The sequence below is a fragment of the Zalophus californianus genome, chromosome 6, assembly GCF_009762305.2.
Source record: "Zalophus californianus isolate mZalCal1 chromosome 6, mZalCal1.pri.v2, whole genome shotgun sequence".
NCBI classification, from domain to species: Eukaryota; Metazoa; Chordata; class Mammalia; order Carnivora; family Otariidae; genus Zalophus; species Zalophus californianus.
In genome coordinates, this window is record NC_045600.1 from 77634368 (window position 1) to 78211083 (window position 576716).

The window sequence follows — 576716 nt, forward strand, 5'->3', positions numbered from 1 at the left end:
AGCCTCACTGCTACCCTTTTTAAAGCCACTAGGGGCCTGAGAAGAATAACAGCAAACCCAAGAGCAACACCTTGCGTTGGTACAATACTTGACGATGAACAAAAGGACTTTCACATACATTGTCTCAACTGAGCACCAGCAGCACCCTCTATGTGGACAAGGCTAGTTAGCATTTCCGTTTTACAGAAAAGGACACTGAAGCTTTGAAAAATTGCCAGTTGTTTTAAAAAACAGAGGTCATTCTTGAGAAAGAGAAGTCTGACCACATTAAAACAGAACCACGTTCACAGAATTGGAAAGTTTGTCAACAACAGCCTGCTCTAAAAGCTACATTTTATGGTACTCCTTTTGTTCTATAATGGGATTTTATGACTGTTGTTCTTGTTTTCACAAAGCAAGAAGTTCGAATACCTGACCAATGGCTTCAAAATCAGAAATCCGGTGGCTCCTAAACTGTGAGAGTTTAAGGGGATGGATCATTTGTAGCAGACAAGGATTCCAAACATTTGCACTAACCGACAGTGTTTCCCCAGAGAAAGGAAGTCACCTTACCTGTTCTGCTTGCTTCCTGATAACTCTCCCACTGTACCAACTGTCCAGACTGTAAGGGAACTGTGGCTCCAGGAAGGAGATGGGAATCGCCAGGTGTACGGACCCTTTTAATGGGTCACAAGGTACTACCTCTCTCGTACTTTCAGCTGCCACACTACGTTTATTCCCAGAGGAGTGGAACTTGGTCTTGCGAAGCTAGTTCTAATTCTGTTACTGGAGGTGATGCAGAGAAGTTAAAGCCTCTGCTGTGTTTGCTGAGTGACAATGGGATATTTATAAAATAGCTAGGAGACAGGATTTCATAGGGTTTAGTTCAAAGCATTTCTCACTGCTATTTTTTCTACTCACTGGACAGTCTTTATTTTTCACCTGCAAGGAACTCTGAGGTAAGAGAAATGCTTGGAATAAAGTTTTTTTTAAAAAAGATTTTATTTATTTATTTGTCAGAGCGAGAGAGAGAGAGAGAGAGAGAGCGCACAAGCCGGGGGAGCGGCAGGAGAGGGAGAAGCAGACTCCCTGCTGAGCAGGGACCCCGATGCGGGGCTCGATCCTAGGACCCTGGGATTATGACCTGAGCCGAAGGCAGACGCTTAACCACTGAGCCACCCACATGTCCCTTGGAATAAAGGTTTGATACTGATAATTCTTAAAATTTTATTTATAATTGAGAACCTTCTTATGACCGGTATCTTTGACTTCCAATGTTTAACACCGGAGCGTGAACACTGGCCTATACTTTATTTTCTCCTGAGCTAAATGATGTTGCCTACATCTCAGTCACAAACTTCATGAAGATTGCCTGACTGGCACTATATGAACTTCCGGCATCTTGTGTCCAGGAATGTGCATGCAGTACTATTTCAGGTCCTCTTTACTGAAAATTTAATGCTGCCTCTAAATTTAATGCCTATTGCCTTTTCACCAGAAAGCAGTTTTTACTGATGATAATGATGATGGTCATTAGGGCCTGAGAGACTTTTAAAAGGATCTAAGGATGAATGAATAAATAAAAACATGATGACTCATTCTGCACCCAGTGCCATTAGCTTAACACACATGGGCACGGTTCTTCTCCCTCACAAAACTGCACTATTTAAATACATGTTACATTTCTTTTTCAAACAGAATGAGCATAATTTATTCAAAGAATATCATGAAATTGTGGAATGTTAGCAGTCAAGTAGGCATGCTGCAAAAAGTAAATACGTTTTACCAGGTTGATTTTTTTTTTCCCCTAAAACTGGTCCTTGTAGAACAACCACCAGATTCTGTCAGGCTCTATGTTTATTCCTTCCTTCCTAAATGAAAGGAGTTTATTCTTTGATACATTTTCATTTCCTTCTTTATTTTATGTTTTAAATATATTAAAGAATGTCATGTCGAATTTCCTTCTAGTATTGCTTTAGGTTAAGTAGGGAAAAAAGTGGGGATCTTAGAGCATCATCTTTTACATTATAAAATGAACACAGATCAATCAATATTTCATATTCATATTCATAAAAATGTAAATGTATAGACCCTGACCTTTAATATGAGTATACAGGTACAAAGAGATATTCCAGAATTATTTTTATAAAGACATACGTAGTTTTTTCTCAAAAGTAAAGTTGTCACAAGGTGGTATGTTATGGCCATCATGGCGTATTTTATTTCACAAAGGATTAAAATATAGAAAAATCCCAAGGCTGCAAAAAGATTTAGTTATGCTCATTAGGCACTGAGTTTATTAGTACAGTCTCTATTTTTCCCTTTATGAGCCAATTTCAAAGCCACTGGATAGGCCTCCTAATGCATGTGTAAAAGTAGCCACTTCTCTATTTTCTATATACCTCTTTTCCTTTTCTTCTTGTGGCAGGCACTGTAACAGTGAAAGGGACATTAAACCAGAACTCAGATAACAGGATTCTATACCTAACTATTCACTCAGGGACCAGGGGACCAGTCATGGGATGGTGACCAGCACCACCTGTGTCTTGCTCTCTTCCCCACAGCATAAAGAAAATAGCACCACAGGGTTGGCATAATTCTGTTTAGTCTGCAAAAAAACCAATCACCAACAGACCCAAAGAGAAGAAGTGAGCTACAGAAAGGTTCTGGCTTTAGACAGATTCAGTATATTAAAATTTGTATTTAAACAAAAGATAAATGAGGAGGTAGTTATTCATTTTACTTTAGAAATATCTGATATAGGAAATGATGCATTTTAAAAGCTCACTTCCATAAAATGTTCAAAGCACAATTCAATTTGCAAATATTGAATTAAAATACACCTACAGCAGGGCCTGAGGTACTGCTGTGTTTTAAAACCCACCGAGAGGCTTTGTACACAATTTAGGCTAATACAATAAAGGAATAGTACATCAAATTGGGATTGATTGTTCTGAATCAAATTCAGTCAGTCTTATTACATGAGGCTGGCCCAATGAAAACCCAAACTTCCATCCGCCTGGAAAGACTGAGAACTCCCCGTTGCTGGAAACTGGAAATGAGCCAGTTGCTAGGCTTTGAGTTTGGACTCTTGAGCATGACTTGCTTCAGGAGAATGAAATGTGCCTTTTGGTTCAGCCCCCTTGCATTGGTAGCCAGCCACGAAGTGAAAGATACCAAGTGTGCATTGCTGCATTTCTCTCTTGGGAGGATGGGTCAAAGCCCTTTTAGTAAAATGCTTTGGGAACATGAGGAGTCGAGCTCCCGTTTGAGTTAGAGCTGGTTTGGGGGTGAGATCTTGGCTCTCTGCTATGTGTGTGTACCGTCGAGTCAGATTTACTTTGGGTTGATCTACACACTGTAAGTCATCTCTAAAGTGCAGTGCTCATGGTACTGTGTACACAAACCTCTGCACTAATATGTATGTGTTTCATGTATACAACATGGTTTGGAATACAATAGAGGGTTATAGAGTCGAAAAGAGTAAATGTCTTTAAACACTTTAAATCACTCACTGGGTAGTGAAGCGTTCACATGAAAGGTGTGAGAGAAGTGAGATGAGCAGAGGAAATCGTGAACACCCACCCCCCACTCTCTCACTGACTGGACTGGGGGCCAAGCCTCCCACACTGCTCAGGTCCTTCTCCCTCTCTCTGACAGCCATCGATGATGGGATCCCACAGTGTGTACTTCCTTGCAGCTTTCTATTAGCTCTCTTACCTGCCTCTGGTACTTCGTCATGAAGGCTGTCTTTTTTGTAGAATCTTCTAAAACACAGGGGTGCGGCTTGGCTATCTTCAGCGTCTTCTTGCTTGTGGAAACATAGTTATCGGGTCTTCTAAAATCCTGTTTAAATCAGGTGAGGAAACAGAAGGTATGGACATTGGTGTCCTGGACGCAGAACTGGGTGCCACAGCTTCACATTCAACTTGAAAACCCTCAAATATCTTCTTCAAAGTAGAGTGCTTCCTTCTAAATGGTTCATTGGCCCCTGCAATAACGTGCCACTCAATCACAGCCTCTCTGGGAAGATGGAAAGTTACCATGACCACCAGGATATGACCCATGTCATTGGCATTGCCATGACACTTGTGTTCTTCCTGGAATAGAAGAGAACAAGCAGGATGTTAATGTCGGAATGGATCTGCTAGTATTTCAGAAACCTTATTAGGTTTCTGCATACACACCTAAGTAAATTTTTAGCAAATTAAATCAATATGAAAGAGATGGGAATAGATTAAAATACAGAAGATATATAAGATGTTTCAGTTTACTAGCTCTTGACTAATTAATTAATTAATAGGTGTTGCCCATGATTACCAATATAAATTATGAGCCTTATTATGTATGTTTGCATTCTGAATAGCTTTTGTATCTTCACTTTAATGTGTTTGGCAGAACCAAAAGAGAAAAGAGAAAAAAACTATATTACATTTAAAAACAAGTGTGGGCTTATACAGTCAATTCAACGTATTCCTTTAGTATGTCATCTAGCTGCAAATGCAAAAATACTGGAGTGTATTTATCGATGTAGATATACTCATACTTAACTCAGAAGGGCACAGCACATCATCTGTGGTGACCTAGTGTGTGATGTCATGCTTTTCACTGACTCGTCACAATTCAGGGTCATGACAATAACTTAACTCTTAGAAATAGCTTGCTTTTTGTATACCTTTACATTTCATAAAGACTTTTATGAGGAAAGAAGAGTATTTTTATATTGAAAAATGCAATTTGTTGTGTATGTAAGAAAAATATGCTCATAACTACTATGATAGGTACCTGGATGTGTTTCATGCATTTGTAATGGATTTGTGTAAATCGAGGTTGAGACTACAAGAAGGAGGCGGCAGGAAAACATCCTGGGCTCTGTCGACATGATGCTTTAAACAACTCAGCATAGCCAAAAATAAACTGACCCCTTTCCCTATCCAACACCTCTTCCTCACTTTGGGAAATGGTATCTGTCCACTTGGTTCCCAAGGCTGGAGAACTGCCCCTCGTCCTTGTCTCTCTGTCTTCCTTAGCAGCCTCTCCCAATCTCATTCCAAGCAGCCCCTGAGTCTTGTCATCTCCAGCCCCTTAAAAGCGCTTAAAGATGCCCATTCATTCTGTCTCTTTATGTTTACCTTAATTTAGGCCACTGTCATTTATGTTGCTTAGATTTCTGTGAAGCCTCCTAATGGGTCTCCCTACCTGTTCCCAGTCTTCTTCAATCCATCTGCCACACTTCAGCCAATGTAATTTTTTCTAAAATATATCTGCCTTATTTTTTTTTTAAGCCCCTGCATGCTTAATATCACTCAGTGGTTTTTGATCTAACATTCAAGTTCCTTAGCGTGGCTTACAAGGCCCTTCAGGATCTGGTCTCTATTTATCTCACTCAACTGTACATGTCCACCCCTCACTCATAGCTGGGGCCATGGACAATTAACAGCTGTTCATCCAACTCTCGATTCCAACTTCATTTTTGGTACTGTCTACTCCCTTGACACAGAAGGACTTGTTGCAACTCTGTCTGGCTTCATTGTTCCTGAGTTTAGACTTATCTTTCGCTGGGAAAGTCTTCCCTGGATTTCTTGCAGTCTCTTAAATGCACTGTGGGTGCCCCAATCACATCCATTCAACATCCAACAAATATCTGTCAGGTGTCCCCTGTATGCCTGGTAGTAGTTTCGGAGGTAGGCGATGTTGCTGATCAGAAACAGATAAAGATCTTTGCCCCCATGGAGCTTTCATTCTCCCAGAATTAGCATGACGACTTAGCTCACTATCTACCTGATTTTCTTCCTCATTAGATGAAGAAGGGCTCCCCTGAAGTTTTTGTATTATTATGATTGGCAGTGTCCAATCAGTAAATGTTTAAAGACAGACTAACAAATGTGAAGCAAAGAAATACCAATATATTTCTTTTATCTTAGGTCATTATAGTTATTTTGAAGCCAAAATAATTGCTTGGAAGTAAAAGAACCCAAACCTTTTTATATGACATGGGGATTTGAGGAATAGACATAGGAACATGTCTTCAAAATTATATATAACCCTTTCTCCCCCTAACTTGCTTTTAGCCAGAGTCCTATAACCTCTTTTAATATCTAGGCCAAACTGTTAATTTTCTGACCAACAGAGTATATAATGGAGTCTATGAGAATCAGTATCAAAGATAAAAACATTAGACTTCTGAAAGAGAAGAATCAACTGTTTAAACAATAGTATTAAATATATGCTTTCAATGGGCCTGAGGTGAAAAGATAGATATTCTTCTTGCAAACCTAAAGCAGCCACACTAAACTCTTAAGCTGTCCTTCAGAATTAGAAATAAAAATCTAGACGACAAGACAAAAGAGGGTTTTTGATGTTTTGAAGCCTCGTTGATTTTCTTTTTCTAAAGCGCAAAGGAAGACCACAGCAGTGTTTTGCTTTTGATAAGAATACATTGGATGGACTTGAAAAATCAGAAGCTAATAACTTTTAAGATGATCTTGGGCAGGAAAAAATTTAAGGTGATACGTAGAGCTGGGGTATCTAACATTTAGTATTCAGGTCCCATAATTCCTTTGCAACACAAATATGATTAACATGTAATTTTTAAAAATGGTCACTAACATGCATATTTCTTATCTTCATATGCACCTTCTAAACATATGCACCTTTATTTAAACAGGTTTATATTTTCTGCCTTCTAGGTGCTTTATATTTATATGCCTATGCTATTCTTCCAAACACCGTTGCTTGTTTCGTTTTTGTAGAGATCACGAGTCCACTTGATATTAGTGACTTAGACATTCTTCTGCTGTGTGAGTGTGGGTAATAGCCTTTTTGTATACCAATTTGCTTACACTGCAGTCTATGCTGGTAATACTGTACATTGCCTGACCTCTGAATGGAAAAATAATAACAAGTTAAAACAGTCATTTTACCTGAAGTCGATAAGGCCATAACACTCAACCTGCTTTCAATTCACATACTCAATTTTCATCCACTCACTCTCGACTTTGAGAGGAAGGAATAATGACAGGTTACAGGCACTTTATTTCAAAATTCACTCACAAAGTTATTGACAAGCATTTTTCACAGAAACAGCTCTTCTCTCTGACCCTCGTGAGCTGTTTACATGAAAAATGCTCTTCCTTGTAGATTAATGAGAGTGGAACCTAATTCCATACCAAACATGCAGCAATTGCTTTAGCATCTCTGTTTTTGATATGGGAACAAAAATAGGGATAATTTGCCTCAAATTGCAGTCACTTCAGTCATAATAAAATCTCAGAGAGTACTGTTTGCTTTCAACTTTCATTAGGTAAGCTGGGGCTGTTATTAAGGCACCAACACATAAATGTTATATTAGCACTTAACAGAAGCATAGCATTCTCCTCTAGGAGATAAATTCTACCCTTGTCAATATAATTCCTTACTGAGTGCAGTAAGAGAGTTTGAAAAGATGAAATAGTGAAGCTTTGCACTAGAGGAAAAAAAATACCCTGTTCATTCAAGCTTAAAGGCCATTTTACTGGCCCAAGGTGCCAGGGTACTGTTTAGAAAATAAGTCCCAGAGAAACTCTTGTAGGTCAAGTCAAACATTGAGACAAACTTTCAGACATGTTCTCTTTGTCTGAGGTTGTTAAATCAGTTGCTTTAAATTTCTGAATGCTTTCAACTGGTATTTCAACTCTGTGTAGAAATATAAGGATTTAAGGCCAAGATGGGTTCATTTCCAGAAAGCAGATGATAATCCTTATGTGTAAACCACTGTACACACAGAACCCACACTTTTTTTTTTTTTTTTTAGTTTGGTAAGCCCTTTCAAAATGTCAGGTATTGTGTATAATCATCGTGATAGAGCTGTTGAAATTTAATCTGGGTTTATGCATACTCTTACCACTATGCGTCTTAGGCATATTAAAAATAACTGTCTCCTATGTAGGCCTAAGAGAAGTGCTGTCACCCTTGGAGAAATGAGGAGCACTTAGTCATCTAAAATGGAAAATAAAAGAAGGGGAGGGGCATCTACAAGCTTGGCCATTGCTAGGCCTATCATTGCCATGATCCACCTTCCCCAGCCTTTCAGAATCCTTTATCATACGTCATTCAATGGTCTTAAGGTCTTTTAAGAAGGTTGTCATCACTTGGATTGTTTAGAAGCCTTAATTGCGAACAGTAGACTGTTTTAACTACCAAGTTCAAGCGATAATGTTCCTCAGGTGACATGTGAAATGTAAAAGTAGGTCCTGTATTTGTAAGACACATGATTACAGACAACAACATACAGTACGTGATTATGCCTAACAATGGTGGTGATGAGGGCTATTTGGCTTCACGTTCTGTTCACAGGGTTGGATGTATTTGTATTTGCCAACTTAGGTTGCTATTCTACTAATCTGGGACATTACTGTCATTCAGCCTTTCCCAGAAGGTTAATGCATTTCCATCCACCCTACTTCATATCCTTTACATTCTGGTAATTCTGAAAATGGCCTGTAAATGTTGACTGCGGCCAGACAGAAGGAGAAAAGAAGTGTTAAGTAGCTTTCTGCTGAGACTTCAAAGTCATGGGTATAACAGACGTTCATTTGTAATCAAGTTTTGAAATGGTAGTTTTGATATATAACATTTATATGAACAAAAACAGCAGTTTCCTCTTCAAGACCAAATTAAAATAACTTTCAATCCATAAATATGAAGCAATTATCTTTTTCTTAAAAAACACATTTTGGGTGTAAAATGGGAACAAATGAATATGCCCACAGTTTAATATGCCGACAAATATTTTACATGGAAGTTTTTAGTTGGCTTCAAAACTTAGAAAGGCTTTTTTTTTTTTTCGGTAATATATATTTAAAAAATAAATTCAGGTCAGAGCTAACAACTTCTCAACCATACCGCTGAGTGTGAATTTAAATATACTTTATAGGGAAAGTAACAAGGGCCTACCATCTAATTAAAGCAAATACCTAACTATAAGCTCTTTAGTATCTTACAGATTTTTGAATCCTCAGCAGCTAGCACAGAGCCTGGTATCCAAGAAGTGGTCAATGGAGTTTTCATGCTAACACTTTTCTGAAGGGCAATTTATATCAAATTCCAAAACGTTCATTCAACTTGACCCTGGAATTCTAAGTGTAGAAATTTATTCTAAGAAAATAATTAGAGATGTTCACAAAGAAAATAACTGGAGTTATAAGGATGTTTACCATAGTGTTATATATAATAGCAAAAACTGCTAACAATCAAAATATCCAATAATAGATTATTAGTTAAACACATTATAGTATATCATGTAATGAAATATTATACAACTATGAAAAACTGTGTTTTAAACATTTAAGGGAAAATAAAATATCTTTTGTGGGAGAAAAAGAGTTCAAAGACCAGTAGGTATATTAATAAAGTGCATATGTAATATGTGTGTGCATATAAATACATACATATACATGCATACATAACTGAGTGAGACAGGAAAAAATTATCTAAGGAAAAAACCCCACATGTTTCTTGTAAGCCCCTGCTGGCTTATAAAGATAGAGGATGCTAGGATGGGTCCTTTATTTACTGAGTGAAGAGCTCCAGGTGAGGACCCAGAGAGGAGAGGCCGGAGCCGAGGACAAGGCCAGCCCTGTGCGGCAGGGCTGGTGATGCACAAGGAGTTGAGGTAGTTGGCCGTTAATAGGAATTAGAAGCTTGGCAAAGAACTCAGATGTCTAATGGAGTTTTTTTAGTCAGTTTTTCTATGCAATATGTATTGTATCCTTTGCCTTTGCCTCCTCTTGAAAACTTCAGAAAAATCTTGTTTTTTCTCTTACCTGTAAAGGTAGGTAGGTTTACTTTTAGGGGAGGTGACCAAGTGTTGACTCCCGCTCAGGGGCAATAGCAAGACTGCCTAAGGGTCCTGACCACATCTGGGATATTTCTTTAAAAAGAAATGCACCAAAATATTAGCCAGTCCTTAGCTTTTGGTAGAGAGAGAAGAAGGGGATTTTCATCCCCTTCTTCACATCGTAATACATTTTCTAAATTTCTGTAATGAATATAATGTATATTGCTATTGTAATTGTTATATTATTATTGTAATGTATATTACTATTATAATCAGGAAATAGTTATTTAAAATATAAATTGATGTCAGGGGTGCCTGGGTGGCTCAGTCATTAAGCGTCTTCCTTCGACTCAGGTCCTGGGATCGAGCCCCGCATCGGGCTCCCTGCTTGGCGGGAAGCCTGCTTCTCCCTCTCCCACTCCCCCTGCTTGTGTTCCTCTCTCGCTGTCTCTCTCTCTCTGTCAAATAAATAAATAAAAATCTTAAAAAAATAATAAATAAATAAATCGAGTGAATAAATGAGTCAGTGAATGAATTGATTTAAAAAGTGGTAGTTGTGAGGAAGACTTTAAAATATATTCAAAAGGAAACTCCTCTAATTTACAATGACTATAAGGAACCTCAGAGCCTCCTTTCAGTTACTGGTTACCTTCTGAAATAGGACACTTGGTTTTAGAATACATACACACACAATATATATGTTTTTGCTTAATGAGTTTTATAATGCCTGATTAGTCAAATAATAAATTTGCCTACAGTTTTTCTTGAAACAATTTTATCCTTTCAAATCAATATTTTGGTAATAAATTTTAATATATATGTATTACTTGTGCCTACAATAAAATAGGCAATGAAAGTAATTTTAAAAATTCCATTCCTATATATTTTCCATTGAAAAAGGGAATCTAGCAAAATAAGCATATGCATTTAAGCAACGAATGAATGGAGGTGTGTTGACCTTACTGTTCTCCCAGTTGTCATTTCCAGTGATTAAGATCACTGATACTAGCCAGACAACTAGGGTTGACTCCTGGCTCCACCACTTATTGGCTATGTGATCTTAGGGCAGGCATTTAATTCCTAGTGTCCTATTCTGTAAAATGGAATAACACCAATTCCTACCTCAAGGTCATCATGAGAATAATACAAAACATATTTAGATTTGTTTAGATGATCACCTTTGATTTAGGTCCTGCCACCGGTATTTATGAGCATGTAGACATTGGGTTGATGCCCGCAATCCTGTAGTGCACCCAATGGTTAGAGTGCTCATGTGACACCAACGCATGCAAACCTGGACACTAGATGTTGATCTTGCATTTGCTATTACTGCCCTCGGAGTCTTTTGTCAGCTCTAAAGACAAAACTTGGCTTTGTAGTAAAAATTCACCATTAAAGATATTTTAATAGAGTAAGACTTGAGTTTCTTAACTTATGTAATAAATTGAGATTATGATTTGACATCAGGAAATTATATTGCAGTGGAGTAATGTACTACTATAACTGTCTTACACTAACAGGGAGAGAACTTAGATGGACTTAATGTATAAATGATGCCCTTGTGCCAAGTAGAGGCCAAATGATAGGACATTCTGCTCAAAAGAAGGTTTTACAATGCTTCATGTAGAGAGAATCCACGTCAATTTGCAGTATAGCTAGACCAGCCAGAACTTGTTTGTTTAGGAGACACATTACACGAGTCCTACTTCTCAAGTATTATTTTGTAGTAGCTCGTTAGCAATGCAAAGAAGTAAATATATAATAAGATATAGGACATTTTTATTTCATAATATTTATTAATCAGCGTTAGGATTATTAAAATGACTGTCCTTCTAAATAAAGATGTATATACTTGTGACTGGATTTACAGTTATGTGTCACAATAAAGTGATGCTTTCAATTATAGTTGTATTGGCTTTGTAGGTTTATTTTTATTTAACCTTTACACTTGTTTTTGTTGTATAACTGATAAAAACCATAGATAAAGGAGTTCGTGGGTAGTTTCATAGGATCAAGTAATGTTATACTAAAAATAATGCAGACCCAAAACTGGACATCTGCAAACATTTTTTTTCTCAATTTCAAGAGTAAAAAGTTTGAGAATTGCTGTAGTAGAGTAGCCTGCTTTTCTTTGCAGAATGTTTCAAACAATATCATTACCAAAAGTAACGTGCAATTTTGGCTAAAAATCTAATACATTTGGCTCCTATTCAAGAAGTCGATAGCTTTGTGGGCTTATTATCCTGACAAAGACGACAATGAGAGTGGTGAGGATGATTCTGCAAATCTACAGATGAGGATCCCACTCCCCATCAATAGGATGTGCACTGATTTATACTCACCCACGGACAATTTTCATCCAGTTATGATAAATGACATACATTTGCAAATTTCCATTCTTACATCTATGAAATGGACAGTACCTGTATGATTATCTTCTAAAGTTAAGGTGAGGAACAAAGGAATGTATGAAAGTAATTTAAATAGCAAGATTCTATGGCTACCCAAATGGCATCATTATTATTTCATTAAGAATCATCTCAGGGCCTATTTACTCTTTGAGTTCTTCTTGTTCCTACTGTTTAGGCGATCAGGAGTTAGGTTATAAGCAGTTGGGAACAGGTAGTATATTAGTTCTTGGCGATCAAAAAATGCAGCTGCTGAAACCTGATTGTTTTCAGAGGCTACACAGTCACGAAAGCTTTGGCACCTCTTGAGAACCAGGGAAGCTTTCAAAGCAAAAAATACTATTACATCTCTTTGATAAATATAGAGTATATTGGTGTAGTTGCCCAATGCAAAACAGGGACTGTGCGTCCCGGAAGCTGTCGCCCACATTACAGAAAAAACTGAAGCTGAGAAACAACTCCAGCCTTACCACCTGAGCATCTGCCCTTGAATTGATATTAAGTAACCATATCGCTCATTATAGCCTTTCATCTCCCTTGCTGATGCTTTTTAATTTTTAAACAGCCCGACTTTACAAATCATCTCTTCTTTCATGTGTTCTCCCAACGAAAGAATTAATTTTGCAAGCAAAATATCTAAACAGTAAGCATAATAAGAATGAAACAGGTTCAAGCTCATTAGCAGCAGGGAGCAGATGTAGTAAAACTCTGCCAGTTCCCCTACATTGCCTTCTCAGCAGGGACTGGGCACCAAGCTGGGAGCTAGTTCCGCAGCACAATGCTTGGCTGCAGCGGCAGCAAGTGCACCTCTATGGCTTCAAGTATAATCCTAAGAATTCACTTTGATTTTTGATTTGTCTTTGCAATAATAATGTCTAAAAGGACCATGCAGAGCGAAAATGTAAAGTTAAGCACCAAGTGCCGGCTAATCAGGAGACCATAAGAATGTAAGGGATAAGAAAATAATTATAGATTATAAAGGCATTTTATCCTTTAAAAAATATTACCTTCTTGACAAACAGAGGCTCCGGAGTCTGGATGAAATCAGTAATTGCTCGAGTTAAACTTCCTTGAAATATCATGCCATATCTGACGTTCGTTACAACGACTGTTGCCCAATGGATAGAAGAAAGCTGTGGATGGACCAAATCGATACACTGATCATGATACAAACTAAATGCACATGAGTTCTGTGAGAATAAACACAATCTCAGATTATTAAACTAGGATTTCTTCCTTAAAAACACTGTTAAAATGAACTATCTTTTAGGAAACAGCATTATCAACCAAACTGAAGCGGCTATAAATGTGAATATTAGCAAGACTTTATTTAAAAAAAAAATCTCTCCTAGAAATTAGAATACATTCCTGGGACTATAAGTAATACTTAGATGTGCAAAACACTGTTGGACAGTATATATATATATATATATATATATATATGTGTGTGTGTGTGTGTGTGTGTGTGTGTGTGTGTATATATGTGTGTGTATATATATATATATATATATATATACACACACATCTTCTACAATCTATCCTGGACATTCAGAATGTGATTTCATATTAACGATTTTTCTCTCCAACAATGTTTTGCACATCTAAGTACTACTTATAGTCCCAGGAGTGTATTCTAATTTCTAGGAGAGATTTTTTTTTAAAATAAAACCTTATATATATTTTTTTCAAATAAGTGAAGATACATTGTAGAATCCAATTCATGGAATTTCCAATAAATCAAACTGCAACAGATCTAAATGTAACAATCAATAACTTTATCTGCATAGTCTTACAACTCCATAAATTACTCGAAAAGCTGATACTGCATGTTTATTTGCTGTGTTTGTGTGGGTCTAGTTTTTGCAACGGATTCATTCAGCCAAGTCTGATAGACAAGATGCTTTTAAGAGAATGACATTAACAGTGTTCCAGGAAAGCTACTCTAAATCTTTCAAAGAAAGAAAAAAGAAACTTAGAAGTGTAATTACTGGGAGAGAGGGAATGCATATTCTGAGTCTTCTAGGCTACTAAAATAAACTGGTAATCTTTCCTCTGAAAAGTAATAGTATTGGCTTCAAAACCTGGAACAGATCTAAACCTACAAGCAAGAGTTAAACTTACCCATTTCATGAAAATTCACAAGGCAAGGTCAAGAGGATTATTAAGTAAGAAGAAGTTGACCTTAAAAGGTCACCTATATTCTAAGGTTGATCTATTCCCATGCTGACCTTAAAAAAGTCACATATATACTAAGGTTGATTGATTCCTTTGAATTGCTTGACTCATACGCCATTGTGGAAGAAGCATAAGTGGGTTTCCTGACACGTCTCCTTTAATGCAAACATTTTTGAGTATCTTCATACTCAACTAGGTCCCATCAGTTTATATCAATTGGATCATGCATTTCAAAATTTGGGTTAATTCTTCAAACTCAACAGATTGTGGGTAATGTTGGAAGTCATGGCAATAGTGACTTAGGACTTGTGTATCCTTGAAGGTACACACATAAGACAGTGGGTCACTTTGTGGTATCAGCATTTTACTGTGCAGTTTCAATAACTAAAAACAACTGAGCTCCCTTAGCAATCTCCAGCATAGATCCTATGGACAGTTTATGTATGGAAATATGGAACTGAAAACTTCCAGGGAATTCTGCTTTTAGGTTTTATTAGGAATTGATTAAGAATAATAGAACCAAACTGAAAGAGAAGACACATATGTAGAGAAATTGGCAGAAAACACATCTTTTAATGTGGCAGTAAAACCCAACCACAAAAACATAGCTAAAAAAAATAGTGCTCTCTAATATTTTACAGGCATAGAAACCATGGACAATTGCTGACATCATATCTAACCTTTGGAATAATTTCGTTTGGGTTACCTGTCATCCAACCTGGAAATCAAGTGACAAGAAAAGAGTAGTAACTATAAAGTCCTTGAAAAAAACCAGAAAAATAGGACTGAAGGGATGCTCATCAAAACACAATTCTACCTACTGGTCATGTATGAGGAAGAGACAGCAGCAGGATACTCAACAAACTGGAGTATAGTGTTCTGAAGTGTGATATTTCCAAACAGCGAGGGCACAGAAATGCTTTAAATTACTGCGGAAGCAGAGCCTAGAGCAATATGGAATTAACTGTGGATGACTATGACATTAGGTGACAGAGCAGCCTGGTATGCCGCTACAAGGAACAGAGTTGTTTTTGGTGGGAAAACAAAACAAAACAAAACACGTCAGGCTGATTACTGCCTAGAAGGTAGAGTTGCAAATAGTGATGAGCCGTTCAGGTAGTAGCTACTGCCATGTAACATGACAATTTTCACATGAAAATGTCTGAGTGGAGAAAATATTAAAGATCACAGAATTATAAAACTGTAAGATTGGACAGAGCCAAAGTCCACATCTGTTCAGTCCTCTAAGGTCCTCCCTGCTCACCAGTTAGAGAGTTAGCACCTGAATCCACATCTCTGGATGCCTGGTCTAGCCACCCACCCTACTCACAGTACATTTTAGAAGCATCAGCTTTAAAATAGAGGCGAACCTCTTAAATTAGAAGAAAGCCTGTACCAATTCCTTTATATCTTCAAAGAAAATTTGTGGAGGGGGCCATATGCAAGGTGTGAAATATGTACACTCAATTAAAAGTTTCAAGGGATCAGGCGCCTGGGTGGCTCAGTTGTTAAGCGTCTGCCTTTGGCTCAGGTCATGATCCCAGGGTCCTGGGATCGAGACCCCCATCGGGCTCCCTGCTCCACGGGAAGACTACTTCTCCCTCTCCCACTCCCCCTGCTTGTGTTCCCTCTCTTGCTGTGTCTCTCTCTGTCAAATAAATAAATAAAATCTTTAAAAAAAAAAAGCTTAAAAAAAAAACTTTCAAGGGATCTTTAAATATAAGACCTTGATGATGTCTTTGAATTTCTAATTCATTTTGGTGATTCTTAGTCCACCACAAAGTCCTATTTTGATCTCACAGGTCACCTTGTCCAACCTTTTCATTTCAAGAAGTAGGAGCTCTCTTCACTCATTTCCACATAAGTAGCCCTTTCTACTCTCTCTCTAAATGCATTCACTGATACTCAGGGCAGGATGAATAATTTGGGCTACTAACTCTTCTCCAGAATTCCTACCATTTTGCTTCTACCAGTTGACTTGTGCAGTTACAAATTATCATTTGTCTTTATTCTGAACTTGAATATGCTAGTTGCAATTGCTATTGACATTATGTATTTTCAATTAAGTATTATATAATCCTATGGAATATGGATGTGAAACAAAGTAGAGCTGTTTCTATAAAACTTAAGTTGAATATTGTTGGATAGGCTTTAGAAAAGTGGGCTGTTACTAAAAACATGCTGTCAGTGTTGGTGAGAATATAGAGAAATTGGAACTCTTTCACTGTTGGTGGGAATGTAAAATGGTGTAGCTGCTATGGAGAACTGTATGGAGGTTCCTGAAAAAATTAAACATAGAGTACCATATGATTCAGAAATCCCACTTTTGGGTATTTATCCAAAAGAACTGAAATCAGGATCTCAAACAGATACATGCATTTTCATGTTCATTGTAGCATTGTTCACAATCGCCAACAATAGGTGGAAACAACCTAAGTGTCCATTGGCAGACTGACGGATAAATGAAATGTGGTGTACACCTACAGTGGAATATTCAGCCACGGAAAAGAAGGAAATTTAACCATGCATAAGAGATTCTTAATCATACGAAACAAACTGAGGGTTGCTGGAGGGATTGCGGTGGGGGAATGGGGTAACTGGGTGATGGTCATTGAGGAGGGCACTTGATGTCATGAGAACTGGGTGTTATAGAGACTGATGAATCACTGAACTCTACCTCTGAAACTAATAATATACTATATGTTAATTAATTGAATTTATATTAAAAAAGATAAAAAAAACCACCACCCCACCCAAAACTCTTGAAGACATCATGCAAAGTGAAATAAGCCAGTCATAGAAAAACAAATACTGCATGATTCCACTTACATGAGGTGTCTGAAGTAGTCCTACTCATAGAAGCAGAAAGTAGAATGGTGGTTGCCAAGGACTGGGGAGAGGCTGGAAGTGGGAAGTTGCTGTTCAATGGGCATAAAGTTTCAGTTATGCAAGATGAAAGAGTCCTAGAGATCTGATGTATAACATTGTGCTTATAGTTAAAACTGCAATGTATACTGACAAATTTGTTAAGAGAGTAGATCTCCCGGTGGGTTTTTTTTTTTTTTACCACAATAAAAAAAGCTATTAATTTGGGTGCAAAAGATTAGAAAAATTGTTAAATTCTAGAAATGTTTTTCACTCAGATTACTTCATAAGTGTTTTTAATTTGTTGCTCCATTTTAAAGAAAAAGAAAATAGAAATTGTAGGTAATGTATTATGAGTAGGATTTATGCAACAAATATCCAATACCAGCAAGACATGCCAAGACAAGATTTAGGCCCTACACCAAAAGACTAGTGAATTAATGTACATTTATTTTTTTTTAATTTAAATGTTTTAGGACATGTGTAGTTCATTTGTTAATGATCTCCCGATTTAAACAACTTAATCAAACAGCTTAAGTACAGGTCCCGTGCCTAAGTTATTAGTTGAGATACCCCCAAATTTTCCCTTATAATGCATAAAAGATGATTTTTGTCCTAACCTTTAAAGAATAGGTTTGATGATTTGGTCACTTCCACTATAATCTTGCTATTTACTCCGTTCAGTAACTATCTCTTGAGGGCCTGCTTTGTGCTAAGTATCATGTCCCGCATTTTACCATGTAGTATGGGAGATGTATGAAATTTGGACTAAAACTCGGGTTCAAAGCCTGGTTCTTTAATATCTTCCTCATTAAATTGCCTAGAAGATTAAATGGTAGGCTCCCTGACTCATGGTAGGTGCTCAATAAATATCAATTTCCCCAAATATATCACTGTATTGAATCACAACGACAACTGACAAGTGGGTACTCTTATCCCCATTTTATAATTACACAGCTAATCATTTGGAGAGCCTGCCTAAAAACCCATCTGTCTAAAGCCTGTACTCTTTTCATTGCAGGATGCTGTTTCATTATGGTCTAATTTTGAGTAGGATTCCATTCTGGATGATTTAGCTAGGTTGAGTTGCAAATGCACCGTCAATAGCTGAATGAATTGGTGTAAATGCTGAAAATGATGCAGATGGAATTGCTTAGTGGTACCCATTTATAAATTGGGGAATAGCCACCAGATGCAGTGGTTTAAATTTCATTAGTGTTTATGCCTAGCTGCTTTTTTTTTTTTTCCTGGTGGGAGGGTGGGGGCAATAATTACTCAGGTTGTCTGGACGCTTCTTGGGTCTGCTTCTTTTATTATATTTTATAATTTAAGAAGTAATCTTACAAAGTAATTTAATTAGAAGTTTAAGAGAAGGGAGTGGCAAGGGCACAGTCCTACTTTTCACCAGTTAGAGTTCATGGTTTCCGGGCACTCTGATTTCAGGAAGACTATTGCCCTGGGATGTGAAGAAGCATTAAAAGTAACATTGTTAGTGTTGTTATTGGTCTGCCTTTCTAGTTGGAGGAGCATCATCATGGCTGGACTGGACAGAAACAGACTAGAAAGAGAACATTGGTGCCTTTTTCTTTAAACTTGTAAGTTTACAGTAGACTTCCCAAGCAATGAGATGATCTCCTATTTGCTCTACTTCTTACTCTAAAAGTAGCATTTAAATGACTTGTCATGATTAGGTGTTTTTAGCATTGTCACCAGCTTTACTTCATGCTACACTTTAGTTTTTCTTTCTTTTTTTTCTTTTCCTTTAAATTTTTATTGTTATGTTAATCACCATACATTACATCATTAGTTCTTGATGTAGTGTTCCATGATTCATTGTTGGTGCATAACACCCAGTGCTCCATGCAGAATGTGCCCTCTTTAATACCCATCACCAGGCTAACCCATCCCCCCACCCCCCCTTCCCTCTAGAACCCTCAGTTTGTTTTTCAGAGTCCATCGTCTCTCATGGTTCGTCTCCCCCTCCGATTTCCCCTCCTTCATTTTTCCCCTCCTGCTATCTTCTTTTTTCTTCCTTAACATATATTGTATTATTTGTTTCAGAGGTACAGATCTGTGATTCAACAGTCTTGCACAATTCACAGTGGTGGGGTGGGAGAGATGGGGTGGCTGAGTGATAGACATTGGGGAGGGTACACTTTAGTTTTTCTATCACTACTCTCAGATTGGTACCACAAAGGTACTGGTCTTGGTGTCCCTTTCTCCATTTTTCTCATATTCCTTTTGCTTCAGAGAGTCTGTTCCATAATTTAAGAGCCAGGCAAACCCCAACACTGGAATTATCTGCTAAACTTGGAATTATCTCTCCCTGTTTGACTTTTCCATTGCATTTGTTATGGCATTGATTATAATTTATAGTACATTTGCAAATCCCTTGAAGGCACTTTTGTAATTTTTTTTCTCAAAAAATAGTTTGTTTGAAATTTTGATGAATTTCAAGATGTATCATCAATCACTTTATAATGAAGCAAATAAGAAGCAAAAGTATAAATTCAATGTAATGGGCCATATTTCATTGTGCATCAAAGGCATTTTATATCAAACTGACCTGTACCTTGAGGTATATACCGTTGTCATAAAATCAAGTAAGCTCTCCCTAGAGACAATGTTTTTCTTTTTCTGTTGTGTTCCAACAGCCAAGTCTTTCTTTAAGTAGCACACTCAGAAAGAAGAATGAAGCATCATTTTACGTAAATGGTGACTCAAGCAATGACCACTTTTGAAGGCCTTCTCTGTTTCAGGCATTGATTGTACTTGTCATTTGGAAATTTCATGAGCATCTTCATCTTCTAAATGATTAAGATTAGCATGAGTAAGTAACTTGCACAAGGTCACCAAGAGGCAGAACAGGGATATGGATCAAAGTTCATCTCAAGTCAAAGTCTGTGCTCTTCCACTGTGAAAACCCTTCCTGAAACTCACTCTCCCCACTGCTGAGGTGGATCTGACTTCTGATAAGGCTGGTGGGAATAACTTGTGTCATTGATTTATGCCCTGTCTTATTTTTGAAAGGACTTAAGAGAGGGGTGAAACACAATCATGTTCTCTGCACAAAAGAACGGGGCTTGTATTGTACAGCCCCAGTTTAAATCCCGGGACCCCTACTTGATAGCTGTGAGAAACTTGTTTCCTCATTAGTAAAAGGGAGTGATAGTGCCTAACTCTTAGCGCTGTTCTAAGAACTGCGGGAAGCAACAGTAAAGCTCCTGACATAGTGGCTGGTACGAGGAGACATCATAAATCTTAGTTCCCTCTTCATTCTACCCTATCTTTTGACCATGACTTGCCTCTCCTTAGGTGGTAGTCCCATTTGAAAGCAAAATAGCTCTATTTTCTCCCACTGACCATTACTGTCAAGTTTAACCATTATTGCCCTCATGTGCGAACAACTAAAGGTGCCACCCCAAGCTTTAGAAAAGGTCTTGAGTGACTACATCCATTTTGATGGAGTTATGGAACCTGCTTGGGATTAAGCTTGAGTATTGATCTTTAAAGGGTTTTTTGCTGCTTCCTGATGTATATTAAGATACAGATAATTAACTGACATTATTTTTTAAGACTATTGAATTTGTACACTTATAGCAAACCTACACAATTTGTGTGCATCTGTAACATCAATATCATTCATTTACTTATTTACAGAGCATTTTTAAACATCCACTATTTGCCAGGCACCATGCCAAGAACCTATATGTTGATAAGAAATGAACATAAGGCAGGAAAGGTTGTTGCTTTCTAGAAACTGCCAATCTTGAAAGGGGGAAAGAGACAGAGGTATAAGTTAATGCTTGTAACTCAAAATGATATGTGCTGTATTGAATTTATTAAAAGATCTAATAGATCAAAGAGAATATTTCATACATTTATAACACTAAATTCCTATCTTCCATCTCAAAAGTAGTATTAATAACAAGCGTAAATATAATGTATGTGTTAAGAAACTAAATTTATAATACCTATGACTAATATCTGAATAGTAAAATATTTTCATGAAATAGTATCATTGAAATAACAATTTTTTCTGAGCTTTCCCCTTTGTAAGAACAATGCAAAGACAGAGACATTGGGACACTCACTAAATCTGTCTTTGTTAAATGACCTCAACTTCATGAAAAAGGACTTTTTTCATTTAACATAAAAAAAGGGATTTTTCTTTAACAAAGAAAAATCCTATCAACAGACATGCAAACCAAAGATATATTACCAATATTTGGGTACTGTTTAAATGTTGCAATTATTGTTTAATACTTGCTCATATATAAAATTAGCTGCACATTTTTCTCTCTTATTTTTGGCTTTCACTTATTAATCTAGATGGTCATGGAAGTTTTCACGGGAAGCAATGAAGGTAGTGCATGGAAAGAACAGGAGGAAAAGTGTTTTAAATAAGACCCTTTCAAAGAATATGAAGAAAAAATATTTTTCAAACTAAGCAATTTTAGAGTTAGAATAATACAAACAGTTTTGGTTTAGAAATCACAACCAGAGCGTTCGCTGGGAGGTTGCAAAATGCACCTGAGAAATTTTTCCCACCTCATGCATGATGAAGAAAACATCAAGAAAGGTTAAGTAATTAGTCAGTGCCAAGCCAATACGTGACTGAGACAATGACACCCACTTGTGAATAAGACTTTCAAGAAGGAAAGTCAGAACACACAAAAAAGCATATTGCGAATATGATGAAACACCAAGAAGGAAGAGGAAACAAATAGACATGGCTCAAAGAAGTTCTCAGCAAATGGTGTGGCACTCTGCTTCCTTCACACTCCTATTTTGATGTTTAGTCTTCATCAGGAGAGCCGATTATAATTGACATTTGCTCAGAGCACCTAAGATGACACGGTTCAAATGAAGACTCTGATGCCAGTCAAAGGCGATGACAAGAAACCCTTGTTAAAAATACTCATTTACTTGTTAACAGAGTTTTTCTATACACTTCTTTTTTATGCTGCCCTCTAGGATTCATTTTTATTTATTTCCTCCTAAGATTCCATATCTTTTATGACAGTCTTCTCATTCATGTTGCAGAAATGAAAGAGCCTGGGGTTTCCTGACATTAGTGCTTTTAAGATATGCTCTATTCCCTGGTTTTGAGCAAAAGTCAAAGGAAAAGATAATATATGAGTACAGGGAGACCTGAAGCTTGACAAAGGATCTCCCTCTGTCTAGAGAGCAACGATACCTCTTCCTCATTAGGAATACAAGCCCAGAAGCCACGAGCTGCCATCAGCCCCTACAACCCCAGGCTTCTTCAAGTTGTCAAAGTACACAATAGCCCTACAGTGTCTGAAAGCATGAAAACTTCTCATACCCAAAAATAACCTACTTTCCAGGTCATCTTTTTGTTCTAACACAATGCACAGTATGTATTCATGTAGTCAAATGTACCAATCAGCTATGTACCTGCATACAGGATTATAAGATCTATTAACTGCAGATCCTGTGAAAAGGCAATGATGCTATAGCATTATTCCAGGCATTGTACTAAGGGTTTCACTTGTATTATTTCATTTAAACTTCACAGTAACTGTATGTTGAAACACTAACATACACCATTTAACAGAAGAGGAAACTAAAGCTAAGGAAGGAGAGACAAAAGTTTGTGTAAACAGATACTGAAAGTCTTGCAGGCACTGAACCCATATTGGAAGCAGAAGAAAGTTAGATTCAAGTATGGGAGACAAAGAAACATTTAGACAGCAGGCTAAAATGCCCTTTTATCCATACACAACTGCCTTAAGTCTGTAGATCCAGCTTCTTATAATGGGTTGTTAAAAATAACACTCAGTGTTTACAGGTAAGGCTCCACAGATTATTAAAATATTTTAAAACTACCCCACAGGTTGGTAAGAGTGCCCTGGCCATGCTGGCTTCTCACCCAGGATGCCCTTGGTATAGCGAGTAAAGAGTTCATGCTCTGCTTTGCAGAAACCTGCTCTAACTCTGACTAGTTGATGCCTGAGCCAGTCAATCTCTCAAAGCCTTCCCTCCCAGGCACGGCCAGTGGCTCCTCCAGGGATGCCCACAGATTGGCTGGTCCTCATCTCTTCTGAAGCTGTGGGAACTTCAGTCTTCATGGGACTTTGGCTCTGAGGGAGCCAAGGCGAGACAAAAGAACCTGGAAGGGTGGGCTGGCTGGTGGGCCAAGAGTGGGTGCTACAGTAGATTTTAAATATTTTAAATATCATCTCCAATTGGGAGACTAGGAGAGAAATGCAAGTACTGATAAAATGAGGTATCCCTCATTTAATAGAATAGGGTTCTCAATCACATTTATAACGGGATCCACAGGAAAAAGAAAAACTTGCTTCCAAATGCAAACATGAAATCTAAGGTAAAACAGTGTAAATAATTCTCAAAAATATTAACAAGAATACTGTGCTATGCTAAATAGATCATAAAATAAATTCACCACAAGTGAAAATAGACTATGGTGTCAGAAACTCTGCCACTTCTGGTGAAGAGTTAAAAGAGATAAAAATGCTTTGGCAATTTGTTATTTTTTGGGGGGGGTGTCAATATTAATCATATACCTAAGTGAAAGGAGAGATTTTAAGGTAGAGCTTTAAGATAGGCAGAGATTTTAAGCTTAGTAAGAAAAGGGTAAAGTTCTTAAATCCAGTAAAGTTCTGATTATTCATCAGCCAGAACAGCTTTCTATTGCCCCATTTTTTGGGGGGGCTGGAGAGCTGTGTAGCAGGGTACTTATGCTGAGGAAGAAGAAATGTCAATCAGTTGAGAGTAAGATATTAGCACAAACCTCCCAAATTTTGGGTAGCTGATCTATAGAATAAGCTTGTAACAATTTATGCATTTTTTGACTCTGAAACTCAGTGGTGGCTCTCTGCCATGTTTGAGCTTGCTTTATAAGGCATTTGACAACGTGTTGAAAAGAGGTTTGCTGAGTTATTTGTGTCCTTGCCTTTTTTTTTTTCCACACCACCAGCAAGTTCTTAAGGGCTGAGATAGCATTGGCACTTAAGTATCCATTGGATGGACTTGAATTTATAACATCACTTCTAAGAAAGCTGCATTTTGAGTTCAGGCAACTAAGTTATAAGCAAAGTTCTGGGAAAAACTATATTCAGGTAAATTGGAAGTATTACTTGAAAGTATTATCATCTTCAACTGAGTAAGTCAACTTTATTTTTTATTTTTTTCCTAAGTAAGTCAACTGTAAATCAAACACCTCTTGGGATTCTTGAATGAATTATCTACTGCTTTTGTACTTTTGAATTTTTTGAAATTATATAATGAACTCCTGCCCTGGTTACCACTAAAGATTAAATTACATTGGACTTCACTCTTCAAAGGCCCAAACAAAGAATTCCTGGACTCAGTCACATGAATTCTTCTGAACACAGTCCTCTAAAATACAAGAAATGTTAATACTATAATTCACAGTAGAGCTCTGCAATCTTTAATATAATAAAATGCAACCAAAAACTCATATGACTGTAAGAATATTGCTGTCTAGTGTTGAAATGGATCATTTAAAAAATTGGAACTAAGTGCTGAACAGGGAAATCCACAATAAAAATGGCAGCAGTAAAGGGAAAAAGCAGCTTTCATAAAGAATGTCAACATTTCCTTTCATCTGGATGCTTCTGCTAAAATATGTTAATCTGATCATTTTGATTTACTGGTTTTGCTTAATATTTACAAAAGGCCAATCATGTAGAATTTTACATCTTGTAGGAGACATTCCATGGATTTTTAATATAATCCCCACCCCTCAAAAAGGAGGAAAAAAATTACTGACTAATGGTTGTGGTCAGGGATATGAGTACCATAAAAATGAGACAAGATGATAACACACTCTTTTTGTAAAGCAGAACTAGAACTTTAAAAGGTGGCAATGAATCTTATTTTACACATGGAAAATGTATACATGCCTGAAGTATATGCAATCTCTCTCCACTTCAGGATTTCTAGGTATTTCAGAATATTTTTTGAATTAAGACACATTACCATATCAAGCAGTGGTGGTGTGTTGTCCCCATAAAAGCAGTTTTCCTTGACCACTGATCTGAGAAATAGCTACATAAAGTTCTTTGCTGTTTACTGTCAAGACAGTGAAGAGCCAAGGGACCTCCTAAAAATGCAAATGGAAGAAATCTTTCGCAGCTTTCAGCATCATTCATTCATTCTGGGAAGAGTTATTAAATCCCTAAAAATAGTTGGGCTTCACCTGAGTAGCCAGTTTGTTTTCATCTCATTGACATGACAGGTTCTTTCACTGATTGCATTCCCCTTTTTTTGCATAGACTGCTAGAAAGCTCTGAGCCAAATCTGACAAGGACACAAAACTTTATGGCACATATTTTTATAAAAAAGAAACAAAACAAAACTAATCTCAACCCCTGCTGGTTTCATTTTATTTTAAGTTAACAAACATTTAGTGAGCATGAAAAATGAACCAGGTACTCTACTTGGGTTTTCTTTTTCTTTTTCCAATTTCTATATTTAATAAAGACAATTTTTTATATTTTATATACTTTTCTAAGCTATCGAATATAGAATACTAGGTTCCTAATTTTTAAGGGTACAGATTGCAGCCATAAGACCACACTTCTCCAAACTAGAGAATTAACTTGCCTCAATTCCTGGCAAGAAAGATGGTTTTCTATAAATTCCAATCACATCATATGGTTTGGTGCAAAATGAACTATCTATATGCATGAAGCTAATTGCTTAATAGCCCTTCTAACATATGCTTTCTGAAAAAAAATGTACACACACATACATATACAACAAATGTACTGGGTGGAATCCTTTGCTTAAAGGTCTCTGGAGTCTTAGCAGAAAGTTGTAAGCAAACCAAGAAACTTGCATACAAAATTATTCATTTATTCTATCCTTTGAGTCAAGTGTAAGTCAGGAAGAACTATTCAATTTGGAAAACTGTTCTTTCTTTTAAAGCAGTTTCCTCAGGTGAGTAAATACGAAATTTGTTAAGTTTTTCTTGAAGGATACACCTTCTTATATTTTGAGATTAACAGCAAGCATGACAGGATCAGAAATCTTTATCTGAAAAGCCATCATGGAAGAAAGTTGCCTGCTCAGAATTCTTAAATGTTGAACATAGGTAACATACTACCATAAGTACAACTGGAAAATGATTAGAAAAAATATAAATGCATTCTTTTAAAATAATACTCCAAATATGGAGCTCAGTCAGAAGTCAAGATTCAATGTCTTAGTTATAGAATAATCAGCTCCCTCACAGTTTCAGGCAGAAAGTAATGCAACTTGTATCATGGAGGTGAGAACTATCTCTTAATTATTTCTGTATCCTAACTGAATACCTGACACAGTGCTGGAAAAATCAGTAACAATTCGATAAATGGCATTGGTTGAATAAATAAATGAATGAAATGGTCAAAGGCAATTTAGAGATAGAAGGGAATATTATTTTTTAAGAAAATTGAGGTCATAGTTGAATTAACTGCCATTCATTTTAACTTGTGGCTGAGAGAAAAATAGTAAGGACTAGAACCCAAATTTCTTGACTTCTAGATCAATTATTTTTCATGTCATTATTTTTTTCTCTAATGTAATTTAAGGATGACAGATTACCAAGATTTATCTGGATAGTCTTGTGCCATAAAAAAGAATGGAGTAACTATACACATTGGCTGAATATAATTCAGCAAAATGGCTGAATATAAATGACCCCGGGGGAAGAAAATCCTCTTTGAATAGAACAGGAAAATGCTGACTGGGATGCAGGAGGAGAATGGGTATATGATAGAAGAAAGAAAAAAAATATATATCTCATAAAATGAGGGCACCAGAGCTTGAAGAAGGGTAAGGGTCTGCCATTGTGATGCTATTACAATGTAGACTCCAGGCAGTTGGTTTAATGCAGAAAGATTTGGTGAGAATTAAAGGTCGAGCTCTTCAAAGGGGAGGTGCAGTAGATTGGTTCTCTTTCCCCATTGGAGAAGTATTGGCTTCCTCAAAGGAAATAAGTTAGATTCCAAGCAATGGGGAACTTAAGCCAAATGCCCAGAGATTCTCTAGAAAACAAAGAAAGAAAGGATAGAAGAGAGAGGTTTTGAATAATATGTGTCATGGTGGCATAGTCTGAGGGGAGGTTAGGTTTCCAAAACCAGGAAGATGATAGAATTCTAGGGCTAGCATGGCAAAATGGAAGACAATAAAATATTTCTTTGGTGTTCTTGCCTTGTGTACTAGCCTACTTCTACCTAGGTTAAATTAAAAGAGGAAAATTTTTAATTAGCTCAAATTAGATACTAGATAATCAAAGAACTGTCATTCCTTGATTAGACTGTACCCTTAAAAAATGACTACTGTGGAAAAAAGATTATTTGAAGGAATCAATCCATTAATATTTTTGCAAATGAATGAGTTTTATATTGATTAATTAGATATTTCTTTAGTCAAATATTTATTGCATGCCTACTATGTATCAGGCATTTTTCTGGGTCACGTGGCTGGCTCAGTCAGAAGAGCATGAAACATTTGATTTCAGGGTCCTGAATTCGAGCCCCATATTGGGTGTAGAGAGTACTTAAAAAAAAAGCATTATCTAAATGTTGGAAATGTAATGGTGAGCATTGCTGTATGCTCCCTGCTTATAGATAGTATTCTTTTTTTTTTAAGATTTTATTTATTTATTCATGAGAGACAGAGAGAGAGAGAGAGGCAGAGAGAGAAGCAGGCTCCCAAGGAGCAGGGAGCCTGATACGGGACTCGATCCCAGGACTCTGGGATCACAACCTGAGCCAAAGGCAGACGCTTAACCATCTGAGCCACCCAGGCGCCCTATATAGATAGTATTCTAATTGTACATTGCAAAAGGAAAAGAAAAACAACAACAAAACTGTATCTTCATGAAGCAAGTCTGTACTTATTTTGTGCTGGGAAATGTATAATATTTGTTACATATTAGGATAACATGATGGCTGCTGTATGCATCCATTTATTTGACAGAGAGAGAGAGCACACATGCAAGTGAAGAGGTGGGGAAGGAGAGGGGCAAGTGGACTCCAGCCAAGTAGAGCCCAACTTGGTGCTCGATCCCACAACGCCACCAAGATCACGACTCCGGCTGAAATCAAGAGTCAGGCGCCCAACCACTGAGCCACCCAGGCACCCCATGATGGTTGCTTCAAAATCCAAAGACAAAAACTTTTATTTTTCTGATTATATAACACACTTATAATTGAAGAAAGAAGCTGGAAATTACAAATGTATAAAGAAAATTAAAATTTTCTTGCAATCATACCAACATCCCCTCTTTTTTTTTTTTTTTTACTATTTACATCATTCTGGTATAATTCCTATCAGTTTATTTTACGAATACACACAAGCATATGTATTTTACCTGACTAAACTCATATTGTATAAAAATTTTCAATTTTTTCTTTGTTTTTTTTTCAGTGGGGCCCACTCCCAGCGTGGAGCCCAATGTGGGGCTTGAACTCACAACCCTGATCTCAAGACCTGAGCCAAGATCAAAAGTTGGATGCTTAACTGACTGAGCCGCCTAGACGCCCCTAATTTTTTCTATTCCATGAGCATTTCTATGTAATTAAAATTTCTTAAAAATTATATTTAATATCTGAATTCTATTGTATCACTCTTTTTTTCTTTCCAAACTCTAGCCAAATCTCTTACTATCATTCACTGAATAATCCATCCTATCTACATTATTAGGAGCTTCTGTCATATTTGGTTCATAGAAATATAAGGTTAATTTTGTGTTTATCTCTTCCATTTTATTAATCTGGCTGCAGTTGTACCATGCCATCTTAAACATTGTTGTGTCAGAAAAATATTTTCATATTTAATAGGTCATATCACTCCTTATCAGTATTTTGAAAACTGTTCTTTGCTATTTTGAATCCTAAACATTTTAGAATAATTTCTTCATGTTTCTAAAATAATCCCACTAGAATTTTGACTGATGCGCTCAAGTTATACTTGTAGTTAAATGCCATCTTTATAATATTCCCATTCAGAAGCTTTCATTTTGTATGTTACACAGGAAAGTTGTAATTCCTTCCAGACAGGGGTCTTGTGCAATTTTTAAGAATATAACCAATTATCTTGTAATCGTGATTATTATATGAACTTATTTTCCCACTTCCCCACTCCCGAATCAAGATATTATTGGTGGATGAAAAATTTAAAAATATATTATTTATATTGTATCCTGCAATTTTAGTTAATTCTCTTTTTAGTTCAAGTAGTTTTCTCAGTTGATTCCCTTGGATTCTCCATGTGAGAATGTGCTCAACACAAAATATACACTTACTTAAGGCAAGAGTCTGCAAATATATTAGAAAAAGTCATATTACATAAGGCCATTCCCATTATCCCAATTTATCATATTCTTCTGAAACAGGATGAGAAAGCCCCGGGCAATTTTAGGTATGTTTAACTTAAATTATATTGTATGTGATTATACATTTCATGAAAATGATAATTTGTTCTTTTTTCTAATAAATCTTAGTATTTAGGTGCCTTACTGAATTGTCTAGAACTTCCAGAATAATCTGAAATTATAGTGCTATTGCTAGGCATCTTTGACTTGTTGCAGATACTGATGTGGACTGTGTCTGCTATGTACAATGTAGTGGCTGTTTTCTAGGCACATCTGAAAGGTCTTCATCAAGCATAAATAATGAATAGTAGCTGTAGTGATATGTTAACTCTTAATGGCACTGGGAAGACACTCTTTGTTTCCCGAGGTAATGTCCGGATTTATCGGTACGTTCAAACAAGCTTCCATGCTAGAATGTGCTCAACACAAATACATTTTCACTTAGGGCAAAAGCCTGTAACTCTTTTGGAAAATGTTGTATTATTTTAGCCTGTTACATTGACCCAACTTATCATATTCTTTTGAGACAGTGTAATCTAGCCTTAAGCAATCACTGGGTATGTTTTAGCACTAAAACGGTTTCTGAGTATCATTTAGAGCTCAGTGAATTCTATCAGTATTTGCATTCTTTGGTAAAGAAACTTTCTCTAAGATCACATGATATCATTCAGTCTAATATAATTTTTACATGATTTTAAATAACTGCTCATTCAGTGACACGCCAGTTTTTACTCACAGGCTGATCCAGTTTAGCACTCACAAAAAAACAGCACAAAGAAATAATTTATTTCCTCTTGGCTTTAACAAAGTCAATGTCCTGAGAGAGAGCATGGTGCTAATATACCTGAGCACTTCAGTGAGAGATGGAAAATCACTTATGGGCTCAAATAAAAAGACTGCTTCAGGGGAAAAAGGAGTCTGGAAAAATCTGTTGTGGGCACATAGCTCTGCTGAGCAATTCTTTCCCATATCTGTGGGCAAATAAAATACAATTTTCCTCCACATTCCCTTATGGGAATAAAAAGGAAATATTAAGAGTTTTTTTTTAAATATACATATCTCTGATTTTGTGTAGGTAAAGATTGTTACTAGTATCTCATGTGTTTCAAATGTATAATTATTTGATTCAGATGCCTTCTTATTTTCTAAAATTCATTTAAGCAATTTGTGCTCTTTTCTGCCAAAGATTTCATTAGATTCACAAATAAAACAATATAACATTGTTAAACAAGGCGTGGTAAGCTTTTTCAATCCCACTGTGGAAAAATGTATAAAAAAGGCAAATTTTTTCTAAGCACTTCCAGGGTGCCACTATTCTCCATTTGACCCATGTTAAATATTCTCATTACAATTACTTCAAATGAATACAAAATCTCAATTTAATCCCAACCCTAGGGAAATGAAACATACCGCTCTGAGATGAAAGGCCTAATGTTACCTAGTTATTTGAATGCACTGCATGTTCTTCACATGGATCATAAGCAAACTGTATTTTAATAACTCAAATCATTGCACATTCACAACAATATCTAGCTACCAAATAAATGTCATAAACCTGATAATGCAGAATAAATAAACAGAAACCTGCATATTTTAACTGTTGAATTCAGGATGGAGTCTCACATGGTTCATGTCGATAATTTTCAAAACTCTTAGCTTTCTCTTAGTAACATAACCAATTATATTAATTAATCAGTAGGAGTTAATTGACAATGAAATCTAGAGCATAGCTTTTTGATTATCTAACAGCACAATTTTTGTTATGTCCGGCATCTCTTTGTATCTTTTAAAATTCTACTTTTACGTTAATTGTCAGACTCTTGAGTAGTCTTCTGGTGGAAATTTTACATTACGTTTTCAAAAAGGAGACCTAATTTCAATTAACATTTCCTTGACAAGGTATAACAATATTGTAAATATAAATTTTTATTTATTTTCCCTTTCATTGTTGGCAATCCCCTAAGCTTGAAAACATTTTTTTTTCTCTCTGATTTGACATTTGGCAAACATCAATCTTTCTTGTACTTAAATGCACCATAGTTGACAGGCTGCTTTTGTTCAAGAACTTCAGCTTATATACTGCCTTAGTATGCCAAAATTTCCTTCTTTATTCACAGAATGATCAGTTACTATCATCCCATCTTCGGAAATTAAGTAGGTAGCCTGAAAACAGATTTTTTCCCCCTGACAAAACTGATTAAATCAAAGTCCGACTGACTAGGGACTAAATTTAGAAATCTATTATTGAGCACTCTTATATTTCTTCTGTAAGAGTATTACATCTTAAAAAGATTAGTTGGATAAATATTCCAGTGCTCTTAAAATATTATAATTTGCTTCCAAACAGGTCTTGCTTGTTTAAAACACAATTTTGATACTGTTTGTCTTTAAATAATTTGGGGCCATATGAAATTATTAAGATACAAATTAAATTCTGAGGTTTAGTCTTCATGTTTTATTTTTAGGAATGTAGGGCCTTTTGTGGGGGGTGAGAGGATGGGTCATGCCTAAAACTATAGATAAGAACATTCAAGAGAAAAACCTTTAACAAAATACAGTGAAGAGTCATTCATTTGCTATATATGTGACTGAATATTTTTAGATATTTGCTCAGTCCTAGATATTTTTTCTCCTTTCCATCAGTGGGAAGATATAACAAACCTTCCCCACATATACAAAATTGAAAATAAGAAAGGAAAAATAAAATTTTCTTCAAACAACAACCACCACATAACAACGTAACCACATTGCAGTGTTGCCTGAGAGAAGTTTCCTGTTTGATGATCCAAAGGAATAGCTGATATGTCTTTCTGTTTTTGTTTCTGTCTCTCAATGTGTGAAAGATTACCAAAGGAGGAAGAAGAGAGCAGGAGAGACAAACATCAAGAATGAGAACATTAGAACAGATCAGGGAAGGGGAAAGTCTGCAAACGTAGATACAAAGATCCGAGTAAAAATTATTCCCAAATTTTATTCAAAAGCACTCATGCATGTGATTCCATAAATGAAGGAAATAAAAGGCTTTAGTGACCAGAAACAAAACAAAACAAAACAAAACCCCGTACCTTTTATACTACTGAGACGTTGATTTTTTAAAGAAACAGTAAATATGTGTAGAATGCTTCAAATTCCATATCACTTCAATTAGTGCTAGTCTTTTTCTTGGCTTATTATTGGTCCTAAGATTTCTATCAGAATATTATCTACTCCATTTTAATCAGTGCTTCCGAAACTGTCTCCTGTGTTGGAGAAATCTGGAATCGTCAGGGTGTATTTGGTTCATTCGTATTTGCCAGGGCAGTAGGAATACAAGTAGTGTTGTTTTACTCTAAGTCATATGGCTGACAGTCTATCTTAAATGGGATAGGTCTAAGTTACCATGTCCACTTCTTGGCTTACTCAACGCTTTTGGACATTTGTGACTAAATAAAGCTTGGTTGGCTTCTTCTTTCAATATGATTACATAGTCTGTATCTATGAGAACTTTTTAAAAAGAGTGATCTTATCAAAACTTTAGCATAAAGTTTCTATTTGGTTCATGGGATCACACTATAACTTTGAAAATACTGAACTAAACTCTGTTTCCAGATGTTTGTGGTGTATAGCATCCTTCCTTGTCTATCAACCAACAAACATTGAGCTCTAGATATGTGAAAGGCAGTTAGCTAGATACTGTGTCAGTCAGTTAGAAATTGATAAATCTATAACTAAATGTAAAAGCCTTTAGTTTTTATGCTTTTGTAATTTTTTTACAGTAACAAATTCAAAAATTAAAAAAAAAAACAACACTGTTAGACAATGTATCCTAAATTTTAATTTGGAAAAAATGGTCACTACTTTTAAAGAATATACATTACTTTCTAAATAAAATAGAAGGTTACCTGGAGGTACTGTCAGAGAGTTTTAATACATAGTATTTAAATACATAGTAGGCTTTCAATAGTAGGGGTTGATACCTTTTTAAAAATAAAACAATGGCAAGAGAAGTTTGGGAATGGCTCAAACTATCATTTTTTACTTCGCTATTGCAGAAGTAAAGCATGGCTATATGCATTCAGTAAGCATTTATTTTTTTTTAAAGATTTATTTATTTGACAGAAAGAGAAAGAGAGTGAGAGCACAAGCAGGGGAAGGAGCAGAGGGAGAGGGAGAAGCAGGCTCTCTGCAGAGCAGGGAGCCTGATGCGGGGTTTGATCCCAGGACCCCGGGATCATGTCCTGAGCCAAAGGCAGACGCTTAACCGACTGAGCCACCCAGACACCCTCAGTAAGCATTTAAACAATACAAAAGTATACACAGTAAAAAGTGAAGGTCTCTTTCCCACTGGATTTCATTTATTTCTACTAGTGCAAATGTGCTTCTGGGATGGCGTCAAACATTTGTGAAGACAGTGCATTAACTTTACTACACCAGCAGTAACCCTTCGTCAAAGGACTCAACTTCAAATGGAGAAAATGAAATATAACTATAACTACTTGAATCATACCATTCTGTCCTTATGTTCACACTTCTATTAAAACATACTTTTAGCAAATCTATTGGGAGTAGAAATTTATGCAAGACGCAAATGTATAGAGAGTCTTTAAGACTACCCCTTCCCTCTTTGCCTCCCATAGGAGGTGACATTGGTGAAGAACTGTTATGGGATCTTGACTTCATTCACTCCTGGGATCCTATCTTTAACTTACTGTCTGCTCCAAAAACTGTTTTCAGCTTTAAAATCCTCAAGATTGAACTGATGGCTTGGTCAGAAATCAGATAAGTAAACACAAAGACTTAGTAAGAAAAATGCCCATCATGTAAAATAAAGTATTAACTGAAAGGTAATTAATGCTACAAATCACACATTGATATAATTGAATGGATACATGGTAACTGAATAAATTACTTAATTTGCTAGTTACCGTAGAAATTAAAGTATTAAAATTCAGAAGTTAGAGTCCCTGTGATATCATTATACAATAAATATTTGGAATATTTCCATCTATCAATAATGCCATCTGTCCTATCCAATACAAATGGACTACAACCCATATGGCTCCTTTCCCCATTGATTACTCTGATGAATGAGAGAGCAAAACTACTCATAAAACCATCATATTATATGACACTGTCATTAAAAAGATATGGAAAAAGGAAAAACACAAGATGATACTTAATTTGAAACTGTCAAGTCAATTTAGTAAAGTTTTAACAACCAACATTATCATCCTAAAAAGTATCAGCATGTTGAATAATATTATGTCAATCTGTACTCTCCTAGCACCTTCAAAGAAAACCAAAGAACCAAAAAATTTCTGGAAAGAGTATAATAGCTAATTATTATATGTTTGTATTACTAATTATTCCAGTAAGAATATACTCAAATATCCTTTCAGGCATAGCTAATTAAATTAAAAACACTTTTCTTTCACTATAGAAAATTATAAAATGATCATTTAGCTTCTAATAGCAAGTCATTTTTAAAGCAAAAACTAGATACTTTTCTTATAAATTAGAATACCGGCCATAAATTTCAACTCTGCAAAATGATCTCTCCCAAACTCATTTTCTTCTCATCTATAAATGCATTCTCTTACGACAGCAAAATAATTACATACAATGATTCTGTAGCAAATGACTGTAAACAGTACCTAAACTGACATTAACTAAGTAGGAAACTAAATACCACTAACTGGAATACTCAAATTTTCAGTTTGATATGGTAATTTGCATTACATTTCATTGTAGAGTGGGTATGGTTGGCATGCTTAGAAATTACCTTTATTTTTCGAGATCTATAAAGATGACCCGTATTTATTTTGCCCCTTAGCCTCACTGAAAATATTATACAATCTTTCCTTGGTGAAACTTTTTGAAAATTGGGACTTAACATCTGTGGGTAAGTGAGAAGAGATACATTATGAATAAATATTTTTATTCTACATTAAAACTGAAGTGTAGCTTATATAATTTAAATTTTTATATCATCTTATTTTTAGCTTGCATTGAATACCGAATGAAGCCACTAGGGGCATGGGGGAGGGGAATCTGTGAAATAGCTCAAATTCAAATGTGTCAGCCACAGCAAAAATAAAATAAAGCACAAATCCAGGAAATATTTTCCTGATGAATTGGAAGCTCAGATATTGGAGCGTTAGAGCCTGTTGGATTCAGAGAAACTGCAAGTGTAATAATCAAAGTAAGAGGCAGCTAGTACTGACTGCTGGCAAACTCCACCTTGTTATCAGGTGCAGCAGTGAGCAGTCTCCTTCATGGAAGACAAGGCGTCTTCAAAGCAAAGTTTGCCAAATCAGTAACAGGCAGCATCTAAGGAAACACATCCACCTCTATAAATATGAAAGCACATAATTTTAAGAGCAATTTCAAGTTTGGGATTATTATCTGTTACTGTACCAATGCCACATGATTTTTATTGTATCTTTGCCTTATAGTTTAATATCTAGCAGTCTGAGCCTTTCTTATTCTTCGCCCTCTCCTTCCCTATGTCCCTCTTTCTCCTCTAGTTTCTTCTTTTCAGTTTCTTTCAGGCTTTTTTTGCCTGCTTTATTCTTCCATATCTACTTCAGAATCATTGTGTTAAGTACATTCCCTATGAGACTTGATTTTAATGAAATTAAGTTTATTTTAAAAGTAAAAACTATTTAAAACCTAAATCATTTCCATTCAGAAACATGGTGTATCTTTCCAGTTTTTGAAAGCTTCATCCCGCCATAAAGATTTATGGTTTTCTTTAGAGAGGTCCTGAAATTTCTTGGAGTTTTTTGATGCTACTGTGCGTGTTGTCTTTTTTCCTCTATTATTTTTTAAATTGGTTACTGCGGATATTTAGAAAGTAAAAGATTTTTTCATATTTCCTTTGCAATTAGCAACATTATGAAGCTCTAAACTTACTAAAACTCTTGCTAGTTTCACTGGTTGTTCACGTCTCATAGATTTACTAGGTAGATAATAATACCACTGCAAATAATGATGGTATTGCCAATGTAACTTTTAATATTAACAGAGAACAGATTCTTGTAAGTTCTTTCTAAAATAAATTCCAATCATCAGCTTAATCTATTATTTATTTTAAATATCCATTACCTTCTGATGATATAAAAGTATAAATAATGGTACATTCTAAATTCAGTATATTTCAGAAATGGCTTTTGATGTCTATGGGATAACTAGGAGTTACAACCTCAAACCAGGGTACAGATCTCATGCTGAAAAGCATCATCTCTGTTAAATATTTTAGAAGAGTGGATAGAAAAGGCCCTTTTCAAATGTCTTTGGAGAAATAAGATAAAACGTACCCCAAGTGAACAAAATATCAGAAAGATAAACCCCCATTTCCAGAAAGTACAGTATACCACATGGACAGAAATGTTTCTAAACAGAATATTTTTCAACATTTTCTAAGAGCTCTAAGTTGCTCTTCAACGAGTCTTAACTTATTGCTTCGGAGAATTAAGATAAAGTTAGTGATGACTATAACTTTCTATTAAGCAATTTTCTTTCTCAATTGTGCACAGCCACTTACACAGCAGAACATAACAGCTCAATCAAATCTTATTATGCCAGATTTAGTGCAAAGCCTTATGAAATGCATAGAGAAAGACTTGATATTGTCTGAAGCAAACCTTTTCATAAATTGCTCTTTTGTAGACTAGAAATAAAATAGATACTGTAGGTACCTTGTTATGTGTCCTTATGTTCTTCGGCCAGGAGTCCAGAGCAGTTGCAATGAACTTGCTGCCAGTTATGTAACAGTGAGCCTCGAGAATGTGGTGAGGTCCAGTGTCTCCATGAGTGGCCTCCAGAATTTTCAGGGTGTGGTTTAAGGACATGGAAGTTTCTGCTTGTGTTCTACCACTCACAAGTTTCCTTGTGCAAGGTGTTAGTGCAATTTCCCTCGCAAGGTATGAGACTTTTCCGACCTAAAACAGGAGAAGGAAATTAAGGTCCAAAACAACAAAGTATACTTCTCTCCTCATTCCAGCTATTTCTGAGTTTTTACTCAATGGGGAAAAAAGAAGATAACAATAATAATAATACCCACTCTTGTGAGTTATTCTGAGGATTAGAAGTAATGTATATAAAATATTTATTTGATAGAGTCTAGGTTCAGAGTGGCAATCGAAATATACTAGCCATAGTTATTTCTAAATTAAGACTTCAAGCCTAATAGATGTAGCTCTCAGAAATTAACCACTGTATTTGTTTTACAGAGTAAAAATAATATGAGGATGCGTAATCTTATACACAGCATTAAAAGAAAAAAAAGCTCTTTGGGTATATGTGATTAACACTTTTAAAATATTATATGTCTTAATGCACTGGACACAGATATCACTAGGGTATTATTTATTCTTGAGAAACATCTGAAATAAGATTAGGAGAAAGACCTTGTTTTAATGCTGTGTGTCCCTCAAGGATGGCACTGTGTTTCAGTGGGATGAGGGGGTGTGGTGTTTGGGTCCTGAAAGAGGGTTTTCAATATGTCTCTATAAAGTTGAAAATGGATTTGCACCTTTCTGTTTCAGAGACTAAAGGCACAGTATTTTTGGCTCCTAACAGTTGATAGATAACATTTTTTCTGTAGATCATTCTCTATAATTGGACATAAATTATATGAGACCTTTTTACAAAGCATCTGCTTCTTTTTTCTGTTGAGACATCTACTAGATCTTGCTCCAAAAGAGCAAGGAGGATAATAAAGGCTCTTAACTCTCTGATTTTCATAAAAATTCTGTGAATTTTTTTCACCATTGGAAAAAGTAAACATATGAACTGTTCAGTATATAGAGATGCCAAATACAGAGTGGTGTTGAGTAAAAACTTTTTTTTTCTTCCCCATTCCTGGGGTGTGTAATTTCTTTAATAGAGACTTTGCTGAACTTCCATCACAACTAAAAATTCCTCAGTATTAAAGCTCAGTGAAAAGAAATCTCAGTGCCTGGAAGACAAGGCAATCAAATCATGTGACAGTCCCATATGCAACTCCAAATCTGTCCTCATAACTGTCTGTAGAGCTCACAAAAGAGTCACACATGTAGCTATTGGAAGAATATCTTACACAATTTGGCACACAAGTTCTAAGATTAGCAGCTGAAGAGGGGGAGGAGGAAGAGAGGAACATAATAGATTAACTGACACCCATCCACTATCTTTCTAAATTGTTTGGAATGTTAAAAATATTATTTTGATCAATCTATATATACACCCTCAAATTTGAAAGAGAAATGCAAAGCATGTTGTGGTTTGAAGAACAAATGGTTTTTTTAAAACACACACACACACACACGCGCGCGCGCGCACACACACTCTATGAAGTATATGTCACTGAACAAGGGAGTCCAGCCAGCTCCCAAGTGGCATGATAACATGATGAAAAGCAATCCAGGATGCTGTGAATCAAAAAGGCATGGGTCTATTTTTAAAGAGGTCTGTGTCTCCCCACCCTGTTCGCCAAGTATAGTTTTTCTGGAGAAGTTCAACATCCAAAGTAGGTGAGCTTCTAGATGTTCCAGGAGTTACCTACCCAACATATACCCTTTTTTATAAGTCTTAGGCTTCTCCATACATCATCCATGTTAATCACTAGGCAAACAGAAGAGCTGTCCAACTAGTTCACTTCCCCTATTCTTGAACAGATTGTTTGAGACATAATATGAATACTAATTAATGATAAAATATCTGTGAGTGTTTTGAAATATGGACAAAGATAGCACTTTGAGACAGGCGCCCAGATAGATCTTATGCAACAAGCCCCACTGGTCATATAAAGGGTCAGGGTATAACTCAGAGACATGAGAGCAAAATTGGCAGAGTTCTTGGCTCCAATACAGTGGGAGACTGTGGACTACTTTTTCGTTTTGTTTTGTTTTTTGAAGGGGGTGTTTCATTTTCTTTTTAACCTTTTCTGAACCTCTGTTAAATTGGAAGAGTATAAAATGAAAACTCTCTTCACAGAAAAAATGGAGAGAAAAACAGTCAGAATTTTGTTAGAGGTCGACCGGAGTCGATAGAGGAACAAGACTCCACCATGTCTGGCCCAGGATTATGAGTCTGGGCTCTGCAGCAAAAGAATTTTACTTTACAATTGGTCTGACCCAGTGCTCGGTGCCCGGGGCTGCCTCAGGCTCTCTGATGCAAGGGCTGAGGAAAGTCATTTAAAAGAATATGATCCCTCTTCAATCCTCATTTTACAAAGTTTTCTTAGTCTCAGAGAAATGTACCCACAGAGATAGAGGAAATATAAATTTCTGTTACAGGGAAAGCATATTATTAGATTCAATTATGAAGACAATTAAAATAATATCTTCTGTATTAAGAACCTAAGCTACTGCCAAAACATACTATCGCCCCTCCTTTCCTTCTAAAACTGAGTACTGTACTTACTCCTTAAAACCTGTGTAAGTTGCCCCACCTGGTCTCAGAAACTTTATCCTTTAGCACACTAGTCTTTGTATTCTCCTCTAATCTTGATACCTAACATGAATGTTTAAATAGTGCTTTCCCAAGATTTTGGGACTTGACCAATTATAATTTGTTCTAATGACAAAGAAAAGGCAAGAGGATTGTCTTTATATAGAATTTGGATTCTATATAATCCAAAATGAAATATATTGTTATATAACAATATAACAACAAAATAATTTATATTTGACCTTAGAGGTTTTTTTGAATTGAATTTTACCAATGGATATATAAAGTATTAGAGAAATTCATTTGTCTCACTCAAAGAAATGACAATGTTTCATGAAAATCTGATGTGGGAAAGAATTAAAGTTGACCACAGTCTGTATTTCATGTTCACTCAGTCCTCATCTCTCATGAGAATTAGACATGGATTCCTACACTTTTCTGGAAGTAGACGATACTTTCCAAGACACATTCAAGTTTTGCCATGTTCCAAACCTTCTTGGAGGCATGAGAAATGGTCAATTATTTGCATTTCAAAGGTTTTCTTTGAGTTCAACTAAATCTAGAAAGAAGAGAGATGTCAACAAATTTGTCATCATCAAATGAGATGTTGTTAATAGTGGTTGCCTAAAATGACAGCAAATTAAATCCATAAAATAAAAAGAAGGAAGATGCATAATAAAGACAATTCATTGTGGACATGAATTTTTATGATACCACATATTTTTATGCTTGTTTACACTTATTCATATTTCTTTTCATATGTATTCACCTTTCCCGCCACCTCCACAGTAGACCTGTTGTTAGTGTGTGAAGGATACGGCAAGAACTTTCCTAAATACCTAGGAAAAAAAGAGATATGAAAATGCCTTCTGAGTTAACTGAAAAAATATACACAGTGTTCTGGGGCGGGTCTTTTCCTTGTGATTGAGTGTTAGGGTTGGCCTGACCCCTTGACTTGAGACTTAACATTTCATACTGGGTTCCCCAAGTATGGTTCCCCAAAGCCATCTCACCTAGAACTTCTCACCTGGACCTCCCTTTATGTCACACAGAGATCCAAGGCTAACTGAAACACCCACCTCTAAATCTAGGCCCTGTGCCTGAAATCCAAAACTAGGCCGACTTGGATCTCTGCTTACCTAGATGGTAAGACAGACAATAAGCTTAAAGAAGACCAAGGCTGTGTCATCTAATTCTCTTGTGCATTCCAAGTATCCTCATGTTGATGTTATGTTATGCAGTGAATTCTAGAGGGGGTGTTATCCTTAGAAGTGACAGCTAGCACACCAATTTACATAGGGATACTCTGAATTCACCAAGAGTGCTATTAGAACTTTTGAGTTGGTTGGGTTTCTACCTTCTAAGTATATGAGTGTAAAATAGAAGTTAAAGCAGTTTTATAAATAGAGTTGACATATAGAATCATTAGGAGCAAGAAGTGTGTAGGAAAGGATTTTTACCTTCTCATGTTCTTCTGTTGCTTAGGCCCTAAAACTTGAAATCTTCTGTGAATCCTTTTTCCTTTTACCGCTAACTTTCTACTGGCCTAGGAAATCCTGTCAGTTATACCTGTAGAATATATCTGGAATCCAACCACTTCTTACCAAGTTCCCTGTTACCATCCTGACCCAAGTCACTATAATTTTTCATACGGATTATCGAGATAATTTCTTAATTGGTCCATCTGCTTCTACCCTTGGGAAAGTCCATGCTCAAGCCAGTGCCCGAGTGATACTCTTAACATGTAAGTCACATCCGGTCAGTCCTTGGCCCTCTCCTTTTACTTCTCTGGCCTTGCCTTCTAGCATTCTCTTATAAATTGACTTTGCTTTGGTGACATTAATCTCCTTGTTACTCCTCAAACAAGCCTGAAACCTTGAACACTTCTATTTTATTACATTCCCACTGGCTGTCTCCTCAGCCTAGATTGCCCTATGCTGGTGACCTGCTTTGCTAAATCCTTTAGTTGCTTCAGGTCGTTGCTCAACTGACGCCTTCTCAATGGGCCCATCTGTGAGCGTCCTACTTAATGTAACATCTCCTTCCCCCCCTATATCCTTACCTCCATTCTCCATCTCCCTTATCTGGTCTATTTCTTTGTCTCCCCCTATTAGCATGTAAGTACCATGAGGGCAGCAAAAGAGAACCCAGCGCATAGTGCGGGGTGTTCGATAAATATTTGCTAAAAGAATCCCTTTCGGAAGCAACACAGTGAATGATAAGGGAGGATTTTTGCCAAGAACAAATACTGAAAGTCATGGGAAAAACCGTAAAAACTGAACAAAGAATAGGAATATCCCTCGACTTCCAATTGATTTCTACAATTCCTTCCTTCCTTAAAATAAACCAAAAGATTAAGGAAAAAGGTAATCCATACTTTCATGCTTCATTTTAGATGAGCACAGAGCACAAACAAGGAACAACTAGGAGAGGCATTCTAGTTGTTATTATAGGGTAGGAAGTGGAAAAAAAAGTTTGAACAACTAATAGTACGATACAGTAAACGATTGACCTAGGCATGCTAAAAACAGTAAAATATGAACATTTAATTCAAGATTACATACCAAATATTAAGTGTCAACTGTGATCATTCCAAGGATATCTTAACAAGAGTTTAACCTGATATTAATGGCTGAATTTTTTTTAAAATTTCTAAACTTTATCTTAAGAGTATAAATCAGTTCTTCACTTCTATCTAGTTTGAGTACAAATGAGTTCTGCAGAATCTGGGACATTATCTCCAACACCTAGCACAGGGTCTGTGACACATAACAGGTACTCAGTAAATGCTTTTTAACTAATAGAGAATGCACAAATCAACATAATTTCTCAGCGCGGTAAATTCACCTTGTTCGTTCTTTCTCCGTGTTAACTGTAGAGCTTCCAATTGCATCTTGGTAAGGGGGGAAAGGCAATAAAGTATCTGTTGTATCTTCCTGTCTCATATATAAGTAAAGGCAATAAAACAGAATTGGCCAGCTCGCTCTTCTAAAAACTTATTATTAAACGATGTAAACATATTTTCTTTCAGCCAGTAGGGTAACTGGCCCAAGATCAAGTGGGAGATCAGGCACCCCCCCCCCACAGGATTTCTAATCATGGAGTTGCTAATAAAGCACAAGAGACAAACGGTTGATCCACACCAGAGAATTTTGTTTCAAGGAATCGCCTTGGTCCTGAGCAAACTTCCTCATAATTTTAATATGATGTAATGAAGAGCGACTCATGGAGGTTGGTGCCCAAACAGGCAAGTCCTGAGAATTGGGTGTGACTTGTAACATCAGTTCATGTGGTGAGTCACTAGAGGACTAGGAATAGCTCTGCTCAGGATGTCCTCTATACCACTTGTCCACTTGGTAGAGATCATGAAAATCAAGAGTCCCCAACAAACTTAAATATTTGAACATTGTATCTTTAACTCAACCTATATCCAGATGACCATCTAGGTGTCAGCATAATATATGACTTTTGTAGATATTCTGCAATACAGAACACACAGATTCAACCAAGGATAAGCAGGTGTATAAAACCCAAACCATTCATTTTGGTAGAAAATAGAAAATCTTTATGAACAGCAATAATAACTAACATTTACTGAGCTATTATAATGTGTCAGTTACTGTGCTAAGCATTTTATCTACATAATCTCATTTGATCTTCACAAACCCATTGGTAGTTACTGTTATTATCTATTTTAAAGATTAGTGCACTGAAACTTGGAGATCAAGTAACTCGTTCAAGGTTACAAGGTAGTACACAGCAGACTTGGGACTCAAGTGTGGGGCTGTATGATGTTAAAGCCACTGCAGTCTTAACTACTAAATCACATTTCCTTTAATTTCTACCTTCAATTTTTCTCACCTTTGGCTTTGCTGATTATCCATGCCCAACCAAACTTTGGGTAGGAAACACTTCTATACAACATTTAGTGAAGTTTCAGAATAATATTAAATAGATGGTCCAAAGTTTGAAAGAAGAATGCAAACTTACTAGAGTCAGATTCGTGTGGTAGATAGAGCTTAAGTGTTGGAAACTTGGGTTATGTGCCTTTGGATAAGTTACCCTGTGAAACCAGTTTTCCTATCCATAAAATTACAATTATGATATTTGTATTACATGGTTCTTGAGAGGATGGTAGATAATGTATGTGGAATTCTCAGTACTTGGTAGACAATATGTAAATAGTAACTATTAATTTAATGTTGAATCAGCAGGAAATCATATGATCCCACAAAGCAAATGTTTTAGTAGTATATGGATTTGTTTTCTATATATATACTTGGTACCTTAATTACTCAAGAATTATGATAGTAATTTTTTCTTTTGATTTGGACTCTCGGTCTTCATATTCAATGCTGTCGGTTTAGTCACATGGATGAATTACAACTTACTGCTTCTTATAACAGTCTGAGAAAGTATTAATTAATAATTTAATAGTAGTGAAAAATTTGATTTAATGAGTTCTTAAATCATAACAAATTACTATTCTTCCAAGGTTTACATTTATTTGTAGCATAAAGTTAATTATGGCCCTTTATTTATTTATTCAGTAAATTTTTACTGAATGTCTATATGTACCAAACACTAACTTTGCTGGGGATGCAATATAAAAATATATCACTCTACTCTGAAGGAATCACACGGGAGTGGGAAGATAGTTATGCCAACAGAGGGCCACTTCATTTAGAAGACCAGTAAAAAGGCATTACAACAGTTTAATCAAGAGACAAATTGCTGAACTGGGGCAGAGGCAGTGAGTTGAAATGGAGAGTGCTTATATTTATTGATGATATTCAGTAAGTAGAATGGATGGAATGTGATGTTTAGTGGGATACATATTTAGGAAGGGCAGGATGTAAAGGAAAAAATATAGGCTGACTTACAGGATCCAGTTCGATTTAAAGGCAAAGTTGTAAAAGTGATGCATTAAACAAAATTTTCTCCTTAAAATGTAACTCATGGAATCATCAGTGATATTTGAATCAATAACCGGAAATGAAAGCAATAATGATGCTAAATTTAAGTAGAAGAGAATACATAGAAAAAAATAAGACAAAATGTTAACAAATGCAACTAGTTACACGACCACCATTAGTTGTAATGATTTATGATGAGAAAAACCGCTGGGACTACAGGCAGAAATTTTAGATTACTGGTTTCATGAATAACCTTGAATTTTTGTTTCTCTTTTGTTATACAGCAAATATCCAATATCCCATGTCAGCAGCAGTGTATTTAAGAAGCATACTAATCTCACTAAGATGAGACTCAAATGTGGTTCTAACCCTCCACTTGGAGACTGGTGTCCCAGGTGCAATTCAGCACGAGTGTGCCCAACTAGTTCCAACTTGCTGCAATCACTTAGCAAGTGAAAAGTTTCTATTGCAAAAGGGATATAGTCATTGGATTGGTCTGCTCTTTAAAAAGCTATTTAGTTTGAAGTGCAAGCTGCTTGCTGAACAAAAATCCTCAGACACAATCAGTCACAGAATTTCAACCAGACCTCAAGTATTTCACAAAGAAATGATATATCATTTGTCCAAAGAGAATGAAACACCTGTTTCTAAGAGTGATTTAAGTCAATAAGTAATAAACTCAATCTTTGTTATGAATGCTTTCTGGTGTCTGAATGATTATTGCCCTTTCAGAGGGCAAAGTGCACAAAAGACTCAGTGACCTTGTGACTTGACAGTCAAATAACTACCATTATGTTCAGTCAATGTAAATAAGCATGGCTGACAATGTGCTAATTGGCTGCCTCTGGTCAGCCAAGTGTACTTTTGACCTTAATGAGAACCTAATCAATTAATACTTAAGGCAATAAAGACCTCTTGCTGATTAAGTAAGACAGAAATCATCTTTTTTCAACAGGATTAGAACTGCAAAATGGCAAACTTTTAATTTAATATATGATAATCCTCTCTTCTTAGGACCCCTCTCATTTAGCTAATGTGGTGAGATTGAACTCTGAAATGTGAAATCTTTGACTCAATGATTTATGTGTAATAGCCTTCTTAAAACATGAACAAATTGTAATTCAGATACTAAAACAATAACTTCTGGTATGCATCTGAATTATATATTAATCAACTTATCATGATCATAGAGTTGAAAAAACACGTTTTCTTTTTTTTTAATTTTATTATGTTATGTTAGTCACCATACAATACATCATCAGTTTTTGATGTAGTGATCCACGATCCATTGTTTTCGTATGACACCCAGTGCTCCACGCAGTACGTGCCCTCCTTAATACCCATCACCAGGCTAACCCATCGCCCCACCCCCCTCCCCTCTAAAACCCTGTTTGTTTCTCAGAGTCCATAGTCTCTCATGGTTCATCTCTCCCTCCGATTTCCCCCCCCTTCATTTTTCCCTTCCTTCTCCTAATGTCCTCCTTGCTATTCCTTATGGTCCACAAATAAGTGAAACCATATGATAATTGACTTTCTCTGCTTGACTTATTTCACTTAGCATAACCTCCTCCAGTCCCATCCATGTTGATGTAAAAGTTGGGTATTCATGCTTTCCGATGGCTGAGTAATATTCCATCGTATATGTGCACCACATCTTTATCCATTCGTCTGTTGAAGGGCATCTCGGCTCTTTCCACAGTTTGGCTACTGCGGACATCGCTGCTATGAACATTGGGGTGCGTATGGACCTTCTTTTCACTACATCTGTGTCTTTGAGGTAAATACCCAGAAGTGCAATTGCTGGGTCATAGGGTAGCTCTATTTTTCAAATTTTTGAGGAACCTCCACACTGTTTTCTAAAGTGGCTGTACCAACTTGCATTCCCACCAACAGTGTAAGAGGCTTCCCCTTTCTCCACAACCTCTCCGACATTTGTTGTTTCTTTCCCTGTCCATTTTTGCCATTCTAACTGGTGTAAGGTGGTATCTCAATGTGGTTTTGATCTGAATTTCCCTGATGGCTAATGATGATGAACATTTTTTCATGTGTCTGTTAGCCATTTCTATGTCTTCTTCAGAGAAGTGTCTTTTCATATCTTCTGCCCACTTTTTGATTTGATTATTTGTTTTTTGGGTGTTGAGTTTGAGAAGTTCTTTATAGATCTTGGATACCAGCCCTTTATCTGTAGTGTCATTTGCAAATATCTTCTCCCATTCTGTGGGTTGCCTCTTTGTTTTGTTGACTGTTTCCTTTGCTGTGCAGAAGCTTTTTATCTTGATGAAGTCCCAAAAGTTCATTTTTGCTTTTGTTTCACTAGCTTTTGGAGATGTATCTTGGAAGAAGTTGCTGTGGGTGATGTCAAAGAAGTTACTGCCTATGTTCTCCTCTAGGATTTTGATGGATTCCTGTCTCACATTGAGGTCTTTCATCCACTTTGAGTTTATCTTTGTGAATGGTGTTAGAGAATGGTTGAGTTTCATTCTTTTGCATGTGGCTGTCCAATTTTCCCAGCACCATTTGTTGAAGAGACTGTCTGTTTTCCATTGCATGTTTTTTCCTGCTTTGTCAAAGATTATTTGACCATAGAGTTGAGGGTCCATATCTGGGTTCTCTATTCTGTTCCATTGGTCTATATGTCTGTTTTTGTGCCAGTACCATGCTGTCTTGGTGATCACAGCTTTGTAATATAGCTTGAAATCAGGAAACGTGATGCCCCCAGCTTTGTTTTTCTTTTTCAACATTTCCTTGGTGATTTCGGGTCTTTTCTGATTCCATACAAATTTTAGGATTGTTTGTTCCAGCACTTTGAAAAATGTCATTGGAATTTTGATCGGGATGGCACTGAAGGTATAGATTGCTCTGGGTAGCATAGACATTTTAACAATGTTTATTCTTCCGATCCATGAGCATGGAATATTTTTCCATCTTTTTGAAAAAAACACATGTTTTCTTAAAACTGAGAGAGTCTGCATTAAAATTCTAGAGAAAATAATTAAACTTGATAGAATTGTTACTCAATTTGGGACTTTTCTGGAAACTCCTAAGATGATAGTAGCTAGCATTTCAGGGGCGTAGAGTTTCCTTTTCAATTAAAAAGAAAAATGCTACTATTGGCTTTCGTGAAGATATGGAAATGCTCCTATAAGAAAAATTTCTTTACATTACAACAGAAATTGTCACTTGTAAGTCACAAAGTGGAGTCTTCCGTAACTTGATTGCTCTAAAGCAGCATCTCCTTAAATGCTCTGTACACTAGGTGAACAGGTTCTCTGCTGAAATGAGGCTGTAATTTGTAAGAGCAACCAGAATTACTTTCTATTTACAATGTGTAATATCTGAGTTGGCATTTATCATTTTAGGTTAAAAATTTATCATTTGGACACAATGACTAAAAATTTACAGTTCCTCTCCTTTAACATCATTCTCTCCTGAGAATCAGTTTTCTTGTTTAAAGCTTTGCAGCTCTTTCAGCTCAGATGATACATATGAAAATGTATGTAATTTATATAGGAGAGGGGATACAGTTCCCTTAAAAAATGGTGAAAAAAGCAACAGCTGTGTATCTGCAATAACTTGGAGGCTTTTAATACAGATAAATATGCAAATATGTCATACTATTTTTAATGCACCATTTTTACACAGTTTAGTGACTGAAAACAGCAAACATTCTGTGTATTTAGATTCATAATGAGAAATATGCACCATTCAAAACTGGAGTTATTGTCATGTTGTAGCGAGTAATAAAAAAAAATATGGCTTTGGATGGTAAATAAAACAGTGCTAAGTCAGTACAAGAACACTGACAAAGTCCAGGGTGGTAGTTGTATAGATCCAATATCATGTCATCAGTATTGTTGGAAAAACTACAAAGCACACTCATACTCCTCTACCGATGAGATAACACACAGATTAGCTAGTGGTATTTTTCAAATAATATGCACTGGTTAATTTGTAGCTGTATTTTCCAAATAGCAAGGCAATTTAATCTAGACTCTGGGTTTTGAAGACAAGACCTATTGGGCTTCAAAATTTAGATTAGTAATTTAGGTCGTTAAATCAAATTGTGTATTTTGTACAGAATCATATGAGAAATCCATACTGGAGTTAGAATTAAATCCCACAGGCTCATTTTGACCTTATTGTACTAAGCTTCCTTCCAATATTACCCACAATGACTCTTCCTCCACATTTATTATGAAAAATGTCCAACAGAGAAAAGTAGAGTTATAAAGTGAATATCTATGCCTATCACTGTTAACCTTTTACAATACTCGCTGAATCATATATCCTTCCATCTACCACCATTTTTTTTCTTTTAGACTTCGACTGCTTTTGTTTTTTTTAAATATACCTTATTTTGGGGAGGCAGTTTAAAAATTGTACAAGTGCAGAGAGTTCCCACATACCTCTCAAGCCCTTCTCCCTTGTTTTTGCTATTAACATTGTGGATTAGTGTAGTTCATCTGATACAATTGATGAACCAATAATGATATATGATTATTAACTAAAGTCTATAGTTTACATTCGAGTTCACTCTTGCTGTGCATTCTATGGGTTTTGACAAGTGTATAATGACACCCACCATTACAGTATCTCACAGAATAGTTTCACTGACCTAGAAATCCCCTGTGCTTCACCTCCACCTCATATTCATCCTTACCTGAGGGATAAGGATTAATGTCTTTTTTGAAGAATGCACCAGAGGTGAAGTGTCCTTCTCATTCTATCACATGATGGAGTACATGCAATGAACACAGCTTAGCAATGGTGATGTTCCTTGATCATTCGAGTGAGGTAGCGTTTGCCAGGTTTATTCATTGTAAAGTTACTCTTCCTCCCTGTCCCACTTTATTTTTTGGAAGGATGTCACTTAAGACCAGTATATACTTGAGGGTAGGGAATTATTTATTAGCAGTATGGACTCATGTATATTTATTTTATACTTGGGGTTTTGTTGCTATAATTTGTCCAGCTTTGGCCAGTGGGGGCTTGTTCCAGATGGTTCCTCCGCCTACTTGATAGGTCCCCATCCTTTATTTTTTTGAACACTTCCTTACTTTCTGACACTATTAGACACTCCTGCTTCAGCCAGAGAGTCAGTTATTTCTTCAGGAATCCTGTTTTGTTTTTTTTTTTTTTTTTTTTTTTTTTTTTATTGGAGAATGGCATTTAGAAACTAAGATCTAGGTGCCAGTGTCATCATTGCCACTGGGGTGTTACCACAATGATTTTTTTTAAAACTAAGAATATAACACAAGGAGGCACAATTTGAAAATTCAACTCTCCTTAAATTTAAATACCTGAGACAAGTTGGAAGAAAATTACCATTTAGTTGTTCTATTTTATCTAATGTCTTAGAAAAAATCCATACTACCCTCAATAATATTTTTATTTATGATTTTTCTCAGCCCTATTTGGACCTTTATGAAAACTGATTTATTTTAAAAAAACGACAGAAGCATCAGGAATAGTTATAAATACTCATGTTTCTATTCAGTTTTATGCTGTCTGGGCAAGACATATGAGATGTCTTTGTGTGGTGCGGTAGTAGTTGCTTCGGCTTTTAGCTAAAAAATGGTCCATTGGGATTTCTCTGTACTTCTCTCCCCCTCTACTTCTGAGTACCTTTCCTCAATCTTTACATGCATAAGGTAACCAAAATGAATTCATTCACTAGTTGCACCTGACATTTGGGAGTAGTAATGAAGGTTCCTATATACACTTACAAAGGTAAAGAGTAGTACAACTATAGCTGTACAGATAGCCCTATCAGCGCCAGTCAAGATGATAGATCAGCAAAATGGTCTTAGGTTTAGAGAAAAGAATAAAAAAATGTAAGATATTCCTTATGTATATGTGTGGATGTATTTAACATGCTTCTGTTAAGAAGAAAAAAAATCAAACATTGCAGAAATACATAGCAAGGAAAATTCCCTGGAACCCCAAAACTCAGAGATAACCACTTTTAATCTTTCAGACCATTCCATTGCCCTCTTTTTATTTATATACACCCACATTGGGCCATATACTAAGACATCTTAAATATAAACAAATGTATATGTAACTTTCCATGAATGGGACCATATGACATATGCCGTTCTGCTATAAGCTTTATTTATTGGTAAGAATGGAGGTCTGTCCTTATCAATAAATGGGGATATATACATATATCAGCCATTTTAATTCTGTATAATATGCCAAGGTACTATTGTGTTATGATTTTTTTCTTTTTCTTTTTTTTTAAAGATTTTATTTACTTATTTGAGAGAGAGAGAGAGAGAGAGGAGAGAGAGAGAGTGAGCATGAGCAGGGGGAGGGGCAGAGGGGGAGAGAGAGAGAGAGAGAGAAGTAGACTCTCCGCTGAGTGGAGAGCCCAATGAGGGCTTGGGCTAGATCTCAGGAGCCCGGGATCATGACCTGAGCCAAAGTCAGATGCTTAACCAACGGAGCGACCCAGGCGCCCTTCTATGACTTCTTAACTTTCCTACTGCTGGATATTTAAATTGCATTCAAAGGTATTGTTAAAAATTATATAGAGACCAATGTCCTTATTGGTCATTGTCAGATTATCACCTTAGGATAAAATCCTAGGAGTAGGATCAGAGAGTAAAAGAATACGGGCATTTTAATCATGGATAAATATTGCTAAACTGTCCTTTGGAAAGGTTGATCAATGCACACTCTCATCAGCAGACTATTCTCTTAAGATCTTCTTGTTATCTCTGTTTCTGAGTTAAAACACCCTATGTTTAAGTGAGGATTTCTTACTTGTCCTGCATGAGAAGTCTTTCCTCAGTCTGTAACCTCCTCACTCATGATCTCTTTGAGTATCGATCTTACCCCATTACCCCTATTTTCTTCCTCCAGAGCACAAATGGAAAACTCTTTCTCTCTTTCATGTTTTTTAACCTGTTTCACATGATCCATGACTGAGTGGAAAACAAAACACATTTCCCTGGGAATTCAAACACACAGGTTTTCCCTCAAACAAATCTGGAGTTGAAGCTGATTGGTGTGGTCCTGGAAACCCTAAGCAGATTAATTTTATCTTTGTCTTTGTCTTGCTGAGCTGCATTCTGGAAAATCACTTTAGCTCTATATTCCGGTTTACTCATTCTCCGTTTGAGTTGTGTCTAATCTGCTTAATTCATTTTCAGAATTTTTAATTTTCATAATCATAATTTTTATGTCTTAGATGTTCAAAAATTTTTTTAAATCTGCTTACTTTTAGTAGTCTCCCGTTTTTTCAAATACCTCATATTGTGTATCCATAATTTGAATATAGAAAGTTCCTTTTTTTTTCTTTCTTTAATTTTTTTATTGTTATGTTAATCACCATATATTACATCATTAGTTTTTGGTGCAGTGTTCCATGATTCATTGTTTGTTCATAACACCCAGTGCTCCATGCAGAACGTGCCCTCCTCAATACCCATCACCAGGCTAACCCATCCCCCTACCCCCCTCCCCTCTAGAACCCTCAGTTTGTTTCTCAGAGTCCATCATCTCCATGGTTCGTCTCCCCCTCTGACATACTAGGGTTCTAATGATGCTATTTGCTTTTTTCTCTCTTTTTTAAAATTTATTTTTATTTATTATTTTTTAAATTTAGATTCAATCAATTAACATATAATGTATTATTTGTTTCAGGGGTACAGGTCGGTGATTCATCAGTCTTATACGATACCTAGTGCTCAGTACAACACATACCCTCCCTAATGTCCATCACCCAGTTATCGCATCCCTCTACCCCCCTTCCCTCCAGCATCCCTCGGTTTGTTTCCTGAGATTAAGAGTCTCTTATGATTTGTCTCCCTCTCTGTTTTCATCTTGTTTTATTTTTTCCTCTCTTCCCCTATGATCTTCTGCCTTGTTTCTTAAATTCCACATATCAGTGAGATCATATGATACTTGTCTTTCTCTGATTGATTTATTTAGCTTAGCATAATACCCTCTAGTTCCATCCACATCCTTGCAAACATCAGGATGTCATTCTTTTTTTTTTTTAAGATTTTATTTATTTATTCATGAGAGACAGAGAGAGAGAGAGGCAGAGGGAGAAGCAGGCTCCCAAGGAGCAGGGAGCCCGATGTGGGACTTGTTCCCAGGACCCCGGGATCATGACCTGAGCCGAAGGCAGACGCTTAACCATCTGAGCCACCCAGGTGCCCAGGATTTCATTCTTTTTGATGGCTGAGTAGTATTCCTGTGTGTGTGTGTGTGTGTGTGTGTGTGTGTGTGTGTGTGTGTGTGTGTGTACCACATCTTCTTTATCCATTCATCTGTCGATGGACATCTGGGCTCTTTCCATAATTTGACTATTGTGGACATTGTTGCTATAAACACTGCGGTGCATGTGCTCCTTTGTATCACTACATCTCTATCGTTGGGGTAAATATCCACTAGTGCAATTGCTGGGTTGTAGGCTAGCTCTATATTCAACTTTTTGAGGAACCTCCATACTGTTTTCCAGAATGACTGTACCAGCTTGCATTCCCACCAACAGTGTAGGAGGGTTCCCCTTTCTCCACATCCCCGCCAACATCTGTCATTTCCTGACTTGTTAATTTTAGCCATTCTGACTGGTGTGAGGTGGTATCTCATTGAGGTTTTGATTTGGATTTCCCTGATGCCGAGCGATGTTGAGCACTTTTTCATGTGTCTGTTGGCCATTTGGATGTCTTCTTTGGAAAAATGTCTGTTCATGTCTTCTGCCCATTTCTTGATGGGATTATTTCTTCTTTGTGTGTTGAGTTTGATAAGTTCTTTATAGATTTCAGATACTAGCCCTTTATCTCATGTCATCTGCAAATATCTTCTCCCATTCTGTCGGTTGTCTTTTGGTTTTGTTGACTGTTTCCTTTGCTGTGCAGAAGGTTTTTATCTTGATGAAGTCCCAATAATTCATTTTTGCTTTTGTTTCCCTTGCCTTTGGAGATGTATCTAGCAAGAAGTTGCTGCGGCCGAGGTCAAAGAGGTTACTGCCTGTGTTCTCTTCTAGGATTTTGATGGATTCCTGTCTCACATTTAGGTCTTTCATCCATTCTGAGTCATTTTTGTGTGTGGTGTAAGGAAATGGTCCAGTTTCATCCTTCTGCATGTGGCTGTCCAATTTTCCTAACACCATTTGTTGGAGAGACAACATTTTCCATTGGACATTCTTTGCTGCTTTGTCAAAGATTAGTTGCTATTTTCTTTTGTATTTATTTTTTTGTTTGTTCATTTATTGTCCTAACAACTCTGATGATGCTTCTCTGTAGTGGCTTATTTCTTGATGTAATCTGTTACTTTGGATGGTGGACTAATGTTTGGCTTGACTTTATTTGTAGAGTTCCCATAAAGCCTGGGGTCAATGGGCATTTCTTCAGAGGGATTTGTGTTTAGTTCTGCCAGTTGCTCCACACTGCAATTTACTAACACAGGACTACCTAAAGTTAATTTATTTGCTGAGGGTTTCTAGGATCACACTGATCATACAGTTTCAACATTAAATTTGTCTGAGGAAAATCTATGTGTTTGTATTTCCAGGGGAATGTGTATTGTTTTCTCCTCAGAGGCTAAGGCAAGACGGACAAGTTCCTTGCTGTCTCCTTTAGATGGTGAGCATATTTTTTTAGTCCATGCCTTTCATGGAGATTATGGCCCTTTGAAAGTGTTGGTTTATAGATAGCCTCAGTTCTTTTTTTTTCTTTAAAGATTTATTTATTTGAGAGAGAGAGAGAGAGAGAAAGAGAGAATGCCCTCGGGGGGAGGGGCAGAAGGAGAGAGTCTCAAGCCGACTCCACACTGAGCATGGATCCAGATTGTGGGGCTTGATCTCAGGACTCTGAGATCACGACCTGACCCGAAACCAAGAGCCAGATGATTAACAGGCTATGCCACACAGGTGCCCCTAGATAGGCCTCAGTTCTTTATAGTGGAGATAGGCCTCTTCACTTTATATAGCTCCGAAGCACTGTTTTCTGTCCCTAAATGGCCAAACACAAGTGTTTTGGTCACTATAATTAGCAAATAATGATATGATGAATTCTTAACCTCAGGAAATAAACAGAGGGTTGCCGGAGTGGTGGGGGTGGGAGGGATGGGGTGGCTGGGTGATGGACACTGGGGTGGGTGTATGCTATGGTGAGCACTGTGAATTGTGTAAGACTGTTGAATCACAGACCTGTACCTCTGAAACAAATAGTACATTATATGTTAAAAAAAAAAAAAGAAGAAGATAGTAGGAGCGGAAAATGAAGTGGGGGGAATTGGAGGGGGAGATGACCCATGAGAGACTATGGACTCTTGAGAAACAAACTGAGGGTTCTAGAGGGGAGGGGGGTGGGGGAATGGACTAGCCTGGTGATGGATATTAAAGAGGGCACGTACTGCATGGAGCACTGGGTGTTATACGCAAACAATGAATCATGGAACTCTGCATCAAAAACTAATGATGTAATATATGGTGATTAACATAACGTAAAAAAAAAAAAGAATGGAAAGAAAAAAAATTCCCATTGTTTTGGCTTCAGCTTATCTTTCCTTTCTCCTTGTTACCCTAGAGAGTTCTGTTACTTTCTTATGAGCTTAGTCACTCAATGTAAAGGATATTTCTTTTTTCTTTCTTTCTTTCTTTTTTTTTTAATATGGCATCTCTAGTTGTATATTTTGGGATTTTTTTTTCAGACTACCTAAGGTTGCAAGAAATTTAAGATGCATAGTTAAGTGTGGATTTCAGATAAACCAGGAATACTCTGTTAGTCTATGTTTATCCCAAACATTGTATGGACCACACTTACACTAAAAGATTATTCATTGTTAATCTGAAATTTAAATTTGATTGGGCATTCTGTATTTTTTAAAAAAAAGGAAAGAAAGAAAGAAAGAAAAAAAAGGGGGGAGAAATGTGATCAGGCAGGAGACTAGAACAAAGCCGTACACTAGAGACTTAGGGTACATTTTGATATGTTAGAAGGGCATTCTGTATTTTTATGTGCTATATCTGACAACTCTAGAATCTAATCCATGATATTGTAGGAAATGGAAGCTTGGGTTATGTTTTAAGTACAGTTTTGAGAAATTAAACACGGGAGACATATATACATTGGAGAATATGATTTTCTCAAATGTATCAATATGGCTGATACAGTTTTAATCTGAAAATTCTAAAACCAATATTCCATTGTCTTTACCTCCATAATTTGAAAAAACCCTGAATCCCTTAGTATCCCCACTCCCCTGCACTTTTTAAGTGATCTTCTTTCTAAATGTTTTTTAATCCCTGAGATTTAATAATTTAAAATATATATCTTAATATTGCCCACTCTTTTTTTTTAAGATTTTATTTATTTATTTGACAGAGAGATAGCGAAAGAGGGGGAGTGGGAGAGGGAGAAGCAGGCTTCCCGCTGAGCAGGGAGCCCAATGCAGTGCTCGATCCCAGGACCTGGGGATCACGACCTGAGCCGAAGGCAGACACTTAACGACTGAGCCATCCAGGTGCCCCAATATTGCCCATTCTTAAAAGCATTTAAAAGCAAACTGAATCTTTTTGATCTATAGAGTCAGGATTTTTTTTCTTTCAGAGACTTTTTGAAGTTTTGTGGGTTTTATTTATTCTGTACCCTACCCCCTTACCCCTGCCAGCATATAATAACCATATGTTACCTTTCTATTTTTCTTCACATCTACTTTGGTATTTTTAAGTGCTTAACTCTTCATGACTTCTTATTTTTGTGTGACTTTTCACAACCCTGTCCTCAATCCTGTCTGGGTTTTCTACATTGCTAAGTCTCTTCTTTGCTGTTTTTAATACATTACATTTTTTTTTCTTGTGGTGTTACTTTTCTCTCAATTTCTTTCTTTTTTTTAAATAATTTTTTATTGTTATGTTAATCATCATACATTACATCATTAGTTCTTGATGTAGTGTTCCATGATTCATTGTTTGTGCATAACACCCAGTGCTCCATGCAGAATGTGCCCTCTTTAATACCCATCACCAGGCTAACCCATCCCCCCACCCCCTCCCCTCTAGAACCCTCAGTTTGTTTTTCAGAGTCCATCGTCTCTAATGGTTCGTCTCCCCCTCCGACTTACTCCCCTTCATTCTTCCCCTCCTGCCATCTTCTTCTTCTTTATTTTTCTTAACATATATTGCACTATTTGTTTAAGAAGTACAGATCCGTGATTCATCAGTCTTGTACAATTCACAGTGCTCACCATAGCAAATACCCTCCCCAATGTCTATCACCCAGCCACCCAATCCCTCCTACCCCCACCACTCCAGCAACCCTCGGTTTGTTTCCTGGGATTAAGAATTCCTCATATCAGTGAGGTCATATGATACATGTCTTTCCTGATTGACTTATTTCACTCAGCATAACACCCTCCAGTTCCATCCACGTCGTTGCAAATGGCAAGATCTCATTCCTTTTGATGGCTGCATAATATTCCATTGTGTATATATACCAAATCTTCTTTATCCATTCATCTGCAGATGGACATCTTGGCTCTTTCCACAGTTTGGCTATTGTGGACATTGCTGCTATAAACATTGGGGTGCACATACCCCTTCGGATCCCTACATTTGTATCTTTGTGGTAAATACCCAGTAGTGCAATTGCTGGATCGTATGGTAGCTCTATTTTCAACTGTTTGAGGAACCTCCATACTGTTTTCCAGAGCGGTTGCACCAGCTTGCATTCCCACCAACAGTGTAGGAGGGTTCCCCTTTCTTCACATCCCTGCCAACATCTGTCGTTTCCTGACTTGTTAATTTTAGCCATTCTGACGGGTGTGAGGTGGTATCTCATTGAGGTTTTGATTTGGATTTCCCTGATGCCGAGCGATGTTGAGCACTTTTTCATGTGTCTGTTGACCATTTGGATGTCTTCCTTGGAAAAATGTCTGTTCATGTCTTCTGCCCATTTCTTGATTGGATTATTTGTTCTTTGGGTGTTGGGTTGGATAAGTTCTTGATAGATTTTGGATACTAGCCCTTTATCTGATATGTCATTTGCAAATATTTTCTCCCATTCTGTCGGTTGTCTTTTGGTTTTCTTGACTGTTTCTTTTGCTGTGCAAAAGCTTTTTATCTTGATGAAATCCCAATAGTTCATTTTTGCCCTTGCTTCCCTTGTCTTTGGCGATGTTTCTAGGAAGAAGTTGCTATGGCTGAGGTTGAAGAGGTTGCTGCCTGTGTTCTCCTTTAGGATTTTGATGGACTCCTATCTCACGTTTAGGTCTTTCAACCATTTGGAGTCTATTTTTGTGTGTGGTGTAAGGAAATGGTCCAGTTTCATTCTTCTGCATGTGGCTGTCCAATTTTCCCAACACCATTTGTTGAAGAGACTGTCTTTTTTCCACTGGGCATTCTTTCCTGCTTTGTCAAAGATGAGTTGACCATAGAGTTGAGGGTCCATTTCTGGGCTCTCTATTCTGTTCCATTGATCTATGTGTCTGTTTTGGTGCCAGTACCATACTGTCTTGATGATGACAGCTTTGTAATAGAGCCAGAAGTCCGGAACTGTGATGCCGCCAGCTTTGCTTTTCTTTTTCAACATTCCTCTGGCTATTTGGGGTCTCTTCTGGTTCCATACAAATCTTAGGATTATTTGTTCCATTTCTTTGAAAAAGGTGGATGGTATTTTGATGGGGATTGTATTGAATGTGTAAATTGCTCTAGGTAGCGTTGACATCTTCACAATATTTGTTCCTCCAATCCATGAGCAAGGAACGTTTTTCCATTTCTTTGTGTCTTCTTCAATTTCTTTCATGAGTATCTTATAGTTTTCTGAGTACAGTTCCTTTGCCTCTTTGGTTAGATTTATTCCTAGGTATCTTATGGTTTTGGGTGCAATTGTAAATGGGATCGATGCCTTGATTTGTCTCTCTTCTGCCTTGTTGTTGGTGTATAGGAATGCCACTGATTTCTGTGCATTGATTTTAGATCCTGCTACTTTACTGAATTCCTGGATGAGTTCTAGCAGTTTTGGGTGGAGTCTTTTGGGTTTTCCACATAAAGTATCATATCATCTGCAAAGAGTGAGAGTTTGACTTCTTCTTTGCTGATTTGGATGCCTTTGATTTCTTTTTGTTGTCTGATTGCTGTGGTTAGGACTTCTACTACTATGTTGAATAGCAGTGGTGAGAGTGGACATCCCTGCCGCGTTCCTGACCTCAGGGGGAAAGCTCTCAGCTTTTCCCCATTGAGAATGATATTCGCTGTAGGTTTTTCATAGATGGCTTTTATGATATTGAGGTATGTACCCTCTATCCCTATACTCTGAAGAATTTTGATCAAGAAAGGATGCTGTACTTTGTCAAATGCTTTTTCTGCATCTATTGAGAGAATCATATGATTCTTGTTCTTTCTTTTGTTAATGTATTGTATCACGTTGATTGATTCGCGGATGTTGAACCAGCCTTGCAGCCCAGAGATAAATCCCACTTGGTCATGGTGAATAATCCTTTTAATGTACTGTTGGATCCTGCTGGCTAGTATTTTGGTGAGAATTTTTGCATCCATGTTCATCAAGGATATTGGTCTGTAATTCTCTTTTTTGTGGGGTCCTTGTCTGGTTTGGGGATCAAGGTAATGGTGGCCTCATAAAATGAGTTTGGAAGTTTTCCTTCCATTTCTATTTTTTGTAACAGTTTCAGGAGAATAGCTATTAATTCTTCTTTAAAAGTTTGGTAGAATTCCCCTGGGAGCCAACTGCCCCTGGGCTTTTGTTTGTTGGGAGATTTTTGATGACTGATTCAATTTCCTTAGTGGTTATAGGTCTGTTCAGGTTTTCTATTTCTTCCTAGTTCAATTTTGGTACTGATACATCTCTAGGAATGCATCCATTTCTTTCAGGTTGTCTAATTTGCTGGCATAGAGTTGCTCCTAATATGTTCTTATAATTGTTTGTATTTCTTTGGTGTTGGTTGTGATCTCTCCTCTTTCATTCATGATTTTGTTGATTTGGGTCATTTCTCTTTTCTTTTTGATAAGTCTGGCCAGGGGTTTATCAATCTTGTTAATTCTTTCAAAGAACCAGCTCCTAGTTTTGTTGATCTGTTCTACTGTTCTTTTGGTTTCTAGTTCATTGATTTCTGCTCTGATCTTTATGATTTCTCTTCTCCTGCTGGGTTTAGGCTTTATTTGCTGTTCTTTCTCCAGCTCCTTTAGGTGTAGGGTTAGGTTGTGTATTTGAGACCTTTCTTGTTTCTTGAGAAAGGCTTGTATTGCTATATACTTTCCTCTCAGGACTGCCTTTGCTGTATCCCAAAGATTTTGAACCATTGTGTTTTCATTTTCATTGGTTTCCATGAATTTTTTTAATTCTTCTTTAATTTCCTGGTTGACCCATTCATTCTTTAGTAGGATGCTCTTTAGCCTCCATGTATTTGAGTTCTTTCCGACTTTCCTCTTGTGGTTGAGTTCTAGTTTCAAAGCATTGTGGTCTGAAAATATGCAGGGAATGATCCCAATCTTTTGGTACCGGTTGAGACCTGATTTGTAACCTAGGATGGGATCAATTCTGGAGAATGTTCCATGGGCACTAGAGAAGAATGTGTATTCTGTTGCTTTGGGATGGAATGTTCTGAATATGTCTGTGAAGTCCATTTGGTCCAGTGTGTCATTTAAAGTCTTTATGTCCTTGTTGATCTTTTGCTTAGATGATCTGTCCATTTCAGTAAGGGGGGTGTTAAAGTCCCCCACTATTATTGTATTGTCGTCAATGTGTTTCTTTGCTTTTGTTATTAATTGGCTTATATAATTGGCTGCTCCCACGTTAGGGGCATAGATATTTACAATTGTTAGATCTTCTTGTTGGACAGACCCTTTAAGTAGGATATAGTGTCCTTCTTCATCTCTTAGTACAGTCTTTGTTTTAAAATCTAATTTGTCTGATATAAGGATTGCCACCCCAGCTTTCTTTTGGTGTCCATTAGCATGGTAAATGGTTTTCCACCCCCTCACTTTCAATCTGGGGGTGTCTTGGGTCTAAAATGGATCTCTTGCAGACAGCATATGGATGGGTCTTGTTTTTTAATCCAATCTGATAGCCTGTGTCTTTTGATTGGGGCATTGAGCCCATTTACATTCAGGGTAACTATTGAAATGTATGAATTTAGTGCCATTGTATTGCCTGTAAGGTGACTGTGACTGTATATTGTCTGTGTTCCTTTCTGATCTATGCTGCTTTTAGGCTTTTTGCTTAGAGGACCTCTTTCAATATTTCTTGTAGGGCTGGTTTTGTGTTTGCAAATTCCTTTAGTTTTTGTTTGTCCTGGAAGCTTTTTATCTGTCCTTCTATTTTCAATGATAGCCTAGCTGGATATAGTATTCTTGGCTGCATATTTTTCTCATTTAGTGCTCTGAAGATATCATGCCAGTCCTTTCTGGCCTGCCAGGTCTCTGTGGATAGGTCTGTTGCCAATCTAATGTTTCTACCATTGTAGGTTACATATCTCTTCTCTGGAGCTGCTTTCAGGACTTTCTCTTTGTCTCTGAGACTCGTAAGTTTTACTATTAGGTGTCGGGGTGTTGACCTATTTTTATTGATTTTGAGAGGGGTTCTCTGTGCCTCCTGGATTTTGATGCCTGTTTCCTTCCCCACATTAAGGAAATTCTCTGCTATAATTTGCTCCAATATACCTTCTGCCCCCCTCTCTCTTTCTTCTTCTTCTGGGATCTCAATTATTCTAATGGTGTTTCATCTTATCGTATCGCTTATCTCTCGAATTCTGCCCTGGTGATCCTGTAGTTGTTTATCTCTCTTTTTCTCAGCCTCTTTATTTTCCATCATTTGGTCTTCTATATCGCTGATTCTTTCTTCTGCCTCATTTATCCTAGCAGTTAGTGTGCCCATTTTTGATTGCACCTCATTAAAAGCCTTTTTGATTTCGACTTGGTTAGATTTTAGTTCTTTTATTTCTCCAGAAAGGGTTTCTCTAATAACTCCCACACTTTTTTCAAGCCCAGCTAGTATCTTTAAAGTCATGATTCTGAACTCTAGGTCCGACATCATACTAATGTCAGTATTGAGTAGGTCCCTGGCAGAGGGTACTACCTCTTGTTCTTTTTGCTGAGGTGATTTTTTTTTCTTGTCATTTTGTCCAGAGGAGAACGGATGAATGAGAGAACAGAATGCTAACAGGTTAACAACGTCTCCAGCAAATATACTCTATACAAATCAGAAAAGACCTGAAACCAGGGGACAAGAAAGGGAAAGAAAGAAGAGAAAAAAAAAAAGGAAAAGAAAAAGATAAAAACAAACAAAAACAGAACAAAACAAAAAAACCCAGAATATGATCAAATATGATCAGGCTAGTACATAGATCAGTGCCACACACTAGTTTTGGGGCATATTTTGGTTTGTTAGAAGAAAGTGCCTGCTAAAATTTTAAAGAAAGAAAGACTTATATATGTACAAAATAAGGGTTGATACAAAGAAGGGATGGCAGATGACTGTAAACATGAAAATTATAAAAGATTTTATAAAAGGAATTGATAAGATAAGAAGTTGTTTTTAAAAAGAAAGAAGATTTAAAAAGAAAAAGAAAAAAGAAAAAATAGAAAAAAAAGGGAGAGAATGTGATCAGGCAGCAGAATAGAACAAAGCCATATACACTAGTGATTTAGGGTATATTTTGATCTGTTAGAAGAAATTGTATCTCTAAATTTTAAAGAGAGAACAACTTATATATATATGCCAAAAATAAGGGTAACTACTATGAAGGGATAAAAATATGACTCTAAAAACGAATAATAAAAAATGTTTTTTTTAAAAAGGGATTGATAAGATGTTGTTTGAAAAAGGGAAAAAGAAAAATTAAAAAAAAGTTAAAAAAATTAACTTTGAAAAACGAATGAATTATGGTAAAAAAGCCATGAATTCTATGTGCAGTATTCCCTTAGCGCTGGAGTTCTCCCGTTCTCCTTGATCGGTAAACTTGGTCTTGGCTTGCTGGCTGTTCGTGCTGATCTTCTGGGGGAGGGGCCTGTTGCTGTGGTTCCCAAATGTCTTTGCCGGAGCCGGAATTGCCCCGCCCTTGTGAGTCCGGGCTAAGCAACCTGCTCCGGTTTGCTCTCAGGAGCTTTTGTTCCCTGCAAGCTCTTGGTACAGCTTTGGAGGACCGGGGTGAAAATGGTGGCCTCCCACTCTCTGCCCGGAGGAGCTGAGAACTCGGGGCCCCACTCCTCAGTGCACCCCCAGAGAAAAGCAGTCACTCCCATCTCCCAGGTCTCCGGCCGCACTCCGTGCCCACCCAGCCTGTGACCGAGCATTTCTATGTCTGGCACCCGACCCCCGTGTGGAGTCTCCAAACCCAGCAGATCCCTGCGGTGCGCTCCCGCGCCACTCCTCCCGGGGGAGGGAGGGGAGTCTCCCCGGCTCTGCCGCTTGTTGGGTCCCTGCTGGAGGAGCAGTGGCCCGACTGGGCCGCGGATCACAGTTTATGGCAACCCCGAGATGAGAGCCCGCACCTCGGCTCCGTCTCTGCAGCCGGCTTCCCCGCTCTGATATCTGGGAGCTCTGCCACACTGAGGCACCCCTGGTCTTTCTGTGACCCCCAGGGTCCTGAGACCACACTGTCCCGCGAGGTTTCCACCCCCAGCTTAACCACTGGAGCGATGTCCCTCCAGAGAGCCGACTTCTAAAAGTTCCGATTTTGTGCTCCGCGGCTCTATCACTTGCCAGAAGCGGCCGACGGAGGCCCCCTCCCCCACAGTCTATCCTCCCGAATATCGCCTCGGATTCACTTCTCCGCACGTCCTACCTTCCAGAAAGTGGTCGCTTTTCTGTTCAGAGTGTTGTTACTCTTCTTATCTTCGGTCTCCTGTTGAGTTCGTAGATGTTCAGAATGGTTTGATCCCTATTCAGCTGAATTCCTGAGACCAGACGAAATCCAGGTCTCCTACTCCTCCGCCAACTTGCTCCGCCCCCCCTCAATTTCTTTCTTTTGTTCCACTAGCTTCTTTTTCACCGTATTCCTTATATTATCCTTGTATTATCCCATATTTGATCTATTATTTCATAAAATTCAATTTTCTTGAGTGTGCAAAATAGTTGCAAAATTCTGATACCATTTTTGAAGTGCATTTTCTTCCAAAATATTCCCACTATCTGAGTTTTAAATGTTCTATTTCGTTGCTTCCTTTTTTTCTCATTTTAGTGGGATCAGAATTTATTTGATAGCTCTCATTTCTAAAGAGGGCCCTTGGATTCAAGCCTACCTTACTCCAAAATAGTGTGGGTGTATTCCCATTGCTTTTCCTTTCTTGAATGCCTGAACACTCAGTAAGTTTTCTATTCAAACATATGCAGTGGACATATGCCAGTGTTCAGTATTATTTGTTTTGTGTCTCAGGTATCAGAGGGGATGGGAAGAAGAGTGAGGAAATTCTGTTTTTGGCAGCACTTCATTCATTCTCCTCATACATCAGTAAAATTCAGAGGTGGGTAAGAACTCTGTGCTTCACCTTGTGTTTCCATGTTAGCATAACCCAGATATTTTCCTGTGTAGTTCATATGGTGTGACCACACATTTTTTTTTCTCTTGCCTCCCTGGCTTTGTTGACTGCTGCTTGCCAGTCTTGATCAAGCACATTTATCCATACAGATTATTCCTCTTTTCTCTTTTCTTCTCTTTTCTTTCCTCCTGGACCCATCTTATCCTAATTTGATTTGAATTATTTTATATGTAGATAATGCATGTGATCCCTTCCTAGTTATAGCATATAGCATTCATTCATTTTTTATTTTTGTCTTTGCTTAATTTGTTAATTTTTGGAGTTCTACAGAAGATAATTTTGTGCAACTTCCCTTATGTTGTCCACCATTTTCCTCTAATTGCCCATTTAAAACACACACACACACACACACACACACACACATACACACACATCTTGAGAAAGTCATTTTCTCTCTTTAGGTCTCAACTTGTAAAATGAGGGGATAGCTAAATGACTAACAGGGTCCTGTTCATTTCCATGATGACATGAATAGAGTATGTTCATTATGATGTCAACATACAAAAAAAGAGCTGCATAACAAATTGGTGCACTCTTACCTTGCCTAGTCCACATGCAAAGATTAATTTATTCCATAGGCAGTATTCCTATTTATGATTTCAAGTTTCCTTGCCTCAAAATTGGCCTTAGATACATCCACAGACAGTTCATTTGCAGTAACAGGAGGAAGGCAGATAGAATATTGAGTGTGGAGGGGGAGGTTGTAGAAATTTTGCTCTGATTGCTTCCATTATCTCGGAGAATTAAGGTCATCATCAGGGAGTCAAGAGGTAGGAGGAATTGCTGGAGGTCTGGGATGAGAGGAGACATTGTGAACTGGTTATCAAGAAGTGTCGAGCAGTGAATGGAAGAGAGAATACAGCAAGATTGCTGCGTTCGCACAAATGGCTCAGTTAGGGTACATGCTCAAAGATGTCAAGTAGACTGTCAGCATAACAGTGCTTTTTTTCTTTAGCCATGTTTAGGTGCCCAGGTGCAGGTAAAGACTGTGCAGTGAACCGGGCTGCACCGGGGTGGGGGTTTTGTTAGGTGAGGATAATGGAGGGAGGGGGAGAGAAAGGGGCAAGGAAGATGAGAGTGAATGCATGGAGTGATCATAGTGATGGGCCATTACATCTACCCAGGGAAACAAAGATAGAAAGGATAACAGGGAGCTAAGAAGGGAGGACAAGAAAAGACTAAGAAGCATTAAGCGATGGTAGGATTAATGATGATAGGTCCTAGTGGAATCAGAGCACTACAGGGAATAAACTAGAAAGATAGGAGGTGGCAAACAAAGAGTAAGTTGCTGGAAATGAGAATATGGAGGGCTTGCTGTTATTGGTAAAATAACAAGGCTCAGTGTATGACTGTGAGGTTTGGTGTCTGTGGATGAAGAAGAGTAGGTAGGTATTGGAAGGACTACCTTGTCTATCTTGAAAGGATATTGTAATCATCAAGAGCTGACAGAGCAGCTGAAGTTAAAACATATAAGGAATAAGGAGAAATAATCTGAGGGTCTGTAGATGACTAAAATAAGAACTTCTGCAACATTTTTCTTTTATGCATTTGCAAAGATGAAAAATATTGACAGGTTCCAGTGTTGGCCCAGTGCGGGAAGAGTATGGCACATTTTCCTAGTCAGTCTGGCAATATTTATCTGTATTCTCATACTTTCACTCAGCAATTTCATCATGGAGAATTTGTCCTACATAAATTGTTGTACAAGAATGCAAAGACTTTTGTACAAGAATGTTCAACTGAAGAAATTTTTACAATAGCAAATAACTGTAAATATCCTGTGTCCATAAATAATTGGTGAAATAAATTATACACTCATCAATGAAAAATCATACAACCATGAAAAAGAATGAAGAAGGTGACACGTGTACAGACATGAAACCATGTCCATGGTACCTCATTAAGTGGCGGGGGGGCATATAAAATGGTATGCATAGAATAAGTCCTTTTTGTTGTTAAAAGCAATTTAAAAATTCTTGGATTTTATAAGCTTGCATGAGTTCTAAAATAAAAACTAGAGTTATTTTAATACAAAATCAATAAAAGGTATTAGACTTCATTAGGGTTCTGTGGAATACTCCAATGACTTAAGAACTTGAGTTGGAGAATGAAGACAGTAGAAATTTGAAGTTCATCTCCAGATGAACACCAGCTACCCTTAAAGACAGGCACAGAGGACTCATGTATGTATGGGTCTGGCCCTAGGTCCACTCTGACTACACCCATCTCTCCCCTCAACACTCACCATGCTCTAGCCACTGTTGTTGTTTTTTTTTCTCCTCTGTTTTCTAGTATGCTAACTTTACTCCTACTTTTTGACTTTGTGCTTGCTATTTCCACTGGCTTTAAGACTCTTAGATCTCTAAGTCTCTAGTCCAGTCTCTGCCTGGTAGATTTCTTCTCAATCAAGTCTCAGCTCAAGCATCACCTCTCCAGGCAAATGCTCCATTTATCTGACTCAAGTTCATTCCCTTTTATTTTCTTCATTGTATTTCTCATTCTCTAAAGATACCTTGTTTGTTTGCCTACTTGATAACGTTTACAACCCCCTGCTAACGGAAGGCACTCACTATGTTTTTTTCATCACTGTACTTCTGGTATTCAGAAGAGTCTCAGGTATATAGTAGGTGCTTAATATTTATTGAGTACATTAGTGAAGGAATGGTTAGGAGATAGTCAGATGTCTAAGTGACTAAGCTTCACTCTTCTGGCTTGCTCCAGTTTGGATCTATAGGAAATTTCTGGAACATCCAATCACAAAACAATATTAGTGGCAAACCTCTGTTCCAACTGAGTAAGTACGGTAGTAAGGTTTTTTTTGTCTTTTTCTTTGCAGGGGTGAGGTGAAGAGATGATGGTAGTGGTGGTAGTAATGGCAGAAGTGGTAGGCTTCACACTATATCCTAAATTCTGAGAATCCCTTATCTCTCCTTCTACTCAAACCAATTCTGCTCATTCCAATTTGGTACATAAGTTGGCTGAAACATTGCCACGTCTATAGTTTGAAATTAGGTAGGTTCAGAATACAGCCAATCCAAATTTACAGTAAGAACAGGAGATCAGTAGCTAATTATTAATTTCTTTCCTAGCATGCACTTTCTTTTTCTTCCTAATATTATTCTGAATGTCCAAACTGTAACATTTGAATAATATTGACTCCACTCATGGATTTAAGCCAAATTTAGTAATGGGCATGCAACACAGGCTTAAGCCAATGAACACATTGCATTTCTATGGCCTTATTGACTGAAATAGGATTGAGCATGTGATCTAAACTGGATCAATGCAAACAATCCAGTATTTTTGCTGTGAGACTTGAGATATGGATTCCCTCATTTCTATTTGTGCTTGGTGTATGGAGATAGAAAACCTGGAACTGTAATAGGAATGAGGAGAGAGACTGGAGCTGGTAGGAGGTCATATCGGAATGGAGTAAACCCAGAAGAAGTAGAGCTGAGAGACGGAACCTGATGATACCGTGTAAATACCATAGCAGACTATATCTGAAGTGAGATCTACTCAGGTTCTGTATCTTAAAATCAAAATATTCTTAATAGATACCAAGGAAACTGTAGATCTGAAGTCGGGCTCTATTTCCATCTCTGGTATCTGGGCTACAACCCGTTGCAAATAATGTCAGTGCTCTGCCCAGGAGCCCTTTTACTCTTTCTGTTTCTATGCGCTCATGTCCCTCTGGTGTGACAGCCACATCTCCCTGGGCCACTGGAACCACTTGGCTCACAAGTAGCAGAGAGCCTAGGAGTTTTCACTGACTGTCTAGTCCAGGGGTCAGCAAGTCCAGTTACCTTGTCTGGGTTGGGACAACTCTATGGCATAATGTGTACTCAAGTGTCCCCATGCTGGATATTTGTCTGAGGCTGCCCCAAGCCAGGCTTCCCTCGTTTCCTGTCCTGCACGGCTCTCCCAAATCACTTGCATACAGATCTTCAGTCAGGGTCTGATTCGAAGACAGTGCCCCCTCAATGGGTGTGCAAGGGTCAGTTGTTGGCAGAAGAGATCCAAATATGAGAACTAGGAGAAGAGAAGTTTCTCTTTTGCCCAATTTGTACTGGCTCCAGAGAGAACAGAGAGAGCCTATCTGCAGTGCAATTTCACAGACACTTCAATCAAAGATGCAATTTCTCGTGTGTGTGTTCCCCAGGATATACAATGTTTTAAAATTTCAAATTCATAAAAACCTAGGATTCCAGGTTTTAGCTTTTTAGAATGGAGAATTATGTCTCAAATACTTGAATTCCTTGTATCAAGGTATCTGCTCACAACATTATTCTTTCCCACAGTATGCAATATCCACTGTGGGGGATTTGCTGTCTGGGTTGTAGGCTGTAGCAGGATATTCAGCTTAGAAACTACCAATGAGGCCTTCAAAGTCTAATTTGTGGTATGAATATTTTCTTAGTTAAAAAAGAACGAGAAAAACACTGTGACTAATGGTATACTGGAATAACACCACCACATACGTGTATTTTAATGTGTGATTAGAAGGAATAAAAGAACTAAGTGCTTTCTAATCTACTATTTATATAGAACCACACAGATTTCTGGCTTTAAGTTTTATGTTCTTAGTCCTATATATATATATACACATACATATATATATGTGATGCCACGTATCTGACATATTAAGTCAGCATTTTACTATTCATGGAAAAATAATCATTTCATTTTATAAAGTTGACCTCTAGGTCAATATAACTGGACAAGAAGAGAGGTTTCACATTGGATTTTGGTGACATTTTTCAAATAGGAATACTTTTGGATAGTTAAAAACCAGTAATTATAGGCCATGTAATTTTCCTTATTATAATCATATGTTAGGAAACCTTGAGTGTTGTTGATATTCAGGTATCTACAATTCTTATGTATTATAAGGGTTATCTACGCAGGATTTTGATGTCCTTTCTGTAGACCATCACTACTTATAAGTTGGTATAATTTGATGAGTTTAGATAAATAACCAGTAGTAAGAATTGTTGCTTTAATTAAAAAAATATAATCTGGAAGTCATTTAGTTACTCAATAGCTTCCAGATTGGATTCTTTTTTTTTATAATTATCTTATGTTAATCACCATACAGTACATCATTAGTTTTTGATGTAGCATTCTGTGATTCATTGTTTGTGTATAACACCCAGTGCTCCATTCAGTATGTGCCCTCTTTAACACCCATCACCAGGCTAATCAGACTGGATTCTTACGTACTGCTTTCTGTGACACACTTAATGTATTCTGATAAATGCCATCTGTAGTTCATAGTGGACAAAACTGATGGGTAGATAATAAGTGGTTTACATAAATTATATCTGGTGAGTTGTTGAGGGTGCTGGACCTGAGAATTCTGAAATTAATAGTTAAGTGGCTAAGAAAGTCTTAAGGAAATTTAAATGAAATGCTATTTATAAATGGTATAAGTGTTTTACTCACCTCTGAATTTCACTACTAGATATCATACTTCCAATTAAAAAAATACAATTAGGCAAGTTTTGGATTTAGGGCCCATAATGAATGATAAGAAAAAACACAACAACGACACGGGCCTTTAGGGTTAGTCCTGAGTTAAAATCCAGGTTTTTTCTACTTTTAAGCTGTGTGATCTGGGACTACCTAGATAACATCCTTTTAAGTCTTATTCTGATGTTATTTTATTTTATTTTTTAAAAAGATTTATTTATTTATTTGAGAGAGAGAGAGAAAACTCGAGGGTGGGGCGGAGCAGAGGGTGAGAGAGAGAATCCTCAAGTAGACTCGCCACTGACCCCAGAGCCCAGTGCGGGGTTCAATCCCAGGACCCCAAGATAATGACCTGAACTGAAATCAAGAGTCAGATGCTTAACCGACCAACCAAGCCCCCCAAGTGCTTCTATTTTGATGTTATTTTTAAAATGGGAATTAAAATATCTCTTGTGGAGGCTGATTGTGAGGACTATTTGAGTTAATACATGGAAAATACCAGATTTATAATTGGCTCTCAATAAGTTATAGCTATTATTGTTGTTAGTGGTAGAAAACTCCTGAGATCAGAAAATTGCTTATGGGTTGAATGCTACTTTCAATCCATAGTGATACTAATCAAACTGGGATGTAAGGATTTATGGATTGTTCACATGGTCTTCAATGCAGTTGGCTTCTTTGTTAACATTCAAATCAATAGTAATTTTCAATGCCTGTTATGTGTATGGTATTGTTTAGGCACTAACAGAATTCAGGAGATTCTTGTCTCTAAATAGTTTACAAGCAAGTGGGGCAACAGATGAGCCTATGGCACATTGTAAGACAAAGTATGATAAGAGCTCAGGCTTTTAAAGAAAGGGTTGTTATCTGTTTTAAGAGTGACAGGAGGAAAATGGAGGAAAGTTGCAACCACTACCATCATTTATAATAACATTAATACATATGAGAAAGGGAAATCTTTGTTCATGTAGATAACAAATGGCAAAGGCAGAATTCAAACCCTATCTGCCCAGTCCCCACACTGATGCTTTCAAATTCTATGCAACCACCATACGCCGTCTTAGATGTGGCAGTTTTCATATTATACATCATGATTGATACCAGTTTTCTTCAGGTGGAATGGATACATTCAGTTGTTGTTTGGCTGCTGGGGTTTTCCTATACAATTCCACTTTGATGGTAACCCTAACTGAGAATTTCTCCATTTCTTGACTTGAAAAGCCAGCATAGAAAGAGTGACCATAAGCAGTAAATGAAGTCCTGCTGTCAGGAGTGTGTGGCAAGAATGACTTCCCGCTTACAAAATCATTTCCTTGTCAGTAGCTGCCTTTCCTCACTACAGGGCAACACTTTATTAAGACATTTCAATAATTAGCTATGCAAATGAGACACCACTTTCCGGAGCAGATATTACTGAGAACTGAGCCATTTGGGGAACAAATTCCCAGATCTGCAACTCAGTAATGAAATTATTCTGGGCAAACTTATTCATATTTCTGTGGTTCTCTTTATCTCCTTGGATATTTGGAAATAGACAATGTTGCCTATACAGTTCTGTCATTTAATTCCTTTCTATTTCACATCATGATTATTTACATAATAATTTTATTTGCCTTACCAATGTATAAGCTACTTCAATGCAGCAGCTAAAGTAGTATCTTGCAAATGACCAATAATTATTGGATGAATGATTCATAAAACTGAAACATTTCCAGTGAATGTTTGTATGTTTAATGCTCAAAAAAACCAAACCAAAACAAAACAAAAAAAAACCCCTAGCAGTATTGGATTATAATTCAGCACAGTGAAGAAAGCTTTAAAGAGTAAACACTTTTTAGCTTTTAAGCTCCTTGAAGGCAGAAGCTATAAACAAATGTCAAATATTTTTATGTTCAGATAAGAGTGGGATATAACAAATAATGTTTAATTAATGATTTTAAATCAATATAAAATGAGAATGATTCATAGTGCAATCAGCATTTTTTTTTTAAAAATTCAAAATTATCTGCTTTCTATGGCATTTTGCCCCTTTCCACTTTTCCCTCCCCTCTGGGAACTAGAAGAACCCCTGGAATGACCTCTTTAAAGGCTAAGCTTTCTCTATTGCACTTCAGTGTGAAATCTTTTTCTCCTTCTGAAAGCTGGAGGGAGCTTCCTGAATGATTGATTGGTGAGGTGTCCCTGGACACATTGGTGCAAACACCATGCAACCACTGATTGATGTGCTCGCTCTTTCATGAACACATTCATTTTCTCTTCTCTAACTCATACAATTTATTCATCCCATGATGCATTTATGCATCCATTATCACTGTCTTTCAGTTTTTAAGCAGGTGAAGAGATGAAAAGTTAACACTTATAAGGTTATAAGGCTTATAAAGCAGGCCTGTCTTAAGTAAAATATCTGATCTTCCCATATATCCAGAAGAATATTTTCTGAAGGGTTTCTTTTACTCTGATTGGTTACAAATTTAGAACAACTTTGGGAAGGGGTGGTGGTGAAGACTTCTACTACGTACTTGGGCTGAGTCTTTGACTAACACCAGGGCTAAAAGAGGGATCAGAAGATCAAAATTCCAGCTAGGGGCCTATCATTGCTTGTGAGCTTGGGAAGTCAATTACACTTCTTAGAGTTCAGCTTCCTTATCTGTACAATGTGAAGAATGAACTAGAGCTTTGAAGGCTTTGAAGGCTTCTTCTAGTTACAATGTGCCGTGATTCTGTAACTGCCACTGATAGGTAGTGACGTCATGAAGAAATCTGACACTCATGAGAAATTCAAACCAAAGTCATTACTCTTTTCGGGGGAGGCTAACCATGGTACATATTGTTAATGTGATTTAAATATGAACAACATGCCCACTCCGGAGAAATATGAACAATTTATAAGAGAACCAATCATATAACTCAAGTTTCTATAAAATCAGAGAAAATTCTCCAATCCACATACAGTTTAGGAGCAAACATTAATCTTATAAACATTTCTGGGTAACTGTTTTTGGGTAACTGGGGTAAAGAAGAGGCATTATGAGGGAAAGTAGAAATTTAGTTTAAAAATTGGTTAGCCTTGGGGCGCCTGGGTGGCTCAGTCATTAAGCATCTGCCTTCGGCTCAGGTCATGATCCCAGGGTCCTGGGATCGAGCCCCACATCCGACTCCCTGCCCAGCGGGAAGCCTGCTTCTCCCTCTCCCACTCCCCCTGCTTGTGTTCCCTCTCTCCCGCTGTCTCTCTCTCTGTCAAATAAATAAAAATTAAAAAAAAAAATTGGTTAGCCTTTGGGTTTACGAAAGAGAGAAAGCCTTATCTGATACAAGAGAAGGTTGCTTTTATTTTCCAAGAAGACTTATTTCCATATGGCTTATCACTTCAGTGAACTGCAAAACATCCCTTTCAAATCAACCAAATCAATACATTTTAACTTTCATGAAATTAAGCATTTTGAAATGTCTTAACCCGAGAGTCTCCCATAGTAACATAATTTACAGTGTTATCTGTAAGAAATTATAATCACAGACGATTTAAGGAATATAATGCAGGACATTCTGAAGCAAATGCTAAAAGCATCTGAGAGGTAAGTTTCATTAGCAGGTCAAAACACACTGGTGAACTTTTATTCATTTATTAATTCAGATAATATTGGTTGAGCAGTTAATTGTCAGGTGCAATCTTTTGTTTATTTGGTTCATCTATATATCCTTACCAAAGATGACACATAGATGATACTTTGTATTTTGTGATATCAGCTACCATTACCCCACCCGTTTCCCTGTCAGGGTCTCCCTTTTGAATAGTATTTTTCTTCAAAGCTGTGCCTGCCTTTTACTGAGCAATGGGATTAGTGCCAGACCGCAGTAAGCAATTTGTTCATCCTTGGAGAGCACATTTGCACTACCCCATGATACAGGCATTTAAACGATTTTATTCGTTCACCTGTGTTGAACATTAAGGGGGTAAATTTTCAGTCCAGGGATTTGGCTTTAAAATTCCAATTGATGTTAATGAGAATTTGTAATGAGCCCCTTCTTTGTAATTAGTGGCACCATACCTGTGACTGTAGGAGGCATGGCTTAGACGTGGGGAGCTTAACGAGGTGATAACAAGGAGAAAATGTTTAAGCCTGGATTTTGGCCTGGTCCATGCTTTACTATGCAAACATACTTAGGAGCTAATGCTTTAAAGTAAATTTACTACCTGGCTTTTACGGCTGTGTAGACCTTCCCTAAGAACAATCTGTCTTTTCCATAAATATACTCTTGTTCTATAGAAAAAGAGTGACACAGAAGCAGCTAATCAACGAGCAAGAATAGGATTAGATTTCCCCTCCTTGTTCATGTAGAGAAAATTTGAGGTTGAAACAAACTCTCTCTTGCTGTTTTGTTTGCCTCCACTAAGGAATACCAGTGCTCTTTCCACACTGAGGGGCAAAATTTTGTTCTTTAGGTAAACTGAACCCCGACATATCATTCAGGATATTACAGGGATGATTTAAGGAAATAAGAATCTGACTTTTATAGCATCGTACCTTTAATATTATCTGATCGTTATGGTATGCGGGTAAAAACACAAGTTTTGTTCTTACAAATTCTATCCACTTGAGCTGCTTCTTACTGCTACAGCCCATGACCTAATCCAGGAAGAATAAAATAATCGCAGAATAATAAAATTTTCACTGTACCTAGCAAGGGACATAAAAGTTGGATTATTGATTTTGTTTGAATGATGTGCTGTAATTTCATACACCAACAGAGTGGAGAACAAATCCTGGCCTGCCAGCTTTCATTACTGGAATTCACTTTTTTGCCACCAAGTAACTTCTACCAAGTCACAAAATAAGTCTGGATTTCTCAACTTACTGAAAATGAATCTCTTTAACCCCGGGTAATTAATAGGAATTTGAGGACTACAGATCTGCTTCATTTGGGAGAGGAGGGGAAATACCTGAACGTGGGTCTGTTACTATTTCTCTAGTTCACAATTATTCTCATGCCAAAGATAAAGTAACATGCATACAATTTCTAAATCTTGACTATATCTCTTTGCTTCCTGGACATATTGTTTTTAGTTCTTTCGGCTGGTTTCATTGTGCTAGTTTAAAAAATAGTGATGGTAAAAGTAAGAAACTGTGCATCAAAACAAGAAATAAAACCAGGTAGAGGTCAAAGTGGCTGGGTTTGATCATTGTATACCCCGTTTTGCTTCAGCTGTCATACATTCATAGAGCTAAACCTGTCTGAGAGTTAAATTGTACTGATTTTTAAGGGGAAAGGTGTGGATGACAGTGTAAGTTCGATGTAAAGAGTGCAAAGGGCCTGATAACAGGTCAGTTTGTCCATGATGCAATCCTTATGTACAAAAAAACATTAGAAATCCATGCATAACTAAAGGTATATACCATGCAAGTGACAAACTATCTCTGATTTATTTAAATGGCAAGAGTTTTGTAACACAGATGATATATACCAACAAAATTAGAATTTCATCCAATCAAGAGGAACTATGGATATAATTCCCAATAATGGTTATATAATTAAAGGACAAGTAATACTTAAAGCTTTATGCATTATAGTTTTTCTTTCGTACTCTAATAATATCAAATGAAAACATGCCTAAAGTATCAGAGTTAACAATGAATAAAGATGGCAAGCTTACAGAACTAGAGGAAACTACAGAATTATATTACAAAATTCCAGACTTTTGGGATATTTTGTAATCACTTGAAGAAGAAGTGGTCTATATCAAGACAAAGGCTAATATAATAGCTGAACACATTAAGATTTTCTTGAAAAATGAGATGGCCTATGTATTTTCAGGGACTATAATCCCTCAATTTGTTTGAGAAAGCAGCCTTTTATGAACTATATTTATTCCTGTGGATGAAATTAATCTGCAACTTGGAGAAAACTTGACATATTACAGGGAATTAGGAAAAACTGGTGATGAGAAAAAAAATTTGATCAGGAAAAAAATATCTAGATTGAAAAAGTTGGGTATTTAGATTAGAACAGGTTTAGGAATGAGAGAGTTTTCATGGTCACCTTCCCTTCTGAAGATATAAATTTCCTTCCTAAAAATAAAATGATATCTTAGAAATACTTAAAAAAATGCATGGTATAAATCTACGTTCCTGGGGGTAACAAAGGCATGGATAAATTATTTTATGTAAAATTCTTTATGGTGGAATGAATAATTATTAAAACTTTTAAGACCTTCCACAGTCTTTATATTGGTTATTTTTTACTTCTTGTCTCTTTGCAGGGCAGATTTATAATCTTGGTATTGCTTAAATAGAGTAGAGAGTAGAAAGTAATATGCTGCTCCAATTTGGGAGTTAAGAACAACTTTAAAAATAGCATATTAGCTCTGAATTTGGAGCTGATAATGTCCTTTCTGCTATCACTTAAGTTTGTGTGATATGCTAGGGAATGGAGAAAACTGGCACAACGTAAAATTAGATTAAAATACTTATAAGCAGAGCATGAGGTAACAGGAAGAACAGTCAACCAATGTCTAATAAAATTGTGTAAGCTATAATCTAGTGGCTTAACATTGCCAGAAGGCTAGAACTTTCTGGGTCTTGAAACAGAAGGCCAGGCCAGCAAGGAGTTCCATAACAGGGAAGAGAGGCTTATGGTTAAAAAACACAGGACCTAAAATGTCCTCACCACAGTGTGAGGTGTTGTAAATGTCAGAGAAAGTGACATTTGATAATCATCAAACTAAAAGTTTGGGCTTATTTTTCCACTGAGTTTCAAATAACAAGGCAGCTCAAATTTATGTGGGAGGCCAATATAATCTCAATGTTTTTAAAAGTACAAGGCACACATTATGCAAAAGTTCTTATGTGGCATTTTATAACTAACACCGCTGAAAATTGTTCGAATTTCTATTTTCAGAATGAAGTTAGAGGAACGGTGTCTCACGTTATTATATACCTTCACCATTCACTAGGCACTTACTCTGTATAGTAAGTCTGGAAGGGTCTGGAAATACAAAGACAGACAAGCTCCAGGATCCAAGAAACTCAGAATGAGAAAGGAGAAGAGGAGAGAGGAGGAAAGCATTGCAATAATAAACACAATAAAATATTAGAAGTGTTTTAGCAAAGCCACGTGTAAGACTGTGTGAGCATGCAGGTAAGGAAGCAATTTTTCACTACAATTTTCAAATTTGTATATGGCACTTTACACTGAATTTTTAGATGTATATTCCCATATACTTCCAGTAAGTTAGAGAGTTAGTCACTTTTGATTTGTGCCACCAGTAGTTTTCATGAGTTGTATCTAGCAATCTACATAGGTTCAATTAGTCTTCCTTGAGAAGAAGGTTAGAGCTCTAAAACTGATGGCAGGCTGTGGCAAATGGAAGTCTCTTTTTGAAAAACAAAGTCTCTATTTATACAATTAAATTGAATCATGGTTTTTCACAACCTCCCAAACCAGATATACCGGTCTTATCCTTTGTTCCTCTATTTTTCTGTTCCCCTCCCCCAGTGAATCGGTCGTGGATTTTCACCAATTCTGCCTCAGAAATGCCTCTTTAATCTACGTATGTCCTCTCCATCCCCACTGCCACAGCCTCAGTCCAGACTCGCACAATGTTTTCCTACCTCCCTTCTCTTTGTCAAGTTTTCTTTCTAAAAAGCAAGACTAATCATGTCATTCTCATACATAAAAATTCTCTATTCGCTTTATCTACAGGATACAACTCAAACTTCTGAGCATGGATACAAAATCCTTCATAGTTGGGCTCCAATCTACCCTGTCAAGTCAGTGTGTCACATACACTTGCCACAACCAAGATCTTATACTTATCCTCATTCCCCAGATACACTAGTCTCCTTCACAGAAAGTAAAACTGGTCTCTCTCTCTCTGGAATTTCCCTTCTTCTCTGGCAGTTTCCAAGACATCCAGTAGCTTGTCAGCTACCATCCAAAATCTTTGGGGTTTCCTAGAGCTGGCAAGAGACTCTCTGTCATCAGTACTCCATAGGCTTCAGTTCTTATCTTTGAAACTGCCCTTCCCATTTTGTTCTGTAATTTACCAGCTTACTTGTCTCCCTCTCCTTATTTCTACCTTATCCTATTGACTCATAACATATCTAGTTCCAACCCTGCGCCTTATATAAAGTTTATTACATGTATACATCCAAGAAACCAAAGCCAATAAAACTGTGGCACTGGTCTCAATAATAACACTAACAATATTACTATTAATAAATAATGTCGATAGCAAATAGTTACATAACACAATGTGACAGGCATTACTCTTAAGTGTTTCGCATATATTAGCTCATTTAATCCTCATGCCAATGGTACTAGTATTATCCCCATTTATAGAAGAGGAAATTGAACCACAGAGAAATTAAACAGTTTGCCCAAAGGTGTTTAAGTATCCCCCGATTTCCATGAAAGATATTCATTGGCTTTAAAAGAAACAAACATATAAACAAATAAAAAAAGGTTTTGTGTTCAAAGTATTTTTGGAAATCCTGGGTTAAGTAGAGATAAACAAGTTTCTTTATGGCAGGACTCTGTAGAGTCTTTAGTCTGCCAACAAGCTCTGTAACAATGTAAGTGGATTAAGGGCATATATGCCCTGATTCTCTAGACACAGTCTTTTGATAGCCAAGCGTCTTGTGGAACTGAATGATCCATGAAATACACTTTGAAAAACACTGCTGGAAGGTTATAGAAGCTGACACAATAAAATCTGTTATCAATTAATACTTGCATGTCTCTTTCTCTTCCTCTCCTTCCCTGATCCCAAGATAGGTCTTAAGTTCTGTGGTCCTGCCTAAGGTCAGAGGTGAACAAATAAACTGTCAAAGACAGTAGTTAATTTCCTTCCTGCCTTCTCTCCTTCACATTTACAGATACTGTAATTACATATTAAGAAACACTCTCTCTATATATTTTTACTGGTGTCAAGTATAGTTCTTAAACTACAGTACAAAGCTTTTTATACTATAGCTAGAAAACTTCAGCGACTTTCTATGTCCAGTTGAGGAATGTACATTGCAATTGTACCAACCTTCCGTTGAGCTTCTACATGTTTCTGAAGGCAGCAAGCAGGATGTGTACAGGGTAGAAATAAAGAGACCTGGCTCTGCACTGACTAGCTGTGAGGTCTTACTCTGTGCCTCAGTTTCTTTATCTGTATATGAAGGATAATTGAGTAGCAATCTCTCAAGAACAATTTAATTCTAAAAGTCAGACACAGGCAAATTGCTCCTCCAAATTCACTGAAGCATAGAACAGAAAAATATTAACTAAATGTCTAAACTACATTGGTGGGAGTTTTTTCCCCATATTATAAAGAAACTTCTGTCGATGAAATTAAATATAAATAGTAGGTCATGGAAAGCATCATCAGAAGAAGTGACGAACAGGAGGTAAAAGGAATAAAATTTTTACGGCTTCCTTGGTAGAGACAGTTTTTTAGGCTAGAGAAATGGCAGATTCTTATATTCTGGTGTACAGGAACTATATGAATAAAACATGGCTGTGCAAATGAACTCGCAACCTTATTCCAAAGCACCATTCGGGAATAATACGTTTAATGTCTCATCAACTTCCCCAGAAAAGTGAGAGTAAACCTGTGCACACAGACAAAACAACCATAACAAAAACCAAGGTAGAAATAAATCTGCTATGGGGAACAGATTTGATCGACATTTGAAGGTTTTCAAAACTCGAAGTAATATGCTAGTCACTTAAAAATATTCCCACATTTCTGCTTTCTCCCATCATTCTATGCCTTAAGATTCATCTGTCAACTTTGATGCATCTTTTTAAGTACCCCTCCAAGCCTAAAAATCCAGACCACAGAAGAGCCCTCTTTGCTTTGAAACTAGCTGATCAATCCATAGATCATTTACCTGCAAGGATTATTTGGTGAAGCTAAAGCGGCACATCAACCAGCAGCATCTGAGGGCTGAGGCGGCAGAACGTCAACAACAAATTGTCATTGGCATTCCATTTATGAACCTTCAAACGGCATCAGATCTTTTCCATGGGAAACCAGATCAGGTCAGACTAGAGCTGAATATTTCTTAACAAGCTAACCATCAAAAGAATTTACGTTTTGAATAAAAAGGCTATCATTTGTTGATTTGAATATCAAAGGGATCCACTGCAAACTCCCAGTCTAGAAAAACCTCCCTAAGCTACACTAGACAGGTGTTTAATAATCTATTATTAAGGCACTATTTTAGGTTACTCAGAATTATAAAAAATAGCTGTAACTGTGAAGCTGCAAATGGGACTGCACAAAGAAATGAATGCTATTAACATACTATTAACAATTCAAAAGAATGAGTTGACATACCAATCAAACTTGTTAATTGACTGTCAATGGCCTGTCCCTGAATATACAACATGACTGCATTATAGATTTCAAATGCTGACAGGAAGACAGTTCCATTTGCATTAACTTCATAAACTGATCAACAACCACACTGCCACATACATTTATAATGGGAAGCTGAATCATTTCAATATTCATGGAGCTCTGTAATTGTAAATTAGGTACTGGCAAACAATACAATACTGTACATATTCTAAAATATCCTAAATTTCATTGACCTACTTCCATTCTGATTTTAAAAGACAGAAAAAAAGTTTCATCTTGAAGTGATCATTACTTTAATTTATGGTTTGTGCCTTAGGCAACATTTGTTTGCAACCCAATTTGCAACTGTGCTTTACAGTTGCACTCTAGAAGATTCAGCGGTCTAGAAAATGCAAGGTATAAAAGGTGATGCACAAGTGTTCTTGCCTTACTTGGGGATTTTGAATACAGAAATAGGAAACAAGATGGTATCAATTCCTTCGGTGACAACCAAATGATCCATTATGAGAAGATGTTTAGCAAATAAACATTAACATAATGAAAAGAAGGTTATGTATTAGTCCTGCACTGGAACTTCCTCAAATCTACTTAAATAGACCTGCTGTTCTGAAACCATACTTCAAAATCTTCAATCATCCATCAGTTTGGGAATCAATAGAGTAACAGTGAAGATAAATGAGTGCTAAAGATTATGGCTAACAGAGGCTTCATGAGAAATGATCTGAAATTCAATAGTTATCAGCATGGAAATATTCCTTTCAAATGCTTCTATGATCTCTTGAAGAATTAACACTGATTTCTTTGAAAAGCTGTTGCCCCCAGAGATAAATACTACTTTTGTCTCTAATATTTTTCTCAGACCATTATTTATGCATGCCTTCTCCATCCACTGGAGGTTGCTCAAAGTTTGTAGAGCAATCCTGGAGAATTTGAATGTGTCTTCACAATTTTGGATGGGCCAATTTACTCTCATTACCTTCAGTAGAAATTGTATTAAAATTTTTTTTGACTCTCCCAATCATTGCCTATTGCTAAATGATTAACCAAATGAGTTTATTAGTTGAATGGGCATACTCCTAAATCATGTGAATGTTATCCTTAGAGGATTAGTCATCCTATCAGTTAAGATTTTTTAAATCTTTTTGCAAGTAAGTGATAATATATACTACATAAAAGTAAATGACATATGCATACAATATGTATGTGTGTGTGCGTGTGTATAAAGTATATAAATGCTTATATATTATCTATAATATGCTTACTTATATTTATACCTATAAATGTATATAATGCAAATACATATATTTATTGTAATATAGACACACTATATATATTTAATAAACTTTTTATTTTACAGTTGTTTTAGATTTACAGAAAAGATGCGTAAGATAGTATAGTGTATATAACCTGCATCCTGTTTCCCTTATTGTTAACGTTGTACATTATCATGGTACATTTGTTACAACTAGTGTACCAACACTGGTACATTATTACTAAGTAAACTCAACATTTTATTTGGATTTCCTTAGTTTTTAGCTAATGTTCTTTTTCTGCTGCAGGATCTCATCCAGGATACAGCATGTAGTCATCTGGTCTCCTTTGGCCCCTTTGACTGTGACAGTTTCTCAAACTTTCCTTGTTTTTGATGAACCTGACAGTTTTGAATAGTACTTGTCAGGTATTTTATAAATTATTCTCCGATTTGGGTTTGTCTGATGTTTTTCTCGTGGTTAGACTGGGGTTATGGGTTTTGGGGAGGAAGGCCACAGAAATAAAGTGCCATTCTCAATAAATGATGTATTTTTCTCTTTGAACATTCTCAGGATACTAACTGTACTTAAAATATAATATTTTGTTTATTTAGAAGTAAAAGGCAAGTTATTTAAGTCATCTGTAATAATATACAAAAGAGGTTGTGTGGCTATAACAGGAAGGCATTCCATTACTAAGAAGTAGTGTAGCAGATGTCAAGCTATGGGTTCACTGTAGGTTTTGGCCATGTCTGGGCATGTCTGCAGTACTGGTAGTTTGGGTCCATCAAGGGTGCATTCACAGGAGAGGGAGTCAGGAGGGTAGAGACAGGAGTGGAAGAAGACACATCCTGAACAAAGGGAAAAGAGAAAACTTTACAAGTTTGGTTCATGGTCAATGGAAAAGCTTGTCTGTGTGTGGGGCAGGGGGGGAACAGGAGTGGTGGTGATCTTGACTGTATCATTTCCAAATACGAGGGCAAGAAATGTACATTGAAAGCATAAAGAAATACTGAAAGGAGTCAGTTTATAGACATTAGAGGCCAGTGGTGCCAGCTACCTCAGCACTGACAGAGTGTCAGTGGTTTGGTAGTGATGGGGGGGTGGTGTTGGTGACTTGGGAAAAGATTGGGTGACATTAGAATAAACTTTAGTGCCCTCATTTAGTGTCAGTAATGACATGGGCAGATATCACCCCCTAAAGATGACATCAGTATGGCAAACCAGGAAAGGAAGAGAAACATAGGAGCTCCGTAAAGAGCCAAAGGTATTAGTTTTTCATGTTTATGTAATCTTTTTCTTAGGAATGTGTAATATCTTTGGGAAAAATCATAGGGTTGGGTTTTTCTCAGAGAGGGTACAGCATCTAGTCAGAGATATACCAGATTAGATAGTTGTTTACCTGTGGGCCTAATCTAGAGTCCTTTACCTTCTCTTTGAGTTTCCATATCCACGAAATGGGATCTGACCTACTTCAAAAACTTGTTCTGAGACTTCGTAGACGTGCGAGTGATTTGCAAAGTACAACGGTTTCTTTAAGTAGGCTCCTTGGATTATATGCAACTGAGTTTTAAGAAGTGGGGATTTATGTAAGGATCCAAGGGACATGATAGGAAACAAAACTTCAGAAAAAGGCCTCGTGAGCAATGGAACTGAAGTCTTGTGGATGAGGGTGGTTCTTAACAACCACAGGAGCAGTTGCTCAGAAATCTCCATTCTAACGTTCGAATGAAATTATAGTTACCTTCTAGGTGTCAGCTTTTCCTGTGTGTGTGTTTTCTCACTTGCTCTACAATTACAACACATCTGTTGATTGACTTGTGGCACTCCTAAACAATTTTGATGTGTTAGCCTTAGATCATAAAGGCAAGCAATGAAGGGATCTCCAAAATGGCTACCTAGTCCACCACTCCATATAGCTTCCTTACCTGTTCGGTTCTGGTTTCATGTGGGTACAACTTTAGCTCTCCTATGGAACATCATGGTCCCTCCTATTGTATGACAGCTTCCTATGCATTGTTTTTACCTTAGCAGTGTGATATTAGGCCAACCCATATCTTTTGGGGGAGGATGTTATTCTTTTTGCTTTTTAGTTTTTGTCAAGCCATTTGATAAGGCCACTCCATGACTGAAGGAAGGCTTAGTCCTTGAGCCTTCCTTGGACAAAAAGCCACTGGTGGTGTGAATGGTGGGATTATGCCCTGAACAAAGAGAAGCCTGAAACTGTTTTCCTCTATAAAGGAGATTGTCAGGACCGTTTCCCTTAGAAGGGAACAGTAGACCTGGCAGCCTCCAAGATAGTCCAGACCAGTGTAAGACATGAGAAGAGACACTTTAGTTGTGATATTAATTGGCTGTAAAAAATCTAAACCAATACTCTAAAATCTGCTCCTCAGAAAATCATAGAATTTTAGAGTTGGAAAGGATATTAGAAATCATCTGGTCTAAAATTTTCATTTAATAATTTTCATATTAATATATGAGGAAGTGTATAATTATATAATACATAATTTTTCATTATATAAACTTTTTATCTCATAATTTTTGAGTGCAAAAGCTCAAGTCTGGATTAAGTGTCTGCTAAAGGCCAGAAGGCTCTTGAGAACAGTGCTAGGCTCAGAGCTTAATGTCCTTTTTTCTACCCAACCTGTCTCAGGAAGCTTACATATATGTCAATGTGGCAATAAGCCTTTATCAGGATGGGAATTCAATTTTCTTTATTTTTTTTAAAGCTTTATTTATTTATTTGAGAGAGAGTGAAAGCGAGAGAGATCACAGAGGGAGAGGGAGAAGCAGACTCGCCACTGAGCGGAGAGCCCCATGCAGGGCTCAATCCCAGGACCCTGGGATCATGACCTGAGCCAAAGGCAGATGCTTAACCAACTGGGCCACCCAGGTGCCCCTTCAATTTTCTTTGAAACATGCTCACTCTTTTCTTTCTTTCTCCCTTCCTTTCTCCCTCCCTCCCTCCCTTCCTTCCTTTCTTCTTCTTCTCTTCTTTTCTTCTCTTCTTTTCTTTTCTCTTTTCTTTTCTTTTTCTTCTTCTCCTTTCTTCTTCTTCTTCTTCTTCTTCTTCTTCTTCTTCTTCTTCTTCTTCTTCTTCTTCTTTCTCCCTTTTCTCCTCCTCCTCCTCCTTCTTCTTCTTCCTCTTCTTCTTTTGGCCATACTTGGACCTGGTTTCACATGTTTTCATAAGGACTCCTTTGTTTTCACTAATTGGTGATATATGCACCTACGTTTTCTTTAGCTTCCAAATCCTTTCTCCTCACCTTATATATTTACTACCCTTCATACTCCACATGTGTCTTCTCCTTAAGATTTGTCCTATATGATCATCTCTCCCTCCCTGTCTCCTCTTGAATTCTATTAGACATGTTCTAATTTCTATCACATCTTTGTGGAGGCAAGCTTAAACCAACACTTTTTGCCCCACTTCAGTCAAAAATCTCATGGGGCAACTGAAAGAAGAGAATTATTCACTATCTGTGATTTTTTCAAAGCAGAGATTTTGCTACAAATATAACTAGGGCTGTGTGTGTATACACTACTTCCCAGGAGGGGAAGTTGCCTTTGACACATAACCTATCATAGAAAGAAAGGATCCATTCCTGTAATTAATGATAGTATTTATTCAAAAGTAATATATAATAGATAATAAGATTTCAATTATGAAGCATAGCTTCATAGGAACAGATTCTGGAACATGCTCTACAGCTCCCTTTTGTATTTGCAATAGTAAAGACACTGACAATTTCAAACAGGTTAACTGATATACAGAAATAAGTAATGTCATGATGTTTACTATCCAGAATGGAGTCAAGAGCCTTGAAGCAAGCTCCTTCCCACCTTCTTCTGCAGAAAGAGCCACACAAGCTCAGTGCAGTTTCTCAGATATCTCCTCAAAAGTCACTTTAGTTGTGGTTATACCAAGCTTCTTGTCTGTTTTTTCTGCCTACAATAAGTTAGATACAACAAATTGGAAAGTGTCAGGGAAGGTGTCATGAGACTCAAGCTCTGATGATACCAAGAAATGACAGCTGGTCAACTAGTAGCTAGGGAAGAGACATAAGGACTACATAAAACAAGTCCAAATACTCAGAAATCCAAATGGGGGTAAACAGTCCTATTAACCTCAATAGCCTTTGGGAGAATTACTACTTTAGAGTAAAATAATGTTCATAATGTGGCCATAAATCTTTAAGAACAAATAAAATTCTTCTTCAGTATATTCTTTTTAACATGCAGGGTGAAGTGAAATATATTTTACCATGTTTTTTATTCAAAATATTTAAATAACACAAGTAATCTGAATACTTCACATAGATTTTTTTTTTCCTCTATGAATTTAGGATAAATGAAGTAGTTTTGTAAAATGGTTGTTCAACTCACTTTAGCCCTGATGAAAATTCAGATACTAATTTTCATGTATTTTACCTAGTTCCTTTTTTCTTTCCTTCCTTATCTCAAGAGGAGAGTTCCTTTATGACAACTGTATTATCTGCTGGTTCTTATTTTTTAGCCTATGACCTCAGGCAATCCATTTAATAAAGCCTCTCAATTCCTTCAGAGTATCCTTTTCTTTGTTTCCAGATGCACTGGGCCTAAGGACATCAATATGATCTGTAGAGGATTCCAGCAAAATTGTTACTTAGTGATTCATTAATTTTTCTGGAGGAACTCTAAGTCATTCCTTTCACCTTATATATTTTCTATATAACATTTTAACAACTACCGATACTTATAGTTATTCATGTCTTGACTATTGATTTATGAAAAGAAATTCCCAGAAGTCAAAGCCCCCAATCTATTAAATCATTTCTTCTTGGAAGTCATTTCTGCATACCTCGGTCCTTCTTGCCTCATCTCCTTAGATGACTTAGTTTTTTTCTTTAATGGGTTGCCCCAAATACATTTCTTATGCAGTTTCACTTGGCTTTTATAGAGAGATTTTATTCTTCCTGACGCAGCACAGCAATACAGTATGCCTCGAGCATGGTACCCATAATCACACTACTCTCTTTGCTGTCATGCGGAACTGGAAACATTCAGCTAATCTGAAATCCAGTATTATCTAGAGGTCTTCGTTGGCTTTAAGGGTTTCCCCCTGCCTCCGCTTGAAGATCTTTTTGTACTCTGTCTTTTAGTTCAAGTTGAACTTAATTCTCCTCATTATGATTGTTTTTCATATTCACTATCTTTTGCAGATGCTACTGCATAATTTAACAGTTCCACCTTGATCATTAATATAGTCACAAACATAGATTTGATTTCTCCAAATTTTTAGACATGCACATTATATATATAATAGAAGTGCTCAGGTAAACTGATGTCTCAGGATGGAGTAGGAATATGTCTAAAAGGTTAGTGAAAAAAGAAAACCCCTCCTTGGAATTACAGACTGGAATGGGAATTTTAAGTTAAGGTGACTCAAAGCATGGATTAAAAGTTTCAACTGAATTGATAGTGGTGAAGGAGAAGTGAATACCATGCATATCTAAAAGGTGATAGGGTGGAGACATAAAAAAAGGGGGGGGGCGTCTGCTTGAGAACTGCCGTGTATGGCCCTTGCACTTTTCTCTGTGTTCACTATCCTGGGAGTTTTGTGTAATACAGCTAATGAATATACTAGAAAGACTGTTTATAACTCAAGATTCTATAGCCGTCAGTAAGTTCATATACATTTGTACCATTTTTCCCCATTTCATTAAAGATTTAAATTAGATTTGTTACTAGAGTCCCCTAAAATTTTCTATTTGAAAAGTGATACACAATTTTTATGTAATCTCCAAAGTGCTTCCTCCAAAATAAGATAAACACATTTTATAAAACATTTTAATTCTAATAATGAGTCAGAATACATTTAATCTACATTAACTAATTTTTCCTAAGTCTTTAAAAAGTTTTTTTCTAAGTGATTTTTCAGAAATCTTAATGAATAGCCATTTATAGAAGATTTTCTTTACTTCCTAATTGCATAAATATCTCTTTGTTTTCTCGCCAGACTCTGTAGAGATAACTTTACCATGATACTCCTGGGAGTCTGCCACTAGATTATTTCCATGCTTACATGTCTTAAAGTGGAAAACTAAAATGGGAGAACCATGCAAAATTCTGCCCTTACCAAATTACCAAATTAAAATTTTACCCTAAAATAAGGCATATGCCTTTAAAATAGTTGAGGGGCACCTGGGTGGCTCAGTTGGCTAAGCATCTGCCTTCAGCTCAGGTCATGATCTCAGGGTCCTGGGATGGGGCCTGGATTTGGGTTCCCTGCTCAGCAGGGAGTCTGCTTCTCCCTCTCCCTTTACCCCTCCCCCCACCGGTGTGTGTGTGTGTGCACGCGCGCGCGCACATGTGCATGTGCATGTTGTCTCTCTCAAGTAAATAAACAAAATCTTTAAAAAAAATAAAATATTTGAGTCTTGGGGGATTTGAGCTCGATATGGATAATTAAGGGCCAAAAGGAAGACCTCTGCTTGACATTGTAAGAGAAAAAGACCTAAAAACTTTCTAATGAAAAAAGATATCTCAATGGATTTGAAATCATTATTTTTGATAAGTAAGGAAGATATTTTGTTCACTATTTTATCACACCAACTAATAATAATACTTTATCTATATATATTGCATTTCATCCAGAGATCTAAGACAAATATCTCATTAATCTTCTCAAGCCCTCAGTGAGACTATGGTAATATGGTATTACAGGTACAAATTAGCTCTAGAAAGATCCCTCCATATTATCGCTAAATTCATAAGAGGATATTACCAAGAAAATATTTTAAATGGAACATAACAGTCTATTTTTTAATGACCTTTTTTCCTAGTCCATGTTGACTTTTCACTTATATAAATCAAATCTCATTTTAAAATCAGGCAAAAACTAATGATGTAATGTATGGTGATTAACATAATAAAATAAAAAAATGTAAAAAAATAAAAAAAATAAAATTCAGGATAAAAGGAATGATACAAATATTAAAACAGGTATCTCTTAAATGTCACAGGTTCTCTTTTCTCTTTGAGAGCAAGGGCAAAATCTGTTTCAAGAATTTATGCAGTGTGATTTTCAAATGCTTTATGAAAATAAAGAATAAAGTTTTGTTTGTTTTCTTCAGTACTAACTGCTCAATAGAAATTAGATCCTATTTGTCATTCATTTCACCTGAATTTTTCTTTTTTCCACTTTGGCAATGCCAATCTTCACCTTCAATATTTTCAAAACTTTGCTCAAAATGACATTTAAAGTTTCTATTCTCACCTGATCCAGCACTTTAATATCTCTTCCATATTATCCTGTGGCCATGCATAAACCATAATGGAGTCTCTTTGATTCTTAGATCTCTTTTCTGGAACTACTGGTCTATAAATGTTGTTTGAAAAACAAAAGGGCTTACTGTTTTTAATTTTAATTGTAGTGAATAAAGAAATGCCTGCATTTCTTAAAGTAGCTCCTGCATTTCCCAATCATGTTGCTGAACCTACCCTCAGACTCAGTGGATGGCAGCTGAGCAGTGGTCATGTGGAATGGCCTTTAAATGGGGTATCAGTTTAATAAAACAAAGCATGACATGCATATTCATTTGTTCATGCATTCATTCAACAAATACTTGCCAAGCTAGGTGCTGAGCACACAGAGATAAAGAGGACATAGTCAAGACTGTCATGGAAGCCCCGATACAAAGACAATATGGAAGGTGTTCAGGGAGCAGAAAGGCAAAATATCTAACTCTGTTGGGGGTCAGGGAAGACCTCCTTGATGAGATATTTGGCTTTTATTGGCTGATTAAGAATGTAACATGAAAAGCAGGATTTGGAGAATACTCCTGGGCATTCAGAAATGATTGAATGGAAGTATATTATACTCCAATGTTTGTAATTATTATTGAGAGAAATAGTTATGCCCTTCCAGACTGGGCCATGCTGTCTGTAGTCCACACAGTGAAAACAAATCCATCATGTCTACTAGAAAAATAACCAAATATAAGCTCCAGGTTCTAGTGGTCAGCAAACACAAAATAGCAGTACTGTTTTTGACTGTAAACACAGTAAAATAAATTAAATGTAGAATCTGATGAAAATCAAAAAGATATTTAATCCTAGAATGCTTTGAAAAGGAAAGAAAGCACAATACAAATGTAAGAAGCCATTATAATGAAAAAAAGAGTAAACTTTCTACTTAGTCATAGAAAGCCAAGAAACTTCCTTTTGATAATCCTTAAATTAAATTCCATTTTTCAGAATGTGTCTCTATTTCTTGAAGGCATCCACAGTCTTCCACATGATGCCTAAGTGGAGCCAGACTGAAGTGACATTCTTTAGGCATTTCTTCAAAGAAAGGAATAAGATCTGACAGATTCCTTTGCGCGAGGGGAAAAGGCATAGAAGGACAAGGTCTGGTGGGAATCTGAACATTACTCTCTCCATCTGCAAGATAGTCCTTCTCTGCTATACTGTGATAATAGCTTCTGAAGGTGTTAGCACCCAGCAAGACATTGCTCTGGTTGTTTTTTTTTTTTTTAAAAAGACATAGTTTTTACTTTTGGATTGAGGCTAATCTATTGTCTTTAGACGCACACACCCACATCCCCATAATCTGTTAGAGTTCAGTTTAGAAATACTAATTTTCACCACTTGACAGGTAAAATATGGAACCAATTCAGAAAACAAATGCCTCCCCCCACCTCAAAAAAAGGTAAATTGACAAATAAAAACAACAAGAACACAGTCCCTCTTTCATACTGCTGTCACATGATAGTTGTGGCATTATCAGTATTTTGAAATATCGGTATTTTGAAGTAACAATGAGGTGTGACTGACTCCACGTAGCATTTTACCTCACCTGCCTTGTTAATGTTGAAGAGTACAGATGGCAACTTCTACAGTCAAACAATTGTGTTTATAGGTTTCAACGGCTGCCTCCGAATACAAGTACTTCAGGACACATGTAAAGAATATACTTTTGTAAAAGTATGTGTAATACAAAAACATCTAGGCCCAAAGTAATTTCTCCATCTGAAGTAGCTTGAAAGGACTTTATCATGAAAGGCATGGGCTGCTATTTGGTGGGGCTTGCTCTTGCACCAACTGCATAGTTATGGGTGTAGCCAATGGAGATTCTTATTATATACTGTGGACCATGACATTCCAAATATGATGCTTATAGGTCTGCAGAAGTTTGAAATAGTGTATGGAATAGGCAATCACAGTATAGTTCATATACACAGGACAGCTGGGGGAGAAGGAAGCATCATCAGATTAAATATTAAAATAGCTTCACTGGCTTTTATTGGTTTTATAGATAGATCTAATAAAAAATCAGTTAAGATATATAAGGTATGGCTACACACCAACTGTTAATCTCTGGCAAAGCAGGAATTAAACTTTTAGTTTATTTTAGTTCTGAACTAGTTGGAGTTCACACTTTCAATCAATTAATATAAATTTGGCACTGTGCCAGTCAGAATCCATTCTAATCAGTTAGCACTTGTTCAATAACGACTGCTACATATTTTGAATATTATTCCTTGTTGGTATCAAATATCTAAAGCAGGTAGACCAGGCTACTTACTTTCATTATAATTGTATTTAACAGTACCATATAAACATGACTTAAAAATCAAAAAGATAATATTGAATCAGCTGATAATCCTTTATAATTGTTCTCCATTGTCCTTCCTGGCTCTATGTTTCTACAATGGAATAGGTAATATAGTAGGAGCTTTGCCTGAAAGAAAAGAAAGACACTGTTCATGCACTCAAGGAGTTTACTAAGATAGACACAATGATTAGAGAACAGTTAAGTGCCAAACTGGGTAGAAATCATTATAAAAACCAGAGATATTCAGAGGAAGTTATAATCACTGTAGGGAGCAATAAAAGATGATTTCAATGAAGAGATCAGTCATAAACTGGTCTTGAAAGAATGTGAGGATTTGAATAAATGAAAGTTGAGACGAAGGAAATGCTACACCTATGGAAGTGGAAATGTGCATGGACAGTATAAAGTGTAGTGAAAAACGAAACAAAACAAAACTGAGAGGAGTGAAAAATAAGGCTGCCAGGACCCCTGCTCGCTTCCCAAGAGCCTTTTAAGCTGTGGTGAATGGGCAGAGAGGAGCCTTGACCCGGACTGGGATGCTTTTACTGTGGGGGCCAAAAAGTCACACACAAGGGTGGATGTTCTTTCTTGCTTTTCTTCTGCTCTGGAAACTAGATCGATAAAAGGACTACGGCCTTCTTTTTGGGTCCACTGGCTCTTGCTCTGCTGCTGCTGTTACTTCTCACCCAACAGGCTGAGGGATAAGCCCTTCTCAAGGCAGGTACTATTCTTACCTACTTATTGCCTACCTCTCAGTCTGTCTCTGTCTTCCCCAGTCCTACCAGCACTTAGCTTCCCAGGAGTTCTTATTATCTCAGGCTTGGTGATTTGTTTATGGCATGATCTGGCCTTTGCAGGATGAGGGGGTTGTATTTAGGCCTAAACCTCCAATTGCTCATCAGTTTTCTAGAATAATCTGAAGGTTTCAGACACTCTGCTGATATTACGTATAATTCATATTCTCATTTGCCATTGCTCTTTGTGTATTTATTTCCCTTGAGAACCTTATTAGAACAAGGGCTGCATGGCAGGACAGGATATGGGAACTCCTGGGTCCCTTAGCCCTAGGTTCTAATGGGATCTTCACACTACTGGTATAGTCTAATGGAAAGCAGGGAAAATAATTTGAACTTGACATAGCATACTAAAGAAACCCAAAGGATTTTGAACAGTTAAGTAGCAATAATAAAACAGTGTTGTGGCCCTGTCTGCAGGAAGAATGAGGAAGGAGGGAGATGGAGATAGGTAGACTAGATGGACGACAATTCCAGTTGTCTAGATGTAAGGCGGCAGGATGGCAGTCATAGGAAAGATGATGAAAGATAGATCTGAGAGGCATAATGAAGGAAACAATGACAGGACTTGGTGATAAATTCAATGCAGAAGTGGTGATGAAATATTCAAAGGTGACTTGAGGGCTCCTATTTTGGAAGCCTGGAAGATTAGTGATTTTATAGCACTAACGAGAAAGAGCGGGATGGAGAGTCATTTTTTTTTCTTCATTTTTCTTTTCTTTTCTTTTTTTAAAGGGGGACGTAGAAAAAACTTAGTGAAGATAAAGTGACTACCGGACATCTTCTAATACCACATACTTTTCTGAAACATAAGATTAGAAGGCAGGAGGTCATAGGTGAAGTCATGTTATAGAACCACAAGGACAGATAGGCTAATTAAGAGAAGGCATAAAAAAATGAATAAATGGTCTAAAAAAGAACAAAGGGCTAGGAATTGGGATTTGTGGAAGTAACCTTGGCTAGGGCACATGAGGAGGAAAATATAGAAAAAGCGAGGCTGGTAAGGTAGGAGGAAAGCTGGGGAAGGCCACTTAGGTAAAAGAGATGATTAAATAAGAAAAACTAAATAGGTTACATGTAAAACAATGTCAAGATGGGGCACCTGGCTGGCTCGGTCAGGGGAGTGTGTGACTCTTGATCCCGGGGTTGTGAGTTCAAGCCCCACACTGGGTGTAGAGATTACTTAAAAATAAAAGTCCTTAAAAAAATGTCAAGGGACACCTGGGTGGCTCAGTCAGTTAAGCGTCTGTCTTCAGCTCAGGTCATGATCTCACAGTCTTGGGACTGAGTTCTACACCGGGCTCCCCGCTCAGTCAGGAGCCTGCTTCTCCCTCTGCCTGCTGCCACCCCATCACTTGTGCTCTCGTGGTCTCTCTCTCTCTCCCTCTCTCTCTCTCTCTCCCTTTCTGGTAAATAAGTAAATAAAATGTTTGAAAAAAGAAAGAAAAAAATGTCAAGATGTATGTGATCAACACAAATAACTACCTTTTTGATATATAAACCTCTGAGCAAATAATTATACTGATGGGGCATTTAAAGTAACTCCTTAACTTTAACCCCCAATTTCTTTGCTGCTGTTCAGACTCATTTTGAGTTAACTGTGAAAGTAGAGAGCACCTTATGAAGGCCATCTGTATAAATTCCTTTCATATATTTGAAGATGATGAATTGTTTTTGAAGCCATTGTTTTCTAAGTTAAATGATTTTAATTCTTTACAAACTATATAGTCTTCTCCCCCCTGCCCCACTGCTGTCTTACGAACTCTCCCAATTATTAGGTATGGATTCTTCCTAAGATAAAAAATCTGATTATAGGGTCTGCCTAAAACTATAGAAATAGGGAGAACTTATGCAGTTCCTGAAATCTTTGAACACAGTGAGATGTTTAAACTTCTTAGTAGTTTCAGTCAGTAAGAATAAACTTATCTCAGTAAATTTCAGGACCTCATTTTCTGTATTTTTGCTTTTTACCTTATTAAGGCTAAGCTTCTAAACTCTTTAGAATGTTGACTGGAAGACAATATGCAATCCATAGCATTGGAACTGCTGTCTGTTAGCAACCAAAAGAATAATATTCATTGGCACCAACAAGGAAAATAAGAAATATGAAATAAAAAGAAACAACGGAAATGCACTTGCTATAATCCTCAGTCTGCAATGTTGCAGTGGGAAGTCATTTTCAGAGAAATGATATTGTGAATAGAATGCATCCAGTTCTGCTAATTTTGTTAGCTATTTTGTTATTTGTATAGTAAGTTAAAGGTAAGAACATTTCAAAGATGAACAGAAACATCAGGGCTTTGCTTCCCAAATATCAGACAGAAGTATGCCGGGCTAAGTGTTACACATTTTTTCCAGCCATCCCAAATTTTACCTCAAGTCCTAGTGTCCTGATAATACAGTTACAACTATGTTTTAATAGTTATTTCTATATAAGGTTTTGGACTTAATTAATGCATTTGGTCTACAATAGTGGAAATTTTGTATTTTATTTTTTTAAGGCCATCTAGGAAAAATCTAAGATATTTCTTCAATACCTTTTGATATCCTGAAGTACTAAATGTTCAAAGCTGCTCTTGCATATTCAGGGAATGGCAACTGCCTAGAAGGATCCAGCCCACCACATATTTTTATTATGGTCATATTTTCTAATAAAGAGACTGGGAAACAAAGACAATATTGTTGAGCCAACACACACAAGACACCTAGATACATTTTCACTTAATTTTCATAGCAGTTTTATGACATAAAGATCATTTGCATTTTATATCTGAGTAAACAGACTCAGGGAAGTTAGTAACTTGCCAAAGGTCACATCACTTGGAAAATGGCAGAAGTGGGATTTGAAGCCAAGATTATCTACCTATAAATACATTGTTCTTTAGTTTTTGGTCTAATCAGATGGAGAGGAGGTTATGTTAAGGTAGGGTATGAACATGCCTATGAAACCATTGGCAGCCAAACATAAGGTTTCTTCTTCTTTTCTTTTTCTTAAAGATATTATTTATTTAAGAGAGAGACAGAGACAGGGCAAGAGCAGGGGGGAAGGGGCAGAGAGAGAGGGACAAGCAGACTCTTTGCCAAGCAGGGAGCCCAACTTGGGGCTCGATCCCAGGACACCAAGATCATGACCTGAGCCGAAGGCAGACGTTTAACCAACTGAGCCACCCAGGTGCCCCCAAACAGAAGCCTTATGTTTAGTGCAGCCAAACCTTAGGTTTAGTGCAGCCAAACTTCTTCACATTGTGAAACTAACCCTATTCCCACAAAGCTGCTGTGCTGCCAAAACTGCAGACAGTTCGCTTAGGAACAGAGGGATTTAAATGGGGGTCCATTGAGTTAAACAAACAAACAAATAAATGAGAATTACTCATCCTTCCTGGTTTCTCTTTTTCCAGTTGGATACCTTTCTTTTCGTAATGTGAAGTAAAGCAGGAAGAAAACATATCCTTTGCAAGTATTTCCTTAGGCAAGAAGATAAAAGAAACATTTAACAAAAACACTCTCAACAATTAAACTTGCTTCACAGAAAAGCATCTGGATCAAGGTGCCGTTTCAGGAGAGAACAACAGTAAAACAAGATGAGTGAACGCAAAAAATGTATGATTCATTCGTTTCGGCCACTCACAGTAATTAATACATGGATTATAAGCAATGAGAGTAATAGGTAGTGACTATTTTTCCACTCCTTTAATCAATACTGTTAAGTACTATGCAGGGCAAAGCTGATCCACATTCATCGGAGAATTCTCTCGCTTGGGTATATGGATGTGGGAACTGAAAGAATTGTAGCATGGAAACTCTGGAGCTGAAGGCTGGCCATATTCCTCTATGTGGACTGAAGAAGCAGAGAAAGCTATGTTGCACGATAGAGCAAACACTGAGACAGAAGCAGGGATGATGGAGGGAGTCCTGCTGGCTTCTGGAAGGGCAATTTAGCTCAGTGTTCAAGGCCATGGATTCCATAGCCAGAAAACTGTGTTTAAACTTGGCATCATTTAGAAGCTATGTGACCTTGGGCACGTTACTTAACATTTTTCTGCTTTCTTTTCCTCATCTATGAAATGGTGATAAAATTGTACTTACTTTTTTTTTTATTATTATTATGTTATGTTAATCACCATACATTACATCATTAGTTTTTGATGTAGTGTTCCATGATTCATTGTTTGTGCGTAACACCCAGTGCTCCTCCACATTCCTGCAGAATGTGCCCTCTTTAATACCCATCACCAGGCTAACCCATCCTCCCACCCCCCTCCCCTCTAGAACCCTCAGTTTGTTTTTGCGTGCATTAAATGACTTAATCTATGTAAAAGTGCTTATTCTAAGGCCTGGTATCTAGGAAGTATGACACTATAGACTGACTTGTATTCTCCCCAAATTCATATGTTGAAGCCTCAACCCCCACTGGACTGTGTTTGGAATTAAGGCTTTTAGCAGGTAATTAAGGTTAAGTGAGGCCATATGGGTGGAGTCCTTGTCTGATAGGATTGATGGCCTTATAAAAAGGAAGAAGAAGAAGAAGAAGAAGAAGAAGAAGAAGAAGAAGAAGAAGAAGAAGAAAGAGAGAGAGAGAGAGAGAGATTGCTCTCTCCCTTCAAGTACATGCACTGAGGAAAGGGCATGTGAGGACACAGGGAGAAGGCAGCTGTCTGCAATGTAGGAAGGGAGACCTCACCAGAAACCAAACCGGCTGACACCAAGATCTTGACTTCCCAGCCTCCAGAACTGAGAGAAATGAATTTCTGTTGTTTAAGACACACTGTCTCTGGTATTTTGTTATGGTGGCCTGAGCAGGCAACATAAACATGACATAAACCTTTACATAAATCATCATTGTTCTGATTTTAGTTTTTGGTTCTAACTGTAGTAACTTCCTGAGGGCTAGACAATGCCTACCTTGAGGTTCTAAGGTAGTGCAACGTCATCATCCTAAAGTAGATGTCTGTAATTGGTAACCAAAGAATCTTACCAATAAATGATACTGGATGTTAGTATAGAGAGAAGTCACTTGTAGCTCATGGCTGGGATGAAAGTTTCATGGAAGAGATGGGATTTAAGCTGGAACTTAAAAATGGTGGAGATTTTGAAAAGGTGGAGAGAGAGAATGCTATGATCACTGAGACTATCGCATAGAGTTAGTTGTGTGTGATTGCATGTCACAAGAGTATACATCAGGCTCAGGAGTAATAATACACATGTGAAACTTGGATTATTCTGTATTAGATTTTCATAGCTACAGAGAACTGTTTGCCAATGTATCTTAAACATATTAAAGGTACAAATTTTAAATTTAAATTTCTGGATGATTTAATAAATCTAAAGCATTGTTAAATAGGTAAGGTAAAAAATTATTTTTCTCTTTTTTATTATGTTCAGTGAGGATGCAAATCCTATGAATTCCCTCAATGTTATTCATAATTATCATTGCATTGGATCGGTTTTTAATAGTTCAAATTCTCTCAGATATTACAGCAAATTTGTTGGCTCTTCTAGGTCTTTGTTAGATGATTCTGTGCCTTCTACTGACGAAAGCTTCTTCAAATGTAATATTAAAATAGACAGAGATAATTGCCTATCTGTCCTTTAGCACCACTTCCTTTACAATTCTGAGTGAACTGTCCTGTAAAAATCAAAAAGGTATCTAAAGTCTTGCTGCCTCAAGCAAACTCTTGGTTATAGGAGATCTCAAGGGTGAATTTCATCACTACCTCCTTTTAAAACTTTAATCAACCCATTCTAAAACAAAATTATTAGGTATATTTCCCCAAATAGCTCATAAACCAAAGACCCAAGAAGGACATTGCCTGAAAACTATTATTTAAATGTTGCCATTTAAATATGCACCGAGACATATTTTGACCCCAAATAATTGTTTTTAATTGAGAAAGCATGTGCCAATAATACATTTTTCAGTGTCCCTTAAAACGACCAAGAGGAGACATGCCTTTTGACCTGAGCAGGCTGCTGGAAGGCAGGGAACTCATTTTCTTTTCTATGGCTTTTAACAAAGTCATGACCTCTCCATATCCATTCTTCTTTCCAAAAAATTGGCCCACTGTTCAGGTGTCATCTCTTTTAGGGAGGCATTCATGAATTCCCAGGCTGGTTAAAAGTACTCATTCATTCAGTCATTTGTTCATTCCTAAAACATTTATTGATTATTTTGTAGGTGTCAGGCAAACATTCTAAGCAAAGAATCACATAGAGCCAATACAGCTTAAGGAAAAATGTGCCACAGAGACATCTTTTGTAGATCTCTCAGGTAGCCTATGTCAGCCTTTCAATACCCTCTGGTCAAGATATTCTCACATGCAACAAATCGGTTTTTCATCGTGTGCTAGTTTGCTTGTTTTCACTTAAATTCATTCCCTTGTATACTGTCTTCAGGTAATAATATTCTCATGAAGATGTTTCATGATTTGGACAACATAACAATATTCAAGAGTATAATAATATTCAACTCATCTTATTAGTCCTTGCTTCTCTAGGACAATCCTTGAGTCTTCTGTCTTCTCCTCATAAAAAAACTAATATTCCAGGTCTTTACTTGCTTTTCTTACTCCTAAGGCATGATTCAGTTTCTGCACATAGGTTTTTAAAGGAGCTTAGTCTTTACTTTTTTACTGGGCTCCTTCTTTCCCAAACTTGAAAAATAATGTATGAAAAGAACATAGTTTCAAGTCAGGTAGAATTAAGGTTCATATCCTGTTCTACCAGGTACTAGCTGTGTGCTTCTAGACAAGTTACATAACCTCTCTGAAGCTCAGTTTCCATACTTGAAAATGGGGATAATAATATTCATCTAAAAGGATGACTGTGAGGATTAAATAAGGAATGCACAGTTTAGCATGAGGAACATACAGTATCTATGGCTTTGTCGCTGGCCCGTGACCAGTTTTTTTATTAGGTCTGAACTAACTTATATTTAAGAATGGTCTCACTATTCTGTGGAGCCTGGCTTCTTCATCAATTGTTCTCCTTTACATTTTGGGTGTTGTTGCATAGTAATCATATGATCCTGGAAGGGAATGCCATCTTTTCCTGGACCTCGACTCTATCCCATTAGGTCCCTTCCTGCCCAGAAGCAAGCCTTTTTTTTTTTTTAATTAAGATTTATTTATTTATTTTAGAGAGAGAGAGAGAGAGAGAGATATTGAGGGGGCAGGGCAGAGGAAGAGAAACTTCAAGCAGACTCCCAGCTGAGCACAGAGCCTGACATGGGGCTCAATCTCATGACCCATGAGATCATGAGCTGAGCCGAAACCAAGAGTCAGATGCTTAACCAGCTGAGCTACCCAGGCGCCCCAGAAGTAAGCTTTATGTCTTCCTGTTACCAGCTCTCCCCACTTGTCTTGGTGCTCCTAATGACTCATTACTTATATGGTCCTTCCATCCCCTCTAACCCCAGGAAAGATCCTATAGAATCCCATCATCAACACCAAAACAGCTTTTAACCTAAAGTAAAAATAATGGCCACCATTTCTAGCAAGAAAGACTGTTTACCTTTATTCAGATAGTGCACACGTGGTTTTAGACAACTTCCAAATGCCCTGGAAAGCAGATAAGGTATCCCATATATGAGATATATGCCACAGCAATATAAATTGATAGTGGGGAGAACTGGTTCTCTAAGAGTTACATTAGTGATTCTTTTGGCTCTCTATCTCTTTGTTTGGTAATTTCAGATCTTTTATTCTTTCATCAAGTATAAATTTTAGAATCCATTAGTTTTAATCCAGTTCCAAGGAGCCAAAACGACATGGAAACTCCATTTCTTTTCTGGACACAGTTCTGTTCTGTCAACAGGAAAGCTTTCCATTTCAAGTGTGATCTGATCATCTTCCACAGTCTAGTGGACTTTTCTCTTTCATTATCTGTTCTCATTCATTAACTGCCACACACTTTCAGAAACTTTGAAAGTTTGATGACATCCCACTCTAATAAGTGCACAGTATGATCATATCTCATATTTACAACTAATATATTTCCTATATAATATATACAAGAAAAATTCCTCTGAATCACCTGTAAGGAATAAAATTATCATGTGTGTGAAGGAAATGAAGTGATGCTTTTTTTTTTTTTTTTGGCTAAGTTAAAATGACTATCATTTGGCTAAATTCTTATCCTGAAATTCTCCAAGGAGCCTTGTCTATATCACAGACTACTAGACTGCAAAAATTTTCTGGGCAAAAAAAATGGTGGTTTAAAATTAATAAAGAGGGAAAAAATGAGAGAACTCATTGTTTTATTTATTTATTTTATCACTATACAACTGTTTTCTAATATAAATTTTACATTTAGTATATAAATTATTTTATAATAGCCAATGGACCCCTAATCTTTTTTTGGGGGAGGGAATAGAGTGGTTAGAAAAGAATGGATGAGGGAAGGACACCTTCTTTCCCCCACACTCCTGGTAAAGGGGCTTCAGGGCTTATATGGCAAGTTTGAACCAGAAACAAGGACAATGACTTTTGCATTAAAAGAAGCAAACCTATGACTAGATATAAAAGGAAAATTCACGAGTGAACTTCCAAAATTTATGTACATTGAGATGTTTTAGAGACATCTGCCCTGATGGGGGAAAAGAAAACTGTATTTGAAAGAAGTATATTCTATTCTTTGCCTTGATTTCTTTTTAGTTATTTTCCATTACCAACAACTTTTCAAAGAACTTATTAGTAACTGAATATTTTTCTTTAAAATAATAACTTTTAAATTAAAATTAAAATTAAAATATTACTTAATCTGTTTCCTTTATATTTAGAAATAAATATTTAGCATTAAATTATGTGCATGGTGGTTTAGCTAACACTCTCATTTACTCAGGGAAGTTACCTGTCTACCCTGAAATATCTACAAAAAATATCTCTATGGTACATTCTTTCTTTTTTCTTAATTAAAAAAAAAAGATTTATTCATTTACTTTGAGAAAGGAGGGGTGGGGCAGAGGGAGAGAGAGTCTTAAACAGACTCTGTGCTGAGCACAGAGCCCATCTCAGGGCTTGATCTCACTACCCTGAAATCCTGAATGACTGAACTGAAACCAAGAGTCTGTGCTTAACCAACTGAGCCACCCAGGCACCCCTATAGTACATTCTGTCTTAAGGCATACTGGCTCCATGACAATCTTGGCTGACTCAATCAACATTTTCTTTGATTTTCTTTCTTGAGACTATTTGCCCACCATAGAGAATCCTAAGGAATAACTCTAAAATGACAGAGTTAATAGAGACAGCTATTGAAGTTTGGGCAAAAGAAAAAAAAAAGGAAAAAACACACCCCAAACACCATTAATAATCTTTAAGACATTAAGTTTATTAAAGAACACAGGTTAGTGAAAGCAGAAAGGAAAACAAGTATAGTTTCCTTCCTCAAGTCACCAGTACCGGGCAAAAAATATCATTTTATTCTCAGATAAACTGGTGATTTGGGTTGCATCACAAACTAGTTGGACAAAGAACCACAGATTAGATATCCTTCCGTTAACATGAAGATTACCAGGTACTTTGATAATGTAGTGAGTTTTCCAGGCAAGCACCAAGAACTGAATCCAGTCCAGATGTGATGATAGCACGTTAATAAGTTAATTCCTTTAGCTACCTCTTCATTTTCTGAGGCTCATTCACAGAGTGGCAATGCCATTAACTCTGGATGATGTGCTTTGCCCAATAAATACCTCTTGATTAAATTCGCTGATTGGGCCTTCTCTGCTCACTTCACTTTCTATTCCTCTGGGAAATAAACTTTCACATGGTAGACCTCATAGGACACAGAGGAGGCACCATAAACAGTAGGAGCATATACTGACTGAGTGAACAAATGACTGAATAAACAGTTCATAAGCCATCAAGAGTTAAGCTAGCATTGCTAGATCAGTGGTCACTAGATAGAGTAAGAGAATGATAAAGTTTAAAGACGCTGCAAAAATTACTCTTTTTATTTCATTTAGAAAACTTTGTGTGAAAAATACAATTTAAACTCTCATTTCATTAAAATATTTGGGAGATGGGTAGTGAGATGTATACTTATTTGAAAAAGCTTTCATCATTCATCATTTTCTACAAGGAAAACCAACAAAGGGTCATGGGTTGGTTTCTCCTCTGAATATCATCTGTGAGTACTGTGGCTTTGCCATTTAGGGGCAAATGCTAAAAAGAGTCTCACCAAGACAAACTCTCTGGCACCGCAGGCACATTTCCTGCAAGGAAAGAAATTTCACAGAAGCAACAGGTGCCTTTTTTTTTTTTCCACAGTAGCATCCATCAAAAATAAGACAATGGAAAAAATAGTTAAAATGTGGCATAGACAATAAAAATGTAGTCTGTAATCCCCAACCCTTCATGCAATGAATACTGTACAGGATATCCACCTAATAGCCACGGTGCTGAAATTTGGCTGAAGTGTTACAACCCAGCAAACAGGGTTCATTAAAACAATCTTTTTATGAGTCAAGAGATGATACATTAGGGGAATAATGTTCATAAAAAACCTAGTTTTTGACAATTGGCACCATAAAGCAGTTATTATCTCTGATTAGTAAAACAGTTTGTTTGAGAGCAATCCGTTCTGAAGAATACAGACAGGAGGACAAGCTATAAAACATATGAGGTTTATATAGAGGGCTATTATTTTACAAACAACAAATGATTTAAAATGCTCCGAACTAACAATTATTTGGAGTCACTTTCATGTTATAGAACTCAATAAATAAGACTTTTTTAAAAACCTCACACAGTTCTTCTTGATCTTCTTGTAATTGTAGGGCATTATTAGTTTCATGTGTATCATGTTTCCAGCTACTGGGTGTTGAAAGATTTATTCATGTTGAGCTGTGCCCTAAGGTAATTTTAGTTTTCATAAAACCCAATTCTACAATTATAACCATCTGAGAAAATGAGTATTCTTCCTATCTAACGGTGTAGGAAGAAGAAACATTCTTATAAGCCCGATCCTCACAAGTGATTTTTTTTCATTTTCCTTAAATTCCTTAATTTTTTTCTTATTAGACCCTCAACCCACAAATGTTCAACTGTCATAAAAGATCAATGTTACTGAACTGCCAGCATTAATCTTTTGTTTGAAATGTATAAAGAAAGACAAATAAAGGAGACATTGCAACATGTCTTTGTGAAGTAGAAGCAGATATTGAAATGATAAATAACATAACCTGCAAACACTAGTTGTAGTGTTCTGGGGGAGAAGAGATTCCTAAATATCAAAGACAGCGGCATGACTGTCAGGTGCTCCATAAATAAACCATGGACGATTCCTGACGTCGGACCTTTCATTCTTGCAATGCTATGCTAAATAAGCATGCTCTCCTTGCCTGTCTGAATTCTACATGCCCATTTCCAGAAATGCTGCTGCAGATAAGTAACACTGTCATGTTTGTTTTGTCAACTACATGCTGATTATCCTTTCCTATCTGCAGTTTGGGAACATTATCAAGGTCAGAAGCAATCTCTCAGAAAATCTATCCTAATGTGGCTGCATTTGATCATTGCTGTAAGGGGCTTCCATAAACAAACTTTGCAGAAACACACATGTATTTTCCAAGATTTGACTTTTAGACCATGACAAAAGGAAAGACTTACCAATAAGGCTTTGGGAATTTAAAACCAAAAGGAGAATGAAGTCATTCGTTCTATGTATTTTCATTTACTCACTGAAAATGTGATACTGGAGGATGGCATATCCAATTCTTTGAGATGCTTGTGCAATGACCCTGCTTTCTCTACTTTCCTAACCTCTTCCATTTTATTTTATTTTATTTTGACAAATCGTTTATGAAGCATTTGCAACTGATGCACATATCACAAAATTATTTATGCCAAGCTTCCCCTGTGACCTGCCCGTGGGACATGACATGCTCCAAGATGCGTCGCTCTATCAACCCACATTTTTCCAGGACAATGCAAATTATGACAAATTCCATCATCCTGCATTATGGGCTTCATGCTAATCTCACTAATTCTGAAGAATCAGGAGGGCTCGCTGTTCTGCTGAGGGGCATCCTGTCTGATTGAATGATAGGAAAACAACATTTGCCAACCCCTTCTCACAATCCCAGCTGTGGCCACCACTGCCCCACTTCTGCCAGGCAACTGCTCTTGTAACTTCCATACCAGAATTAACTGCACATCGGCTGAGCTGGCTGACAGGGAATTACACATCACCGATCAAGATGGTTCTCAAGTCCAAAAAATAAAAAGGCATTCGGTAGTAAAATGAAAAGAGGAAACTGTACTTCTACTGACTGTTGGATATCCATTTTCATTTTTTGCTATTTGAAATGAAGAGTGGAGATCAAGTTGATCTTTTATATCATAACAGCCAGCCAGACTTGAATGTGTTTGGCTGGAAGTTTTTTGCTACTGGATCACTGCAAATGGCCTCCTGAGAAGTCTTACGAGAGAGCAAACCTTGAGGATAATCCCTCTGTGCTTCAGAAGGTGGCAGTATTACTACATGAAAGAAGCCCAAAGTCTACGTGCTAGTCCATGGCCACATTGCTGAAATAAACATGTTTAATTCCCAAAGAAACATATATTTTATCCGGTGGCATAATTTACTTATAACATTAAAACTCAAACATGGAGCAATTTGTAGCAATAACCATGATTATGCTGTTAGTGGCCCAAATGTCACTGTCTAGATTAGGCTAAATGATACCTAGCACCAAAGAGCTACTATGATTTATTTTTTATGATCACGGGTAGAACTTGCATGCTTAAAAGGCTCACCAGAAAACTGCCTTCAATAAATAAAAAAGGATGAAAAGATTGAAAGACTCTTGTATTATTGTTCGGAGATGTGCTTGTAAAAAATTGTCACAGGAATGAGGTAAATTTTAAATCTCAGAGACACTTCTGAAAAGAAAAAAAAGAGGTAAATATCTTGAGCATTTCTAATGTTATGTTTTAGATTTTAAAATATTTTGTTGTAAATAAATCGCTCTTCTTATAGAATAGTAGATTAAAACATATCTGAACTGTTCTCTCCTTTATGAGTGTCTTCTGAAATGTCAGAACAAAATAAAGACTTTTAAATACATGTAATGCATTAAAATTGATTATTTTAACTACTTGTAGGAAATGCAGTAAATATAAATCTGTTGGTAAGTGTTAGGAGTAAAACAGCCTGTTCAAACCTCTAATAACTTGCTTTTGGGGAATTCTGGTCTGAGGTGCCCTTCTAACTGGAAACTACATAATATCATAGATCTTTTTTTGGCCATTATCGTACATCAAATGGAAACTGTTACCCGGAATCAAGGAAAAAGGAACGTAATCTGTACTATCTAAAGTTGAAAAAGTATTTTACAATAAACACACATTTGACTAGTTAACTAAAATTTCAGTCAGCATTTATATCTGTGCTTTAATGGAATATTGCATAATTGGTTTAATGTATCTAGGGAGTCCTTATATAAGCTTCCTTAGTACACAGCACAAATCGACATTAAAGTATTACTAAGTAGAGACAGGAAGAGCTTTAGCTTTCCCCTTTACTCCCAGCGGGACCCAAGCCCCTCAGTGGAACACGACAATGTGAGCATGGCTTCGGCGAAGGCACTGGGCACCCTGTGCATGCTGTGGCTTGTTGACATGAACCAGGGCAGGCAGACACCAATAATACATGAAGTGCGGTTCAGAGGCAATTAGGATCAGTTGTCAAGGCCAGGCCATTAATGAAAGAACATGTCAGAGGAGCTGGAGACTTCAATGGTTGAGGGCAAGAAGGCGATTTAGTGTGACAGATCGAGTCCTTCCAATGTCCTCAGTGGTATATGCTAATACCAGCCTTAACAACCTTTTGTGGCAGTGTATAATGCGACTAACATGGACTTTGATTCAGCAAAATGACTGCTGCCACTGTTAGTCTGTCTCATTCAAACAACAGTAAAAGCATTGCTACAAATAATTATCCACTTCCGTCCCTCCCTCTGCCACTTAGTGCATCTGTCCTTTGTGCATGCCATAGTGTTTGTTACTAGAAGGTTAGGGTGTTTTTCCCTTTTGGTTTATGTGATACAATTTTTTTTTTTTGGTGGTGCATATAATCCCAATTAATTAATTACAATGGGTTTTAGGATGCAGAAGAAATAAATTTATTCCATCCTCATGTAGTTAACACTAAAAATTCTTAATACAAGTCAAATTTGTCTAAGAGAAACAATGTCCATCCTGTAAGTTACTCACAGGCAAATAACGGAAGCTACTTACATAGGCTCCAAAACCCATCAGCAGAAAATTAACCTAATCTTCAAAGAAGTGAAAGCAGGCACATTACAGAAAATCACTTCACTGCCACTTTTCTGGTCTTTACAATTTGATAGTAATTTAAGATAAAAACCTACATACCTATAACCTGATAATCATCAATGAATAGGAAGATGTGTTAATTACTGGTTAGCAATCCAGGTACACAATGTCAAGGGAAATAGGATATTCTAATACAGCTCAGGCTGTAGATTTTTATGTTACGATAAAACTCCACAGTATCAAACTCTTAGATTGTCTTTGTGTATAAACCCTGTAATTTTTAAATTTCTGGTTCTTTTTTTTCTTATTTTCTGCTCATTTGGATAAGATATTCTTATGAAGGGAAACCTGACTTAATAGAAGATAAGTGGCATGTGTTTTCTTATAATTTACTTATGTTTGCACCCCCTCCCATTTTTCCGGGATTTACTTCCAGCATCTCAGCTACAAAAACTGACATTGTGATACCTTAGGGCTTATGGCAGATAGCTCAGCCCTGTCTGCTTACCAACAACCAGGGAGAAATGAAGAAAGGTGTTTGGGTAGAGATTAATGGGAATCATGTTGTCAGGGTGGTAACTTCGTATGATACATACATTATTTTTCTGTGTCTGATTTTCTTCACTTCTGAGGTAGTTTACACTTCTTTATTTTCTATCTCACATACCACTGTGGTCTTTTTTTGGAATTTTGTTTCACTTTTGTTTGCTCACTCCTTTTTGTTTCTTGCCTTAGCCATAGCTACTCTTTTCCCCAATACTTGATTAATTACCAGTTTTCTTGCTTCCTCACATAAGCAGTTTTTTCCTTTCTCAGGAAAGTTTTCAGAACTGAGCCCTAAAAGGAGTACTAGTATTAAAGGAATTACCAGTACAAACATCTAAATGTTCACGCAATCTCAAAACACATTTTCATAAATAAATACTTTTTTGATAAAAAATGTATTTAGGAAAAAAAGTTTACTGTACAAAAATTATATTCCTTATAGTTATATCCAAAGTAAACACACTTCCTAAACACCTGACAGTGTTAAGCCATTATTACATTAAAAATATACTAATATGAATTGTCTACTTGGTCCTAAACAATAATAAATATATACCCTTCTAGAGAGGAGTTCAATAGACCAATGATCAACTCTTGAGTCTGCAAGACATCTAGCTTGGATAGCCCTCCAAGTCTGGGTCTCTGTTGTGAGACACAATGTTTCTGCAACTTGATATAAGATCAGTTGATAGTCTATTTTTCCCCCTGAGCTTTTAGGACTAATATGATAATGGAACTGTTCAGCTGGTGACAGGGACTAGTTTTCATTATTTTTTCAGGCTCCTCAACGTCATGACACAGAAACAGATCTATTGGGCTAGAAGTTAATAGTACAAAGTTAGCCATGACATTACCCATTGGTAGGATTGAGCGTTTGCTGAAATAAAAATGATTTTATATTTATTCACTTGATTAATAAAAAAATTCTCCAAATTTATTGAAAGGAAATTTCCAGAAGCTTCCTATTAAAAAAAAAAGTACAGTTTGAAGTGAGCAACATTTTTTAAGATGGGCTTTGATACTGTGTTCAGTCTCTCTACCTTTTTGTTTGAAAACCTGGCATTTGTCATGTCATAATGTGTTTACTTTGAGTATAACATTTTAAAGGTATTATTTTGTCTTCTAAAAACTCCTAGAAGGTTTGTTTCCCTTTACAAGCATAATTATATCTAGTTTCTTCAATCAGTGTCTCATATTTTAATAATATGTTGCCATCTGGGTACAGCTATAACCATAATAATGAACAGGGGGTTCAAAGATCACTAGATATATAGATGGCATGAACCATTAGTAAGAAATATTCTACACCATAGAGATCACACATTAGAAAACCCTGAAATTCACTATAGAATTTGCTGTTCTGACTAAGGCATCCTTCTGTGTAATTAACATAAATCTCTTTTACAAAACATGCTAGTTTTAATAACAAATAGGGACATTTTACAGGAAAAATAAAGAATAGAATACAAATAAAATTATGATATGAATAATTTAGTTATCTCCTTCTCATACCTCATAATGACATTTGTGTAGCTATAATGGACCTAAACCAGAACTATTTCTCTTGAAAAATAGGCTTATCTCCTTTTCCTATATGCCACTGAAATTCATATCATCGCTTCCACACAAATACACATAATTAATCCTAATTATTTTCAACACTCTGAAGAGGAGAAATGGAATCTGGGTTTCTCTCTTTCATGTGTTAAGCTTTTCTGGCCACAAGGGCACCATTTATAAGTTACTTCGTCCAAAACCCTAGCCAGTGGCCTCTTGGCCTGATGGAGTTAATGCGGTTGCAAGAGGTGAGTCACTGAATTCCTTTGTGACAGAAAGATGGAACTTGGTGATTGCTCAGAGGTGTCCTCCTCTGCTATTGAATGATGATCCAGGAAGGAAAAAAAATCACTTCTCCAAGCAGGTTTTAACAAGACAAATCACAAGTATGCACCATAAATGCACAGAGCGGGTGGGTGTGAAAGGAATGTAAGGGTGCTCCTGACTGGCACAAAATTAAAATGGAAACAGAATGAACTCTTCCCTAGAAGTGGTTCTTCAACTTTCTTAGGACTTTTGTCCAAGATGACCTGACTCTGTATTGCTGTCTTATGATATTTGTTTTGGGTGACACCTGGTAGCACATGGAAGAACACAGTTCATAAAACCTTTGGCATTCCAACCTCCAGACTCCAAGTCCTACTCAGTTGGAAGAGAGCCTCACATCCCAGCTAGTTAAGTCATCTGCTCCAACTGAGACGAATTCTTCTTTTCCCAAATAACTGTCCGAGGCATGGCTACACACCCCCAAATGCCCCAGTACCTGAATCTACCTCAACTATGGTCAAGGGCTTCTCTGCTTCAGAATATTACAATGCTATTTTTTTTATCCTTTCTCTCATCCTCCCTCCCCACTCTACCCCCAAAGCACCTCTTCTTTCCTGGGTGCACTCTGCTTCCTCAGACACAGAACTGTAACAGCTGTATTTCCTTAGTCAGGACTAGGTTCTTGCAAGAGCTGTCTTCGAAGTGTCTCCAGATTTTTGTTGTCCCCCAAGATTTCCATCTTACACTCCTCTGGTGCCTACTGTTGCAAATAATATAGTCTTTAAATAGTTCCTTGCTTTCAATAGGTTCATAGTGTTGCCTCCTCAAGATTAGCTAGCTCATGTCCATGAGGATTGAGCTATAGGCCTTTATAAGGAGCCTCACTAATTGCAACAAGATGTCCTCCTTGCAAATCCAACAGTATCTCTTATTGCTTCTCTTTGGCTCTCTTTGCACCCTTTCTTTTGGGTATTAATACCTGCCAGCTCTGATTTTGTTAATTCATTACATTTATCATTGCTGAGCACCTACTATATGCCATGCACCATGCTTGAGGTATAGTAGTGAACAAAAGCAGGTATATCCTTTTGTATGAAACTTAGTCTAGTAAAGGAGTCAAATTCGATAAAACGGTCTCAGGCAGGTAAAAAATGCAACTCAGATGCAGTCATAATAGATTTAAAGGTGAAGCACAAGGTGCTTTAAGAGCCTGGTCAGGGATGTCAGGGAGTCAGGAAAAGGTTTTTCTGGGCATTCGAGGCTTGTGCAGAGGTCTGAGAGAGGATGAGCTAGGATTAGCTAGTTTCCAGGCACAGGGTGAGCTATGTGCAAAGGTCCTGTTGCAGGAAGGAGCATGGTTAAGTTTAAGGGGCTCAGTGAAACTGCCTCTCCTCACAGCCCCAACCCTCCTTCTATTACTATATTAGCTACCTCAAGATTGAAGGGAAGTCCATGGAATTGCTTTGCTCCCAGTGAGGTTGTTCTTCCTCAGCTGAAACACCATCTCACCTCTACAAACTCAGAAACCAAACTGTGAAGAAGGCTCGTATGGACTGACCACCCACCTTTCCTTATGTTACCATCATGACTAATCAGATCCATGTTATTAATCTTAGTCCAATGCTCCCCCAGTCATTTCCCCATCTACCACCTTCTCTGACCTCCCAAAGACTTTCCCTCGGCCCTGTGGAAGACCCAAACTTAATAAAACAATCTCACAGCAACAACATTCCCTATATGCACAAGCCCTTCTCTCAACTTTCTCTTCACTTTTTTGGCTCACAGTAAAATCAGGCTGTATTCCAAGTCTACATCTTTCCCTGAGGTCATCGGAGGCTCTTTTTATTCTTTCCCACCCCACATTCTAGGACCTGGGGCTGGTGAGTCCTCTCTAGTTCCTTCAAACCCATGGCCTCTTAGAAACAAATCACCACCAGACTGTACCGCTCCTTCTCCTACTTGATATCGTTGAGCACCTGTCACCTTGGTACGTCACTCATTCATGGACGAAGTTAGCATCTGTTTCTCTGTCTTCCACTGTGCCATTATTCCTGTCAACCTTGGCTGATTCCACATCTAGACAGATAATCCATCTGACCCTGTGGACTCTCAGGTGTCTGAGTTTCGCACTTCCAACAACCCTTTCCCCATTCCCATAGTCTTTAGAGCTGTGTTTTCAAGCTGCAAGTTTGGGTCCATTAGTGATCATAAAAATCACTGAGTTTTGATTTGATCTAATGAGCCACAACCAGGTTTTTTTCTTTTAAGTAATAGAATAGGTTTTTAAATGCCAGCTTATTACATTAAGTAGGTAAACATTGTTTTATGAAAGTTTCCTTCAGTGACACATCATATATGCACGGGCATACAAAGTTGTTTTGAAAATTGTATTATTTATTATGCATTCCAAAAAGTGTGAGAAATACTGATCAGCTTGGTCTTCACCAATAACTACATTACTTCCAAAATCTTGATTTTAAACACCCCCACCTGCTAACTACTACCTTCTACTTTTATTTTTTTCATTTTTTTAAAGATTTTATTTATTTATTTGAGAGAGAGAGAATGAGAGATAGAGAGCATGAGAGGGAAGAGGGTCAGAGGGAGAAGCAGACTCCCTGCTGAGCAGGGAGCCCAATGTGGGACTCGATCCCGGGACTCCAGGATCACGACCTGAGCCGAAGGCAGTCGCTTAACCAACTGAGCCACACAGGCACCCTACCTTCTACTTTTAGAGCCCACTTGTTCCAGTCTCCTCTCTCTAAACAGTTTTAACCTCATTCAGTGTTCCGAATCACTGACTCCACCACTTTCTACTATACTCCCTGCTCTCCTGTCGTATGCTCACATCTCTCCTTGTCTGGCTCAGATTCCGGGCTCTAACTTTAATCATTCCCTTAACTCCTTTGCCCCTTGCTATACTGTTGTATTTTTTTGTTGTCAAAAGCCCAAAAGCTACACCAAACTCTCCAACTACTTTGTGCTACCATCCAAGCTGCTCAGTGTCACTGGAGGAAACAGAACCATGCAGATATCACATTGAATTTCTGATCATAAATTCCAAGAATGCTGCCCAATTCTATTACATTTCCCTAGTAATTTAACTTTTCTCCTGACAACCACTTTATACTTCATCTTCTCTAAACTGATGACCTGGCTTATTTCATTTTTCCAATACTAATCTACAGTTGAGCCCATATACCGCACCTGCCCTTAGATCACAATAGAATCATCCCTGCTCCTATTTAAGATTAAACCACCCCACATCCATCTTGCCAACACAAAGCCTTGGATTCTGGAAGTACGGTTCTGCTCTCCTATGGGTTCAGTTTTATCCTCTCATTCAGATTATACCCATTAATGTAAAAATATGCTCTAGTAACTTCCATCTTAAAAACAATAATCTCTTGATGCCGGTTTGCAACTAACTGCCCTATTTCTGTTCCCCTATATAGCAAAACCCTGTGAAAGTGTGGTCCGTATCCATTGTCTCTTTTTTCCCACTTACACTTTCACCATAGCTATCAGGCGTCTATCTCTACCTGTCTATTGAATCCAGTCTTGTCTAAGTTCTTAACAAGCCCCACTTTGCCAAATCCAGAGGTCAGTTCCCTTTCCTTATCTTATTCTATTCAGAGCAGCATTTATATCACTACCTAAGTCTTCATTATATTTTTCCCACTCCGTCATTCTTTAATTTTATTCACTTCTGAGATACCATGTTTTCTTGGTTTTCTTTTTATTTCTAACACATAGAGATCCACAAAGGGGATTAACTGATCTTATTAAGAGTGCCACAGGACTTGGTCCCTCTTCTCACTTCTCTAACTTTTCTCTATAGGGGACTTTATTCAGTTCTTAGATTTTAATCTCCATTGATATGCTATGGCTTTCAATTTTATATCTACAGCCCTGAACTCTCCCTTGAGCTCCAAACTCACATAATCATGTATCCACTTGATAAACCACTTGGATGTCTACCAGACACCATAAATTTAACTTGCCCCAGCCAGAAGGAAAACTGGATTTTCTCCCATCCCCATTAAACTTGCTTCTTCTCTACTCTTCTCCGTCTTAATTGAAAGGACTACCATTCATTTGATAGTCAAGCCAAATATCTAGACACCATCCTTCCCCCCCCCCCATTTGAGTGTAGTTCACACAGGATATTACATTAGTTTCAGGTCTACAACATAGTGATTTGACAAGTTTATACATTATGCTATATTCACCATAGGTGTAGCTACCCTCTGTCCCATTACTTTGTTATTTCAATATCACTGACTATATTCCTTATCCTGTTCCTTTTATTCTTGTGACTTATTCATTCCATCTACCTATCCCCTTCCCCTCTGAAAACCATCAGTTTGTTCTCTGTATTTATAAGTCTGATTCAACTTTTTGTTCGTTTATTCATCTGTGGGTTGCTTTTTTTTTTTTTTAAGATTCTACTTATGAGTGGAATCATGATATGTGTCTTTCTTAGCCTAACTTATTTCAGTTAGCATAATACCCCCTAGATGCCTCCGTGTTGTCTCAAATGGCACAATCTCATTCTTTTTTATGGCTATGTAATATTCTCGTGTGTGTGTGTGTGTGTGTGTGTGTGTGTGTGTGTGTGTGTGTGTACCACCTTTTTGTTTATCCATTCTTCTATTGATAGACACTTGGGTTGCTCCCCTGTCTCAACTATTGTAAATCATGCTGTAATAAACATAGGGGTGCATATATCTTTTTGAATTACTGTTTTCCTTTTCTTTGGGTAGTTATCCAAGAGTGGAATCATTGGATCATATGGTATTTCTGGTTTTGGTTTTTTTGAGGAAACTCCATACTGTTTTCCACGTGGTTGTACCAATTTACATTCCCAATAACAGGGCACAAGAGTTCCTTTTTCTCCACATCCTCGCCGACACTTGTTATTTCTTGTCATTTTGACTGCAGTCACTCTAACTTGTGTAAGTTGCTATCTCGTTGTGGTTTTGATTGGCATTTCCCTGCTGATGAGTGATGCTGAACGTTTTTTTCTGTGTCTTTTGTCTAGGTATCATCCTTAATTTTAAGGATCAACCTTTTTCTTACCAACCATTAGCAAATTCTGTTAGCTCTCCCTCCAGAATGTGCCAAATCATCCCCTCTTCTTTAACTGCTATCATGATGTCCTACCTCTGCAACCTTATCTCTGACGATTTTCTTCCTCACTCACTATACCGCCCCCCACCCTAACTCCTTCCTGCCTCTTTCTGTCTATCTTCACAAGCTAATCCTTGGGGGAAAGACTTCCCTGACTCTCTAACCTAAAAGTGAATACCTGTCCTAATTATTCTCGATGACTGTGTCCTAGTTTATTTTTCTCCTAGTACTTAGTGGAGTCTGAAATTATCCCATTAGTTTGTATATTTAGTGTCTGCTTCTACAATAAAATAAAAACTCTATAAGGTCAGGGCCATAAGTTCAGCTTCTAGAATGTAGTTGAGTGAATGAATGGCAGTTGAAAGTGTAATAGAGGTGGAAAGAGTAGTCATGGAAAAGGAATAAAGAGGTCAACATGATCAAATATGCACTTTTAAGAAATATCACTCTGGCTAGAGAGCCAGAGTTGATACCAAGACCAGGGAGGAAACTGCTAGGATAGGCTGGGTGAGGGATGATGGGGGCTTGTACTAAGATAGCGGGGGCAGAGATGGTAAGAAGAGAACGGATGCTTAGGAAGAAGATCACTTGATGTCCTATCACACTTGAATATAAAAAAATAAGGGTCTGGGAAAGGGATATTTGGAGGATGTCATCAAGGTCTTTTGCTTAGGTGTTACTACTGAGAATAAATGTTGGGAGAGGCCAACATTTAGGGACAAGCCATGACTTGTTTGGGCATGCTAACTTTGATCTCTCTTGACACATTTATGAAGAGATGACAAAATGCCAGTTAGATATAAAATTCTGGAGCTCCGAGAAATGATTTCGACTAAAGATATAAATTTGTGAGTCATTTGTATGTACATAGGTGGTGATTGAGGTCATATGTATGGAAACATGGAAATCTCTAGGTTTTTGCCTTCAGAAACTGGTTGAATATTTATGTTTCCCGTGATGAGAAAGACTGAAGGAGAAATGAGTTGGGGAGGTGGGTGGAAGTTAGGTCAGGTTAATAAACTACTACGGTGCTTTATTGTCTTTCACCACATGGTAAGTCTGTATATTACTCAATAATTCTGGTGACTGTTTCCTTAGGTTAGTACTGAGGACTGAGGCTCTCAAATACTTTTTGCAACATTTGAGGATTAAGAATCTCCTTGGTAATGATGTCTTATGCCTCTGTAAGGTCACACTTACTTATAGTAAGTATCATTATGCTGAGTCCTGTAGTTATTCAACTATATTACCTGCTTCATAGGGTACCATCAGCACAATTCAACCACCTATTCTGTCACCACTTCTCAAGGTATGAGAAAAATTATCCACTTGCCAAGTGTTAGAATTGAATGATCACAACGGAGTTATTCAAGATTATTTCTTGACCTGAACAACAAAAAAAATGATCTCGTTTCCAAGTTAAAAAAAAAAGAATAGGAGTCAAGAACCAAGAATTTTTCTGAATTTAAAAACTAAATCATACTAATTATTTCCAACAGTACTATGTAGGTTTCCAGAAACTTACAATTAAATGTATTACTAAAACATCCCTTCCAATATTAATTTGACCATATAGGTAACCATACACTTTAGCATCCATGCCAGTACATTTCTGGGAATGAATATTGATTGTTACAGGTAAACACCAGGAGTGCCCAGGCATATTGGGACCTATGGTCTCTTATTTTATACAGCCTGATAGCTTAACAATGAAAAGCCAGAGCAGTATCTGGTTTCATTTAGCTAAATCAGGTGGTAAAATATGAAGCATAAAATGAAAGTCAGGAATTCCGCATCTATTTGATGTTCTTGTTTTTCTTTGTTTTTCATTTGGTTGATTTAAATATATAATGACTGATTAAGTTTTGAAAATTCAATTTGTTTACAAACTTGTGAATTAAATCTGTGGTACAAATCCAGAAAAGATTCTCATTTCATTATATCAACCTAGGTCATGTATTAGTGCTTCAAAAACTTAAGGGGAGCGCTTAGAGCCATATCACTTATACATTAAAAGAAAAATTAAACTGATTTCAGAAGCCAAAATTATAAAATTAAGATTAAAAACACCAATCCCAACATTTGTTGTAGTCAGTACATAAAATGCATATATTAATAAGTTTGTTAAATATATGTATACAAAGGAAATACTGTTTACATATAGAATAAAACTATCATGTCTAAGTTAAATCAAGCTGAATACCACATCTTTAGAAACCAAAGGGAAAATGTTCCACATAATGTAAATATATACTTGGGGATGTTTATTTTCTCATTTCAGTTTCATTTTCAAAATATGCTGTATTTTCTGTGTAACCCATTTTTCATCTGCCCAATTACTAGCGATCTTTTCTCTACTATCAAAAGTGATCGTTTGTTTCTTTATTGTCGTAGATAAAACATCCTTTCATTGTTTCAGCTCACAAGCCGTGCAGATCCTACCCACTGTTCTTGCCTCCAGCACTTCACATTATTGGTGTATTATTTCATGCATGCCCTACTCTTTTATCAATTGCTTTTGAAGTAATGTTAATAGACTAGAAAATTGAGACATTTATGAAGTATAGGCAGTGTTTATGAAAAAATCCATAAAATATGACACAGGCAAGACAAGATAAAAGCAGCATTTTAATAGATTATGGCAAAGAGATCCTGTCAGAGTTGACAACTGACTCCTTCGAGATCACTAATTTTTATGGGATTAATTCTGTGGTATAAAAAATGAAGTTAAATGTCCTAATTAATCTGTAAATAGCACACCCACAATTAAACCTTGTGGACCCTTCTTGGATTGGGGCTGCAATGATTTTTGAAAAGTAATTATCTCATATTCATAATGAGGAAGGTTTTTCTCTTTTCTTTTTTTTTCTCATGGCATTTCAGCTAAAAATCCACCTGGATTCAAACTGGAATAGCAGCCTTCTGAAACACAAATCAGTCCCCAGCTTGGTGTGGAGCCATAGCCACTAGACTTGTGAGCCAAATATTTATGAATGGTTTATGTATTAAGAAAATAAAATTTGGGGAAATGGTGCAGGAGTGAGGTGCTGGAGGAAAACCTAGAGTTTCTCCATATTTGAGTAACTCTTCTTTGTTCCACAATTTATAGCATCCAGAAAGGTACAGAGTTCCCTTATGGTGGGGATAACATGGCAAAGCCTTGTCTCTTACAGGAGTTAGAAAGTGCACTATGTAGAAGGTAGAAAACAGAGCTATTGTCTGGCTTTTCCTGAGGCTGTGGTGGGGCACTCAAGAAATGTTGGTTCCATTCCCTTTCCTGCCTTCACCTTTAATATTTGAGTTTTATAATACTTTCTGTAGATGTATGATGTTATCTGTACATATTCAAATGGAAATAATACAATTAATTAAATATAAACCATTTTAGAATATTTTTGTGAGAGTTAATGTTAATAATACATACTAGCCTTTATGATTCACATTCATTATTTCATTCATCCAGACAACAGCTCCAAGACAAGGATTACTGTTACTACTTTGTTAAAAATAAGGAACCTGAGGCTCAGTGTTGTTAAAACAATTATCCTAATCATATCTACATAATAGGTGATAGAACAGATTCTTGAAGCCAGATCTCCTGAGTTAAAGTCCTATGCTTTTTTCGTTATAAGTAAACTGTGAGGTTATATCTTTACAAGAAATACTCTGTTGATATAGTAAAATATTCTGTTTTGTAAAGAAAAACATTATTCAAATTAGTGAGCTCTCAAGTTAAAAAAGGTTAAATGACTACTTATTTTTCATTTGGATATTCTGCTTCTTGGAGAAATGGGGATATAGTTGTCTTTTTTAAAGAAGGACAGTTATTTTCTTCCTTGAGTCCCATAAGAAAGTAGCATTGTGAAAGTTAATCTTTTTAATTTTTTTTATTTTTTATAGCCTATGGCCCTGGCAATAGGTAAGCTATGGTTATAATCCAGAAGATAATATTGTAGCAAAATTGTATACTACTACCATATTTGAGGGAAAGATCTTTTAAATTGCGAGTACTTGGTAAAAGAGTACCGATACTAAGAAAACCGATATTGATGTTGTCAAGATATGACAATGTAGTTTTCTTTTTTTTGTTTTTTAAAGATTTATTTATTTATTTTTAGACAGAGAGAGAGAGCGTATGTGAGAACAAGGGAAGGGGCAGAAGGAGAGGGAGAGAAGCAGACTCCTCACTGAGTGCAGAGCCCAAAATGGGACCTGAGATCACATTGAGATCATGACCTGACTGAAATCAAGAGTCAGAAGTTTATCTAACTGAACCACCCAGGTACCCCGACAATGTAGTTTTCTGACTGTTCATAGTCTTACTATAAACACCTTAAATATTTTGGCTGATCAGTTGCTGTGGTTAACATGATTAACTGACTTATTTATTTGATGCTTAACTGATGGAATGTTTTGCACTGGAGGAATCTACAGTCTGGCTGAAACCTCTCACATTTCACATGAGGAAATAGAGAATTAAGAGACAGTAAGGGATTTGTTCAAGATCATATACAAATTATCTTGCAGATTCCTGACTAGAACTCATTACTTCTGATTCCAAGTCCAAGGTCTCTTCCAATAAATTACCTTATCTGATTGTATCAGACTATTTATTATTCAGTCAAAACCTTGGGTACATACAATCTAAAATTTTAGCACATCCTCTGATGGAACATTCCTCAACAGGTAAAACATTTAAGAACAGATAGGCCCAGTATTATAAACATGATCGCAAAGAGAAGTCCTAAGCTGACAGAAAGAGAAAATAATAAATGGCACCTTTCTCATCTCTAAACTCTCTAATACCAAGAAAACACCTTAAAGCCCTTGCCTTGGGTAAAAAATATTTGAAATGCCAAATCCAGTTATCAATTCATCTCTATGTGTGTCGGGAAGGATTTATATATTTAAGTATATTCTAAGCCTGTTTATACCCAGCATTACTCCTAAAGTTCCAATAAGAGTGCCTATTTTTATTTTTATTTTTGAAGTGACACTAACTTGAGAAGAAAGAAAAAAATGAGTAAGTTTAAGCCATTTTTCAAAGTTCATTGCCGTGAAGCTATTGTGATGGTTTAAAAAAAGAGGAAGCAGGCTGCAGCTCAATTAGATGGTCACATTCTCTGAATACAAATAGCAAATGATGATGTACTTACAGAGTTTGATAATAAAATTTGAAATTCTGCTTATTTATATGGTGACTATGTCCTAGAATTGAAAATAGAGACAACTAATTACAGAGGAACACTTTTAATATTACTGTTTCTACATCTTCATGTAAGAGTAAATGGGGAAGTTTCCTTGTATGGTGTGCTGCATGCAACAAAGCATTTTTACATGGCTAACTGTGCACTCAGGAATGCTACAGAGAGAGGCAGGAAGGCTTTTACTGAGTACCTAATCATACTTGTTGAATACATAAACTTGGGTCCCTCTGAGTCAGGTTGTACGCTGTTGATTCTACCATCTGTGGTGGGTGCTTCATTTTAAATATCTTTAAAGGGTACATAGTGACTCTTCTCTAGGGTATGTAATAATGATCAGTGACATTCCTTACACTCACATAGTGGTCAATACTATTGAATAGAAAACGACAACCACAGTCTTAAAGAATCTAGAACTATTTTTCATGACTTTAGACTAACACACTCAGCAACAACAAAATTAACATTTTCCAAACCACTGTTGTTTCCAGTTCCTGATTACTCCCATGATTCAAACCACTTCAGCTCTAAGCTTTAGATTACTCCCTTTTACATTCGATTACCCCATCAGAAGGTGCATAATTGGCTTGAGATCTACCATCTTTCTACTTGCCACAGAAACATCTGTGTTAGAGTTTGATGAATTTTGATGCAGGCATGGAGAAAATTATAGATTCTTGGATACTGTGCTTAGATGCATTTAAAAAAACCTACTAAAAATCTCACATCAACAGAATTCCATTTCTAAGAAAGATTTGTTACCTTTTATTTTTCAAGAATACACACACAAAAATAACATTAAAATAGAAGTAGAAAATTAGCATGATGGAAAAGAAACACACGTTAGTCAGACCTCAAGGGTCAACAATGGTAAATCAAGTTTCATAATTTTTTTAATGGCTATTCTGTTATTCTTGTGTTAGGTAATGGTATTGTTGGAACAGTAAGCCCTTAACATCTGTGCACTTTGGATCACCTTAAGCCAGCTGGTTCCTCTCAAAAGTGCTCATCTTTTGTTCTTACTATGTCCTGACCTGGGCCTCTAGCCTTAAGACAGCTATGGGCTTTCTGCAGCCAGGATATCCTCTTCAAGACTGTCAAGCAATTTCAGATGATTGATGTGCTACTCTGGTGCTCTGGTATTTTTCCCTTAGTAAGTCTCCAGTAAATCTACAGCTCATTCTGTACGAATGCTAATTAGATTGCCTCTTACTTAACTTCATGCACATCTTTCTTATTTTCTTGTATTTTTGGAGGTGAGCTTAAAGTTTATAACACAGTGTGTTTCTAAATTTTTTTTTATAATATTACATATAAATAAAACACATTTCCTACCAAGGGAAGCAATTTAAGCAGTGAACTCAGTTGATTCTCTTCCTTTCAAAACTGTGCCATGCAACAATTATGCCAACCTGAAGCATAATTCCTAGGCCCACTCTAAAAATTAGTAATCATTTACCCACTTGCCTTTTATTCTTTTTCTACTACTACTTCCTGTACTAACTCTTATCTGAATGCTGCTCTACACCTTCCCTCATGATCAGAGGCAACCAGTATAGGAGGTCCTGGACTCATATCTCTGAAACCCATTTTAGGTTCTACTCCAGAAGATCACTGATGGAAACTCGCACCTCATAGGGCATGCCCCTGACTGAGACCCAGTTTTCTATCAGTCAAAGCCCAAGCAAGGCAGAATATAGCTAGAAGATTAGAAAAACATACCAATTTAAAATTTACTTGTATGTAAGACAGTATTCTTATTCTTAGAAAAAATATACTGTGAAGGATGTAAAAGGTCATGTAATTAACTTTTAAAAGACTCAGAACAACACATATAAATACACACATAATAAATATGTTTTGTATATACACACATATATGTATGCAAATAGAGGGAGAAGGAGCAAGTGAGCATACTCATTTGATAAAGGAAATGGGGCAAAATGTCAACAACAGATGAATCTGGGTAGAAGATATAGGAGTATTCCATGACTATTCTTATTCTTGTTATTTTCTGTTAAGTTTGAACTAACTGCAAAATAAAGCCATAAAGAAACAAAAGTTGTATTTTAGAATGCTAGTTTCTACCCTACACGATATGGTCGGCTATGATGAGAGGGTAGGGAAAGCCTGAGAAAGGCAGGAGAATTTGTGCAGTAGACAGAAATCTCTTAATTTAAGTGCCTGGTGGTCAGGGAAAGAAAGAAAATACTTGGATAATCCATAATTGGAAAGGCGATTCCTGGAGAGATGAGAATATATACAGAAGCCCAGAGATTTCTTTATTTTTTTTACATACCACTAACATTTAGGAGTTGAAATATTTGTATTTTATGAAGACATAAATGACTTTGTATATCAATGTCTATGTTATTTGTACGTCTATATGCTAAATGTAATAAATGCAACTTGAATGTAACAATAAGAGGATCAACACTATGGACAGAGTTAATATGTGCTTATCTGAAACTTAGAGCAGATAAAAAGATACTGCCAAAATAAACAAGGTGAAAGTGAGAACGGACATTCGAAGTACATTATTGTGTTACTGGAACATCTGGTACTAACACTGTCAAGTTTACATATGTTCTCAAATACTTATTTATGTAACAATCAAATGCTAAGCATTCCAGCTGCACTTGTAAACTTTTTATGAACTGAAGTCATATGCACAAGCTCAGCTAAATATATTTGACAGAGGGAGGGGCGTGAGGAAACTGTTAACTCTGAGAACTGGAGTTTGATTGCAATGCAGCCCTTGGCAACGTTATGGACAATGTTTGTTAGGAGAGCTGAGCTGCTTGGCTCATGTGAGATTCTCTTCCATTCTGGTAGGTAGATTCACAAATATCTAGTCAATGGTCAAAATCATGATTTGACAGCTAACTTTTTTGGATATAATTTACTCAGGAAAGAAAATTATATATAGATTAGAAAAAATAGAGCAGAGGACATGATGATATAAAGTCATTAAAAAAAAGAGTATTGGATTCTAAGGTGGAAAAATACTTTCCTCAACACATTCTAGAGTCAGACAAGTAGCCTGACTGGAGCAACACATGAATTAGAAAAGACAGCATAAAAGGAGGAGGCACTTTTGCATGATGACCATCTAATGTTACTCCTAATGAAAATTAGTTGTGTGAAACCTGCCTCCTTAGAGACAGAATAAACAGTAACTAACTTAAGCGTTTTGAAAGAGTAAAAAAGCAAGAACAAGGGAAACAAGTATTTCTATGCCCTGTTTTCCTCTTCTACAAACAAAAGGAAGAAGATAGATAACGACTTTTCCCGAAGCTTGCCTAATCATTGCTTTGATCCAATTTCTAGAGTCTGCAATATTGCAGAAACTTACCAAGTTCTTTATTTTACGAACAGATCTTTTTTTTTTAAGATTTTATTTATTTATTTGACAGAGAGAGACAGCGGGAGAGGGAACACAAGCAGGGGCAGTGGGAGAGGGAGAAGCAGGCTTCCCACTGAGCAGGGAGCCCGATGTGGGGCTCGATCCCAGGACCCTGGGATCATGACCTGAGCCGAAGGCAGACACCCAATGACTGAGCCACCCAGGCGCCCCTCAACAGAGGATCTTAATCAAAGTGATTTATGTCAGGTTGGGGTTAAAAGCATATATTTTTGGGGGGAAATTAAGAATCACCTCTACTCTCAATCTACTGGCAGATTCTGAAAGCCTCCTTTAGAATTGACCAGATGTTTCAGAGTGACTTCTAGATCAGGATGTGTGAAAGTCTGTAATCTGTGTGATCCTCTCACCTGTACTTCACTCATGCCACAACTTGCAATCACAGATTGTGGACCAGGGAAAATACCATTCACTACCATTCACCCCTTTACCTCGGTAGCCTTAGAAACCCTAGATATATATTTAATTTCCTGGGAAACTTCTAAAAATCTCAAACCCAGGCTCCATCTCAGACCAATTAAATCAGAGTGAAACTCAGACATCAGCCCCACTTGATTGTGCAGCCAAGGTTGAGGGTGAGGATGGGCTTAGAATGAGGATAGGCATTCTTTTGGGATCATGGCATGAGCTTTATAAAAAGGGCATTATTTTTTTTGCAAAATAACTTGGAAGCAGTAGGCACTCCCCATGCTCTCTCTTTTAATTAGGTCTGGAAATATAGGAGTTATGAACACAAGAGCTGACTCTTCAAACTCCACCTCTTCTCACATCTTGAGAACACCTTAAGGGCTGATAAGGTACTGCCTGAGGATAGGTGGTCTAGCCTTCCAAGCCCTACAGCTTCCCTCATTTTAGCTGAAGAAGGGTTGAACAGGACAGCAGATTTTTTTTTTTCGTTTTGACAAGTCATGAAAAAAGTAGCAAATTTTCCCTATAAAACTACATTGTGCAGTCTTGAATGTGAAGGAGAGAGTGGGATTTAAGTGGGAGCTTAAATTATGAGGACAGAACATACTAACCTTTAAAAAATGCCTTTCAGATTATTTGCAACAATGAGGCATATATATATATACATATAAATTTCAGACCAAGAGAATAACCTGGAATTTAGCTTTAAAGAGAACGAATGTAAATCCTGCTCTGCCTTGACAATTCTAGTTTATACCCATTGTCTCTGTGTATTACTAACGGTATCTTCTTTGACTCAAAGTGTCCTGTTGGGATTGTAAAGTAGAGACAAGATACATGAATTATACATTAATAGTGCTCAATAAATATCAGTTATTGTAAGATTATTGCAATTATTATTAATTAATTCATAAACAACAGGTTTTAAAGGCTGTCTACCCATATAAAAAGAAAACAAAAAAGCACACCACCAGATTTCAACCACACCTCTACAACTGAAGACTGGTTTTCCCTACATTTCCACAAGTGGTAATGCAGTGTCATCTTTGAAAATAGATGGCGGGTTTTTTTTATTTCTTTTTCTATAAATAAATATAATTCAAGGTAATTAAAAAAGGATTTTTATCTTCAAAACGTCAGAGGGATTTGTATAATGTAAAGATCGTTTTTAATCATTACTAAGTAGATGGCCTTATTTCTGATTATTACCTAAGCTTAGCCAATTTATGTTCATGGTTTGGGACAAGAAAGCAAAAAAAAAAAATTAATTAAAAATAAAAAAGACAGGAATGGTATTTAGATCTGCTTTAAGTACTATCTAAAATGTTCTCTTGTTTTGACTAACTCCAGAAGGAAAACTTGAAACAATGAGTAAATGAGTATAAGTTACAAAGAGGCATATTTTAGCTCAACATAAGGATTTTTAAAATAGAGTTGTCCAACAGAATGGATTGTTTCAGCAAATGATGAGCTCCTTTGCTGAAGATATCCAAACTGAGACCGGATGAGCATATGCCAAGGATGCGGCAGGAAGCATTTCTGCACTGTGTGGGAGGTTAGCCAACAGAAGATGACGTCTTAGGTTCCTTCCAGTGCTAAATTCTATAATCTTATGACTATTCCAAACACGAATAACTATCTTAATGATACAAACCCTGAGGCCTGGTTAAGAAAATGAAAAAGAAGAAAAACAAACAAACAAACAAACTTTACTTGGGTTCCAGGGAAAACAGACTATGTGAAGAAGCTTTTCTTTTTAAATGCTGAGATAAGGAAGTTGCTACATTCTAAAAGTCTGTGTTTTATGATACATGCAATTATTTTATAAAATTTAAGGCAAACAATAAAGCATGCATTTCCAAAAGATAAATGAACTGAAGAATAAAAAATCATTTGTTGAATTACCAAATTTTACAAAACAGGAGGATAAGAAGCTAGGCAGAAAGCCACCAAGCAAGATTTTCCACAGGCACACAGTCCCATGGAGAAAAAAAAAAAAATAGAGTTCAGAAACTTCTAAGGGGGAGAGATCCTGATTAAAAACCCCAGGACTTCCAGGCACCTGGGTGGCTTAGTTGGTTAAGTATCCAACTCTTGATTTTGGCTCAGGTCATGAACGCAGGGTCATGATCCCTGGTCATGGGATTGAGCTCTGCGTCCTGCTCCACACTCACCATGGAGTCTGCTTGCCCCTCCCCCTTCCCCTCTGCCCCGACCCGTGCACAAAAGCATGTGCGCACTCCCTCTCTCTCAATTAAAATAAATAAATGAAATCTTAAAAAAAAAAAAAAAACCACAAAACAACCCAGGATCTCAATTAGAAACCCAGGTATCCACAAGAGCAAAGCAGAGACAAAGAAGAGGTAGACTGAGCAATTACCAGTTGAATCCCAGCATTAAAATAAAGTAATCTGCGAACACTCTATTGTCCAACCAAATCCACAGAGAAAAAGGACATCATCCAGAGTCACTACAGTTTAGCAAACGTAATATTTGGCATTAATAACACACACACAAAACACAAAACAGGACAGGAAGAAAAGAACAGATCAATAGATGAGCCATTTATTGGAATTATCAGGTTGGATAAAAAAAGCTATGATTAACAGGTTTGAAAAATAAATGGCATGAAGAATTTATAGATTCTAGGGTGGCAGAACTTATTTAGAAAATCAAATAGAATTTCTAGGGCTAATAAAATGTAATAACTGGAATTAAGAATAAGATTGGTGGGTTAAACAGAATATTGGAAGCTGAAGAGAGGATAAGTGACCTGGAAGAAATACCAGAAAGTATTTGGGTTGAAATTTGGGTAATAAAAGGTATGAGAATACTAAAAAGTTTGCAACTACAATATGAGAACGGTAAAAAAGTATATTTAATTGGTGTCCCAGACTGGGGAGGAGAAAAATAATAGGGCAGGAAACAACTGAATAAATAAGGGCAAAGAATTTTCAAAGTGAAAGACATCAAGGCAAAGAAAGACACATCATAGTAAAACTGTTAAAAACTACAGACAAAGAAAAAAAAAAAAAACCTTGAGAATAGCCAAACGGAAAAAATATACCTTACTTTCAAAGGTACAGAAATAAGAATGGTAGTCGACTTGTCAATAGAAATAATGAAAGACAGATAATGGAGTGACATTTTCAAGTTGCTGAAAGACAACTATCTTCTTGGATTTTACACCCACCAAAAATACTCTCCAAAAGTGAAGGTAAAATAAAGACATTAGCAGACAGACAAAAAGCAAGGAAAATTATCACTAGCATAATCTCACTAAAATGCATATAAAGGTTAGTTCTGCTGGCAAATGAAAAATGATTCCAAATGGAAGCATAGAAATTCAACAGAAATAGTAAAACTGTGGATAAATATAAATAAATACTGACTGTACAAAGCAGTAATTATAATGTCTTCTGGGGAATAAAACAAATGCAGTAGTACAATGATTGATAACAATAACACAAAGGATGGTGACACATGAACATAAAATATTCTAAGGTCCTAGCGTTGGTCAAGAATTTTTTAAATGCATGGAATTATATTAGGTTGTAATAAGTCCAGACTAGAGAGTATATTCTTTTTTTTAATATATTTATTTATTTGAGAGAGAGAGAGTGAGTGAGAGAGAGACAGAGCAAGCACAAGCAGGGGAAGGGGCAGAGGGAGGGAGAAGCAGGCTCCCTGATGAACAGGGAGTGTGATGCAGGGCTTGATTCAGGGACTCCAGGATCATGACCTGAGCCGAAGGCAGATGCTTAACAGACTGAGCCACCCAGGCGCCCCTAGAGAGTGTATTCTTTAGGATATGTACTCAACATAGTAAAAGAATGTGTAATTAACAAACCAATAAAGGAGGGGGATACAATAATGAAGGAAGTCTGTTTAACCTTAAATAATGTAAAGAAGGAAAAAGATGAACATGAAATAAGTGAAAAGAGCAGAAAACAGATAATTTATAATTTTTGTAATGTTTGTAATTACATTAAAAGAGGTTGCTCTAGTTATAAGCAAACATTTTCAAACTAGATTAAAAAATACAATCAGATGTTATTTATAATTGATATTCTTTAAATATAAAGATAGAGAAAGTTTGGAAGTAAAAGGATGGAAAAATATATACCATTGTAACTCTAACTGGAAAAACTGGTGCAGTTATTCTACTTTTAAAATGGATATATGATAAAAGGTAATCCATCAAAAAGATAAAACAATTCGAAATTTGCTTTCACATATCTTCAAATATCTAAAGCAAAAATTGACAAAACTTAAAGGAGTGTCCCATACAACAATCTCTCTTAATTAGTGGTAAAGAAAGGAAAGTAAAAAAATCAGCAAAGATACAGAAGATCTAAAAAATGCTTTTAATAAACCTCCCTTAATTGGCATATATACAACACTGCACCCAACAATAATAGAATACACATTCTTTATAAATGCATATGGATCATATACCAAAATTGGTCATGTGGGCCATAAAGGAAGTCTCAACAAATTGCAAGAGACTAAGTCATTTAGAGTACATTCTTTGACCACTACTTAATTGAGCTAGAAATCAATAAAAAAATTAACAAATATCTTTGTTTCATATCCTAAACTAAGACTACAACAAATAAGAACCATGGGAAGTTTTCCACTACAGAAACTGATGCAGGAATCATTTTTAAACATTTAAAACTGTGCTATAAAATAAATTTACATTTATTTTCAATTAATTACCAAAAAATCCACGTAGCATATCTTTTGATTTTTTATAGATGAAATAATATATAAAATTGCTTTTCTTATTTGTTTTTGGCTATAAATCAGTTTCCCCCTTTTAAAGCTGTCACTCTATATACCTGGGATCACTAATATAGTAAAGATTATAGTTAAATTGAAAACTTTGTTATTAAAAAAGAGCCAACCTGCCAACTTACTTCACATATTTAGTCAATTGCCATAAAAATAAGAAAACCTTAAGCATGTCTACTAACCATGATAGACTGACCATAGGGTCCAATGCTAGCAGGTGCCCAGTGAGAAATACTCTGAACATAGAGGATTTCTTTGATGAGAGAGACCATCACCAATCTTTATGTCCTTCTGATGGGCAAGGCAATCTATTGAGAAAAGTATTCCTTCTGGCAACATAGCTTCTACACATACTCTGAAAAGTAAAGCAAATTTGTTGAGTTCATTGTCTCTTTGTGCTGTGTTTGTTATTCTTGAATTTTGGTTCTTGGCTATCTTCTCATATCTATAGACAGGCAAAGACCTTGATTACTGAATATTGTTACTTGGAATGTATTTCAAGTGACAATGTTCACCTGGCTCTGACAGCAAAGATGATGAACATGGTGCTGGCCAACTGCCAGGCTGGCTTGTGTATATAGCATGCCTTTTGGGTGGACACATTTCCTTATTTGGGGAGGCCATGAATCAGAGGAGACCCTATCTCATTAAAATCTCCTTTGGGACTCTCCCATATCATATTTAGAATTCCAGATTTGTGTCTTTGTCCCGTACCCAGTAGAGTCAGATACTTTGAAAGCAGGGTGCTGGTACAGTTGTTCTATCACCCTGTAATTAACTGGGCAACCAGACATAGCCTATTCCTCTCACTTCCTGATAGCCTTGAATCTTGGGCTTATTTAAGGCTCCTTTTGTTTTGGAAGATCTTTTCCATCGCTAGGGAGCTTTGGTTTCAGCTTTGTTGGGATATGCCATCAGTCTTATCCTATTTCTTAATACCTCCCAGAAATTTGTGCTTCTGATAGTACCCTTCCCTGCCTTCTGTAGTTGGTCTGGGTTTATTATTGTTTTACATGTCTTCTGTCAGTTCAATAGAATTCTGGTAGGGAGGAAAGACAAAAGCTGTCAAAATGTTCAGTCAGCTCTCTTGAACCCATATATAAACTTCTATGTCAACTCAGTTGAATTATATGAGCAATTAAACAAATGTAATCTGATAACACTTCCCAGTTTACTGAAATGGGAGCCATCTGCCTTAATTCTAACTCCCCATTAATGTTTTAGTAAATTCATTCAGACTCGGCTTTTCCAGCCTTGCTTCAGGATAAGTGCACCATCCCATTCCCCAACTCTTTCCCTCTTTTGTATCTCCGATCTTTCTCCTGTGGGTTCTCCTTTTCTCCACAACAAATGATAAATCTTCCCTATCCCCAAAATATCTCCTCAGTTTTACCTCCCTCCTATCCTTCACAGCCCTCTCATTAATTCCTAAGCCCTAGAGCGATTAACATCGCTAATGCCAGGATTCACTCTTGAGGAAGCTTCCTTGGAGCTCCGTGATCCTATCTCTTTAGGCTTGCCTGAAGGTAGTGGGACAGTGGGGATTCTCTCAAGGGGGAGTGGAAAGAGCACTAATGCCCAAGATAGAGAAGAATCATGAAAATTCATCAGAAATGGGGAAAGGATCGAAAACAATGCTGATGCCTTCCTAAGTCAAAGCCTACATTCTTTCTTTTCTTAGTCTTCATCTGCAGCAATGAACACTACTAAACCGTCTCTCTCTGAGGGTACCTTCCCTAGAATTCCATGGTACTACTTGAACTTGGTCTTCTTCCTACCTGTTTGACAATTCCTTCCTAGTATGAAGGGAGTCATATAATGGGGGAGGTTTCTACAATATAGAGTGTAATCTGTATAAGTGCCAAAGATTAAAAAATATTCCTTGAAATTCATTAGAACTTGGAAGGAAAAGATGGAAAATAGGACAAACAGGAAAACAGACTGGAAGTAAGATGAAGTAAAAGGCAGACCTAGCCAGTCAGTTGGGGAAGCAACCAGAAGTAACCCTGAGTTTCAGAACCACTGAGGTCTGTGTGGGAAGTTGTAACCTTAGTGTTGCCTACAGAGGGGAATGGCTGGCAGATGTCAGGTACTTGAGCCCCTAACTGTAAAGCACCAGATGAGCATTTCTTACCTCATCTGCCTAATGGTAAAAGAGCTTCTCATATCCTGGGTCACTGTTCACTGGTTCTGGGGGCAAATTGTAGCCTGCTCATGGCTGAATGATACTCACCGTTGCACCTGAAATAGGCCCAGAGCAAAGCAGATGTTCCTGGAGAAAGTACCAATTTCCCTAGTTAATGCTACAATACTCTGATCATTCCTTTATCTCATGCCTACTAAGTATTAAAACATTTTCTCAGTGGTAAATCATTTTCTGCTTATTAACTTGTGATGGGCCTTGGGTTGTTTTATAAAATTACATTATTTAATTCTTCAAGAGTTAGATTTTCTAAACCTGTCAGGAAAAATCTTTTTGCTTTCTTTCTTTTAAAAAATGTATCTCCCTAGTATAGTGTTCTGCATAAAAATTAAATGAATATCAATTTCTAGAAAGCTTACTATAACATCAACTTTTCTGTCAAGCTATTTTAAGCATTTTCTATTATACAATCAAAATCATTTTCTTTTTCTTCCTTTATTTAATTTAAAGATTAAGCATTTCAAAATAATTGCAAAATGTAATTAAATATTAGTAAATTTCCTTGCTTAGTCTTATGTAGGCAAAATAAGAATGAAACATCTGGTCTTCAGTTATTTAAAATTATGTCTGAAACAATTTATTTTAAGGATAAAGAAAATAGGCCAAATTAGACATTTGAAAATGAACATAGATTGGAAGTAGAGAGATGAGATGAAAGAGGAAGAGGAAGGGTATACTAGCTCCACAAGTCTTCCTTCTTGACCTCACTGCCAATACCACTCTCCTGTATTAATTTTCCTCTGCTTATACTCCAGAATCCCTTTACTGCTCAAGCCTTACCATGAATGCATGTCTCTGTGTGCAGATTACTGATAATGGTTGTTAAAGAATAGTAAGAATAGCTGCATAAGATAGGGATATAAAAGAAACATGTGATAACAAACCATGCTGGGAAATATGAAAGACACATAAATTTGAAAAACAACACAACTACTCTGCCAATGGGAGAGAACATGATAAAAAGCAGGCTTCAGAGCCAGGGATTGCTATACAGCAGAGCATGAACCTGGAATGAGGATTTAAATGGGATAACTAGAAAAGTGCTGGGTATTAAGCATTTAGGCAACTTTCTCTTCACATGATAGTAAGAGTTACCTACCTTACAGGCAGGAAGAGCTTGAATGTGGTCACATATACTGAGTTAACAGCTGAGAAATTTTTCATGCTTTTCAGATGGATGTACCCAAATGATACCTTTCAATTCCATTCCCCTAGATTTAATAATAGCTGCAGAAGAAAAAATATATTCATAAGTTTAGAACAATTATAGTTAAATTAAAATTCTTCTGCTAAGAAATTATAAGTGATATTTTGAGTTGACTTCATAGAAAATATATTCCATATATGTTGTATATATTTCTGATCATGGATTAGTGTGATTGTAGCGTTTGGTGATGAAATAATGGAGAGGCTGGCAAATTTTTTCTGTAAAGGACTAATAAATATTTTAAACTTGGCAGGACAAGAGGCAAAAATTAAGACATTATATAGAACATAACAAATTATAGAAAATATAACACAATGTAGACAATAAATTGCTTTACTAACAAAATTCAATACAATAAGAATAATTGAAACATTAAAAAATATATATCTACAAATGAGAAGAATGGAGTTCTCTCTCTTTTTTTTTCTTTTAGGGTAACATTTCACTTAACAAGGGTTCGAAGTTACTCTTCCTGACATCAAAATGGTTGCAAAGGTCATTTTTAAAAAAAATTTTTATTGTTATGTTAATCACTATACATTACATCATTAGTTTTTAATGTAGTGTTCCATGATTCATTGTTTGTGCATAATACCCAGTGCTCCATGCAGAACGTGTCATCTTTAATAGCCATCACCAGGCTAACCCATCCCCCCACCCCCTCCCCTCTAGAACCCTCAGTTTGTTTCTCAGAGTCCATCATCTCCTATGGTTCGTTTCCCCCTCCGATTTCCCCCCCTTCATTCTTCCCCTCCTGCTATCTTCTTTTTTTTTTTCTTAACATATATTGCATTATTTGTTTCAGAGGTACAGATCTGTGATTCAAAAGTCTTGCACAATTCACAGTGCTCACCATAGCACATACCCTACCCTACCCAATGTCTATCACCCAGACACCCCCTCCTTCCCACCCCCCACTTCAGCAACCCTCAGTTTGTTTCCTGAGATTAAGAATTCCTCATATCAGTGAGGTCATATGATACATGTCCTTCTCTGATTGCTTATTTCACTCAGCATAACACCCTCCAGTTCCATCCACGTCATTGCAAATGGCAAGATCTCATTCCTTTTGATGGCTGTGTAATATTCCATTGTGTATATATACCACTTCTTCTTTATCCATTCATCTGTTGATGGACATCTTGGCTCTTCCCACAGTTTGGCTATTGTGGACATTGCTGCTATAAACATTGGGGTGCACGTACCCCTTCGGATCCTTACATTTGTATCTTTGGGGTAAATACCCAGTAGTGCAATTGCTGGATCATATGGTAGCTCTATTTTCAACTTTTTGAGGAACATCCATACTGTTTTCCAGAGTGGTTGCACCAGCTTGCATTCCCACCAACAGTGTAGGAGAGTTGCCCTTTCTCCACATCCCCGCCAACATCTGTCATTTCCTGACTTGTTAATTTTAGCCATTCTGACTGGTGTGAGGTGGTATCTCATTGAGGTTTTGATTTGGATTTCCCTGATGCCGAGCGATGTTGAGCACTTTTTCATGTGTCTGTTGGCCATTTGGATGTCTTCTTTGGAAAAATGTCTGTTCATGTCTTCTGCCCATTTCTTGATTGGATCATTTGTTCTTTGGGTGTTGAGTTTGATGAGTTCTTGATAGATTTTGGATACTAGTCCTTTATCTGATATGTCATTTGCAAATATTTTCTCCCATTCTGTCCGTTGTCTTTTGGTTTTGTGGACTGTTTCTTTTGCTGTGCAAAAGCTTTTTATCTTGATGAAATCCCAATAGTTCATTTTTGCCTTGGCTTCCCTTGCCTTTGGCGATGTTTCTAGGAAGAAGTTGCTATGGCTGAGGTCGAGGAGGTTGCTGCCTGTGTTCTCCTTTAGGATTTTGATGGACTCCTGTCTCACGTTTAGGTCTTTCAACCATTTTGAGTCTATTTTTGTGTGTGGTGTAAGGAAATGGTCCAGTTTCATTCTTCTGCATGTGGCTGTCCAATTTTCCCAACACCATTTGTTAAAGAGACTGTCTTTATTCCATTGGACATTCTTTCCTGCTTTGTCAAAGATGAGTTGACCATAGAATTGAGGGTCCATTTCTGGGCTCTCTATTCTGTTGCACTGATCTATGTGTCTGTTTTTATGCCAGTACCATACTGTCTTGATGATGACAGCTTTGTAATAGAGCTGAAAGCCCGGAATTGTGATGCTGCCAGCTTTGCTTTTCTTTTTCAACATTCCTCTGGCTATTCGGGGTCTCTTCTGGTTCCATACAAATTTTAGGATGATTTGCTCCATTTCTTTGAAAAAACTGGATGCTATTTTGCTGGGGATTGCATTGAATGTGTAGATTGCTCTAGGTAGCATTGACATCTTCACAATGTTTGTTCTTCCAATCCATGAGCAAGGAACGTTTTTCCATTTCTTTGTGTCTTCCTCAATTTCTTTCATGAGTATTTTATAGTTTTCTGAGTACAGATCCTTTGCCTCTTTGGTTAGATTTATTCCTAAGTATCCAATGGTTTTGGGTGCAATTGTAAATGGGATCAGCTCCTTAATTGGTCTCTCTTCTGTCTTGTTGTTAGTGTATAGGAATGCCACTGATTTCTGTGCATTGATTTTATATCCTGCCACTTTACTGAATTCCTGTATGAGTTCTAGCAGTTTTGGGGTGGAGTTTTTTGGATTTTCCACATAAAGTATCATATCATCTGCAAAGAGTGAGAGTTTGACTTCCTCTTTGCCGATTTGGATGCCTTTGATTTCTTTTTGTTGTCTGATTGCTGTGGCTAGGGCTTCTAATACTATGTTGAATAGCAGTGGTGATAGTGGACATCCCTGCCGCATTCCTGACAAGGGGAGAGCTCTCAGTTTTTCCCCATTGAGAATGATATTCACTGTAGGTTTTTCATAGATGGCTTTTATGATACTGAGGTATGTACCCTCTATCCCTATACTCTGAAGAGTTTTGATCAAGAAAGGATGCTGTACTTTGTCAAATGCTTTTTCTGCATCTATTGAGAGGATCATATGATTCTTGTTCTTTCTTTGTTAATATATTGTATCACGTTGATTGATTTGTGGATGTTGAACCAACCTTGCATCCCAGGGATAAATCCCACTTGGTCATGGTGAATAATCCTTTTAATGTACTGTTGGATCCTGCTGGCTAGTATTTTGGTGAGAATTTTTGCATCCATGTTCATCAAGGATATTGGTCTGTAATTCTCCTTTTTGATGGGGTCTTTTTCTGGTTTTGGGATCAAGGTAATTGTGGCCTCATAAAATGAGTTTGGAAGTTTTCCTTCCATTTCTATTTTTTGGAACAGTTTCAGGAGAATAGGTATTAATTCTTCTTTAAATGTTTGGTAGAATTCCCCTGGGAAGTCATCTGGCCCTGGGCTTTTGTTTGTTGGGAGATTTTTGATGACTGCTTCAATTTCCTTAGTGGTTATAGGTCTGTTCAGGTTTTGTATTTCTTCCTAGTTCAATTTTGGTAGTTGATACATCTCTAGGAATGCATCCATTTCTTTCAGGTTATCTAATATGCTGGCATAGAGTTGCTCCTAATATGTTCTTATAATTGTTTGTATTTCTTTGGTGTTCGTTTGATCTCTCCTCTTTCTTTCATGATTTTGTTGATTTGGGTCATTTCTCTTTTCTTTTTGGTAAGTCTGGCCAGGGATTTATCAATTTTGTTAATTCTTTCAAAGAACCAGCTCCTAGTTTCGTTGATCCGTTCTACTGTTCTTTTGGTTTCTAGTTCATTGATTTCTGCTCTGATCTTTATTATTTCTCTTCTCCTGCTGAGTTTAGGCTTTATTTGTTGTTTTTTTCTCTAGCTCCTTTAGGTGTAGGGTTCGGTTGTGTATTTGAGACCTTTCTTGTTTCTTGAGAAAGTCTTGTATTGCTATATACTTTCCTCTCAGGACTGCCTTTGCTGTATCCCAAAGATTTTGAACAGTTGTGTTTTCATTTTCGTTGGTTTCCATGAATTTTTTTAATTCTTCTTTAATTTCCTGGTTGACCCATTCATTCTTTAGTAGGATGCTCTTTAGCCTCCATGTATTTGAGTTCTTTCCAACCTTCCTCTTGTGATTAAGTTCTAGTTTCAAAGCATTTTGGTCTAAAAACATGCAGGGAATGATCCCAATCTTTTGGTGCTGGTTGAGACCTGATTTGTGACCTAGGATGGGATCTATTCTGGAGAATGTTCCATGGGCACTAGAGAAGAATGTGTATTCCATTGCTTTGGGATGGAATGTTCTGAATATGTCTGTGAAGTCCATTTGGTCCAGTGTGTCATTTAAAGTCTTTATTTCCTTGTTGATCTTTTGCCTAGATGATCTGTCCATTTCAGTCAGGGGGGGTGTTAAAGTCCCCCACTATTATTGTTTTGTTGTCAATGTGTTTCTTTGCTTTTGTTATCAATTGCCTTATATAATTGGTTGCTCCCATGTTAGGGGCATAGATATTTACAATTGTTAGATCTTCTTGTTGGATAGACCCTTTAAGTAGGATATAGTGTCCTTCCTCATCTCTTAGTACAGTCTTTGTTTTAAAATCTAATTTGTCTGATATAAGGATTGCTACCCCAGCTTTCTTTTGGTGTCCATTAGCATGGTAAATGGTTTTCCATCCCCTCACTTTCAATATGCGGGTGTCTGGGTCTAAAATGAGTCTCTTACAGACAGCATATGGATGGGTCTTGTTTTTTAATCCAATCTGATAGCCTGTGTCTTTGATTGGGGCATTGAGCCCATTTACATTCAGGGTAACTATTGAAAGATATGAATTTAGTGCCATTGTATTGCCTGTAAAGTGACTGTTACTGTATATTGTCTCTGTTCCTTTCTGGTCCATGCTGCTTTGAGGCTCTCTCTTTGCTTAGAGGACCCCTTTCAATATTTCTTGTAGGGCTGGTTTCGTGTTTGCAAATTCCTTTAGTTTTTGTTTGTCCTGGAAGCTTTTTATCTGTCCTTCTATTTTCAATGAGAGCCTAGCTGGATATAGTATTCTTGGCTGCATATTTTTCTCGTTTAGTGCTCTGAAGATCTCATGCCAGTTCTTTCTGGCCTGCCAGGTCTCTGTGGATAGGTTTGTTGCCAATCTAATGTTTCTACCATTATAGGTTATATATCTCTTCTCCTGAGCTGCTTTCAGGATTTTCTGTCTCTGAGACTCGTAAGTTTTACTATTAGATGTCAGAGTGTTGACCTATTTTTATTGATTTTGAGAGGGGTTCTCTGTGCCTCCTGGATTTTGATGCCTGTTTCCTTCCCCACATTAGGGAAGTTCTCTGCTATATTTTGCTCCAATATACCTTCTGCCCCTCTCTCTCTTTCTTCTTCTTCTGGGATTCAAATTATTCTAATGTTGTTTCATCTTATTGTATTGCTTATCTCTCGAATTCTGCCCTCATGATCCAGTAATTGTTTATCTCTCTTTTTCTCAGCTTCTTTATTTTCCATCATTTGGTCTTCTATATCGCTGATTCTCTCTTCTGCCTCATTTATCCTAGGAGTTAGTGCGCCCATTTTTGATTGCACCTCATTAATAGCCTTTTTGATTTCGACTTGGTTAGATTTTAGTTCTTTTATTTCTCCAGAAAGGGTTTCTCTAATAACTTCCACACTTTTTTCAAGCCCAGCTAGTATCTTTAAAGTCATGATTCTGAACTCTAGGTCCGACATCGCACTAATGTCCGTATTGAGTAGGTCCCTGGCAGACGGTACTACCTCTTGTTCTTTTTGTTGAGGTTATTTTTTCCATCTTGTCATTTTGTCCAGGGGAGAATATATGAATGAGAGAACAAAATGTTAACACGTTAACAACGTCCCCAGAAAATATACTCTAATCAAATCAGAAAAGACCTGAAACCAGGGGACAAGAAAGGGAAAGAAAAAAGAAAGAGAAAAAAAAAAGATAAAGATAAAAACAAACAAAAACAGAACAAAACAAAAAAAAACAGAATATGATCAAATATGATCAGGCTGGTGCATAGATCAGTGCCACACACTAGATTTTGTGTGTATTTTGGTCTGTTAGAAGAAAGTGCCTCCTAAAATTTTAAAGAAAGAAAGACTTATATATGTACAAAATAAGGATTGATACGATGAAGGGATGGAATATGACTGTAATGATGAAAATTATAAAAAATTTTAAAAAAGGAATTGATAAGATGTTTGAAAAAAGAAAGAAGAGGATTAAAAAAAAAGGAAAGAAATGAAGAAAAAAAAAGGGAGGGGGAAAATGTGATCAAGCAGGAGACTAGAACAAAGCCAGACACTAGAGATTTAGGGTATATTTTGATATGTTAGAAGAAACTGTATCTCAAAATTTTAAAGAGAGAACAACTTATATATATATCTGCCAAAAATAGGGGTAACTACTCTGAAGGGATAGAATATGACTCTAAAAATGAAAAATAAAAAAAATGTTTTTTAAAAAGGGATTGATAAGATGTTGGTTGAAAAAGGGAAAAACAAAAATTCAAAAATAAAAACATTAAAAAAAATTGACTTTGAAAGACTAATGAATCATGGTAAAAAAAGCCATGAATTCTATGTGCAGTATTCCCCTAGCGCTGGTGTTCTCCCGTTCTCCTTGATTGGTAAACTTGGTCTTGGCTTGCTGGCTGTTCGTGCTGATCTTCTGGGGGAGGGGCCATTTGCTGTGGTTCCCAAATGTCTTTGCCAGAGGCGGAATTGCCCCGCCCTTGCTGGTCCGGGCTAAGCAATCTGCTTGGGTTTGTTTTCGGGAGCTTTTGTTCCCTGCAAGCTCTCGGTACAGCTTCAGAGGACAGGAGTGAAAATGGCGGCCTCCCAATCTCTGCCCCGTAGGAGCTGAGAACTCGGGCCCCGCTCCTCAGTGCGCCCCCAGAGAAAAGCAGTCAATCACTCCTGTCTCCCCGGTCTCCGGCCACACTCCGTGCTCACTCAGCCTGTGACTGAGCGTTTCTATCTCTGGCTCCCGACCCCGTGTGGAGTCTCCAAATCCAGTAGATCCTTGCAGTGCGCTCCTGCACCGCTCCTCCCGGAGGAGGAAGGGGACTCTCCCCGGATTTGCCGCTTGTTGGGTCCCTGCTGGAGGAGCAGTAGCCCGACTGTGTCACCAATCACAGTTTATGGTAACCCCGAGCTGAGAGCTCGCGCCTTGGCTCCGTCTCTGCAGCCAGCTTCCCCACTCTGATACCTGGGAGCTCTGCCGCACTCAGGCACCCCCGGTCTTTCTGTGACCCCGAGGGTCCTGAGACCACACTGTCCTGCGAGGGTTCCACCCCCAGCTTAGGCACTGGAGCGACGTCCCTCAGCGGAGCCAACTTCTAAAAGTTCCAATTTTGTGCTCCGCTGCTCTATCACTTACCAGAAGCGGCGGATGGAGGCCCCCTCCCCCTCCATCTATCCTCCCGAATATTGCCTCGGATTCACTTCTCCACACGTCCTACCTTCCAGAAAGTGGTCACTTTTCTGTTCAGAGAGTTGTTGCTATTCTTTTCTTTGATCTCCTGTTGAGTTCGTAGGTGTCCAGAATGGCTTGATTCCTATCCAGCTGAATTCCTGAGACCAGATGAAATCCAGGTCTCCCACTCCTCTGCCATCTTGCTCCACCCCCTGGATGTCTCGGTCATTTTTTTTTTAAGATTTATTTATTTATTTGAGAGACAGAAAGAGAGCAAGCAAGGTGGAGGGGAGGGGGAGAGGGAGAGAGAATCTTAAGCAGGTTCCATGCCCATTGTAGAGTCCGACGTGAGGCTCTATCTCATGACCCATGAGATCATGACCTGAGCCAAAACCAAGAGTTGGACGCTTAACTAAGCCACCCAGGTGGCCCACAAAAGGTCATTTGTAAAAATCATTCTTAGCTTGTGGGTGGTATCAAAATGGTAGGAAGCTGGCTTTGGTCTAAGAGGTTTAATTTATTGACTTTGGCAGTACTTTGCTTTAAAACTATCATGATTTGGACTTTTATAAAAATTAAAGTGTGACTTTAAACTTTAGGTTTTAGAAAATCAATTGACTCCAATTTGCCAAGTTTTTTCCTTATAAATTTTATATTAATAAGATTAAATAAATGAATTCACATTTTTAAATGTTACATTATGGAAAAATACTGGTTCTCATTTTAGCATACTTTTTTTTTTTAACAAAAGATCTTATCTATTTATTTATTTAAGAGAAAGAGTGCATGCAATGCGGGGAGGGGCAGAGGGAGAGAGAGAATCTCAAACAGACTGGAACTGAGTGCAGAGCCCATGCAGGGCTCAATCTCACAATCTGGAGATCATGACCTGAACCAAAATCAAGAGTTGGACACTTAATAGACTGAGCCACCTACATGCCCCAATTTTAGCATACTTCCAAGGAGTAATCTCAATGATTTTAATACCTCATCCCTTAGGAAACAATAACCAGAATAATGATAGAAACCGTTATCACATTTCAGTTAAAAGAAGTCAAGCTTAATTTTGACCTCTGAAATTGCTTGTAATGCCCTCTACACTAGATCTGAGATTTGAACATTTGCAGAACATTTTGCAGAACATCTACCTTAGACGGTAGATTGTAAATACTAGACAATTAAGATAAATACTATTCTCTTAGATTGTTGATTGTTTACATATATTGTTACCCCTACTTTCTCCAAAGCTCTAGACAATAATAAGACAAATCTACACAGAAACAAGAAAACAAAAGAATTTAGTGTGATAAAGAAGCAAGAAACCAGAACCACATCTGCTGAGACTAAACATTATTAATAAAACAGAAAAGGGAAATAATATTCTTGGGATGAACTTAATCCTGGGATAACATTTGACTTTATGGAACTCAGTTGTTAAGGAACTTGAGAGACAGTATCTCTCCTTCAGGGTGTTCTAGTTAGAACTGAGAATTGCAGGCAAAGAATGCTGAGAAGATAACTGAGCAGTATAACCATCAATAAAGCAGATAAGAGAAATGGGATTTACTATATACTATATGCTGAATAAAAAGAAATACCTACAAAGTGAGCTTTGTAATAACTTACAAAGAGTTCTGTTTGAGGATCTTAAGCTGTTTTCTAAATCAGTATTATCTCATTCTTACACACTAGAAAATTAAATCAAAATAACAATCAATCAACTTCTTTTGCCAGAAAACAGCCATTCTTTCTGGTTGGACCCATTTCTTTGGTGGGCCACTAAATTCTCTTATTCAACATTCATTGGTGATAGTCTTTCTTAAAGTACTAAGAAAATGAATTAAAACTATTCTAAAGTTTTATAGTTTGACATGAAAGTTAATGCTTAAAAATGAACCAAAGATAAAAGGTTAAAGGGGAAATCCCTAAGCAAGGATTAAATATTTAGCCATAAATTTTAAAATATCCCATTTATCAAAACTTCTTGTTGCAAGAATTATGAAATATTTGACTACTGGAAAGATTTTTGGGTTTCATGCTTCGTATTTTTCAAAGACTGCCTACTGTTTTTCCAAGTTCAAGTATAATTCTGCCCAAGAGTAGAGATTTGGCCCAGATGAGCTCTTGCCATTCCTTTCTGTTTGGATGACACTTAGCAGCATTTACACCTAGGAGACAGAGGATACCACTATAAGACAAAGGATCTGAAGCTCCCATGTCAGAATCCTTCTCCAACTTCTCCTAGACTAGAAGTACAAAGAGAATTTGAAACTTTCCTCACTCATATCTGTTTTTCAATAGTGTCTGAAAGCTGGAGATCTTGAATTTATACATGTTATACAAAATGTGTCTACTTTTAGGATTTGGAATTCTCAACCCAAAGTTATTCCCTGAGGAAGATGAACAGGTGATAAAAGTTTCCTGACCCATTTGCTGGCATTACCTGGCTCGTTTGCTTGCCTACTGATAAAACTTGGGATGGAGCTGCTTCTACTCCTGATGGTCTACAGATACTGATGTTCTTGCACTACCATGCTAAGAATACTAGGTGTCCTGATTACAGGCAGCTCCCCCAAAAACAGTAGTAGATAAGAGATGGGTTGAAAGGTCCACTACTATCCATAGCTTCCCAGAAGATGAAGGCCATCTGTTACTGTGGCAATCTCCTTTATCTCAAAAATTTGAATAACAATAGAAAGCTATACCTTACTTACCATGTTAGTAAAAGATATTAATAATAGTTTGTGTAATTTTTAGCAAGTGTGTGAAAGAGTTGGAACTCTCATGAACATTTTAGTAGGCATATAAATAAGTTCAACATTTTAAACAGTAATTTAACAAATGTTGAGAGTCCATATATGGAATATGAAGATACAACAATATAGATTTTGGAAAATTATAGGGTCTACATGATCTTGAGATCGGGAAAAATTTTTCTTAACTGAGACACAGACAGCATTAACCTTAAAAGACCAAAAAAAAAAAAAAAAAAGGAATGAATTGTTCATCAAAGACATCATTAAGTGAATGAAAAGGGAAGCCACAGTATAGAAGATGATATTGCAACACACATATCTAACAAAGGGCTTACATCTAAAACAGTAAAAAACAAAACAAAACAGAAAACTCTTGCTGATCAGTTAAAAAGTATGACAGATAATCCTGTAAAAGAATGTACAAGAGACTAAACAGTTTACAAAAAAGAGGCTAAAAATCAAGTTATGAGTGAACTACCAATTAAGAATACAAGGCAATTCCACCATAAACTCACTTAAATGGTGAATATTAAAAATGCTGACAATATAAAGTATTGGTGAGGCTATGTACAAATGAAATTCTAATAAACTGTTGGTAGGAATGCAAATTATTTAAAGCACTTCAGAAAACCCAGCAATTCTACTCAATAAAAATGCATATGCATTTCAACAAAAAGTTCTGTATAAGAATGTTCATAGCACAATTATTTGTAATAACCATAAAATGCCCAAAGGTCCATCCTTGAATGGATATAGTATACCCATACAATGGAATACTCTTCAGGAAAAAAGGTTAAAAGAGAAGAAGAACCCAAGCTATCTTTACAACAGCATGGATGAATTTCATAACCATAATTTTGAAAGAAATGAAATGAAAGAAGTCAGGTACAATAGGATACACAAGAATAAGCAAAATATTTTCATTTATGTAGAGTTCAAAAACAAGCAATCACTAGTACCTGTGGTATTAATTGTGAGAATGGTGGTTACTGTCGGGGGGGCAAGGAACAGTGACAGGGAAAGTCAGGAAGCTGAGAGGAGGATTTCTGTAGTCTTGGGAATGTTTTATTTCCTGACTTGTGTAACAATGACAAAGGTATGAGCACTTTGTGAAAATTCACTCATCTGCATGTTTGATTCTTGCTCTTTTCTGTATGTTAATACTTTAACAAAAAGGTAAGGGGAAAAAAGCAGTATGGATTTCCCTAAAGTGATCCTCCCCGATATCATTTCATTCATGACAGATGACCCTGGACAGACATTTCTTCCTGCTTCTCACTTTGTACGGCCACCATCTTCTAATGTTTTGGTCATGTCATCTGTATTTGTAAACATTTTCTCTCACTGTCCCTTCTATATTACTTCATTTCTCTTTTTCCTTGGAGTGGTAGACTATAACCCTGATAGCATCCAAGAGTAGTTTTGGGTGGGAGTTTTAGTCTGAATGACATGCCTTTTTAAACTAAGGACAATTTTCTTCTCTTTTATAAAATGATCTCTCCTCCACCACCCATTTCTGTTCTGTTTACTTGAAAGTGGGGCCGTCAATTTTTCTTCTACATCTCTCAATTTTTCTTCCCTATATTGGAGTTTGTTATATTCTGGGCCATATCCTTTACTGGTGTAGGAAATTATTAGATTATAAACTTGTTCTTGTGTTTTGAACTAAATTATATGTTTCTGAACATCATGTTAATCTCAGGTTACATATGGTTCATTTCAGGCATCCAAGTAGCTTTCTGAATGAATTTATCAATGTTTTTAGAAAAAACCCTGGATTTTCATTGAATTTTTAAATTTTTCACTCAAATATGTTATTTAAACACGTGAAAGAATAAAGGAAAAATAATGAAGCTACTGCTCATGGATGAGTTTTTGAGAAAGATTTTAAATTCTCTTTTCTCAAATGTTATTTAGTGCAGACATAAAGTAATTAAATTGGATCTTTAAAAAGTTAAGGTCCAATTCTGAATATGGCATTTAAAAAGCATTCTATTAAAGGATAGTGTTATTAAGATATAATGTACTTAGACATGTAATTTTCCTATGAATGTCTTTGAATCATATTCCTTATAGAGAATTTTGGTACTTTGTCTGGCTTTGAACATTTTTTCAATGAACATATTTGCGGGACAACAGCCAAGAAAAGGTGCCATTTGGGGAAGGATGGGGAAAACATTTTGTTTCTTTTTTTCCTTGGAATATTTTTGTTTACAGAATGAACACAGGTTGCCATCAAACTTTCAAATCTGAACAGCAGAGGTGACTTTGTCAGCATCACTTTGTTCCTAAAGTCAGTAGCTTTCCAAAACAGTGCAGTTGCCAGCTGACCTCTTTAGTTACTGCCACATTTAGACACTTTAACAAAAGACTATTGTTTACCTTAAGTGGTATCATTTCATTTTTATGTATTGCTTGCTCAAGGTGAATTTATTTATAAGTAGGATTAATGCTCTAAAGTTATTCCATTATTAAATTGCTTTAACAACACTGAGAAATTATTTTCAGCCACTAATTAAAAACTAAATGCAGCACCAGAATCCATCCAGTATTTGCTTTGCTTCAGCACTGAGAAAACACTGTCACTAGGATTCCACTGGATATAATTTATTTGACAACATGACAAATTTCTACAGTTAAATTTCTCACTTAAAGTTTCATAGCTAAGTAGTTTGAGGAAAGTACCTGCATTTCTTTTTACACAATCCTTCAATAACAGACTTATAAGGTAGGTATATCACTAACCTATGGAGAGGCCATATAGCATAGAAATTAAAAGCAGAAGCATAAGAGCCAGTGTACTTACATTTAACCCACCTACTGACTACTTGTGTGAACTTGGCCTAATTAACTTTTAGATACCTCAGTTTCATCATCTGTAAAATGGGGATGACAATAGTACCTTACTCATAGGGTTACTGGGGGGATAAATGAGTTAATACAGTGCATGGCACATAGCAAATATGAAATAAAATTTAGCTAAATTCCTCACTCTTTTTAGGGAGGAGTCAGTAGAGAGTGTCTGGAGATGCTAAATCAGTAGAGATATATAATATCTATATATAGATGTACTGTATAAAGTTATGTCATCTTCCAAAAGACCTAAAAATAGAAGCTGCTAAATGTAGAAGGGAAATGGGAAGGAAACATAAATACCTACTTTTCCTTAAACCCGATGAAAACAGCATAAAAATAAGTGTACAAGCTAGTTAAATATAAAACCACTCCTTTTTCTCACTGTGCCTTCTCACTTTATCTCTGTTATTCCCAATGCTTTTTAGCAGTCCCTTCATGATTTCAAACATTTCCTATGCCCTGTCTCCCACAGACTGAACATATACACACAATCCCATGAAGCTGAGGAACCTGCAAACCTCAAGAAGAGAAATAAAGATTACCACATACAAGTTCCTGTACTTTTCCGTCTCTGCAATTTTGCACTGGATTGTATAAAAATTCCTGGGCTTAACTTTCAAACTCCTTAAACTGATGTTTAGATCAATTCTTTCTACTATTCATCCCAGTACCAAGGTTCGGATTTATTTAAGTTTATAACTGATTCACTGTTACAACAGCAGCCCTTTTTGTTAAGTCAGCTGTATCTTCTCAAATTTAGCAGATGCTAATGGTATTAATTAGTTTTCTTCTACTTCTCATAAAAACTCATCTTCCCAAACAGGTAAATTACTTCTGTGTGTTGAAAACGATGCCTGTCTTTTGTGCCTGTATTGGTTTTCTTCAAATTTTTGGTGGTCCTTGGTTATCAGTTCATGTTTATGGATAAGCATCTAGATTCCTGATCATTGCTAGCTGCAGTATAAGTCCTCAGTCCAAGTGATAATCTTTTCTCTCCTGGTTCTGAGTCTACTGTTTATATGGGCTTTGGCCATGCACCCAGGCCTGTTCATGTAGGCCACTTAGCTGGATGCAAATACTCCTGCTCTTGGGAGGCCACCCCTAGCCTATATCTCAGGCACAAAATCCCCCTCTGAGAATCTCTCCATTAGAGTTAGATTCACATACTTGGTCTGGCTTTAGATGGCAGATTGGGCTGCTTTGAGAGGAAGCTGCTGATGGAATTGTTCTACCACCTGTAATTACACTACTGACCAGTCAGCCAGAGCTTATCCTTCCCAGTTTACCACTGACTCTAATATTTGGTTTATAAATGTCATTCTGTATGCTTTATAGATTGATGAAACCCCCAGATTAATTACACATTTAAAAAATGTTAATATGAGGTATATACCATATTCATAAATCAGAAGTCTCAGTATTGCAGAAATCTCAATTCTCTCCTAGTTTAAATATTTAATGTATTCCTGATCAATTCCAGCATTACTTTTGGTTGTAAATGACACATTGATTCTAAAATTTTCATGGAAATGCTAAGGGCTAAGAAGTGCCAAGATAATTTTGAAGAACAAAACTGGAGGATTTATTCTATTGGCTATCAAGACATACTTAAAAGCTGCTTATAATTCAGATAGTGTGCTACTAGGGCAAAGATAGACAAATCAACCAACAAAACACAGCAAACAATTTGGGACACAGTTATATAAATTGTTAATTTGTGAAAAAAGGTAACACTGTAGACCACTGGAGAAAGAATTGTCCTTAGAGCCAGTGGTGATGGTTCAATTGTATATGCTATGGAAAAGACAGAATCTGAACCTTACCTCACTCTATACACAGAAATCAATATTGGGGAGACTGTAGACCTAAATGTGAAAGGTAAATGATAAAGCTTCTATAAGATAACATAACATTTCTTCATGGCCTTGGGCTTGAAAATGTGCTCTTGAATGGGACATTGAAAGCATTAACCATAAAGGAGAAAGTGATAAATTGCCCTACACTAAATGAACAAATTCTGTTCAAAAAGATACCATTAAGAGAGCAGAAAGGCAAGCTATGGAATGGGAGAAGATATATGCAAAAGACATATTTGACAAAGGTTTCATATCTAGAATATATAAAGAACTCTCATAAATCAATAAAAAGGCTAGCTAGCTCAATACAAAAATAGACAAGACACTTAAACGGTATTTTATAAAGGAGATGACCAAAATAGCCAGTAAATATAAAAGAAGGTATTCAATCTCATTAGTAATAAGAGAAATGCAAATTAAACCCCCATTGAGATACCACAACATACCTACGAGGATAGACAAAATGGAGAAACCCAACAATACGAAGTGTCAGCAAGGATGTGGAGTGAAGACAATACATTGCTGGTGGAAGTGGACACTGGCACTAGTACTCTGGACACGGGCAACATCATGTAAGATTCAACATGTGTAAACCTACGGTACCTTAATTTTTTATTGTGTACCCCTCTCTAACATTGAATTTTTTTCATATGTATGCTTAAAAGTATGATAGACATTAAGTTTTAGGCATTTAATTCAGATATTTAATACCGTAAACATTTTATCCTTATTCTTGAAAGCAGGAACTATAAAAAACCTATTCCTATTTGCCAACTACAAGATAGAATCACCTATCAAAGCTAACTGGTCTTTGGAAATAATGTATTTGGAAATACTAAATTACATACATAATTTCTAAGTCACATTTTACTTTTAATTACTTTTAAAATGTGCCCAGTGATCTTATAAATGAAGAAATATCTGTGTTTTATGTAGTACTTAATAAATACTTATTGAGTACCTTTGGTGTGTTTGAATCGTTACCACTCCCTCCCCACTCTACTCCATGGCTCCAAGGACCAACATTCTAGCTGAGGAACAGAGTATAAGCAAAGTGGGAGAAGTAAAATATATCCCACATTAGATAAGGATGACTATTAGTGAGACATTTATAACAAGGAAGCAGTAGACAAAGTGTTAGAGTGGGTAGGTGGCAATCATAGATAGGGCAGCCAAGGCAGTCCTCCCTGAGAAGGTGACATGCTCCCAGGGGCACAAAGTAAGCCGTGGGGAGAGCTGGGAGAACAATGTTCCAGGCAGGGTAATTGCAAGCACAAAGGCCTATAAAACTGTCTGAAATTTCCGGCAAAAAGAAGCTGTCTTAATCACTCACATTTTGTCTTTTGGAACTCACACTGGTTACCCATTTGTACTGCAATTTAAGATGTTGCAAGTTTTTGAAGCATTATACATTTTAGTTCTTGCCGAGCAATTATAATCTAGCAACTTTATAAAAGCTTTCTAAATTGACTTTCCAAAATCCAATATAATCTTACTACCCAAAAAGTCCTGACTAAAATCTCCAGGGAAGGTTCTTTAAGCAACCTTGAGAGTCTCTGAATTGGAAATCTGCACTCCAATCCTATCCCTGCTGGTAACTCTCTGGGGAGGCTTTTTGGTCTCTGACTTCTCAGTCCTCAGTCCCTTGTCTCTGAAATGGCATAAGTGAGTTGATTCAGGGGTCTTAAGTCCACGTTGTGTTCAATGAACAGAGTGTTCTGAATAACCCTAGATTGAACTCTGCAGTTCAACTCTCTACTTTACTCCACTACATATCAAACCTTGCCACCTTATTCCTGGCCCATTTCACTCCTTAGTTACCTGCCTGACTCCTGACCAAGTAACTTTTATGGACCGTCCCAATTATAAGGGCATGGTTCTATGACTGTACCTTGTTTATTAAACCATCCTAAACTTAAGGGTCTGCTCTGGTTAGTTCTTTTATTTTAAGATAACAAGATAACAAGAACCAAGAACCAAGAACCATAACAAGGTAAGAACCATCCAAACTTCCACTCACTGGGATAAAGTTAGGGAAGCATTGTGAAAAAAATGATAATGAGCTTATTTCCTGGTTGGGAAAAGGTAGAGGCTGTCATATCTGGGCAGAAACACACCCAGGACAGTTTTCAAGCAGCTGCCTTTTATGTAACTGAGGCAGGTAAGGTGGCTGGAAGAATCTTCATGGGATAAAAGTAGAATTCTTTGAACAGACTACAGAGCTTATTTTTTTCTGGAAAAAACAAACTCTTCATCTTCATCCTTTAATACAAAGTGAATAAATAGGTTTCCAGTGAATTGTAAGCTCTTTGAGGGCAGGACCTATTCCCTAGTTGTCTCTGCATCTCAATGGCATAACACAGTAGTACCGCACAAAATACACACTCAATACATGCTTGTAGGTTGACTCATGTTCATAATTTTCTGCCTCCATTTTTCTGTCCCCTATTTTCTGGCCCCCTGTGGCATCACACTCTCTCTTGCTTCTAGACCTCACAAGGCTATGTACTGCCTTTGACAGGCAGCATTTTTCTCCTTCTTTCTCCTATCTTCACCTGGTAACTCCCAAAACACCTGAATCCCCCCCCCCCCAATCTAGGTCAGGTGCTTTCCTTCTCTCTGTCTCTCTGCCTCTCATATCTCTTTGTATAATTATGGGTCTATCCTCACTAGACTCTAAATCTGTGAGTGCAGACACTAAGTCTGTTTCATTCTCCGTGGTACATCCGGCATCTAGCACAGCACGTGGCATAGGATAGGTGTAGAGGCCATTTTTAGGCAAACAGGCTTGAGTGATGGAATGTGGAAAGGGCTACAGCAACCACCTGGCTGAATACAGACAGGCTCATCAGGTGACTCACCCGAAATATCCATAGGCCCTAACTGATGAGTGGGCTACTTACAGCCAGGCACGGTTAACAAAAATGGGAGAATTCCATATGTCACACACCTCCTTGCCTTCGCCCTTTAAATACAGCCCCCACCCACTGCTTCATTGCAGACAGCCTTTAGTCCTGCCCACTCCCTTGTGGTGGATTCAATAAACTTCTATCTCCTTTGTTCTGCCTCAGGTGAATTCTTTTACCTCCCAGGCCACTACTGATCATCGCCCCACATTTGGGGCCCCCATCCGATTGGACAGACACCCCACTTAGGAACCACAATAGGTACTCAAGAGTGTTTGCTAAATGAATGCTATTAAAAGATGGGAGTCCTAGGTTGTAGCTGGCCAAAAGAAGAAAAAGGTGATGAAATAAATAGGTGATAGGAGGAAAAAAAGACTTAACATTATTTTATCCAGGAAGATAAAGTTAAGTCCTGAAAAATTATTTAAAACTAGTGCTACAAAATGATGGGTAAAAAATTAAGCTGAAGAATCCTCATAGATCACAATCCTTAATATTGAGATTTATTCCAAATAGGTTAGAACATAATGCCATTAGTGCAAGCAAAAATACTTCCTTAGGGGTCAGTAAAAGAAATTAGAAAAGTATAAATTCATGGTTACTGAGGAGACTTAAGCATGAAAAACTACAGTATCAGATGATTATGGTGTACACTAGCGATGATTCACATCCAGAATGTATTGACTTCTAATATTATAACACACAAATGTTATCTGGTAATATTTGTTATTCTATAAAATAGATGGAAATAGAGTTGTGAAGGATGGGAAGAGTGTCAGCTTTCAAGAAAGTAATAAACATTAAGAAACAACTCAGTCTTGATTTTAATACTACTTAAGCTTGGTTTTGAAATTCTAAATTCTTAAATTTAGACTTCTCAATTCCTCTGGCAAAATTTATCTTCTTTGGGGGTTATTAGATCAATTAACTTTGGAAAGGGAAGGTTAAAAGGACTTCTGTGGGCTACATTCTCACAGCATGAAAGAGAACAGGCAGAAGCCTGCATGTACTGCTGGTAGGGTTCAAGGAAAGGTTTATACTAGCAGATGATCAGCTCTGTTCTTGCTAAAATTTGGCAAAGAAATACACTGTGGTTTCTTCAGATGACAGCATCATAATTCATTTTACTCTCCCCTACCTTTTCACAAAAAGGCCAAAACCCCACAGGAAATATGAGCACTGACATTTTCTACCCAGGATCAAAAACCGACTATTTTGCCAGAAATTGAAAACAATATAGCTAAAACAGTAAATACACAGTAATGTGTTGAAAGAAATAGGCTGCTGGACTGGCCAGTGACACAATCCATCATTTCTATTTTAACTTCTGATGGATAGAAAGGTAAAAAAAGAAAAAAAAAAGAAAAAATATGTTTGGATTGGCAGACTTCCATGCAAATATAATGAAAACCAAATAAATGTTGAAGAATCCCTTTGCGTTAATTTACAGATTATGCTCCACAGATTTATACTAAACACTGTACCTTTAATGGCAAGTTTGATTATACATTTCTAGCTGTTTTCCAGGCAGTTAAAAGCTAGCTTAAGGGCCATCTAGAAGGCATGATTTCTTTTCTTCCCACAAAATGCTAAAGCTTCTTTATCATTCTGTATTCAGCCATGAACTCAGCTGCACAAGCCAAATGTAAAGATTTTATGGGCCAATCTATCATGTGAATTCGTGAACAAGAATACAAGCCTACTCGTGCAGACACTAACGGTGATTTCCATTTTTATGAATGAAAAAGAACCCTGCATAAACATTCTTTATTTAAAGTTTTAAATGAAGAACGATGCAAAACAAAATGGGAGCATTTTGTTTTATATGTCAATATCTTGTAAGAGGGGCAAAGTAAGGGATCTGGCTCTCATGATTCCCAAGACAGCAGTATCTCCTTTGCATTAAGTACATAAATGAGATTTATGGCCACTGACCTAATCTTAGATGCCAAAATGTACAGCAGGAACAGCTTTCTGAAAAACTTAATTTAAAATTATGGTGTTAACAAAAGCACTTTAGGAAGCAGACAACACTGCCGGCGTGAATGCACACATGCATCTAGGAGAACTGACTCTAGATAGGTGCCACAGTTGTTTGCATAAAGCTTTACAATACATTTCAGAGATACTTCAAATCCACAGGTTTTACTTTTTCTTCCTACCACCCTGATGTTTATGAATTTCCAAAAATGCATATCACCACAGTTGATTTTCATCACTAAAGGTCATTTAATACCAGACATTCATAGGTACAGGTTTTGAGGAGGCTTAGAATAAAGAAAAAATAAATAAACCTGTTTATTCCTTTTCTGAATTTTAAAAGCAGTTTCCTTACTCACTAAATACTTAACTGGATTAGCACCTTGGAGAAAAGAAAAGGCTTGAGCAGTTGCACTTGTAACACTTTATTCCCTGAATGAGAGAAAGGGGGCTGTGATACTGCTAATCCACTGGTAACCACTTGGAGATTTTCCTGAATACACTGGTTTTTGACCTGAAAAAGAAAGACAAAAAAAGACCAAAAAAAAAAAAAAAAAAAAAAAGAAGAAGAGGAAAGCAAGCAAGCAAGCAAGCAAGCCAGCAAGAAAATAGTAAATGAAACCTATGCTGACAGATGTCAAGTCAACACTTCCTTAAATAGTCCCATAAAACAGAATTCCTGGAAAAAATAACAACCTGTAGAATAAAATGTCAAGTTGAAGAAACACATCCTTTCCCTTATCATTGGATTTTAACAAGTGAACTATGCATAGTTAGAGGGGTAAACATAAAGTAAAAAAATGTTTCTCAAATGACTTCAAAAATTTTTACTTTTAAGTACAGATTTGAAGTGTACATTTCAGGTCTACTTAAATATATCATCTCCCTGAAACAGGTAAATCATGCCGCCATGTAACATGTACACAGGGCTAAAAAGATTTTCAAACAGTATCACTGAAATTTTGAAATTAAAATGCAGGGTTCAAAAGAACATTGGATTATGTAAATTATCTGAACATTCAATTCTAAATTCCTGTCTTAGTTTAGGTTGTCCCAGAAGAGAGTCTAAAATATGAACTTGGCTGTAGGCAATTTCTTTGGGAGGTGAATCTCAGGAAGCAGAGTGGGGAGGCATGGGGAGTGAGACAGGGAAAGAAAAACCAATAATGTTATTGAGTTCATTAATGATCTGGGCAACCAAGGATCAGTTCTACTGAGGATTCTCTGAGGAACTCTGTAGAATGTGCCTCAAAATTGCTCATCTGAAGGATGTCAGGCTGGTACCTTTATTCATAATCTCCTGTTTCCCATTAGATGAGGGCTGCTGCAGGTGGCAGGAAATCCCTCACACTTCCAAGGCTTCCCTGGCATAAGGGTTGAGTTAAGGTCCCTTGGCTTCAGAGAAAGCCCCAGGGCAAAATGGAGAAAAGCACAGCTCAAGCTTCTGGTAGAACATTGTTGGTGTGCCTAGAACTGTTCAGTATTGCTGTAGTTGGGATCGGAGGTAAGGTGACAGCATGTGACAAGGGTATCAAACACCTGTACTCAGATGCTAGGTCACCTACAAAAGCTTTGACTACACTGAATCAGCTCATGGATGCAGATTAGTAAGGCTCTTCATAAATTCAAAGTTTTTGCTTTCATTATTATTCCTAAATTTTAAAAAGTTTTTCTGAAAATAATCTAATTTATAAAAACAATTTATATGTTCATGTAATTAATCCAATGTCCTTTCTGATTAACATTTGTATGTGTGTGTTTGTGTGTGTGTGTACTTTCAAAGAAATTAATGTTTAAACTAGGCAAAAGGATGGGGCACCTGGGTGACTCAAGCAGTTAAGTGTCCGGCTCTTCGGCTCTGGTCATGATCTCAGGGTTGTGAGATTAAGCCCAATCTCAGGCTCCCCACTCAGCGTGTAGTCTGCTTGAGATTCTCTGCCTCTGCTCCTCCCCCTGCTTGTTCACTGTCTTTCTCTCTCTCAAATAAATAAGTAAATCTTTAAACTAGGCAGAAGGAAAAATTAGAAATTTAAAGAAGAAGAAGAAAGAGAAGGAGCCAGTGATACTAAAGGAGAGAAAGAAAAAGTGTTTATGACAGGTATTTATAACAAATAATTTTCACATTGTCTCAACCCTACAAAATTATTTAAATGGAAAATAATGTAATTTGATCAGTTTTGTTTTTTTTTATCTCAATAAAGAAAAATCTGGCTTGGATTAATTTTACATTTTTCAAATGGTTGTGTCAGCATCATGAACACATTGCCTTAATTGTATTTTTTTTTAAAGACCATATATCATGGTGGTTAAAATTGTTCAGGCTTTGAGGGCAGATACTTATGTTTGAATTCTCACTCTACAACTTACCAGCTGTGCAGAATGTTGACAGTGACATATTCAGTAACATATTCAGTAACTGGTACTTTAGAGTTAAATTATATTAGGTTATATAATATATATAAAGCCTTCAAAAAAGTGTCCAACTCATAATAACTGCTCAGTAACACTGGTTATTATTATTTTATTGTATATAGTCTGCAAAAATTAGGTGGTAAAAAGTCATAACAGCAGTTTGTAATCATGTGTATATTCATATACTATTACACTACAAAGCAATAAAGGAGAAAAAGAGCTTCTGAGTAAAATACAGACTCAACTCTTTTGTAGAAGGTGAGTCAATGATTTGCAAGGGGAGGTGGAGTTTCGCTTTGGTCTTCTTCTGTTGAGAAAGAGGATGTTGTCCTCATAATGGTTCACCTCACATGAGCAGTTACCCATAAACAGCTTGTGTGAGGATGCCAAATGCTAAGAAAAAAGATTAGTGAGCGGAATAAGAAATGATGAATCAGGAAGCTTTAAAAAAAGCTGAAATTGGATAGGTAAGTATAATTTACATTTACTCAAGATAAAACCAAGAGGAAAGGCAAAAAGTTTATGAAAATGCAATATATGAGAATGGTAAACAAGTCCATATTGGTGACACTATGCGGTGACTGGTGGAGAATAATAGAAATGCTACTACAGTCATGCAAATACTTGGTGTAGCACAATCATACAAGCAGCAAAAGCATTGTACAATGACAGCATAGAGTTGTGAACTGCTTAAGGGAAAGGGAAAAATAGACAGCTGGTAAAAGCAGAAGACACAAAGTAAGTGCATCAGTAAAAAAAAATCTTTAAAAATTTAAAAATTCCAGTAGGAGAAAAGGCTGATCATGCAGTATCAGGCCAGCATTAGAAACTTGTATGTTCAATGGAATATTACTCAGCCATCAGAAAGGATGAATACCCACCATTTACATCGACATGGAGGGGATTAGGCTAAGTGAAGTAAGTCAAGCAGAGAAAGATGATTATCATATGGTTTCACTCATATGTAGAACACAAGGAATAGCCGGAGGACCATAGGGGAAGGGAGGGAAGACTGAAGGGGGGAAGTCAGAGAGGGAGACGAACCATGAGAGACTATGGACCCCGGGAAACAAACTGAGGGTTTCAGAGAAGAGGGGAGTGGAGGGATGAGGTAGTTGGATGATGGGTATTAAGGAAGGCATGTGATGTGATGAGAACTGGGTGTTATATGCCACTAATGAATCAATGAACACTACATCAAAAACTAATGGTGTACTATATGGTGGCTAACTGAACATAATAAAAAAAATAGCCCCCCCAAAGAAACTTGTATGTTAGTGCCTGTTAATAAATGAGTTCATTTAAATAAGTACATGAACGTTGTGTAAAATAGGACAAAGTAGTATAAATGAACACAAAGTACTGGGCATACCTGTAAGAAACTAAATTTACATTCAATCTGGGTTAAATTTGTTATTGTACACTGCCATAATGGATCTAAGTTACCACAGGGATCTAATGCGCACCAAATAGACAGTAGATATCCATTTTTAATTCTTCAAAGTCCTCTAATTTTAAAAGTGGAATACAGAAGCATACTTGAGATGCTGTAATTTCAGCTTTAAAAGAAACATCAGTTTTTAAAAGATGAAAACGAAGTTTATTTAATTTATTTTTTCCTCCAAGACATTATTTAAATTCAAATTCATTAACATATAGTGTAGCATTAGTATCAGGAGTAGAATCTAGTGATTCATCACTTACAATACCCAGTGCTCATCACAAGCGCCCCCTTAATGCTCATCACCCTTTTAGCCCATCCCCCCCTGCCCACCTCCTCTCCAGCAACCCTGTTTGTTCTCTATAGTTAAATTGTTTATTTTAAATAACAACTTTCATCAATTAATCCCAGCAGATGATTGGATTTATAATAAAGTTTAGATTAAAATAGATAAGACACACACAAAACATATGTGAAAGGTAGATTTGTGTATCACAATAGAAAATAATGTACATTTTCCCCCAGTTTTTCCCAAATCGGTTTCCACATGGTTTTTTAAACTGGGCTTTCATATCAAAACATAATGTTCTTATTACATGGGTTTTCATAATATGAATTTAAGAAAAAGTTAAATGTTTTCCTGTAAAACTAACCAATAAATTTTTAGGGAAGTCAAAGATGATTAATTCATGCTCATCTGGTCTGTTTTTCTCAATAACATTAAATGGAGTTTCAATAATTCATGGATTATCTGATTTCTTTCCTTTGGATAAAGTCAAATGAGAATGCTACTCAGCCTAGTATTCCTGCCATTCGGCTTTAACATGTATCAATTCAAGGCTAATCTTTTTCATCTATACTTTCAACCACTTCTCTTTATCGTCACTGTGATTATGTTGAAGGGAATCGCATTTCATCTGTATTTATTTCAGTAAGTTGATAGAGAACTCATTTTTTCTTTTTAAATACAACATTAATATAATTATCACACCTAAAAAAAGTAATTCCTTAATATCAACTATCTTGTCTATGTTCACATCAAAATTCAATGGACTATAATAATATGTAAGATATCTTAGCAGATAGTGCAATAAACGGCCAAAGCAAAATCCACACAACTAATCTGAATACATGCCTTGGTTTTTAAAACACATTTGGTAATTAATTGCACATTGTTCTCAGATGAATTATTAACAGATGAAGTTCTTAAGTATCCAGTATTATTTAATTTAAAATCTCCATTAAGCAATGTAGAAGGACTTTGACTTTACTCACCAATGAGTAAAAGTGTGTTCACTTTTCTTCTGTGAATGCTCATGCTAACTTGTATTAACACATGCACAAACTAAAAAGAGATGATGAACTTCCATGTTCATAACACAGAAGTGCATGAGGTCTTTGTAGTTACACTGCTACCTTATTTTCTATTATATACTACTTCATATGCTAATAACTATTTTAACTGTGGTGACAATGAATAGGTAGAGTCTAGACTACTGTAAAAGATGGCTTTTAAATCAATCATCCTTTGACCAATTTAAAGAGTTGGCCAGTTCACTTCAACAATATCACAGAGGTATTTAGTGATATTTATTGCATATCTGTGATATTATATGTACTGTGATGTTAGCAGTCACTAAGAGAGAAACGGTCTCCCCTCTGATCAAGCTTATAATCTAGTGTAGTAGAAAAACTGTAAAAATATCCCAAAGCAATAAATGCCCATGTGATCTATTTCTTATATTTAGGAAATGTGATTGTTAAAACAGTCTCTAGCAACATTTGTTTCTCGTGTGGAAAATATGATTTTATTAAGAAAAAAACGAATGAGGAGAAGCGGAAAGGTTCGCATATAGAAGGCTACTCAATTATAATTAATGGGACTAAACTGATTAACTTAGGTTTTTTCCTCTGGATAAGGCATTCATTAATTTTCATGGTTAGCTGTTAGCTGTTTTTAAGGTAGGTGAAATAATTTATAATTTTTTAATAAATTATAATAATTTATAATTAAATGCGAAGTAATCAATTAAGATAAGTCTGAAACATCAAATCACTGTTTTATTATAAGATACCTTTCTTTTTCAGAAGTTTATGATTACCACTGATGACAAAGGGAAGCCAGACCAGAAAGAAAAAGGATTGGAGGGACATACACTAAGTTCAAAGAGAAAAAGTAACTGCCAATCCTAAATCCATTTAAAAATGTTCTCTCTCTCTTTAGAAAAAATATTTCTTCCAAGCTGAAAGCCCCATTATATGCAGTGGAATGGAACCTTAGCTTATTCTCAGGTTGAGTCAAAAGTGTAAACCAGGAATTCAAAATATACATAAATACTTAACCTGAATATGGAAGGAAAGTCTCCAGTTAAGTGAAAGCTGTGCATTTGAAAGTTCCCAATTACTATCCCTCATTCTTTTAGTAAATACAACTCAGGGGCAGCTTAAAAGGAAATTTAAAAAAGTCTAGATTCCCAAAAGATTTATAGTCTCTCATTAGATATTCACTTATTTAGGCAAATAAATGACCAAGTGATAGATATCAAATTGAATCAACAAACAGAAGCAATTAAATAGTATATGAGATAATATATTATAAAATATTTTCCCACATGTGTACCACGGTTGAAATTATAAACAAAATAAAAAAATAGATTACCAGAGTCCATAATTTTGTTCTGAACTTTAGTTATAAAAAAGATAGAAAAGTCTTTATTTATGTATTAAGTTACAGTTAAAGAATGTGCAAAAATATAAGCAGATACCAGTATCTATCTTATTTCGAACTGAACTTGAACTATCTTTGGACCTAATCCAGGGAAATTATTTTTAAAACAGTGAAGAATCTTATTTTTATTTATTTATTTATTTATTTATTTATTTAATTTACAAACCCTTGTGTCGAGGGCTGACTTTCAAAAGATCGCAGCGAGAAGAAGAATCTTATTTTTAAAGGGACTTGAATCCTTCCCCCTTGGTTAAACTATTAGAAAAAGATACTAGAAATGTAATGTACAATAGGATGACTATGGCTAACACTGCTGTATGATACAGAGGAATGTTGTTAAGAAAGTAAATCCTAAGAGTTCTCATCATGAGGAGAAAAAGTTTTCCCTTTCTTTTTTCTTTTTTTCTTTTTATTGTATCTATGAAAAGATGGATGTTAGCTGAGTTTATTGTGGTGATCATTTCACTATATATGTGAGTGAAATCATAATGGCTTATAAACCTTAAACTGTACATATTTGATGTACATCAAATATTTCTCAATAAAAAGTTTTTATATGTTTGAGTTGGATCAACAATCCATGAACTCACACATGTATATAAAAGGATCAACAGAGGCTGTCAAATATGTAGCTGCAAAGTATCATATTAGTGTTTGCTCAATAAGGGTAGAATTTTTGATGTAATGTGGCACCAAACATACTGCTAACATTCATTGTGAAAATACTATCACTTAAATAACATAACAATTTAAACATTTTCTATTAAACAGTAGCCGTTTTCTAATTAAAATATATTACATATTAATATTATTTAATAATATTAGCATTATTAGCATTAAATATTAGCTAATTTATAATATTTCAGACTGATGTGTTTTGGTGAGGTATTGCATGAATCATCAATTCTTGCTGAGACCTTTTTTCTTTTCTGTCGGCAACTATTTTACTGCTCCCAAGAACTTCAATTCCTAATCCCACTTTTAATATATTGAAAAGTCCAAATATAATAAAAGCATTACACTGAAAAAAATTCTTGTTTTCTCAAAGAAATTCTATATTTGCAACAAATTGGGAAGTCCCCCCTACCTTTAATATGTAAGTATAGATTATGGCCTTAGATTATAAACCATTAAAGGATTATAAAAGGTTATTGCCTAATTTTAGCACAAATAAATTTAGAAGCAAAAAATCCTGACAAATCATTCTCCATGTTTCTTCTTGTCCTTTTTTTCAGATGCATAAATTTTACACAACTATAATCATACCATAGGCACAACTGTGCCTTTCATTGAAAGGTATGTAATAAGCAATTATCAATGGTGTATAACAAATATTTTCAATGGATGTATTCCACTGAATTGGTGTGCTGTAATTTAATTATTGCCATTAAAAAGAAAAAGCAATGGTGTCCATATTTAAAATGCTTAGAAGAGTATCTGGTATATCCAGTTAAGTTCTGCATTAGTGTTGGCTTTCATTATTGTCATTATTATTGTTATCACTGCAATTGTTCTTAAAGTACTGAAAAAAATAAAACTCAAAAAGAATAAATGAGATATAAAAGTATTCAAATTGAATGGATACATATACAGTTAACCTTGAACAATGAGGTTAGGGGTGCTGACCCCCCTGTGCAGTTGAAAATCTGCATATAACATTTTTTTCATTTTCCAAATTTTTATTTAAATTCCAGTTGGTTAACATACAGTATAATAGTAGTTTCAGGCATAGAACTTAGTGATTCATCACTTACATACAACATCCAGTGCTAATCACAAGTGCCCTCCTTTAATTTTTTTTGAGTAGGCTCCATACCCAAAGTGGGGCTTAAACTCAGGACCCTAAGATCAAGGGTCATATGCTCTACCGACTGAGCCAGCAAGGTGCCCTAAGTGCCCTCCTTAATCCCCATCACCTATTTCCCCTATCCCTCTACCCACCTCCCCTTTGGTAACCCTCAGTTTGTTCTTTGTAGTTAAGAGTCTATTTCTTGGTTTGCCTCTCTTCCCCCACCCCTCTCCATGTTCATTTGTTTTGTTTCTTAAATTTCACATATGAGTGAAATCATATGTTATTTGTCTTTCTTTGACTCACTTATTACGTGTATAACTTTTGACTCCCTAAAAACCTAACTACTAATAGCCCACTGCTGACCAAAAGCCTTACTGATAACATAAAGTCAATTAACACACATTTTATATGTTATATTTATTATATACTCAATTATTACAATAAAGCAAGCTAGAGCAAAGAAAATGTTATTAAGAAATCATAAGGAAGAGTAAATACATTCACAGTACTGTACTGTATTTAAAAAAAATCTGTATACAATAGACCCATGCAGTTCAAATCCTTCTTGTTCAGGGGTCACCTGTATACTCTTGTGAAATCCAAGAGAATCAACAAAAAAGATACCAGAAATAAAAAAGAACTTTTGTAAGTTAGAGCTATAAAATCAATTTATAAAAAATCCAAACTTTTATGAAAATAGTAACTTTTTAGAAAACATAATGTAAGAAAATTATAAAGTATAGCTAATACTTAGTAAACATTTGTTAAGTGCCAGGCACTGTTGCAAAGACCTTAAATTTATCATATTTATTCATTACCTCTTCAAAACTACCTTATTCATCAAATCTAAGACAACATCTACTGTAGGACACATAATTTCAAAGATATTAAAATATGGAAAACGTGTGTCTTATGATCAGTAAAATTCAGTATTATCATCCCTAGTTTATTTTATTTTTTTTAGCAATTTTATTTATTTTAGAGGGGAGAGAGGGAGCACATGTGCACAAGTGGGGGGTAGGGGTAGAGGGACAGAGAGAGAGAGAATCTCAAGTAGACTCCACACTGAGTGCAGAGCCTGACAGGGGCCTTGATCCCACCTGAGATCATGACCTGAGCTGAAATCAAGAGTTGGATGCTCAACTGACAGCGCCACCCACGTGCCCCATATTATCTCTATTTTAAAGAAGGAGAAATTGGGACAAGAGATCAGAAAATTTGTTCAAGGGTGGTCAACGTGAAGGTGGAAGGCAGCCTGATTCACTTTCTATTTCTGGGTACACATAAATCAAACTTTTTTCTAAATTAACCTTGTATCCAGAAACTTTACAAAACTTAGCATTAATTCTAAGAAGTTCGTATATTTGTTTTACATTTTCTATTTATACAGTTATAATCTGCAAATAATAATACTTTTATTTCTTCCTTTCCCTAACATACATTTATTTATTCTCCACTGGTTGAACAGAAGTGATGATTTCAAGCATCCTTATTGTGTCTTTAAACTCAAATGAAAAGATTTCATCAGTTCATAATGAAGTATGATGTTTGCTGCATTTTTGCAATGGTTATATGTTTTTGTCTTTGTTATTCTGTTAATATGGTAAATTCATTGACTGATTTCCAGTTGTTAAATCAGCCCTGCATCTTTAGAATAACCCAATTTGGTCATGATGCAGTATTCATTTTATATCTCACAGGTTCAATTTGATAATGTTTTATGAAGGATTTAAAAATCTGTGTTCTTTGTTTCAGAGGTACAGGTCTGTGATTCAACAGTCTTACACAATTCACAGCACTCACCATAGCACATACCTCCCCAGTGTCACCCAGCTACCCCATCCCTCCCACCCCCCACCACTCCAGGAACCCTCAGTTTGTTTCCTGAGATTAAGAATTCCTCATATCAGTGAGATCATATGAAACATGTCTTTCTCTGATTGACTTATTTCACTTAGCATAATACCTTCTAGTTCCATCCACGTCATTGCAAATGGCAAGATTTCATTTTTTTGATGGCTGCATAATGTTCCATTGTGTGTGTGTGTGTGTGTGTGTGTGTGTGTGTGTGTGTGTATATATATATATATATATATATATATATATATATACCACATCTTCTTTGTCCATTCATCTGTCGATGGACATCTTGGCTCTTTCCATAGTTTGGCTATTGTGGACATTGCTGCTATAAACATTGGGGTGCATGTACCCCTTCAGAACACTACATTTGTATCTCTGGGGTAAATACCCAGTAGTGCAATTGCTGGGTTGTAGGGTAGCTCTATTTTCAACTTTTTGAGGAACCTCCATACTATTTTCCAGAGTGGCTGCACCAGCTTGCATTCCCACCAACAGTGTAGGAGGGTTCCCTTTCTCTGCATCCTCGCCGACATCTGTTGTTTCCTGACTTGTTAATTTTAGCCATTCTGACTGCTGTGAGGTGGTATCTCATTAAGGTTTTGATTTGGATTTCCCTGATGCCAAGCGATGTTGAGCACTTTTTCATGTGTCTGTTGGCCGTTTGGATGTCTTCTTTGGAAAAATGTCTGTTCATGTCTTCTGCCCATTTCTTGATGAGAGATTATGGACTCTGAGAAACAAACTGAGGATTCTAGAGGGGAGGGGGGCGGGGGGATGGGTTAGCCTGGTGATGGATATTAAAGAGGGCACATATTGAATGGAGCACTGGGTGTTATACGCAAACAATGAATCATGGAACAGTACATCAAAAACTAATGATGTAATGTATGGTGATTAACGTAACAATAAAATTAAATTAAAAAACTGTGTTCTTAAAATTTCTTAATTAAAAAAATTTTTTAAAACTTCTTAATTTCTTAATTATCAGATTTTATTATTTCCATGTATATTTTTTAAAAATATTAGAATCATGAATCAAAGGTAAATATAGATTGAACATATATCAAATATCAGCAAAGATTGACTTTACTCACTAAGTAAAGCTTGTCCAACGCAATCTGAGAGAAGATCCGCTAATGAAAGAACTCTGGAATAAGATGGGGATAGAGATGCAAAAATGGCTAATATCCTACAGGGCAATAAAATTCTAACTTTTGGGGTTATTTGTTCTATGTCACAGAAATCATTCACATCCCTACTGGACAAAAATCTGTATGTCAATTAGTAACATCACAGAGTCTAGGCCTTAATCAGTAAATTTTAAACGAAATAAAGTCCATCGCCTAGAGAATTAAATATTATTGTTCAACAACACTCCAGAATAAGACTAGAAGGACATGTGTCATCCACGCCGAAACATTTTCAACAGAAATGTCAGTTATACTTAACAGTAATCTACATTATAAAAACCTCATAAAATGAGTCTCCAATGTTGTTTTTTTGAAAAGTTTATATAAAAATGGCAATTTTTCCCTTATATGCTTGGAAAAATTTACAAATGAAGCTATTTAGACCTGGAAATGTGTGGTTTTTAGTAATAAATTTAGTTTATCTAGTATAAAGGACTATTCAGATTTGGTGTATTTTTCTGGTGTCAGTTTTTTTTTTAGAATTTTTCCAATTCATCTAGGTTTTCAAGTTTACTAGCATAAAGTGATTGGCAATATCCTCTTTTTTTCCTTTTAACGCCTGAATGAACCATAATGATGTCTTCCTTTTAAGAATCCTGGTACTGTTTACAGTTGACCCTTGAACAACATGGGGTGGGGGCTGGAAGCACCAACCCCTTGTGCAGTTGAAAATCCACATATAACTTTTGACTCTCCCAAAACTTAACAGTTATTTAACACATATTTTGTATGTTATATGTATTATATACTGTATTCTTACAATAAAGTAAAATACAGCAAAGGAAATGTTATTAAGAAAATCATAAGGAAGAGAAAATACATTTATAGTAGTGCACTGCACTCATGGAAAAAAAAATCCATGTTCAAGTGGATCCGTGCAGTTCAAACCTGTGTTGTTCAAGGGTCAGCTATATTGATGCCTTTGCTTTCATTTCAGTGTTGCCAAGTAGTAATCAAATTTAGTCATTTCCAAGAATGAACTGTTGGCTCTGGTGACCTCTTTATTATATGTTTATATTCTATTTAGTTTCTTTTAAAAACTTTATTATTTTTGTTTCTTTGGGTTAAATTGATATTTTTTATCTAACTTCTTATGATGATTGCTTAGCTCATTGATTTTCAGCCAACCTTCTTATCTAATATATATATAGAACATATATATATTTGAAACTATAAATTTCTTTAAAAATTATTGCTTTAATGTTATTTCACAATTTTGATATGTCAAAATTTTCATTAGCAATTTGTTAAAGAAATTATTAAGTTCCTTTGGGATTTTTTCTTTGTGTCATGGATTACTTAGAAATTTATTGTTAATTTCCCCATATATGAAGATTTTTCAATCTCTCTTTTTTTAAAAAGATTTTTATTTATTTGAGAGAGAGAGTGCATGAGCAGGGAGGAGGTGCATGAGCAGGGAGGAGAGGCAGAGGGAGAGGGAGAAGGAGGCTCCCCGCTGAGCAGGCAGCACGATGTGGGACTCAATCCCAGGACTCTGGGATCATGACCTGAGCCAAAGGCAGACACTTAACTGAGCCACCCAGGCACCCCTCCATCTCTCTTTTTTTTAATTGTGGTTAAAAACGTGCAACATAAAATTTACTATCTTACCATTTTTTTTTTAAAGATTTTTTATTTATTCATGAGAGACAGAGAGAGAGAGAAGCAGAGGGAGAAGCAGGCTCCCAAGAAGCAGGGAGCCCGATGCGAGACTCAATCCCAGGACTCTGGGATCATGACCTGAGCCAAAGGCAGACACTTAACTGACTGAGCCACCCAGGCACCACTCCATCTCTCTTTTTTTTAAATTGTGGTTAAAAACATGCAACATAAAATTTACTATCTTACCATTTTTAATGGTACAGTACAGCCCTGTTAACTATATACATATTGTTGTGCAACAGATCTCTAGAGCTTTTTCATCTTGCAACACTGATATACACTGAGTATATACTTACTGAAGAAATACTCATTTCCCTCTCCCGCCCAGCCCCTGGCAACATATATTATATTCACTGTTTCTAAGAGTTTGAATACTTTAGATACCTCAAATAAGTGGAATCATGAAGCAATTGTCTTTTTGTGATTGGCTTATTTCACACAGTATAATAACCTAAAGATTCACCTATGTTGTTGCACATGACAGGACTTCCTTCTTTTTTTAAGGCTGAATAATATTCCAATGTATGTATATATCACTTTTTGTTATCCATTCATCTTTCAATGAACATTTAGGTTGTTACCATATCCCAATTATTATGAATACTGCTACAATGAGTGTGAAAGTATGTATTTCTCTTTAAGACCCTAATTTCAATTCTTTTGGATAAATACCCAGAAGTAGGTTTGCTGGGTCATGTGGTAGTTCTACTTTTAATTTTTTGAGGAACCTCTGTACTTCTTTAATTATACAATGGCTGCATCATTTTACATCCCTACCAAAAGTGCACAAGTGTTTCAATTTCTCCACATCCTTACCATCATTTGGTATTTCTTCTTCTGTTTCTTTCTTTCTTTCTTTTTTTTTTTTTTTTTGGATAGTTGCAATCCTAATGAATGAGATATCTCACTGTGGTTTTTATTTGCATATCCCTAATGATTAGTGATGCTGAACATATTTTTATACAGCTGTTGGGCATTTGTATACCTTCTTTGGAGAGATGTATGTTAAAGTCCTTTGCCTACTTTTGTTGTTGGGTTGCAGGGGTTCTTCATATATTCTGGATACTAATATGGTTTGCAAATATTTTCTCCCATTCTGTGTGTTGCTTTTTCACTCTTTTGTTGATTTCTTTGCTGTGCATAAGTTTTTAATTTGGATGTAGTCCATTTGTCTATTCTTGACTTTGCTGTCTGTGCTTTTGGTGTCATATCCAAGAAATCACTGCCAAATCCAATGTCATGAAGATTTTTCCCTATGTTATCTTTTTGGAGTTTTACAGTTTTAGGATTTATGTTTAGGTCATTAGCCCATTTTGAATTAATTTTTGCAAATGGTGCTAGGGAAGGGCCCAAATTTATTCTTTTGTATATGGATATACAGTTTTTTCAACACAATTTGTTGAAAATAGTATGCTTTCCCTATTGTGTAGCCTTGGTACTCTTGTTGAAGACATTTGACCATATACATGAAGGTTGATTTCTGGGCTCTCCATTCTGTTCTATTTGTCTACATGTCTGTCTTTATGTTGGTACCATACTGTTTTAATTACTGTAGGTTTGCAATATTTTCTTAAATTAGTAAATGTAAAGCATTGTTTTTTTCAAGATTATCTGGGCTATTTGGGGTCCTTTGAGATTGCATATGAATTTTAGGCTGGTCTTTTCTATTTCTGCAAAATAATAATTAAAAAAGCAATTGGGATTTTAATAGGGATTGCATTAAATCTGTGGATTGCTCTGGGTAGTGTGGATAATTCGACAATATTAAGTCTTCCAACATTTGAACATGGACTGTCTTACCATTTGTTTGTGTCTTCTTTATTTTTTTCAACATTTTTTTGGTAGCTTTTAGTGTATAAGCCATTTACCTCCTTGGTTAAGTTTATTCCTAAGTATTTTATTATTTTTGAGGCAATTGTAAATAAGACTGTTTTCTTAATTTCCTTTCAGATTATTGTTAGTGTTTAGACATGCAACTGGCTTTTTTGTGTTGCAACTGGTTTTGTATCTTGAAACTTTGCTGAATTCATTTATTAGTTCTAACAATTTTTTTGAGTGGAATCCTTAAGGTTTTCTACATATAAGATCATATCATCAACCAGAGAAAATTTTACTTCTTCCTTGCTGACTTGTATGATTTTGTTTCCTTTCTTATCTAATTGCTCTGCCTAGAACTTCTAGTACTATATTGAATAGAAATGGTGAGAGATGGCCTTGTCTTTTCCTAATCTTAGGGGAAAGTATTCAGCTTTTCACCATTGAGAATAATGATAGCTTACGGGCTTTCATTTATCGTTTTTATTATGTTGAAGTAATTTCCTTCTAATTTTAGTTTGAGTGTTTTCATCATGAAAAGGTGTTGAATTTATTAAATGCTTTTTCTGTATCCAGTGAGTCAAGTAGTTACTGTCCTTTAATGTGATATATTGTTTGAGTTTCATATGCTGAACCATCTTTGCATTACATGAATAAATCTCGCTTGGTCACAGTGTATAATTCTTTTATTTATTTATTTTTTAGAGGTAAATTTGGCTATTTTATTTTTTTTGGAGGTAAATTTGGATCTTTATTTTTTTTTTAATTATGTTAGTCACCATACAGTACATCATTAGTTTTTGATGTAGTGTTCCATGATTCATTGTTTGCGTATAACACCCAGTGCTCCATGCAGTACGTGCCCTCCTTAATACCCATCACTGGGCTAACCCATCCCCCCACCCCCTCCCCTCTAGAACCCTCAGTTTCTTTCTCAGAGTCCACAGTCTTTCATGGTTCGTCTCCCCCTCCGATTTACCCCACCTTCATTTTCCCCTTCCTTCTCCTAATGTCCTTCATGCTATTCCTTATGTTCTTTTAATGTATTGTGGAGTTCAGTTTGCTTATATTTTGTTGAGGATTTCTGTATCACTATTCATCAGAGATACCAGACTATAGTTTTCTTTTCTTGTAGTATCTTTGCCTGATTCTGTGCCAGCTTCATAAAATGAGTTTGAAAGTGTTTCCTCCTCTTCACTTTTTTGGAAGAGTTTAGGAAATCATGTTAATTCTTTAAATGTTTGGTAGAATTTTTAGTGAAGCCCTCTGGTTCAGGGCTTTTCTTTGTGGGGAACTTTTGATTACTGATTTAATCTCCGTGCCAGATACAGTTCTGCTCAGATTTAAAATTTCTTCATGATTTTGTCTTGATAGGTTGTATATTTCTAGAATTTTATCCATTTCTTATAGGTTATACAATTTGTTGGCATTGTTTATAGTAGTCTCCTATGATCCTTTTTATTTCTGCTACACTAGTTGTTTTCTCTGTTATTTTTTATTTTTGTTGAGTCTTCTACTTAGTTTAGCTAAAGGTTTGTCAATTTTGTTGATCTTTAAAAAAAACTCAGTTTCATGTTTTTTTTTCTATTTTTTCCAATTCTTTCATTTATTTCTGCTTTATTCTTTATTATTTCCTTTCCTCTGCTAGCTTTTGGTTTAGTGTGTTCTTTTTCTAGTTCCTTGAAGTATAAAGTTAGTTGTTGATTTGAGTTCTTTTCTTTTGTTTTCAATGTCTCTGTTCACTTTATAAATTTCCCTTTTGGTACTGCTTTTACTGTATCCTATAAGATTTGATGTTTTTTTTTCTTTATTTGTCTTAAGATGTTTTCTAATTTCTTGTGATTTTTTCCTTTGACCCATTGATTGTTCAAGAGTGTAATTTTTGACAGATTTATAAATTTTCTAGTTTTCCGTTTGCTATTGATTTCTAGTTTCATTTCATTATAATTGGAAAAGATACTTGATATGATTTCAATCTTCTTAAATTTATTAAGACTTGTTTTGTGGCCTAACAAGTGATCTGTCCTGGAGAATGCTTCTTGTGTGTTTGAGAAGAATGTGTACTCTGCTGTTATTGGGTAGAGTGCTATTTTTATGTCTTTTAGGTCCAATTAGTCTCTAGTATTGTCCAAGCCTTCTATTTTTTATTAGTATTTTTATTATGTTCAATTAGCCACTGTATAGTACATAATTAGTTTTTGATGTAGTGTTCAATGACTCATTGGTTAAATATAACACCCAGTGCTCATCATTTGTTTCTTTATTGATCTTTGAACTGGTTGATCTATACATTATTGAAACAGAGGTATCAAAATCTCTACAATTATGGTGTTACTGTCTATTTCTCACATCAATTATCTCCGTGTTTGCTGTATATATTTGGGTACTCTGCTATTAGGTGCATATTTATTATTATACCTTCCTTGTTAATTGACTTTTTAAAAATATTTTTTTATTATGTTAGTCACCATACAGTACATCATTAGTTTTTGATGTAGTGTTCCATGATTCACTGTTTTTTTTTTTTTAAAAGATTTTATTTATTGAGAGAGAGAGAGAATGATAGAGAGAGCATGCGAGGGAGGAGGGCCAGAGGGAGAAGCAGACTCCCTGCCGAGTAGGGAGCCCGATGCAGGACTCGATCCCGGGACTCCAGGGTCATGACCTGAGCCAAAGGCAGCCGCTCAACCAACTGAGCCACCCAGGCGCCCCATGATTCATTGTTTTTAATCATAATGTTTTTTGTCTCTTGCAACAATTTTTGCATTAAAGTCTATTTATCTGATATATGTATGGAAACTCCTGATTTCTTCTGGTTATCATTTTCATGGAATACCTTTTTCCATCCTTTCACACCCAGTTTATGTATGTCCTTATATCTAATATCTCTTGTAGACAGCATATAGTTGTATTTTATTTTTTTATCCATTTAGTCACTCTGTGTCTTTGATTGAAGAGTTTAATCTATTTACATTTAAAGGAATTACTGATAAAGCAGATTTGTTGTCATTTTGTTATGTCCTGTAGTTATTTTATCATTCCTGTCTTGCAGCTGTTTTGGTGTGTTTTATTAATTTTTGGGGGGTGTGGGCATGCTTTGATTGCTTTCTTACTTTTATGCATCTTCTATAGGTATTTTCTTTGTGGTTACTATGGAAATTACATGAAACACCTTATAGTTATTATAATCTATTTAAACTGATAACAACATCAGTCACATATAAAACTCTACTCCTTTACATTTTTCCCCTTCCATTTTATATTACCAATGTCACAAATTACATCTTTGTATATTTTGTATTCTTTAACATAGTTTTATAGTTATGGTTATTTTTTATTTTTATTTGTAAAATTCCACACCAGAATTAAAAATAGTTTATACGCCACCATTACAGTTATTATAGGATTCTGTATGTTTATATATTTACATTTATCAGAAAGCTCTACATTTTCATATGCTTTAGTGTCTTTTTCTTCTTTTTTCTCTTTTCAACTTAAAGAACTCCTTTAGCAATACTTTTATGGAAGGCATGTCTACTGGTAATGGACTCCCTCAGCTTTTGTCTGTCTGGGAAGGTCTTTATTTCTCCTTCCTTTCAACTTTTCTGTATGTTTAAAATTTTCCTTAATAAAATGTTGGGATAAAGCAAATATGAAGTTAAGAAAGTTTCAAATAAAAACTAAGAAAATTTATTACTAGCAGACCCACAACAAAAAACATTCAAGACTTTAACATGAATGTTATTACCTAGAATTAAATATTTGCTTATTTTTTAAATTTTTTAAATTTTTTTTTTAAATTTTATTTTATTATGTTATGTTAGTCACCATACAATACATCATTAGTTTTTGATGTAGTGATCCACAATTCATTGTTTTTGTATAACACCCAGTGCTCCATGCAGTACGTGCCCTCCTTAATACCCATCACCGGGCTAACCCATCCCCCCTCCCCCCTCCCCTCTAAAACCCTGTTTGTTTCTCAGAGTCCATCGTCTCTCATGGTTCATCTCTCCCTCTGATTTCCCCCCCCTTTCAGTTTTCCCTTCCTTCTAATGTCCTCCATGCTATTCCTCATGTTCCACAAATAAGTGAAACCATATGATAATTGACTTTCTCTGCTTGACTTATTTCCCTTAGCATAATCTCCTCCAGTCCCATCCATGTTGATGTAAAAGTTGGGTATTCATCCTTTCCGATGGCTGAGTAATATTCCATTGTATATATGGAACACATCTTCTTTATCTATTCATCTGTTGAAGGGCATCTTGGCTCTTTCCACAGTTTGGCTATTGCGGACATTGCTGCTATGAACAATGGGGTGCATATGGCCCTTCTTTTCACTACATCTGTGTCTTTGGGGTAAATACCCAGAAGTGAAATTGCTGGGTCACAGAGTAGCTTTATTTTTAATTTTCTGAGGCACCTCCACACTGTTTTCCAAATTTGCTTATTTCTTGAGGAAACAAATTATAGTGAAATGGACAAACCATAAACATACCATCAATGAATTTTGATGAATGAATTATTGTCATCCTAAAAGTATCCTCACTTTTATGTCTGAGGGATATTTTTGCTGGGCACAGAATTCTAGGATGACAGTTACTTTCATTTTGTATTACCAAATATATGATTCATTGTTTGGGTTCCCTTTTTTTTTTTTTCCCCTGTTTAAAAATTAGGTTTTATTCTAATAGTTGCTTCTTTGAAAGTAGCCTGTTTTTAACACATTTTAAATGTTTTCAATTTCTTTACTTTGCCTTTTGTTTCTAGCAGTGTTATCATCATATGCCTAAATATGGATTTTTTATTTAGCTTAGGGTTCATAAAACCTCTTGAATCTGTACCTTGGTGTGTTTCATCAACTTTGGAAAGTTCTCAGCCATTATCTTTTGAAATATTGCAACTTTCCCATTATCCCTCTCCTTTCTTTCTGACACTAATTACATGTATTCTAGACCACTTCATTGTTTCTACTTCTCTTAATCTCTAATGTATACTTTCTATCTTTGTTTCTCTCCATGTTTCATTCTTAATATTTTCTCTTGAACTTTTTTTCCAATTTACTGAATCACTCTTTGGCTGTATCTATAGGCTTCTCACAAGCTCATTACCACTATCTCCCATATGACCAAAAAGTCTGGTCTTATTACTCTCAATCTGGTTTAAATCTGTCACCATGGAAACCCAGGATTCTCATACTATGCTCATTCCATAAAATCGGATCCCCATTTCTATGGACAGTGAGGCAACTTTCTCACTGTTCCCCTTTTTTTATACATTAATTTATTTGTCTCGTTCCATCTTCATGAAGGAAATGATTTTTGAATGTTTAGCTCACTACTGCATCCCTAGTGCTAGGCATATAGATGTAAGCACTCAATAAATGTGTGTTAAATAAGTGAGTATTCCACTTTTCTAAGAAATCACCAAAGTGAAACTTTATAAAAACATCAGAAACTTTATTTTTAAAACAACAATGATAATAACAATAACAAGCTGCATACAAGTGCTTAACAGCTAAATAAATAGTAGGGCAAAATATATAGTCAACTACAATTTGAAAGGAGAGGAGAAAATCAATTGATTGGTTATTTTTATTATCTTCCTCTAAACTGATAGGTCCACCACAGATTTTGGATTAAAAAACACTTTTCCACTGTCCAGTTTGATCCTCTCGACACAGTGGTATTTTGTTACTACTACTGAAATCCATATATTAGGGACAGAAATGAGTCAAGTAGCCCTCTAAATTTGAGTGAATCTGATGCTTGATTTATTACTCTGCTCCAATGACCATTTGCAGCAGCAGCGACTTAGTGCCCAAGGCCAAAATCTCTCTGAATCTCAAGTTATATCATTGAGGTTTGTAGAATTAGGACTTAAAGCTTGTGAAATGCTTTGCTCCCTCTTACCAAATCATTTTTCTGCTCTGTAGCTTGAAGACAAAGGTGGGGGAGAGGGTGGGGTAGAAAAGCTGCACTGAACACGAATGTTGGTGAGTAAAAATCATCATTCATCTTCCTTCTTCCTTTGTCCCTTCTGTAAGGAAATATTTTTGAAGTGGCATAAAGACAATGGCAATGTATCTCTTCGAGTTTATACATGTTGCTATGAGTGGTGAGAGCAAATTCCCATGCATAACAAACTCAAGAGACCTGCCATCTGAATGCTTCTGGTCCTCTTTTATATATATTTATTTATTTATACACATATATAGAAATCTTTATACACATATATATATAAATATTTATACACATATATAGATAAATCTATGGAAAGTTTTAAAGGGCCCTAGTATATATCTTTCCACCTAGACTACAAAAGTGTTGTAGAATAACATTTAAATATTTGTTTAGCACTGGAACTCACTACACCATCTCCACCTCCTGTAGTTAATTTTCTTAATCAAATTTTAAATTTACATGCATTCGCTCATTGTAAGAAGTCACAAATTACAGATATGTAAGTATTAAGCTTTTCTGTTTTTCTTCTTCAGGCCCCTTGCCCCCAAGATAGCCAATATTATCACTCTGGTTATTACGTGCCCACCGTTACCATCCTCATTCAAATATAAATGAATATATAAGCTCCTTGACTCCATCAGTATTTTTCAGAAAAATAGGATCATATCCTATACCTCACACTAGACAGACTAGATATCTGTCACTGTAATCATGATGCTGGGAATAATGACTACCTGTAATAACTTTGATTTGAACTTAGAAATAAAATTACTTTGTAATTTGTTGTCATTTATAGTGAATTCCATGGGGGGCTAACAGTTTTTTAAACAGAGTTAAGTGCTCATAGGTATTTGTTAGATTGAAGCAAAAAATAAAAGCACAGAGACAGTTTAATGCTATAAAGTTTTTCAAGGTATTTGATGGTATTTCTGAAATAAAGCAAAATAAAATGAAAAGAGCCAAGAATGGGCTATGAGACTATGACATCTTTAAAAGCTACAACTTCTAGGAATGGGGGCTTTTACAATCATGTAAAATATACAATTGTCCCATGAGATTATTTCAACAAAAATCAAAATTAAGTACTAAGCAATAGTAGGCCATTAATAAAATTGGGGCTAAATTTCTGTGAATCTGTTTCTTTAAAAATGCAGTGGCTTTGTCAACAAGTAATTTGAAATATTATTTCCCATAAAGCTGTTTGGAAAATCTAAACAACTACATAAGAAAGAAAAAGCTTGTGAATTGTGGAAAGTAAAAGTCTTGATTCTTCTGTTAAAGGTTATGCATTTTAATATGATCTTTTAGCTGATTTATGTAAAGCTTTGTATTTTTCATTTTCTCAAGCCTGTCACTGCAGTGATGTATGGTACATTTTAGCATCAAGTTTGCCATAAGCAATAAAGTCAAGGCCCCAAAGAAATTTTAATATATTTCCCCATTTTTAACCTGGAGCTTTCCATTATTCAGTTATTTTGTTTGGGATCCTCTGTTTAGTTGACATAAGTTTTATACTCACATAAATAACTTTACAATTTTGACTTAAAGATAAAATTTAAATATTAATTATTAGATAGGTAAGTTTATGGATCATCATACGTAAAGTGAAAATCTTAGTGATAACTTAAATTTTACACTAACAACCTGTCTAAAGGTTGTATTTTACATTCTAGTTTACTTTAAGAGTATTTTTCTCTAACACCAAGATGAAAGAAAAATGAACGAGAAAGTGACTTTCATTAAATGGTATGCAACATGAAAAGGAAGGATATGTCTATAAAATTCTGTAAGAAGAAAAAATGAAGAAAATAACAATCATTTACAAATTCAAAAATCTTATTCCAGAACCAAGAGCTGTTACAGAGAGTAGAAAAATGAAAAAAGGAACAGTCTTGAAGAAAGTTACAACCTAGTGGAAATAAGTCCTTAAATATTATAACATAAAGCTGATTATTTGTCACAAGAAAGGAAGAAACAAAGTGTTACGACAGTTCATCTGATGTGGCTAAATGTATGAGTATTTGAGTTCAAGCTTGCATCATAGGCAGGTTGTAAACAGTAAAAGGAAATGGAGAAAGGAAGACAGAGAAGATAGAATAAGCAAAGGCAAGTGAGGAGAGAAGAAGAAGGCACAGTAAGGGAGTATCTATCCAATGGTTCTGTACTACTGGAGCAAAGGATACACGTAGAGGGTTCCTGAGAGCAAGTCTGAGAAAGGATGTTATGGTACCATGTTATACAATCTTCAATTAATGTCTAAACATCTTGTTTATTTAGAAAACAATGCAGCTGTATTATGGATTTTTGTGCAGAGACATAAAATCAATATGGCAGTGGAACAGAATATGGGGATAATGAAAGCAAGGAGTTCACTTAAAGAGGCTGTATGTTATCCAAGAGTTTGGGCAAGATATGACTTTAACTAGAGAGATGGGCATGGAGATGGAATGGTGTAAAACATATATTAAAGAATTAGCATGTAAAGAATTAGATAACCAACTGAATGTCATGGTAAAGGAGAGACAGCTGTAATAGATGATGCCAATATTCTGTTCCTGAGTTACTAGGGGGAAAACAGTTGTGTTAAAGAACAAAAACAGGCAGAAAGTAAACTTGGAGGGGAAAATGAGTTCAAGGCTTGTACACAATGAACTTGATACATATTGGCAGTGATGCCCAGCAGCGGGTCAGAAATAAGGATCTAGACATAAGGAGAAAGTGTAGCTATCAGCAGAAAAACCAGAAAGAGAGTGACTTTAGAATCATCTGCATAGAGCTGAAATGTAGATTGTGGGAGAAGACAAAATCCCAGAGACAGAAAATGTGGAAAATGAAAAAAATGGAACCTTAAAAAGAACTTGGGGTTATATACATTTGTTGAAGGTAAGAAGCAGAGAAACTACTGAAGGACATAGAAGAAATCTTGAGCGAGTAGAAGTCAGAATGGTACAGAGACATATAACCATTACAGGGGAATTTTTCAAGGAGATGGTGGACAATATTATCAAGGAAAAGGATTAATTAAAGATTATGAAGATTGAGAAAACATCAACAGCAGTTCATCAAAGTAACCGAGGTCAAGCTAGATTGCAAATGTGTTATAGAATGAATTGAAATGAAAGGAATTTAGGGAACAGATACAGATTTTCAGAGTGATATTCACAGTACTACATTCTACATCTCACTGTTATCTGGGGTGGAATGTTAATTTACTATGAATTTGAAATAGCAATGTGATTTTGATAAAACATGTGAAAAGGATCTGTATTTTTGTCCTCTAGCATTTATTTATCTTTCTTTTGGAAACCATAGTTTGTGCTCCCTCTAGACAATACCCTTCTCTATTCCCTGAGTGAGGTCTGGAGTAAAGATGGTGACTTAGCCCAACCTTTGCCCAAGTCACTGAGATGCAATGGGATTTCTGGGAAAGAAACTCTCACTGTTTCCCTCTGGTTCCACACTAAGAATGTCATATCAAAGCTTGTCATTTGCAAAAAACAAAAAAGGTCTAAAGGAGGCAACATTTAACATAAGTTATAATAATGAAGACAAGTAAAATGTCTTAGCAAAACTAACAAAAGAAATCACAGAACTAAATAAATAAATTGAGAGATATTACATGATCATGGGTAGAAAGACAATATTGTCAAGATGTTGGTTTTTTTCTAATTTGGTCTACAGCTTCAATGCAATCCCAATCAAAATGTCAGCAAGTTACAAACTGATTCTAATATTTATATGGAAAGACTCAGAATAGTCTGAAGACAGAATAGTCAACAAAGTATTGAAGGAAAAGAATAGTCAGAAGGCTGACATTAATGACTTCAAGACAAACTATAACGCTATAGTAATTAAGACATTGTGGTATTGATAAAAGAATAGACAAACAGAGCAATAGAACAGACTAGAGAGTCCAGAAACAGAGCCACACAAATATAGTTAGCTGATCTTTGGCAAAGGAGCAATGCAAATAATGGGGAAAAGATAGTCTTTTCGACAAATGGTGCCAGAACAGCTATACTTCCACATACAAAAAAATGAATCCAGACAGTCCTTATACTTCTTTATAAAAATTAACTCAAAATGGAACATAGACCCAAATGTAAAATGTAAAACTATAAAACTCCTAGAAGATAACATAAAAGAAAATCTAGATGACCTTTGGTTTGATGATGACTTTTTAGATACAATATCAAAGGCATGATATATGAAAGAAATAATTAATAATTCATTAAAATTAAAACTTCTGCTCTATAAAGGACAGTGACAAGAGAGTGAGAAGACAGCCACAGACTGGTAGAAAACATTTGCAAAAGACATAGCTGATAAAGAACTATCCAAAATATACAACGAGCTCTTAAAACTCAATAATAAGAAAATAAACAACTCAATTAAAAAATGAGCAAAGATCTGAACAGACACTTCACCAAAGAAGATATAGGAATGGGCAAATAAGCATATGAAAAGATGTTCCACATCAAATGCATTCAGGAAAATGCAAATTTAAAACAAGATAACACTGCACACCTATTAGAATGGCACAAGTCCAAAGTATTGACAATACTGAATACTGATGAAGATGTAGAGCAACAGGAATTCTCATTCATTGCTGGTGGGAATATAAAATTGTACAGCCACACTGGAGGACAGTTTGGTAGTTTCTTACAAAACTAAACATAGTCTTAACCATATGATCTGGCAATCACACTCCTTGGTATTTACCCAACGGAGGTGAAGACAAAATCCTGCACATGGATATTTTTAGCAGCTTTACTTATAATTGCCAAAACTTAGAAGCAACCAAGATGTTCTTTGGTAGGTGAATGAGAAATAAACTGTGGCACATCCAGACAATGGAATATTACTCAACACTTAAAACTTATGGAAAGACATGGAAGAAGTTAAATGCATATTTCTAGGTGAAAAAAGCCAGTGTGAAAAGGCTACACATTGTATGACTGCAATTATATGACATTCTGGAAAAGGTAAAACTATAGAGACTGTAACAAGATCAGTGGCTACCAGGGGTAAGAGGGAAAGAAAGGATGAATAGGCAGAGCACTGAGGATTTCTAGGGCAGTGAAACTATTTTGTATGATGCCATAATGGTGGATATATGTCACTATACATTTGCTCAAACCCACCGAACGTGCAATATTAAGAGTAAGCCATAATGTAAACTATGTACTTTGATAAAGATGTGTCAACGTGGGTTCATCGACTGTAATAAATGTACTACTCTGGCACCAGAAGTTGACAGTGGGGAAGGCTGTGCATGTGTGAGGGCTGGGGGGCATATGGGAACTCTGTTCCTTCTGCTCAATTTTTCTGTGAATCCAAAATTGTTGTAAAAAATTAAGTCTATTCAAAATAAAGTTGTCTATGGTCAGCACGGATAGTACCAAAAAATTGTGGTTTTTTTTGTAAGTTGGCTATTGTAGGTAATGCTGCTATAAACATGGAGGTGCATGTATCCCATTGCATTACTATTTCTGTATTCTTTGGGTAAATACGCAGTAGTGAGATTGCTGGATTGCAGGGTAGTTCTATTTTTAACTTTCTAGGGAACCTCCACACTGTTTTCTAGAGTGGCTGCACCGGTTTGCATTCCCACCAACATTGCAAGACAGTTCCCCTTTCTCCACATCCTTGCCAATGTCTGCTGCTTCTTGTGTGATTTCAGTCATTCTAACAGGTATGAGGGGATATCTCATTGTAGTTTTGATTTGCATTTCCCTGATGATGAGTGATGTTGAGCATTTATTCATGTGTCTGTTGGCCATCTGTATGTCTTCTTTGGAGAAACGTCTGTCCATGTCTTCTGCCCTTTTTTTAACTGGACTGTTTTTTGGGTGTTGAATTTTGTAAGTTCTTTATATAGTTCAGATACTAACGCTTTATCAGATATGTCATTTGCAGATATCTTCTCCCATTCCTTAGGTTGCCTTTTAGTTTTGTTGATTGCTCCTTTTGCTGTGTAGAAGCTTTTTATTTTGATGAAGTCCCAGTAGTTTATTTTTGCTCTTATTTATTCCCTTGCCTTAGGAGCTTTTATCTAGAAAGAAGCTGCTACGGCCGATGTCAAAGAGGTTACTGCCTGTGTTCTCATCTAGGATTTCTGTGGTTTCAGGTCCCACAATTAGGTCTTTAGTCTATTTTCAATTTAATTTTGTGTATGGTGTAAAAAAGTGGTCCAGTTTCATTCGTTTGCATGTTGCTGTCTAATACTATTTGTTGAAAAGACCTTTTTCCACTGGATATAAAAATTGCATTTTTCATTGTTATAAAACAATCAGTAAGATTTAATGATATTCTTCCTGATTGTCCAATACTATTGATAAAATGAATACTATATCGAAACAAAAATGACAAGTCATGCCAGTACCCAGTAGAATAAACTTGATTGGCTGACTAAAGTGACTGCCTTTTCATTCTCATTTTCAAATGATCTGCATCATTCTATAATTGGCAGAGAGGAGAGCAGGAAAGAGAGAATGAGTACAATAAAACAATGGGATGAAAGTAAATAAATGTTATAGAAATGACAGCTGTAGAGGAAGTAAAAGGGGAAAAAAGGGCACTTACCATGTACAGTCATGGATAGGACATGGTAACTAAAGTCAGAGAAAGTGAATCCTGAGGAAGTCACCAATAATAACGAATGAGACTTTCACATTTCCCCAATTAATCAATGTTTCTATTAACTTCTTCTGATAAAGATATATATTTCTAAGAACAAAAAAAATGCAGAGAAAGAGCTGGATATACTAGCTGAGGAAATGCTATGTAGTTTTCTTCATACAGAAATGGTAGCTTAGTAAACAATGTCCAAAAATGTTCTTCAAGAATTATGTATATAATTAGATGTTCTGTAGTTGTCAGGCACTGGGGACACCTAAAAGAAAAAAAAAAAAGAAGAAGAAGAAGAAGGAAAATGCACCATATTTATTCAGTGTCAGTGAATATTCCACCTTAAAGAAATAACATTCTTTTCTTTAAGAGGGCAAAATGGACTGTGAAAACAAATGAAGTACTAAAACAACAAGGTGAACAATGAGCTATTTAGGTAAAGCTGAGCATACAATGCATACAATGGCTGATATGTCTAAACAAAAATTCAGTGGTTTTTTACTTTGTGTGTGTGCACATGGCAGCAATAGTAGCAGAGACCTAGAAAGTAAGAGGTTCCTTTCCCTGGATATGGAGGATGTTTGAATAGTACAGCTTCATTTTCTCGAGGATTACCAGCTTTTCGGGAAAAGGTCACCAATAATCATCTTCTAGCTTAATTCAGTGATCTACTTTCAATCCTGTCTATTCTAATTTTTCTAGACACTGATAACTATTTTCTTCCTTTGGAAACTCTTTTGTCCTGATTTCTGGAGTTACCATTCTTTTCCTTCCTTTGCCAATCTTCATTAAACCTCTTGATTCTTCAGATTCCCCTATCATGCATATATATACATAAAACTAGGTGTGCCTCAAGACTTGGTGGCAGAACACCAAAGATGCAGAAAACTTCTTCTAATCCTTTATATTTAAAGTAGCAGACTTTTAAAAAAACTTTATTTAATTCTAGTTAGTTAACATACAGTGCAATATTGGTTTCAGGAGTAGAATTCAGTGATTCATCACTTACATACAACACCCAGTAAGGAGGAGATCTTTAATCAAAGGGTCTAATCCAGATCTTTACCTATTCCACAAGACATCCTTAAATTGACATTCTGCTGTATCTTGACAATCAATGTATTTAAAATAAAACTCTTTATCACACTTTTGTTTCACTTTCCATCTTTCACTTGTACTTCTGTTCTCTTTGATATTTTTGGAAAAGCTCTTATTTCTTCTTTTCCTCCACTCTTAAACTGTGTATAATGAAGCTCCAATTCATTCCTAAACCTTTCCCCTCATGCTTATGTACGATAAACTAATTCTTTTTTTACTAGGTGATTTAATATTTGCTTATATACTGTCCTGTCTTCTCATTGCTTAATGTATGTATGATTCCCTTTTTAACTGAATTGCAAACTCTTCAGAAATGTAATTTCTTAGGCATCATACAGAGTTCTCAAAACCATAAATATCTGCAAAATTCTTAGTTACTGACTGAGGATCTGGGGAAAAAAATCACTAATGATAAAATGACTTTTTTTTTTACCCTTTTATCTGTTGTTATAGAATTAAAGATACAGAGCCAATGCCTACATCCCCATTTTCTCTTGAAATCACTGTGAAAGTGAATCTTAGGTTTACTTGCCTTGTCCTCCAAGTGCAATTCCAAAAAGCGTAGATAAGCAACAGGTGCAAATGCATCAGCTGAATGTGTGACCACTTCTGATGAATCACTAAAACACAAAAATTTTATAATGCATTTATTTACTACATAAATTGTGGCAAATTGTTCTCTGCTAGTGACTAGAAGAAACCAAAAATCCTCCTTTTGTATTTATTTCCACTGATAAACAACATGTAGTGATTAACACCTATTTTTAATAACCTAATATTTAATTGGAAAAGGATCAAGGATGCTAAATTTACAAGAAAAAGTAAAGAAGCTTTTGTCTTTGTAACGACACAGTTCAACTTTCAGGTTCACTCAAAGCTCTCTGAACAGTTTTGAGACTTAAAATTCCTATTCAATTTCATTTTCACAAATTTGCTTGGTAGGGGCTAACCATTAAACAACAGCGCTTTATCTTCATTATTCCTTTCATTTTCAAGAGGTAATTCATTCAGTGTTTCACACAAAATCTCAATTATCCTTCACAAAAGCAGTACTGGTGACGGTTTTAAGCTCTAGGTGAACTCTTCACACTGCAATATCATTGCTATTAAAATTGATTGTCTGACATAGTAATTACCACATTCAGGTAAAATGGTATGAACTGCTTGCCGGCACCATATGGATACATGTAAATTAACTCAACTTTTATCAAAGATACCCTGTAAAGCACATATGAATAACTAAGATTATGTGTGAAGTTCTAATAACTAATTATTTTTTATTGTTGTTTATTAAGAAAGCAATAGTGTTTTGCATTTCAACTGAAATTTTAAAAATAGAATTTCCCCATATCTCTTTAATGCCTTGGGAACTAGTTCCATTGTTTATATTAATACATTGCTAGCATTTCAACCTTTGTAGGATAGCAAAACAAATTGTTACTTTATTTGGCTTTGCCATTAATGTAAGATATTTTTGAGTCAACTTTTGTAATGTAAAGTTATTTAGTGGCAATAAAAGGAACCTCAAAATACTTGGCTCCAAAATATTAAATTTTCATGGGCAAAATCTGTTTACTTTTCCCTTTGAATGATCAGAGATAGAGAAGAAAATGTTTGATGATTAAAAAAGTCAACTACCATTCATGAGCCTTTAATATCAAATATGCCTCTTGTTAATGCTTAGGAGGAAATAACATTAAGAAGGGCTCCTGTGACATTACAAGGAAAGCAACTTATGTTATAAAAGAAACAGAATTATTAAAGAGTCAGGATCCTGACAGAAAGATATAACTTGCCTTCACAGGCTACATAACCAAAAGATGTCTCTGGTATAACGAGGAGGAAGAGAAAGAGAAAGTAAAGAGGCCGGCTTGCTTTCTCCCATCTGCCCTTCTGGCTTGTTAGCCCTAGTCTTGTTTTTTCTACTTACTCCAAAATTGCTTGTTCTGGTTGTATCTTGGCTCATCGATCAGATTCAAATTCCAATTCCTATGTACAACCTTACTCTTACATTAAATGTCCATCTCCCTGCTCCTGATCTCAGCCTTGGAAACTGACCCTGAGCCTTAATTATGCCTAATCTAGGCATCTTGGTTTTGATATCCTTGACAATGGAGTGCACCAAAACTATCATTAACCCAGAACCAACGCTATGTCAGTAGAAAGGGTTTCGGGCCCTCCCTTCTCATGCCAGTTATCTGCATTAGAAACAGAAGGTTGACAGCAAATAGCTCATTTAACTAATGTAATTATTACATTCAGAATAAAGATGTTATACAGAAAAAAATATAGAATATTCTAAGCACCAAATAAACAATATGATTTTTATGGATTCTATGAAAACCCAGAATCTCTAATTGACTAACATCATTTCATTCACTTATACAAAGCCAGACAACTGGAAGAGACCAGATCTCAAAGGAACAGTTTTTAGTTTCAAACAGAATAATGTCCTATTGCTTTTCTTTTCCCTTTCAGAAACTCAAATGAAACTCAACTTTCAAGGATCTTTGGTTTCTGTCTGCTTCATGGATTTTTCTGAAACCCAGAGTAGGATCTGTTGGAAATCCTCAGAGTGACCCAGAAAATAAAGACCAATTGTGCCACAGCAAAAATGTTTTCCAGTTGGCTACTCTCCTCCCCTTTCCCTGTTAATGCAAGTAGTCTGGGCACTACCTCTTATTCAACCAAGGCTTTTCTGTAGCCAGGGGGTTAGCCCATGTTCCCTTTCACTGCTGCATTAGGCTTAGCCTTAGATACAATTTCAAAAGGACAGCTAAGTCAGGCCAGGCTCCCAAGGTGTGAGGCCAGGCCCTATCCCCTCACTTCAAAACAAAAAACCTGATGTTATCTCTTGAGACAGCCATGGTCTTTGTTCCTACCTCTCCTCTAAGAAGACAACTGTATACATGTATTCCCTGTGGACTCACACTTATCCTCATAGACATCTCCAGTATCATCTCTGTGAAGCCTTCCTTGACATTTTCCAATAGTCCTAGCTTTCTCCTTTTCTGTGTTTTCATAATGTGTTCACAGCCTTTTCATTGCACATCCACTACATTATAATTATGTGTTTGTATGCTTGTCTTTCTTCTTAGAGAGGGACCAAGTTTTGATCACCTTTGTCTGACTCTCCCCTACCCCACCCCTCTTGGCTCAGTACAGAGAACATTGTCTGGTACTCATCAAACATTTGTTGAATAAATGACTGTAGTTGAAATTCTGTTAAGTATTTTCACATTACACACTAACTATTGAACTCTCATAAACCCACACTGATTTTTTAATTACCTATCTTCTCATGAATACTTTCTCATATGTGTATACTGCAGGTATACATGTACATATATACATGCACACACACCAATGTACCATATGCCATCTCTAGCATAATAAAGATAACATTTAATAGCCTAAAAATTTAAATATAAGGAAAATAGTTCATAAATTTAAATAAATCCCAGGTGATACAGGATAGATGTCAGAAGGTAGATAAGTACTTGATTCATCCCCACTGCTAAATGCCACATTGTGACGCCCTGTGCTGAATTATTCCTTGAGTGGGTAGGAAACAGGAGTAGGTGGGAAAAATAAGTACAAAGTGTTTTAACCATAGATTTTAGTCCTTCTTTCCTTCCTTCCATCCATCCATCCCATGTGTAGCAACTTTACATTAGAGTATAGTAATATTAATAACTCAAATGGAAAGATGGGGATGTATCAAATACTCACATTTTGAAAATATGTTCATTAATAGAAGAAAACCACTTTCATTAATACAACATTAAGAGTTCAATTCTTATGTCTGAAAAACATACATATGTATTTTTAAAGTAAGAAGTAATAAGAAAGTAGGCTCTTTGAGGACCTACAATTGTCCCACAATTATTCTCCTTTCATAAAGGCTAAACTGTAATTCTTTTCCTCAAGGCCTCTCAGAAAAAAACCCTTCACTTCCTGATCTAAAAACTCTATCCAGAAGTGAGCAATCACATACTAATTGACATGAAAAGTGAATTGTAAAATGCTCTAGTTAGAACATTTTTAAATTACTTCCAGACAAAGACTGTTATATCAGTCTTTCCTACAAGATTTTAAAAATGTTAATTGGGGCAAAATGTATCTTATAATAAGCTTCCAGAACCACCCCAATTTCTCTAAATTACTTCATTATACAAAAAGGATTCAATCTGTGTTTTTGAAAAAAAGTCCTAATGATAATCAAGTCATTTTGCAAGTAAATGTTTATTTTTTCTCCCCTTAGAGGTGATCTTCTCTTTTTCATCAAAAAAAAAAAAAAAATTTGAATCAGACATTTGAAATGGGATTCCTAATCATCAATTAGTTTTATGCCAATTGTGGCAGACCATAGAGCAGGAGAAATTTTAATTTGTCCAAAGAATGAATTCAAAGTTAAAAGATCCAGTATTATTAATGGTCAATTGTTAACAACTAGTTACAAGAACTAAACTTATCTTTTAACTGAATGTGCAATGTACATTCACTCACAGTATCACATTTAGTGCTTATTAGATAGGTATGATATGGACATTTTCTATTTTAAAGAGGAGTTAAGATTTTATATATAATAGGTGACATGCTTTTTCCACTAAACTAGGATATGTCCCAACCTATAACCTCCAATTATAACCTAAAAAGGAACACATACAAGTAAGTGACAATGGGGTAAGTAAAAACAAGTAAATAACAAATGACAAATTAATTCAACAATATTTAACACTTATTAGTGACAACTATGTGTTCTAAGAGTTCAAGAATGAGAACAAGCCCTAGAGGGGATGGCAGCAAAAGCCTTTAAAAACGGAAGGATTTTTACAGCATGGAAAATATAGCCAGTGGTACTATAGTAGTAGCGCTGTATGGTGACAGATGGTGGCTACACTTGTGGGCAAAGCATAACCTATAGACTTGTCAAATTGCTATGTTGTACACCTGAAAGTAATGTAATGTAATGCTGTGTGTCAACTATATTTCAATTAAAAAGAAAAGGAAAGAAAGGAAGGATTTAGTAAAGAGGAGAAAAATGGGAAGGCAAGCCAGAGAAAAGGCATTAAGTAAGAAAGTAATGAAGGTGAGGCATAGCCTATGAAGAAAAAAGCATAGAATATGCTTAAGCATTAGAATTAGATGAGTGATGAACTGATAAATGAGTAGGAATGAAAAGACAGTGCTTCCGCTGTGTTCTCAAGATACACACCTGTATGTTAGCACTTATGTAATTGATTTGCCTGTCTCTCCTGTTACAGGAACAACTTCTACAGAGCAGAGCAGTAGCTTGCAGAGTTCCAACCACATAATTCACCTCAATAAATGACTGTTCAAATGAACCCAACAGCTCATTTCAGCACTAACATACCTCTCTGACATCCCTCTCTATAATAGCATGACTAAATTCTCTCATGCCATTGTCTCGGCCAGGCTCAGGTTGCCTTGCCTACAAATGATATCCACAAAAGTTTCAGTTTGGTGGGGGGGGGGAAGATGGCGAAGGAATAGGAGACCCTATTCCAACCAGTCCCCGGAGTTGAGCTGAATATCTACCAGACCACTCTGAACACCCACAAAATCAGCCTGAGATGTAAGAAGATAGATCTGGATCTCCACAAACAGAATATCACAGGCAGTTGGTTTTGAGGTAGGAAACGGGGAGCTGTGATTCTGCGGGCAGATATTGGAGGATAAAGAAAGGGGGAGGGAGCCGAGCCGTGGGGATCCCACACCACTGGTGAGCGATAGCCTCCCACGCTGGTGACTGGGCACAGACTCACAGACTGGTAGGGGCGGGGAAAGGACTTTAGGGCAGCCCCCTGGAAGGAAGCTGGAGCGACATGAGTGAACTGGGGGCGGCTGGTGGTTTGAGAAGCACAAAGGTTAGAGACGTGCCCCCGTTCCCTGACCTGGAGGTGAGGACTGGGGACATTGCAGTTTATAGCAGCACAGACAGAAATGGAGATAGTGTGGCCTGGAGAGCTCACTGAAGAACATACTGCGATCTCTCTGCTCTGAGGCAGAGGGTTAGAAACGTTTTTTTCTGCTCTGACTCTCCGAAGAGATGCGGAAAGCCACCAGGGAAAGCCACCGGAGAACAAGAGCCCATCCCCCGCCACAGGGGGCAGGGCAACTCTGCCCAAACAGGGTTGCCTGAGTAACAGCGCAGCAGGCCCCACCCCAGAAGATAGGCTGGGAAAACAAGAGGCCAGGAACCCTAAGGTCCCTAGAAAACACGTGCATCTTGCTTGGGTTGTGGTCAATAATTTGGACTCTATACATTCCTTCAACCACCCCTCAATAGAATGACTAGGAGGAGGAACCCCCAAAATAGGAAAGACTCAGAGACTATGACTATGACACAGATTTACAAATGGATTCAGATATAACCAAGATGTTGGAGATGGAATTCAGGCTAGCAATTGTGAAAACAATAGCTAGAATGGAGAAATCGATTAATGGCAACATAGTCTCTAGGGGCAGAAATGAAAGCTGAATTGGCAGAACTTAAAAATGCTATCAATTAGATCTAATCTAATCTAGATAATCTAACAGCTAGGGTAAGTGAGGCAGAAGAACGAATTAGTGACCTAGAAGACCAATTAGTAGATAAAAAGGGAAAAAAGGAGGCCAGGGAAAAAAACTCAGAATCCATGAAAACAGAATCAGAGAAATAAGTGACACCATGAAACGTTCCAATGTCAGAATTACTGGAATCCCTGAGGGGGTGGAGAGAGAGGACTAGAAGATATATTTCAGCAAATCGTAGCTGAGAACTTCTCTAATATGGGGAATGAAACAAACATTCATGTCCTAGAGGCAGAGAGGACTCCTCCCAAGATCAAGGAAAACAGGCCAACACCCCAGCATATAATAGTAAAACTCACAAATCTTAGAAACAAGGAAACCATCTTAAGGGCAGTTAGGGGGAAGAGATTCCTTACATACAGAGGGAGGAACATCAGAATAACGTCAGACCGACCTGGCAAGCCAGAAAGGCCTGGCAAGACATATTAAGGGTACTAAACGAGAAGAACACGCAGCCAAGAATACTTTATCCAGCAAGGCTATCACTTAGAATGGATGGAGAGATGCAGGCTTCCAAGACCGGCAGAAACTGAAAGAATATGTGACCACTAAGCCGGCCCTGCAAGAAATATTAAGAGGGGTTCTATAAAAGGAGAAAGACCTCAAGAGTGATATAGAAAATAAATTTACAGGGACAATCTAGAAAAACAAGGTCTTCACAGGCAACATGATAACAATTAATTAATATCTTTCAATAATCACTCTCAACATGAATGGCCTAAATGCTCCCATAAAACGGCATAGGGTTGCAGACTGGATAAAAAGACAGGATATGCTGTCTATAAGTGACTCATTTGGAACCTAAAGATACATCCAGACTGAAAGTGAAGGGATGGAGATCCATCTTCCATGCCAGCGGACCTCAAAAGAAAGCTGGGGTAGCAATTCTTATATCAGACAAATTAGATTTTAAACTAAAGACTGTAGTTAGAGACACAGAAGGACACTATATCATTCTTAAAGGGTCTATCCAACAAGAAGATCTAAAAATTGTAAATATCTACGCCCCCAACATGGGAGCAGCCATCTACATAAGCCAACTGTTAACCAAAATAAAGAGTCATATTGATAACAATACGTTAATTGTAGGAGACCTCAATACTCCACTCTCAGCAATAGACAGATCACCTAAGCAGAAAATCAACAAAGAAACAAGAGCTTTGAATGACACACTGGACCACATGGACCTCATAGATATATACAGAACATTCCACCCTAAAACAACAGAATACTCATTCTTCTTGAGTGCACGTGGAACTTTCTCCAGAATAGACCACATGGGTCACAAATCAGGTCTCAACCGATACCAAAAGATTGAGATTATTCCCTGCATATTCTCAGACCATAATGCTTTAAAACTGGAACTCAATCACAAGAAAAAATTTGGAAGAAATTCAAACACTTGGACGCTAAAGACCACTCTGCTCAAAAATGTTTGGGTCAACCAGGAAATCAAAGAAGAACTTAAACAGTTCATGGAAACCAATGAGAACAAAAGCACATCGGTCCAAAACCTATGGGATACCGCAAAGGTGGTCCTAAGGGGGAAATACATAGCCATCCAAGCCTCACGCAAAAAAATAGAAAAATCCCGAATTCACCAACTAATTCTACACCTTAAAGAACCAGAGAAAAAGCAACAAATGATGGGTAAGCCACACATTAGAAGAGAAATAATTAAGATTAGAGCAGAGATCAATGAATTAGAAACCAGAAACACAGTAGATCAGATCAATGAAATTAGAAGCTGGTTCTTTGAAAGAATTAATAAGATCCATAAACCACTGGCCAGACTTATCTAAAAGAAAAGAGAAAGGACCCAAATTAATAAAATTTTTAATGAAAGGGGAGAGATCTCGACTAACACCAAGGAAATACAAACAATTATTAGAAATTATTATCAACAATTATATGCCAGTAAGCTGAGCAACCTGGATGAAATGGATGCCTTCCTGAAAACCTACAAACTCCCAAGACTGAAACAGGAGGAAACTGACAACCTGAATAGGCCAATAACCAGTAACGAGATTGAAGGAGTGATCAAAAACCTCCCCAAAAACAAGAGTCCCGGGCCTGGTGAATTCCCTGGGGAATTCCACCAAACATTCAAAGAAGAAATAATACCTATTCTCCTGAAGCTGTTTCAAAAAATAGAAACAGAAGAAAGCTTCCAGACTCATTCTATGAGGCCAGCATTACCTTAATCCCCAAACCAGGCAAAGAACCCATCAAAAAGGAGAATTTCAGACCGATATCCCTGATGAATATGGATTCCAAAATCCTCAACAAAATCCTATCTAATAGGATCCAACAATACATTAAAAGGATCATCCACCAAGACCAAGTGGGATTTATCCCCGGGATGCAAGGGTGGTTCAACATTCACAAATCAATCAGTGTGATAGAACACATTAATAAGAGGAGAGACAAGATCCATATGGCCCTCTCAATTGATACAGAAAAAGCATTTGACAAAATACAGCATCCTTTCCTGATTAAAACTCTTCAGAGTATAGGGATAGAGGGACCATTCCTCAAGTTTCTAAAATCCATCTATGAAAAACCCATAGCGAATATCATCCTCAATGGGGAAAAGCTGAGAGCCTTTCCCTTAAGTTCAGGAACATGTCAAGGATACCCACTCTCACCACTATTGTTCAACATAGTACTAGAAGCCCTAGCAACAGCAATCAGATGACAAAAAGAAATACAAAGTATTCAAACTGGCAAAGAAGAAGTCAAACTCTCTCTTTTCACAGATGACACGATACTTTATGTGGAAAACCCAAAAGACTCCACCCCAAATTACTAGAACTCATACAGCAATTCAGTAATGTGGCAGGATACAAAATCAATGCACAGAAATCCATTTACAACAGCACCAAAAACTGTAAGTTACCTCGGAATAAACCTAACCAAAGAGGTAAAGGATCTATACTTTAGGAATTACGGAACACTCATGAAAGAAATTGAAGAAGACATAAAAAGATGGAAAAACATTCCATGCTCATGGATTGGAAGAATGAACATTGTTAAAATGTCTATGCTACCCAGAGCAATCTACACCTTCAATGCCATCCTGATCAAAATTCCAAAGACATTTTTCAAAGTGCTGGAACAAACAATCCTAAAATTTGTATGGAATCAGAAAAGACGCCGAATCGCCAAGGAAATGTTGAAAAAGAAAAAAAAAAGCTGGGGGTTTCACACTGCCCGTTTTCAAGCTATATTACAAAGCTGTGATCACCAAGACAGCATGGTACTGGCACAAAAACAGACATATAGACCAATGGAACAGAATAGAGAGCCCAGATATGGACCCTCAACTCTATGGTCAAATAATCTTCGACAAAGCAGGAAAAAACATGCAATGGAAAAAAGACAGTCTCTTCAATAAATGGTGCTGGGAAAATTGGACAGCCACATGCAGAAGACTGAAACTCGACCATTCTCTAACACCATACACAAAGATAAACTCAAAATGGATGAAAGACCTCAATGTGAGATAGGAATCCATCAAAATCCTAGAGGAGAACATAGGCAGTAACCTCTTTGACATCAACCACAGCAACTTCTTTCAAGACACATCTCCAAAAGCTAGTGAAACAAAAGCAAGAATGAACTTTTTGGGACTTCATCAAGATAAAAAGCTTCTGCACAGCAAAGGAAATAGTCAACAAAACAAAGAGGCAACCCACAGAATCAGAGAAGATCTTTGCAAATGACACTACAGATAAAGGGCTGGTATCCAAGATCTATAAAGAACTTCTCAAACTCAACACCCAAAAAACAAATAGTCAAGTCAAAAAATGGGCAGAAGACATGAACAGACACTTCTCTGAAGAAGACATACAAATGGCTAACAGACACATGAGAAAATGTTCATCATCATTAGCCATCAGGGAAATTCAAATCAAAACCACATTGAGATACCACCTTACACTACTTAGAATGGCAAATATTGACAAGGCAAGAAACAACAAATGTTGGAGAGGTTGTGGAGAAAGGGGACCCCTCTTACACCATTGGTGGGAATGCAAGTTGGCATAGCCACTTTGGAAAACAGTGTGGAGGTGCCTCAGAAAATTAAAAATAGAGCTGCCCTATGACCCAGCAATTGCACTTCTGGGTATTTACCCCAAAGACAGAGATGTACTGAAAAGAAGGGCTATATGCACCCCAATGTTCATAGCAGCCATGTCCGCAACAGCCAAACTGTGGAATGAGCCAAGATGCCCTTCAACAGATGAATGGATAAAGAAGATGTGGTCCATATATATAATGGAATATTACTCAGCCACCAGAAAGGATAAATACCCAACTTTTACATCAACATGGATGGGACTGGAGGAGGTTATGCTAAGTGAAATAAGTCAAGCAGAGAAAGTCAATTATCATATGGTTTCACTTATTTGTGGACCATAAGGAATAGCATGGAGGACATTAGGAGAAGGAAGGGAAAACTGAAGGGGGGGAATCGGAGGGAGAGATGAACCATGAGAGACTGTGGACTTTGAGAAACAAACTGAGGTTTCTAGAGGGGAGGGGGAAGGGGGATGGGTTAGCCTGGTGATGGGTATTAAGGAGGGCATGTACTGCATGGAGCACTGGGTGTTATACAAAAACAATGAATCATGGATCACTACATCAAAAACTAATGACTACCATAACATAATAAAATAAAATTTAAAAAAAAGTTTCAGTTTTCAGGTCTAAAGCACTATAATAAATAGACCTTCTGGTTATGTAGTATAAAGCAGTACATCTTTATAATTCTAGATTGTTCATAAAGACTTCTAGGACCTCAAGTTGTCAAGTAAATGGGAAAAGTTGTATTCTTCGGCATTTTTCTCTTATCGTGCCTTTTTTTTTTTTTTGCTAATTTAGTTAGTCCATATTAATTAAGTAAATATACTGTAAGTTCCCCATTATACTGTAATTTCACCCTCACATGCAAATACTCCTCTTTAATAACAAAACAGTATTTTCTTATAGAAGTAAGAGCTAATGTACACTTCACTCACGGATTATTTTGTGATCAGAGTAGCCAGAAGAAATATCTCCCACATATGAACTTATAACTTTTATCCCTTACCATCTTGTATCTTAATTGTACACAGATGTCTTCCGCTCAACCTCTGAAAGCATCAATGGTGCCCAGTAGAATGCTTTAGACAATAATAGGTACTTGATAAATATTTGCCAAATAAATTATTCTGTCGATGATTATTAATGGAAAAGAAGTTAAAAGAACATGAAAAAAGTAAGAGTGGATGAATATACATATATGATAATGAAAAATGCCTTGGCCATGTTTCACTAGATAAATGTATTTTTTAGAAAATTCACCTAGAGTTGTCTTAATTTTCTTTTATTTAAAAAAAGATTTTATTTATTTATTTGTCAGTGAGAGAGCGAGAGAGCACAAGCAAGGGGAAGGGCAGAGGGAGAAGCAGGCTCTTTGCCGAGCAAGGAACCCGATGCGGGACTCAATCCCAGGACCCTGGGATCATGACCTGAGCTGAAGGCAGACACTTAATTGACTGAGCCACCTAGGCGTCCCGTTTTAACTTTCATAGATCACTCCTCTGCTTGTTATTAATATGTAGAAAGAAATCACCCCTTAGTGGTGAACATGTTGAAGCTGTCCACTCGATACAGGACGCCAATCTTTCATCAGATGTGGTTCCTGAAGTCAAGCATAATTCTGCCAATCTTTTCCAAGAATAAGAGCTTAGGAAAAGCAGATAAAGTGCTCTCTTAGCATAGGAGAAGAGCAACACAAATTAGAGTACAGATAACAATGTTAACAGACTGAGAAAAAAAGAAAGTTCTTGTTTTTCATTACACTAATTTTAACAATCTAGGGCAAAGAAATCCCAGTGCTTACCATAAACCGAATTCACTCAAAAACAAAGTTTATATGTAAAAATAACCCCAAATAGTAAAAGAGAAATGTTTAGCATTACTATTCCAAGTTGTAAAAGCCAAGAAAAAGGAGAGGATGGAGTTAATGGAACCCACAGGCTACTGATGTGGCAGTTTATCAAATGTAGCTGTAATGAAAGATAAATAATATAGGCAATTCACACTTCATGAAAGGATAAAAGTGTCAGTGTGTAGGTACCACTTTTACTGCAGGGCATAATCAGCAAGTAAACGAAAGTGCAATGTCTAAAAAGTTTATAGCCTTCTACGAAGGCCTCGTCTTGTCAGGTATTGATTTAGGTATTCAGACGACTTCACTGGTATTAAACAAATTGAGTGTTTGTGAACTTAGAGGACACGTTCTATTTCTACCAACAAAAGTTGCCTCAAGCTTAATGTTAAGTTGTTTCCATCACTTCAATTTAAGGAAAGGGAAGAAAATGCTGAAATGATATCTTACACAATTATTTTCTTCTTAAATAGAGGGCAATCCAAAGTGAATGTTTCATACTCTCCACCTTCTCCACAAACATGGACTCCATACTTCTTAGAAAGCTGGAAGTAAGAGAACAACAACAATAAAACAGGAAACTTAAAATTAGACAGCAAAAATGCTCACTTAACTAATATTATTTTTTCCTAAAAAAAAAAATCCATGCAAGAAACTTTAATTCCAAAATATATCACAAGCGACAGGAAAATAACTTTATATTTCTACTTAAAACATGTGTTTAAGGCCATTTGAAAATGTTATCATTAAAGCACAGGAGTTTTATTAATCTCAAAATCCTTATAAAAAGATGTAAAGGGCCAACATTTTATGTGTAACAAGAAAACTTAGAGATTACCATAAATTTTAGGAATGACACTAGCTTTAGATTCAAAGAAGGCTAAGGAGAAAAGGTACTTAGTCATGAGGTAGTAAATTAGACTGCATGTGGCCAAACTGGGCTTCCCCCTGCCCTTTGACCTATATGTGAATGGGGGTAAAAATAGGTTGTGTTTAGAGCATTTCTTGGAGACACAGAGAAAGCAATCTAAGGGCTCTCCTTTGGCCTGTGAACAAAAGGGAGTCAACAAACATGGTTATTATGCTTAAGGTTATTAATGGTGAAGTTCCAAATGTACTGAGAACTGATGAAGTTCCAAAGCTGTAGACAAGCCTTTAGGAACGTCTAACTCCAAGAAAGTTTGGGATAGCTTATCATGTTGTCTAATTAAACCTGAAATTAAAAAAACAAGCAAGCAAAGAAACAACGAACAACCTGCAATCTGCATTAAATATAAGCTATATTATTTAAATAATCTTGAGACTGGGAGTAAAATAATTTCCCATTCGGCTGGTATATGGCTGGAATCAGTGGCAGGGAACACTCTCACTGACGATGTCAGAAAAGCTTCCTGTCCTTGTGTTGAGGCTTTATTACTATGTTCTATCTCCTTCACTCTGAATTTCATAGCTTTCCCTGCTTATAGCCTCTCCTAGTCCAAAGTCCTCATTGCCCAAAGGAAGAGTGACTCCATGGATGTTCACTGTGCTGGCACTATGGCCTAAGTCTTCAGGTTTATATAGTTATGCATTTATTTCTCTAGTTATTTTTGTGGTTGTGCTATAATTCTGCATCCATTACATTTAAACTCTTGACTATGTGCCCTTAGCGACTTAAAGCATGGATCTGTGAGAATTCTACTGCTCTTTTCAAGGATCAGCAGTAATGTGAATGACACCGTAAAGCCAAACAGTAAGAAAAGTGAAGGAAAGAAAGCTGGGGTGGCATTTTCTGTACGAGTTCACAAGAGCAAAGCAGAAATTTTCACCACCTTGAGTCATGAAGTAGAGAAGCGGCAAGACAGAATTATGGCAGTTGGTCCTTATGGGAGCAGATAACAGGAACAGATTACTTTACCATATTAAATCAAATTAAATTAATATCTGCTCTGCAATACAAATGTAGAAATAATAACAGGATATGGGTTTCAGGGATGTTTCCTCGTTCTGCTAGCTAGGGTTTGTCCTCTTTTTTGATGATATCCTTTTCACTGGTCTTCCCATTCAGCAACTTTCCACCAAATGAACCTTCTGATCTCCCCTTTATGGTAAGTCTTTTTATGAGGGAGTATACCTTATCAATTATTAGCTTCCTTTCACTGGAAAATTTTTTACTTAAGCTTTGCATAATTTCTATAATCTACCACCAAAGAATAACTGGATTTTTAAATTAAAGTTGGCATGGCTGTTATCCTACTGAAGTAGTTCTATTAGTCTCTAGTAAAAATAATATAAGCTGCTATCTTAAACTAACATATTATCATTATAAAAAGACTGCCAGTATTTGGAAATCTAAAATTTGTATGTATCCAGTGATATTTTCAGTTCACAAAAATATCTCCATAATATTAATTCATATCACCTCTTCAACCAGTACTTATTGAACGATGATTATTAGGCAGGTCGTGTGAGATGAGGAAGATCTGAAGTAAACAAGACAACATCCCTGGTCTTTTGAAGCTTATCAAATATACTACACCCTATATTTCAACAATGCAAGATAATAAAACAGTGATGTAGCATCTATAAATAACACACACAATCTCCTCTCCCTTTCTATTACTGATTCATCAGCATGAACACAGATTTTAGGCCAAGAAATCTGAATAAAGAGCTCAGTGGTTTCTATAGCAGATGAACCAAGAAGTCGTCTATGTCTTTTGCAGCCACTCTAAACTCTACTAGCTTCAAGCTCTAATAGACATAAGTCCTCAGAGAAAAAATCCATCTTTATTGGCTTACTTTCAGCCAGCTTCAAGACCCTTTGATATTCTGTGAAAAGCTTCTGAAGAAGTGAAGCCCATGCTAGTCAACCACTTTCTGTAATGAATTTTGTGCTAAGACACAGCATTCTCTTAGAAATCGACATCTTTGTAGCACAAAAGCATGATGTATACCCATCACAGAGAGGGTCAGTTTAGGGAAGTGGAGAATCCAGACATGCACATTCCAGAAACATGTTTGTGGTACAAAACATTCAATTTAGTTTTCTAAAGCCTGTTAAGTCTTTGTTCTAATACTTGCACTGTTCACAGAAAGTTGCAACTTTATTCCTAACATGTCTCCAGTCTGTGTCTGGTTTCAACTCAAAATTGCCATGATTGCATGCTAACACTTGATCATTCCAAATATGGTTTTGCAATTCCCTTTGATAAGTTTCTCTATCAGTCTTACTGTCACTGAAAATGCTAAATAGGTAAGAGTTTTTCTAAAGTTTGGTTTCTCACTGAATCGTCATGATTCTTTCCATAATTTAAGTACACAAAATAGCAATCTTTACTGAAAAGTGAAAAATAAATATTTTCTCCTATTGCCTATTTCTTCACTAAGGCCCAATATTCGTTAATGATTAAAATATATTTAACAGTTTCAGTTCGTATGTAAAAAGTCGAAGTACAGTTATTCTCACCGTAGCAGCAAAAGTATGCCAGACAGGTTACAAAATCATGCTTTTTTGTTTTACATACAGAGAGGTGAGAATGTAAAGAAATCTGGATAAACTAAATTCCAGATCAGGGTGAGCCTTTCCTAGGTGAGTAAAGATCAATAGCCACCTTCCTAATGGGAAAACAGTATTCTTCCACAGATGAGGGAATTCCATCAGTGTGTGTAGAAAGCAGCCAAACACATGACCATCTGTGGACTTCTGTGATGGCTTGTTAGAGTCCAGAGGAGACCCGGGGAGTCTGTATAGCCTACCAATTCTTTCCCATAGCTTTCCAATTCTTTCCCAAAGGCCTTAACCAAGTGCACATAGTGGCTACATGCAGAAGGCCGGGGCCAGGACAGAAGAGGAGAGAGATTCCTTTGGAAACATTTGCTCCTTGAGTCTTTTCTATTGAGCTTTCACTGTGCCAAAGGCTGGAGACAGGGCAGGAAAACTAAGATTTTTTTCCAAGGCTTGGAAGGTCAGGAAGAAGGTAAGGAGAGGCTCAGAGCAATAAGCCTGTGAAAAGGCACAAAACACTGGTGGCAGGATAGTAAAGCAGGGGAGGAGAGGGAGGGAGGAAAGATAGGGGAGAGGAAAGGGGAGGAAAGGGGTGAAAAGGGGAGGGGAAGAAAAGGAGAGACAGAGACAGAGATATCTAGACTCACTGAAGCATAGACCACAAGCCCTGATAAATGAAGAGACCTGATTACTACTCTTAAAGCATTTGAAACAAGTAGTAAACTGAAACTAAATGCAACTCATATCAGAACCAGCTCTGGAGATTAAACAGAATAAACACCCCAAACTAGCTGTCATACAGAGGAAGGGATGTGGCTTTTGGGGGGGTAATATTTACTATAATAATATAGTAAATAATATTTTACTTTAGTCTCTACTGTTCTTTTTTATTCAGTATCTACCATAAAATATGTAAAAAAAATAGATGTCAAAAAGTGAAAAACTGTGACCTATAATCAATAGAAAAACAAACAGAAAAGCAGAAACAGACACGACATTAATCAAATATCAGACTCAATAGGCAAAGACTATAATGTAACTATTGCAAATATGTTAAAGGATTTAGTGAAAAAGATAGATGAAATTCATGAACAGAGAGTAGTTTCAGCAAAGATGGAAACCAGGGATAGACAGATCTAGGTTCACATCCTGGCTCCAACACTTATTAGGCACAGGACCTGGGATCAGTTACTTAACTTCTCTGAATTTCCATTTTCCTAGGTAATACCTACCCTTATTAAGGGCATGTTGTGACTGTTAAAACAGATAAATGATACATGCAAAGCTTTTAACTCAGTCCCTAATGCACAGGAAACATTCAATACATGGTATTTTTTCTCTCTTAGATTAATTTGTCCTTCCCTTGGGCCTTCTGCTCTTTTATCTATGTATTCCCTTCTTTGAGGATCATGACCACTACTATATCTATTACTTCTACGCAAATGGTTCTCAAAGCAAAAACCCTAGCCACTCATCTCTCTCCCATATATTAGTCCCCACTCAAAATTCTTATCGAGTTTTACTTGGGAGCCTTGTTTTAAATTTAACATGAATAAAACAAAGTTCTTGATTTTTTTTTCTCATAACCACTTCTCCCTGCTCAATCTTGTATTTCTGTAATGGTTTGATCACACTGAAAGCTTGAAATACTGAAGAACTTAACTCCTTCCTTTCCTTCTGTCATTCCTTCTGCCACAGAGCCTACATTTTAAAATTTTTTATTAATTCATTTATTGAATCAAATCTTTACTCAGTACTTACTAAGTGCCAGATCCTATTCTATATATGAGGGGCATGGCAGTGAATAAGATGGATAGAGTGTACAAACGTCTTCTATTCTAACATCCTTCACGATCACTTCACACTTGAACTATTACAGTCATCTCTTATCTTCCTGCTTAGTTTTCACACCTCCCAATCTATCATATATATTATCACCATACTAACTTTCCTTAACAATAAATGACCATGGCACTCATCTGCTTAAAACTTTTTGGTGACTATTACCTATTCCATAAAAATCAAACTCTGTAGACTGACAGTCAAACACTTCAGCCATTTGGCCCCAATCCTTGCATGGATATAAAGATATAAAGCCAATACAACAGATAAAATAAAATAAAAATTCAAAAGGATCTTATGATACTAAATCTTATAAAATGAAATATAAACTGATAAAACCCAATATTTAGTTTCCTTTTCTTCAGCTTAAAAGGAATTGCCCTTGTTACAGTCTGTGTGACTATCCTATGCTGCCTTGTGATATATTTCTATACTGCATCACTATGTACCTCCTGAACTTGAAATTTTTCATGTGTGACTTTTTCCTCATGAAACTATTTTCTAAATCCCTAAGACTTTCTCCTAGTTCCTTTATAGCAGTGTGTAGCACTCAGTACTTAGTGACCAACTGGGTGTCCTCCTTATGGTCCAGATACCCATGCATACTCCCAGAAAAGGGCCTGATAGACATAACATGTAGATCTAATCTGAACTAGAAATAAAGCCACTCTTAATCAGAATTACCAAGTAAAAGAGCAGAGAAAGTTACTGACTTCTTTTTCTCTACTCCTAGAAACTGCATTTTTATCCTCTGGTGTTGGAAACCTGAAAAAGTAAATAAAATTCACACGTGACAGTCAATGTTTTCCTTATCTCATTAGCCACTGAATCAGTGATGTCACATTCTACCCCTCCACCCCCATTCTTAGCCATTTGGGGAATGTTATATAGAAAAAGATTTGGACCAGACGACCACTGGGTAAGATTAATACACATAATATTTTATCTGACATCCACCATTTGGTCCTAACCTTTGTATGAATACAAAGATATAAAGCTAATACAATAGATAAAATAAAAGTTCTAAAGGATCTTAAACAGTTGAAAAGAAATATGTTGCTGTTTTCTAACCAGTTGGATTATTAATAAAACAAGATAATTTTTTTACTTATTACACAATATAATTTTCATTGCATAAAAGCATGTTCATTGCTTCACATATATCTAAATTGTGCTATGTTCTCTTTTAGATAAAGCTTTTGGGGAAAGTGAGCATTGGTTTGCCATCTAACTGTTGTTAAGATAAGCATTTTGAAAAGCATTTTGAACAGATGTGGCTGACTTGGGTCATTTCATGGATTATAAGAATGCCTTGGAGTCTGAACATTTAAAAAGTGAATTCCTAGTAAATAAAAAGGAAATCACTTATATGATTCTATTTTTTCTGGCATACTTATTTATATAGATGAATATTCATACTCATAATAATTTCATTTGAATGCCACTGATTATTGAACTGAAAAAGTTAAGGGCATCTGGTTTCCGTTTAATTTTTATCCCCTTAAAAGATTATAATAAACCCAATTGTGAGAATTTATTAAATCAAGATTTTTCTTCTTTTAAACCTGCCTCATTTATCTGTTAGTCATCTTAAAATTAGGATGAAAAAAGTCAAATCAAATCACACTTCATCCCTCTCACCATCTATAGAAAACCATGAGGTTTATAATAACTGCTAAAATTTCATTTTATAAATGATACGCTTAACATACAAAATAGTTTCATGCTGCATATAATCATTCATAGAACTTACTCAAGAAGTATTTATTGAGTATCTACTATAGGTTTGGCATTGTTTTAGGTGCTGGGGATAATGATGGGAGCATTATTATCCCCAGCCTTATGTGTTACTTTTTCTCATGAAACTATTTTCTCATGAATAGTTTCTCATGAAACTATTTTCTAAATCCTTAAGACTCTCTCCTAGTTCCTTTATAGCAGTGTGTAGCACAGTAGTACTTAGTGACCAATAGGGTGCCCTCCTTATGGTCCAGATACCAATGCATACTCCCAGGGAGAGAGGCTGGGGGAGAACAGCCTATTGTCTGGAGGTACAGGCAGAAAGTTAAACAAGAAATTACAATAATGGGTAGTGATTGCTTTGGTGGATACATGAGATGCTGTGGAATTGTAAAGTACAGTACCTAACCAGACGGAACCCAAAGGCTTCTCCAAGTAAAACTTAAGCTGATATCTGAAGAATGAGTTAACCAGAAAAGTCTAAAAGAGAGAGAGGGAGAGGCCGAGGGAGAGAGAGAAGACAGGAGAGAAGGAAAGACTGTTCCAGACAGAACAGTGTATGTTAAGTCCCAGAGCACATGATGGGTACTAGAAACTGAAGGAAGTATGGCATAGCTGGATCATAGCTAGATGAATAATGGTGAGATGAGGCTGACTAGAAAGAGAACATATCTTATGGGACTTCATAAGTCATGCTAAGTCATTATCCTAAGGTCCGTGAGAACCCATGATAGGTTTTAAGCAGAAAGCTGAACTGATCACATTTATCTCTTAGAAACAGTCTGGTTGGGGGGCGCCTGGGTGGCTCAGTTGGTTAAGCGACTGCCTTCGGCTCAGGTCATGATCCTGGAGTCCCAGGATCGAGTCCCGCATCGGGCTCCCTGCTCAGCAGGGAGTCTGCTTCTCCCTCTGACCCTCTCCCCTCTCGTGCTCTCTATCTCTCATTCTCTCTCTCTCAAATAAATAAATAAAATCTTTAAAAAAAAAAAAAAAGAAACAGTCTGGTTGCACAGTGGAGAATGGACTGGAGGGGAGTAAGTTACGAAGAACAAAGAACTGAGAAGTTGCTGGAATAATCTAGGCAGGAGGTGAAGATTTCCTGAACTGGGGAAATAGCAGTGAGGACAGAGAGGAGAGGGCAGATATTTTGAGAGATATTGTTGGGAAGCTGAGTAAGTGATTAATTGAATGGAGGAGTGAGGAAAGTTAAAAAAGAATTAAGGAAAATTCCCAGCTTTCTGCATTGGGAAACTGGACGGATGGTGGTTGTGTTTATTGGTACCTCAGTATGAATAGGAGTTCGCTGGGAGAGTACAATGACCTTATCCTTTTCAAATTTTATGTGGCATGATACTATGATATATATACCATGTATGTTTCTAAGCTATTGTTAAGCTACTCTGATGCCTTCCTGCTGCTCCTAAACTATATATATCCCTCATGAATCTCTGTAATCTATTCTTCTTAATCAATTTATTCCCTTGGATATAACCCATGCACTCTGTCGCTTCAACCATCACCTTTATGCTATTCTGCTGCTGCAAAAACCAACAGTATAACTATTAATTAAAGACCATTTATCTTATGCCTTAAAGTTAAGAAGAATGATATAATTATTTAATCCTCAAAATGTCTTTTAAGAATACAAAAGAGCATAGGTTCTGAAATCAGATAGACTGAAGCACATATTCAACATCTGCTACTTCCCAGCTGTATGACTGTGGAAAATTAACTCACCCTCTGAATGATCCCTCATCTGTAAAATGTAAATATCAATGGTCACAACCTCATAGGTTAGTTGATCAAATAAAATAATGCATAAAAAGCACTTAGCACAGAGTATGCCACTTAGTAAGCATTTGCTAAATACACAGCTTTACTATAAAAGTAGGCAAAGCACATATTTGTTGAAGACCCGAGAGTACGAATTTTAACAAACACTGTAAAATATCACGAAAATAAGAATACTCTTTTTAAAAAATTTTTTATTGTTATGTTAATCACCATACATTACATCATTAGTTTTTGATGTAGTGTTCCATGATTCATTGTTTGTGCATAACACCCAGTGCTCCATGCAGAATGTGCCCTCTTTAATACCCATCACCAGGCTAACCCATCCACCCACCCTCCTCTCCTCTAGAACCCTCAGTTTGTTTTTCAGAGCCCATCGTCCCTCATGGTTCGTCTCCCCCTCTGACTTACTCCCCTTCATTCTTCCCCTCCTGCTATCTTCTTCTTTTTCTTTTTTCTTTTAACATATGTTGCATTATTTGTTTCAGAAGTACAGATCTGTGATTCAACAGTCTTGCACAATTCACAGCGCTCACCATAGCACATACCCTACCCACTATCAGCCAGCCTCCCATCCCTCCCACCCCCACCACTCCAGCAACCCTCAGTTTGTTTCCTGAGATTAAGAATTCCTCATATCAGTGAGGTCATATGATACATGTCTTTCTCTGATTGACTTAAAATAAGAATACTCTTAATGAACACTTAAGGAACAGTTCTAAACCTTTAAAATTTTATGCAACTCTTATATTAAAATTCATCTACTTTTTTGAACAATGAGAAAATAATCCTGGGGGAAAAACCCACAAAGGATAAAATAATTTTAGAATTCATTTGTTCGCTAATCAAATGATAATTTTAGGAAACTGCAGAAGTTTAAGAAGCAATAATAACGATTATTCCATAGTTTATTTATTTATTAAGTTATGTTAATCACCTTACATTACACCATTAGTTTCTGATGTAGTGTTCCATGATTCATTGTTTGTGTATAACACCAGGTGCTCCATTCAGTACGTGCCCTCTTTAATACCCATCACCAGGCTAACCCCTCCCCCCCCCCAGAACCCTTAGTTTGTTTCTCAGAGTCCACAGTCTCTCATGGTTCGTCTCCCCCTCTGATTTCCCTACCCTTCATTATACCCTTCCTACTGTCTTCTTCTTTTTTTGTAACATAAAATGTATTATTTGTTTCAGAGGTACAGGTCTGCGATTCAACATTCTCACACAATTCACAGAGCTCACCATAGCACATACCGAGCCCAACGTCTATCACCCAGCCACCCCATCCCTTCCATCCCCCACCACTCCAGCAACCCTCAGTCTGTTTCCTGAGATTAAGAATTCCTCATATCAGTGAGATCATATGATGTCTTTCTCTGATCGATTTATTTCGCTCAGCATAATACCCTCCAGTTCCATCCACGTTGTTGCAAATGGCAAGATTTCATTCCTTCTGATGACTGCATAATATTCCATTGTTTGGCTATTATGGACATTGCTGCTATAAACATCCCCTTTGGGGATGTCCCCCTTGCACATACCCCTTTGGATCCTTACATTTGTATCTTGGGGGTAAATACCCAGTAGTGCAATTGCTGAGTTGTAGGGTAGCTCTATTTTCAACTTTTTGAGGAACCTCCATACTGTTTTCCAGAGTGGCTGCACCAGCTTGCATTCCCAACAGTGTAGGAGGGTTCCCCTTTCTCCGCACCCCCGCCAACATCTGTCATTTCCTGACTTGTTAATTTTAGCCATTCTGACTGGTGTGAGGTGGTTTTGATTTGGATTTCCCTGATGCCGAGCGATGTTGAGCACTTTTTCATGTGTCTGTTGGCCATTTGGATGTCTTCTTTGGAAAAATGTCTGTTCATGTCTTCTGCCCATTTCTTGATTGGATCATTTGGTCTTTCGGTGTTGAGTTTAAGGAGTTCTTTATAGATTTTGGATACTAGCCCTTTATCTGATACATCATTTGCAAATATCTTCTCCCGTTCTGTCGGTTGTCTTCTGGTTTTGTTGACTGTTTCTTTTGCTGTGCAAAACCCTTTTATCTTGATGAAGTCCCAAAAGTTCATTTTTGCTCTTGCTTCCCTTGCCTTTGGCGATGTTTCTAGGAAGAAGTTGCTGCAGCTGAGGTCGAAGAGATTGCTGCCTGTGTTCTCCTTTAGGATTTTGATGGACTCCTGTCTCACATGTAGGTCTTTCAACCATTTTGAGTCTATTTGTGTGTGTGGTGTAAGGATATGGTCCAGTTTCATTCTTCTGCGTGTGGCTGTCCAATTTTCCCAACACCATTTGTTGAAGAGACTGTCTTTTTTCTACTGGACATTCTTTCCTGCTTTGTTGAAGATTAGTTGACCATAGAGTTGAGGGTCCATTTCTGGGCTCTCTAGTCTGTTCCACCGATCTATGTGTCTGTTTTTGTGCCAGTGCCGTACTGTCTTGATGATTACAGCTTTGTAATAGAGCTTTAAGTCTGGAATTGTGATGCCAGCAGCTTTGCTTTTCTTTTTCAACATTCCTCTGGCTATTCGGGGTCTTTTCTGGTTCCATACAAATTTAAGGATTATTTGTTCCATTTCTTTGGAAAAGCTGATGGTATTTTGATAGGGATTGCATCGAATGTGTAGATTGCTCTAGGTAGTGTTGACATCTTCACAATATTTGTTCTTCCAATCCATGAGCATGGAAAGTTTTTCCATTTCTTTGTGTCTTCCTCAATTTCTTTCATGAGTATTTTATAGTTTTCTGAGTACAGATCCCTTGCATCTTTGGTTAGATTTATTCCTAGGTATCTTATGATTTTGGGTGCAATTGTAAATGGGATCGACTCCTTAATTTCTCTTTCTTCTGTCTTGTTGTGGGTGTATAGGAATGCCACTGATTTCTGTGCATTTTGTATCCTGCCACCTTACTGAATTCCTGTATGAGTTCTAGCAGTTTTGGGGTGGAGTCTTTTGGGTTTTCCACATAAAGTATCATATCATCTGCAAACAGTGAGAGTTTGACTTCTTCTTGCCGATCTGGATGTCTTTTATTTCTTTTTGTTGTCTGATTGCTGTGGCTAGGACTTCTAATACTATGTTGAATAGCAGTGGTGATAGTGGACATCCCTGCCGTGTTCCTGACCTTAGGGGGAAAGCTCTCAGTTTTTTCCCATTGAGAATGATATTGGCTGTGGGTTTTTCATAGATGGCTTTTGTGATATTGAGGTATGTACCCTCTATCACTATACTCTGAAGAGTTCTGATCAAGAAAGGATGCTGTACTTTGTCAAATACTTTTTCTGCATCTATTGAGAGAATCATATGGTTCTTGTTCTTTATTAATGTATTGTATCACATTGATTTGCAGATATTGAACCAACTTTGCAGCCCAGGGATAAATCCCACTTGGTCGTGGTGAATAATCCTTTTAATGTACTGTTGGATCCTGCTGGCTAGTATTTTGGTGAGATTTTTTGCATCCATGTTCATCAAAGATATTGGTTGGTAATTCTTCTTTTTGATGGAGTCTTTTTCTGGTTTTGGGATCAAGGTAATGGTGGCCTCATAAAACGAGTTTGGAAGTTTTCCTTTCATTTCTATTTTTTGGAACAGTTTCAGAAGAATAGGTATTAATTTTTCTTTAAATGTTTGGTAGAATCCCCCTGGGAAGCCATCTGGCCCCAGGCTTTTTTTGTTGGGGGATATTTGATTACTGCTTCAATTTCCTTAGTAGTTATAGGTCTGTTCAGGTTTTCTATTTCTTTCTGGTTCAGTTTTGGCAGTTTATACATCTCTAGGAATGCACCCATTTCTTCCAGATTATCTAATTTGCTGGCATATAGTTGCTCATAATATGTTCTTATAATTGTATTTCTTTGGTGTTGGTTGTGATCTTTCCTCTTTCATTCATGATTTTATTTATTTGGGTCCTTTCTCTTTTCTTTTTGATAAGTCTGGCCAGGGGGTTATCAATCTTGTTAATTCTTTCAAAGAACCAGCACCTAGTTTCTTTGATCTGTTCTACTGTTCTTCTACTTCATTGATTTCTGCTCTGACCTTTATTATTTCTCTTCTCCTGCTGGGTTTAGGCTTTATTTGCTGTTCTTTCTCCAGCTCCTTTAGGTGTAGGGTTAGGTTGTGTATTGAGAGAAGAAACAAGAAACTTCTTGTTTCTTGAGAAAGGCTTGTATTGCTATATACTTTCCTCTCAGGACTGCCTTTGCTGTATCCCAAAGATTTTGAACCATTGTGTTTTCATTTTCATTGGTTTCCATGAATTTTTTTAATTCTTCTTTAATTTCCTGGTTGACCCATTCATTCTTTAGTAGGATGCTCTTTAGCCTCCATGTATTTGAGTTCTTTCCAACCTTCCTCTTGTGATTGAGTTCTAGTTTCAAAGCATTGTGGTCTGAAAATATGCAGGGAATAATCCCAATCTTTTGGTACCAGTTGAGACCTGATTTGTGACCTAGGATGGGATCTATTCTGGAGAATGTTCCATGGGCACTAGAGAAGAATGTGTGTTCTGTTGCTTTGGGATGTAATGTTTTCAATATATCTGTGAAGTCCATTTGGTCCAGTGTGTCATTTAAAGTCTTTATTTCCTTGTTGATCTTTTGCTTAGATGATATGCCCATCTCAGTGAGGGGGGTGTTAAAGTCCCCCACTATTATTGTATTGTTGTCGATGTGTTTCTTTGCTTTTGTTTTAATTGGCTTATATAATTGGCTGCTCCCATGTTAGGGGCATAGATATTTATAATTGTTAGATCTTCTTGTTGGATAGACCCTTTAAGTAGGATATAGTGTCCTTCCTCATCTCTTATTACAGTCTTTGGTTTAAAATCTAATTTGTCTGATTTAAGGATTGCCACCCCAGCTTTCTTTTGGTGTCCATTAGCATGGAAAATGGTTTTCCACCCCCTCACTTTCAATGTGGGGGTGTCTTTTGGTCTAAAACAAGTCTCTTGCAGACAGCATATCAATGGGTCTTGTTTTTTTTATCCAATATGATACCCTGTGTCTTTTGATTGGGGCATTTAGCCCATTTACATTCAGGGTAACTATTGAAAGGTATGAATTTAGTGCCATTGTATTGTCTGTAAGGTGACTGCTACTGTATACTGTCTGTGTTCCTTTCTGGTATATGTTACTTTTAGGCTCTCTCTTTGCTTAGAGGACCTCTTTCAGTATTTCTTGTAGGGCTGGTTTTGTGTTTGCAAATTCCTTTAGTGTTTGTTTGTCCTGGAAGCTTTTTATCTCTCCTTCTATTTTCAATGACAGCCTAACTGGATATAGTATTCTTGGCTGCGTATTTTTCTCATTTAGAATTCAGAATGATGATTTTAAAGATACTAGCTGGGTTTGAAAAAAGCATGGAGGATATTAGAGAAACCCTTTATGGAGAAATAAAGGAACTAAAATGTAACCAAGTCGAATTGAAAAAGGCTGTTAATGAGATGCAATAAAAAGTGGAGGCTCTAACTGCTAGGATAAATGAGGCAGAAGAGAGAATTAGTGATATAGAAGACCAAATGATGGAAAATAAAGAAGCTGAGAAAAAGAGAGATAAACAACTACTGGATCAAGAGGGCAGAATTCGAGAGATAAATGATACCATAAGACAAAACAATATTAGAATAATTGGGATCCCAGAAGAAGGAGAGAGAGGGGCAGAAGGCATATTGGAGCAAATTATAGCAGAGAACTTCCCTAATCTGGGGAAGGAAACAGGCATCAAAATCCAGAAAGCACAAAGAACCCCCCTCAAAATCAATAAAAATAGGTCAACACCCCGACATCTAATAGTAAAACTTACGAGTCTCAGAGACAAAGAGAAAATCCTGAAAGCAGCTCAGGATAAGAGATCTGTAACCTATAATGGTAGAAACATTAGATTGGCAACAGACCTATCCACAGAGACCTGGCAGGCCAGAAAGGACTGGCATGACATATTCAGAGCACTAAATGAGAAAAATATGCATCCATAGTTAATTTAGAGTAATAAATGTACAATCCTTAAAGTTGTATTTTTTGACCCAGAAATTATATTCCTGGGAATTTATCTGAAGCAAGTAATAATCAGAAATGTATAGGAAGATTTATTAGGAATAATCATAATCATAACATTGTTTATAACAATTTTAAAATAAGTAACATTGTTTATAATAACTAAGAAATAACAAATATTTCCAACAAGAGGTAACTCATTGAATTTGTCATAATACATTCATACATAGGATACAGATATGATGGAATCCACACAGCCATTAATATATTTTCTAAGCATACTCAATTATGTGGGAAAATAAATATGACATAATGCTAGAGAACAAAGTACACAAATTATATGTATAATCAAACCTAATTATGTAAATAAAATATTTAACTATGTGAACTTGTGTGAAAAATAAACTCTTAGGAAATAAATCATTACAGAGTATACCAACATGTTAGCCATGTGCATCACAGGACAGAAATCTATGTTTTTTATACTTCTCTATACTTAATTATATCTCAAATTTTCAGCAATATGTAGGTATTTTATGTTGTTTTTTCTAATTATGATTTATTTGTATACTTTATCCCCCTTTTTTCCCTTATGACAGACAAACATTTAAAAATATTTAATGTATATCTTTTGTCTACATCTTTGCAAATGTATTATTTTGTGTGCCTATATTTTTAATTCATTTCAATGTTACTTTTATGCATTCAACACTTTGCTGCTCTATGCACAACGAATATACTTTTCTAACTGCAGACTTGTATCTCATAATGTGCACTCACCACATTTTAACTATCTGCTCTTCCAGCAGTGGACATTCATATTGCCTCCAACAACCCCAACACCAACAAAAATAACCCTGCAAAGACTATATTCACTAATGTCCCCTTATGGAATGATAGGATGGGGATATTTAATCTAGGAACTGCAATACTGCCCTTCAGAATGGTAGTACCAATCTACATTTCTAAGGTTCTGTAAATCTTCACCTGTCAACATTTGGCATTATCCAGTTTTCTAATTTTTGCCAAACTGGTACAAGGTAACATCTCACTGTTTCTTTAATTTGTACTTCTCTGATTACTAAATCCATTTGAGCATCTCCTCACATCTAGATTTGGTTTTGAGATATTCTTTTCTGTACAGTAGTTCTCCATAGATTTTGCAATTTTTCTGTTAGAATTGTTACCTACATGTTGATATATGTCAGTTAACAATCTCCAGTTATAGTGTCTACCCAGTTTTGTTTTGTTTTTTTTTTTTTTGTAAGGCAGTAAAGTTTCAGAATTATTCTTAAGTAATAGCAAATTTTACTCATAATATTAAACATCACTAACATTTATTGAGTACTGAGAATGTGCCAGATACTAAGCTAATCACCCCTTACTTCTATTATATATGTGGGAAACTAACTAGATCAACATTTGAGGTAAGCAGTAGCATCAGGATTCATACCTGGCCTCCTGGGTACAGAGTTAACTTGCTGATTGCTGTCCTATGCTGCCTCTTACCCATGTGATCTGACTGAACTATGAAAAGGACCCTTGCCCAAAGGTATCATCTTTTCTCTACCACCTCTGCCACCAACCTGTCATTCTCACAAATAATATTAATTTCTTCAAGGGCAATCATTGTAATATATAAAAATTCCCTTAACTAAAAAATATTAACTCTTGGATACAATAATAAAGGATTAATGTATTAGCTGAAATAACATTACATTTTATAAGTCATGTCCACCCACATTACACAATGGGTACCTAACAGGTGGTTCAGGATATCTGAGGCAGGTGAACAAAATGGGTTCCTCTACTTAACCCCTTCTTCTCCCACCCCTACAAGTTCAAAGGTTTTGTTTTCTCTCTTTTTGAATTTCTTATTCAGGAGAGTTGTGTCAACAAGATGAAAAATGAATATGTGGTTGATTTTTTATCTCACTTAATGAGGTTAATGACATTATTCATAAAGATAAGGACATATATATATCTAGTCCTTAAAATCTGATATGTCTTAGGCAGCGATGGAGAAGTCAGAGTCCTAGAAAATAAGTTTTTAAAAAATAAAAAACAGCCATACCCTCTGAATGCTGAAAGAAGATGAGAGTTTGACAAATGACGCATTTGCTTTTATATTAGAATCATTGTGCTCTAAGTACATCAGGCAACTGATTGAGTCTCCTTTATGAGCATATGTAAAAATGAAAGGAAAAAGAGAAAGCAAAAAACCTGGGTTAAAATCTGGGTTGTGTCAGATAACTGTTGTACATGTAGTGAAAAACAAATTGGTAACAAATTGGTGTAAAAATTTATTAGGCACTCACTTGATAGAAAGCTCATGTACACACAAATTAGACTACGCAGAAGCCAGAGAAAAAGACACTTTAGATTGTTTTGCATAATTTTCTATACCTATCAGGAAAAATAATTCCTGTTCAAAATGTGCAATTAGCCATTAATATTCAATCTTTCCCTTTGAGCAATTTTTACCATTCTGAGAAGCTACTTGTCAAAACTGTCAAAAATAACTACAGCTAAATCCTACAGTAAAATCTCTTCAAACGCTGCTTCTGTTCTTTCTTCTCACTACTTTACTCCTGCAACTCCAGTTACAGGTATGACAAACTTCTCTCCCTTACATCTCTTAGAGTCTTCCCTTTACTTTCAATCCTGTTTTCTTTGGGCTTCAGCCTGGATACTTTATATCACCCTATCTTCTGGGTCTTCAATTGTCTATACAACTGTATCAAATCTACTGGTAAACCCATGTATTGTGTTCTTAATTTCAGGTTTTGCATTTTAAGTCCTAGAATTCTATTTGATTCTCTCATAAAGAGTCCAAATTGCCCCTAAAATAGTTCATCTTCTCGCCCAATGCCACAGTCACTTTAAAGTCTAAATCTGATAATTCGATCATATGGATCCTCTGACACTGTTTCTAGTATGTGTTTTTCTCTTGCTTTCAGTTCTCTCATCAGATCTCCTGATATGCTTGGTCATTTCTCATTGTCTGCTGAAAACTGTATGTGAAATATTTTAGAGATAACCTGAGGATTTGAATCTTGTTATCTTCTTAAAGAGAGAAATAGGCAATACGAGGAACACCAGATTACTTTAAGTCAGTCTAGAACTGATATGATTCAAAGCTGGATATAAGTATTTGCAAGGCCTGGATTATTTCTGGTTTGCCTTTACTCCTAAGGTGTAACCCATTCAGGAGTCCAACTGAATACGTGGATGGTTAACCAGGTCCACTCCACTCTGGTTTGCCCTGAATTCCAATTTTTGTCTCTTTAACTCTATGAAGCTGCAGAAAGCCGTACTCAGCTTCTTGCCTGGAGTTTTCTCCTCAACTTCTTGGTATCCCTGTACCATTTTTTGAATTAGAAAATGTCTTAAGGGGATTAGAGGCTCTGTTCTCACTGGAATTCTGGCCCCTCAAATTTTCTCATTTTTGGTAATTCCCTAATGCCTTCCAACATTATTTTTGTTTTAATTCCATATAACTATTCTAATTATTTTAATAGGGAGAACTGGTCTGATGTAAGTTATTCCATCATAGCTGAAAATGGATATCTTCAATGTCTATTGCAATTAAAAATATACATACATTCTGACCCAGTATTTCCATTCTAGGATTTTATCCTACAGATAAATTCATATACACCCTAAAATATATGCACAGTAATGTTCATTCTAGCATTATTTGAAATAGCAAAAGACATGAAAGAAATCAGTAAGGAATAAAGCCCATCAATAAAGAAGAGGCTCAATATATTATCCACATAGTGAAGTCATGAAAACAAATTACCTTGATCCTTATGTGTTAAAATGGAAGACGGAGAATAATATGCACAGTATGCTCCAATTTTGGTAAAAAAGAATAAACCATGCATATACATTTACATATGCAAAAAAAGCTTTTGAAGAGATACCTCAGAATAGAGAAGAGTGGTTTCTCTGGGAAAGAAAACTGGGGGGTTGGAGTCAGTGGAAAAGTTTTCATTATTTGAAAGTTTCATTATTTGCCATTTGATATTGATTTGATAAAAAATAAATTTGATTTTATTTTTTACACATTGCATACTCTAATGTTATAATAAACATTAGAAAAATATATAGCATGAGAAGTGCTACATACATACTAGGAGTCAAAGAAGAAAATGGCAGCTCAAAGGAGGCTTATTTAAGCAAGAGTTTAAAACTTAGACTTTAACAACAGATTGGATTTAGTTGAGTGAAGGAGAGAGAAAGTCTGCAGAGAAGGGGAGTAGAACATGGAGGAAGAAGGGAGTACTCACTTTAGGGTAACCATTAATAGTTCCAAACTCATGAAGGATAGGGCGGATGTAGGAGACTGCCTAACTTACAAGACTCTTTTTCCCCAAGGACAGATTGCATTGTGTTAAGGAGTTTAAATTTTATTTGAGGGAATGGGGAACAATGCAAAATTTTATTTTGAGGGAATGGGGAACAAGAACAAGATCAGATTTGCCCTTCACATGTATGATGATGACAGCCCTGTGGCTTACCCAAGGGGTAAGGTGGGGAGGAGACAGACTTGAGCTAAAAGATTATAATAACCTAGGGGAAACCCTAATGTAGTGACAATGAGGATTAAATGGGACAGATTATAAGATGTTAAGAAGGTAGAATTAAAAGGAGCGGGGGCCTTATTTATGAATAATGGAATGTATGAAATAATTTATTACAATTCACTTTTTATTGGTCTTGGACAACTGAGTAGACAATGGAACACTTCACTGTCAGGGAACATAAAAATGGCATAGATATGTCAGCAAAGAAATGTTCAGTTCTGCACAGCTGAAGTTGAAGTGATTGAGTACATCTAAGAGAGGAAGGTATCTAGCAGAATACAGATGTCTGGAGCATAAAAATATGGTGGAGGAATAGACTTAATTGTCATAAGAATAAAATTGGTAGCTGAAGTCATGGGGGTGTTTAATATCACCACAGGCTATGGATGAAACAACTTATAAGAGGTGGAATATATCCATGGTAAGCCCCAAAAGGAAGCTAACAAAATACTCAGAAAGCTTTCAGAAGTAAGTAGTGGAAGCCAATGGATGACGATGGTTTCAAGAAGGCTTAACATTCTTTCAGAGAAATCTAAAAATACAGAGCCTGAAGTGTGTTACTGGTATTGAAGAAATAGGAGATGATACATTTGATCACTGTGTTAGAATTACCTAGTGCTTGTGGAAAGAGCCAAGATGTCCATCGACAGATGAATGGATAAAGAAGAGGTGGTATATATATACAATGGAATATTATGCAGCCATCAAAAGGAATGAGATCTTGCCATCTGCAACGACGTGGATGGAACTGGAGGGTGTTATGCTGAGTGAAATAAGTCAATTAGAGAAAGACATGTATCATATGACCTCACTGATATGAGGAATTCTTAATCTCAGGAAACAAACAGGGTTGCTGGAGTGGGGGTGGGGTGGGAGGGATGGGGTGGCTGGGTGATAGACATTGGGGAGGGTATGTGCTATGGTGAGCGCTATGAATTGTGCAAGACTGTTGAATCACAGACCTGTACATCTGAAACAAATAATGCAATATATGTTAAGAAAAAAAAAAAGAAGATAGCAGGAGGGGAAGAATGAAGGGTAAATCTGTGGGGGAGACGAACCATGAGAGACGATGGACTCTGAAAAACAAACTGAGGGTTCTAGAGGGGAGGGGCGTGGGGGGATGGGTTAGCCTGGTGATGGGTATTAAAGAGGGCACATTCTGTGTGGAGCACTGGGTGTTATGCACAAACAATGAATCATGGAACACTACATCAAAAACTAATGATGTAATGTGTGGTGATTAACATAACAATAAAAAATTTAAAGAAAAAAAAAAGAATTACCTAGTGCTTGTTTAAAGATTAGATTCCTAGCCCTCTGAACTGAGATTTCTTAGGGTGGGAGAAGAGTGTATATTTTAACAAGGTCCCCAATAAATTTCACTCTCAGGTCTGAGAATAACTATGGCAGACTTTAAACTCCTTTAGAACAAGGATCTTGTTTAATTCATCATGTATCCTTAGTGCTCATCACAGCATTTGCCATATAACAGGTCCTCAATAAATATGAAGTAATTTAAGGATGATAGTAGTGAATGGACAGATAGACGGATGAACACATAACTGAATGAAAGAACTAAAGAACTAATGTCTTTGCCAAAATCTTGGTAGGATTATTGGAGCTTACATTCTGGTGGGGTGGGTGAAGGGGTGACAGATAATATACACGTAAGCAGGTAGACGATTTGTAGAGATAATCTGTAGAGATCTGTGTTAGCTAGGGTAGTCGGGGAAAGCTTTTCTGAGGAGGGAGCATCTGAGTTGTCACTTACATTACGAGAAAGCATTAACCATGTGGCGGTATGAAGGAAAAAAACATTTGAGGCAGAACAAAGTCCTAAGGAGAAAAGGGGTGAATACAGTGTATTTAAGTAATAAGGAGGTATCTGTGGCTCAGGCTCAGTGAGTTAGATAGAGGCTGGTGGAAAATGAGGATGCTGATCATATACAGTTTCATCAGTTGTGATCTCATAAGAATTTGGATGTTATTCTATGAGAAACTATTTAAATTTTAAACAAAGCAGAGATGTGATTTGATTTACACTTTAAAAAAATTACTCTGGCATCTATATGAATAATGGATTGTAGCAGGACAATGGTGGAAGTAAGCAGACCAGTTAGAGGTTGATGAAGTATTCCAGACAATAGATGATTATCTTGTGGTGGTAGCGCCAGAGACAGTGAGAAGTGTTTGGGTTTAGAATATACTCTGGAGATAGAGAAGACAAGACCATGCTAATGGGTTGGCCAGAGTTAAGTAAGGGAAAGAGGAGTCTAAAGAATTTGTATTTTAGCCAGTAAGCAATGGGGACTCAAATTTTGTGAGTGAGTGACACAATTACAGTAGAATATATTAGAACAGTTATCTTGAAGCAGTAAGCAAAATGAATTCTTTGGGAAATAAAATGGAAGATAGAGGCAAATTTGGAGTTGTCAGTAATACTCTAGGCCTGAAGTGACAGGCACTGAACTAAGGTGATGACAAAAGGAATGGCAAAAAGTGATGGATATAAAGGCCACAATCAAGTTTATGGAGATTTAATTTGCAGTGCCTCTAGGCACTAGGACCTGGCAGAGAAATGTGGGCTAGAAATATTTGGGAGTCATCCAAATATAGCTAGTTTTTAAAGCCATGTGAGTGACTGAGGTCATCTGGAAAAAGGTGATAGAGTGAAAACGGAGCCTAGCCTAGGAACCGGCAAAAAAGACTAAGAGTGACGAGAACAAAAGGAGAAAAACTAGGAGAATGTGGCATCATGGATGCTGATGGAAGCATTTTAAGGAGGAGTGTTTAAAACTGTCAAATAAGGGCTAAGAAGTGTTGGTTGGGTTTGGTAAAATAGAGATCTTGCGTGAGCTTTGTCAGAGCTGTATCCATTTAGAGGTGGAAAAAGAAGCAAGGCTCCAGGTATAAGAGGTGTCTGAGACATGAAGAAGCACTGACCATCAACATGGATAACACTCTTAACTTTTTGGTTTTGAAGCAAAGAAGAGAAGTAGCTAGAGGAATAACTAGAGTGGAGGGAGGGAATCTTCAGAATGGCAGAGATGGTGGTATGTTTCAGTATGATGTGAGAGAGAAGGAAGCTACTGGAGGGGTGAGTGATTGCTGCTCATGGGATCCAGAGCACAGTAAGGGGGTGAGCCATACGTGGGAGGAAGTGTACTTTTCCCAGTTACAGGAAGCAAAAATATGCAAGGGTGGTGCTCAGAGGCAGAGGGATTCCCAGGATGATGGTTTCTATTTTCTTTGTGAAGAAACAAACCATCCAGGGGAAAAGTGAAGGGGACTGAATTTTGAGGAGAGAAGGAATGCAATAGCCATTATGGAGAATGGGTAGATAAGTTTTCCAGAGAAATATGAGATTGCTTGGCCATGCTGAAGATTGAATAAAATGATTTCTGCAATTTTGTGTTTAAATATTCTATGATAATATCCAGGTTAACTCATAATTGACATCATGGCAATCCCAAGCCTTATATGTCTATTCTACAAAGAACCTCTACATGTTTGACACCTGAACTCATAACTTTAAATTTATGGAGCAGCTTACAAAAAGCCCTTTTGTCAAAGCCCCAGTCTCTCCTTTCCCAGGTTCTCTTTCTTTTACACCCATAATTTTAATTTCATTATTTATTTACATTGTTTTTTTCAGAAGCAAAATTTAATCTGATGATAGGGAATAGATGTAAACATAGATATGTTGGCCATAACACAAATTGCTGTGAGAAAAGTCCTATCAGAGTAGCATAAAAAAACATGTCATCAACTTAAATTATCTAGAAATCAAATATAATTTGTCACAATTATATTCTCATTTCATTTTAATTTTTATCTTTGTTACTTGCCTCACATATATTAGATGGTTACTGACGTTTAGTGAAAAAAGGAATAAACATTTCAGGGATTTCTAAGCATTTGGTACATATTGATAAACCATAAAATAATCAAGTGCAAATAACTGAAAGAAAATCCAAAAACCATAAAGTTAGTAAAGAAGGTAGTAACTGCTAGCACATCACATTAATTATATTAACAATATTCAGAGATAATGTTGATAAATTAAGAGATGGGGAGGGGAACATGATAACTTATTAGAGGAGTTCAGTTCTTTCACAGAAGCAAGGTAATTTTCTTTTTTCCATCATAACTGTGAAATGAAATACTCTCATCATTATACTCCTTTAGTTGTCATTGCCATGCAAATAACATTTGCCCCAATCTCTCATAAAATATAATAATAACAGTTAATAGAAAATAATGAAAATAACTAAATCTTCTTTAAAGTTTCGAACACATTTAGGATTTGACAATCATAATGGGTTAAATGATTGTTACTTGAAACCTTAAAATAATTTTTTTTTGCTACTCTGCAAGTTAATTTCCTAATTGGTAAAAGAGAAGAGATTAGATTAGATCATCTCTGAAGGAAGTTCCTACTCACATTTTTGATTGAAAAGCATCTGATCACAGAGACTATCAGCTACTTTAGGAGTATAGTACTTCATATATAGCATACAATGTCCATGTTAATAAAAAAAACCTTCTGACAGGACAGTTTTCTTTTAGGAATAGCTTACTTCTTTATTCAGACCAAAAAACTGGTAATGATTTTCATAATTAATTTTTGATATCTTCATATCCATTAATTTTTTTCACAAAACTATATCATGAATGCTATCAGAGTTTTTCCAAAATAAAATTAATTTTATAATCATATCATGGCCTTATTTTTTTCTTCCTTTAGATGCCTATATTTTGAGAAATAGTATAAATTCTTACCTCTAAGAGATAAGGTTCCATTTGATCCAGGGTTTTTCCAAGATGCTTATCTGGATCTAAACCTGCCAAGAAAGATTACAATTTTTTTTTTTTTTTAGGTAACTATCAGATTGGAAGTCTAAAGACATATTCCTCCCCTTCCCTTGGCCTCTCCTTGCCTAGGAAACCAGTATGTGATTATTTCAAATTGCTTTGATCCTAAAGTAAAATGTATTTGGCTCGTATTTACTTTCCTATTCCCCTTGGGTAACCGGTTTTCTTGCTCCTGAAAAATAAGTTCCATACCAAATCATTTCATTGCACTGTGTCAACTTCCAGATGCATTGTTTTAATCCATTTTAGAGCAACAGTAATTTAGATGGAAAAACAGGTATCATTTCAAACATAGGACATTTATATCCTTGGTATTTTAATTATTACGGTTATTTTACTCATGGACAATAGTGAGAATTTTCTTATGTATCTCTGTTTTATCTAACTTTAAAATTCTAACTTAGAGAGTAAGAGTAGAAAATAGAAGAGCGGTAGACCCTTATGCCTATATATTTAATTCACTTCATAGGAGGACACAGATATGGACACAAATAATTATATTCTCAAATTAAATGACATTTCATTTCAATGACCACTTGTCTGATAATATATTTTCTAAACAAAGATAGAGACAACTCTGAAAAATCATTATTGTACCAATGGCATGTGCACAATCTTAAAGATGTTCAACTACAGAGTTTATGTAGGTGACAAGGTATAGGCAGACAAGTAAGGGCAATAAACTCTTCCCACATACGAAAACTAACTTGCCAGGGAAGAAAAAGTTACATGCCACAAGTTTGCTATGAAATGAAAGAATTCATTTTAGATATTACATCCATAATACATTTAGATATTTATACACATAATACATGTATTGACTTAGTCTCATTTAAATAAGTTATTTTTATTTTTTGTTGGCTTAAATTATTTAGCTTATTAATTACACAAACTGATTAATAATTTTCTGCTTCTAGTTGGATGCCTGTTTTGGTAACATGTTATTTCTTATATCACATATCAGAAGAAGTGAAGTCAGGCAAAGATTGAAAACTCTTTTGCCATTGAGTATTTTTAGGTGAAACTCAAGGCAAACAACTCAGATCAATAGCACTAGACAGATTTTTCATGTCAACTCCCTTCACAGCAATCTTATTCTCATGGTATATTCACTAAAATTAAAATTTCCAGGAGATGGGTGAACATGTAGATGAACCAATCACTGATTCTGTCCAGTTCCTCTACTTCTATCACCATTTAGCAATTCAGTATTTAGAATGAATAAGTAAATGAAATACTTTGAAAGAAACACCCATGTAATCACCACCCAGATTTAACGAGCATTAATGTGCTGTATTTCCTCTACAACATTTTTTTTAAAAGAAATAACCACCACCAACACAACAGAACATAACAGTATATCTACTCTTAATCTATATCCCCTACACTTCTACATGGTAACCACTCTTTTGAAGTTGGTGAGTTACTAATAATGTTTTTATAATTTTACTACAAATGTAGGTATCCAGTGTTTAGTATTGTTCATGTATATTAAATTTTTACATGAATAATACAAACTTTAATTTGATTTTTTCAATTCACATTACTGAGATTTACTTATATTGATTACCGTGGCTCTAGTCCATTCATTTTTTTATTGTATTCTATTCCATTATATCGATAAGCCAGAATTTAATTCTACATTTTCCAGCAGATGGGTATTTGGGCCCTGGGTTGTTCCTAATTTCTGTTTTGCCACAAGTACTTTTTATGCTGCAGTGAATATGCTTTTATATGAAATTACCATGATATATAATTGTATATATTACTGTATATATGCACGTGTGTGTGTATAATCTTTAAGTCTATTAGATATTGCCAAATTGCTCTTCAAAGCAGTATTACCAATTTGTACTTCCACTATCAGGACATAGAATTCCTACCTCACATAATGCAAAAATAATTTAGTGGTGTCAGAATTTTAAATCTTTGCTAATCTGATATATAAATATATATAAAATTGTTTTAGATACTTGTTTTCATTTTCTTTTTTTTTTAAAAAAGGTTTTATTTATTTATTTGACAGAGAGAGACATAGCGAGAGAGGGAACACAAGCAGGGGGAGTGGGGGGAGGGAGAAGCAGGCTTCCTGCTGAGCAGGGAGCCCGATGTGGGGCTCGATCCCCCAACCCTGGGACCATGACCTGAGCTGAAGGCAGATGCTTAATGACTGAGCCACCCAGGCGCCCCTAATTTTCATTTTCTGATTATTATTAAAAGTAAGAACCATACCCAACACAGATGGTTTCCTAGGTGAATTCTACTAATTTTTAAGGAAGAGTTATTCTACTATATTTAAGGAAGAGTTAATACTTACTCTTCTCGAACTATTCCAAAAAGTAGAAGAGAAGGAAAACTTCCAAATTCATTCTATAAGGCCCACATTACCCTGATAATGAAAATCAGATAAAGAAACTACAGAAAAAGAAAACTACAGGCCAATACCTCTGATGAACATAGATAAAAATCCACAGTAAGATATTAGCGAACTGAATCCAACAATACATTTAAAAAAACATCATTCACTATGATCATGTGGGATTTATTCCAGGGATACAAGGGTGGTTCAGTATTTGCAAACCAATCAAAATGATACACCAAGTTAGCAAAATAAAGGATAACAGCTATACGATCATGTCAATAGGTGCAGAAAAAGCATTTGACAAAGTACAACCTTCATTCATGATAAAAACTCTCAACAAAGTAGGTTTAGAAGGAACATAGCTCAACATAATAAAGGCCATATATGAAAAACCTACAGCTAACTTCATTCTAAATTGTGAAAAACAAAGCTCTTCCTCTAACATCAGGAACAAGACAAGCATGTCGACTCTCTTCCCTTTTATTTAATATAGTACTAGTGGGTGCCTGGGTGGCTCAGTCGTTAAGCATCTGCTTTCGGTTCAGGTCATGACCCCAAGGTCCTGGGATCGAGTCCCACATCAGGCTCCCTGCTCAGCGGGAAGCCTGCTTCTCCCTCTCCCACTCCCCCTGCTTGTGTTCCTGCTCTCGCTATCTCTCTCTGTCAAATAAATAAATAAATAAAATCTTAAAACAAACAAACAGTATAGTACTAGATGTCCTAGACATAGCAATCAGGCAAAAAAAGAAGTAAAAGGCATCCAAATTGGTAAGGAATAAGTAAAACTTTCACTATTTGCAGATGACATGATACTATAGAATATATGGAAAACCCTACAGACTCCACCAAAAAAAACTGCTAAAACTGATATATAGATTTAATAAAGTTGTAAGATAGAAAATTAATACACAAAAAATCTGCTGCATTCCTATACACTAATAATGATAGCAGAAAGAGAAATTATGAAAATAATTCCATTTAAAATAGCACCAAAAAGAACAAAATACCTATGAATAAACTTAGCAAAGGAAATGAAAGACCTATACTTCAAAAGCTATAAATCAATGATGAAAGAAAGTGAACTTGACACAAACAAATGGAAAGATATTCCATGATCACTGACTGGAAGAACCAATACTGTTAAAATGTCCATACCACCTGAAGCAATCTATAGATTTAATGCAATCCCTATCAAAATACCAATAACATTTTACATGGAACTAGAACAAATAGTCCTAAAATTATATGGAACCACAAAAGACCCCAAATAGCCAAAGCAATCTTGAGAAAAAAGGACAAAGCTGGAGGTATCACAATTCCAGATTTCAGGATATACTATAAAGCTTTAGTGATAAAAACAGTATGGTACTGGTACAAAATAGGGTTATATAGAACAATGCAAAACAGATCTATAGTTACAGAGATCAACTGAACAGAATGGAGAGCACAGAAATAAACCCACACATTTATGGTCAATTAATCTATGACAAAGGAGGGAGGAATAAAGAATATACAATGGGGAAAAGACAGTCTCCAATAAATGGTGCTGGGAAAACCAAATGAATGAAACTGGACCACTTTCTTATACCATATACAAAAATGAAATGGATTAAAGACCTAAATGTGAGACCTAAATTCATAAAACTCCTAGAAGAAAACATAGGTAGTAATTTCTTTGACATCAGCCATAGAAACATTTTTCCAGGTATGTCTCCTGAGGCAAGGGAAACAAAGGCAAAATCCAACTACTGGGACTATATCAAAATAAAAAGTTTTGCACAGTGAAGGAAACCATCAACAAAACAAAAAGCAACTACTGAATAGTTGCAAATGATGTATCCAGTAAGGTGTTAATATCCAAAATATATAAAGGGGGAATTTCCACAACTCAGCATCAAAAAACCCCCACAAATAATCTATTTAAAAACCAGCAAGAACCTGAATGGACATTTTTTTTCAAAGACATACATATGGCCAACAGACACATGAAAAAATGCTCAAAATCACTCATCATCAGGGGAATGCAAATTAAAACCATAATGAGGTATCAATTTACACCTGCTGGAATGGCTAAAATAAAAAAAAACACAAGAAATAAGTATTTGTGAGCATGTGGAGACAAAGGAACCCTTGTGCATTGTTGGCGGGACTGCAAACTGGTGCAGCCAATGTGGAAAACAGTATGGAGGTTCCTGAAAAAATTATGCTTTATGTATTTGAGAGCTATGTTGTTATGTGCATACACACTCACAATTTCTAAAACTTTTTGATAAGATTATTCCTTTTATCAAGTGATGACCTATTCATCTGCATATATCTTCATACATGATTTTTATCTTATATTCTATTTATCAACATTACAACACCAACTTTATTTTGTTAATATTTTACTGGCACATATTTTTCCATTATTTATTCTCAAATTTTCTGTGTGCTTTTGTTTTAGATGCCACTTATAAACTACATATAACTGGGTTTTTTAAAAATTTTATCCTATCTTATAAATACAACTCTAAAGAATGGAGTTTAACCATTTTACATTTTTAACATTTTATGTTATATGTCTGGATCTGTTTCTATCATCTTATAGACTTCCTGTTTTATTAAGCTTTATACATATTTGTTCCTCTGCTATTTTCTGCCTCATGCTGTATTGAAAGGATTTTTGTCTGTTTGCTGATTAAGAAGCTGTGGACTGAATTTCTACTCTTTCAGTAATCACTTGTAATTTTTTTCAAAGATCCCATTTATTTATTTGACAGAGAGAGAGAGAGAGCACAAGCAGAGAGAGCGACAGGCAGAGGGAGAGGGAGAAGAAGGCTCCTGCTGAGCAGGGATCCTGATGCAGGGCTTGATCCCAGGACCCTGGGGTCATGACCTGAGCAGAAGGCAGACACTCAACTGACTGAGCCACCCAGGCACCCCAATCGCTTGTAATTTTTAACATACATTCAAAACTATATTTTTGAAGTCTAAATGTATTATCTAAGAGTTATGAATCTTAGAATATAAATTTAACAATTTGTTTAACACCCTTTTGACTGAGGGAAGTTAGCATGTTTTCACTAGATACTAAATAAGCCCCACCATTTCAGTTGCTATTACTGTGTTAACTTGTAACATTTTGTCAAGAAAAAATTAAGCCCACCAACATATTTTACAATGTCTATGTTCCCAACTGTTTCTCATTCATTTCTCCTACAATTCAATCTATTTCTAACTGAAATCCATTCTTTATTTTTTTACTGAAGATCTGTGAGTGGTAAAGTCTCTGAGGTTTTAGATGTCTTATAATGTCCTATTTCACTCTCATCATTACATAATAATTTGGTTGTAATATACTACTTCTTTAGAAATTAGTCGTTCTTAATAAGATTTATGCTGTCAGTCTGACAGTGGTTCCCCTATAAGAAATATTTATTTTTTCTGTGCAAAATTGTTTTTCAATGTCCTTGAGACACTCTGTAATTTTAATATGTGTGGATGCATGTTTACTTTTATTTATACTGTACAGAACCTAATATACACTTTCAATTCTAAAACTTACACTTTTCTTCAAGTCTAGAAAATTTTCAGTCATTATATCTGTAAATACTATTTTCTGCCTTTTCTTCTATTTTTTTTCTGAAACATCTATTACACAAATATTGCAATTTCCAATGTATCCTGCATATTTTTAAATGGCTCTTAAAATTTTTTTTCTCTCTCTCTATGTTGCCTTTTGGGTCATTTTTTTCCTGCTTCATTCATTCTTTCTTTGACTTGGCTCACCTAGAGTTTATTCTGCCCACTGAGCTTTTTGTTTTTTAAGTGACTGTACGTTTCATTTCCAATATTTCTAATTGGTTACTTTTCATGTCACCTTGTTGCTGTTTCACTGTGACTTATTTTTCTTCTTTTTTTAAAAGATTTTGTTTATTTATTTGACAGAGAGAGAGAGAGCACACAAGCAGGGGGAGCGGCAGGCAGAGAGAGAAACAGGCTCTCCGCTGTCTCCATGCGGGACAGTATGATTTATTTTTCTAATTGATTGCTCTTTCTTTAATGGATGTTTTATTTTTCTTTATCTCTTTGAGGTTCTCCCTCATATGGGGCACTTTCAGTCTCTGCTTTCCCCCAGGATTATAATCTCCCAACTGTTTTTGCTTGTTTCCTAACCCTCTGTATTATAGCCCCATGGTTCAGTCCTGCTTACTATTTTGTGTCTACTCATTTCTACTTCACAGAGACGTTTATAATTTTTTCCAGCATAGATATGTCTTTCATACTTTTCCTTCATAAATTCATATAAAGCATGAATGTACAAGACTAGCATGAATGGAAGTTACTGTTTATCTTTCCTTCCAACTCCTTGATTCTTACATATCGGTCAAACAACATAACCTATCTTACTCAGCATTTAGGCACACACCATTAAAATCAAAGTCTCTCATGAATGATAATTTCTGTTTTGCTTCTTTGTAAGGGTCTGGGAATAAACAAATGCCTGTCTACAGTCATGAAGGGAATTTAAGAGCGTATGGTTTTACACAGGTAAGACTGGGAGATCAAACTGATCTTCCCATTTTTCTTACAATCTTTTAATTCATTACAGAATCATCAAGTCTCAGCTCTGAACTGTTAACGTATAGAAATGGCCGTTGCATCTCATTTCAGTGATTGCTGCATTCCATGATGTAGATAAAGTAATTTTGTTTGCCTTTAGATAAGAGTCAGTAAAATATGTAAACATAAGCCACATGGGGCACACGTTTTTCCACATGAATCTGTGATCAACACACAAGCACACTATGTTAAAAATTAGTTGATTATTTCAATATTTTTCTGTATTCATAGAAATATTTTCAATTTATTTATTCCTGGGCTAAGCACTGAACACTCTGTGGCACTAAAAATATTAGTTCAAAACTTAAAACTTAAGGAAGATTTTCAAATATTTTCCTGAAACACATTATAGACCATTTCAATACAGTCGAAAATTATTGTAAAGCTATAAAATAGCTAAAATAAAAGAGCTACATTTCTTTTCTCTCCAGAGTTAATAATGAAATAAGCTGCATGTGTAAGTCTTTATAGTATGGTAACAGGGTCTGAGTCATGTTCAGTGAGCATGGTAGGTGCTGCTATGATGGTCTGATGCTTCAGACGCTTCACACAGGGAAGACGACCAATCAGTAACATTTCACATACACAAAGCAATAGATGATTTCACTGGACATATAAAAACCAAGAGAATGGCAGGACCTGAGAAATAAACAACTTTGACACATTATAAATTTATCTGAGGTTAGATCTGGTGATTTTGGTGGGCTTCTTTGGCATGAAAAATGATTTAAAAGTTCTTATCTCATGATCTGATACTATTTTAATAGCTATAATTCTTTTCTGAAAGGTGTCTAAGTTTCATAATGAAACCATCTAGATTCAATCTAATAGTCTCCATATTCTCTTGAATGAATCTTTCTACTTTAAATCAACACTGTATATGATACACACTTGGGTCAGGCTAACATATTCCACTGTACGTGATTATGACTACTTGAGTCCTTTTCTCCTGATACTTTGCTGGGTAATCTGAGTGCAATCTGTCTTTGCTTCCATTTTTCTGTTCATTAGAAAGTGACAAATCATTGGGGACTTCATCATCACTGCCCATATGACATGCCCATATGAAATTTCAGACTGCTTTTATAAAATCTTTTCTTGGATAAGATCCAGAGATCACTAGCAATTCAAGCTACTCTCTTTGAGAAATCAACGGCCTAAAACCACCCTGATCTCAGAGATCTCTTCTAAATCAGTTGACACTATCACACGTGGGATGATATTAGTCAGGGATGTGGTAGGAAGATTATTCATCCTATCCCAGAATATAGTCAGACATGGAATTTTTCTTAAGAAATCTTTACTGCCTAGAACACTTATGATTCCATAAATATTAAACTACATGCAAATGAAAACTCTCTGTAACTTATTTTTATAAATATAATGAAAGATTGAATATTTAATTTTCTTACACATCCACATATTTTTTCACAAGTTTCCTCATTTAGAAACATTCTAGCATTGTATGTACAGTCTTTATATTTAATTTCTCTAAATGGAAAAATATTATTATTTAAAAAAATTTAAAACAAGGATCTGGAGAAACAAATCACTTTAACATGAAAAAACTGTTAGCTTATCTATAATTATGAAGCCCAAGGATGTCAGTCTTTTATCTCATGTATTTTTGGTTTGGGTATTTTTTTTTAAAGATTTATTTATTTATTTGAGAGAGAGAAAGCACAAGCAGGAGGGCCAGAGGGAGAGAGAATCTCAAGCACACTCTGTGCTGAGTGTGAAACCTGATGGGGGCTTGATCTCAGGACCCTGATAACACAACCTGAGTCGAAACCAACAGATGTTCAACCAACTGTGCCACCCAGGCACCCCAGGTTTGGGCCTTTAAAAAAAAATTTTATTTGTTTGACAGAGAGAGAGAGGGAGAGCGAGCACAAGCAGGGGAGCAGCAGAGGGAGAGGGCGAAGCAGGCTCCCTGTTAAGCAGGGAGCCTGATGTGGGGCTCGATCCCAGGACCCCAGAAAAATGACCTGAGCCAAAGGCAGACGCTTACTGACTGAGCCACTCAGGCGCCCTGGTTTGGGTATTTTTTAACTAGATGATATGCATGGAGAATTCTGATGTTCTTGAATGTCTCTCCTAACTGAGTCCTTCATAACTGAAAATGGAAGGTCGGGGTCAGATTAGTATCAAAAAATATTTTTATTATCGGGTTTATTTTTTAACTTTCATGCTTTAAATGGTTTAAAGAGAAACAGTTTAAATAATGAAGTCAATGTTTGAGTTAAAATTTAACACAAAGGTTAGACATTAATAACTTCTCAGTTTAATTTCTTGTTTTACTAGTAAGAATCCGCTTACACTTCTAAGTACAAGCAAAGATGCTAATATACCAATATATTTGTATTATATTCTATTACATAGTCATTTTATGTATGTATGTATGTATGTATGTATGTATGTATGTATGTATGTAATCTCCATACCAATGTGGGGCTTGAAGTCACAACCCTGAGATCAAGAGTCGCATGCTCTACCGACTGAGCCAGCCAGGCACCCCATATACAGATTCATTTTAAAGTATAAGAATATATAACAATACCTCAGTAATTTTTAAAGCTATCATATACATTCATTCTATTTTCAATTTTTAAGCAATAGCCATTTAACTGGTATATGTAGTCAGTCCCAAAGGCATATAATCTCTTTCTTTAAATAAACCCTACTATCTAGACCCAATACAATTTCAGTATAATTTGAAAATTTCTCTCCTAATCTTTGTAATGTGATCATTCCCATTTTATTTTATATAAAATTGCATTATGTTAAAACCCTTTGAGGGGCTGTGAAAAGCCTATGAAAAAGCCACAATGGTTCATGAGCTTTTTCAATGAAATTCAACTTTATCTAAAAGCTTCAATTTATCCCGGTCCTTGAAAAAGATGTTTCTTTTTTTATATACATTCAATTTTGGTGTCTTTTCTTGTGAAGCCTGGCTCATGAATGGACATAAACTATGCTTCCCCAAAACCATAACAGTCTGTTTAATTTACCTCCCTGAATCAGCAAGTGGTAGAATGCGAGTCTCAATGTATCTATCTCCCCTATGAAAACCTTTTTAATCATTGGGAAGGTTATATTTATTAATGTTAATATACATATCAATATCAAGAAATATCAATATTAATAAAGAAGATGATTACAATCCATAGAGTAAATTTTAACTCAAATACATAAATAAGTTACTTAAAAGTTACTAACAAATTTTTCTCCAAAGTGCAGAAAAAAATTTACTATAAATCCTGATACCTAACCATTTAATCATGTCTTATAGACATTCCTTGATGGAAGCTCGGTGGATGAATAAACCCACAACAAGACCTAGGCACTGGCTAACTCCATGCAGAATTAAGAAATTAATTAGGAGGAAGAACCATAATTTGCAGAGCTGACATCTATTTTACTTTACTTTCATGTATCAATGGGAAGCAATTACAGTTCAATTAAAATATTCAATTTTATTACTTTACTGACTGACCTTGAAGTTAATGCCTGTTTTATTTAATTGCATCATCTATGAATAAATGTTAACCCTACAATGTTAAGCCCCATTATTTTCAATGCATTTTTCAACTTCTCAACTGAATTATATCAATTTATTATCTACTGTCATGAAAGCAAGTGGAGGTTTATTTCTTCATGACAGCCCAATATATGATGAGAGAAACATCACAAAATGTTTGATAATGCTATTTTTAAGAGTCAAGTAAAATGAATTGTGTTCTCATCTTAACTTTTGTAGCCTAGACTTTTACTGTAAAATCGGTAGGTGGTATCAGAAGAGGTATAATCACTCTGAGAAGCAATTTCCGGTTTGCCTATAATTCTTGATAAATTCAGTACAGACAGGAATGGAGCATTCCATGTATCTTCAAAAGCTACGCATACCACCCCCCCCCAATAATCTCTTCCTATTTCTACCAGATTGACCAGCCACCAGAATAAGTAGATCCCATTTAAAAAACTAATGGTTTTGCTGGTAAATACAACTTCTTTTTTGTTGTTGTTGTTCCTAGACTCCAGTTGAGCACACCATTATTCTACAAATGAGCATTTTAGAAATAAAACTACTAAACTTATGTTAAAATGAACAGATAAGACTGATTATGCAATCTCCAAAGTAAAGACAAGCTCACATATTCTGAAAGTTCAATATTTATTTCACTCTCCAGATTTTCCATTTCTACAATTAGACCACTAAATGCTTAACCTTAGAGGCTGCACTGGAACTCATCTCAACATAGCTTCGTTCTGAAATCCATTAATTGGTATTTTACTTCAGTGTAAGTAATATAAAGGAGACTAAGATACTTTATAGATTCACCTTTAAGATCCATGACATCCATAAAATGAGTGACTAATAAATCATATTAAGTATAATTATGCAATTAGTGATAATCAATACTTGCTGTTGATCCCAAATGGTCCTTTTTTCTACCTTTAAGAACATTATACAGTTAACATGTAAAAAATGAATCAAAAATAAAAAATAATGAGTTTCAAACAGAGGGATTTTTTTAAAGGGGGGATTTGAAATTATTTATTTCAAAAACATCTTCCTAACTTTTCATAGTAGTATTTAACATGATAAGTACTGGAAACTGGAAGAAGCTCAAAGTGAGTAGGGAGTGTCTGAAGGAGTAAAAGTTGTGGTTAAAAAAGTAGACAGAAGCCAGATCCTACAGGGCCTTGTGTTTCATCTTAAAGAATTTACACTTGAATATCAGGCCACAGAGAAGACAGAGAAATGCTAAGCAGAGGAATGACATGATCCAATTTGACTTTCAGAAAGATCATTCTAGCTACAGTCTAATTCCTTGGCAGGAAACAAGACTGAAGGCAAGAAGGCAAATAAAGGGGCTGCTACAATAATGCGAGAGAATGTAACTGACAAGGCAATTGGTATGAAAGGAAAAGAACAGATTTGAGAGCAACATATAATAGGTAGGATATATAGCACTTGCTGATGAACTAGGTATGGGAAATACAGGAAAGAGAAAAGCTAAGGATGATTTTCAGGTTTCTGACTTTTGGATAAATTTAAAGATGGTGATAATATTTACTTCAGGTATAGGACAATAACAGAAGAAGATTTGGGAAGGAAAATAAAGGTAGAATCAATTTAGACATGTATTTGAGGTTCCAGAGAATCACCCAAGAAGAGATATCTAATTTGCAATTAGATATAAGGGGTTAAAGTTCAGTACAGACGTCTGGCCTAGAGATACTAATGTAGGGATAGAAACTATGAGATAAAAATACTCAAGGAGGATATGCAAAGTGAGAAGAGAAAATACAGGAAAGAGCTTTAGGGAATATCAAACTTTAATTGACACTGTAGTCAGAGAGCTGTCCAAAATACAAATCTGATCTGGTCATTTTCATTTTAAAAATCTTTCAGCCATATTCTGGGCAAGATGGTTATATGAGCACTGGCTTCTGATTCTTTCTTTTTCTTCCTGTGATGGTTAATTTTATGTGTCAACTTGAATGGGTCATGAAGTTCCCAGATTAAAACATTGTTTCTGGGTGTATCTGTGAGGGTGTTTCTGGATGAGACTGGTATTTGAATCTGTGGTCCTAGTGAAGTAGACTGCCCTCCCCAATGTGGGTGAGCCTCAATCAATCCATTAAGGGACTGGGTAGAACAAGGCACAGAGAAAGGAGGAACATACCTCCCTTTTCCTGTCTCAGTGCTTAAATTGGGACATAATCACATCTCCTCTTGCCTTTGGGCTTGGATTTACATCATTGGCTCCCCTCATTCTCAGGTCTTCCAACTTGGACTAAATTACAGCACTAGTTTTCTTGGGTCTCCAACTTGTAGGCAGCAAACCGTGGGACTTCTCAGCTTCCATAATCATGTAAGTCAATTAATTCTTCATAATACATCTCCTTTTATAATTTATTGGCTCTGTTTCTCTGAGGAATACATTGCCTAATACAGTTCTCCATTCCAAACCCCACTAAAAAAAATCACTGAATAAAGGAAGAAAAGATCAGGATTGAAACTACCCAGAACTTGAACTAAATTCTGCTTGAGTGAAGATGTAATCAAATTCAAAGTCTGTCCTAAGACCTTTCCAGTGAAAGAATAACTTGTTAGAAAAACAAGCAAAGGGGACTCTAGAGAATCCTGATAATAGCCCATATTTCAGATCTTGCATTTTGACATGCAATTCCTCATCTGGTTCTTAACGTTAAGTTTATACTGACTGTGACCTATATACATTTATACAAATTTGGGACATCAACCAATAAAATAGTACCTATCTGAAAGAGAATTCACCAGAGGACAAACCCTATAAACTTTATAACATATCCTTACTCCAAGCAACTTTAATAGATAAATATTGGGCCCCTAACTAATATAGGATAGTCTCACTTTCCAACCATGGCAAATACAGAATAATATTGGTTTTAAGGTACTAAACACAAATATCTGTTTGGACAATATAGTGTTTAAATAGTCTTACAACTGAATAGACAAATAGAAAAAGATTTGTGGACTTACTTTCCAGAAGGAGTTTTCAGTTAATTGTTACATATTATCATGGAAGTTGTTTTAGTGTAAGTTGCCTGACACAGACAAATGTTACTACAGAGGGCTAGCTTTTTAATAGCTGCATTAAATAAGATCTTATTTTTTTGTGAATACTGCATTCTGCATATTTTTTATTTTTATAGAATGGAGAGAATTGGAGCTACTGGTTGAGATGAAGGTAGAAGGATAGGTTTTAGAAATATAATATAGTACATCTTTCTTATAAGGCAATATAGTATATATATTAATACACACAGTAGCTATGGGATGGACAGGATCTTATCTATTAAAAAATTCAAAGAACATATGCATACCAGCACCAAACAGTAATAGACACAACTTATTTTTAGAACAGCCTGCCCTACTGAGAGGGGAAAAAAAATGTTAGCAATAAAATGAACAAAATCAGCATTTATTTCCTTTGCTGTTATAATCTATTACTCCCCTTTACAGACTGAGCAAAGGCGCTCTATTCAGAGAGGGGGGCTGTGGGACTGGTAGTATTTGTATTTGAATCTTAAGGAAATATTATATCACATATACTCAGAATTTGATATTTAAACCTCAATTAATTTCCTCCTCAATTTAAAACAGTAGGTAATTTACAATATATTTGGGAAATGTTAAAAGTCTCAACTTTTGATGTTTTAATACTTAAGTTAGGAGTTTAAAAATTCTATGTTAAAGTATTTTGTATAAAGATAGAAATATATTTCTAATAGAATTAACTATACTTGAATGCACATTAAGTAACCTTTTTTAACAAAATAATTATTTGGACAAAGTTCAGGTAAAAAATGATATGTTAACTATAGAATATGAATGAATAATGCAAATTGCTTCTAACCTGTACTGTTCAGCATTATTTGCTAGGAAGGTTATTGTAATGAGTGGTTTTAATTATGTCCATTATTATCCAATTGAATGACAGAAGAGCACAATGTGGAGAAGCAATAATTAATATGCCTTATCTTGGCCAATTTGGGCAGTTACAAAAGAGGAAATAGATTAATATGACATACAGGAATTACCACAGGTGAGTATGTGTAGGAGTGGAACTCAGGAACTGGGAAGGTTGCAAAATTAAAGCTCATGTTCTAATTAGTATGGCCATCTTTGAATATTAACCCAGAGGGGCAGACTTTAAGAAGTATATATTAAAAATCTGAGGGGAAAAGAAAAAAGGTTAGCAGACCTCTAGGAGGGAAGTAAAGGACTTAAAAACTATCCAGGCTGCTTGGAAACAGATAAGGACGCTGGCCATGAGAGAGGTATGCACTATGTCATTATCTGAAAGGTCAAAAGAGAAATCTGTGGATTTCTCCACAGACATTTATGAACACACTTAAGGTATTTAGAACATTTTTTAACACTTAACATTTTTTTCTGAAATACTAAAAATATATTCTCAAAGAAAGAGAGGATCTGAAAAATAAAAAGACAAAAGGTAACATGAGGACTAGACAGCTAACATGAATGTTTGGACCAAGTGCTGACTTTCTCCCCATCAATGAGGACTTCCAGTGAAGACAGCAAGTGAGAGGAAGAGAAGCAGCAGAGAAGTTTAATTCAGTTTTGTTTGGCATTGACCTTGTCTGTACAGGATACTAGGGAAACGACTATTCCAAGGGCACTTTCTGAGAAAATCAGTGGGGCAGTAACAGAGAGCAATCTCCTAGGAGGAAATAATAGAGCAACTTGAGAAATTCCACAGCAATAAATCACCATGACCAGATGGTATTCAACTGAGAGTTACTGAAGTAAATAAAGTGTGAAATGGCTGAGCTACAGATGAGGATATGCAATGTATCTGGAAAACCAGAAACTGTTTTCAAATACTGCGACTTTGCTAATATGGTCACTTTTCTGTAGGAAAGAAAAAAACAATCAAATTAAGATTTATAGAATTACAGACCAGTGGCTCTCTTGGTGATAATGGAGAAACTGATAGAGTCTAATTAAGAATAGCTTCCTTCAACATCAGGATAAGGTTAACCTGCTAAGGTCAAATCACCCACTGAGTCTATAAAGAGAACACTGTTTTTCTCCATCCTATTAAACTTATCTGGAAATGTCAATAAAATACTAGATAGAAGTAAACCAGTAAATGTAATTTATTTGGGAATTACATGAAGCTTTTAACAAGGTCACATGAGACTATTGGGGAAAATAAATAAGCACAGTCTTTGGGAGGAGAGGCCACAAGAGAAACTTCTGTCATTAACTGTAAAACTTGCTAAGTATCGAGAACAAAGTTTCAGGGACAATTTCTCTTTTCTTCCCTAACACTAAGTTACTGCTTCCAAAAGTACAGATCACCTTCAAACTAGAAAAAAAAAAGAATTTCACTATAGACAAGATGCAGAGTAACAGAGTAGAAAAGAAAGGTATGCTCTGCAATCAAGAAGAAAACAAGAGAACAAAAGACAATGGCAAGATAAGCATGTAACAAAATTTTTACCTATCCAATGGAATATGAATACCATAACTGGGCTTAAATTTCTCATCACTGTGCTCTCTGTAAGCATCAGAGTCTAATAAAACTAGCAAGTAGTAAAGTAATGAGATGGACTTCTATATATTCAAATGAGGGCTGTCACCTTCAAAGTGGTAGTCTTTGCACACTATATGTTTATTCCAATAGTACTATATATTTGTCATTAAACCATTTCTAAAATTTTCTCTACAGAACCTGCCTTCAGAGCCAGTGGCATACTGTTCTGAAATTACCCAAAGGTGACAAAGCTTCATCCTTCGGCAATGGAGCCAGAAGCCATTAGGGAAGGATAGCATTTCCCCCCAAATGCAACTTTTGTTAGCCCAATTCTACAACCTCTGATTACCATCTCTGTGACATACAGCACAGGGGAGCCATCTCATGTGGGAAGAGGCAAGAGCCATGGAATAGAGGCTTGAAGAAATCACACAAAGGCCTGGGGCAACCTCCTATGCTATTATTTGAGAGTTCTCCAAATGTTAGAAAGTTCTCATACCAAACCAAGACATGTTTTGCCATATAACTTCCACTTGCTCTTAGAGTTGTCCTCTGAAGCCACGAAAAGTACTAGCAGTCTTTCAAATATTGTGGGTTGCTATAAAAATCCCCATTCTCCTTGGCCCAATAGCCTGCTACCTTCACTTCAGGCTAAATAGATAGTTCCTTTAAATAGTCTTCCTATGGCCCCATTGCTTGTCCTTTCATTGTTATGGTCACTCTCCACTCACTAAACTATAGATGTTCCTGTGTCCCATTTTAATGCAATCTTTCCCTCTGTTTAAAAAAGCAATTTCTGTTCATTTTAGGAAATATAAAAAGCATTAGCAAAAATTTTAGAATTTTCATGTTAACATTTTCTCGTGGTATCTTCTGCTAATCCACTGTCATTTTTATTTTCAGGTTTTTTTTTTTTTTTTATAAATACCTTTTGCATAGATCTGAGATCCAACTATTTATCCTGACTTTTTCTTAAATTGCTATAGCTCTAAACTTCTTAAATGAAGGTGCTATAATGAGACACAATATTCCACATTAACTCTGTTAATGCAACCCCTCAGATCTCTTTAGCTGCTTTGGCAGCCACAGTGTACCACTGACACATATGTGATGTCACACAACCTCAAAGGTTTTTCTCTCAAGTGCTAGTATTAAGTGATAGCTCACCCATCCTGTATTGTGGAGTTGGTTTTAGGGATTAACATTCAGAACTCTTTTTATCTACTCTTACTATACTTTACCTGGTCAGATTTAGACCCTACTCCCAATCAATGAATATGAATCAGTATTCTGAATGTATCATTCAAAGTATTAGTGATCCCAAGAACCTCTGTGTCATCTACATATTTTATGAGCATGCCCTTCGAGGGCTCATTCAAATAGTTGTTTAAAGGAAGAAAAGTGTAGGATAAAGAAAGAGTGATACAGGCCTTCCTACATGTGATACTGACTTATTATCAACTTCATATTAGTTTTATTTAACTAAATATGAATTGACTATTATATCACTTGTTTTTATCTTAATTATTTACATATATACATTTTACATGTAAAATCTGGTGTCTTTGAAAAACTCTAAGTAAATTAAAGCAAATTTTAAATATTAACAGAACTCAATATTGAAAGGATCTGTGTAATGAAAAAAATCTATCCCAAACATAAGTAATGCTTTGCTAACGCTGTTTTATTTTAACTGTATATTGGTGTGTAGTATTTATGAGTTAGGAGTGGTAAAAATTAAAACAGTGATTGAACAGGAGCTAGATCCTAGCAGATCATGGACATAAGAGCTAAAACTAGTCTGTGAGGGGAAAAAGTATGGGGGAGATTAATTTGTTAATGTGGAACTGTACCTTGAAACAAGGTTAACCTTGTTAATATGTAAAGACGGAATTAAGAAAGAAATAATCAAAATACGATATCTATCTGTTCAAATATATGTTAAGTGAACCTTGACCTTTTCCAGGGAAAGTATATAGAAAAAGGGGAACAAAGATGAAAGTAGTTTGAAGTCATGCTAATGCTAATGCATTAGGGACACAGATATAATAATTGTATACTATCAGCTACATTCACTTCTGAATGGAGTCTACTATTTGGTAATGCATTCATTACCACTTGGTTTATAAAGTACTACAGTTATTTACCTAAAAGATAAATAGATAACCTGTACTTTAACTTTTTTGCTACTTGATATGTTAAACAACCTTCATACTTAAAAAAAAAAAAAATGCAATTATTGAAGCACAGCTGAATGGCCCCAGAGCACACAGGCTCCATTAAATTTACTTACATCTAATTACTCCTGCCTGAGGCAGGTGAGAAATTTACTCTTATAAGATCTTTCTTTATCCGGTAGCCAAAAAATAAAATGAAATAAAATCAGTGATTTTCAATCTAATTACTATCTAAAACTATTTGTAGCACTTGCTCTTTCAGACCCTATAAAGCTGGGCTTTGTGCAATAAGCATTATAATTATGTTTTTAACTGCTTAATACAAACATTTCCTCCTAGAAAAATTAGTGTAAATCATCATCGATGTCAACTATGAATTCATTTCTTCTACTTTTCAAATTAAACATTTTAGGGTCATTTAAAAACATTGTTTTTAGAAACTGTGATACTGTTCCAGTTTCCCAAAACATGTAACTTTATATGATCTTAAATATCTTTTAAAAACCAAATAAAAATGTGAGATTAACAAGTACAGCTTAAGAAGCCAAAAAGCTCCAAGATTCAACCAGCCATAGTTCAGACACTGACTTTTCTGGACCTGTCAAAAACAGAAAAATACATCTCTTAGCTCCATTTCCATTGAAAACCACAGGCTTTGGGGCGCCTGGGTGACTCAGTTGTTAAGTATCTACCTTCAGCTCAGCTCATGATCCCAGGATCCTGGGATGGAGCCCCACATCAGGCTCCCTGCTCTGCGGGAAAGCCTGCTTCTCCCTCTCCCACTCCCCCTGCTTGTGTTCCCTGTCTCACTGTCTCTCTCTCTCTCTGTCAAATAAATAAATAAAATCTTAAAAAAAAAAGAAGAAAGAAAACCACAGGCTTTAATTGTCTTGTCTGTATTCCATCTCTTGCATGGGAAACTTCCAGTGATTTTTATAGGTGGAGATAGAAAGAGAGGTGTATTAGATTTATGTTATAGTACACTTATACAGCACCCATGCTTCTTTTTTGCCAAACAGGAAAATGAAACAGCAAATGAAGTGTATGAGAAAGCTCACCCACTAAGTATATTTGTTCACATATGTCACTACATATCAAAAGTCACTCATGATTACCCCTAGACCCATCTAGCAGTAATAATAATGTGTGTAACACGTTAAGCCATTCAAAAAACTTTCATTTTAGTAATAAATGTTTAGTAGGACAGATGTAAAACATTTGTTTTATTGATTAGAAAATGGGAGCTGTGAAAATGGAGGTCCTGGGTCTAAGTGGATTCTCTAGACTGCAAGGCTAAGACATGATAAAATCAGGCGCTGAAATGACATATTTTGATTCTGAATCCAGTCCTCTTTCTTAAAGATCAAGTTAAACCATAATAAAATAAAAAAGGTGCCCCTTAAACTATAGTGCATAGGCAGCAATGTGCTACAGTCTATAATGACCCATATTAACATGGCATACCATCTTAGAACAATTTTGTTATAAAAATTAAAGAAATAAATACACAAAACAATGGAATATAATGAGGATGAGCATTCTGATATTAGGCATACACTGAAAAGTCTAAGAGACAGCACAACAGATTATTATAATAGGCAGAGAGTAGTCCTCACTTTTGGCTGCCCCTTAGAATTAATCACTCAGCAAACTTTTAACAAATACCAATATCTATGCCTCACCCCAGAACCACCAAATTAGACTATCAGGGTGTGGGACCTACACATAAATACTTTTTCAAAGTCTCTCTGGAGGATTCTGATGTGCAACCATGGTTGAGAATGACTGATACAAAATATTACACAAGTGGGTGAACAAAATATGGACAAGGTTCTTCCAGTTAAATACAAGGCAAAGAAGTACATGAAAGAAGAATAGAAGAAAAAAATCCTACATGTTTGAAATGAGTAAGAATGGGAAATATCTTACAGAAGAGTATATTGCTGATTTATACTCCTGAAAGAGATACAATCTTCCAGATACAGTGTTTGCTGCAGCTGAGTTTCCTACCGTCATTCACTATCCTCTTGGGTGGTTTTCCAGACTCACATATATAACAGAGCTCTCAGACTAGGCAAAGTCCTACCAGAAATTAGCCCAATGAACACAACTAGAAAGAAAGAAAAGGGGCCTGATTGTAGGGAAGGAAGTGAGAAGAACTGTTTAATCAAATTGAAAGCATTTCCACATCCCAGGGGAGGAGGGAATAGGTACATCAATAAAAAGTGTAGGATTATTGCCAAAGCAATCTCAAATAAGAACAAAGCTGGAGGTATCACAATCCCAGATTTCAAGATACACTACAAAGTTGTAGTAATCAAAACAGTATGTTATACTGGCACAAAAACAGACACATAGATCAATGGAATAGAATACAGAGCCTAGAAGTAAACCCACACTTTTACAGTCAATTAATCTATGACAAAGGAGGCAAGAATATACAATGGAGAAAAGACAATCTCTTCAACAAATGGTGTTGGGAAAATTGGACGATGACATGTAAAAGAATGAAACTGGACCACTTTCTTACATCATATACAAAAATAAACTCAAAATGGATTAAAAGACCAAAATTTGAGACCTGAAATCATAAAACTTCTAGAAGAAAACATAGGCAGTAATTTCTCTGACATGAGCTGTAGAAACATCTTTCTATATATGTCTACTCAAGCAAAATTAAACTATTGGGACTACACCAAAACAAAAAGCTTTTGCACAGTGAAGGAAACCATCAACAAAACAAAAAAGGAACCTACTGAATGGGAGAAGATATTTGCAAATGATACATCTAATAAGGGGTTAATATCCAAAACATATAAAAAACTTATACAACTCAACACCAAAAAAAAAAACAAACCCCAAATAGTTTGATTAAAAAATGGGCAGAGGACCTGAACTGAACAGACATACAGATGGCCAACAGACACATGAAAAGATGCTCGACATCACTCATCACCAGGCAAGTGGAAATCAAAACCACAGTATCACCTCATACCCGTCAGAATGGCTCAAATCAAAAACACAGTAAACAACAGGTGTTGGCGAGGACGTGGAGAAGAAAAAAACCACCTTGTGCACAGTTGATGAGAATGTAAATTGGTGCAGCTACTGTGGAAAACAGTATACAGGTTTCTAAAAAATTAAAAATAGAACTACCATATGATTCAATAATTCCACTTCTGGGTGTTTATCCAAACAAAATGAAAACACTAATTCAAAAAGATATATATACCCCTATGTCTATTGTAGCATTATTCTTATAGCTAAGATATGGAAGCAACCCAAATGTCCAATGATAGATGAATGGATAAAAAAGATGTGGGGTGTGTGTGTGTGCGTGTGTGTGCGTATACACACACACACAATGGAATATTACTCAGCCATAAAAAAAGAAGAATTAAATCTTGCCATTTGCAACAACATGGATGGACCTAGAGGATATAATGCTAAGTGAAATAAGCCAGTCAGAGAAAGACATATTATTTCACTCATATGTGGAATTAAAGAAACAAAACAAACAAAGAAAAAGACAAACAAGAAAACAGACTATTAAGTACAGAGAACAAACTGGCAGTTGCCAGAGGGGAGGTGAGTGAGGAGATGGGTGAAAACAAAACAAAACAAAAGTGTTGAATTATCATAAAAAAATATAAACATGAATAAACAAACAGGTAAGTTACTTACAACAGTAGAAAACTCAAGTTATACATTAACCTGTGTAAGCTTTCATATGTTAAGGCAAAAGAAAGATAACCTGGGCTCAAGAAAAAAATTGTTTTTGAGATATAGACAATTCCTGAGACAGGTATCAAAGAGATATTCCACTTGAATGAATTAAGGAAAAAATGAAGAGATCACAAATAGGGAAGTTGAAACATAAAATAATTAGTGGTGAGCACCAAAACCTGGTCAGATATATAATTGTGTCAAATAAGTTTTACAAATCAGACTGTTAAATGTAAATGTCAAATTCATTTTTGAAAGAGAAGCAATATATATAATAATAATTAGTAAAAACAACAATATGGGTTCAAACTTCAGGGCCTAGAAAATGGTGGGGGGAATGGATTGGAAAAAGTAAAGAATGACAACAACTAGCATATATACCAAAACGTACAAGCAAAGGATCCAAATTCCTTTAAATTAGAATAAGAACTGTATGAAGATAGCTTTTCAATGTGGAAAATCAGTGGCATTCTCCCAGGCAGAAAAGCAAGATTTGAAGTTAAAACCCCTCAAAGATACCCAGCTCACAGTGAAATTGCCAGACTAGAATGAAATTCCATTAGGTCTCTCTAGACGAGTTTGTAAACCTCTCCTATACAAAGCTAGACAGTAAATGCTTTAGGTTTTGTGAGCCATGTGTTCTCTTTTGCAAACACTCAACTCTTCCACCGTACCAACACAGCAGCCATAAATAAAAAATGAACATGAATAAGCATGAGTATGTTCTAATAAAACTTTATTTACATATTCAGGTGGTGGGCCAGATTTAGCCTCAAGTAGTAGTCTGATGATCTCTGCAGTAGACCGGTAGTTCTTTACTTTAACTTCATATTGGGATTAGAGGCCTGAGGAGCTCTAAAAACACATATGTGCCTCGGTTCCATCCCCAGATATTCTAACTTAATCAGTCTGGGTTACAGCTTGGGCACAGGATTTCTAAAAGGTCAACAGTTGACTCTGATGTGAAGCCAAAGTTAAAAACCATTGTTCTAGAAACTTGACCCAGGTCCTTCATATATGCACCTATTGGGGTGGGGGGGGGGGAAGGAGGCAGAAATGTCTTTATTTGGCTGTGACATTCCCAAATGTACTACCTCAGGCTCTGCTATAAAATATATAAATTAATTGTGAGAGTACCAGAGCACGTAGTCCTGAAAATATTTATATTCATCTCTATTACCAGCTTATAAACTAGTGCATATCAGACCCAACACAACAAATATATTTCTGAAAAAATGCGGCAGGTCAGTTTGAATCAAAGGCCAATCCTCTGTATCCCTGGGATCTAAGGATCCCCAATAGGACTATGTTTCTGGCCTTTCTATGTGCCTACCCCCTTAAATTCCTTATATTGATTAGGAAGAACTGAAAAGATGTTATTGCATTTTTTATATCAATATTTAAAGAATAAGTTAAAGAATGTTTTTGAAAAGATTAGGCTAATCCCTCCCAGAAAAACAAAAAACATTAAAATATTCCATATAGAAAAAGTAGAAAACAAAGAAAAAAGCAGTAAGTCATCAAAAGCTGATGACAAAGTGCACAAAATAAAAAACTGAGAAATAACTTATTATATCATAAACTAGGTTAAAAACATGCCCTCAAAATTTCCAAGAACTGAAATATTTCCTGAGTGTATTATCTGAACAAAATGTGATTGAGCTAGAAATCAATTTAATAAAAGATAAATACAAAACCCTCATATTTGGAAACTAAGTAGTGCATGAAACTAAGCAATGCATATCTAAATAACTTATGGGTTAGAGAATAAATTCAATACAAAGCAGAAAATACTTTGAACTGGTAATGAAAATACAACTATAGCTTCAGTTAAAGGAAAACTTATAGCTTAAACATACCTACTAGAAAACAAGGGTGAAATTTAGTGTATATGTATGCATCAAGTAATTAGAAAGCATTTCATAACATATACAAATATTGAATCATTATGTTGTAGGGGCGGAGCAAGATGGCAGAGGAGTAGGAGACCTGGATTTCGTCTGGTCTCAGGAATTCAGCTGAATGGTATCAAACCATTCTGAACATCTACGAACTCAACAGGAGATCGAAGAAAAGAATAGCAACAACTCTCTGAACAGAAAAGTGACCACTTTCTGGAAGGTAGGACGTGCGGAGAAGTGAATCTGAGGTGATATTCGGGAGGATAGACAGCGGGGGAGGGGGCCTCCATCGGCCGCTTCTGGCAAGTGCTAGAGCCGCGGAGCACAAAATCAGAACTTTTAGAAGTCGGCTCCACTGAGGGACGTCGCTCCAGTGGCTAAGTGGGGGGTGGAACGCTCACGGGACAGTGGGGTCTCAGGACCCTCGGGGTCACAGAAAGACCGGGGGTGCCTGAGTGCGGCAGAGCTCCCAGGTATTGGAGCGGGGAAGCCGGCTGCAGAGACGGAGCTGAGGCGTGGGCTCTCCGCTCAGGGTTGTCATAAACTGTGATCCGTGGCACAGTTCGGCCACTGCTCCTCCAGCAGGGACCAAACAAGTGGCAGAGCCAGGGAGACTCCCCTTCCTCCCACGGGAGGAGCGGCGCGGGAGCACACCGCAGGGATCTGCTGGGTTTGGAGACTCCACACGGGGTTGGGTGCCAGAGATAGAAACGCTCGGTCACAGGCCGGGTGAGCATGGAGTGCGGCCGGAGATCGGGGAGACGGGAGTGACTCCTTTTCTCTGGGGGCGCACTGAGGAGCGGGGCTGAGTTCTCGGCTCCCCTGGGGGGAGATTGGGAGGCCGCAATTTTCATTCTCGTCCTCCAAAGCTGTACCGAGAGCTTGCAGGGAACAAAAGCTCCTGAGAGCAATCCTGGGCAGATTGCTTAGCCTGGACGACAAGGGCGGGTCAATTCTGCCTCGAGCAAAGACATTTGGGAACCACGGCAACAGGCCCCTCCCCCAGAAGATCAGCACCAACAGCCAGCCAAGACCAAGTTTACTGATCAAGGAAAATGGGAGAATTCCAGCGCTAGGGGAATACTGCACATAGAATTAATGGCTTTTTTTACCATGATTCATTAGTCTTTCAAGGTTAATTTTTTTAACAGTTTTTTTTTTTTAGTTTTCTTTTTCCCTTTTTCAACTAACATCTTATCAATCCCTTTTTTAAAAAAACATTTTTATTTTTCATTTTTAGAGTCATATTCTATCCCTTCATAGTAGTTACCCTTATTTTTGGCATATATATATATATATATATATATAGTTATCTCTTTAAAATGTTGACATACAGTTTCTTCTAACAGATCAAAATATACCCTAAATCACTAGTGTGTGGCTTTGTTCTAGTCTCCTGCCTGATCATATTCTCTCCCTTTTTCTTTCTTTTTTAAATCTTCTTCTTTCTTTTTTCAAACAACTTCTTATCAATTCCTTTTATAAAACCTTTTATAATTTTCATCTTTACATTCATATTCCATCCCTTCCTTTTATCAGCCCTTATTTTGTACATATATAAGTCTTTCTTTCTTTAAAATTTTAGGAGGTACTTTCTTCTAACAGACCAAAATACACCCCAAATCTAGTGTGTGGCACTGATCTATGCACTAGCCTGATCATATTTGATCATATTCTGTTTTTTTTTTGTTTTGTTCTGTTTTTGTTTTTATCTTTTTCTTTTTTTCCCTCTTTCTTTTCTCTTTCTTTACCTCTCTTTTCCCCTGGTTTCAGGTCTTTTCTGATTTGATTAGAGTATATTTTCTGGGGATGTTGTTAACCTGTTAGCATTTTGTTCTCTCATTCATCTATTCTCCTGTGGACAAAATGACAAGATGGAAAAAAATCACCTCAAAAAAAGAACAAGAGGTAGTACCGTCTGCCAGGGACCTACTCAATACAGACATTAGTGCGATGTCGGACCTAGGGTTCAGAATCATGACTTTAGAGATACTAGCTGGGCTTGAAAAAAGCGGGGAAGTTATTAGAGAAGCCGTTTCTGGAGAAATAAGAGAACTAAAATCTAACCAAGTCGAAATCAAAAAGGCTTTTAATGAGGTGCAATCAAAAACGGGGGCACTAACTGCTAGGATAAATGAGGCAGAAGAGAGAATCAGCAATATTGAAGACCAAATGATGGAAAATAAAGAAGCTGAGAAAAAGAGAGATAAACAATTACTGGATCATGAGGGCAGAATTCGAGAGAGATAAGCAATACAATAAGATGAAACAACATTAGAATAATTGGGATCACAGAAGAAGGAGAGAGAGGGGCAGAAGGTATATTGGAGCAAAATATAGCAGAGAATTTCCCTATTGTGGGGAAGGAAACAGGCATCAAAATCCAGGAGGCACAGAGAACCCCTCTCAAAATCAATAAAAATAGGTCAACACCCTGACATCTAATAGTAAAACTTACGAGTCTCAGAGACAAAGAGAAAATCTTGAACAGCTCGGGAGAAGAGATATGTAACTTATAATGGTAGAAACATTAGATTGGCAACAGACCTATCCACAGACACCTGGCAGGCCAGAAAGGACTTCATTGATATATTCAGAGCACTAAATGAGAAAAATATGCAGCCAAGAATACTATATCCAGCTAGGCTCTCATTGAAAATACAAGGAGAGATAAAAATCTTCCAGGACAAACAAAAACTAAAGGAATTTGCAAACACAAAACCAGCCCTCCAAGAAATATTGAAAGGGGTCCTCTAAGCAAAGAGAGAGCCTAAAAGCAACATAGACCAGAAAGGAACACAGACGATATACAGTAACAGTCACCTTACAGGCAATACAATGGCACGAAATTCATATCTTTCAATAGTTACCCTGAATGTAAATGGGCTAAATGCCCCAATCAAAAGACACAGGCTATCAGATTGGATTAAAAAACAAGACCCATCGATATGCTGTCTGCAAGAGACTCATTTTAGACCCAAAGGCACCCCCACATTGAAAGTGAGGGGGTGGAAAACCATTTACCATGCTAATGGACAACAAAAGAAACCTGGGGTGGCAATCCTTTTATCAGACAAATTAGATTTTAAAACAAAGACTGTAATAAGAGATGAGGAAGGACACTATATCCTACTTAAAGGGTATCTCCAACAAGAAGACCTAACAATTGTAAATATCTATGCCCCTAACATGGGAGCAGCCAATTATATAAGACAATTGATAACAAAAGCAAAGAAACACATTGACAACAATACAATAATAGTGGGGGACTTTAACACCCCCCTGACTGAAATGGACAGATCATCTAAGCAAAAGATCAACAAGGAAATAAAGACTTGAAATGACACACTGGACCAAATGGACTTCACAGACATATTCAGAACATTCCATTCCAAAGCAACGGAATATACATTCTTCTCTAGTGCCCATGGAACATTCTCCAGAATAGATCCCATCCTAGATCACAAATCAGGTCTCAACCGGTACCAAAAGATTGAGATCATTCCCTGTATATTTTCAGACCACAATGCTTTGAAACTAGAACTCAATCACAAGAGGAAAGTTGGAAAGAACTCAAATACATGGAGGCTAAAGAGCATCCTACTAAAGAATGAATGGGTCAACCAGGAAATTAAAGAAGAATTAAAAAAATTCATGGAAACCAATGAAAATGAAAGCACAACAGTTCAAAATCTTTGGGATACAGCAACGGTAGTCCTGAGAGGAAAGTATATAGCAATACAAGCCTTTCTCAAGAAAAAAGAAAGATCTCAAATACACAACCTAACCCTACACCTAAAGGAGCTAGAGAAAAACCAGCAAATAAAGCCTAAACCCAGCAGGAGAAGAGAAGTAATAAACATCAGAGCAGAAATCAATGAAACAGAAACCAAAAGAACAGTAGAACAGATCAATGAAACTAGCAGCTGGTTCTTTGAAAGAATTAACAAGATTGATAACTCCCTGGCCAGACTTATCAAAAAGAAAAGAGAAATGACCCAAATCAACAAAATCATGAATGAAAGAGGAGAGATCACAACCAACACCAAAGAAATACAAACAATTATAAGAACATATGAACAACTCTATGCCAGCAACTTACATAACCTGGAAGAAATGGATGCATTCCTAGAGATGTATCAACTACCAAAATTGAACCAGGAAGAAATAGAAAACCTGAACAGACCTATAACCACTAAGGAAATTGAAGCAGTCATCAAAAATCTCCCAACAAACAAAAGCCCAGGGCCAGATGACTTCCCAGGGGGATTCTACCAAACATTTAAAGAAGAATTAATACCTATTCTCCTGAAACTGTTCCAAAAAATAGAAATGGAAGGAAAACTTCCAAACTCATTTTATGAGGCCACCATTACCTTGATCCCAAAACCAGAAAAAGACCCCATCAAAAAGGAGAATTACAGACCAATATCCTTGATGAACATGGATGCAAAAATTCTCACCAAAATACTAGCCAGCAGGATCCAACAGTACATTAAAAGGATTATTCACCATGACCAAGTGGGATTTATCCCTGGGATGCAAGGTTGGTTCAACATCCACAAATCAATCAACGTGATACAATATATTAACAAAAGAAAGAACAAGAATCATATGATCCTCTCAATAGATGCAGAAAAAGCATTTGACAAAGTACAGCATCCTTTCTTGATCAAAACTCTTCAGAGTACAGGGATAGAGGGTACATACCTCAATATCATAAAAGCCATCTATGAAAAACCTACAGTGAATATCATTCTCAATGGGGAAAAGCTGAGAGCTGTCCCTCTAAGGTCAGGAACGCGGCAGGGATGTCCACACTCACCACTGCTATTCAACATAGTATTAGAAGTCCTAGCCACAGCAATCAGACAACAAAAAGAAATCAAAGGCATCCAAATCGGCAAAGAGGAAGTCAAACTCTCACTCTTTGCAGATGATATGATACTGTATGTGGAAAACCCAAAAGACTCCACCCCAAAACTGCTAGAACTCATACAGGAATTCAGTCAAGTGGCAGGATATAAAATCAATGCACAGAAATCAGTGGCATTCCTATACACCAACAACAAGACAGAAGAGAGGCAAATCAAGGAGTCAATCCCATTTACAACTGCACCCAAAACCATAAGATACCTAGGAATAAATCAAACCAAAGAGGCAAAGAATCTGTACTTAGAAATCTATAAAATACTCATGAGAGAAGTTGAGGAAGACACAAAGAAATGGAAAAACGTTCCTTGCTCATGGATTGGAAGAACAAACATTGTGAAGATGTCAATGCTACCTAGAGCAATCTACACATTCAATGCAATCCCCATCAAAATAGCATCCAGTTTTTTCAAGGAAATGGAACAAATCATCCTAAAATTTGTATGGAACCAGAAGAGACCCCGAATAGCCAGAGGAATGTTGAAAAAGAAAAGCAAAGCTGCTGGCATCACAATTCCGGACTTCCAGCCTATTACAAAGCTGTCATCATCAAGACAGTATGGTACTGGCACAAAAACAGACACATAGATCAATGGAACAGAACAGAGAGCCCAGAAATGGACCCTCAACTCTATGGTCAATTAATCTTTGACAAAGCAGGAAAGAATGTCCAATGGAAAAAAGACGGTCTCTTCAACAAATGGTGTTGGGAAAATTGGACAGCCACATGCAGAAGAATGAAACTGGACCATTTCCTTATAGCACACACAAAAATAGACTCCAAATGGTTGAAAGACCTACATGTGAGAAAGGAGTCCATCAAAATCCTAAAGGAGAACACAGGCAGCAATCTCTTCGACCTCAGCTGCAGCAACTTCTTCCTAGAAACATCGCCAAAGACAAGGGAAGCCAGGGCAAAAATGAACTATTGGGATTTCATCAAGATAAAAAGCTTCTGCACAGCAAAAGAAGCAGTCAACAAAACCAAAAGACAATCGACAGAATGGGAGAAGATATTTGCTAATGATATATCAGATAAAGGGCTAACATCCAAAATTTATAAAGAACTTATCCAACTCAACACCCAAAGAACAAATAATCCAATCAAGAAATGGGGAGAAGACATGAACAGACATTTTTCCAAAGAAGACATCCAAATGGCCAACAGACACATGAAAAAGTGCTCAACATCGCTCGGCATCAGGGAAATCCAAATCAAAACCTCAATGAGATACCACCTCACACCAGTCAGAATGACTGAAATTAACAAGTCAGGAAACGACAGATGTTGGCGGGGATGCGGAGAAAGGGGAACCCTCCTACACTATTGGTGGGAATGCAAGCTGGTGCAACCACTCTGGGAAACAGTATGGAGGTTCCTAAAACAGTTGAAAATAGAGCTACCATACGATCCAGCAATTGCAGTATGGGGTATTTACCACAAAGATACAAATGTAGGGATCCGAAGCGGTACGTGCACCCCAATGTTTATAGCAGGAATGTCCACAATAGCCAAACTGTGGAAAGAGCCAAGATGTCCATCGACAGATGAATGGATAAAGAAGATGTGGTATATATACACAATGGAACATTATGCAGCCATCAAAAGGAATGAGATCTTGCCATTTGCAACGACGTGGATGGAAGTGGAGGGTGTTATGCTGAGTGAAATAAGTCAATCAGAGAAGGACATGTATCATATGACCTCACTGATATAAGGAATTCTTAATATCAGGAAACAAACAGGGTTGCTGGAGTGGTGGGGGGTGGGAGCGATGGGGTGGCTGGGTGATAGACATTGGGGAGGGTATGTGATATAGTGAGTGCTGTAAATTGTGCAAGACTGTTGAATCACAGGTCTGTACCTCTGAAAAATAATGCAATATATGTTAAGGAAAAAAAAAAGAAGATAGAAGGAGGGGAAGAATGAAGGGGGGTAAATCGGAGGGGGAGACAAACCATGAGAGACGATGGACTCTGAAAAACAAACTGAGGGTTCTAGAGGGGAGGGGGGTAGGGGGATTGGTTAGCCTGGTGATGGGTATTAAAGAGGGCACGTTCTGCATGGAGTACTGGGTGTTATGCACAAACAATGAATCATGGAATACTACATCTCAAAATAATGATGTAATATATGGTGATTCACATAGCAATAAAAAAAATTTAACGTATTATTATGTTGTACACCTGAAACTAGTATAATGTTGTTTATGTCAATTATATCGCAGTTAAAAAAAAGAAGTTAGAAATGATGAACAGCAATTTAAATCCAAAAAGAGTACAAGGGAAGGAATAATAAAGATAGAAAGGAATAAAATAGAATACCAATATGTAATACAGAAAACCAACAAAATCAAAAGACTAATAAAATTGATAAACCCCTATAAGACTGATATAGGCAAGGAAAAGAACAAATTACCAATTGGAATGAAAAAGACATCACTACTGATCCTACAGATGACAGGACAATGAGAAGACATTAGGAATTACTTTATACCTATTATTTTCACAACTTAGAAGAAATGGAAAAATTCTGGGAAAAACAAAATTTATCAAGCTGAAATAAGAAACAGAAAACCTAAACAGTCAATCTAACAAAGAAATTGAATTTCTAATTGAAAACTTCCCCAAAAGATAGCTCCATGTCCAGATGGCTTAAGCAATGAGTACTTCAAAACACTGAAGAAAACATTAATACCAATCCTACAGAAAAACTTTCAGATAATAAAAAAGAAACAACTACAAAGCTTTATGAAGCCAGTGTAACATTATTCACACCTGTCATTACTAGAAAAAAAATTATAGGTCAATCCCTCTTAGGAACATATATGCAAAATTCCTAAACAGAGTAACAGCAAAATGAATAAAGCAATATATGTAAAAGATAATTCATTACAAAATATTACATGCCAATAAAAAGAAATCAAATACTGATTCATGGTATAATATAGATGAATCTTGAAAATACTATTCCAAGTGAAAGAACCCAGTCACAAAAGACCACATATTTTAGGAGTCCATTCACATGAAATAGGCAAATATATGAAGATATAGAATAGGCAAATCTATAAAGATGCAAAGTAGCTTTGTGGGGCCTAGGACTACAGATGTGAAGGGAAGGTTGGGGAAAATGGGAAATGACTGCTAATGCATACAAGTTTCTTTCTGCTGATTATGGTGGTAATTGCACCATCATGTGAATATACTAGAAAACACTGAATTGTACACTTTAAATGTGTGGATTAGATATGTTAATTATATCTCCAAAACTGTTAAAAAATAGTGTACAGTATATAATAGCTTTATGCTCAGAATAAATAGATCTAGAACTCAAAAAAATGGTAGGGGAAATCCAAAAAAAATGAATGTAAAAAGTTCTTTTTAGCTATTCTCAACAATCATATCGGTGGTAGTAGTAGCAGCATTGTTATTCTGAGATTGTTTCATATATTGCTAAATTTTTAATATCTATATTTATTAATATGCTGAATGCTAACATGAGTTTCCTGGAGCAGAACAGATGATTATTACTACTTACATATAGTAAGTAGATAATACCATTCTGGCTCTTCTCTGCGCCAGCTCTTACCCCAGGAGCAAGGTGATGAGAATGAGATGTAATCTTTCAAGTAATTGCATCTACAGAAGGTAAGGAATCCCCAAAAAATAAATCTGCATGTTTACTTAGGAAAAAGGAGACCGTTGTTTCCCCTTCCCTTTGGAGTTTCCTTGAAAATACAAAGGAAAAGACTTGTGTCTTCACACTTTAGAATGCAAAAAAAAAAAAAAAAAATCTCTCTGGGGGTAATAAACATCTCCAAGATCCTGGCCTCATCCCCCCATCTTGAAATACAAACATATACCTCCAGAGAAGTAAATCCCTCTGGAGTTCTCACCGTTCAGTCATACATTACATTGTAATGCTTGTGTTTTAGTCTAGGTCCCAAGTTTCTTTTAAATTAGCTCAGAAAACTCTAACCATGCAGCAATGAAAAAACACAACACATCAGGGAGAGGTCCAGGAGCATGTCCTTCCCTGTCACAGTGGATATACTGCGGCCCAGATTAGCATGTGAGGTCAATTAGAATCATAGCAATGTTCTCCATTTCTTGTCCAACAAAAACAACTCTTCTCATGCACATTCACATTCACAGTGACTGGGGTGGTGACCAGAGCATACTGTTCAATAAATTCTTGATTCCATCTGGTTTGAGAATATAACTATATCCCAGACATCACAGTACAGGCTTTAATAGTCATTGGATTCCAGATGTCATTATGCAAGAAGCTCTCTTCAGGACAACACAGTGTCATTCCGTTATCCGTCCAATCTCAACCAATGTACCATGGGAAGGACAAATCCCCTTTATATCTCTCGTACCTTGGCCATTAGAAAACAAGCATAAAGGCCACACTGTCCAGTAATGTCCCACCATAATCTAGACCAACCACAGTATTTCCATAGTTGGCATCCTTAGCGTGGCTTCTGATACTCCTGATCATTGATCTTTAAAAACATCAAATGCCATAATGATTAGAATATTAAATAGTCTTTCCTGGGCAAGGATACAAGTCATCTTCCTGCACTGTTGACGGATATGATGTTCCATTAAAGTAAGTACTCTTATTAGTCCAGTCATTTAAAGCTTTGTTGTCCCTCCAGGGCCATTTCTAGATGCAGCCAGTCTCCTGGAAGAGGGCTCCCTCTAGTGTCTCTATTTGGACTAGCAAGTCCTCTTCATCACGATGAGCTTTCAGGAGCGTTATTTTGGTCTGATATAGTACCCCAAATCCCTGCAGAACATCTGGCACAGAGAAGGCAAGAGCAATCAAGCTACAACATGGGTTATTACCATAGTATATTAGTAATATCTGTGCAATTTAGGAAAACTGCACACAAAAATAACGAAGTCCAATGAGGTCATCAATAGGTATATTATACCAAATACAGCTCTGCCTGGGTGTCATAGGTTTTCTGTAAGTGTATTTTGCATAACTCCACAAAGGAGTTATCAGTAATATTGATTCATTATATCTCCTCCAAATCTATCTCCCTCAAGGGTGGTGTTTCCTTAAATAAATTCCACTTTCACTGACATATTCTGTATTCAAAGGACTACACCAAGTTACGGCAGGCAACAGAAATCTGTTTACCATTATACCTAGGTAGATGTCTTAGCAACATACTGTTTTGATTTATGCCTACAAAGTCTACTGTTCAGAGTCTCCCACTATATAATTCATTAGTAATTATCAAGTCAGCAGAAGCATGATCAGAATGGTAACTATTGCCTTTAAACCAGTAACTGAATGGTAACTGCAATAAACTACCCCTACATTGAGTCATCAAGTGGCACTCTGTCATTTAGTTGCTCCAAATTATCCAGGTGGAATCTTTAGGTAGAGCTTGTACATCAGCAACTTCCCTTCTCTGCAAAAACAGGTCCTGAGTTTCTCTTGACATCAGTTAAGTAGTCAGCATCAGATCCGAGAGGGATACATAAAATTCTCTAGCTCGGAGGTCCTGGCACAGAGGTCACATGATTGTACCCCTCCATGGAATTGTAATCCACTTATAGGTGCCTTTCTATCTCCTATGATTCCCTCCATTTCCGTTTATTACCTGTTTGACCCATATATATCCTTTCCCCTATGATTGGTCTTTCTGGGTCTGTAGATGTGTTATAAATCCACAGGGCCAGTAAAAACAGCAGCCTTGTTAACACATCTCCTTGGAGTCACTCCCAGGCTGATATAGAATTTGACAGATAAAGAATCACAGGACACATGGCCCTCTGTTTACAGACAGACCTTAATTTGCCTACACAGGTGAAGCTATGACATAACCTTAAAGAGTCTTTAAGAATATGCACTGTCAAACCTGGTGGTGTTAATACTGTACTTAGTGCATTGATAATACTTTCCTTTGATACATGTAACTTTAAAGTCAGCCCTGGAGCCACCAGATCAAGCAAGACAAAAGAAAAACCATGAAATAGGAAAAAATATATAGTTGTGTACTTGCACTGTGCCCCATTATTTCATTCCCACCTCCTAATCCTAGAAACCTTTCCAGCAGAGTCTTGGCATTACTTCCTTTTATAGAAAACCATTTAATTAGTTGAACTAACCCTTAAATCTTTTTCTTTTTTTTAGCCAGTCATTTTAATTAACTAGTGCATCAATTGCCCATTACAATTTTCCGTGACACCACTGTTCTGAGAGTGTTAATATTGTTATGTCCATAAAATATTTTTTGTCCATTTCTGTGTATTTGTAGCAGTAAAATATATTTCTCTAATTCCTGTGGTCAGAGAGTATACTTTGCCTGATTTCAGTATAATTACATATACTGAGATTTGTTTTATGATCCACAATATGGTCTATCTTGGTGAATGGTCCATGTGCACTTGGAAAGACTATGTAGTTTGCTGTTAATGGATGGAGTATAAGTGCCAAGTAGGTCAAATTGGTCGGTAGTGTTGTTCAAACTTCCTATATTCCTAATGATTTTCTGTCTACTTGGTTTAACTATTACTGAAAAGAGATGTTGAAAGTTCCATGTATAATTATGGATTTGTCCATTTCTTTTTGTATCAGTTTCATGTTGTATATCTTAAAGTCCTGTTATTGGTATATTAATCTTTAAATTGTTATGCTCTCTTGATAAACTGACCCCTTATCATGATGAAATGCCTCTCTTTATCCCTAATAATATTCACTGTTCTAAGGACTACTTTATCCGATGTTAATATAACCAGTTCAACTCTTTTAATTAGTATTACCATATCTCTATTCTTTCCATTTTAACGTATGTTTCTATAATTAAAGCACATTTCTTATAGAGAGCATATAGTTGTTGGGCCTTAGTTTTTTGTTTTTTATTCAAATCTGAAAATTGCTCCCTTTTGTTTGGAGGTGTTGAGATCATTTACATTTAATATAATTATTAAAATGATTATGTCTAAATCTACCATCTCACTTTTTGTTTTCTCTTTGTCTCATCTGTTTTATGCTCTTTTTTTTTTATCCTTTCTTGTCTTCTTCTGGATTATCTTACAATAATTCAATTCCTTCTCCACTACTGGCCTATTACCTATACTGTTTTTTTTAAAAATAGTTTCTTTATAGTTTACATTTTACAACTTTAAGTTATCACAGTCTACCTTCAAACAATATTATACAATATCATGTATAATTTAAGAATCTTATACACTATACTTTCCCCATTCTGTTATTTGTGCCACTGCAATTATATATTTTACTTCCCATTTGCTACCAACCCCACAACACACTTCTTTTTTGCTTTAAATAATTTAATACATTGTTAAAGAGATTCAAAAAGTTAAAATAGATTTAGAATTTATCTACTCTATTTATTATTTTACTGCTCTTTATCCTTTATAAGATTAAATTTCATCAATTATTATTTTCCTTCTGTCCAAAGAACTCTTTAATATTACTTATAATGCAGATCTGCAGGTGATGAATTCTCTCAACCTTTGTACATCTGAAATGTCTTCATCTGATCTTCATTTTGAAATTTAACTGAGCATAAAATTCTTGGTGATTTTTATTGATTTTCATCACTTTAAAGATGTCTTTTCATTATTTTCCAGTTTACATCACTTTAAAGATGTCTTTTCATCATCTTCCAGTTACTTCTGAAGCAAAGTCTGCTGACATTTTTATCTTTACTTACTGTATAAAATTAATCTTTCACACTGGCTGCTTTTAGGACTCTTTCTTTACCACTGGTTTTCAGCAATTCAGTTATGATGTGCTTTGTGATCTTCTTCATATTTCTTCTGTTTGGGGTTCACTGAAATTTTGGATCTGTAAATTTATGGTTTTCATCAAATTGGGAAAATATTTTGGCCATTATTTCTTCGAATATTTTCTCCATTCCCTCTCCTGAGACTCTAACACTTGTTAGGTTGCTTGATACAGTCTAAGAGCTCGCTAATGTTGTCTTAATTATTTTCAGTCCCCCTTTTTTCCCTCTATGCTTCATTTTTGACAGTTTCTATTTGTCTTTGGGTTTACTCATCTCTTCTGCAATGTCTAATTGCTGTACATGGTTCACTTCAGATAATGCATTTTTGAAGCTGTATTTGGGCCTTTTATATCTTTTATTTTCCTTGTCATAATCATAATTCTACTTTTTTTGAGCACACTGAGCATACTTATAAGAGCTGTTTTAACTTCCTTGCAAGCTAATTCCAAATCTGGGTCTATTCTGATTGATTTTCTCAGTATCAATCAAATGTTCTTGCTTCTTTGCATGCCTGATAATTTAGATGCAAGGCATTGTGAATTTTATATTACTATGTATTAGATTTTATAGTATTCCTTTAAATAGTTTAGGATTTTGTAGAATTACTATATGATCCAGTAATTGCTCTACTGTGTATTTACTCAAAGAATATGAAAACACTCATTTGAAAAGATTTATGCACCCCTTGCTTATTGCAGCATTGTTTACAATAACCAAATCATGGAAGCAGACCAAGTGTCCATCCACAGATGAAGATATATACATATATGTGTGTGTGTGTGTGTATTCTGTATATATATAGTATACACACACAATGGAATATTACTCAGCCAGAAAAAAGAATGAACTCTTGCCATTTGCAACAACATGGATGGGCCTAGAGGATATAATTCTAAGCAAAATAGTCATAGAAAGACAAGTACCATATGATTTTTCACTCATATGTGGAATTTAAGAGACAAAATAAATGAACAAAGGAAAAAAAAGAGATTAAAAGAAAGACTACTAACTATAGAGGACAAACTGATGGTTATCAGAGGGGAGGTGGGTGGGGGTAGGGGGTAGGACAAAATAGGTAAAGGGGATTAAGAGTACACTTATCCTGATGAGCACTAAGTAAGTATAGAATAGTTGACTATATTGTACACCTGAAACTAATATAACACTATATGCTAACTATCCTGGAATTTAAAAAAAAATGGAAAAAAATAGTTTAGGATTTTGTTCTGGCATGAGTTATTTATTAGATCAGGTTCATAGCAGCCTTTAGTCTAAGGCTCATGACTACTAAGGCACTAGCTGTTTGAGGACTCTGCTTGAGGTAAATCTACATTTACTGACATAGAAAAAATCCCTAAGACATACTGCTGAGTAAAAAAGTCAAGTTGTCAACCGGAGTTGACATACAGAGTATAATACCATTCATGTAATATTAAAAAACCCCATAAAACAATCATAGTATTTCTACTCATACAAATATACACACCAAAAAAAAAAGTGTGATCTAGAAAGATGATCTGTTATTACTCTGGTACATATTTCTGGGAAAGGGAGTGGCTGGAGGGAAAGGAGAGAACAGAAACACATGGAAACTTTATCTATAAAAATTTAACATGTGCCAAGAATATTTTCATGTAATACTCATACAATTAAAAAAAAGTATTTCTAAAAGTCAGGACTGTTCTTAAATACAATGTGTACATGGTTCTTTAAATAAGTCTAAACCCAGAAACTTCTTAAAACACTAAGCTGTTAATGTGCAGATTTCACGAGTTCACTGATGCCTATAAGAGACCAAGGTTATGTGACACAATTATCAGAAATACATTTTTTAAAGATTTTATTTATTTTTTTGACAGAGAGAGAGAGTATGCAAGCACACAAAAGCAGGGGGGAGCAGCAAAGGGAGAGGGAGAAGCAGGCTTCCTGCTGAGCAGGGAGCCTGATGCAGGACTTGATCCCAGAACCCTGGGATTATGACTTGAGCTGACGGCAGATGCTTAACTGACTGAGCCACCCAGGTGCCCCCAGAAATACATTTTTATTCATCCATGTAGAACTGACTCTTTTCTAAGACCACTCTATAACTAATGCGCCACAGAATTCTGCTGAATCCCTCTCCCTATGGAAAGGTCCTATTGTCCCACTTTTTGATTAAAAGCCTTCCTGAAAATTTTAAATAGGCGGGGAAGAAATCTTGGAAACCTACCTCACATCATTTATGTTTCTGCGTCCTTAGAAATAATGTCCCACTCAATAAACCATTCCTTAACACTGTTCTCAAGAATAACTTTTTCTTTGCACAATTTTAGGTAATCAATAGAAACTATGTGCTATAAATGTTAAAATCAGATCTATACTTTTGCCATTGGAATGATGAAGACAAATTAGCTCAGTTTTACACTTCATCCAAAAGTTTAACACAGTTAAACGCCATCTCTAACCCCTCCATAGAGGCAAACACACATCCACACAAATGAAAAAAATACACAGTATCAGTTACACTATAAGAAAGGTGTCAGCAAGGTTATATCTTACGGCTCTTTCTTTCTAATGAGATAGGTTCTCTGGGTTCTAATCCATTCTATTGTCCACTCCATTTAGGTAAAAGTGACAGAATGTGTACTGTCCAGTGAGGTGTCACATGACCTTCATTACAGAAGTAGGCAATCTTAGAAAATCCAAAAGAAAGAGTAACAAACAAAGAGAAAGCAAGAGAGCATACTCTGTATAGATTTATGTAGAAACTCACAGGACAAATATATCTATAGTGAGAACTTCAATCATAAGGGTTGCTGAGCAACCTGTTCTCAAAAATGAGAATACCCCATCTCGTTCTTTTTCTTGTTAACAGCTGAGGAGATCAACTTCAGGTTCTCAATATAGCACTTTCCACTAAAGACAACATTTCACCTTCAACAAGGAAAGAGTAGCTTCGTGTTTACCAAGGAGAAATATTATGGGATCTTTCTTTTAATGTTGTTTAAAATGTGAATTTGTTTCAAAATCTTCCACAGCTTGAGACCTCGTTATTTCTGAGATCAGCAATGTAAACTTGCAAATGAGGTACACGATTTAGGCTTTGAGAAACCTGAGGCTCCAGGGCATTTACTGTAATAGGTTCATGAAATAAATGCATTGAGCTCAAACCCTATGGTTTCTTGAAAGTGAATATAATTATAAAAATTCAAAACAACAAATTAAGTGTGTTCGTATGTAATATCCATATTTGAATCACATTACCTACCACCTGCCTGTTGTGTCTATGCTAACTGATCAAATGACATTCTCTCAAAGATAATTTTCTTACCATCCCCAACAAAAACCTACTACTCTGCTTATTTCTGACACCACAAAGCCAATCATTCTATTTTAGCGTAGTCAAAATATGTTTAAAAAATATATGAAAAAAATCACATGGTGTTCCAAATACAGATTTTAAGAAGCTTCGAAAAAAAGAAAAAGAAAAAAGAAAAAAAGAAAGAAATCAACCTACTTTTCCTGTTTCCTATGAACCTGGGTTCCAAATCCTATAAAAAGAACTTAAATCGAAGGACCAAAATATAATAACAATTTTAGAGACAGCTGTACATTTAAAAAAGAAAATGATGAGGATCACTTGTAATCACTTTGGTAAATGGTCAAAAGCCCATTTGAAACTTCCCCCTACTCAATTTGTTCAGTTGTGACTCCACATTTTTATATTCTAAATTAGTCTTCCTTTTCTGTTGTAACTGCATATTAGTGAATACAGATTATCTATGTGGTAACAGACAGCTCCCTTGAAAGTCTGGCTACATACCCAAAGCTGCTACTTTGATGATGATTGCTTGAATGTTAGATGATATCATCTCTCGGAGCAAATCTTCCTGGTTTCTCTGCCAAAGGTAAGCTAAAGGCTGGAGATTAAGCCTTTTACACCTATAAAATAAAAAGAAAAAAATCAGATGATATCTTGACATTCTATACTTGGATCCACAGCAATTACTTTGATTCTAAACATAATGCTCCTCTCAAGGATTTTAGCATTTAAAATGCTTAAAAAACATGTTTTGCATAATGACGTTTATATATACAACATAAACATATTTAATTTCCACAGGCTATGCATAAACAGATAAAAATGAAATCTCCAAGCAGATTAGAAATATTAATTTTAGTAAGACTCTAAGTTTAGAAATCTATGCTAAAAAGCTTCCAAATGCCGATGGATGGTTATTCCTGCTCTTAGAACTTCCTTGGGTATCAAAATTGTGAGGCATATGCAAAACAGGCAAATCAATTTATCCTAATAAAATGATCATATATTGATTAACTTTACAATACCTATGGTTACATGCACTATTCTTCTCTAACTCTGACATTTTTAAAAAGAGTTTGACTTTGAGTGAAAAATAATAATAAGAACAAAAAGTACAATATATTGAGCACCAAATATGCTGGAGGCATTGTATTACATACTTTACATTACGGTGCAATAGAAAGAATATAGGTTTTGGAGTCAAGACAAATCTGGATTTGAAACCTCCTCTGGCACTCACTAGCTGCATGACTTTGACAGGTCAACTAAACTTGAGATCTTTAGTTTCCTAGTTCATAAATCGGAAAAAAAATATCTCCTTTCAAAGTTCTTGAGAAGATTAAGAAATTAGAAAGTGAAGTCATCCTTTACTCCTTTTTTTTTTCTCCTTCACATTTCTTACCCAATCTACCATAACACACAACATGATCATTCTTCATCAATACCACTGTTAACACTCAGGTCTGAGTCACCATTATCTTTCATGTCCATATCCCCCTAACTTCTTTCCTTGCTTCTGTCTTTGCCCTTTTAAAATCAGTTTTCAATGCAGCAATCAGTGTGATCCTTTTAAGACATAAAATGGATCATGGGATTCCTCGGCTCAAACTCTCCCCATCACTCCTTGTAAATCCTTGCAATAGACCTACATGGATCTCACTCTGGTTAGCTCTCATAGCTCATCTCCTACTGCTTTCCCTTCACTCCAACCCACCACCACTGGCCTGCTCACTCTTGTCTAATATACCAGCCATGCTTCCTACCTTCTTCACTTGTTTCATGCCTTTGCTTAAATGTCACTTTCTCAAGGAGGACTATAATGATTAAAAGTAGCATAGATAAAGAAAATAGTACAATGCCTGGATAAAATAGATATTCAATAAATGGCAGTCAAAGCCAAGTGACTTGCCCAAGTCAGAGTAAGAGGCTGAGATCAGATTTCAAATAAAAAAAACAGCTCTAAAACCCAGCATCTGTAAGTTTGCCTGGCTGACTACTCCAGCCCACAATGATCTTTCTCTCAGAAAACCCCAATACTTAATAAACATACCACATATTTGGTCATTTACTCATACACGGCCTTAAAAATATCACTCTTTTTTTCCATGTATATATACCCTGACTTCCAAAGACACCAAAACCTTCCTACTGCAGATTGTTTTACATACTTCCCCTTGGCAAAATGTCCCATCTATTGCAATGTTGAGGCGGTTAATAAACAAAAATAATAAAACTGAAAGTCCCCATGTAACAAAAGCATAATAATTCTAGCTGTCTTCCCACCAGTATTTAATGCCTACCAATCAAACTGGTCTCTACCTTTTTTAGCTAAGATTTTTTTTTAATTGAAAAAACCTTATTCTCTTCCTATCTTTATTGTAAAATTCTTGGTTTTTGCTTGATAGCCATAATCTTTTGACTATCTCTAGACTTAAGTCAAGCTTTTTTGCTTATTTAAATTCTTTAACAGTTCAAAATATCATGGTTCAAATACACTTCCTCTGTAAGTAACTACTGCATTTGAGCTTGTGACATTTATTAAATACTTTATATCTTGAAAATACACTAATGCAATACAAACTACAAATTGAAGACAGGCTAATTCAAAACTGAGCTTGTAAACCAATGGACTCCTAGTAACACTGCTTTAAAATTTCCAAGGATAAAATTATTGGAGATACGCTTTATTCTAAAATCAGAGTATTTTAACCCTGTGTTGAAGTGCACCTGAGATTGTTTTAAGAAAAATCTTGCCTCTATCTATGGGTATGCTCTGGACCCTTCTCCCATATAGATATAAGGCAGCTTCCTAATCAGGAGCACATTTTCATTTGGCTTTAACTTTCATAAATAAATGTCAGCCCCATCTACAGTTTGGCTACCCATTAAACCATGTGGGCTTGAACTTATTAAAAAACACAGATTTGTAAACTAAATAATTCTCAGAGAATATGACCTAAAACTTGATGAAAATAGTATTTCTAACATATGGTTTAAGGGATATGCAATCCATCTCCATCTGTAGATCAGTCGTTCTCAAATGTAGGCGAGCAGAATGTAGGGAAATCTTTTTCAAACTACACATATGACCTCTCCCCACTTCCACCTCCACTCTCCCTTCTCCAAAGATACTGATACCCCCCAAATATGAGATCATCATATTCCCCTTCATTTAATTATGCTTTGTCCTATATTTCTTTCATTTATTTAAAAAATTTTGGATTTTTAAAAAAGTTTTACTTTTATTTATTTATTTATTTTTTAGTAATCTCTACACCCAACGTGGGTCTCAAACTCATGACCCTGGGAGATCAAGAAACACATGCTCTTCCGATTGAGACAGCCAGATGCCCCTAAAAATTTTGGATTTTTGACTGCCTTAAATTCACTGTAGAATTAAAAGATAAAATAAATGCAATTAAAAAAAGTTTAAGCCAATTAATATGTAAGTTTTTGATGTGATAGTCAATATGAATGCTTCTTTGTCAAGAATATAAAACTATGGGCGCCTGGGTGCCTCAGTCGTTAAGCGTCTGCCTTTGGCTCAGGTCATGATCCCAGGGTCCTGGGATCGAGTCCCACATCGGGCTCCCTGCTCAGAGGGGAGCCTGCTTCTCCCTCTCCCACTCCCCCTGCTTATGTTCCTGCTCTTGCTATCTCTCTCTCTCTGTCAAATAAATACATAAAATCTTAAAAAAAAATAATTACCTTTAAAAAAAAAGAATACAAAACTATTACACAAATACAACCCTTTTCTGATTTCCATTTATCCTTTTGAATGGCAAAATACTTATTTCTAGTTCAAGTTGTGCTCAAGATGAATCCTGGAGTCCATATTTTCTTTTTTGCTAATATAATTATATATAAAGTCTCTATACAGTATTTTACTTATCCAAATAAACTAAAAGTGAAAAATAAATTCAGGTGATGTTTTGCAAGCTGACATGAAATAATCAATATTATCATTAGACTTTATGGTTTTTGAATAGATCAATCCCAAAAGGATCAATACCAAAATATTCTGGTATTTGGAGATACAATGTTTTACCAGTGCTACATCCTTTGGAGGGTGAGGAAGATGAAGAGAGCAATAATCTAAAAAGTCCTTGAAAGTTGAATGGCTTTGTTATATAAGTATTCTAATCACATGAATATTTTTGGCCAAGAGTTGAATTCTGAAGACCAAAGAAGGAAAGATTCCTTAATAAGCTTTTTTTTCCCTTAAAATGTCACTGAATTCCTGGGGTGTCTGGGTGATACAGTAGGTTAAGCACCTGACTCTTGGTTTCAGCTCAGGTCTGATCTCAGGGTCCTGAGATCGAGCCCTGCATCAGGCTCCATGCTCAGTGAGGAGTCCACTTGGGTTTCTCTCTCCCTCTCCATCTCTCTTCCCCCTTTCTCTTTCTCTAAAATAAATAAATAAATTAAAAAAAAATACCACTGCATTCCTTTTACTAACTCCTGATTTTTATTACCAATGATGATGAGTTAAAAGGGATTAAAAGGTATACTGATTCAAAAAAGAAAACACTGAAAACAATACTTTTGACTTTAAAAATCTTTGTCCTGATTTTTTATTATAAATAATTTATTTTTCCTTATGTAAGTAAGCTGGAGTTTTCTCCATGTGTGATAGCAGGATAGAAAAAAAGTAAAAGTACAATTTTTATTATTTAGGTAATACAGGTAGGTAGTTCCATGAAGAATGTAGAATATACGTTCTATTTATTATTTGGATACAATTACATTTATAATTTATTCCCATTCTTAAAATACATGTAATTTAAAAATATAGGACAAATTTTAAAAAATAAAATAAAGTATAATATAGGACAAATTAATGTTCTCTTACACATTTTCTACTCGAACACGCTGATAGTCAGAAAGTATAGCACCTACTGATATCCCCTCTACTTCTTCTTTTTCCTGAAAATAAAACAAAAAATATAACTTTAAAAATAAACATGTGGCTATGCATCATGCTCTGAAAATTATTAAAGAACAGTGTCTCATCTAGAAAACCATCTTGAAGCAGAATAATTTATGAAAATGCAATCCATATTCAGAAAAAATAAATACATAGATTTAAGTCATACTCTCAGCTGTGGGAAAAATAATTATTCTTTTTACTTAAAATCCAAATAACTAGAGAATATTTTCTGTGGAGAAGGCAAAGATTTAGATGGTACTTTCAAATGTTTTCTCACTTAACATACTTTTAAAAATTCGATGATGTTCAGTCAAAATTTTTGAGAAATTTCTATTTAAGGACAATATTTTCTCAGACTGAGTAACTTTAAAAAAAATAAGCAATGGCATAAGTAGAAAAGGGAACACAATGATTTTTATTTGTATCTCAGAAAAGGTGATTAACAGGAGCATCCAGGAAGCAGAGATGGTAGAGCTATTACCTGGATAACAGTATAGCACAGTGGATAAAAAATTCCATGATGAGAAGGAAGCAATGAATTATCATCAACAGAGTTACAAATGAGAATACCCAGCACTACAACCAGCAGAGTCTCATAGGAAAGAGGACTAGTCTACCCAGTGTGCTCATTAATGATGCAGGAGATGTAAATTCAAATATGATCAAGTTTGCAAATGATACAAAGCTACAATAGATAAAAAAAAAATGAAGAGGAGATCAATCAAGTACATGTATGGATACGGAGAACTTGGGTATTTAGAAGGACAGTTCTAAGAAGAGATTTAATGTAAAGAAGTGTAAGATAGTACACTTAGGGAAGAATAATATACAGTGTAGGTATACACTAGGGAACTGTTATCTAGAAAGCAGATGTGAAGAAAGTGACTAGGGGGTAATTACTAATAACAAACTGAAGAGAAATTCTCTGAATAGGCATAAAAGAAAATCCATCCCAGCATATGGAGTATAGAAGAAACTACTTGAGAGAGATGACTTCATTATTAATACTCTTTCCATACTTGGAAATCTACAAAGAAAAGCAATAGTGTCTCACATAAAAACATATGTAATACTTGAAGACATAGTGAAATAACCGAGTGTGTCCTAATAGGATGCCATAATAAATAAACAACAAAATGCACAAAAGGAATCTCTCATGTCTTTGGAGATAAAACCAATTTAAAGTTTCCCCTCCAAAATGATAAAGAAATATATGCCCAAAATAAAATGATTCTATTAGATAAGGATGACAGGAAAAAGCAATTTCCTATACTTCCCTAGTTTAGCAAATCTGTGAGACCATTTGCTTATAACCTTTCTCTTCACTTCCTAGTCATTTTCTTTTCATAAAAGTCATTGTATTCATTAGAAAAGGTCAAGGCATAGTGTTCCTGAATAAATACACAGATCAGAGTAGTGGACAGTGTCATCAAAAGATAAAAATCAGTTATATTCCTATACCATATAGTTGTTTATAAGTTCTGCCATAAGAAAATGTCAAGTACTGGGCGCCTGGGTGGCTCAGTTGGTTAAGCGACTGCCTTCGGCTCAGGTCATGATCCTGGAGTCCCGGGATCGAGTCCCGCATCGGGCTCCCTGCTTGGTGGGGAGTCTGCTTCTCCCTCTGACCCTCTTCCCTCTCGTGCTCTCTGTCTCTCATTCTTTCTCTCTCGAATGAATAAATAAAATCTTAAAAAAAAAAAAAAAAAGAAAAGAAAATGTCAAGTACTGAATATTGTGTGTGTGTGTGTATTTCTCTAGACATCAAGAAAATAAAGACAAGAGCCACTGGTATTTTTCTCTTTTAAATTCAAGTTAACTTCAAGTCAAGACATTGTTAAAATAAAAATTGCCATTTATTATCCATTTAAAATGTACCATCCTTCTATGATTCTCATTACCACCCTAAATAGTTATTATTTAATTCTTCTTAGTCTACACTTTTTCTCTGGAATTCTCTACCATTTCTATCTCTTTTATTTTCTATTTGGTAATACCTAAATAATCAGCTCTAGAATTATATACCAAACTGAATTTGGACTATTCTTCCAAACTAGGCCGAAATCCGAATCATTATCTTTTTTAATGTGAAAAAATTTTTTTATTAATTTTTTAAAATTTTATTTCCAGTATAGTTAAAATACAGTGTAATATTAGTTTCAGGTGTACAATATAGTGATTCAACACTTCCATACATCACCCTGTACTCATCAAGATTATTGTACTCTTAGCCCCCTCCCCCTATTTCACCCATCTCCCCCCTCCCCCACCTCCCCTCTGGTAACAGTCTGTTTGTTCCCTATAGTTAAGAGTCTGTTTGGGGTTTGTCTTTTTTTTTTTCTCCTTTGTTCATTTGTTTTGTTTCTTAAATTCTCCATATGAGTGAAATCATGTGATACTTGTCTTTCTTTGACTGGCTTATTTTACTTAGAATTATACCGTCTAGGTCCATCCATGTTGTTGTAAATGGCAAGATTTCATTCTTTTTTAATGACTGAATAATATTCCATCATATATATAATATTCCATTACAGACACACACACACACACACACACACACACACACACACACACACACACACAAACTGTGTCCAGTTGTATAAAGGCTCTTCCCTTGCAGGAAACAGGGATAAAACTAAAGACTCAGTTTGGTTTTGCTGCTGAAAAATATACAAAATACCTTAGAATAAACAGTTGAGGTCAAACATTATGAACCCACTATTTATATCTGCCTACTCTTGATCTGAGGACAGTTAACAACCACAGTGCAAGGCAGAGTTGATGGTAGGACTGTCAAGTTCTCCATCTGGGAAATCATAATCTTAATATAGATCTAACTACTGACTTGCTCAACAACCATGATTACTACTACCCCCATTAAAAATCTAGCCCTACCACATACTAGCTCTGTGATTTTGAACAAGATACATAAATTTCTCTGTGTTTCAGTTTCCTTATTCACAGTGAGGATAATAATAGTTCCTATTTTCTAGTGTTACTGTGAAGACTGAGTAAAATAATCCAGATAAGTAACAGTGTCCAGCACTTAGTAAATAGTCAGTAAATATTTTCTTCTGTCATTATCTGGATATTCTTCATTATTACTGCTACTTCTATAACTACTTCTGTTACTACTACTATTACTACTACTAACTACTACCACCCCCCCCCCCCCACTACTATTACTACAATGGGATGAAGGCCTAACTTGACTGACAAAACCCTTCCTGGGCATTAACTTCTTGCTCATTATCACTCCTCAACACTAGCCTACTAACCTGTGGTGGTTAGTTTCACTTGTTAACTTGAGTGGGCTGGTAAAATATTATTTCTGTGAGGATATTTCTGAAAGAGATTTTTATAATTTGAATTGGCAAACTGAATAAAGAAGATAACCCTAACCACTGAGGTGGGCATCATGCAATCCACAGAAGTCCTGAATAGAAATAAAAGGTAGAGGAAGGATGAATTTACTCTCTGCTTAAGCTAGGATATCCACCTTCTCCTGCCCTCAGACATTGGCACTCCCGGCTCTTGGGCCTTAGAACTTACACTGAAATTTATATAAATGGCTGCCCTGGTTCTTAGACTTTTGGGTTTGGACTGGAACCATACCACCAGCTTTCTGAAGCCCCCAGCTTGCAAATAGCAGATCACAGGACTTCTCAGCCTCCATAATCAGATGATAATCTCTCATAATAAATCTCTTTCTGTACATCTTTATATATCCTTAGTTCCATGTTTCTCTACAGAACCATGACTAATAAATAACCCTTAACCCTCAACTCTACAGTCCAGTTACAACAAACTTTTCCAACATAGTGAGTCCTAAATAAACCAAGGGTAAGACTTCTGTTGAATCCTTAACCATTTAGAACATACTACTAACTTCAAAGAAAGGCAAAATAGACCTTTAAAAGATAAAAATCTAACATAGTCCATCTACTCCATGAAGCTAATAGGCCCTGACCCATGACCTATATCTCCTGGGGAAAAAAAAGTTACTAAATTAACGATAGTAGCAAAATAATAGCAGTGGAAGTGTCAACTAAGAAACAGAGAAAATGACTACTAGAATCAAAGATAAACTGAGGCTGCATGAAGACAGAGCCAAATAAACCACCCAATGCTATAATGGAAATAAAAAATGAATGTGTTAGAGAAAATAGTTAACACAGAATCCAGGATCTATAAATCTGGCCACATTCAAACCACCTTCATATGATACGATTCTATGACCACTGAGCAATCTTTAGACTTTAATTTAGGTTGCCTTTCAAACCCAGAAAGATTATACTAATCCATCAAAACAAGCATTCTCATCCTTTTAACACAAATGCTTACATTATAAATATAAATGAATGAGCTGACATTCTGGTTTACACAGTCTTAAACATTTGATTTATATTAATCTATACTCTCAGAGAGACTGACAACTTCTTGGTACATGGTCAAAACTGTCTCTACTCCTGAATCGCAGACCTGCACCTCTGAAGCAAATAATACATTATATGTTAAAAAAAGAAGAAGAAGAAGAAGAAGATAGCAGGAAGGGAAAAATGAAGGGGGGGAAATTGGAGGGGGAGATGAACCATGAGAGACTATGGACTCTGAGAAACAAACTGAGGGTTCTAGAGGGGAGGGGGGTGGGGGGATGGGTTAGCCTGGTGATGGGTATTAAAGAGGGCACGTACTGAATGGAGCACTGGGTGTTATATGCAAACAATGAATCATGGAACACTACATCAAAAACTAATGATGTCATGTATGGTGATTAACATAACATAATAAAAAAAATTCAGATAAAAAACAAAACAAAACAAAAAACCCAAGTCTCTGACCTGGAGAACTATCCCACAGTGCTCACCAAAGTAATATTGCCAAGCTTAACCAGTCATGTAACCCTTTCCAACAATAATGCCAATTGTCATTGTTCTTTAAGTATTTACTTAAGTAACAAAATAAGGGGCTTGACATATAAGGGATGGTCAACAGTATGGAGTAGCTGCAGTGGAAAGCACGCATTAAGAAATGGAAGGAAAAAAAGGCTAGAAAAGGTAGTTTGGGATCATTCTGTTCAGAAATGTGGCCTGCAACCTGAAGGCAATGAAGGGCCCTTCCCTGTACAGATTTTTAAAAATAACTCTATTGAGGCACAATTTATATACAATAAACTGTATCCATTTAAAGTGCACAATTTATTGAGTTTTAACAAATGTATATTTCAGTGAAACTACCACCACAATCAAGGTACAAATCATTATGATAATACCCAAATGATACCTTGTGCCTCTCTGCAGTCCAACCCTTCCTTCACTCCTGGCTCCAGGCAACTACTAATCTGCTTTATGTCATTATGCATTAGTTTGCACTTTCTCAAATGTCACATATATAGTATGATATAATATATATCCTTTTGTTTCTAGCTTCTTTCACTGAGTATGATTTGGGATTGATTCATGTTGTGTGTATCCATAGCTCATTCCTTTGTATTCCATTTTAATCCATTGTATGGATATACCACATCTGTTTATCCATTCTTTTGTTGATGGATATTTGGTTTGCTTCTAGTTTGGGGGTTCTTGTGAATAAAGCTGCTATGAATTTTCCTATACGTCTTTGTGTGAATATATATTTTCATTTCTCTTGGATTGTGCTAAGGATTTTAAGAAATAAGTAATGATCATATTTACAAGTGGAAAGACAAGACTGGTGACAGTGTTAAGGGTAAACTAGAGAGTACAGAAAGAGAAGGAGCTTAGTCTGAAAGAATTGAAGGATGGAGATAAGAAGCTAAATTCCAAAAACAATTTAAAGACAAAATTAATAAAACTTGGGAACCATCAGCACAGAGACCAGAAGCACACACAGAGGGTGGGACCAAGTGACTATTAGCTAGGAACTACATGTCTTAAAACAAAATACTGAGTTTATTTAGCTTTGCATATGTTTTTCCAGTTTGTTTGCTAGGTATCCAAAGCAGAAAAGACTATTAGGTATATTGAATACTCTGGTGCTCAAGAGAGTATAGAAAAAGGTGGGGGTGTTATCAGCATATAAGAGAACTTAAAGCTGCAGGGGCAAACAAGAACCCCAAGAAGCAGGACATAGAGTGAGAAGAGGGCTCAGTAAAATGTAAGGACTGTAAATGTAAATGTAAGGACTGTAAATGTAAATGTAAGGGCTGTAAATGTAAATGTAAGAAAGAGACTTCAGTGAAGACACTGGAAAAGAGTGGTGATGATAATAAGAGATGCAGCAAGGACAGAGTAATGGTGTACGCACCAATACTATTCTGATGAAAAGGAAAGATATTACCAAGTGCCTACTATATACCAAAATTTGTGCTCAGTAATTTGTATATCTTCTCTTGGTTATTCCTTATAGCAATCCAAAATACTATTAAACTGATTTTATATGTGAAAAAATAAAATCATTCCATTCAAGTTGACACAGCTGGTCAACAGAATAAGCAGCCTTTACATTGAGGCCTGTCTGCCAACCACACCTGTGCTCTTGCTTATATACATAGTGTCACACACTGTACAAAGTTCAAAAGAACCACTGTATTTTCCAATTAATAAGTTAGTTATGACCACTGTGGAGAAAGCTGTAGTCATGTTTGATGAAAGCAAGAATGAAATACTTGACAAGTACCATTGCCAAATTTTTCAAAAAATGAATTTCAGGTACTTAGTAAAATAACTGATGAATCAAACAATGAATATCTATTGCTAAATTCAACACAATTCATAAAATTTTGAGAGTGGACACATATTAAATTACATTCTTGTCATCTAGATGAACAAAGGCAGAGAAGATAAAAATAAAAAATAAAAATGTCAGTAATAAGTTAGAGACAAAGACTGCACCCTCAATAGCCGGGCATACTGCTGAGCCACAGGAGCGCTCAGACACAAGTGGACACTACTCAGCTTAGAACATCATCACTATCAATGACAGATGTGTTAGTCCAACTCAGGAAATAGTGAAGTCAGCGATGGCATCACTGAGTACTAGAAACAGCAGTGCATAATACCATGAAACATTTATATTAGTTATTGCTTTCAAAAATGCTCTAAGGTAGACTATCATCATCTTCTTTGTTTTGTAAATAAAAAATGCTAAAAGATATTTACGAAGTCAGCTAAGCACACATCACAGGGCCATTTGTTGCCTAGAGCACCCGTTCCCCCAATCTTTGTCAATGTGAGATACAAGCAAGACTGCTGAGAAGTGAGTCCAGGCAGCTATCTGAACAATATGGCCAGTTGTAACGACAGAGGGGACATTTGCAAAAGCAAACGCATACTCACAAACTGGCACAAACACAGCTTCATTATTCCCAGCATGTGGTACTACATATATAAGAAAGAACACAGGTATGGTTGGCAGACAGGCCTCAATAAAAACAAATTAGCACGTGGGAGACATACCAAAGATCAAAATTTCTATCATTCTAAGTAGTCAGCAAATTGTTCAATATCATTTTTTTATGTAGAGAATCCCCCCCACCAATTTTCACTGTCAACTTTATCATATACCACATTCCTATACATGTTTAAGTCTTCTGTGTACATTCTGTTCTGTTCCACTGATTTGACTATTTCTGGGTCAGCACCACATTGTTTTAATTATAGCACCTTCAGAATATGTCTGAATACCTGTTAGTGCATATCTAATCCTTGTCTTTTTAAGTTGGGAGATACTAGTAAAGCTTCTTAGATTTTTCTGCAATTATATTTGACAAATCGGCACTGCACTCTTAAGGCAGAGGATTGTGGTTTGACCTTCAGCACTACTTTCCTTTTGAAACAAATTGTATTGTGTTTTTAATTAAGCATAACCATCCAGAATACATAGATGATTTTTTTCCCTGCTCTTGGGAAACCATTCTAAACATTTACAAAATAAGGAACATAAAAGCCTGAAAGATCTAAGGATCATTAACTCTATCAGCCTATCGGTATCTGTTACCTATAGATTCTGCCTCCTCCTATGAAAATGGTCTCCTAAGCCCTAAGTGCTCCTAAGCATCCCTTCGCATGAGATCCCAATCCATCTAGACAGCTTAAGGACTAACCTTTCTATTTTTGTTTTCCCCCGCACCATCAATTTTTACTCTTGGTTCATCATTATATAATATGCTGTGATAGCTGCCAAAAACTCATGTCCTCTTCCAGGTATCATTATTTCTATTAGAGTAAAATTCTTCCAAAGAGCTTATATGTTTTTCTCCATTTCCTTATCATCCATTCTCTTTTAAACCCACTCTAGGCAACCCTGAGTTCCCATCAGTCTATTAAAACCTCTCTTATCATGTCAGTCAGTGACCACTAGGTTTGCCAAATTCAATGGTCAATTCTCTGTCATTATCTTACTTGAATTCTTCTTCCTACCTTAATGGCTGTTTCTCATTTTCCCTTTGGGCTCCTTGTCCTCTTCATTACCTCTAAAAATTAAAGTGCCCAGAGTTCAGTCCCTGGCTCTCTTCCCTTCTCTAGCTATATTCATCCCCCGGTGATTTCATCTGGTTGTATGGCTCTAAATACAATCTGTGTAACTCCTGCCTCTCTCAGATCCACAGTCCAAATGTCTGCTCTAATGCCTATCTGAATATCTACTAAGTATCTCAAACTTGAACAGATTCAAATCAAAACTCTTGATTCAGGCATGTATACCCATCATACCCAGAGGTCCTTCCATATGGCTCCTCATCTTAGGAAATGACATTGCACGTATATTATTGTTCGGGCCAAAAATCTTAGAGTCATTCATGACTTTTCTTTCCCTTATGACCTACATCCAATCAAGCAATAGTTCTATTAGCTCCATCTTCCAAAAACTTCCAAAATCCAACCACTTATCATCTCCTCCACCATTACCACTAGTCCTCATCACCATCACTCTCAATCGGACTATTGCAATAGTTTTCTAACTGGCTTCTCTAAGTCCACACTTCCTCCCTAGAATTTATCTCCATAAAGTAACCAGGGATCTTTCAAAGTGTAAGCCACAACACGCTCCCTGACTGAAAATCCTCTAATGGCTTCCCATGCTACTTAAGAGTAATATACAAGCTCCCTGTGAACAATATATAAGGTTCTAAATGACCTGGAACCTCCTAATTTCTCTGACATCACCATCTACTACTATCCTCTCAGCTCATTCCAAGGATCCACACTACACTTATTGTTACTCAAACACTTAAGCGTGTTTACATCTCAGAATTTCCTTACCTATGCCTATGACACACTTCCTGTAGATATTTACATAATTTTTTGCTTCACTTTCTTAGGGTCTTGCTCAAGTATCTCAGAGAGGCCTTCTCTGACTTCTTTCTAAAATAGTCCCACTCCGCCCTCACTATCCCCTCCTAACCCTGTCACTATTTCCTTGCCTTGGCTTTATTTTCTTCATAGCATTACCTGAAATTACATCATATATTTACTTATTTAATTTTTAAATGTATGTCTTCAGCTATATGAGGGCAGGTACTTATCCTGTTTCCCTACAGCCCCAGCTCCAGAAAAGTACCTGGGACAACACTGAATCTTCAATAATTGCATTGTAATTGAATGAAGTTGATTAAATAAAATTACAGTACTTCTCTACTTCAACAGTTATCCAAAACAAAACTAAGCTAACAAATAAAAATAAAAATACCATTTTGTAACATAGATGACAAACAGTTAATGTCTTTCTCTTTCAAACTAGTAAGGAATGGGTTAACACCAAACAGTAAAAATGAGAAAAGGTATTACTAGGTATTTTTAAGAGAATAAATACAAATGACTAATTTCAACCTTCAGACGAACAAAGAAAATACAAGCTGGAATTACTTTTTGTCAAACAAATATATACATCTGTGGGTGTAATTTGATTAAAATTTGATTAACAGTCAGAGATGATTAGGATATGGAGTTGCATAAGCTCATGCACCACAGATGAAGTTGTTAGCAGTACATCCTTTCTGAAAACCAATTTTGCAATATGTATCAAGAAGTCTTATTATGTGTATTCTTAGACTCAGCATTTTCATATTTTACTTCCAGAAATTTAGTCTATAAAAATAACTAACTTTGCACAAAAGTTTATTTATAAAGATATTCATCTGATTTACATTCTTCATGTTATTGGAACAGAAATCTGAAAATCCTAAAATCTCAAATAATAGAAGAATGGCTGACTAAACCATGATACATTTAGAAGAGCAAAAACAAAGCAGTCATTAAAAAAATATTTTCAAAGGCTATGCAATATAAGGAACTATTTATGACATAAGACTCAGTGAAAAAAATTTCCACAGGTTGTGTATTAAAATATATGGATTTTTTTGGAAATATCCATAGACATGGAAAGACCAGAAATAGACCAAATTATAATAGTGCTTATTTCTAAATAGTATTTAATGTTTCTATTTTATTTATAACTTTATACCTTCTCAAATATTTTTATACCATGTGGATTACCTTTTCTTTTTTTAAATTTTATTTATTATTTATTTGAGAGAGAGAATGAGCTAGAGAGAGAGAGCATGAGGGGGGGGGGGTCCGAGGGAGAAGCAGACTCCCCGCTGAGCAGGGAGCCCGATGTGGGACTCGATCCCGGGACTCCAGGATCATGACCTGGGCTGAAGGCAGTCGCCCAACCAACTGAGCCACCCAGGCGCCCCTGTATTACCTTTTCAATCAGGGGAAATATTATTAAAAATACATTTATGCATATGTGTATTCATCATTTATCCCACGTGTGGATATACTGGCAGGCAAAATTACTCATGTATTTATTAAACAGCAGTGAATAAAACCCTACTGTGTGACCAATCCTATATTAGGAAGGGGAAAACACATTTGAAAGCAGCACGGCTGCTGACCTTAAGAAATTAAAATCCCATAAGGGATGCAGGAGAATGGACATTTTAAATAAAATAAGTGATAGAAGTCTATACAAAGTATAATAAATTACAAAAGAAGGAATTCTTGTCAGAGAGGAATGACATTGGGAAATACATTTAAAAAAATCATATCCCAAGTATTGAGTAGTCAGAAATATTGATTCTTTGCCCTTCTTGACTATAGGAAAACAGGTAACTGCTCCTACTACTGTCTTCCTATATATTCCTTAATATACCATTTATGTACAAAATCCACCAAATATTTTTCTTCAAAGAAACAAGTCTGACTCTAAAAAGAAATATATATTATAAAACTTATCTGCTAACTAACTGACACAATCCTAATTGCCTATCTTCATTTGGTATCTGATTATATGGTTGAATCTTCTATAATTAAACAACCAATTAATAAGGGCCTAATATGCCATTAGTCCTACTCTTAATCACCAAAAGAAGTATGAACACAGACCTGCCCATAGTCATAAAGCCTTATAAATGCCTACTCTTAAAATCAGCACCCTAAATATCATGAACACTGACACACAAGAATAGAAAGGGACTTCTACTATGAAAGGTACCAGATCTGATTTTCTCATCATATGTGAACCTATCACAGCTAAAAGGCACCCAACACAGGCTGGGATGGTGAAGGCATTTAGCCATCTGGTAATAGTGATAATTACAAGTTTATAAGGACGGTTTCAAGGTAGAAATCCAAACCCAAATTATATTTGTTTCACTTGTCCCCATATGAAGAGGTTGGTTCACAAAGACAACAAGATAAATTGAAAACAAGCTGTCCTTTATTTTTTTACAAATGAAAACTAGACCTACTTATTCCAAAGATAAGAAGATATGCAGCTTGCATTTATCGGGGAAATTATTTTCTTTGAAAAATGCCTCAGTTACCAGTATTATTCTGTTAATGAGTTCCTGCCTGTTGAGAAAAAAATGATCTGCTGAATTTAAAGTGTTTTTCATCTGAAAAGCATTCTAACATTTTTAATATGAACCATTCATTAAAGAAGCGCACTTGCATTAGAGCTTTGAGTGGTGATATTTGGACTTCTGGCAACATGACATTATTAAATAAGAAACATTTGTGAATGCCAATGATGTTCTAGGGCCTGGATAACTAAACAAGAAATTTATACGGCCAGTAAAGCACTAGATGCTTTTCCTTAAACTTCCAATTCTTCACTTGAGTAGAATTATACAAGTCCAGCTTTAAAAAAAAAAATAGAGAAATGAATACTGTTTTATATGAAGAAATTCTGAAAGTAATGCTGAGAATTTTCAAATGGCAATGATTTCAAATGATACATATCCTGACTAAAATTTTTGTTTGACTTATTAAAAGGCTTTTATTTTTCTTAGCATCATCAATATAAGACATTTTTGAAATGGAAAATGATCACCATCTGGAGTGCTTCCATTAAACAGTGAGCTCATGACAGAGTATTAGGTCACTAATTTGTACGATTATTGTCTCCCTTTGTGAGCTTTCTCAATTAAATAGGGAAAAAGTTGTTAAGGCTGAAAATTAAATGACAAAGAAATTGCAGAAAATCATAATCATTTGTCATTTATTTCTGTTTAAAGCTAGCGCCTTATTTTACGTTTGGGTCTCCACAGTGTGACCCTCCCAGTTCTGAATAAATTAGCTGTTTGCTACAGAGTGAGTCCCAACTTCAAAGCAGAAACCGAGAGTTTGCTGTTCATCCTAGACCAAATTCAACCTAAATATGAAGCTGAACAGAAATCTAGAACTATAGTTACAGCTTTTCAATTGAGTTTCCCAAAAATATTCTTCTCGCTAAAGTGATAAGGAGACTTCTGTGAAACTCTTTAACAACAATAACAACATAAATAAAAAAAGGATTAAATTGTTAATCCTTGTTGGGAGAATAAAGCAACAATCAAAAAGTATTCAATTCTAAGCAAATCAGCTTGGTAGAAAGTATCTAATCTGTTTAGAAGCTGCTTTCTACACTTATTTTTTAAGCTTCTAAGGAAATTTCCTTTGATTCGTTTGAGATAACTTTGAAAATACAACTCATATAAATGAGAATTATTTTTATATGATTTAAAACTATTCCAGTTTTATTGAGTTATAACTGACAAATGAAATTGTAAGCTATTCAAAACGTGCAATGTGGTGATTTGATATACACATACATTTTGAAAGAATTCAGAATTCTTACTATCAAGTTAATGAACACATCCATCACCTATTTCCTTTTTATTTTTTCTTTTGTTGAGAACATTTAAATTCTACTCTCAAAGCAAATTTCAATGATACAATATGGTATTATCAACAATAGTAACATGTTATATATTAGATCCTCAGAACCTTATTCACCCTACAACTTGAAGTTTATACCCTTTTATCACCCTCTCCCTATTTCCCACATTCCTCAGCCCTGGCAACCACAAATAGTCCCACACAAATGTTAGGATTTTTTTTTTTCTATATCAGTGAAAAATGCCATTAGAATTTTGATAGGATTGCAATGAATCTGTAAATCACTTTGGAGAATATGAACATTTTAACAACATTAATTCTTCCAATCAATAAGCATGCATTGTTAAGGACATTAACACTGTTGTACCATTAGACTTACATTTTTATTTATTTTTTTATTTTTATTATTTTTCAAAGATTTTATTTATTTGACAGAGAGAGAGCAAGCATAGGGGGAGCAGCAAAGAGAAAGAAGCAGGCTCTCTGCTGAGCAAGGAGCCTGACACGGGGCTCAATCCCAGGACCCTGGGATCGTGACCAGAGCCGAACGCAGACACTCAAGTGACTGAGCCACCCAGGTGCCCCTAGACTTATATTTTTAAAAGATTATGTGGGAGTATTGATCAGAAAAGTATAAAGTTAGAAGCAGAACATCTACTCAGGAAACCCTAAAAGAAGTCTAAGTAAAAATATGATCAAGGCCTAAACTACGGTAGTGGTTATGATGATAACAAGGAAATGGCAGATCTGTGACATAAGAAAAGACCAACAGATTTTAGTGGCATGTGGCTGGGAAAGGAATCCAGAATGCTCTCAAGTTTTTGGCTTGGTCACTCGATGGAGAGCAATGGCTTTGATTTTATAAGAAATAACACACATTTGGGGAGGAATATTATGAGTACTATTTCGGCCATTGAGTCTTATGGGCCTTTAGTCATTCAGTGAGAACTGTCCAGTTGACAGTTGGGTATGGAGCTCAGAAAACAGGTATAATTGGTGATATAAATGTGTACATCAGTGGTAGCTGAAACCACGAGAAGAGATCAAATAGCAAGGAAGTGTGGACTAAAAGATGAAGAATGAAGCTGTAAGGAACCATAACGTTTATAAAGTGGGCAGAGAAAGAAGGGTCTTGAAAGAAAATTAAGGACAGAGAGACAGATGGGAAACTAGGAGGGAGGAATATCACAGAAGTCAAGGTCAAAAAGGTTTTAAAAAGAAGGAAAGCCCACAGTTCTGAGTATCACAAAGAGGTCAAAGAAAGGAAAGAGTAGGGGGAAAAAAAACAATAAAATGTGTCCATCTGATTTGGTTGTTACTGACCTTAACAAGAGAAATTTTAATAAATTGGTGTTGATGGAAATCAAACTGAAGCAGGATAATAAAATGGGCAATGAGAAAGAAAATAAGTAAAAATATATATTCCAAAAAGCCTTGTTAAAAAGACATGGTGTAAGTGCCTGAAAGGAAGGTAGACTCAGAGTAGAATGTAGTATGTTTAGTGCCTAAAGTTCACAGAACACATTGGTGGCACCACTATGGAAAAAATCTGGTATGCCATTTCCCTGTTCAGTCTTACTTCTACTAACATACAGAAACATGATCTAGTTCAAGAATGACAGTCATGAGAAAATGTACCTAGCCTTCATAATCTCGTAAAGCATGCGTGTCCTTCAAAAAGCAAAACAAAAGAAAATCCCTTACCTTTACACCTCAGTTATAAACAGTAATTATGCTCTCAGAAGAAAAGCTTTTTTTAAGTTTGTATCTTTCCTTTAAAAACATGTACAAAATTAAATTTCCATGATTACTACAGAAAACTGATTTACAGTGAAAAGAATACATGATACACAATATTAAATGTAACAAAGGAAGTTAATAAAGTGAATTATTAAAGAAAGAAAAACAGGAAAAGGGAAGACTTGAATTAAAATGCTCAGCTTCACAGCATACCCCAAAACAAAATCTTGTATATATCTAACTCTAAGAAGTATAGTTTCTTCATGAAATACAAATGATAATATCTAGTTCAGGGTTGTGTGAGGCAACTAACAGAACAGAAAAGATAGTACTCAAATATTCATAAAAAGCAAACAAATATTGGTTGCTTTATTAACCTCCTTTATTTAATTTCTCTATTTTTGTCACTAACTTCACCCAGCCTCAAAACAAACAAGTAACTTTAGACTCTCCACTGTCTGAGGATGCTTGCTTGGAGCCAGACAGGCATTGAGACACAAAGACCCCCCATATCTAGTCACTACATAGGGCAAATTAGGCACTTCACTATATACTCTCAGTTCAGATCCTCCCAGCTCTCCCTAAAAACATCAATGGGTCCTCCACTGCTCATTCGACCTCTAATTTCTTCTCCCTCCAACTGACCCAACTAACAATTTATCTTCCCCAAATCAACCTCTTTGTATTCCCCATCTGCCAAATAAATTTCTCTCTCTAATCTACATTTTCATAAATCCTTTACATAACTATCTACTATTTAGGCTGACTGCGCTAATTTCCATCTCCCAACCTTTGTTCTTACTCAACTTTCCATTCGCAATTTTCTATCCATCCTCTGGCCCCAATCTCCACCAAGTACAATCCTACTCATTCTTTACAACCCATTAAGCCACACCTCGTTCCTTTGATCAGAAATGATCCCTCCCTCCCTTAAGCCTTTTACATCTCTTACTCTGTACATTTCTTGAAGCCCTTTACCTATGTTATTTTATATGTATGTTCTAAGTTCTATTAGATTCTTTTAGTCACCACATAGCACCCTAAGTATAGTGTCTTCTATTCAGTCTTCAAAAAGTACATGAGAAGAATTCAGTCTTTTTAAGGGATTCTACAGTTATTAATAAATGTAGAGGATGGCTATTTTATTAATTATTTAGCAATATTAAAGTTACACAAAATTAGGACTTCAGTGACTATATCAGTCAAAGCCCAACTAGAAAAACAGAAACCACTCTAAGAATTTAAAGAAAAGTACAGGGAATTGATTACACAGATGATTACACAGATGATAGTGAGGTAACCCAGGACCAGCAGTAACAGAAAGGAGTAACTGTTCCTAAGCCAAAGGGCAAAAGACTTCTCCAGAGCCCAGGAACCAAGTAGTATGGCAGCAGCTGGAACCTCAGTGGATGTGTCTAATAGGAATTGAAGCAAGAGGCAAGCCAGCCACAGCAGATACTCCACCCAGAAAGAAAAGAAAGTGTCAGGGTTTCTCCCTTCCTTTTGACTGTCAGTCTCCCCAGTGGCTTACACTGCCCAAATCCAAGGGAAAGCCAGCTAAAAGGAGCAAGGGAATCTAAGCCCCCCGCCAAGGGAAACTGAGCCCCTTTGGTATACCGAACAGTGCCTAGAACGGTCAAAGAATGGGTATGAAGACAAAGAGGTCCAGGACCAAGCAGTACAATGACCTTAACAATATGTAATTATTTAAGAAAATTTAAAGAAAGGAAAAAAAAAAGTACTTACCAAAGTAAAATGTCTAAAAATCAATAACAGACAAATCCCAACATTTTTTTTTTCTCAGTAAATTACTCATTATTTGAGTTTCTATGTGCATTCTAGATTAAGCAATACATGGGCAGACATCACCTGTACATTCATGGAGCTTACTGTCTAATAAAGGGCATTCCAGAATACATCATCCTTTTAAATAGATATAGAAATATCATAAAATTCAGTGGTTTCCAGCATCGCCACATAAAAGTTAAGGTTATCAGCGCTACTGGAAATTTTCTTTTCTTCTGAGTGCTAATCTGGAAAATGACAGAAACAACTTCACTGACTATACCAAAAATGGAAATTTAGGAGGAACAGTCTTTAAGATGATTGATTTCAAACTAAGAAATACTTTGCTAGGAGTCAGGCAGGGATAGCAAAAGAATCTATGTTTACATGTGCTCATTAATAAATGCCACACAGATTACTAAACAAACAGGAGTTGTCTCATTTTTACATGGCCTGGTGAAAATTCTGGAAAAGAATGAAGTCATGGTGCCAGCTTAAAGATGAAGCAAGTGTTGAGATTTTCATAAGCTCACCAAATAAATCAGAGGCATCATTATCAGGTCAAGGACTTAACATTGAGTTATGTATTCCCTTCATTAAAAAAGTAAAAAAGAAAAGCCTAGATTAAAAATAATATAATCGGGGTGCCTGGGTGGCTCAGTCGTTAAGCATCTGCCTTTGGCTCAGCTCATGATCCCGGAGTCCTGGGATCGAGCCCCGCATCGGGCTCCCTGCTCTGCAGGAAGCCTGCTTCTCCCTCTCCCACTCCCCCTGCTTGTGTTCCCTCTCTCGCTGTGTCTCTGTCAAATAAATAAAATCTTTAAAAATATATATATAACCATTGTATTAGGAAAAGCCCACTTCCTCCTGTGTTTTTCCTTCACTCTCACACCCAGAGTACTTCTGATGCCAGATGTGTGGGTTTTTTCCCCACATCAAGCAATTCTGCAATACCAGTGTCCTACAATTTAACTCAATTCTGACACTAGCTGCCTGGAGTTAACATCAGATCCCACAGTTAATGGCTCAGTCCTATAAGACTGCCTCCCCCCACCCTTCACATGCCAATTGCAAGTGGTAGGTCCCTAGGTTATCCACAACTTCTGTCACTTGACTACAAACTGGAGGTCCCCGTAAACATTCTGAACATTTTGAATTCTGAACCAGGTGAATGCACTGCCTCCTCAATAAATAAACAAAATAAAGCAACATCAACAATAAAATCCTCTAAATCTTTGCCCTTAGCAAATTTGGCAGGAAACTGATTTCTAAACCAAGTTAATTTCTTCCCATCTCTAAGAAAGAGAAAAATTCAAGGGAAAAATTCCAATTAGCTCTGATCTGCATATTATTGCCTGAAGTGCTGTTACAGCTACAGAGTCACTAGGTTTAAAAGTCTAGCAGAATGTTGCCACATAAACATATGGAATTGCACAAAGGAGAAGCAAATACTGAAGACCAGTTACATTCTTAACAATTCTTTGCCCTCGATAAACACACAGACATGTGTGCATGTATGCACGCACACGCGCGTGCACACACACATACACCAGCCATAACATTAAAGTTTCAAGGCAGAGACTGTACTTTTCAGAATTATTTCAAGGTTAACCTACTGACGGCATGCACAGGGTTAGGCAGTTAAGACAAAACACAGATCTATTTGCCAATTTTTCATGGTAGATCATCTTTTAGTTACTCATTTTAGCATTCTTGAGGAAAAAGAGTGCTGACCACCAGCCAAACAGTATTTCTGTCAAACCATATTGGAATATTATATAAATGTAAAAAGTTAAAATAATTAAAAGATTCTTAAGGTTGATTATTAGTCAGTATCATCTAACTAATGAATATCAGCTTTATAATTGCACTGAAAACTATTAAGTAAATGCATGAAATATCTTCATTCAGATCTTTGATATAAAAAGTTGGGACATAAATGCCCAGTCCTATGAAAGGGGTAGTGAGAATACTGCCCCTCATGCTACCTGTAAACTATCACAATTGAGAGAACTGAAGACAGCTTAAACAGCTAGCATCATTCTTGATTTTATCTCTCCTTCAGGCTTCACCTCTGAATCTGGATAATGAAGCAGACACAGTAAAGTACATTTAATCTAAATGCACGGTTATCTTGGTTCCAGCTAGCAAACATTAGATATTGGTATAGAATAGAGATAGGATGTTAAACGAAACTTGGAGATGGTCCTTTATAGGTCTTCTTTCCAAGCATTAAACTGCACATACATCCAAGAGATCACTGCTGTGACTTTCTAGGTCAGGGTCACATACCAGCTGTGGGGCAGATCTAGAAATAAACCCCAGATCAGTAATGGTTTCAGAAGCTATAGACATCAATACTCATTTAGTTTCTCCAAACTTTTCCTGCAATCAAAGGCCCTCAGAAATCATAAAACTAGAGAACCTAATTGGAGCCAGTATTCCAAACTTGCCAAGGTCTTTCCAGACTGAGCACTGACTGAGATGACATCCAGTTACAATTAAGGGACGCGATGCTATTGGGGCCACACTGATGAAGTTGAATTATATATTTCTTAGGTCAAGTCTTTGATATTCTGTGGTCAATTTCAGAAAAACAAACTTTTCTGATACAGATGCTAAAAAATGGGGGATTTTAATGTTGTTTTGAAGCATTTTGTATTTTGCCAAAATTATGTTAACATTTTATTATTTTATCTTTTTTTAAAGATTTTATTTATTTATCTGACAGAGAGTGAGATAGCGAGAGAGGGAACACAAGCAGGGGGAGTGGAAGAGGGAGAAGCAGGTTTCCCGCAGAGCAGGGAGCCCGATGTGGGGCTTGATCCCAGGACCCTGAGATAGTGAGCTGAAGGCAGTCGCTTACCGACTGAGCCACCCAGGTGCCCCTAAGTTAACATTTTAATATCATTAATTTCTGAACATAAAGCACCAGAGGAACCTGAAATTAATGTAAAAGAAGACAGGCTTAAAAAAAAAGCCAAGAAAAGGGATAAGGGTAGCAGAACAATAAAAAGAAAAAAAAAACTGGGAGAATATTAAAAAGCAATGTAAGCCACAGTCTCTGCCCTCAAAGAGTTTACCTGTTGCTAGAAAAATAGATATATAAATGGAGAATTAATACAAAACAGTAAATGAAAAGAACAAGAATTTTTATAAAATAAAACATCAAAACATTGCTATAAGAGGATACAAAGAGTAAAGAAGAAATGAAAAGGAAAGATTTTAACAAAAACCTCGAAAAACATACAGCCATTTTCAATGATAAAAACTATTAGATGATTTATAAAAGCAAGAAATATTCCTAACTGACTGAGTTCCCATAACAGAAATGGTATCTTATAGGATATATGTTTCTGATAATCACTAACTGTGGATCTTTGGCCAAGATTCCAAACTTCTCTGGATCTCAGTTCCCTCACTGGTAAATGAGAGGTTTAGACTTCTTTTCATGTCTATTATTTTGATATTGAGCTGTTGAGACCAATAAACATGGTTGCGTCTAAAGAAAGGATGATGGAACAACATGATCTGAAGAGGTACATTGTGACTCAGTCCTGCTGTGTTAAATCAAATAAATGAAACACAGGCTCACTTTTTCTAAAGCCCACCAGAGGTTATCAAAGGAATTAGTATAAATAAATGCTAGCAATGATCTTTAATTCTGAAACACCAGAAAATTAGAAAACTCATTTAAACACAATCTAAAAACCTTAAGTTTTTTAAAAAGTTCACATAGAAGCACAAAGACGCCACTTACTCAATTTGATGATTTTAGTTTATTGCTATTACAGTATACACTATATTCCATTTACAACAGAAAAAATATACAAAAACTTTGTGATTACAAAGTCTTCAAGATCTATCCTATGAGATTACTCAGAGGTGAAACTTCTTTAAAACAAGGACCTATGATTAATTAAGTACAATAGGGAGTGACTAGATTAAGTCCCACTTGCCAGTAATAATGTGTATTATAAAGAAATCCTAATGTATTGATTTAGTCTTCAGAATATTCATTATAGAACAATTATAGCACACTAAAAGTGTTAAGAAAAATAATCTATGAAATGTAGGTAGCAAAAGACTATGCATATTTCTAGTTAATAAAACTTTTCATTTTTCATAACATTTTCTTTCCATGGGAATTACTAAAATTTTCTGTTCTAAAAATGAACATAAGACTTTCAAAAACTAAACCAAACAAAATAAAAACAAATACAATTGTAAATTATGACAAAAGACATTTAGAGATAGGCACAATACTTTATCATATCTACAAAGACTTCTTAATTATATGTTTTATTTTTCATACAAGCTGAAGTGATATTATTTTAGCTTTTATTATATATACCCTATGCATATCATTAATGAAAGTGGGAGAAAACCCTGGAGGCTTACTGTTAGATTAAAATGTACAATTATACAATAAGTATATATCAAAGTATAACATTTATTGTCTGAATTACATAAAATTTTAAATAAATCCTTTTTTAGATTTTTTTGTTGTTTTGTTAAGGGGTCTTTGGAGGGGAGGGAGGTTTTCTCTTAAATATTAACATGGAGTTACTTTGCTTTGTTATACAGCATAAAATATTTTTCCAAGTTAAAAATGAATCATATTAAGCAGTGTTAAGAGCTATATAACAAACAAAGGTACTGCAAAGGCCCATAGCATCAGTGTACTTCATCAACCCAGCATATTCATTCATTAGAGTGGTGCCATCATACACTTGGATAGCAGTGATGTATTGGTTCCTGGTAGATGTATTACTTTTACAGGTCAGACCAGTGTAATATTTTATAAACTACAGTACACAGTGATTTCATTCATTTAGAAATTTCATTTCCTTGTCACAGCCTAAAATGAGTTTTTCTGAACGTTCATAGTAGTTTCATTTTCCATTTCCAAAATGTCTTAACTGGCCAACTAACCAATTGTTTAAATTAGTGTGACTTACATGGGTTTTCTTCAATTTCACATTCTCACTTCTTATCTAGCCATCTTAGGGTTCAGCAAAAAGAAAATTAGTGATAATGCTTTCAATTTAATTAGTATATTACATGCACTGTAATTATTAGCGGGAAATGTTATATTAATGAATGTAAAAGTTAGCAGTAAATTACCTTGTAGCTATTATCAATTTCCCAAGCTACTGCTCCTTAAGATAACCCTCTCCCTATGGTCCTTCCGGTAATTTTTCTTTGCCTGATAAACATGATGATTAAATAGCACACAGAGCAAACCTTTGATACTTTTTAAATTAAATCCATGCCCAGCCTAAGGGCTGTGTCTGATTTCAACTAAATGTGTCAGTTAATCAGATAAAAAATTATCAGTAACTCAAAGAAACAGCAGCCTTAGGCTTCATCAGTGCCAGGGAAAGCTGAACAAAATAAGACATTCAGACAATATCACATTATGTGTAAAGGTTACTGATAAGCCTACAACTAAACAGAACTGCTTACCACTGTAACAATGTCTGTCTGGAAAGAAATGTTATAGTCAACATTCAAATTCCTCTAAAATATTAAAGAAAAAATGTAATTTAGAAAAAAGGCTAGGGATACTTTATCCGTACACACAAACACACATGCACACACATACATATGTAAACAATCCACATAAAGATAGTAAAATTATACAGTGGGTTAGGAAAGTGGAATTCTTAAAACTAGATTCTTGGAGAATTGAAAAAGAACTTATTATAGAACTTATTATTACCACTACTTCTAGGATACTTCAAAAATTGTACCAAGTAAACCAAATATTTCATGGTTTGTTAGGGGAAGGTATATATAAATTCAAGATTATTTATCCACAGAGTTCTACCTAGTGTCTACAATGATGAAATTTCACCATTTTTTTAAAAACCTGCAGTAGTCTAAGACTATAGCAAAATCCTAAATTAATTAAAAAGCAGATCATTTTTAACCTGTAACAATGAGCATCAATAGTCATTTATTTTCAATATTAGCAATTAAAATAATACATATTATCAGGGTCCTGATTATTTTAATAAGAGGATTTAAAAACTCCTACAATTATTAGAGAGGCTGGCAAACCCTTAAACTTTCACAGTATATTATGATTTTCAAAGCATTCTCAGATTCCTAATTAAGATTGCTGTAACTACAGAAGGATATCTTATAAACTGATATATCAGTAACAACTGCAAGAAAGAAGCTAAATCTGAAAAGAATAGAAAATTATCATTGCAATACATAATGGGCAGTAGCTATGAAAAATGCATTTATAGAGCAGGAGTCCCAAACCTTCTAACAAAGAAAATTTCAAATTAATACTCCATTATCTTTATTCTTCTCTTCTACTATAATCAGATAATGTATTCAACTGCAACAGAATTCTCATTCCTCTTTATCAACTGCAACTTTTCAGGAAGTAGACCTATGACAGGAGAATTAGGCCAATTCTAAAATATAAGCTGCTAAATATCAAAGACCCATACAAATTAAAGTTATCCAACAAAATTTCACACTCACTACCCACATAAAAATATAAGATTATTATATCGTTAAGTCTGGATTCTCAATACATTGAAACACTTAACACAGACCCTCTGAAACCACTACTTTAATTAAGAATGATCTAGGAGGGGAGGGGTGAGGATGGGCAAAATAGGGGAAGGGGACGAGGAGGGAGAAACTTCCAGTTATAAACTAAATAAGTCATGGGGATGTAAAGTACAACATAGGGAATATAGTCAATAATACTGTAATAACTTTGTATGGTGACAGACGGTAACTAACTACACTTACCGTGGTGAGCATTTTGTAATGTATACAACTGTCAAATCATTATGTTGTACACCTGAAATTAATATAAGATTGCATTTCAACTATACTTTAATTAAAAAAAAAGAAAAAGAATTATCTGAAGTGCAGAGGAAGTGGTTTTGCTTTCCCAACTGCTATAAGCAGCAATGTATACCCTTCAGGAAACACTTCTGACGATGGAAGTCCGTCAAGGACTAAAACTGTTTAAAATTAACACAGGCTATTGCTTCTCCAAGACATCTACACATTTCAGAGTTCACCAAAGAGCAACTGAAAAATTATCTTAAGGTTACAAGGTGAAATTTGAACTGGTTACCAAGAGGTGACTTGATTTAGATGCTCTTAGCAGTCCCCAGGGCTCTCTGGTCTCTTCCCATACCAGGGTTTGTTAGTGCATGCTCCCTTTGACCTCTGCATGTCTCACATTAATGGTCACAACACTTGCCCTCTGAATACTCCACAACTTCAAATCTATGCAAGAGTGTTAACAACTTGTTTAAATAAAAAAGAAATAATGATTTGTAAGTATTAGAAATTCTAACTGAAAAGAAAATTATCAAAAGCTTTAGTTGAGAATCTATAATTGCAATAGTAGGTCCACCCTCTACAAGTAACTGAAAGGAAAATAAGAATAATGTCATTTATTAAAATAATGTATTTGTTATTGGATTCTAAATATACTTTACTGTTTTTAAATGTATTTTCCTGAATAGTGAAAATGTTAGTCTTTTAAAAAATTATTTTTAAAATAATTATTATTTTTATTTATTAAATATTTATTTATTTATTTATTATTAAATTATTTAATAAATTATTATTTATTAAATATTAAATATTAAATAATATATTTATTAAAATAAAAGTTAATCTTAAATATTTGTATTTTATAGCAATAATCAAATTTTGCTCCTAGGGTGAGTTCAAGCCAATAAGAAGACTTTGTAACAATATTACCTAAAATAAATCTAATATCAGGTAGATAATTATTGGTAGCCCAATATATGTATGCATTTTGTTTTCCACTTTAAAAGTTCAGATATTTACAGAACATTTGCTTATAGATAATTCTTTCAGGAAATCCTATGTAAGGATGACCTCCATCAGAGACCTGATGATGACTCACATTTGAAACTGAATATAAGCTTCCTGAGACTTAATAAACTAAAATTATTCTGCAGTGATGAGGTGCCAATGAGCAACCACAACAATTAAATCTAAAGGCTAAAGGTTTCTATCCAACAGCAACTACATAAATAGCAATGCCTATAGAATGCCTGTAAAACCTATAGTAAATATTTTTATTCTTAAACAAAATCTTTAATGTTTAAAACAAGCACTATCATATTTTATATACCATTCTAATATTTAACTTAACTCCACTAAAATAATGGAATAAGAAAATCTAAACCACTTCATATTTAAGAGTGGGCATTGTCTTTAAGAAAATGTTATTTTTAAGATAAGAAATAAGAATTTGTCCTATTTTTCCCATATGAACCCTATCACTGGGTAACTGCTGGATAACTGAATAATAGGCAAAGGGATGACTCTCTTTATAGAATATTCCAACTAATAAATAAAGAAGGAATGACAGAATCAGTAATATCACCATTGTGCAACATCCTGTTAAATAAATAAATCTAAGGAACAATCATCAACAGTTGTTAACACCACAGAGACATAATTAAACATTATATGTCTCCTGATGGAAGAACATAAAACCATTTGTGAGGTATTCTTAAAAAACAAACAAACAAACAAACAAAAACCCTGAATTTGAAGAGAACCTAAACACAAACCTTTATATTTATGGCCAATTGATTTTTGACAAACTTTCCAAGGCAATTCAATGGGGAAAAGAATAGGTTTTTAACAAATGGTACTGAGACTACTGGATGTCCATATGCACAGTAATTAATTTGGAAGCTTACCTCACACCATACACAAAACAATACTAAAAAATACATTTATATCTCAAATGTAAAGATAAGAGCTAAAACTATAAAACATTTAGAAGTAAATGCAGAGGAAATCTGAATGGTCTTAGCTTAAAAAAACGCCAAAAGCAAAATTCATAAGAGAAAAAAATTGCGAATTAGACTTCCTCATATTTTAAAATTTCACACTTAAAAGATGAAAAGATAAGCCATGGACTAAGGGAAAACATTTGCAAACCATATATCTGATAAAAGATTTGTATACACACTTTATAAAGAGTTTTTTTAAATTTTATTTTGTTATATTAATCACCATACAATACATCATTAGTTTTTGATGTAGTGTTCCATGATTCATTGTTTGCATATAACACCCAGTGCTCCATTCAATACGTGCCCTCTTTAATACCCATCACCAGGCTAACCCATCCCCCCGCCCAGAACCCTCAGTTTGTTTCTCAGAGTCCATAGTTTCTCATGGTTCATCTCCTCCTCCGATTTCCCCCTCTTCATTTTTCCCTTCCTACTATCTTTTTTTTTTTTTAACATATAATGTATTATTTGTTTCAGAGGTACAGGTCTGTGATTCATCAGTGTTACACAATTCACAGCACTCACCATAGCAGATACCCTCCCCAATGTCCATCACCCAGCTACCCATCCCTCCCACCCCCCACCGCTACTGAATGATAAGAATACAAATGACAATAGTTTAGCGAAGAAGACAAATGAATGGCTACTAAGCATATGAAAAGATGCTCAGCATCTTTAGTCATTAAGGAAATGCATATTAAAACTACAATGAGATTCCAGTCATACCCATTAAAATGTCTACAATCAAAAAGAGAGACAATAACAAGTGGTGAGGAGAATGTGGAGAAACTAAAACCCTCATTCACTGTGGGTAGGGATGTAAAATGGTGCAACCATGTTTGAAAACAATTTGGCAATTCCTTAGAAAGTTGAGCATAAATTTACCCTATATCCAGCAATTCCATTTCTGGTGTCTATACATGAGAAATGAAAATATATGTAACACAAAATTTATATGTGAATGTTCATAGCACCATTATATATATATATATATATATATTAGCCCCAAACTGGAAAAAAATGTGGCATATCTATATAATGGAATGCCATTCTGCAATAAAAAGGAATGAAATAATGCAAAATGTACAACATGGATGGACCTAAAAAACATCATGGTAAATGAAAGAAACTGAACACAGAAGACTATATATTAGATTATTTCATTTATATGAAATGTTCAGAAGAGGCAAATTCATAGAGACAGAAAGGAGATTTAAAAACAAAGAAGATAGCAGGAAGGGAAAAATGAAGCGGAGGGAAATCGGAGGTGAGACGAACCATGAGAGACTATGGACTCTAAGAAACAGAGTTCTAGACGGGAGGTGGGTGGGGGAATGGGTTAGCCTGGTGATGGGTATTAAGGAGGGCACGTACTGCATGGAGCACTGGGTGTTATACGCAAACAATGAATCATGGAACACTACATCAAAAACAAATGGTGTAATGTATGGTGATTAACATAATTATAAAAAAAATGATTAAGTAGGTTTCCTGGGGTTGAGATATGGGAGCAAAGCCTGTGAATGCAAATGATACAGAGAAACTCACTGGAATAGAGATGTTCTAAAGCTGGATTATGGTAATGACTGCACTACTCTGTAGATCTACTAAAATCATTATACTATACAGTTATGGATAATCTTATATTACACAATGGGTAAATTTTATAGCATGTTGTAAATTATGCCTCAATAAAGCTATAAAAAAATCAACAATGAATAAGGGGTAGGGAGACACAGATGAAACAAGATTGGTAATAGCCTGATAATTTTTAAAGTTGGTTAAATATTAGTTTTCTATTGCTGCATAAGAAATTATTCCAAAATTTACTGGTTTAAAACAAGAAGTTTTTATTATTTTGCAGATTTTGTGCTTAGGAATCCAAGTACAGCTTAGCTGGACACCTCTGGTGTAAGGTCTCTCATGAAGTTGCAATCATGCTGTAGCTAAGGCAATGATCTCATCTGAAGATACAAGAGGGGCAATATCTGTTTTCAAGCTCACTTACATGGTTACTGTCAGAATTCAGTTCCTCATGGACTTTTACACCAACAGTGCCAGTTTCTTACTGACTGTTGCCAGAGGCCTTCCTCAGTGCCTTGCTATGTTGACCTTGCTCAAAGTGATTGAGCATTAGAGCCAGAAAGGAAGCACACAAGATAAAAACAAACAAACAAGTCTTTTTTTTTTTCTTTTTAAAGGTTTTATTTATTTATTTGAGAAAGAGATAGCATAGTGGGGATAAGGGACAGAGGGAGAAAGAGAAGCAGGCTCCCCACTAAGCAGGGAGCCCCATATGGGACTCAGTCCCAGGACCCTGAGATCATGACCTGAACCGAAGGCAGACACTTAACCCACTGAGCCACCCCGGTACCCCCAAAACCAGTCTTTTTGTAACCTAATCTTGGAGTGACATCCCATCACTTTAGCTATATTCTTTTGGTTAGAAGTAAGTCACCAGGTCTAGCCCACATGCAAAGGAAGAGTATTACAAAAGGCCACAGATGCTAGGAAGCACAGATCGTTGAGGGCCATCTTAGAGGTTGCCAAATGCAATTACCAAGGTGATTGGTAATTGGGTTAGTTACACTATATCCTACTTTGATGTAAGTTTGAAATTTTCCATGACAAAAAGCTCAAAAACAAAGAGAAAATACTATTTTTAGAAACTAAATATAAGGAAGTTTCTACAAAGTAGCAAGATAATGAAAGTATCATTAAATGAAAAAAGCCTGATCATTTTCACATTTATTGACCACTTACCATGCAGGAGACAATGTTCTAAATGCTTAACATGTATTAATGTAATTTAACTTTCACAACAATCCTCTGTGGTAGGTATTACTAAATCACAATTTTAAAGATGAGAAAAATGAGGCACAGACAGGTTAAATAACTTGTCCAAGGTCACATAGCTAGTGTGAGGTAGAACCAAAGAGTTCCATAGTGCTAGGGAGGGGGATGGGGATTGGATGGCACATAGAGAACACATCAAAAGTTTAGAATTAGGAATTCTTGGTGAAGGGGACTGAGATTTTTTGTCTTGACATATTAATGTTTAAATCATGACTACACTATTCATGTGTCATTTTATGTTACTATGTCAAAATAACCGAATGGTCTTAACTCTCCTTTGTCAACTCCATTACAAGATCAGGTCATTATGAAGATAAATTTATTTCGATGGTTCATCTTCTGCTCAAAACTTCAGCATGGATGATCTTCAGATATAAACAATTTTTAATAGCTAACCTAATTTCACATTTATACATATCATAATGTGGCCAACTGTTCTTTTCAACTCTCTTTTGTTCTACCAAATCACATGCCTTCATCAGTCTCTGATCAGTTGGCAAGGTAAGACTTCCTTTTCCCCTGCTACACTCTCTCTGTGTCAGAGTCAAATGTGTAATAATAACTTGTTTGGATAGCACACCTCTGAATTTATGAAGTAAGTTCATACATATTATCTTATTCGATCCTTCTCACAACAGACTGTGATGATTTGATAGTTTACTATAGCACTGCTAAATTTAGGTCCTGCTAAATTTAGATTATAGTGATAATGATGAAAAGGTAGTGAATTTAAATCTCAAACGCAGATGACTGCTTCTTAGTCCAGGGCCCTTCCCAGTACCCACTGTCCTTCTCTAGATAGTTCCGGAATTCAGGAGATCACAAATCACTAACTACCTTAAGTAATTAAATATAAGAAAAAAAGAAAAAGGAATACATTTCACATCATGTAAAATTCAGTTCTGTGGAACTATAAAAGGGAAAAATGGTAAGGAAAGGAAATTATAATAAAAATGGAATTAAGAAATCTGGTTGAGTACCATAGACACTATAATTCAGAAATAATGAGACTTGAATTTTACTAAATTCCCTAAAAATACAAGATTGATACTACAACTTTGTGCACAGCAAGATATAAAATCACTTAACAACTTGTAATTTCAATGAATGTAGTAAATACATATTTAGTTGTTTGTCCAGCATCTCTTTTCTGCAAACTGCCCACCCACCATCTATGTGGTAACCACAGTGATTTTAATGGGCACTCCAAGCTGGGTAATAGTTGACTTCTCAGAAGTTTGAAATTGGAATGAAGAGATTTCAATCTCAGCCTAAAATGGGCTCTTGAAAAGAGAGTTATAACCTTGGAAACTATTAGCAGCCATGTTTTCTACTACATGACCTGTGGATCTGAGAAAATCAATCTACTGAGAGAAAATAGAGTGGATAAACAAAGAGAAAGAGAAAGTTTTCAAAGTGCTCCAAACCCTAATCCTAGTTTCATGAGATTCCCTTCTCTCCTTAAAAGTTTTTTTTTTTAATTTTATTATGTTATGTTAATCACCATACATCACATCATTAGTTTTTGATGTAGTATTCCATGATTCATTGCTTAAAATAGTTTTTTCTAGCTTAACTTGGTTTGTCACTTGTAACCAGAAATCCAACTAATATGTTACACACACAGAATATTATGCATATTAATAAATACTAACTATAGTTATAACCAAAACTTATACTCTAAATTCCTGCAGGAAAAGACCTGTATCTTTCTCATGTTTAAATTTCTCTGAAGAGATCAAAAATATCTACCCCAGAGCAAATATTTGGAAAGATCTCCTTAATATAGTAAGTGGGGGGGAAAAAACTGAGGTATTCAATAGTACATAGAATGAGATCCCTTTGGTTTACAAACTAAAAGATTAAATATGAAAACCATTTTTTTCTAGTGCAATATGCAAAAACTATTAAATGTTTGGCTCTGGGAGGATGGAAAACAAAGTCTACCTTCATGTGCAGTTATATCATCTAATAATGCATCTTTTTTTAATACACTAACAAGGGTTACCTGGGTTATGGGATTCCAAGATGTTTTTATCATTCCTCTGAATTTAAAAACCTAATAATGATTACTTTTAAAAAATTGCAAAAAGAAATAAACAATTAGACAAAATGGTTGAAAACGCATAAGCCCAGAAGGAATGCCCCCCATGCAGAAGGGCCACCCAAACTTAAAGAAAATAGTCAATGCTAAGAGAAGACTGGGAAATTATCTCTCTACTTGGACTAAATCTATTCCAGGCTCACTAGTCCTTTTTCAACCACCTCAATTCTTGGGTTAATTGGCACTTCCCTTACCAGTCAAGTCTGAGATTTGTGTAGCTCCCTCTTAGTCCTCTTAAAGAAAAACAAAACTAAAACACAGAAAGGACAGCCTGAATTGCCAGTCATGATGAGAGATGTGTAGTAGATCAAATGAATGTGGAATGTAGCTAATAAATGAACTATGTTCCACCACTGTAAAACAAATACCTTCAGACTGAAAAAGGAAAAAAATATAAATTATTATGTATATGTGACCACATAGAGCCATATAAGGATAGCAATCTGTCGTGTCAACATTTCATCTTCTTTAGGTCCGGTATTACATGAAAGAATATTTTCTCATAATAAATTCATGTGTGCCACTTCATTCATGCTATTTTATTTAGAATTTCTCTTTTCTAAGATAGCCTCCTGGGACATGCATCTCATTTTCATGAGGGTCCCTGAGAGACTTGAGCATACAGTATTTACTTCAGTACAATGTCAACAACATATTGCAGAACATTTCATCTAAAATAATAATAGAAAATGTTCAGCCATCTTTCCATTTGGAAAAATATATCTGGAAGAATGTGATGTCTGACGAAATCCACATTGTTTAAACACACTGTGCCATCTCAGCTTGCTTTGGGAATTTAAAGACATATATATGTATGTGTATATATATATATATATATACACACACACACACACACACACACACACACACACACACACACATACACACACACATATTTTTTAAAAGAATGGAAGAATGTAGACAGATAAAAGTCTGTACAACACTAGGGAAGAGAAAATTAATGGATATCTACATACTGTTCCTGGCACAGAGTAAACAAGAACACCATAAGGTTAGCTGACTATCTGACTTGCCCCAAAGTAAAATGACCAGATTCGCAGATAAAGAAAAATTATCTACAAAGTAGACTGTTTCTGAAGTTAGCATCCTAAACCAAGCTCTTTCAAGTTCTTCCTATAATCACTTCCTCAGTGATTCTGTCAATTAATCATCCAGACTGTCATGGTCAACATCAAACATGAAGCCAGTGAAAGAAGAGAATTAAATCACCTATTAGGTTACTCAAGTTTTTCATTCAGACATGAGAATATTCGCCAGGAAACAAATGAAAATTATTTATCATATGGGTGCTAGGAGGTAATCCATAAAATTTCCCTCCCTCTTTATCAGTAATAGCAAACCACAGGAATAAGATTTCCTAAGATTCAGAAACGTTCTTTCTCTCATAAAGGATATTTCCACTGACTACCACTGACAGATTTGCAAATTGGAGAGCACTGCTAACAATTAGAGTTGTTAAACTAAATGCTTGCTCTCTGCTAAGAGTTTTAAATGTATTAATCTTATTTAATCTTCACTATAACTTCATAAGGTATGTTCTTTTATTTTTAATTTTACAAATAAGAATACTGAAGTAGAGAGGGACTAAGTAACTTGCTCAAGAACTCTTAGGGCCATATGGCATCAGGATCTAAACCCTGGCAAATTGGCCTGAGTCCAGGCGTATAACCACTACACTAAAAACCAGAGTAAAGGTATTGAAAAAAATGAATAATTAATTCCAGTATTTCGGTTTCCTAGACAATATGTAGAACTTACAAATATAGATCCAAATGTGTAAATTACTTTGATGTGATTTTTAGTGCTATCTTTAACGTTAAAAAAAAAAAGATGGTTCTATTTTCTACCATGAGAAGGCCACTAACTTTAAATTCTTTACCCAAGAATAGTGGATTCAGGGCGCCTGGGTGGCTCAGTTGGTTAAGCGACTGCCTTCGGCTCAGGTCATGATCCTGGAGTCCCAGGATCGAGTCCCGCAGCGGGCTCGCTGCTCAGCGGGGAGTCTGCTTCTCCCTCTGACCTTCTTCCCTCTCATGCTCTCTCTCTACCATTCTCTCTCTCTCTCTCAATAAATAAATAAAAATCTTAAAAAAAAAAGAATAGTGGATTCATGGTGATCTACCAACATTCTCTCATTTGCAAACAAAATAAAACATATTTGGGGTAGTTCTCCTTGGTTAAATTTAATCTATAGTCACAGACAAAACAAAGCTAACTGGCTCACTATTTCTAAATATATGAATTAAACAGCCACAAATATCAAGTGTGTGTGTATTGTGTGGCGAGTGTATACAAACTTCAACCCACAAAAAAGTTATGTTTTACAAATCTATTTTAAATAATGGTTAGACTCCCAGGCTCATTTGCTGAACTAATAATAATATTCCCATAGATACATGTAATGAAAAAAAAAAGTAGAAAGCAGTAGTTAAAATTTTAGTAATGAAACAATAACAAAAAGAATTGGATTTAAAACAACACAAAAAAGCTTTTATCTCATACATGTAGTACTTGAAGGAAAACATATTTAATGGAAGAACAAGGCTGGAGCAGAATGGGACATTCTGGGATACCTGAAGGGTTATTACAGGCATTTTAAGAGTCTTACTAGGTTAGATTTAGTCATTTTAGAATTTTAGAGATTAAATTATTCAATTCTATTTTATCACTTGGAAACAGGACTATGATTCTTCATTTATCTAATTTCACTGCATGACAGCTTTGTTGATACCGAAAGCATGTGAAGTACTTTGGTGTAGGAAGAGGAGTGTTGGGGCAGAGTCAGACTAGATGGTCTAGGAAGGAGGAACAGTGTACAAGCACACATATGGGGGCAAATAATGATGTCTTAATTCAGAGAGCTCTTATATTTCATTTGGAAGAATTTTAATAACATTTTTGTTGCTCCTGCTGTATTTTTTGAGTCTGAGATTAAAATGTATTATTATCCATCTATTTTAAGATTCTATTAAAATTAAAACTTCTACCCAGCATAACATATCACAGCCTTCTAGAGAAAGCTCTGGAGCCAACTTTCTGGGATCGAATCATGACTCCATCATTTATTAGCTGTGTGACCTGAAGCAAGTTTCTTATCTTTCTGTGCCTCAGTCTTCTAATCTGTAAAAGCGACAGATAAAATAGTATTGTCAGAGTTATTTTAAGGACTTTGTTAATGCATGTAAATCACACAGAACAGTGTCTGCTCAAAAGCAGGCAATTTTTTTTAAAGACTTATTTATTTGAGAGAGAGAGAGAGAGACTGGGGGTGGAAGGGGCAGAGGGAGGGGGAGAGAATCTTAAGCAGAACCTGCGGGGCTCAAACTCACGACCCTGAGATAATGATTTGAGTGGAAATCAAGAGTTGGACCCTCAACCAACTGAGCCACCCAGGTGCCCCAAAAGCAGGCAATATTTAATTGCTCAAAAAAATACTACCTTTAGTTATTACTACTCTTACTACTATTATAGCTACCATTATGATTACTCCTTGTCATGCATCTATATCAATGACCCAAAGTACAGTCTGTGACATACTTTATAATGATTTCCAGATGGCTCTAAATGATAACAATTTGTGCAAAGCACCGTTTAATCTTTTGTACATTCTCACTTATTTCGGAGCACCAAACGCTGAAATAAAAGAAACTGGAGCAGTTATTTTCATTAGTAAATGAAAATAAATTATATAACAACATTGGATACCTGTGTAGCAAAAACTAAAGAAACAAAAATTGTGTTAAAATACTAAAATGTTGATCATAAATATCTAGAGATTCTGAAAGAGTAGATATCTGAGTTTTTAACTTTTTTAATGAAACTCACACTTCAAACTAATTTTCCCAGTTTCCTCCAAATCATTCCTTTCAAATTTTACAGGAGACATCACAAAACTAGGAGACATCACAAAACTTCAATTTCCAATGAGCAAAAAATTCCTCTCTTCTACTATTTTCCATATCAAAAGTATCCAACAGTAAATTCTATTAACTTTTCTCCATTATAGCAACAATTAAGATTCAAATAGTCTATGAGCTTCAAAGTTAGTTCAGGATTAAAAACAAAACAAACGGGTGCCTGGGTGGCTCACTGGGTTAAGTATCCAACTCTTGATTTTGGCTGTGGTCATGATCTCATGGGCTGTGAGATGGAGCCCCACCTTGGGCTCCCTGCTGGGTATGGAGCCTGCTTAAGATTCTCTCTCTCCCTCTCCCTCTGACCCTCCCCCACCTCTCCGTCTCTTAAATAAATAAAATAAAATGTTTTAAAACAAAACAAATTTAAAAACTCAACAAATGAACAATGAGCAATAGAAAGAAAGCTATCCTAATCAGGTAAAAACTATAAAATTCCCATAGCATGTATGTTACTTAATAGTGAAATACTAAAGGCTTTTTATTCCGAGATCAGGATAAAAGTCATTATTCACAGGTGACATGATTGTTTATGGAGAATATCCAAAATAATTAATAGAAACACTTTAAGAATAAGTGAATTTAGCAAGATCACTATATATAAGCTCAATATTCAAAAAGAAATTGTATGTCTATATTTCAGCAACAAATAACTTGATACCATTGTGTTATGGGCTGAATTGTGTCCCCTTAAAATTCGTATGTTAAAGTCCTTAACCCTCAGTACCTTAGAATGTGACTGTATTTGGAGACGGGGTCTTAAAAGAGGTAATTAAAATAAAATGAGGTCATGTGGGCAGGCCCTAATCCTTTTGACTGGTGTCCTTATAAGAAGAGATTAAAACACAGACATGCTCACAGACACAGAAGGAAGACCATGTGAAGATACAGAGAGAAGAGTGTCATTTAAAAACCAAGGAGAGAAGTCTCAGAATAAAACCAATCCTATGAACACCTTGATCTTGGACTTCTAGCCTCCAGAACTATGAGGAAATAAATTTCTGTTGTTTAAGTCACCCACTCTGTAGTACTTTGTAATGGCAGCTCTAGCAAACTAATAAACATTGGCTGTAACATCAAAAAACACCCAGACATAAGTCTAAAGAAATATGTGCATGACTTCTACATAGAAAACTTCAAAATACTATTTAGAGGAATTAAAGAAGATCCAAATAAATAAAGGGACATACTACGTTCATGTATTAAAGACTCAATATTGTAATGATGTCAGTTCTCCTCAAATTAATCTATAGATTCAGTGTAATCCCAATCATAATCCCAGCAGATTATTTTTGTAGAAACTGGCAACTTGATTCTAAGATAGCTGAAAACAGCCATGGCACTCTTAAAGTACAAAGGTGGAGAAATTACACTACCAGATAGCAAGACTTGTTATAAAGCTGCAATAATTCAAAAAGTATTCTAGTGAACCCATGGTAGAAATCAGAGAATTCAGAAAAAGATTGACACATATATGGCCACCTGATTTATAACAAAAATGATAATGCGATATAATAAGGTTTTTTCAATATATAATACTGGGACCAATGAATTTCCATTCGGGAAAAAAGAGTGAATCTTTACCCCTAGTTCACACCATACACAAATAAATTTCAAGTGTACATCTAAATGTGTGAATAAACAATAGTTTCTAAAAGACAGTACAGGAGAGTGTGTTTATAACTTGGGGTTGGGGAAAGATTCCTTAAACAAGGCATAAAAACACCTTACCTAATCATGGAAAAAAAAAAGAAATGCTAATTTAAAATTTGTTTAATCAAAAAAGTAGAAGATACTTTTCTACCACAGACTAAAAGATATTTGTAGTATGAGAGTCCCCCTTTTTGGGATTTCGCTTTTCTTGGTCTCAGTTACCTGCAGTCAACCACAATGTGGAAGCACATGTTCCTCCTTTCTGACATATCATCGGAAGGTCAATAGTAGCGTAATACCACATCACCATGCCTACATCATTCATCTCACTTCATCTCATCATGTGGGCATTTTATCATCTCACACCATCACAAGAAGGGTAAGTACAGTATAATAAGATATTTTTGAGAGACAGAGACCATGTTTACATAACTTTCATTACAGTATACTGTTATAATTGTTCTACTAGTAGTTATTGTTGTTACTTTTTTACTGTGACTAATTTATAAATTAAACTTTATCATAGGTAGGTATTATAGGAAAACACCATGTGTATAGGGTTCAGTATCCACAGTGCCAGGCATCCACTGGGGTCTTGGAACATATCCCCCACAGATAAGGAGGTAACTATAGTACATGTACCTGACAAAAGACTTGTATCAAAAACATAACTCCTAAATCAGTATCAGAGAAAATCAAATAAAAAAATGTGCAACAAACTTTACCAGGCCCTACCCCCCCAAAAAATATCAAAATGGCCAAAAAAAATATGAAAAATTTTCAGTATCAGCAGAGAAATGCAAATTAAAGCCATAATGCCCAACATTATACCAACCAGAATAACTTTTTTCTTTTTAACTGTCAATGACAAGAGCTGGCAACGATCCAGAACAACTGGAACTCTTTTTTTTTTTTTTTTAAGATTTTATTTATTTATTTGAGAGAGAGACAGACAGAGATAGTGAGAGAGAGCACGAGCAGGGAGGAGAGGGAGAAGGAGGCTGAGCTGACAGCCTGATGTGGGGCTCAATCCCAGCACCCTAGGATCATGACCTGAGCCAAAGGCAGACACTTAACAACTGAGCCACCCAGGCGCCCCACAACTGGAACACTTATATGTTGTTGGTGGGAGTATAAATTGGTACAGTCATTTTGGAAAGCTATATGGTAGCACCTAATAAAGCTGAACATATGCATACCCTGTAACTTAGCAATTTGACTCCTATACACATTCCTAACAGAAATGGATACATATGCAACACCAAAAGATACATACAAGTATTCACAGCAGCACTTTCTATAAGGGACCTAAACTGGAAATAACCCAAATGACCATCAAGAGTAGAATAAATAAGCAAAATAAGGTATATCCATACATTAAAATATTATGCTACAGTAAAAGTGCACATTTTACCACCACATGCAAACACAGAAGTATCTCATAGCCATAAAAGGATCAAAAGGAGCCAAACTCCTAAATATTGTGAGGCTGACTATATGATATTAGGAAAAGACAAAAATAACCTGTGGGGATGGAAGCCCTTGGTAAAGGGAGAGTTGTGACCAGGAGTGGATATAAGGGAGTTCCAAGGTGCTCTTTTGTATAAAACTTTGGAGCCTTAAACTGTTCATTCAAATGCATTCAAACCTTATTTTTGAAGTATAATGCACATATGGAAAAGTGTATCAAAGGGGACAGCCTGATGAATACTCACAAACAAAACAACCTATGTGACTGCTACCCAAATCCACCTACTTCTCCAGACTCTTCACACATCAGTCTCAGCTTTCACTCCATATACTGCGACCATACTGTCTTTCTCCCAGCCTATTGCTGCTTGCCAGGCCACTCTCCTGCTGCTAGGTTTCCATCTCTGGGATGGAAACACTTCCTTTCCAGCACTCACTCAGATACTGTCCAACTGAAGAAACCTCTTTAACACTCAAGCCTCACTTCAAGGAAGCCTTTCCAGGGGCACCTGGCTGGCACAGTCAGTTTAGCGCCCACTCCTGGTTTCTGCTCAAGTCGTGATCTCAAGCCCCTCTGTGCTCAGTGCAGAGTCTGCTGGAGTTTCTCTCTCCCTCTCCCTCTGCCCCTGCTCCCTGCCCTTTCTCTCTCTCTCTAATAAATCTTTAAAAAATAAAAAAGAAAGCCTTTCCAAATCTTTGACCAGTTTAAATTCCTTCTTATGGCCTCTTCTACCTCTCCTTTGTAGCACTTGTCATAGATGCAATTTTCTGTTTTAGATGGTTTGTTGGATTAATGTCTATAGACACTAATAACTAATTATGTAATTAATTAGTAATTAACATAGACATTAATTACTAGACTCTAAGCAGATGCTCACCATTACACTCCTAGCAGTGAGTGTAGGGCCTGTCAAACAAGTACTCAATGTTAAGTAAAGGAACGAAAAGAAATACAATGAATTCAAACTATAAAATTATATCATGCAATCAGGAAATGGTTTTAGTGAGTTTTCCTCTATACTGAAATTTTTATTTTTGCTGTTTTCCAAGAGTGAATTTCCAACAAGTTACACATTTTAGAAACCATCACTGACACCAAGATACAAAGCTATCTAGCAAAGTTGGAACTGGCTGTTCTTTAAAATATGTGCCTCTTTCATACAGCATGTTTGCTTGCCCCAGGAAGGGTACTCCCAAGGTTTTTATAACCATATCTGTAGTCAGAAGGAAGAGCTCCGTAACATGGTTAACTCATTCCTAGTAAAAACAAACCAAAACAACAAACCCTTTTCATCAATCTCTACATTCTGTGGGGAAAAGGAAAATGACTACTAACTCTGCCAATATATCAAAATTTCAATCAACCCTCAATAAAATGGAGAGAAAAGGATGACTCAAAAATCAGTTAAAAGTGATAAAACCAGGGGCACCTGGGTGGCTCAGTCGTTAAGCGTCTGCCTTTGGCTCAGGTCATGGTCCCAGAGTCCTGGGATTGAGCCCTGCATCGGGCTCCCTGCTCAGCGGGAAGCCTGCTTCTCCCTCTCCCACTCCCCCTGCTTGTGTTCCCTCTCTGTCAGATAAATAAGAAATCCAAAGCACAAAATGGAACTAATTCAAACTTAGTTAAAATTATCCAATATCATTTCAAAACTATTTACTGAAAGTATCGGATATTTAAAAAACAACTGCTATTCTACTAACATTGCCCAATAGTGTAAAAATAATACAAGTAAAATAGTTTACAAATACCAAATACCACATGAGCTAAAAGATAATAGACCAAAAGAACTATCTGTTAAAATGGTATATTATTGTTCACAGCTGGGGAGCTGTGTTCTTTTTTCAACACTAGAAGAAAGCCTATGCAATATTAGTTCATCCCTCTGTAAACCAACCTCCTCACTTTCTATAGTTTGAGTAGACACAAGACCATAAATCCAGCATTGTGCAAAATCACTGCTGAACTTAACAGTTAGTACCTTCTCTCTCTTGGGTTTAGAGACATCTCATAATTCAGAAGTTAAAAACTCATGCCCTTCATATTATCTCAAATACCTTTCTAACTATGCTCCTGGATATTTGTAAGCTCTCAGGAGGCTTTTCTCAGATAAATCTAGAATGATGAAATATATACAAAACAAAACCCTCTGAGTCTCAGGTCCCTCATTTTTAACGGCAAGGTCATGAGCTGATAGGGGTACTAGTTTCTCTCTTTCCTGTTCCTCATCTTTCCTCTCCTCCCTACTCTCAGTCTGAAAAATCAAATCACTTCTTGGGAGAGAATCAGAGAATTCCCTTATTCCCTGACTACCCATAAGAAACATATTTCTGCACAGGTTGTCAAATGGTTATCAAAGTGTAAGATTAGGTTATCCAGGAATCTTCTTCTCATTCCCTCACTCCATCCCACATCTCTCCACTTCCAAGAAGTACAGTTAAGAAACTGCTGCTAGCAGGAAGTACATGCCTCCTTATTGATGGGAATGGGTCATTCTACTGTGGGATTAGGCACAATATGATCCTTAATAATTTCTATGTAATTCCAAACAACAGACACTTCCTGATACGTTATCACATTTTTTCCACAATGCCAAGTCTTACAAATTATAATTTCCTATCTAACACAGCCCAAATTCTTATATTTTTGTTATATTCCCTTTTAGTCTCTATCCATAGTTGCTTTTACATAGATGCTATTAAAGTGCATATGTAATTTGGTATCTTGTTATAGTCTTGTATATGTTAAAATATAGGCTTTAGCACCTACTTTCAGGCTGCATAAAATATCCCACCTAATGGGATTATTTATTTAACCATCCCCACAATGTTATATACCTCTTAGAATAGCAAGTTCCTGTAGTTTGCTATTCCTTGAGAAAGTCACTCTATACTTCTTGATTTTCCTAAATTTGTCTCTTTCCAGCTCTAAAATACAAAATACAGAATGAAGTTGTTCATCCTTCTTACACTCCTTTCCAATTCCTTTTGTTATGGCCAAAGCTTCACTTGAGATGTTATGACCAGAATCAAACGAAATAGTCTAAGGGCAGGACATTCAGAGCTTATCCAAAAGTAGAATCCTTCCTCTCTCCCTTCGTTCCTTTCTTTCTTCCACCCCCCAAGTTCTTTTCCGGATTATTATGAGATTTAATGTATCTTTTCGGCTATAAAAACATATTAAGAGGGGCACCTGGCATGATCCTGGAGTCCCAGGATCGAGTCCCACATCGGGCTCCCTGCTTAGCAGGGAGTCTGCTTCTCCCTCTGACCCTCTTCCCTCTCATGCTATCTCTCATTCTCTCTCTCTCAAATAAATAAATAAAATCTTGAAAAAAAAAAAGGGCACCTGGGTGGCTCAGTGGGTTAAGCGTCTGCCTCCAGTTCAGGTAATGATCCCAGGATCCTGGAATCCAGCCCCACATCAGGCTCCCTGCTCAGCAGGGAGGCTGCTTCTCCCTCTCTCTCTGCTGCTCCCCCTGCTTGTGTGTGCGCTCTCTCTCTCTGTCAAATAAATGGATAAACAAAATCTTTAAAAAAAAATATTAGAGGGGCGCCTGGGTGGCTCAGTCGTTAAGTGTCTGCCTTCGGCTCAGGTCATGATCCCAGGGTCCTGGGATCGAGCCCCGCATCGGGCTCCCTGCTCCGTGGGAAGCCTGCTTCTCCCTCTCCCACTCCTCCTGCTTGTGTTTCCTCTCTCTCTGTGTCTCTCTCTGTCAAATAAATAAATAAAATCTTTAAAAAAAATAAAATAAAAATAAAAAAAAAATTAGACTGATGTCAATACTTCCTCTGTCCCAACCTACCAAATTTGGGCCAAGTGCAGATTTTATTAACAACACAGAATTCAGAAATATCTCTGTCCTTTACTCCACCCCTATAAAAATCTGGCAAAAGGTTTAGATTTGAAATAGGAATTTTCTATGGTTTTGGAAGAGGAAAGAGTTAAGAGAGATGGTCCCTGCCTACTACTATGGGATAGAGGCCCTAAGCCCCTAATGTCAATAGCGTGGCCAACTAAGTATTAAGGGGAATACCAGTTACAACAGCAAAAGGAAATCACAGGTTATGGGTCTAGCAGATGCTTGCCTTATAACTTTCTTGGAAACTGTCTGGCAGGTTTGCCTATTGGTCATCGGGGCAAGGGTGTCATGCTGGTGAGCTTCCCATTTAACTCACTAAGTACCCTGCCAATAGCGGCAGCAGTGTCAACAGAAGCAGGAATGATGTTCCTGGCAATAACATGCCCATAACAACCAGCTTGCTAAAGGGACCATGCAGTATTCTGGATGTCAGCAAGGTCACAGACTGCAATGGTGTAACTTGTTTTCCATAGTGCCAAGAGGTCAAGAAGTTGAGAGGTAAGAGGTGAAGCTAAAGTTGACATACTATTTTAGGTTCACTTCTATGATTAATATGAGAAACACTTTGGTCCTACCCTTTAAGTAAGCCCTCTATTTTTACGGAATAATGGATATGTTGTGTTTACACCACAACATAATCAGTTATCATAATCACCCCTTATGATGCTGATGGATCTTATCCTGGGAAGACAACAATAGGCTCTCCCTTGATCAGAAGCTTGCTATTTTCAGTCTTGAACTTCATATACTTTCCATAAGTAGAATCATAATGTTATGGTCAATGGAAGGGTGCAATATTCCCTACCTTGCAAATATTTTCAGCATACTAACAAGGAGCCCAATATGATCTAAGTCACTTTAATTTGATATTCACTATCTTTTCTTAGAACTGCATCTGCTAGCAATGCAACCTGGTGATCAAGGAGACTGAATGCCAGAGCTATTTTTACAAACAAGTTTATATTGACTTGGGGATCCCTGCCATGATTTAAATAATAATTCAACCTATCGTCCTAAAAGCAGTATTTTACTATATACTTGTTCACACGAAGCCTAAACTCCCAGTGCTTTATTCACTAGCATTTATTTATTCACTTAACAAGTAACTGGGAAGCTCAAATATGGACAAGCCACCCTGCCCACACAAACCTGGCTATTTTCCAGCATCTTGTTTCTATTAGGAATAAACTCTTCTAAGCTAGCAGATTTTAACATGTACTCTCTTTTTGTGATAATTAACTTTTAACATTAAATAAAAATAGGTCTTAGTTTGAGTATGCACTCTATGAATTTCCCCATTCAGAAGATTGCCCAATTATTTCTCCCCTTTTATCCCTGTCTCATTGCTCATTCTCTTTTCAAAAACTGCTTCCTCAACTTCATAATTATCAACAGTAATAACAACCTAAGATATGGAAAAACATTAGAAGCTTCCTCTCACATTTATATCACACTCTGTTGAAAACTATGCCTCTCATTATCATGTTTCTTTATTTTTGAGCAAAGTGATGCTCATGAATGCCAGAGCAGCCTTCCTGTTAGCATTAATGTTTAGCTCAGTTGAAAAACTCAATTAGTTCTCTAAACTGTTGACATGGGTCAATTTCTGACAACTGTAACTTTTTCTAGGAACCTTCATCGTGTTTCACATGAGATGAGAAACAGAAAAATTAGTTGCATATTACTTTTCTGGAAAGTTAACCCAGCTGTTTGTTTGTTTTCAAATAAATACAGTGAAATGTGTTCCTCAAAAATTAACCATAAAATAGAATTCTAATCGTATTTTTGTTCCTTCATTAAGGAACCTCAGAAACTCAAATTACTACATTTATCTTCTGGAGAAAAGTAGAAAGCTATTCTGATTTAAATTTTGTTCATGTACTTTTAAGAGTGGCTATATTTTAAAATAGTTCTCAAGAGTTTTCATAATCAGGGTAAGAGGATTATTCAATGGGTCAAAGATGCTCTCAAGCCAGACCTTAACTAATCTAAGTTTAGCATTCCCAAAATAAGTCCAATTCTTATCATGTAGTTAGTAGATATTCTTAACTTGACTTTAATCTCTCATTTGATAAATAACCTAGAATTATGATGCTTTAATGGCCCCAACTGGAAAACAATAGCTTTAAAATGCTCACTTAGAGGACTGGGGGGTGGGAGCAGGAAACTTACTCCTTCAAAGCCTGTTTATGCAAACTGATGTTTAATTTTAGATGCTACTATGGGTTTTTCTATGTTTATAATTAAGATACAGCTAATTATCATATCGGCACCAAGACATCACAGGAATCTGTACACGTTAAGTGAAGCATTCTATGTTGAAAATTATTGAAGCTGGAGACAGCTACGTGGGGATTCATAATGCTATTCTCTCTACTTTTATACATGCTTGAAATTTTTGTCAATCAAAAGTTAAAAAAGAAAAAAAGTTAAGCATTAAATGAGACTTTGGGTAGTTACCAGAGTGAGAAGAAATGAAACAAAATATCAGAGTCTCTGCATTTCTATTTCCAATCTCTCTCCCTTTATTGACAAATAATCTCCCAGAGTTTTGATTGTTTTCTATTTATGAGTCCAAACTATAAGCACTCAATCTCTCACAAGTTAAAAAAAAAAGTGAGTAGTTGACATTGGGGTTATTTAATAATCCTTTGTAATATAAATTAATGTATACTAAGTGAAAGTATTCTAAAGATTACTCTCCATGCTAAAAAATGTTTAATAAATAAAATATAGGGGCCACCTGGGTGGCTGAGCCATTGTCTGTCTTCGGCTCAGGTCATGATCCCAGAGTCCTGGGATCGAGCCCCACATCGGGGTCCCTGCTCAGCAGGAAGCCTGCTTCTCCCTCTCCCACTCCCCCTGCTTGTGTTCCCTCTCTCGCTGTCTCTCTCTCTATCAAATAAATAAAATCTTAAAAAAATTAAAATAAAATATAGGAGAAACACTTAAAAAGGAATATTTGGAAAAAAACTAATGAAATAACTCTTGAAACAACTTACATAATACAGAAAAACTGCAACTTTGTTATGCACACATTTATTTAACTTATTTGTGGATGTCTCATTTTGTTTTTAATTCATTTAGGTGGGCAGTCTAGGCATCTATGTCTACTTAGTCTCATTACTAATGCTAGGGTGGGAGGACTATTCATTTGGTTCTATAAATTGTTTTCTTTTTTTTTAAAAGATTTTATTTATTTATTTGAGAGAGAGAGCGAGAGTACAAGCAGGGGGAGCAGCAGGGGGAGAGGGAGAAGCAGCCTCCCCACTGAGCAGGGAGCCCGATGTGGGACTCGATCCCAGGACTCTGGGACCATCACCTGAGCCGAAGGCCATCGCTCAATCAAATGAGCCACCCAGGCACCCTATAAATTGTTTTCTGGCATGTGATTCTTTCATCACTGATACATTAAGTGACCATCAAAGAGTGACTGCATCATCTGTTGTTTGTTGCCCAGAAAATATTGTCTTTGAGCAGCTGTATTTGTTTAAATGCATAGTAATGCTGCATTCTCCCCTCCGAAGTATAGAGGGTGATTCTCATAGAAATTTTACTTAGCAGTTATTGTCTGTAATAATTTCTGAAATGCTTTATTTATATATTCCATAATAAAATACATTTATTACTTACCTTCGATATAAGTAACTTCCTAAAAGAGAGATCTTACTATCAAATATCCTTAATTTTCTTTTCAATTTAACTAAAATTAAGTTTGAAAGATTGTCTCCTTTTCAAATTTCTGGTTTCCAACCACACATGGGCTCTGGGCAGTTTGGCAATCCTCAGTCCCCTTTTCCTTTCTCCTAAGAGATCGTTCCAAATATTTGAAATTCTCCTCAAATCCTTTAATTACTTCCATCATCTCTACTCATTTGAGGGAGATGGCTTTGCCTCTAAGATCACAGAGCAAAATAGCAGCTACTGGATGGATAGTCCTTTATCATTCCGTTTCTCATTTCTAAACATAACTATATTCTTCTGCCTAGATCTAACCCACCAACCTGTGCTCTGCACACAATCATTTCCATATCTTCTGGATCTTATTCAATCACTTGTGCCTTGAGTAACTTTTCTATTGGCTGCTTTTTCTTAATTGATAAACATAACCCAATCTCTCTCATCTTACAAAACTCTTTCCTTCTATTGATCAGCCATCTCTTCCTCCTTAACAGAACACTTCATGGGGGAAAAACAAAACATCTATTTTCAACCCTAAATAATAGCATGTAACAATAATAATAAGCAACACTATATTAACTCATTCAATCCTCACAGCCACTCTATAAGGTAGGCAATTTTTTTTAAGTTTACTTATTTAAGTAATCTCTACATCCAAGGTGGGGCTTGAACTCACAACCCCAAGATCAAGAGTCCCATGCTTACCAACTGAGCCAGCCATGCACCCCATAAGGTAGACAATTTTTATCCCCATTTTCTGAAAGAAGAAACTGAGGTACAGTGAGGTAAAATAACTTGCCCAAAGTCACATAGCTGGAAAGTGGCAGCTGGGAAACCAGGTATCTGAGTCCATGTTCTTTCCCACTGTGCAACACTTTATCCCCATATTTACTCACATGATTTTGATTATTAATTATATGCTGATGATCACTACCATCAATTTATCTAGTCTTGATTTCTCCCTATTTATTTTTTCTAGTTCCTATTTTAAGATACCTTAATATATCTGAAAGACCCAGACTCCATCTCTCCTCTCCTTTGCTTCCTCTACCTTACTATAAAATACAACTCTATCCACTTTGCTTCTTAACTTACAAATCTTGAATGACTCCCCATTAGTTACAGAATGGGGTTTACAAATTCTTCAGTAAGGCACACAAGGTTTGTCATAACCTGTTCCCAAATTACCTTCTTACTCCTACTGCTGCCATTCTTTTACATACCCTCCAGTCACCAAACTTTAAGAAGTATGTGCCATACTTTGTCACATCCCATGCTCCACACATAATGTCCTCTCAGTTTGGAAAATCATTTTTAATCTTCTTGTCTTGATGAATCATTACTCATCTGTATTGTCCCAACTGCCCATGTGCCCCTTCCCCGGGTAAAAGCTAATCTCTCTCTCCTACCTCTTATGTTCCCAAAACATTTGTTAAAAAAAAAGTAATAACTCTATTGTCATAATATAAGATTGTATTGTCATTAATAATCTAGACTATGAGCTCTCAGAGAGCTGGGATATTATCTTATTGATTATTTGTATTCAGTACCCAGAACAAGAGCAGTCACTCAGAACACATATGATGAATGAATAGGTGTAGCTCTTTTTTAATATTCAAAATCAATGTGCCCTGGACATGGGAAGGTAAATTAATATATCATAATACATCACAGAAAACACCATAATCTTAATTAATCATTATTTGCCCATGAAATGCCTAAAAACTTAGCAACACACACAGCATATTTTTGTTTAAATATTAATACAAGTACAGATCCTTTCTCTGGAAGTGCCACTGAGCAAAGAAATCTACCATCTAAACAAGCGATCTTTAATAATAAAATACATGAAAACAGAAAGAAACCATAAATGTTAGGCCATCTCTGAGCCACAAAACTTGATAATGAATAGCCATCAAATTGTAAGTACTACAAAATATCCCCATGAACTAAACAGGGAAGTGTTAAGTCTCAATAGTTTCCCCACACTGATTCCTTGATATATAAAATATTTTGGCTCTGGTATGACACAGTCATGGCATTTACCAAATGGCTTATTAAATCATATTTATAAATCACAACAACATCAACTTACATGCCCGACTAAATATAAATGTGAGGTGGACTGAAGCTGTCTCGTTGAGCCTCAAGTGTGGGAAACACATTCCTCTTAAGTTTTACTTATAAGAATAAAAGTAAACTGCATAAAGTAAATTTTTATTTTTTTTTTTTTTTTTTTTTTTTTTTTTTTTTTTTTTAAAGATTTATCCATTTATTTTTGAGAGAGAGAGAATGAGAGAGAGTACATGATGGGGGGAGGGTCAGAGGGAGAAGCAGACTCCCCGCTGAGCAGGGAGCCCGATGCGGGACTCGATCCCGGGACTCCAGGACCATGACCTGAGCCGAAGGCAGTCGCTCAACCAACTGAGCCACCCAGGCGCCCATATAAAGTAAATTTTTAAAGAAAAACTCAACCATAAAGCAATGTGATTTCCACTATGTTTTTTTTTAAAGATTTTATTTATTTATTTGAGAGAGAGAGAGAGAGAGAGAGAGAGCATGTGAGCATGAGCAGGGGGAGGGGCAGAGGGAGAAGCAGACTCCCTGCTCAGCAGGGAGCCCGATGTAGGGCTTCATCCCAGGACTCCAGGATCCTGACCCAAGCTGAAGGCAGCCAATTAGCTGACTGAGCCACCTGGTCGCCCCTCCACTATGCTTTAAATGGTTGTTTCCTCTGCAAGCATTTCCTCTTAATTCTACTAAGAAAAAAAAAAAGTAAAGATTACAAAATAAGGTGATGAGAGGAATTCAAAGTAGCACAGAGTATGGAAATGATGAAATACCCAGTTTGGTTATCTACACTATGATGAAGTTAATTAAATGTCTTATTTCTTTAAAAACTGATGAGTATCTCACTGACAGTTTTTTTTCCTAATTTATATTAAATTCTAGTATCAACATTCTTTGATTGCATTTAATAATATGAGTGATTCTGATCCTAAAGTTACTGTGTTGTTTATATGTGAGCGTCCACATAAGGGCTGGTCTAAGTTCAGAGTTCAAAATAATTCAACTTTTAATACATATAATGAAAAATTACACCTAAGTCACTCACCAGAACACAAAGGCAACATTAATATTGCTGCTGTAGACTAAACAAAAGCAGAAGTGATCAGTCTTTAAACTTTTACTGTTTTTCTAGCCTTAAGCAGGAAAAGCATTTTGGAAATATAGGGCTCATTAAAGAACACCCTTTAAACTACTGTTGAAACTTAGGATTTTTACCTTATATGTGGAACTCTGAACAGAAATTTATTAACCATTCTTATTTACACTTGTCAGAATTTTAAGATTTTATACTCTACAGAGAACAGCTGACATTCAACATAGCAAAGTTCATTATTAAAACCATAGTATGCCAAGTCCAAGACACAAAAGAGAAATAAAACTCTGATTTGTTAAGAAAAACCTTATCGTGCACAATTTACTTTTCCTCCTACATCACCGAGTTTATATTTTTATCTTACTTAGGATCGATGGCCTAAAAATACAATGAATTAAAATTAATTAATTAAAAATAATTTAATACAAATAATAAATCTCCAAAATACTGGAACACAAACAAATCTTTAGGAATGCTTAAATAAAAATTCTGGAGCTTGAAAAAGAGCTATTTACATGCTTCCCTGCATTAACAAAAGGGCAGGTAATAATGATGGCTTGTATGACAATATTGTCTTTGTTAGTTTAGCCCCAACAGAACTAAAGATTTCCTGATTACAACTTTGTAATCTAAGTCAACTGAAAAGATTTCTGGGGAAGGGAAACAAAGAGGAGTCTGAGTGCTAGCATTAAAGTGGAATATATTACCTAAGTTTACTCTTCAGTGTGGGACACTGTAAATAAGAGGGGCTCCTACTTCAACAGCCCATGCTAGGTCATGACATGAACTCACTGTACTGGTGTAAAAGAGAAAGTTGTACTGGAGTCTCAGATTTGCATGCTTCTCTGCTTCACCTTCAGGATCCTGTAATCACATAGGGCCTTACAATGAATTGTTCAGTCTGTACTGTATCTCATTGTCAGGATTTTTAAACAGTTGCTTTTTTATTGTAATGAGCCAATTATGAGCCAGTCACTCAAGCAGTCATTAACAATAGATTTTTTTAATTGCATTTTTAATGAATTTTATTTTGGATAAAAGCCCTTAAAAGTACCTATGGCAAAGGGTAATCATACATTGAATTAACAGCAAAATCTGTTTAATAATGACTTGTCTTTTATTTACTACAACAAAATAAATTCCAGTGAGAATGCTAACAAATTGACAGTGTCAGGGAAAAAAGGCTGGGGGTTGGGGGAGGGAGTTGTATCTATGCTGCTAAAAAAATTAAAATGAAAACATGCTTTTTTTGCATTTAGCTATGTCCTCGTTCTTTCCTCATTTTAAGGCACAAATAAAACATTACCCGATCAACACAGACCTTCCTCTATATTTAAAAAATAGTTATTAATATTTTATCCATAAGCTATCAATAATGTTTAATATAATTATAAAATAAGCTAAACTGAAAAAAAAACAAATTTAATGTATTCATTCCAAAAGATGAATGTAATATACAGGTAAGATATGTTAAAAGTTAAAACTGTTGCTTAAACAAAACACTAAGTGTAAAAATCTTCATTCATCTTGAAATATTTCTATGCATGTATGAATAGAAATGTCCTTGCTGAAGATAAAAAGTAATCTTAATGAAAATGTGAATAAGCATAGTTTATGATCAGATACAAAAATGTATTTTTTAAGTTGACTGTTGAAATCTCCTAAGTCTTAATCATAATTAAGAGTCCACTACTCAGCATAATTTAATAAATCCATTAATTAGGAAGTTTTAAGGATGCACACTGCCACTAGAAAAATTATCTCTCTAAGGGTTATACATGTCATACTCTGGTTGGATTTTAAGGTTTTTAATCCATTAAAATCACTCACATGCAAAGAGAAAAAATACCTCTATCATCTATCTATCTATCTATCTATCTATCTATCTATCTATCTATCTATCTATCTATCTTATACTGTATATATATTTCAAGATTCCTAGAATAAGGGTCACTACACACTCTGATTCTGTAAAGAAAAAAACTTTTTTGAATGTTCAAGGTCTTAAAAACCTTGCATTATCTGCCTCAAGAATGGGCTGACTGAAAACACGAGCCTCTGCAGCCTCTGGTTAATTAATCCACGGGCTGAATGACAGTGCGCCTAGGGGCATGGCGCTGGCATCCTACACAGGGTCCCAACGTGCTTTAAGCCTTGGATAGCTACATTCTGCACGCCAAGACTTTGCCCAACAAATAGCAGAGGCCTATAGAGCCTTTTTTCTTCTGAGACGTTCCATTTAATTAATGTAATCCCTCTTTATCTTAAAGTTTTAATAAATTTAGAAGGTGAGAAAAAATCAACACATTTATGACACTGAATGCAGTAACTAGTTGCTCTAACACTTTTTTTTATGTACCCAAAAGGCTTCTTTACAAGGCAAAAGAAAATGAAAGCAAAAAATGGTGTAACACGTTCAGAATTTTCAAACTTGATCTGTTAAAAAATATATTTGTACAACCCAATGTTTAAGAATTCCATTAAATGAATCTGGTCATTTCCATTTTGCTGGGCTTAAAGATTTTAATGTTATAAAAGTATAAACCATACACCCACCCCAAAACTCTTCGAAAATTACTAATAACTAATCTTGAGCTAGGTAAGGCTATTTTTTTTAGCAACAGGATACAAAGGACATTCTCCTAATCCCTTTTACTGCCAGAACAAAACATCTTTCAAATCAAGATAAAATCGCTACATCATGAATGTTAATATCATTCTGAGAAAAATAATACCTTATGACTAGAAAAGACCATCCCTTTAGGGAGAAATGTTGTGTTAAAGTGGATTATTCTTTTAGTAGTGTAATAGAATGGCTTCTACTTAGTCCCAGATGGAAAATCAAAATCTGCATTTAAATGGAAATATTTTAAAACAGATAGGAAAAAGGCTTAAACCGTAAGGAATACCTCCTTCTTTACATTTTAAAAATCCAAAATGCTTCATGAGAACTTTTCTGGAAGGTATGGCTTTAAGATTTTATATGTATGTTTGTTTCATTTTCATGAAGAGCTTGCAGGGCAACATAATTTCAGTTTTGTGATTAACATATACTATTTATGCCTATTTTATCAAATTTATAAATTGGATCAAGAAATTGAGCTGTGGAATTTTTAGCATTCCAATAAACAGATTTATGGTTTAGGTTTATGCAAAGTTAATAAGAATGAGTCCTCTATTATATTCCTATTTTTTAACCATGATGTTTTATATGTAATTCTTACAAAGCAATAGCAGTTTGTTGAAATCAAATAAAATCTGAGTTTCTCCTAGCATTTGACTCAAATCACCACCATGGTTAGAGTAAAAAGAAAGCAAAATGTTAGGCAATATTATAACAACTGCTCTTTGCAGCCTAAAAGATTATTTTCAGTTCTTCAATAGTTGGGGCAATTTTCTTAAATCCTGAAGGAGCCTGACAGCACTGCACATTTCTTAATGCTTGCATTTACTTTTACATTATAAAACAATAAAACAGCAGGATAATGTTCATGCAGTTTAGAAATCTGTAACATTACCACAAATAATTCTACTGTATTATGGCAAAACATAAGCTTTTTAAATGTAGGCTGCCTAAAGAAAGGGCAATCTATATTCATTGAAAGTACATCGACAGATAAGATTGGAAATATAACTTAAATGTTGTACCTAGTTCTAAAATAATGGTTGAAATGGTTTGAAAAAGCAAAATCCATGCTAGATGAAATTTTTTTTGGTCATAAATTAAAATACAATTAATTTTCAAGCATGGTGCTTACTGGCAAGGGAAAGGCTTCCCACATTTCTTTCTTTGAGTTTATAACAGACTACGTGGCTTCAGCCACCTCAGGAACCAACTACATTAGATAATTTGATCATTTTTCCTCAACAATGTTATAACTCGAGCTACTTTACAATTACCCACTTTAAAGATGCAGGTGCTTTGATGGTGACTAATGGATTGCAAATAATGGGCCAACCTGCAGAAGCTGGCCATAGCATTTCCGTTCTAAAATCAGCCCATCTTCTAGTCACTCTGTTGCAGGTTCTGATACGTCCTTTTTGTCGGAAGCTGTCCATTTTTGTACAGGAAATTGTGTGGATCTCTTTATTTAAAAGACATGAAACACATCTTATTTAAAAGCATAATGGGAACAACTCCTGTGTAGGTAATGGGTGATTTTCTCACTTTCATCAGGTAATTTATTTCAATCCAGCTGTCCATGATGAGAAAGAACAAAGCATTTCTCTGCTGTAACTCAATTCTCCTTTACACTGGCGCCTCCATCCCTGGTCCCAATTCCCACCTCTCACCCTCACTCCCAGAACTTGCACAAGAGAAGTTTTTCAATGGGAGATGACATATCATTAAATCTCATCACCAAAAGAAGCCCCGAGACACATCATCATTAGTCTGCACTAAGCAGCAAACTAAATCAGGGAAGCTGTACATGGGGCCATCACAGAATATCCAAGACTCGCAGATCATTTAAATCACCAGGCTCTACACTTGCCTACGCTAGAGAACTGTAGAAACATGGCAAATTACATTTTTAAAAGAAATTGTACGCCCCTCATCCTTGTAAATATTAGACTCTTACAGCCAGTGAATGAACAAACTGACCTTTAAATTCAAATATTTCTGTTCTAAATAAACGATACTTTCAGTTAGAAGGGAACCAGAGTCTAAAACCTCACCACCCACAGCAGGGCCTCAGATCAGCAGAACTGGCATCACCTAGGCACGTGTCAGAAGAATGTCAGACTCCACCCAGACCAACTGAATCAGAACCTGAATGTTTAATAAGATGCCCAGATGACTCATCTACATATTGAAGTTTCAGAAGCCCTGGTCTAAATTTTGTTCTAGTTGCACTGTGTATTCTTCATTGAGAGACAGAGAGCAGTTAAGGACGAACAGCTTGTACTCATAAAAACCCTTAAATGTTACAGATGACCACAATTTAAATAATGAAAGAGAAAACAGGGAGAAAATGTAAGTTAAAACTTCGGCAACTAAATTAGATCTAGACCCTGCAATCTTTGTTTTTTAACACTTGAAAATTCACGTAGAGGGAGGTGTGCACGTGCATGCCCAAATGCATATAGCAGATGAGAGAGGAAGATGGGAAAAACAGAATGGAAGTGACAGGAAAAAGAATCAGAAGAGAATGGAACTACGAAGTATGCACAGTGCACAGAGGTAGATAAGTTTAGAGCCTGAAAGGAGAAGAAACAAAGTGAAAACCCAGCCGCTTGGAGAGAAGCAGCAATATCACCCTCAAAAACACTCCCACAGGCCCCTCTTATACATACAAGCCCAAGTGTGCTGGAATGCTGGTCATATTACTAACAAGAAACTACCAAGAAATAAGTATAACATAAACAGAGTCTGTCACAGAAGCTGTTATCCCCTAATACTAATTATACAACAATACAAGTAAACACAGAAAGAATTAGTTCTGAGAAAGCAAAGAGACCAACAGCAAAAGGTAGTTATAATACTAAAAAGGTGATCTAATATTCTTTCTCCAAAGTCTAAATAATCATTTAGTTATAATTACCATAAAATCAACATTACCTGTTTTATTCTTACAAATGAACTTACTATTATTATAGTACTATTATTATTGTTATTATACTAAGTCCACTAAATTCAAAATAGTAGCACTATTGTTTTTAATGACATTAATAATATAAGAAAGCATAAGATATTTTCTATGGGATATTTAGTGAACATAAAGTCATAGCTTACACCTGCAATAATAATTTGTAGAATGTGAAATATGCCTAAAAGATTATGCTTGATATACCCCAAATGATTAATCTCCTATGATTAATCCAATAGTCTATCGAAAAAATTAGAAATAATTTCTAAATACTGCCAAACTTAATGATGCCAATAGAAAATAAACCAGTTGATAGCCAGAGAATACAATGTGGCTAGTCACAAAATAGAACCTGTCAGAAAAAATGAGTTATAATTAACATTATATCTGGAACTTAAAAAATATAGATATATGTTACTATGTCTTTATCTGTGTTCATCCACTTGGCACATTAGTATACAATATACTAAAATTCAGCCCACTTCTCAACTGATCATTTTTTGAATGTAATCTCACTGAAACACTGGAAAATGACTTCTCACAATATGGGGAGGAAAAAAATCACCCTATGCCTTGCATTAGATGACTGAGCTGCCCTAACACATATCTCTTTGGTTTTGTTCCAAGAGTAAAACGCAGTCAAAGATGGGCAGAATGCTACTCCCAGCTTGTATTCACCACATGCCAGGAACTGTAAAAATAGAATTCCAAGTTGAGGTTTCAGATACATTAAACAAAGACTTAGAATTTCAAAATATAAATAATGCATGCATAAATAGGTATATTATTTATGGAAATCAAGTAGGCAATATGTATCAATGGTCTTAAAAGTAATCATATACTTTGATCCATTAATTTTATATCTAGAAATCTGTCCTATGAAATTAATATTTTTAAATGTAGACAATAATTGATGTACCCACATCAAAGTGCTATAATTTATACTAAAAATTAGATTCAACCTAATTTATAAAATTAGGGAATCATTAAGGAAATTATTATACAGCTACATGATGGAAGTAGTCATTAAATTATGTTCACAAAGAGGTTTTAATGGCATGGAAAAATGCTCCTGATATTTTAAGTTAAAAGAAGGAAGTCTACAAAGTTATATATACAAATGATTATACGTGTGTGTGTGTGTGTGTGTGTGTGTGTGTGTGTGTGTATCTATGACAGTATGTTAAATATATATGTGCGGAAATATGTCAAAATGTTAACTCTGAATGACTGAATTTTGAGTAAGATCTTCACATTTTTTTATACTTTCATGTCTTTTCCTTAATTTAAAAAACAGCTGTAAGTATCAAAGAATATTAAGGAGTAATTTAGATAAAAAAAAACAAGGCATGAAGAACAAGGGTGAGAACCCTGCAAAGTCACAACAAAGCTATTTCACTAAAGAGAGAAAGTGTGTGTGTCTGCAAGAGGAGTACTAAGAACCTAGTCCCAGAGGAAAGAAGCTTTTGGACTACCTGAAAGGTAGAAGACGGATAAAAAACACAGATAGGTAAGTATAAAGACAATGAAAGTGTAATAAAAGAATGAAGAAAAGTCCAATCTATTAGAATCTAATAACTAGACAAAGAAAGCAAAGGAGATATCATCAATGCCAGTGTTATTTTTACCATGCAAAAGCATCAAGTAGTTGCAGAAAGTAAAATATATTTATATTTATATTTATATATTTTAGGAGGCTTATTCCAAATCTTGGGTTAAATATAAGAAACTGGTTACTATCAAATCATAACAAAACACAATTTATAGATCCTCATTTTGTTTTCTACAAAGTTGATAACTACAAAGACTGCTTTTTTTCTTTTCAGAGTTAAAACATCTTTAAACTGTGCAGATAATGAAAATTATATACTTAAAAATGAGTATAATTCACAAATTGCATATTTTATAAAACAATATTTTAGCTACTTTGTTAATTAGTAAGTTTGTTGTAATTTACTATACTTTCCATTAACGTTCCTTGGTTGTAAATGCTTCATAATCATTTCTATTTCAGATTGCTTGATGGATCAGTTGATTTCAAATCAATAAAAACATGGGTTCAAGAGTAGCCACACTAAAGGCATTATATAAAACAGATAATGCAGTGAATGCAATGATTTTACACACAGTAGGGAATTGGTAATTATCAATTAACAATAAAGCAGAAAACATCAACATAAGTTTACATCTTCTAACTATGTAAAATCTTCACAAACTAGATTAGTTTTATCTGTTATATAGCATTGTTTTGTCTAAAATATACACAAATAACAGTCTGAGAAAAAACAATATGCATAATAGCATGAAGGAAAAATCAGGCTAATCAAGATGAAGACAGAATTTCTGTGTAAGTATAAAAGCTTAAAAACTCCAGCTGAAAACAAGACCCACTGATACTAACCTAAAATTAAAATTTATAATATTACCTAGCATTTGACAGAACCTAGTCTATGATGGCCCTAAAGAATGTCTGAAATAAATGTGAAGATGCTTCTTTAAGTAATGGTGGGGGGCACTCACTGGCTTTCCAAAACAACTAATTTAAAATAGGAAAGTAAATACAGTCTAATTAATGATCTCGGGATACACTGAATTGAAAGTTTGATTTAATTTTAGTATTAAATCATACTTCATATTTTGGCAAACACCTTATAGTAGTACTGTGGTGGAAGCATTAAAAAACGATGTTAATATGTAATTATCTGCTCTCTGTTGGAGAGGACAAGGATAAGGAAGAAACCTAGAGACTGTAAGGCTGAATTGGCTAAGAATAAATGATAAGTTATTTCAAGGTATCAATCAAAAGTATAAGCCAAATCAAGAATCAAAAGTATAATTCTCAAACAGGCACAGATAGTGCAATACTGAGCGCCTTAAATATCACAGGATTCTTAGGAGAAACTCAAAAACAATGGCCAGATGAGGAAGGATGAATGCTAAGTCATGGAACAAAGAGGTACACTATAAGGAATATGGAGTATTTTTAAAAGAGCAAAGAATTCACCACAAATAATAACTGTGATGAATACATAGCAGTAACCTTCTCCCTCCTTGAGATAGGCACTGCGCCTTAATCTACATCTCCAGCAACTAGAAAAAAGCCTGCAACAAACCAAGAGAAAAAAAAGTATATTAACATTCTACAACTCATACAGCATGTGTAAACACTATGAATAACAGTTATATACTGTGTGACTTCTTATCTTTGCACCTCTAGAATTTATCATTTTATTGAAGTTCAAAGAAAAAGGCATATAGAATAAAATCATCTGACGAAGTTCCTCCTCATATTGTTTCTCATATAAACTTTTCCAAAATGTTGGTGATGTGTCCATTTTCTGCCCACAAAGCTTTCCCAATAAGAAGATTTTAGTAGATGGGCCCCTATAGAAAAACTGAACTGTGGAAAATATTCAATTAATTCCAGTTGGTATCCAGCTAAAGCAAAGTCCAAAACAAACATATTGAAATGCACAAAATTTGACTTGATATTTGCCAATGCCAAAGCAACTGATACATGAATGACTAAGAGGAAAGACAAAGACAAAATAAGGAACAGGAGAATTTCTACCACACTATTCCTGAATTCACAGGACAGTTAGCTTCTCTGAGAACCAGATCAACAGAGAAACCATGACAGATAAAAATGATCTTATTAAACTAGTTAAGAATGAGCAATGCTCCATTGCTCCCATGCAAGAGAAACATTTTATCTAGTAACTTGGATAATATTATTAATAATATTAACAATACTATTAACGTTAGTTAACACTATTATTATTGGGGAGCCTGGGTGGCTCAGTCATTAAGTGTCTGCCTTTGCTCAGGTCATGATCCCAGAGTCCTGGGATGGAGCCCCGCATCCAGCTCCCTGCTCTGTGGGAGGCCTGCTTCTCCCTCTCCCACTCCCCCTGCTTGTGTTCCCTTTCTCGCTGTGTCTCTCTTTGTCAAATAAATAAATAAAATCTTAAAAAAAATATTATTATTATTAATGTAATAGTTAACATTTATTGAGGCTTCCTTTATGATCTATTTCACATGGATTATCCCATTAAATGCTCATGACAATCCTATGATATAGGTACTATCACTAACCCCAACTTTACAAATGTGAAAGCCAAAGTGTAGAGAAGTTAACTAAACCAAGGTCATATAGGTAGCATGTGGTAGAGCCTAGAACACAGACACATCTGACACCAGAAGCCCCACTTATCTCTTGTAGGCAAAAAACCAAAAAACAAAAAAGCATTTCTTATTACACACAATACTGATTTCCCTAAATATATGTAATTATAAAGATATCATTGGACATCATTAAAGTAAAAGATGAAAATATACAGTGTAACACGGGTTCTCAACCTTTTTGGTCTCAGACACTGATACGTGCAACATACTGTCCCTTCTTACAATCCAGTGATGGAGTTGAGGAGGAAATACCATCCAGTTAATCCTGATAGACCCAGAGCTGTCTGTCCCACCCTGAGAATTCCACAATATACATACCTATATCTTTATGTATAAGCAATGCTACTTATAGCCCCACCCAAATCTTGCTTGCGGCTTAAAAAGATTAATAAATAAAATGTATATTCAAAGATTTTGCCACGATTCTCTCATGCAAGACTCATGTTAAAAAAAATCACATACTTCAATATTAACTCATAATAAAGAAAGCTGAATTAATAAAAAAGAATAAAATGTTACTTTTTTCTTGGGTTTAATCTGTTTCATTCAGCAGCAATGATCTCGTCTCATATTCTACCACCTTGAAGAAATTTAAAGGATTTCTTTGGAGGACTGCTATAAAATTATCATTGACATTTTAATTAAAAAAAGAAATGTATGTAGAATAAACAGGACATTTCCTCTAACAGTCTGCAGTGGCTGCTCCATTGCTTCTTTGTACAGTCTTGGTAAATTATGCAGGCTCTCACTAGACAGAGCAGCTGTATTTCACTGTCTTCAGTAATGTAATCTACATTTATCATTATTTTAATTAAGCAGATTCTTAATTTGGTACTTTCATCGCAAAGAAAAATACCTTATTCGTTTTTTTTTTTTTTGGTAGACAGCATCTTGTCAGTCTTATAAACCAGAATTTAATTTTAAACATGATTCTTACTGCAACTGGTCGCTATTTTTTTTTAAAACTACCATATTTGGTTTATTAAAAGCTTGTTCAGTTTCATTCTATCAGTTTAAAACATTGGTTCCTTCTTTATAATGTCTAAAAAAAAAAAGGTACTTCCACAGTTCTCAATTTTAACCCAAGTAATATACTAAAAACAATGTGATTTATTATAATATTAAACTCAGGATTCAAAATTAATATAAAGCACAAATAAGAACTCTACAAGAAAAATAATGCTTTACTCAATGTTGAGAAAATTCAATTCACAAGTTCTTTGTGCAAGATTATTTTTATCATCAGGTCACTTGAAGTGTCTGAATCTGTAGCTAAATCCATCACTGTGGAATGCAACAGCTTTTAATCATCTTGAAGACAAGTTCTGAATATTTTTTATTCATTTCCCATTATTATTTGTAGTCACAAGTTAATTCCTAAAAAATAAATTGGTGAATTACACTTGAAATGTGCTTGCCTAAATGGTTCACATAGAAACAATTACTCTAATAGTGCAATGACACACTAAACTGTGCATTTTAATACATATGGTATCTCAAATATTCTATGTCAATAAGGGAAGTCCTGATATTAAAAAAAATTCTGTATTTAGCATATATTAATTGAGCATCTTTTATGTGCCAGGTAAAGAATCAGCTGCTTTGAATTCAAACCAAAGAACAAAGCCTCTGCACAAAAGAGACAAAGAGAGAACATATGTGTACACACACATATACATATATGGTATAGTAAAGTGGTTTCTAAACTTTGTTCCTTCAAAGAGAGACTTTAGGCCCCCATCTCCACTTCAACCAGAAAAGCTCCATTTTCATCTGTTTTTTATAAATCAGTCTTTTTTTGTAACTGGGTAGAGAAAGCAAAATCCACTTACCTAGAAAATATGAAGAAAGGCTCTAGACTACTACTGACAACACAGGCAAATGCAAAGCATCCTAAGTTTTCTCAGATACACTAAGGGAAAACAAAAGACTCTTTCCTTGAGTTTCATTTATTATCAGTTTTCACATGTTGCCAAATATTGGTTTGTGGGTAAATGTCCACTAAAGTTTATAAACATGGCTTATTTAAGAAGTTTGGGGATGAAGTCTGTAAAGAATTGAAAGTTAATGTGCACCTCATTTTATCAGTCCACATTACCAAGAAATGCCATGTCGCTTTCAGATTCACATAAACCATCAGAAGTTATGAGAAGGAAATTTTTGAAAAATCTAAAGTACATTAAATGTGTTCTGGATTTTTATTAAAACTTCCTTGTATAAAACAATGCCATTTACCTTCACGCTGTGATTTTTGGAACAAAGTAACCACTTGGACATTTATAATAACTTGGCCAACTAATATATATCTAATCCCTCACAAAAACCTCAAAAGATAAGCTATTTTTACTCCCATTTTGCAGATAAGAAAGCAGGCTCAGAAATTCAGAAATGTGTTCACCATTACATAGTGAATACATGGAGAAGCTAGGATTTGGGCCCATGCCCTTTTTACTAAAACACTTTCAGAAGCAAAATAAACTTAGCCCATGGAATTATTCACTTCTAATCACAGCTAAATATGACACCTGCTTTTATTATCATTTAATAACTTCACATAAAGTTGTGTTTACAATGAAAAATTTAGCTATCAATATATATAATCAAATAGGTAACCAATAAAGAAAGGAAGGCAAATCTAAAATTTAAATCAATGCTAATGAATGACAAATACTTTAGACATTGTGTAACTCCCTTGGTTTGAATTTAAATAATGTCCTGTATAAAGCCTGGGTTGCCCAATTCAGGAACAAGTAAAAGTTAAGTTCTAGGCAGCCCACTTAGGCTCTAATTAAATAGAAGACATGAGTACAAAGGAACTAAATTATTTTTTAAAATACTCCTATTGGAACTCAACTTCAAAAAGATATTTCATGAAGAGACAGTACAGCTTGTAAGATTCCTTCTATCTCAAATTACTCTGATGAATGTCTGATAAAACTTGAGATTTACCACTAGGTAACAACAAGAGGTAGCCAATAATTCTAAATGAAAACTCAGAATGGTCCTTTGTTCCCTTTGTTTAAAGTAAAGCCGCTAGTGAAAAACAAGAATGTCTACTTAGGAAAAAGGAGTCTCTTGTCTGCACAAAAATTAAATTTAAATATCCTGCTTCCTACCTGAATATTTCAAATCATCTACATGTATCTACTGTTCACTAAAAGACTACAGAGGGCACTGTTGCATCAGCTTTGAAGCTTTACAATAGAAGCCTAGAAAAGCTATAACGCAACAATTTCTTAAAGGGTCAAATGCATGAAAATCTACCAAGCTTAATATAAGGGATAAAACCAAAATGTACTTTTTTTAAAATAGGCTGGACTTCACTGGGACCAAAAAAAAAAACTTAACAAAAACAACTGTCAAATTGAGAACACTGCACGGCACACATTTTGCATTTCCTTTTGTAGTGCTTTCATGAGAAAGGTAACTAATCATAGCACCTCCTTATCCAATGGAAACAGGAGCCCATTGCAGAATCCTTTTTACAATCAATAGGAAAATGAATGTGGCACCTCATGCAATCTTTCCATAATTCCATCAACAGAAAGAATGCACTCTGTTTGCATACTTTTGTCTAAAAGGCCAATTCCATTTGTCCCCTCTTTGGGTAAAATGACAGCTACAGATCAATCACTCTTGCATGAAAGTAAACACACCGCAAAAAAAACAAAACAAAAAAAGAATCAAAACTGAAATCCTCACCGTTTTTAAACGTAATTTTGTTACACACATAGGAACTCAAACTCAAAGCAAAATAGAAAAAGCAGGTTTTTTCTCATAGACATGCATTTTCGTGCTATTGTGCAATAGTACTGGGGGGGGATACAAAATTTTAAAGTTACAACTCACAAATATTATAATTAGATATGAATAGCATTCAATTAAGCTTCTGTACATTTTCTGTTCTCTCACATCATTCCTGCTACAATTCTTTGAAACTAAATTAATTAAGTACAGTGCCAGGGGTTTTTTTAATACATGTTTGCAATGTATTACATAAGACCAGTATATAAAATATGAAGCTTTTTATTACACTACCACTTTTTTCCACTTGCTTATTCACCAAAAATTTAAATTTCTGATACTGCAAATAATACAAAAATGAAAGAAAGTTATTTTATTTTGATAATTTATAAAAATAATGTCTCAAATTGCTTAACCTCTGTAGAAACACTAACATTAGCTGTAAGAATTACATCATGGCCAGGCAACTAGAGATAACACGTAAAATGAGAAAGGAGGATACTCCATTAATGCATATCAGATCACAATGCCACATCACATATTAGATAAATCAACATTAATACACATGTCATCATAAAACTAAGGCCTCTAATAAAGAATCTCAAATTCCCTAGAAAAACAGTATACAACTCATTTTGTCACTCTCAAACTTCCAGAGAGATTAGCACCTTCTCTGAAATCAAAGTGCAGAACTGTGAAAGTGTTAAAAATTCTTCAATAATATGTCAACCTACTCATAAATCAAAAAAAAGGGTAGGGGCTTCAGATGGTACGTAGATTTCATTTTACGACAAAAGCCTCGGTTTAACAAGTTATTTTCAGCCAATAAAAGTCAAAAGTAAAGCATTGTTAAAATGGGCAGCACTGACTCTAAGGCTGTAACTTATTAAGTTAACCAAAATGCTACTTGAGTATTGCTCCCTTAAATTATTAATTTATGAGTTTTGCTTAGTCTCCTCCTGAGGCAAGGTGGTTTGCAGGTATGTTGAATACATGTAAATAAACAGAAGGCTTTTATAATAGTCTAATAACACACCAAACATAATAAAATGAACACTGAATGCACAATCCTATGAACCAAGTTTATATAAATGGGCTATATAATTTAAAGAAACTGTAAGATCCTCTAGGAAGTAAATGCACAAATTCAGAAAAATTAAACACAAGCCTATTGATTTTCATTGATCTGATAAAATGCTTACAACAAAATTAAAATGTTGCTGTGCCTATGAAGAATATGTCACATGCAATTTTGAAGAAATATAAGAGAAAATGTCATAAACTGTTAGAAAATTTATTTGCAATATTGCTTTTCATCTACCTTAAGTATGACTGCAAAAAATAATCAGGTAATGTCTTTTTAATATTCAGTGTATTTAAATAGATATTTTAGTTTACTATTGTAGAAACAAACGCAACATATTAAAATCAATTTTAGTTAACTCTAATTTATGCAAAGCTTGATTGTGAGCAATAGCTGCTAAAAGGATGCAGCATTGTTGATTCATATACAAGCATTTTACTTAACTACATTGGATAATAGCAGTGCTCCTAAAGGAGTATAAAAAGCAAAGTGATTAGCAGTCATTACTGTTAATTAGTGCTCACATTACATTCCTTGGGATGAATCTCCTTTAAGTTGAATACATGGGAAGTTTATTTTTTAAAGAACTGCCAAACCTTGCCTAGGTAAGTATTAGAATAAATCATCAACTATCAGTAAACAGACTAAAAAAACAGGGACAGATCAGCATCCAATTAGTATGTCTAAGTTTTTAAACAGGAAAAGGGTTGAGGGGAATGAGTAAAACTGGAAACTCATACTTCACATTCTGCAATCTCACTGATAAAAGGAGGAAATGTGTGTTTATCAAACTTGCTGTGAGTGCACAGTTCATTTGGAGTCCTGTAAACAATTGCCTGACTGCCCACTTCCAAATGCATGTGAAAATCTTGGAGATTCGGAGCATCATATTCAGCAAGCAAGGTCACTCTAGTGATGCCCTGGAAATGGGAAATTAGGAAAACGTGGCAATCAGAGGTTTAGGGCTGACCAGAAAAAGCCCTCAGGCTGGTTTACCATCTTTCACCACCAGTCAGGCTGTCTCTGCTTATTCAGTATTAACACAACAGGAATGGGAATGAATGAAAGAACTCCACACACCTAACTGGGACATTGGCTTTCTTGTTTAGAAAATGACAGGCATTTGTCACAGGAAAAAAAAAGTAAAAAAAACAAAAAACAAAAAAACCCCACAACAACCATAAAACTCAAACATGGCTTTCAAGAACAAGCACTGAAAGAAAAACAGGCTCCTCATGAACCTTCAGCAAAGAACCTAGGGAATGGCGACATCCTGTTGATTCTCAGGTTTCCTCTCTTCCTAAACCATTCTGTGCATTTTAAAATGGAGGCCAAATCTTTGACAAAGAAGCTTTAAATACAGTGTATGGTCGTTAGAGGGAAAAACGTTTAAAAATTCAATTGTGCAAAAATTATATAATCATTCTTATTACTTTGTATATGCAGATCTAAAATATGTCCTTCAATTATTTTTCTATGCATATATTCTACAAATAAGTTTTACAAAAATATAATCATATACCATTCAGGGTATTTGGTAATCTATTTGCTTCTCTTAATAACATACACAGATGTTGGGGTGCCCTAGTGGCTCAGTTGGTTAAGTGACTGATTTCAGCTCAGGTCGTGATCCTGGAGTCCCAGTATTGAGTCCCGTGTCGGGCTCCCTGCTCAGGGGGTAGTGTGCTTCTCCTTATACCCTCCCCCTTCTCATGTTCTCTCTCTCTCAAATAAATAAATAAAATCTTAAAAAAAAATAACAGACACAGATGTATTTCTATAATTTCATTTTGATGCTATATAGATACACCATAATTCAGTTTGCCAGCCATTTCTAAATCTTTGAATACATCTTTATTTCCTTAGAATAAATTTCCCAAAGTGGAAATGCTTGGTAAGGGAGTCTATTTTTTGGGTCTGATGAGATCTGCCAAATTACCTCAAAAAGGCTGAACCAATTTATAGGGCGGCTGGTAGCACATAGGATACCCACTGCTTCAAAACCAGTATCATTTCTTAATCCTGCCAAAGTGATAGCCGCGTTTTTGAGTTAGTGAAGTTGCATGTTTTTTGGCCATTTGGATTTCTTTCTCTACGAACTGCCTGTTCATATCCTTAGCCCATTTCTCTATTTGGAGGCCAGCTTTTAAAAATCCAAAAAATAGTGAGAAATTCTTCTCAAATGCTACATTAGAGGATCCCAAAAAGAGATTAGTTTGAAGAGGTAGATGGTAATTATATAGACATTTTCAAAGACCCTATTAGGGTGGGTAACTTCATATGAGACTCCTTTACAACATATATTATAGAAGGAGACTTCCCAACTCACCCAAAAAGAAAAATTAAAAACTGAACTGGTTTAAATATTATCTCATTGAAGCTCCCTTTATTTTCTATAAATGGAAAATCTATTATATTAATCTATTAATCTGGAATTAACAGTACTGTTCTGTTGTTGTCTCTCTCTCTTTTTTAATTTTCTGTTATTCCAGGGAACAGTTTGCACACACAAAAAATGCTAATTGTCTTATTAGCTATTTTGATAAGTCATGGAAACAGACTGTAACTATAGATGATGGACAGGTTCCTCATGCTATTATTACCCTGGATCAAGGACTTAATTAAAATGTGTCATTCTTGAGAAAAGTACTAAGCATAAGAAAAAAATGAAAAATGCCCTCTCCCCCAAGTGAGCTCAATTAGGGCCTTTTCTCACAGAACCAAGGAACTGACAAAGTAGCCAAATATACGAATTCCTACTTTATCTTTAGAAACAGGTTTAGATTAGAATGTAATTTCAAGCTATAGATCATGTCTTTTCTTTTTCAAACAAACCATAGATTAAAGCTGTTACCTAGAACAGTGCTTTTCAAACTGTGTTAAAGACAAGGTTTTTTTCCTTTTACTTTCCAAAATTTTGAAGACAGAAATGTCTGTAAAATACGATTAAAATAAATTACAAAAAAAAAGAAATTTTAAAAAGATATAAAATACAAAGCATTTTTTGTTATTAGACTCAACAGATACAAAATTACTCTCAAACAACCATAAAAGTTTCCAAATGCTTATTTTCCATTTCTATAAATAGCTGACCTTGGACCAATAACAATTACTTCATGGACTAGCACCAGCCCCTAGACCACATTCAAGTAGCAACAATTTAAAATAATTCTGAGAGCTATGAAATGAGATGAGATCAAACACAGATAGATCACTTTGATCCTTGACTCAATAATATCACTTCCCCTTAACAAACCACAGGCCCACCCCTCTGTCTCACAGTTAATTCGCACATGCCTGATTCATTTACATATATGTACTATATATGTACTATTATATGATAATATCTGCATGATAACATGAGATTGTGCTAGGAGGCAAAAGAACACAGTGATTAAAAGTACACAATGTACTACTTTCTAGCTGTGTAATCTTGGACAAGTAACTTAACCTCTCGGTATCTCAGTTTATTTATTTGCAAAACAGAGAAAATAAACCAGAGTTGATAAAGATAAATTAGAATATAATGTATATAATGTATAACAGTGCCTGACAGATAGTGCTGCATAAACAGCATCAATTAAATTATAATGCAGAAATAATTGAAAAACAAATCACATGGCTCTGGGCTTTCTAACAATTAATATAAAAAGAAAACTAGAATGAGTTGCATGATTTACAGTGTTCACACAATAATAACTGTCCAACAGTTATAGTAAGGCAAAACTATTACAAAGATCATGAGAAATTCCACCCCTGGAGTGTCATAGAGTTGAATGTGTGATATGGTAAAAATCCGGGGCGCCTGGGTAGCTCAGTCTGTTAAGTGTCCAACTCTTGATTTCCGCTCAGGTCCTGATCTCAGGGTCCTGATCTCAGGGTTGTGAGATCAAGCCCAGTGTTACACTCCATGCTCAGCAGGGAGTCTGCTTGAGATTCTCTCCCTCTGGCCCTTGGCCCTGTATGCACGTGTGCACACTCTCTCAAATAAATAAATGAATCTTTAAAATAAAAAAATATGGTAAAAATCCTCAACAGCACCCTTAGAGCAAATGTACAACAAAAATTTTGAGCATCTCATATGGACAAGGTCTCATGTTGAGCACTGAAGAGTATCCAAAATTGAAAAACACACAGTCCTTGCCTTTAATAGGTATAAGCTAACAACGAAGATATACTGTATATGCAAGTAATTATATAAAACAAGGCATAATGTAATAACTTCCCTCAAGTCACTAAACACAACAGAAATTCAAAAAATGAAAGCTACACTTAAGGAAATCACCTTTTGAATCCCTATTCTCCTTCAACACAAAACCCAAGGGTCTATTATGAGCCAGCCAAACCATGTACAGGTCCCCAAGTCTATTGTTCCTTCTCTGGTCCCCATCACTTCCTACCTGAAATTTTAAGATACCACTTTGCACTCTATTCTCTTTGAAATTTTAATATCCTTCTTGAGAGATGCATGTCATCCTCATCTGTTCTCAGGTGCTACCTCCATTCTACTCTCCTCTTTACTTTTTGTAAGGCCTAGAGGGCCCCTCTGACCTTATAGCACCTAGCACAGTACGTGCTACAGGCTCAAAGGCCAACTGATTCCTGAGTTGAGTAGTCATGAATACCCTCAGGTTACAAGGTTTTCTGAAATTGATGGCTAAAACAGTAGTTATTAGACTTTTGAAGAGACCAGTGTGAGACTATAATAAAAATCCAGACCTCTCCCCAGAAAAATGTACATATACAAAAACTTTGCACAAAATTTCAGAGTTCAAAAACACGTCTCTCCCCTAGATTAAGAAATCTTGTCTTATAATATCACATTATAAGAATGTGATATTATATATGTGCACTGAATTCCACTAGACTGATTTTTATTAGCTTTCTATGACCAAGTCCAGGTTATATGACCACTCAAATTAGTGGAACTTTGGTGAGGGTTAAGAAAGTCACCAAAATGACTATGAGACCAGTAAAAATTATTGAAAGAGCTAAATTGCGAAAAGTTCAAAAGCGAGACTGAATTATTTACCAAATAACGATGATTCTCCCTACTCTCCTCACTTCCCAGCAAAATTAGTGTGTAGGAAAGAATCCATAAGGCAACTGGTCTTAAAATAGACCTTGGGTCATTTCAATGGCTCTGGAATCAATCCTATAGTAGGAAGCAAAGAATTCTGTATAAGGAAGGTTAATAAATGTCTGATAAATAATTTCTGCCTTTCTGATTTCTCTATGTATTTTTATAGAAATCTATCAGGAACAATATTAGCTGAATTTTGTCAGGGTTAGATGGGCTTAACTTTGTTCACTAAGTTTAATTTAACAACTGCTCATTAAGCACCCAGTGTGTGTAAGTATACAAAATAACCACATGACCCAGCACTGTAGATGTTATGAATAACTGTGAAGTAATTCCACTGGCATTGAGAGGTAATAGCTTTCACATACAGGATTGCACATAATGGCCCTTTTCTATTGCCACTGGACATTTAAAGAGTCATTTTAAAAATCTCTTAATTTTTCATATTCTCTTTCAAAAGTTTAAATTCTCTAAAGTCAGTTCATGTAACTTTCAAATGGAAGTTCTTGCTTGAGGCTTTTCATAAATGAGTTAATAGAAAATACACTGCTTAGATTTTAAAGATAAGCATAGGATTAAATCTTAAAAGAACATGCCAAAATAAGTTTTGATGGGAAGAAAGCTATAAGTAAAAACCTTTGTCATCTTTGGGTTCACTTCCTTATCTTCTTTTGAAATGACCCACGCGTCAGTTTATTCATGTAGGTAACTAGATAGAAAACATCAATTCCACATGTCCTTAGAAGGTTCAATTATCTGAATGAAAGAGTATGAAAAAGACTCAAGGGGGCCAAAAATTAAAGGCAACAAATGTAGAAAGATAAATTCAATCTAATATAAAATACAAATTTGCCTGTATTAAAACCCTTTTTCACAATTTGAATGATTACCTTTTTTTTTCTTCTCTGTATTAACTTACTAATAAAGTCAAGAGGAATTACACTCATCTCAATGCCAACTTGCAGCTACTACTTAATATTAATGCACTAATGGAACTTTGTATGTAATGGAAAAAAAAAATAAAACCCTGACTTTATTTAGCTTCACTGGATTATTTTGGAAGCAAAGGAATAAAGAAGAAAGACCTGGCACTAACATGTAGTTGGCAGGGTACAAAAACAACAACAAAAAATAAAACAAAACTAATTTATACAGCATCTTTCTTCCTAGAAACCTAAAGAGATTCTCATATATTTTCACCTTTATTCTCAAAACAGATAAATAAAAAAAGATATATCCATAGTTTACAGATGCAATAAATGAATTCCAGAGGAGTATAGTTAAACACAATGCCTGTATAGTTCAACAGTTGTATAAAGTTCCATAAAAAATAAAAAATGAAATACAATCCCTGCTTCTCAAGGTACTTAAAATCTTTAAACAAAAATCCACAAGATAAACAAAACAAAACAAAACCTAGTAGCTCTGTATATCGAGATAGATTAAGTACTATAAGAGAAACACAATGTTATATGAAGGTTCCAGAGAGGAAGATATTACATTCAGTAGGGGCATTTGAAGGAAAATACCAAAGGAGATGACATGTGAAAGACGCAATTGGAGAGGAAAGGTTATTTCTGCCTATAACACAGCACTATGCAGGAAAGACATGGACTGTGGGGGGAAAAATGAGCTCTAACATAGTCTAGTATAGATGGAAAGTAGGTTCCGTGTAGGGGAATACTGGGAAAAGATGAAAGATAAGTTGAAGTCATATAATAGAGGACCTGACAAATCAATGGTAAGCAACAAAGATTTTTGGTGAAGAGAGGAATGTGATTGCATCTACACTTTAGTAAAACTAATCTGGCAGGAGTTTGAAGGATAAATTATAGAGTGAGAGGAAAACCATAAATGGAATATAAGGGGTCAATTAATTTACAGGCCTGAAGCCAGGTTCAATCTGACATGATGCCCAAAAGCCTACAGAACCTATTTAGACTTTATATTTTGTAAATAAGTGCAGCTAAATCAAACTAAAAAAATCTGCATAGCTAGAGAAACAATCAACAAAATGAAAAGATATCTACAGAATAAGATACTTGCAAATCATATATCAGATAAAAGGTTAATACCTAAAATATATAAAGAATTCATACGATTCACTAGCAAACAAAACAAAAGAGCAAAAACAACAACAAAACCCCCTCACAAATAAATGGGCAGTGGAATGGAATAGGTATCTTTTCAAATAAGACATCCAAATGGCCAACAGGTACATGAAAAGGTGCTCAACATCATTAATCATCAGAGAAATGCAAATCAAAACCACAATGAGATATCACCTCACATTTGTTAAAATGGCTATCATCAAAAAGGCAATAGATAACAAGTGCTGGAGAGGGTGTGGAGAAAAGGGAATACCTGGGCACTGTTGGTAGGAATGTAAATTGGTACAGCTGCTTATGGAAAAACAGTATGGAGGTTCTTGAAAAAAACTAAAACCATATGACCCAGCAATCCCACCGCTGGGTATATATTCAAAGGAAATGAAAACAGGGTCTCAAAGAGATAATCTGCACTCCCATTGTTCACTGCTGCATTATTCCCAACAGCCAAGATATGGGAACAACCTAACCAATCAACAGATAAATGGATAAGGAACATGTGATATACATATATCTCATTATACTAAGTGAAATAAGTCAGAGAAAAACACATGTGGAATCTAAAAAAATCCAAACCCAGAGAAACAGAGACTAGAGTGGTGGTCACCAAGGGCTGGGGGGGGTGGGGTCAATAGGAAGATGTTGATTTCTAGCTATAAGATTAACAAGTTCTGGGGATCTAATGTACAGCACAAAAAGGTAGATCTTAAATGTTCTCACTACAAAAGGAAATGGTAATTTAAGTGATGGAATGGAGGTGTTAGCTAATGCTAGGATGATAATTGTTTTGCAATTTATAAATGCACCAAGTCAAAGCATTGTACACCTTAAACTTATATAATATTACATGTCAATTATATCAATAAAGCTAAAAAGACTATATTTTACATGTAAATACCAGTAATTTACTGGTTTACCAGTAATTTACCAGTCATTACCAGTAATTTACTGGTAAAAACCAGTAAATAACGTTTCAATGCAATTATTATGATAATTTAAATCCCACCTAAATGCATTATTATGATAAACTCATTAATATACATTTTGCTTCCTCCTGTGAGTTCACACTAGGTGATTTTATTTAGAATTGAGAAAAAAGGATAAAATATTTTAGTTGCTATGTACCACATATAATATGAAAAAAAATTAAATGTTCAATTAAAAGGACCATCAAGACTAACATTTATTTATTTATTTTTTATTTTAATCACTGGGTACTCATCAAAACAAGTACACTCCTCAATCTCTGTCAACTAACTATTTCGCCCATCTCCCCACTCCTCACCCCTCTCCCCTCTGGTAACCATCAGTTTGTTCTCTATAGTTAAAAAGAGTCTCCTTCTTGGTTTGTCTTTTTCCCTTTGCTCATTTGTTTTGTTTCTTAAATTCTACCTATGAGTGAAATCATATGGTATTTAACTTCCTCTGATTTCGCTTAGCATTATACTCTCTAGCTCTACCCATGTTATTACAAATGGCAAGATTTCATTCTCTTTTTTTTTCTTAAAGATTTTATTTATTTACTTGACAGAGAGAGAGTGAGAGAGCACAAGCAGGGGGAACAGTGGAGGGAGAAGGAGAAGTCTCCCCGCCGAGCAGGGAGCCTGATGCAGAGCTCCATCCCAGGACACTGGAATCATGACCTGGGCTGAAGGCGGACGCTTAACCGACTGAGCCACCCAGGCACCCCAAGATTTCATTCTTTTTTATGGCTGAATAATATTCCTCTGTGTGTGTGTGTGTGTGTGTGTGTGTGTGTGTGTGTGTGTGTGTATAGATACATCACCTCTTTATCCATTCATCAATCAATGGATAGTTGGGTTGCTTCTATAACTTGGCTATTGTAAATAAAGCTGCTATAAACATAGCAGTGCATGTATTCTTTTGAGTTTGTGTTTTTGTATTCTTTGGGTAAATATCCAGTAATGCAATTGCTGGATCATATGATAGTTCTATTTTTAACTTTCTGAGGAACCTCCACATTGTTTTCTAGAGTGGCTGTACCAGTTTGCATTCCCACCAACAGTGCAAGAGGGTTCATTTTTCTCCACATCCTTGCCAACACCTGTTGTAAGACTAACATTTATTAGGAGTTAATCTTGATTAAATGACCCCAGCTTGATATGAGCATCTTCTATACCATCCTAAAGAGATGACAAAGATAGGGTGCTGTAAAATTTAATATCATAAAATTTGTAATATATAGCTATTGTAATTCACTTTTATTATCAATACTGCCCAGTGAAATCTGAATTAATTAGCACTGGAACTGTTAGTTTACAAAGTACTTTATATAGACTCCCTATCACTTTTTATTTAAATACCATCTTTTTGTTTAAGCCACCATCAAGCCCTATCAATCCACCTCTGCTTTCATTTCTTTGAAAAAAGTTGATGGTATTTTGATAGGGATTGCATTAAATGTGTAGATTGCTCTAGGTAGCATAGACATCTTCACAATATTTGTTCTTCCAATCCATGAGAATGGAATGTTTTTCCATTTCTTTGTGTCTTCCTCAATTTCTTTCATGAGTATTCTATAGTTTTCTGAGTACAGATCCGTTGCCTCTTTGGTTAGATTTATTCCTAGGTATCTTATGGTTTTGGGTGCAATTGTAAATGGGATCGACTCCATCATTTCTCTTTCTTCTGTCTTGTTGTTGGTGTATAGAAATGCATCTGATTTCTGTGCATTGATTTTATATCCGGCCACTTTACTGAATTCCTGTATGAGTTCTAGCAGTTTTGGGGTACAGTCTTTTGGGTTTTCACATAAAGTATCATAACATCTGCAAAGAGTGAGAGTTTGACTTCCTCTTTGCCGATTTGGATGCCTTTGATTTCTTTTTGTTGTCTGATTGCTGAGGCTAGGACTTTAGTACTATGTTGAATAACAGTGGTGATAGTGGACATCCCTGCCATGTTCCTGACCTTAGGGGAAAAGATCTGTTTTTCCCCATTGAGAATGATATTTGCTGTGGGTTTTTCATAGATGGCTTTTATGATATTGAGGTATGTACGTACTCTCTATCCCTACACTGTGAAGAGTTTTAATCAAGAAAGGATGCTGTACTTTATCAAATGCTTTTTCTGCATCTATTGAGAGGATCATACGGTTCTTGTCCTTTCTTTTATTAATTTATTGTATCACACTGATTTGTGGATGTTGAACCAACTTGCAGCCCAGGAATAAATCCTAGTTGGTCGTGGTGAGTAATCCTTCTAATGTACTGTTGGATCCTATTGGACAATATTTTGGTGAGAATTTTTGCATCCATGTTCATCAGGGATATTAGTCTGTAATTCTTTTTCATGGGGTCTTTGTCTGGTTTTGGGATCAAGGTAATGCTGGCTTCATAAAATGAGTTTGGAAGTTTTCTTTCCATTTCTATTTTATTTATTAATTTTGGAACAGGTTCAGAAGAATAAGTATTCATTCATCTTTAAATGTTTGGTAGAATTCCCCTGGGAAGCCATCTGGCCCTGGGCTCTTGTTTATTGGGAAATTTTTGATTACTGCTTCAATTTCCTTACTGGTTATGAGTCTGTTCAGGTTTTCTATTTCTTCCTGGTTCAGTTTTGGTAGTTTATATGTCTATGAGAAAGCATCCATTTCTTCTCAAATTTGTTTAACCATAACAATTTAACAGCCTAGAATATACATAATATACATGCATACACACACATGTGAATGCACATTTCACAAAATATAATTAACCTTACTACGTACAATGCATTTTGATATTTTTCTATTTTATTCTAATCTCTTTCATTTAAAGGGAAAGAAAATGGTGTGACACATACCACCTTAAAATACCACCTTAGGGGCTTTCTACTGCCTAGATAACCCTTGGCTTAAAATTTAAGACACTCTTTTTGCTTCAATCAACCTTTCAGACTGATTTTCCACTACTCCTCAAACTCTGAGCTCTAGCCACATTGAACTTCTTGCTATTTCCCTAATATATCTCATGATTTCCTGCTTCCATGACTTTGGCTAAGCTCTGCCCCTAATTTGCAACTTTCTTTAAGCCAATCACCCATGCTGCCTTTGTCAAAATCGAAACAACCCTCAAGGATAACAAATGTAATTTCCCCCGTAAGACCCTCCCAATGCCCCAACACAAGATGCTTTTTCCTCAGAATCCCTCTAGCCCTTTAAATTGCATTCTCCAGTGGCAGTTCTACCTTGTAATATTTTCTTTGTGTATGTGTCTTATCTCCTCAGGCTCTGTGAAGGCTGAGACTATCTCATACATCTCTTTACACTACTGGTACATTATAAGCATCCTATTAATGTTTGCAGAATGAAAGACATAAAAGAGTCTAAATTGCAGTAGTATCAAGTTAAAGTTAACAGGAAAAGTCAAGGTCAATTAATACAATCTTTGGATTCACTCAATTTTTTCTCACATCAGCATGTCACAGAGAAGGCCTCCATTGAATCATCTCTTAACAATAATAATAATTTAAAAAACTCTAAATATTTATTGATCTTATCTTTGCTTTTTATGGCTATTGTATGATTTAGGAACTATAAATCTGCTGAATGAAGATGTTCCCAATTTAAAAGGGAAAGTCATGGGGTGCCTGGGTGGCTTAGTTGGTTAAGAGTCTGACTCCTGATTTCAGTTCAGGTCATGATCTCAGGGTCATGAGATTGAGCCCCACATGGGATTCTCTTTCTCCCTCTGCCCTTCCTCACCCCTGGTTGCATGTGCATGTGCTCCATCTCTCTTAAAAAAAAGGGGGGAGGGAAGTAGATGTAAAAAGATCAGTTTAAGATCTATCATATTGTTGTGTGATTATCAATAAAGTCCTGTGCTACAAAAATATGTTAAGGATGACAATAAATGAATAAAGTAATTTATATTTTTAAGTTTTGATAATATTTTCTCAGTCATTTAATAGACAATATAACAAAGACAAGGTAAATTACAGGTCTAGAGATGAAGTAAAAGACTGTAGGACAGAAACATACATCTAGTGTCTTAGACAACACAACTCCAAAGTAGATATCTACAAAAAGTTTCTTACAACATAAACGGTAGAATAGTCAGGAAAAAAGACAAAAAGTCAATAGGACACAGACAACAGAGGCTTGAAAGACAAGTCAAATATACCCACATACTTTAAAATATATAGAGTAGATGTTAAAATAGAAATCTACAGTTTGTGGAAGAATGGAATACACGTACATAAAAGTCAACAAGTGAATTTATAGAGGCAGTGAGTCAGGCAAAAAATATAGTATACATGTGCCTCTTTAATATACATACACTCTCAGTGATATTAGAGAAAGTTCAAGATTGAGGAGACAGAATGATCATTTTGCTACAATAAGGTAGTCACATTTTCTAGGCTTTAGGGGGAATCTACAGATGAAGACTCTAGATCTGTGATAAGTTTACAAACTATAATAATTGACAAGTATAATCCAACATTTTATTTCCAGACAGATCTTCCATCATGTGCTTTCTATGCATGCTTGACCTTATTGTCTGAAGGGCCGGCGATAACACAGCCTCAATAAAATCACACCTGGGAGTCAAAATGACACTTGTCTGTGCTAATTCCAACTATTCTGTTTGGGGTCCAGAATCGATACTAGCAAAACATTTCTTGCGCCAAGGGACCAGGTTTAATGTCCAAAATCTTGGAAACTGACAGGGCTTGAGGCAAGCTGTGCAATGCTGAAGAGCCAGGAGCAATCTCTACAGGGCTAGGTGCCTGTTTAATTAACAGTATGTCTGGGTCCTCCCTGAAAATCTTAAGGCCCTCTTATATGTTTCTCATACTCTAAACCCTTTGGATTTGCTTCAAGCCACCCAACCACCTAGGGTTTTTTTTCACCAAGATTCAAAGTGAAAAGAGATCCACAGAGCAATTTTCCACCATAATAAGCGTGTTTCCTAACATGCAGATACCAAAAACAATTTGAAAAAGTGTCTGTTCAGCATTTTTATAAAATATTCTGCAGCTGGAAATTATTCTTGGTACACTTAATAGTTACACTGCCAAATCTGATAGGATATCTTATTTTGCAAAGTTTCACAATGATGCCTATTCCATGTAAGCTTCTAAGTGGAAAAACAAAAAATGAATTTACTAATGCTTTTACATTGTATTTTGTAACAGTGTTGTGGCTCCCCTGAATTAGATAAATTATTATATAAAATATAATTTGTTAAAGTTTGGACTAATTTGTTCAACAATCCTTTAAAAGTCATCCATTTGCTGGAAATACTGTTGGACACTAGAGATATAAAAATGAAGAGTACTGCCTATGTCTTTTTTTTTTTTTAAGATTTTATTTATTTGACAGAGAGAGATACAGTGAGAGAGGGAACATAAGCAGGGGGAGTGGGAGAGGGAGAAGCAGATCCTCTGCGGAGCAGGGAGCCCGATGCGGGACTCGATCCCAGGAGCCTGGGATCATGACCTGAGCTGAAGGCAGACGCTTATCGACTGAGCCACCCAGGCGCCCCTGCCTATGTCTTTGAGGGTCTCACGGTCTAGCAAGAGACAGTCACATAAGCAATCCTACTAATGTCATGAGAAAAACTGTAAAGGTATAGACAAGCAGACAAGGAAAAGATAGGAAGTAGATAAATGAGACCCAATTTCATAGAAGGGTATGAGGTGAGAAGAGGTTCTTCAGCATAGAGATCAGAGTATGGAAAAGGACAGGCAAAGATTCAGACATGAAAAGCAATCTCCTAGAAACCTAATTAGTTCATTATAACTTGAACCCAGAAATTTGTGTGGGAATGACAGAATCAGACAGGCAGGAATGCAAGGATCTCTTCTTAAAGAGTCTTTTGTATCAGGCTAATGTGTTTGTTGTTTGTCTTAATCCCGGGTTATTTAAGTATTTATGCAGATATGTATAGTAGAGGGGCTGAATGGTGCACAAGGCAATACTGAAGGCAAGTTAATAAGTTAGGAGACTCCTGCACACTACAGGTGAAAAACCAGGAATGGTGAGAATGAGAGCAAAGGGTCAGATATCAGAAGTCACGGAAGCAATATCAACAAGTCCTAGAGATCTAAGAGTAGTGGTTGGCATGGGAATTGAGAGAAAGTAGTGAGGCTCCAGGTTAGACTTAGGTGATAGGGTAAATGAGGATGATTTTAACTAAGAGGGAAATATAGGAAATGGAGCAAGTTCGTGCAGAAAGAGAATGAGTAAATTTTGAATTTGTTGAGTTTATCATGCCTATAGAATATTAAGGTGGAGAAATCATGAGCAACTGAATACAAGTCCCAGAGTATAAGCTCACTGTTGTGGTTCCAATGATCAACTATTTTTGAAAGAGGGTAAGAGGGAAGGAGGTAGAGAAGAGATGGAAGAAAGGAGGGACGGAGATACTGAAAGAAGAACCATTTAGGATGGTGTCCAAGTTTGTAAGCAGCTGAAACCTATTTATTTTTCAGGAAACCTGCTGCTTTTTACCTCCCTGACACAGTTTGCACTTCTACCAGCAACAGCCTGCTTTGTATTTGGAGACCCACTTTATCCCTAATGGGTTCTTCCCACAGAACCACAGTAAAATAGGAGGGGGTGGAGCAAAATGGCGCAGGAGTAGGAGACCTGGATTTCATCTGGTCTCAGGAATTCAGCTGGATAGGGATCAAACCATTCTGAACACCTACAAATCTCCTGTTGAGTTCGAAGAACTCAGGAGATGGAAGAAAAGGATAGCAACAACACTGAACAGAAAAACGACCACTTTCTGGAAGGTAGGATGTGCGGAGAAGTGAATCTGAGGCGATATTCGGGAGGATAGATAGCGGGGGAGGGGATTTCCGTCGGCCGCTTCTGGCAAGTGATAGAGCCGCGGAGCACAAAATCGGAACTTTTAGAAGTCGGCTCCACTGAGGGACATCGCTCCAGTGGCTAAGCAGGGGGTGGAGCCCTCGTGGGAAACTGTGGTCTCAGGACCCTCAGGGGTCACAGAAAGACCGGGGGTCCCTGAGTGTGGCAGAGTTCCGAGGTATGAGACCAGGGAAACGAGCTGCAAAGATGGAGCCGAGGTGCGGGCTCTCAGCTCAGGGTTGCCATAAACTGTGATCGGTGACAGTGGGGCCACTGCTCCTCCAGCAGGAACCCAGCAAGCGGCAAAGCCGGGGAGACTCCCTTCCTCCCTGGGGAGGAGTGGCGCGGGAGCGCACCGAAGGGATCTGCTGGGTTTGGAGACTCCACACCGAGTCGGGTGCCAGAGATAGAAATGCTCAGTCACAAAGCAGGTGAGTACAGAGTGTGGCCAGAGACCAGAGAGACGGGAGTGACTGACTGCTTTTCTCTGGGGATGCACTGAGGAGTGGGGCCCCGAGTTCTCGGCTCCTCCGGGCAGAGATTGGGAGACCGCAATTTCACTCTCGTCCTCCAACGCTGTTCGGAAAGCTTGCAGGGAACAAAAGCTTCTGAGAGCAAACCCGAGCAGATTGCTTAGCCAGGACGGCAAGGGCGGGACAATTCTGCCTCCAGCAAAGACTTTTGGGAACCACGGCAACAAGCCCCTCCCCCAGAAGATCAGCAAGAACCACCAGCCAAGACCAAGTTTACCCATCAAGGAGAACTCCAGCGCTAGGGGAATACTGCACATACAATTCATGGCTTTTTTACCATGATTCATTAGTTTTTCAAAGTTAATTTTTTAACTGTTTTTTTATTCGAATTTTTCTTTTTCCCTTTTTAAACCAACATCTTATCAATCCCTATTTTTTAAAAAAACATTTTTATTTTTCATATTTAGAGTCATATTCTATCCCTTCATAGTAGTTACCCTTATGTTTGGCATAAATATATAATTTGTTCTCTCTATAAAATTCTGAGACACACTTTCTTCTAACATATCAAAATATACCCTAAATCTCTAGGGTATGGCTTTGTTCTAGTCTCCTGCCTGATCACATTCTCTCCCCCTTTTTTTTTCTTTCTTTCCTTTTTTTTTTTACTCCATTTCTTTTTTCATCTACTTATCAATTCCTTTTTTAAAGTTTTTTATACTTTCCATCTTTACACTCATATTCCATCCCTTCATAGTATCAACTCTTATTTTGTATATATATGTCTTTCTTTCCTTAAAATTGTAGGAGGCACTTTCTTCTAACAGACCAAAATACACCCAAAATCTAGTGTGTGGCACTGATCTATACAATAACGGGATCATATTTGATCATATTCTGTTTTTTTTGTTTTGTTCTGTTTTTGTTTGTTTTTATCTTTTTTTTTTTCCTTCTTTTCTCTTTCTTTTTTCTTTCTTTCCATTTGTTTTCCCCTGGTTTCAGGTCTTTTCTGATTTGATTAAAGTATATTTTCTGGGGACGTTGTTAACTGGTTAGCATTTTGTTCTCTCATTCCTCTATTCTCCTCTGGACAAAATGACAAGATGGAAAAAATCACCTCAACAAAAAGAACAAGAAGTAGTACCGTCTGACAGGGAGCTACTCAATACGGATATTAGAGCGATGTCAGACCTAGAGTTCAGAATCATGATTTTAAAGATACTAGCTCAGCTTGAAAATAGCATGGAAGTTATTAGAGAAACCTTTCTGGAGAAATAAAAGAACTAAAATCTAACCAAGTCAAAATCAAAAAGGCTATTCATGAGGTGCAATCAAAAATGGAGGCACTAACTTCTAGGATAAATGAGGCAGAAGAGAGAATCAGCAATATAGAAGACCAAATGATGGAAAATAAAGAAGCTGAGAAAAAGAGAGATAAACAATTACTGGATCACGAGGGCAGAATTCGAGAGATAAGCAATACAATAAGATGAAACATTAGAATACTTGGGATCCCAGAAGAAGAAGAAAGAGAGAGAGGGGCAGAAGGTATATTGGAGCAAAATATAGCAGAGAATTTCCCTATTGTGGGGAAGGAAACAGGCATCAAAATCCAGGAGGCACAGAGAACCCCTCTCAAAATCAATAAAAATAGGTCAACATCCCGACATCTAATAGTAAAACTTACGAGTCTCAGAGACAAAGAGAAAATCTTGAACAGCTCGGGAGAAGAGATATGTAACCTATAAGGGTAGAAACATTAGATTGGCAACAGACCTATCCACAGAGACCTCTCAGGCCAGAAAGGACTGGCAGAATATCTTCAGAGCACTAAATGAGAAAAATATGCAGCCAAGAATACTATATCTAGCTACACTCTCTTTGAAAATAGAAGAAGAGATAAAAAGCTTCCAGGACAAACAAAAACTAAAGGAATTGGCAAACACGAAACCAAGAAATATTGAAAGGGGTCCTCTAAGCAAAGAGAGAGCCTAAAAGCAGCAAAGATCAGAAAGGAACACAGACAATATACAGCAGAGTCACCTTACAGGCAATACAATGACACTAAATTCATACCTTTCAATAGTTACCCTGAATGTAAATGGACTAAATGCCCCAAACAAAAGACACAGGCTATCAGATTGGATTAAAAAACAAGACCCATCAATATGCTGTCTGCATGAGACTCATTTTAGACCCAAAGGCACCCCCACATTGAAAGTGAGGGGGTGGAAAACCATTTACCATGCTAATGGACAACAAAAGAAACCTGGGGTGGCAATCCTTTTATCAGACAAATTAGATTTTAAAACAAAGACTGTACTAAGAGATGAGGAAGGACACTATATCCTACTTAAAGGGTCTATCCAACAAGAAGATCTAACAATTGTAAATATCTATGCCCCTAACATGGGAGCAACCAATTATATAGGCAATTGATAACAAAAGCAAAGAAACACGCTGACAACAACACATTAATAGTGGGGGACTTTAACACCCCCCCCGACTGAAATGGACAGATCATCTAAGCAAAAGATCAACAAGGAAATAAAGACTTTAAATGACACACTGGACCAAATGGACTTCACAGACATATTTGGAACATTCTACCCAAAGCAATGGAATACACATTCTTCTCTAGTGCCCATGGAACATTCTCCAGAATAGATCCCATCCTAGGTCACAAATCAGGTCTCAACCAGTACCAAAAGATTGGGATCATTCCCTGCGTATTTTCAGACCACAATGCTTTGAAACTAGAACTCAATCACAAGAGGAAGGTTGGAAAGAACTCAAATACATGGAGGCTAAAGAGCATCCTACTAAAGAATGAATGGGTCAACCAGGAAATTAAACAAGAATTTTAAAAATTCATGGAAACCAATGAAAATAAAAAGACAACTGTTCAAAATCTTTGGGATGCAGCAAAGGTAGTCCTGAGAGGAAAGTATAGAGCAATACAAGCCTTTCTCAAGAAACAAGAAAGGTCTCAAATATACAACCTAACCCTACACCTAAAGGAGCTAGAGACAAAACAGCAAATAAAGTCTAAACCCAGCAGGAGAAGAGAAATAATAAACATCAGAGCAGAAATCAATGAAACAGAAACCAAAAGAACAGTAGAACAGATCAACGAAACTAGGAGCTGGTTCTTTGAAAGAATTAACAAGTTTGATAAACCCCTGGCCAGACATCAAAAAGAAAAATGACCCAAATCAACAAAATCATGAATGAAAGAGGAGAGATCACAACCAATACCAAAGAAATACAAACAATTATAAGAACATATTATGAGCAACTCTATGCCAGTAAATTAGATAAGCTGGAAGAAATGGATGCTTTCCTAGACATGTATCCACTACCAAAACTGAACCAGTAAGAAACAGAAAACCTGAACAGACCTTTAACCACTAAGGAAATTGAAGCAGTCATCAAAAATCTCCCAACAAACAAAAGCCCAGGGCCAGACGACTTCCCAGGGGAATTCTACCAAACATTTAAAGACAAATTAATACCTATTCTCCTGAAACTGTTCCAAAAAATAGAAATGGAAGGAAAACTTCCAAACTCATTTTATGAGGCCACCATTACCTTGATCCAAAACCAAAGACCCCATCAAAAAGGAGAATTACAGACCAATATCCTTGATGAACATGGATGCAAAAATTCTCACCAAAGTACTAGCCAATAGGATCCAACAGTACATTAAAAAGATTATTCACCACGACCAAGTGGGATTTATCCCTGGGCTGCAAGGTTGGTTTAACATCTGCAAATCAATCAACGTGATACAATATATAAACAAAAGAAAGAACGAGAATCATATGATCCTCCCAACAGATGCAGAAAAAGCATTTGACAAAGTACAGCATCCTTTCTTGATCAGAACTCTTCAGAGTATAGGGATAGAGGGTACATACCTTAATACCATAAAAGCCATCTATGAAAAACCTACAGCGAATATCATTCTCAATGGGGAAAAACTGAGAGCTGTCCCCCTAAGGTCAGGAACGTGGCAGGGATGTCCACTATCACCACTGCTATTCAACATAGTATTAGAAGTCCTAGCCACAGCAATCAGACAACAAAAAGAAATCAAAGGCATCCAAATCGGCAAGGAGGAAATCAAACTCTCACTCTTTGCAGATGATATGATACTGTATGTGGAAAACCCAAAAGACTCCACCCCAAAACTGCTAGAACTCATACAGGAATTCAGTCAAGTGGCAGGATATAAAATCAATGCACAGAAATCAGTGGCATTCCTATACACCAACAACAAGACAGAAGAAAGAGAAATTAAGGAGTCGATCCCATTTACAGTTGCACCCAAAACCATAAGATACCTAGGAATAAATCTAACCAAAGAGGCAATGGATCTGTACTCAGAAAACTATAGAATACTCACGAAAGAAATTGAGGAAGACACAAAGAAATGGAAAAACCTTCCATGCTCATGGATTGGAAGAACAAACATTGTGAAGACATCAATGCTACCTAGAGCAATCTACACATTCATTGCAATCCCCATCAAAGTACCATCCATTGTTTTCAAAGAAATGGAACAAATAATCCTAAAATTTGTATGGAACCAGAAAACACTCCGAATAGCCAGAGGGCCGTTGAAAAAGAAAAGCAAAGCTGGCAGCATCAGAATTCCGGACTTCCGGCTCTATTACAAAGCTGTCATCAAGACAGTATGATACTGGCACAAAAACAGACACATAGATCAATAGAACAGAATAGAGAGCCCAGAAATGGACTCTCAACTCTATGGTTAACTAATCTTTGACAAAGCAGGAAAGAATGTCCAATGGAAGAAAGACAGTCTCTTCAACAAATGGTGTTGGGAAAATTGGACAGCCACATGCAGAAGAATGAAACTGGACCATTTCCTTACACCACACACAAAAATAGACTCCAAATGGTTGAAAGACCTAAATGTGAGACAAGAGTCCATCAAAATCCTAAAGGAGAACACAGGCGGCAACCTCTTTTACCTCAGTCGCAGCAACTTATTTCTCGAAACATCGCCAAAGGCAAGGGAATCAAGGACAAAAATGAACTATTGGGATTTCATCAAGTAAAAAAGCTTTTACACAGCAAAAGAAACAGTCAACAAAACCAAAAGACAACCGACAGAATGGGAGAAAATATTTGCAAATGACATATCAGGTAAAGGGCTAATATCCAAAATCTATAAAGAACTTATCAAACTCAACACCCAAAGAACAAATGATCCAATGAAGAAATGGGTAGAAGACATGAACAGACATTTTTCCAAAGAAGACATCCAAATGGCCAACAGATACATGAAAAAGTGCTCAATGTCGCTCGGCATCAGGAAAATCCAAATCAAAACCTCAATGAGACACCACCTCACACCCGTCAGAATGGGTAAAATTAACAAGTCACGAAATGACAGATGTTGGCGGGGATGCAGAGAAAGGGGAACCCTCCTACACTGTTGGTGGGAATGCAAGCTGGTGCAACCACTCTGGAAAACAGTATGGAGGTTCCTCAAACAGTTGAAAATAGAGCTACCATACGATCTAGCAATTGCACTACTGGGTATTTGCCACAAAGATACAAATGTAGGGATCCGAAGGGGTACGTGCACCCCAATGTTTATAGCAGCAATGTCCACAATAGCCAAACTGTGGGAAGAGCCATGATGTCCATCGACAGGTGAATGGATAAAGAAGCAGTGGTATATATACACAATGGAATATTATGCAGCCGTCAAAAGGAATGAGATCTTGCCATTTGCAACAACGTGGATGGAACTGGAGGGTGTTATGCTGAGGGAAATAAGTCAATCAGAGAAAGACATGTATCATATGACCTCACTGATATGAAGAATTCTTCATCTCAGGAAACAAACTGAGGGTTGCTGGAGTGGTGGGGGATGGGAGGGAGGGGGTGGCTGGGTGATAGAGATTGGGTAGGGTATGTGCTATGGTGAGCACTGTGAATTGTGCAAGACTGTTGAATCACAGATCTGTACATCTGAAACAAATAATGCAATATATGTTAAGCAAAAAGAAAAGAAGAAGAAGATAGTAGGAGGGGAATAATGAAGGGGGGGAAAGCGCAGGGAGAGACGAACCATGAGAGATGATGGACTCTGAGAAACAAACGGGTTTCTAGAGGGGAGGGGGTGGGGGGATGTGTTAGCTTGGTGATGGGTATTATAGAGGGCATGTTCTGTGTGGAGCACTGGGTGTTATGCACAAACAATGAATCATGGAACAGTACATCAAAAACTAATGATGTAATGTATGGTGATTAACATAACAATAAAAAATTTAAAGTGGAAAAATAAAAAGAACCATAGTAAACTATAGTTCCAGTAATCATGACTCCATCTCTTGCTCCAGGAATGGCATATGAACTAAGCCTACCAGTCAAACGAAATCATCTTCTCCCAACAACTGGCTCATGGATGATACAAGTCAGGCCACTAAGCGACAATAAAATATAATTGGGTTTTCCTTTGAGTTATTTTAAAAGACTGGAGCTTTTTCTACTAGATTTGAACCAGGAAGAATGTAACCAGGAACCATCTTCTGACTATAAGGATCTAGTTAGAGAATGGAATCAACAGAAAATAAAAGAAAGAGATGGAAACGGGGAAAAAAAGATTCTGATTATATAATTTGTTTCCTGTATCTAGTTTACTTGAAGCCAAACTTATCTTTAGGTTATTGTCAATAAAGTCTCCTTTTCTTAAAGGAACCCTTGTGCACTACTGGTGGTAATGCAAACTGGTGCAGCCACTGTGGAAAACAGTATGGAGGTTCCTCAAAAAGTTATAAATAGAACTAACATATGATCCAATAATTCCACTACTGGATATTTACCCAAAGAATACAAAACACTAATTTGAAAAGATATACGCACTCCTATGTTTACTGTAGCATTATTTACAATAGTGAAATTATGGAAGCAGCTCAGGTGTTCATTGATAGATGAATGGATAAAGAAGAGGTGGCATATATATATTCAATGGAATATTATTCAGCCATAAAAAAGAACGAAATCTTGCCATTTGCAATAACATGGATGGATCTAGAGAATATAATGCTAAGTGAAATAAATCAGTCAGAGAAAGACAAATACCAATGATTTCACTCACATCTGGAATTTAAGAAACAAAACAAATGAATAAAGCAAAAGAGACAAACCAAGAAGGAAACTCTTGTAATCAACATAAATCTAACCAATACAAACAGTAAAGTGGCAATTGATGTTTTCTAAAAATATTAAGTTAAAATCTAGTTTTTAAAAAATCAGTTATTTATAAACTTTTCTATAAAAAGTAAACATTCTGTTTAAAAAACAAAGACAATTACTCATTATCATATTCAAATTATAATATAAGTGTTAATTAAGGAATTTAAGATCATCAACACCAAGATAAAATGCCTAATGAGAAAAAGAATATGAGAGAAGAAAAGTAGCAAGGATTAGAAGAGGAAGACTGAAACTGAATATTCAACTTTGGGAAGAATATGAAATGAATTCCATTAGAATGAAATTAACACAGATTTCTGGATGAAGAGAGTTTATTAAAATAAAAACAAAGGTAAAACCTCTAGAAAACAAAGAGAATATGGGGCAGGCAGGGGCAGACATCAATGGCAAAAGGATTTCAATAAATTTCTTGAATCAACAGATCAAGAAGGAACAATGACTGATAAATCAGCATAAGAAGCTGTAACCTACTATTTGTATTGAAGAGAAGAAAGCCAAGGAAGAAAACAAACTAGGCTACATTATCCTGAACTCCAGGTACAACAAGTGTGAGATGTGGGGCTGAAAACTCTAAAATCAAAAATGTTCACAGTCAGCTTTGCTCTTGCCTTATTCTTAGATATGAATACACAACCAAAACAGCTGAGAAAAGACTACAACATGAAAGAGAAAAAAATAAAAGAAAAAAGACCCTAAAGAAAACATTAATATTTTAGGAAACAAAAGATGATGTTTAAAAAAACTAATTTGATGTTATATCTATTGAAGGAGAAATAAGCTGTTATAAAAAAGAAACAATCAATAAACAAAGTTACTGAATACTGAAAATATGATTGCTAAGAAAGTAGGGCATTTAAAAAGGAAATCTCACATAATGTACAACAAAATGACACAAGGGTAGAAAATGTGAAAAAAGACAAGAGACATGAAGATTCAATCTAGGATGTCTAACATCTGATCAATGAGAGTAACAGAAAAGGAGAATAGAGAGAATCAGGAGAGCAAATTATCAAATAAAGGAAGAGGATGTCACAGAGCCTTCCTCAAACTGCAATCATATGGGCTCTGCTATGTTTTGTGTCAGATTTGATATCAGGTTTTCTTCCATCCAAAAACAAAAAGCCATAGCAGTTCTAGGTCTTACATCCACACATCCTTCTGTACTAGAGAAAGTGTTTATCTTTTGCCAACCATCTCTCATCCTAGGCTTCATTCTATTTGGTACACATAGGTTAACAAAACCATCCCTGATCCAATCACCATAGTCAGGAGAATGCCATGTTGTGACTGGCTTTCACCTGGATTAATACCATCCCTAAACGGTCATTATGGGAAAAAGGACAGGCACATGCTGTCACTCAACAGGAAGCTCAGAACAGATACTGGAGAAGCAACCTTCAATATCGAATGCATTATTGTGACATTTCAGTACACCAACCATAAAGACACAATCATAAAATTTAACAGGGAGGAAAAACGACTTAGCTTAAAAGAACAAAAATCACATCAGCCTCAAACTTCTCATCAGCAAAATGTTACCAGACCATAGCACAATATCTTCAATGGTTTGAGGAAAAATTACTTTTCAATCTAAAATTTTAAGTTCAAACAACGTATCCATGAAATGTGGTGGCAGAAAAGGAACATTGCCAAAATATAAGGATTTCAAAGTACCTTCTCTATGGAAGTTTCTTAAAGATGGACTCTACTTGAAAAGAGGGAATAACCAAGAAAGAGGAAGATACCAGGAACAGTAAGAAGTGCCTCCAAACCACTGGAGAAAGAATGAGTATGTTAATCCTTAAATATATTCCCCATAGGGATATGGTGTTTACATGTACCCTTCAGTAATGATTACATTTCTTCCATGACTTAAAAAGAAAACACAAAGAATTTGAAAATTACTGTATTTCCCGGAAATAATCCAAGTTATCTATATGCCAAATTAATCCAGATGAAAACCATGGAGACATTTTAATATTAAATAAATTCTAAAGAATTAAAAAAGACTAGCTATATGAAAATCAAGTTATTTTGTAACTTTGAGATACACATATGTATCTACTTGTCATAATCACCTGGTAATCTATGAGATATAAAGGCTTATTACATTTCTATTAGTTTTCAAAACTTCTACAAAATAGTTAATCATTGCGACTTCTTTTCAGCAATTAGTCATCAACATACTTTGCAAAAAGAAACCTCTCCTACTCAAAAATTAGCTCTACTATTTTGGGGAAAAAAGAGATACAAAACCAAAAGACTGACGTACATTATAAAAGTCACAAAACTGCAACCTGTTATAAATAAATGTTTACAATGAAAATGAATCTAAATGCTTCCAAAGCTCATTAATAGTCAAAGGATTAAAAATTGCAATTCCATCTTTTTCTTAGAATGAGTAAACACTAACTTGAAGAATTATAGTTCTTCTAGATTCGTTTTTTTCCATAATTACTCAATTATTTGTTAGAATATGTAAGACCTCTATTGGAATCCTTACACCAGTGTTTCATAAATGGATTTAACTATAAAACCTCGTTATACAATATCTTCCATAAAAGCAATATATTTCCAATATTTATGTCCTTAAAATATCCTACAGTAAAATTACTATTTCTATACAGAAAAAGAAGGAACTATTTAGTCCCCGACAACTTGATAACATCTCTTTCAACTATAGTTATAATTATCATGTACGAACTTCCAAAGCAGTTGTCAAGATTTAACATTAGCATTAATTTATGTCATAACTGACGGTTACTATAAAGATAATGGCAAAGCATCCATTTCTCCAAAGACAGCATGGATCAAAAGGGAAATTTCTTCTTAATTACTACTAATCTGCCCATTTTTAATTAAATTGATTAGTAATTTATTATCCTTCCCTTTCTTGGAAGGCTGTTATTATCACATAGTTTCTCCAAAGTTATCAGTTATCAGTGATTTTTAAGCAATCCAATTACTTCTCATGTGAGTCCCACCATTTTGTAATATCGGTTTATGCTAAAAACTTATTACCCAATTTCTTTGTACCCTGAAAAAGAAATTTAAAAAATGCAGACTTTGCACTCATTATTTCACACCTTAAAGAGAACAGTGTCAAGATCTTATTTATATAGAGAAGACCATTTAAGGTGGAACTTTTATGCCCTTCTCCCTTGTTTGAAAATCAAAATAGTTGTCATTAGTATGTCTCTTCCCACAGGAAAGAAGGGAGGTCCCTGAAATTTCCTTTGAAAAATATCTACTTCTTATGCTATCCATAACTAAATTATGGCATTATTCGAAAAATTTTCCCTATCAGTTTCTTTTTTAAAGGGTAAAAAAAAAATGAAAATGTTCTGACATACAAAATGAGAAATATTTCAATCAAGCAAACTTTGAAAGAATTTAAATGCTTCATATATTTTTCTTAATCAAAATCCTTAATTGGTATTAAGCTTTGATCAGCATCAAATTTAAAGTATAACACTGAAGTAACTATTTGAGACCAGCAAATTTTCATGACATTAGTTCATAATGTAACTTCTGAAAAGCCGAGCTTCTCTGAAGAATGAGAAAATGAAATGCAATGTCCCTTGGTAGAAAGGAAAGAAATCTTCCTTTCTTTTGTGAAAAAATGCTAAGACAAGCAGGAAATATCAGCTTAAAGTCTCTATTTCATTAGATATGCCTTGTATGAACTGACTATAGCTGACTGAAAAAAATTCATGTTAAGAAAAATACAGAATGTATTCAAACAGTTAACTATCAATGAAAACGAAAAGATAATGGCTTAGTATAAAATAATCTCCATGAATTAACATGTACTGAATATAGTATCTATTAGATATATGAGTCCCATACTTTCTCTCCTAAATTTTCTATTTAGAAAAATTAACAATGAATGCACAATGGCTGCTAAACTCTTAGGTACCAGGACTTAAGTATTTAATTTATACCTCTCTTACTAGATTTAAGCAAGGCTCAGTCTCTCACTTTCATTAGGTCCACTTAAATTTCACCATACCAGAAAGGTCTTGCTTGACCACCCCTCGTCATCACTCCTTATCACCTTGACTGTTTCATTCTTCTCCATAATACTCTTTACCACCAAGCATATGATTTGCTTGTCTATTATCTGTTTGCTTCCACTGGAAAGTAAGCTCCAGCAAAACAAGGCTTTGTCTGATCTGTTCATTGCCCTATCTCCAGTGCCTAGAACTATATACCATGCACATAGTAGGCATTCAATAAGTATTTGCTTAAAAAAAGATTAAAATTTCATCAGCTACAAAATCCTAAGGAAAACTTAATTAAATATCATCTGACAACCCTGAATGCCAAACAATACCAAAAGTTTTGTTTTTAAGTAGTATTTAATACAAAGACATAGTAAGTTTTCTTTTCATCCAAAAACACAAAATATCTTTTCAAACAATAGTTGGAACACTAACAGTTGTTAATTATTTATTACTAAATAATTCAGGTAATGGAATGAACAGTTTTTAATTATTTATTACTAAATAATTCAGTTGATGTAATTGGTCACTGGGCATACCTTAACAAGTTTCAAAAGCTCATAGAGATCTTCAACCTCATCACCTTCACATTTGGTGTACACTCGTCCTGTATCCACACTCCTTCCTCTTATGGTGCGGCGATAGAGGGGAAGAGCCATCGCTTCTGCATACAAATCAATTGCGTGATGACCCACTGTCTGATACATGTAGCTATCCAGCTCATCTGACCCCACTAAAACAATGAAAGTGGAAATAATCAGTAAAACAGAGTAAAAAAGAAAGATTTGAAAGTTCATCAGAGTTTCACTGCTTGGAGACTTACTATATCTCTCTGCATTTATGAAGTGAAATAAAGAGTTGCACATTTGTCCATAGCTGCATCCAGTTCACATCAGCTCTAGTCATCTCTACTGCTAATTACAAATACATATAAATTTTTAAAACTATATACAATAAATGTTTAAAGAGAAGAATATAGCCAATAAATTTTGATTAGTTTATTCAATTAAAGATTCTATTACATAAATGTTTCTCAAATCATTCAAGGTTATTTACAAAGTCATCTAGAGTTCTAGGAAAAAAAACCTTTTTTAACTAAATAGCTACTTGGTTAACAAGTGAAAATATTTGTAAAAATAAATTACATGCTCTTGATATATTTTATATTCAGTATTTCAAACAAGACATATAAAAATATATAAATTATGAGGCAGTCAAAGATGGCTGCATAAAAAGAACATGAACTCACCTCCTTCCTCAGATATACCAAAACTACAGTTACATATGGAATAATTCCTGTTGAATTCTAGCTGAATAGCCCCCTCCACAACAAGGGATAAATGGGCCACATCAAGGTGGGTGGCAGAAGCAGAGACTCGATCTCACCCCAAACCCTAGTAGTGACCTACAATAGGGAGGGATCTCACAATACTGAAGCCTCTCTCTGAGGAGTGAGGGGTTTATGCTATCTGACACCCCAACCCTGTACGACCTGCACTGGAAAGACAAGCCCCCCCCCAAACATCTGGCTTTGAAAACCAATGGGGCATACACCCAGGAGGACTGGGGGAATGCAGGGATTTGAGATACTCCTTTTGAGGAGCTTGTGCAATGACTCACTCCTCCCAGGACCCAGCAAAAAGTCAGCAGTTTGAGAAATGACTGGATTATACGTGAAGATTCATTTGCTAATATAGAAGTGTCTGCTGAAGGAGCAGGGACAAGTGGGGACTTTCTTTGGAGATGGAAAGCATCATTTTCCCCACTCTCCATCTCTCTCTACTTTACTAGTACTGATGGCAAGTGCAGGTGTCTGGCCCCCAGCACTTTTCTCCTACATGGGTAAAGTTATGGGCTTGCCCCACCCTCAGTGCTCTTTCCTGGCCTTGGTAAGTCCATGGCTAAGCCCCAGCTCCAGTGCTCTTTTCCTGCATTGCCAAAGCTGTGGGCATGTTCTACCCCAGTGCTCCTCCCACAACTTGCTAAAGCCATGAGTGTGCTCTGCACCCAGCACTCTTCCCCTGCATGACTATAACCCTCAGCACTCTCCTGCAGCCGCACTAAAGCTGGCCATCAAGCACAGTCCATACAAGGGATACCCCTTGATTACCCAGCCTGATAGCAGAGGGGCTTCTCTTGCTGGGCCCCACAGGACTATAAAAATCAGAAAGACAGTTCTACACAGGTTACCAAACCCATAGCACTGCACAGACAGCAATCAAGTGTGCCTGTGAAAAAGGCCCATCTACTTGTCCTAGAGTTTCAACCTGTGGAACAGGCTTCATGTTAGTCACATATCTAGAGATTACAGGGGTGCTCTCAGGGACCAAAGGCAGGGAGATACCTTCTTTGAGCCCTCCCGTGGCCTTATCACAGCTCACTGATACCTCCTGGAAAGAAGTGTATACACTTGTCTGAAGCCCTGCTTTTTATAACTGTTGCCCAGGGGACACCTCCAGATCTTCTGGTCTGGCAGCAGAGTTTACACTTGTAGTCCCACAGAAGTGTATATATTTGCATTCTTTAAAAGCTGCTGCCTGAGAATCTGTTTCCAGTCAGCCTGAAATGAGGTCTTGACTTGAGATCACTCTGTTTGGAACACTGACAGGTCTTGGCACTCCTTCAACAATGGGGACCAAGAATAAATCAGTCTACTTAGACAATCACAAAAGTTCATGAGACTACCAAGAGCTAGGGCAAAGCTGAACAACACAGTTCAACTCCTACAGAAGGCCAGCTTTAGTGAGGCTGTAGGAGAGTACTGAGAGTTATAGTGATGCAGGGGAAGAGTGCTGAGTGCAGAGCACATTCATGGCTTTAGCAAGATGTGGGAGGAACACTGGGGTAGGACATGCCCACAGCTTTGGCAATGCATGAAAAGAGCACTGGAGCTGGGGTTCACCCATGGATTTACCAAGGCCGGGAAAGAGAGCTGAGGGTGGGGCATGCCCATAACTTTACCCATTCCTTACCAATTCCTTAAAGATTGGAAGAGGTGGCTGTTTCATCTAATACATAGAAACAAACAGAGAGAGTAAAGCAAACTGAGAAAATAAAGGAATATGTTCCAAATTAAAGAACAAGAAAAAACTTCAGAAAAACATCCTAATGAAGTGGAATTAAGTAATTCCCCTGATTTAGAGTTCAAAGCAGTATTCATAAAGATGTTCACTGAACTCAAGCAAAGAATGGATGAGCACAGTGAAACTTTAACAATGAGGCAGAAAATATAAGAAAGTACCAAACAGAAGTCACAGAGCTGAAGAATACAATAACTGAATTGAAAAATACATTACAGGGGTTTAATAGCAGACTAGACAAAGTAGAAAAAGGGATCAGTGAGCTTCAAGACAAAGCAATGGAACTCATCCAAAAAGAGCAGTAAAAAGAAAAAAAAAAATTAACTGAAGATAGCGACTTACGAGACAACATTAAGGGTAATAACATTCACATTAGTGAGGTTCCAAAGGAGAAGAGAGAAAGAAGCAGAAAGCTTATTGAAGAAATAATGGCTGAAAACTTCCCTAACCTGAGGAAACAGACATCCAGGTCCAGAAAGCAAAGAGAGTTCCAAATAAGATGAACCCAAAAAAATCCATACCAAGATACATTATAATGAAAATATCAAAAGGTAAAGATAAAGAGAGAATATTAAAAGCAGCAAGAAAAAAAGCTACCAGTTACATACAAGGGAAGCCCTGCGCCCCCATAAGACTATCAGCTGATTTTTCAGCAGAAACTCTGCAGGCCAGAAGAGGGTATTATAATATACTCAAAGTGCTGAAAGGGAAAACAAAACAAAACAAAACTTCCAACCAAGAATAATCTACCTAGCAAAATTATCTTTCAGAATTGAAGGAGAGATAATGAGTTTTCCAGACAAGAAAAACTAAAGGAGTTTACCACCACTAAACTGGCCTTATAAGAAATTTTAAAGGGGGGGCGCCTGGGTGGCTCAGATGGTTAAGCGTCTGCCTTCGGCTCAGGTCATGATCCCAGGGTCCTGGGATCGGGTCCCGCGTCAGGCTCCCTGCTCCTCGGGAGCCTGCTTCTCCCTCTGCCTCTCTCTCTCTCTCTCTCTCTCTGTCTCTCATGAATAAATAAATAAAATCTTTAAAAAAAAAATTTTAAAGGGACTTCTTTAGGGTATAAAGAAAGGGCACTATCTAATAACTAGAACACATATGCAAGTAAAAATCTAATGGGCAAATAAATAGTAAAGGTAGTAAATTAACCACATAAAATCAGCTTAAAGGCTAAAGAGCAAAAGTAGAAAAATTATAACTGCAATAGTCATTTAAGGGATATACAAAATTAAAAGATGTACAATATTAGAAACATAAAATGTGGGGGAGGGAATGTAGCTTTTAGAATGCATTCAAATTAAAGTTGCTATCAACTTAAAACAGACTGCTATATATAGACTGTTATATATATATGAAACTTAACCAAAAACAACCAAAAACCAAAAACCAAAAACCTATAGTAGATACACAGAAAATAATAAGAAAGGAATCTAAACATAACACTAAAAAAAGGCATTAAACCAAAAGGGAAGACAGCAAGAAAAGAAGAAATTAACAGAGAGAAACTACAAAAAGACAGAAAACTTAACAAAATGAGAATATGTTATATACCTATCAATAATTACTTTAAATATAAATGGACCACATTTTCCAATCAAAAGACACAGTGTGACTGAATGGATTTATTAAAAAAAAAAGCAAATCACAAGACTCATCTCTTTTGCCTAAAAGAGACTAACTTTATTATTTTTTTAAAGATTTTATTTATTTGACAGAGAGAGACACAGCGAGAGAGGAAACACAAGCAGGAGGAGTGGGAGAGGGAGAAGCAGGCTTCCCACGGAGGAGGGAGCCTGATGCGGGGCCTGGGATCATGACCTGAGCCAAAGGCAGATGCTTAATGACTGAGCCACCCAGGTGCCCCAAGAGACTAACTTTAGATCTAAGGACACACAAAGAATGAAAATCAAGGGATGGAAAAGATATTCCATGCAAATGGAAACAAAAAGAAAAGTGGTATTGCTATACTTGTATCTGACAAAATAGACTTTAAAACAAAGACAGTAACAAAAGACAAAGAGCATCATACAATGAGAAAAGGGTCAATCCAAAAAGATGATATAAAATTTGTAAGTATTTGTGTGCCAACAGAGAAGCACCTAATTATATAAATATTACAAGATCAAATATTACCAGACCAAAAGGAGAAATTAACAGCAATACAATATAGTAGAGAACTTTAATACCCCTACTTACATCAATAAATAGATCATCCAGAGAGAAAAATCAACAAGGAAACATCAGCCTTAAATGACACATAAGACCAGATGGACTTGATATTTTATACAGAACATCCCATCCAAAAGCAGCAGAATACACACATTCTTCTCAAGTGCACACAGAACATTCTCCAGGATAGATCTCATATTAGGCCACAAAAAAATACAATAAATTTAAGAAGTCTGAAATAATATTGAGCATATTCTCTGACCACAACAGTATGAAAACTAGAGATCAATTACAAGAAGAAAACTGGAAAAATCACAAGTATGTGGAGATTAAACAACATGCTACTGAACTAATGGGTCAATAAAGAAATCAAAGGGGAAGTCAAAAAATACCTTGAGACAAATGAAAATGGAAATGCAACAATCCAACATCTATGGGATGCAGCAAAGGCAGTTATCAGAGGGTAGTTCATAGCAATATGGGCCTACCTCAAGAAACAAGACAAATCTCAAATAGATCATCTAACTTAACATCTAAAGAACTAGAAAAAGAATAAACAAAGCCCAAAGTTAGAAGTAAGGGAACAACACAGAGTAGAGCAGAAATAAATGAAATAGAGATTAAAAAGACAAAAGAGAAGATCAATGAAATTAAGAGCTGGTTCTTGGAAAATGTAAAATTGACAAAACTTTAGCTAGAGTCAGCAAGAAAATAAGAGGACTTTGAATAAATAAAATCAGAAATGAAAGAGGACATGTTACAACTGATACCACATAAATACAAAGGATCATTGGTGTTAAGAACAATTACATGCCAAGAAATTGGGCAATGTAGAAGAAATGGATGTTTTTAGAAACATACAGTCTTCCAAGACTAAATCTTGAAGAAATTGAAAATCTGAAGAAAGTACCAACTAGTAAGGAGATTGAATCAGGAATCAAAAACCTCCCAACAAACAAAAGTCCAGGACCAAATGGTTTCACTGGTGAATTCTACCAAACATTCAAAAAAGATTTTATACCTATCATTCTCAAACTCCTCCAAAAAAACTTAAGAACACTTTCAAACTCATTTTACAAGGCCAGCTTTACCCTGATAACAAACCAGAGTAGAATACCACAAAATGAGAAAATAACAGGCCAAATATCCCTAAGGAACACAGATGCAAAAATCCTCAACAAAATATTAGCCAAATGAATTCAACAATACATTAACAGGAACATACACCATGATCAAGTGGGATTTACTCCAGGGTAGTAAGACAGTTCAACATCTGCAAATCAATTAACATGAGGCACCACATTAACAAATGAAGGCTAAAAATCATATGATCACCTCAACAGATGCAGAAAAAGCATTTAACAAAATTTGGCATCCATTTACAATAAAAATTCTCAGCAAAATGGATATAGAGGGAATGTACCTCAACATAATAAAGGCTATTTATAACAAGACTACAGCTAACATCATACTCAATAGTGAGAAGTTGAAAGCTTTTCCTCTAAGACTGGAATAAGACAATGACACCCATTCTCATCACTTTTTTAAAAAAGATTTTATTTATTTGAGACATAGAGAGAGAACATGAGCAGAGAGAGGGGCAGAGACAGAGAATCTCAAGCAGACTTTGCACTGAGCATAGGGCCCGACACGGGGCTCGATCCCACAACCCATGAGATCATGACTTGAGCCAAAACCAAGAGCTCGATACTTAACCAACTGAGCTACCCAGGCACCCCGCCACTCTCATCGCTTTTATTCAACATAGTACTGGAAGCCCTGGTCACAGCAAGTAAGCAAGAAAAAACAGTCCACATTAGGAAGAAGTAAAACTGTCACTATTTGCAGATGACATGATACTAGATATATATATATATAAAACCCTACAGACTCCACAAAAAAACTATTAGAACTAATGAATGAATTCAGAAAAGTTGCAGGATACAAAATCAGTATACAGAAGTCTGTCACATTTTTGTACACTAATGACAAACCACCAAAAAGAGAAATCAAGAAAACAATTCTATTTACAATTGCATCAAAAAGAATAAAATACCTAGGAATAAATCTAACCAAGGAGGTAAAAGTCCTGCAAACTGAAAACTATAAAGATACTGGTGAAAGAAACTGAAGAGGACACAAATAAATGGAAAGATACTCCATGCTCATGGGTCGGAAGAATTAACATTGTTAAGATGTCCATACTAAACCAAAGCAATCTATAGATTCAATGCATTACCTATCAAAATTCCCATGACACTTTTCACAGAACTAGACCAAATAATTTTAAAACTTATATGGAACTACAAAAGACCCTCAATGGCCAAACCAATCTTGAGAAAGAAGAATAAACAAGGAGGTGTCAAGCTCCTTGACTTCAAACTGTACTACAAAGCTATAATAATCAAAACAATATGGTATTGGCATAAAAACAGACACATAGAGCAGTGGAAAAGAATAGTGAGCCCACAAATAAACCCACACATAGTGGCCAATTACTTTACTACAAAGGAGCCAAGAATATACATTGGGGAAAGGATAGTCTCTTCAATAAATGGTGTTGAGAAAGCTGGACAGTCACCTTCAAAAGAATAAAACTACATATACCATATACTAAATGAATTCAAAATAGATTAAAGACTTGAACAAATTAGAACTCAAAATAGATGAAAGACCTGAAACCATAATAATTCTAGAAGAAAACAAAGATGGTAAGTTCTTTGACACTGGTCTTGGCATTGAATTTTTGGATTTGACTCCAAAAGCAAAAATAAGCAAATGGGACTACACCTATCTAAAAAGCTTCTACATAGCAAAAGAAACTATCTACAAAATGAAAAAGGAATGGAAGAAAAGATTTTCAAATCATATATCCAATAAAGGGTTAATAGCCAAAATATATAAAGAACTTATACAACTTGAGAGCAAAAACAAAACAAAAAACCAAACAATCCACATAAAAATGGTCAGAGGATCTAAACAGGTATTTTTCCAAAGAAGACATAGAGGTGACCAACAGGCACATGAAAAAAATGTTAAACATCATGAATTATCAGAGAATCAAATCAAAACCACAACGAGCACTTCATACTGGCCAGAATGGCAATTATTAATAAGATAAAAAAAAATGACAAGAGTTGGAGAGGATGCGGAGAAAAGGGAATCCTCCTACACTACTAGTGGAAATGTAAATTGATACAGCTAATATGGAAAACAGTATGGTGGTTACTAAAAAAATTAAAACTAGCACTACCATATGATCCAGCAATTCCACCTCTGGGTATTCATCCAAAGAAAACAAAAATGCTAATTCAAAAAGATATATGCAACTCCATGTTCACTGCAGCATTATTTACAATAACCAGGACATGGAAACAATAGTGTCCATCAATGGACAAATGGGTACAGAAGATGTGGCAATATATATTGCCACATACAAGGGCATCATGCTAAGTGGAGTAAGTCGGACAGAGAAAGACAAATATCAAATGATCTCACTTACATATGGCATTTAAAAAGCAAAACAAATGAACAAACAAACAAAAACCCAAAACAAAACCATACAGATAAAGAGAACAGATTTGTGGTTATCAGAGGAAAAGGGAATTGAAGGCAGATGGGCAAAATGGGTCAAGGTGGTAAATTGTATAGTGATAGATGGTAAGCAGATGTATTGTGGTAATTATTTTGTAGGTTAAACAAATATTGAATTATTATGTTGTGTACCTGAAACTAATATATTATATACCAATTTTATCTCAATAAAAAAATAACAATAAATCACCATGTCTCAGGTGGACCCATAAGTTTTGTAATATATTTTAAATAAAATTGTTTATCTAAAAAAAGGAAAAAAGGGGCATCTGGGTGGATCAGTCATTAAGCGTCTGCCTTTGGCTCAGGTCATGATCCCAGGGTCCTGGGATCGAACCCCGCATCAGGCTCCCTGCTCTGCGGGAAGCCTGTTCTCCCTCTCCTGCTTCCTCTGCTTGTGTTCCCTCTTTTACTGTGTCTCTCTCTGTCAAATAAATAAATAAAATCTTAAAAAAAAATTAAATAAAAAATATAAAAATTAAAAAAAGAAATTCAATACTGTTAGAGCAGTTAAAAATGAGTACAGAAACATAACTTAAGGTAAGCAGTAAACACAATCACTGGTTGTCACAAGATTTCACAAATATTGATATAGGTAAAATATTCAAAATAGATGAGTTAAATCAGACTTTTTGATGATACAAATAAACTTACAAATATGTTGGAACACTTTTTGATCTCACATATTTACTTTTTAGAAAAAAGAATCATGAATGTACAAGATATTATTTGCAGATATTCATCATAGCATTATTTATAATACACTAAAAATTAAAATGTATTCATATAATGAAATACTATACAACCATTAATATAATTTTGAAGACAAGCATTTTCTTTTTTTTTAATTTATTATTGAGGCATAATTGACATACAATGTTATATTAGTTTTGATTTGACAATTCTATACATTGCTCAGTGCTTACACAATAAACATAGTCATCTGCCACCAGGCAACATTATTACAATACTATTGACTATATTCCCTATGCCGTGCTTTAGAACCCCATTTTATAAATATAAGTCTGTACCTCTTAACCTACTTCATCTATTTCATCCATCCCTCCACCCACTTCCCCAACAACCACTAGCTGTTTTCTGTATTTTAAGAGTCTGGTTTTTTGTGTTTGTTCATTTCTTTAGTTTAGATTCCACATATAAATGAAATCATATAATATTTGTCTATCCCTGTCTGACTTATTTCACTTAGCATAATGCCCTCTAGGCCCATCCATGTTGTTGCAAATGAAGAAGGAGCATTTTCTAAATCATGTTCTATAGAATAGGAATCCCATGAGATATTAATAGGTACTATATGCAAAAAGGATTCCATGGTCAAATAAGTTTATTAAAAATGGGGATAACCATGTTCAGTAGGTGTCTTTGCTGAATTCTTTCTAGGCTAACGTGCTTTAAGGTGCTCCAATAAGGGTAGAGAGTACGAACCATCTCTGAAATTTATGTATCCTTAGAAGACTTACATTTCATCAGGTATTTGTGTTTCAAAGAAGATACCTAGGAAATGCTGTGATGGGATAATATTTAATGACATGGAAGATGTTCACAATAAAAAAAAAAGCTTACAAAACAATTTGTTTGACCTGTATGTATGCATATATGCCAAGAATATCCAGTGAATGTGAGTATGAAGGATAAACTATAAAAAGGGATGAAAATTGTTACTTTAAGGGCCCCTTCTGTAATCAAAACTGTCACCATATGCCATCACATTTTTGCTTACCAGGTCTGAACCCAATCCACACATCAGATTGGCTTCCATGTACTTGCATTATTATTACATAACTATCTATTCCTGGTCTCAGTAGGAAGTAAAAGATATAGCCAAAGTCACATAAAAACCTTTCAGCTTATCCTCATCTCAGACTTACACTGGATCTTTAAATGTATTAATTTTAAAGAATATTGATACAACTGAATTTATATATTTAAGAACTCTGAGCTTCTCAGCAAAAAACCTCCTGATGTTAGCATAATAATTAAAACATTTTACTGACTGGGATGCCTGAGTGGCTCAGTGGGTTGAGCATCTGACTCTTGTTTTCAGCTCGTGTCAGTCTCAGTCTTGAGCCCCGTCAGGCTCAGTGCTTAGTGGGGAGTCTGCTTGGGATTCTCTCTCTCCCTCTCCCAATCCCCCCAACCCCCACTGCTCACATGCTTGTGCTCTCACTCTTTCTCTGTCTCTCTAGGATAAATAAATAAATCTTAACAACAACAACAACAACAACATTTTACTGACTTCAAAAACCTAGAAAACAATTTTCCTTTAAGGCTCCATTTAGTCCTAACCACAACATAACTTGTATTAATGGAATCTACATTGCAACAATGGTTTGAGATCAAATAAAATCAAAAGGCTCCACTGTTGCCTGAAGCACCTCAATTAACATTTTACAAAAGTTCCTACTACAAATTTAAAGAGATGGTTTTGTGAATTTTATGACAAGTTCACATTATCCCCATTGATGGGAATAAATTCCTTTGCAGACTACCCACTGAAAACCCAGTGCCATGAATTCACTCTAACCAGTTTCATACTGGAGTCCTCTCTACCAGTCATTCCTCATTAAGGTTCCTTTTACAACATGCTTGGATGGGGGGAAAGGAAGTCAATCAATGAAACATTCAATAATCACCAACTTCCTGCTGACTTTAAATCAAGATTAGCTAAACCTTTCCCATCTACTAACCCACAGCCATCCATTCTCTTCCACTACAATTACTATAGTTTCAGCTGATTTTCTAGCTTTTACCTCATAAGATTTTAATTCCATTTACTATTGAATTTTTTCTAACAGTATTCTAAGTAAATGTCTCCATTCCATTCTGAGGTATAATTTAGAGATACCCTTTATTTATCATCTTGCCCAACCTGCCAGTGAATCATGAGCACATGGAAGATTATACATTAATGATTCAGTACAAAGTAACTAAAATAATTCAAGTAGAAAAGCTTAAGACAAGATCAAAACTCCAGGGAGGGAAATTATATCATTGTATGTATTATATATATTATATAAACTTCTGCCTTTTAAATACCAAGACCTTCCAGACAGAAAGCTTAAAAAACCCACTTGGCTGATTAGCCATAGGCAATAAGGGAATTTTTTTCCTTTGATAACAGAACATAAGCCTGTAACAAAATTCTGCTTCTTCTTTTATAATATAGAAGTTACAGTATAGTTCCCACTCACCCTTAATCAAAGAATTTTCTCTTTATTATTTAAAGTCAGAAAAAGGAGGTCATTTTCCAAACACCTTATTTCTAAAATGCTGTTATTATTCGTCATTGAAATCCTAGTGCAAAATCCTAGAGTACGTGTTAACCTCTATAAGACCTGTTTTCTATTTCTTCCTATAAAATATTTCTAACCTCTATCTTCCCACTTCACTTCCAGCATTACTTGGGTCTTAATTGTGAAGGAAAGAAAATTCAAATATCTGATTGAAATAATTGCTTGCTCTTCCAGGCCTAATTCTGGTTAGGTCATTATTCATCTGCCCACCAGTAACTGAGTGAATGCCTACTAGAGGCACAGAGCTGTCCCAAGTGCTGAGGTGCAATTAAAGAAACATAGAAGATCTGACCTTCTTCTCAAGAATCTTATAAGCAATCTATTTGGGGATAAAAATCAAAGACAAAATAAATAGACAACAACTGTAAAATGATATAAAAACAAAAATTCAACAGACTGGCAGTCTTGAGGAAGGAAGGAAGAAAGAAAAAAGGGACATATTTAGCACTAGATTCAGATTCAACTAAATTTACTGGATGCTTACTTCATGCCAGGAACTCTAATTAGTGTTTTCACATATACTACTCATTTAATTCATCCTAAAATAACAATAGAACAAAAGCATGGTCTTGAAAAAAGCTGAGTAAAGGGGATGATAAAAAGATCTTACTAGAAGAGCCATGTGGAGAAGCAGTTTAAATAAAGTCAGACAAGTGTTAATCTCTCCCTATTTTACTTTAACAGTTAATATCTATAGTTATATGGGTGTAAAAGAAGAGTATAAAAGGCAAATTGGTGAGTATTTTTCTTTTTAAAAAAATTCTAATTGGGAAAAAAGTACAGCCGGGTGTGGTGATAGATGTTAACTATACTTATTATGGCAATCATTTTTCAATATATACAAATACCAAATCATTATGTTGTACAGCTAAAACTCATATAATGCTATGTGTCAATCAGATCTCAAAAAAATAAAAGAAATTGTTGAAGGTTGAATCCTAACATCCAGAGTTCAAAATGTGATCTTATTGGGAACTAGGGTCACTGCATATGTAATAAGTTAAAATGAGATCATTAGGGTGGACTCTTAATCCAATATGACTCATGTTCTTATCTATAGAGGAAACTTGGACACAGAGAAGGACACAGGGAAAAATTTCTGATGAGGGAAATTTCACTGGGAAGAAAAGTGAAAAACACAGTTAAAATGAGATCTGTGAATTATCTGTGGATGTCCTTGTTATCACGGCAAATAAAAAGTAGAAATGTGTTGCTTTATGCCTCTCTCAAGTCTTACATGTTTAGCTTACATCTAAGATGGATCATTTATCAATGTATGTCTTATTTCCCAAGTTCCTAGAGGTTGTGTCTTATCTACCTGTATGTTGGTTACAACACCTGGAAATGTGGAACAGCAGTACACTCTGAAGTAAGGAGATTCAAGGGTTCAAGTCTCAGCTCTGCAAGTTTATTCTAGCTATTTACCTTGGACAAATTTATAAAACTAGGAGTCTCAATATCCTTGTCTAATAAAACTCTCTAGGAGTTCTTATGAAGAATAAAAGATATGCAATTAAAAACATTTAGCATAGAACCTAGCATCTAATTAGGTGCTAAATATATATTAGTTCCATTTTTGTCTTTGCAGGCTGCACACAATAGAACACAATTACGAAGTTGGAGTCCCAGTCATTTAGAGAATTTCCAAATAAAGGTATACACTTACCTTGGTTTTCAGCTGGTCTCAGATTTGCTAAAGCAACAATCTGATGCCCAGCAGCAATGCACTGCATCATATTGTAACAGCTATCCTTCCCACCACTAAAAAAGAAATAAAAAGATAAGTATCAGGTTACTGACCATTATTAAACATAGAATCATTAGATATCAAAATATATTTATTCAACTTTTCCAAATACTTGAGGGACTGCTATACAATTAAAATACAAAAAAAAACACATGTAATTTCCATAGCATTGAGCAAATGAATCTGAATGCCTGAGGTTGCTACTCATAAAAGGCTTATGAAATTATGTGCCATTTTAACAAAGAGCATTCTAAACAAAATATGGTAACTCTTTGGTTTATAATAGTGCCTTTCCTTTATATACAAAGTGCTTTGAAAATAAAAAAAATGATTTCATTTTTATATTATATATATTCCTTAGATGAAATTCTCTATGGAAAAGTAGAAAAAAATCTGTTCTACTACTGTAAGAAGTCTACTGTAAGAAATCTAACAATTGGCCACCATCACCAATGAAAGGCTCAAATTAAAGATTTGAGATCCAATCTAATGACAAAGTTTGATGTACTTTGTGGGTTCACATTTTGTAGAGACAGAAAACAAAATGCTGAAGTTAAGTATCCGTACAATCAGTACGTTAGCCATCACTGTATATATGATGGCAGGATAGGCTTGAGCCTTAGAGCTAATAAACAGATTGAAAGGAACTTCTAAATTCTAGGACCAAATCTCCTGAGGGCAGGGGCAAATCACTTAGTCAAGACAAGTAGTTTCATCTTTAACAAGGCTGAATGGCAACCTTTATGCCAACAGCAACCTTTATGACAAGTTCATCTAATAACAAGGTTGAATGGCAACCTTTATTTTGGTTTAAAATCGGCTGTTTCTCGCTAGACATATTTCTTCCTTCATTATCATTGCCTCTCTTTCTTCCCCTCCTTTTCCATTCTTTCTATTTTTTGCCTAAAATCTGCAAGTGTCCCTCCAGGCAATAGTCAGATATACTTACAGCCCAAGAAACTTTTAAAAAGGGACTGCTTTGCCTAGAAGCTGGCCCTTTTGCTTTGTATTTTAGTTCCCAACATTTATCTGCCTCTACTACATCCAATCAGTAACTACCATTCCAGAACTTCTCATGGGAGATCTCAAGAGGCATAATGAAATTATACATCATGCTCCCTTTCCTCAGATTCTAATAGTCCCCTATTACATCTTCCACAACTTCCCCTATTGAACTTCACTGCTCTATTTTCTCAGGACAAAAAGATTTGACTAATTCTTTAGAATATTTAGAATATTAAAGATTAACAGGTATATAACCACAATTCTAATTCTTCAGAATATTAAAGATTAAAGGGTATACATCCACAATCAGAACTTAGCTTTATAATTCATTTGAAAATATGCTAAAATTTCAAACATGGTTTTAAAATAGTATTTCCTAGGGGCGCCTGGGTGACTCAGTTGGTTAAGTGTCTGCCCCTGGCTCAGGTCATGATCCCAGGGTCTTGGAATCAAGCCCTGCATCAGGCTTCCTGCTCAGCAGGGAGTCTGCTTCTCCCTCTGCCTGCCACTCCCCTTGCTCATGCTCTCTCTCTCTACTAAATAAATAAAATCTAAAAAAAACCAAAAAACAAAAACACAGTATTTCCCAAACTGTGTTCTATGGAACACTAGTGTCCAATAAAGACTGTAAGAACAAAAGGTTTGGGAAACGCTGAGTAACTCACTCACCTCTCAGAACATTATGAAGTACATAAGCATATGTTAGGTGAGAAGTCCTACAAAAGATGAGAATTTTAGTTCCCAACTCTGGTATACTAAGCAAAGTCACTCAATGTGCTCATTATAAAACTAGAGAATGGTTTAGCTAATTCTCGGTATGTCATTCAACTGTGAAACTGAATAATTCAATCTTTTGTGTATAAGGAGAATAATGTTCTTTATGTTCTAAAGATATGTGAAAATCTTGGTTTCATTTATTCCTTAGAGCACACAAACATATTCCATCTCTCATTTTAGTACACATACACACACACACACAAGATATATTACAAATAGATTCACTGTATTTAAGTTTAAATTCATATATATTCAAATGTATATTCATATAAATGTATGCATTCATATTCATATAAATTATGTTATATATTCATACTTATAGCATTCATTCTCCTAACATTTATACAGATCCTACAATTTAGCAAGAATTTTCCAACACTGCCATTTTTAAGTAATTTGCTTTTTTATCTTAACAGTAATATATGCACATTACTGAATATTTACTGTAATGGATTACAGCAATCTTGTATCCTTCCTTCCAAGATCTGAATCTTCAGTTGGTGTATCTCACTTCAGTGGTTAAACTGGCAAACTGCATATGATGTGAATTACTCATTTCCTGGACTACTTTTTATTCTTGTCTATTTGATCAAATGAAGACCACAGTGGTCAGAGATTAATCACTTACAGAAGAAAATTTGCTGAATAACAGTAATTATTTTGAGGTTATAGAGTCCTAAAAATGGCATCGAAGTAAAATAAATTGGAATATTCCAGACACTACAGAAGAGATCAGAATGTTACATCAAGAGTTCTTAACAGGTCACTATTGTTAGCCAGTATCAGTTAATTAGATCATTGAACAAAAAAGTTTATGAAATCTTCAATGGGCTTACAAAAGAAAACATGGTTGTGGTGCATCTCATATATTCTATACAGGTCCAAATCTCATCAAATTTTCAAGTACTGCACTCTAAATTCCCTTTTAAATGGTACTGTTTACTTTTGCTTCAGTTTACAGATTGCATATGGACACATTTAAACTGGCCAGTCTTAGGTTATTTTAGGACTTACTTCAGACACCTAAATATGATGAGCTACTATAGACTTCAAACTTCTTTTGGAATAGACTATGTTACCATAGGTCAATCTAAAAGCACTTAAAGTGTATTAAAAGCAACTGGCTTTAGAATAAAACTGATAAAATTCCATTTTAATCCCGAGGGAAGAGACCCTTTTCCTGTACTTGAGCCCCAAGGTAAAACACACCTTTGTCATAAGCTGGTGAGGGAGAGGTGGCCTCCTTAAGTGGGAGGGGCCTGGAGCTATTAACAGCCTCGGGGGATAAAGGCGGACCCGAAGGACCGACCAGAAAGACTGAAGGAACTATGGAAGAGGACTAAGTGAAACCGTGGCTTTCAAACGTCACTGTCCGTTACACTTTTTAAGAATGCGACCCTGGGCCGAGTCAGAACAATGAAACCAGTGCTCTGGCAAGAGAAACCAGACATGGGTGGGTTTTAAAGTTCCGCCGGTGAATCCAAGTTTGAGGGTCAGAAAATCAGAGAGGCGGGGACAGGGAGACAGGAGCAGCGCCGAATCCAGCGCCGCGGAACACCGAGGGCAATGGCCTGAAAACTCCGCCTCTTCCTGTGGCCGGGAGGAGCCGCTGGACCCCCCGACACGCGGTTCCCGCACACTCTCTTTACCGCGCAGCCGAAAGCGGTAGCTGCAGCTCCCACCAATCAGCAGGAAAGGATGAGAGGCTGGCAGGTGGGGAGGAAGGCCGCTCCGGCGCCGCGTTACCTGATCAGAGCAGCGACCCTCATGCTGGGCACAGTGCGCGTGCGTGCGGCGGGCGACGGCGGGAGCCGGGAAGTTGCGGCCGTAACCCGCCGCCGCCGCCGCCGCCGCCCGCCGTGACGCGCCCCGGGGCCTCGCGCGGGTGTTCGCCTCGCCGCCTGTCATTGGCCCGGCACGGCGACCCTTGTGACTGCCTGCCAGACGCCCGGCCGGGGAGGATGCGCCACGTCGGCGCCTCGTCCCTGTGACGGGGACCTCCTGGCCCGGAAAAGAATGATGTTTAGGCACGTCCTGACCACCTAAGTGAGGGCACTGAAGCTGCTCGGGAAAGGGCAGGGTCGGCGTCGCCGAGCCCAAGTGCGGTGGCCGTGTATTTGTTTCGGTAGGAGAATATTCAAAGTCATTTGTGCTGCAAATTGAAACACTTTGAACGTGCAGAGGGAGAGGAAGTTTGCCTTTACTTCCTTAGTCACCTGCAAAAAAACTAACTGCACTCTTTGTTTTTTTTTTTTTTTTTTAACCTTATATCTCCTTTGTATTATAAATCTAAGTCTGGAGCTAGCCCCCTGATCTCGAAGCCACCTGACCTCGAAGCCCCCTGGGGTTTGGCCCTTTGCGTAGTACAGAAGCTGAGAAGCCGGGGAAAGAGAACAGAAAGAAAGAAAAAAGAAAATCTAGCTTCCAAATTCATTCACTAAGTATTGAATGCCTCTCGTGTACCAGGCACTGATTTAGGCCCTTTGGGATACATCCGTGAATAAAACAAGGATCACTATCCTAGAGTTTATATAGGGTGGATAGAGCAGACAATATACAGGTTAAGAAAATTATATAGTATGTTAAAAAGTGATAAGTGCTATGAAAAAAAAGTAGAGATTGAGAGGATTCAGGAAGTAGGGAGGATTTGGAGTAGGCGGAAGGGCAAGTTGCAGAATTAAAGGGCTAGATAGGACTTACTGGGAAGGTGGGAGTTGAGGCAACTTAAAAGAGGACAGTTAGCTGTGTATAACCAGGGGTGTGCTCCAGGCAGGAGGAAAAGCTAGAGCTTTTAAGAATACATCTATTAGGAGGCTAATGCAGCAATGAGGAGAGAAATGATGGATCCTGGAACCAGGATGGTACTAGTAAATTTGGTGAGAAGTAGGAGGAGTCTAGGTCTATTTTCAAGGTAGAGTCAATTTAAATGGACGGATTAGATATGGGATGTGAAAGAAAGAAAACCATGAAGGATGGTACCAAAGTCATGAATTAAATAATATATGTAAGATATTTAGAATTATGCCCAGTATATAACAGTCATTCAATTTAATTATACTGTAATGTTCTTATTAACTCCAGTACTCTTCGTATGAGTGACTACAGCAGTGACAGTCAGCAGTGACTTAAGCATCTAAAATGATGCATTTTTAAAATTATGCATTTGTGGATATTTACCAAATGAGTCAAGTATTTAAAGAGTTTATAGTGTAGTTGAGGACATAAGACAAATCTATTAAACAGATATTCACAATACAAAAGGACATATTTTGGAAGTAACAAGTTATGTAATGCATATGTCAAGAACCCCATGAGTTGAACCCAAGAGGGTAAATGCTAGAATGAGAGCAGGATTTCAAAGATGGGCAGAAAAGAGCAGGAGGAACAATTGGACCTTACAAACAAAGGTAACAAGACAGGAGGAGTTCAGAGCATGTTACCCAAAATATGCTGCTTCAACATGTTGATTATTTTACATTAAAGGCACTTGAGAAACAGTAGATGCAGGAAGGGCACTCTGACCCTTTTTATTCCTGAAAGGAGGGAGTAAAACTCCCCTACAGAAGGTCCCCTCCCTGTACCAGGGATAAAGAAGATATTCTTATTGCCAGAGAAAGGGAACTGAGGAATAGAGGTGATAATGACTTAAACATTCATTCCTAAGGGGTTGTAGACTTTAGTTATCATACCCTTCTTAGTCCAGGGTTATTGGGTATATCCATTCACAGGTACCATTGGGCAAGGGAATACCAGGAGGCACCCAAGTAGATCACCTGGGCTCCATAACTATTCTTCCTCGTCTCTGCTATGTGAAAGCAGCCCCATCTCTTCTCGCTAATAAGGGTCAATTATCCTTGGTTGCTGGCCCCTGGGTGCAAAAGGTTAAAAATGTCCTACCACTAAATATCTTATATTTCAATAGATCCCCACTGCTGTGCCCCTGGTAAGAAAGAAAACCTTGAAGACTGGGACTTCTAACTCTGCTCAGTTGTGGGAGGTGAAGCACAATATTCCCCCCTGGGTCATTGGGAGTGATTGTAAATGAGACCATTCTTGCTTTCACCCCTTAGTTCCCTGATCCATATATTTTTCCTATTGGAAACATAGTTCCATACAGAGATCTCTGATTTAGTGCCTATACTATATCGTGAAGGATGGTGCACCATCATTGTTGAGTATTGTCTTTGAGCTGCTGACCTAGCTGTTAACTTCAGTAGGCTTTTCCAGTACTCTGTGAGGACAGTTTCATGTAAATAGTACAGTATATGATACAACAATTAGATCTCATGGAAATGGGCCCATTCCTGTACTTCATTCTCTGTGAAATGGGTATATTTATGAATGCTGTGCTAGATGGGATTCTGTGCTTGTAGAGTTAGCACTGCTAGCAGAGGCATTGCAGACCAGAAAGGCCAGTTAGTATCCCTTCTATGTTCAGTCATATTCTGGGAGTAGCCCGGCGAGGCATGGTATGCTATGAACTCCACAGTGGATCCAAAAGTATGGCAGTTGAAAGGGGTCAGTCATCTGTGCTTCCCACAGCAGGTGTTTTTTGAAAGGATATCTGAGTGGGTCACCTCCATGGCTGCCACACCGATGCAAAATGACTTTTACAGCATCACATGATGAGGAACAGGAATGTTTACACTACTTGTTTCATATTGGTCCTGTTGGAGTAAGAAATGTAGAATGAAGAGTTCATTTAAACTTAGAATAGTATTTGAAGGAGAGTCAATCTGAATTTGTAAAAATCTAAATAATAAGCAACAGTATTTTTGTATTTTTTTATTTTATTATGTTATGTTAATCACCATACATCATTAGTTTTGATGTAGTGTTCCATGATTCATTGTTTGCGTATAACACCCAGTGCTCCATGCAGTACGTGCCCTCTTTAATACCCATCACCAGGCTAACCCATCCCCCCACCCTCCTCCCCTCTAGAACCCTCAGTTTGTTTCTCAGAGTCCATAGTCTCTCATGGTTCATCTCCCCCTCTGATTTCCCCCCCTTCATTTTTCCCTTCCTACTATCTTCTTTTTTTTTTTTTTAACATATAATGTATTATTTGTTTCAGAGGTACAGGTCTGTGATTCAACAGTCTTACACAATTCACAGCCCTCACCGTAGTACATACCCTCCCCAGTGTCTATCACCCAGCCACCCCAACCCTGCCACCCCCCACCACGCCAGCAACCTCTAGGTATTTATCCCAGAGAAATAAACACATATGTCCCTGCAAAAAAAATGTGTTACATGAATGTTTATAGCAGCATTATTTATAATAGCTGAAAACAAAAGCAACCCAAATCTCCATTATGGGTGAATGGATAAACAAATGGTATACCATGGAATACTGCTCAGCAATACACACAACAATATGGATGAATTTCAAAAGCATGCCAAGTGAAAGAAGTCAAACACAAAAGACTGCATTAAGGACGATTTTGTTTGTATGAAATTCTAAACAAGGCAAAGCTACTAGTGATAGAGGATCAGTGTTGTCTGGGGTCAGGGATGAGGAGAGGTCATCAATGGCAAAAGGCCTTGAGGGGACTTTTTATAGTGAAGGTGCTGTTCTACATATTGCTAATAGCAGTAGTTATACAATGGTATGCAATTACCAAAATTCATCAAACTCTACACTTAAAATTTGTTAAAATTTTTATATGCAATTAATGTCTTAACAAATTGTCAGTAAGTTATTGATAAGGATGGAGCCAGTTTTTATTATTTGATAAATGATACTCCATTAATTCACTTTCTCAAAATGAGTATATGTATATGTACTATAGGAAATAAAATTTGAAGGAGACTAGAGTATTTGTAGCCATTGGTGGGATATCCTTTTTCTTTCATTCTTTTTCCCAAACAATGGGAGTTCTGGAATTCTGTTTCTAAGATGTTCTAGGAGGGGCTATGTATTTAAAAGTGGAGGCAAGGGGACTTGTCTTGAATCTGCATTTGTATGGTAAGCAATACTCTTATTTAAGTTGTGAGTTTATTCGAGGGTAGTATTAGACATTTTAGGGGAGCCAAAGCCTCCAAAACCATCTTTAGTTGCTTTACAGTTTCAAATACTATATTGATTTTAGGCACCAGTCAGTTATAATATCTGAAAGGCAATTTGCATTACACATTAATATTATCAACAACGTATTTTAAAACTGCCTTAAGGGTAAGATTTTACTTTTGCAGTTATCTAATTTCTTCACTGTTCTGTGTGTCTTTTCATTGTTCTGTTTTACTATACCCAATTTCATAGAGAAAGATAACAGTACCATATGTGTTGATTTTATTTCCAAATTCTGACAAATCTTTACATTTAGACCCTTTATCCCTTTACAGTCTCTATGTGTATATTCAATAAATTAAAATGTAATACCAACCCTGTTTTTAGCCTGTGTCCTTTTTGTGGACTCCTGACTATATCAAAGGTTGAAAAGTTATTCCAGTATTTTCCTAAAAATATGTTTTGGAGTTGGGCATGCTTGAGTTTGAATTCTGGTTCTGAGATATTAGTTTGTAATTTGGCAAGATGTTTTTCCTCCAGCTGTAAAATAGGGATATCCATGCTTACCTTATGAAATGAAGATTAAATATAAATAAATGCACTGGTCACAGTATCTGTCACATGCAAACTCTTAAGCAAACACTACAAATTATAGAACAGGGCTTTATAACTAATAAGCCATAAAGGGATGAAGATGGGTTCATATAAAAATACTCAGCCCAAAAGAAGGCAAGAATAAAAGAGGAAAAGGCAAAAAAAAAAAATGAGACAGAAAACAAATAAGCTGGTAGATTTAAATCTAGCAATATCAATAATCCCATTAAATGTTAATGTCCAAACACCTAAAATACAGGTTGAAAGATTCAACAAAAAAGCAAGACCCAACTACTCTGTTTACAAGAAACACTGTATAAGCATGAAGTCACAGACAAGTTAGAAGTAAAAGGATGGAAAGAAGACATATACTATGCAAACACTGGTCAAAAGAAAGCTGGAGTGAGTGACTATATACATATCAGAAAATGTAGTTTTCAGAGCAAGGAATAAAATTAGTCTCTCTGCTTCCTTAGACCTCCAATCCCCCAGATCCCTTCCTGTGAGGCAACACATTACCCATTTTTCTGTATCTTTCCAGAATGAGTTTATGAATATATAAGCATATATCACTTTTATTTTTCACCAAGGGGAGTATACTATATTCACTGTCGTGTACTTTATTCTTCCAAATATATCTAGGACATTATTCTGTATCACTACATATAGATTTATCTCATTCTTTTTAACTACTGTATGGTAAAGAATGAAGTTTTTTTGAAGGTCTCCATCAAGAACACTAGGGCTCCAAATTCTAGCTAACATGGCTAAGTGAAAACTCCTCAAAATATGATTGGAAAGTTTAAAGAACTCTGGACACCTGCATTTCCAGCACATTCAAAACTAAGGTCAATATCCTGACATATCACAGTCCCACCAGTTATTCCAAGTCAAACTTCTACCAGTTTGTTATTTTTTGAGGACATGTTCCTCCAACTATTTAGTCTCCAAACTAAATCTTAACTTCCCCTTCTCCTTTGTTTCCCCAGTCTGTAACTAAGTCTTACAGTTTCTACTTTCAAGGTGTCTCAACAAGTTGGAGATGGATGATGAAATTCTTCTTGAAGTTCATTGTTAACCTATTCAATGCATTGGAGCTAAGAGTAATATCTGCAACCAGTTCCAAGCTCCTTTGCCAGATGTTTTGTCTATAAAATTGCATCATAGAATTTAAGAGGTTTTTTTAAGTGATAAATTGATGTTTTTCATATTCCCTATTTGAAAAGTTTCTTTCCAGATTCCTTCTTTATAATTGTATTCATTGTTATTCTTATTTAGGAAGATATTCTGGTCTGGTGGGATATATAGCTTTATAATTATAAAGTGGAATTATGGATCATCTTTTGACAAGCTCCAAGTATTTTAACAAGTTCTGTTTCATATATCTTAATAATATCCCTTTGAAATAGGTTGAAGAAATTTTTTTTCAATTTACTAACGAAAGAACAGACACATAGATATATCAGGTAATTAGTGCTTGGCTGCACAGTGTGTTAGTGACCAAGCTAGAACTAGAACCCAGGTTCCTGACTTTCAAGCCAGATTATGTTTCAGAATCATAAAACTGTCTACTCTGTAATTTTGAAAAAGTAATGGTGTATACTCTCACACATTCTGAATTTCTAGAGCTGTAGCAATAATCCATTAAAAAAAGAAAGTCTTCCTTAGAGAACCTCATTGGAAAAGAACATTTCTCGAGAAATGTAGAGAAAGGCATGTTCAATCAGTGATTTTCTTCATTAAGTACTTCTCTATAAAATGAGCTTAAAATATGATGACATCAGATTCAATGTTACACCTATTTTTATTCCTCTAAAATATTGTCCAAACATATAAATGCCCTAGACTCTAAATCAATCATTTGAAAGTAGTTGACTACAGCTTTGAAAATATTGGTAGCATTGTAAGCATCATGCCCATGTGTCATTTCTTTTTCATCATGGAACATATATAGCCTGCAGTCACTCATAGCAATATCTCATGGTTCTAGAAGAGTCTTATGAATAACTTTGTCCAGCTATGTATTTCTGAGTAGTTAGATGAACTCAAAATCCAACAAACTAAATTCTAAATGGTGACTCAATGGCAGAAGGAATAGTTAAATAAACTAGTTTATTTAAATGGAAAACCCATATTTCTTTGAAGTGGAGCAGTTTCCAAGAAGAACTGGAAAAACTAGCATATGAAAGGAGAATTTAAACTTGGAACATTTTCATTACAATTATAGAATACATTAGAATTTGATCAAACAACATTTATTTATGGCCTTTTCACTTTGAGCTTTATTTCATCAAGATTTCTGTACATTGGTGTTGTTTTTTTTTTATAGAACCTGGGATATTTAAAATTTTATTGTGTTTAGCAATGCGTATTTTGGATTATGTGTGTACATAATTCTAATATGGTTTTTCATCATCTATTATCTGAGTATGTGCACATACGTGAAGAATCAGTGATATTTGAGAACTATTCAGGTGTGAGGAAGGAGAACATAGAGTTGGTATGATTTAACTTATCTGCAATAAAAAACATGACAAATGAAATAGGTAAGATTTTTAAGCAAGCAAAATTTAGTTTATCAGCATCTATGGAATCAAAATAATGAGGGATGGTTTTGTTTTGTTTTTTAAGATTTTATTTATTTGTCAGAGAGCAAGAGAGAGAGAGCACAAGCAGGGGGAGCAGAGGGAGAGGGAGGAGCAGACCCCTCTGAGAGGGGAGCCCGATACGGGACTCAATTCCAGGACCCTGGGATCATGACCTGAGCTGAAAGCAGATGCTTAACCGACTGAGCCACCCAGGTGTTCCTTTAATGAGGGATGTTTGTTGATAAATAATAGATAGTGAATACTTAAAACAGTTTATCATGCAACTGGCACTATAATTTCAGAAATTAAACAAAAGAATATTCTTCTGTATCTCCTTACAAACATTTATTTTAATTTTTCCACATTTAATTTTTGTTTGTACATATACACACATAATTTTAACATAATTATTTTGAGTGCATGTAATTTTGTATTTTGACCTGGAAAAATGAATGCTTTTTACAGACAAGAAATTCTTTGGAAAATTGTGGTGGATATTAATTTGATTTGACATTTTAAAATATTGATAATAAAAATATTTAGGAAGAATCTTTCTCTAAAATCCCATCAAGTATTTTTTAAAATAAAAGGTGGAGTTATAAATTAATAAAGAACAAATAAATTAACCTACTTGATTTATTTATAGGATTTTCTTTCTTTTTCTTTATCACTAATTCCTTTGCCCCTCTCAGGCAAAAGAAAATTTATATGTCCTTAATTCTGCCTTCTTTTAAAATGCATAGTAAGGGGGCATCTGGGTGGTTCAGTCTTCTGTCTTTGGCTCAGGTCATGGTCCCAGGTCCTGGGATCAAGCCCCATATCAGGCTCCCTGCTCAGCGGGAAGCCTGCTTCTCCCTCTCCCACTCCCCCTGCTTGTGTTCCCTCTTGCACTCTCTCTCGCTCTGTCAAATAAATAAATAAAATCTTTAAAAAAATAAAATAAAATGCATAGTAAGTGTTGTCAATCAGTTGAAATATTCTAATGCTATTAGTGTAGAATACTAATGAGTGTGAATGGATGGGAACATTTTGCCCATATAAGTTAGATGTAATTAAATATTCAGTATTAATTTTGTATCTCATGGAAAAGACTTTTGTTTCCTAAGACTTACCAAGACTTTTCAAAACTACCTGATTTCCATCCATTGTCAAGATTCCATCTGGTAAATGTAGTAGCTTTTATTACTGTACACTAAATTTTCTAGTTTCCTTCCTTATGGAAAGAAGGACTCTTATGGAGTCCCTTGCTGAGAGACCATCGATCGCTGCCCAGTGATCAAGTGATTTGTTTTGGCCAATGAAATGAGCAGTGGTCATAGAATTCACTTCTGGGAAGAGTCCTTAAGAGCCAGTACATGGTTCATTGATTCTCTTTTCCCTGTCTCAAGAGACTGACAATCATCAGCCATTGCTCTAAAAGCCTAGGTCTTGAAACAGAGCCCTTAGCTGTTTGGACATTTACCATGACTGAGAAGTGAACCTTTCTTGTTGCAAACCACTGAGATTTTAGAGGTCACTGAAATTAGGAGGCCACTGAGTTATCTCAGGGAGGAGATAATCCTTCCGATATAGGTGGGCAGCAACCAGGAAAGCATGTGTAGGAAAGGCTTCTAAAGGCATTAGATCAAAGAAAATTAACTGTGACATTGAATAAGGCAAAATTTACCTCATCTTAACACTTACAAAAATAGCAAATGTTTTTCCTTAAAGTCACTTTTCAAGATCCTCAAATAGTTTTAGTTTACAGACCTCTTTGATGCAAAGACACAGAAGACTCTATTTGCTAAAACTTAAATACACATATACTTACCTCTTTACTCTTGACTATGTGATATTTAACATCTCATACAATAAACCTTCCTGGATATGGGAGGCTAGGCAAGATACCCCTCCCATTGTACCTTGTGCTTTTTGGTTGTAACATATTAAATGTCTATATTCCCGCTACAATCTCAGGTTCACAAAGGCAAAGAATGTCCTGTTTTATTGCACCAGTCAAGCTAATGGCAGGAAGCTGGAATTTGAAAGAAATTGAATGAAAGGATTATTTGTGTGTGTGTGTTATGGGCAGGATTAAGTAATCACCCAGGGAGGTTGAGACACCTAGGAACGAGCAATACTGTGAAGATAATAGTACCTATATATCTGAAGAGACAAGGGAAGAAAATGATATCATTAGATCTTTTTTTTTAAAGATTTTATTTATTTATTTGAGAGAGAGAATGAGATAGAGAGAACATGAGAGGGGGGAGGGTCAGAGGGAGAAGCAGACTCTGTGCCGAGCAGGGAGCCCGATGCGGGACTCGATTCCGGGCCTCCAGGATTATGACCTGAGCCGAAGGCAGTTGCTTAACCAACTGAGCCACCCAGGTTCCCCTCATTAGATCTTTTTTAGAGACTAGAGCGATAGAAGAGGGGCCACTCAATAGGAGCTGCAATACTAGAGAGGACAGCCACTACCGAAATAGTGCACCAAAAAAGGGAAATCCCTGGGGAAGAAATTCCCTGGTCTCTTTCTCCATCTGCTCTGCCAACTCCTATGAGGGCCTCCCACTGGCTGACTCTCACAGAAAGTCAGAGGATAAGGAAGCCTTTTGATACAGTTCACAGAGGTCAACCCCTTACAGGCACAGAGCAAAGCAGAGAAGGATGAGGAATGAGTCTTAGGAGGGCAAACAAAAGAATGTACACACCTCTTTTTTGTTATATTTCCAGTTCCTGTTTGTTTGCCTGGTGCATAGGAAGTGCTTAAAGATAAGTGATGAGTGAAAGAATGAATAGAATAGACACCAAAAGCAAAGTAATCTGGATGCTTAGATGCAGGCTGCTCCTCTTAATTTTTAGGAAATTATACTTCAATGAGTCGTCTTGTCATTGAATATTGTCATAAGGGACTTTCAGATATTGATGTTAAATACTTCTAAACCACATTTTGAACTCCTGTGAAGAACACTGAGAAGCAAAGTAACTGGGGAAGCAATTATTAAAGAGATCATATTGGTATGCAAAAATGAAGTGACTCAGTTTGAACAAGTTTATTGAGTAGATAATTAAGTGAAGAAGGTAAGTCATAAAATGTAATTCATGGTGTGCAGTGACAACACAAGTACTCAAATAATCACTGGTATTGGTACTGGGTGGAATGTCAACCGGGGCAAGGCATTAGGAGATAATGTGGTTGTGACATTTGATCACTACAGCTGCAATGATGATTAAAAGATTTAGAGATGGGTTGGCTATCTTTTTGTTGTAAAGCTTGTAAGAAAGAAAAAGTGAAGCTTAGTGCTTGAACTCTTAAACCAAAACATGAAAGGAATATCAGAAAGTTTCTATGGAAGTTTTAAGGAAGATTTTCTAACCTAGGGTCCACCTTTAGAATTCCCATCTCTTATATTAGGGTAGGGGCATTTGTTGGGAAGAAGTGAAACACTTGAGATTTGAGGTGGGACATTTGGGCAGGCATAGGTAAGGCTGAGAATTTAGAACCTCCAGTTGTCTTGAACCTGCCTTGAGAGTGAAAGCAGCTCTCTTCCATTGTCTGAAAAACCAGTTTTTCCTTGTAGGAAAACTCTTCAGTAACTTCTTCTCAAGACACTCCTCCCTCATTCAACACCCCTTATTGCTTTTAGGGCCATAAAGAGAATTAAATACCAGTGGAACCCTGAGGGAAAATTACAAGGTCTGCTCTGGGGGGAGATCATCTTACCAATTTGTATAAGCAAGAATTGGCAGGCATAAATTAGGTTGAATTCTAAAGAGATTAGGTTGAGGCGAATGAACTGTAAGATTGAATTAGGACAGGGATTCTCAAAGTGTGGTTGTTGGGCCAGTCAGCATCAGTTATCACCTGAGAACTTATTAGAAATGCAAATCCCAAGTCCTGTCCTATACCTAATGAATCAGAAACTCTAGGGCATGAGGCTCGGAAATCTGTTTTAACAAATCCTCTGGGTGATTCTGGTACATGTTAAAGTTTGAGAACCACCAGAATATGCTAAATGTATGTATGTGACCTCTACTGGGATTTGAGGTTTAGTATTTTAGCAAGAACAGTTGGGAGTGAGTCTCATAGTTGGCTGGTATGGAAGCCTGGACTTAACAGTTGCCCATAGTCAATGAGGTTGAGATTAAGACCTGACATAATGTAGGAAAGGAAATTTGATACCTTAGAGAAATGAGAATGTTAGAACAGATTTAAAATGTTCCATTGGCTCTATTGTCCTCTCACCTTCGTTACCCCCAGAACATCCTGAGGTCACTTCTTTCATTCAAAACATATTAAAATGCATTGGTGAGGGGAACAGCCACATCCTTGAAAATCTCTGTGGTGGCTGTCTCTAACAGCTAATGATGGTTATGGGTAGTGGTGCCATGAAAATGAACTCCCTGACTTGAACAGAAAAAAATGGGATCCCAAAGTAGTAGGGCCAGGTGTATATTCTTAACTGTGAGACAAGATGGCATGATTATTCTAAAAGGACATAGTTTCCAGAATGGTAATCAGGGTGTTTTGACTAGCATGGACATGTGCCAATGACTAAGTGATCATAAGGTTATTGGGAATTAAACAGATGGGCAACCTTCTAAGGTGTTTCTTGATTTACATAAAATTAAAACTGACTTATAGATTGTCATAGAATTCTTAGCCTCATATGCAGTTTCCAGACTTAAGGCAACATGCAGATCTGAAGCCCTTTAATTAAGGAGCAGGCCAGGTTCTTTTGAGGAAGAATGTGTCCTTCAATATAGCCACAAATGAGGTCCATGGCTTTTCCAAATAAACCTACTTAGTTACTTACCAAGATAATTTTTTTGGTGGGGGAGAGGAGGAATTCCCAGGCCTTCCGGAGGTTTTTAGATAATGACTCTGAGATAATGTTAGTTCTTAAGCTATAAAACACCATGAGGTACAATAGTCATAGTATGGACTTAGGGAGGTCAAGTGATAAATGAAATCTTGACTCCATTCTGTCTGATAGTAGCTCTAATTAGTCCACAGACCGATCCTGTGGTTATTTGCACAGTTTCTGAATATATTCTCAAATAGACATTTTTCTCAGCTGAGGCACCAGCTTAGAGACAACCCCTGGTTGGGATGCCTGAGTGACTCAGTGGGTTAAGCATCTGACTCTTGATTTTGGCTCGGGTCATGATCTCAGAGTTCTGAGATGGAGCCCTGCAGTGGGCTCTGCACTGGGCATGGAGCATGCTTGGAATTCTCTCTCTCCTTCTCCCCCCTATCCCTGCCTAGCCAAAAAAAAGAAAAGAAACAACCACTAGTGAATTTAGGTTGCTATGCTATAGAATGCAGTTGTGGAACCAAAGAGTAGAGGTGGAAGCTACTTCTCTCACTTTTATATCTTATATTTCATTTAAGGGTTCAGAAGGTTTAGAAGTTCTAATTTCCAAGGTAAGACAATTTCTGCCAGGCAACATAGTCACTATTTCATTAAATTAGAAGCTGAGACTGTCCTTTGGCTATTTTGGGCTTCTCATGCTGGAGAACCAACAGGAAGACCTTACTCTACTGGCTAAGGTAATTGGATCCAATTGCCATAGGGAAATTGGTTTACCATGATACAGTAGGGACAAGGACAACATGGTAGAACTAAGGGGTTTCGCTGAAGAACCTTTTACTATTCCTTAAGAATGGTCAATGGGAAAACATGGAAGCTCAGTAAAGACAGCACCACTAAAGATTTTAAGTTGAGGGAATAAAGGTTTGGGTCACCCTACTGGGTAAATAAGCCCAATCAGCAAAAATACAGGGAAAAACAAGTGCTGGATAACTAATCTCATGATTAGTTACAGAACCAGATATTATAGTGGCTCTGTCTTATGTTGATTTGTTTTCTTTTTCCTCTTTTCTCTGCTACTGAATTTGAAAAGTTCTGATGGGAGCTTAATTATAATTTAAGTTTCAGGAAAGGGCATGGATGAACTGAAATTACTCCAGGATTATAGAATAGCTGATGGGATTTAGTATCACTTTTGTGTGAAGAGCAAGAGTTTCTTCATGAAAGGGCAAAAATAAATGCTGTGAGGCAAAGGGTGAACTGTGCTGGTTTTCTCTGACTTCTCTCCTTTCCCATGTATCAGTTATCTGTTGCTGGATAACAAATTTCTTCCATATCCAGCAGCTTAAAACAATTCTTTATCATCTCACAATTTCTGTGGGTCAGAAATCCAGGCATAGCTTAACTAGGTCCTATGGCTCAGGTTCTCTCAGAGGGCTAAAGCCTCATCCAGAGACTTGACTAGTGAAGGATCCACTTCCAAGCTCACTCACATAGATATTGACAGGATTTAGTTCCTCGTGTGGTTGTTGAACTGAGGACCTCAGTTCCTTGCTAGGCTAGAGACTTTTCTCACTTCCTTGCCATATGAGGCTCTCCATAGGGAATTTCATAACATGGAAACTGGCTTCCCATAGAATGAGCAAATGAGAGAGCAAGAGAATATCCAAGATGGAAGCTCAAGATGGAAGCCAGGATGGAACCATATCATGGAAGGATATTCTAACACTTTTGTCATATGCTGTTCATCAGAAGTTTGTTACTATGTCCAGCCTACCTTCAAGGGGAAGATACTACACAAAGGAATGTATACCAGGAGGCAGGGATCATTGGGAGCTACCTCAGGGGCTGCTTCTTATACCCCCAATTCATTCTCTTTCCTAATATGAATGTCAGTTAAACTGCATTAGCCAGATCCTTGCCCACTAGCTTTCTGTTGGGTTTTGTCAATGAGAGTTTCAAGGCAGGAGACTAAAAGACAAAAGAGAAGTCAGAATATTTCTTTCCCTGCTTTCTGTCTTCATTCTGTGTTTCTGGCTGTATTCTTCTGCAAGAAGAATATATATATATATATATATATATATATATATATATATTCAGAATACTGGTATTTCCTCCCTTACACACTTTAGGCCTGGGAATGGTTTAGGCTTCCCATAGTTGCCAGTCCTTGGACACCTCAACCTCCCTTGCTGATTCTTCACTTCTGCACACACCTCTATAAATGGTCCTTCCACTGAATTCTTTTGTTTCCCTGCTAGCACCTTGAATGATACATGTCTCTTAAGACAAGAGATTGTATATTATTTTTTTTAGTCCTAGTGCTTAACATGATAGGCACTTAGTTAATGTTGAATGATTAAGTGGATGGATGGATGGGTGAACCTAGTTTGAGTAATATGAAAGAAAAGAAAGAGAAAATATTTTAAATTACGTGAAAATTCTTCACTGACACAGAATGGGCCTAATGTGTTTTATCTGAGACCATAAATTAGAAAAGAATTAAGTTAATTAAGTTATTTCTAAAGAAAAATGATAATTTTAAAGAAGTAATTTTTTTTTCTTCTGATAAACTAGAGTGTAAGGGGAGTTTTTTCAGAGGATTATCAAATTTATGGAGGCAAAATGCATACTGCATTGGCTTAATATGAAATAACCATAATTAAAGGATGTGGTTATTTTTATGCCATTCCTAAACAATTAAGATTATTCCAGCCATATGCGTCATTAAAAAACTTTTACCAGTGATTTTTAAATTTGTGTTAATAATCAAGGGCAATTAAGCTGATGTTTGAAAGTATTTAAGAGTTTTAGGTATAAAATGCTTCACAACAAACCATACTGTGTTCTAAATACCAATGTACAAAAAGTAAGGAACTTTAACCCTTTGAAGAAAGACAACTAAGAGGATTTACTGTGTTAGATGACCTCATTCTGCAACAGGTAATATTGTGGATATCTGGCATTTTCACAATTTCCTTTGTGAGGGCAAAGTACCATATCCTCTGAGATGTTGGCTTATGTCCCTTTGCCACTATAGTATAAAATTCCCTTAGTGTTCTGGGTTTTAATTTCCTTGTTAATATAATGCAAATCTTTAAAAAAAATCTGTTTTTATTTTGTAATGTGTGTTAAATCAGCCTTGCAAATAGTTTTCAAAAATTGTATTTTTCCTACCTGCCCTCACCTCAGGAGACATTTTTTTGGGCAGTAAATTCATAGTCCTTATTACTCCTAAGGCCCACATGGTTACTTACAGAGGGCAAGTGAATAAGGGAATATTTTCAAGACCCATGTAAAGACTATCAGGAAGAGCAAAATTTAAGGTAGAGTCCAGGCAACCCAAAAACATTTTATTAGTGGAAAATTTATTTTTTAAATGCATTTTTATATAGCCCAATTACGTAGCTAATTTATGTTTTAAAAAATATCTAGGAGTACCTTTTCTTGTCTTAATTGGCGGTTTTACTGGCACAGCATTGACAACAGCCCTCATTAATACAACATTCATTGCACTTAAAGAAACCTAAGATGGTACGCTGTACGGTGTAAAAATATCTCAAACAACTCTGCCCCTTCTTCCCAACATTTGCGATCAGTAAAATCAAAAAGCTGAGAGAAATTAATAAAGTGACAGAAACCAATAATATTCAAAAAGAAACTCTAACACTAAAAACCTCAACTTAATTAGGTCCTTTCTTCCATTTCAAACACACACATGCACAGGCCTACATATATCTTAATATCAGTGTTTTCAAGGACGTGTTCATTTATGCAGATTTGAACTACCTTACAGATCCCAAAAGAAGCAAAAGGTCTAGGAAATTGTTCAGTTAACTGAGAATCAAGAATTGTTTTAATTAAAAATATTTGTAATCAACCTCCCAAGTGGGTAATAAAATATGTCTGAATGTGAAATAGGCAAAAGAAAAAAAATCACAAATCCATTTATTTTCCCCAAATCAAAACATTATATTGAGAAATCTGTTACTCACTCACCTGCCAAGTTCTAAGATTAGAAATCTTTGTTTTTGCTGTAACAGTTGATGCTACTGAAAACTGCTAAGTCGCTTGAGGTACCTGTTCCCCTGTTCCCTGTTCTATTTCAGATGTTTCTTCTTCAATAATTTTTTAATTAAAAAGCTTTACAGATCACCCTACACTTATAGTCATAAGTACAATGCTTTCAGATTTTTTCCCCTCTCTTGTGTGTATATGTATACCTGTAATTCTCCAGACCTCTTAAAATAAGTACTGTCCTATAGGCTAAAACAAAGCTACAAGTACAATCATTGTCTGTCTCAGGTCTCTAATTATCTCATGGATTTCTACCATTGAATTAATTAGCTTCTAAACTTCTTGACTCTGTTGACCATGTAGTAACTTTTTTCAGTATCATCTGCTCTTAGTCTTGTTCATAGTTAAAAAAAATAATAGTAAATCAACCTTTTTCTGTAGGTTTCATTTGAACATGACTTGACCTGTCACCACAGCCATCAGTCACCCTTTCATTAAGACAACTACTTCTTTATGCATAATATTACCATGGTATATTTGTTTCTTTGGAATAGAGAGAAATGTATTAAACCACTGATAGTATCATGTGTTACGAGGTGTTACAAGACCAGAGTCTGCTGAAAACCATTCTTCTTCCTACCTGGTATGGTGTATGAAACTCTTACCATCAGGGGCACTCCCTTTAGTTAAGCTAAAGGCGCCAGGACAATTACGTATTCTGATAATGTTACAAGGGAAGACATCTAATAACACAACAAATCACGCATGCTTGGGGTAACTTGAAACCTACCTAAACAAAATAAAACCCATAACCCTTGCCAGTAGGGTTGGGATCAAACGAAATTTTCCACTGAGCCTTCAAATTCTACAACTTTTCCATTATTTAAGGTACATTCTTCAAAACTCCAGAAAGAAATTCCCAACACACCACCATATAGCTGAGGTTTAGAGAAAGCTTCAAAGATTAAGAAATGTGTGTAAAAGATCTTAAACAACAGAGCTGTTTTTGTTCATTCTCCCCTCCTCTTCTACAAAGAAAAACAAGAACATGGGTGACCTATGAGGATAAGGGAAACAGATCTCCATCTATAAGCCTGTAAGAGGCCATTGAAAACAAGAGTATGAAAAGAAGTTTTAAAAGTTATAAGGAACACATTCAGAGAAGACTTTCAAATGAAAACAAGCAATTAATGAATTGAGTAACAACAGAAATTGAGCATATGCCAAGGCCTGCCAAGGCCTGCTATCTATCTTATGCTTCTTTGGTGGGAGAAATTGCTTTCTTTTACTGTGTGACTCTATCCTGAGCTTTGTGCCATTTGGAGGAAAGAAATGTGCTCAGTAAATAGAATTATCATTACCAGTAGCAGAATGAGAAACTTAGTGGGTTTATTGTTTAGAAGCCATTCCAAGTAAGAATTAAAGTTTGTCTGAAAATAACTTTATACAAAGAGTGTATTGTAGCTGCCAGTCAATAAACTATAACGTACTAGAATAACTACATGGACAATATGAAATGATATTGTAAGCAGTTTGTTCATATGTGCAAATACAGTTGACCCTCGAACAACACAGGGGTTAGAGGCACCAGCCCTTTGTGCAGTTGAAAATCCACATATAACTTTTGACTTCCTGAGAACTTAGCTACTAAATAGCCTACTTTTTACTGAAAGCCTTACTGATAGCATAAACAGTCAATTAATATATATTTTGTATGATATATGTATTGCATACTGTATTCTTAAAGTAAGCTAGAGAAAAGAAAATGCTATTTAGAAAATAATAAGGAAGAGAAAATACATTTACAGTACTGTACTGTATTTATAAAAAAAAAAACGTGTATAAGCAGACCCGTGCAGTTCAAACCTGTGCTGCTCAAGAGTCAGATGTACTTAATCTGGATAATTTAATGAAGTAGTTATGACCTTCGGCAAGTTTGATGATCTTACTTTGTGTGCCTCACTTTCACTATCCTTAAAATAGGAATAACAAAGAACCTATCTTATAATTTGCTTTGCTACTATTAACTTGTACAACATTTACAAAATATCTGGAGCTGTGCCTGGTACAAAGTAAGCACTCAATAAATATTATTACCAGCCCCTTAAAAAATTAGAGGCTTTTGTTAAAATATCTAAGTGCTTCAATTCTCTAGTATACCTTAATGATACGGGTTTTGTATAAATGCCTATAATAGGCTAAATTATATCCCCCAGTGATATCCAGGTGAGTCCATCTCTGGAACCTATGAATATTCCTTCAAATGGCAAAAGGATCTTTGCATATGTGATTAAGTTAAGAATCTTGAGATTGTGAGATTTTCATGTATTATCCAGATGGGCTTTAAAGATTTATTTATTTATTTTTTAGAGAGAGAGAGAGAGAGAGAGCATGAGATGGGGGAGGGTCAGAGGGAGAAGCAGACTCTCTGCTGAGCAGGGAGCTTGAGGTGGGACTGGATCCTGGGACTCCAGACTCTCTGCTGAGCAGGGAGCTTGAGGTGGGACTGGATCCTGGGACTCCAGGATCATGACCTGAGCCGAAGGCAGTCGCTTAACAAACTGAGCCACCCAGGCGCCCTGCAGGTGGGCGTTAAATGTAATCATAAACATTCTTATAAGAGAGAGGCAGAGGAAGATTTGCATATAGAAGGCCATATGATGACTAAAACAAGATGATGTTATACTGGCTTTTAAAGATGAAGGAAGGGACCAGAAGCCAAGGAATGCAAGGAATTCAGTTCCTGAAGCTGGAAAAGGCAGGAAACAGATTTTCTCCTAGAGCTTCCAGAATGAGTGTAGTCCTTGACATCTTGATATTAGCCCAGTGAAACTGATTTTGGACAACTGTAAAAGAATAAATTTCTGTTCTATTAAGCCACTAAGTTTGGGGGAATTTTTTATAGCAGCAATAGGAAACCGATGTACTGTCATACCATCTTATAAATGCATTTATTACACATGTACTATGGGGTGCAATGGTTATGGGAACGTGTGGTTGTCTGGTTTAGACAGTCAAAATATGGATGTATTTGCTTGAATTTTGCACACTGATGAGATTTCTCTGGCCTTCTGTCTCACTCCCAGTGTCCACAACTGTTTTATTTCAACTATTTAGACAGAGCTATGGGCATTGAGTGGGAGGCCCTTTTAGCTTTCTTTCTATGCTTAAGTTATCACTTCAAACACGTACTCTTTAAGTTGCTTATCTCAGGTATGATGATAATACTTTTTAGGTGGCTGTTTTAATATAAGCACACAGACCGGCCACATTTTACAAAGCAAGAAGTGGTTGAAGGAATGGTGGTGGTGTAGAAAATACTGGCTTTGGAGCCAGGTAAATCCAAGTTTGAATCCTGGGTCTATTATAAACTTTGAGACCTTTATCATCCTTGGGCTATAGTTTCCTCCTGTGTAAAAAAGGATTTTTTTTAAGTGCCATATATGGTAAAAATTGTGTCATTTGCATTTATAAACAGATGACAATGCTCCAAGTCCACATTGCTCTTAGTGGCAGGAATTCCAGTCATTTTCCCAGAAGTTCCCCTCATCAAATGTTTCTGAGAATGTGAGTCTCTACTCATGGCAGCAAATCAGATGATGCCTCTAGCTGGACTTCAAAACTGTTGGGCCCTTAAGAGACCTTGGTATCTATTGGTCCCGGAAGCCGTGGTGGTACTTCTGCTGCCTGCTCTACCTCTGAGACAGGCTGCAACCTACTCTGGTGCCCTCTCAGAAGATCTACACTAAATCTCCAGAAAAAAAGAATACCAAGAATGGATTCTTTAGATGAGTGGCCAAAGGTGAAAAACATCCTTTCTTCTATGTTATACTTAAGGCATATTCCAGAGCAGATAACTGGGTCACAAACCAGCATCTTGGAGATTTTATGTTTCAGCTCTTTTGATTCTCCCACACATGATTGCTTTCCCCTTGGCACAATCCCCAGTACTGAATTTGATGAATCCAGAAGGATGGTGGCAAGAATTTAGATAAACTCACATAGACAAATCCAACAAGTATTATTTGAGAGAAGTCAGCTTTGTTTAGGAGAGCTTCTTAATTTCTTATAGATGATACCAAGAAAGAACTGTGACCTTCTAGGAATAACCACAGTGTCTTGACTAAGACACAACACTTAGCCCAGATTAAAAATTTAATCTCAGGCTGGTCTCTGCAGAGAATAAAATTCATTAAATTTGCAGATGTTTTCCTTAGAACTTACCATATTGCCAATCTTCAGAACTTATGTGATCCTTATGAGCCTGGAGGTGACAAGCCAGTAAACTATCTCAGAAAACATCTAACTATGAAGGGATAAAAAAGGTTTATCTAGTCCTCTGACAAAATTTTCAAGTCCCATGACTTTCTCCACTGAGTCAAACATTTCACTGTGGACTAGCCAGATCATTCATTTGGTGATAAATGATTATCCACCTAAACCTACTAATGAAAGTATATAGCATTAGGTTTTATTTCCATTAGGGAATAATCTCTCTTGCCTACTGATTAATCAAATAGAAACAGTGTCCCAAGGTTTAAACGGTTCTAACTTTTGGGGATGACACATTCTCCCCATTATAATGAATATCTGCAAAGCCTACAAAATGTGGTGTATAATAAATATTAAGAGGCTTTTTTTTTTTTTTTTTGTCATCCATGGACCCCAGGTTAAGAACTCCTGAGACACAAAGAATTTCAAATGTAAAGCAAGATTTTCAGATGACATCTGTGTGATAACACAAACTTCAGGGGTTCAGGTTGGATTTTTATTCTATCATGACATTGAGTTGCTCACCGTCAGTTGGATTATCTTTAATGCATTCGAATGGTAGAGTTGGTCAAAATAAATACTATATATGATTTGATATCACAAATAGATTTTTTTTAAAATTCCTATTTATATTGCAGAGCACATTAGTTTGCTAGAGCTGCTGTAAGAAAACAGCACAGACTCGGTGGCTTAAACAACAGAAATTTATTTTCTCACAGTTCTGGAGACTGGAAGTCCAAGATCAAGGTGTTGGCAGGGCTGGTTTCTTCTGAGGCTTCTCTCTTTGGTCTGCAGATGGCTGCCCTATTGCTGCTTTTTCATTTGGTCATCCCTCTAGGTTTGCATCTCTGGTGTTTCTTCACGAGTCCAAATTTTCTCTTTTTGGAAGGACACTAGTCACATTGGATTCGGACCCACCCATATGATTTCATTTATCATCGATGACTTCTTTAAAGGCCCTATTTCCAAATACAGTCACATTCTGAGGTACTGAGGCTCTGGGGCTTCACCATATGAATTTTGAGGGAGACACAATTCAGGCCATAACATAGTGTCTGGATTTAATTGCCTTTATTTGCCTCTAAAAGTATTATTTCACATGTCCAAATTTTTATAGTTAAATTATCCTTCAAGTTGTATAGAAATTGCACCTTATTTTCTTAGGTTAACCTGATGTCAATAAAAATGGTATCGTTAATTTGTGGTCCAAAGAGAATAACCATAGACAAAGGTTTTGTAAAGTAAAATAGTAATACCTTGAGTTTGATGAGCTTTTCATGATTTTAAATGTCATCATGAAATAAATAATACTTTATATATAGTCTTAAAAAGATTTATAATATTTAATTGTTGTGTTTGCTTTTTATGTAGAAGAACTGGTATACAGGTTGTTCTTGGCAATGTAAGGACTGTACAAATGATATTTCGGTCCTTACCACCCTACTTATTTGGTTATGTTATAAGCATATCAATAACATATTTGCAAATCTGCCAGCTGAGGATGAAACTTACAAGGGAAAAATAATCGGTGGGTTTATACTACAATAGGCTAAAAGATCAAACATTAGACATTTATTTACAAATAGTATATTTATTGTTAACTTTCACTGTTAAATTAACCTTCTCAAATAAAATATCTTATATTGGTGTGCATGCAGAAACGACAAAAGGTGAATACAAAGAGGGGAAAATTATACAGCTGAAGCATGGCCACAAATCCAAAGCAAATAAAATTAATATTGGATATTAAAATGGTAAATATTTAGGCAATAAATCTTAGCATATCAAGGTTATCAGTAGGTCAACTTCCACATTTGTGAAAAAGGTATCAGAAAAGAGACCACTCTACTTAGTCCTTTTCCCTCACCAAAGATCTTTTTACAAACAGGAAATCAGGATTTTGTGAGAATTTGGCTTTTTTTTTTCCATTTTCCAATTTCCAAACCAGTTTTGAGCAATATTAAAGGCATTTAAATTCAGGAAATATGCAAAATATCAACAGAATTTTAACCCTAATGCACAGTGCATCAGATGAACGACGGAAATAATTGCTGTCGGTTTGTACTTTTTTGACCAATAATTCTCTGTATTTCCTGCAAGTAACTTGAGTGATGCAAATGACCTTATTTTTACAGCATGCTTTTATTAAATAGTTTATTATTTTGGCAGACTAATAAAGATTTTGGTATTTGCTTTTATTTGCAATAATATTACCACCACATAAAAAAGGATTTTATGTTCTTTTTGAGGAACAAGGAGGATAAAAGTGGTGATGGATAGCACAACTGAGGCATCAGCAATGAGCTGGAAATGAGACACATAAATATGAAAGCAGAGCTAAGAAAATAGAACTGCACCCTTGGCCTTTCTTAAAAGAACATGCACACTTCATGGTTCATTCACACTGTTACAGAAACTCCTTTTGTTTCCAGTGAATCAGAGAATGCTCGCAGTCTGAAACGTTATTCTCGCTCATAGCTGACTGACTCCTTCTATTTAATTAGACTTATTCCAGGAAAATATTTCTAAGCTTTCTGAGGATATTTTGATTTGAGGAAAAAAATAATCAATTGAAAAGTTGGTGGATGGAGGGGCTGAAGGGGAAATCAAAACAGATTTACTATTTTCACCATTATTTAGCACAGGGCACAGAAATGAAAGTGTTGTGCACTGTCACGTCTTTGTGGTTGGGCAGTTGTGTAGTATTTAAGGATATTCGATGAAGGTGGCTACGCAATAGAACGTGTCTTTAAGGACAAGTAATATTCAACATGTATATAGAAACATTGGACAGACCACATTAGATGGAGGCTTTGGGAATTATAGCATTATATCTTGCCAGTGATGGTACGTGTTTATTCAAAAATTGTAATTGTTTGCATGTTGTGTGTTTTCTGATTTAATGTCGGTATGTAAATTTTGCATGTCAAATATTATATATTTATTGTCAGCAGAGTATGTTTGGCATTAATTTTTATCTTCTTCCATTAATAACTTGTTTCCTCATAGCAGTATTTAATTGTTACCACGAATGAAAGCAGATTGTGATGAAGAAACCAGAGGGAAGGTAAATCTCTTATCAGGGCCAGAATCTGAATTGGCACAGAGTAGCTCTTAGCTAAGTAATATTCATACGTAGAACTATTTTTCTTTGCACATGGCAGTACAGCCAATAGATGAAAGTAGAAAGAAGTATTATGTTGTGAGCCGAGAAATCCACTGCTTCATTATCGACATAATTCGGATCTTGCAGAGGGAGAGAGCTCTACCATTTGGACTCTTGTCTCAAAGGCTTACAATAGACATGATTCTGACAAGAGGTTGGTGGTAGCAGAACAGACTTAACAATTAATGGTATGCCAAGGCTGAGTTCAGAGAATTGCTTTACCCAATGCCAATCATTCATTCCTGGCAGCAGTACTTCACATCTTTCCTGGGATGCCATCCAGCCACAGTGGCATCTAAAATATATCAAGCAGTGTTGTTACAGTTGGAGGTGAAATTGAAATTTGCGCCAAACAGAAGTGACAAATTCACATGGCTGAGTGTTGCCTAGCAATCAGGTCCAAGGGGGACGCGGCAATTCTGCCTTTACCCGCAGGGGTGTGTGAGGGGGGAAGAAACATTTACATTAGAGCCTAGGTGGTCTCACAAGTACAGCCAGGTATATGACAGACTTCATTTCCCTTCCAGGGTGTAAGGAGGTAAGGTATTAGAGCAGCATAGGAAAAGGAGGGCAGCAGCTGAAGTTGGTAGGGTAAGCAGCATTCAAGGCAGAGATTCTCAGCAATTAACCTGGGGGAGGGGGAGAGCAGCAAGATGCCAAGATGCCAGACACGCTGCAGAAATTCGTGGCAACTGGCCATCCTGCTGCCTTTTGACTGCAGGCCTCTGATGCACCTCTGTTCAGCTGACACTTGGCAGCTGTGTGGCCCCAGGGTAAAGGGAGCAAATGGTGGCTTTTTCTTCTCAGAAATCCACCTGGGAGCCAAGCTCGGGGTGGCCAACCAGATTCAAAAGATTCATGGAAGGAATGGAATAGTCAAGCTATAAATCCTTGTCTTGTGCCCTCATTTACTATTTCTTTTTTGGGTTCCCCATTCCATCTATTTTGTACTGGTCTTTTCTTTACCTTGGAGAATACTACCCAAACTCCCCCTGTGCTGTCCTCTAAAGTGTGAAATGATTATCAAATCAATGATTAACATACGAAACAGCAAGTGGTTATACTAAAATACCAACTCTGGGGGAGGAGGCACACTGCTTGCTTTATAAAATATTCTCAGGTCACAGACTGAGAAATTTTGTGCAAATACATTATTTTTCAACCACACCCTTATTTGGAAGAAGCATAAACCTGGACATTTGTAGAATGGATTTAACTGTTTGATGGAGGGATTTATGGAGGTATTAACAGCGACCACACCACAGATTATTTTCCTCTTTGCCTACATTTCTTGTTCTTTTTCTCTTTAACTACTGGGGACTAGTTAACCTGCTGGGTCTAGTCTTCACTGTTTATGAGAGAGGAGCCCAATCTCAGCTGAAATGGTGGATGCTGTCATTTCCTGGTGTGATCCCCCTACTTCACAGGCTTACTCATAATGGGTCTCAGGCTTTAGTGAATTGTCAATGTTGCAAACCTTCAGCACCATGTCTATGGTGTTTGGCTGGATTTGTATGTAAACTGTTCTTTTTCTCAAAGAGACTATAAATTACTAAGGGCAGGAACCATTTCTTCTAAGCAGAGTCAGATAAGATAGACAGGTGAAACTGCAAAGTGCTATCCAATTAGATTTTATTATTCCTATTATGTGTAGAATGCTCTCCATTTTGCAACAGATGTTCAATAAATGCTGGTGGATCAATGGATGGACTGAATAAATGGGTGAATTGATAATGACTGAGGACTATATAAAACTACACATGAATTTAAGAGATTATATAGAGCATAAAGCTAATAATAACTAATATGATAATAATAATAATGCAATAATAATTATATGGACTGCTCATTTTGTGTCATCCTAAGTTCTTTCCATAAATTAATTCATTTAAGTCTCACAACAATATGAAGTAGATATTATGATTTAAAGTGAGGGGATTGTTGCTCAGAAATGTCGATCAATTTTCCCAAATTTTAAGTAAGGAGAACTGCCTTCTAACTGGACTTCAGAAGTAACCTCCATTAATGGTGTTAATTACCTATATACGAAAATGTAAAATTTGGATCTATTCCGTTTGAGTTCTGTAAGCATGGAGAGCTAAGGCAGAATGCAGTCAGTACACTATTGTGGTAGGCAGAAGAGTGGCCCTTCCAAATGATGACATCCCAATCCCTGGAACCCCTGAATATGCTAGTTTACATGGCAAAGGAAGAATAAAGTTGCAGATGGAATTATGGTTGCTAATTGACTGACCGTGATCTGGGGGAAGGTTAGCCTGGATTATCCAGGTGGGCCCACTATAATCACAGGATTCTTAAATGGGAGAGGGAGGAAGAGGAGTCAGTGTTAGAGAGATGCAGTGTGAGAGACTTGACTGATGTTACTGGCTTTGAAGATGGAAGGGACTACTACCCAACGAATGCACACCATCTCGAAGACGCTGGAAAAGGCAAGAAAATGGACTTTACCCCAGGCCCTACCAATACCTCATTTTCAACCCGGTGAGATCCATTTTGGACTTCTACCTCAGAACTGTAGGATAATAAATTCGTGTTGAAGTCATTAAGACTGTGGTAACTGGCTGGGCGCCTGGGTGGCTCAGTTGGTTAAGCGACTGCCTTTGGCTCACGTCATGATCCTGGAGTCCCGGGATCGAGTCCCACATCGGGCTCCCTGCTTAGCGAGGGGTCTGCTTCTCCCTCTGACCCTCTTCCCTCTCATGCTCTCTGTCTCTCATTCTCTCTCTCAAATAAATAAATAAAAATCTTAAAAAAAAAAGACTGTGGTAATTGGTTGTCGCAGAAACAGGAAACTAATAAAGCTTTCAAATTTTAAGTTTACAGAACAAATTTTGACTCCTTGCAAATCCAACACTGAAATTTAGTAACATAACTTTTGAGAGTTGGAAGTTGGAAGTCTTGGCCTGACTTAGCTTCATTATTAATTTCATTTTCGTTTGAACTATGTACAAGCCAAATCTCTCCACTTAACATTGTAGAATTCCTCAACACTTTTCTTCTCTAAAACAAGCAGTGTCTATTTTTATTCCATTTTAACCATATTATGATATTTAAAATTAGAAGCGCAGTCATACAAAATTACTCAGGAAAGAGAGACATGAAGTCCGATGGACCATAACTGAAACTTTTCTGTCCTGTTCACCTTCCTTGCTCTTGTTTTCCCATCTACCTCTACCTGTCCTTTGTTAACTCTCAAAATGATGATGATCACCTCAAATCTGGTAAGTCCCTGGCTAAAGATCCATAAGGATGCATTCTTTTTTTTTTAAGTCTCAGTATCCTAGTATTTTTACTGTTCTTATTTTCCCCTTTAATAATAGTAATAACAACAGTAATAATAGATGAAATTTATGAAGCACTTTCTGATGTAGGAAAGAACATTAGGGTTCGAAGCCAATGGCCAAAAAAAAAAAAAAAAAATTCTTGAGACATCTTTGGTGCAAAAAGGTGATTTTGTTAAAACACGGGGACAGGACCCGTGGGCAGAAAGAGCTGTAGTGGGGTCGTGAGGGGTGGCGATTTTATACCTACAAGTTGGGGAGGGGGTTGTAGGGATAGCATAAGTCTCTAGGGAATTTTGGAAACAAGGTTCTCAGGATCTTGAGGGGACTTAGCTATTGTCGAGAAAAGGTCATTTATTACCATCTAAAATAAAACCTTAATTACGAGACCCTTCAGATGTGTATCGGCGGGTCATATGCATGGGGTATGATTGCCAACACATATCTTGGGGATTTTGAGATAAAGGATAATTTCTGAAGGAATTTTTCTATGTTAAAGCAGACTTGCAGGATGGGGGGGGGCTAGGTGGGCCTTTTGATCTTAGCAAGGTGTTGACATCGACATAGAGGCAGTTGAGTCCCTAGACGAACGTCACTCGGCCTGTTTTAAGGATTTGTCAGTGGGCTGTAGGTAGTAAGGAAATTTAATCATTTTTCTTCTGCCTTTGTTTCCCACATCACTTTCTACATACCATTACTTTGTTAAAGGCTTTACAGATGTCATTTAATCCTCATAAAATTTTAGAAGGTAAGTACTTTTGTTATTTCTGTTTTTCAGATAAGAAAAATGAGGCATAAAGCAGGTTAGAAACTTGCCCTAGTCCCTTAACTCAAAAGTGGAAAAGCTGAGATTCACATCCAGAGGATGGTCTACCTTCAGGTGAATGATCTTAAACTTACACTCTGCTTCCTTGTTTAATGTCACCCTGGGAGCAGCTGCAAGCCCCTCTGCTAGTCAGGAAGTAATTGAATTATTCACAGTGCTTAAGATAACAAAAGATAACTGTTCTTAAGTGCTCGGTCTTGAGGATAGCCCTAGGTGGTCAAGAAATAAATAAACATGGGGGAGGTAGAAATCCTGGCAGGTGTTGTGCACTCAAAAGCCAAGGTTATCCATATCAGAAAGTAGACCCTGAGCATATCAAGGAAGGGCTCTTGGCTTATTTAATGTCCTATTTTGAGCATTTAGCGCCAAGCTCAGTTTATAGTGTTTCACCAGTGATTCTAAATATGGGTTTGCTGGACCACCAGGAATGTGACGATAATATTGGAGAATCCATGTGTTTTACAGTCACTATTCGAAAATGTCAAAGGAAATTATCCATCTACAATGATAAGACTGCACAGACTGTTTAAAAAGATGAATTTCTTGTCTGTTGGCTAGAATTCTACCAGTTTAGTAAGATTATATACTGGTTACTTCATCATGACCAGAAGCTTTGATTAATAGATGTGTATGTACAATAAAATGGGTAACCAAATATGGCTTAAAATGAATTTTGTTTGAAGAACAGAATGTTTCAAAACAAGGGTCCATGAATTATATAATGAGTACAATGAATTATGAACTTTACTTGATGGTGATGATGCAGGCAGGCTGAGTCTGAAAACCCAGAGGAGAGTCCTATAGGACCATCCAAAAAGGTCCTTGGCTTCATGCAGGTAGAAATCAAATGCGAGCCAGAGAACATGAAAACAAAGTTTACTGAATAGTTTAAGTGACAGAGACAAACAGACGGCATGTGTGGGAGACTCAAAAAGGAAAGGAGAATGAGTCTCATTGTTGCTTAGGGTTAGGGATTTATATTGGAAAGGGGTCTAGGGTTTGCATTCCTTTGGGACTCCAAGGTAGGGTCTGATCAAGGGTGAATGTCAGGGGAACAATAGGTGTTATTTCATAAATTACCAAAGGTAATGATGCCAGTGACAGCGGAGATTTGCTCAAAGCTAATGTCTTGGATCCTGCTTGAGATCTGGCTCTTCTTAGATGTTATCAAGTGTTTGGGGCCTAGGACAAAACTCAGAGATTAACTTTCTTGCTTCCCCCTTGAAATGAGAACATAGCTTCTTTGGCTTATTCAGAGGCAAAATATGGATCATGAGTAAATGGAGCCTAGAAGAAAAACAGCAGAGATGGAGCCTTTCTAAAATGCAGTCCCTTCAGTTTCCCTACCTCCGTGGAAACACTGAGAACCATAATGCATACTCAAGTGTTAATCACAAAAGTCGAGTGATTTGCAAAGAGCCGCATTATACCTTATGCTTGCTTCTGTTAATACATTACTTCATGCTAATTAGCTCAACTTCTGTGACCAGTGACATGTATCTGAGCTCAGGCCACACAGAAAGACTGCAAGTTTTAATTAGAGGGGAAGTAATTTTCTAGAAACAGCAACAAAATTTATCTATTAGGAAGTATTAAGGGGCTAGTTTCTTTTGGGTTGGGGGTGTAGGCATAGAAAATAACATAAGGAGGAGAAAAGCATTGAAAGAAGAGATGAGACAATACAGCTAGAGACAAACATTGTCTACTGTACAATTTGCCTATTCCTGGCACTTTTAACCAAAACAAGAGCAATTAATAAATAATTTCTCTACTTTAAAGTCCTGTGCTATACAGAATAAGGTTCTTAATCATTGTCCTCAAGGGGAAATGGGACATACACACAGAACTGGCCCTAGGGTGAGGAGAGGGAGGCACTTTGTCTAAGCATATGGAAAACATAAATGGTGACCTGAAATAAACCATAATTTTATCCAACAGTATAGTAGATATCATGAGGTAGTACCAAAAGAATTAACCAGGGACAGGAAATGATGCGAAATTTAAGGGAAGGAGCCATCATTATTGCCTGGAATCAAGAGGTTCAGAGCCAATGTACTGGGATCTGGAGGGGGCATCCATCTGACTTGCCCAGTATTCTCAGACATGTACCGCACTGGATTATTCTTACTAAAATAGATTTTTTTTTTCATTCTCCTCTTAATAAACAGAAGAGAGCGGGCGAAGCTCAAGAGACTTCTTTTTTCATTTCATGACAACCCTAGTATCCTCAACCTAGCTGGTCCATGCTGTTGCACTAATCAGAGTGCGGGGCCCATGGATCCACTTGATAAACAACTTCTAATTACATGGTAAAACATACAAATATTTAACTTAGAGAAGATCTCACTAAATAGCCACTTCACCACTTCCTAGCAGTACGAGGTTGGGTTAGTTATTGATTTTATTCTCCTTATCTGTATATTGGGACAGCTAACTTCTACACAAAAGGTTAAGTACACCATAAGCATAACTGAAATAACACATAAAAGTATCTGATATCTATCAGACCCTCAAATATTGACTATAAATTTGAAAAGTGACCATATGGGTATAGGCAGATGGAAGCTAACACCTGTAGTCTAGGGGAGTTGTGTGGTGTTTAGAAACTGGGTTCTGCTGGTCTTCAAATTTCTTTTCTACAAAACGAAGGGATTGAACAAGTGGATTTGGAAGGTCACAGAAATTCTCATGGTCTCTGTTTCTGAGAAGCAAGATGTTAATGAACCACCCTAATCAAATTCTTTCTAGGCCCCAAAACACTGATACAGTATTGAATATAAAAATAATGGAAACCATTAACTAAAAAGACAACATCTGTCTGCTCCTTGGGCATATGCTTATGGCTTGGATATATATCAGTTGGTGCCAGTCAGTAATGATATTACTGGATGGCAAAAACAAAAAGTAGTGCGCATTTTATTAAGCCAAATTATTCAGCTTGATAAAAAACTACATTTTATTCAGGGATTCTTCCCACTACGTTAGTATCAAATTGTCTTTTCATGATAGGATAGAGATAAAGATTCCTGAAAGGGAAAATGAAAAGTTGGCAACTCTATGTCTGTTTCCCCATTGTTTTTCACTGTTGATTAATTTTCAGGTTCATAAAATTGAAATCTAGAAATCACTGACCTGGAGCATCCTCCCCCCCATAAGTAGTTTTTATTTTGATCTTAGCATCGACATTATCACTAACAATGTTGAGAACAGAGTTTCTAAAAAGAATGTTTGATTGTTCATTGAAAAGTACCAAGTTTTTTGGAAGCCTCGCTAACCTTTCTCAGCATCAAAGTTTAATAACCCATCCTCCCCTTGCCCCCACTCTGAGGAGAAAAAGATTAGAAAGAAGGGGCAAGAGTCAGATTTTTTTTTTTTTCCTGCTCCTGGGGGATCCTACTGAGTGCACTGTTTACAAGTGTGGAAATGGCACAGAGGAAACCCACTTACTGCTGGAAAGGAAGAGTCGGATCAGGCAGGCGACCTCCTCACGTGAGCCTGCTCAGAAGGCTTGTCTGTTCTGACCTAGCTCCAGGCAAGTAGCTCTCAGGCCTGTTTGGGGTAAGTGATAAAAAGAAGATAGAACATCATCAACAGCAGTTTCAATGTCAGCGTGGCTGCTTGAGTTGCCACACTCCCAGCAGAATAATATAATGAAGTTTTGGAGGATTTTCACGAGATGAAATTTTAACAGATATATTAGAAAAACTGAGGGAGGTAATTTTATAGAAGTTGAAATTTCATGCATACTGATAGATTTTTAAATCCATTGTAAAGGCTTGGTTTTGATCACCTTCTGACTGACTTTTGAACACATTTCTATTGTAAATTAGTAAACTGTTATAATGACTAGAGACATTTTCTAACTTAAGAACTCAATTGTGAAATTGTTAATCCATAAGTGATTTATCAAATGTAAAAAACTGCTATTGTTGCTACCATTTTTCTGACATAGCAATATTTTTTGTATTCTTATTGTTGTCTCTCTATGGAATTTGCTTGAAAAATGTTTGTTTGTATATGTTAACCTTGAGTGTTACATTGAGTTATATCAGACCTGTTGTTCAGACATATTGACATTAAAAGAAACAAAGGGACACCAAATTGACTTTGAGAGTTCACCATATTAATCTGTTATCAGAACCGAGGACATGTATTTAGAAGTTTGGTTGGCTCAAACTATATCAGGCCCCAGTGATAGTCCTAGGTACTTGTTTCGTCTGAACATAGATTCATATATGATGGAATGTGCCAAACAACTTCAGGTCAGTGGATGACAGGAATGGCTGCAATAATACAAATAGATTCAACAACAGCAATGATATCCTATAAACGTTTATTCCCTAGAGAAAGAACATGCCCTCCAACACGTCATTGTCCTGTCCTCAGTTAAGGTTTGATATTTTATTGCTCAGTAAAGGATCCCACCCTTTGACCTCTTCTGAGTTGATAATTATTGATTGTAATTCAATTTATCTTTTTGCAAAGTACAGAAAGGAGTTTTAACTCTTTCCTATTCTTATGCATCACTTGTGACTTGCATCAAAATACCATGAATGCGGGGCACCTGCGTGGCTCAGTGGACTAGGCTGCTGCCTTTGGCTCAGGTCTTGATCCTGGGATCTAGCCCCTCCTGGCTCCTTGCTCAGTGGGGGTGTCTGTTTCTCCCTCTCCCTCTGGTTCCTCCCCCATGCTTGTGCTCTTGTCTCTTTTTTTCAAATAAATAAATAAAATCTTAAAAAAATACCATGAAAGCATGCACCTGTCTTCTTAAGGTTTATTCTGACTGTGTGTAGCTGTTTGGTAGTGTTGGAAGGGAAGGTAGTAAGTACAGCCAGTTATATTTTAACAAAACACTTGAATTTCATAAAGCAAAATTTATATTTAGTATTTTTCTCTTTTAAGCCAATAAAAGACTGTACATTTAGTTCATCTATTACAAGGTAAATTGACTTGAGAAATGTTTATTTTCTTTAGCTGTTTAATTTTGTATTTTGACTTTGAAAACTATTTTTAAATTCTTTCCCTATCCTCATTGCCTATAATTTTTAAAGATGCTCATCAGTAAGAGTAGATCTCCAGGTATGTATTTGTGAAGGTAGGGAAGGGGGACACATGCAACCTTATTGTCTCTCTATCCTTTAGACTTACTAAAAAATGCTTTAAAGGACATATTATGTTTTAATCACATCATCAACAAAATTCAAAAATGGGAATTTTTTTCATAATTGCCTCAAAACTAAAACAGTCTAAAGAATATTTGTGACCTCATGCTACCTCAAGAACGTAAGTCAGGCATGGTTGTTCAAGTGTGGTTCCCTGCCAGGTCATACAAGGTAGGATTTTTTAATTCTGGACTTTCAGACAAGAAGTTTTAAAGAATGAACACATAGTCTGCCTCTAAATCAATTTCTTTTGGAATCAGTATGTATTCTTCTGGGAGTTTGGGGGCATATGCACACTACATTTGTGTGCAGGATTTGAATGGACCACTCTGGGAACAAGCTATATATTTCTATGTAGGAGTGTGTATGTATATACACACACGTTTAGTAGTCTAATAAAAAAGAACCCATAGGCCTATATTCAAGCATAAGTGCACATATTCATATTTTATTCTCAAGCACAATTCTGACATCATTGACACTTTGTGTTGGAATAGGACAAAATGGTGTCACCAAACAGGAAAATTAATTCACTCAATCCTTACTATGCTCTGGAAACCATACAATTCATTATAAGCATATTGCCAAAACAAAGACAAACAAACAGTATGTGTATCCTATTAGATCTAAATCATAGAAGGGAGCTGATCTGGTGGAAAATATAGTGCATCCGGCCTTGAGCATTCTGAGTTGTACTCATGAATTACTGCATGCCTAGGTTCCATTCTAGTTTCATATAATTTACACAGGGTTATTATACATTGTGCCTCTTCCCAAATCAGCTAGCACCATAAGAGGCTCATGCATTATGGAGCCTGGGGAACACTCAGGATCAGTCCAAGAATGCTGTGTCCATGGGGGAAAAGACAAAGTAAAAATCAGTCCCTACCTAAATGCACAAAGAATGTTGCTCTCTAAACGTCAGATGTTCCTGATGCCCTACCTGTGAAAGTCTAATGGCTGGTCTCAAGAAGTATGTCACGGAGAGTTTGGATAGATAATTTAAGCTGTCGTGAAGTTGGGGAGAGTGGCTGGTTAAATCCTTCGTGAGCTTGCTTCTTCTCCAAACACACTTCACAGTGTCTAACACACAAACACACTTTATTGAGAACCAGAGGGTTGTTTTTCACCCACCCCTACTACATTACTAGACAGATATTAGAATTAAAGCCAATGAAAGGGAAAAAAGCAAAAGCCTAGACGTCTAAAAGTTCTTTGCTCAGACAAGATTTTTTACAATTTTAATTTGTATATTGTAGCACTCATTCATGAATCCTCTGCTTTTAAAAAGGCAAAAGATTTATGTGATCTGAAGAGAAACCAGAGCGTTGAATCCTCTGCTTTTAAAGTTCAGTATGACTTTAGTGATATATTCCATGTTAGAAACTATTCCTAAACCTGTATGGAGGGGATGTTTTGAATTCTATATGATACCAGGCTAACCATTTGACAAGTAAAATGTTCAGTTAATGCCACTCCAATCAGTGAGCATGTCTCTTAAAAAAACAAGATTTTTTTTAATGGAAATTAGATATAAACTCAAATAACAGATGGATTTTATGTATTTTGTTCACTAGTGTATTGTTAGTGACTAGACTGTAGTAAGCATTCAATACATACTTATTGAATGGGGGAAAGAAATCAATGCATATGACATGTCAGGGAGAACACAGCTCTGAGCAGGTGATATGTTCATCACAGAGGACTTTATTTCTCTATGTGTGTTTGCTCAGAAATCCAGAGGATACTACTTAAAGCAAGTTTTAATAAAGGATGTACTGATATCTGTTCTGATCTGATATCTGTGTATGGTCAGAACAGGATCCCCCTGTTAGGGGATATATTTGGCTGCAAATAACAGAAAACGTCCACAGTGGCCCTGGCAGGCAGGGCTTTGTTTCCTGCGACAAGAAGTTTGGAGTAGGCAGTCTAGGGTAGGTGTGGCAACTCAATAATGCCACTAGGGAATCTATTTTTGTCCATCTTTCTTTTCTGCCAGACATAGTTTGTAGGCATTTGCACTCAAGCTTGGCATCTTGTGACTGCAAGAAAGATGCTTGCTGCCATGTCATATGCTAATATTTCATCAAACAAAAAGGAAAGTTAAAGGAGTGAAGAAGGAATCAGGAATGGATGGTGACTCTATCAAGAAAGCAACAGCTTTCCCATCAATCCCAGTGGACATCTGCTTACATTTCATAGAGCAGGACTGTGCCACATGATTAGCATGCTACAGAGTCTGGAAAAGCAAATGTTTTAACTGGACAGTTTGCTGCATCTCCAAAAAGTCAGGGTTCTTTTGAGAAGCAGAAGTGAAAAAGGATATTGGGTAGGCAACTAGCCATGTCTGCCCCAGGGGCTGAATTTAGGGAATTAGTTTAATTGCCAGAACATAAAATCTGAGCAGGGCTCCTCTGATCTCACTCTTCTAAAAAATAAATTCAGACCAGAGTAGTTCTATGAGGCAACAATTTAAGTGGATTTTTTTTCATGATTGAGTTAATTCAGACCTTGTATTCATAAATAACTGAACTAATAGGCAAAGATTTCTTGATGGATTTTCATCCTGCATTTGTGGCTTAGAATAAAAAAGTTATTGCCTTTGTACTGCCTGTATTTAGGGTCTTCTATTCTCTGGATCAACATTTTCCTCATTTCTCCTTTCAAAACCACTTTTCCCAAATAGGAAAATAGAAGGAGTATGGTAAAGAAATTCATACCAAAATGTGAATGGTTGACAGTGTCTTTTTAAATTGTCCTCTTTGGAGGCTATTTGAAGTTTAATGGAATAATTGCCCAAAAGTCCATCTCTTATTTCAGAAGTGACTGAAAGAGTGGTTGAGAAAAACATTTTTGAACAGAAGAAACTTAACCTTAGCTATGTAGTCACCCATGTGGGCAGTTGTCTTTCTTATCTAAGTATAGGACTTTGTTTTCATTTACCAAGAGTGGTGAAAAAAAAGTAGTAATAATCTTCCTCTCTTTAATGTTTTGACAATGTGCCAATAGAACAATGATTTCTTTAGCAGATGACCTATATGAATCATGCAATTCCATGGTTCTTAGTTCATAGAAATTCAAAGCAATTTAATAGTAGTCAGGAGTTGGAGATGTTCAAATCTTTAATAAGGTTTTGGCCCTTTCTTGGATTTATTTTTTCATTAGAACAACTCTTTTATTAATATAGTGTAGAAGATATTTGGTAGAAAGGTATAATGTAAACTGATCTTTGCAAATTTAAGAAAACTAGAAAGAGAGGATGAAATAAGTCATTTATGAATAATACAATGGAGACTGTTGTTGCAAGTATTCGTGTGTGTTTTATGTGCACCCAGAAAGTCCTTATAGTCTTCAAAACAATTTGTCTTCACCTACAAACCACACAGCCTTATCATGTAATTATTTCTCACCACCCTACTTGCTGCTATATTTTCCTTTTCTGCCTGAAGACTTAACATTCTTGGAGAAGAAGCCTTATGGGAAATAGTCATTGACTTCTTATTGAAGCAGTGTTGTTTCTGCATGGGAGCCAGGCTCAGGGAGTATTGCTACAGATTCCAGGATAACTTCCTTGATTTTACAAAGAGGACTCTGAGGGGCCCTTACACCTCAACAATAGGAGCAGAAAGTCTTATTCTAAGGTCTCACAGAAATGCACACACTTGTATTTACTCATACCACTCGAAAATCTTGCCCTTGGAGAAGCAGACCCTGGGCACTTGGTATAACCGTATTGAGACATCTGAAGAGGCATCATCTTGACTGTTACTTGCTCTAGGACACCCATTCGTCCCCATCCTATTATCTTCCATGCAGGCCTCCTTCTAAGGCTGTGTGGGCCCTTCCTCTCTGCAGGAGTATATAATGGCTTCAAACTTTCTGTTCTAGCACAGGAGTGGGGTATGAAGATGTGTAGATGAAATGTAAATGGATCTTTTTTCAATAATTGTCAAGGGACAAGGAATATTAGAGAAGGATTTTTTTGCCCACACATGGAGCACATTGTCCCTGGCTATTCAAAATAAGCCTCTCAGTCTCAGAGAATCCTATCCCTCAGGAATGCCTCAAGAATAGCCCCAATTAGCAGAATGTAATTACTTGAGTGGGAATCATATACTTAATGATGAACCTCTCCTCCCAAATGGCATAAGCTCTTGAATAATTTAGAAGGCAAGAACAATTCAATAAAGGAGAACCTTCTTTAGAGTTAGGGGATGTTTGTGTCCATGTTTGTGCACATGCATGTTATAAGGGAGGGTAAGAATGAGAGAAGTTTAACTAGCTTTAAAGTGGAACAGAGTTGGTATTTTTCATCTATAAAGAGATTATTTAAATACATGGGATGACATCAAGACCCCAGATAGATAAATGGACTAAGGTTATGAAGAGGCAGCTTATCCAGGAGAGAATAAAACCAGTAAACAAGAAAAATGTGCATTTTCATGAGGAATCCAAGGCAATGCATATTAAAACAATACAGGCCCAATTTATATCTATTAAAGTAAGTAAAACTTAAAAATATATTATATAATGCTGGTGAGATTGTGGGGAAGCCAGTATCTGTATTTATTGCTGGCCGCATTGTAAAACTTTTGGAGACAAATTTGGTCATTTTATTATATCAAAAACCTTAATAAGCGACCAGTGATCCTGAGAAATGATTCAATAAAATCACAAAACTGTATGGGGCTCACTGCTCAGCGGGGAGCCTGCTTCTCCTTCTCTCTCTGTCCCCACCCCATTTGTGCTCTCTCTCTCTCACTCTATTTCAAATAAGTAAAATCTTTAAAAAAATTAAAAAAAAGGAAACACAATACTTACAAATTATAAAATAATTCAATGGAATGGAATGGTTTTTTTTTTAGAATGGATGATTAAAATGTGCTAGAATATGATACAGGAAACAAAAAATACAAAATTTAGATTATACTCTGGGTGTGACTATGTAAAATGTGGGCAAGCACTAAAAAGGAATTTATGAAATGTAGCACTGTGTTAATGTGATATGATTTTCAGGGATTGGTTTTTATTCTAAAATGTATTTTAATATGATACAAATTTTTAAAAATCTGTGATGAGTTTATCAAGGACCCTCAACTCTTTAGGGATAAACATGAATTAGATTTATTTCTCTGATAACTCTGTACTTTGCTGACCTTTCCAGTTCTGGCTGAGGTACTACTTCCAATTCTATGACTTTCCAGTCTTTTTGGTTATCAGAAGAGTCTCTCCAGTTTTTTGTTTTTTTTAATTTTGTTTGTTTATTTATTTATTTTAAGTAATCTCTATGCCCAATGTGGGGCTCGAACTCCTGACCCTGAGATCAAGAGTCACATGTTCTACTCACTGAGCTAGCTGGGTACCCCTCCAGGTTTTTTTGTTTGTTTGTTTGTTTGTTTTTAAACTCAGTCCTGTGTGTTTTGTAACTTAATCTTACATTCAATTCAAAACTTTCCCGTTTTCCCTCCAACTTCAATTAGATTTATGACTTGCTGTGGACTGCATGTTTGGGTTCCACCAAATTCATGTGTTGAAACCCAAACTCCTACTGTGATGATATATGTAGGTGGGGACTTTGAGAGGTAATTAGGTCTAGATGAGGTTATGAGGGTGAAGAGTTCCTGTTGAGATTAGTGCCCTTATTAGAAGAGACCAGAGAGCTAACTCTTGCTATATGTGAGAAGGTGGCCATCTTTAAATCAGGAAAGGAGTCCCTCAACAGAACCCAACCATGCTTGCACCCTGAACTCAGATTTCTCAGCCTCTATGGTTTCTATCAGAAATAATTGTTTTGTTGTTTAAACTACCCCAGGGCATGATATTCTGTAATAGCAGCCCAAACTGAGTAAGACCTGACTCCTTTCCCTTCCCTCTTTCCTGTATTTCTGCTCTGATGGACATGGCTTTTTTTTCTGATTTTTCCCTTCAGCAAGCCTTTTCTCCATTTACTGCTGACTGTCCTTCATCCTTCTTTGGTTCCTCAGAGGGTCCAGGAATGTCCCCTCCACAATCTCCTGGAATGGGAGATCTAGGTTAGCTTTAATCTTTTCCTTCTACCCTCAACTCTTCTTGCAGGACATCTACCTTACAGCTTCTTACTGCTGGAGTCCCCTTAGTTAGCAGGCAGTCTTCTTGGGGATGGGTTGATACTAGGAAGACAGCTGAAGCACAGCCATTCTATTCAGGATTTATATAGGAAATCATGGATCCTTGTTTATACCTAGTTGTGGAATGTGGGCTGTTTCACTGACTTTTCTCAAATACCATCTTCCTCTAACCCTTCATCCATACTCAGCATCAGACATCCTGCTAGCCTAGTATCCTGGAAACTTTTTAATAACTTATCAGCAATTGCCCACTTAATGGGGGGACAGTACTGTTCAGACAGTCACTGAGAATAATTCTCCTGGAGACTTCCTTTCTCTATTTTGGCAAAAATTATTCTATATCTTTTCTTCCTTGATTTTCAGCTTTATAAACATTACACTCTTCCAGGAAAGCCATGCCTCAATTCCCATATCCAGTGTTTTTCCTATATTAATCATAGTGGTGGTGGTGGAGGTGGTCTTTTTGGTTATATTGAGAGAGTGTCTCTCTGTAAGCCGTAGAGGGAAGATGCTGGCTCCAATTACTGGCATTTCTTTGAACTTAGAATGTGAAGTATTTAGATGCCAGTTCTGGCATTCAGCATCTAACATCATTTAACAGCAGAGAATTATCGTTAAATGGTAGTTTGAATGTAGTTAATTTATAGAATCAGGAGACTAACCTAGATGCACTCTAACTAGTAAATATAGTTAGTACCATCAGTGTTTGTTGTCTGAATGATTAAATGCTTTTTGAAAAGGTCAGGACAATAATTCAAAATGTTTTAGAAGGCATTCCTAAAGCATCCTAACCCAGCCACATGGATGTTTTATTTTGAATTACTACCCTAAGTAGTATCTGCTGAAAACCTGCTGAAAATCCTTTCTCTCTTTAAAATGCTTGCCATGCATACATCTTCTACCTGGGTTAAAATTGTCACTACTATGGGTAGAGGAAGAGGGTTGGGTGATGAGCCCTGGAATGAAGAGCCCCAACATTCTTTGGAGATGGGACCTCCAAAGCAAACTACTTCCCTTATTTTTTACCAGGATTAGCACCATCACTCACATGATAATGAGCAGGAATCTTATTTTTCCTTTTCAGATCTATTTGTGAGTAGTTATTAACTCATAGGCAATTAAAGGGCCTGAGGGCAGAGATCCTGTTTCCTCAGTGAAATGCCCAGGTATTGCCTAACACTAAATAATGTGGATACTACTATTTTGAATCTTTCCTTGAATTAGAAGACAATGGTACAGCTTCACATCAATCAAATTTTCATAGTTAAAAATGGAAATACTAGTTAGAGTTGACAGGAGAGAAAGAGAAAGAGAGATTTTCTTTTTTTTAATGAACTTTTTAAAAGTGAAATTTAGAAAAAATTCATCTAAACTTAAGTCTCTGGGATGCTTTTAAATTTAACCCAAAATGTTATTCTAGTGGGGTTGTTTGTCTAGTTTCCAACACTGTCCATTTTTTTATGGATTTTGTTTGAGATGTGCATCATAGATGTATTTTTAAATTGATCAATTTGACATAGTAGTTTAACATACAACATATCCCTTAAGACCCAATGTCTTTGAAAATGGGAAGCTCGAGGTTGAAATAGCTGAAGGCAGAGTTAGAAAAATGGCCTATATTAATATCAGTAAGCTTGTTTTGCTTTTGATCATGCACAGACAGAAAATCATGTCTCAGAGGTGAAATTGTGTATTATCAACATGCCTTTCCATCGTTCTTATATTCTGTAGCGAAAGCTGCTAATGATGATTCTTTATTTAGAATTATGTGTTCAGTTTTACCAGACTATCCTTAAAATAACATATAATTGGATATAATAGACTCAGTAAAATATAAAAAATTACATGTTAGGTGAATCTATAGCAGCTTGCTATGGCAAACTGACTCTGGAAAGATAAGAGCTAAAGGGTCTGTTGACTATAATTTTGGTCTATACGATGCCTACATGAGCTTCAAATGGGCAAAGTGAACAAATATTTGACCTTTCTTAAAAATTACATAGGCTTAGTTATATATGCTATCACCATTCATTTAACATTTAACTGGAAACTGTCTTGTTTTCCATTTAACTTTATATGTATGTAAAGCTTTTCTTTTTCTATTATTTTCTATTTCTACCCTGTGATCACTTTGGACCATAACAGAAAGATAAAGAATATGGAAGACAGCGGGGTGCCTGGGTGGCTCAGACGGTTAAGTGTCTGCCTTAGGCTCAGGTCATGATCCCAGGGTCCTAGGATCCAGCCCTGCATCAGGCTCCCTGCTCAGCGTGAGTCTGCTTCTCCCTCCTCCTTTGCCCCGCCCCACTCTGCTTGTGCTCACTCTTGCTAGCTTACTCTCATTCTGTCTCAAATAAATAAATAAAATCTTAATAAAAAAATATGGAAGACAATCACCCTAAACTACAGGATCAATGTTTTCTTGTGTTGTTCTGCTTATTTATGTTGTATATTGAACTTGGTATAACACTTGAATTCCTGACTTTTCCTGCCTGCAAACTTGAGATATCTAGTTCCAACTTTGCTGAACTTCTGGTATTCAGACATGGCCTGTCTCCAAGTTTCAGTCTTCTGCTTTCTATTGCTCACCCCATACCTTAGAATAGCAAGTAACAATTTGGTAACTTATTCAGTAAGGGGTAAACACTGGTAGTCTCACTCATGCTCCACTCCTTTTACTAGGAGTTTGTTGGCAGAAAGCTAGAAGTAGCTCAGTTTTGTCAAAATGATTTGAGTTGATTCATGGTAAATGAAATGAAATTTCTCACTTCCTACATGGTTAGGAATTTTGGTTCTCAGAAGGTATTGAATTTAAATAGTAAGAACTAACGGAAGCCACATCTGTAGCTCTGAGAACAATGGTTAATTATATCGGTTCTTGAAAATCCAATTCCAATCTATGTTACTAAAGAAATCTGCTGAAATTAGATTTTTTTTCTACTTCAAGAAATCAGTTCAGAAATTCCAAACTTTTGTAAGTCATGGTCTTCTTTGAAACCACATTGCTCATATGTTTTACATTTTCACTGCATGAGTTCTCTGTTCTTTTGATGTACTCAATAATTTATTACTTTTTGCATTTTTCTGGTGACACAGATCCCAGAGCTATAAGAAACTGACCATTTATTTCATATGATTTGGGCTTAAAATGATAAAAAAGTAAAAATAGTTATTGTATCAAATTGCATTACAAAAGGTGTTCTGAATAACAAAGCTTATTCCATTCGGTGAGTTTTTCTATGAAAGAGTGATCTTGTTATAACAAATTTTATGTAATGAATACTCTAATAAAATTCTTCTGTTTGTTTCTGTCTTATGATCATTATCACTAAGCAACAGACTTATTTGCTGCTTACAGTAATGATATATAGATGAATTTATTACAGTTGCTTCATTCTGCCATCAAATACCAATTACACATCAACTCTCCTAAAGTTTTTACTCCTTTATTACTAAAACCGTTCAGACAGAGACAAAGACCCAAATATCTAAAGTTTGATATCACTGTCACTGACTCCAAACAATTATGGTATCTAAAGCTTAAAATGATGGATATTTCATAGCATCTCCTGTTTTTCCTGACCACAAAACATTTTTTTTCTCACAAGCTAATTCTAACTAGGAAACCTATCAGATTCTTTTCATCTGTACCACCTGCATATGGTAAATTTAATTTCAAGTAAGATGCCATTAGGAAGCAATTGGAATGCTTCATGTAGTTTGTTACAATGCTTTTGAACTACAGCAACCTGGTAACATTAAATGAAAGCCCATTATAATTCTGTGTGTGTGTGTGTGTGTATGTGTGTGTATTTTATGGTCCATGGGGCAAATTGGGCAAAGAACTGTGTTTTTCTCCCCACCAGAAGCCAGAAATATAACACCTCCTTGCAATCTCAAAAACATTCATACCTTCTATGAACTGTTAAAATATAATCACTCGCTTGGATTAATAGAAAACATTGTAAAAGGTTCTAATATTGGAAACCAAATCAGACCCAATTTCTTTCAACACTTAAAATAAATGGGATGAAGGGAATATACCAAGGCACAAAAAATTGTATTTTTATCAAAGCCAGCCATAACTACCTACTTGGAGATAGGCATGAATCTATCACTCCTGAGCCTTTTTCACCCTCCTAATACTTTCTAAATCTGAAATCCCAAGCAATAGAACGCAATCATGATAAGGATCCTAGTATCCTTCAACTACTCTTGAACATTCTCTCCTCTCTATTATAGCATTGTAAAGTTTTATTTTTGCCTTTTAAGTATCACTTATTAGTCATCATTACTTTTCTATGGCCAGTAGTCATTTCTCATAACTAAAATTTTATTGGTTTTTGTCCTCACACATTTTGTAGCATGTATGTTTCTATGTGGTTCACTTTTCTTTTTGCTGAAGTTCATCCCTTAATGTTTATGGTGAGAGCCTCTGTGTGACAGCTCTGTCTTTGTACGTCTGATAATATGTTTCCTTTGCCCTCATTCTGAAGTAATAATTTAAGCAGATGTAAAATTCTAAGTTGACATCTCTTTTTCTCAACTTTTAAAGATATTGGTCCATTGTTTTCTGGTTTCTATTGATTTAGAGGAGATATCTTTGATGGTCTATTTTCATTCCTCTGTATGTAAAATCTTTCTATAGTAGATTTTAAGATGGCTTTAAAAATTTTTGATACTTTACAGTTTAACATGGGTTTTGTGTGGGCTTTTTAAAAAATTTTTTTTCTGTTATTTGGAGTGCCTTCTCTATTTCATGTTTTTCTTCAATTCTGGAAAATTCCCAGAAAGTATCTCTTCAAATTTTGCTTCTCTTCCATTCCCTCTATTTTATCCTTCTGGGACTTTTATTAGATGAATGTGAGAGTTTCTCAATTTGTCTTACATTCTCAAAATTGCTCTTCCTATTTTAAAAATGTCATTGTCTCTGGCATCCTGAGTGGCTTTTTTACTCCTTTTTTTACTATTGCTAATTCTCTCTTCAATTGTATCTAATTTAGTTTCATCCACCCATTGCATTTTTTATTTCAATGGCTATATTTCTAATGGGTCATCTTTGATATAAATGATTTCTTCTTTTTTTATAATTAATTTCTAAATAGAAGTTATTAACCTACTTATCTCCATGAGGATACAAACTATACTTAATCTGAAGAACAACTGTCTTTTATATAAAATTCACTTCCCATGAAGCAAATTCATGTTCTGATTGTTGTTTTGTGGTTCCTTTCTTATTGGTAGATTTCTTCATATGTTTGGAAACATTAATTTGCAATTTTATTTTGAATAAGAAGTTCTCTCTCTCACTTTTGGCTGACTCCATTCTTCTCTAGAAAATTTGAGGACTCATCCACCTGGATCCTTCTCAGTGCATGTTAATGTATTCCCCCCACATTTTCAGCCTTCCTTATATTACTTTGGGGTTATGAGACTAGTTCTGGCAAATGGGTTGTGAGTGGAAGTAACATGTATCACTACTAGTCCAAAAGACCATTAAGGGCATATGTGGAATAGCCATGTTTTGTAGCTTATAGATGGGTATAAAGATCACTGGATTGGCAGAGATGCTAGATGGAATTGTCCCAGATCCCTTGTCACTGTTAGAAGACAGCTGCCAAGGAGAGCCACCTGACCTGCAATGGACTGTGATGTGAACATGAAATAAAATGTTATTGTATAAATCTGCTAATATTTTGAGTTTATTTGTTACTGCAACATAAGTTAGCCCTAACTGATACACCACATGCCACTCTATCCCCTACTCCAACCTGTATCCCAGAGCCAGGTTATAAAATGATGATTTAAAGTTCCTATCCTATTTTGATATTTGAGATATCTAAGATAATTCACTAAGCTAGCAGGGAGGTTTCAGTCCTTATTATAAAGCTGGTCTCTACATTTGCAATTCCTTAGGCCTGAGGTCCTTGTTAGTCCCAGGCAGCAATCACCAGAAGTTCCCCTAACCTCCAGCTACAAGTTGTGTAGCTGACTCTGGTTCTTCATCTGGAGTACCTTATGCTTACGAAGCTGACCTGCCTGCTACCAATCTGCTTCTGGGAGTGCTGCCCAGCAAGCCAGGAGCTTCAGCCCCACTCAGCCTTATGAATTCTGGTTTATGGAGATGCTTATCTTTGAAAAAATATATAGCTGTGTATTTTTTTTCCTTCACATACTTGCTATATATTTGGAGTAGAGGGATGTGTTGAGGTATAAATTTACTTCACTAGCTTAAATAAGAAGACTTTCAGAGCACAGTTCTCCAATCTGGAGTTTAAAGATTAGCATACATGAAAAGCCATAGTGGTTTATGCAGGTCTTCTTAGAGCCCTGTGGGGGTGGGAGAATGCAGTTGTTTTCAGTCGTGGCTTCTGGAGTCATAATGGGCTTTATGAAGTTCTTGGCTTTCAGTATGCATTCACTATCAATTGTCCATTTCACACTCTGACAACTTTTATGGTGCTTTTTAGAGATGTTTTGGAAGCTCTGTTGGAAGCAATAAGCTAGGCTAGTGATTCTCAAATTTGAATGATATATGGCCTTTTTTTTAAGGACCAAAGAATTCAAGACCTTAATGTTGATTGACATTATTATTATTATTTATTCATTTACTTAAATATATACAAACATAAACTAGATATATGCTTCTTATGATTAGAGCTCAGCTACAACTAAAAACAAAAACAAATTTATAAATTAAATACAAATGAGTCTATAAAACCAGTAAGATTCAGAGTAACACATTTATTTTAATGTGACAGATGATGTTGCTTTGCTGAAACCAGATTGATGCTTGTAATACAAACATTTGTAATGACCATTGAGATTCATTGTATCAGACAGATCATGGCAGAAAATGAAACACATTTATTTCAGGAGTATTTGAAGAGGGTTTAATAAAGGAAATATATACAAGGTAAAGACAAAGTTGAGTATAGCAGTAGTGAAGAGCTATTATTATCCATAAGAGTGTAGAGGCAGATGAAGGAGTAATAATCAAAGCCTGGAGTGTGGCTACAGATATAGGAGCAGAATGACTTAGAAAAGCCGTGCTTTTTGTTAGAAGGATACAATCAGTTTATAGGAACAGCAAGGAGGAAGCCATCAAAATAAATCTCCTGACCTTACTCTTCCCACTCTTCAACCTCCTGCTATCAACTCCCATTTGCTGACCCCACCCAGCAGCCAGAAGGCAAAGAAGCCTGGGAATGAAGGTTATAGGCCTTCAGAGTGGAAAAGGGTAGAGAGAATAGTCTGGAAAGGCAAAGGAAAATATTCAAGTTCAACTTTGAAGTTCAGTATGTATTACCAGGTACTTTGTGATAACATAGTTCTCCCATAACTTTTTTTTTTTAATTCAAATTGGTGAAAAAAACATTTGCCTTTCCTTGGCATGAATACAAGTTTACATTTAAAGTCCCCTTTATTTTTTTATTAGTCTATGACGATTTAAATTATAATTAGTGCTAACACAATGATAAACAGAAAGAAGGCATAAGGACTGAAGTTTGTGGCAATATTCAGTTATAATCATCTAGCTGATCCCTAATTGCATTTAAAAATTATCATCAAAATGAATACATATTTTTAATGTTAAAAAAACAAAAAAGCAAGCAAATAACAATAACAAAATCCCCAAAGAGAACTTCAATTTGTGCTTATAGAACCACCTGAGTTCATGGACCTCATTTGAGAATCAAATTTATGCTTCAATTGGATAATTTCTCCCTGTTCCAAAGCAACCTGCGCATAGCTGCTGGGAAAACTACCTGCAGCTGTGTTGTGATTCTGTTACTCTCTTCATAAACCTTTAGTGGCTCCTCATTTCCTACAGAATTAAGTGAAAGGTCCTCAGCCTGGAATTCTAAGCCCTCAATTTACTTTTCAAGCTTTATCTTCCATGACTGTTTCCTTAGATATATTGTATACTCTGTAGCCAAACTAGGATGTGTATTATGGCCTGAATATCCTGTGTTTTTCTACTTTCTTATCCCTGTAACTGTTTTTTCTCTGCTTGAAAATGTCAGGTGTCTCATTTCTGCCTTTTAATATCCTACACACTTTTGTAAGCTCATTTCAAATTCCACCTTTTCTCTGAAGACTGAACTAACACTACAGATCAGATTGTTCAATCAGACTCACACAATTTGGAGATCTTACCCGGTATCAAGTTTTCCAGCCAATTTTAAGACTACAAGCACTCGGAAGTTACCGGCAGGGCAGACAGAAGGCTGGCACATCCCATATGACTTCCCACATCCTTTTTTTTTTTTTTTTTTTTTTTTTGGTAGACATGTGCTCTCCATCCCACAATACTAGATGAGGTCTCTAATGAGGATTGCAGGTCACCTTACACAATGGGGAGAATTTAAGTTAGGAAACATCTCTGCATCATGCTCCAGAGAGTTGTATGGCTTATGTCACATTCTACAGGGAGCCACACATCATAAATCCATAGATTGTAGGCTTGTTTACCCTAAGCAATCATAAACCAGGGACATCCTGCATCATTAGTCTATTTTCCAAGAATTCTAGTTATATTTGCAAGGATATTAAACTGAGTCACTGCCTACTTCCTTTTTCTGGAATCATCCCCATGGTAATTGAGAAAGGAATGGCTCACTAATCTACTGCTTTAATGCCTTCCTCCACAAATACTTTCTTTATTACTCCAGTCAATATAATCTTTCCCTTTTATCTCCTTGTGTCTCATCATAGCACTATTTTCTGCCTTGCATTGTACTTATTTAAATTATGTTCTCCCCTCTTGCAACTCAGCAGGAGGGACATGATATATTCAGTTTGGGGTTACTAACAATACTTTGCAAAGTGACTTGCATACAATAATTGTTTAATGAATGTTCAAAGAAATTAGGAGAAAGAGAGAATTTTCTATTTTCATTAAATTTAAAGATACCACTGTTGAGTCCTGGACAGTGGAGAGGAATAAGACCAACTTCAAGTGAGTGTAAATATCTTATGTAAATAATAACAATCCTTTAAAAGGTTGTTGAAAAGGTGCATTATGCAAAATTCTGCATTAGGTAAAGTTGTTTTCATGGCCTTTCCTTCTCATTCTGGAGCACCTTTCCCTCTCTCCTCAATGCTTATCTTAATCTTTGTAGGGATGAACTTTACCCAGGTGAGATGCTGGCTGGAAGAGTGATTAACAGTTACCAGGGAAAGTGTTAGAGGCTGTTATCTACAAATTCATCCTTGGAGTATCAGAATCAGTGGTAGGTAAGATAAGAGCCACAATGGAGTCAAGCTTGGAGGTGGGGAAATTAGAAAGTAGTCAATCAGTGCATCAACTGGAAGAATAAGGCAGAGACATTAACCAGTGAAACACAATGAGGAAGAGAGGATAGGGAAATGTGCTAGCTGTTGAAGTGAATGGCTCAATACCCAGGTCTGAAAACCTGGAGCATCCTTGGGGTGTTGCTTTTATGTGGGTCTTAGAAAGTTTGCCTGGGGGAAGGGCAGAGACTTAATAGCATAGAACTGGCCTCACAGACAGAGTTCTATATGAGTTCTCTCCATTCATATAAAATTTCATTCTCAGTACAGACACACCTCATTTAATTTTGCTTCAATTTATTGCACTTTGCATTTTTTTTTTTTTTTTTTTTACAAATTGAAGGTTTGTGGCTACCCTGCGTCAAGCAAGTCTATGGCACCATTTTTCCAACAACATTTGTTCACTTTGTGTCTCTCTGTCACATTTTGGTAATTCTTGGGATATTTCAAACTTTGTTATTATTATTATATTTATTATGGTGATCTGTGATCAGTAATCTTTGATGTTACTATTGTAATTGTTTTGGGGCACCACAAACCGCACCCATATAAGAGGGCAAACTTAGTAAAGGTGTGTGTTCTGACTAGTCCACTAAGTGGCTATTCCCCCATCTCTCTCCCTCTCTTCAGGCTTCCATATTCCCTGAGACACAACAATCTTGAAATTAGGCCAATTCATAACCCTACCATGGCTTCTAAATGTTCAAGTAAAAGGAAGAGTCACATGTCTCTCACTTTAAATTAAAAGCTAGAAATGATTAAACTTAGTGAGAAAAGCATGTAGAAAGCTGAGAGAGGCCAAAAGCTAGGACTCTTGTACCAAACAGCTAAGTTGTGAATGCAAAAAAAAAAAAAAAAAAAGGTTCTTGAAGAAAATTAAAAGTGCTACTCCAGTGAACACGTGAATGATTAGAAAGCAAAACAGCCTTATTGCTGATATGGAGAAAGTTGTAGCGGTCTGGATAGAAGATCAAACCAACCACAACATTCCTTTAAGACAAAGCCTAATGCAGAGCAATGTCCTATCTCTCCTCAATTCTGTGAGGGCTGAGAGAGGTGAGGAAGCTATAGAAGAAAAGTTGGAAGGGGCGCCTGGGTGGCTCAGTTGTTAAGTATCTGCCTTCGGCTCAGGTCATGGTCCCAGGGTTCTGGGATTGAGCTCGGCATCGGGCTCCCTGCTCCGTGGGAGGCCTGCTTCTCCCTCTCCCTCTCCCCCTGCTTGTGTTCCCTCTCTCACTGTGTCTCTCTGCCAAATAAATAAATAAAATCTTAAAAAAAAAAGTTGGAAGCTAGCAGAGGTTGGTTCATGAGGTCTGAGGAAAGAAACCATTGCCATGACATAAAGTGCAAGGTAAAGCAGTGAGTGCTGATATAGAAGCTGCAGTAATTTGTCTAGAATAACTAGCTAAGATAATTAATGAAGGTGGCTATACTAAATAACACATTTTCAGTGTGGATAAAACAGCCTTATACTGGAAGAAGATACCATCTAGGACTTTTATAGCTTGAAAGAAGTCATTGCCTGGCTTCAGAGCTTCAAAGGACAGGTTGACGCCCTTTTAGGAGCTAATGCAGCTGTTGACTTCAAGTTGAAGCCAGTGCTCATTTGCCATTCCAAACATCCTAGCGCCTTAAAGAATTATGCTTAATCTACTCTGCCTGTGCTTATTAATGGAACAACAAAGCCTAAATGACAACACATCTGTTTACAACATGGTTTACTGAATACTTTATGCCCACTGTTGAGACCTACTGCTCAGCAAAAAGGATTTCCTTTAAAATATTACTGCTCATTAACCATGTACCTGGTCACCAAGAGCTCTGATGGCTTTGTACAATGAGTATCATGTTGTATTCATGTCTGCTAACAACATCCACTCTGCAGCCCATGGATCAAAGAGTCATTATCACTTTCACATCTTATTATTTAAAAAATACATTTCAGAAGGCTATAGCTGTCATAGATAGTGATTCCTCTGATGAATCTGGACAAAGCAAATTGAAAACCTTCTGAAAGGATTCATTATTCCAGATCCCATTAAGAACATTTATGATTCATGGGAAGAGGTCAAAATAGCAACATTAACAGGTTGATTCCAACCCTCATGGGTGACTTTGAGGGTTCAGGACTTCAGTGGGGGATGTAACTGGAGATATGATAGAAATAGCAGAGAACTAGAATTAGAAGTGGGGCCTGAAGATGTGACTGAATTGCTGAAATCTTATGATAGAGTTTTAATGGATGAGGACTTGCTCATTACAGATGAGCAAAGAAAGTAGTTTCTTGAGATGGAATCTATTCCTCATGAAGATGTTGTGAAGATTATTGAAATGACCATAAAGCCTTTAGAATATTACTTAAACTTAGCTGATAAAGCAACAGCAGGGTTTGAGAGTATTGACTGTAATTTTTAAAGAAATTCTACTGTGGGTAAAATGCTATTAAGCAGCATTACATGCTATAGAGAATCATTTGTAAAAGGAAGAGTCCATCAATATAGCGGACTTAATTGTTGTCTTATTGTAAGAAATTGCTACGGCCATCCCAACCTTCAGCAACCACTACCCTGATCAGTCAGGAGCCATCAACACTGAGGGAAGATCCTCCACCAGCAAACAGATTACAATTTAATGAAAGCTTAGATGATGGTTAGCATTATTTTAGGAATAAAGTATTTTTAAATTAAGGTATATACATTTTTTTTGACATAATGCTATTGCACACTTAATAGACTACACTATAGTATAAACATAGTTTTTATATGCACTGGGAAACTAAAAATTTCATTTGACTCACTTTATTGCAATACTCATTTTATTGCAGTGGTCTGAAAATAAACCCACAATATCTCCAAGGTATGCCTGTGTGTGAAAAGGATTGATAATAGTTTAAAATGTCCTCCTTCTGAGAACTATATACATATGCCTAGAACCCAAAGCCATAGGCAAAAGTGAAGAAGGGTGCATTTTTGTTCTTGGATTGAGGAGAATTGGGGCCATAGGGACTTTCCTAATACTTAAATTACCTGGATGGATATCATGTATGACACTCTTCTTATTTGGCTCCCTAACATTGAGAACTTAAAAACATTTCTCAGCCTAACCTCTCTAATTGATAATAAAATATCAGGTTTCATGCCTTCTTCCCTGAGGAGAGAGTGAAAAATCCCATAGTTATACTTACTTAATTTTATTGCCTGAATAACTGTGTGTTTTTCCTTATCTGTTTGAACAATGTTCTTCTTGGAGATTGTTTTTCTATTACTACATAACAAATTATTACAAACTTAATGGTTTAAAGCATTGCACGTTTATGGTCTCCCACAGTTTCTGTGGGCAAAGAGTCTGAATGTGGCTTGTCTGGGTCTTCTGTTTAGGGTCTCACAAAGCTACAGTGAAGGTGTTGGATAAAGTTGGGTTTTTACCACCAGCAGCTTGACTAAGGAAGGATCTTTTTCCATGCTACTTAGGTTGATGGTGGATTCATTGCTAAACAGCTGTAGGATTCATGGCAGCTCGTTTCTTCAAAGTCAGCAACAGAGACTCCAGAAAGTTGATGCTATGAAACCATGTAATCACATACACATAATCATGTATATGCTACCACCTTTGTCATATTCCATTGGTTAGAAGCAAGTCACAGGGAAGGGGAGATTACACACGGATGTGAATATCAGGAGGTGAGATTCATGGTGGGGGGGGGGGCACCTTAGGGTCTGTCTGCCACAGAGGTATAATGCCATTCTAAGTACAAATTAGTTTATACTCATGTAGATCTTTCATGGATGTGTAGTGACAATGACTCTAATGATGATGATGATCATGGAGATGCAGAGCCTTGTGTCAGAAATTTGTGTAAGGGCTCTGAGGAAGAAAGAACAGCTTGAGGTTAGAGGCCTTCTCAGGCAACATTCAACTTGATGTATGCCATGTATACTGATGAGATGTTTTCTAACTAGGAGTTAAATTTCCATCCCATGCATTATATAACTTGTAGCTCTTAAATTTTATATTCCCTCCACAGTGTTTTCTGGACCTAAGGTGTCTGTATCCTCTGCTGTGACTTAAATATATGAAGTAGATGGTTAAAATATCTTGGCCTATTTAAACTCTGAAACCATGGGAAGGAAAAGAGCCAGTCTGGTAACTTGTGGCTGTTTGGGTTTTATAACTAATAAAGCTACAATAGGGAGGCTGATGCTGCTTGCCAATGCTTAGGAATTTTATACCCAGCAAAGGACCTGTGTGGGAAGATAGAACCTAGTTTCTTCACTGCATCAAGAGCTTAACATGATTAATTGTCTTGTTTATCCTAAATCTATTCAAGATAAAAAAGAAATATGGGGAGGAAGGGCATAGAAAGAACATCCAGTTTAGACAATTACCGTGGGAATCATTTCAAGCATCTGCAATTCACACTGCCTCAAAGAATGTCCTGTCACTGCTCATTGCCAAGAGGAAATGTGCCCTGTAGGAAGAGAGCAGAGAGTGGTGCCTGGGTGGCTAAGCCAGGTAAGCATCCAATTCTTGGTTTTGGCTCAGGTCATGATCTCGTGGTTGTGGGATTGAGCACCATGTCTGGCTCTGTGCTCAGTGTGGAGTCTGTTTCAGATTCTCTCTCCCTCTCCTCATTCACCCACTCTCTTTTCTTCTCTCAAGTAAATAAATAAAATCTTAAAACAGAACAAAAGGAAGAGAGCAGAGGAGCAGACTTGATTCTCCAAACTACTGGGCCCCATTTTTTTTCTTATACTACTATTTTCACCCATCCTGTGACTACTCATCAGAGCTGTCAACTGCTCACGGAACATGACCTATACTTTGCTGCCCTTTCTTGCCCCATTGAGGAGTTCTCTCTGTTTCTAGTACTATTCTTCCTCTAGTCAATCCTTAAGGCCCAACTCAAACACCATCACCTTCTTTAGTACTCTGATTGCTCTATCCTCCTTTATATTCTTGCAGTGGTTGGCAACTTTCTTATTGGCTCATCATATTGTATTCCATAGACTTTTATTTTGTGGTAAAATTCATATAACATAAATCTGACCATTTTAACCATTTTAAAGTGTGTAATTTACACTCACATGTATAATTTACACTCAAATATATAATTTACATTCACAATGTACAACCATCACCATTATCAAATTCCAAAACATTTTCATCACCCCCCCCCAAAAAAATCCCGTCCCCACTCCTCCCACCCCCCAGTCCCTATAAACCATCAATATATTTTCTGTATCTATGGATTTGCCTATTCTGGATATTTCATATCAATGGAATCATACAACATGGGGCCTTTTGTCTAGATTATATCAATTAGCATAGTGTTTTCAAGGTTTATCCATGTTATAGCATGCATATATCAATACTGTTTATGACTGAATAATATTCCATTGTATGGTTGTGCCACATTTTGTTTATTCATTCATCATTTGATGGACATTTGGGTTGTTTCACTTTTTAGCTGCTATGAATAATGCTGCTCTGAACTTTCAAATACACGTTTTTATTTGAATACCTGTTTTCGGTTCTCTTGGGCATATACTCAGAAGTATAATTGCTAGATCGTATGGTAACTCTATGTCTAACATTTTGAGAAATTGTCACTGTTTTCCATAGCAGCTGTACCCCTTTATGCTCCCACTAGCAGCATGTTAGGGCTCCAATTTCTTTACATTCTAATCAACACTTGTTATTTTCTGAATGTGTGTGTGTGTGTGTAATTCTAGCCATCCTAGTAGATGTGAAGTAGTGTCTCATTGTGGTTTTAATTTGCATTTCCCAAATGACAATGATGTTGAACATCTTTTTGTGTGCTTGTTAGCCATTTGTATATATTTTTTTAGAGATATCCCATAGATTTTTAAGTTTATTTTTCATCTTTCCTTTGAGACTACAAGTTTCTTGAGGACAGGAAATATTTTATTACTATTTTAATTTCTTAGGGGATCTTTTAAATTGATTTGGGCACACTAAATGCTCAACAAATGCTTATTGACCTGAATTTAGGAATCATAACAAAATGCGGTATTGCCTGAGTAAGCCCTGAACTAAAGTCCTCATATCATGTCATTTTTGTACAAAATTATTTATTAATAAATCTATTGGGTCTTTCATTGGCATCTGAACTTTAGACCACATATTCCTTGAAATATTTTGGGCGCGCCTGGATGGCTTAGTCATTAAGCGTCTGCCTTTGGCTTAGGTCATGACCCCAGGGCCCTGGGATCGAGCCCAACATCAGCTGGCTCCCTGCTCTGCGGGAAGCCTGCTTCTCCCTCTCCCACTCGCCCTGCTTGTGTTCCTTCTCTGGCTGTGTCTCTCTGTCAGATAAATAAATAAAATCTTAAAAAAAAAAAAAGAAACAGTTTCCCTTGCTTTAAGATATCACATTTCCCTAGCTTTACTTCCTGCTTCTTAGAAGCAATCTCCTTTGTGGACTCCTCTCCTCTGATGAACATTGAAGATGAGCATTCCCAGGACATCTGATCTTGGTCTTCTCTGTTCACTGGAACCAGTGTTTCCCAAACGCTGGTCTCCAAATGGTGTCATTTCATGATAAAGTCACTTTGTGATAAAGGATGATAAGGTAAATCTTTTATATACCTTATTTGGTTAATTGGAAGGATTATCCTTTTTAAGATTATATCATCCATATTTTTTACAAGTTAAAATTTCTTCTCTTTCTATGAAATAATAGTGATAGTATAAGGCTACTAATATTTTATACTTTTAATGTCCACAAAGAAGTACAAAATGAGCAACCCTTTATTGAGTTCCTATTCCTAACCATTTAAAAATGTACTGGACATGAATATTCTGTTCTATACTTATTCCCAAAGTAATTTCATTTATGGATAAAACTTTAGTTCTCACTTATGTGATGATGAACTCCAAGTAAAAAATGTCTCTATTAAGCTCAAAAGAGCTTATATATCCAACTTCTTATTAAATAAATTTCTCTTGATGTTCACAAGATGTTTTGATTTAACACATCTAATCTTGAACTCATTGTGTACTTACTCACCTGCTTCCCACTTCTCCATGTTTCCTATTTCATTGAATTGCATTATTTCATCACTTAAACCAGAAACAAGGAAGTCCCTCTGAGTACCCCCTTCTTCAACACATTTTTCACACCCAACTATCAACTTCTTTCATTTTTATCTTTATAGTATTTCTGTAGATCATCCACTCTACTCAATCCCCCATCTTCTTGCTCCTACCTTATTTAAGACGACAGCCAGGCAACCATCTATTCAACATACATTGACAGAGTCTATACTGTGTACCAACCCTGGGGATATAACCTGAAATCAGTATGAGAGCCTGTTTTGAGGAAACATTCTTTAGCATTACAGCCTAGTCTAGATAATGGTTGATTTTGAAATCATGAATATTTTGAAATTTTCCCATGCTTGGTCAGTGCTGTGCATATTTTAGAGGTTTACACTGGAAATATTTTGGTTTGATGAGATTTAAAGTGAATTATTTATATCGAGCAAAGAAGTTATTCCTTAAACCTGGACTGTAGTCTAAGGAAAGTCCCTTAGTTTCTATTCCAGTTTTCCATTTGGAAAATGGGATAGTTCTGTAGGAAGCTAAAGGAAGTTGGTTGGTTATTATGATTCAAGAGCTCTATGGGTAAAATTTTAAAGTACAGATTTATTTATTCATTAAAGATAGTTTTTGCTATGAGTTCCATGACTGAGGTATAACGGATTGTAATTATTAGTGCATATTTAAGAGCATTCAAATGTTGCCAGTTATTATCTTACCAGTCAAAAAGAAAAGAAAAAAAAAAAAAACTCCAGAAATCAAAACATGAGACTAGAGGGGATTGAAGGGATTTGACCCAGGTCCGTTAAGAAGTTGGGAACAGCATCTCCATCTTTTATACTGTGGTTCAAAGCAAGAGCTATTAGAAAATGCTACTTATCCTAAGTAGGACTTGCAAAATAAATGGAGGTCCCAGGGTTAGTAGGGGAAGGGTCAGTGTCTTGAAGGAAAAGGAAAAGCATCTGACTGGGTTCTAAGGAGGCAAGCATAAAAAAAAAAAAGCAGGAGAATTGGTTTTCTGGAATGGATTGCACCATCTGCTTTTGGGCAGTGTCCACTACTTGATATTTCAGGACAAAAATATCCAACACCTTTTATACTTTTCACTTGGTAAATAATTAAAATCTGAAAACTGTCCTTCCTACTACCTTTATTTTGGCATTTTTTTTTCCTTTGAGACTTATTTCTTTTAGATTCCTTAGTTGGAATAGAGCTTGAAAAATATTAGTGATATTATTTTTTTTTAAAGGCTGGGATGCATGAGTATTGCCAGCTTACTGGCAATAAAATGCTTTGCCAAATTCAGTATCATAGGGAGTGTCTAGAGTTTCTAGAGAAGTTTGCAGAAAGAGAGCAAACACTTCACATGTCCTAATGTTCTTGAGATTTACCACTAGGACTTACATTTTTATATGTGTCTTGATTTTTTCAGCCATTTCAGCTATATTTTGGGTAAAGAAGTGAGAAATCAAGGAGGAGAATAGAGGAAATACATTCTTGTTTTATAATCCTTATCTCTCAGGGTTGGCACGCAAAAGATTGCCATCATGATAACTAAGATGTTACAGATTCAGAAAGTTACCCTTGTTACAGCATTTGTTTCAGGTTCCCAAGGGAATGTTTTACTCCTGAGTTGATGGTCTAGGACAGTATGTTTTTGAGCAACATTCTCCAACCAGGAACAAAAGAGCAGAGTTCATTGTCAATAATTGTTTGAATATTTCCATTATCCTCCTCTGCCGCTTTGGGCCATTTTTTAGAGTCATAGAATTTTTGTGCCTAAAGGGACTCAGAGATAAATAAAATCAAATCTCTTCAATTTGGAGTCCCATCATTGGCCTCAGAAGTTTCAGTCCCACAATTTGTTCATGGTGACTAAGTTATTAATGGCACAGTTGTGATTAGAACCCAGACCCTACTCCTTGTCCTGTGCTCTTTCCTTTTACATGATACCCAGTATTCTCCTTTCTTTGTTGATACTTTTCTTCAAAACCTTCTTTGAAGAAACTGAACAAAACCAGTTTAGAATGACTGCTGGCTTCATGTGAACTTGTTTTTTGTTCTTTCACAACAATAAGTTCTTCTGATGAAAAGAATCATGGAATATTAGAGCTGGGAAGGGTATTTGTGGATTCTAATCTCCTTATTTTATAAATATAAAAATCAAGGCCCACAGAGTCTACTTGCTTAATGCCACACAGGTAGTGGTAAGCCTAGGATATGAACTCAGAGTTCCTGTGAGTTTATTGACTCACAGAGAACTTCACTACCTTGAAGGAGCCATCTCTATTTCTGAGCCATGTATATGCTGGTTGAACGCATTATGGCTATTCATTAAAATTAAAAACTACGAAAACTTAGGACTCCCAATTCTTAGACTCAGTTGTCCTAGTATATCACGTGTCTTAGAGAATTAGTGAAGAAAGAAAATGGCAAAGTGAAAAAAAAAATAACCCAACAACAAAGCTGTAAATAAAATCAACATTTAAAGGGAGCTTAAAGTGAAATTGCAGAGATAATAAAGAATGATTTGTGCTTTTAACAATTATAGATTAATTAATTAGCAGCTTTCCTGATGTTAAAGATTGGTGTCCTGTGTTTTTCTCCTCTATAAATACAAAGATACCAGCTTGTTTTAAGGCTCCAAGCCATTCCCTGTGGACTGTTCTTGGCCTCTGCTGTCACAGACTATAACTAGAAAAAGAAAATTGACAGATAAAAAGAAAAACCCTTAACAGCTGGAACTTTAATTTACCTACATGGGAAAAAAATATTTCAGTTTCTGAGATTTCTCTTGGGTTGCCTGATTTGGAGGTAGAAAGAGAAGCCAGAGGAAAAATCACCAAAAAAGCTTTTAAAAGAAACACTATGAAAAGAGCAAATCCTGAAAATTGTGTTTAATAACAGCAGTGATGAATTTCCTGGCAGTCTATACTGAGCAGTTAAAGACCAACCAGCATGTGAAAGAGGCTGAATTAGTTAGAATGGTCTAGAGCAGCTTAATAAAGAGTGCCAGGAGATTTATTCTCTCATATGTATAATTTTAAGATATGAATGATTCTATATTTAAGAAATGTATTATATCATCATATTAATTTTTACTAAGAGCTTCTAGTTTGACTCAAAGCAGGGTCTGAAAAATGGAAGAGCAAAGCTTTGAGCCACCAAGTTAGTGCCCCACAGAATATTTTAAAATTATTTAACACACATCATCTCAGTGTCAACAACTCATCACAGATAAACTATCTAATTAACAGAACCCTTCATAGTAATTTGATAACTGAGTCTTGGCTCAGTTTTTAGACCAGAAGGGCAATCCTCGATAAGCAGAAATTATAAAAGCAGATTTAAAAACCATTAATTCAGAAACAAAATCAAATTGGTCTCAAATTAACCCCCTGTTGGTATTTAAACTTATTTAAAAGCACTTGGCTTAAAGATAACACTTGGAGAGGCTGCCTTTGACCAGAGTCAGGCTTTGTCTGGATTGTCAGCCTCTGTATTTTAATTCCCTTTGTTGTGTACCATCCTCCTTATGCCCAGTGTAATTGATGTGGGTCCTACACTAGGGACAGATGAGTTTATCCTGTCATTGAAGCCCTTCACAAGATGCTTTAATTATTAGAAATAATTCAAGGATTTGTGCTCTGTGTTCTACTTAGTAAGCTCAATTGTTTTCTCTTTCCAATTCCATGTTGGCACCATTTCCAATGACAAATCCAATAAAGAATTCGTAATTTGGCTCCCTGTGGTTGTGGAAAAAGGACAGCGAGAATGTGCAACAATAATAGTTCCTGTTTGTATGGTATTTTTTAACTATGAGAGTTATTACTGCTACAGTTTAGGGACAAAGACCCATGAAAAAGTAGAGAAGGAATTTAATTCTACAAGGATTGTAAATTTTGATCTTTTTATCTCTGCTGATGATATCCATTTTGCAACTACATGGGAAAGGATAGGTTCCAAAGGAGAGAATTGGAGATAAAGAAAAAGTAAGACATTTCCATTAAAAATGGTATTCCTCTGTTTAGAATTCAAGGTGACAAGCAAGAGGAGACACAATTAAATTGTGGTTGTTGCAATTAGATAAATCGGGTTACCAAACTCTCAACATAGTGATTTGGTGGAAGTGAACTCTTTTTGGCTAGGAATCTACTCTTATATTTCTTTGGGACCACATGTTTAATTAAGGCTTGCTGAATCTCATCCTGCATAATAGCTGGAATAGCAGAGGCATCCATCTATTAACAGAAGAATGTACTTCCCAAGATCTCAAAAAATGTTCACTTCTTGCTTTCATTTTGGTGTTATGGATGGGTTAATGCATAGATTGTTGATAACCCAGCATTAATTGTGATTATCTCTGGGTGGCGGAACAATGAATAATTTTTCTTTGCTTTTTTTTTGTTGTGTGTGTGTGTGTGTGTGTGTGTGTGTGTGTGTGTGTGTGTTCTGCTCTATTTTCTAAAATAAGTATACATTACTTTTGTAATAGCAAAATAGTCATTTCTAAAGTACTTGCTTTGCGATATTCCTTCAGATGCATACATCCTGATTTCCAACATTCAGTTGGGAGAAATCATGATATACAATATAAACAAACCCTCAACTGTTTCATTCTTGCTAATACACTGGTTTCTGGGGTTGATTATTATCTAGATTTTAACATAGGTCTGAAAACCATTTTCCAGACAGAGCAGACAGACCTGGAGCATACTCTTGGGACCTGGTGGATTTTATTTCTGATACACATAATTTCGAAAGTTTAAAAATTTTCCTCATCTCCATTCTTACCTACTACTCTTTGCTTATAAGTAGACTGACAAAGAGGAAACTATTGTAGTTTTTCTATATTTCATTAACATAGTATGATTTAGCAAGGGGAAAGAGGATATAGATTGTGTTTGTGTCAGGATGCTTTTGACACCAACTTGAGAATGGACACTTCCTGGCAAATGAACTTTGATGTCACTGTTGTCAACGTCACAGAGTGGCCCCCTTCAGTCTAGTCCCTCAGAGAGAAACTGAAATTCACTAGATTATCTTGTTGGGATGAGGACCATTTTACCTACTGTGGGATAGCTTATCTTAATGAACATTTGAGAAGATTCCACAACCTTGTTTGGAAGCCAACTATCAGAAACTAGTTTATATTTTCAGCTTAAATTTCTCATATTTCATTTTTCTGTTCTTTTAATTTCTGGCATTTGTGTCCAGATCACTGCATAGAGATCATTCATATACTTGCAGAAAAATATATTAATCAATCCCTTAACCTTCTCTTCTCTGAGTCAAATTTCCTTATTTCCTTTAGAAAATATATATCTTCTCTTTCTCCATATCGTCCTTCTTTGGTCCTACATAAAGGCTACCAATATGGTATAATGAAATTCTCAATTTTTTGTTTTTGAGAACTTAAGGCAGTAATTCTGATTAGTCATGGTTCAAATGACATGTGGAACCCCATCTCTGGCGATACTGACTTTGTAGATCTGGAGTAAGATATAAGCTTACCCTTACATTTTTTTAAAATGTATTTTTAAAAATTTATTTATTTGAGAGAGAGAGAGAGAAAGGGAACATGAGCGGGGGGGGGAGGGGGAGGGGCAAGCAGAGGGAGAAGCAGACCCCCTTGCTGAGCAGGGAGCCAGATGCAGGACTCTATCCCAGGACCCTAAGATCATGACCTGAGCCAAAGGCAGATGCTCAACTGACACTGAGCCACCCAGGCACCCTACCCTTATATTTTTAGCATTGTCTTTTGAGGAAGAAATTTTTCATTTTGATTAAGTATGATTTATCAATTTTTTTATAGTCTGTAATTTTTAAGTCTAAGTAAGAAAATTTTGCCTGACCTTAAGGGACCACAATTTTCTTCTAGAAGTTTTATAGTTTTAACTTTAGGTTTGGGTCTATGATACATTTTGAGTTAATTTGTACTTATATAGGTAAGGATCCAGAGTTATTTTTTGTTGTTTTGTTTTGTTTTTGTTTTTAAAGATTTTATATATTTATTTGACAGAGAGATAGAGTCAGAGAGCACAAGTGGAGTGAATGGCAGAAGCAGAGGGAGAGGGAGAAGCAGGCTCCCCACTGAGCAAGGAGCCTGATGTGAGGCTCGATCCCAGGCACCTGGGATCATGACCTGAGCCAAAGGCAGACGCTTAACTATCTGAGCCACCCAGGCATCCCTGTTTTTGTTTTTTGCGTGTGAATATTCAACTTTTAATTGTTCCAGCATCTTGGAAATCAATTTTATGCATTAAATTGCTTTGGCACTTTTATCAAATATCAACAGACTATATATGTATTGTTCTATTTCTGGACTTCTGTCCTTTTCCATTGATCTATATATTAATTTTATTTTATTATTTATTTTTTTTAATATTTCAAGGATTTATTTACTTTTAGAGAGAGAGAAAATGTGTACATGTGCATGAGCAGGGGAGCAGTAGAAGGAGAGGAGAGAATCCCAAGCAAAATTCCTGCCTGATGTAGGGCTCCATCCTGCCACCACGAGATCATGACCTGAACCAAAACTGAGTTGGTCGCTCAACCACCTGAGCCACCCAGGCACCCCGATCTATATATTAATTTTAATACCAATATCTTGGTTGTTGTTTATTATAAGTCTTAAAATCAGGTAGTGTAAGTCCTCTGACTTTTTCTTTTGTTTTCCAAATCATTTTGGACATTCTAGGTCCCTTGCATTTGCATATACCTATACTTTTTAGTATTAGTCTTATTAATTTCTGAAAAAGAATCTGTGGTTTTTGAATGTATTGAATCTATAGATTATTTTGAAGAGAACTGACATTTTAATATTGATTCTTTCAATCTGTGAGCATAGTGTATGAGTATTTATTTAAGATATCTTTAATATCTTTTAATAATATTTTGTATTTTTCAGCATAAAGTCTCATGCATATTTTAAATTTATCACTTTCATATTTTACCTGATATTTTAAGTTATTTTTTCTTTATTTTTTATCTCCTTCAGTTATTTATGTTCACAAATTTTTTGAGGTATGACTGAAGAACAACCAACTGCACATATATAATGTATACAGTGTGATCAGTTTTGACCTATTTATATACTCAGAAACTAACATCACAATCAAGACAAAGAACATTTCCATCACCCTTCAAAATTTCCTCATGCCTTTGCAGTCGATCCTTTCCCCCTTCTCTGGCCCCAGATAACCACTAAGCTGGCTTCTGTTATAATATATTAGTTTGTATGCTCTAGAATTTTATGTAAATTGAATCATCCAATATTACTCTTTTTTTAGTTTCTTTCATAAAGCATAATGATTTCAAGATTCATCCATGTTATTGCACGCATGATAATTGTTTAATTTTATTGCTGAGTACCATTCTATTTTATGGATATACCAGGATTTATTTCTCTTTTCACCCCTGATGGACATTGGGTTATTTCCAATTTATGGCATTTACAAATAAAGCTGTGATGAACATTAGTGTACGAGTCTCTGTATGGACGTATGCTTTTGTTTCTCTTGGGTAAATACCTAGAAATGGAATGGCTTGGTTTTATGGCATGTGAATGTTTAATTTTTAAAGAACTGCCTAACCATATTTTTGTGATTTCAGATTCTGATTGTTCAATGCCAGTATATGGAAATGCAATTGATATTTGCATTTGCTAGTATACAGAAATACAGTTGATTTCAATTTGTTACACTTACTTAATAGTTCCATAGCTTTTTTATAGAGCCCTTAGGGTTTTTCAATAAAGGTGATCATATAGACAGCTTTACTTCTTTTTCAATTTGTATGCCTATTATTTCTTTTTCTTGCCTGATTGCCCTGGATAAGATCTCCACTATAAAGTAAAAGTGGCAAGAGTGGACATTCCTATAATTTCTTTTTTTTTTTTTTTTTTTGCACAAAGGTAATGATGGTCACATATGAATTGAAAAGAATTCTCTTCTACTTTTGGCAAGAGTTTGTGCAGAATTGGCTTTATTTCCTTTTAAATATTTGATAGAATTCATGAATAAAGCCTTAAGTTTGCTTTGCAGAACATTTTAAAGTTATACATTTATTTTTTCTAATAGATATAGGAGCATTCAACTTAACTACTACTTTAGTGGATTTTGGTAGTTCATTTCATTCAATAAATTGCTCATTTTATCTTAGTTAGTAAATTATTTGGCATATAGTTCATAAAATTATCTTATTAATCTTTTAATGCCTGTAGAATTAGTAGTGATGTACTCTTTCTCATTCATGATATTGGTAATTTGTGTATTTTCTTTTTTTCATGATTGGTATAGCTAGAGGAATATCAGTTTTTTGGTTTTTTTCAAAGAAGCAGCTTTTAATTTCCTTGATTTTCTCTAGTGTTTTTATGTTTTATAATTTTTGCCTTTTTCTCTTATCTTTATTATATCTTTTCTTCTGCTTGTTTCAGTATAATTTTTTCCTCTTTTTCTAATTTCTTAAGGTAGAAGTTTAGATCATTGATTGGATATCTTCCCTTTTTCCCCCTTTCATAATTATTTAATGCTGTCCTTCAAGCAGTGCTTTATTTGCATTTCACATATCTTGTTATATTGCATTTCTATTTTCATACAGTTAAAGATATTTTATAATTAACCTTGTGATTTCTTCTGTGACCTACAAGTTACTTGGCTATGTGTCATTTAACTTAAAATATTTGAAGATTTTCCAGATATTTAAAAACTTGATTTCTAATTTAAATCAGTGTGATCAGAGAACATACTATGTATATTTTCAATTTTTTAAATTTCTTTATTGATTATTGAGAGTGGGATATTAAAATCTCTACTTATAATTATGTATTTGTCTAATTCTGCCTTTAGTTTTCTCAGGTTAATCTGCATGTATTTTGAATCTCTCATATTAAGTACAAACACATATAGAAGAATTAATGCCTCTTGAAAAATTGTCCCCATCGTCATTATGAATTTACCCTCTCTATCCCTGGTAATATTCATTGTTCTGAAATCTACTTTGTCTAATCCTAGTATAGCCACTTCTTCTTTCTTTTGACTATTGTTTTCATAGTGTATCTTTTTGGTATCCTTACTTTTAACATATTGTATCTTTATATGTCAAGTGGATTTCTTTAATACAAGATAGAGGTTAGCATTGTTTATGTGTCATATAACTTAACAATATATACCTTTTTACTTGAAATATTTGGAAATTTATTTCCAAGTATTTCATATTTTTGAGACTATTTTAAATTGTATTCTTTCTTTATCTTCTTTGGTTATCCATTTTACAAATTTATTCAGGCATAATTGAAGTACAAAAAAACTGTACATATTTAAAGTATATAATTTATTCAGTTTTTGACTTATATATGCACCCATGAAACTATTACTACAGTCAAATAATGAATATTTCCATCACTGAACTGATGTATTACAGGAGTTCAAACCATTATATAAATACTGATATGGTCAGATTTAAATCTGTCATCTTGCTATTTAGGCTTTATTTGTCCTATCTGTTCTTTGTTCTTTTTGTTTTGTTTTGTTTTGTTTTTTTCTGTTGCTTTTTCTTGTCATATTAGTTTTTTTAATAATTCTATTTTATCTCCATTAGATAGCATATTAGCTATACTTCATTATTTCATTTTCTATATGGTTGATGTAGAGTTTACATTACGTACTTCTAACTTATCACAGGCTGTTTTCAAATAATATAATATCACTTTACATATCATGGAAGAATCTTATTAACCATGTATTTCCATTTTGGCCTTCCTAGGCTTGTGCTATTTTTGTAATAAAGTTTACTTCCAAATCTACAAGCCACATAATGTATCATTATTGCTTTTGCTTTAAAGAGATTAAAAAAAATGAAAAAAATGCCTTTTATATTTCATTACAACTTAACCTTTTCTGTGATTTTCATTTTTTGAGTAGATCTACATTTCTATATACGTTTATTTTACTTCTGCTTAAAGAACTTCCTTTAATGTGTTCCATAGGTCTAGTCTGCTGGGAATGAATTCTCTCAACTTTTGTAAGCCAAAATAAGTATTGATTTCACTCTCATTTTTTAAAAGATATTTTTTCTGGGTATAGAATTCTAGGTTGACAGTTCTTTCCTTTTTGTACTTTAAAGATGTTGTTCCTTTGTCTTCTGGCTTGAATGGTTTCTTGAGAAGTTTTCTCACTCTTTTTTGTTGTTGTTCATAATGTGTCATTTTTAGTCTGTGCTTTCAGGATCTTTCCCCCAACTTCCTAGTTTCCATTAATTTTATTGTGATATGACTTTGCATAGTTTTCTTTTTGTTTCTTCTGCTTGAGTTGTGGTGAGCTTCTTGGATTTGTGGATTTCTATATTTTATCAAATTTGGAATATTTTTGACCATTATTATTTCAAATATTTTTTCTACACCTCACCTTTCTGGGTCTTCAGTTATCCTTACGTTAGGCTTATTGTTCTTTTCCCACAATCCATTGGTGCTCTTTTTGTTTTAATTTTACTCTTTTTTTCCTATGTATTTCATTTTGTATAGTTTATATTGCTGTGTTTATAAGCTCACTGACTTTTTCTTCTGTAAAGCTTATTCTGCTTTTAATCCCATTTGGTGTGATTTTTATTTCATATATTTTATTTTTCAGCCCTAGGAGTTCAATTTTCATTTTTTATTTTCCATGTCTCTCCTCAACATTTCATACTTTCCTATATGCTCTTTACCATATAGAGTATCTTGATTTTAACATATTATCAACATATTTGGGTATGATTCTAGTAATTGATTTTTCTCTTGGTTTTGCATCATATTTTCTTCCTTCTTTGCATGTTTGGCAATTTTTGATTGGATGCTAGTACATATGAATTTTAGGTTGTTGTTTTCCAGATTTTTAGGGAGAGTAATATTTTAAATATTTGAGAGCTTAGTTCTTGGATAAAGTTAAGTTACTTAGGTCCAATTTTATCCTTTGGGGTTTCCTTACAAGGTTTGTTAGCAAGGCTCCAGATATGCTTTACTCTAGGCTAATTTGCTGACAGTACAGTACAGTTATTCTGAGGACTCTACCCCATACGCCATGTATTAGGAGGACTTTTTACTCTAGCTTGTGAGAATAGAACCTATTTCTGGATCAATTTAACCTTTAAGGATTGATCTACCTCTTTCTGGTGTTCCTTTCTTGGCCTTATACTCATGTGCAGATCAGTACCCAGCCAAGGACTCAAGGGGGAACTTTTCTACAGGTTTCCTGCATTCTTTCTCTTGGTAGCAACCTCCTCTCCTCTTTGATAATTTGCTTTCAAGATTATAGTCACTTTGGACTCCCAAAGTCTGAATTCTGAAACTTAGCAAGATTGCAGTGTGTCTTTGGATTCCCCTCCTTATGTTGTGGCTTGGAAAATCCCCTCATGTAGTGAGCTCAGGCTCTCATAGGGATCAAATCATTTGCTTTTACTCTCTGAGATCACTGCCCAGTGCTTTCTGTTGTCCAGTGTCCATTTTATTCTATCTCTTTTGTCTGTTTTTACAACTTTTTAAGGATGTAGGGTGAATATGGTATCTACTTCTTCATCATGGCTGGGCATGGGATTTAAATGCAGGAAAAAAAAGGAAAAAAAAATTATTGTAAAGATAGAAGAGCATATCACAAAACTAAGGGCAGAATACAACCAAGATTTAGGAATAAGTAATTTATAATCTTCAGTAAACCAGGCAATGGTTTCTTTTTTTCTCTCTCATCGCTGCATCTCTCTATCAGTCTCTGTTGACTGGCTTTTTGCTTCTCAAAGCTGTATGATTAAATGTGTCCACTTCATTGTTGCCAGATTTACATATTATTGTTCCATCAACTTGCAGAAACTTCTTCTTTAGGTATTTTCCTTTACAACATTAATTTGTTTGCAAAACAGTTTGAAATTACTAGAAAATATGTTATCAAATATTATTGTAACATTATTTTACCTATTTTTAAATATTATTAAGTATTATGTTAAGTAGTATGCTTAATGTTATTAAACCTTGATGAACTTAGCGCTTAGTAGATAAGAATACTGATTTGAATCTACTATTTAATATGTCACTATAGTTAATATCAAAATATTCTGCACATTATTTTTTTTACCCTTGCATAATCTAAAGTTTCATTCACTTTTAAAAACAGTTGTTACAGTTTTGTTGATTTACTCATAATGATGTCTCTATTTGTTCTTGAGTCAGTACAACTGATTTAGAACTTGTATGTATCTATAAGTAATTTAAAATTTTCTGCCATTTATATTCATGTGTATTCAATTTTGTATTTCATTCCTTTGTCTGATTAATATTAAGCCTTTCCTGGAAGCCATCATATCTTTTCAACTTTGCCTCAACTAAATTGTTCAGTGCTGTCAATAATTTTTATATTTTAACTGTTTATTAAATACTTAGCATATTAATTGTCTTTGTAGCAAATTATTCTATCATTAAACACTTTACTACTGACCTTTTCCCACCATAAAACAGATACTACAGCTTTATCTTTAACAAATTAAGAGCTGATTTGGAATAAAACTGAAAGTTTATAACTACATCTTCTGGTAACTTATAGTAAAATGTAAAGAATATGCAAGAAATACCACTGTTTTAAGAATCAATGTAAAGCTACAACATTAAAGGTTTTTGCATGAAAATGAGTGATAAGTTATGTCAAATATGTAGTTCAGTTCAAGCATTGTTCAAAATATTGGTTGAACAAAGAAGTGAATAAATATTGAATGCAATGTGAGCTATCCACGTTCATAAATTAACTATGACTCTCATTGAATTGAGAAGAAATGGATCATCTGCAAATATTGTGTAATAAAATATGTGATTATATTCACTATTACACAACCTGGTTGTCTTTCTTAATCAGAATAAAAAAGTCACAATAAAAAAATATTACTCAGACTTGACACCAAAAGCACAATCCATAAAAAAAATTTGATAAATTGGACCTTACCAAAATTTAAAACTTCTGCTCTGCCAAAGACTGTGTTAAGAAGATGAAAAGGCAAACTGCAGAGTAGGAGGAAATTTTGTGAATCACATATTTGACAAAGAATTTGTATCTAGATTCTGTTAAGAACTTTCAATACCCAAATATAATAAAGCAAAGAATCCCATTACAAAATGGGCAAAAAACATAGACATTCCACTGAGGAGGATAAATATATGGGCAAATAAGTACACGAAAAGATATTCAACATTATTAGCTATTAGGAAAGGGCACATTCAAACCACAGTGGGGCGTCATGCACCCCTATCAGAATAACTAAAATACAAAAACAAAAATGATTAACACAAAATCCTGGTGATGGTGTTGAGAAACTGGTTCACTCATACATCGACAGTGCAGCTTTTAAATGGTATAGCCACTTTGCAGTTTCTTAGAAAGCTAAACATGGGTTTACCAAATAATCCAGCAAATGGGATCTTGGGCATTTATCCTAGTGATATGAAAATGTGCATCCACACAAAATCTGTACATGAATATTCAAAGCATCTTTATCTTAATAGCCAAAAGTAGAAATAACCTGTGTTCTTTGATGAATTAATGGTTAAATAAACTGTGGTACATGCTTCCTGGGGGATACCACTCAACAATAAAAAGAGAACTATTGATACATCCTTTGATGGATTTCCAGGGAATTATACTGAGTGAAAAGGCCACTCTCCAAAGGTTAAATGCTGTACGATTTCATTTATATAACAGTCTTGAAGTGACAAAATTATAGAAATGGCGAATATATAAGTGGTTTCCAGGGGTTAGGGAGAGGAGGTGGGAGGGATGTTGCACTGTGGTTGTAAAAGGTAATACCAAAAATCCTAGTGATGGAACTGTTCTGTGTTCTGACTGTTGTGGTGGCCATACTAACCTACACATGTGATAAAATTGTATGGAATTACATACACACAAAGACACAAATGAAGGCATGTAAAACTAGTGATATCTGCATAAGATCAGTGGTTTTTTTTTTTTATCAATGTTAATTTCCTGGTTGTGGTATTGTGCAACAGTTATGGAAGATATTATCATTGGGTGAAACTGGATGAAAGATATTTGGGATTTTACTGTATTGTTCTTGAAACTGCATGTGAATCTATAATTACCTAAAGATAAAAACTTAGGAAATGATTATTTACTGCTATTATGAATCCACTATTGTAGTCTGTACTTACCATTTCTACAGACATTAATCTGAAGAATGATATCAAGTGACTGATTGGGTCAGGTGAGAAAGTGTTGGGGGGAAAGAAGTGCTGGAGACTCTCCTGAAAGGAGTGATTTAATGAATCCTAAAGGGGATGCTAAGATGAGAGGCTAGAGTGTCTTGATTAATTGGAGAACATGATCAAGTCCTAGCATTCATGTCATAGGTCCAGGTTGGGTAGAAGGACACTGATAGAAGCTTGACTATAGGCTGGGTTTTCTGGAAGCAGATGATGAGACAGAATTTAGGGTGTTTATTGGGGATTAACACCTATGAAAGAAAGGTGATCATAATAGAGCCCTAAAGGGAGTCTTGCTTTTCAGAGTCATCCTGAGCTTTATCCAATGGCCTTGTTCAGGCATTAGATGAAGACCATTCCCAATGACCAGAACCCCAGGTGAAGAGGCTGTCTGCCACTAAAGCAGATCCTGAAAGAGCTGACAGCTGGAGAATGCTGACTGCCCTTCCCATAGGCGGGCAGCAAATCCTATCTGAAGGGAGATGCAGACAGTGTATTTTTATGTCTATCACAGTTGGCATACATAGACCCAGGTTAGTGACTGAGTTAATATTGAACTCAAACAAATGGTAAAAAAAAAAGGAATTTGGAGAAAGAGACTGGGAATGAACATGCAGGTCTTCTTAACAACATGAATGGATGTAACTTCATCTAAGAATAGGTGTGATGTTGGAAGGCTTTGGCTTTCTCTGTAAACTGATGGGGCTATGCAATGAATGTGGCACAGACTTTGGTTTTTGAGAATTTACTTTTTTTTTTTAATATTCCATTCTAGATAGTGTTTGCAATTGTTGGATTATTAAGAAATACCAGTCGAAATGATGCAAGGGATTTTATTATTATGGATATTTTGACTTCGCAGGGAAAAAAAAAATGTTTCAACCCATCCACCTTCTGATCTAAAGAACAACCTGCTACCTATCAGTCAGTTGCAGAAAATGTTGACAAAGTCTCACTCACTGAACTGATTTCACCCTCCATTTGAGCAATGTGATATCTTACAGATATGAGAAGCTGCTGTTTATTCTGCATTTAAGACTCCCTCAGTGTGTTCATAAGGAGATGGTTAGAACTGCCAGGTAACTTAGGAAAAGTTCTTCAAAGGAGCCCCTTAGCATTTTCTTATTCCTTCTGAATGGAACCTGAAAAAGCTATTGTTACATTTCTTATGGAGTTCCCCAGCGCCTCTTAGAAATGAGCCATATTGAGTTTAAAACAAATTTCCTGAAGTAAACAGTATATTTCCCTGATTTTCATCTTTCTTGGTGAGCTTCCAAAAAACTTGGAAGTGAATTAGTGTGCAATTTGCATCCAAATCTTAGCCAAGGGGATGTGGTTTATTATAATACATGGTCTTCCTAATTATTGAACAGCCCAAGAAAACTCGGCCCAGTGTGCATCTGTTCTTGCTTGACCACACTGCCAAACATAATTTGGCAAGCACAGAAATGTACATTGAGCAGACCTACAGTCTAATTTGCATTAGAGTTTGTGGTAATTATATGAAAGCTATAACTGAATGAGCTTGTCCTCTCTTTTTAGATCACTTCATTTCTAAAAAATAAACAAGAAGCAAACCCCTCAAAGAATTTCCTTTTTTATGTGTCTTTGAGGTTTCTCAATGTGATTTAATCATTGCCCAAGTGTTAGTTCTGCTTATACATGGAGAAAAAACATCTTTCCCACATATTTCATGCAGACTTTCTTCTATTATCCTTGATGTCTATGGGTCAACTGTGCATGTTTCAATATATATATTTGATATCATTGCTCAAGAGAGTGAATTAGGCTACTGCTGACCAGATGTCTACATTATTTGGGAATTTGCATCCAAGAATCAACAAATAGGTTCATTCTTTAATTGCTTTAAGGAGTAATAAGGAATCATTGAAAGAGCTATAAAATAAAAATCACAAAGATCTCATTGAATTATTATCTTTGCTGGGCAACCTTAAATAAATCACTAATCCCCCTGATTTTCTGTTTTTTTATCTATAAAATGGGGATATTGATGCCTGTTTTATCTACTTCACATAGTTTATGTGGGTGTCAACTAGAAGAAAAAAAGACTTAAAAGTATTTTGGTAAAGAGGGTAAGTGACAAAGTTGTTTCAAATGATATTATTATTAGCTACATACCAATACATACACAGAACCTGTAGAAAATAATGTAGCCCACTGCACAAACTACCCCCAGAGACCATCAGGGAATCTGAAACTTTACCCAGGGTGGGGATTCTGGGAGTTGAGATGATCATGGCCCAAGTGCTCTAGAGCTGCACTGTCCAGTATTGTAACCACTAGCCACATGTATCCATTGAGCACGTGAAATGTAGCTAGTTCAAGATAAGGTATGCTGAAGGTGTAAAATATACACAAGATTTCAGACTTGGCATGAAAAAAAGAGTAACAACCCTATTAATAAATTTGTGATCATTACAGTACGTTAAGTTAAATACATGTATTATCAAATTGTCTCTATTGCTTTTACTTTTTAAGTTTAGCCTCTAGAAAAAAAAAAGAGACGTAGAGAGGGAAACCGTGAAAGGGACTCTTAACTATAGAGAACAAATTGATGGTTACCAGAGGGGAGATGGATGGTAGGGATGGGTTAAATAGGTGATGGGGATTAAGAAGAGCACTTGTGATGAGCACCAGGTATTGTATGGAAGTGTAGAATCACTATGTTGTATACCTAAAACTAATATTACACTGTATATTAATTAACTGGAATTTAAATAAGAACTTAAACAAATAATAAAAACAAGGGGGAAAAATAAATAAATTTAGCCTCTAGAAAATTAGAAATTACATATGTGACTTACATTATCTTTCTCTTAGACAGTGCTCCCCTAAGGCGTGGAGCTATGGGATATCTGAATTATATCCAGGACTAATGCCAGAACTGGGAGCTAAACAGGCCATTGAAGCATAAAGCACCAGGGTAGTGACTGAGGACATCAAGCCAGAATTTGTAGATTTGGAAGGGTGAGCAGGAAGGGGAGCTTAGAGGTATTTTTTGGAACATGTATTGGAATTGCACTTACAGAAAACCCTTGGCTTTGTGGGTGGGGAGGGAGCTATTAAGGACACCAACCAGTTCAGACACAGCAGTATTATTCTTCAAAAACAATTATATTTAATAAAACCGCAACAGTCTAGAGCCTTCAGGGAATGCATTTTTTTTCTGTGCGTGTTTGAGTATTCTTGTTATTTTAGTGTTTATCCTTTAAATATCAAAGTTAAGACAAAATCTGAAGCATTTCATATGGAAATATTTCTTAAAATATATTAGGAATCTTTAGCCTTCTTTTACAAAATATACTGAACGTAATTTTTGTGACATCCAATTTAGACAAGGTAATTATCACGGATGCAAATGATAATTTTCTATAATGTATTAATGAGCCACAAAATATCGTGGGGTTTGATTGGAGAGTGGCTGTTTGCTCCAACACTAAATGGCCCCAGCTGGGAATATGGTTCAAGTTATGTCTGTTTCTAGATTTCTCCACATTTCCCCTTGCTACCACCAGCACATTTTTGTACTCTCAATGTGTCTTCAAATAGCAGTCTTCACCCATTAATTTGTTGTATCTAATCTGTTGTGGGGCTGGAAGTAGAAAACAAGCAAACAAACAAACAAACCTAACAGGCTCTTTTGCAGTATAGAAAAAGCAAGTGTAAATATATTCTCGCTGTGTCTGTCAAATAAATAAATAAAATCTTTAAAAAATATATATATATTCTGAGTGAGAGGAACTGAAGATTCTCCCCCAGTGCACAAGTTATGATGATGGATTTCGTGACATTTGGCCTAATCACAGGCATTTTTGTTGTTGTTTATGTGTTCTGAACTGTAATCTAAGCTTGTTTGCTTGAGAACTAAAGTTTCAGATATTTAAGATTTAAATACGATACATTTCACTGTGATCCAGAGTCAGAAAAAATAGACCTGTTCTGGCCTGCCAAACAGGATACATTTCTTCCTATCAGGAAGGGGCATAATGCTTTCAGCTTGTTGGGATCCAACACTAAACTGTCCCTTCTTTAGCACCAATCTCAGATAAATTTAGAACTCAGGTGTCTTCTACTATTCACATGCTATTTCTTTCTTTCTTTCTTTCTTTCTTTCTTTCTTTCTTTCTTTCTTTCTTTCTTTCTTTCTTTCTTGCTTGCTTGCTTGCTTGCTTGCTTGCTTGCTTGCTTGCTTGCTTTCTTGCTTTCTTGCTTTCTTTCAAAGATTTTACTTGTTTATTTGAGAGATAGAGAGATTGAGAGAATGAGTGGGAGGAGGGGGAGAGGGAGAAACAGACTCCCCGCAGAGCAGGGAGCCCCATATGGGACTCAATCCCAGGACCCCGGGATCATGACCTGAGCTGAAGGCAGACCCTTAACGGACTGAGCCACCCAGGCACCCTCACATGCTATTTCTTAACAGGGCATTCTGTGCAAAGTAATTGAGAGGGTGATGAGGTAACAAATAATGGCAAAATAGCTTTGCCAAATACTTAGTAATGTTATTTACAAACATATTCAGATTATAACTGTGTTAAACATATCATGTGAACTACATGATATACCCATATTAAATGTGTATCAAGTTTAAAAGTAGAACATCAGATTTCTGGGTAGGTCAGTGATCTTCAATGGATATTTTTATCTATTTTATCATAAATTGCATGTTTAGTGAACATAAAGGCATTTCATCTAAACTTTATGGTAACCAAAAATATGGGCTCAACCACTGTAGATTTAGTGAAATGTGAAAAAAAAAAGTTCCAATGCCCTGCTTTCTTTCTCTGTGAAACCTGAACTTGTTGGAGCTTCCCATGCTGCAAATTGTAATCACTAATTGTTGACTCTGAAAGAGCAGCCAGTTTATTATCGCAAGGAGATGCCCATTTATTGTTTAGCTACACAGGGCTGTGATCCCTATGAGATGCCTGCACACATATAATTCCAGGAGACCATGCAACTGGAGGGAAGGGCATGAGAAACTGGAACTAATCTTGTCTTGGCCAGGTAACAGCTGTGTAATCCTTCCTTTCGGTGCTAAACTCCTGTCTACTCATCTGTGATGTAGAGATGGTAATAATACCTATTTCCTGGCACCTTGTTAGAATAGCTGTTATTATCATTGTATCTCATTCCAGTGATGGTTTTTAAACAAAGCTGAGAAAAGAAACATGATTTTTTTTTTTCTCCATGGTTTTTGCTTCTGAGACGGAACAGCATACGTGTTTATTTGATTTTGGGTTTTAGAGTGATTCATCCAAGGATAGGGTGACCAACTTTACAGAAAGACATGTATGGCCTGTGAGGAAAAGCTGTGCCAGCATACATAATGAGAAACCCCACAAAGAACTGATAAAAGTTTATGCCAGAAAACAGACTATTGATTTGGCCAGTATGAAGAGTTGCATATTCATGTGCCAGTAAAGACATGTGTAGATAGAAGAATATGATGTAAATACAAGTAATCCAGCACTTTTTAAAGGAATGTTATTGGATTAGTAGAAATGATCAGTATACTTTTTGCCACCATTCTTAATTTTCCCTAACTGATATTACCATCAAAACTAAAGAAATAGTTTCCAAAATTGAAAAAAAATTTCACCACAAATCTAGTGAAATATTATTGAATTATTCTAAATATGTTGTTAGAATTGTTCTTTAAATTAAAACTTATTATTTCAGCATTGTTAGTTTAATATTTTGAGTGCCTTCTTCTTGAGTGTTTATTCTTGCTTAATCTTTACAACACCTCCTTTACTATCCCTATTTTGCAGATGAGGAAATGGAGGCACAGAAGGACTTATTAAATTGTGTTAGTTTATGTAGCTAGGAAGAAGCAGAGGCAATATTTGAACGCAGGCAGGTTGCTCTTAGTTATCAAGTAAGGGTAGAGTGATTCTGACAGCTCTTTTAGCTTAAGCAATTAGCAGGGATCAACTTATATGGCAAAGACTCAGAAGTGATAATTGTATTAATTTCTCTGCTTTATAGAACACATAGACTGATCAGCCTGACTCAAATTACTCTTAAAGTGTTTCTCAACATCATCAAATACCTACATCAAGAATCCAAATCATTTTTATATTGTTACTGAGATTCATAGAAATTATACCAGAAAATATAAATAGGCACAAATTCTATCCAAAGAGCCAGGGTACTTCCAGAAGATTATTCTTTGAATGAGTTCTGTGTAGCATCTACACCAGTCATGCCAGATCGTTCTCTCAGGTCGATGTTTTAGTCTTTTTAGGCTGCTATAATAAACTGCCATAGACTGAGTGGCTTATAAACAATAGAAATTTATTTCCCACATTTCTGGAATCTGAAATTCTGAGATCAGAGTGCCAGCATAGCTGGGTTCTGGTGACCCTCTTCCCATTAGCACATTGCCAACTTATTGTATCCTCATAGGGTGGAGAGCAGAGAGGGAAAGTAAGCTCTCTAGTGACTCTTATAAAGGGCACTAATCCTGTTCGTGAGGGCTCTACCCTCATGACCCCATCTAATCCTAATTACCTCCCAGGGCACCACATCCTAAAGTCATGACGTTGGGGGTGGAGAAGGATTTCAACATATGACTTTTGGGGGAACACAAACATTCAGCCCATAAAAATTAAGTATATAATCCATTCATTAGATTCTAATTCTAACTGTCCCATTAAAAGACCAAATTCTTTGACAGTATCAGAGTAAATCACCTATGTGAAAGCATTTTGAAAACAACCACAATACAATTATTTATAACATTAATTTCAACCCCTATTTTCTATGACCATACTCTCTATTGGTAAAGGTGGCTGTGTTTTAATTTAAGGCTTCCATATCTACCCACTTAGGTGCTCTGGGACTCCAGATCCATCAAATCTCTGTTAGGAGATGTTTATGCTTCTGTTCAGTGAGGCATACAGTGTGCCATCAGATAGCATAAGCTTCAATAGTGGTGTGAAGGCTTGAGATCTCAAGATAGTAAGAGTTATCCTTGCCTGGTACTCTGTAAATTACAGTAAGCTCCTTGAGAGTAAGAACTAGAGTCTTAAGTACCTATATGCATCCCCGGCATCAAGCCATGGTTAGCACAGTAAATGTTTATAGAATTGAATTCCTTGTGGTGGTGACTCCATAGGTATAGTAGTAACAAGGAGGGAGAGAAACTATGTGTCAAACACTGTGTCCCAGACTGGCCATTGCTGGAGCTTTCATTCTTGTATCCTGCAGAGTATAGGCTAAGGGATTCTGTTTTGGTTTGGGGTAAGATGTTTATGTTCCATAGAGGTGTATAAAAAGCCTATAACCCACTATGTGAATGCTGGTAACTAGAGAGCAGTGGGTTTGGTAAATAATTCCGGTTGCTCTTTACATGTAACTCCTCAGATCCCCCCATCCCAGACCCTCAGCAGCATGGGGCAAAGAAGGATTGAGGCTTATTGGTCCTAAGGAAGGAATATCAAGGACTTCAAAGCTGTCCAAGATAAATGGGAATAATAAAATTCCAATCTGTGCTATTATTATTTATATCAATAATGATACTTTCCATTTCTCCATTTGAATTTATATTAAAGATGTGTATGTTTAAATTAATAGGAGTTCTAGTTATTCATGATGTATTACTATGTTTCCTGTGACATCATTTTGTTTTTACTCTTTGTCTTGTATACACAGTATTTTATGGTGCTATAAAATCTATACTGGAGACACACTGTGAAGTCTAGATTACTTAAGGTCAAATTCTATTCTTAGTCCTACAAGTGTTTAGAAAATTGAGATGAAAGAGGCTGAAATCTTGGATTTGATATCACTCAGCAATACCTTGCAATGAAATCAACTTTCCTTTGTGAAGTCCAAAAGTAAACACTAATATCTGAATCTTACACTGAATCTAATATCAAAGTTATACTTAGGCTGGGCTTGAGGCTGGAGGGGAGGGGAAAAGAGAAACTTCTTTATATACAGACTGTAACACTCTAGCATTTCACGCATTTCTAGAAGATATATTTAATCTACCTTGTCGTGCTGACATTTAATAAACATCTCACTCCTTTCCAGGTATTTTTAACAGTGAGCTGCAGAATAGTAAATCCCTGGCCAGTTAACAGTATTGAAATGACCAAACAGCTTCTCTCTTAAAAAATAAGGCTAATGAAAGAATTTCGTTAGTATGATCTTCTTCATTCTGTCAACTGTATACATGTACATACCTGCAATGCACATTGTTTGCTAAGAATAAACATATTTTTTATGGTAATGATGCTCTATAATATTATGCATATAGTTCCATTTGAATGACACATAATTCATTACTCTCTTTCCTTGGTTAATATTTTCATGAGAATTTTTTTCCCCAGACCAATGCAAAATGCGCCTCACTGTGCATAGCACACATCCTCAAAGAATGCTAACACTTTACAAATTTGCTGGCTAATGTATAATCTGCAGAGAATATCCGCCTCATCTGACAAACACCATCTCAGCTCAGGAAGCCACGTTCAATCCGTCTATCAGATCTGACATTGGTGGTATCCACACAGCCCTTCCCAGCACACACCCTGCCTTTAAAGGCCTTCCCATCCCTGTTATTGGTCTCACAGATGATAGAGTATGACACTCCATAAACAATGAGCTAGGCCTTTTGTAGGCTGCTTTGCTTTTCTTGGCTTCAAACTGCCACTGAATGTCAAATCAATTTGGCTCTCATTAGAACAGCTTTATATGTGCAAATGTATTTGGGTCTGGTTGCCACTTTTTTTTCCCTATTTTTTTTCTCCTTTCTATTCCTCCTCTTCTCTTGAAGATGATGTAATTTTTCTCTAATCCATGCCAACACCTGTTTCTTTAAAAGAGAGAGAGAAGAGAGAGAAGAGTGAGAAAAACTGCTCAGTGTGCTGCTCTTTATCACAATCAGCACGAACACCAGGCTGCCACATTATGGCTCAAGTCTCCCCAGAACAAAGAGAAAAGGCCTTGTTGCAATGATATTTTACATCACGGGGGCCCAGATAAAGTCAGGAGTCTATGTAAACCTTGGTTCCTGATGTCTGGAGAGACGGCTGTCGAGATAGAACAAGGTGTGGAAGCTGGTTTTATTGATAAGTGATGAAGCCAGCAATAAATCTGATGCTGTGCTTAAGGAAATCTGAGCCAGAGCACCATGTTTGATGGAAGACTGTTTTCCTCTTGAGTTGGGAGAAATAGAGGGCTACACCTTAGAGAAGAGCACAGACTTAAAGAGGCATGGGAAGCTGAACGATGAACAGACAGCTGGAGAGAAACATAAAAACACAAACTAGAGTCTGACCAGTGTTTTTATGTTGTCATGTATACACTTTTTGGTTTATGTGGGAGTATTTTCACCCTGACACATGGACTTTGAGGCCTTTGATTCAAATAACTCATTTTACTACTAAAAAGAAAATACACAAGTATCTGATTGCATTTTAAAGAAATGTGTACAGCTGGATCTTTGATTTCAGTGCTACAAATTCTTGTTGAATTTATTGCTGCAAGAGAAATATGAAGTAGGGTGAGTTGAATCTAAATTCATAAACTAGGTTATTACTATAATTCTCAATATTGTGTGATACCCTGAGAAATTCAGCTGTTTGAGAGTTCATAGATGTGTATGTGTTTACATGCATACTTATTCATTTATTGAGCACCTATTATATGGACTGTTTCTAGGTGCTTCGAATATATCCATGTACGAAATTTAAAATAATCCCTGTCTTTATGAAGCTTATATTCTAGTGGGGGTAAACAGACAATAGATAATGAGCCTAAGAAATAATTGAAATATAAAGTCTGTCAGAAAGTAATGTTACCCAAAAAAAGCCAAGTAGGGTAAAGAATATTGAGAACTCTTGCTCATGTTTGGTTATAATTTTTTTTAAAGATTTTATTTATTTATTTGAGAGAAAGAGAAAGGGGGGGGAGGGTCAGGGGGAGAAGCAGACTTCCTGCTGAGCAGGGAGCCTGATGCGGGACTCCATCCCGGGACTCCAGGATCATGACCTGAGCCGAAGGCAGTTGCTTAACCAACTGAGCCATTCAGGTGCCCCTGGTTATAATTTTTAATAGGAGAATCAGGGTAGATATCATTAAGGGGGTGACTTTTGAACAAAAACTTGAAGGAGGTAAGGAGAGAGAGCTGTCTGTAAATCTGGGGAAGAAGGCATCAGACAGAGGGAATAGGCAGTGCAAAGGCTCTGACGTGCATGCAAGACTGGAACACATGAAGGACAGTGTGGACAGAGAACATGAGCCTGAGAGAAAACGGTAAGAGGGTCCATCAGAGAGATAATATAATACCAATGGAAAGGTCAAAGATTTTGTATTTTGAGCAGAATGGGGATTTATTGGAAGATTTTGACTAGAGGCCTTATATGATATATATGCCATGCATTTGTTTCCACAACAGCATGTTTACTCAGATTGTAACTAGTTTGGGGTTTGCAGAATTTCTCAGGAAGCCCAGTAGATGAAGAAGAGTTAGAGCAAGATATTTTAGGCATTTTATGGACTTTTAGAAGGGACTGCTGATAAGAATGAAAACTGAAACCACACCAGAAGAACTCCCTTAGGGTGTCAAAACCAAAATATGGTGGGTAAATTACCAGAGAAGCAATGGGGGAAATTAGAAGTAATGACCTGTTTATGACCCTAGAAGTAGGAGCACAGGATTTGTGTAGATTCAAGGAAATTAAAAGTAATCTTCTTGTGCAGTAGACATTGCAATTAGAAAGACTTAGGTTTATACCCCAGCTATGTTACAATCTGTGTGGTGTTAGGCTAGTTAACTTTGAGCCTTTGTTTCCTCACTGTAAAATGGGAATAATAATAACAGCTTTCTGTACAATCGTTTTGAGAGTTAAATTATATATCCTATGTGTGCTTGGTGTAAAGTATATGCTCAATGCATTGTACTTTTCTTCCTTTCTGTCCTCCATGGAATTCATACTCAACAAATATTTTCAAATTATTTGAGAGATGTTAGTGACTGATTTGAGCAGTGGGGGAGAAAAGTACAAGGAAATAGAAGATGTCTGATTAAATCAGGCTCCTATGCTTGCCCAGGCAGGTGATTCACTCATCTATACATTTCTAGGCATCCCAAATCCTGTAGGTCATGATGCAAATCAAATGTATTAGAGATACATTACAAAGGGGGTTTCTTTTGGTGGCTTTGTGGCCAGTTCATAGATTGAACCCAGCAAATATTTGTTAAATGTATGTATATGGGCACTGAGGTAGAATAAAGCATTGCACTTGCCCTTCAGAAGCTTCTGGTCTGGGAGAGAAGTTCCCAGTTAGCTGTGATTATCTGACTCTTTCTTCTTATTTTTTTTTTTAAAGATTTTATTTATTTATTTGACAGAGGGAGAGACAGCGACAGCGAGAGCAGGAACACAAGCAGCGGGAGTGGGAGAGGGAGAGCAGGCTTCCCGCCCAGGAGGGAGCCCGATGTGGGACTTGATCCCAGGACCCTGGGATCATGGCCTGAGTGGAAGGCAGACACTTAACGACTGAGCCACCCAGGTGCCCTCTTTCTCCTTAAACACAGAGTTTCAACTCATTAAGTTTTTGTATTCTGAATAAGAATGTTATCTATTCCTTTTAGAAATATTCCTTGGGGCTCCTGGGTGGTGCAGTCGGTTAAGCTATTGACTTGGTTTTGGCTCAGGTCCACATATAAGAGATTGAGCCCCGCCTTGGGCTCCGAGCTCAGTGATGAGTCTGCTTGAGATTCTCTCTCCCTCTGCCCCACCCACTTATGTTCTCTCTCTCTCTCTCAAATAAATAAATAAATCTTAAAAAAAGAGAAATATTCCTTTTGCATGCTAGTTTGATAAGAAATCACCATTATATAAATAAGCAGGTACGAAAGGATGGGGAGAAACATTGTTGTTGTTATATCAATTCACAACTGCAGAATTATCATTCTTCAAAATATTATTTTTTCAAGTTTAGGGTACCTATACTCTAAAGGGTTGTGTTTGGATGGTGAGGACAAGAGTTAAGAAACTTATTGTCACCGACAGTAAAGAACAAAATACTTTAATTAATGAATTTTCTGGCAGATAAAAGCCACAATCCTCCTAGAATTGCTTTAGTACAACTGAAGAGAAAAATGAAGTAAAACTTTTAAGCCCAAAGATTCTTAAAAATAGTCTTTAAAGGATAGAAAAAAAGAACAGAAAAATTCCTTTAAATTCCTGGGTCCCATAAATGAGATTTTAGTAGTGGCAAGTAAAACATATTGATTGGCACCAAAGTATAAGATCTTTGTCACCATCTGTTTCCTGATTGTGTCAGCAAGTATTTTTTCCCCACGAGAGTGTGAGAATACACCATAGCCTAAAAGTATCAAAGTGTCAATTATGCACCACATTTAAAAGTTGGAAGCCCAGTTCATGAAAGTCAGTGACAAAAGTCCTGATTCCTGTTTCTTCCTAAAGTGAAATCCTTGCACTTCATTCATTTTGCAACCTACAAAAAGACCGATGGCTCCAGGGCTCAGAGTGGTGGGGAGCAAAGGGAGGGGGGCAGAAAGTCTTTTTAAATGAATATTTATTGAAATCCTCCCCCATGCAAGTCACTTTGCTAAGATTTGAAGTTATTATGAATGCTATATGCAAATAATTTTTAACAAGTATGGAGTGACAGGGAGGAATAAAGAAATGAAAAGAAAGGTTACAGAAGGAAAGAAGTAGGAAGAGAAGAATGGGTAAACAGGCAAATATTTGGGAGTCTGGGCTAGAAAAATGAAAACAAGAGACACTGATGGAACTAGTTGAAAAATTAGGCCACGAACAATGGGAGTTGGAAAGGATGAGAATCTTCAGACAAATTAAAAATCCAGCATTTTCAGGCTGAGATAAAGATTATTCACACCTGCCTTCTCTTTTATCTAGTAATTTTCCTGTTGCTTTTTTTTTAAATTTGATTTGTGATATCCTTTGTTTTTTTGTTTTTTGTTTTTCTCTATTATGATCATTGCTATTGGTAATCACAGCTAGTGGCTAACTATACTGATTTTCTTTGAATTTCTGCAAATGTCACTTGGGGTTCTAGGTAGAGAGAAGAATTTCCTTCCTCTCTCTGCTTTCATTACTTTTTCGCCTATAGCCAGTAGTGGGTGGGGTTGTCAGTTTCTACACATTCTCTTACCCAGTGGTGTTGCAGTAATGTGTTGAGGCCATTTCTGCAGGACTGGAGGAAAGACCCTTGCTCATGCCAGGTGGTCACAGATACCATCTGTTTGCTCACGAGTTTCTTCCTTTTGTGATAAATCCTGAGACGTTGGTTCTCTGGGTTGGCACAAATCTTTTCTTTATTTTGGAGATGGGAGATGGGGGTTCACATAGCACACTCAATGCTGTTAAAAGAATAACTGAGGCATATAAAAAACTGTAAGGGTTTAATTAAGTAAACATCGATTTGCATGAGGCAGTGCCAAAGCAGAAGTGGCTAGGAGCACTCAGCCAATAGGACCTAGGGAAAAGACTTATATAGAAAAGGTATGGAGGCAAAGAAAGGAAATTATTTGGTTAGGTATAGCTTAAAGCTTAGTTGGCTGTGATTGGTTGTCCTTAGTTTTTGATTCTATATTCCTGAGACTTTTACATGTTCAGATTTTGCTTTGCTTGCATAGGCTATAATGGCATTACAGCCACCTCAGTCTAATGGCTATCTTTTAGTTCCTAACATCAAAACACAAGGATTTGTGTTCTAACTAAGAGGTGTAGAAACTTATAGAGATAGTGGCCTGGCTAGAAGAATCGAAACTTGCGCCAAACAGAACAAAGACATGCCACTCTGCTCCGTTCTCACCTGGGCTAACTTGTGATATGGGAGGAACACCTTACCTTGTGGAAAGACCAGCTCCACATTGCGATCAGCCATGCCCTCAACTAAATTCTGGGGCTTCAGATGTACCAGTAGAATAAACATCCACATTCTCTGTTCAGGTTTGATTAAATAGAGTATTAGAGCCTGCCAAATGGGTCTCTTGGCACACTCTCAAATCATATATATCCATTAATTTAAGTTAGAGTTGTTTGTATGGGTCTGGGAACCATAGGATACTTTAAGTATTGTGAGTTTGATTTGTGTTTGAACACACTGATTGTACAAGGAGAGGAGAAAGTGAAGAGTCTTTGTCAGAGAAATATCAGATGAAGTATCAGAATCACCAAAAAACATGTTCACTTACTCGTTCATTTATTCAGCAAAACTTAAAGTGAGTGCTTACTATTTGCAGGATACCATGAAAATAGTATATATTTTGATATATATATTATATATTGGGGTTCTAGGTAGAGAGAAGAATTTAAATATATATATATAATATATATAAAAATATAATATATTTTGATATATTAAATAAGTTTCTTGGGAACTTACATTTCACTAAAGGGAGAGAAAAAATAAGTACAGAAATTAATAAAAACAACAGTGTATTATAATAATAGTATGAAACAAAAAGCAAAGTTAGATAGAGTGAGTAATAGGGACGTTGGTGTAAGGGGGTAAAGGTAAATGTACCTGATAACAAACTGAGACAAAAAAGATAAAATATTGCTATGTTTTCCAAATAATTTCAATGGCATGCCATTGCTTTCTCAATAAACTACTTAAACCGAGAATCAGTGATCTGACAGTATCCTACCTTTTCGTCTTCATCTTTCCCTACTTATCCTTATTACATGGTATTGTTCTTGGAATAAATGGAACTACTCACTGTTTCTCATATACACACGATGCTTTCCTTACTCAGTCTCCATTCATCTTTCGTTTTGCCCAGCAGTTACTTTCAGGACTTTTGCACGTCCTTTTCCTGTTGCACGTCAAGGTCAGCTCCAATGTTACCTCCTTCAGTCTTTCTATCCTGGTCTCTGAGTTCTTTCTTTCTTTCTTATTACTAACTTTCTTATTACTCCTGTTTAATACATTCTAATATAATTTTTAAGTTTACAGCTCTTATTTCTTTTTTTAATCTAAGAATTCCATAAGTGTGATGTCTTATATGATAATATTGAATTGCTTGTTGTCTTCTAGGCATTCAGTAAATATTTTTTTGAATAAAAATAAATCAAGTTCGACTGGCAGAAAGCCTGGCAGATTGAAATCACAGAGATTTTATATCTGAGTTACAGACAGTATTATATTGGGTTTCCCCCAAAACAAATCCTCTGACAAGGATTGAATATAAGCAGTTTTTTATTTTTTGAAGATTATGTTAGGAAGCATTGTGAGTGAGGACATGAGAGAAGGAAGAAAGGCAAGCCAATAAAGAGTATATTATATTGATGAGTGGGTTTCCACTGTGGGCAACTGGGGCTCACTCTTGCTGGGGAACTCTGAAACTATGTGAAATATGATTCAGAATTTTCCCTCTGAAGGGAGAGGAAGGGTGAGGAACCACCCTTCACTGGTTAAAGATTGCTCATGGCATGGTTAGCATTAAGTTTACCCTATTTTGTCCATTTGATATCCTTCTACTTCCATGACTATTGTGCTCATTTTTCAGCATCTGGGCTGGGAAGTGCTACTGAAAACTTAGGAGTCTGTTTTACTGTGAGTGGTGGGGCTCTAAGAATGATCCCAAAGTTGTGCTCTCTGGTATAACTTTTTTGCTTTATGTTTCTGAAACAATTCTCTAAAGGGGTTATATAGCCCGCCAGAAGTAAGAGTCTGTTAAACTCCCTAAAGATTGTGACTGAAGGTAATTAAGCAACCCTTCCTCAACTGACGCAGAATTCTTTAAGAAAATGGGTTTGAGATAGTGCTTATATGAATGTGGCAGTAGTACTTGAAGAAGGGAAAGGTAGTACTGATATGCTGGGCCTCCTTGACATAGTGGAAGTCTCAGCCCAAAGCCCTGGGACAGGGCATTCTACAGGTGTTCGAGCTCTCCCCTATTGAACCCAGTGTCTGTAAAAGAAATTATGTTCCAACCTGTTTTTGTTCCTTGGAAGGAAGCATTTGAACCTTGAATAGAATGCTTGGATGAGATGCTTTAGGAGGGGCAAGTGTCCATCACATAATATCTGAGATATCCCACAGAAAGCCTGGGGCCATTGCAATAGATGTTACACATACTGTTATGTTTGATACAGTCTTCCTAAAGGATGAGTGCTTCAAATCCTCTGAAGGAATCGTGGGGAACGTTGAGCATACTAAGGCTATTATGGTGCTGATTACATTTCAATAAGAAAGTCTCCAGCTGTGAATGGCAATAAGAGAAATTGTTGTAGATAGCAAAGGAAACTGACTCTACTTTTGAGTTATATTGATCATGCCTTGAGTCAAAGGAGTTCTGTTTAACAAAGAATTGTGGAAGTTCTAGCTGCCTGCAAAGAAGGCACGGCCCCTGAGATGGTAACTTTTGATTGATAAAGATTATAAAAGACCAGGAAAAGCCTTCCAAAGAATGAGATTTTTGGTAAGGCTCACCCAGCGTCAGGCACTTAGCTATGAATGTAGCATCAGAAGGCAGTCACAGATGTTATATACACCCATGCCGCCTACTGGATCCCAAATTGCAAAAGAAGAAAAATTAATAACTCAGAAACATGATAATGTCAGAAATGCATGAAGTCAGCTGCATGAATTGTGAAATGAGTCATTGTTGTATTTGTTCTTTGGCTGTGTACAAATATGATCATTGTTTCCATCAAGATAGGAAATGAAAACACAGAGAAACTATGAAATCTGGATGAAATGGGACTCTTTACTAGTTACTAATGACCTAGAGTTAAGAGAAAATGTTGTGACCTGGGAGTCTCATAAGTTCAGCCACCCTTAGAGTTGATACTTTGTGTCTGTATCTTTTTTAAAAAATTATTTATTTGAGAGAGAGAGAGTGAGAGTGGGGGGATGGGCAGAGGGAGAGGGAGAATCTCAAGCAGACTCTACAATGACGTGGAGCCTGACTCGGGGCTCAATTCCACGACCCAGAGATCATGACCTGGGCTGAAATCAAGAGTTGGACACTCAACCAACTGAGCTACCCAGGTGCCCCACTTTGTGCCTGTATCTTAACCCTTAGGTTTTTAGTGTCTCATTCACTAATAGCTACAATTCATGAGAAGATATTTTGGGAGGCCTAGGTTTTTGCCTATTTGTCACACTGGCTGAGTGGCACTTACTATAAAACACTGATTTACTTCATGCTTTCTCTTCGTATTCATGACCAATACATGTGTGCTGCTGCCCTCCTCATAGAGGCATGCATAACTCAGAGGATAAATCTGATTTTTCAAAGCTTTATGCACCGACCAGCTCTAATCTTTTCATCCCCCCTTCTATTCTAAAGTTTTCAATATGAAAAAGAGATGAAACATTACCCATACCCTAAGTCTTTTGTAAATTTTATTTTTCGAATGATCATACAGTAAAATTGATTTTTTTTTTTTTTTTGGTGTAAAGTTCAGTGAATTTTAACACGTGGATAGATTTATGTAACAATCACTATGATTGGGATAGAGAACAATTCTATCATCCCCAAAAGCTCTCTATGCTATCTCCTTATAGTCACCCCCTCCCTTGGCAGCCACTAATCTGTTTTCTACGCCTATAGTTTTGTCTTTTTAAAAATGTCATATGAGTGGAATCATACAGTATGTTATATTTTGAGATTAATGATTTGGATGGAATAGATAATATGATGCAATAAAAAGGTACATTCTAGATTGTGTGACATAGAAAAGTTTAATTAAGGCAATATTATTTTTGGACTAGGGTTGGTTGGAACATGCTTCATGGAAGCGGTCAAGTGTAGAGGTTGGATCTCAGAGAAGAACAGAATTTGTATTAATGGCAAAAATAGAGGATAGCATTTCAGGGAGCAGAAAATGATAATAAAGAATAGTTAAGGTAGTAAGGAGACCAGTGTAATAGAAAGGAAGACTCCAGGCATCATTGTAGGCTCTTAAAATGGAGAGCAACACAAAGAAGTGGTATTTGAAGATTAATTAGGCAGAAATGTATGAGATGTGTTAGCTGGCATATAATATTTGGAAGATAAAGATGATGGTTGAAGCCTCAAGAACTCTATGAAGGAGAGAAAGCAGAGGCAGTTAGGATAGGGTCAAAGACAAACTTGAGTGATAGCTGGGGGCTGGGGGAGGGGGACCTCTAGAAGATTTAAACAAGAAACAGATAAAGAGAAATTACAGAGGTTGGATGAGAACCAGTTCTTAAAAGGGAGGCAGGTAATCAAAACATTAAATGTCATACAGAATTTGAAACAGTATGAAGTAGAAGAAATCGTTGGTGAGGTTGGAGAAATTTGGTTGTAGTGAAATTAAGGGGATAAGGCCCAGATTGCAACGCAGTTAAGTGGTTACACTGAAGAGGAAAATGAAGAAATCAGGGCTGACTTGATTATGAATTGGCCCTACACTTAGAAGGAATGGCAGGATCAAGTGAAGGGTTTACAAGTTGAATGATAAGCATAAGCATTGAAGGCCGAGAGGAGAAGTAGTGAGTAAGAACAACAGAGCCAAGGTACACCATGTCGTTGCAAATGAGCTAATATTCCATTATATATGTATCTCACATCTTTATCCATCCATCCATTAATGGACACTTGGGTTATTTCCATATCTTGGCTATTGTAAATAATTCTACAATAAACATAGAGGTGCATATATCTTTCCAAATTAGTGTTTTCATTGTCTTTAGGTAAATATCCAGTAGTGAAATAAACTGGATTATATGCTAATTATATATATATATATATATATTTAAAATTTTATTTATTTGACAGAGAGAGAGACAGCGAGAGCAGGAATGCAAGCAGGGGGGAGTGGGAGAGGGAGAAGCAGGCTTCCTGCCGAGCAGGGAGCCCGATGTGGGGCTCGATCCCAGGACCCTGGGATCATGACCTGAGCCTAAGTAGATGCTTAACAACTGAACCATTCAGGCACCCCTATATTTTTAAGTTTTTGAGAACCTCCAAACTGTTTCCCACAGTAGCTACACCAATTTGCATTCCCACAGCACAAATGCTTGAGGGTTCTTTTTTTCTCCACATCCTCACCAACACTTGTTGTTTCTTGTCTTTTTGATTCTAGTCATTCTGATAGGTGTAAGGTGATATATCGTTGTGCTTTTGATTTGCATTTCCCTGATGATTAGTGATGTTGAACATCTTTTCATGTGTCTGTTGGCTGTATATCTTTTTTTGAAAAATGTCTATTCAGGTTGTCTGCCCATTTTTTAATTGGATTATTTGTTTTTTTTGGTGTTGAGTTGTGTAAGTTCTTTATATATTTTGGATATTAATCCCTTATTGGATATAACGCTAAGTGAAATAAGTCAGACAGAGAAAGACAAATACCATCAGATTTCACTCATATGTGAATTTAAAAAACAAAACAAACAGAAAAAAAAGAGACAAACAAAAAAAAAACCAACTCTAAAATACATATCCTGATGAATACCTAGTAATATATAGAATGGCTGAATCATATAGTACACCTGAACTAATATAACATTGTCTGTTAACTATACTTCAAAAAAAGAAACTAAAAAACAAACAAACAACAGCAAGAAAAACTCCCAACAGAACCAAGAAATTTCCCTCAGGATCCAGAGCTTATAAGGAGTTAGCTACTTTAGTCAAATTACCTTTGTGATTATTTTATCTGATCAGGTTCATGGGTCCAGTGGACTTCCAATAGTCTCCATTGGTTCCCCTCATCACCACTAAAAGCAGTTCTATTATAATTGTTGTCTGTTACTTAAAATTTTTTACTTGTCACAGAATTTGTTCTCACCTATCACAAACTCTGATTGACTTAAAAAGAGGACTCTACTAATTCTGAGAAAATAAATTAATGCTAAAATAAACTGATAGCAACTATTCACCAATATCAGTGCTATAATTTACAAAAATTTTCATAAAGATTTTTATTTCATCTACTAGTAATATTCAGAGTGATAAAAACTACTACTATAGTGTAGCAGTATGTGAAGATCTCCTAAACCTCATTATAAAGACACCACAATTCTCTCCTGGAACTCAACCATGTCAATCACACAGTAGTATCCCACAGCATTTGCCTCCAATTTTCTTGAATCGAAAAATCTCTTATAGTTGTTAGTATCTAGCAAGCTGAAATTTTAAACAAGGCTTTGCTTGCAACCAAAATTGATTTCTGTAATTCTCTCTAGCATGGCTTTTCTGACAAGGCTACTTCTAGATTACCCAGTGTTTGGGCTTAGCCCATGTTGCTTATACAACTTTAATTCTTGCCTCTAACCTGCAACATGGTCCCTCTGCCAATCACGGCTGGAAGTATCCTCCCATGTTGTGGACCTTTTCATCAACTGAGCTCTACCAATCACTACTATCGACCTCCTACTCCTCATAAAATAAAAACAGAGATTTCGAGGGCTTCTTGACATTTTTTTCTGGTTCCCTAAAGACCCATCCAGGACACCTCCATGGATCTGCTTTACTCTGTAAGGATGATCTATTTCACAAAGACCTTACCATAACTCAAAGTAATCTTTAAAATAAACCTTGTGGGGCAGGCTAGGGCATATTGATTACCTCTCTTCTACACTCGTGTCCTGGATAGAAGCCAACCAGACTCCTGTGAATTCTGGAAACTTATAACTTTCCATTAAAGAAGGATGGCAGTATGGTACTGCTAATACCTAGGCCCCAAGCAGAATTTAAAACTGTTAATCCCTGAGACTCTCCTGATGTCATTCTTTCTTAGGCTAAACAACATGTAAATTCAGTTCTTAATATTTGAAATGGGCAAGGATTTCTCAAAAACCCTATAAATCTTTATTGTATTCTTATTTTTTTAAAGATTTTATTAATTTGTTTGAGAGAGAGAGAGAGAGAGAACATGAGAAGAGGGAGGGTCAGAGGGAGAAGCAGACTCCCTGCTGAGCAGGGAGCCTGATGCGGGACTCGATCCCAGGACTCGATCCCGGGACTCCAGAATCATGACCTGAGCCAAAGGCAGTTGCTTAACCAACTGAGCCACCCAGGCACCCCTCTTTATTGTATTCTATCTGGAATTCACATCCCTTTTACTTTAGTATGTTTTCCTAAATTTATCAAACAATAAAAATTTAGCAGAGTAAATAATTAGGAAATATGTTAGTTAATTCTCTGTAGTTGATTATTATCTAACATTCAAAGATCCCAAAGTATATGGTGAGTGTTACTGGGCTCTGCTTTTATTTTTGTAGAGAGGCAAGGAGCAATGGGAAGTGGGCAGCCGTTGCCTGACAGGAGATGTGGAAGAAGAATGTCTCTATAGAGACAAAGTAAAATAAAAATTTTTCCAAATTGGCCTCTGGCTCAGACCTATATAAAGATGCAAAGATCAGTTACCTTCATGGTACAATTTGCGAGTCACCTCTGCTTCCAATTTCTGTCCTGAAACACATTTCAGAGAGCCTGAATTTCCCAGTGAAATTAATATATTTGAATTAAATATTACCTTCTTCCAGTAGGTTCTCTAGTGAAAAGTAACATGTAAGTCAGTACCATAGTAGTACAAATTAGGCTCTCAGATTTATCTTTTATCATATCCAGAGTGATCTTAGGTGTGTGAGAGAGTTGGCTTTGAGGAAACAGCACCCAGGCAAAGGGGATATAGGGTTCATTTAGAAAAAGGAGGAAAGTGGGAGTCAACAGTTTGGTAAAATCTACTTTGGATTACTTTTCCTAAGCTGGTGGTGATTCTGTGCTGAAATGTCATTGATCTATTTGCTGACAGAGCCATTGCAGTGCTCAATGGCATGTCCCAGTGAGAAATGGAAAAGAATGTAGTACTTTGCTGTATGAAGGCAGAATAGACTTTCAAAAATCATTAGTTATTTTTTGCCTCATGTAAAGGAAAAAATGATAAGAATTCCAAAAGTCGTCAAAATAGAATAAATTATTCTACAAGTTACTATTATAGTGCGAGAACCCATGTTTATTACATAGCGACTCCCTTCCTCATTACCTTGTAAACAGTGAAGTAACTTCAGAGATAGCATCTACTATCTCAGAAAATGAAGAAAACTGTCTTCATAAAAGGTCTACTTAAACTAAGTCACCATTTTTTTGGAAGCAAAGAGATCAGTAGAGAATAATGTCAAGAGAAAAACTGTACAATCTATACTGGAATCTGAAGGAACTGTTATGCAAAGAATAGCTACAGGGCTTTAATGCTCAAATTGAACTGAAGAATAAAGAATCATGCATGGATGGGCGCCTGGGTGGCTCAGTCGTTAAGCGTCTGCCTTCGGCTCAGGTCATGGTCCCAGGGTCCTGGGATCGAGTCCCGCATCGGGCTCCCTGCTCAGTGGGAAGCCTGCTTCTCCCTCTCCCACTCCCCCTGCTTGTGTTCCTGCTCTTGCTGTCTCTCTCTGTCAAATAAATAAATAAAATCTTTAAAAAAAAAAAAAAAAAAAAAAGAATCATGCATGGATGCTGAGGGAAAGGTCAAGTGAGGCAGGAGAAAAATGAAGGATTTACCAAAAGGCCAAGAGCATGCCCAAGAACTAAGAGGGAGTGGACATTTAAAAAATAAATTAGATCAACGGTCAGTGGAGAATAAACCTGTAGTGGTGTGGTAAGGGATTTGTTGTAGTAATGTCAGTGAGATGTAACCATAGCAGGTGGAAATATTGGGAAAGTTGGATTCAAGGATACTCAGCAAAAGACCCTCAAAAAGATGGTAACAAGTGAAATCTGCTGCTGGTATGAAATTGTAAATGACAAAGAGGAAAAGGGGAGAGAGCTAAATAATTTACTGTTGCTGCATAAGAGATCTCAAATGAATCCATCTTTCCAACAGTCATTAGCCAAAAATGGAAGGATTGACACAGAGAGAGACACCAATCAATTAGAATGGGATCAGGAAACTAAAGGCAGAGGGAATGAAGTCAGATGGGGAAGTGGGTGACCAAAAAAAACCCAAAAAACAAAAACTGCTTTGTTTCAGTTATGCTCAGAGCAAGAAAAACTAGAAAGAATGGGTCTTCTGCTAGAAAAAAATGGAATAAGGATAACAGATAAAGTAGAACCACGTAATTACAGATTTGTTTCTTCTCTGCCAAGAAGGGATAGACCTAGCCCAACTAAGAAAAATTTTTGCCAATGTTCAGGAAATACTCAGATGCTCTCAGGATCTACCTAACGTCCTTAAGAAATATATTTATATGGATGTGATTCTATGCTATAATCACAATGATTACTACTATTTTCTTATTTTGACATGACTATTTAAAATTATGTTTTTTATAATGCCTGTCAGTGATTTTTAACTTCTTGATCCTGACCTACAGTAAGAAATAATTTTATATTGCATCCTAATATAGACACATACATAACTGTCTAAAACAAAGTTTTCATAAATTTCTATCTTTACTACTTTAGTTGTTTGGATCTATGCTATGCTATGCTATCCTATTCAATTCCTTTCCTCAACAATGTACATGGTGACCTACTAAACTGATGTCATGGTTCACAAATTGGGTGGCACCCCACAGTTTGAAAACCACTATTCTAGATTATGAACAGGGTATTGGCTAAATGGATTCAGGCTTGTTATTTGTTCATTACTGAGATATGTTTTGTCACATTCTTCCTACTGAAAATAATTGTTAGTTTTTCCTTATGTAAAATAAGTAGTTTTATGAGATTCAATATCGTGTGGCTTGATTACAAATGTCTGAGCTAACCCCTCAACTTCCAACAAAGTACTTACCTGTTTTAGGGTTAATAACATGAAGCTGAACAATGTTGCCAGTGATCAATTTTGCAACCAAATGCTTGCAAACTACTTTTAGAATCTTAAAGTGAACTATTTACATTTAGAACCATATTTAAATGTATCAGAAAAAAAAAACACAGGAAACAGTTACAGAATATACTTGTGAACTGAACAACCACTCCCATAGTTCAAATTTTTTTTATAAATATGATTTTTAAAACAAGTTTTCTACAAAAATACCTATATGAGCCCAATTATCTATACCCATTCCCCCTCCAAAAGAAATGTTTTCAATATAGTAAATAAGTTATAAATGTGTATAAATCATTTTTCTAACTAAACAATGTATCCTGTTTGACTAATACACCCAGCTCAGTTCTAACTTCAATTCTTATTTTTGAATTATTTGTCCTTCATAAATGCTCAGAGTTCTCAATTCTAGCCAAAGTTTGCTACACCAATTTCATAGTGTATACCTCTTAGACCATAGAGTTTGACATTGCCATAACGTTGGGCAATTGTTTTCCATTGGTTTAGTGCAGGACTTTACTTTTCTTTGTACTTAGCCTCCTGTTTAATTTTGAGGCAGGACTTAGGTCTAATAATCTTATCTGGAATGGGCTTGAGGATAGCAGCAGGAACCAAAATAACCTTCTGTGACCTCTATGTTGCTACTTTTCTGTTCAAAATGTTTATCATGTATATCATTTAAGCTCGAATTTCTGAATCTTCTTCTCCAACCTTCTCTCATAGTAATTTTCCTACATTGATCTTATCCAGCCAGGTTTTTTGACCTACTGATCTCAAGCACACTTCTCATATGCCTGCTTGTATGTCTTTGATCACAAAGGTCTTTATCAGACATGGCCTTTTTCTCTGTCCAAATCATTATCATTTCTACAACCAAGCCCCACCATCTTAAAACAAAACAAACGAAATAAAACAAAAAACATTTTTGCCTATTCCAGTTCAAGGTGGTTGCTCATCTCTTAAGTACCTGTTATCCTTACAACTTATCTGCCAGTTAAGGGCAATATAAAGTGGTATAGTGTTTATTTCTCTTGTATTTTTTTTTTTACTAAAGATTTTATTTATTTATTTGATATATATATATACATATATATATATATATAGAGAGAGAGAGAGAGAGAGAGGAGAGATAGCGAGCACAACTAGGCAGAGCAGCAGACAGAGGGAGAGGGAGAAGAAGGCTCCCCTCTGAGCAGGGAGCCCACATGAGTCAGATGCGGGGCAGACGCCTAACCTACTCAGCCTCCCAGGTGCCCCTCTCTTGTATTTTTTTTTTTATTATGTTATGTTAATCACCATACATTACATTGTTAGTTTTTGATGTAGTGTTCCGTGATTCATTGTTTATAACACCCAGTGCTCCATTCAGTACGTGCCCTCTTTAATACGCATCACCAGGCTAACCCATTCCCCCACCTCCCTCCCCTCTAGAACCCTCAGTTTGTTTCTCAGAGTCCATAGTCTCTCATGATTCATCTCCCCCTCCGATTCCCCCCATTCATTTTTCCCTTCCTGCTATCTTCTTCTTTTTTTTTTAAGTAACTTTTCACTTGTGCTTATCTTTGATGTTTGTCTGAATCATTAGTTCCACTGACATCACTTATTCTTTGCTACAAATATTCCTAAGAAATGTATTGAGTGCCTGCTATGTATAAACCACTATGCTAGGAGTTAGCTTACATGTGGACATTAATAATCTACATATATTTCAAAATATGAACTAACATGATACCCTAGGACTTGTTCATATTTCTCTTAGAAGACTGTCAGTGAATGGTGGTATTCACTCAAATTTCATGTGCTCTTCAGTATTTCCCAGCTTCCATGCATTTGGGTGGGCTTATGTGACTAATTCTCACTAATATAATATGAACAGAAATAATGTGTCATTCTGGTTGGCGGCAGGAGAGAGTAAGATGTACGTTAAATTACTGTGACTAGAAATGAAAGACTTTGAGATGACAGAGTTTTAAATTGATAGCAGCTTGGTTCTGAATTGCCACTTGGAGAGACCGGCACAGAATAGCCATGCAACCTATGTCAGACTGTGATGAGAAATACACCTTCATTGTGCTAAGCCACTGAGATTTGAATTTTTATTTGTTACTGAAGCAAAGCCTATCCGACCCTGATTATGACAGAGTAGTAATTTTGTGTATGTTAATGATCGGATCATTAAAGATGTTTGAATGATGTTAACTCTGACTCAATTATAGGATCCTTGAGATTAGAGACATTATGTTCATCTATATCCTTTATAGTGTCCAGACCAGTGCTGGGGACATAGCAGGCTCTAAGTAAATACTTGTTGGATGAATAAATAAACTCAGGGTAGTTATAAGGATAAATCATTAGGACAGAGCCAGAGGAAATAACTGGCGATGAAAATTCAGAAGTATCTAATACACATTTCCAGAGTGAGAAGCAGAATTTAGCCAAGAGAAGGAAATTAAGGATTAACAAATGAAAATTGCTATTGAAGTATCAGAATTTCTGCATTTTGAACTCTCTTGCTAGTACCCAGTAGTAACTGTTGTCTGTGATTTATTAGGAACAGGAGATAGGAGTGGGCTAATGAGAAAATGCTGTCAGTCCTTTAAACACATTGATCTTTACTCTCTAAGCTACTAGGTTTCTCTATTGGAGGATGACGGGAGTTTTAGCTTCTCAGTTATAGTTCTTTGGGAGTCTCCTGTTAGGCCAATACTTCCTGACTCAAAGGGTATCTTCTCCATAGAGTTGGTAAAATCCTAATAAACTAAGTATAAGGAAAGGAAGTATTCTTCCTATTGAAAAAGTAGGAATTATTCCTCTGTTATTGCCTTCCATTCTCTGTCATGTGTCCTGGACCAATTCTTTCCATTTGCTCTATGGCAAACCAGCATTCTGCATTCTTGATAAAGGGTGAGAATTGTGACTTGTGGATATTTAGCTACAGCATCAGACTGGGGAAAATGTGAACATATTAGTTATGTGGTTTTCTTTTTAGGAGGTAAAATGACAGAAGATATCTATTTATGGATCTATCTATATATATATATACAGATATCACCTGTCATTTTACCTCAGTACTCTTAATCTTGAAATTATCAGACAGAATAAATTAATGATAGCACACTGAAATACAAAACAGGCATATATATGCCTAGTATATAGATCATCTCCCCCAAGGTAAATAAAAGAAAGACAAGCCTTGAGTAAATATTTTCTACAAGAAGAAACTATTATTGAATGATATGCTTCTTACATAAGTATAAGTAATTCAGACACAAAAATGTAACAGAGTTTAGAAAGTAAATCCAGCCTCAAAACAACTTCATCCTCTGCTTTTTGCACAGTTTGTTTATTTATTATAAAGTGCTATCTCTTTAAATCTTTTTAGGAATCCCAGAGAGGTAGAGAGGAAGGCTTTATCATTTGCAGATTGGAGATGAGGAAACTTCAACCCAAAAACATGATACTGCTTACTCAGGGCCACTCAGCTGCTCCATGGTTAGGCAGGCCTAAGCTCAGTTCTGCTGACTCCTAGTCTGGGGCTTTTCCCACTCCATCATACTTTAAGATATGAAGATCATTATTGGAAGACCAGCCATAGATCTGACAGCTCAGTGCTGGGGAGGGGGACAAACCAGCAGATTTTACCAATGCAGTTCACTGATGGCCAGAGATACCCTAATATCTATTTCAGAGCTGCACGCGTGAGACACAAAGAAGCACAGTTCACATCGTTTTGATGTCTTTGGGCATGGCCTTCCCAGACAATCAGGTACAGCACCCTCCTTTGCATAGTTGATGGTCTTTCCTGAAGGCTATCAAACATATCTGCTGAGCTGCACTAAATGAAATGGCTGTCACTAAGCCATCTGGTGCATTTGAGCTTTTTTTCCGCTCTAAGATGCAAGTTTTCAGTTTGCACAGCACTTCAAATTCTTAATACACTTGACTAAGTCATTAATATTTCACTTTCATTACCATGTATTAATAACACAAGAATTTAGAATGATCTTGTTCATCTAACTCCTAGAAAACAAATAATTACATTCGTGCATATTGATTGTCAGATAACTAAAGATGTTTAGCCCGGAGCTATGAGAAATCCACCAGCAGGCCCAGTTTTGGTTCCTAGCCATGTTCAAAGTATATCAATTTGATATCTCTGAAACACTAGAGACAGCAGGAGAGAAGTTCTGGGAGGTAAAAGGGGGAGCCCTTGAATGGACCCCATACAGATCCCCACAATCCTCTAGGAGGTGATTTTTTCAGCAGGGTATTGAATGTCCTAAAGCATACTCAAGGAAAAGGCTAAAAACTTTGTCCTGTGAGGTTTGTTTGATCTTGTTTTATTTTTTGGTGTACAGGGCTGGGGCTCATTATCTTTCCGTTCCTCCTCTTTGTCTTGATTAATGGTGATAGGTTCTAATGGGGGAAAAGTAGCTTAGACCTTATTCAGTGATTTAACATTCATTCAAATAAAGAGTTTACTATATGTTTTCCAAGAGCTGGGAACGGGCCAAATCATTGACAATTTAACATGGACAAAACAGTATTGTTTCCTGCTTATCAGTAGGAGAGACAGACAATATACAAGTGAACTAACTTAAAAAAATTTCTATGACAGTTTTCCCCCCCAGCTTTATTTAGATATAGTTGACATATAACATTGTATAAGTTTAAAGTGTACAGTGTGATGATTTGATATACATTTATATTGTGAAATGATTACCACATTAAGGTTTGTTAACACATCCATTATCTCACACAGTTACCTTTCAAGGTGTGTGTGTGTGTGTGTGTGTGTGTGTGTGTGTGTGTGTGTGTGTGTGTGGTGAGAACATTTAAGATCTACAGTTAGTAACTTTCAGGTATACAATACAGTATTGTTAACTATAGTCATCATGCTACACATTAATTATGTCCCTAGAACTTATTCCTTTTATAACTTTGACCACCATCTCCCATTTCTCCCACCCTCCCAGTCCCTGGAAACCACAAATATACTTTGTTTCTGTGAGTTTGTTTCTCTGTTTTAGATTCCACATATAAGTGTATCATACAGTATTTGTCTCTCTGTCTGACTTATTTAACTTATGTAATGCCTGCCCTCAAGGTCCATCCATGTTGTTGCAAATGTCAGGGTTTGCTTCTGTTTTATGGCTGAATAATATTCCATTGCATATATATATATACCACAGCTTTATCTATTCATCCATTGACAGATACTTAGATTATTGTGGCTATTGTAAATCATACTGCAATGAACATGGGAATGCAGATATCTCTTTGAGATAGTGATTTCATTTCCTTCAGATATATACCCAGAAGTGGGACTATTGGATCATATGGTAGTTCTATTTATAATTTTTTTTGAGAATCTCTCTATTGTTTTCCACAGTGGTTTTTCCAGTTTACATTCCTACCAACTGTATGCAGAGATTCTCTTTTCTCCACATCCTCAGGAGCACTTATAATCTTGTATCTTTTTGGTAATAGCCATTTTAATAGGTGTGAGGTGATATCTCATTGTGGTTTTGATTTGCATTTCATCGATGATAAGTGGAGTTGAGCACCTTTTCATAGACCTGTTGGCCATTTGTATGTCTTCTTTGGGAAAATATCTATTCAGGTCCTTTGACCATTTTTCAGTCAGATATATATGTACTTTTTTTTGCTAAGGAGTTGTATGATTTCTTTGTATATTTTTAATATTAACCCCTTTTCAGAGATATGGTTTGCAAATATTTTCTCCTATTCCATAGGTTGTCTTTTTATTTTGTTGATTGTGGAGATTTTGTTTTTGTTTGTTTGTTTGTTTGTTTTGTTTTAGTTTTGGTGTGTGAAAACTTTTTAGTTTGATGTAGTCCCACTTGTTAATCTTTGTTTTTGTTGCTTGTGCTTTTGTTGTCATATCCAAAAAATTATCATCAAGATCAATGTCAAGGAGGTTTTTCCCTATGTTTTCTTCTAGGAGTTTTGTTTTCAGGTCTTATATTTAAGTCTTTAACCCATTTTGAGTTAATTTTTGTGAGTGATGCAAGGTAGAGGTTCAATTTCATTCTTTTGCAAATGGTTATCCACCATTTTTGAAGAGACTGTTTTTTCCCCATTGAGCATTCTTGGTTTTCTTGTCAAATAGTAGTTGACTCTGTACACATGGGTTTACTTGTGGGCTCTTGATTCTGTTCTATTGGTCTATCTGTCTGTTTTTATGCAAAAAAGCTAACTTGACAAACAAGATAATTTCAGACTATGATAAGTGCTGTGAATAAAATAAAACAGGCTGCTCTGATATTTGTGTGTGTAGAAGGAAAGAGACCCTCTTTAGATGAGGGTCAAGGGATGTCCTAGAGGATGTTTGGGCTAAGATACAGGATGAGAAGCTAGGCATATGAAGAACTGGGACAAGAACATAATGGGCACAGGGAACAGTGGTGTAAAGGCCACAAGGCAGATAAATGCTCAACTGATTGTAGAAGCAAAAAGTCCAGATGGATAAAGAGAAAAGACAGAAAATGACATCAGATGAAGTTCAAGAGGAAGGTGAGGTGCAAGATCATGCAAGCCTGTGATAAAGAGTGTGACTTTTCTTCTAAGTGTGGGCATGCTTTGAAACCTTGAAGGGTGTTAAGCATCTGAGGGGAGAGAAATGCAGGAATCAAATGTCTAGTTTTTTTCACCTGGTGGATGGTGATACTAACCATTAAGTCAGGGAAGCATGGGGAATAAGAGGGAAAGCAGAGAACTCAGTGAAGAGGAATCAGTTGGAAGACAGCCTTTTAAATCTAGGTGTCCTTTTTTTTAAGATTTTATTTCTTTATTTGAGAGAGAGAGAGAGAGGGTGTGTGTGTGTGAGCACACAAGCAGGGGGAAGAGGCAGAGGGAAAAGCAGACTCCCTGCCAAGGAGGGAGCCCAATACGGGACTCAATTCCAGGACCCGGGGACCATGAGCTGAGCCGAAGGCAGATGCTGAACCGACTGAGCCACCCAGGTGCCCTTAAATCTATGTGTCTTTTAAATAGCATGATAATTTGTCCTGCTGTGCCCAGGACAGTCTAATTTATAGCTATTGTCCCCAAATTATTAATTATGTTTTTTTTTTACTCAAAAATATATCAGTTTGGGCAGTAAAGCATTTGGGCATGTTAACTACTGATACTTCTCTAGTTCCTCTCCTGTCTTTATTATATCTTTGAGGTAGAGAGGAGAGCTCTTGCATGCCAGAAGCTTGCTTTCCCTGCCATTTTCTGGCCATGTCTCTCCTTGCAGACTGGGAAGTTGGTAGTTCAGTCTAGAGGAGATATGTTTCCCTTTCTTGCCCTCCCATGCTGTTCACCACTGCCCTTTCCCTATTACTAATTCTCAAGTGATGAAGATTCTTTCAAATACAAGTGGGAATTGTTGGGCGCCTGGGTGGCTCAGATGGTTAAGCATCTGCCTTCGGCTCAGGTTATGATCCCGGGATCCTGGGATCGAGCCCCACATCCCTGCTCAGCAGGGAGCCTGCTTCTCCCTCTCCCTCTGCCTGCCACTGCCCCTGCTTGCACACTCTCCCTGTCAAAAAAAAAAAAAATCTTAAAAAAAAAAAACAAGTGGGAATTATTTCACTGGGGGAAAAGTTTACTACATCACACTATGAAGCTTTCTTTCTCAAACCCACCCTCTTCCAGGCAATACAGAGTAAGGTTGTAGACAGCAGCTGTGCTTTAGGTGGAAAGGACTCCACGAGGCTGATGACAGCTGAGGTTTCCAGAACTCCTGTGCTCTTGGATACACAAGCCCAAAGAAAGAGTTCATGCCAAGATTATTCTCCTCTGAGTCTCCAAATCAAGGCAACTGCAACAATTATTCTATTATTATTATTATTATTATTATTTTAAGAGTGGGATTGAGAGAGAAAGGGAGAGGCAGAGGGAGAAGGAGATAGACTCTTCAGCAGGCTCCATGCCCAGCCTGGAGCCTGACAAAAGGCTCAATCTCATAACCCTGAGATGATGACCTGAGCTTAAATCGAGAGTCAGACACTTAACTGACTGAGCCACCCAGGCATTCAGCCCTTTCTAATTTTTTGAATTGAAATCTACTCCCCTAAAATCAGAGCATCAAAATTTAATCTCAGGACTTACCAAGCCAAATCAGCCTTAAATAATTGTGAGGTTTTTCATGCTCAATATTTTTGTCTTCTTCTAGTTCTCTTTCATTGTTTCTTGCTTTTCCTTTAGACATACTGTACGTTTTAAAAATACTGAGCAATTGGGGCACCTCCGTGGCTCAATCGGTTACGTGTCTGCCTTTGGCTCAGGTCATGATGCCAGGGTTCTAGGATTGAGCCCCACATCAGGCTCCCTGTTTACTGGGTAGTCTGCTTCTCCCTCTGTCCCCTCTGCCTTGCTCATGCTCTCTCTTGTGTGCTCTCTCTCACTCAGATAAATAAATGAAATCTTTAAAAAAAATACTGTGCAATTTGTCCTACTATATATCACATGCTCTTACACTGTGTCTCTGAACGTGGAATTTTTCTTCCTGGAACTCTCACCTGCCTGACCAATTCCTACTTAACTTTCAAGGTTAAGTGTATTAATTTCAGGGAAACCATCTTATTATCATAGTATTCCTGAGACTGAGCATAGGTGCAAAGATAGAAAATAAAGAACCATAGAGTTACGTGGTGGGAAATAGGACCCTCCAGCTTTATTCAGAGGCTATATAGACAGAAAAAGCACAGCTTCAGACCCTCAGGTGCATGATACCTCTCTTTCTTGGAATTCACACAAGCACCTTCCACTCCTTTTACAAAGCCCACCTAAATCCCCAAACCCTCTAATTTGGAACTGGAGACCACAGCATTTTCTCATTCCCCCGAATCTGTGGAACTGGCAGAGAGGATTCACCATGCAAAAAAGCTGGCTAAGAAGGGAGGAGAACACTCTTTTTAATAAGCAGATGGTCTCTATAGATGAGGGAGTGTTAACATTAAAAACATATGCTCAGTACCAGGGAGGGAGAAACACAAAAGAGGATCATGAGGCACATGGTCTCTGTAAACAAGTAGTCTTTGTGGAAGTTTCCCATGTGAGGGAAACAGCTTTACAGGGTACGAAGAAACTTGTCTGAATAATTCTGACTTCATTTGCAAGACTGTTTACCTGACATGAATTATAATAGCGCATTACCAAGAAACGACATCTGCAGAGATGATAGTTAGATGAGCTTGTGTTTATTTGTTTGGTTTTGTTTTCCAACCCATTCGATGAAATAAAAGCATTAGGGAATAGTCACGGTGATCTTGCACTCAATCTCTGTGTTTGTGGCAGAGAAACATAACTGACTTTGTGTCAGCATTTGATATGTGCTGTGTAGCTATCTAACATATATAGAAGGAAACAGAAATAGCTATAAAGACAGTCCATAGTTGTTACTACTCTAATGATGTAATTTCTAATTAATGTGCTACTTTGATTTTAGAGTAGGAAACTGTATCAAAGATGGAGAGAATTGAATAGACAATAAAACATCCCCATGACAAAAAAATACTTGCTTATGAGTTAAATTTAGTTAGGTTCATCTTATTCTTATTTCAGTAAGTGGAAATTGATATAGAGGCATCACTTGTGTTACAATCAGGTTAATGTATTTTTTTTCCTCTTTTTTACACTAAAAGAAAACACATATAAGTGACTACCATATAATAAAATGAGCACTCGATCAGGAGTTAAAGATCTTGGTTCTGCCATTAACTAGCTGGTGACCTTGGTTAAGGTCATATTATTACTATTAGCTTCATTTCCTTGATTATAAAACAAAGTGGTTAATCTAAATCAGGGATCACAAACTCAAATTTCTACATGGTCCAGGCTGGTGTTGTACATGACTAAATCTACCCAGGTGTAAGACTACAGGGGGTGGTAGGACTTGTGATGAACTAGAGAGAACATATTTCCTGTAAATGCGCAGCTGCAACTAAGCTCCAGCCAAATATTGCTATTTGGGAATGGAGGAACATGTGTTTCTAGAACTTCTAATTTTTCAATTTTTCAAGTTGATAATCTAGGTTTTATGTAAAATAGCTTTGTTTTTCAAGGTGAATAATTCATTTAAATTTCGAAGAAAAGAAAAAAATGTATGGGTCAAATAATCATGTCAACAGGCTACATAATGGTCTGTGACTTAAATAAAAGTGAGAACTCTAGCCTGAGTGATCTCCAGGGTGTCTTCTGGTTTTAAAATTCAAGAATTCTAGGGTAGAAATTGAAGCCAGAGGAATTCACTTCTGCTTAAAACAGACCATGTTATTTTTTAATCTGCAAAGGAAAGGGGCTGCCAGAGATGTGGTGTGTTAATTCAAGGATGGAAATGCTAAAGAAGAGGCTGGATGGTCATTGATGGGGATGTAGTAGAGGGGATTTTCATATTTGGTGTGTGTGTATGTGTGTGTGTGTGTGTGTGTGTGTGTGTGTGTTAGTGAAAAGAGTGGACTAAACTAGATTAGTCCATCAGTTCTTTTTCACTCTGTGAATCTATGATTCTAGCTTTGTATTCATTCTCTTCCTTTTCCACTTTTGCTCTCCTATTGTTATCTTTATTCTTAGTGATTTCACTGTGGTTTTTCAAGAAAGGGGTCTGGATATTTAAAAGTCTGGGTAGAAATAGAAGAGGGGCAATGACTTTGAAGGAAGGTATAAAGAAGAAGGAGAAGGAAGTAAAGGGAGTTGAATTACCTACAGAGATGGTAGTTGGGAAAGTCTGTTATTTCAAGCTTGACTTATCTTTACTGTGGACATAAAATATGATCAGGGAGTATGATGTCAGTGCATCCACTCTCAATAATTGATATGATGAATAATCTCAACCTTCCAATACCTTCTGTATCTCCCCACATTTCAAGAAACTTCATTCATCAGCCACGTTTGAAATGTTTAAGTAATCTCAGTGATGTATGGAACCCTGACACTCCCTTGTTAGAAATTCGTGCTACTAACATTCTATCAAATTAAAAAGCCACTGAGCTCTTGTGCATAAAATTATCATAAATTACCTTCTGAAGGTTCATTGCTGTTTGGAATGTTTAATTGCTCACTCAGCTGAACTTTAACAGCTCAGTATTATTAATCAACTTGTCAAAAGGTTTTTCATTATGTAGTCTTTAGATAGAATTGGGAATGGTACAAACTTGTGCTTAAGTTGGTCTGATTGTAGCAAATTGCCAACAAATCCTGATAGAGTTTAGCATCTTTTGTTCACTGCGATTTTTACAAAAGATTCTTAGGGAAACTGGGTTCTTTTATAGTTTTCAATAAAGAAAATGAATTCCTTTTGAAAGTAGAGACTTGTACTGACCATTTAAGAGCCAAAGAAGGCAGGTGAATGAATGACACTCTACTGATGAGTGCTCTTACATATTCCTGTTCAATTATGATGGGCATGATGGATAAACTTCAAAATCTTATCTACATTTCTAAGATAGCTTCTAATGTGTTTTTGTAGTAATCTCTTATTTAAAAACAGCGTTTTGAGGAATAGGACATTTTGGAGAATTGAATTGTGTTCAGTACACCTCTATAATGAGGTCAGGGCTGTCTTATTCCTAAAGAAGTATAATTTTTTCTTCATTTAAGATGGCAAAACCATATCACAGATTAAGAATTCCTACTGAGCTCCAGTTCCTTCAACTTTGAACTCCTAAAAAAACTTATTTATAGCTCAGCAGACATAGTATCTTCACAAACTGAGGAATATTGAAAGTTTCAATAAAAACTAAAACAATCAAGAATTTACATGGTTCATAATTTTTTCCCTGTTCTCTTTCTCTTTCTCAATCTCTCTCAATCTTTCTCCATACCTTTCTATGCAAATATCTGAAAAAAAGTAGCAGGGAAAAACACGTTTTTCCATTAGCCATGTATTTTCACATCTATAAAGTAAGTTTGTTTCTAGAAACCCGGGAAATAAATTATACCCACCAAAGGAAAATACCATATCAATTGGTGGTTGTGGTTATGGTACTGGTGGCATTAAGAAAGGTGATACTTTGAGCTTACTGATAGCATTGCCATATATAAGATTTATGCAAATGTCTGCCTCCTATGGCCATAAAAGTAAAAACTGGAATTTCATTATGATGCTGGAATTGAAGTTGTAGGACCACCCAATGGATTGCTAACTTTGTTACAAAGAACTTTGGTACTTTGTTACAAAGAATCTTCTCGGTTGGAAAAGAAATTGACTTTGCCAGAAATTCTTCTTTAAGGAAATAATTTTGAGTAAGGTTTCAGTATATGCGCCTTATTACTTTTCATGTGGCAAGGAATGGAAATAAGATACCCACAGGGGGGAAAATAAAACTCAATTCAGATGCAACTGGATCCTGAGATGACTAAGGATTCTTCTCCTTGCCCATATCCTTCTCCACCCATTCACCCACCGAGTCAGCATGACATGATTTCATTCAAAATCCCCGTGACCAGCATGTGGTAACATTAAAACCAAAGACTCAGTAATTTACCCTATGCCTTCTTTCTTGCCATCATTGTTGTCATCATTTTCTGTCCTCTCCTCAACTGAAAAGAGTGGTACAATTAGGCAGTTAGGAAGGGAAAACAACTTACAGAGTTTGAGAAATATTTTGCATTAATGAAAATGATACAATTGGATACTAGTGGACACTGACTAAACATTTGCACTAAGAAGGGAGGACTGGTGTTGGGATGTACACCACCTGTAGAGGTGACATAATAAATATCATCATAATCATGGTGTTAATTAAGATTGTGCTGGGCTGCAAGTAACAGAACATCTAATGAATAGCAACTGAAACCAACTTTTATTATTTTCATATAACAAGAAGTCAGGAAATAGGCTATTGCTGCTGTTTATTCTGTTACTCAAAGATGCCACTCCTCAGAGCCCCAAGCTCTTTTTCTACATTTCTGGTACCTTGTCTTTACTGTGTTGTTTTTTTTTGTTCACTTGCTTATTACCCCATAGTGGGGAATGTGGATTTTAGTAACTCAATCAGTTGTGTCAGCCACAAATTAATCACCTTTCTCTAGTGGTCAGAAGATTAAGTGCCATTGGTGAAGACTCTACTAATTTTTATTCAGTAAGTCAATTTTCACTCTAACTCTATATTTTTAACAGGAAGATTTAGAGTTCAGATGAAAGCTTGGAAAACAAAATCTAATGACAGGTTAAAAGAAACTTATTAAAGAAAAGTTGAAGCAGTCTTTTCTATTCTCCAAGTATAGAAAAGATGACTGGGAAGATGTTGGCCAAATATATTACTCATTCAATATAGGAAAATGAAAAAAAAATTATTATATGCAGAAGAATTTACTACCAATGAAGATTTTGGAGTCCTGGAATGGGTGTGTTGTTTGAAAGCTGTAAGAACAGTTGACAGAATAACATTTGAAGTAATCCAGTCAAACCTTGCTTTGAGTGAGGCTGCAAGAAATGATCTCTTGAGGTCCCATTCAATTTGATGTCTCTCTGGTTCTGTGATGCTAAATTTTTGTATGATTGACTAGAATGCTTTAGGACTAAATTCCACTTAGTGATTCCAGTAATACATAAGGAAAAAAAAACTAGAAATTACCTCTTTATGCACAAGTTGCAGCAGCTGGTCTTTACCCCCAAGCTTTGTAGTGATGCATATTGGAGAGTAGAGTGGAACTCATAGTGTAAATTTTCTTTAGTGCATGGATTATTGATTTAATAGAGCATGACAATCTATTTTGTCAGACCTGCTACCACATGGGTTCTGAGTCAGCAGGCAGACGAGCCTTATGAAATATTTGTTGTAAAAAAAAAAAAATCCACTGCAGAAGATGAAATTAAAGCTCGATAGTGTTATAGCCAGTTTTCTGAGAAGTGAGGTGATCATAACCCAAGAACTGGAATCATTAGAGGAAAAAAAAAGTAGTAATTTTGCTTTCTTGCTTTTGCTTCTGTCACCTGAATGACAAATTTTAACCCAGAGGAAGGAAAAAAAACCCCAACAAATTGTGGATCATTTAAGCATGTGTAATATAAAGGATAAGATGATATCCAGTTAGATTCTTACTTGTCAAAGGTGAGGTACCCTGGGAGACAGACTAATTTGGCTATTTGGTTGTAAGCAGTTTGTTGAATAGCAAAGGAAAGCGGGACTGGACAGAAGGAAAACCCAAAATGTGATAGAGTTGCAACAGTAGCTTCTGCCAGATTGCAGGAGTTCTGAAATGGTCTTCCAAATGGGGGCAAAGGAATTGAACCTTTGTACCCTTGTAATGATCAATCACTGGATGAGGTCTGTCCCTGGGGAAAGGACTTGGTCAAACAGCTTCCTTTGGCCAAGGGCAATTATTGAGGAAATAAATGACTTGAACTTCAGAGAGGTCTGGGGGGCATACCACAAAATCCAGTACAGTTTATCCCTTTGCCACTCAAATCTGCTTGCTTCATATAGTAAATTCACCCCATCTGGGAAGAGCTACTCCTTTCTGGTTGATTTCTTTTCCTGAGGAAACTTTCAGGAGAAAGTTTGGAGAAACTCTAGTGCCAGTCAGAATAGCTGGTTTCAAAGCTGTACCTAATAGTCATCATTTCTCTTCTTAACTATGCATTCGAGATTTCCCCTTACCCTTGGTTAACAACTTGGCTGATCCAGATGGCTTACCTGGAAGAATGACCAGACTCTCATCTATCAGCCTATGGTCACCATGCTTTCCTCAGTCCAAGGCTAAAGTACTTGTCCATTTACTCTTAAAATTGGCCACTAGATTATCAGGAGATTTCCCAGTGGATCGCCTGTGTCCCAAACATATTCTTCTTTCTTCTTTCTGTGTAAAAATAGACCTACTTCTCCCTGAATTATCAGGGCCAATTGTTACTGTTAGGAGAGTGACTCCTTTCTTTACCTGTTGATCTCTTGATCAGAGGAGTCCAAAGTGACCAAGAGGCACCTGAAGCTTAAAGTTTAAGTGGGACTCTGGATGTATCCAGAAATGAACATCTCATTTTAGATTCTGCCCTATAGGACTCTGGTACCAACCATCACAGATCAGGGTCCTGGGGAAACAGAGGTTTGGATATTTGGATGCAGATGTGTTGAGGAGCCTTAGGAACAAGACCTGTGAGGGAGCAAGGGTGGCAACCTGGGCAGCTAAGATGCTGAGCTGCAGTGTGGTTGCAATAACAACCTCAGATGATCTCACTGGGAGTGTTAAAGCTTGAATGATCCTTCAAAGATTTCCCAAATTGAGGCAAAGGGACCAAGCTTTGGAACCTTGTATTTGACCAGTCATTGGATACAGGCTGTCCCCAGGAGGAAACATAACCTTGGGCAAAACAATTTCATTTGGACAAGGGCAATTTCTGTAGGTGGACACAGCTGTGATCTGTAAGTCAGGAGAAAGAATGCCTCAATCCTGAAGGGAGAATCTAGGTGCTGCACCATGGAATTATCCACTTTGATTCTGAATTTACTACTGTACATTTAAGATACAACTCTGGTCTTAGGTCAGATGACTTTTATCCTTTCCTTCTTTATGGATACTCAGTAAATCACTTTCAAATAAATGAATGACTGAAATGATCGAATGTTTATGATGTGCCAGCACTCTGCTATGTATGTTCTGGTGAAACAGATAAAAGAGGCAGGCATAAGTCTACCTTCGATTTTGATGAGCACCATCCTCTCTCTGCCCCTAACTCAAAGAAGATGTGTTTGGGCAAACTATTTAAAATCTTGTATTTCCATTTTCTTATCTTTAAACTGAGAAGATCAGTGTTTGCCCTGTTTCACCTCAAGACGATGATTATCAAAACAGTGTGTGGAAGTTCTTGGAAGAAAAGTGTTTCATGACTCTGTATATAGAATCGGTATTATAAAAGTTAATATTTAACATATAATTAACACCTACATGTTACCACTTGTGTTGGCTGGACTTGCCCTGCAGCAGACCTTGAATGTTACCTAAATATTCTGGGAGATATCCTGTTAGAGGTGCCTATTTGGGAATGAATGTTGCAGTATCATGCTCTTGTAGCCTACTAGATTTCATTCCAGTGTTATTGTTATATCAAAACAATATACCCAAACAGACATTTGGATGGTCTGAGCACTTGGATAAAAATACATAATTGACTAAATTCAACTGGATTACTTTTTTTTAGTCATTTTAGCAGTTATATGTATTTTTTCTTACTATTATTATATTAATCACTTTATTTCCCTCCACTGTTCTTTCTAAATAATTGTTTTGTTTTTTTTTCAAATTTAAAGAAAGACAAATATATTTTTATATCAGTATGGTAAATGTTAGTTGAGAATTTCATCTGAAAACTGAAGTCTCAATACTTATTAATATACAGAGAGAACTTGTACTTACAGGGGTTTGGTGCAGCTAGTTTAGACCTCACCTGTCTTTATACCACAAGACTGACCAGATTCAAAGTCAATAACAATTATTGGACACTTAAAAACATGCAAAGTCCTGGACTAGGTGATGTGAAGACAAATAAAGATGAATAAGATGTAATCTATGGTCTTCAGAGTCTCATATTTAGTGAAATATGTTCACATTTGGTCAGGCATAAATAAGAAAAATGCATTTACCCCATGTCAATCTAATGGAAGGGGGATAGAAGTAAATGGCTTATGATTCTGACTAGATTAGCTATTTCAAAAAATCATTAAAAATTTAGATGTTAATTAGACTTATCATATGATCATTTCATAATATATACAACTATTAAAACATTATGTTGTATGCCTGAAATTAATATAATTTTATATGTCAATTATCTACAAATTCAAAAAAAGATAACTAACATCAGTATTATTCTGGCTTTTTCTCTTCCAAATTTTAATATTCTCAGCAAGACTTGGTTTTTTAGGACTTTGTTTCCTACCATCTATTTATCTATCTTTCTACCCGTCTTTCTACCTTTTCTTTTTCTTTCTTTCTTTCTTTCTTTTTTTCTTTTTCTTTCTTTCTTTCTTTCTTTCTTTCTTTCTTTCTTTCTTTCTTTCTTTCTTTCTTTCTTTCTTTCTTTCTTTCTTTCTTTCTTTCTTTCTTTCTTTCTTTCTTCTTTTTCTTTTCTTTTCTTTTCCTTCCTTCCTTCCTTCCTATCCATCCTCTATCTCTCTGATTATTAATTAACACTAATTATAGACTAAGGCACAAAGTCATCCTGGTCCAGATGATTATCACAAACATCTGCTTTTGAAAATTATACTTTGTCTAGATTTTTTTCCCCCAGCTATAAAAAACAGAGACAATTTCTCTGTAGTTTGGAAGGTAGTTTGGTTTCTAAATCACCTTGTTTGCTAAAGATTTGTCTGTGTTCTGTTGTTGAGGATTTTGCACATATCCCAAGTCCAAACATGGCAGCAGCAACCAGAACTGCCAAGCCTACCCTCACTGTGTACAGTAACATGGTGATTCAGAGGTTCTTTTCAGTTTCATAGGCCTTACAGGGTTTGGAAAAGATAAACTCACAAATGAATTAGTGCATGAGTAAAGGAAATGCCTGTCATGAATACATGGCCCTCAGAGGACTCAGCAATATTCAATCTTTGTCCTTAAGTAAGTCTTATAAAAGTCAAAAGGCAATAAAGTAAAAATCTAGAAGCAAAGTCTTGGCCACCCATGCCATTCATATTTCCCAGTGTTTCTATGAAGTAGTTTAGTGGCATCTATTAAACTGACAAAGAACAGGTTTTATTTTACCAGGCAGAAAAATTTTCTAAGGATATCAGCAACGAAACATGCATTGCAGAATTAAATAGCTTAAAATGAGCAGTTGGAGGGCAATGTAGAACACCTGGTAGACAGGTAAATCAGTGTGTAAAGATGTATAAGGAATCTTAAGCATCTACTCTCCTAAGCAAATCCAAAACCTGGACTGGAATAAGAACATATGGACAAAACTCAAATATTTCATGGGCTGTGATGACAAGTATATTCAATGTTCTAAGAAAGTTCGATATTCATAGAACTAAATATTAGTTACAGATTATTGACATTACATATGATTTAGCATGTATAAATGAAAACCTGTCAACCCTGCATTGTCCACATGAATAAAAGGGAAACTTAGGCATTGATGATTTCAGACAACTGGTTTAGAAAGTCATATTTAATTTTAGCAACTATTTATTGAATGCGTACTTTGTTGGGGACACTGTGCTTGGCCTATTAAGGTTTTTCTTCAAAGAGTAGGATAAGACAGTCAGTCAACTGGTGGTACATTACCAGATACAATGTAATGAATGCCACAAAATAGATGCAGAGAGTTTATCCAGAAAGGCAAATTATAGGAAACTTCATGAAGGAGGCAGTAGTAGTATTTTGACAATTAAATGGGAGATGGGGTGGGGTAGTGAGGAAATGTTCCTGGATAAGAGAATAATCATAAAAGCAAGACTGTTAAGGTTGAAAATGAGAAATATATTTGGGAAATCAGGAACAGATCATTTTTGCTTGGTCTGTAGAATACTTACAGGGTGACAGGTATTTAGCCTGAAATGAAAGTTGGGCAAAATTTTGAAAAGCCTTACATCTAAGAGTAAGAGATCCACTTACTGCTGTGTAACAGGGTTTGTCAGTGGTGGCACTATGATATTTTGAACCAGATAATTCTCTGTTGTAAGGGGCTGTCCTGTGCATCTGTTATGTACCCTGGCCTAGGGGCATTCTGCTTCTCCTTATTTCCCCTCTTCTGACAACCAAAACTGTCTCCAGACTTTACCATATTCCCTGAGGAGCAAAATCATCCCTGGTTAAAAACCACTACTGTAGACAATGGGAATTAGGGAAGGTTTGACAAACCTTCATATAATCAAAGACATGCTTTTCCTTACCTTCCACATGTAATGCATCACCAAATGATCTAAAATTTTCTTCCCAAATATCTCATGAATCCTTTCCTAGTATCACTGTTGCTACTGATAAAGGTCTTCATCATTCCCATAGAGATCCCTGCAGGAGCTTCTCACCATCTCCCTGCCCTAGACCTCATCACTTACAAACCATTTTCTATGTCCTCTAATACCTTTTCCAAAAATACAAATCTGATCAAGACTCTCCATTGCTTTCATGATAGAAGCTAAATCATCAAAGTGGTTTATGTGGCCCTTCCTACCTGTACAAACTCATCACCTCTTTCTTAGCATTACACATTCCAGCCATACTATACTACCAGTTTCTTGAAAGTTTTTTTTTATATTGCCATGTGTTTGCATATGGTATTCTTTCTGCCTGGAACTCTAGTCACTCTGCTTAATGGCTAACACTGATCCAGTTAAAACTCACTTCAGGTGTCATCCCATCCAAGCATCAGGAAACCTTTTCTACCACGATCATCCATACCCATAACATACTTCTCTAACGACTGTGCTTTGTGCTATTCTCTGTCCTAGGGCTGATTACATTCTTCTGTAACCATATATTTTTGCCTCCTCCATTGGAATGTACTTTTCTTGAAGGCAAAAATTAGTCTTATTATTTTTGTACATCCAGGGTAGACCCTCAGTGCAATGATTAAATAGGAAAAGAGGTTAATGTGACCATGATGTAGATGCTCTACAGTGACAAAAGAATAGAAGTGGGGAGATGAATTTGAAACTAACACAGTTAATACAGGAAAGAGGTGATGAAGACCTGAGCTAGAGTATGGGGAAAGGAAAATGAGAGGATGTAGTGAATGGGAAAATATTTAACAGGTAGATATACAGGATTTAGTTAACTAAATCTAGGAGTGTGGAATAAGGGGAAAAGGGAAATAAGAGAACAAACTTTGCTTTGCTAGTTGGTGGTGGATTGAGATGTTATTATTATTATTATTATTTTTTTTTTGAGAGAGAGTGCATGTGAGGGGAGTGGGGGGCAGGGCAGAGGCAGAGAGAGAATCTTAAGTAGGCTTCATGCCCAGCATGGAGCCCTACACAGGACTCATCTCACAACCCTGAGATCATGACCTGAGCTGAAGTCAAGAGTCCGACACTTAACCAACTGAGCCACCCAGGTGCACCATTACGGGGTTTAATGAGTCCATTTCCGACATAAGGCTCAGCACCAGGAAAAAGCAGTCTGGAATTAGAATGAATAGCATTGTGGATTGGGGAGTTGTTAGTAAAGCTATTGAAGTGGTGAGGTACATGAAAATGCAAACTGGGAAAGGTTGAAGAATAGACAAGATTGAGGACTGAAGACTGTCAAACACCCAGATTTAGGGGTGAGAGAAACAGGAACAAATGACTTTGTGAGCCAACGTTAAATAATTAGGGGAAAAATTAGAGTGATAAATATCAATCTTATCACTTTGACTTGCTTTAACTACTGGTAGCCCAAGAGTGCACTGCAGTGGCTCCGTGAAATCTACGAGTAACTCGCATTACTTACTCTTTAGAAAATACTAGAAACCTAGATCCCACTGTCAGGAGTAGCTAGTAATCTGGCTGTGAATTACTGGATCATGAAAGGGTGCCAGCTAAAATACAATTAAATTTGATTTCAAATAAACAATGAATAATTTCTGGTTATAAGCATGTCCCATGCAGTATTTGGGATATGCTTACACTAAAAATTGTTTATCGTTTATCTGAAATTCAAATTGAACTCCCTGTTCTGTATTTTATTTACTAATCTGGCAACCCCAGTCATTGTCACTTTTAGACTCTGCCTGTGTATTTCCTAAAAGAGAAATAATGTGGTTTTGACTTTTGGTCATTGGAAACCAGTATACTCTCCAAGAAGTTGGCCTTCCATGGGGGACTTACATAAGGGCTTGCTGGCCTTTGGGATAACCTCTGCTTTTTACTACTTTCCAGGATGAGAAGACTCTAACAACCCCTAACAACTGCTTAAATTACATGGACTTACCGGTATTAATGTTTTGTGAGGAGATTCTATTCTTAGATATCAGCAAAAATTCAATCTGCCAGCTATATGATTATTTCTGGCTTTATTTAGAACAGTCGTCCTTAACCGGAGGCCCTTGGAACTCTTAAGTGTTGCACATAGGTTTGTGATCTTGCCCAATTGTTTTCTGAGAAAGAATGCATAGTTTTGACAGGTTTTATAAGGGCTCAGAATTCTAAAAACCTTAAGAATCATTTTCTTATAAAGAGGACCCTTTATAGATAGCACTAAATCTCAAGTAAAATTTGGAATCTTTGCCCCTTATAGAATCCACTTGTCAATTTTCAAGATTCTTTGACCACAAACAGAAAGGGAAAGGTCTGAATATGGTACCAAAAAAAAAAAAAAATCAGACATGATTAAAGTACTAGCTTAAAAATAAGCACAAAATCCTCTGGGTTCTTTTCTATCTTAAAAAAAAATAAAAGAAAAAGAAAAAAAAAGATAAGCTGAGATGTTGAATTTCTGGAAACAATTTCAGCATCTGTAAAAGGTCTATACTATTTCTGAGTGCTGGCTACTCCCAGGTCTGACATGTGCCACCTTAATCAACACTTCGGTGCGGGCGTAATGGAAAACATGTTTTCTCTGCCATAACTCTAGCATAAGTTTCTGACATCAGCCAAATGGGACAGACAGTCTGAGTCCTGCGATAGACAGGCCTTCTGACAGCTAAATAGAGGACACCCTGCTCATGAAAGATAGCCTTTATAGATACCACAGCCTCCGAGTGGAAAACCCTCTCTTGGAATAGAGAAATTTGGCACAAGTTTTCCCAGAAACTATGCCAAAGATCTTTAATACTAGAGGAAGTTCTCATAGTCACAAACTCTATTGGTTGGTCTACTAACACAAGTGCTTGGTGCTTTTCCATCTAATCAGACTTGAGCATGGAAACAGCCCAAGGTTCCTCGGGTGTTTATATTATTTCAATGGCACTTCCTTTGATTTACCTAAGGGATGTTTTGTTTTAATTAAAGTTTATGACCAAAGACGAGCTGAAAAAGTATTGAAGTGGATGTACATTGTTTATGGGTTTTGAATACAATTATATCAACCATAAAAATAGACCAAACAATTTTGCTTGTCTGCCAGAAATCAATTCTTGATCACGAGATTTCAGGTCTTCATTTTGTTTTCATTTAAAGTAATAAAAGGTGCTTGCTGATCATTAACTGGAGAAAATTGTGAAGTCAGTAAATCTGGAAACTAACATTTATTAAGTTTCAATGGGGAATGTAGTAAGACGATCTGATGTTGGTTAAATTATGGACTCTTTCCAGTTAGTTGGCTCTCCCTCCAAAGCAAATGAACTAAAAATAAAATGACTTCCTTTTTGATGTCAATTATAAAGTGTGTATTTTTTCTTCTCTTTTTGTCTTTTAGGTTTTGATAAGATTTGGCAAGATAGTTGCTTATGAACCTATCTGACACCTGCCTCAGAAATCATGCCAAATGTCATAAGGTCATGATCCATTTCCTTCACACTCTTTATGCTTTTATGTACCAGATTCTTAAATTAGAAGCAAGAGAAATGATGTACTGGGTCATCCATCCTTATTGAGGACCTCTATTAAAACCAAACAAGCTCTCCTGAGGCAAAATATTAGATTAAAATGGCTTCCAAAATGTACCCACCAACTTGTTGGCAAGTCATTTGAGTCCCTTGTTACAGAATCTTGATTCTCAGAACAAGATTTCCAACTACTGGGGCTTTCCCCTGTGTTCACAAAGATGTGGAAAAATACAATAGCTGGGGCCCTGCTTCAACATTACTAAATTCACGTGGACTCAGGTCTACAGTGCTCTATGCACTCCTCATATTCAGCAAATAGGGCAGTGTAAATCAGGGTGTGGTCCTGTTTCTGGTCCCTCCTTGGGCATTAACATGAGTATTTCAGAGAAGACATCAGTATAATGACAATATTGCCATTTTATTTAATATATGTCTTGCTTCAGGCATTTCTGTTCTCCAAAATGAGTTTTTAAGATGGGACTTAGGAAACAAAGATATTATTTGTGAATATACAAATCATATCATGAAAATTTAATTGAATAAAACGTTAAAGTTCTCACTCTAACTGAGCAAGGAATTTGAAGTAAAAGATCTGGATTCCATTTCTGGTTCATTTTTCATTATTGTATGTTCTTAGTCAAGCCATTGACAACTATCAAGTGGGGATACTAATACTTCTTTGTGGGAGAAAGAAGGGCTTCTTCTCTAGAGGAACGCTATGAATTGTTTGGGTTCATTTCATTGACTCAGTACGTACTAAATGCTGTGCCAAGTCGAAGACTGCATCACACTCATGTGGTCTTTTCTGATCTCCTTGTCCCTGTCCTTTGAGTTTGGATAAATTCCCTGTCGAGGCAACAGGCCATCTTTCATATTGCCACAAGCCTGGTAAAGCAAGAGTGACTTGGAAGAGGTTCCCAAAGTCTAGACCGAGATCCAGGGCAGTCATTCTTACTTTTGTGATTTCTACTGCTTCCGACTGGCACATGCATTCTGGATTGAACATTTCTTCCACTGGAATGGTTAGATCTAATGGTTAGGCTTTGGATGGCATGTGGTAGGAGGCAGTATAGGCCTTTAGAATTGCTTTGGCTGTACTCTAGTTGAATCTGCTTTGCTAGGGCAAAAGAAATCTTCCACATGCCCCAGAAGGCTAGTGTCCATGTCAGCGTTGAGGTCAAAGCCTCAGATAGTAGTAAATCATTCTTTGTTCCCTGGGGCATTTTTTTTTTTTTTTAAATTCAGAGAACTTATGGAGAGATGACTGGTCTAGGACAGGACTTAGGTATTTAGAATCTTAGTTCTTGGCCATTTATCTCTCAATAGATAAGTATGTACTGGCATTCTATTTTGACATGATTTATACTTATCTTACAAGGTGGTTTACAAGATTAGTTGAAATAATATATGTCAAAATACATGCTTCAGGCACTGTAAATAATTCTACAAATATTTGTTATTTGTCATTATTTATTGTAGGCATATTGTACAGGTGTGTTTATGCTTATTATTTATTACAGTGTATCATGCTAGGGAGTTGACAATTGTTTATTAGTCACAGGTCAGTTCTCCAGCTTCTTCCTTCTCTTTTCTGAGTTCACACTTTCCATCTTGCTTTTCTCTGCTTCTGTGAAGTTCATGTGTTTATTTCATGGGCTTTCAGATTCTCTTTACACTTACTCAATGACTAGCTTCTACAGTTCAGGTGCTTTGTGTTCCCACCTACAAAAAAGGTCTCTGAACTACAATTTTGCTGTTGTTCTCTGAAGTATAATAATGTCTTTTCTCATTATCTTTTTAATGTCTTTGTTCTTTTCATATTGCTGCATAGGGTGCAGATATCTGCCCAGGCTTGTGTCTGCCTTTTAAACTCAGCCTGCCCTCCCAACACCACACTTTCCAGGAGAGGGGAAAAACTGGGAGCAATGCCAGGAATTCACTCAGCACAAGCCCTCCTACCTACTCTTTACTGCTGTCTCTGCTGTCATCTCCATGCCTCAATTTTCATTAGCTACCCCAAATTCCCTCATTTGGGGATCTCATTCCTATTTTGGGCTGTGGGTAGGGGTTGCTGAGCCTTTATATGCTGGCTAATGCCTACTTTCCCATTTGTTCCCCATTCATGAGTAGATCATTCACCAAATTTCAGAGGTTATCCCATCCTTCAAGGACGAGTTAAAAATTCCCCTTCGTGTCAGTATTTTAATTTCTTTCTTTACTGTTTCTTGATATCTTGTTTGTGTCTCCTCATTCCACCTACCACTGTTTTCCCTGTATTTCTGTATGGTTTTGTCTCTTCTATGACATTGTGAGTTTCTGAAAGTGTGGCTTCACCTTAGTCATCTTTGTATAACAGAGAACACTCATACCATTCTTTGTATATGACTAGGGATGTATGGAGTTGGTTTGTATTGAAATGCTCCTTTCCTACTCACACACACACACACACACACACACACACACACACACGCACTCACCAGTACCTTTCTCTGGAAGGCTCTTCATCTTCCTTTTACCTGCTTAATACTTACTCATCCTTCTCTTTCCATTAACATGTTGCTTCCTAACCTATCCCCTGGACTAGGTTAAAGGTCCTTGAGGTATGCTCTATTAGGATGTATACTTAAAACTCTAAATAAGATTCAATGCACTTAAAAATTATTTGTTCTATTGAAAAATTATTTGTTCTGTTTTATCTGCTAGACAGCAAACTCCATGTTGTCAGAGGCAAGACATTCCTGCCTTATTCATTACTTTATACCTAGCATGGCACAACTATCTGTTGATTTTTTGATGGAAATAAACTCACTGTTTATTTTCTTCTAATTATTATTGTTGTTATTACTATTATTATTATTATTATTTTTAATCAGAAGCTATCCTTTAATGTATGGAGCACAGAGACTGGAATCAAATTTTAAGGATTTGTATCATAGCTCTGTCACAAGTTGTACACCCTTAATCTCTGTTCTTTAAATTCTTTATGCTTAAGATTATAGTATCTACATTGAGGGGTGTAGTCAGGATTAGGAGAGATAATGTGGATTGCTTGGCACAGTATCTTGCACATGGGAGCATTCAGTAAATATTAGTTATTATTGCCATTTAGCCATCCTTATGGAAGAGAAAACAGAGGCAGATAATATATGAAATTATTGAAAACTCTCTCCTTTCTAGCCCATCTATTCAAACCAAGCTGAGGCTCCCTTCAGGAGTGGTATGGTATATGTTCATTCCTACACTCCAGGTAACCTTCTATCTTGGAAGGGTTAGTATTTCCAAGAGTTGCCTTTGTGGGACTGGAGCCTTGTGTGGCTGTGGGTATGTGAGCAGGAGCCTCCTAGCGCTGGGGTTCTGTGATGGAGACATTGAGTATTTCTGCTGCTCCGTAACTTCCTTCTGCGATCATGCCTCTCAAAGAAAGCACTGAACTAAAATGGGCCAATCAGTACCTTTTTGCTTTCAAGGATGAATATTAGAATTGAGGTAGCAGCATCTTTGAGCAAATAAACTATAGATGCTTAAGATTCTGTCTTACTGTGCTTTTCCATAACTTTCATCCATGTTACACTGGGTTGTTTTTATAGCTGCAGCCAACACCAATACCCTTCTGTTTCTTCATTTTCTTGACATTTTACCCAATCAATTATGAAGTAAATTGCTCTTTGCTCTCAAAATGGCATGGCTTTCTTTCTTTTGAACAAGCTTATGAAAATGTCAGAAATTGTTAAAGGAAGTGAAGAAACAAAAAGCCACAGAGGAGAAATGTGGCTTTTATGTTTAATTGACGTACAGCCTGTCATTTACCCTAGTGATTTGAAATTGTGTGCATTAAGGGTTAGAGAAATTCCATTTTAATTTTTCACACGCCTTTTCTTCTTTGGCCCATTTACAGTCCTGTGAGGAGGATGGGGCAGTTATTTTTAGACCCATGTCAGAGATGAGGAACCTGAGACTCAATGACTCCCTCAAGGTCTTAGGCTCTAAACTTTCAGGTTCCCTGATTCCTAGGTTCAGCCCCACCACTTAATTGTCTTTTTAGCTCTCAGTCTCTTCATCTGTAAAAGTTAGAATAATGCTTTTATCTCAGGGTTCTTGTTAGGATTAATTTAATTAATTCTGTGCTTTGCACATTGTGAGTGCTTAGTAAATGTCAGTAATACAATACTGTAAAATAATACTTTCTGACTTTTAGGTTTATAGTGAAGTTTAAATGAGATAATCAGTGCAAAATTCTTAGCACATTTCATGGCAAAATAGAAGCACTTAATAAGTGTTTGGAATACTTTTAATATTATTTTTATGTTTATTTTATTGATCAAATGAATTATTGGTTAGGGACTAGAAGACTGAGTTTGAGTCCGTCCCTCACCACAATGCTGCTGACAACACTCAGTACTTTTAAACTTCCTTTAATATTATACATTTTTAAATAAATTTCTATGTTTGGATTAAAGACCTGAAAACCCATCAGTTGGATAATTTGATAAAAGGTCATAAGTATCCATGAATGCTATTTACCAAGTCAACAACTGCCCTAAAAACATAGCAGTGTTTATTCTTTTTTACCATTGTTAGGTATCATTTTATGTGTAGAAGTTTTGGAGAGCACTTGAGGACATATGAGGAAAGAGGCAGCTGGTGATAACAGACTTCAGGCTTGGCAGCCTTGCCTTCAACAGATAGCCTTCTTCTCCCTGTTATATGCTCCTGAGCTTTGGCTGCCTAGGCATATCCTGATACAAGGTTTGTTCAGGAAGTGAAACGTTTTAAACCGAATGACATTATTGACAATATTAAATGAGCTTTTTAATTTTGCCCATTATGAGACACCACATTCTAAGACACCGATTTCATACAAGGATGCAAACGATGCCTGTTTTTTTTTTTTTTTTAATTTGGATTATGTTTCAGAGCTTGAATTCTTTGTCTTTTGAATATCAGTAAGTTTTTCTGATAATTAAATATAGCCAATGAACAGAAGGTTTTTGACCATCAAGCTTAAGCTTTCAGTATTTCAGAAAGAAATTTGATAAGCCACATTGTCCTTGCTTGAGGTGTGAGGTGTGATTAACTAGCAAAATAACTTACCTCACTAAGTCTTACTACCTAACTCAAAGATGGATAGTGATTTTTAATATCTCTAGCAAGCCCACTCTGGTGCTGGGTGGAACAAAATGGATTTAGCTGCTAATTTGGAGGTGAAACTGCCTCTGCCTCTCCAGGTCTAAATGGTTATGTCTTAAATTCCCAAGTGTGAAGGTCCAGTTCTGCAGTATGGCTAAAGAGAACTTTCTGGCCTGTAAGTTTAAATATTTTAGATTCTGATCTGAAATATCTAGTGCAATTGTCCAGAGAGGCCAAATTCTTCAGCCACATGTCTATCTGTGGTATGTAGACACTGTTTTCATACAATATCACCATGTATAGAGGGCATCGTCAGTGCCTTCAAACATGTTCAATGTCAGCCTATTTGTCTGAGAATCCAGCTGTTGAGTGGAAGTTTACATTGGTCTCCCCAAGGGCTTTCAGAGTAGTCAGTATAAAGTCCGGAAAAAAAAAAACGAAGGGTAGATTGTTCTTAGCATGCAGGAAGGAAGTTGTCAGGCGGAAAGAGGATATGGGTCTGTTTGCATGCAAGGGTCAGTATTTGCTGGCTAGATATTTCCGCTGTGTCCACACGACAAGAAAATCCTCAGTTTCCTGTGCTGGACAAATAGCAGGAAAGGGTGTGAGGGTTATTGAATGACATTATCATGTTATAGCCTCATGGGTGAGGAAAGCCTGCTTATCAAAACTGATAGCAGCAGAGGGCTTGTTTGGGGAGGAGACCCAAGGTGCTGGAGTCATGCTGGGTGTTTTTCCTCTCGGGTACTTTGGATCATTTGGCTTTTGCAGACCTGACATTCTTCCTCTCAGATAGAGGGGACTGTTCTTACTCACTGGAAAGTTACTATCAGTTCCATTATTTGTCATCTCTCCGGCAAACAGTTCAGGTAGAAATGAAATAAACACTCAGGCTGATTGGCAAAGTAGAAAATATCAAGACTGAAACTCGCACCCAACCCCTACACCAACTTCTTTTTATGTTGAGCCACAAATGCTTGTGCATACTTGACTTTGTTTAAGTGTGGAACTTGTTTAGTGCAAAGCCCATATCCAGGAACTGCCAGTGCAATCGCTTAAATAAGAGCAAGGGTTAAAAGTAGGACTCACTCTGCCACTTCAAATGTTACAGGTGTAAAAATTCATCCTTAATATGGAACTCTGCCAGGTGGAGGAATGCACGGGTAATGTCTATTCCTTACCTGTAAATCTATTTAAATCATGATTTAGAAGTGTAATTGGGCATTTATTAATTTGCCCTATAATTAATTAATGATTACCACTTTTAGCAATTACTAGAACCCTGAATCAAGCAGTTTGATATATAATGAATAATTGTAGATACTCTCTTATCAGTAACCTACTTTTTACAAGACAGTTTTAAAATTAGGATTCTGGAAATTTTCAAAATTGGAAAACCTCATGAACAAAACAAATTGGTTAGAATCATATTTGCTCTTAATGAAAGGTAGTCTTTTTTTTTTTTAGAGAGAGAGCGCACGTATTCGTGTGTGGAGGGGGTGGGTGGCTGAGGAGGGCAGAGGGAAAGGGAGAGAGAATCTTAAGCAGGCTCTATGTCCAATGCAGAGCCCGACAACTCGGGGATCGATCCCATGACCCTGAGATCATGATCTAAGCTGAAATCAAGGTCAGATGCTTAACTGACTGAACCACCCAGGCTCCCGTCTTATGTTGTTTTTTTTTTTTAATTCAAATTCAATCACAAACTCTGATTTCCAAGCAGAAATATTTAAGTCCAATAAAAAATGAAAAGATCAGGGCCTATTTTCAAGGAGAAATCTTGTTCTAAAAATATAAATAATAGGAACAATTAAACTTCTGAGAAACACATCGAAGAGAATTGAATTAAATCTTTAAAGGAAATAGTAAAAATGACTAACAGACAACATCGAAGAATATTGAAATGCCAATAGAAGAGGCTTTCAAAAATATTCTTTGGGGGGGACACTGGTGGCTCTGTCGTTAGGCGTCTGCCTTCGGCTGGGGTTGTGATCCCGGGGTTCTGGGCTCAAGCCCCGCTTCAGGCTCCCTGCTCAGTGGGAAGCCTGCTTCTCCCTCTCCCACTTCCCCTGCTTGTGTTCCCTCTCTCACTCTGTCTCTCTCTGTCAAATAAATAAATAATAAAATATTTAAAAAAATATTCTTTGGAAAAGATATCAAGTCTTTAATGACACCCTGGGGATGAGGGTTGTTGCTGATCTTGAAGTAGGGAAATCACTTATTTTCTTATGTTAATTTAGAGGTATCCTTTCCTCATATAGATTTACCAAGAAAAACATTCTACCTGGGCCATAAGGAATTCCAGTAAATTCATAGTCAAGTTATATAGTTTTTAAGTTTATAACATAAAGAAAAAAAATCACGATCGTAAACACATTTTTAAGGTAAAGTTACCTGCATTAAGAACCAAATTTCTCTATTTCATTGCTGAAAACAGTGATATGTTTTCGATACTCTAAGTATGAAAAATACACCGTTTTCATATATGGTTGCTGGTATATACTATAATCAGTTGAAGCAAGCAAAAGTCAAATAGATGTCTTTTGATTGCTTGTCCTAATTTTATTGCTCTTCCTATTTGGGGAAAAATCCTGGTTTAAGTTTTTAGTAAGTCAATGTGATGTTTTCTCAGCACTGTATTGCTACATGTGATTTTTCTGGGCTTATGTCGTCTTGTCGACAGAAGGGGTTCCAGATAACTCTGTCTATTTACTGAAATGTAGTGTGTCGTAGATGTCTCCTCCTCTGTCCTTGTGGATGGCTCCTTCCTAGTTCTAGGTCTGTGGGAATTCTGGGAAGGTGGTAGAGAAGCCTAAGGTGCTATAGGAGAAAAGGGCCTTCAACGGTTTCAAGTGTGCATGAGAATTCAGTAACTGGTTCCAGAGGTTATTTATGGTGTTTTACTCTTGGAGTCACTGTCATCATTTTCTCTGTCTGGCTTAATTCCCAACCTTCCAGGCTCTTTCCACGTCAAACATTTCCTACACACTTCTCAGAATTATTTTGCTTTCTGAGAACTCTGACCATGTCACTCTGCTTCTCAAAGGCCCCCGGAGGCTTTTCTTCACTCTTTAGCTTGAATGCTGACTGCCACCTTCAAAACTCTCTAACATTGTTCCCACATTACCTGTCAGTCCTCTCCCCAAAGTCACAGCAGTATGTTGTGTGAAATAGTAAAGCACTCTGGGAAGAAGGCTTGGCTGTGCGCACTTCTTTGTTAACCTAGCCATGTTAGCCCCTGCTTGTTTGCACCTACTCCCCAGGTAGTTGCAAGCTAAATGAGGAGCTCTGAGTCAGAGCCTGCTTGGGCTATAGGCCTTCATGTGATCCAAAACTTTGTACACAAGTAGTAGGAATATATATGTTCGATAGACATTTTCATAAGCAATTTTTCTCTTTTTTAACTTTAATGTCTTCCCATATTGCATTCATCTGCATAACAGTAAACACATGCCCCGACAGAAAGTTGCAGGCAGGGATATTTATTTATAACAGATGGCACAAAGCAGGAGCATGATGAATTGGTGTGTGGCTCCTGAACTAGCAGGCCCATAAATAAACTATCCTCAAAGCTACTTTGGGGATCTTGCTTGCTCAGAAGGAAGAAAGGAAAGATGATGCTCACAATTTTGTTGCCTTATATAATATAATCCCAAACATGTGCAATTTAACCACATGCAAACATAATTTTTTAACTCTGAATTTTTTCATCCCAAAATTTGTTCATAGGTAGCATTCAGAACTATGACATAACTATAGCAATAACAGTTTTCCTTCCTTAGTTCCTCTTGTGTTTATTGATCTAATGACTCAATGCATCTTAGAAAACATGTAATTACAAACTGATAATAGTCTAAACAAGACATAGACCAATAACATTTATATAACCCTTTGCTTAAAACCTTATGTGTTGATAGCTAGAATAATGAGATTATTTCCAAGAATATACTTAATAAGACACAAATGTTCCTTGAATTTTGAATAATTTTGTTGATTTCTCAATATACAAGGTATACTAGGATAGGAAATATAAAGGCCAAGTTTAGCAGACCTTCTGAATGCAATTATTCATTTAAAGATTTTGAGACTAAGCATTTGAGTTTTTTCATCAACTTTTGGTTTCATTAGCCTTGTCATTATTTTAAAAATGTTTTGAGATTGAAATTTAAAACTTTTATCAATTCTGCACACATGTAAGGAACAGAATATTTTTACAGAATTGTATGTATATATATGTCTCTGTGTATATACACATGTGCATGTTTATGTATGTGCATATACATATGTGGATACGTGTGTATACATACATGTATGTATTCACATTAATATTCATGTATACATGCATGTATATATGTTTATATATTTTAACATTGGAAGAACTACTGCTGTTATTTTGATGTTTCTTAGAAAAAAAATTGAAAAATGGCTCCGAATTGTTTGTACTTTGAATTTGCTAAGCATATAAGAATGATTTGTGGTATGTTTTTGAAACCTATTAGTTTCATTAGTTTAAAAAAATTTTGAGAGTGCTTTCAAAAGACTAGGGCTTTTATGAGATAATGCCTTATAAAATACTTGGCATACTGGCCGCACATAGTAAGTGCTCTAAATCTAAGCTGCTATTATTATTATTGTCACTAGTTTTGTGACTAATACCTCTTAGCCTACTGCACAAATTTGTGGTTAGAAACAATGAGATAATAGTAGAGGGGAAAGTGCCCTTATTAAACTTTGTACAAATAGAAGACATTTTCATTAATTAGGAGTGTGGTCAGCTGTAGGAACCAAAATAAGTAATAGCTCAAAAAAAAAGGTTTATGTTGGTTGCGTTTGTTTATTTTGTGGGGGATGGTCTTGCATACAATAAAAGCTACAAACGATTGCTTCTGGCAATGATGTAGAAGCTTTACAATACCAGGGTTATCTTTGCTTTTTTCTTACTGGGTTGACTCATTGGTATAAGGATGACTGTTGAACCTCCAGGCATCCTGTCTGTATTTCAAGCAGGAAAAAAGGGGAAACTGTCCTTTGTGACACTTTGTCTTTTAATTCTGGAAGGGAAGCCTTTTCAGCAGAATTCTGCCTACCTCTCATTGTGGAGAACTGTGTCCCATGACTGCTTACTTACAAGAAAGGCTGGAAATTGAATATTCAACTTTCCAACTTTTACAGTAGAGGAAGGCAAAGAAGAAACTTTTTGAGTGGACTAACCTACACTTATCTGACATGATGTTATATGAATATTATGATGTATCAAAAATGCCAGTTTACATTTTCATGGTCGTGACTCAAATCCTATGTCTGGATTAACTGTATTAAGTCTGATCAGGTCTCTCTGAATGTTTTCTCTATATTTATTAATTCTTAGGTAGACTAATTAGCTGGAATCTTGGACAAACTGTAATCTTTTGATATACTTTAAAGAAAAATATGTTAATAAAATAAACATATTTTTCATAAAAGAAGCTTACAGAGTATGTCCACACATTACATGCATTTATGGCAGTCTGTTATAATTTCTTTTTTTTTAAGATTTTATTTATTTATTCATGAGAGACAGAGGAGGAGAGAGAGAGAGGGAGAGGGAGAAGCAGAGGGAGAAGCAGGCTCCCAAGGAGCAGGGAGCCCGATGCGGCACTCGATCCCAGGACCCTGGGATCATGACCTGAGCCGAAGGCAGACGCTTAACCATCTGAGCCACCCAGGCGCCCTTTCTTTTTTTCTTTTTTTATTTTTTATTTTTTTTGTTATAATTTCTTAATCTGTAGCTTTATAGGAGATTGCTGGTATTCAGTTTGATAGCATCAAGTTTTTAAAAAATCCTGAATGAAAGATTTAATGGAAGCAGTGAGGTCAAGTATTTGAAATGGGAGCTATCCCAGGAAATCCAAAATCTAATGTTACTGTAACTATATTTTACTTGTTAGAACAGCAAAGGTCTGAAACCACATTTTGGAAATTTTTAAACAATAAAAGCGTATGTGTGCGGTGCTTCACCCCCCTCCAACACCAGGCTAAACACATGAATGAAAAAATGAGGTTAATTATGGACCATGCTAATTGTCTAATTGTACTGGTTAATGGAAGCTTTGTGCATATTAGTTTACATTTGCTAATAATCAATCCATCACACCTGATAAATCATTTCATGTGTGTACATGTTCTCTCCCCAACTAGATTATATACTCTGATTTCTCTTTCACATATCTCAGACTAATGATCATGGCCCTTTTCCCCTTCTTAACCATTCTGCATACTGCATACTGCTTGCTTTTTTTTTTTTTTTCATTGTCTCACAATACTTTAGCTCAAGGTTAGCTTAATATAGATATAGCAAATAGAAAAGTGCCAAAGGTACCAGGATATACTTTCCTGGGAAAAGCAAGCTGGTACTTTTATTTTATTTATTTATTTATTGCTCAATCTCATGTGCGTTCCCTCACACCAGAAAATAGCATAGTTGTGTAGACAATTGCCATTTATAAATATTTAGCAGAGTCTCATCTTCCCAAGGCAGTAAAAGGGGGTATTGAGGCGATTAGATATTCACAATATTAACTGGCCTAAAGGACATGATTTATTGCCAAAATTCAAGTCAGTGCATTGGCACTAATTCTCTCTTATCCCTTCAGCGTGTATTTTTCTTATCAGGAGCTAAATTAAAACAAAAATTTCTCAAAAGAATGGCATCATTGTAACATCTTTTAATCAGGTAGTATATTATTTTGTCTCTAGCCACATGTACCTCTGTTACTAGGAAACTAAAATCAATAATTTTCAGGGAATGTACAAATATCCAATATAGATAAGTAGTTTTCTTCCGTTGCCTCAGACTTTAGGAATCTATTCAAGAAGAGACCTAGCCTCAAGTGGATCTCCTAATTTGTAAACTCAGCAGTCAAACCCTAGGTAACTTGGGGATACTCCTAAGGGATGGAATTAAATTTGTAATACTGTGATCATCAGAACAAAAAAGTCAGAAGGAACAGGTTTGTTCTACTGTTTTTGCCAAGAACAAAGCATTGAATCCTAAAGTTTGACCCTGGTTAAGTCTGTTTACTCTTTTGGATCTCCATTTCCCTATCTAACATGGGTATTTCTATTTCCTTTGTTATTCTAAAAGTCTATTGAGAAAATGAAAGTGGAAATCCTTTTTAAATACTGAATATGCTGAGAAGCACTTTTGTTAGTCTCAAATTTTACCTCCTAAAATATGTCAAATGTTTGTCATCTGTAATCTTTCAGATTATTTCCTCTAGTATTTTTATTTGCTCAAATGGATGGTACAGGTGTTTAGAAAATAATGAAAATAATGAAGATCACTATATATATATGTATGTATATATATATTTGTAGTCCTCATGTTACTCTTCTGTACCTCAGTGGTTTAAGTACATAGGGTTTCAATCTAATTTGACATGCTCAGCTGTTTTTGACCTTTTTTTTCAGAAACTCTTTAGTCAATCCAATGCTCTGATGGTCTGTAAGAGTGTTACTCTTTTATGGAACCCCCTAGGCATAACTGCTTAGAGAATTTGCCTGCCTGCTCTATAATTGTCCCCTAAATTGGGAAGATTAAATTCAAAAGCAGCAAGAAAGTATGATAATAACAAGTTCAGAACAAGTTGAAATTCTTATTTTGAAAACTGTCTTGATGTAAGGAAATCACCATACCCTTTGGAATGCATGTGTTATAGCTATTTCTTGGGATATAAGAAAAGATAGGACAAATACTACTTAAAGGTAGCTGTGATTGTTTGGTGGCAGTGGCAAAAGGATGTTTTCATAGTCTAAAGAGCAATGCATGCCGGTGATTTCGGGAAAAAAATGTCTCTACACATCCCACCTCCTCTGTTATTTATTCTGTTTTTATCTTCACTAATTTTTCTTTAGATCTTCAGATAACTACTGATATTTTGCATTTTATTTATTTATATTTTTAAAATATTTTGTTATTTGAGAGAAAAAAATTGATAAGAGCGTGCTTGAGCAGTGGGGAGGGACAGGGGAACAAGCAGACTCCCTGCTGAGTGTGGAGCAGGTAGCCCAAGGAGGGACTCAATCCCAGGATCCTGAGCTCACCATCTGAGCTGAAGTCTGAGGCTTAACTTCCTGAGTCACCTAGGTGCCCCTTTGCATTTTTAAATCAGTCTGATTTCTCTTTTCTCCAGATATCCTGTGTATTAGCCACTGCCATCCTGACATAGTATTGAATAGAGAGTACAGAGATCTATTAAGTTCCACTGAACTCTGTTTTTTTTAGGGAAATTCCTATGATCTTATTCATTTTTATATTGGCTTCAGCTAATATAATGAATCAGAAATGATGTGTGCCCTTTTAAGCCTAGGCCTTGAGAGGTCTTTGTGCATCTTGTCTTCCTTATAATCTTCCAACTGCTCAAGCTAGCCTGTTAGATGATGAGACGTGGCCCATTCACCACTTTCTCCCTTGCCTCAGCAAGAGCTGGCATGTAGATGAAGCTATCCTAGACCAGCAACTGCTGGGCAACCCATTCACTAACTATAGATGCCTGAGTGTGCCCAGTCAAGGTCAGCTGATCCTGGCCCATAGCAGCACAGGTTCCCAGCTGATCTGAGACTCATGAGCAATTATAGGTATTTATGCTTTAACTCACTGAATTTTGGGGTGGTTTTTAATAGAGCAATAGCTAACTGATAGGAACAATATAATTCTCTTGAATTTTCCATGGCCTGTTTAGTTTTTTAATTACTAGTAATATTCTTTTTAAAAAATATACCATTTTACTATTTTCTATTTGTCTTACCTCTGCAATATTTTTATGTCTCTTTAAAATATCATACAACTAAATTTTAAAAGTCCAATCTGAGCATCTTTTTAGTCCATTTGCTTTCATTGTGATTACTGATGTGCGTGTATGTTTACAGCATCTTTGGTGATTTCTGTGGGCATTTTTGTTCATTGTTTCTCCTTCCTTGCTTTGTATTAGATTGACAAAGTTTATTTTTCCTATTTTCTCCTCTACTAGTTTGTTAGAAATACTTTCCATTTCTCTTAGTAGTTATCCTGACATTTTTAATATGCATGTTTGACTTAAGAAACTCTAAGGATGATCAATATATCTTTCTTTCTTTCAAGCAATACAAGATCATTGGAGTATTTTAACTGCTATTACTATCCCCATCTAACATGCTACTATTACCTAGCATTTTGGTACAGACTTGGTTTTAGCTCCTCCTTTTAAATAAGTGGTCATTACTTCTGATAGTTCAAGTTTATTCAGGTTTTCCTAAATATTTGTCTATTAACTTGATCACTATTGATTCCTTAATTCCATTTTTTTTCCTTCTGTAGTTTCCTTCTTTCTTAAGTCTAAATTTTGCTAGTTCTTTTAAGAAGGATCTGTGAATGGCAGACTATCACAATTTTTGTTCATCTGAGGAACACTTTTATTTTGCCCTTACTCTTGAGTAAGAGTTCAGCTGGGCATGAATTTGGAGTAGATAGTTATTTTCTCCTAACACTCTGAATATATTATTTAATGACTATAGTTGCTATTGAGAGAAATTTGCTGTGCTTATAATGGATAGTTCCACATACGCACTCTTTTCTTTGGTTGCTTTTCAGACTTTCTGATAATTTTGCAATTTCACTAGGAATGTGTCTAAGTGTAAATTTATTTTCATGTATTCTGCTCAGGACTAGTGTTTCTTGAATCTGGGTTTTTCTTATCTTTTTTTAATTTTAGAAAACTCTAAGCTATTCTATCTTTGAGTACTATCTCTATTCCATTTAGCTTATATCTCCTTTGGAGGCATACTGGTAGTTTTTGGTCTATCCCCCAAGTTTTATTAATTTTTTCATATACTTCACCTATTTTTTTCCTTTTACTCTCTGTGCTGTATTCTTGGTAGCTTTCTAAGATTTATGCTTTTGGTCACTAATTAACTCATATTTATGTCTAACCTTTTGTTTACTCATCCATTGAAATTTTAATAATTGCAATTTTTATTCTGTGACCTCTATTAATTTCTTTTCCAAATCTGCCTCTTCTTTTGTCTATAGATTTAGTTCTTGACTTACAGTTTCTATTCCTTCTATTATGTCTTAACACTTTTAAATAGGTTTGTTTTATATTCTCATTCAAATTATTATTCTATTATTTTATTGGTTCTGGTTTCTTCAGAAGTTGACCTCGAGAAGATGCAATATAAGATGCAATATAAACAAGTGGCTTATTTGGGAAGTGAAAGAAATGTGTGGGAAACAGCTAGAACATATGTCTCAGAGTTATCACACCTCCCTCTCTTGCCCAGGAACAAGGGAGCTGGGATATTTACATATTAGTCATTGGTGGAGGGCTGCTCTGTGGGTGTTACCTCCATGGAACACGTAGCCTGCTATGTGCAAGGACAGAGTAACTTATGCTGCTGCTTTAGAGATATAGCCCTCAAGCAGACATGCAGATACCTGCAGTTGGGAGTTAATGAACATGAAGTGGTAAAGTCCAAGGCCCAAAGCATTCTGGCAGGGCAATCAACATTTGCTACAAGAAGTTAATCCTCCCATTGGTTTTGTTGCTGACTCTTGGTTCTATGTGCTTTGTAAGTTTTAACCATCTTTAGTGGTGTTCTATGTGTGTATGTGTGTGTGTATGTGTGTGTGCATGTGTTTGTATGTGAATTCTCTGCCTTCTAGACTGAAGTATTCCTTCCAAGGGGTTTTATTTTATTTCTGCTTTGTGTCCCTATGGAAAGATTAATTTTTTGTTAATTTCTCATTTTAGTGGAATCCTAACTATGAAGGTGGTACAAATTCAGTCTTTAAATCTGTGCATGTTGCAGGCTTGGGATTTTTTTCATTTTCTTTTCCCCAGAGCTCATGGATAATCTTCCTTATCATCTCTCTTGGGTGGTGGTCTATTTTCTTTCTTTTATCCTTTCCTCTGAGGGTGTGGCTTTGAAAGTCCTGACTTTATGCTCAGTTTCAGTTCTAATACCTTGCATCATATAGGCCCAAGGTCTTGTCTCCTGTGCTTTGCAACCCTAATTGCCAAACTAGAGTACCCTACCCGAGGGCAGCTACAAAATCAGCTCATGTGCTTACAATTAGGGCTTTCAGTTTCCTGGTTCTTGCCACCTGGGATTTTCCTTTTTTTCTTTCAAACTTATATATGCATTAAAAATTTTGTTATTTTTTCTATTATTTCTAGATGTTGGTAGCAGGGTGTTTCCGGATTTATCCAAGTCTGTTTTTTTTTTTTTTTTTATGCTGGAATTAAGCATTTGGATTTTAAATATTTAAAACATGCATGGAGTATTTAAAAATAAGATAAGTAGGCATGCTTTTAGTAAGGCATTGTGCTGCTCAAGTAAAAAGATTCCTAGGAGTCTGGACACTCTGTCCTAATTGGGAAACTTCCATTAATGAGCTGTAGTAGCCTTAGACAAGCTATTTAAGCTTTTTATGGTTCATTTTTATAGTATAAAAAGGAGAATAGATATTTGCTAAGCCCTTTGCAGTAATAAAATTCCACCAACTAGTTTACAATCTAGTAAACAATGCTGATGCAGCCAATTTAAATAGTTAACGTAATTAATAAATTAAGTCTATTTTCCTCTCCTTTTCACTAGACTGATGACCTAATGGGACAGAAGTGGTTGGAGTTTACATTTCTCTGTACCCAGTGCCTAGGACAGTGCCTGGCTCTACTTCCATCGAAGTTTGCTGGGAAATGTTTGGATGTACTCCAAACAGGGATTCTAGTGGTACATAAATCACCACTTCTTTCTAGTTTCTCCCTTCCTCTTGCCTTCTCACTGCAGTCCAAAACACCAACTGTCTCTCTTCTTAACAATACACACTGTTGAGAGTTTTCATCCTTTTTCTGCTATTGCCCTGTCTCTCTCCTTTCTTCACGGACAAGCTCTATGAAGTAGTTACTTTGCACCTCCCTCCTTTTATAAACTCTTCTCTATTTTCATTTGTAATCCTAATCTTGCCTGGCCTACTTCCATCTTTGTGATTTTTATTTTTCAGTCTGTTTCATGGCTTCTCCTTTAATTCTGCACCTAAAATTTTAATATGATTGAGGTTTCTGTTTCTCCTAATTCTACATGCTCTTCCCAGATCACATCATCTATTACCAAGGCTTTAATCACCTGCATGCTGACAATTTTAAAAACTGAAATAATATATTATTATACATAGATGTCTTAGTCTGTTAAGACTGCTATAACAAAAATACCATAAACTCGGTAGCTTAGAAATGATGAACATTTATTTCTGATAGTTTTGGAGGCTGGGAAATCCAAGATCATGGTGGTAGCAGATCTGGTGGCTGGTGAGGGCCTGATCCCTGGTTCATAGACAGCACCTCCTTACTGTGTCCCCACGTGGTGGAAGAGGTGAAGGAGTTCTCTGGGGCCTTTTTTTTTTAGGAGAGTACTAACCCAATATTGAGAACAGAGCCCTTATGATCTAATCACTTCCCAAAGGCTCCACTTCCTAATACCATCATCTTGGGGTTTAGGATTTCAACATATGAATTTTGGGGCAGGATGCAAACATTCAGACCGTATCCATATATTTTACTTATCTTATGTGTTGGTTTGTCTCCCCTGTTAAATTAAAGCCCCATGCAAGCAGGGACATTATCTGCCTTGTTCACTACTGCATCCCCAAAGCCTGGAATAAGTACCTGGAGTGCAGGAGGTACTCAACAAATATTACTTGAATAAACAACCAATTTCAGTATGTAATGCCTCGTGAAAGTGCTGTGTTTGATTTTTTTCAACAGAGCAATAAAGGAATTTAAAAGAAAATTCTGAAAAACTCAAAAGACCATCAATCAGGGATTCTAAGAAGATGGAGACAGCCTTGGCCAGTGTAGTTTTTGGAATTTCCCCAATCTGTATAAAAACAGAAAAAAAACAGATAGCAAAATTAAAAACTCATAGATAGGCCTTAGGATAAACCTATGTGATGAGGCATTCCCATAAACCCCAAAAGACAAATGGACAAGGACAAACCATGTACAGCCACAGTATCTGCATGCTATTGACATCAGTGAGAAAGGAAGTGGAGAGAAGCAATAGAATGAGAAGAAGAGAGCCCCAATATGGGCAAAAGGTGCTGCTTGGCAGTGTGGCAGGCCCTTTTAAGGGCAGCACCCGAAACTGGGACATGTTTTGCTTACTCCAGGAGTTGAAAATTCAAGGGTTCCATGGCCCTTAATGGCGGAGTCCCTTTCAGGACAGGGTCTCACAGTGAGGAGAAACTTCTGGAAGTAGAATAAAAATTTAATAGAAAAAGAAAAGAGAAAATCTGTTGAATGCAGGGGATGGTAAACAAAGCAAAGAAGTCTCAGAAGGCAAGCCACTATATTTATTCTTATTGAGGTATAATTGGCATACAATAAGTTGCACATATTTAAAGTGTACAATTTGACAAGTTTTGATATGTGCAATCATCAACCACACTCAAGATAGTGAACATTTCCATCATCCCAAAAGCTTCGTCATGCCTTTTTGTGATCTGTCTCTCCCTCCCAAGTCTGCTCCCCTCCAGGCAGTCCCTGATCTGCTTTCTGTTACTGTAGCTTGGTTTGCATTTTCCTGGAGTTTTATATAAGCTGCATCATAATGTTTGTACTCTTTTTTTTTTCTGGCTTTTTTTAAACTCAGTGTAATTATTTTGAGATTTACCCATGTTGTTGCATGTATATGACATTAGTTCATTCTTTTTTTAATGCTAAGTAGTATTCTATTGTGTGGCTATGCCACAATTTGTTTATCCACTCATCTCTTGATAGATAATTTGGGTTGTTTTCAGTTTGGGGCAATTATAAATAAAACTAAAGTTTGTACAAGTCCTTGAATGGACATATGCTCTCATGTCTTTTGAGTAAATACTAAGGGGTAGAATGGCTAGATCACAGGGTACGTGTACATTTAAGTGTTTCAGAAACTACGAACTATTTTCCAAAGAGGTTATACCATTTTACATTCCCACCAGCAGTGTATAAAGAGTTCCATTTCTTCCACATCTCTAGCAACATTTGGTGTGGTCAGTGTTTTTTTATTTTAGTCATTCTGATAGGTATGTAGTAATATCTCAAGGTTTGAATTGTGTATTTGCCTAATCACTAATGACATTGAGCATCGTTGTATCTTACCTCTGTATACATGGAATTTGCCATCTATGTATCATCTTGGTGAAATTAAATGTCTGTTAAATCTTCTGCCACTTTTTAATTGGGTTGCTTGTTTTCATAGTTGTAAGAATTCTTTATATTTTCTGTATGCAAGTCCTTTATTGGTTATACCATATCTTTTTTTCAACTTACACAAAATAACAAGAGAATTCTCTGTGAAGGTAAAAAAGCCAGGTAAGCTAAGCCTCCTTCTAAAAGTTTAGGAAAGCTAAATACGTAAAAATGAACAACAGAAGAGTACTGAGTTCAAATTTTATGCAAAATTACTATAAGAGAAAGAAGACTAAGGAGCTTTAGGACTCTGCCTAAGACTTAGGACAAACCTCTGTCCTAACCAGTATTGATGATTGCATTATAAAATCAGAAAATAACTCAGAAGGGCTGTTGCTGAGGCTTAAATTTTTATCATTAGACATTTGTTTCTTTGCCTTAATAGTATTAAAAGGAACATACCACCAAAGGGATGGTATATTAAGTTACCAACACTTCCATGAACATAATTTTATGGGGTCTTTTGCAATGTGATAGAAAACTGAGAGAAACTTCTTAGGCAAATGACCCACCCAATAGATTGAAATAGAGGGAAAATAGAGCCATTTATCGCGGGACAAAATTTTCGTGAAGGTTATCTTAGGCTTGGGGTGTTGTACCCTGCATGTGGTAGAATTGGGGGCAGCATGAAATCCAGTTTTCTGTAGAAGCATGGAAGACAGGTTTTAAATGGAAGGAGGCAGAGCAATGATTGCTCACAATGTCACTCGATGCTATCATGATTTTACCCTCCAGGTGGAAAAATAAATAAGATAAAACAAATACTTGGCTCTAAGGAAGGTCAGAAATAGGAAGACTTTTTACTGATAAAATGTTTATGACTCAGGGAAAAAATACAAGGAAGAAGGCAGATGGAGAAATGAAAGCCAAACAGCAGTGTGTATGGAATGGGGCGGGTGGAGAAGGAAGGGATGGCTAGAAAGAGAAGAGGGAAGAAAAAGAACACAGAAGATTAAAACAATCTTTTAAAGGTTTGCTCTCTCTTTTTGAAAAATTTAAAAATATTTTCAGCAAACAACATTGCTTCTCTCTTGGTTTTGTTTTGTTCTGTCTTCCTTTCTACACTGATGTCTGTTCTTTGTTTTGCATCCTAGTTTTGCAGGGGGAATTCTGCTTAACCAGACACCAAGGGAACTGCCAGCTATGTCAATCAGCTGTCATAACTAGGGCCAGAGACCAAAAAAGAACAGCATAAGCCAAAAAGGAAGAAAAAAAAAAAGAAAAGGGAGACAGAGATGGTGTGTGGGAGTATGTTGGTGGGGGCAGGGCAGAGGGAGCTTGCTGGGCTGGGAAAATACATTTTACCCATTTCTCCCGAGTTACTTCATCTATACTTTTTTTCAGTTCTGTGGGAAATCAAGAGCAAAGGCTCAGCTTATCAGTGATTTCACTGAGCCAGGATTCAGAAAGCTGAAGGAACATCCTGTACCAAGCTCTGAAACACTGACCTCAATAGAATCCCCACCCTGAAGATCTAACAGAAAAATATTTGCCTCATGGTGTGTGATGGCTCTGTAAGATATGCAGGCTAGGGAAGACAATAGGAAAAATTTAGAATTAAATATTAACTTCAAATAAAAGATTGGACAATGCAGTGGACCTATTTCTTATTTGTAATGCAGTATGCTGAAAATTTTACCAAATCCAGCCATTTGCTTGTGTTTGGATTAGTCTTGGAAGGATCATTAGACCTGCATTTCTGCCAAACACAGTTAGGATTTGCCCATGCTGATGCCCAAATATAGACCTTGAGTTTCAGTGTTGTGTCTACCATGTGCCTTGTCTAATCCAGAATGGGCTTGTTTGTCATGTTCTTTCCAGACATAACGTAAACCACCAGGACAACTGTAATTAACACCGAGAATACTGAATAACCTTTGGTTAGAGCTATTTTGGCCCTACGGTTGAATCCAGTGGAATAAGTCGTCTAAGTTCATAACCCTAGCTAAGGTGTGATGCCCTCTGTGATGTTGTTTTTTCAAGCCAAAGGAGTTCTATGTCCAAGAGTCCTGAGTTACTCAAGATGAGTGCATTCAGGTTTGTTCTTTTTATGTGTAACTTGTTCCAGTTGTTACGTGTTGTAATATTAACCTAGATTTAAGTATGTCAAGGCTTGAGGGAGAATGAGAATATATGAATTCTTGATACGTCATTTTTAATGTTTTGATATCTTATATTAAAAGATAGTTTAACTCAGCTAAATAAGAAATTGGACCACATGATTCTGTTATTATTGCTAATAGATATTGGAACTACAGTATATATTCTTTAGGTAGTCAGTATATTAGAACCAATTATACATTAACACTTGTGAGTTTAGAGTTTCTAAGGCCCTCACTAACACAAATACTTCTGATGCCAAATTTGTCTTTAAGGACTTTGAATTATTTGAAATATAGATAATAAATATAAATAGGCACATGCCTATCTGTACATCATTATTGAAAAACACTCATTTTAGCCGAGGTTGGCAGTAACACTCCTTAATGTGTCTCCAGAGCCACATCCTTCACATACTTTATCTGAAATATTTTTATGAATTTCTGGCCAAAACCACTTTTGATCCAAATAAAATGCATTTTTTTAATTTGTGGCATCTCATGGGGCAAATTCACTTTTATTTGTGATTATTAGATTCAGGGCAAGGTTTTTTAAATAGCTACTTCCATAGCATCCAAAATCAAGCTAGAACACATCAGAAGGCTTAATATGCAGTTCATTTTGAACAAAGTTGCATTCAATATATGTACCATAACAGGAAATTGTGTGCATGCAATAATATTTTTACAGTGAGTAACATCTTGTCGTTTGTCAACACGTTTGTCTTTTATATCCCCCTGCAGCTAAATTTAGTTAGAAAAAGCCTATATAAAAAGACATCTATGTATTTATGTATTTCTAGTGCTCATCTCTGAAAGTCCGAAGCACTTGACAAGTTGGATATTTTAACACAAAATGATACAAAGGGATAAGGAGCAGATACATGGGGAAAATATCAGCTTTTTTGTTAAACTCCAGGTTTCTCTGAAACTGTAAATTTGTTACCAGATCAGGTCAAAGACGAATATGAAAAAGGGTAGCCTGCAGAGATGCAGTGATGGCTAAGATCCATCTTTCTGCTCCAAGTTCATAGTTATGTTTCTTGAAGTGAATTTATTTTTAAATAGATCATATTCGCTTTCTTTGCAAGCATGTAACAAAACTTATTTGATATTCAGAACTCAATATGTGACTTGGTGTGCTGAATTCACAAAGTGGACATAAGGAAAAATGTAGGGAGTAGCTGTGAGGAAGGATTATTATAGAAAATGTACAGAAGAAAGAAGGTAGAGAAAAATCTTTTTTTTTTCTTCCTTCCTTCCTTCCTTCCTTCCTTCCTTCCTTCCTTCCTTCCTTCCTTCCTTCCTTCCTTTCTTCCTTCTTCCTCCCTCCCTCCCTCCCTCCTCCCCACCTCCTTCCTTCCTTCCTGGATCCTAACTTCTGTAGTTGTGTCATATCCAAATAAGAGACAAAGTTAACTAGACACATAATTAATATAGGTGGAAATTTGGGGGTAGGAAGGGGAAACATGTGATTGTTCAAGATTTGAATTATTTATAACACTTCCTAATTAAAACACATGCCTGTGCACCACACACACACACACACACACACACACACACACACACAGTATTAACTTCCCTAAGCCTAAAGTTGGAGAATTTTGTGCCTTAATACTTCTGCCATGTTTCTCCATTGATAGAATGAAATTTACCTAAATTTCAAACACTTGACTCTTCTTGCCATTCCATAAAGTATTTGGGAAATTTTTCCACAAGCTTTCTCAGAGACCAGATAAAACGCCCTTTCACTGTTCCCTGTCTGTCACCCTCCCATTTCCTGTACACACCTACTTCTTGGACAGCTGCATTTAATGTTAAGTTCAAAAACTATGACTTTCAAAGAGAGGAAAGTTTTGAAGTGAGATATGCTTTTATTTGCACAATAGGAAAGAAAATCTTTTTTCCTTGGAGTATTGGGTAAGAAGCTGGCAGATCAGCCTTCAAGTTCAAAATGGGAGAAGATGATTCACTCTTAAATTTCCTTGATTGTTTTTCGAGTGAACATTCAAAGACCATTTTTTCCCCCAAAAATGTGTTCCCTTCATATGAACAGAAATTAGGAAGAAAAATAAGCTGTGCCTTAATCCTAGAGACAGCAGCGTCTTTGATGAATATTCAGAACATCCCTAGACATATTTGACCTTATAATTTCTGGGGTTTTCTATAAAATAATATTGATAGAAGGGGCCTCAGTGTTAAAATTTCAGCATTTCCCTGTAACACAACAGCATTTTCAAATGAATCTGCTCTCTAGAGTTGGTAATTCCTGGAATAATATAAATTCATCTCAGCAATCAAGCTGTGACATAGTCAGTGTACAGTTCAACAACTGACTTGATGTGCCTTCTATTGGCTCGGGAGTGTGTGTGGGGGGGTTCGGGGGGGGACTCTTACTTAGAGCCATTCATAGTTTTCCAGCTTTTCTTAGCTTAACTGTTATCTTCATTCCTCTTTAGCTGTCTCTTGGGTTTTGAAGTTCTGTGTTATAGTACCCCTTGAGTACCTCCAGCAGGACCTGAAGTTCACAGTTAACATTAAAAAAGTGAACACTGTTACAAGGCACTGTACAGTAAATTCCTAGAGTCCACAGAGATGAATGGTATTGAAAGGACAGTTCTGAAGATACAAGGTCAATTTCTGCTGAGCTACCAAATCAAGGGTAGAAAATTATAGAACTTGTCTATGTTCTTTGGGCTACACCTTCAGTAACATGTGAGGTTCTTTATTTTTCCTTGTTTATTTATGGGGAAATTTCTGAAAGATAAGAAAAAAGTGTTTTTCTTTTTTGCACAACAGTTATAGAAATATTGTTGCTAACATTGTGATTTTATCATAACTAAAATAACCTGGATTATAAAGTTCTACATTAAACATTTCCACGGTACTTTTCTGCCTTTAGCAGAAAATATTAGCCATATTTGTATCTTCTCTAAGAGCTGATACAGTGCTTTATGCACCATAGGTGCTTGATGTATATATATTTTTAAATTAATAGTCCATATTTAGTTTTCTCTGACAGTTTTCCTGGAAGGCTCCCAAATTGTTTTACCAAAACAGAATGTACCAAAAGCTCTAGGAGTGATAGATCAATAATAACCCCATTTCATTGAAGAGGAAATTGAGATGAAGTATGTCCAAATGACTTCAATGGAGCTATAATATAGAAACAAAGCTAATAAATTCTAGATTTATTTTGTGGTTTTTACCTAGAGCCACATATAGTTTGACTAATGTAACCTCTTCTGGCATGAACATATGGATATGTGGGGAAGGAAAGGGGAGATGGATGGAAAGACATTGGGGAAAACCTAGAATGATTCATCTGGCTTAATTCTTTTCAGAAATTCAATCCAAGTTTATATTTGGCACCTATTACTAGAACTGTGCTATGTTACATTTTATAGGATATGTAGAAGAGGTTTAAGCCATATTCCTGAATATGAACATTGTCTCCAGAAGCTTTCTTGAAATACAAACCTAATTAGCTGAATGAGGTAATAAATTTATCACCACTCCTGAATACTTGTCATTTTATCAGCAAGGATAAGAGTCCTGAGATAAAAGGACTTGGAAAGGTGGTGATAGTGGTGGAGAATGGTGAAATCAAGTGCACGGGGGAAAAAAAAAATGCTGGGGTGGAAGTGGGGTGAATCATGGGAAGATCCCTGGTCTAAAAAGGCAGTGTGAGGATTCTGAGAGCCTATCTGGGGAGACAGTACTAAAACAGAGTTCTGCTTCACAACCTGGCTTAGACCTGGTTCTGAGCACTTCTATGGTGATGATGGGGGATTGGTAAGAAAACATGGGAGAGGCAGGTGATACTTTAGGGTCTTTGTGACCTTCCTGAAGAAACATGAAATCAGTGATTCTTCAGAAAATATCACTTCGGTTACAAAGACCAAAGTCTCTGAAAGTGTTGTTTTTGATGTATTTACCTGATGATGGGCAATGTATGTTGATAGTCTAATGAAAATATTCATTCTTCTCATAGATTTTTTTTTTCTTTTCAGACCCCTGCATGAAATAAGTGAAATCAATTCTAACTGTAGTCAGTCTTTTCTCTGCTCATTTACTTAGGAATTCTTATTGTAAAGCCAAACTTCTTTTATAAATATTTAAATCACTGTCCCATACAATTGTATAAGCATATGTTTGCTTTTTGGATTTCATTTAAAAAACATGACTATATTAAATCATATAAATATTAGCATGTAAAAACATGAAGAACAGCATTATTTCAAATCTTAATTTAAAGTGGGACTGCTCTGGTAAGTCAATACACTAGGGGTTAGACTAGTGTACTAGTGCACCTGGGACCCCAATGGGTACTTCCTTAAATTTAATTCCTATTTTAAAAGCTGTTAGAAAGAATTTGATTTTAGCTAACTGGTCTTAAATCTTGTTTGAACTTGACCATGCTATTCCTTTGACAGATCTGGAGGGTGAAAAGAAAAATGGACCAGTTTGGATTCACACTTTGTGCACAGGGATGGGTGGGTTCTAGAATTAGATAGATGGTTAGGAAAAGGAGACATCTTTTCAGATGAAACTACTGGAAACTACTGGGAAAACCACTGGGAAAAATTCCAGGACTTGAGTTTTAATTAAGATTCTTCGGTTACCTTGCTGGGTGCCTGAAGACAAGTGGAGCCCATCCTTATGAGAGGAAAGTCAGAAAATACTCTTTTGCCATCTCTTTCTGCTTTAGATACACACGGCCAGTACACAGGTCTCAGAGGTATTTGTTATACTTCTAATTACATGTTGAGACAAACTGAAAAGTGATAATCTAATTCCAAATTCCTGGGAGAAGTGGATTGACCCAACTTGGATCAGCCGTTCAGCCTTGGTCTAATGACCTTTTTCTGGTAGAGTTGGGTGGGGTGAGCAGAGAACTGACCTAATGAAGACCAGTCAACTGGGGACCTACTTCTGTGAGCAATTTTCAGAGAGGAGTAAGCCAGTTGAGTTGGGCAGATACCCAAGAGTGGTTGTGTAGAGTTTGAAGTGGGGTTCAGTGAGTTGATGCAACAGGGTAGGGGAAAATGAGAGAATGAAGTAAAAGAAAAAATATGGCAGTAGAGATAAAATTAACTTTTTATCTACCAGGATTAGAGTCAGCCATTCTTAAACTTCTGAGTAATAATATTTCCTCTCCTTTGCCAGTGTGGAAGTGGAGACCACTATGAGAATTTTGCCTCCTACCTAAAGTATTTCCTGACTAGTCATTTCTCACTGATGCTTTTAACCTCTAAACTTCTACAGTTCTTGTTGCTACAGAGCTCTTTTTAATATAATATCTTATGGGGTTTTTTAGTGCTATGTTATGCAGAGAAATGATAAGAATATACATATATAACTTCTTCAGAGTAGAATTCATGTTTTTGTTTATGACCCACTGGCTTCTAAGAGCACCTAAAGCAGTAATTCACCTAGAGATTAGGCTACTCAAAGGCACAGCCTTTTCTTCACTCCTCAGCATCTATTTATTAACTGCAGAATCAGAAAAATTGTACCGGATGAGCTCTCACATGCTTTCTACTCCTAACATTCCAGGGTCTAAGATATAAACTCTCCCCGGTGAATGGAAAATTTTGTGACAAATCACGACCATGGGGTGCCTCGGACAATTTTAGCCTGCAGGTGCTGCTGTGGTGTCAGAAGAATTAAGGGATGGGGAGGAACACCTCAAACAATAGTGAGAGAAAGATGTTTTTAAGGATTCTGTTTACATCCCACACGCAGGAGTAGGTTTCCCTGCTCTAGCATCTCTCTATGAAAGGACTGGGGTCGGTTTCCCGAACAGGGCAAGAACCAGAGGGTGTGTGTTCTCTCCAGCTGGACCTGGATATCTGAAAGGATGTCCTGTTTACATTTGGCACCAGAGCCTAGTGATTGCACTCCCTGAGTACCCCCAAGAAGAGATGAAACTCAAAATGGATTTTTCACACAAGTTTAAAAAATAACACTCAGCTGACCCTGTCATCATACCACCTGGGATAGGTTTACCAAAGGCCTATATTTAAAAAGAATACTTACTAAGAAGGGTGAGGCCATGGTATCCATGGAATGCTGTTTTTGGTGGCCATGGAGGATTTTCTTTATCCTTTCTCTTTCTCTTCCCTTCTCCTTTTTTTCTCCTCCAATAGTTTCCCTTCCCTTCTTTCTTTCTTCCTTTCATCCTTCTTTTCTTTTTTTTTTTCTATGAGAAAAAGGAGAGTCAGAAGCTTGGCTGATGGCCAGACTCATTTCATGAAATGACCTGTGTAGGTACCTGAACACTGTAATATTACCATAGTTAAGCATTCAATAAAGAGGAAATCAACAAAGCAAGTGGTTTTTCCTTCTTTCCTTCCTTCCTTCTCTTTCTTTTTCTTTCTTTCTTTCTCTTTCTTTCTTTCTTCTTTCTTTCCTTTCTTTCTTTCTTTCTTCTTTCTTTCTTTCTTTCTTTCTTTTTCTTTCTTTCTTTCTTTTTCTTTTCTTTTCTTTTCTTTTCCCTTTGCCTTCCCTTTCCTTTCCTTTCTTCTTTTCTTTTCCCTTCCTTTCCTGTCTTTTCTTTCTCTTTTCTCTTTTCCCTTTCCCTTTTTCTTTCTTTCTTTCTCTTTCTTTCTTTCTTTCTTTCTTTCTTTCTTTCTTTCTTTCTTTCTTTCTTCCTTCCTTCCTTCCTTCCTTCCTTCCTTCCTTCCTTCCTTCCTTCCTTCCTTTCTTTCTTTCTTTCTTTCTTTCTTTCTTTCTTTCTTTCTTTCTTTCTTTCTTTCTTTCTTTCTTTCCTTCCTTCCTTCCTTCCTTCCTTCCTTCCTTCCTTCCTTCCTTCCTTCTCTATTTCCATCCCTTTCTCCCTTTCTTCTATCCTCTGTCTGTCTGTCTGTCTCTCTCTTTTTAAAGAAACAATCTATCTTTGAGATAAGGTGTGGGAGGTCATGGTGGGGATCCAGACTAAGAAGAAGAATGAGAAATTAGAAAAAAATGTTGCTGGTGAAAAATCATTGTAAAGACAGAAACTGTTAAACAATGAAGTTTGTCAGTCCTGGCAGTTGGAGCACTGTGACTGTGAAAGTTGTCTATTTGCTCATTGCAAATCTTTTTTAAGAAAAAAATATGTATATATATTTATGATATCTTCTCAAAGGGCTCCTGTCATTTCTGACAGCTTGACTTTCTGACCCTCTGGTTTATAGTTAGTACTGAATACAGTCATCTCTTATGTTGGCTACCATTCTGCCTTAAAGTCTTTCTGGCATGAAGTGGTTGGAAAAAAATACATATGGAATGGTTTCAGTGGTATGAATTTTGTCTTCCCAATGAGATTGTAAGCTTCATCAAGGTAAGGCACCACAGAGTACCATTTTTAGACATTGTGCCAACACAGAAATTAATCAGAGAAGAACAGAAAAACCTAGAGATCTCCAACTTTTCGTCTCTCCCAAAGAATTTGCACTACATTTCATGATTTCTTTGTTTATTCTATATTGAGTTTTCATAACAAGCCTCAAATACCAATTTGTGTGTATTTGATGATGCCAAGGCTGCTCTTGCAAGAAGTGGAGCCAGGATTAGCAATTGAATAGCCAAGCAAATGAAGACCAGGTATTCATAACCCACCATTTATCATGGGTTTGCAAGACAACTGCATTTATTTCAATCTATGTGTGAGAGAATGTGCCTAGCAATCAGGTCAGCACTATGAACGTTGCCCTGTATTTATCTTTAGTCCCTAAACATTGTGTGTAATCAAGGAAGTGAGATGGAGTAATAAAAAACCATTATAGAGTTCTGAAAGCCCTCAATTTCATATTTACATCTTGGAACCAGCTCATTCTGACTTCATAACTCCTTAATTAGAGGCACAGTCGTTTTCTTTTCTGTAGGGCATTTTTTTTCACCCTCACAATACAAGCATACATTTGGTAACTAATACCAGCAATTAGCCTCATCTGCTATGTAAATGAGTGTAATTGCAATTAAATACTTTAGTAGGCCCAAAGGGAAAACATGCAATCATTACAAAGTAAGTAGGAGAGCATGGTTAAGGGACATTTAGAAGTGTTAGCAGAAGTGCCTTTTCCCTGCGGTGTCAGGAGCCTTTTCTATGGTGAATTATTTCACTGGGAGCCCTAGAACTTGACTTGCATTTCTTGTTCTATTTTCCTATGGAGATGAGGAGAAAACTGTCCTTTTCAGCATTTCTCAGGGTTGGTTGGTTTTGGTAAAAATCAATTTGGGAAATAGTTTCTCTTCAGCATGGATCCAGGGCTTAAAAATATCAACTTTCAGCTACTTTTGTTGTACGGGTTGGAAAAACAGCACTATATTTACCAGAAAGATAATTTTCAGTGCCAATATTTGCCCCTTAGTAGATCTTAAGGTTAAGAACTATTGAAAGAGCATAGCACACATAGGGGAGAGTGATGAACTACTAGGGAGGCAAGCAGTACCAGTTCTAGTTAGCAGCACAGAGTGGCTTAGAGCCTAGGCTCTAGAGCCTGAGTGTGGGCCTCTAGCCCTTACTAGCTACATGTACTTGGTCAAGTCATGCACCTATTTTCCCCAGTTGTCAAATGGGAAGACATAGTGTATATCTCATAGGTTGCTGAAGATGAAATTTGTTCACACAAATAAAGCACCTAGAAGATAGCCTGGCAAAGTGTAAGTGCTCAACCAATAAATGTGTGTTGGAAGACCTTTGGTCCTTCTATTCCTCCCTGCAGATTTTCTGTCCAGGTAAAGCCAAACCTCAAAGTAATGCACCTATGTGGAATCATGGTAGTCTCTAGTAGGAGTGAGCTTACTCTTTTTGCAGCATTATGGTATAAGATTTCTTTAAGGGACATGATCCCCATGAAACTTACTGCTTAAGCATGCTTTTACTTCAGGGGTGATTCACACTTCAGCATAGGGACTTCTTAATGAGAGTCTGAGGAAAAACAGATGTTTTTACCTATGAACAGTGAGTATGTAACAGATCATTTTTCTTTCTTTGCATTGGTGGCTAGGAGTTACATAGGCAAATTTGTAGCCAACACATTTCTAGTTGCCTATACAGGACTTTCCTGCATCCTAAGCCTTTGTTTCTTCCTCTTTTAGTTTCATAAACATCCATATCCTTATTTGTGAAAAAAATATTTTGCTGTACACATCTTGTAAACTACCTCAATTATTCTTATATAGTTGCATTCTGTTGAATAAGTCACTATGCCTCTTTGACACAGTTCCTTTGTCTTTAAAATGTAAAGTTGGGTTGGGTGACTTTTATGTTTTTTTTTTTCCCAGCTTCAAAATGCTGATTCTTAATTAAAATGAATTCTTTTCTGTTGTTGTTGGAAATGATAACTTGAATAAATGAAGGGAAGACTCTTTAGAAAACAAGTGATGCATAATATCAGAGCCAAACAATGTAGGAGAATCTTTCAGATCTTCTCACTTTGGGTATTTCTGCTTTTTCTGTCACTATAAATTACCCAAAGCATTTAAAGGCATGATCATGAATATTTCAGTCAGTTCTTGATTCCTTTCCCACAGTGAAGGAAAAGGCAGAAGGCTTTGTTTCTGGTAGTGGAAGCGGGCACAGCATTTTGGTGACTCCCCCCATAATTTCTCCTATATCCTATACAAGCGAATGAGAAATGGGACGGCAAGGAATAAAAGAAATAAAAGACTGTAAACCTCTTTTGCCACTTTTGATAGAAGGGAAAAATTCTAGTGTTATCTTCTCCTGTTCACCAACCACTTAAGAGTTACAGGGAGAGCTTCAAAGGCTTAGCGTTGTCCACTCCACTGAACTACGTTATCAGAGAAAAGACTGCCAGATGTTTAGCAATCAAACTTGGTGCAGAACATAACTTTAATGGAAAACAGAAGGGCGTTTTGTTTCCCTCCCACTGTGCTATCTATCTGAGCGACTTTCAGGAGCCCACTTTCCTTACTGTCTTTGAAAGGCACACACACACATTTTCTGAAATGCTGTAATTTGACCCAATTCAATATAATATAAGGTGAATCTCTGCATATACTTGTGAAGTAACTTTGCATCCTTAGGGAAGGAGTTCATAAAGCCTGTATTTTCTAGCATTTAGATCAGCTTAGAGAACAATTAATCAAACACAAATAGGAACATTTGGTATTAAACCACCACCCAAAGAGTCAAATCTTATTTTCCCTGTTTATATCTGGTCAGCTCCCTTGGCACCACAGATTCAATACCTTTTTTTTTTTTTTTTAAATAAAGACCTGGTGACTTTTAATAATGGGCTAAGAGTGTAGAAAATGTGTTTTTTAGAGAGAAGGAGTCATTTAATTATTGTCTCTTCATTAAGATGCTTTTAAAAAAGAAAAAAAATGTCCATTATTTTTAGACTAAATTGAAAAAGAGGTGCTTTCCGTAGAAGATCATTTGGATCACTTTGACAATGGAGGAATTGCTGCCCAAAACACTAAATGACTAAGGTGTAAAGGCTCCTCATAGCTGCAGAGAACGGAGTTTAACTTATTCAAACAGTTTAACTTATTAAGATGGGACTGGCTTGTTTTTGAAGAATTTGCATCAGACCCCAGACTTTATTCTTTACAAACTTATCTCACAGTAAAGTGCCCATCCGCGGGTTGTAAAGCAACTCCAAGACATATGGCTGTAGTGGGGCCATGGATAAGTAGAACGAAAATCTGATTTCTGTGGCTACTTCCTCTAGATGCTATATGCATTCTGACCCTTTCTTATAAAAACAACAAAACTACAAAAATATAAAATAAAATAAATGGAAATTGAATTGCAAAATAAAGTAATTTGTAGGTTTTCTGTTACTTTTTATTTTGTTACATTTTCACCTTCAGATATAGTGAACCTGGGAAGAAAAAAAAAAACCTTGGTATAATTGCAGGTTATGAAGTTGGTTGGTTGAGCAAATGTTACTCTTTTATTTAAGACATAGTTCCCAGCCTCATCCCCAGGTTCTTGATATTCTTCTTCACCTTGCCGGTCTTATTTTCCATTGAATTTCCAGTGTTTGTTGAGCAGAAGAGACTCAAAAAATAGGCATTGGGTATTGGATTGGGTGCTACTCTAGAGGGAAGTTTTCTTTCATAGACCTTTGAGTATGCTCTGTGTGCCCAACTTGATTGACAAATGGTGTTTGGAAAGGGAAATTGTTCAGAAGGTAATAAAAATATCTTTGTTTATCGTCTGACTGCAAAACAAAGTGAGAAAATTCTCAGGCCCAATTTTCAGTTCTGTGGTCCAGACAGATCACTCACACAGTGTTGGGTCTCACTCAGTTTCCAGGTTGCCCCTCGAGAGGTGAGCTTAGGCTTTTGAGGTTAGGGTCAGTAGCCAGATGATTCCGCTCTCCCTTCCTCTGCATTCCCTTTAATAACAATGCTTTTCCCTTGTTCAGTTGCCTGTGAGGGGCCTCTGTGTGAATGTATCTCTTATTTTCACTCTTAAAAGAGTGTTTCAAAGAGAAGTCAAGATTTTGGCCTGATCTCTTTTCCCAAGTTCATGGCCATGCTCCCAATTACACAAAAGTTTCTAGATTGGATTCCAATGGATATCACCTATTTTAGGCACTCAGAGAAGGACTTGGCTTTTCAAGGAATGTTAAATATCAAATATATATGTTATTTTTGAATTATTACTGTCAAATATTATATGTGCTTATTTTTCATACTCATTTAAAATAAAATCATGGCAATTTACTGAAATCAGGTGTATTTTAAAAGGGAAGCAATTTACAGTAGGAACCAAAAGAGATTGAAGATATGTTTGTCTTAAGGAGGGATTTATTAGATGTATATATTTTTAAATCATTATTTTAAGAAAAATATCTGGGATTGTATGAAAATGAGTTGACTAAAGAAGTGGAATTTACCGAAAGAGTATATTTTTAGTCTTCTCAACTATATCCTCTGGGAGGTACAATTTTTTTCTTTAGATCAATAGTTTATATGCCCCAAATTTTGAATTAATTCATGACTACTATTGAGACACTTCCTGTCTACCAGGAGGTCTAGAAACCAACACCAGATGAATTTCATGAAAATTTGTAACAACAACAACAACAACAAAATTTAAGTGCGCAAACCATGTCTTTAGGATTTCAAACACCAAATCTTGTTTGCTTTTTTGGTTTTGATAACAGAAATTTTTGATTTATGGCCAAGGAGAAACTTGATGCAAACCAAACTGGAATTTGAGAACTTAGGGATATAGTCATTCTGAACTACCACTTTTCAATGGATTTCAGTGGTGCCCAAAAAAGGATGAGTTGAGAACATAGACTCAGTTCTAAAAAAGAAAACTGAAGGTAGCATCCCCACTAGAGAAGTATCTTTCTATCAGTGAAGCATCATGTTTTGTTTCAAACCACATAGAAATAGGACTTAATGGTGAAAAGAAAGGAGGTGGGGAGGTGATGGTCCTGGAAGAGTGCTGATACAGAATGTGTAGTCTTTTTGTGCAGTAGTTAACCAAAAGGGTGATTCTTAGAGATCATATCTGCCCCAACTACATTAAAAGGTTAAAGCAAAGCAATACATAGAAATACTTTAACAATTCAATAGTTGCTTCTTGAATGGCCACTGGGATCCTGCTTCATCACAGGTTATCACAGAGCTGGTCTTTAAGCTCTCTGAGCCCAGAGACCTTCTCTGCTGTTTATGGAAGGCCCTTGCTCTTCTTAGAATGTAGTAGGCACTTAGTGTTTATTTGTTCAACAAGTGAGTAGAAAAAATAATGCAAAGATCTATAAGATGATGTCTCTGCCCACAAGGAGCATAGCATATTGATTATAAAAGCATTCACAAACTGCTTTACGGTTGACAAAAATCTATTGATCTACATTATTATCTGTAGTAGTCCGTGGTTCCAACTCTGATTTGTATCAGAACCACCTGGATAGGCCTTCTTGTTTTATTTTTATTATTATTTTTTATGTGCGTATGTTTATAACCCAGCCTGACTCAGGGAATGGGATCTTGTTAGGAAGCGGTAGAGGTGGTGAAGGAAGCAGGTGTCAGTATTCACCAGGTGATTTCTCGCACGCATTGCTGACAGAAGGTGTCACAAAGACGACAGGCTGCTGGCTCTGATCCAGACTGAGTTTAAAACTGGCTCTAGCCTTTTCTAGCTTTTATAACTTTAAGATTAACTTCTCTGAGCCTCGATTTTCCCATCTATAAATGGGGAGAATAATAGTAACTATCCTCAGAAGATTATTGGGTGGATTCAAGGAGATTAGCCAAGTAAAGTGCATATCCCAGAGCCTGGCACAGGGGAGGCACTCAATAAACTTTGTAACTGCTAACCACCAGGGCCTGTGGCTTATTTCATTTTCAATACTAGACCTAGGCTGAAGAACCACAGTCCCTGTTCTCTTGGGTAAGGCTGTCATGGTAATTTCTCTTACCTGTTTAACCACAGGATGGTCTGAGAAGCTTGCTCCTCCTGAATCTCAGCCAGGACCAGCTAGACATTTGGTAAGGTCAGAATAGACTGCGGCATTTCCGATCCCCATTGGACTTCCCTCTAGGATGAACGTACTCATGTTGTTTCAGGATTTCCAGCAAGTCCTGGCCTGGAAACCAGAAGCTAAAGTTATCCCAACGTGATAAGCTCAGGAACTACATGAGATGTTGATTTGGATCTAGTTTCAAAGGTTATCAAAGGTTCAGAAGCTGAGAAAGGAATGGCAGTTTAAGGGTCGGTGGGAGGGGGTCTAGCATTTTACCCACAGGGGAAAATTGTGCTCTAGAGAGAGAAACCAGTTTTGACTGAAATAGCCCCAAGCAAACAAGTAACTTTAAATTAATGATAAACTATAATCTGAGTCTGTAAGATAAACAAAATAAGCAGCTGTGATAGAATGAGCTTTATCAGAGTGCGATAGGAAGGTCAGGCATGACAAATTGGGAAACTGGGAGGTTGAGCTGCCTCATGACTATTATATAACTAACATTTTTGCTAAATTTAAACATGAGCAGCCTTCTCTGGAGGTGTGTGGGTGGAGAGGTGAAGGGGCAGATTGAAAACAATGGCCTTTATGTCAATAATGTACTTTAATTTTAGGCCAGGTTTGAATGAGAACTTTCAGCTAACAGTATATTTTTTGGCAGTTCTGTATTTTTCTGAACTGAGGCTACCTTTGGCCCTATGGAACACTCTTATTTTTCTGTCAAACTACTACATCCAGTGCATTTTTTTCTGGCCTCCCTGGAAGTAGAATTGTCTCGGCCTTTCCCCTGCAGAACGCAAAACATAAACATAAGGGCATTAAAATGGAAACAGGATCTTGGTTCTCACTGTTTCACCAGGCTCCTTAGCACTGACCTCTGACCCTCATTAAGATCCCATGGAAAGTCTGGGCATCTGGGGTGTGTAGCTCACTGTGGGAACTTTTTTGTTGTTATGATTGTTGTTTTCCTTCTCCTGGATTATTTTGGCTTAACCTGGGGCTATGATGTAAAATAAGCCACTTTCAAGAGCTTTTCCTGACCTCGTCTGGGGATGGGGTTAGAATGGGATTTGACTACTGCTGCTGTCAACTCAAAGAATCCATTTTCAAGTCTTCATCTAAAATTATGTGAGAAAATAAAACATAGCATCTTTTGCATTCTCTTGCACTAATGACAGGTAAGTTCTTGTTTTTGAACACCCATGTAGAATTGTTGGAGATACTGAGCCTTCCTTTTTTTTTTTTTTAACTCGTTACTTTTGTAACAGTAGGACCCTACATCAGATACCCTCTCCTATATTTTCTTGATTTATGTCGTTTCCCATCATGCTTTCATCAAAGAAGACACCTTTCCTGATCATTAAGTGGGAAAGATCTCAGATAAGTTCATTTTTCTTTAATGGAATTCTTTGTTGTCCTTGAGCAGTGTAAGAGGCTAAAGTCCAGAAATATAATTGGATGGGAATTTAAAATATTCTGGTTGAGTAGCTAATTTATGTACACATTTATGAGTAATTAGTAGAGGTTTTAGAAAATTTTCAATAAAAGCAGAAGAGCAGTCATCCAGGATAAGGTAGAATAACTTTTTCCTCTTTGGTTGGGTACCTCTTTGCATGTCTCAGGGTCACAGATTTCTGTTCAACAAGGGCTAAGTTTCATATTAAGCTTTTCTAATCCATTGTAGATTTCTCATGGCTCAGTTCCAGTTGATATAAGAGTAACTGTTATAAAAATGTTTGGGCGAAGAAGGCTGATAAGTTTTCTTACAGGTATTTTGGATTTTGTTTTTAAGAATATTAACAGAAGCCAATATTTAATCTTTGTAGTGTTTTTTCCCTCCTAAGGAATTCGATATACTCTGTTCTAAAAATTCTGGAGAACACACACAGAATTCTTTTTTTTTTTTTAATTAACATATAATGTATTATTTGTTTCAAGGGTACAGGTCTGTGATTCATCAGTCTTACACAATTCACAGTGCTCACCATAGCACATACCCTCCCCAATGTCTTTCACCCAGCCACCCCATCCCTCCCACTCACCCCCTCCACTCAAGCAACCCTCAGTTTGTTTTCTGAGATTAAGAGTCTCTTATGGTTTGTCTCCCTCTCTGGTTTCGTCTTGTTTCATTTTTCCCTCCCTTCCCCTATGATCCGCTGTCTTGTTTCTCAAATTCTACATATCAGTGAGATCATATGATAATTGTCTTTCTCTGATTGACTTATTTCTCTTAGCATAATACCCTCTAGTTCCATCCACATCATTGCAAATGGCAAGATTTCATTTTTTTGATGGCTGGATAATATTCCATTGTGTGTGTGTGTGTATATATATATATATATATACACACACACACACACACACATCTTCCTTATTTTATTTTATTTTATTATTATTATTTTTTAAAGTTTTTATTTATTTTTTGACAGAGAGAAAGACAGCAAGAGCAGGAACACAAGCAGGGGGAGTGGGAGAGGGAGAAGCAGGCTTCCCGCGGAGCAGGGAGCCGGATGTGGGGCTCGATCCCAGGACCCTGGGATCATGACCTGAGCAAAAGGCAGACGTTTAATGACTGAGCCACCCAGGCGCCCCTATACCACATCTTCTTTATCCATTCATCTGTTGATGGACATCTAGACTCTTTCTATAGTTTGGCTATTGTGGACGTTGCTGCTATAAACATTGGGGTGCACGTGCCCCTTCGGATCACTACGTTTGTATCTTTGGGATAAATACCCAGTAGAAACACATAGAATTCTTATTTTGAAATGGAAAAACTGAGACTCAAGAGGGCAAGTGATTTGCCCAAAGTTACCAAGTCTCATTATATATAAAACTCAAGTTCTCAGCCTCTAGTACTGTATCTTATCTATAAGTAAAAAGAAAATCGAAAACCCAACTCTGTTCTACCTCAGAAAAGAAGAGAAAAAGGTAGGAATGCCTATGTGTGTCCTTTCAAGCTCTCTCTCTATGAAAAATTCATCTTTCCCACAAAGCCCTCTTTTTTTTTTTGTGGATGGGTGTATGTGCAATATTCTAAAATCTTCCTAATAGAGTCCATTTTTTGCTTCAATTTAATTTTAGGACTTGGGCTTCTAGAAGGCAGATATCTGGTTCTATAGCACTCAAGCTACAGTTATTTCATAGACAAATGTTGGGAGGAGAAGTAAGGGGAGAATATATGATTACTAGGTTGAATAAGCACCTGCAGGAGGCCAATGGAATAGGTCCTCACTGTGCCACACTATTCTTTCTCCTTGAAAATACCACTTCCTGGGCGCCTGGGTGACTCAGCTGGTTAAGCGACTGCCTTCTGCTCAGGTCATGATCCTGGAGTCCCGGGATCGAGTCCCACATCGGGCTCCCTGCTCAGCAGGGGTCTGCTTTTCCCTCTGACCCTCTTCCCTCCCGTGCTCTCTATCTCTCATTCTCTCTCTCTCAAATAAATAAAATCTTTAAAAAAAAAAAAATACCACTTCCCCTTGCACTCTGCATTCCAGGCCCAGAACCTTCATAAAAGGCCTCTTTAACACAGCCTTCTTTATTGACACAGTTTAGTCATCTACCAACACCTAGATAGCTTCATTTGACTTCATATGTTTTTTTGTAAACACTCTTCAGTTCTTTCACATGTTTGCTCAGTCTTTTTAATTAAATCACACACTCCTTTTTCATTACTTTTTTTTTTAATTCCACAGGGCCTAACATGTTCCTCTGTACAGAGCAGACAGTCAGTAAGTTTGTTGACTGATTATAATGACATGGATCATACGTACAGTGAATTACTTGACCACATATAGAATGAGTACAGTCCTCTCTTCTGTGTGGAGATGAGATAAAATTAGAAGAGGAGTGTGTTTTTGTAGTCCATGTGTCCTGTGCAGGGAGCTCCAAATGAGGAATGGGTCTGACATGGCAAAAATTGAATTAATTACCTTTATTAATAACTGCAACATATATAGGTATAACTCCTTGGAAATTCAAATATCTTTAATATATATTATCTCATTTGATTCTCACAGGGAACTGGAAGTCAATCTATATTGACTTCGTTTTATGGCTGAAGAAACTGAAGCTCACAGGAATTTAGTGATTTATCCATATTTTTATCTTGCAAGTAGTTGAACCTTGAACCCAGGGTTTTTCTTATTTTGTTTCCTTTGACCTCTAGGGTTCACGCTCTTTCATGCTGCTTCTCTCATTCCATAAAGCCATCACGGCAATGCTCACAGTTTGTGACCCATTTTTGAGTAATAACCCTGCCTCAAGTGATATTTGCAAATACTATTAACCAAGAGAGTTCCACAACTGCTATATGTCTTGTAGCTTCTAGCATAATAAAATTGTAATATTGAAGTAAGATGGCCTTTTTTTTTTTTTAATAAGAGGTCTTAAAAAGTTGAATGTTGCATGGAAAAAAGTCACAGTTTGCTCAGACATTGCACTTGGAGCATATTGAGCTCTTGTGCTTCATTTAACCAGCATGATTCTGGCTTTAGCTCAGAAGGAAGTTTAGTGTAAGCTTCTAGGTCAGCTGACCTACTAGAAGGAAGATTAGAACATCTTCTTCTTTTTTCTCAAAACTGAGAAGATACATTTAGTAACAACTTTCTGAAGGGGTAGAAAATCCAATATGTCTGCAATTATCAAAGAAACATAATCTATTAATACAAAATCGTCATTTCCATAATGTGCTTTCAGAACAGCGTGGAATCACAGAGCATTCATAAAACTCCCACTAAATAACATGGAATTATTGGTGGATTAACTCCTTCCCATCTATCCTCAAACAACAACACTGTACCATGTGTAGTACTTCCTGTTTTGTTCTGTTTTTAAGTCTTTGCTTGATTTCAGCTACTTTAGACTTCATAGCCTCCAATCTCTTGAGAAGCATAGCTGTTCTGTCTCAGAGCCTTCCATTGAACCCCACTGCATTGCCCATCCCCAGCTGCACAGACCCAGTCTTCCAGATTTAGTAGAGACCATTACCACCCATAAATTTTATGTGCATTAAAGGTAGTTTCCCTCTCTTGTAATCATTATTAATATTTGATGGCCAAGGTATTATTCTTTATCGATAATTTTATAGATCATAGTTAATTTAGAAAGAAAAAAATCAGAACTGTAATGCAAAGTAGTACAGTTCCACTTTAAAGAGTGACCTTGTCAAAGAGATGCATTTTTACTTCAATTAAATTCAAAGTCAGTCAGTCCCATAGGTAATGTTAGCAATTATAAGAATACTTTGCAAAAGTAGTTAAAAAACACTCAGAGAACTTTTATGTGATGCTAGTTTTTAAAGCAAGAATGACTTTCTTCTAAAACTTCAATTCTTTATGAGATCATTTTGGAATGTACTGTTACATAAAACATGAGGTCAGTAACTAAGGCTAATTAAATTTTAGTAGGAGCAAAAGTCACCAAAAGGTTTTTGCATTCATCCTACCCATTCTAAAACAGTGATACAATACACCATTAATAGCCTTAGAATTGCTAATTATTTCAACATGAATAGCGATATCAATGCTGTCAGTTTAATTTAATACACTCAGGAGAATTCCTGCAGAATGCATGATTTCTCTATTATTTCCTGGTTTTCACAACCACTAAAAGCTATAAATTCTCTTTCTTTTCTTCAGAGAGAGAGAGAGATTAATGCTCACCTTTTTGAGGAATGTTGCAGTTGTTATTTTTTTTTTTTTTAAGAAATGGGAAGTGAAAACAAAATAGAAATTTAGAAATGAGAGTAGCCCAGGTTTAGTTCTGTGTTAGAGGGTGAGGGAAAATGTTCCTTACTCCAAAGGAATTAAGATGCCCATGGCTTCTGTTGATTTCAGTGGAGTTTCTACTTAGGAAATGACCTTAGACTTGGGGTTGAAGTGTCTCCTTTTTTGGAGAGGAGCTAAAATGAAAGTCCTGAGGAGTGTAAGTGGAAAGAAATTGTTTGATTGAATAAACAAGTAGAAACTTCATTAGAAACTTAACCAAGTTAAAAGGAAGGAGTAATCCTCTAATTTCACAAAGTATTTCTTTTGGACGGCAATAGAGAACAACCACAGTTTTCTCGTGGGGGAAGCGTGAGTTAAAATTTATTCTACAAAAGATTCATTCAATAGTGACTAGTTAAAAAGCACTAGGTTAGGCCTTAAAATGAATCTCAGAGTTGGAAAAGACCTTGAAAATAATCTATTCTACATTTTTAATGCTTGTGATCCCTTTAAAATGATTGGTCAGTCTTGGCCTGCATGTCTCTAGTGATAGGAAACTTACTACCTTATTTTCAGAACATTCTAATTGTACATCCTTCTTTAAATCAATTGAATTTTCTTTGAATTTTCACTCATTTGCTGGTTTAGCATCTTCTGAAATATGGTATTTGACATGGTATTAGGTAATATACAGGAAAGAATCTTAATTTTAATAGTAATATATATTTCAACATACATTTAAAATAATACATACACTATTGTACCAAACTCATTATTTCAGGTTATTATTTCTTAGGATGGAGGTAAGCGGAAAAAGTGAGTTCACATAAGGTAGAGTTAAGAAACTCTTAGGTAAATATTAAGTGTATGTGAAGATGAATATGACCAAAGTTGTGAAGGTGATTACAAAACAACTAAGTATGAAAAACAATACCCTAGATCTACTGTGGGAACCCGAACAGATGCCAAAATCCTGTATCATGGCAGACTGTATTCAGGAACGTGTATATAGATAAATTGGGGCAGAAATATGGTGTAATAATGGGGCAGACATATGGTGGGCTAATCCATGGTGGGAACAGGAGAAATGTCAAGAAAGTAGTCTATTAGTGTTATGGAGTGTTATGGAAAGACCACTGTCCTGCATCTCCAAGGACTCAGATCTTAATCTACCTCTCCTTTAAGTAGATCTCCCCTTATTTCTGCAGGCCTCAGTTTTCCTCATCTGTGGAATACGGATGATTTCCAATGAGGGCACCAAAATTCCTTCCAGGTTTGTAGACCTTTGATTACATAATCATCATGAACATATGGACCAGCAAATGAATGGATATAGGAGGACTGGGAAAAGAAAGAATTGACGATGACAATGAGATTTAAGAATGGGTTACTAGGGTCATTCACAGGCAAGAGAGTCAAGTGGGGAGGATAATTTGGAATCAGCAGGCAAGGAAAGATTGGTTTGGATCTATTGCAGTGGAGATGACAATGACATCTCTTTGTTTGTCTGATAGGTCCTGGACACTTGGGAAAGAGTGAAACTTTATTTGCTCATCTGTGATATATAAATTAGGTGATCTATAGAGATTTGGGGATCACTTACATAGAGATAGGTGAAATCATGGAAATGAAGAAGACTATCAAAAAAAAGGAGGGGAGAAAATTGGAGTCAAGGGAGTTAACAACTCTTCAGGGCTCCTATGTGTCAGATATGTTATTTACATTGTCCCTTTAAACTATACAAAAGTCTTATGAGGTATGTATAATTTACCCCATTTTACATAATAGAAAAATGAATGTTTGGCATGGTCCAAGATCACACAAGAATGAATACATAGCTAGAGTTAAACCTGTCTGTCTGACTTCCAAATCTATGTGATTCCAGCCCCATGAGGACAGAGACATGTGAAACATAGACAGTGAGGGGAAGGAATGAAAACACTGCATCGGAGTCCTCCAAGGGGTGCAGGGAGAACCTCTGATCCTGTGAGGTGAGTGCAGCCAAAGCCAGGGGGAAGAAAAGGAGGGGACAATTACAGTTGGCCCTTGATACCTGTGGGGGTTAGAGGCACTAACCCACATGCAGTCAAAAATCTGCATATAACTTTTCATTTCCCAAAAACTTAACTAATAGTCTAATGTTGACTAAAAGACTCACCAATACTATAAACAGTCGATTAACATATATTTTGTATGTCATATGTATTACATATAGTATTTTTACAATAAAGTAAGCTAGAGAAAATAAAGTGTTAAGGAAATTGTAAGGAAAATACATTTACAGTACTGTACTGTATTTATCAAAAAGAATCTGTGTATAAGTGGACCCACATAGTTCTAAGCCTTGTTGTTCAAGGGTCAACTATACATGTACTGAACACTTATGTCAGATACTTTTCTAAGTGATTTACATTTATTAACTCATTCAATCCTAACAACAACTGGCTTACAGTGGGCTGGACTCAGTGGGGTTCAAGGCAGTAAACCATTTTATTCTTTCCTACTATAGCCTTTCAATCCTACCCATGACTACCCCTGGACCATGTATTGAGCAGATCCAGTAACTTTTCTTGATCACTTCTCTGGTACTGTATTAGAACTATGATCCATATGTTAATATAATGCATACTATGTGGTACCAAAAAAGAATGAAGATGTTCTTTATGTACTGAAGCAAAATGTTAGGTGGGAAAAAAAGCAAGAAAGTAAATATAACAACCTACCAATATGTGATAAAGAGAGAAAAACATACATATTTGTATTTAATTTTGTATGGTTAAATACCCTTTGGAATATCACAGGACCTAATAAATTATGTGCCCATGGGAAGGGAAATTGTAGGCTAGGGTAACTATAGAGGGAGGGAAACTTTCCATTGAATTTCTTTTTGTTTTCTTTAACTTTTACTCTTCTTGAATGTGTTCCTATTGAGCTTAGTCAGCTATTGCCACAATAATGATGCATAACAATCACCCCCAAACTTGTGGCCACAAGCATTGATTCTCATGCTCACAGGCAAGTGGTTTAGCCGAGTGGCTCTGCTTCAGGGTGCAGATGTGCAGATTGCCCATTGTGGCTCTACTTCATTTGTCTAATTTTGGGACCCCCCAGCTAGAAGGAGCAGAGACTTTCTGGGGAGTGTTCTTTTCATAGTGAGGTCAGGAGTTTCCAGAGTGGTAACATAAGACATTAATGCTAACTAACTAAATGTGTAGGTTTTGAAATGTCCACACAGTCCCTTCCTACCCACATGCTTAAATAAGCAGGGAAGCATACTCCTCCAGGAGGTAGAGAGAATGAATCACTGCTGAACAATAATCTAGCCCATTATTAAAAAAAATTAGGTCACTTTAAGTCTAATATAAAAATTTTAATCTCTCATCCAATCCCCTATTTCTCCTTTTCCCACTGTAGGTCGAGCTTGACCCATATTTAGAAATCTGTAGTGGGGAAAGGGATCAAGGCTAGTTTCTTTTCTTTTGTTTTCTTTGCTTTTCTCTTTCCCTCCATCTCTCCTTTTCCTCCTCCCTTTCTATCTTTTCTTTCTTATCTTCTCCTTTCTTCACTTCACCTACTTTCAACTTTTATATGCTATATCTGGCTTCTCCAAAGTTAGGTTCAAGAAAGAAGGATGATTAGGAGGAATGATCAAGTTCTTATTTTTTTTTGAGTAGACTCCACACCTAGCATGGAGCCCAATGTGGGGCTTGAACTCATGACCTTGAGATCAAGATCCGAGCTGAGATCAGGAGTCAGGAGCTTAACTAACTGAGCCACCCAGGCACCCCCAAAGATCAAATTCTGCTATGACTGGTCTTCTGTATTATATATTGGGGTCCTATGCATGGCCCATGATAAGAAACTGGCTCTTTGTTTCATGAAACAGCTTGTGGGTTCTTTGAGATTCTTGGCAGGGGCTTTCTGCTTGACCATCCCTCCCTACAGTTGCTGCACCTCTGAATGATCATTCACAGTGGTTTCCATTCTGTTAGATCTATTGGGTGGGATTCTTTCAAGCACTCAAGCCCTGCTGCTGTCTGCCACCTATGACAAATACACACCCATACCTGCTGTTCATTAAAATGTAGCTTGCATCCAGTGTAGTCAGTATTCTCTGTTCATAGAGGTAGCCACTCATCATTTAAGTTTTCCAGGTGAAAGCCATCTCTCCTCCACTTGGCTTCATAGTAAGGAAGCACCTTGTTCTTTCAAATGCACAGCTCTAATCAACTCTTTCCAAACAGATTCCCACCTCTCTTCTCCCCAGCCTATATTAAGCCTTTTATGGCATAGGTTGGAGATGGATGGTGGGTTAAAGAAGTAGATGGCATCCAGAAGCATGGGTTCTGGACACAGCCCTGCCACTAACTGTAGAAGTGACATGAGTAAGAATCTAGTTCACCACTTTTCTAAGGAAGAGGAAACTGGGGCTCACACACTTCACATAACTTTTCCTCTTCAATCTGATAGTGACAAACTTCTGCCTGAATCTGTATTCTTTGGACTGTAGTATAATTTTTTCCCCACAGCATCAAAGCAGGAAGACTTTTCTTATGTTTAAATAACCCTCTTTTCATGGTTTAGATCCTTCCTTCTTGTTCTGGCCTTGGCAAGGACCAGACCAGGAGAACAGCTGGTCACCATTTTTTATATGTGAACATTATAAATAAAAAGCCTTCCAAACTTGCCCCAAGAGTTAGGATTTCTTTTAGAGTCTTAAGCCCCAGGGACTCATTTTAGTCTATTCAAACTACAAAATACTTTGGTTCTGAAGATCTTCTTCTGAAAGACCCCAATAAAGATCTCTCCTCACAGTCCATTCATCAATTAGTCCCCCTGTATGGCTATGGGGAGATGTGCAACGTCAGCTGAACTTGGCACTCATTATTCCTAGAGGAAGGTATATTTCAAACTTAATACTTAGATTCCAAACTCTTTTCTCTGTAGGAGTTAAAATGCTTAAGTAAAATAACATTCTTAACTCCAAGTATAGAGTTCTTAAATAGGAACATATATCTTCTCCCCGCCCCCCGCCATTTTTGGAAGTTTAAAGTTCATTAAGTTATTAACTTTTGAAAACTTCCATCCTCCCACTTCACTGACTGTCAGCCTAAGGTCTCCCCTCCTCCTTGTCACCGTCTCTCTCCCTATAAGGATATATTCTGTTCCTCTTGTGCTTCATTTCTCACGCTGCTCAACATTATTGCCCTTTCTCTCTCTGAAAGCTTGTGAATGTGCACACGCATACCCTACATTTGCATGCACAATGCAGATAAAAGAACAAAATCTCTGGTCTTCTGAGGAAAATTCTAACTCTCCTCAGGTACTGTAGGGGTCTCATTTCATATTCTTGCTTGAAAATATGAGAGGGGCCCTGAGTCGTGATCTCGCATTATGCCTCAGAGCAGGCCTTCTTAAAAGTACAGTTCCTTCCCCCAGAGGAAATGAGAGAGCTATTTAAAACAAGCAATCAATCCATTTAGAACTCACCACAATCTGAACAACATTTCTTAGGGTGATGAATCGAAGGAAGAGAGGAAAAGAATTTTTTAAAAATGGATTTAAAAGGAGATTTTGGACTCATCAGCATTCACTGAGTCCAAACATAGAAAGTCAATTCAATTTATCATGAAGAGAAAAGATTAATCACTTGCAGAAATCTTGAAATTCGTGTGCTGCATTCAGAGTTGTTAAGTGAGAATCATTTTTAATTACCACTATCTCCTCGGTATGAAATTTTTCTACGTGATTTGATTATCTTGCTACAGCATGAGTTGTCTTTAATTCCTCTCTGTTTCAATACCCAAATCAAGTCCATTGCTACCTGTGACGATTTTTCAGAGGGTTCAGATTTATTCCTCTTCTTTTGAAAAGTCAACACCTCACAGGAAATGTCTACCTCACATGAATTCATACTATTCCAGTGATCTGTTACCTGACTATTGCTTTCATCTTCTCTTTGTGTGTGTGTGTGTGTGTGTGTGTGTGTGTGTGTGTTTGTGTGTGTGTATGTACACAAAAATAAGGATCTTTTCTCTAAGTATTATCTAGGGAATGCCATTTCCATGTGTAATCTACCTTCTTCTGTTTCTAGTTATTTCTTAAGTCAAATCTAAACTCAGTCTTACTACTCCAAAACTACATTTCTATTGCTGGTTTTGGTGGAATTTTTTTTTTTCCATTCAACATTTGTTTTTCCTGATAACATCATTTCAATTTTGCTCTATTGCATAGAGTCTACTGAGACCATCAACCCAGGTGTCCTGCCCCACTCTGGCCTAGGCAATAGTCCATGATCCAAACCTTTAACCCACATTTGACATGAGCAGAGTGACCAAAAAAACCTAAAAATGGCAGGAACTCATTCATTTCCAAGACCATCCATTTGCCCCTGCTCCCTGGACCCCCAATCAGCTTTAATCCTTGCTGAGTCTGTTTCTTCAGCCTTCTTCACAATGTGTGAGCTACTCAGCATCTTTTGAGTCAATTTTGCTTTTCTGTTAAATTAGATTTCGGTTTTGTTGATTATATTAGAGTTGGTTTTTGTTGATTACAAACCAGAAACTTCCAGTTGAGACAGAATGGAATTTTCCTCAAATATCCTCCAGTCCAGTAAGTTTTTCCACCTCTGGTCAAGAGTAGGACAGGCTTTGGGGGGGTTATAAAATTGCCCTCTGGTCTTCCGAATTTTTTTTCCTTTTTGTTGCTAAACTGTACCCTTTTTATCCTTTATAATATTTCTTCAAACCTTACTTTTTCATGGAGATGAACTCCATTTAATGATCCATATTAACATCCTTCAGAATTTGCTTAGCATTCATTTGCTATCTGCCAGATCCCAAAGGTGGCTCTTCCTTCACACAGAAGATCTCTCAGCTTTTATGTAAGGATAAGCTGTCAAAAGTTGGACAAATAAGAATTGAGCCACAGTGTATCCATTCCTGTGTTTTTCAACAAAGTAAACCAAAGACAACTTACTGATTAGACCAATCCTGAAGCACTATTAACAAATGTAAATTGTCCATAGGAAAACCATTATCGGATTCTCTTTCCCTCAAAGAGCAGGAGCTTAAAGTACAGCAGAGAGAGGGTCAAATCTAGGGAGATGGTTCCTGCACAAAATTTATGTTTGACCCATACCAGCAGAATAGGCTAGCAAGTGATCTTGAAATCTCAGTGGCTTAATACAACAAAAGTTTATTTCTTGTTCGTACTCCATGTCTAACGTAGGTTACTGGGGTTTTCTGCATTATCATAGCTTCTCAAGGACCAAGTAGGTGGAGGCATCCTGTTGATGAATATATTTCTTTCTTTTGCTCATATTTCATTGCAAAGCAAAAAACAACTATATTATCTTTAGTTGGGCAGGGAAATAAAAGCCATCCATATGGCTGGAAAAGGCATAAATATTTGGCAAATAGTACTAATGATTACTCTAGATACCTTACTCTTTATCTGTACTTCTCTTTTCCTCAGCATGCTCAGCATTCATCAGTTTAGAACTATCCACCTCAGTCCAGGCACTTTTTAATAGATTTTACATTTTGTTTAGCTGAGCTCTTACTTGATCTCAACTAAGACATTAATCAACAATGATGAAATATTGAATTGATAGGGCCTTTACAGTTTACATGGCATTTCTATATAAATTATTTCCTTTGGCCTTCACAATCCCCCAGGGACATATGTGGGACAGAGAGTATTAATCCCATTTTATGCAGATGACTAAATTGGAGATTAAGGAAGCAAAGTGCCCGAACAAAATTCACAGTGATAGACCTGGGACTTGACCATTCTATCTTTTTACACCAAACCCATTGCCATGTCTTTTCTTTTCCACACCACACTTAACACAGTGAACAAATAAGGCATATGGCCCCTACCAGCTTTATTACCATATAAAAGAGGCCCCCAAGATAATAGAAATTCTTTCCGGAACCAAGGAAGTGAAGCTATCATAATAGGGCAACACTTCTAGCATATGATGACTACTGGAAGGATGCTTTGTCCCCTGCCCTTTTACACAACACACAGGTGGCTGCCGGCGTCTCTACATACTCCTACAAATAGCATGAGGTAGGGAAGCAGGTGTGTGTGAGTGTGTGTCTCCTTGCCAGTTGACAAAGAAGATGGAAGAGGACCATGTCGGTGTGATCTGCTTTAAAAGAAAGCAAAGAATCCCTCTGATGTTGTGAGTAAAAATGAGTGGTTGAACTAACCCTTCAGGTTGGTAACAGTTTCTACGTTTGTGTCAAAAGAATAGCAATGCATGCATTTTTAACATCCACTTTTCTGGTTACGAAATTGGCCTGATGTAGCAGTTTAATCACTGAGTCACTTGCAAAAAGTTATGGTCGTTCCTTGGAATTTCCTGCCTCAGACAAGTGTCTGTGTGTCTCAGATGTCAGATTTGAAATATTCATTGTTCCCAGGGGAAGGGGAAAGAGCGAGCCCATGGACTTGGTTTGTGTCATGCCATTCACTTCTCTCGTCAACTTCTCATAGGCATGGATTGTATTATAAGAGCATGCTGTGGATAGTACAGGAACTTGAAGGTGACAGCAAAAGAACAGTTGACGGATAATTGAAAAACTCCACTGAAAACACCTAAAAGACAAATGAAAATGTGAAATTGTCTACCAACAGTTGCCCCTGGATATCAATTACTGCCAATCACTGATAAACTTCTCCAGGACTCGACCTCGTGTTGCCCATTTCCCTGGGAGGGGTCATTGCCCTGAGTGCACAGCACACCTGCAGGCAGGCCTTTTCTGGCGTTTGCCTACAGGAAGGTCATTAAAAGGCATAACAAATTAGGGCAGCTCCCCCAGCAGTAGCAATTAACCTTTAGGAACCTGGCAGGCATAGGTATATTTTAGGACTGCAGAAAGCATTAACCTTCTTGTTATTTAAAGAAGTGAACAGTAGGAGGAAAATCTGAGATCTCCTTCAGCCTCTCTCTCCTTCACTTCCCCTGTCTTCATCACCTCCTTCCCCCATCCCACGCCACGACTCCCCTCTGTTTCGTGCATCCTATGGCTGTCTTTGAGATGTGTAAACTTCTCTTCGTGTGGGGATAATGGCAATTGCTCCTTCGTGCCAGTCTGTAAAGTCTCACTGTGGGCAGCTCTCAAGGAAGGCCCTTACACGTGGTTAAGTGAGGTTTCTTCTTCTCTGAGTCCAGTCTGAGGACCAGTCTGGGGGGTGGTGCAGGTCCTGAAGCCTCCTGGCCGGGTGCCATGTGGTGACAGGTACCACTGATGCCTGTCACACCTACAGAGCCCCTGCTGGTGCTTCTTAAATGCCCATCCATCTCCTTCTCCTCCTTTTTCCGTTGGCTTTCTGGAAAAGAAGGAAACCTACTTTCTCTGCATGGGAGAGCAAACAGCAAGTTAGCTCATCCATCATTGCTTATGTCAGATGCAAGCTGTAGATGAATGTTCAGAGACTGACACAGCACTGGTCAGAACCTACATAACAATGCCCTTTTTTCCTATTAGCTACGGATTTCTGATTGGGAAGAAAAGAATATTTACATAAAATGTTTGCATTCAAGAAATAGAATTTTATTTTGAATATCCATTAATCTGATGTCTATTAGCTGGGGTAACTTACATTTGGATCCTAATGTACAAAAACAAATCTGTGAAGTTTAATTTCACTTTCAATTAATGATACTTTATTTTAGAAAAGTAATAGTGAAAACAAAAGGAAAACATGGGACAATAGTCTTGAGCCTCTTATATCAAATGTCATTGATGTACATCCATTTAAGAGAAAAGGAAAAAAATATGTTTCATTTCACTAAAGATTGAGTACTATTATTTCATTTAAAAATAACTCCTAGGCTATTAGGCAACAGTATGAAAATCTAATCTGGCAGCATGTTTGTGATTGTTACAAGAAGACACCTGTGAAGAAATTCTAAGGAGAGAACTGATTCAGGATTTGATGTGGCTTCTGGCAAAGTGAGGAGATGCCAGGATTGCCCCAGCCTCTGAGGAAGCCTCTTTAATTTAAATGTGCATGCTGAGATGCAGCTGTGCTGATGAATGCATATTTATTGGACCTGGATAGGAGGCAAATGCGTAACTAATTAAACTATCCTAGTGTCAGCTACTCTGGCCAACATCCCCTTTTAAAAAAAAGGCATCACTCTTTAAAATGTATTTTGGAAGCAAAAAGTTACCACTCAACTGATAGACAAATAATATCTGTGAAGGGACACAAGGTGATTTTACTAAGATTAGAAAAATAGGGTTTAGGAATATCTTTAATTTAGAGGTGACTTTATGAAAGTTTACTTTATGAAGAATGCCGATCAGCTGTTTTTGCAATCTACCTGAAATGAAGACGAATTGTCTAGAAAATGTATAGAAGGGCGTGTTAGAGCGCATCTAGTCCACCTGTCCCCCCTTAGAGCTGAGGCAATGGAGCATAAAGTGACTAGAATATAAACTAAATAAGCTTCTCTGTTTTCTAGCTGAGAGTGCTTCCTTTGCATTACTGTTAGCCAACGATTTTCTAATAATCTTATTATAAAAGATTATAATTTTTAAAATCCAATCTTTTAAAATAAAATGCAACTGGTTAATAAGGAAAGCTCCTGAAATTTGTTTCTTTAACAAATCTAAACAAGATAAGCAGCCCTGGCCAAGATGAAAGCAAAAAGATGCGACCGGGTAGCATCAGAATGCTGGAGTTCTGTTATCTCCTACACTCTGCAACATGTTAAATAATTCAACCTAGGCATTTATTTCATCCATACCATACATACTTTGGATTTTCATTATCTAATGACTAAGCATCTATTGATAGATCTAGGTTGAGGAGAATATTCCAATTTGGGCATTTTCTGAGGCAGCACAATAAATAATGCTTCTCTTCCTTACCCAGATTCTGAATTAATCAAGAAATAAATCAGCAGTAAGCTAATGGAGTACTGAAAGATCACCTTTATTACCGATAAAATTTGAACAATATATCTTAGAGTGCATTCAGATCAGCTAGCTGAGCTGACTCCCAGCATCCAATGGGCTGACCTGCTCCCTAGGAGCAAGGAGAGGGGCAGGGTCATATCAAATTTACTAATCTGATAAGTAATTCCATTTGCCTCTTATGCCTTCAATTTTGCTGGTGAAATGAAAGAAGAGCAAGGGTATCAAAGTTATTCTTTTTCAACTCCCCCAGAGAAAGAAATAAGGTGGAGAAGAAGCATTCCCTTCTAGAACTTTTCCATTTTGCCTTTTATGATTCTTTCCTTTCAGTTGGTTTTGAAAGACATGAAACCAACATTTTGGGGAAGCACCTTCCTTCTTTATCAACTTGGGACCACTAAGTGTGTGTGTGTGTGTGTGTGTGCGCGCGCGCGTGCGTGTGTGTGTTTGTGTTTTGAATGGCTTTCTCTCCATGGGCTGAGGGAACCATTTCCCTTTGTGTGAGGGTAGAAAGAGAGGAAGGAGGAAAGGTTTAGACTCATTAAAGAAGTGTTATAAAGAAAAAGAAAAAAGAGCTAACATTCCATTTCAGATAATCAAATAAAGATTTTGCCAAGTAAATGTGGAACTAGGAGAGAAGAAAGAAAAAAGATATTTTTCCTTTAGCACAGCAAGAGCCAAGCCTAGAAAATTCATTTATCCTAGATATTTATTAAGTGCTTACTGCTGACTATGGATTAGAGACAGTTCTAAGTACTGAGAATGCAGCAGTGAAAAATTCTATTGATAAAACTCTGCCTTTGCTGAGATTGTATTTTAGTTGGGGCACACTTGAGATCTAGCGGGCCTACCATGGTATCTGCTCTGGGGTAGTAAATCAAAGCAAGGGCTGAATACCGGATGTCTATGTCAATTCAACGGTAAGAGTCAAGGGTTCATCCACAGGCCCCACTCAAGTTAGAAAGGACCATGCATCAAACACATCGGCTACTGACTTCAGACCTGAATGCCAGCAGAGGGAGTAGCTGCCGGGTGAAAGAGAAACATGATAGCAGAGACATCAGATCAGAGGACTTCTTCAATCCAGTGCCACAAGAGTTGGCAAACTCCTTCCTCCAACATATACCAGATACCATTTTGAGAAGAGAAGGGAGGAGATGGCAAAGTCTGCATGTGATTGGATCTTCAAAGGAGAGGGTACTTGAGTGGATCTTGATTAAAAGTGAGTTATCAATGAACTGAATGTTTAAACTAAGAGGAAACTTTATACTGGAATGACTGAAATATTTTTATTTGGGCTAAATTGACTTCCTTTCCCTTGATATCTGACAGTAGGGAGACCTGCTGGAAGAGTGTGGGTAATTTTATGACCTTGCCATATGATGCTATGATGATGATGTCACATAAACAGCAAATGAACCTGGATGCCTCGTTGCTGACTATTTGTTTTAGACTAATTTTGAGACAAAAGATAATGCTTTTCCTTCCTCTTTGAAGCTTTTGGTTTTAGGTAAACTCCATCTACTGGAGGGGGATGATTTGCCAGTGATTCCCACTGTACACTTTATCCTGAAGGTACTAGAGTGTTCAGAAGATAGTATAGAAATTGTCTCAGAACTTAGGACTACACATGGTTTAAGATACAGAAATTTAGGCTCCTACTGGGGAAATAAAGAGGAGCCTTAGTTGGGAGAGAAAGGGAGTTGCTAGGTCATAGCAGGGTTGGACCAAGGATTGCCCAAAGATTTATGTTTGTTTTATTTGGTCCAATGGGACTCTTTAATCTTTCTGTGATGTCTTCACTTCTCCCCTTTCCTGTTCTGAGTTCCACCCCCAATTTTATCACTTAAGCTGCTTTTCCAAATGTCAGCAAAGACCAACAAGTTACAAATCCAATGGACTCTTCCAACCTCTCATCCACCATCCTTCTGTTGTATTCTTGTTTTGGGGGTTCAGTGCTGAAATTCTGCTTCTTTAACATTCTGAAAGTACAATGCTGGTTCTTCCTATCTTTCTGAAAATTCTTTGTCAATTTCTGCTACAGGCTGGACTATTTCCCTCAAATTCATATGTGCTATGAAGGAAATAGTGCTAATTCCCAGTACTTCATAATGTGAAAATATTTTGGAGAGAGGCTCTTTAAAGATATAAATAGCTTAAAATGAGGTTACTAGGATTAGCCATAATGCAATATGACTGGTATCCTTATAAGAAGAGGAAATTGGGACATAGACATATAGAGAGGAAAGGCCTTATGAAGACACATGGAGAAGATGGCCATCTACAAGCCAAGGAGAGAGAGGTCTCCAAAGAAAGCTTGCTCCCTACTGACAGCTTGATCTCAGACTTATACCTTCCAGAACTGTAATAAAATAAATTCCTATTGTAAGCCACCCAGCCTGTTTTACTTTGTTGTGCAGCTCTAGCAAACAAATACAGTCTCATTTATTAGTTCTCTTTCTCTGTTCATTCTCTAAATGTAGACATTTCCCAAATTTCTGTCCCTAGATCAGTCTTTGTGCTTAGCCTTGCTAATATCATATACCTCCACACATTCAATTATTACTATCATAAAAGTGATCTCCCAATTTATTAGGTTGAGCCATATGATATGGCCATTTTTGTAGGTTAAAAGTGCTTGGCTATTGATGGCTTCATGTGGCTCAACCTAATATGCCTCTACTGTGAACTTTCTTGAGGTTCCAAACTTGCATGTCCCTCTGTCTTTTACAGATGCCCACATGATTATACCATAGGAACTTCTCAAATACCACATCCAACATGGAACTTACCATCTTCTTAGGAAACCTCTAGGCTTCAAGCATTGGCCTCATCTTTGGTTCATCCCTCTCCTTCAGTGTCCCATACCATGATGATCACATGTGTGGTCACCTGTGATACCTGCCTTCTACACCTATTTCCTTAGGTACAGCTCTTTTGGGGGAACTACTAAGGAGCCTCCTAACAATTAGCAATTTAAAGTATGGTCCCTGGACTTTCAGTATCCCTGTTGCCTTGAAGCTTATTAGAAATAAAGAATCTCAGTCCCCACTTGGATTTAGTCAATCAGAACCTGGGTGGGTTTTGTTGTTGTTGTTTGTTTGTTTGTTTTTTAGAGCCCCAAATGGTTCTTTTACAAATTAGAGAAGGACTGCCTTAGAATAGGATGGTGGCCATAGGAATTCTAACTTCCCAGGAAGATTATAAAAATTTATTTTTCCACTAGCGGCAGGAGAGTATAGAGAGTATAAGAAAACCCAACTTGTGGTAGTCTCACCAGCACAGAGTATTGCCCTTAATTAAAAAAATAATAAATTGCATATTTGATAGGAGAAAAATTATATTTTAATAATGTTACGTTTTATCCCTCTTTCATTACTGGTAAGGTTCTTTATTGATATTTGTCCATGAATTTTCTGTGCATAGCGTTTGGTAGTTTTTTTCTAATCTAATTATTTGCATACTTTTCTAAACTCCATTATTATTTTTACTTTTGTTATTACAACGTGGATGACTCCTAAGACCTTTTGTTAACCTGCTGAATTTGAACCAAAGGAATATTCCTGACAGCCATGCTTTTAAACTGTGTAGAATTTGAGGAATAAATTTTCTTCCCAAATGGTTTTAATCAGCTACACAAGTCACAAGTTTTTGCTTAATTTATGAGTACAATTTGAGGAAATTAATGGTTAACAATGATTTTAAAATGAACGCTACAGTATTTAACACACAGTAGGAACTGGGGATGATTCTGAACTGAGCCGAAAGGCAGAAAATAAAAAGAAAACATGGCCCCATTCAGCAGTGTCTTAAACCTAATAGCTGTAGAATGCATGTGCACGCGCGCGCACACACGAGGAGTCCTTCTGGGGAGCCAAGATGGATCCTGAGACACTGAGCACTAGGAATCATGCCCTTTCTTATCATTCAGAATGGTTAGTCTGCTGGTTTGACTATCTGGGCAGCCTGGGAGGTGGCTTGACAAGGTTACTTAGGTCAGAGCAGGATAACAAGCAGCAGAAGAAAGAGCTATACACTATTTAAGAAAATAAATAAGCAGCCCTGATCATGCTCCTAAAGCCGGCAGCTTCACTTTGCAGTTGAGTAAACTGTACTTGTCTTCCTTGTTTCTCTTTGTTTATGAGGATTTCTAAGTTCTTGCCTATCGATGGTGTGAGTTGCTCAGCCAGACAAGCAGGTACTATACACAATAAGTTATTCTAAATAAAAGGGGTGATTAATCAAGGAAAATCAAACTGTGAGCCCTAGTACCACTCCTTCCTGGCTGGTCCCAGACTCCCAGCTTGTTTATTTAGTGTCACCCATAGTCTGTCATGGCTGACCTAAAACTATCAGGAACAGCCACAACGGCAGCCAAGCATAAACAAAAATCTGAACTGAAGGTGCAGAGGGACTGCCATTCCACAGATAAGATCTATTGCTGTAATAGCCCTTGATTATGAAGACCAAAGGAGAAAAAACACCAAATATACAGACACTTTTCTGTTTATTTATACATGAAGGAGGAGGGGGAAGCAAATCATTTACAAAGAGGAGGGAAAAAAGGGAATAAGGTTTCATTACATGTCAGTGTTTCTCAGTTTATACAACAAGATTCTGTGATAGCAAGGGTTTGCTTCTGGTCTCTTTTGTTTGTGTATTGACATTTTGCAATGCTTAAAAAAATCACACACTGGGGCCAGAGATAGAAGAGAGAGAGGAATTGAGGCGGGAAAACCTACTGGACTGTTACCTAGGGAAAGAATGTTTTTCTCTTCGATGTAACCATTCCAAGTGAGCTATAGATTTAGGCAAAAAATGGAGAGGTTTTTAGATGATCTTTCATGTAAAATGATGTGCTGGGAGATTATGTTTTTCAGATGAACAGGATGCCTTAATGACTGCAGATGTACATTATGCATTTGCAACATGCAAGAAACAAGTCTTGGTGAAATCCTCACTTCTCTGTTTGCCGTGGTATTCTTTCTGTGGTGGAAACCTTTCACTTTTTTTCCCCCATCAGTTTATTTAATTTTATAAAGTTTGGGAATTACTTGGAAACAAAGTTAGCTAGTGATGCTTCTTATCAGAATGTGATGGATGAAGGTGTCAGCTTCAGAGCCAATCTGGTCACTTCTTCAAGATGGAACATGAAAAGATTACTTTCATCCTTAAAGAGGCCCACAAGTTCTGGGAAGCAATGGAAATGGGTCTCTTCATTGTTGTTTGTAGGTGCTCTACTGCTGTTGCTCATGTTCCAGGGGCCAAATTTATCCATTTAATGGGGAAGTGCGCTTGTCCTACTAGCATTCCAATTTATAAAATGTGTAAGAAGAAGGGCAAGATGTTTCCAATAGGATACTAGTATTGAGGAATACTGCTTTATTGTTCTCTGTGGGTCAATTACTGGGACAAATGGCTGCAAGAAGTTCTCCCCAATCTATTTTCTTGCAGGCCATGCAGTATTACATTTCACTCCAAAGAGTAAAGTTCTAATGCTTTATCACATTCCAATGCTCAAAAGGGAAATTGCTGCTAAGATACTTAACACTAAATGCATCCATTTTGGTATACTGACATTGCCTGGGACTGCAGATAAATTTCAACAAATCACACTCGTACACTAAGGAATTGGGATCTCATTCTCTGAGGCACTGGAGGAAATAGAAGGCTCTGCCTAGGGAGGGCACAAAATGAGGGTTGGCCGTTATCAAGACACTGCCCTGAAAAGGTGAAATGTTCTATCAGCTACTGTAAAAAACCCCAAGTGGTTCAGTTGCATGATTGGGTGAAAATTCATTTTCTTTTCCCTCTTGGATGTTTTCTGGCAAAGGAAAACGTTTGGGAAAGGCTGGTATTAGGACTAACACAGTGTACAGAGAGTCAGAGAAGGGTCATGTGGTTAGCATTAAGCTAACACCCAAATTTAGATGGCTACTTTAGTCCATTTCTGCAAGCTGTTCTAAATTCCTATATATACTTTCTTGGTGTTTTAATGATTCAGAACCCAAAGATCTGAAGGTGCTTGTGAAGTACAACCTCCTTAAAGCTTAACATACCGTTCTCTTTTTCTAGAGCTTCTCCACTGCTTTCCAGTGTGACTCCCACCTCCACCCTGGAGGTGTTGTTTGTGCGTGGCGATTATCTGTGTGTTGGGGGGATGCTTCTGTACACACAGATTACTAACTGCATTGAGGTCATTTTTAGGATGAAATATGATGACCGGAATCAAATGACTTATTTGTACATGTACATTAGTTTTAATTTTCCTTATCTGTAAAAAATGTTTTTTTCTCATATAATCTTTAAGTTGAGATACAATTCACAAAATGGTAATCCCATGGCTTTTCATATATTCACAAAGTTATGTAACCATCACCACTATCTAATTCCAGAACATATTCATTATCCCAAAAAGAAACCCCATACCCATCAGCAGTCACTCCCCATTTTCCCTCTTCCCAACTCCTGGCAACCACTAACATAATTTCTGTCTCTACGAATTTACTATCCTGGACATTTCATGTAAGTAAAATCATACTATATGTGGTCTTTTATATCTGGCTTATTTCATTTAGCTTACTATATTCAAGGTTCATCCATGTTGTAGCATGTATCAGTATGTCATTCTTTTTATTTTTTTGAAGATTTTATTTTTGGGGCAGTTTTAGCGTTACAACATTGAGAGGGAGATATGGAGATTTTTCATATCCCCTGACTCCATACATACAGAACCTCCCCCTTTATCAACATCACTTACCAAAATGGTGCTTTTTTTTTAACCAAGAATGAACTTATATTGATATGTCATAATCACCCGAAGTCCTTAGTTTATGTTACAGTTCACTCTTGCTGTACATTCTGTGGGTTTGAACAATTATGTAATGACGTAGATCCATTATTATACTATCACATAGAGTATTTTTACTGCCCTAAATGTCCTCTGTACTCTCTATTCACTCACCCTTCCCACCATCCGTGGCAGCCACTCATCTTCTTGTCTCCATAGTTTTGCCTTTTCCATAATGTCATATAGTTGGAATGATACAATATGTAGCCTTTTCAGATTGGCTTCTTTCACTTAGTAATGTGCATTTAAGCTTCTTCCATGTCTTGATATATCCCTTCTGCTTAGTGCTAAATAATATTCCATTGTGGGATATACTACATTCACCTGCTGAAGGATATTATAGTTGTTTCCAAGTTTTGACAATAATGAATAAATCTGCTGTCAACATCTAGGTGCAGGTTTTTGGGTGGACAGAGTTTCCAATTCCTTTGGGTAAATGCCGAAGAGTGTGATTGCTAGATCGTATGGTAAGAGTATGATTAGTTTTATAAGAAACTGCCAAACTGTCTTCCAAAGTGGCTGTACCATTTTGCATTCTCATTAGCAATTGATGAAAGTTCCTGTTGCTCCACATCTTTGCCAGCATTTGGTGTTGTCAGTGTTCCAGCTTCTCATCATATCGATAGGTTTATGGTGGTATGCTACTTGTTTACTTTGCATTTCTCTGATGTTGTAATGTGGAGCATCTTTTCATATGCTTATTCTCCATCTGTATATCTTCTTTGGTGAGATATTTATTATGGTCTTTGGCCCATTTTTTAACTGGACTGTTTGCTTTCTTATTGTTGAGTTTTAAGAGTTATTTATATATTTTAGATAACAGTTATCATATATGTCTTTTGCAAATATTTTCTTCCAGTTTGTGGCTTATCTTCTGATTCTTTTGATACTTCATTTCACAGAAGTTTTTAATTGTTAATTTTAATAAAGCTCATCCTATTAATTATTTCTTTCATGGATCATGTCACTAACATATCTAAAAAGACACTGCTATGCCCAAGGTCATCTAGGTTTTCTCCTACCTTATTTTCTGGGAGGTTTATAGTTTTGCATTTTACATTTATGTTTGTAATCCATTTTGAGTTGATTTTTTCTGAAAGATTTAAGATCTGTGTTTAGATTTATTGTTTTGCGTGTGGATGTCCAGTTTTTCTGGCACCATTTTTTGAAGAGACTATGTTTACTTCATTGTGTTGCCTTTGTTTTTTGGTCAAAGATCAGTTGGCTATATGTATGGGGGTCTATTTCTGGACTCCCCATTCTGTTCCATTGATCTATTTGCCTAATATTTTTGCCAGTACTACAATATCTTGTTTGCTGTAGCTTTTTACTGAGTCTTGAAATTGGACAGTGTCATTCCTCCAACTTTGTTCTTCTCCAATATTGTCTTAGCTATTGTGGGTCTTTTGCCTCTCCATATAAAATTTGGAATTGCTCTGTTGATTATTTTATTCTTTGCAAGGCTGAATAATAATATTCCATTGTATGGATATACATATTGTGTTTATCCATTTATCAGCTGAAGGATATTTGAGTTGTTTCAACTTTTTGACTATTATGAATAATGCTGCTGTGAAGATTCATGTACAAGTTTGTGTTTGAACATCTTTTTTCAATTCTTTTGAGAATTTACTTAGAAGTGTAATTGCTGAGTCAATATGGTTACTCTATGTTTAATTTTGGACTGTGTTCCAAAGCAGCTAAAATCTAAGTATTTATGAGTTGATAGTTTATAATTCACATTCAACAACTTTTAAAATTTTCTATTAATTTATCCATGCTTTGTTATTGCTTTAACTCTTCTACACAAAATAGTCTTTGATCAGAACTCCATTTTATATATGGGATGAGTAAGTTGAATTTATTTTAATTTAAATGCCCATTCCTATTCCTTAAACTTTTTCTGACTCAAAACCTTTACTACGCCATTGCAGTCAGTTTTAAAGACAAATCTAAAATACAGTTACTTTGATAATTGATAATCAATATCATATAGTTGATAAAATATATATTAATAGCTATTAGTAAGAAAATACATTGACAATATTTATCAATTATGGTTCTTTTTACTCTTTTGCATTTTTTAAAAATAATACCATGTTTCACTGAAAAAGATTACCTGAGCTCATATTCCAGTTCTGAAATGTTCTATTTTATTTAACCATATTTATAAAAACCAAATACATTTTGATTCACAATGAGGACAGAGACCTTTCAAAAAAGAAAATATCATAATTAAAAGAAAGCAACTACTAACTTTGACATTAGAACAGTAAAATAACCAATTTGCCAATTATTCTCTAGGTACTCAACAAAGGATTAGCTAACTGATTTTTTGAAAGTGTTGGTCCTAACTATATTGTTGAGACCAGTAAAATTTGGAGTCTCAATACCTTTTGAAACATTTGATGATATTCAAGAACTTTTTCAGAGATAAGTACAAATATTGGAAATAAATCCTATTGTTTGTGTTTTCAGTAAATGAGAAATGGCTCTTTAATCTGGGTCTTGATTGTATAATCATGTTATTTTTAATACATTAAGAATGGGTTGGGGGAAAAAAAGAATGGGCTTGATTGTCTGCTAAACTTAGGAAATAATCTTTCTTCTAGCTTTATACTTAGATTCCATTTATCCAGCTTCCCAAATTTAGGACAAGTTTTGATATTCTATTCCAGCATACTGTTTAGTGATAAGAGTGGGATAAAAGACCCATGAGAAATTGGATGGGAAAAGAAAAAAAGAATATCAAGGGCATTTTAGAAAATACTAAGTTTAGGGGCTCCTGGGTGGCTCAGTTGTTAAGTGTCTGCCTTCAGCTCAGGTCATGATGGGATCGAGCCCCGATCGGGCTCCCTGCTCGGCGGGAGGCTTGCTTCTCCCTCTCCCACTTCTCCTGCTTGTGTTCCCTCTCTCACTATCTCTCTCTCTCTATCAAATAAATAAATAAAATCTTTAAAAAAAGAAAATATTAAGTTTAAAAAATCAATAACTAAACATTTCTAAAGGTAAATAATATTAGAAAGCAAACAAGCACCATTATGGTCAGTGGTCAGATTAGAGAAATTTTCCCCAATAAAGATCTTGTGGCACCAGGGAAACGAATACAGAGTCTGTTAAGATGTTGGAATTATTATTCATTTAGGAGAGTGTCTCATATAAAAGATCTACTAGGGTGTTTGAAACCACATACCCGACTCAGGGTGGAGAGCTACTTGCAGGTCTAAAAGATTTCATTGTTATGTGAAAGGCTGATGTGCTTTTGTGGAATAGCACGTCAATTTGAGTGTAGCAAATTAGTAGTATAGAACTACATAGCAAGCTTAGGACAAGTAACAAAGCTTTCTTGGGAAAAGCTTGCAAATTTTGTATATAAAGATAATTAATAGTTGATTCTAATTTTATTTTTATTTTTTTATTTTTTATTTTTATTTTTCTAATATTTATTTATTTATTTATTTGAGAGAGCGAGAATGAGAGAGAGAGAGAGAGAGCACATGAGAGGGGGGAGGGTCAGAGGGAGAAGCAGACTCCCCGCTGAGCAAGAAGCCTGATGCGGGACTCGATCCTGGGACTCCAGGATCATGACCTGAGCCGAAGGCAGTTGCTTAACCAACTGAGCCACCCAGGCGCCCTAGTTGATTCTAATTTTAAAAGAACATTCATTGTTCTGCTTGTCTACTATTGAAATTTATAATATTAAAATTATCATTATTCCTGTTTCAGAGATGAAGTCTCTACACAGAACTGCATTAGAATATTTCTTGTTTTTGTTATGAGTCACAGTAGCAAGCAACAGAAAGCAATTCTAGGAAGCTTAAATTGGCAAGGAGAATTCATTATAAAGATACAAGAATGTCTCATGGAATCCAGTAGTGGAAGGAACTTGGGCTTAGAAAGGAGTTGAAACTAGGGATCAGAAAGTTGTTTTTTTCTCTCTGAAGACTGGTTTCTTTTGAATGACAAGTGAAATTTCTTCCCCACATTTCTAAGCCTGTACCTCACAGGTCCAGACACTTCTTAAGAAAGTCCAGACTTTCTTTCAGTTCTAAATCCAATTTTTGAGAGAAGGGACTCTGGCTGAGATTGAGACAGATGCACATTCCTGGTCCAATCAACCATGACTAAGGGGATGGGATTATAAATAAAATGGCTACTGACGTGTCTCCCAACATGAATGGGATAGCAGTGAATGTAGGTTGCTTGACAGTATAATGTAGCATGTTGTATGTGATGTGGGCAGAAATTGATCCAAGTGTGCATCAGCTAGAACTCATTTCAATAAGTCACATAGATTAAGAGTGTGAACTGAAAACCATTTGTCCCACTCCCCAATAATAATAGCTATACCCTACTACTGTTCCAGAAAATTCTGCATGTGGTTATCATAAAAAGGAAACAAATATTGACTTACATGTATTTTTTTTAAAGTACAAATCAAAGGATGCATTCTTAAGGGAGAGCATAGTAGATGCTATTTACCAGTCTTTTGAATACATTCTCCAACTGGGGGGAAAATCAGTTGCTTTTTTAGTTGTCTCTATTAAAAGTCTTGTGAGGTCTTCAACAAAGAGCTTTCAATTCAAGAAATTTCAGAGCCAAATAACTATTTATTCAAGGGCAAAGTGTAAAAAGTACAATTGCGATTGTTAGAGTGACTGCTAAAATATTTACTCTGTACAATGTTGTCTTTCCTCCACACCCTTGAGGGATAAAACTCACATAGACTTTGTTCTTAACATAGATATTTTAGAGGTATCCTGTATTATATAAACCCTCAAATAAAAAGCTATAGTAATATATTATCTGTTTTCCAGGAAAGTTCTGCTTTAGAATTTTTATATTTATTAAAAATAAAAGAAGTTCTGTTTTCCCCTTTATCTATTTTGTCTTTATTTGTATATGCATATATTCTGTTATATCTCATTTTAATCACACTCTACATTTAATCAGTTCTCTACTTGCAAAAACAAAAGAAAAAAACATAAACAAAAGTGAAAAACAGATATATATTACAACAAAGGTATATTAAGAGGTAGTTGTTGCTAATTCAAAAGGACTATTTTCTATTACAGTAGGCAGAGGCGCTAGGGAGGGAGGGTGGGATTACCTTAATTTGGGGAACAGAAAAATGTCTTCATGAAGGAAGGTGTGTTTAAAATTGCAAGGGGAAGGAATTATAGGGTAAGGAAATGTCATGATCAAAGTCACCAAATGGGAAAGGAGTGGTGGAAACAAATTTTTCTCTTTTTTTTTTTAAGATTTATTTATTTATTTTAGAGAGAGAAAGAAAGCACAGTGGGGAAGGGCAGAGGGAGAGGGAGAGTCTCAAGCCTACTCCGCAATACCAGTGGTGAGGGGTGGGGCTCGATGGGACTCCACTGGATGCAGGGCTCCACATGGGGCTGGATCTCACCACCCTGAGATGGGACCTGAGCCAAAACCAAGAGTCAGTCGCCCAACCAACTGTGCCACCTAGGCGCCCCAGGAAACAAATATTTCTTAAGCCAATATTATGGGGCAGAGATATTGTTAGGAGGTATACAAATATTTTAAATTGGTGATAGTAGTATTTGAATGGAATACTAGTCAGTATTATTTCTCTGACTAGAGAGATAAAGAAGTAGAGTACAGGCTGTTGTGGTTTTGCATGCAGTGTGGGATCATAAAAATGGCTGTGTAAGTTGAAACCACACAAAGCAATCTTAATGGTCATTGGGAAAAATTGCAGTTGTTCAGCATCTTGTTAAAAAAATTTCTGTTAGAAGAATAAAAACTGTCACTTATAAATATATAAGGAAATTAAAGCAGTAAAGCTATTTAATACACTGTATTAAAAACATGAGAAACATTGAGAATTAAAGTATATTATTGTTTTTGTAAAATATTTATCAAGAGTAGTTTTAATAGTACTTGTCATCTTGCTTATAATTTATGATTAGGAGTGAACATTTTTCTTTGCATTGGCATATTGTCATACTCCTTTCTAAGTTTTGATTAGCTTCCAACATTTTATCCTTCATGCTTTCAATGTCGCGAAATATCTCTGAGAGCTTCTTTAATATTGAAGTTGTTTGCCAGCATCTCTTCCTCTGGGACATCTTCATCCTTTTTGTCAAAACCTCTTTCCTCTTTTATGTTGATAAGTTCACCTTCAGTAAGTTCTTCTGACTGTATATCCTGAGTCTCTCAAATGGTAGCTCTGTCAACAATCCTGTGGTCAGCTATTTCTTCTATAACTCTACACTGGATGAGAGTTTCAGTTTTGACATTTCATTTTCCATTTCTTTGCTGAATTTTTATCTCTGTTAAAACATCTCTATTAAAAGAGGCCAATTCCCCTTCCAATTACCCATTTTTGTAAAATGTCATGTGGGTTTATCACTGGGAAACAGCACAACTGTATTCTTCACTGTCTATGCATAAACTGAGTAATAGATGTGCAGTGGCCAGTCACTGGCAGGCTTTGAAAGAAGTGATGTATTGGTCACTGATTATGATGCATATATATATATATATATATATATATATATATATATATATATATGTATACACACCAAAGAACTAGGTTTGAGGTTTGTACTTTATGCAGTACTCATAATTACTATATTGTGGTAACTGAAATTTGGGCCATTTTGTTGGAAGACTGGTATAATCTACCTTAACTATGGTAACTGAAATTCATGCCAGTACTGTGCAAAGTGAGGACTGCCTATATAGAATAGGAATATAGTTTCCAGAGAGGATGAAACTGAGGCCAGAGAAGAACCATTTTTTTATGTCTTTAAAAAAACTAAGGTAAGATTCCTGTAACATACAATTAACCATGTTAAAATGTACATTTCAGTAGAATTAATGTATTCACAACATTTTGCAACTACCACCTCTCTTTACTTTTAGAACTTTTTCATCACACCAGAAAAACACCCTGTACCCATTAAGTAATCACTACCCATCACCTCTCTCCCATTCCCTGATAACTACCAATTTTTTTTCTGTCTTTATGGATTTGCCAATCTGGATATATTATATAAAAGGAATCATACAATATGTGACCTTTGTCTCTGGCTTCTATCACTGAGAATAACATGTTCAAGTTTCACCCACATTGTAACGTGTGTCAGTACTTTGTTCCTTCTTATAGTTGAATAATATATTACTGTGTTGATATGCTTCAATTTGTTCTTCCATTCATCCAAGGGCATTTGGGTTGTTTCTACCTTTTGGCTATTTCCACCTTTTGGATAATGCTGCTATAAATATTTGCAAACACGTTTCTGTGTGGATGTATGTGTTCATTTCCCTTGGAGTGAAATTATAGGGTCATGCAATAATTCTGTGTTTAACCTTTTGAGAAACTACCTGTACATGTATTGTGGTGTGTATATGTATGTATTTCTTTTGGGTGGAATTTCTGTGTCTTAGGGTTTGTATATGCTCAGCTGTAATAGATGAGGCTAACCAGTTCCCCAAAGCAGCTGTGCCCATTTACACTCCCGCTTGCATTGTATGAGAGTTCCAGTTCTTCCACATCCTTGTCAACATTTGGTATTATCAGGCTTTCTAATTTTAGCAATTTTAGGTGGGTGTTGTGGTAAATTATGGTTTTCTTTTGCATTTCTCTGATGACTAATGAGGATGAACACCTTTTCATGTGGTCACTTTCTATTTGAATACCTCTTGTGAAGAACCTATTCAAATTTTTTCCTGATTTTCTGTTGGGTTATCTGTTTTTTAAAAATTGATTTATAGGAGTTGCTTATTCATTCTAGATATGAGTCTTTTGTGGCTATATGTATTGCGAGTATTTTCTGCCACTCTGTGGCTTGCCTTTTCTCTCTTAATGGTATCTCAGATGAGAAGAAGTTTCCAATTTTAATGTCTTTCAAGACATCACTCATTTCCTTTATGGTAATATTTTTGTGTGTGTGTGTCTTAAGAAATTTTTGCCTTACTCCAAGCTAATGAAAATATTTCCTATGTAGTCTCTTAAAAGTTTAATTGATTTTCCTTTCACATTTAGATATACAGTCCCCTTAGAATTGATTTTAGTGTATGATATGAAGTGTAGAGATCAAGATTAGTTTTCTTCCATATAGATCTCCACTTGTCCCCAAAGACCACCTTTTTCCTCACCACACTGCAGTACCATCTTTGTCATAAAGCATGTATCCATATATGCATGGATCTATATCTGGTTTCTTTTGTTCCATTTGTCTTTTTGGTTATCACTGTGTCAGTATCACAAGATCTAAAATATTGTGGCTTTATAATAAATTTACATATCTAGTTGTATAAATCCTTCAGCTTAGTTTTGCATCTTCAATTTTATCTTGGCCATTTTTGACCCTTGCAGATCCATATACATTTTAGAATTTGTGTGTTAATTTCTACAGACATGAATACCATGTGTTCCCCAACAAAACAAAATAAGACAAAAAAACCCACCTCACTTGGTGGGATTTTGATTCACTCTATAGATCAATTTGAGGAGAGTTAAGATCTTTAGAACATTGCGTCTTCCCATTTCCAATCCACAACCATTATATATTCCTCCACTGGTGAAGTCTTAGTAATAGTTTTCTTATATAGAGGACTTGCATAACCTTATGTTAGATAAACTTCTAGGTATTTAATAGTTTTGATGCTTTTGTAATTTTTAAATTAAAAACATTTCATTTCTTTTTGCTGATATATAATTAATTTTTGTGTATCACTCTTGTATCCAGTGACCTTGATATATCTGTTATTTCTAAGAGTGTTTATATAGATTATTCAACCACAGTCATGTCCTATGTGGGTAATGAGCTCTCAATTCTTAGAAACTCTTTGTTTCTTTGTTTTTGCCTTTTTGCACTAGCCAGGACCTCCAAGATGGTGTTGAATAGAAGTGGGGATTGCACATATTATTGTCCTGTTCCTCATCTCAGCAGGAAGGTGTTGGTGATTGTGTCATACATGTCACCCATATACTCAGTCCCCATCTGCCTTGCTCAAATATCCACCTTCTATGAGTTCAGTGTTCTTCTTTCCTCCACTTTTAAGGTACACAAACATACAGAATGCTAGTCAGAGTGGAGTGACAATATTTGAAGTAACAAGCGTCTTGTATACAATATGGAGGTGTTGTTTTAAAAAAGAAAAGAATACTCTCTGAGTCAGGGAGGAGAAAGTAATGGCTTCTATAGTCAGTCCTCAGCCTGTTGGAAGGGAGAGAGAGAAGGAAAGCTGGGTGTGATTGGAAGTGCTCACCACCACTTCTTCATATGCAAACCTCCGAGATCACTAACCTCTCATGGGCTTAGCACTCTGTTCTTTTGAGAATGGCTGCCAGTGAGAACTACCTGGTTGAGTGATGTGTGTGAAACATGTAACATCTCCACTGTCTGCAGGTTGGAAGGCCCTTCCTGGCTTTTCATCATAGATCCATTCCTGCATAGGTTGTTGGTCATTACCAACCTTCCTTCTAATAGGGAAACTCCCAGAACGCCTTGACATACTGGCTGTTTCACACTTGCTTACCTTGGAGACTCTAGAGAATTGCTGACTTTGTGGGATTTGCCCAGAGTCTTGACTAGAGAAAACAAAGGAGAAAGGCAAGCAGAAAAGAACTATTTTGTAAAGGGCTTAAATACTAAATTGAGACCTTTCGGCTTAATTGGGTACACAGTAGAGAGCCACTGAAGACTTTTGATCAGATGAGTGAAATGATCAACACTATATTTTAGGAAAAGTAATCTCACTATGGTGTGAAAGTTGGTTTGGTAGGGGAGTGTTTTATTATTGAGTGATTTTAAGAATCTAGCTGAGAATTAATAAGGCCCTGACCCATGGTTGTGGACATGGGTAGAAAAAATGGTAGTAAGAGAAACAAAGTTCCATTCCTTAGTCCAGTTCCCTGCCCTTAGTGGGTACTCATTAACTGCTGAGGTACCAGGTAGATCCAGGACAATAGCACAATGTATAACCCTGCTTCTAATTATAAAGGAATTGTTTACTAGATTATCCTATCATGGTTCTTCATCCTACTATGAGGCCATATGTAGTTGGTGCATTCTTGACAACTTTACAGGACAGAGTTGTGTCTTGTGTACATCTGTATCCAATATAGACTGCACAGGATCTTTTTATTTTCATTTACTGGTATAGGGTTCTTGACACTTTCTCTCCAGCTCTTCCTACCCCAGCTCCTCCCATTTATTATTCAGAATTTGTCTGAAGCATCAAGACTAAAGGGAGAAAACCTAGGAACAGATAGTGTGAAAGCTCCAAATTATAAACTAGAAGGTGGTTGGTTGTGGCTAAATTTTCTGTTATAGGATGCACTCCATTGCACTTTGGGGGAAAAAAATGTCACGCTGAGCTGCTCTTTTACAAACTCAATGCTTCTCCGCTGTTCCCTTCTCTCAGCCAAATTCTAATGACTCCGTAAAGAATAAAACAGGTGCAACTAAAAGCACCCAGGGATTCAATACTTAGACTCCCTTGGAAATCTTGCTGCCAAAGAAAAATCCTGCAGAAATGGATCTTGCAGCAAGGTAAGAGGAATCTTTGGCCTAGCAAGCAGCTCAGTGCAAGGAGAGTGAAGGGAAACTGTCTAATAAGAAAAGGCTCATGTGGATCTGATGCCAAGCATTTGCCAAGCATCAGAGGGTCTACGGTGTATGAAGTGACATTATCTGGCTGGGAAGTTTCAGTAATGAAAATGTAATGTTGCTACTGCAGAAACCCCAGAGACTCTACAGAACCAACAGATGCATGTCCTTGTGTGAGCCAGGCCTCCAGACCTCAGCCTGTTACAAGGTGTAGAGATGAGTTAAATTGGAAGAGGATAAGAAAAAAAAATGTGATTTGGGTTAAGTACAAAATCTTTAGAGCACTTGGTAATATCACAGCATTGGGAAGGCATACAGGTGGTCGATAATCATTGTTGATTTTTGAAGTACAAGATAGACTGTCAAGCCTTGCCTTAGAACTACTTCTATAGATAAAGTCCCCACTGTTACTCTGGGTTTTCAAGACTTAAAATGGACTCTTGGTTAAAATATTTCCATATATTTAGAAGCATTTTAGACATCTGGATAAATAGCTAATTGCTTTATACTTAATCTTCTCAACTTCATATGTTATTTTTTAATTCCTCATTTCCAGTGTCTTGAGATCTTTCTGTGTAGACGCGAGCTTTGAATTTCCTGAGTTCTGTGGGCTATAGGATATAGATAAGGAAAAGTCTTCAGGATAAGCTATTAGAATTTAAACATGGCACCTTAGTCACAAGTTTTCCTGGTGATATTTCCACTTGACTTCATTTTGGATTATAATAATTAACTTACTGCATGTAACAAACATTTGTGCTAAAGATTGCTGGTGTTGATCCTCATTTTACCTATGAAGAAAATAAGTGTCAGTAAATTTAAGAACTTACCTGAGGTCATTTGGCCACTGAGTCATGGAACTCTGGTCCTCTGACTCCAAATCCTTGCTCTTTTAATTTTGCTATAACATTACAAGAATTAACTATTTACTCTTTTTCCATTCTTGATTTTATTGCTTTGGAACATTTTAAATCTCTTTTGTTCCCAGTACTGTCTCTTTCCTCCCCAATATGATTTTACGTTTCTCTAGAACAAGGGAGTGTTTTATACTTTTTAAAGTTTTTTAAAGCAATGATATCTTGCCCCCAAGACTTTAGCAAAGATTTTTAGTGGGTTATAATGTTTCTTCTAGTTCTTTCATGGCCTTCTCTCTACTTCTGTTTTCTTGGTCAGCTAGTCAGTACTTATTTGTTTTGTGATTGTCTCATTCTTTTTATCACAAGTCTATTGACTTTTATCTTGAAAGTGGTCCAAGGACACAAAGGATTGCCTCCATAGACCCATGTAAATTATGCAAACCTTTCATATAAATGTCCATGTAGCTTTGCCAGTCAGTTCATACATGTAGGCATGGTCCCTCAACATAGTATAGTAGAAAACAGTGAAAAGGAGAGGAGCAACACATGAACTTGTTATTGATGGACTTTTATGAGGTTGCTAGAATCATATTTTGGTCTATGTTGACATTTTCTCTTGAGTCCAGAAGCTTATCTTTCAGGCAGCTGGAGGGATTTTGCTACACTGTGAATGTGCATTCCATGGTCTTCTTACCCCTAATGTGCTGAGTCATCAACGTGTATGGAATCCCTCTTATCTATTTGACTAGCTGTATGGCCATTCTTTCCCTCAGTGTCTCATTTGTAAAATAGGAATAATACTCATGCATTTCACAGGACTGCTTCCTGGGCTGCTAAGAAAAGGAGTAGCAAAACATTAGCAAAGCTAGGTGGCACACGTTAATGAAATGGGAAACAGATTAAATAGCACTCAATATTTCGCATACCTGCATACTGCAGGTGACAGCTTCTGATGCTCATTTCCTGCTAATTTTTAGTCCTCCATTCTATTTACACATGGTTTGAATTTATATGCTTACATTTTCATGTGTAATTTGGTAAAACTAGAAAGAAAAAGATTTATTGAATATATTATTATCATGGGGGGGCTTGCACTTTTCATCACTCCTCTTCATGTTTAGGGTTTACAACTAGCCTCTAAAATACTTGCCCCAGACTGAAGCTTGGCAGATGAAGTCTTAGTCCATCTTGAAATGTGAATTTAGTGCAAATTTTCAAAACCTGTGGAGTGCCATGTTTGCTATGAATGGGGCCTAAATTGTAGCAAAGTCTAGTTCAAAATCATTTGCTTTAACATTAACAGGTTATGGCAATAGCTTTACAAATAAATCCTAATGGGTAGATGGCATCATTTCTATTAAGAGGGCCTGATAGGCTTTCCAACTGTACTGGTTTTTATTTCATTACACAGGTTTATTACCATTTTCAACCTTATCATATGCCTGTGTGGTTTAACTACAAGTTAGTACATATTTACCCGAAGTGGGGGAACAAGAAGCACTTCATTTTATTTTTTAGGAGAACATACATTTTTAGAAATTGTGTCTCCTTTCTTGGAGGGGGTGTAAGGACAGTAACTATATATCCTGGATTACTCTATTTACTAATTTTGCCACATGAAAACTGAGTCAACTTAATATTGGTAGAGCCTATTTTTTATTTTCTTTGGTTTCAGGATAAAATAGTACTTTGCTCTAAGCAGGCAAGATACCTTTTTGAGGATCTCTGGATGCCACAAAGCATCAGTGTCATCAAGGAGGTCATTTTTGGTCCATTTAATAGACAAGAAGGGGGGTAAGATCTAAAGATTTAGGAAATCACTTGATGGAGAGGAACTGTTTAAATGCCAATGTTCATCATCAGGTATGAAAACCCGTCACCTTCTGGGTGTATGTTTACAATTTAATGTTTTCTAGTTACAAGCTATCTTGTCCATTCTAAAAATGTCCAAGACACCAAGAGGATTAAAAACATTCCCTCTCTCCTTTGTGAAAGGGGGTTGTATATTGAGGATTTGGCTCCTTCTACTTCAAAGAAGGTAAATAAATTACATGTTGTTGTAGGCTGGGGTCCTTGCTGACAATCCCTTTCTGATGGGATATTTAGTGCTATGGGGAGAAAGAAATGGGATGGACAAAAGATAAAGGAAGCACAGATAAAGAGGGGAAGCTCAAAAAAAAAAAAAAAAGATGAGGAGAATGGGGGTAGGAGCATTTGGGTACTTGTTGTCCCTTCCCTGAACGTTATCTACTGGGCAGCCTGTGGTCAAAAGATGCTGTGGCTAATTGCCTGGGAGAACTGCTGTGAGGCTCAATACGCTAGTACCCAGGAGCTGCATGAACCAGTGAATCAAACCTGCCTCAAAATAGAGGCCAAGGGAGGATTCATCCTACCAGCATATCGTCAAGTCATCACCAGAAGGGAATCGGCATTATCATTTGGGGCTTGCCTGATCTTTGGACCCTCGAGGAATATGCTTATTTGTGTCCCAGGAGACCTAGGATCCCTAGCGGAATATTGGATCCAGTAGAATGGAGGGAGAGAAGCTCCTGTCCTTGTACTTTATGGCTGGACTTAGGCACTTCAAAGCATCCCCAGCTGGGGTGAGCAGGTAGTGGATATCCCTGGCACACATTTCTTAATTTAAAAATATAGGAATGTTGTAAATGAAATTTCCAGTTTATTTTGTTGATCTTACATTAATACGTGCTTTTCCTTTGTTGATGTTTTATTTGGTTATGTATTAAGGATATTATTGAAATTTAGTTATATTCACAACAATCAAATTAATTTTGGTACTCCCCCTTCTTTTTTACAACATTAAAAATCATAATTGGAAATATTTATCATTCAGTTCTCATAATCATCTCTGTCAAGTTAAGAATATTGACTATGGCTCTTTTTTTTTTCCTAGAAGTTATCAACCAGTGGTTATTTAATTTTTTTCTGCAAGGATGTTAAGAGCAATTTAATATCCAAAGTGATGGCTTTGTTGTCATTTACCTACTTTTGGTTGCATTCTTAATCTTTGCCATGCATCTAAGTCTGTGTTTGTTAGATGTTAATACATTTAGAATTACATCAGAGCCCAAAACACTATTGTTTCATGAACAGTATCAATAGAAGAATGAAGAAGAATATGATGGCTGCCTTTGTCACAAAAATAAAATGTCACTGAGAAGTGATTTTTAATTTCTTAATAATTTGATATCTATTGGAATATCAATCTTCAAGTCAACTAGGAAATCTGAAAAGCAACCTTTCATCTTAGAACTAGGAGACACCCAATGTCCTTTCCACTCTCCTGCTATGCTCCTTTCTCCAATTTCCATTATCCTTTAGCTACTGCTCCTTGCACAGTTGCTGTCATTCTTGGACTCCTTCCTTCTCTAGCTGTTCGACCATGGTTCACATCCTCAGGCCTCCCTCAGTAATAGTGACTAGCACACTACTAATGGCATCAGGCCACCTCTGATGCTTCTCCCTGTTCCACATGCCCCTGTTACTACAGATGGCATGGAGGGATTGTAAAATGGGAATAAAAGAGTAAAATCCTACAGCATCATCTTTCAATTAAATGCAGTAGAAAGCCTTACTAATCCATGAGTTCTTCTGTATATTATATTTAGGGCTTGGAATTCTTTGAGAAAATTGTTTTTGGCTTCTTTGGAAAACTGGTATAAAAAAAACGAAGAGCTAAATATTCATCATCCTTCATGAGCTGTTATTTATGTCTTATGGTGCTGCTGTGTAATCAAGCCAGGATATCTGCTAAAAAGATGTTTGTTTCTGTTAATAGACTGGCCTTTCCTTAAATTGCCCCTATGAGGAGAAATACCAGACCTGAAACAAACCCAAATATGTTGCCAGAAAATTAGGTCTGGCTCAGGATGATTGAACGCATCCAGTTTGAAATCATGGTCCTACCTCCAGGTCTATCTTCCTTTAACTCCTCCCTTCCTGCCATCTCGGGGGGGGGGGGGAATATATATATTCAATTATGTATATATAATTTTGTACTTTCCTTTTTCTCCAAATTCAATATATCAGCAAGTTGAAATTATATCACAAAAATCATTCACTTCTCCTACGTCTCTAATACTGCCAACCTAGTCCAAGACAAAACCATCTCTCTTGGATTTCTGAATTAACTCCTAATTCATTTTTTTTTAATTTCTACTCTTTTCCTTCTTCAGTCTATTCTCCACACAATAGCTGGTATGATTTTTGTCCCCTTGCTTAGAATTCCCCAAAATCTTCCCATTACATTTGGAATAAAAATCCCAACTCCTCCATGTGGATGAAAGGTCCAGGGATGATTTGACCTCTGCATACTTCTCCAGTCCTTTCAATTTAATTGAGTATCAGCTATGCTGTAGGTACTAAGTGAAATACTTAGTTGACATAGTGTCTAAAATAGATAAGGCTTATCCTCAAAGAGCTGAAGTTTCAGGAGATGAAGATATGTCATAAACAGAAAGTTCAAAAGAATAAATATGATGTGTCAGAGTGAGTAGGTCCTATCTTAGATTGAGCCCTGAAGGAAGACCTCATTTAGAAGGGGGCATTGAAGGAAAAATCTGAAAGACAAGATGGAACACATCATATAGCTATCCGAAGGAAGCACACAGGGAAGCTATTGAAGGATTTCATGCAGGTTAGTTGTGTAAACAGTTTTACATTTCTTAAAAGAATGCTCTGGCTGCTGTGAGGAGAATGGAATTGAAGGAGGCCAAGGAGAAGCAGTGGTCCAGACAAGAGATGATTATAAACTGGACTAAGATGATGAATAGAAAGGAGTGGATGGATTCAGGATAATGTGTCCAAGCCAACAGGACTTACTGACTCATTGGTTGTGAGGCCTTTTGCATATACATTTCCTTTGGCATGAGATACCCTTTCCACGTCTTGGCAAGACGAATCCTCATTCTTCAAGTCCCAGTAAGTGTCCTCTATGTAGAGACATCTTCTGATCTCTTGCCTAAGTTCCATTATTCTCTATTCAGTTTAATTTTTAATTATTTTATTTGAAGATTTAAATAATTGTTTGATCTTCCCACTACTGGTAAAAGCTCCTTGAGGGCAGAGATTCCTTCATCTTGCTCACCACTGAATTCACACCCCCTAGTAGAGATGGTACACACTAGGCATTCAATAGCTACTTTTTGAATGATTGGATTATGTAGACCATTGTTCCCGCTTATTAGATCTGTATAAGCACCCATAAGTTATCTGATTTCAATTGAGTAGATTTAAACTAAAGCAAATTTTATGTGTTCCCCTTGGTTTATACACTGACAGAAAGTTTTGATGAATAGATGATTGGTTTCCTCAGGAAACAGACTGCTCTTCATCTATGAAGGTCCAGTGCCTAGCTCAGGGTGATGTGGACCATGTGTTCTACCTTCCTCTCTAAGCCTCAGTTCCATAATCTCTAAGACAGATAGAAACATCATCTCTGTTTTAAAGAGTTGCTGTGAGAATTAAATGGGATAATCCATGTAAAGTGCATAGCATGGTTCTGACTATATTATAAGCACTTAATGTGACTATTACTATTGTTATTATTATTGATATCCGTTGCTGAAAAAACAGGAAGTTTGTGACATCTAAGGACCTTATAGACCAGTAAGCATGCTGCTCTTTATTCTCATTGTCTGTAAGTAGAAATTGTTATGTTAATATTCAAAATCTGCTTTCCAAACAGTATTTTACAGTTGTATATTCCTCCAACGTAATTCTTAGAACTGGTTTAAGTGATTAACTTCATGATTCTTTCTATGATTGGAACAGGTTTAATTAAAGGCCAGCCTTCTTAAGCTTCATACTTAAAAAGGTCTTCATGGTATTAGGCTTTTAGAAATTCTAAAATGTAGAGAGAGAAAAAAACATTTGACTTCTCAGACGTGTGCAAAGAGTAGCAAACAATTATATCTACAAAGAAGATTAAAAGTACCAGTAAATATCAGCTAAATATCCTTTGATTTTCAATATGAAAAACATACCAGAATTCCACATAGCAGGTTATTCTTGAGAGTCATTTATTTTTCCTCAGTAAACATCTATAGTTTTGATGATATGGTGTCATCATGAGGTAAAATGTCAATATGCTTAAGGACCCAGTGTTGTGAAAACACAGATTTTAATATTTAAAAGGTTTGTGCAATTGTAAATAAGGCAGTGCACCCAATATCAGAGCATGCTTCATGAGAAAAAGATGCTAAATTTCCTTGACCTACTTTCATCTTCATGTTTAGGAAACAGTGTCTAAGAAGTAAACAAAGTAGTTGTGCCTCACGTAGGAGATGATTATTGTTTGAATTTATGATTCATGCCTTGAGCAAAATTTTGTTTGTGGCCTCATTTGCAACCATAATTTACAACTTTACCAGGGATATGCTGTGTATTTGGAAGGTAATACATCAGACTTGTTTTGTACTGGAACAGTTTTCTAGCTCTGGGTATAGTATTTTCTGTGTTTCTGTTAGCTATAAAATTTCTAGGCATAACATTTATTGTAGCAAATATGGAAATTTTTTAAAAATTGTATTCCCCTTAGGAATGTCTTATTGTATTTATATTCTTATTATAACTAAATCCAACTAGTGTTTAAAGGAGCTGTTAATCCTACAAATATCTGGTTGCACAAGTAGGAAGAATTAACCTTTTCAGATTCTTTGAAAATAAAGATTGCTTCATTTTTGCATTTTGTGTACCTCTCATCTAAGAAACTAGTAAACAATATGTGACGCAGATACACTATTTGTGTGTGCCCTTAAAATCCAGATTTTTTTCTATTACAAATAATAAGTAGGTTGTAATATTGAAAAATGAGTTTTGCCTTATTTTCTTTGATCTATGAGTTAGTGAAGAATTTCTCACAGTACTCACTGGAAGTTTTGTTGTCTGTTCTAGTTTCAGTTGTCTTAAGCAATCCATCCTGAGATACTGGGGATTTTCAAAAATAAATAAACAGACAAATACATCCATAAAGCTACTCCAAGTTGCCAAGGTCCCCAACTGAATGTAAAGTTCTTCCTAATATTGACTTATTTCTTTGCATGTTCCTATTTTGTCATTTTTTATTAGCATGATCTTTTACTAAGACTAGTATTTATTTCTCCAAATAAATATTTAAAAGTTAACTTGAAACTTCTGCTGGAAAATTTGAGGTAGCTTGATTTGGGAATAGTCATTTTCGTAAGGACAAATAACAAATATGATCTCAAGCTATATTTTAAATTACTAAAATTATAATTTCTTACTGATTATATACATTTAATGCACCATTCAGACAAGAAAGTTTTGCCATCTCTCCTGTTTGCTGATACAGTCCATGAGAAAGGAAACTAAAAGCCTGAAGGAGATTTAAAATTTTAGGAGAAAAGCTGGATAATGAACATTAGTCTGATATGCTTCTTGCTGCATGTGCTTGCATCATAAAATATAGATCAACCTAAAATCAGACTCCTCCAGAAGTTTTTTTCCCTCCTCAAGTTCTTAGCAGAGTTTTTCTTGACATAAAGGCACGTAGATGGGATAGTCTGCTGAGAAGGGACATGGTCATTTTTTTTGGTGGGCACAGTAGGGAAGAGAGCAGTAGGATTTTGCCTTTTGTCTCGATGCTGGGACTTCAAAAACAGACTTAAAACTGTTTAGTAGTACGTAGGCTTGAGTCTTTTCAGCACCATTACATGTTTCTTTTCTTTTCTTCCGCCAGTAATTATTCATTCAGCTATTATAACTAACCACAGTAATTTTCCTAGAACAAAGGAGAGCATGGCAACAATAGCTTTAAAAATGACCAAGTTTAAATGCCCAAGGTCAGAGTGTAACATTTTGATTTCCGTAAGTATTTCCAATGCTACAGGCTTTATGTAATAATTTTAATGTGAAAAATATGCAGGCCACGCTTCACTGCTCTTTGCATATACTGCAAAGAGGAAAAAAACCTTAAAAATTGCTTAGCCTTAATTGAGCAAAAGGATTCACATGTGATCTGAACTTCTGGCTCATAATTCCTCTAGACAGCTTCGGTTGCAGTGTGATGATCCTAATTAAATTATGTAACGGCACTGAACTAACTAAGCCAAAGGGTCTGTTCTTTCGTATCACCTGGCCATTTAACTCTTTGCAGAATTTTGAGTTTTGGGCTCCGATCTTCTACCGCGATTTTTTATGTTTTTCATTGTTAAGGGTCGGAAAACACAATATTGACGGAATGCGCCTTGAAAATTTCAGCCTGTAGGTGGCAGCATTGTAAGGTTTTGGAAGTCTTGAGCTCTGAGGTCTGCCTGTTCTAGCTGCCTTTCCCCCACGCCTCAACCTCCACCGCCTCCCCCCGCCCCCCACCTCATCAGGCCCAGCTAACATCATTACACACTTATGTCAGGTAAAACTAAAATGGAGAGAAATGTCATAGCCAAAAAATTAGGCTTTGTTCACTTAGGTCTGTGTTTCATTATATCTCTGATAATATGGTACATTTGTAATTCTGACCTGAGATTCAGCTAAAGGAGGCTTCTCAGTAGTCCAAAGTTAACCCATTGCAAACCATACACCTTCAAGATAGGCATTTTACCAAATACAGGGAAGGAAATTATACTTTGGGTGAATAATTAAACTTAAGCATACCTATTTTAATCACTTGGAAACAAATCAGAAGGCTTTAAGAATACATATCAAGACCACCTTATGAGGTCCCACAGCAAACTTAGCATCCTAATAAAGGTTCTTTCTTCTTTCTTTCTTTCTTTCCTTCTTTCTTTCTTTCTTTCTTTCCTTCTTTCTTTCTTTCTTTCTTTCTTTCTTTCTTTCTTTCTTTCTTTCTTTCTTTCTTTCTTTCTTTCTTTCTTTCTTTCTTTCTTTCTTTTCCTTCTTTCTCTTTCTTTCTTTCTGTCTGTCTTTCTTTCTTTCTTTTCTTTCTTTCTTTTTCTTCCTTCCTTCCTTCCTTTCCTTCTTTCTTCTTCCTTACTTTCTTCTTTTCTTTCTTTCTCTCTCTCTTTCCTTCCTTCCTTCCTTCCTTCCTTCCTTCCTTCCTTCCTTCCTTCCTTCCTTCCTTCCTTCCTTTCTTCTTTCCTATGTATGTGGCCACCTGTTTCAGTCTAGTTAAGTTACATGATTACTTCTCTGATTTGGGCTGAGTAGAAAAGAAACAAAGATTTACCAAATTTGATATATCTGATTTAAAAGTCATGATTCCTGTGACTTTTAATAATGGATTACTTTGTGCAAGACTAATATTGTTTAAGATTATACAAATCAAAGCATAATAAATAATAAATACATATATACAGATGTTGGCATGGATTTCGTTGACTGTGATGGTTTTCCTAAGACCCACAGAGATCTTACAGTTTCATCTTGTACATGTCTCATCTATGAAAGTTATATTTGAAAAATTTCCCTAGATGATAATGGAAACAGTATAGTATAGGAACATTGGTATCAGGTCTTGTATGAAGTCTTTCGTTAACTGAATCCTTGGGGAAATAGTTTCTGAGGTCAAGATTGACCAAATTATTTAAGTATTATTGAAAATATAAAACAAAATTGTTTCCTCAATAAATATAATTAGCTGTATATACTGCAGTTTCAAGAACAAGCACTGATATTGGGACCAGCTCTTTAAATAAAATAGGACCTCTGTGGTCTCTGGAGGGAACATGCATAAAGCAAAGTAAATGATTTTCTGTCAACACTAAGTAGACAGGTGCTTACATTGAACAGCATTCTAATATGTCTCTGAATATTTATGTCTTCTTTTTCAAATGCATTGCCCATGAATGTCACAGCTGTCAAATGTCTGTACACAAGAAGATAAAAAATGAAATTAATAAAAGACAGATCAACATTTCGTTTGTTTGGAACACTTTTCCTCCCTGTTTCTTTTTTCTTCCTTCCTTCCTTTTTTTTTTTTTTTTAATGCAGCTGTTTTTTAGGATTTGGACACATCTGCATTTTCTAAAAGGCCAAGGGAAATGTGAGTTGACTTGTATTTTAGGCTGGCACCAGGGTCTGTCTCAGTATTTAAACACCCAAATAATCAATGGAATTAATTACCAAGAGAACCAGGGTCTGAGGATTTTTCTAGCCATTTCCGCTGTCCATGTGCTTGGTTTGCTTGGGTGCCACGAACGAGATTCTGACAGGTTGTCACTGCCCCAACCTGAAACTCAAGTTTGTGAGGTGAGAGGCTCTTAAATCTTTCTGCTTCTGTAGCCCAGAGTTTTAGCTCTACAGAGTTAGTGCCAAAACAAGCCATCATGTGCCCTCAAAGTTAGAGAGGAATTTTCAGAGCAGAGATGACTAACTAGAATTGGTGGTGGATCAAAGCAATGGAAAAAGGGCCATTTAGTCGACAGATCCTGCCTCTCTGCTTCTCTTGGTTTCTGAAAGGACCATGTGTACAAAGAGCGCATGTTGGGATGAACTCAGCAGTTACTTGACAAGCATTTATTTATTAAGAAGCAGCAAATTTTGAAGTGTCTGGTTATTATTACTAACTAGTCCACAGCCAAAATATCCCTCCAGCTACTTCTATATCCACCCTGAATTGTCTGAACCAACCAGTGGGCTAAAGGAAAGAATGTAATTTAAATGCTGAACCAGGATTTAAGCATAGGGACTCTCTGCAAGGGCAAAACAAGGTTTTGTCGTTGATGAGAATTTTTCTAAAGAAAAACTCTCCAAATCATCCAGTAGTTATTGTAAAAGCCTCTATTTATTAAAACTTAAAATTTGTTGTCCAGATTTTGTTGACCTAATTGGTATTTCATTGATAACCACAAATATGAACCAGGTGTAATAAGTAAGTTTAGCTCAGATTTGATTTGGAGAACATGCTGATTGTCCCAATTTTGTTATATTTATAAAAGTTAAATAAAAGTCACCTATAATGTCAACTATGGATTTTGAGTGATTATGATGTGTCAGGGTAGGTTCAACAATTGTAACAAATGTACCACTCTGGTGGGAGATGTTGACAATGGGGGCAGCTGTGTATGTATGTGGGTAGGGAATAGATGGGAAATCTCTGTTCCTTAACCTTAATTTTGCTATGAACCCTAATACTTCTCTAAAAAAATTAAGTCAATAATAAAAAACAAAACACAACAAAAAAACACCCACATAGGTTCAGTTCTAATTTGAAGATGTTCACTGGGCTCTTTTTTTTAAAAGTAAATTTCAGTTGAGTTGGCAGTCTGATTAAACAAATATTTGAGACTATTTATATTCAGAGTTCTATAGTTTGTTACATGGCTTAGTTCAAGACCCTTTGGTTAGCATTGTGCTATTGATATGGATCATTTCAATATTATATTAACCTGTTACAAGTCAGCAATTTAACCTTTTATCAGTAAAATTGTGGGTGATCCGATTGGCATGACTTATAAGCATTTTTTTGAAGGTTGCTGCTGATCCTTAGCTCCTGCCTAGAATTTCGCTGCATCTCTGCCCATTGAAATTCTACTCCTTTATCAAGATCTAACACAAACACTAAAATTTCCATCAAGCCCTCCCTGATTCTCCTTAGACAGACTTTTTTTTTTTCCTGTCCTTTTTGCATACCACTTTGGATGTATTTTAATTAAAGTATCATATTATGCTTTGGGTTATAAATGGTTGTTTATGTGTTTACTTTTTCCAATATGTCATAAGCTCTTTGAGAGCAGGGGATTTGCCTGTTTTGAAATTTGTACTATCACAGTTCTAGTACTCTTGTTTGCAGATTACTTATAAACGTTCTGGCTTTTGATGTTGGTTGAATCTTTGTTGTTGCTTGTTTTGTTTGTCAATTTGTATTGGTTGGAATGGGTCACTTGGAAGGAAAAAAAACTTATAGCTATAAAATATCATCTAAATGCTTACCATTGAAAACCTTCTTGGGCATTTCACAACACAGACATAGACTATCTAAAAAATATGCAACCATTATAAGCAGTTCACTGGTAAGTTCACGTTTCAAATAGGTTGCATCTGTTTCTAATCAGGTAACTGAATGATTAGCAGGAGAAAACATATGATTAGAAAGCATGCAACCCTTGCTGATATATATTATTTTTAAAGCTCTACAAAGCTAAGGTCAATAAAGAAATAATACATGCAGCAAGAAGAGCTAGATTAGAGGAAGAGTTTCAGCTGTAAGCCCTTTTGTGAGCTGTTGTAAAAACAGAACTAATTTAACTGATGAGTTGAGGCATTTGGGACTGACATGCAAACTAAGGAATGTGCAAATAGATGAGAAGAATGGTGACTAGAAAAATTATGAGAGTTGTAGTTGAAGAAAATAAAAAAAAAGTTTACTGAGTAGAAAGTTAATGAACAGATGATTTCATTCCTTTTTATAGAGCCATACTTTAACTCAAAGAAAGCTAGTAAGAATAATGGGGAAAAGCCCCAAGTTTGAAAAAACAAAATAAAGAGGGGCTATTACAAACAAAAAATGTTGGAAAGCTCTTTGTTTACTTTCATTATTAATGGGGAAAAACAGCTTTCTTGAGGTTGTATATCATTTTAAGATTATACTTATCTCTTAGCTTAATCCATCGCATTGAACTACCTCTCTTTTGAACAGTTTTTACACCACTGAGCTTGAAGTTCACAGAAGGAATGAACAAAAAGCTCTGTTCTCTACTCCTGATTTGAACCAGACACAACTTACTTCAACACTGCATGCTGTCCTTCAGTTAATTACCCTCCTGAATTCTATCAGATGTCCCCCTGTCTGCAAGCTACAGACAGTCTGCAAGGGTAGAAAGGTATGGTGAAATTTGCTCTTGGTAACTTGCTTTTTGAATTGACTTGGTAATATTTTTCCAGAGTTTATTGCAGAAACTGGCTACACTTTTCTGCAGACCATCCTTACTCAGTGTAGTTGAGACTCTCATTGCCTTAACAGAACTTAATGTCTGAGAATACCAGTGTACCTACACAGCTATTTTTTTTTTTTTTCACAGCCATTCTGAGAAGGGAAATTTGGTCTGATGTGAAAGTCCATTATGCATACAATGCCTTAGAACACTGGGTTTATTATTATTATTTTTTAATTGGATTTTGAGACTCAAGTAAGACTCACACTTGAACGTGAGTTCCACGTCCAAAGGAACTTGAAGCCATGGGACCCTTAGCCTTAGGAAATACTCAGAAATCTTGGAAGGTATAGACCCTCCAAAGAACATGCAGTAGGGACCTTGAACCAATCTAAATATAAACAACTGAATAACTTCACCTGACACTGGATTTACTTTTTGCCATTATTTTTCCTCTTCTGGGTATTTATAAGCTTATAACTTAATTACATGCTGTAGTTAACTAACATAATTTGAGCAATTGCTTTTCTGAAGGCTATCCTTCTGATCAATTTCAAAGGCTTAATAACCAAAGTTTACAGGAGTTTTTAATATGAAATTTGAAATATGGGTCTATTTTCTTTATGAAATGCCACTATGTCATTTATAGAATTTTAGTATCTACTTTAAAAAATAGCAAAACCAAACTTTTTGGAGGGCACATTGATTCTTATAATTTTATCCCAAATTATTTCTGTTACAGCTTTTGCCAATTAAGCTCTGTGTTCATGTTCAAATAGAATAGCTGGTGTCTGTTTCCTATACGGTTTTCATAGGCTTGAAGATCATTTATATTAGTCTTTAACCTTTCTAGCTCCAGCCCAAATAATTCCACGTTCCTTGATCTCTTCCCAAGGATCTTATTTTCCATAAATAATCACAAAACCTCTAGACCCATAAAATCTTATAATCCAGGATCTGTTATATTTCTTTTCTTTTTCCCCCCCTTTCCTTTCCTTTTCTTTTCTTGATAATAAGAATAAAGAGGCTAAGAAATGCTTCTTCAAAAGTTGTGGTAAGACAGAGTATTTAATATTTTTAATTTTACCATTAAAGTTGTAGATTTTCCTCATAGTTTATCTTTTGCTCAAGACATTCAATAAAACCTCTTTTCTAAAATTCAGACTACACATTTATGTCAATCAATTTACACCCTGCAAAACAGACCAGCTCACCACGCAGATCAATCTCTAAGCACATAGGAATCTAGGCAAGCACTTGTCTTTATAGAACAACTTAGTTTAAGCAATTAACAATCAAGCCCTATACACATAAACACACTATAATTAACTGTTTAATAGTGGAAGCTTGCTTTTCACATTTTTCCCTTTGAGTGTAGTCAAGGTGAATTACTTGGTTTTTCCATCACTAAATGCTACAGCAGCTCAGTCTTTTGCAAGTCTCCAGTCTCCACATATTTTTCTATACCCACTATATTTGACAGTAAAACTGCCAAGCTCCATTATTTCCAACTGGCAGCAATTTAATACATAGTTGAGTCAGTTATTTAGCTAAATAAATTGCTTAAAGTTAACTCTATTTGTAAGACCACAAGGTGTTTCTAAAATGTGCTGCCCTTTTATATCATAAACCTGGATTAGGTTTACAACCCCATTTCCCCTCAGCAGTTTATAAATCAAACAAAGAACATAGAACAATGCATAAAAATCCCTGTGAAACCACCCTCAGAGTTTTTGTTAATGACAAAAGCATACTGGGAGCTGGATTTACTCTGTATGGTGAAGAATAAAAGTTTGGTTTAAAGTAACCAGAGTTTGTAAGGGTTATCCAAGCTCCTTTAAGAGTGATCAACTTTGAAACGAGAATTTTGTGAGAAGCCACAAGCCATCTGTTCCATGCTTTATCTAGAAGAATGTCAGGTCATGCTAAAAATCTTTGAGCATGCCCTTCCATCTCCTTTGCTCCTACCTATTAACAAACATGCCAAATGATCTTAAAAGTACATGGGAGAATAAATATTGACTTACTTACATTGTCTCAGGTAAATTACAGGTGCTCATTAAATATAAATGAACAAATACACATACACACAAACACACAAAAACACACAATGCCCACAATGAGCACCATGTAATTTGGCCCAGATGTGATGTTTTCTTTTCCATTTAATCAGGATAGGTTTCTGAGCCAGATTAAATGTAGCCACTGTTTTCACCGAAGGTATATTTAAAAGAGTAGAAGGAAGCTAAAGATTAGGGCATTTTCTCTAAGAGCCCCAGTGACTCTCTTCTAAAAGTGAACATACTTCATTTTTATGACTTGCTTCCAAGATCTACGTTTAGATAAGAAAAAAGAACCTGTAATGTTTCAAGCTGCAAAGAGTACAAACCCACAGATTAGAAACCCAGGTCATATTTAAATGTGTATCATTTCATTTAGATTTGGAAATCTACCATGGTGATGTTTTTAGGGAACGGTTTTATGTGCCAAGTAACATCCTTAGTGCTCTGCAGAGCAGAGCCTGGAATTTCTTGGTTAGTCATTTTCTGAAAGGATATGGACAGCAGGGTAGGTAGCATTGCCTAGCAAGGTACTGTCAACTCTTCCTTATCTACACTAACAGGAGGGAGATAATCCCCAAAGCATTTGCATTTGTCTCTGGAGGGACAATTTTGTATTCATTTACATTTGAATATGGACATACTGCACTACAGAGAGAGTTGAAGGTGTTTTCATTCTGTCTCTACTCACCAGGGCATAGAAAATCTACCCCTTTCTCAACTTGCCTCCCTCCCACACCTCACTTCCCGACCCTGTTCCACTTCTTGCAAGGGGAGACTAATGTCTGGTAGACTGAACTCCAGTTTGAAAAGATTTGCTTGATTTATTTTTTAAGTTCAAATTCAGGAGCACAGACTTTGAGAAATGAAGAGTGATTAAGCAAAAATGGTGGTATGGGGCAGGATAGCTTCCTCAGCAGAAAGAAACCTAGAAGACCAGCCTCCAGCTTTGTTTCCTTGGCTGTTACAAACCCCTCTATTCTGTTGTGGGCCACCACTGACTGTAATTTAGGCTCTTCAGTAAGTCCAAAGGGATGATGAAAAATTCGCTGGAGAGGTTAAGACCAAAGCGCCACTTTAGTTGTTTGACTTTTAGCTTTTACTGGTGAGAACTGAGACATTTGCAAAAGACAACAAAGCAGAGAAACACCCACAGCTAATCAAGGGTATACAGACCAGGAACAAAGGCAATTATTTACCAGGAACAAAGCCAACTTTTACTTATAGGAGGGAAAGAAAATAAATACAATATTAATAATGAAAATATGTAAAATACAAAAACCTAGGTTAATTTATCTTAATTTTTCAGTATGCCTACCAAACTGCCAGTAAAGAAGACAAAGAGAGCACTCTGTGATTTATCTTCTTTTTGCCTACCTTGACTCTTCACGGAGAATTAAAGAAAAGCTAAATTTCCAGAAATCAAACAAAAAGGAAGAAGTAAATGACCTGAAGAATCCATGAATTTATTCTACCAAAAAAAGCTTGAAAGCAATGGTTAAGATAAAAGTAGAAACAAAGCAAGACCACCCCCCAAAAACTGCATAAAAACTTTGATACTAATTATCTTTAAGATTTCATTGCTTGGAGAGAATGAGTTTCACAAAGAAGGGGAAATACCACGCAAAGGTCACATTAAAGAGACAGATTTGGCTAAAATAACTGGACATATTCTATGAAGAAGTACAGATGTATTTTGGATCTCAGAATAGTTGGATCACGGTTCTTTTTGTTTAAGTTTATTAAATGTGAATTGTAGAATATTTATATACAGTAGGCCAATCCCCTAAGAAAATACATGTGGGAATCTTAACTAGGAGCTATAACTAGAGGTGACTATGTCTTGCTCCTGATCTGTGTTCTGCTCCTCCTTGGTCCCCTATCTCTGGATCACTTCCTGATTCTCACTTGTTAAGCCACTCTCCATTATTGCTTATATTGTTCCATGCCATACCCATGATTGTTTTTTATTTGCAATGATGTGCCAATTACATAGAATTCTCCATCTTTGTAATTGTTCCAAGTTCATAGTTTACAGCACAGTAACTTCAGTGTTTGCATTTATTTCTGTAGGTTAGTTCTTTCACTTCTAATTTGTTATTACATAATTTCTTGCACATAATAGAACTTCAAGAAGTGTTGAAATCCTCTAATTTCTACAAATACGCCTACACCACTGCCCTTAAGCTTTCCCCTCTCTCTGTGCTGCTCTAGTGGGAAGGGTTTTATATATATTGTTGCCGCCTGCACAAAACAGAAACTCTCTAAGAGTTAAAAGCCCTTTACATCATATTTACCACAAGGTAAGTTTTCTTCTTTCTTCCCTGTGCCATTATTTTGGTTAAAATTCCTTGCCATTTAACTATTTTATGGACATATCACAGTAATTTAATAAAATTTTTTTGAGAATCAACTACATTAGTGATTAGGCCAAACCATCAACTCAGGTTTCTGACCCTGAAGCCATCCACTAGACCACGATCTTGCTTGCCATGGATTTTACTCTATAGAGTAGAGGATATACACACCATTCGAAATAGAAGATAATCCACTATGGAAACAGTTTCCCATATTGTTTTAACAGATTCTGGGCATTTTAATTTTATAGCCAAGATTCATCAATTTGCTGGAGCATATGCTCCAAGAAACTTGTTGCCGAGACAGGGAAGTTTGTTTTAAAAGGTGATGTTAGTTTTGAGAATGGGTTGATATTTGTTTTATTGTTTGTTTGTCTTGCCGATCACTTGCATGGCATGTTTTGATTTAATTGTGTTAAGATTTTTTTTTTAATCTGCCTAAGGGTAGTAGGGATGAGTTCATTGAGAGATACAAATTGAAAAATAATAAATTGAGAACATATTTGGTTTGATACTGCCCTTTGGGAAATAGATGAAAGAATGTCTTACTTTTCTAATATCATTTATATACTAGTAATGACATTGATCTGTAGAAACAAATACTCCATACATTGAAGTTGTAACTGACGGAGGAGAGAACTACCAACAGACGCTAATGTTCTACTATATTGAAAACACTGAATTCCTAAGATCTTGAAGGACTTTGCAAAAGAACTTTTAAGATTCATCACTCAGTTATATATACATAATCCTGAGTTTTGATGCCAACCCAAGGACACCTCTACCTTATCCAGAATTAGCTTGTATCTTTCTAAATCATTTGCAAATCCTTGCTGTAGTAAATCTATATTTCTTGAAACTGCGTTCAAGACCTTTTGTGGCACTGATTCAGAGTTTCACTTCTAACCTGGAAATTTTGGTAAGTTTTGTGTTAGTACTTACTAGGTTGAAGAAAGACATTCTGGGAAAGGCAAGGTATATACTTTAATTAGAATTTACCATGTGCCTGCACTGTGCTATGCAGTGTACATTTATTATCCCATGTAGTCTTCATAATAACCTTTCCCTTTTTCAATGAATTTGCTATTATGTGGAATATTTGTAGATATTTTTGATCTTAAGAAAATATGTCCTCAGACTTAAAAACTTTGGAAGTCATAATCTTTCTCATGTTCATTTATTATATGAGTTTACAAAATTGCTAAACAATTAGAGGTATAATATGTTTGTGCAAAAGTCCTGCCCCTAAGTGAGATTAATTGTGTTTTTAACCTCTAACTTTGTTTCTAGTAGTGTCAGGATTTAGTTTGCTGAGCCAATGAATTCAAGCTACTTCGCTGTTTAAAATTTATAACACATAAGCAATGATAAAATAATTTTACCTATAACAATTTATGTGCAGTGGTTCTCAAAGTGTGGCTCAGGGACCCCTATGGGTCCTGGAGATCCTTTCAGGATATTTTCAAGGACAAAGCTGTTTTCATAATACTACTACAATGTTATTTGCCTTTTCACTCTCATTTTCTCATGAGTGTACACTAAAGCTTTCCAGATGCCACATGAATTCTGCTACTGTTATTGATTTGACAACTAATAGATTTTAGGGGGGAGCTGGTGAATTCTTGTGTTTAATAGAATTTTCTAAGGTAGTGGTTTGAGTGTATAAATATTCGTGGAGTTTTAGAAATTAACTCAGTTTGTTCTCAATTATTTCTACCTTGCTTTCGCCAGTTATTTTTGGTTGTGCTTCCTTAATCTCTATAACTCATTATTATTCACTAAATTGTTACTTTTATATTTTTTAAAGATTTTATTTTTTTATTTGACAGAGAGAGAGACAATGAGAGAGGAAACACAAGCAGGGGGAGTGGGAGAGGGAGAAGCAGGCCTCCCACTGAACAAGGAGCCCGATGCGGGGCTTGATGCCAGGATCCTGGGACCATGACCTGAGCCAAAGGCAGACGCTTAACCATCTGAGCCACCCAGGCGCCCCAAACTGTTACTTTTAAATGCTGAAATTTTCTTTGCAACTACACAGTAATACAAGAAGTAAATACAGCTTGTGTCTTGTTTTACAATAATATAAAAAAAAAGACTTTTGAATATGATATAATGGTTAAGCTTTAAACTATTTAATAATAGTTATTCTAAAATTTAAAACAATATATTTTTGTATATAAAGTTGGATCAATGGCTTTAAAAAAGGACTTTAGAAAACTTGCTTTCTCAACATAGTTTCATGCTTTGTATACAGTTGCTAAAAAAATGAAACCTCATAGAAGGAAGAATTTACCTCAAAGAAATTATGAACAACATAGAAAATAAATGAAAATATGATGTAAGCTATCTTACCTAAGATGTCAGTTACGTTGGAGTACTATTTTGAAATATTAAATGTAAACACAATGAACTCTTTATTTTTTTTTAATATATGTGCCACCAAAGCGAGCACATCTTTATTTTTTTTTTAAGATTTTATTTATTTACAGGGAGCCTAGGTGGTTCACTTGGTTTCTTCTCCTGCTCATGTTTCTCTCTCTCACTCGCTCACTCTTTCTCTATCAAATAAATAAATAAAATCTTAAAAAAAAGATTTTATTTATTTGAAAAAGAGAGAGTGAGCATGAGCAGGGGGAGGAGCAGAGGGGGAGGGAGAAGCAGACTCCTCACTGAGCAGGAGCTTGATCCTCACTGAGCAGGAGCTTGATGCAGGATCATGACCTGAGCTGAAGGCAGACACTTAACTAATTGAGCCACCCAAGTGCCCCAACAATGAGCTCCTTAAAAGACACAAATTGTTCATTACATTTTTTTCAAACTAGGAATGGGAAAAGAATCATCTTACAAGATAAGTTATTGCACTGCTTTGACCCAATAGCTTGTACAGTTGATATCCCTGAATTTCTGCTGGACAAAAAATCAGTATAAAAGAAAAATCATAGCAGTGCCAACTGACTCATTGAATGAAAGCTGTAGCTGTAAACCTGGATTACAGGCGGGGTTAACATCTTGTGGGCAGAACTGGGCTTTTGCCTTACCAAAGAGCCAATCTATAGCCGTGGTTGGACTTGCCTTTTCACTTACATTTTCCTGGTCTCAGAGCCAACAAATAAGCAAAGATCTTTTTTGGTGAATACTTGGCAAACAAATACTGCTGAAATAGTCAAAAAGTACTTTGAAGTGTTGACTAACTCTTCTGCAGCTCAGAGTTTGTGCCAGACTTTTTTTTTTTTTTTTTTTTTTTTTTTGGTCATTTACATTGATGGTCCAAAAACATTGCTGAATAAAACTGCAGGTGCCTTAGCAGGAATCAAGGCAGTGCCACCCAACGGTACTAGCAGTCACTGTATTCATCACCAGCATGCACTCATAGTAAAATAAATACCAATCTCATTCAGAATGTCCTTTGTGAAGCAATAACAATTACTAATTTTATGAAATCTCATTTCTTGAGTATTATTTTCTTAGTAATCTGAGAGACATATGCAGCAAGCACTTCTGCTGCATGCTAAAGTAGAATGGCTATCTGGAGGAAAAGAACTTGTAACATTGTTGTATGATTTTGGGAAACTTGTATCTTCTACAATGAGTTTAGTAGTTTTCCAGTACTTCAGAAAACCTTTTCATAAGATTGGTGGTGATAAAATTAAAAGTGATTTTTTGATATTGTACAGTCAAATGTGTCAACATTGGGAAGATCTATCTGATTTGATGAAACAACATTTTTTCTAAATGACCAGTTTATGATGTTACACAATTATGTATGTGCATGGAAATGCAAGGTAGACCAGTGAATTTTAATGTAAGAGAATATGAAAGGCTTATTCATAAGTTTCAGATTCCATATTGCCACTAACCTTTAAGTAATTACCAATTATCAGGTTTTGATATAGTATCAAATAAGAATAACCATAATTATTTGAAAAGACTGTTATATTACTCCTTCATTTTCCATCTACATGTCTGTGTAAGGTTTTCTTTATGTACTATAGCAAAGTGAACATATTAAAACAGAGTGCTGAGCAAATGCAGAAGCAAATATGAGAATCTAGTCATCTTTTATTAAGCCAGATATAAAAAAATAAGCAAAAATGCCCCTCTTCTCACTAAAGTACTTGAGAATTGGTGCCATGATAGAAGCAAATTGATACCTTTTTTTGCTAGAGATATGGAACATATTCTCCTTGTCGTCATATGACTCAGGGACTCTTGAGGACATAGATGACACTGAAATGGAATGACAGAAGAGCATTTAACACAAGGACCATTTCAACAAATATGGACAGAATTAACAGAAGCCAACAAGAGACAGTGAAGTGTATTGGGTCTAGCAGAGGCAAAAGTGCCATTACTATTAAGCTTGAAGAAGCAAGAAGATGGGGTATTTACTAGAATCTGGAGGGAGAATGGTAGCTGCAGCTGTAGACCGATCAACAGGAACTATGAACTTTGTTGGAGAAATGTAGTCTCTGCCAATCTGCAGTCTATCAGGAAGGGAGTCTGAGCAATAAATGATCTCCCTCCTTCCACCTCTGATCAACTGCTGATGCCTGCCAGTGTCTGAGCTAACTGGAGGCCAAACTGGTGCAGTCCATAGAGGTTAGGGTGTAGAGAAGGTAAAAAAGGAGGGAGGCTGGATCTGGAGGGAGGACAAAGAATATCCAAAATGACTGTTGTTGGCAGAAACAGCAGCAGGCAAGATTGAATATCTATTATTGGAATTATGAGATATAAAACACATTCTTTGCCTTCAAGAAGTTTGCATACTTTTTATATTTTGCTTGTACTAGTTTCCTTTTTATTAAACTATATTCTACCCTTTATTCAGATTTCACTAGTATTTCCACTGATGTTCAGGTATTACTCTTAATGAGCCTATGGATACATAAATGAATGGGGGATGAGAGAGTATATGAAAACAACACTGAGCAGTGAGAGTGAAATGTGTGAATGAGTATGAAAAATGATAATTAAGAAGACTCTTAATATTTTTATCTTATACTTTTATTTTGTACTTGTATGTCTTTAGTCTTTAAAACAATTTTTTTCATACACAAAAGCTGTAGATAATTTATTTTATTATTATTTTTTAAAAGATTTTATTTATTTTTCAACAGAGAGAGAGAGACAGCGAGAGAGGGAACACAAGCAGGGGGAGTGGGAGAGGGAGAAGCAGGCTTCCCGCTGAGCAGGGAGCCCGATGCGGGACTTGATCCCAGGACCCCGGAATCATGACCTGAGCCGAAGGCAGACGCCCAATGACTGAGCCACCCAGGTGCCCTATTTTTTTTTTTTAAGATTTTATTTATTCATTTGAGAGAGAGAGAGACAGAGAGAACATGAGCAGGGGGAGAGGCAGAGGAAGAGGGAGAAGCTCCCCACTGAGCTGGGAACCCAACATCAGGACCTGGAGATCATGACCTGAGCCGAAGGCAGATCCTTAACCATCTGAGCCACCCAGGTGCCCCAAGCTGTAGATTATTTATATATACAACTTAATAAATTTAGAGGTAAGGTGTATTAGTTTCTAATTTGGGTAAATTTGCTAAGAACAATAAATGCTGAAAAGTCAATTAAGGATGAGGACAGAGGGGAAATTGGGGTGAATTTGTGTTGTTAGGAAATATTTCATGGTAAGTACAGACACGAGTAGGATTGGAACCCAAAGAGAAGAGATGTCTTTCCAGGTGGCAGGGGCTAACCTATGAGGTAGGAATCCTGTGAATAATAAATAGACATAGGGCTAACTATGCTTAGGGTTGAGAGGGATAGAGAGACAAAAATAGATGTTTGTACGTTAAGGACTGCCCAAATGCTTTGAATGACAGAAGATTGTGCATGACT

The 576716-nt window shown here is 36.3% G+C and overlaps 2 protein-coding genes across 8 annotated transcripts; both read right to left on the reverse strand.

Moving 5' to 3' along the window:
- Positions 1 to 2302: 2302 nt before the first annotated feature.
- LOC113909209 lies at positions 2303 to 42098 on the reverse strand. Its single transcript, XM_027570319.1, has 7 exons — positions 42093 to 42098; positions 41110 to 41169; positions 37297 to 37539; positions 13212 to 13337; positions 3909 to 4079; positions 3700 to 3825; positions 2303 to 2410 (listed from the first exon to the last, which is right to left on the reverse strand). The coding sequence occupies exons 1-7, from the start codon at positions 42096 to 42098 to the stop codon at positions 2303 to 2305; spliced, it is 840 nt and encodes a 279-aa protein (XP_027426120.1).
- A 128927-nt stretch (positions 42099 to 171025) lies between these two features.
- On the reverse strand, positions 171026 to 368033 carry DPH6 (diphthamine biosynthesis 6). 7 transcript variants are annotated; one of them, XR_003515803.2, is made up of 11 exons: positions 367894 to 367959; positions 366040 to 366086; positions 364285 to 364379; positions 350995 to 351188; positions 260816 to 260889; positions 256465 to 256583; positions 216033 to 216094; positions 192245 to 192339; positions 179792 to 179879; positions 178117 to 178426; positions 171026 to 171607 (listed from the first exon to the last, which is right to left on the reverse strand). XR_003515803.2 is itself a non-coding variant. In XM_027571277.2 (9 exons), the coding sequence occupies exons 1-9, from the start codon at positions 367914 to 367916 to the stop codon at positions 171578 to 171580; spliced, it is 780 nt and encodes a 259-aa protein (XP_027427078.1). In that variant the 5' UTR covers positions 367917 to 368033; the 3' UTR covers positions 171026 to 171577. The 7 variants fall into 7 exon arrangements, 3 of the variants coding, with proteins under 3 accessions (XP_027427078.1, XP_027427077.1, XP_027427079.1); XR_003515805.2 differs by lacking the exon at positions 366040 to 366086 and adding an exon at positions 351279 to 351369 and having other exon boundaries at positions 367894 to 367925; XR_003515801.2 differs by lacking the exon at positions 366040 to 366086 and having other exon boundaries at positions 367894 to 368033.
- Between the last annotated feature and the right edge of the window lie 208683 nt (positions 368034 to 576716).

Bases quoted from the DNA above. Each gene is read 5' to 3' on its own strand.
- LOC113909209 (XM_027570319.1), bottom strand. The intron at 4,080-13,211 runs GTAATATTTTTT...CTTCTATTCCAG, and splicing joins AGCCTCTGTTTGTCAAGAAG to GAAGAACACAAGTGTCATGG. The intron at 2,411-3,699 runs GTAAGAGAGCTA...TCACTGTTACAG, and splicing joins TGACGAAGTACCAGAGGCAG to TGCCTGCCACAAGAAGAAAA.
- DPH6 (XM_027571276.2), bottom strand. From the start codon at position 367,916: ATGAGGGTCGCTGCTCTGATCAG. The intron at 260,890-350,994 runs GTATGCCCAGTG...TTTTATTTTCAG, and splicing joins AGCTTTTGAAACTTGTTAAG to GAAAAAGAAGAAGTAGAGGG. The intron at 178,427-179,791 runs GCAAGTAAACCT...TTTTTCTTTTAG, and splicing joins AATTGCACTTGGAGGACAAG to GTGTCCCCAGTGCCTGACAA.